General features: G+C 44.8%; 13 protein-coding genes and 30 non-coding genes across 74 annotated transcripts; 9 read left to right on the top strand and 34 right to left on the bottom strand.

Moving 5' to 3' along the window:
* The first annotated feature begins 9,505 nt into the window (after nt 1-9,505).
* Nucleotides 9,506-31,124, top strand: PCCB (propionyl-CoA carboxylase subunit beta). The gene is made up of 15 exons (XM_063166708.1): nt 9,506-9,664; nt 11,290-11,409; nt 13,653-13,721; nt 14,793-14,849; nt 16,801-16,914; nt 17,847-17,957; nt 18,264-18,372; nt 19,272-19,392; nt 23,448-23,529; nt 25,027-25,145; nt 26,417-26,529; nt 28,566-28,666; nt 29,809-29,907; nt 30,072-30,165; nt 30,853-31,124. Exons 1-15 carry the CDS (start codon nt 9,506-9,508, stop codon nt 30,972-30,974), a joined length of 1,590 nt encoding a protein of 529 aa, XP_063022778.1. The 3' UTR covers nt 30,975-31,124.
* A 2,343-nt stretch (nt 31,125-33,467) lies between these two features.
* Nucleotides 33,468-184,246, bottom strand: STAG1 (STAG1 cohesin complex component). Of its 3 annotated transcripts, XM_063166705.1 has the most exons (35): nt 181,974-183,376; nt 179,511-179,589; nt 145,890-146,024; nt 138,703-138,805; nt 129,520-129,684; nt 118,076-118,172; nt 95,441-95,517; nt 94,083-94,287; nt 91,329-91,480; nt 87,176-87,249; nt 81,592-81,715; nt 77,730-77,828; nt 73,055-73,134; nt 71,195-71,302; nt 68,844-68,958; nt 66,608-66,725; nt 65,401-65,504; nt 62,516-62,608; nt 62,302-62,391; nt 61,919-62,122; nt 60,632-60,702; nt 57,589-57,676; nt 56,209-56,289; nt 52,030-52,122; nt 49,297-49,471; nt 48,414-48,553; nt 47,847-47,948; nt 46,221-46,369; nt 45,102-45,230; nt 41,509-41,714; nt 39,160-39,331; nt 38,019-38,129; nt 37,130-37,244; nt 35,778-35,858; nt 33,468-35,694 (listed from the first exon to the last, which is right to left on the bottom strand). In XM_063166705.1, the coding sequence occupies exons 3-35, from the start codon at nt 145,916-145,918 to the stop codon at nt 35,671-35,673; spliced, it is 3,774 nt and encodes a 1,257-aa protein (XP_063022775.1). In that variant the 5' UTR covers nt 145,919-146,024; nt 179,511-179,589; nt 181,974-183,376; the 3' UTR covers nt 33,468-35,670. The 3 variants fall into 3 exon arrangements, with proteins under 3 accessions (XP_063022775.1, XP_063022776.1, XP_063022774.1); XM_063166706.1 differs by lacking the exons at nt 179,511-179,589; nt 181,974-183,376 and adding an exon at nt 184,229-184,246; XM_063166704.1 differs by lacking the exon at nt 181,974-183,376 and having other exon boundaries at nt 179,511-180,899.
* Nucleotides 184,247-184,965: 719 nt separating this feature from the next.
* Nucleotides 184,966-191,566, top strand: SLC35G2 (solute carrier family 35 member G2). Of its 2 annotated transcripts, none has more exons than XM_063166709.1 (3): nt 184,966-185,302; nt 189,072-189,145; nt 189,839-191,566. In XM_063166709.1, the coding sequence occupies exon 3, from the start codon at nt 189,861-189,863 to the stop codon at nt 191,088-191,090; it is 1,230 nt and encodes a 409-aa protein (XP_063022779.1). In that variant the 5' UTR covers nt 184,966-185,302; nt 189,072-189,145; nt 189,839-189,860; the 3' UTR covers nt 191,091-191,566. The 2 variants fall into 2 exon arrangements, with proteins under 2 accessions (XP_063022779.1, XP_063022780.1); XM_063166710.1 differs by having other exon boundaries at nt 184,966-185,277.
* A 583-nt stretch (nt 191,567-192,149) lies between these two features.
* On the bottom strand, nt 192,150-197,493 carry SCLY (selenocysteine lyase). 9 transcript variants are annotated; one of them, XM_063166717.1, is made up of 14 exons: nt 197,435-197,493; nt 196,753-196,855; nt 196,570-196,682; nt 196,381-196,481; nt 196,088-196,244; nt 195,675-195,802; nt 195,413-195,577; nt 195,011-195,117; nt 194,641-194,677; nt 194,221-194,304; nt 193,967-194,069; nt 193,714-193,789; nt 192,882-193,072; nt 192,260-192,397 (listed from the first exon to the last, which is right to left on the bottom strand). In XM_063166717.1, exons 2-13 carry the CDS (start codon nt 196,800-196,802, stop codon nt 192,913-192,915), a joined length of 1,281 nt encoding a protein of 426 aa, XP_063022787.1. In that variant the 5' UTR covers nt 196,803-196,855; nt 197,435-197,493; the 3' UTR covers nt 192,260-192,397; nt 192,882-192,912. The 9 variants fall into 9 exon arrangements, with proteins under 9 accessions (XP_063022781.1, XP_063022782.1, XP_063022784.1 ...); XM_063166711.1 differs by lacking the exon at nt 192,882-193,072 and having other exon boundaries at nt 192,150-192,397; XM_063166712.1 differs by lacking the exons at nt 192,882-193,072; nt 197,435-197,493 and adding an exon at nt 197,212-197,309 and having other exon boundaries at nt 192,150-192,397.
* A 50-nt stretch (nt 197,494-197,543) lies between these two features.
* On the top strand, nt 197,544-201,755 carry LOC134423597 (uncharacterized). The gene is made up of 2 exons (XM_063166721.1): nt 197,544-197,639; nt 198,256-201,755. Exon 2 carries the CDS (start codon nt 198,289-198,291, stop codon nt 199,135-199,137), a length of 849 nt encoding a protein of 282 aa, XP_063022791.1. The 5' UTR covers nt 197,544-197,639; nt 198,256-198,288; the 3' UTR covers nt 199,138-201,755.
* A 2,950-nt stretch (nt 201,756-204,705) lies between these two features.
* Nucleotides 204,706-207,766, top strand: AIRE (autoimmune regulator). Its single transcript, XM_063167414.1, is given in 12 exon segments — nt 204,706-204,846; nt 204,930-205,104; nt 205,206-205,370; nt 205,447-205,524; nt 205,628-205,741; nt 205,860-206,178; nt 206,181-206,214; nt 206,501-206,616; nt 206,686-206,895; nt 206,978-207,074; nt 207,319-207,387; nt 207,551-207,766. Coding segments are annotated over 12 exon segments (1,599 nt in total). The 3' UTR covers nt 207,632-207,766.
* A 399-nt stretch (nt 207,767-208,165) lies between these two features.
* LOC134423968 (5S ribosomal RNA) lies at nt 208,166-208,284 on the bottom strand. The gene has a single exon (XR_010029262.1). It is a non-coding gene; the product is annotated as a 5S ribosomal RNA (ribosomal RNA).
* A 250-nt stretch (nt 208,285-208,534) lies between these two features.
* LOC134423980 (5S ribosomal RNA) lies at nt 208,535-208,653 on the bottom strand. The gene has a single exon (XR_010029273.1). It is a non-coding gene; the product is annotated as a 5S ribosomal RNA (ribosomal RNA).
* Nucleotides 208,654-208,913: 260 nt separating this feature from the next.
* Nucleotides 208,914-209,032, bottom strand: LOC134423991 (5S ribosomal RNA). Its single transcript, XR_010029284.1, has one exon. It is a non-coding gene; the product is annotated as a 5S ribosomal RNA (ribosomal RNA).
* A 250-nt stretch (nt 209,033-209,282) lies between these two features.
* Nucleotides 209,283-209,401, bottom strand: LOC134424002 (5S ribosomal RNA). The gene has a single exon (XR_010029295.1). It is a non-coding gene; the product is annotated as a 5S ribosomal RNA (ribosomal RNA).
* Nucleotides 209,402-209,660: 259 nt separating this feature from the next.
* On the bottom strand, nt 209,661-209,779 carry LOC134424009 (5S ribosomal RNA). Its single transcript, XR_010029302.1, has one exon. It is a non-coding gene; the product is annotated as a 5S ribosomal RNA (ribosomal RNA).
* A 249-nt stretch (nt 209,780-210,028) lies between these two features.
* Nucleotides 210,029-210,147, bottom strand: LOC134423969 (5S ribosomal RNA). The gene has a single exon (XR_010029263.1). It is a non-coding gene; the product is annotated as a 5S ribosomal RNA (ribosomal RNA).
* Nucleotides 210,148-210,406: 259 nt separating this feature from the next.
* On the bottom strand, nt 210,407-210,525 carry LOC134423970 (5S ribosomal RNA). Its single transcript, XR_010029264.1, has one exon. It is a non-coding gene; the product is annotated as a 5S ribosomal RNA (ribosomal RNA).
* Nucleotides 210,526-210,785: 260 nt separating this feature from the next.
* On the bottom strand, nt 210,786-210,904 carry LOC134423996 (5S ribosomal RNA). The gene has a single exon (XR_010029289.1). It is a non-coding gene; the product is annotated as a 5S ribosomal RNA (ribosomal RNA).
* Nucleotides 210,905-211,163: 259 nt separating this feature from the next.
* On the bottom strand, nt 211,164-211,282 carry LOC134423971 (5S ribosomal RNA). The gene has a single exon (XR_010029265.1). It is a non-coding gene; the product is annotated as a 5S ribosomal RNA (ribosomal RNA).
* Nucleotides 211,283-211,531: 249 nt separating this feature from the next.
* Nucleotides 211,532-211,650, bottom strand: LOC134423972 (5S ribosomal RNA). The gene has a single exon (XR_010029266.1). It is a non-coding gene; the product is annotated as a 5S ribosomal RNA (ribosomal RNA).
* Nucleotides 211,651-211,909: 259 nt separating this feature from the next.
* LOC134423973 (5S ribosomal RNA) lies at nt 211,910-212,028 on the bottom strand. Its single transcript, XR_010029267.1, has one exon. It is a non-coding gene; the product is annotated as a 5S ribosomal RNA (ribosomal RNA).
* A 259-nt stretch (nt 212,029-212,287) lies between these two features.
* LOC134423975 (5S ribosomal RNA) lies at nt 212,288-212,406 on the bottom strand. Its single transcript, XR_010029268.1, has one exon. It is a non-coding gene; the product is annotated as a 5S ribosomal RNA (ribosomal RNA).
* Nucleotides 212,407-212,665: 259 nt separating this feature from the next.
* Nucleotides 212,666-212,784, bottom strand: LOC134423976 (5S ribosomal RNA). The gene has a single exon (XR_010029269.1). It is a non-coding gene; the product is annotated as a 5S ribosomal RNA (ribosomal RNA).
* A 259-nt stretch (nt 212,785-213,043) lies between these two features.
* LOC134423977 (5S ribosomal RNA) lies at nt 213,044-213,162 on the bottom strand. The gene has a single exon (XR_010029270.1). It is a non-coding gene; the product is annotated as a 5S ribosomal RNA (ribosomal RNA).
* Nucleotides 213,163-213,411: 249 nt separating this feature from the next.
* Nucleotides 213,412-213,530, bottom strand: LOC134423978 (5S ribosomal RNA). Its single transcript, XR_010029271.1, has one exon. It is a non-coding gene; the product is annotated as a 5S ribosomal RNA (ribosomal RNA).
* A 259-nt stretch (nt 213,531-213,789) lies between these two features.
* LOC134423979 (5S ribosomal RNA) lies at nt 213,790-213,908 on the bottom strand. Its single transcript, XR_010029272.1, has one exon. It is a non-coding gene; the product is annotated as a 5S ribosomal RNA (ribosomal RNA).
* A 260-nt stretch (nt 213,909-214,168) lies between these two features.
* On the bottom strand, nt 214,169-214,287 carry LOC134423981 (5S ribosomal RNA). The gene has a single exon (XR_010029274.1). It is a non-coding gene; the product is annotated as a 5S ribosomal RNA (ribosomal RNA).
* A 249-nt stretch (nt 214,288-214,536) lies between these two features.
* LOC134423982 (5S ribosomal RNA) lies at nt 214,537-214,655 on the bottom strand. The gene has a single exon (XR_010029275.1). It is a non-coding gene; the product is annotated as a 5S ribosomal RNA (ribosomal RNA).
* A 259-nt stretch (nt 214,656-214,914) lies between these two features.
* On the bottom strand, nt 214,915-215,033 carry LOC134423983 (5S ribosomal RNA). The gene has a single exon (XR_010029276.1). It is a non-coding gene; the product is annotated as a 5S ribosomal RNA (ribosomal RNA).
* Nucleotides 215,034-215,292: 259 nt separating this feature from the next.
* Nucleotides 215,293-215,411, bottom strand: LOC134423984 (5S ribosomal RNA). The gene has a single exon (XR_010029277.1). It is a non-coding gene; the product is annotated as a 5S ribosomal RNA (ribosomal RNA).
* A 259-nt stretch (nt 215,412-215,670) lies between these two features.
* LOC134423985 (5S ribosomal RNA) lies at nt 215,671-215,789 on the bottom strand. Its single transcript, XR_010029278.1, has one exon. It is a non-coding gene; the product is annotated as a 5S ribosomal RNA (ribosomal RNA).
* Nucleotides 215,790-216,049: 260 nt separating this feature from the next.
* On the bottom strand, nt 216,050-216,168 carry LOC134423986 (5S ribosomal RNA). The gene has a single exon (XR_010029279.1). It is a non-coding gene; the product is annotated as a 5S ribosomal RNA (ribosomal RNA).
* A 259-nt stretch (nt 216,169-216,427) lies between these two features.
* On the bottom strand, nt 216,428-216,546 carry LOC134423987 (5S ribosomal RNA). The gene has a single exon (XR_010029280.1). It is a non-coding gene; the product is annotated as a 5S ribosomal RNA (ribosomal RNA).
* A 259-nt stretch (nt 216,547-216,805) lies between these two features.
* LOC134423988 (5S ribosomal RNA) lies at nt 216,806-216,924 on the bottom strand. The gene has a single exon (XR_010029281.1). It is a non-coding gene; the product is annotated as a 5S ribosomal RNA (ribosomal RNA).
* Nucleotides 216,925-217,183: 259 nt separating this feature from the next.
* Nucleotides 217,184-217,302, bottom strand: LOC134423989 (5S ribosomal RNA). The gene has a single exon (XR_010029282.1). It is a non-coding gene; the product is annotated as a 5S ribosomal RNA (ribosomal RNA).
* Nucleotides 217,303-217,561: 259 nt separating this feature from the next.
* On the bottom strand, nt 217,562-217,680 carry LOC134423990 (5S ribosomal RNA). The gene has a single exon (XR_010029283.1). It is a non-coding gene; the product is annotated as a 5S ribosomal RNA (ribosomal RNA).
* Nucleotides 217,681-217,929: 249 nt separating this feature from the next.
* On the bottom strand, nt 217,930-218,048 carry LOC134423992 (5S ribosomal RNA). Its single transcript, XR_010029285.1, has one exon. It is a non-coding gene; the product is annotated as a 5S ribosomal RNA (ribosomal RNA).
* Nucleotides 218,049-218,307: 259 nt separating this feature from the next.
* Nucleotides 218,308-218,426, bottom strand: LOC134423993 (5S ribosomal RNA). Its single transcript, XR_010029286.1, has one exon. It is a non-coding gene; the product is annotated as a 5S ribosomal RNA (ribosomal RNA).
* Nucleotides 218,427-218,685: 259 nt separating this feature from the next.
* Nucleotides 218,686-218,804, bottom strand: LOC134423994 (5S ribosomal RNA). The gene has a single exon (XR_010029287.1). It is a non-coding gene; the product is annotated as a 5S ribosomal RNA (ribosomal RNA).
* Nucleotides 218,805-219,063: 259 nt separating this feature from the next.
* On the bottom strand, nt 219,064-219,182 carry LOC134423995 (5S ribosomal RNA). The gene has a single exon (XR_010029288.1). It is a non-coding gene; the product is annotated as a 5S ribosomal RNA (ribosomal RNA).
* Nucleotides 219,183-224,089: 4,907 nt separating this feature from the next.
* On the top strand, nt 224,090-240,527 carry EFHD1 (EF-hand domain family member D1). The gene is made up of 4 exons (XM_063166722.1): nt 224,090-224,400; nt 231,880-232,027; nt 237,749-237,883; nt 238,882-240,527. Exons 1-4 carry the CDS (start codon nt 224,105-224,107, stop codon nt 239,014-239,016), a joined length of 714 nt encoding a protein of 237 aa, XP_063022792.1. The 5' UTR covers nt 224,090-224,104; the 3' UTR covers nt 239,017-240,527.
* A 4,497-nt stretch (nt 240,528-245,024) lies between these two features.
* Nucleotides 245,025-320,469, top strand: GIGYF2 (GRB10 interacting GYF protein 2). 10 transcript variants are annotated; one of them, XM_063166725.1, is made up of 30 exons: nt 245,096-245,121; nt 245,991-246,017; nt 256,978-257,057; nt 259,648-259,777; nt 261,961-262,056; nt 266,945-267,053; nt 273,667-273,778; nt 274,331-274,371; nt 293,750-293,929; nt 298,654-298,871; nt 298,961-299,120; nt 299,198-299,398; nt 299,886-300,076; nt 300,772-300,931; nt 302,807-302,973; nt 303,341-303,429; nt 304,384-304,491; nt 305,041-305,138; nt 305,628-305,728; nt 306,513-306,674; nt 308,471-308,572; nt 311,305-311,463; nt 312,966-313,202; nt 313,789-313,911; nt 314,525-314,728; nt 314,851-315,056; nt 315,352-315,506; nt 315,964-316,133; nt 316,443-316,590; nt 318,700-320,469. In XM_063166725.1, exons 3-30 carry the CDS (start codon nt 257,017-257,019, stop codon nt 318,765-318,767), a joined length of 3,936 nt encoding a protein of 1,311 aa, XP_063022795.1. In that variant the 5' UTR covers nt 245,096-245,121; nt 245,991-246,017; nt 256,978-257,016; the 3' UTR covers nt 318,768-320,469. The 10 variants fall into 10 exon arrangements, with proteins under 10 accessions (XP_063022793.1, XP_063022796.1, XP_063022797.1 ...); XM_063166723.1 differs by lacking the exon at nt 245,991-246,017 and having other exon boundaries at nt 245,025-245,121; XM_063166726.1 differs by lacking the exon at nt 245,991-246,017 and having other exon boundaries at nt 245,025-245,121; nt 308,474-308,572.
* Nucleotides 279,995-288,125, bottom strand: KCNJ13 (potassium inwardly rectifying channel subfamily J member 13). The gene is made up of 3 exons (XM_063166734.1): nt 287,999-288,125; nt 281,421-281,901; nt 279,995-280,590 (listed from the first exon to the last, which is right to left on the bottom strand). The coding sequence occupies exons 2-3, from the start codon at nt 281,896-281,898 to the stop codon at nt 279,995-279,997; spliced, it is 1,074 nt and encodes a 357-aa protein (XP_063022804.1). The 5' UTR covers nt 281,899-281,901; nt 287,999-288,125.
* Nucleotides 320,470-320,596: 127 nt separating the features above from the next.
* Nucleotides 320,597-331,112, top strand: SNORC (secondary ossification center associated regulator of chondrocyte maturation). Of its 3 annotated transcripts, none has more exons than XM_063166736.1 (4): nt 320,597-320,629; nt 322,581-322,685; nt 330,114-330,299; nt 330,982-331,112. In XM_063166736.1, the coding sequence occupies exons 2-4, from the start codon at nt 322,592-322,594 to the stop codon at nt 331,089-331,091; spliced, it is 390 nt and encodes a 129-aa protein (XP_063022806.1). In that variant the 5' UTR covers nt 320,597-320,629; nt 322,581-322,591; the 3' UTR covers nt 331,092-331,112. The 3 variants fall into 3 exon arrangements, with proteins under 3 accessions (XP_063022806.1, XP_063022805.1, XP_063022807.1); XM_063166735.1 differs by having other exon boundaries at nt 320,606-322,064; nt 322,572-322,685; XM_063166737.1 differs by lacking the exon at nt 320,597-320,629 and having other exon boundaries at nt 322,087-322,685; nt 330,117-330,299.
* Nucleotides 331,113-331,557: 445 nt separating this feature from the next.
* NGEF (neuronal guanine nucleotide exchange factor) lies at nt 331,558-379,297 on the bottom strand. The gene is made up of 17 exons (XM_063166739.1): nt 379,009-379,297; nt 371,783-371,840; nt 368,586-368,963; nt 365,186-365,300; nt 355,473-355,658; nt 355,263-355,366; nt 350,433-350,707; nt 346,056-346,216; nt 345,763-345,915; nt 343,656-343,785; nt 342,848-342,922; nt 340,832-340,921; nt 339,068-339,231; nt 337,914-338,069; nt 335,352-335,431; nt 334,807-334,911; nt 331,558-334,185 (listed from the first exon to the last, which is right to left on the bottom strand). Exons 3-17 carry the CDS (start codon nt 368,857-368,859, stop codon nt 334,013-334,015), a joined length of 2,241 nt encoding a protein of 746 aa, XP_063022809.1. The 5' UTR covers nt 368,860-368,963; nt 371,783-371,840; nt 379,009-379,297; the 3' UTR covers nt 331,558-334,012.
* Nucleotides 354,927-392,495, top strand: NEU2 (neuraminidase 2). 10 transcript variants are annotated; one of them, XM_063166747.1, is made up of 6 exons: nt 354,927-354,991; nt 356,848-357,052; nt 360,363-360,466; nt 385,952-386,082; nt 389,460-389,664; nt 391,386-392,495. In XM_063166747.1, the coding sequence occupies exons 5-6, from the start codon at nt 389,464-389,466 to the stop codon at nt 392,322-392,324; spliced, it is 1,140 nt and encodes a 379-aa protein (XP_063022817.1). In that variant the 5' UTR covers nt 354,927-354,991; nt 356,848-357,052; nt 360,363-360,466; nt 385,952-386,082; nt 389,460-389,463; the 3' UTR covers nt 392,325-392,495. The 10 variants fall into 10 exon arrangements, with proteins under 10 accessions (XP_063022817.1, XP_063022810.1, XP_063022812.1 ...); XM_063166740.1 differs by having other exon boundaries at nt 385,952-386,044; XM_063166742.1 differs by lacking the exon at nt 354,927-354,991 and adding an exon at nt 355,588-355,633 and having other exon boundaries at nt 385,952-386,044.
* On the top strand, nt 389,555-446,443 carry INPP5D (inositol polyphosphate-5-phosphatase D). Its single transcript, XM_063166738.1, has 29 exons — nt 389,555-389,664; nt 396,638-396,869; nt 401,690-401,753; nt 420,771-420,921; nt 422,999-423,170; nt 423,590-423,730; nt 426,442-426,529; nt 427,240-427,320; nt 427,497-427,568; nt 427,840-427,963; nt 428,965-429,071; nt 429,589-429,691; nt 430,693-430,889; nt 431,618-431,735; nt 432,229-432,325; nt 433,384-433,522; nt 434,186-434,294; nt 434,450-434,538; nt 434,769-434,850; nt 436,011-436,100; nt 436,263-436,376; nt 437,505-437,587; nt 438,587-438,674; nt 439,310-439,459; nt 440,218-440,311; nt 440,545-440,652; nt 441,192-441,461; nt 443,433-444,003; nt 444,701-446,443. The coding sequence occupies exons 2-29, from the start codon at nt 396,736-396,738 to the stop codon at nt 444,701-444,703; spliced, it is 3,639 nt and encodes a 1,212-aa protein (XP_063022808.1). The 5' UTR covers nt 389,555-389,664; nt 396,638-396,735; the 3' UTR covers nt 444,704-446,443.
* Nucleotides 446,444-453,478: the final 7,035 nt, after the last annotated feature.

A 453,478-nucleotide genomic window follows, 5' to 3' on the forward strand; every position in this document is an offset into this window, starting at 1 on the left:
GCCTGTCAATAGCTCGGGCTCCCGGCTGACGCACCGGGCCCTCCGCCCGCACGGAGCGAGGCCGGGACCTGCGGGGCCTGGCAGCTCTGGGGAGAGGTGGCGCGGGAGCTGCGGAGAGCACAAACCCCTCAGGACATCGCCAGCCTCCCACACGCGGCTCTGTGGGCAGAAGTCAGTCACAAACGTTCCTGCTGGAGACCCCACGTATAGCACAGCAGTGGATACACAGGCTGAGGGCAGGTATGACCAAGATATAGGTACATAGATAGGCCGGACTTTTATGGAGGGAACTTGTTTTATTTTCGTGCGTAAACACCGAGGCCATTCCACAGACTTCCAGATCCTGCGTTGCTACACTGCCAGCACCATCGGGCAGCCCTCTCCCTCCTTCTGTGTTTGGTGTTTTGGGGAACTGCCTGACAGAGCTTCTCCTTTTTCCCACAGTGCCCTCTGTGTTCGCTTAGAGTTGCCCATGTGAAACTAATCAAGGAGTTCCACCTGTATCTTTTAGTTCCTTGTTCACTTCATGAATCCCCCCACTCTTTCCAGCCCAACACAAAATGAGTGTACACACAAAATAGGGGAATTTGGGTCTTGACTCCAAATACTCATTTAGCACTTGTGGTCCTCACCAAGCAGCTCATTCCCCACTTGGCACTGTTCCCACACGGCCCAGGTACAGCCTGTGTGGGTGCATCTCCATGTTACCACACAGACCTGCAATGCCCAGCAAACACTCAGTAGCCATCTCTGGACTGTAACTCCTTGCAGACAGTGAATCCCTAACCTGACTCCACTCCAAGGCACAGCATCTTCATTCTCACCCTCAGCCTGCTGTTACATTGCTTGTAAAATGCCCAATTCCCTCTTCAGATTACTGCCAGGAGCACCTTCAGCGCTGAACCAAGCCAACAGACTGAAATAACATCCAGAAAATTCCCACCATGTCCACATCCTCATACACATCCCTGAATCACATCCTCTGCCAAACTCTGAACACACTGTGTCCTGAGCACTCCTAATCCCTCCCAGCTCCCTCTCATGCTGCTCTGGCTCTTAGGCAAGGAACTTAACTTGCCACCCAACACCCAGAGTTTTACCAGTCTTGTCTAATTTCTGGGATACACTCCTTTGGGTATCATCCACAGCCTGGGATTCAGCAGTAGGGTTCCAACCTCAACATCCCCATCCACAGCATTAACCTGACTATTCTGTCTCTCACTGATGGAGCTGAATGAGTAGCTCTGGATTCCACCTAAGAACAATTGCAATCCTGGCAAGACAGAGAATATAAACTCTCTAGAACTACAAAGAATCACTACTCTTGAAAATTATGGTAATAATAGAATATGAAACTGCAAGAGTAGCAAAACTGACTAGGTCATACCTTTTAGACCAGAGGAAGGCCATAGTGCTTTTCTTTGCCCCATTATTGCTGGTTGATCTGCTGAATTTCACTTTTTTTCTATGCAGACCCTTGAGTTCATTTCTAACAGTGCAGCCCAAGCAGCAGATATATTTTTCCTGCCTCTGTTGGTCATTTGTTGCAGTCTGTCAGCATCACCATCCTGCAGCAGAGTCCTGCTGTCTCAGGAGGGTGGGTGGGGGCCTCAGCTGTTTGTGACCACTGTGGCAAGTGGGGTGGTGACAGTAACTGTGAGGGGCTGAGTGCCCCCCCAGCTCTGCAGCCTCCTGCCCCAGGGCTTGGCTCAGCCCTGATGTGCTGCACCTGTGTGACCCCATCAGGTGCTGAGAAACAGCCAGGTGGGGAAAAGTTCCTCTTGAGCCTTCTCTGCTGTGCCTTGGGAGCTCCTTTGAGGCCTGAGAGCTGCCCTTTTGCTGCTCCCTGACTCTGTGCCTGCCCTGCTGGCTGCCTGCTTTGCCCTTGGAGCTGCTCCTCAGGGGCTGGCCCTGCTCTGCTCTCCTCACCCAGGTACCATGGCACTCCTCCTTGTAGCTGCTCCCCCTGCCCTGCCTGCCTTGCTCTTACCTCCCTGGCTCCCCTTTCCCTGCCCTGGCCACCTTTGCTGCTCCAGCCTTGTGGGACCAGTCTCCCTCCCTGGCCACTGGTAGGTGCTTAACTTTGAGCAAGCACCGAAACTCTCAATAAACCATTGAGTAAATCTCCTTTCACTGGAAAACAAGGGTGGAATAGGAATGTTATTTCATTTTCCAGTTCCTATCAATGTTCTGTGTTTGGGAAAAATGAGACTTCTTGTTGAAATTAGGTTAGAATAGTGCCTATTAACTCTGCAGACACAGATACCTGTGTTAATGGCCCAGGTCCTTGGGTGATAGCTTTTGTTTCTTCCCTACTTGAACAGAATAAACATTTAGATGTCAGTGAGCAGTCCTTTGTAAATGCATAATAGAGAACATGAGGTGTTCAAGCAGCTCCCTGTGTTAAGTTCCTTCTGCTGTGGAAGTGGTGCATCCTAAAGTGTCTGATAACTGCAGCCCTACATCTTTAAGGGAAAGGTATCAACTGAGTAGGAAAAAAATACAGCCTCTGAAAAGGTGGATGTGAATAAAATGGTGGAGTTTGGTTGTAGTTTTGTCAGGGAGTTTGGTTTTTCCCTCAGCAGGCTGCCAATGGCAAGCTTGTTTCTAATTGCTCGCTTGTTTGACTTGGTGTAGGCTTCCTTCTGTGTCACTGCATTTGGAGCACCATGAGGAAAGGCAGGCTACGACCACAGGGATTGTAACAGTTCCACAACACAGTGTTTTCTGGCTGATGCTATTAATGAATTAACAGAACAAACAGGTAATCACAGTAACTGCAGAAGAAAGGAACATGAGGCATCCCCCCCACAGCCTCTAAGAGACACAGCCTGACTTTTGCCAGAAAGCAGTCAGAGGAGTTTGGGATGGCTGTCACAGCCCTGCAGAGCCTGTGGCCCTTTCTAAAGTGACCCCTGGCTACCTGCTCACCCCTGTTATTATCCCAACACAGCTGCAGAGACTGCTCCTGCAGTACAAGCTCCACCAATTCCCTTCTTTGTGCCTTTTTCATTTGCCTTGAATTTGTCTTATAGGATTGCCCTTTTAGTTTTGTAACTCCCAAATATTGCAGGGGGTGTCCAACCATGCCATGCCTTTGGAATCCTGGTAAAGCAGAGCATGCTGGTACTCCCAGTCCATTGGTTTTGCCTCCCTTTTATATTCATGAACAAACCATAGACTTCACCACTATAACAAATTTCTCCTCAGTGTTCAGAAGTATTCTTTTATGTTATTCCAGAGTGGCCACACTTTTCAGAAACATATTCCAGTTGCTTACTAATCTCTTACCAACATCCCTCTCTGAGAATTGCTGGTTTTGTTTTGAGAGGTTCACACCCACAACACCAGGGACCCCCTTTTTTATTGATTGTAGGAGTGGTTGCAATAGCCCTTTCATTCAAGTTCACCTCCACATATGATAAAGCCAATTCCTGCTTTTTTATTTGGGTCTGTTTTTTGCAAGCAGCTTTTTTTTTTTTTTTTTTTTTTTTTTTTTTTTTTTTTTTCCTTTGAGGAAATGAAACAAAACAAAAAAGGCATCTCCATTATCATTCTTGAGACCTGGAATAGTGCAGTACAATTTGTGTCCTTACTGGTAGGAGGAATTCCTTGTTCTAAGCCAGAACATTTCTTATCTGTTGTTGGACATTGGAATTTTCAATGTTGTACAGTTTTATAGCAGTGCTGTTAGACCCACCAGTTCTTTGTAACTGTGTGTGGGGTTTTGTTTGTTTGGTGTTCTTTGGTATTTTTAAACTATCTACTGCTTTCAGAAACACCCAGCAAATAATCAGGAATCTGTTTGTGGTTTGGATTCCCAAGGCCCTGAGAAGGAAAATTCCCCAACAATTTTAAGGTCCTTGGGATCTCAGTACAAACCCCACCCACCATGTCACTATTGTTAAGGGGGTTGCTTATTGTTCTCCACAAGCCAATCCCCCACAATTCATTTACTTCATTTGGGGCATATATTTGAAGGGAATTTTCATAGGATGAATTTGTAGGGCATCTCCTCCAGCAATTATTGTTTAGCACAGCTTTCTCTTTCAGTTCTCCCAGCCCTTCCCCAGTTTGAACCAGGCTTGTGGGTGTAGCTGCAATAGCTTTTCTCCAGCTGTGTGAGCATGTCTGGCCTAATAATTGTTCTATTTGAATCAGCATCAAGTATGTGCATTTTGCATATCATATTAGATCTTTGGTAATCAAATTCCTCCTCTTGTTATTAAATTGTATAAGCAGAAGTTTAAGAGATACATCTGTGCAACTTTGAAGTTCACAGAAGGTGAGCTCAAATCCCCTTTTCAGTTCTTTTTGCCTTATAGTTGTACTTACATGAACCATGTGAGTGAACTTTATATTGCAGCTAATGAAAAAAATCTGTTTAGCTTACCTCTCAAAAGTGTCACAACACACATTCCCAATATGGATGTCAGAAGCACACGAGGAGGGCATTGATAGAGCTCACAGCAGTCCACCTCCTCCCTGAAGCTGTTCATGTTTTTCTGATGTTGCTAAACAGAGAAATTAAAGTTCTTCTCTGGATACAGAGTTGTAAATCCAAAGGCAGCTATTGCTAGTTTAGGCTGGGGGTTCTTGTTGGTTTCCATGTGCCAGGAGGATCCTGTGCCCTCTGCCAGTCCAGTGCAGTGCCACTCTACTCGTGCTGTGGCTCTTACACCTGTTTGCCAGCTCTGCTTTGGGAGGGGCACGTGGGCAAGTTCTGCATTTGCATAAATTAATTGGCATAATTGAGCTGGCTGTTCACTTTTACTTCCAGGAGCACCGTGCTCTTCCCTGCTGCCCTCTGAGCTGTGAGGTTGGGAAGTGCTACAGAAACTCACCCAGGGAGCTCCTCTCTCAAAACCAAAACAAATCAAATTAGCTCAGTGGTTTGTTTTACTGTTATGACTTAAGCAGGGATATTCTGGCCCTTCTCTTTTGGGGCCTACCTGTAAGTGGGACAGAAGAGCTGCTGAAAACACTGGCTTTGCTTGTTTCCTTGACTGCCTTGTTCCCAATCCGGACAAATTAATGTTACTGTGACTTCCTAGAGGTGACTTCTTAGATCCACATGTCCTCTGTGCACCTCTTTTTTGAGTAGAGCATTTCTGGTGTCCTGTAGTGAGAAGTGTTGTGCCTGATGACAGAGAGATGCTTAATTCCTGTGGTGTATTTCCTTATTCTGAAGGTGTAAGACCACAACTACATCTTTCAATAGGTCCTTTGTAGTGACCCCCTGACACACACTTCATCTTCACTCTGAGGTGTTCTGACTTTTTGAGAAACCAGTACAGACTGATTATTTCACTGTATCAAACAAACAGTATGAAGTTCTCCTTTTAACAATGTGATACAAGTACTTGATAGTTGATTAAAATATGTAATTCATAGAATATCTTGCTGAGACAATCTCACATGGTACAGCATGTCTGATGTAATCACAACAGTCACTTCTGGCCTTAGTATCTATAAATCCAGTTTTGGAGATCTGCTCCTTTGCTGAGTGCCCAGCTCATCTCTGATGTGGGTTGTGAGTCTGCTCTAAACCTGTGCTTGCAGGAGTGCAGGAGTTTTGTCAGAACAGGACTCTCACTTTGGAACAGCCCAGAGCAAATGGAGATGATCTGGGATTAGCACTAAATAGTTGAGCTGATTCTGAGCCAAACTGCTAATGCAGAAATACTGGTTCAACTCTGCATGTGCTCCAGTTTAATTTGGGTTTAGGGATTATCCTCCCCTACATACAAGAATGTGCCTCTTACACACCTGAGTTACCCCTCTGATTTAAACACATCAGCTGACTTTGGCCTTGGCTGGTTCCCTACAGCAATACAAATTGATAATGGAAGTGGGTTTTATTCCCCCCTACTGTTTACCAAGACCAAGCACAAATTACTATTTGACTGAATATGGAAAATGTGAATATCAGGAGACTGTTTTCTCATGCTTTAAAGTCCTCTTGTAACTGGATTTGGCCTCAAAATACTTGCTTCTCTTTCACTGATTTTCATTGTGGGGACTTACTGAGAAACTGCCTGGAGAATTTTCAGTTTCTGATGCATCCTTGTGACAATCTCTAGCTTGACAATTCTAACAGTATTGAACTGTACAAATGACTGTCAGAACTAGTCTGGTATCCTGCTTCCAAAAGCAGGCAGTAACAAATATGTAGGGAACAGTAATAATACTGTAAGCATACAGTGATACTTTCCTAGCACACTCTTCCAGCAATTTGTGTCTTGGGGGCCTACAGAGAGATAGCAGCTCCTTTCATTTTGTATTCCTAGGTAGATTCCTTCTCCATTCGTGTGTCCAGGACCTTTTGACTCTTTGGCCACTATTGAAAATGGAGCTGATGTTTTTGCAGGGGTATTGTGAACTTGCTCCTTTTGTGATCAGACATGTATTCTTGGGGTTTGGTTTTCCCCAGTGCATCTTAACATCCACTTGATTTACATTTGTCTCTGATCTCTGTGAGGTAAATTCCTTTAATCTAATGACAACTTAGTTTCAAGAGCTCCTAATCAGGGACATTCTCAAAGGCCTCTGGAAATCTGAGTTTTTATATGAACAGGATCTCCATTTTATATGTTTGACTTCACTAAATAAAGCCACTAGATGTGCAGGCAGGAATCTCTATACAAAATCTCTGCCAACTGCTCCCCAGTATGTCCTGGTTATGTGTTTGCTAATACTGGGTTTTGTGGATTGGCTTGGTGGACTTTTTGGCATTTTGCTTCATAATTCATATTGGATTTACAGGTTTAAAGTTTTCTTAGGTCCCTTAGTGCCTGTCTTAAAAACGGACATTGCACTAGCCACCTGCCATAGGAGATTTTAGCAGTTTGGTCCTGAAGGATTTGTTCTAGAACTTAATCTTCTACTCTTTGGGGGTGAAACAGGACCTTCAGTGTACCCAGTAAACATTCAAGTAAAAACCCTGGAAAGACCCAGGCTTTTTAGCTCAGAAATCTTCTCAAGTTCCTTTGCACTGGATTCAGATAAAACAAACCAAAAATAATCATTATTATTTCTGTTGGATAGTCTGAACAATCTTTTTAATCTTGGCTTGTTTTACTGCCAGAATCTCTGGCGTGCTTCCTTCTTCTCAGGCATTTGAAAAAGAATTTACTAGTTTTCACACTTCCAGCAAGTTGCTCCTAAAAGGATTTTTTGCCTCTCCACCCTGTTTTTTAACATGTAACCTGCAATTCTTGACAATTCTGTCTTCCCTTGTGCTCTTCTATTGGGCAGAACTTCAACTACCCAAAGAATGCCTTTTTGCCTCTGCTGTCTCCCCTTGCCATGCCCTTGTCCTCCAGGATGGGGCCTTTTTGAAACCTTTGTTCCCAGAATGCAGATTCCCAACCTCTTTTGCATGTCACCCATGTTCTGAATAGTGGTTATTTTAATTTCTGAAGTTGCAGAGTTGCTCTTTTGAGTGTGTTTTTAATTAGGAGGCTATTGCAGGCAGCCTGAGTGATGCTGAACCCACCTGAGGGAGATAGTGGAGACTTTTGTTTCAAATATCTGTGGTCTGATTTCTGCCTGAGCTGTTTTCTGACCAGGAGAAACTTCCTGAGTGGGGAGGGTGCAGTGCCTGTTTGGCTGCTGTCAAGGAGCAGCTATCTCACAGATAGGTCAGGAATGCAGCTGGCATCCTGCCACTACTCTGGCTGGGGGCTGAAACAGCCTCCTGCTCAGCAGTGTGTGGGCTGAGCTGCTTGGTGCCTTTCTTGTCCTGATCCTCACTGCCAAGATCTCCCCAGGCCTTTGTGCCTGCAGGCAGGGCTCAAGGAGGGGGCTCCAGTAGTGGGGGTGTTTGAGCCAGTTTGACACATTCTGGGGAACCAGACAGGATGACCCAAGTGGGTGGAGAGAGCTGGCAGATGTTGCAGTGATGCCACCGTTATCTTTGAAAGGTCATGGAGATCAGGGGGATCCTGAGGGCTGGGGAAGCCTGGGGTTACTCCCATCTGCAAAAAGCCTGCGACTGTCAGGTGATCCCCTTCATTCTGGGCTGGGAGGAAAGCCATGGCACAAGTGTTCTTGGCTGCCTTTCGTGGTCACATGGAGAAGGTGATTGGGAATAGCCAGCATAGATTAACCAGGAATAAATCATGTCACCAACCCCAGTGCCTTCTGGTGACAAAGTGAGGTTCTGTGATGAGGGAAGAGCTGTGGATGTCAGGTGTCTGGCCCTGGGAGAGGTTTCTGACAGGATCTCTTGCTGTACAGCTGTGTCTAGGTTAGCACATCATGGTGAGCAGGGGCAGCATGATGGTAAGGGTGGAGCACTTGTCCCAGGAGGAGAGGCTGAGGAGCTGGGCTTTATCTTTGTTGGCCTGGAGTGGACACTGGGGACATCCCCAGCAGCTGCTTTCTGGTACAGGAGAGCCTGTGGCTGTCACCTCGCTGACTCCTTCTGGCTGAAGTGCACAGGCAGGGGACAAGAGACAGCTGTCCTAAACTGGAACAAGGCAGGTTGCTACTGAGTAGAGTGGACTGGGGGGAATCAGTTCCCTATGGAGCCAGTCAGGCACTGGAACTCAGACTGAGAAAGGTGTGCCAGCCTCTGTCCTTGCAGACTTTTAAGATCCAGCTGACAAAAAGGTATGAATTCAGTGCTGAGTCTGTTCTGAGTAGGACGCTGGACTGGAGCCTGAGAGCCCTTTCAAAATGAATTATCGTACAGCAGCTTGTACATGCTATGTAATCCAAGAATTTCCATTCTTGGAGATTCCCCAGACTTGTGGTATCTACAGGGCCACGCTCGTGCATTTCATGTGTGGTATGTGCACGCTGAGGCAATGCTCACCTCGCCCTACTTGGAACTGCCGGGGGCTTGTTGGTGGTCGGTGTCGGAGGTGGCCTACGGGGGTAACAAATGATCTGCTGCACAGATGGCTGCGCCTGCACACTGGAGAACTGCCTGGGAGGCGATGACATCAGATCTCTGGATTGCGGATACACTGCAGCTCGGGCACTCGCTGTGTGCGCTGCGTATTCCCCGCACATCCCGGCCCACTCCCTTCTTAAGGGGTCTCGATTCGCCTCATCCGTCCGAAAGCGTGCCGGGAAAAGAGCCCAGGGCCTCTTCATAGGAGGCGGCACGGAATCGGTGCCGGGGTGTCACAGGGACCGTTTTCCTAAGAAATACTTTCTGGCATTTGAAACAAAGAGAGGACAGCTAATCTTGCGAGCTGACACCCCTGCTTGCCTTCCCCGCTTCTGAAGCGCCACAAATCTCTCCGCCACGCAGGAAAGGGGGAAGAGCTGATGCATTTTCCCGCTGTCTCTGCGCACAGACAACAGCGCTGAACAATCTGGCGGCGGAGGGCTGGGCTCGTTCAGCGGCCTGCGCCGGGCCCGGTGCTGCAGCGGCCCTGCCCGGGCCTCCCGGAGCCGTGTGCCCGCACCGCCCCTGCCGTAGTTGGGACACCCGGGCGGCGGAGCGGGAGCGGGAGCGGGGCCGGGGCGGGCCGGGCGCGCACGCGCAGACATGGCGGCCGTGCGGGTGTTGCGGCGGGCGCTGCGCTTGTGCCGGGGCCGCGCCGCCTCAGGGGCCCGCCCGCCCCCCGTGCCCCAGCGCATCGAGGAGAAGCGCCGAGCCGCGCTGCTCGGCGGCGGCCAGGCCCGCATCGACGCCCAGCACAAGCGGGTGAGCCCAGCACAGGTGGCCGGAGGGGACAGAGCCCTGTCCCGCAGCCGCCGGGCGCACGCTGGCCGGGGAGGGCAGGCCGTGCACGGCGGGGCTCCGTTCCGCTCTGGGGACTCGCGGCTTCGCGTGGTACTGCAGACACCCCTTTGCGGGAAGGCTTCCTCAAGCAGCGCTTAAGACTGCATTGCCTGTTACTCTGGGTAGAAAAAAGAACAATTGCTTTACTAATTCCTTTACCTCGGAGTGGTTATTGGTTGGCTGCAATATGTATGAGAGATAGGGTAGACAGAAGTTGCAACTTCTGCCTGTCAATGGTAAGTCAGTTCTAGGTTGCTTAACACTTCTGAGCAACAGCTTCATCTTTACACCACTGTTGGAAATTTAATCTGATCTCTGAGCTGACAGCAAAGAGTTAGAAGAGTGGAAATAAAGCGGATGAAAAGACAGGTGTGAGGGATGACAACAGGTGGGTCTTTAGTCTCCTGCCTCTGTCGTTCAGAATGTGGGCAGTGCTGATGGGAATGACAGCAGAGGTTTCCTGTTTCTCTTTATCGCCTCTTGCTGGGAGATCTTTTCAGCGTGGTGCAAGGTGGTTTGTAGGCATCAAGGAGGTGGGAATGGCGATTCCCATGAAGGCTCCCTCAGCGATCACTCTGCCTGTCAGCAGTGTCCCTCTCCAGTAATACAACATGTGAAGAGAGTTCAGTCTTGCTGAGTTACATTGAAGACACTGACACACAAATATACAAGCACTTCTGCATGTCTAGGGCCTCAAGCAGCTTATGTTTTATATAAACTAATACTTTGGCTTTCCTGCATTTCCTGCTTTTCATGAGCTTTTTGGCCTGCTGGTCAGATGGTTTGTAAAAGCTGAGCTGTGTTACAGTGTCATGTTGATGCAGGGTCATGTCATCCCCTAAAGGAGACAACCCAGGTGCCCTGCCCTTTGCAGACAGATGGTGGCCATGGTTGGAAAGAACAGATTTGTTTGGTAGGTTAAGACATAAAGAATTTTGCAGTCATTTTTTACTACATAACAGTGAGCAAAGGACATGTATATCTGGTCAATTGATTCTGTTCTTGGCATTTCACCATTACTTTACTTTTGCCTGTAACAGTGTCCAGCTGGAAAAAAACCAGAAGGATTTTGTCAGGAGATCCCTGCAGGCTGTCACACTTCCTCTTCCCTCTTATTTACTGCAATCAAATAATATTTGAGCACAATGAATTGAACCCTGAGCTGTTGGGGAGGACTGGTCTAGCTGTGGAAGGGTTCCCTGGTTAAGAATAGAAAAAAGGTGTCAATAGCAGCATTTAAATGTATAGGCAAAAATAGCTGTGATGCATTTATATCCTGTTGAAAGTCTCTGAGATTGTTTCCTTTCTCCTGTGGTAGTGCTGCTCCAACAGTCAGCCTTCTTTTCAGAGTCTGGCTTGCATTGGGTTTGTTTTTGAGGAGGATAATCACTGCACAGGCTATTTGCAGCTTTGGGGGCCTGCTGTTGCTTAATGGACCCTGTGTAACAGATCAGGTGAGGTTTTGCCTGATGATACTGCATCTGCTGGGGGTCAGCAAACAGCCAGAATCACCTGGTGGCTGTTAATTGTTGCTTGCTGTGTTTCAGGGAAAGCTGACAGCAAGGGAACGAATTCTGCTGCTGTTGGACCCCGACAGTTTTGATGAATATGACATGTTTGTGGAACACAGATGTACTGACTTTGGGATGGACTCTAGCAAGAATAAGGTAGTTTTATTTCATAAAACTCTTGTTTCAGTGTCCTCTGCTGTGCAGCCAGCCCACTGGTTGAAAATGGGTTCTTCTGTTCACATATGATTTTTACTATTTGTTTTCTCTTTATGTATAATTTTGTTTTGTAAATTTGCTCTCATTACTCTTAGTTTCCATTGAATACCTTACAGAGTGTTCTGTTGTCTAAACTTGATACCTTTTTTATAAGGTCACTTGTTTGGTTCAAATACCTTCCTGGGAATTGTCTTAGATTTGCATTTTAAACAGTAGAGGAGGCTGCAGAGCTTTGTTGGTGCAATTTCATCAATCAGATCAGATTTGAGGGGAAAATCAAGGTAGATATTTCTGTTTCCCTACAGGTAGGATTAGAGTTCTTGGCTGAAACAACTCAGATCTATATTTATGCCTGCCAAACAATAGTCATAAAATCCTTGAGGTTTTACAATCTGATCTGAATGTTTGGGAGTCCCAGCATTTGTAGTGCTCTGTTAGCCATTTGCACCCTGCTTGCTGAGGCACTTTCTGGCTATGTGGCCATGTATCCTAAACCAGCATGGTACAGGGAGTCCCACACACACAGGGAAAATCTGTGCCCCTCAAAGTCTCTCATGATGTTGATGCCTGATAATGTTCTACCTGGGAAGAGTGTTCTGCTGTGCTCTGGTAGAAGGCACCAGTGAGCTGCTGGGGTGTCAGTGCCTGGTGCTGATGTGCCTGTTCACTGGGAATCTTCCTGCAGCCAAAGGCTGCTTGCTGTGGGTTGTTGGTGTAGGGTGAGGAGCTCTCTGTGTGTGCCCTGTGCTGCACACAGTAATTCCAACTTCTGTTTGTGCAGCTCTTAAACCACTTCCTTGGGTTTCAGTCCTTCAAGTTGTGGATGAGGGAGGGGACAGCAGTGTTGCAGCAGAGGTGCTGGGAGTGCCAAAGGTGAAGGATTTGTTTGTTGGGTCACACGGGAGGCTGATGACACTTGGTGCTGGGGAGGATGTTGTGTTAGACCTCCTCCCCTCTCAGGGGATAGCAGAGCAAACATCTTTTCTCCTCTGTTGTTTTCACTTTGTTCCCCAGCAAACTCAACTGCCAGAGCTGCCTCTCATTGAGTTACTCCATGCTGCATGTCACACTGTTGATAACAAATTGCTATTTCTGAAAATAGGAGGAGCAGCAGAGTCCTGAGTGTGACAAGAGGGTTAATTTTTTCCTTGTGCTTCAGAATTCACCCTTCAGTGAGCTGCAGATTGTGTTTACAGAGCACAGTTTCACAACAGATGACCTAACTGTGGCCACTGAGCTGGAATATTAGTTTAGCATTGAATTTCTCAGAGTCCCTGGAACTTTCTGAGGGTAGGGTAGGACTTGTGCTCACATCCAGGCTGCTTGTGGGCTGCTGGGGATTTTGGGAGTCACCTTCACGTGGCAGTGGCTGAAGTCCAGGTGTGTGCTGCTGTTCTGTGTGCCAGGGGCTGAGAGCAGTGCTGTGTGTGAGCCTGAGGAAAGGCACCAGGCAAGGGTGACCTTCCTGACAGCAGATCACTTGGGCATGAGTGCTCCTTAGAGTGTCCCTGCAGCACACACTTCCCTTTTTCCTTCCTTTTTTTTTTTTTTAATTTTAATACCAAACAACAAAAAGCACTTCAGTGCTTGAAATTCCCTTTTTTACTGACAAGCCAGCAAAGTTCCTTTCCTACTGTTGTCTTGAAAGACTTCTATATATTTTTTTATTAGAAAGATGAAGCACATTTTAAGACTCACAGGCTCCATTTCCTTAGCCAGTTCTTTCTTCCCTTATTTACAGTGTGAAAAATGGGACTGGTCAAGTTCAAGTATTTGAGGTGACTGTAATTATATTTTTGGATCTGTCCAGGATTGTTTTTCTTCCTGTATCAACACCTCAGAGGTTTGTGCAGTATATCCATTCTTTCAAAACCATCAGCTAGTCCTGATAAAAGGTACATCCTGTCCTGTCTCTGAGGGCATGATTTGTCTTAATTTCAGATATTCTAAATTTGAAGGGAACCTGCTAAGTTCCATGATCTTTAATACATAATGAAAATGTGATATTACCTCTAGTTTTCATTTTTACAGCTGGGGAAAATCTTTGTGGAGCTCCCACTGCAGACATGGAAGATGAGACCTCCCAGGAAATCAGTCTTTGCTTTGTCTTAGTAGGAGTTTGTGGAAGTTTTAGTAGACACCATTTGTTGCATTTTCAATGAATTTGTCTGTTTTTCATGCAGTACCCTGGTGACAGTGTGGTGACTGGCCGTGGAAGGATTAATGGCAGACTAGCTTATGTTTTCAGTCAGGTAAGGTTTTTCTTGTTGTTAAGTAGTGGGAACTTACTTCAAAGGACAAGTTTACAATAGTTCAGCATGGCCATGTGGCAATGTACCTGTGGGAGGAAGCAGGGCACCCTCAGACAAGAAGCAAAAAAGCTTGTGATAGCATATAAATAGATAAAATATACTTTTTATGTTAAAATATATTTTTTATATTAAAATAAAAGTACTTCAGAGGAAACATCTTAGGTAGAGACTTGTCTTGGTCACTCACTGTGAAAGGCTTTCTTTCAGATCATTAGTAAGTGCTGCTCTGTTCTGGGCCACAAAGTAGCCTTTGTTCCATTTGCTGTCATGGCCAAAGTGGCTGTAGCTGTGTTACCTTGGAGCAAGGCAGAGACTCTGCCTTTTTTGTCTTGGATGTGTGCTCCCTCCAAGGAGAGTCACTGGTACATGGGCCTGAACGTGTGGAGAGGAGCCAAACACAAACCTTCATTTTGGAACACAAGTAGGGGGCAGTTTTTGTATTAGTAGAATTTAAGAGTGCCCCTTCATGATACACCCCTCCCTTTTTATATTTAATGACCTTTTTTCCCTCCAAATGGAGCTGCCTCCTGAGATGCTGAACCTTTTTGGTTCAAATGTCAGTCATGGCCATGCTGTCTCTGTCCACACAGTTTTTGGGGCTTCTTTGGGAGTGAGACTTGGTGGAATGCAACAGAGAAACTCCCTGGGAGCTGCCTCTGGGCTCTGTTTCTGCCAGGAGGTGTCAATATCCTCTTTTTCTTCTGGATCAGTCCCAGGGCCTGTTAGAGATTTTTCTGCTTAGACATTTTGGCTGACACAGTCCCTACAGCACCCCTTGGACATAACTCATGGGTCTGGAATGGTCATGTGTGTGCAGGTTTGTATTTCCTCCTTGTGCAGGATGCTTGTATTGAGCTGGGATCATCTGCAGGCTGCACTGAGGGAGTCAGTTGTTTTGAAGCAGCATACCAAATATAGAGCACTGTAGGATTATGTTGTTTACTAGCAATAATTGACAGCATTTTACTGAAATTATTCTTTCCCTAATCTGAAAGTTTGCTTTATTTTCAGGATTTTACTGTATTTGGAGGCAGTTTGTCTGGAGCTCATGCCCAGAAGATCTGCAAGGTAATATGGCACAGAAAAAAACCAAAAAAAAATGTCAGCATTCTTTTTTCAGTCTGTTGTGATAATGACTTTGGAGAAAATGTTTGGTGACTGACTTTAGTGTGCTCTGACATGTGCCATGCCTGAGACTGGTGCCTCTGGAAACTTTCTGAGTGTGGGTGAGCTTTTCCAGGTAATGCACACTTTGTTACATTAAGTTATGTCTTCTACTCTACTGCAAAGGGTGAGAGACTTGCCAAGTACAAATATCAATTAACTACTCATTGTCCACTGGAGAAAAGAGGAATGAATTCAGAGAAACATTTTCCTCTAAACAGTGTGCTGTGAAAGTGTGTAATATTTAAAAAGAAAGCAAATGTAACAAGTAAACAGCCTGAAGATAATCAGTTTTACAACTCTGAGGTCACCTTGACCCTGAGAGTTTCTCTTATCAAACACTTGTGGCTATTTATTCCTGTTTGTCTGCTTGTCTTGTGAGAAGGGCAAGATTTTTGCTGTGGAAAGGCACAATGCCTTTTATGCTGTGGAAATAACTACTCTTTGCCATAGACTCCTCAGGAGTGTGTGGGTATAAAAGTAGAAAACTAGATAACAACTATTTGGTTTTACCTGGTCTTGATATTAGGAAGGACTTGAGTTACCCTTTCACACTGGAGCTTTGTGGTGTCCATACTGGGGAGGGATGGGATGGCACTGAAATGGTGGGATGGTTTCTGGTGGGTTTTCTTTGATCTCTTCTTTCTAAAGCAGCAGGGTCTGATCACAAAACTTGAAAAAATGTGGGGCCTTCCTGGTTGGTGCTGTTCTTGGTGAGCCCCAAAGCTGGAAGGCTCTAGGGGAATGAGTTGCTTTGGGGGTCAGTCTTTGTCAGTGCTTTAGGAAGAACTTGGAAGAGCCTTGGGAAAGAAAATCCATATCCAGGTCCCTGGAAAACAGCAGAACATGTCAGGGAATTCTAGGACTGCACAGAAATAGTTACCACCAGCTCCTGTTTGGGCTGGAGTTTTGGGTCTCCTGCCCACTGACTTGAGTGGCACCAAGTGTCAACACTTTCTGTGTTTCTAGGCAATATAAAATTCAAGGCTGATGCTACAAGCACTCTGAAAGATGGGACTGGATTTGTAAATCACTTAAGTTAAAGATTGTCTGAAATAATTTTATTACAATGATTGAAAGGACAGGGAAAAGCAACTTCAAAATTCAAAATGGGGACTAACTGATGTTTTACAAAAATTATTTAGGAGCTAAAGCAGATCTTGATGTTAAAACAGGTCTTAACATAATGTGCCAGTGCTGTAGTGTTATGAAAATGGCAGACATTTTACTGGAATTCAATAATCAGGAATATTTTGTGCAAGGAATGTAAGGAATTCAGTCCTCCTACTCAAGGCTCTGTTATAGTATTGTGTATGATCTTGAGGCAAGTAACCAAAATGATCAGAGCCCTAGAAAACAGGATGTGGGACTGAATTGATGGTGCTTAGCCTGGAAACATGAAGAGGAATATGAAGACTGAAGAGAGATTTGGGGTACTTGAATGTTCCCAAAAGTAAAGGCCAAGAATAGCTAATTGCTCTCCCTCACTGCTGTGTATCAAGACCAATGTAATGTTTAAATTTCTGGAGGAAAGATGTAATTTAGTCCTCCCAAAGAAGTTCTAAAAAGGGTAATCAAGCATTAGAATATACAGCTTAGAGAGATTCCACAGCCACCACTGCAACAAACTTTGAGGAGCAGATGAGACACAACTGAGGGGATGTTGAGGTGCAGTTGAGGCCCCTTATGAACAGGGGCAGCCCTCAGCTGCACAGCCCCTCTCCTGTGACCATGTCACTCACACTGCATTATCCAGTTCCAGTGCTGAGTGTGGAGATGCCCAGCTGGGGAGGCAGATATTCTTTGGGGTTCAGCTTAGCTGGGTCAGTACTGAGGAGTTTGTGTTCATCACTAGATCATGGATCAAGCTGCCATGGTTGGAGCCCCCGTGATTGGGCTGAATGACTCTGGAGGAGCCCGGATCCAGGAGGGAGTGGAGTCCTTGGCAGGCTATGCAGACATATTTTTGGTGAGTAGGCTGCTGCATGGCCAGGCTCTTTGGCATCCTCAAAGGTGGGCACAACATGCAAGTGGGTGTTTGTAAGTTGTTCTGTTACAGCCAAAGGATAAAAGGATAATAAGACTCAGACCTTGGTTCTTTTCTTAGCTTTGGGCAAATTACCCAAGGATCATGCTGAGCTCTGTAAAGCTCTGTGATCCAGTGTGTAGTGAGAATGGGGGTGTCCAGTGTTGATTGCTCTGCTGAAAGTTTTGTGTCCTAGACTTTTTCCCTAAGGTGCACTGCTGCTCATTTTTTCACAGAAATGACATTCTTTTATATGCTGCTGAAATACTTTTCATGAAGTTGCATGCACAGAACACTGTCCTTTCAGAAGAAAGCAGGTGGGATGTCAGGTCAGTCAGATGCTGCCAGGTTTTGGGGTACAGTCTGGGAGGAACAGTTACAGAAGTTGTTGTGACCCACTGCAGCACCAAGCAGTGTAGGTGGATTTTTGAACAACACACCGTCCATGCTGGATGGCAGCCATTCACCTTTGTGTAAAATTCAAGCCAGTGCAGAAACCTGATTTTAAAAAATCCCTCCCTCACCTGGTCAGTAAGCTTGCTTCTACCTCTGAGCACAGTACATACACATTCAAATATCAGGGACATCCACTCCTTCCCACTGCAGGCTCAGTGCAGGATTTTCCCTGGCAGCATCTGCTGAGGTGGCCCATGCTATCTCCTTTGCAGTCATTGCATGGCAAAGGGAATCAGCTGTATGGGAACAGAAATAAGAAACTTGTTTTGGTTCAATTTGCATCAAGAGATTCTCTCCAGATATTTGTCTGCCAGTAGATAAAACAGTCCTGTTTGTGATGGTGAATTCTTGCAGAATCTGGGCACAGATTTAAAGATACACTTTGGTAAAACCAGCTGGGTTTTTTTTCCCATTTTCAGAGAAATGTTTTGTGTTCTGGTGTCGTTCCCCAAATCTCCCTCATCATGGGTCCTTGTGCTGGTGGAGCCGTGTATTCTCCTGCCTTAACTGATTTCACATTCATGGTGAAGGTAAGGGTTTGTCCTGAGCTGCTGCTGGTGACATTGATCACACACTAAGTGACCATATGGGAATGGGTATTTTCCAATATGATCTCCTGCTTTGGATTTTTATTTTGCGTGAAAAGTTGAGAAAAACTTTCCCAGGTAACTTGTGGACAATTGCATTTTCAGTGGATTTTAAATGCAATGCAGCCTTTTAAAGAAATCTGTCCCTCTTCTTATTTTAAGGGAGGTCTCTAGAGGCTGTGGCTGTTCCTTGGGTGCTTTTGCAGCTTGGCACTGGCATTCACTGTTCCTGCTTTTCCCCTACCCCAGGACACATCCTACCTATTCATCACTGGGCCTGACGTGGTGAAGTCTGTCACCAATGAAGATGTCACCCAGGAGCAGCTTGGGGGTGCAAAGACACACACTGCAGTGTCTGGTGAGAGCTGGGGGCTTTACTGAACATGCTAATTGTGCTCAGAGTAAATGAGAGTAGTTGTGGCTAAACAGCCTGTGGGCCAATCCAGATGAGTCTAAGGGACAAAGCTCTGCCTAAGCACAGGGCCTGACTCTGCATCTGCTTTCCTGCAGCTCCTGTTTAGTAACACAACACAAAGAAGGGAGAATTCTGGGGTTTGGAAGAGAAAGTAGCAAACCCACAAAAGATGCCAGAAGTGGGAATACTGTCAGGGAGTAGGGCTTAGTGAAGTCAGCCTGGGGTGGGGATTTTTTTGTTTGTTGTCCAGACATTTGCATGGGTTGAAAGATTCTCAGCAGTCCCTTGTTTGCTCACTAATGTGATTGATTGAACTGCTTAACTACAAACCAAGTGGCAGTGTGAGCTGAAGCACTTCTTCCCTCTTTTCCCCTCTGTGAAAACGTCTGTGGGTCATGAATCTTCTCAAGACTCAAATGACTGTAGGTTCTCAAATTCTGTGTGAACTGAGCTGATGGTGAACCAAAACCACACACACAGATGCTGCCCAGATCCAGCCCTTTTATAAAAAGCCCTTGTAGTCCAACACTTGGGTGCAGCACAGTAACCCAATCAGAGTTCCAGAAGGCTGGAGTCCAGGTAGGGCTGTGCCAGCTGATAAACCACCTCACATTATTTGACATATGAGGTCAACAGTGCAGACCTGTTCTGGAGGAAGTTTGACACAGCACATGTTTTCTAGATATTTTTAGCTGGTCAGATTTGGTGGCTTAAGACTCCTGATTGTCAACAGCTCAAGTTTAAAGAGTCCTGCTGTTGCTTGTTTCTATCTTTATTGATATCTGTTTGGAAAGGAAGGCTTGCACAATGATTTCCATGCCTGCTGTGCTGTGTCTGTGCAGGAGTTGCACACAGAGCCTTTGAGAATGACATCGATGCTCTGCTGAACCTCCGGGAGTTCTTCAATTATTTACCCCTGAGCAACCGGGACCCGGCTCCAGTGTGCGAGTGCCATGATCCCAGGTAAGGGCAGCCTGGCTGAGCTCGGGGCTCTCTGGCCACTGCATTTCATGGCTTCTCTGCCTTATGGGCACAGAGATAGGGCTGTTCTGTGCCTGGGATCTTGGCAGATAATTCTGCATTCTCTGTGTGAATATGGGAAGTGTTCCAACATGCGTGTTCGCTGTTAGGTTTAATTCTGTTTTCTGAAAGGGCTGTTGTCCAGGCTGTGTGCAGAATGCTGGGAAAAGCAATCTCTGCTCAGGTGGGCTGCCCAGTCCCTTAGAACAAGCAAGAGAGGTAGGAAACAGCACAGTGAGTGGCAGTGGGGAGAACTTGCCCTGTTCTGTCAGCTGTGTCTGTTGGATGAGTTCTGCTCGTAAGGGTTAGAGGTGGGCAGGCAACAAGGAGGCAGAAAGCTTTGTGTGTTATGTACTTGTCTCAGGCTCGTTGTGGAGTTGGCAACATAATACAGGAAGAACTTGAGCCATTTCAAGAGGGGAAAAATGGCAACTGTCTGGACTTTTATCAGGGAATTTTTCCAGGAGCTGAGAGACAGCCAGAGAGACAGCACAGGACACTGAGCAGAGGGCCTTGCTAGGGCTGGAAGGCAGAGAATGTCAGTGGAGTAAAAGCATTTTGACCCAAGCTCCAGTTGCACTCGAAACTCAGCCTTTCCCTAGGGAACCCTCAAGAGGCTGTTGCATTCTCCTGCATGGGAGTGGTGCCTGAATTAGTTCCTTTCAGCTCCTCACATGTGTGTGATATGTCTTGTGGCTCTTCATGTGTGATGATTTTAATCTGTGAGTCTGAAGGTTATTTTCTCTTCATCCCTCATTGTGCTTTTCAGTGTCTGTGTAAGTTTGTTTGAGGAGGTGCTTTTGGATTGATTTTACAAATCACCGTGCTGGTCCCTGAGATACATTTCTCACTTTTTAAAAAAGAGATTTGCCATTTTCTTTTAGAGAATGGCCTGACAGGTCAATTAATTACTAATCCTAAATTTTGCTGAGGTAGGTGTTGATCTTTAGGAGCTCATTAAACTGTGCCAGTCTGGTTCTGTTCTGTTCTCAGCTGCTCTGGTTTGTTAGTGACAAAACCAAAGCAAATCTCTTGTATTTGAGTTGGGGGATTATCTTTGAGGTTATCATGGTCTTTATAAGCATTCAACAAGTTTTACTGGGATAATTGATATCTACAGACTTGATTTTGGTGTTTTAATTTCACTGTAGAAGCAACAGTCCATTTTTTAAATCAATGTACTTTATAACAGGCAGTTTATTTGTGAGAAGCAGTGAGGTTGTAGCTACTAAAGTATAAGAGATTTGTGTCCCTTAAGAAAAAAAGAACTGATCTTTTACAAGGCATGAGATATAATAAAAGCAATTTGTACTAAGAACTTCAGTTTAGTAGCCTTTATACATGTGAAGGCAAATATATTTGTTAAATTTATTTGGTTTTATAGCAACATTTCCAATAGCTCTCCCATTTATTGTTCTAATGCACAGATTGGTATTATTTCATCTGGACAAACTGACATCTTAATAGATTCCTTCTGCTTGGGATTGATGTGTTTGATCCTTACAGCTGCTCCAGTCCCAGTCTGTTCCTCTAGAGTAATTGCTTTCTTATTGCATTGTTTTCACCACACAAGAAATTGCCACAAATTAAATGTAACCTACTTGTGCTTTTATTGTGAAGTCCTGGGGCTGTTGAGGGTTGTTTGATTGGTTTGTTTTTCCCTCTATTCAGGTAAGTTGTTTTTGGTGTTGAAAAATGCCAGCCTTGGCTGCTGAAGCTTGTGTTGGTGAGTGTGTGTTGGCAGTGGCCTGGGTTCCAAGGGCTCACAAGCTTCTTGCAGTACCCAGCTGTCCCTGGTGAGATGTCCCCTGCCTTTGGGAGGTGTCTGATGCATTGCATTTGCTCCATGGCATGGTGGGATTTTACCTCTCTCTGTGTCTCTACAAACCTCTGGAGGAGGTTATTGCCAGCTGTTGGTAACCAAGAGCAGTTTGACTTGTGCACTGAATGAAACCCAGTGTCCATCTGGTGAGGGTGTCTCCAGCTGTCACAGGCTGTAACAATGAGCAGCAGTTCTGTCCCACCAAGTGGGAGCTGGGACAAACACCTCTGAAGCCCAGTGAGTGCAGCAGCAAGCTCCAGATGTCCTGTGTCTGTAGATATTTGAAGGAGCTTTTCAAACATGGTGTCCTGGATAATGTCTTTGTTTTGCTGATGAGTATTTTAATGCTGTTAAAATTTCCTTCAGCACTGTGAATTTATGGGAGCAATAATTTCATCTTTTCACTGCTATCCTTTGGGTACCACAGGTCACAGAGCTGTGTGGGACAGAGCTTGGAGCACATCTCTATCTACTTTACACTCAAGAAAGTTTAGAATTGTTTTTATCTTAGGGTTTAGTATGTTAAAACAAGTTTAACTTCTTCAGATTAAGGTTCCATTGTATCATTTTATGGAAGTGTTTGTGTGCAATATTTGTATTTGTATGGAAAAAGCACTTGAAGTGTTGCTGTCAGGTTTGTTCTATAAATGGCTGTGTCTCTTCCCTTCCCTGCAAGGGCTGTGCCTCCCTCATCCCATGTGTCTGAGGGAGCCCAGAGACAGCCATGGGGCTGCACTTTAAACTGTTGTCTGACTTTGTCAAACTGCACATCACTTTCTTCAGTTTTGAATTGTGTGGCTAGAGCCTTGTGTTGTCTTATTCAAAATGTACTAAACCATGGCATTGTTAAAATATTAATTCAGTAAGAACTCCCATAGAAACACCATTTGTTACAGAGATCACTATTTTTATGGAATAGCACAAATATTATACTCCCTGAAACCTTCTCAGTGGTGACTGATAAAAATTGACACCCTGCACTGAATCCTCAGACCCCGTGGGTGCCACTGCTGAGTGGATCCCTAATGAGGGTAATGTGATCAAAGCTGGGGAACTGATCCTGTCACTGCTGATGGGGTGGCAGGATCTGTGTTACAGGAAACCTCCACGTGGAAATGTGTCACTGTAAGTGGAGAAACAGGAGAGTCTTTAAACACAGCCTGTGAAGGGAAGACACAGGGTGGATATGTTTTCTCTGTATGATTTCTCTGCTTGTTTGGGGTGGGGAAATGAGCATGGAAAGGTTTCCTGCAGCTCAGTGTGTTCAGAGCTCCGGGTGTCAGCGTGGGCAGGCAGTGAGTGTGCGGTTCTGAGGTGCTGGGTGTGACAGGGAGCCTCAGGCTGCCCTGGGACAAGGGCTCTGCCTGGCAGCTGCAGGGACTGGGCTCTGCTGCTGCTGCCCCGTGTCCCCTGCAGCCCTGCAGCCTCTGGGCTGTGCCCCCAGGGTGCCTTGAGAGGCTGACCCGGAACAGAGGCTACACAGAGTTACAGGAATAAAGCAGGTATTTATTAAAAGGCCCTAAAAGGATACACCTTGGGCAGTACCAGAGCCCGACTGTGGCTCTGCCCAAGATGGACGACTGGTCACAAGTTTTCACACTTTTATACGTTTTGGTCCATTTGCATTTTGGGGTCAATTGTCCAATTACAGCTTCAGGTTATGAAGTTCCATCTCCTGGTTTGCTCTCCTCAATTTGCTGTTGTTTATACTTTGGGCCTGAGGCTGTAACATTTGTCCTTGGTTCTCAAGCTGGAGAGGGATTGTTTTGTCTAACTACCCTGTGAAGAGAATTACTAACACTTAACATGAAGTTCAGAGTCACACACTAAGACAGTAGAGAATCTGAAAAATATGGAAGCTAAAACTTAAGGCATCAGCCACACCCGTGTATCCCGTGAGCCGGCAGTGCCCCCTGCAGCCCGGCCGCCTCCCGGCCGTGTCCGCACAGCCCCGCCGGGCCGGGCTGCTCGGGGCTTCCTCAGCACAGCTGCCTCTGGAAGAGGGGTCTCCTTCAGCAGGAGGCTGCTCAGGCTGCCCGAGATTAACAGAACCGGTTCTTTTCTCCATCTCTGAGGAGGTTCTGAAGTTTCTGAGAGGTGGAAATGTTTACTTGAATTTTTGGTCTTGGTGTTCTTTTGGTCTTTAAATGTTGTTGCTCACACTTGCTCTCCACAGTGACCGTCCTGTTCCAGAGCTGGACACCATTGTCCCAAGTGAGTCAGCCAAAGCCTATGATATGCTGGATATCATACACTCCGTAAGTCTGACAGTGTTCACATTAAAGATGCATATATTAATTACATTCTGGGTGTAAATAATGCACAGAAACCAGGAGAATGGCACTGAAGATATAGATACTGTTACTTATTTATTTCAGTCTTCATGAGTGACTTTCTACCTGTGTAGTAGCTACCTGTGAATGGGCAACAAAAACTGCAGGGGAAAAAATATATTTTAACAGAATCCCAAGATTTGTTTTCAGGATACATCTTATGCTCTATATACAGATGCAGGGTGATGCAATTTAATTCTTTCTGGGGTCAGAACCCCCCTTGAGTTCTGTTGCTTGGCCCCTCCCTGAACCTTGGTGTTTCTGTCTTGGATTCTGGCACTTCTGTATAAAAGTAATAAAGTACCCAGGATGCAGAGATTTACCCTTCCCTGTTTATGCTAAGAGATAATGTACATATGCAGTACAAGAAAATACATGTCTATTTTTTTGAAATTACAAAGTTTGCAACTGGCTTGCATTTAGACTCATTTTAGTGGTGAAAGCAAGCTCAGGGTATTTTTAATCCCTGGATTCTTCCACTGTGATTTTCAGCACTGTGTGTAATGAAAGTTAAAAGGTGGCATGTAATAGAAATCATTAGGTGAATTAGGAGAAAACCCTCAAGCCCTCCCACAGATTTTGGGAAGTATTACAGAAAGAAATAACACCACTTTTATACTGCTTACATTTTTCACAACTTTTTAAACCTGAGGCTAATGAAATGACTGGCACACTGCAGTGTATTTGGGAACAGCTGCCAAAAACAGATGGAACTGGGGAATCCTGCTGGAAGCCCAGGCAGCCATGTGTAGGTGTCGCTACTGCTCCATGGATGTTTCTGATCTCCTGGACCGTGCTGAGTTCTGATCGTGCCTCGTGCACCAGGGCTGTCCCTGGCAGGGCACACACAGCTCCAGCCCGAGGGAAGTGCAGCCACAGGGGTGTGTGTGGCTCCAGGTGGATGCTGCCTGGGCACTGTGTTCCCTGCATTCCCTGGGGCACGGCCAGCACTGACCCTGGGGCAGCAGGGCTGCGCTGGCTGCTCCAGGAAAGGGCTCTGAGCTTGCCAAGTGAGCGAGATTACATCAAATGTGTCACCGGGAGCTTCTGGGCTCCAGGAAGTTACTGTTTCATCACTGGAAATCGCTCTGTAAGGCTGTTGCTAATTAAGAGGTGAGAAAGAAGTTCTTAACATGTGATTTGCATTTTGTTCTAAGCCAGGAAGAAAGGCTCCCTTCAGTCATAAAGGTGTTCCCTGATGGAACACTTAACTGACAGTTTTGGTAGTTTCTGTAGTTAATTCTTGCAGTGAAGGCTGCAAAGACTAAAAGGTTTCCCTCTCTCTCTTTCCTTCACAATTCTGCAAGTTCAGAACTCTTTTAAAAGTTGCAATACTAAGGTAGCTGAGTTTGTGTTTGCCTGTGTATTTATGCACCTCTGTTTGGCCTCATACTGCATACTCTGCCTGCCTCTCCCTTGCAGATTGTGGATGAGAGGGAATTCTTTGAGATCATGCCAAGCTATGCCAGGAACATCGTGGTTGGCTTTGCCAGGATGAACGGACGCACCGTTGGGATCGTGGGCAACCAGCCCAAAGTAGCCTCAGGTTAGAGCCCAGTGTGAGCTCTTACAGGGCCTTGCCTCTGTCTCTTTCCCTGCACACTGTATAAGGTCAGAGCTGTTGTGCTGTGTGCTCCTCCACTCATTCTGTGGTTTTCCACTGCTTGCTTTGTCTTGAACCTCACTGTAATACAGCTGTGAAATGAACTGCAAACCATTTCTTTAGTGGCTAACAAGGTGATCTTGCTCCCAGGTGATTAAATCAGTGCTGCATCCAGCCCAGGAGGAGCAGCAGCTGCACACAGGGTGGGGAGAAGAGCACCACTCATTTGGCAGCAGCCTGTAATTAACTGGGGTAACCATAGCATGGAAACCTCACACTTCCTTCCATGGCAGTAATAACCCTAAAACTCATCTGTAGGGTGAGGGGACTTTGCTATCTCACTGTAAGTGACCAGTGCAAAGCCTTCAGATGCACAAGTGTGGAGCTCTTTACCTCACATGGTTTGGATCTGAAGGTACCACGTGCAGCTCTAGCTAACATCACCCTTCATAACTGTCAGGGATTTTGCTTTCTCTCCTTACTCAGTAATTTCTGAAGTGACCTTCCCTAGTCAGAACATTGTGGTTTTCTCATTTTTTTAAATTCTTGTATCTATTTGTTCGGAAAAATCAGATGACCCAGTATGGTATTTCATTCATTTCATCTCTACAAGATATGAGCATCAAGAAACTAGACAGAAGGTTTTAAAATAAATTTAACCTTCATTTAGCATTTTAAACTTTAACAGCTCATTTTAACATTTCATATAGAGGCTTTGATACAAAATGTGTTTTGTTTTAATATAGTTGTAAATAATATAATTCTAAATGGCACTGAAACAGAAACACTTCACAGTGTGTCTACCAGAAATGCTGATTTTTCTCAAAAATTATTGGACTGTTTAATGTTTGTGGTTTTTTAATGGAGAACTCTGTTACCTTTCAGTACGACTGATCTGAAAAATACTAATGAAGAGAGAGTTACAGAAAAGTGTTTTAAATTACATGTATGATATTAAACTGTTATGTTTTGGGATAGAAAGTCTTTGCACACAGGATCAGAAAAATGAAATGAGCCTTTGAGTGTAGCTTGTTCTGTCATCTTAGTTCTAAACCAGGAAAGCTTCATGGCAGATTATCTCCACATTATCTACAGATGAGCTTTTCCTTTGTTTTAAGAAGACAGTACAGCTAAAATAGTGTGATTTTGAGTTACCTTGAATTACTGCAGATCCCTGGAGTGTCTAACCCCTTTTTCTGTGCTCTTAACCTCAGGGTGCTTAGACATAAACTCCTCTGTGAAAGGAGCCCGCTTTGTTCGGTTCTGTGATGCCTTCAACATCCCCCTGATCACGTTTGTGGATGTTCCTGGGTTTCTGCCAGGTATGCCTTACCCTTAGAGTTCATGTGGTGCATGGTGGTGTTGGTGCTAAAAATCCACGTTCAGAACTCGGAGAAGACTCTTGCTATGGTAGACTTAAACCAGGTTTTAAATTTCCACTTTTTGGGAGAGAAATTCTGTATTCTAACTACAGTAGTCATCACAAAGGACAGTGAAATGTGCAAGAAATTGCAGGAAAATGAAATAGTGCCTAAATAACCAGTGTGTCAGGAGTCACAAGGCTTTGCTGGAATTATCTAAGGAGAGAGACACATCACACAGCCAGGTAATACTGCAGTCTCCAGCAGCCTGCCAGACACACTGGGATGGCCAGTTTGCCAGGGCCAGGCTTAGGGACACCATGCACTGGAAACTCTGTCCTACTGCCAAAAGCTGTGACTGGGACCTGTGCAAGGGGAAAACCTGCATTCCCTGGAGATGCTGCCCTTGTTCTGAGTGGTGTGAGGTTACACTGATGGCTGTATTATACCAAGGTAAATGCTGAGCTGTGTTTTTAGGTGTTGTTTGCCCTCCACAGCTCTTGCTGGGCAGGGTGGCAGCAGCAGGCCCTGCACAGGCTGTGCTGGGCCAGGGGAGGCAGTCCAGTGGTGTCCCTGTTTGTGGGACAGGATGAGGGGAGAGTTCACTGCTGGCTCTGGGAAGGGAGCAGTGGCAGCTGGGGCCAGTTGAGGATGTTCCACCCACATCTGCTGCACCTGCTGCCCAGAGGGGCTATTACAGCCCTGTCACTCAGACCTAGGGCTCTGGGTAGACACAAAGGAGAAAATCCCAACCAAATAGTCTCAAGAGATAAAAACCACTAAAGTTTACTGGAAAACTATAGAAAATTAAGGAACATTAGCAAAACAGTAAATGCAGCATAAGATCACTTATCAAAACATAGACTTAGACCACTGAACATAAAAAACCTTTAAATCCATTCAATGTCACATTCTGTAAGAAGAGAGAAGAAGGAAGGGAGAAAACCAGAAAGACAGAAAAGATACAGAAAAATAGCTTCCAGCTTCTAGGTTCCAGTGATGTAAAACTCCAAGATAAAGGTAAAGGACAATGTGCTTGCCTCATGCTCAGGCTTCTTAAAGGCTCCTTGATGCTGCAAGACACTTCTCAGTGGAAAATGACTGTCTTTAGAGGTACATCAGTGAGGAGAGGGCTGTGATGGGCCTGCTTTCAGCACAGGCTCTCTGAGCAGGTAGTAGTAAAATGACCCATTACAAAACAGCTTGAGAGAGGACTATAAATGTTATACAATCAAATCTAATGTTAATACTGTTGTATAAACCATGGTTTACCTTGAGGCCTCTGCAGTTCTCAAAGGATCAGAATGTGACTATTCCACATTCCAGTTCCTGTTTTAACACAATGGAGTTGGCACATTTTAACCAGGAGTTCCTCTCCTTCCTCCCCAGTGTAGGCTCAGCCACCTCCCCTGGTATGGACCAGGCAGTGGCTTGGTGTAAGCAGACACTCCAGCAATCCAGATTTGAGCAGTTGCTCAGAATCCAAGAACTGTTTCCATATAGCTAATTCAAAGTAGTGACTGCCACTGCACAATAAATATTGATTGTTACTACACAATAAAATTTGGTTTGAAAGCAGATAAACGGAAGAAGAAAAAAAAACAAACCTGAAGAGATGAGACCTGAGGTTTGATTATGATCCAAAAACTGCTGTGTTTTAAGGAATTTGGCAAGATTAGCCCATTAGCATTAGAAATCTCAGATTAAATAACAGATTCTCTTTCCTCCTGCTGGTCACATCTGGAGTCTTGAAGATGCTCTAAATGTATTTTGTTCCTATGAAGGTCCCATCTAGCTGAGCTTTGCTTCTCTGACCTTCCATACAAACAGCTGCTGCTCTGATGGTTGAGTTGCTCAGTATTTTGCAGAGAACACTGCCTGGCATGATCTTCTCCAGGGTATTAACATGGCTGTGGTGGTGGTCAGGTTTGCTCCTGGTGATGGATGATGGGCTTGTGTGTATTCCCTGGAGTGAAGCAGTTCCCTGTCCTTTGCAGGCACGGCTCAGGAGTACGGGGGGATTATTCGTCATGGTGCCAAGCTGCTCTTTGCCTTTGCAGAGGCAACTGTGCCTAAGATCACTGTCATCACTAGAAAGGTAAGCTGGCAAATTCCATGGAGGTCTTCCAGAGTTCCTTTTGAACTAGTGGCAATTTTAGTTAAACCAAGCTTTGTCCGTCTGTCCCAGTGGTGCTTTCTATCATTGTCACATCTGTGTTTGTCCCATTTGGTAACACCTCCTTGTATAACATTATGAGAGGCCACTTCTATTCCCAGACCTTAGTTCCTTCCTTCCTCTTGTCTCTGTACCCATCTGGAACTCCCAATTTCTGGTTTCTGCTTTCTGTCTGGAATGCCTTCACTCAAGTAATTGTCCTGTGTTACCCAGCCTGTCTCACTAAGGACATGCCATCTGTTTGCAGCAATTCTGCTTTCTTGCCTCTTGAGCCTCCCTCTGCAAAGCCAGCACTGGCTGCATCTGTCTTCTGCTGTCTGCAGGTTGAACACTGGTGTGGCTTCTTTTCCTCCCCAGAATTCTGCTATGCTCTACCTCATCTTCCTTTCTCCATAAGGTACCTGACACCCTACTGCCATAAGCTCTGGGGCTGGCACCTTACAACCTCAGCCTTCTCCTTGCTGCTCTGCCCCTCTTGCTCGCTTTTCTGATACTCTCTTGGCTTGTCATGGCAAAAATCAAGAAGAAATTTCTGTTCTTTGCCTTCTCTGATTTTTCCAAGTATTTCCATGCAGTACTTGTCCATCCTGCAGCCCTGCTGCACTGTTCAGTACTGCCCTGACAGGGACTGCACTGCAGTTTGCTCTGCAGTCCTGCAGTATCTGTTCATCACTTCTGTCTGGAGCATTTCCAGTTCCAGAGTGGAGCACTGCAGAGCCTGAGTGCTGCATTCCCTGGCCAGGAAATTCCAGAAGCACACTGCCTGCTTGGTTTGTGTGCATGTGCAGGGTGCAGGTTGAGGCCTGCTGGGTACACACTGACCCCTTCCTGCCTGCCTTGCAGAATGGGCTTTGTCAGCAGCCCCCTTCCTTGCTCTTTTGGGGCTCTGGCTGAAGTGGTGTCTGTTCCTAGGAGATGGCTGCCACAAAGTGGAGATGCTCACGCTTTCCTTCAGAGAAAAGCCCCAGCTGCTTGTCTCTGGACTAGGAAAGGTTGCAGGAGCAATGCAGGCTGTTGCTGCTGCAGGGCCACTCCTGGAGTGGCTGCCCTGGTTTGTGTCACAGGCCTATGGAGGTGCCTACGACGTGATGAGCTCCAAGCACTTGCGAGGAGATGTGAACTACGCCTGGCCCACAGCTGAGGTGGCCGTGATGGGAGCCAAGGTGAGTCCAGGCCCTCCTCACTGGGGTGCAGCAGAGCCCTGCCAGCAGCACCAGAGCCCTGCCAGCAGCACCAGAGCCCTGCCAGCACCATGGCAGGGCAATGCTCCCTCACCTGGAGGGCACAGCCTGAGGAACTGTCACTGACTGAGCCCTTCTGTTCCTAGGGTGCTGTCCAGATCATCTTCAGAGGAAAGGAAGCAAATGCAGAGGAGGAGTACGTGGATAAGTTTGCAAACCCTTTCCCTGCTGCTGTAAGAGGTATGGTTGTCTCCCACACTGTGTTTCACTTGGTTTAGCATTGCATGGAGATAAAGTTGTGCTACTGAGTAAACCTTTTGCTAACAATTAAGTTATTTAGGTAAGGTAGTTGTGTCTGAGTTAGAAAGGTGATGCTTAACCACAACCTGTGCATGTGGACAACATCTGGACACAGGACACATCTTCAGCTGCAAAGAGCCTGGTAAAAAGTAGGGACTGCTCTGTGAAGTGCATTTTCAATGATGTCAATAGTAGAAGGTGTCTCAAAATTCAGCCTTTTCCTTTACAGCACAGGTGCTTTGACAATCTTTTATACTGCCCTCAATGCAAAGCAGTGGCCTGAAGAAAGATTAGGGCCAGTTATGTTCTCCAGAACTCTCAGTTCTCAAGTTTTTCCATTGCTTCTACTTCCAGTTTTGGAGCAGTAACTGTGCTCTAAAAGGCAAGTTATATTCAGAATTAAAAAATAGACTCAGGAATGTTTCCTTCTCAGTCTGTTTTAAATGTAGTTAATTTATAACTTGTGAACTTTTTTATTCCAGCTATTGTTTTGATTTTGCTTATGGGTTTTGATTAACTTATGGATTAGCCTAGGCACAGAAGGCTGGGAGGCAAACACTTCATGGTTGGAGGCAAACACTTCATGGTTGGTCAGGTTGAAGGTTTTTTTGTTTTCATCTTTTGCAGGGTTTGTTGATGACATCATCCAGCCTTCGACCACCCGCACTCGCATCTGCCATGACCTCGATGTCCTGGCCAGTAAATCCCAGTCCAGTCCTTGGAAGAAACATGCCAACATCCCACTGTGAGGGTGAGCAGGGGCTGCCCATGCTGGGAGACATTCTGAATATGAGTTCTGGTTAACTCTCTGGTTAATGGAGGGCTGCTTGGCAATAGAAATAGTTCTTTTAATTTTGATTTTTGCCAATAATCATCAATAAATCATAGCATATATTTAATCTGGGGGTCTGACCAGTTTGCCTCTCTAAACCCTTTCTTGGTGGTTAATACTCAACACACCCTGCCCTGCCTGCTGCAGGTGAGCTGTTACTAATTGCTCAAGGTCAAACATTCCTTGGCTCCCTCATTCTGTAGGCCCTGGAGGTGGCTCAGTCCTGCCTGAACCACCTCCCACCCCAAGGGAAGTTGGACCCCTGTGGAGTTCAAGGGTATTCCACTGCCACAGACTTTGGAGTTTGGCTCCACCACTGAGTGAGAGAGGAAAATCCTGAGCTTGGGTTCCAGGCCCTGCTGATCCCAGGCTCAGTTGTTCTGTTCCTCTGTTAGTCTGGCCTGTGGCAGCTTTTCCCTGCTGCCTGCAGAAGCTGGGTCTGAGCCCCAGGACAGAGGTGGGTGGCACAGGGGAGGCACAGCCAGTCCACTCTTAAGAAGAGCAGACAAAAAGGGCAGTTTTGGTGGGACATGCATACCCTCCCCCCTCAGCAGAGGCTGGAACAGAGACCTCCAGAGGCCCCTTCAGCCTCCTTTCTCTGGGATTATTTGCCAGCTTGGCCAGGAACCACTGCAGGAGCTGTTACTCTTTTCAGCTCTGGGCCTGTGCTCACCTGCTCAGTAGAAGCTGCAGCTTCCCTCCAGCCCCAGAACAGTGAGGAACAGCCACTGTCACATTCAGTGCTGCTGCTGTGGGCACCTGGCTGCCCCGAGTAACTGGCATTTGTTGTGTGACAGAGCCTCCCTACCTGCACTGCAGCTGCTGCTGCTCACACCCAGCACGAGCCTGAAGGAGCAGAGCTAGGACAGCCGTGGCCCAGGCAGCTTCTCTTCCCAGCAAGGTGCAGTGAGTAGAGCTGTGGAGCTTGAGCCTCTACCTGGGGGGGGAAAGCAACAGCTGAACATCATCTAAAAGCACAATATAAAAGGAGCAGTACAAGTAGGAGTTCCAGCTCCCCAGGTGTTTGGCTGCATGGGAGGGAGGCAGCACCTTCAGGCTGCAGACACACTGGCTGTCCTGTGTGGCTTCTGTATGAAAAGGCTCCTGGTGCTGTCCCAGGGAACAGAGCTGGCTGCAACAGGGGAAGGTAAACTCAGCTGTTACTGTGGGGGGTGTCATGGACATGGTGGGAGCTCCTAGTTAACTGTGAGAAAACTGTAAGGGTTTATAATGCCCAAGAAGATTTTCCAAAGGTAAAGCAGGTTTAGAGGCAGAAGCTGTGATAGGTGAAGGGATACATACACAGCTTCTTCAGCTTGCCCAGAGTCAGGAAACAATCCATGAGAAACAGAAACTCACTCGTCATAACGAGGAAAGTACAGCTTTGTTAGTTGTTTCCTAACCTCAGTATTGCTACAGACTCCAACCTCTTGCCAGCACAAGGATTGGGCTTTTAGATCCTCTCCATTTCCAAACAGGCAGTTGCTCTACCAGGACATGCTGGAAACAGGTTTGAAAGCTGCTTTGATGAGGCTTCTGAGAGTTTCCTTGAAGTCCAGTCACCTAAAAAAACAAGAGGTACAAAATAAAATCCCTTAAATAATGTGTAGCCCTTGAACTTAGCAGCAAGGCAAGTTAGTTACTTAATGTGTTCCTCAGTGCAGGAGTTGCCATAACTTACAAGCATTTGGAGACTGAGCTTTCAGACTCTTGTCTTGGGAGTAGTTGAGACTTTGAATCAGCCCTGTGCCTCAGCAGCTGCATCTTGTTCCTTTTCATGACTCCAGTGATTTGTCCTTAGGAAGTGGGCCAGGTGATTGATAAAGCAGTCAGTTTTCTTTAGCACTACAGAGATGAAATCTTTCATGGGTTGGACAAAAATAGCACCTTGCTCCCTGAGACATGGGAGTAACATGGACATTTTGTTTCAGGAATCTGTGAAACTCCATTTAGCCCAGCTGGTTGTTAGAACTTTGAAGCCTTTGCCATGGCAGTTTCTTCCTACAGACTCCAGGTCACTTCAGACATATAGGGCAGAAGAGAGAACTTCTTCTCAAACCTTGTGGCATTTCAAGAAATTGTAAGTTTTAGCAGTGCAGCTCTTGCATCTGGGGTGGTGCCTTCCCAGGTTTACAGCAATCCCACATTCACCACCCCTCTACCCCCCCAACCAAACCACATGATGGTGGAGGGGAGAAAGAAGCCCAGAGAGGGTTTCCATCACTCTGGAGGCTGAGAGGGTAAGGGAGTGGAGTACAGGTCTGGTTGTGAAGCCTGGACTACATGAAAGCTACCTGTCAGTTTTGCCTTTAATAACTCCTTGAATTCCTACTACTACATGGGATGACAAAATGTGATGGTCCAAACAAGCACTTAAAAAAAACTATAGTGAAGAGGGTGCTCATCATACTCATGATTTTGAATAGTTTATTAAATGAAAGGTGAAGCATCAGTTTTAAATTGTACAAAAGGAAAAAAAAACCTCATATTGTAAATGTACAATTTACAGAATTACTAGCAAAACCAATCAAGGAGACACTCATAATACAAAAACCTATTGACTGCAAACTGAACTGGAGACCCATTGCAGGTACCATGATAATAAATGTTTGTTATACAGTATTCTACAATGTTAAATTAGGAATCAGTTTTCCACACAGAGGACTGTGAAGCACAAGGTTTGTCTGAGACTCTGACTCAAACTGGGCAGCATCTGTTGTGCCACCATGCTCACAGAGTGACCCTGGGACAGGTCCTGCAGCCATTCCTGCCCCCAGGCCATGGGGGTGCACAGAGGGAGGTAACAGGGTTTATAAAGTTCCAGCTACTTCTTGGATTAATAGATCCCCAACCCACACTAAGGAATGGCTGAATTACCTGGTCAAACATTTTTGGCAACCGTGTCTGAGAACTGCACGTGTTGTGAGAGCCAAGCTCAGCTGGGTGAGGTGCTGGGCTGGGTCAATTTGGGCTCTTTCCCTGCCCATGCTGGGCACTGAGGGGTTGGGCTGGTGTCCAGAAAGCTTGAAACAGAAAAAGCTCCGTGATTATTCTGCAGTTGCTAAAACCAAAGCACCTCTGAAACTGCTGTGCTCCAAGTGGGTCAGTCTGCTTTGTATCCCAACTGCTACTGAGTGCAGAAAGATGAAGCTTTTGGGGCCAATTGTTGGAGATCTGGAGCTGTGGAGGGCCAGCACTGCTGGTGCCAGGCCAGGCTGGGTAAGGAGCAGCTACTACATCGAGTCATAAAATCGAAGCATAATGAAATTCCAAATTATTGAAGACATTGAAAAATATCTTAGTACAATGAATTAGCTGAGAATGTTTTGGGGTTTTTTTTGGAATTTTTTTTTGATGTTTTTAGCTTTTTTGAAAAATCATATTTTTTTCCAAAGAATTACTCTCAATATGCACAGTTAACACTGAAAATGTAGCTGTAGTCCATTGTAAGCTTAAGAACTTCACCATCTAAGCACAAATTTCTATGCAGCACATACAGTACTTCTAACTGGCAAAATTAATTTACAAAAATAGCGGAAAAGGGTATTTACGGCATGGAAAGTAGACTCTGTTTTATGGTACAGTTAAAATTACTTTTAGTATGCTAAAGTGATCCTTTCCCCCACCCTTGAACTAGTTTTTTTTTAATAGGAAAGTTGCTGTTTATGTACCTTGTGTTGGCAGGCTTGAAGTAGGTAGTAAAAACAGCAAAGTGATTACTTGAGAACCATTTGTGTGTTTTACTGAGAATACTTTATTTGCTGGTATAAGTTGCTAAAAATGCACAGAGCAAGTACCAATAGAAAATTTACTGGTTTTGTGTCCCCATGTGCTATATAAAATGAATGTTACACAGCATCTGTTGGAAAAGTGGCTTCATGGACATCTCTTACTTTATGTCCCATTATAAATAAAAATAAATCTTCTCAAGAGTATAAAATCTGGGTTTATCATATCAGAATCTGAAATTTTTTGGCAGAGATGCACGTCATTAGAATTCTAACCTCTTCTCTGAGAGTGTTCTTCTCCATGCCTATGAGAGGACATAAGCGTACCATAATGTTAATCAAATCCAGTGTGTTCCAAAACACTTTTCTGTAGCCAGAACGACCTGCTTACAGCAGCCTTGCTAGTCAGTGGCTGATAGGCATAGGTTTAATAAAAATGGCTAGCTTTGAAAACATAAAAAGGCAAATGTTAAAACCGTTTTAAATTGTACAGCAGAAAAATAAAGTTAAAAAAGTTCTGTTTTCACTCAATGTTGTTTTCAGAAAACATATGTAGAACAGTGTTTATTTTGACAGCTGTCTTAACAATTTAAAACTTCCTCCTCATCCAGAAAAAAAAATCCGTATTAGGACAGTCAAGAACAGGGATACAAATGATTTTTTAGGTCAGCCCTTCTGAGGTGACTGGATTGGCCAACATTCCCGTGTGTCAATAAGAAGCTCCTCTTCTCTCCGTCACTACACCAAGGGGTTGACCTCAATCATTTGGTTAAAAATCAAACCGTATCACATCAAAAATGTGGTTTTCATACAAGCTATCACAGTATATAGGCCTCTAGCTCTAAACAATAGAGTTCCAAGTTTGTAAAAGGTCTTCGCCAGACTTCAGAACATGGGCATGCCAAATCCCTGCAAAGGGGGAAAACACAGCGGTTACTGGGGCGGGACACTCAAAGCAGAGCTCAAAGCAAGCAGAAGGAACCAGCCCTTACTGAGTCGTCCTCGATGATCGCCGCCGAGTCGAAGAAGTCCGGCCGCAGCTCCGCGCGCTCGCGCCGGTTCCGCGACGGCGGCTGCAACACACGGGAGTTGGAACAGCACGGGACACACAGAGCCCTGCCTGCCACAGGGCCCTGTCCCTGCCCCACCTTCCCCTGTGCCACAAAACCTCTGGGGCAAACGCAGGACAGCACTCCCTCCACTCTTTGTTATTGAAAGAATGGTAAAAGCTGATGGACTCTAACTACGTGCTCACAGTTAAGGACTTGCCCAAGGTTCCTGCTGACTTAAGGATGTTTCTGTATTGGGACTCTAGGCCAGACTGCACAGAAACTCCCTCTTAACTCTTTATGCTTCAAGTTCATATTGAAACGAGCTCTGACATGGTCAAAAATGGATTAACCAACAGAAAGGGTACAGAAGATACTGAAATATTTCTGAGGCTTAAACCCTTTGTAGTGTCCTTCCCCACAAGCACAGGAGTAAGTGTGAGCCTCACTGGTTTCATCAACTCCTTCCTTGCCTGGGATGTTACTTGGTAATTAAATGAGTGCTGGCAATAACCTCACTATGCAGCAGCCTTTCCCAAGACACTGTAGCCCAGTCCTAATATAACCTAGGGCTTGTTGTTTAAATGTGAAAGGAGAAACAGCCAAAAAAATGGTGAAGTGTGTAAAGCAAACAGCTCCTTTATCCCATTTTGCAAGGGAGGAGTCATTTCCAGAGGGGAGGCCAGTTAAGGCTGTAAGTGCTACAAGGAACCTCTCCCAACAGTCAGCACAGAACTGGAAGGGACTGAGGCTGCCAATGATGATGGGACCTGTTTGGGAGCAATTCCTGTTTAAGGAGCTCCCATCCACACACCAGTGCCTGTGCTCCCTCTGGCTGTGACCTGAGACCTTGAGTAAGGATGCCCTGCCCAGCCCACCTCCTCAAAACCAAACTGACCAGGAAAGGGAAAGAGGGAGACCCATTGGCTGTGCCCATCTGACACATCATGGATGCAATAAAGAGCTTTGTCAGCACAGCCTGTAACTCATAACCTGATCCTTGTGGGCTGACAAGTCTGAGGTGTGTGATGCTGCTGCTGCCAGAAGCTGCCCAAGAACACAGTCTTGGGAAGAAGGAACATTAAGCAATGCTCCTTGGTGTGGCTCTGGAACAAACCCACTGGGCTCAAGCCTGCAGCTGGAGGCTCTGGGAAGTTCTCACATCATTACCATTCTAATGTTCAGACAACTGGAGGCCAGACTCAAAATTTTGGAAATTTTTGTTTACACTTCTAAAATTCCTTTTAAATTAGTTTTCCACTGTTTTAAACTTGCCATTGATAAGATTTACTGACCAGATCAATGACCATTGTGTCCTCGAATTCTTCATTCATGTCTTCTAGCTGGCCTCGTGAGGACATCATTACATCTTCAAAGATGGGCTCAGCGTCATCTTCCATTAGACCTCGTCTGATTAAAGAGAGAGTCAATCATTTCTGGGCTAAAATACTTCCTAGGCCTGATCTTTGTCATTAAAAAGAATGCTCAAGTCTATCATTTAATGCTGATGCTGAGGGTAAAGCCAACAGGCTCTTTGGAATACCAAACAGAGGAAAATCACACATGAACTCCCCTCCCCAAACCCTGGCCCAGGCTGAAGCAGCAAGTCCCACTGACAGCACTGTGAGCAGCAACTGCAGTTGTTACTGGGCAGTAACTGCTCTTGTGTTTGCCTGCCCTTTTACCAAGGAGGAGTGACACTGTTTGCCAGGGTCACTGGTAAAGCCCTGGGACCCCAGCAGTGCCTTCAAGCCCAGTTCCAAAGGCTGTAAGAATTCCAGTCCCCCTGCTAAAGGACTCGGTGGGATCAGCACAGAGCACGTGGTGCCCCAGTGTTCAGCCATGTGTGTTCCCTCCATTACTGCACAGGGGGACAACTTGGCAAAAAGGATGGAGAGCACAGCAACAGGAACTGGCTCATGGGCAGAGCTCCCAGGGAATTACACAGCACACAAACCATGGAACCCTCTGAGGAATGGGGAACTGCACCTTCACTGGGCCTGGTGTCTGGCCACAGTCAGAGAATGGCAGTGCTGGGCTGGATCCATCCCAGCACTGCAAACTGTCCCTCTGCTCTCCCACAAGGGTGAAATGGCACAGAAACCACTGGCAAGGAGCAGGAAAGGGAACATTTCACTGGAGTCCTGCACGTGGTGCTGAGAGCAGCAGCCTGTGAGCACTTACACTGCGTGCCTGACGCCACTTCTGCCTTTCATGTAGTTCATTCCTGTCCTGTCCTTTCGATTGAGATCCTCCAGCTTCTGCTGGCCCAGCCATGAGATCTGCATCTGGGGACTGACACACAGGGAGTAAGTTAGGACCCACAGCAGTAACAGTTCTGAGCTGCCTGTTCTGGGGCAGTTTCTGTCTCCAAGTTCTGTGTCCGGCCATGCTTCAGATTAGGATAATTAAATCCCATGCACCATTGTACACATCTTCTGGATTCCCTTCCACACTCTGTCTCCTCTCACTGTATGTGCACAAAAAAATCAATTAACTTGCAATAAAAGCAGGTATGGAAACACTGACATTGCTCGTCCATTAGGGGCAGGCACCTGGAGCAGGAGCACCTCCAAAGTTTCTTATTAAATAGTACTTTAGTGTGTCAGATGAGGCAAAATATGAGCAAGAATGGATCCAAATTAGTAAGTGACAAAAATATCACACAATGTGAAAAACAAATGGCTTTTACAACTTAAGGGCCAGTACCTCACCATGTATAAATACCTTCCAGGCTGCCCTGCTGATGCCACCAGCAGCCTGTGACCCACAGCCAGTCTGTGCTCACCTGCTGCATCCTGGCAGCACCTGCTGCCAACACCCACTGACAGAAAATAACCAGTGTTTTCCCTCTAAATGGAGGTGATAAAATGGGAGCAAAGGGACAAAAAGAATAGATAACTTAGGGCAATTACCTCAAATCAGGAATTACTAGCTCAGCAGCTGGAAATTTAGAAAATATTCTGGTGTCTGGAGAACCTTAACTCTGATATCAGGCAGGGGGAAAGAAAAGAGAGTATCTACAGGTCTTCCAAAGAAACAATTCCACCCAGCCTGGGACAGAAGCACTAGGCTGATTTGACCACAACTGTATGGCTATATGGAAGTTTTAACATAGGGAATTTCTACTATGATTCCATTACAACATATTTTTCTGAGACCTGAAGACAATCCAAGTATTGCTGAGTTGTGGCCAAGGCATTTCTAGGTGGCTTTGCAAATCAGCACTGTATCTCTGGAGCCACAGGCTGACAATATCCCTATAAACCACAAGCAATTCCTTTGCCTGCCTGACTGTACCTGATGCTGAAATTCCAAGACTTACTTGTGTAAAAAATCCTGTTCAGATCCCTGCTCCGACTCGTGCTCCTGGATCTGCTCTCCCATCTGTCTGGTGTTCTCTCTCAGGACAGTGGAGGTGAGCTGAGGTGTCTGCAGTGTCCCTGGAGTATGGATGTTCTCATTCCTGTTCAGCCAGGAGCCTTCCAGGCTCTCATCTAGAGAGAGAACACTGAAATCACTGCTCAGTTCTGACCACATGCAGGGCAGCATTCAAACAAGTGTGCACTGAGGGATCACCTGGATAAATGCTTGGAATTGTAAGTTTTTCAGTTCTAATTTTAGATTCTGTTCTTTTAAGTATTACTAGCCTCTATTCCCAGCAATAACAACAATTTAAAGGGAACAAACACAAACCCCATGGCAAACAAAGTCATACTGCAGCACGGCCTCAGCTGCTGGGTATCTTGGACATAAACAATCAAGGTAATTCCCAATTCCTGAGTTTACAATTGGAGATTGATAATCTCATGCACCTACAGCAACCAAGATACAGTTAAAAGCTAAGGCAAGGTGGAGCACAAACCCCAAATCTGGTCACTCCAGATCTTTAGGACGGTCAGAACCACTGGAGTGGAGCAGGGAGGTGACACTTAGCAATAAAAATGAGGTAAAGATGACTGATGGTCTAGCTGGGATCCTGTGCTTGTGTTGGGAAGGAAGCAAAGCAGAGAGGAGGGAAGAGGGAGGACTTGAGAATGGGTTAGAGCAGGAAGTGTGCAGCCAGAGAAACACAAAAAATTCAGTTGCTGGAGTGAAAGACAGGAGATGACAACACAGATGACAAGATCACAGATTTACTAACAGGAAATGCATGGTGAGAAAAGTAGATGGGGATCTCCATGGATCTGTTCACCCTTCCATTGCCTTTTACTACCCTTTAGGCATAAATGTCTAAAAAGCTGCCTATTTATTCTCAATTTTACATTTCAATCATTTTTATGTTAGGAATTTTTTTAAAAAATGTGTTGATTTTCTTAAGGCATTTTGAAGAAATGGCACAGAGCACATTTCCTCTCAGAAGCAACAGGGAATGTTCTCCAAGCCAGTCCATGCTGGATTTAGGTGAGAAAGGAACCTGAGGGGACTGGATATGGTTCTTTGATGCCACAGTAATTTCTGCAGTGATCTTTCTCCTGTTAGATCCTTTAGGGTGGAAATTAAAGAAAAAAAAAAAAAAAACAAAAACAAAAAACAAAAAAAAAAAAACCACAAACAAACAAAACCCAAACAAACAAAAGTTTCTCAAATGGAAAGTGTTGGAAATCAATTCTCTCTTCTACTGATCACTGAAAGAGGGTGACACAAAAAGAGTATGAGATAAGGAAAGCCCCAAAACTACATCTTAAGCCTGAGATTTGCCTTACTGAGAGACAAAGATGCTACTACACACCCCAGGGTAAAAAAATAAGATATTGGTAAAATACAGTAGAATAGAATGAAAATGGCAACAAGAGGAAAGAAGAAAACCTCAGTGGCTGAATTCTGTGAAAATCTTGGCATCCTGAAAGAAGGAAAACAGTGCCTGAAGAAAGGAGCCAGTATTTTATGTACCTACATTTGAGGCTGGCTGTGAGAAGGACCTGGTGCAGAGACTGCTCACCATGAGCTGCAGTAGAGAATGGACCTGGCTGTATGGGCAAACTTTTGAGGACTATTATGGGAAATTGCTGTATATTCAGGCTAATGGACACTACATTCCTACTGAGGGATTGCCATAGATACTGAACTTGGAAAAACCCTGAAATTTAAGATCCCACTCACATCTACTGTATAGTGGAACAGCAAATTAGCATTCACAAAAGTCCACACTACAGCACACAGATTGACCAGGAACAGATGCAGCCTTGTAAGAAATTTGCTATCACAGCCAGATTCCTGATGAACACATCTGAGGTCCCAGGAAGAGTAAATGCAGACAAGACTAGATTATCAGTACTATTTTAAACAAAAATGGTGTCCTTTTACTGTTCCCAATGGCCCTGCAACAACAGAGATGAGAATTTCTGCCTGGAATCTGTTCCAAATCCCTGAGAATTAACAACTCCCCAGAGGGAACCATAGGCAGAAATCCAGCGTTCCAGGAGTGAGAAAGAGCAGGTAACTCCACAGACACCAGCAGTAACAGCTTTTAACAGTTCTGATTGCCAGTTTTGGTCAAGACAAACAAGAGCAGGGAGCTGTGGTGGTATTTCTATTAAAGACACATGCAGCAGAACAGATGCCTTGGTTGTGCCACATCCAGAACGTATCACGTGTTTCTGCATGAACTGGTAGAGCCCCCTCTCCTGAGTGTCCAGCAGGCCAAAGCCCTGTGCCCTGTGCCCTCACAAACCTTCCACTCTCTTTTTGTGGAGAGGGGGTCGGCCCTTCTTGTTCCTCACGGAGGAGGCCTTGCTGCTGCTGCTGCCGCTGTTCACTGACATCCTGTCGTCCTCGCCGCCCGTCACCAGCGAGTTCCGGTACGAGATCAGCGGCAGCCACACGTCCTCTCTCCTCTCCATCATCTGCTCTGTCAGGAACTTCTCCAGGTAGGTGTGCCTGGAAAGGAAAGACAAGGGGTACAGAGTGCAGCAATCTCCCCATATCACCCGGATATGGCTGCTGTGTCAGCAGCCAGGCTGCATCAGAGCCGCTGCAAGGATGCAGGATGTCCCGTGGCATCCTGGAACAAGAGAAATGGGTTCATCAAATGCAGCCATTTATTTTTCCATAAGAAATTTGAACACCTGGTCCACTGCCATGAAAAGTCCAGTGCACACATGTTCACTGAAAGGAGGAACGAACAACACCCTCCTGGTATGGAGGACATAGAAACTGTTTTCTTTTTCCATTGATTATTTAATTATGGAATCAGATGTAATCTCTAAAATGAACATGCAAATCTATAAATGTGATTCTAATGAGTTTGGCTGCAGAGCCAAACATTCAGAGGTTTGGTAAGAGAACTCAGGTACTTCAGCATCACTTCCTGTACCCCTCAGTCACAATTTCCTTTAACACCACCTTGCCAGGTTGCCAGCAGTGGGAGTCAACTCCACACATTCCACATGGAAAGGCAGGATTTCCTCTGTAGCTCATGGCAGCTCAGAGTTGTTACACAGCCCAGCCCCAGAACAGGCCCAGGAGCCACATTGCTCATGGGAGGGTGACATCACATCAGTTTTTTGATTCAGTGAATGGCATAACTTTGTTCAAGAAACAGCAGGTTCCTGTCTACTCTTTTATTGAATATTGTCAATGCTTCCCCTTTCCTTTTCCATGTGTATATTAATTCCCAAACCTGGCAGCAATGGGAAAAATCTTAGTGTGTTCTCTATTTTATGGTACCCAACTGTGCCACTTGAGCTCTTCATGGCTTCAGAGAATCTACCTGCAGAAGAGTCTTGGAAAGGAAGAAGTTTTTCTGCCTCCAGCTTGTATTTATAGAACCAGATTGCAGATTTATGGCCAAATTGTGAAGGTGGAGAACGACACCACCTGGGAGCTCTTTACTGCCTGGATGCCAAACTTGAGACATCTGCTCAGCATTTGGGGGAGCTTCACACTGGCACTTCCTATCAACTCTGAGCTCAGTGGACCTCACCCACGTCGAGGCTCTGCTTCACCTGACACTCACCCAAAAGTCAGGGTTCCATCTAAGCCAACTGTGTCTATGAGAGAAATAAGTGGAAATAAGTGCCTCCAAGGATAATCTCCTCTATTCTGTCCTACATTAGTTCCTGAGGATTTCCCTGCCTGTATCTGCCTTAATGGGTTTGTAACAGAGTGTTAGTACAAATTCTTTTCCTCCAGCTGAATGAATCTGGCACCTTACATGAACAGTTTTATGTGAAATCCATAGATTTGAATAAATCCATAAATGGTTATCACCACTTCTGAAGGTTACTCATAAAATGATTAGCCAGATTAACAGGCTAGAAAAACTAAATTAAATCAATGTGGCTGCTTCATTCCCAAACTGGAAGCTTCTCCCTTTTCTAGCCCAGAGGAAAGAGCCAGCAGCCCAGCAGAAGGAAGCAGGAGCCCTGTGGAACAGCAGTGTGTGCTGGAGCCTGTCAGGAAGGGTGTCCTGGAGCAGTGCCCTGACACCTGCAGGCCCTCAGGTGGATCATTTGGGCGTTGAGGCAGGGAAGCCAAGCTGGAGAACCTGGGCAGGCAGGCAGCCACGTGTTCCTGAGACTGTGAGGGCTCCAGAGCACTTCTGGCTGCAGCCAAGAGTCCTCTGCTGAGTCTGGGGAGGGCCTCTGGGCCGGGAGGGAGGGAAGTGATGCTGAACATGAGACTTCTCCAGCAGATGGTGGTCATGGACCTTCCTGCACACAGGCAGCCCCTGTGGTGGGGGAGAGGTCCCTGTGGATTGGAGCTACAGAAAAGGGCAAATCCAGCATCCCCCTCCTGTCCTGTCAGTGGAGCACTCTGGGCAGGAGCGGAGCCACCTCCACAGAATCCTCACACGTCAGCAAATTGTGCTGACCCTTCTCATGGTCACCACAGCCTGTGGGGTCTGGGGCAGGGCTGAACTGATCCCAACACAGCAGGCTGACACAGATCAGGCCCTAAAGGACCTATTTATTTTCATGATCATCAGATTCAGCTGAGGTCAATAGCCCAGGTATAGATATTCCACCACAGCAATCCTTATACTCCTGCAGGAACAGCCACTGGTTGTGTTTGTGGGCAGGGGAACCTTTGAGAAAGAATTTAAATGGCAACATTGAAGGTGAAGGAACAGAATGTCCCAAAGAACTGAATTTCACTCAAAGGCTCAGGTTAACAGAAGCTGTCAGGGGCAGCATGATGTAACTTTAAATATCAGACACTGGAAACTTGTGGAAGGGCTGACCCTGCTGAAAGGCTAAACTTCACTAAATTCAACAGGAAACAGGCAGAGGCACTTGAACCACCATGTAGAGAACCTACAGCTCAGCTAAGAAGACAAGCCATAAAATCCTTTTATCCTTAAGTCCTGTCCTGAGGAAGAGGATAGAGGCTGACAAGATTCCAGGATGTAACAATGGAGAGCAGATGCACAAATGGAGTGCCAAGCCAGCCTAACTGGATCATCCCATTTCCTAGCTCCTTTAACTATTTGTCCTACAGTGTTCACTGACTTGAAATGATTGATACAATGAAATTATCGATACAATGAAAAAGTGAAATTGGTTCAAGTGTGTACACAAAAATTATACAAAGTTAACCAAGCTGCATTTCTTACTGCAAAGCTGTAATGTTCATAGTTGTTAACCCTAATAGAAAAGTCCTTTAAAAGAAATGTCTTCACAGAAAAACATCTGTCAAACCTTCACAGCAAGATCTGACAGAAAGAATCAGTTGAGGCCATTCCAGTTGATTTTGTGTTGACTAACATTCAGTGGGGTCACAGAACTGACTGGAAAGGCACCTATAACCATAAATCAGCAGATCTGGCAACTGCACTTCTAAACTGGTCACAAAGTTATTCAGTGAATTTAGGTCCACACTGAGCACATAGTGCTTGGCTGGTGTTTCACTGGAGTCCTCTTCCAATATATGAAAAGAAACAACAAATATAGGTTTACAATTTCTGTAAATGAAGACAGAAACATGTTTCTGCAGTGGTGACAACCTCTAAATTCCCTGCACTGCTGATGTGTAATTTCTTTTCTTCTAGCAAAAAAAAGGACTTTTTATTTTCAATATCCCATGAGAAATTTTAAATAACATTGTTTTGGGAGGTCTCAAGCTCACCTCATTAGCGAGTCTGATTTTTCTTTTCCTATTTAGTTTTATTACTTTAAAACACAAAAAGATGAGTAAGTATGTATGTGAAATGTCTCAGGGATTTTCAGTAGCCCCTGTTAGATTGTAGGGACCTCAAAGGAAAGAGTTGGAATCCACAGTGCAGGGATTAACAGAGGCCAGGGAAGAAAACAGAGCATTACTTACACGGTCTTTTTGTCCTGTCGCAGGAGTTTGGAAGAAAATTCACTGAGCACTTCCAGGAAAGCAAGGTTAGGAGGTGGATAGTCTTGTCCTTTCTGATTCTGGTATTTGAAGGCAAACTCTATGCCATCTCTACAGTACAGAAATATTAACATGTTCAGACATTTCCAACAAAAGTCCCCCAAAAAATCCCCAAACCCAAAAAAGCAGAAAAAGAAGCCCAACCCAACACAAACAAGTTGCCCTAAATCTGAGCTGAGTGATGAAACTGTTTGAATCCTCAGGTCCCATCACAAGGTAATTCCCCATTAGCAGCAAACAGCAGCTTTTGGACAAAGGGGAATGCAGAGTTCCCTGTGGATTTGTGAGACCCCCTCAGATAAGCACATGGCCAGTCCCTGTAAGAGGGAACTGGGCAGAGCAGGAGCTCCATGGAACGTGTCAGATCAAACAGGAGCCAACCCCTGCAGCCAGAGCAGAGAACTGAGTCCCCAGAGCAGGGACACACTTGGTTCTGCTCTGTCACCTGTGACTGAAGAGAGCACTGTCCCTTCCCTCACCCAGCAAGGCACAAGTGTCCCCTGACCCCTGCCTGGCTGAGGACAGTGCCTGGTGCGTCCTGACCGAGCCATGCTGATCTCGGTGTCAAGGACTGAGTCTCTGAGACACCAAACATTAGCATCTGAACTTTTTTATGGCATGGCAAAGTTACAATTTAAATTTAGCAGAACCTTTCCATGCTTTTCTATGCAGCAGTTGCATAAACATTTTCAGTCCACTTTAAAGGACTTCCTAAAGATTTTTAGAGTACCTTTACATAACAGCCCTTGGTTCCTCCAGAATCCACATTGGTGTGGAACAAAGAACCATACTCAGTTGTTACACACAACCCACCTGAGATAAACATAACCATGCCGATAAATTCCAATAAATAATTAGGTAGCAGCTAGTTTGTTTCCTTTCTACCTACATACATGTAGACCCCTCCAATTAAAGTAGAAAAAAATATAGAATTATTCCATATAATTGCCTGTTGAGATTATGTATCCTGAGAAAGGGAATGCTGAACAGGAGTTTTAATCTGAAGTAGTGTAAAAATCCAGTTTATTTACCACCACTCACTTGTGTAGTGTGGCCACAGCCTCTCTTGTCTTGATCTGATCCAAGCCAAAAGTGAGGGCAAACCGCCGGGCCAGCTCCTTAATGCCACTGACGTGGGCAGAGGTCCTGTCCAGGTTGGGACCTTGCTCCTGAACAAGCTCATTGAACAGCTGCAGAGAGAGTTCAGAGGTTGATATCTGTGAGCTGGGAAACACTTTTATTGAGAACGGCTTGGGTTCTAAACCTGCTCCATCTGAGAATGGCCTTTGTGATGACTGAGACACAATGGAGTCCCTGTCACCTGCCAGAATTTCTTCTGTCCCTCTGCTGTTTGCCAGCTGTCCCCATCTTGTACCTGTGTGGAGTTATTTTGGTGCAATTCTGCACCCACCCTCCCTGAATTCCATCTATCATTCTCCCAACTCATCAAGAAGCTCCTGCATTCTCGTGCTGTTCTCTTAGCACCCCCATCACCCATCAGACTGGTGGTGCTCTGAATTTGGGGATCCAAACTGCAGCTCCTCCACTGTAGCCTCAGTGCCTCTTTGCCCAGCTCTGCTGCCTCCAAGGCTCTCCCAGCACAGTACTGAAGTGCTTGATGCTTTTCCAGCCAGTTCTACCTCTCCTGGCACTGCCATTTACACCCCATCTCTCACTGGTTGCTGAGAGCATCCTGGCAGACAGTGTCAGTGAGGATATTAAATCAGGCTCCATTACAGCCACTGTTTCTCTCATCTCCACAAGCTCTGTTACCATGTAATTAATGACAGCAGCTTAATTGGACAGGATTCCTCCTTGACAAATCCACACTGGCTGCTACTTGTCACTGAGGCTCTTGCAAAGAGCTCCTCTCATTACATTTTTCATGGAATTTTGTCAGCCTGACTGATCTGTGGCAGCTGCTTCCTCCTCTCCAAGTCTTGCAGACATGGGCTGCTTTGACACTCTCTGACTCTTCTGGAAGTACATCTGTTTTTCTCAGGTTTGCACAGATCTCTCTCAGCTTCCAGATTGCTACAGCAAATCCCTTAGGAAGGGATTTGGGGAGGTCCAGCTCATTTGAAAGCATCTAATTAGCAGAAGTAATTTCTCTGTGCAATGGCTATAGCTGGTACTTCAAGGGCCTAAGTGGTATTTAGTGCACTTTGTGCTGTTGCTTGATAGATTTCATCACCAGGCAGTAATTTATGGGTGATGCAAAGAGAATTTTTCTGGGAAAAAACATGTCTAACAGTATTGGAAGACTTAATTAGCTCGAAATTTGAAAAATTCATCAGTATTTAGACAAAGTATAAGGAAGATGCATTACTTCAGCAAAGGTTAAGAAGAAAAAGCCATCCTAATTCTTCTTGTTGACTCAGGATCAATAAACAAATGCCATGAATCAGCTTGGACCAAACTGCCTCCAAGGCTCTTCTGTCCCTCCCTTCCATTTTTACCTGCCCAAGCCTTGCCAGTGTGGGCCTATGGAGACAGAGATTACTGAGACACAGGGGCAGTGACAGTCTGAACTGGGGAGCAGGAAAATGAAAGAATGTCCTAAGGAAATGCAGCATTTCTGCTTCCCTGTAAAGTGCATCAGAGGAAATCCTGGCCAGGGCTTTTTGCAGTGAGGCATTTCTAACAAAAAAAAATCAATGCTCTTACCTGTTGCAAACTGAGAATGAGTGTCTTTGCACACTGGATTTTATCTATTTGCCTGGTTTTGCTCAGGGTTTCCTTAATGATATCTCCGTAGTCATTGTAGTACTAAAAACAAATGTGAAAAAAAATCAAAAACTTTTAATCAAAATCTCTTATACAATTTCTTACAGTTTTCCCAAGGGAAAGATTACTTCTAATTCTTGATTTGAAAAGGCAGCAGTTGCTCAAATCCAGATTTTTTATGTGAGTGGGGGGCAACATTTCAGTATCAAAATTTAAACTGAACCCTGTGATAAGGTAGGGAACTTCTGTATTTATTTTCTTTTGTAACAAACATGTTGAAAACCCTACAAAAGAGCATTTCCTGCCCCAAACTAAGCACTTGATGAAGGTGACCCATGGCCGCCAATTCCAAGCAACAACACGACATTGATCCAACACCCCCTGAGGAAGCAGGTGTGAACAGACACCAGCACAGAGGTGTGTGCTCCTTGTACATTGGGGGGAAAGGAATTCACTACAGCCAAAAAGTGGAGTAAGGAACAGGACAGGAGGATGCAGGGCCTGTACCTTCATATAGTGTTTGAAGATATCTGCTGCTGCATGCATGTCCACAATGTCATAAATTATCAGCTTGCTAAAGGCAGCCAGAAGGTTTCTTCTCTTATGTAAAGCTTCTATTTTGTTGGCTTCATCTTCTTCATCTCCCTCTGAAAGCATCATCAGAATGTTTGTAAGTAACTGTTAAGTTCTAAAACAACATTATCAAAGGGGAGCTCTTAGAAAAAAATCAATTCTTGAACATGAAGAAAGAAGGGTTGTTGGAGAAGAAGCTAAAATGAAAGGTGGTAAGTCTTGAGTCCTGCCTTCTTGGAAACTTCCAGGGAAGTTCAGGAACATGACACACCACTGATCAAAGCTGCTCTCCATAATTCTCAAGAGACCCTGGATATAATCCACATGGAACTGAGTCATTTATTTCCCGAACCCTGTGAAAAGCCACAGTGAATGCTGAATGCTCTTGCTTAACTTCTCAAAAACAGAACCTTCACAGAGACTCCATTAACATGACTAAGCTATAAATATTTAACAAAAGAAAAATCAGAAGCACCAGTACTTCTGCATGCCTTGGATTTTCAGATGTGAAATCAATGCTCTGAACAACAGGAAGTAAAATCCAGTTGTAAGAAGCATTAACTCTGAATGGCAATGCCATAAATATTAAGTCCCTATGCAAGGCTTTACTCTGTGAATGAAAAATAAACTGCACAAATAAAATCTTCAATATAGCTATTATATAACAAAAGCATATTCCACAACTTATATAAGAAACTTCAGAGTAGTGACCTTCCAAAAAGTAGGAATACTTCTGAAAACATCTGAACAAACTGATCAGAAAATTCTATTTTCTCCTTTCTTCTGTGTCTGGTATGGAAAAAAAAGCTAAACATACCCATGCTTTGATTTTCATCATCTTGGTCAATAAACACATGATCCATGACAAAACTGAGAAGTTCTGACTGGAGGCCTGAGTCTGGATTGAACACCAAAGGCTGGAGCCCTTCTCGACCTCCCGTCATCAGCTGGTGACTAAAAATCATCAGGAGATCACAGAGCAGCATGAAAGCCTGCAAGGCACAAGAGAATGAATGCAGTGAAAAGTCAAGAAAGGAAAACAAAGTACCACTGATCTAATTTCCAGATACCCCCTGCTACTATTAAACAGCTTCTTAAACTGTTCTCAGGTGGAGCTGTTTATGTGCTGTGAGAGTATTCCATTATGGCTTCCTCTGCTCTGGAATGCTGTGCCCTTGGTTCCTAGGTCAGGAACTGTGGTTATTACCTTCTCCATGTCCCACATCACCCATATTAAACTTCCATTTCTTCTCTAGGAAAAGAACTCTAAATCTACCTCTGATCCAAGGCCTGCAGCAAAATTTGTAGTAAAGAGAGCATACCTCTTTTGAATAAACAGTCAAAAAAATCAAACAAGTAAAAACATGAACAACACTGAGGGAAAATTCCAGCTGAGTCACTGTCAGACCCCAAAAATACAGACAAACAGCCACAGCAAGGACATTTTTGCAGAATTTCATCAAAAGCTCTGGCAAAAAAAGAACCAAGTTTGTCTGCACAGCTTTCAAATCCAGACAAAAGCCAATCTGGGCAGAATTGTCCATGATTTATGCTCGTTACTATTATAGCCTGATTACCTGAGACAGGAAAGAAGGCAGCTGTCATTAACTTCCTTCCTTCCAAGGGCTCATTCCTGCATGGCAGCATGTTTTGCCCCCACATGGCTTCTGCTGGTGTCTCACAGCCAGCTGTCTGCATTTGATCACATTCAGCACATTTCTAAAGCCTTTTTATTCATAGCTTCTCTATTTTTAACCTCAGGTTCTGAAAACTTTAAAAATTTCCAAAATAAAATCTGAACTTCCTAGTAAATGCTGAACTTCCTAGTGGCTCCCTTATTTCTGGGAGTATGTTATAAAATCTGAATGAGCTACACTCAGGCAAGAACAGATGCACATCATTCTAAACTATGTTCTGTTGAGACCTTAGGAACAGATGTTGCTATTTGGGATTTTTCTCCCTTTTATCCAAAGGCTGTGATTCATTCCAGTGATGATCTCACCTGCTCTAAACTCCCCTGATACTCAACAGAACTGAAGCTCTTCCTAATGCAGACCTCTAAAAAAGAGCACATGAGTAATGCACTGCTGGTGCTGAGTTCTGTCCAATATAAAGGCAGCAGTGGGCTCAGTCACAGGATATTTATTTCCCTCAAACACTCATGGAAAAGTTGAAATGTTTCAGTCTTGTTTCTCTAAATACTTCATACAGTTTTCCTTCCTTTGATATGGACATCAACTTTGTCTGGAAAGAATATCTGGAGCAAAGATCAAGTATGGTAGGGAGACAATTTGCACATAATTCTCAAAAAAATCCAGTAAAACAAAAGCAGTAAGTAGCAGTCCTGCTACTCACAGAAACATACTTTTTAAGGAAGAAAACAAAAGCAAATCATAGAAGAGTCAGCTGGAATGGGTCCCTGGAGTCTCCAGCCACTCTGCCCAGGACACTCACTCTCTCTGGGCCTGCCTAGGCGTGGGTTTGTCTGGCTTGAAAACTTCCCCACAACTGGGAATTGCAAAGGAGCTTCTAAACAAAGTTTAAATTGTCAATGAAAAAACCACTGTGGCCACTGGCAGGAAGAGAACAAACCCATGTTAGTACACCTCAAGAAGAAACCCAAAGCAGGAATGCCAAGGAACATTTGCCATTTGCTGAGGCAGGAAGGATGGCAGGTCCAGCTCGAGCTGGAAGGTATTTGCATGCAGCTAGAAGATATTTTCACATTATACAATATTAATATAATATGCCAAGAGTAACTACTCTGAATATTAAAAAACAATTACTAAAGCAAAATCAGCTGGAAGCCAATGACACACAAGTCTTTTAGAACTACATAAGCTACTGACATCTCTGAGCATTTAATGTTTATAGTTAGCAATCTGAAGAACAGAGAGTAAATGCTAAGCAGAGCTATCTTTCAAAGAAATAAAAGTGTCTTTTGACAAGTATTATCTTTTAAATACCACAGGCCAAAAACCCCAGCCAGTTATCAGTTATACTCTGCAAAATCTGGGGAGGTCTGATAGAAATGCCATTTGTAGACAAATGTCATTGACATAAATCAGTGTGTATTCACATAACCTCAGCTAACAAACCAGCTACTGTGTCCTGCAGAGACAGATTTAATTATTTCAACAAACCCTTTGATTCAATGGGAAAAAACCCAAAAATATTCAGCCCATTTGAAGTCTCAGTCACCCTCCAGTAGTGCCTATTTCCTTTTAAATAGAAATGCCTACTGCCTTTTAATCCAGTGTCTGCAGAAAAAGTCTTTCATCTGAGGTGACTGAGTTGGATGCCTGAAGTCACGAGGGCTGGAAATGAGCCTGAGCATCCAGGTAATCCTTACTCACTGTTAATCAAAAGTTAATTTGTCATGAGCTGTGCTTTGGAAGTTCTGTTAATACAGCTGCTCTTCTGGGCTGCTTGTTCAAATTTATTTAGACAGGGGCACAGATTATTTTACTTTAAGTTTGATGTAGTGTTGTCTTGAGTTTTATTACAATTTAAGAATCACACTTTTCTAAGAGTCAGACATTACTTTTACCTGTTCTTTGACTGGAGTGTTGACATTTGACAGACACTGCTGGCAGACAGCCAGGAAGGATTTCACAGTTTTCCTCAATACCAACAAGTCCTCCTGGAGTAAAGATTAAAAAAGAAAGTATATAAAAATTAGTAAGAAGTTTCTTGAAGGAAGCAAAATAAAGAAATGGTGTTGATTTAATACATTCTACAAAAAGTTGTGAAACAAATAAGCTACTCAAAGAGAACTCACATGAAACAGTGCCTTGGTTTTACAGTGATGATGAACCAATCACCAAGAAGAAAACAAGAACCCCAAATGAAATGAAATGAGATGAATTCACAGCAGGATGGCTGGCCTCTGCTCTGCAGACCTTCCCCCAGGACAGCCCTCTCAAGAACAACCTGCAAGCAATGTGAAGAACCTACATAGTGCCCATGCAATGTTTTCCTTGCAGAAATGTTTTACTGATGCTGTTCAGCCCATGTGTCTCAGTTCTGGTTTTAGCTTTCCTTGTGCTTCCTGCCACGAGCTCTCGTTGTTCTGTGTTTACTGCAGAGCCTTTTTGTGGTCCATATGTTCTCCCTGTGCTGGTTCACAGCACAGCACAGGACTGCCAGTGTGCCCAAGCACCCAGAGTGTTCCCAAAGCACTGCATTTCTCATCACTTCCAATGGAGTGAGTGGGATTTGCTGATATGGACACTCAAGGTCTGTGCACTCCCTCACCTTCCTATTCCTGAGCAGTTTTTCTCTGATGATGCAGCCATGGTGCCACTGCATTACCATGGCATTACAGAATCTCTAAGACAGTTCTGCTCTATTCTAATCACAACTTGGATATAAACCTCCCATTTGGCAGCATTAAGATGCCTCTTTTTAAAAATTTTAAATTGTGTTTTGTTCACTAATTGATCTATATCATCCCCATTTTCAGGGCCTTCCCAGATGACTGATAAAAATGACCCTTTTATTGGGAGAGAACAGATCTCTGCCAGAATGCATCAGAAACTCTTCCATTGTGCAAGGATTGCTCACCTACATTTTTTCTTTAATATATGGATCTGTCTTGAGCTATTGAATATGAGTTACATTAAATCCAAACATGCACCTAAAATGCAATGTGATATTAATGTCTTAGAGACACTGGTGTTTCAATTGATTTTCTTCTCAGTCGAAAATGCAATCTCATCAACAAGAAATTGATGTGTTTCTTGCAATCTTAGCTGTTGGCCCTTCAGCCTTGTACCAACTGTGTTTTCTATCTCCCACTCCAAGATTCTACCCAGGACTGATGCCAGGCTTATCAGTTCACCTGTTACACAGTCACCTGATTTACCCCTTCAAGCACTGGGATTACAGTCACCTTCCTGCTTTCTACTTTCTATTGCAATTACCTTCCATTTAGATGTCCATGAATTCAACAGAGAAACTAAAACCCATGAAAAAACCTACATACAGGTTAAAAAGGGAATGAGTGTGTCTCCCATTTTTCTTTCTGTCAAAGTGACTAACAAGCAGGTACATGATATTTATTACCCTCTCTCTTGACAGCATAGCATGATAGAGATTCATATTGCAAAGTTATAGACAGCAGGAGAAAGCCCAGCTGAACAGTGCAATGGAGCCACCTGGAACTCTTCTGAGCTTGGAGAAATCCCCAGACTACTGAAGAGTGGGAATTTTTTTCAACAGAGAAAATGAGAAAAAAAAATAAAAATTAGATTTCCAAGTCTTTGAGCATTCTGGGGTGCACAGCCCAGGCTCTTGAGGTGTGAGTACCTGATCTGCCTTCAGCTGAAAAGCTGATATGAAACCATTTTATCATTCTGTTGGCTGTTAGGCAAAACCACGAGGTCACAACTCTGCAATTGAACTGCTCCATGGCAGGAACAAGAATGAGCTGTTGAGAGCAACGGCAGGAGTCTATGCCACCACCCAAACCCAAACCCAGGTGCTCAAAAGACTCATGTCTACAATTCTTTAGATACTTTCCAGCTTTATATTAAAGCTTGTTTTTTCCCTTGAAGTAATTTTAAAATTTTGGAAGCCATTTGAACATTAGACAAAAAATAACTTAATTGCAAAATGACTCTGTTCCCAGTGTATGCCTATGGTTGTCAAGTATGACTCCACCACAGAATCAATACAAGATACAAAAATTACCAAGCAATTCTGAACTGTAGCCAAAGAATTCACTTTGAAGGAAACCTTGCCAGAATTCCCCATCCCACCTGCAAACTCCCTGCAATGAAAGGTGCACCTGATGGATGCAAAGCACACATGAAACAAAAAATGTAAAACTTGCCAAGATACTTGTACTTGTTTCCATCTTTTATTCCTGTACTTACAACTCCAACACATTCCTATACTTCATCCTGTGCACTGACTGCCTAAATGGGACCTCACGAGGTGAAACAGAGCAGCTACTACTGCCAGCATGAGGTCACACAAATGACCCAGCTGGCAGCAGATGAACATTTCTTACAAATCAATCCCTGCATCTCTGATCTCTCAGCCTGACTGTTCAAGGGAAAGCTAAAAGATCATCTTTGGAACATGAGCCTGAGAACAAAAATTCATAAATCTATGGGATATAGAAAAACAAAGACTTAAGATCAGTTTTATGACATATTATAAATTCTCTTCTCTCCATTTTCATATTTTTTATCTTCCTTCCCCACTAATTCTCCTCCTAACTCTGTAACTGCCTCTCCCCTCCCTGTTCTCACCCCTCCTCTACAGGTCCAAGGACCTTTTCCTCCCCTGTCAGAGTTTACCTCATTTGTATCTAAATAGAAACCAAGCAATTGCTTCCAGCTGGTCTTTTGCTTTGTAACCTTCTGCTTTTGTCTCAAACCTGAAAGGCTTGTGAGTCCAAAAGCCTCTCTACTTCTGGCAGCTATATCCATTGGTCTACTAGAGAGGCTATACACCCCTCTCTGCCCTGAGATCATTCTAGAAACAGCAAAGTAGCCCTAGAAACCTGCATGGACTTACATATTAAACTGCTGTGCCAGAAATGTTGCTGTAAAAGTCTGAATGCTTCCAAAATACCCATGAAATAAATGTTTTTCATTCTGAGATGCTTCTGTTAATGCCTTTGCCTACCTAAACCATACAAGTTTAGGTAGACATAGATGCCCTTTAATGTCTACCAATTTCCAAGCCTAAATAATGACTTATAAACCAGCCATGGGCAAAATTATTTCCCAGTGGATGAAATGCCACATACAGTGCAGATCAGATCTATTTTCACAGTGAACTGGAAAGTTTGATAGCAAAGTGCTCTAAGCCACAGCAGGTCTGTGGTTGTCTCTTTGCCCTCAGCTGAGGCTGCTGCCACTCTGAAGAGCTGCAGGGCACTAATGCTGGAACTGAGCATGCACAAAACTCATTTTGTAGAGGCTGGAACCCCAAATAAGAAATTGCTAGGAGTTCTCTAAGTGACAGTAATTATGATTTTCATGGGGCAAAGCCAAATTGACTTCTATTTGGCATGGCCATTCTGGAGTGACCCTTTGGAGGTCTTGTAGCACTTCAATATAACATCTTTACCTTTTTGATGCTGATGGAGAAGTACAATTATTACTTCAGTTTTCATGTCATTTTAATTTGATGTATTACTTTTGAAAAAGCCCTGAAAAAACAGGATGCTGGCCTCTGACTGAGAAAAGAGCTAAGGAAAGGTCCTGGAAAAGTCACCTGTCACCTTGTCCTGACCATACTTTGTGTGCATTTGCTTTTTATTAGCAGTTGTTACTTCCTGTGCCCTGCCATTTTTATTGCAACATAAAGGCTGTAATTAGAGAGTAAGCAAAGTAACTTATCACATCAAGATTAAGCTATCTGTGGTCTACAGATCAACAGTATTGCTCACAACTGTTCATGTCAACGTTCCTTATCAGCCATGCAAACTGCAGTCCTCACAATAAAGTGTGTTAATTATCCTCTGCAATAAAAATATAATAATCAGCTGCTATAAAATCCTGATTAAAACTATTTACATTGCTTAGACATATGCATGATGTTAAATAGATCCTGAAACACGGAACAAATCTGAACAGCAACATTTTATAACATATGTTATAAATTACAACAAACGATGGCAAGAATGGAAGTTACAAAGAAATCAGGTGTAACACCTTTGTAGGTAAGTTGTGTCTGTCAGTAAAATCTGTTTGATCAAGTGGCCACTTACTTTGGAAGGGGAGCCCTCAGTGATTTTCACCAGCTGCCATAGAATAGAGTAATGGGAGCACTGCAGTGCCTGGACAACGATCTGTAACACAAGAACACACAGAATCTCAGCATGCTGCTAACAGCAGGCACAGCAGGAAGTGTATGGAAAAATCTATCAGGCATTTTGTGCTGAAAAGACAGGAGCAGCTCTTAGCACTTTTTATTTTCAAGGGTATCAAGTTTTCCCTTGGTTGGCTTGGTGCAGTAAGAAATCAGCCTACTAGAGGCAAAAAAATACTGTGTAAGTCTGGGAAACACCAGAAATCTGCACTGGGATACAGCAGGAGGTGATGTCACAGTGTACAGAAGTACAACCCAACACCTACATCTCTCAGATCAAAAGCATCTGTTGAAATATCTCCATACCTGGTTTCACTATTAAACAGCATTAAAAATCTGCTCCACTGGAAAATGAACATGTAGCCCAATTGCTAAAAAAAGGGAGAAAATACAACTTGTTCCATGGAGAAGACCAGGGTCATATAAAGCATCCATGATGTCTCCTGAACAGCTCAAATCCAGAGGAGGTGCTAAAACTGCCAAACTCCTCAGGGTGGCCTGCAGGAAGAAATGCTGAGCAGACCTCAGATTTCAGCACCTTTCCCTAAAATCTTATGGAGGCATTTGGAGAGCCACACACTGTCAGACCCAGAAACTGAGGATGGCTGGCAGCTGCAGAGACAGGTTTTATCTGCCAGCCCTGCCTCTCCAGTAGCACAACTCCAGCATAAAGCAGCAAGGGCAGAGAGAGGACTTTCACTCATTGTGTGGCAATGCCTCCTCTTAGGGTCCTTTCTACAAAATTCTTATTCAGAATTTCATGGGAATTTATTTTTTCTAAATGAAACTGAGCTAGAATTAACAACTGGCTTCTAACTGAAACAAAATAAAAACTTAAAATGTTTAAATGCTTAAGTAGGAATTCTGCAGTTTAAACAGGAGTCATGGGAGAATATGAGATGGCTCCTGTGCTCATCCATGACAAAAAAAACCTGAACTCTGAGGGAACAAAGTCCCAGATGTGTTCCCTAAAAGAACTCCACTAGGATGTTCTAATTTCCTGGTTTTCATAAACTTTCATCTTACCTTCCATGCACAATAATAATTTGTGATCATTCTAATTGCAGCCAAAGCTTACAATGTTGGGTTTCAGTGTAAACATCAGGATTGATGCACTGCTTTTCAGAGTCAGGAACACCAGCTATTCCCAACTTTCCAAATGAGAAAGGTGAGGGAAGAAGCTCAGAAATCATACATGGAACTTTTGAATTTCTGTACAAGCAGACTCCTTAGAACCTCAGACACCCCAGTGATGCAGTGCAGGTGCTGTTAAGGGTACCTGTTCTGGCATAGCTCCGTGTTCAATTCCAGTTCTCAGCAATCTGTAGCAGTTACTGAACAGATCCCATTTGGTCAGATCATGAGCACTGGAATGAGAGAAAATCAAGAGGGATTAATTGTGTTCCTCAGAACCCCCAGCCCAGAGAGCTTTGGTGGTTTCCACAGCTGACCAAGCAGCTGCACAGCACCTCACTCCACGCTAAAAGCACAAGTCAGGCTTTCTGATAATCCAGGAAAAATGTTTTACTACATGGGATTTTTTTAGGGAGCAGATAAACTCTCTCCATATCATACACCTATAAAGGCTACTTAAGCATAGCTGCTGCTTCTCTCTCTAAGTTATCGTTCCTCTTTTGGAAACATTGACAGAACTCCAGAAAACCCTTCCCTGGCATTGCAGTAGAAACTACAGCCAAGCTCTATCAATATCTACTGAATAAAAATGGCTTTAAGCAAAATAAAGTTGTATATTTTTCTACTGTCTTATTTGGAAAAAAATAAGACACATGACCACTAGATATAAATACCCTGAATATCTCAAGTGAGACCATATAACACATGGACATGAGATAGAGATGGTGGCAACATTTCAGTTGCACCAACCTGATTTCATCAGTGAGAGGAATAAAAATGAAATTAGGGACAAATACTCTGTAAGGCTGTAGCCTTACAGACCTCAACAGCTCATGAAATGGCTGGTTAATAGAGAAGTGAGAAATACAGCAGCAACTGAAAAACATCAGGTTGCCTGAAAGACAAAAATACTCTCTCGGCAAGTAAATTTACATTTAAAACATTTTTCTGCAGTGGAAATAAACTGAGATAATTTGAAACAGTTTGTAATATGTCAATAAAAAAGCAAGCCAGCTCAGAATACTCAGAACTTGCTGATTGAAGTGCTCACCTGGAAGGAGGGATACTGAGACTGAATTGGGAGTCTCAACTGGATGCAGCAGCCTCTTGCATCTGACTCATCCCAGCACCTGGATCACCCAGCCAAGCTCACTCCTCCCACCCCAGTGCCTGCCCTGGGTCAGACCATTAACTGCCTTGCTCAGCCAGAAGGAAAAACTCCCCAGGTCCAAAAGGGCCAGAGGCTGAACTCAGCACTGGCATTGCCCAGGTCCTTTTGGAGGCCCTGCCATGAAACACCTCCCATGCTGGAGCAAGCCAGCCCTGGAAAATGGCACTGGTAAGAGCTTCACAGAAAGCCATCAGAGTGCCCTGTGCACTCCAGGGCTGGGCCATTAAAGCCAAGGTGCACCTTAACTCCCAGTTCAAATCCACAAAGAGAAAACCAGGAACACTTAAAAAAATATTGGAACTAAAAATGTAAAAAGCGTAAAAAATATTTTGTGGACTTAGATTGCCTTTGAGGTACTAAAATAAAATGTTTCATGGATAAATTAGAGGCTGCCAGAGAGCTGCCTCTGACTGGAGATATTAAGCACAGAGATGCTGCTTCCATGAATCACAGGGTTGCCAGCAAGGCAGAGTGGTACTTCCTTAATTACAGCACTGTAATTAAAGCTGCAAAGTCTCCTTGGTGTGCAGAGGCAGATACCTGCACAGATTATCCTACAGAGAATATCAAAGGAAAAACTGTCTCATTCCTGGCTTTTCAGTTCAGAAATTCCCCATCAGGCACCAGCACAGGGGCCATGTCCTCCCAGCTGGGGACACTCAGCTCCCTGCCCTCTGCCTTACAGCTGAGCTCAGGAAGGGCTCTTCAGCCTCCAGAGCTGAAAAATTCTAACTATGTACAATTTACACACAGCCTTTCAATTGAAACTTTCTTAAAGCAGAGCCTCCACATTACAGTTAGGCATATTCTGGTACCTCTTTATCACTTTTGAGCTACTTAGCCATCAAAATCATAGTTAAAAAGGGATCTTGGACACCACACAGTTCTCCACAGAGGTTCAGGAAGAAAATTCACACAACACAGAATTTTCCCTTAGTTCCTTCCATGTCAGACTATTCATGGACTTCAGAAAACAAGTTCCAGTATTTCATCCAAGGTTTCTTTTAATTCTTATGGACAGCCCTGTCTGCTGGGGCACATTTCTGCCAGACAAGAGGCAGGTGAAGTAAAGGTACCAGTTTCATGGTGTTTCTCAAATGTGGCATAAAACAGCTTAGAAAAGTTTCTTTTCCAAGAAGTGACCTTTCCACCCACCAAACTGCTTCACTTCTTCAAGATGCACAAAGAGGGGGAAGCTGTACCTTGGGCTTTGAGCAGCTGTGCTACTGACACAGTCTAATTTCTCTAATAAGGCTTCATTTAGCATCACTCCCACACTGTGATAAAGAAGAAATGATTTGTGGCTCTCTGCCACCTGCACATGAAACTTTCTCTCATGCTGACAGGAGAAAGTGCTTTCTGCAGTTAGAGGGCAGATCAGGCCTTTGTGCTGTGCTCCAAAATTCACAGTTCCAGTGAAGTTCTCCAGGTTGCTCTGCACATGCTGAGGATGCCCATAGGTCTGAGAGCAGCAGGAACCTGAAAAGCTGATTTGTGCCTGGTGAGGGAGATTCTGTGCAATCCACAAAGGGAAATTTGGCCAACAATTCAACTGTAGGAAGAAAATGCATCTTCCAGGCTCTCACCATGAACTATTAATTATTATCTTTACTACTACTAATTAATTCCATAATTTTGAGGAGAAGTAGCTCAAAGGCATTGAGAAACAGCTTCCTGTAGGCTCCCTAAGCTGATGCCCAAAGCACAGTGTCCCTTGTGCTCTGAGTCTGTCCTGTGGGAGAGCAGGACCTGTAGTAATTTACTGATGGGTATAAGAACACTGGGAACAAGGGAGGAGGTGCCACTTGCAAATCCCATCTGCAAAGGTCATGGCACAAACTGAGCAAGGACCAGATCAACCCAAACACTTGCACTGACAAACTCCACCAGTCACTCTTCCATCTCCATTTCAGATTTCAGGCCATGTGTTTTCTCATTTCCCCACACCTGACACTGCTGATACTTGCTGAAAGGATAAAATTAACATCACAAATTTGTGAGGGAAGGCACCACCTACTTGTGAAAAGACGTCAACCTCTTCAGTGTGGAGAGCACATTGTATATGTCATCATCATCAGCTTCTTCTCCCTGCAAATGAAAGGCAATCCATGAGGAGAATCCAGCAATTCAGCCCAGTACATTACTGACAGGCAGGAGCAGCTTCTTAGGGGTTTACACTGATATCAAAACCACCTCCAAAATTTCCAGTGACTTTTATGTAGATTCCGTAATATTTAAGTAGCCACTGCATAGCACTAAAAAACAAGCAAGTTCATCTGACAATATTCAGCATTATCACTGTGGTAATATCCAAACCTGTACCCTTTAGCAATAGAAAACATTCCCAAGACCAAAATCTGAGTTCTATCTTATTTTATAAAAAGGACTGCACCACCAGCTTTAATCACTAGCTGATGAACATGCTACAGCACAATTTTAGAATTTTCTGTAAACTAAACAGCAAATTTCCTTGGTGAATCAAGTGAAAATAAGGTATTTCAGCCCTAATTTTTCCAGCAATTTTCTAAAATAAGAAACCCACTTGCAACCATTCTTCTCCATCTCACTTTGATAATTTCTTTTCCATCTAAAAGGCTAACAATTAAAATACCTTCCTGCCTTCAGATGCAATTGTCAATCAGTGTTTCTCTCATTATCAGCCCGGATAATTACTTAGGCACCAGTAGGCAATTTTTAAAATTTAAAATGTCTTTACAATGATGAAATAGACTCATTAAAATAAATTATTCAAACAAATATCACTTAAAAAAGAGTATCACAAAAGGCCATTAATTTTAAATCCTTGCTACTGCTGTTCTCATTCTTCCAGGTTTCCAACCTGTATCTTTTACTCTTTCCAGGGCTCTTTTAACATGCCATTATACACATTTTCTTAAATCCTCTCTTCTATTCAAACCATAATCCAATCTTGATTTTGCTGCCTACATATGCATCTGGGACTATGGGAATCACTAAAAACATTAATGTAAATGCAACTTCCTCTGTACTTTTCATCATTTTTCATCCATTCATCCACTTAATTCCTTATGTGGATTGTTTTAATACTCAACTGAATTTTCAGAAGCAGGATTGTCCCACAGTCTTGTTTTACATGACCAATGATTTGCAGGCTTAATGGCTACTGTAAGGGACTTTCCACAGGGAGAAGTGTCTCCAAATAATTATAAAATAGCTGGTGCTGCACTACATCTTCAGATGGATCATTTCAGGGCTTGCTAAGAATGTTTTTCTGTAGCCTATCCTACCATATTTTAGGCAGTTCAACAATTTTAAGAAAACAAACCTCCTGCAGTAGATCCTCGACAGAATGGTTGAATCGATCCACAAATTCATCAATAAGTTGGCTGTGGGCTATGTCAACTCTGTTCTGGATGGTGTATTCCTCACTGCAGAGGATGCTGTAGGTTTTGCTGCAGGCTTCCAAAACATCTGATTCCACATGCTTTTCCACAACAAACTTAATCTGCTTCAGTAAGGCATCCAGATGCTGCAGAGCAGAAAAGAACTTCAGCTCTCCCTCAATGGGACAATGACACTGAGCAAAGCCACTGCCAGAACACCCAGCCAAGGCTGCATTGCTCATGTGCCAAACAAAGGCACAGCACTGTGGGGCTGAACAGGGCTCACACCTGACAGCAGCCACACCTCCTGCCCAAGGCACAATACCTTTTCCATTCTGCCTGTGCTGTAGATTTCCAGGTCAAAGTACTGAGGGATTTGCAGGAGGTTTGCAACCTTCTCAGCATCAGCAGAATACTGGAACATCATGGCAACAAAAGAGACAACAGGGAAGTGAAAATAAACCCCTGCACTGTAGAATGAGAAAGTTTAAAGACAGCTGTAAATCCCAGTGAAAGATTTATTTTGTTGAAAACAGTACCTTTGATAGCAGCATGGGAAGTGCAATAATGAAATGTTCAGTCAATTTATTTCTGTCGTCTATCTGAGTTTTTCTTTCTTTTGCTGTCAAGACCTGGAAGTGATCAAACATAACTATAGTAAATACATTTTCTGCATATAGCATTCATTAACTTTTCTAAACCTTGTATTACAAGCAAAAACCCATGCAAGTGTATTTTTTAATAAATCAAATGAGGAGGGAATAAAAAAATCAAAACACATGTGGGTTGAAGAGTGATTAAAGAGTGTGTCCTAAGCAGCTGTGATTACAAAGGAAAATACTGTATCACCCAGTATGACACTGTTTCCACACATTAACATCTTTTTAGGATTGAAATTCAAATATAATCCCAGTCAGTGGAATTTTTGCTATTGCTTCCAACTGTACTGAACTCTGGCTTTCACACATTAAACCAAGCATTAATGTAAGACCTCAGGGCAAAGTGAAGTATAATTAAGAAAACCAAAACCAAACCACACTGTAACAATGATTTCCATTAGCAGATTCGTGGCCTCCTCTCTAAAAGGAATGGAATTCTCAGTGAGAACATGCATTAAAGTTCACAGCGAGGTACTGAAGAACTAATGCTGTCAGAACAAAACCCCCTTGAACAGAGAGACAATAACCAAACCAGCATGCTTTATCAAAGCCTAGATCTGGCTTCCTGGCTTAGGAAAGAAATGAATACTTTTGAGAACAAATAATGATAATAAAATACTGAAGTTAGCTAATGATTCAGATGTAGCCAATCAGCCAGACTGCACAGTAAGGGTTACAAGCTAAAGTCAGAGGAGAAACTACTTCATAAGAAGGTGAGTGCTTAATTAGAAATCTGCTCCCTTTCAACTCAGAGAAGTTGGTGGGATTGTGAGACAGGATGAATCTCCAGGGACAAGGCAGAGAACCCTGCAGTTACCATCCCACAACACATGGTCAAAGTGAAAAGAAGCAAAAGCTAAGTGTCACTTCAATATGGCTCTGCAAGGGAGGAGAAGCAGCTGGACACAAGGCATGTGCCTGGATGCCAGGCACTGTGCCAACAGGAACCCAAAACAGCCATGGAAGTGGGGGGAGAATGGATCAGTGACCAGGACAAGACACCACTTGCACAGTGCAAGGTGCAGAGATGGCTCCAGAGCAGCCTCAGGCCCTGCACACCCACCAGGGCAGCACCAGCCAAGCTCAGAGCAGTGCAAACCCAGGGCAGAATCCCAACCCTGACAGCCCAGAATGTTCTGGGGACCAAATATGGCTGTTCCCTGGCACTGGGAATTGATCTGTGTCCCCAGCATGACTTCCAGGCTCTTTTGATCATCCTTCAGAAGGTGGAATTTGTTTTACTGATCTGTTTTCTTTGGCTCCAAATACAGACATTGAAAACTTAAGACTAAGGAATTTGTTGAACTTCAGTGAATTGAGGTGTAGATCTCTTGAGAAAGAGAAAATACCTGGAAAGTTAATAATGACATTATTTAGTGCTCCAAACAGAAAATACCAACTTTTTTTTTTTTTTTTTTTTTTTTTTTTTTTTTTTTTAATTTAAAGGTCACTTTGTTCGAAAGGTTTGCAGCTTGAGACAAAACACTTGTGCTTACAATGCAGTTTTTGTAACAAAAGACATGCTTATGTAAATTTCAGTAAGTGCTGTCATGGATTCCCTCCTTAATCCTGAAATGTTTTAATAAATTAGGAATTCCTAAGAATGTGCTTTATAAATTAAAGTACATAAAGCCTGTTTAAACTGATGGCTTCTTGGAGCTTTTCCGGGGATGCTGTTTCTGGACATGAGACTAATCTGCTTTGGCACATTAAAAAATCAGAAGTAACTGTATTATTTTAGCAATAGAGAATGCCAAGACTCTCCAGATTTCATCTTTATTAAATCTGTGGCTTTAACAAACTAGTTATGATTATTTAGAATGGATGCTAAAAGAAGAACCATTTGTTCATGTGGGTTTATTCCACTTTTGCCTATCCTAAATAAGATGGGGACTACCAAAAATCAGGTGAATATGTTTAAAAAGCTGAGACTGCTTTAGAACATGGATGCTGTATTTATGGAAAATACAGCTGAAAGCCTGTTATTACCCTGACCCTGTGACTTAGAATGAAGTGTTTAAAACTGCATGTCCAGCCTTAGGAATGGCCTTCCACTGGTGCTCAAACAGTCCCCATAAAATAAGCTAAAGAGGCAATTTGTCCAAAATGTCAAGTTCTGAAATTTTTAGGGCACTCCATGGAAGAGGCCTAAGGGGACGGATGTCTAAAAGCACAGACACATTCAGAATGGTCCCAGTCCCACCCCTCCTGCTCAAAGCAGAGCCAGCCCAGGGGTCACACTAGGAGGATCAGGGCTTTGTCCAGTCAGATCTCAAAAACAACCAAGCACAGAAAGGGCACCAATTCCCAGTACCTGTTCCAGTGCTTAAAACCTTCATGATGAAGATCTTGTTGACTTTTCTGCAAATTTTATGTCCATATTAGCAGCACATTCATTTTTATGGAAGACAGTCAGAGGCAGCCTGCTCTGCTACTACACTTTCTACTCTTATCTAGGTTTAACATTAGGGGCTAATGATGTGGGTACATTACAAATATAAGGCAGAGATATGATAAAAAGAACATCCAAAAATATAACAAGAAAAGACTTTTATGCTGAAAATTTATATTGCTTAACTTGGCCATGCAACCCCCAAAATTAAAGAGAAAAAACAAACATGTCCAGAAACAGAATTTCTAACATTTTTCTTAGAAGTGTTCAGATGAAACAGCAAACACCAATTAAAAAACCCTACAGCAGGAGTGTCCAAAGTGGTGTCACAAATATCCTCCATGCTCTGGTGGCAGCAGGCAGCCCCACTCACCCTCTTGCCGGTGCCCCTGCCCACGGGGGGATGTGCCTCGGCAGCCTGTCGGATGGTGCACACCATCAGCTCGATCAGCGCGCTCTCCTGCCGGTCCGACATCGCTGCGGGGACAACAGGGACAGCAGGCATCACTGGGGGCAAGGCAGCACCAGGGGGACACTGTGGGACAGCAGGGCAGCACACAGCACCAGGGCAGCACACACACCACACACAAGGCACACTGGCACATTCACTGAGGCTCTCCTGCCGCCTCTTTGATTTGCCATTCATGACCTCGAAAAATGGACACGGTAGAAGTGAAAGCAGCCCAGAGAAATGTAGGCTGGAGAAAAGGATCAGTGAAGGGGAACATAAGGAAGATCTACAAAATAAGGGAGGGTCATAGAGGGGAAACAGTGACAGACAATTCACTGTCACTTCCTCATAAATTCTCTGCTCTCTGGCAAGTGCTTCTGCTCACATTTGGAGGCTCAAACCCCACTAGGCTAAGCAGAATCAATTTCCTAATGAAATTACCCTATAAATACCCCCACTGTAGCAGGTGCAAACCAACAGGCCAGCCTTTGAAGCATGGACATGATGAGCACACCTTGCCAGGAGCATTGATTTTTCAAACACCTAAGCTCTGTGAAGGCCCCTGAAGCAGGAGAATCCTGGGGAATTATAAAGGATCTTGAATGACACTCATTAGCCTTAGGACACTTTGCCCCCAAGTCTCCCTGGCTACTTTGTGCAGCCAGGTCTATTATCAGCAAAAGGAAATCTGAAACCAATGGTGAAATAATCCCCTTTGTTTTTTCTCTTGAGCATTCACATTACCTGGAAAAGTCCCATATTAACTAGCATCACCTGAAGTGCTTGTTCATTCAAAATTGTCTTAGCTATTTAATTCAATGAAATAGTTATTTAAACATTTAGACAAAATCAAGTTAAGACTTGAGTAAACTCCCTATAACATTAGGGAACCACAGTGCAGTACATTTGATTTAAAAAAAACCTCCAGAGAACAATAAAAAAGAAAAATAGAGTACAAATTGCTGCTTTTGAAGGAAAGTACATTAAAAATAGATTAACTCAAAATCTTCAAATATGCTTTCCAAACAAACCACAACATAAAAGATGTTTCACTATGGGTGGCAGAGGTATTTAAAGAATAATTAACAATACTGCACAACGTCAAGGAAGCAGAGGGTTAAGCCAATACCTTCTTCTCCTTGGACTGGCTCCTCCAAGAGCAATTCTGTCATACATTCCCAGTCTTTCAGCAGTTCTTGAGAGCTCTCCCACAAGCTGTCCACCAAATAGGCTGCATGTTCATGCAACTAGAAAATCCAAAGCAATCATCAGTACAGTTCTTGGTATTAAGCACCAGTTCTTCAACTTTCATAATCATGTGGCCACACAGAGTGTCCTGGGCACATATCTTATGTTAGTTGGAAAGAACATTCAGTTTGAAACTAATTCAGGAAGGTTTTCTCCCAAATGAATGACACCAGTGCAATGGGGTTATGCTTTAACAGAAACTAAATAAAACCAAACTGAGCTTCTTTTGCACAAAGCTGCTTGTTTGGGAAAAATCTCCCCCAGAGTTTTGACCCAGAAGCTGTAAACTTACCTTCTCTCACTTTCTCACTGCATTACAAAAAGGAGAGATGGTAAGGCATGAGAGTTGTAATGTACTTGTTTTGAACTAGCAATTGGTTTTCATCCTTCTATGTGCTCAAAAAAAGGGAGCAAAAAATCCTGGTGATTTCACAGGCTATAGATTTAACACTAACTTCAACTGCAAAAAAATGTTTTCATGTGAATTAACACAACTGTTGTAAAGTGAGAAAAATAACCCATAGGCTTCTGCTGTTTTCTAAACTTATCTTTAACTACTACCAACAAGTAACAAGCACAACACACAGCTTGTGCTTGCCAGGGACTGACTCCTTAGCTGGAAAACATCCCTGAGTGCAGAGAGGAGGTGTCAGTACATTCCTCTCCTCTGTTTCTGACAGCTTTAGGCAAAATGTCCCAGAGTTACTGCTGCTGGGCAAGGCTCACTCCCTTGAATGCACCCCAGGCTGCAGCTTTAACTCATCCCACCCACAGGCAAACTCCCAATTCTACAGCTCTTTACTAAAATTGGAGTCAGGATATTCTACTTTTCTACTTGGCTCCCAACAACTCTCTCAAAAGCAACAATAGCAAAAACTGGCCCTGAGAGAGAATTGACCCAGTAGGGAGCAGCATGGGAGGCACTTTGCTGATCTTGGCTTTGGGAGTGGAGCAGAGTCTCTTTTCTCCTCAGGACAGACAAGGTCAGTGCTCAGTAACTCAAATCACACTCACATCTAAGGGCTCCACACTGTAAAACACAATGAACTCTACAATCTAAGTTTTAAAGAAGCTGGAAGTAAAAATCCATTCAGGTGGCAGACAGAAGGACCACACAGGTAGTGACATTTCATTCAGAATAATTTCTAGGTTTATGAGGTGTTTCTAAAAAACAAGACATGTACCAAAATTTTCTCCTTCCTTCTCAGCAACTCTGAGTGTTTCTTTTCATTCTCTCAGTCAAGTCCCTTGTTCAAGGCTTCATAACAATTAAAATAACCAATTGTACTATCTTTACTTTTGCTTTTTACCCAAAATATACTACAGTCCCTTCTCTAGAGAGACATTTCTGTCATTCCTTTCTTTCAATCTGCTTATTTATCAAATCAAATCAATAATTTTGAACCTTTCCCCCTCTATCTTAAGAACATCCTGTACCTGACAGTACCTTCTGAAATTCTCCTCCCTCCACCACCACTCCCCATCTCTATTACTGTTACTACATGTACCACACAATTTCCCATAGATGCTGTCTCTATAAATCATGGGCACAACCCCACCCTGGGTGTGTTCACCAAACACTTCATCTATGCTTGTTTTCCTCATCCTCCAAAGGTTCCAAGATGCATCTTCATAAAGCGCTGGAAGACCTCATCTCATCTCACAGCTGACTCTGCTCTGAGCTAAGGACCCTCAGGTCCTTCCCACTGAGTTAATCTATGATTCTAAGCAGAATTGGAGATATTATACAATTTTTGTCCTGTCCTGATTCAAATTATTTTACTCCCCAAAGAATAACTCCAGAGGTATTCTCCTTGCATGGTTATGTAAGCAAAGAACCATTTCCATTTGTGTGCAGCAATGTACTCTGGCAGCCACCACAGCACCAGCAATGCAGTGTGAGTACAGTGGGGACATGCAGGAGTTAAACCATGAAGATCTTCAGATCAATTTCCTTAATGGAAAAAGAAATGGAGGGGCAGGGAAAAGGGCTTATGGTATTTCTGAAAATATAAAATAAAAGGGAAAAGAAAGACAATTTATTACTGTATGTTGATAAATCACTACTTAAGTTCCAGGTTTTTTAAACATTTAAAGGTTAAAAATGACTTTTTTACCTCACTTTCAAGAAAGAAAAGAACCAACATTCTAATAAGGTTTCCATTTGGGCTATTTCGCCCCCTCCTCTTTGCTAGAGCCTCTTCAGCTTGGGGATCATGTCTGCTGAACAGCCTGAAAATAAGAAGAAGGAGCTCATGGCTATCACAACAATTCTCATTTCTGCAAGAATATGATGAGCATTCATTCTTGATACAGTAAATTTGTTCATAAAACGCTGCAAGTATTTCAAGCTATTTCTTTCAATGGAAAGAGGCCACAACCTCTGCCTGTCTGAAGAGATGAATTTGTCTTCAGTCTTTAAGTTCACAATGCTAGAAGAATTTCACACAGGAAAAAGTTCTCCAAAACCTATTTACATTGAAGGTTTTGCACAGTTTCAAATATTTGTATCTCTTGTACAGTTTTGCATTTATAACTTATCCAGTCTCGCAGTGGAGGCAGCACCTACTGCACCAATGCACTGGGAGCTGGGGTTGTATCACTTTGGCTGGGACATGGGACAAACAAACCTGACATCCATCAAAGAGCCAACCTCAGGTACCAGGAGCAGCATCAAAGATAAAACCAGTTCCTACTCATTATTTTGGGTTTTACAGGTAAGTGAAACGCTCTGCAATGGGTTCCCTGATGCATGGCCCATCCCAAACTCCTCTCAATGACCAAATTTTCCAAGAGACCTCAGATGTGCCAGTATTACTGTTACAGCAATGACTGCTTTACTTTGAGAAGTTTGAAAGCTGCTCCTGGCTTTTACAGTGAAATCACAAAGCAGATTAACATGTGAAACACAAAATTCTGATTTCAGTGCTCTATTTCACTGGAGGGAAGAACAAGTTACACACAAATGTTGTATTTTAGTTAAAAACATTACCTCATCCCCCCTGCTTATCTTAACAGATAAGCAATGAGCACCTGTGCAGGTGCTGATACCTCACAACCTGCACCTCAGGGATGAGCCAGTGCTGCTGTATTTGGTGATCCTTTATATCCTCTGTACTATTTGCTTTCCTTGGCCAAGCACAGAGAGCATGGCTGATGATTATCACAGAGAAAGTGCTTGTGAAATGTATTAAATTAGGTGAGATAAATCACACCTCAAATGCCTGAAATAGATTCTAACTTATTTAACTGGAGATTTTCTTTACAGAAACCAAGACAAAATTAGTTAAGAATGGGACAATCTTGTCTCCATGTTGTTAGCCTTGAGGCACATTTGCAGAACACAGCTTAGTACCTTGTAAAAGAAGTCAAAATGAAGTTTTGTCTTTTTCCTAAGTACACTGTGGAGAAGGTATGTCCTTATTTACCTTGAAGCATTTTTCAAAAGTATTCTGTCACGTGATGATTAATAAAGGAATTTTAGTGTGTATTTTTAATGAGAACCAACCCTTTCCAGTGACTAGTACAATGTCTTGTTATTAATGAAAATCTGCACATATATTCCTTGAAACGGGTAGTGCTTGATCACAAAGCTGGAATTCCAAAAATCCACCAATGGAAGCTTACAGTTACAATGTAGAGCTGTAAATGCTTAATAAACCATAGAAAATTAGAGCATTGGCAAAGAAAAACAGGTGTCTTTGTGTATTTTTTCCTACCTGTATCTTGGCATGAAAAAATTAGATAACATGGGTTCTAATATAAATCCTCTATACATGTAATAAAAAACTCTGTCACAACCCATGAGAGGAAAAAAATCAAATTCCTGCTGAAAGATTTTTAACTGCAAACAATAAAAAGAAGAAGTTAACTCTTATGATGTGGCAATGCCCTGGTCACAGTTACAGAGGTGGTGTGTCACATCCATGGAAAAGCTGGGTCATTTCCTTTGGCATAGTGAGGACATGAAAGATGTAACCATAATGCAATATATTTTCAGGGGAAGACAGTGAGTTTAGAAACAAATTTTGTAGTTATTGCTACATAAAAACTTCTCAAGTTTACAACAGAGAAATAAACTGTCTTAAAACTTGCTAGAAATTATGACTGTTGACATATCAGGTAGATCACCCCAGACTACAAGCCCAATATATGTATCTTATCACACCAGGAATTCAGCAAGTGCTGCAGAACTTAAACCAACTTCAGAAGTTTGTGCAGCCTTTGTATATTTAACCCTCAAGGAGTTGGGAAATGTTATCTGAATTGCAGAGCAAGAAAAATGTACATTCAGTTTCTTCAAGTCCTCAGATCTTGTTTAAACAAGAGAATAAAGTCTCTGGTTTAAATGAAATACCCGATTTGCTAAATTGAGATATTTCACTCCATTGCTTCTTTGGTTTTTGATGTTATCTCTCTAGGAAGCATTCACAAACTTGGTCTTTTTCCAGAGTAACTGATGACTTACTTTTTGTGGAGGAACTCCCCAGCTGCTACTGCCACAGGCCGGTGTGCTGAGTACACCAGGTGATAAACATTCTCACAGTCTTCATTGGACAGAGCCTCCTCACTCCCACTGAAAGAGTCACAACAACACCTCAGCTACAGCAGAGGTTTCATCTCCATCCCCTCACCTCCCACAGCTCACTTGGGACAGCTACAAGGTTGGTTCACTTCCCACAAAATCCTACATGGTTCAACAGGGACTTCAAGGATCTTTGGTTCAACTTGAAAATACAGAGGTATTTAAAGGGTCTGTAAGACTGGAAGTTTCTCTGATTTCCTTCTCCCAGTTGTATCAATATAGAGAAAAAATAATATTATTAAAATATCAGCATGACTGCATACAAACCCACCCCTGCTCATTCCTCAGACCATCACACAAACTTCAATGCATATACTGCAAGATGCCAAACACTCATCAAACAGCATAAACCAAAAACCTGGAATCACAGAATCCTTTAGGTTGGGAAAGACCTCCATGCTCATTCAGTCCCACCATTAACCTGGGCCCTCTGGGTTCACCAATAATCCATGTTCCCACTTCTGAACATTTCCCTGGGCAGATTGTCCCAGAATGTTAGCAAAAATGGTATAAAAATACCAGCACTGTCACAATGAGAATGTTACCTCCATCCTTGTTTAGTTTGCATCCATTAGAACCATTTATGTATCAGGACTCTAAATCATTTGGCATCAGACTAGACATAATTTTAATTGGTCATTCTCCATCAGCATTGCTCCAGACACCTTTTTGGAGTTCCTACCTGCCAGAATATTGCCCTGTGCTTTTCAAGGTGACCCAGACTCTCCTCATGCTAAAGGCATTTAGCATTGCCTGTGCTTTCAATGGACAACCAAAGGCAACCAAAAAGAAAGCAGGAACAGACAAAAAAAAAAGTGCACTGGGTAATTTTTGACCTTAAAACTCATTGTGTTCACAAAAATTGCTAATAATGCAGGGAAGACATGTGCTCTACATGTCATTTCAGATCATATTTGTGATATTTACTTTAAAAATGTAACAGTAGATACAAGATTCCATTTCTTGCTAATATTACAAGGCTAATCTCTTTAAAGCAGAGTGACCCATAAATAAAAAGCTGAAGTCTAGACTTTACTAAGGAAAGGCTAGGGCAGTCTTTTGTCCAAATTCTGCATGTCCAAAAACATTCTTCAAAGTGGAGCCACTGGATATAAAATATAAAGCAAAAATTCTGTGTATCTGCTTGTAAACCAGATGTTCTTTAATACAGCTTTTAATAAATATATTATAAAAGCCTAGCAGTGCCCCTTACGAGGCTGCTGGGGACAGGCTGGTTCCACATCAGCATGTAGGAGGATGTCTGGGGTGGTCCTTACCTCAGGGGAGCCATTGCATCCCCACATGGAAAAGCCTGGAAAAAGGTGTCCTACCCTGTAACTCTTTCCAGCTGTGTCAGGAAATCAATCAACTCTCCCTACAGTGGATCTGTGTTACTGCTGGAGTTACTCTAGCAAGCATAACCCACAGCCACTCATTTTGGGAGGACAGTTGCTCTGCCCTTGGCAAAGGTAGAAATGCCCTTTGGCATTTTCCACACAATGGATGCATTAATGTGTGGATGCCTAAACATCCACACATTATTAAACTTTGCCTCCTATATTTCCATGAAATGAAATACCTAACTTTAGCTTCACGTCCATATCATATGTTCAGTTCACCTCCACACTAAGTGTAAAGTAGCACAGTCAGTTCAATACCCAGGGAAAGCACCCAAGCCACTGGAATGGCAGTGGTGCAGGGAACTCTGCAGGGCAGTGCAAGGGCTGGGGGGGCAGCACTCACTGCAGGATGAGCGTGACCAATCGAATGGCTTCCACAGCGACGTCGTACTCCTTGTCCAGCGTCATGGACACGATGCGGTCCTGCAAGGCAACTCCAGGTCAGTGACAGCACAAACACAGCAAGGCCAGCAGATGGTACAGAAAACCTGCTTCTGGGGAGAAAGATGTTTCAACTGCATGCTGACAGTGAGAGCCCCTCAATATTACCCAACTTTTTAATGTACCCCTTAGCTGTGTGTTATAACAGGAACAAGTGCTTCAGCAGTCCTTATCCTTGGTGTTTGCCAGAAAGGGAGGGAGGAGACTTGGGAGCTGCAGCACTGTTCTGGGTTGGATCAATTTAACAGGTCTTTCCTGCAAAGTCACATACTTGGGTTGGACAACAGCAGAAAAACTGCCCCACTTCATTCCCCTGCAACCAAATAATTTCAGAGGAAGGAATGCTGCATATACAGAAACACTGTGAAGAAAAATCACACCTGAATTCATGCATCTGCAGGTTGCCTGTAAAGTTGGGACCTTTTCCCTGTCTAAATCTCAAGGTTTTAAGCACAGCTCAAGAATTATACTACAGAGTTTCCCCAGGAAAGTGGGGAATTCCATGGTTTGATTTTGTGTTTTCCTATATTCCTTCTAGTGGAGACAAGCACATCCTGTCAAATCTAACGATTTTCTAACTTCTAAGGACCCTGCAGTTATGAGGAGTCTTTTAGGGGTTTCTCTCTCCTTAGGTTCAATTTGATTACTGGCAAAAATAGCTGTGATTGGTGTATGTTGTCCTTCCTATCTGGGGAGAATTTCCATCCAGCCATAAAAATGCAATATGTCTCAGTGCTCTTTGCTTGACTGAGCAAGTTACTGAAGAGAAATCAGGCCATCTGAAAACAAAACTTGATTTTGCTGGCTTAACCTGCTTCAGGAAGGAGTAGGTACTCCATGACATTTTGGGATATGAGAAAATAGAAATCAGGGACTGGAGAATAAACAAGGGAAGTGTATGGCAACAACAGTGAAAGCCACCAGATCAAAATAAAGGTTTTCACCTTTCTTCTCCACTATTCCATTTAAGGGCTGAAGGGGAACATCAAGAAACTGTTTAATTCAATACAGAAATTTCAGATCAGTACTTAAAAACGCATCATGGCTGTCTCAGTTGTTACTTCCTAACAAAACCAGGTCTGCAGAGACACTTCTTGTCACTGTGACTGAAGGGGCCTCTATCAATCACTATTAAGCTCCTGGAGAATTTGATACATTTCATGTAGATCTAAACAGTTTTAAAGACTGTGAGAAGTCCATGAAGAGTCCCAAAGAAACAACTTTCCACACAGGACACTCCGTTATGAACAAGAAAAAAAAAATTACTGTCAACTTTTCCTAAGTTCCTGGCCAAGGAACAGCAATCAGAGCACCATAAGAAAGAATAGCCATAGATCCTGATCTTAAATGTCTCACTAGAATTTCATATATTCTCTCAGAGTTTATCTTACACCCCAGGGAGGGAATCTACTCTCCTGTCCACAGAGCAGGAGGTACCCTATGAATCTGGAGTCCTTTGGGACTTTGAAACCAACCAATGCGAGAAGGTTTCCTTATCCTAAAAAACTGTTCTCTCAATTTTCCCCAAAAATATCAGGCTTAAAATAAACAGCAGGGATGTGTCATTTTCTGCCCTGGGGCCAGCACCTCAGTGTTGTGGCACCCACCAGCCAGGCCCCAAGAGCCTTCCCAGCAAGACCCACACCCCCAGTGCCTCTGAGGGTGTAACTTCAGTGGCTGGGGAAGTTCCAACCCCCAGTTGCTCAATCTGCCTTTACAGAGATTCCCTGTGCCATTGTACAGCAGCAGAACAGGGCACAGGCCTAGATTTTTAAGCTGAAATACTAATTCTGAATGTCTCTGAAGATCAGTTTTCCATTCTATATTTGGCTGTGAACAAGGCAGACTGAGGAGCCAATCTCTCTCTCCTTGTGCTCCCAGGCTGTGGAGACAGCACAGGGTGAGGGATGAGGGACTCTGGCACTGCCTGCAGGGGAGTTAATTCACAGCTTTTCCATATGGGGTCAGTTAAGGTCTGTGTCAGACAGGATTTCCTGATGGAAAACAGAAGTCTTCTCTTTGATGGACAAATTTTTGTTTTGATGGATGAAGCTTATTTTCCTGCATATCACCTACTCTTAAAAACACAAATGCTGGAAAGAACAGGCATTTTTCTTTGAAAAAGGGAAAGGATCACATCCTTGTCACAGCTCTCTGGAAGCAGGTGAAATATTAACAGCCCAGCACAAGGCACTCTGGATCAAATTAATTTATTCTTTTAACAGCTAGAAGACCTCTAGAGAGATTTCTCTCAGTTTGAATGGATTGAACTGAACACCAGCTGAACTGTGCAGGTCGATTAAATTCTGATGAAGAAATATAAATAAGCAGCCATGGAAGTGAAAATGGCAGTTAGGTCAATTATTTCTCAAAGAGGTGATGGTAGAGTTTGTGGTGGCAAGACATTTAGCTAATGTATCAGAGATTCAAAAAGCATTAATTTGGAACTTCGCTCCATCCTGGTGCCAAAGGCCACATCCCTGACAGCGCAGCTGTAAATCCAAGTGCAGGCATTTGGGCCATGCCAGCTTTTTGTTCTCTTGATGTGGCAGAAACTGAAAGTGATTAATCATTATGTTAAACAAATCTGTTCTCTAGGCTCACAGAGACTTTGAGCATCTTCTCCTCTGTTTTATTTCATAATGATAGAGATATCTGTAGTAAAATAAGCTTGTATGGGACAGAAGAAAGAAGAATTACTAACAAGGCTCCCTTCCCTTTGAACCTCTTAGACAGAAATGCAAATTCCCTGTACCATTCCAAGGCAAGCAGCAACGCAGTTTCCTTTAAGAGAATTGTCTGTGCTGTGAAAAGCAAGCTGTATTTAGAGGTTTCATGTCCCTGTAGTTTTCTGGAGTACATTACAGAGTAACTATTGCCCAAAGCGTCCCAAATTGTCCTGAAAGCTTTGCAGGTGCATGGGAGAGTTCAGCCTCAAAGCAGTCTTTTATTTTACAAATTATGGGAACCTGACAAAGAAGCATCCAGTACATTTTCTACTAAAGAGAAACAGATAAAAGGCCATGAGAGCTTTAGTGATCAATTTAAAAATAAATGGAATTACAGAAGCAGCAAATATAAACAAATCTAAATCTGCACAGACGGAACAGGAAAATCAGCAGAGTTAGAGGGTCCATTTTTCTGGTTGCCCTGTGAGGATAAAGCAAAGCAGACTTATGGAGGCATTAGAGAATAACTTTGAGGTCTGAATCTGTTTACCAGATTCTCTCCTATGAGAGGACATTTTGTCTTTACTGCAACAGTGCCAGAAACTGGCTTTATAAAATTAGAAGAATGCAGGTCCTTAGGTGGTCTCTTAAAATGATTGAGTTTTACCTCCTACTTTAGTCAACTATACTTAGTTCATTTATGGCCGACATTTATTTAATCTGCCCTTTAAGACTGTTATCTTAAAGAAGGATACTATTAATAAAGAGTCTGCTCTATTATATAATTATCATTTTGGAAAAAAGCCTTCCTTAATATCTAGGCTTATTGCAGGTTAAGCATCTTTTTCCTGCATCTCAAGTGAATGTGGAAAAAGGCTGATTATCATGTTTTTATAAACTGTTTTCATACAGGGAGAATCTACAGGGAGAAGTTTAAATCTTGTGCACAGTATTTATAAATATTTAAATCTCCACTTTTCTAAACAGAATTTTTTATCAGCATTATAATAATGATTTAAATTAAAATAAACCAGTCAGCTCTGATTCTTTTCTAAACAATTTTTTTTGTCAGCATTCTAATAAAGATTTAAATGAGATAAATGAGTTTTTCCTTGGGGGTAGCCTTTCCCACAGTAGTGTGTTCTGCAGAACACAAAAGCCACGGGGAGAGGGAGCAGATGACATGGTGGCAGTGCCTGAAGACTCTCCTCAGCAGGCAGCCAAACAAGAGCAGGGACAGGTTTCCACACCCATCTCTCCAGAAGTTCACTTGTACAATAAAGCAGTCAGACCACAAAGTGAATTAACAGCCACATTCTTATCCAGATATTACACAAAAAGTTTGTGCTAATAAAAACCCCATGAAATATCCCCCCAGCACTCCTCTCCTGAAGGGCCAATCTGGCTCAAGGGGTTTGGAAGCACAATGTGGACTCCTGTTCTGCAGCAAGGCCAGCTCACTGTGTAAAGGACTGTGATGCACATCCAAGTGACTCTCCCTCCAAACACAAGCACATATTGAGCTAAAAAAGCTGTGTAACAAACAATCATTCATTATAGGCTGCTACTTTCAGCTATATTTTAGATTGTGTTTGTATACATCCTTTAAAATCAATAAATCTAAAATTAAATAAGTACAGGCAGATTGAATAAGGACAATATATAAGCTATAAATAATACATACAGACAAATAATCATCCTGGTTAAGTCTGACAAATCTTCCAAGACAAACTCTGTGAGACGGGTTTGGCTTCATTTCAGCATTCAGTAACATGGTTTTAGTGGTGCAGTTACAAGCAGTGTCCCAAACTAATGAGTTTACTCTTAATAGACATGACTCAAAGACCACAACAGGATGATTACACTTTTACTTTCTGTCCTCCTTCCAAAAACTGTATTTCCTCTTACCTTGAATCTATTTGTGAACAGCTCCAGTTTGGGAAACAACTCTCTGTTGGTATACAGACTCTGAAGAGCTTTCAAACACTTCAACCTCACTTCACCTTGCTAAATAAAAAACACTGAGATTAGCTGTCAGAATACTTTAACCAAACGCACATGAATATTAAAAAACATAATACTGTAATTTGTTTAATGTACATTTAAAATGTTATGCAAATGACCAAAGCCAATTTGCAATTTAGCTGAAAACCAAAACCCAGATGCAGTCACCTACAATGTTGAATTTCTTCCTATTTGCATACAGAAAGAATTAATGTGCCATCACTTATATGTCTGTTAGTGCTTCCCTTTCAAGTGACTCCACAAAAAGATAAAGAATGCAGCAAGTAAATCCAAAATAAGGATGCAGGATTTCCAAGTGGTTGATGCAGGCAGTGTGGCTAGCAAAAATGTTATAAACACAAATCTACTCAAATATACTCTGTGGAGTTCACTGAAGTGTCAATTTACTTTTATAAAGTGGAGACACTACAGAGTGAAGGAGCAGCAATGTGCCACAGACCCTCAGCACACCACACACAAGATGGTTCTTCATAAGTGTGAGACTCATCCAGCTCACAGGAGCTTTGAACACCCCAAACACCTTCTAGCAAGGAACTAATTGGGTGGGAATGCTTGTTAGGTTGATTCTTAAGAAACTTATACCAGTGTAAAAGCTGCAAACAGGATGGACAGGAAGGCCAGCAAGAGACTTAGTAAACTAAGAGATGAACTTAACTAATTCATTCATTAATTAATTAGGAGGTCAAGCACAAGAGGAACATCTGTTTCAGAGGACCCTGGGTTCATCCTCTCCACAGAAACAGACAATAAGCAAAGTAAGAGGAATGCAAAGAAGGAAAAAGCATTTTCTTATGTGTTAGGAACTGGTTTTAAGAACCATAACTGTCCAGGTATCCAGAGACAATTATGGCTTCAAAACAGTTCCACACATCAATGAAGTATGAAAATTAAGATTGAACAGTCTAACTTAAAACTCTTACTTTCAAGAGAGCTTTTCATCCAATTATATCATAGTTTGTACACTTTTAATTTATGCTCCCAGATACACAGGAATAAAAAAGATGCTTAAAAGCAGAGAATGGCAAAACTTGAAAGCCACATTCAAATGAAAATCTATAAAAACCAAAAATCCCTACAGACATTTGTCTGAAATCTGAGAGACATGATAAACATACAAAATATAAGGATTTTCCAAGTTAGAGAATTAAACTTCTGTATTCTACCTCTGAAAGACTATGTTGGAGCTACTACAAAGAAGTGTAAGAACTGTTCTTCCCTGTGCTTTAATTCGTGTCTTCTGAAGTAGAATATGAAATTCCTCAGGAATCTCCTGCACTGTTGTCTCCTTTTTGCAGCAGCAAACTTCCAGAGAAGTTAATAATTTTGGGGTGACTGCTGTTCATGTGAAGTGGAAATAGCTTATGGCTATTGTCTCAGCCTTCATTTTTTAAATACCAATTATAGCAAAAACTTATCTCCTGATCAAAGCAAAGCAAAATCAAGAAACTCGGGTACCAGCTGGCAGTTTTGTCAGGCAGTGCCAATGAAAACCATGCTGTTAAGGGATCTTGTGCTTCTGAAAGCTTTGCATTTTCAGTTGGCTCTTACTCCATTTTTTTCCAATTTCTTCCTGTGGCACCTCCACCCTCCTTTCTGTGCCTCCCAAAATGTCTCTCTCCATTCCCTCCCTTTTCATTATTTGACACTTGCCCCAGACTCTTCCCCATTCTACCTACAGTCTGTCTCACTCTGCAGGTAACACATCCACAACACCAATAAAACCTCCTATCAGGTAGACTGGGACATTAAACACATCAGTGATTTAAAGACTTAGAACCCTAGGGCACTTCTGTGGCCTGGAACAAAATATCTTACAAAGCAGAGGAAGAGCAGTCTGATAGAATTCTGCTGTGCCTGGTCCAAATGGTCCAGTTTTTTATCCTAACACTGTAATTCAAAATTTCTCTGCTATGAAAGAACACACTGATTTTCAAAAAGCTGAGGTATAAATATGTGTTAAGGCTGCAGGCAGATGACTAGACCCTGGCCTGAGGTTAAACTAACAGAAGAGGGTGTGAGAAAATACTACACATGACATGAGAAATTGCTGGATGTGACAGATGAGAATGTGAGATTCCACAGATGGGTAAAGGGAGTGATGTGAGAAATGGATGGACTTCAAAGACACTAGGAGGGGGCTGAGAGCTGTGAAGTGCAGCCCCACTACATTCTGGAGGTGCTATTTGTGGAAATGTTCTACAAGGTTTAGAATATGCTCCCAAAAATCCACTGCAATTATTCAAGGAATAATTTATTTCAATTACAAGTCCTAGTAAAATAAAGCCCTCCACACACCTTAAATCCTGATCCTCCAGCCTGAGCTGACCTCCCCACTGGTTTGCTAACTTGAACAATGACATCTTCTCCTGGGGCATGGCAACTTGTGAGGCACAGCAATGTCACCAACAAGGGACACAGAGCAGCAGCTCTGTCCCTCCAGGCACTGCCATGGCTGTGTTTCCATGTCCAGCATTCACTGAGACACAGAGCAGTGGCCCTGGGGCAGACACTGGTCATGGCCATGGGAGCAGTAAGCAGGATCTTCCTCCTGACCAAGTTTTGCTCAACTATTGTAAAAGTCTGGGGAAAATTTGTAAAGGGAAAGTTTGAGAACAACAGGTTTGGAAAGAAATCCCATGTCTAGAGGATATCTTAACAAGTGAACTGCTCATCCCAATGAAGGCAAGATGCAGATTCCTGGCAGCTGTAGTTAAAAGAACCAGCAGCAGCAGCTGACTGCTATTGTTAGTGAAAGCCAACATCTGCATAACCCGCGCTGTTCAGAATTCAGCACAACAGTGACCAAGTCAGATCCTAAATATTAAGATGATGTTTGAAGTTATTGAGAAAAGTAGTATTTTTCAAGAATCAGCTGTTAACTATCAGTTATGCAAGTCATCCAAATGAACTTGCAGACTGACAATTTTTCCCAGCAGTGCTCCTAGAAAAGGAGAATAGTCTGAATCAGGATGCTGGAACTTCGTAAGCACTTCAACAGTACTCAAAGTCTCCTTTGTATTCCTTGGATAGTGACAGCAAGGGCATTTAGAGTAAAACAAGTGATTCCAGTGGTTTTGGTGGGAGTGGGAGCATAGCCAGTGCTGGTGTACAAATTCCCCCAGGCAGAAGTGCAAAGTCTTCTGTCAGCACCCAGAATGGGATCCTCTGGCTGCAGGAACTGGGTGGATACCATCAGTACTAGGAACTGTGCTGAGCCAGAAAAGCACCTCTTTTCCTTCCATCTGGTGTTTCAACAATTTTCTGAAGAAAAAGCTAAAGAGAACCTTGAAAAGATTCTTCAAGGAAGGGAAAGTGAACTGACAAGCATTCCATTCATTGTGGAACCAGTGGTGTCTATTGAGGACCCAGAGATCTCCTTTTTTCCTATAACCCTTGGGCAATGTAAATGGAAAACACATGGAAATCCCTTTTCCATTCTGCTTCACACACAGAGGCTCTCAGGGATGCTCTGAGGAGACTTCTCTTTCTCTTGTAATCAACAGAAAAGCCCCATGGAAGGATTTCTGTCAAGATACTTCATCAGAGACTGACCACATGAAAAGCACAAGAACCAAGCAGACTGGGAGTACTGCCTCCTAATTGAAACCAATACCTGGAAGTGACCTGGTTGAAAGATACCCGGTGAAGAAACAGAAAAATCTCTTTGTAAGCCAAGGATGCTGGGCAGCATGGCAGCAGCTGCCTCCAGTGCACTCTGCTGTGTGTGGGAATACACAATACTCACCCTGTCATGTAGTGTCCAGCCAACATATTTTAAATAACTATCATTCAGGAAGGCATCACTGTACATTTTCATCCAGACACCAATTTCTTCAATACAGACAGCTCTAATCTCAGCAATAGCATCACTAATACAGAAAAAGAAAAGAACAAGGATTAGCCAGATTACAGACAAATATCCTTCTCATTCCCATTGCCATAGCTATAATATTTGCTTTTACTGGTCATGAACCTCACTGTGTGGGGCCTGTCACTGTTCCTACTGCCATCTCACTGATTTTCTGTTCCTGTTCATCCTTGAACTCACTGATCTAACAATTTCAGTGTTTATATATGCTCCTACATTTCCTCTACATAAAGAAATTCTCACCCTAGTTTGCTTCTTAGTCTATTACTCCATCTTTAACTTCTCTCTTTTCAAAGAGAATTATGAACCCAAGCTACAAACCTCCTCTGTGCAATCATTTCTGAAACAGCATCACTGACACTTGCTTGCTGCCCTGTCTCCAGCTCAAGGTGCAGAGCCATTGCAAGGTGGGAGAAGCTATTGGGTTTAGCCAAAGGCACCTGCCAGAGGAGCTCAACAGAATTTGCTACACAAAGAGATCTCATTTCGTACCCCTACAACAATACCCATGAGAATTTTGCACTTCAGCATTGGTCTCTTCCCATTTTCTTGCTTTTATCCTACATTCTGACTGGCAAGTCATGGAAGAAGCAAAGACATATCTCAGGCAGACCTATCAGCTGCTTAGTGAGGAGGGGTGGCAGGAAAATGGAGAGGTCACCTAAGGAGACCAGGATGGAAGTGCTTTCCATCTGATTGGCACTTTCCTGCCTGCCTAACATGGAGCATGGCATCTTTACTAATAATGAAACAACGGGAAAAGGGATGGGGGCCATCTGTCCCTTCAGTAAATCCATCTCTGGGACATCTGTTACCATGAGAAATCACTTGTGCCACTCCAGCTGGCACTGCCTCACAGTTCCAAATTTCAGCTGTATACAAGAAGAACACAAAGAGTCACTGAACAGAAGAAGGGAATGTCTGGTGCTTTGCAAACACTGGAACTTGCTTCTAATTGAGACTCTTGTTTTGTATTTTTATGAAAAATAAATCTTCTTGGAAAAGTAATAAACATCAATTTAATTCTAAACCAGACTAACAGAGCCCCAAAATGAAATTTAATTTATGGGAAGGAAAGAAAAATTCCAAGCTTCAAGCAAGAGAATAACTGCAAAAACGAAAAAGTGTACTGTTCTGAAAGGAATCAATTTTACAAAATGTAAGTAAAATGCACTCACTCTTCTGGTCAAGACACTGCACAGGTTCATAGCCCTAACCCAGTGCAGCAAGCCCCTGGTGACTCCACACTAGAACTATGTACTGCCCTCCTGCAGGCTGCCCCAGCTGATCCAGTGCCTTTGTCCTGCCCCTGACTTTGCAGACCCTGAGCTGGACCCCTGGGTCCCACAGGGACCATGAACCAATCCCAGCATCACACATGGCCAGGGGGGCTTCTCCAGGCAGGTCTCAGTATTTGAATTCAACTTGTAGGGAGGAAACTCTACTGCTGCAACAGCAGGAAAGCATAAACAGCATGTAATGCATTTAATGCAATAACCTGGGGGGGACACTTGTGTGAATGCCCCAAACAACTGCCATTGTCTCTCTGCCCATGAGAAACATTAATTTTAACAGCTTCCCAACAGCATCAGGAAACCTGGTCTGTCCAACTTCCTGAAGCCTCTGTAACCTCAGAACCAAGGTAAGGAACAATCCACAATGGAGACAAGCTGCATTAGGAGCAGGGCAGGGCATCAGACAAGTTGTCCTAACCAGGGATTTCTCAAACAGGTTTAAGTAGTGTAAGGACCAATGTGCTAAATATCACACTCAAGGGTTAAAAACGGAATTCCTTACAGGAAAGGCAGTCATAATGAAGACAAGTTTTAGTTTAAACTATGACTGTAGTCACAGAAACACACATATATATGTGTCTGTGAGTGCTTAATTAGATTAGCAATTCTCTTCGATGATGTTACTAGCAAACTATTTTAAAAGCAAAGTATAGGTGGATGTATGCAAGACTTACAGAAAAACCTAAAAGACTAGTAAACATAAATAAGAAAACCAGAAAAATGGGGAGTCTGCAGCAACACCAAGTAGTGAGGAAAACATTCTTACTAGGGGATGACAGTCTGAGTACTCACATCCAAGTAAGTTATTTCACCACCTTATAAATTTACTAACTGTAAAGGGTTTTGGAAGAATTTAATGGCAATACCAAAAAGAACCTAAATGTCAACAACTATTTAATCATGCAGACAGACAGCCAAAAAGCAGGAAGAATCATGTTTTCTCTAAGAGTGCATTCAAGCTTCCCCAGGCAGACAGTGAAAAACTGCTTCTTCATTCAAAAGCCTTCTCAGGGATCCCTCAGCACTACAGACACTCACTCCAAGCTGCTAATTAAAACAAAAAAAAAGAAAGAAGAAAGCTATTCAACTTAATAGGAGATTTAATACAATAAGAATTTAACATCTCCAGTATAATTGAAATGAGGCAGAATCAAGGATGTGAGACCAGCAAACAGACTCCAGCTGCCAGAAGAGCAGGGGAACTTGTGAGACACCACTTCCCACTCCACATCACCTTCCAGGCAAGTATCACTGATCAGAATCACACCTGTGTTCCTGCAGGAATCATTAACACAGACTCCATGCCCATATAATGCTGTATCAAACACAATACAGCCAAAAAAATCTTTGAACCTTTGCTCTCAATGTGGTAATTGCTTATCATTAAACTATAATTCTTTTCTTCTAATTTTTATACAGTTAAATACATTTTAGCTTCTGGTCACTATGAATTGTTTAGCTTTTTGAAAATACCCATTATTTCTGGATGACACAAGAACATACAAATACTAATTATACCTGCACTGGAAGTGTTTTTGGAATAATGAATGCATTATTAATTATCATAATTATAAATTAGTGATGTAAGCTTGTATTACTTGCCAAATGCTTCTAGAAAGAAAGAGAATCTGGTCCAGTACAGAAATGAAAACTGATGTGGCATCTACAGATCTTACACATGAAATATATTTAACTCTCTTTTCAGCACAAAATGCAAAGAAAGGTCTACAAGGTGAAAATATTCACAGCCTAAGTTCCTACTCTGGGCAAAGAGATCCTCCATGATGCAGCTTCTGAAAGGATTTGACAAAAGGGGTTCAGGTAAGAAATTCTGCATTTCCTTTTGAAATTTTGGCTTGACAAGGCAGGCCCATAAACCTTAGGACAAACCACAGCAGTGTCAGGAAACAGATTTTACCAGTGCCACTCCAAGTGCCACTTCAGTGTGCCTTTCATGCCAAAGCACACACAATAATTGTGATTAACGCCAGCAGTATTCAGAACTTGAGCCACAGAGTCTCTGATGGGATATTTGGGAAATATCAGGTGTAGAGCAGTGTGCTCCTCAGGGTTGATGGAGTGGTTGTCAGCTTTGACCAAATCTGTTGTTCACACTACACCAGCATTATACCTAGAAAACTATTTAGCTATTTCTGCAAATCTTTTTTTGGTTTTTTTTTTTAATCTTGATGAGAGAAGTGAGGACTGAAATCTTCCAGTAAATTGGAAGTCAGTCTACAGAAAGAAGATGTAATCTCACTGCAACACTTGTCAGAAGACACATTCTGAATGAAACAGTTTTGGGAGTTTTGCTTAGGTCAAGGACTTGTTATTTAAGCTACAAAGGTCACTAAGCATGAATCACTGTGGCTGAGTCTGAATCATACTGAAGGATGCAACTTATTCTCTGGGAATAATTAAAATAACATTCTTTCAAAGTCATCACTTTCATGGTCTAAGGCCTGTAAAATCATGCGAAGTTTATAAATAATTTGAACTATTTGAGAGAAGGAAGGTTCGAGAAGTTAAGAAGTTATGAAAGCAGATAGTAGTTCACAATCCTTTACATTTTATCCCCCCGGGGCTTTGCTGTCTGTTAGCTGGGTTTCACACAGACCTTTTCCCCCTCTTTTTCTCACCCAGCTGTGAGTGCAGGAGTGTCACTCTGTGCCCTCTGTTGTGTATCATTACTCACAGTTTGGTGAATGTTGTAGGAGACTCTTTGGGGACTCCCAAAAGTTCAGGGACAGCTTGTGCTCACACAGGTGGCTCTGGGTGGGAACAGGTTCCTCTGACCCCTCTGAACAGTGGCACAAGTGGTGCCACCACCTGTCTGATTTCAGTCAATTCCCCACAGGTCTAACAGGGCCACCATGGGCACCTTTTTCCAGGGCATGGATGGAGTTTATTGATTTGGCCTCTCCTTTTTTACAGTAACATCAGCAAAATCAGGTCTTTACTAGTGGTGGCAGGAAGCACAAAAAGAAACTTTTTTACAAAAGGAGGATTTCAAAAGAAAAAGCAAAAGTACCACAATGCAGACCACCAAAAGGCTGAGTCTTTTTCCAGTCCCACACAAGAGCATGAACTACTGAGAGGATATTTTAAAGTAATGTTTTGTTTGATATAATACACTAAGTTCTGAAGGGATAAAAATGGAAACACTCTTAGAATTTAATTTCTTCAGCTGTTTTACTTATGCCATGAAAGCTGCTCTCCTTACAAAATGGTGTGAGTGCAACACTGATCTAGCACACTCAGGTACCTGCTGGCTCTGCATACCCATCCTCCTGCTGCCAAGCAGCTCAAGCCTTCCAGACCATAATCCATGAACTTTTCTTTTCTACCTTTTTCAGGTACTGAGGAGACACTCTCCAACCCCACTGTGCTGCTCACACTCGCACATTTGTCAGCACGAGCACCTTCCCAGTTTCCTGTGTGCTTTTCTCCAAATTACAATCATCCCTCTCTCCAACTGAACTATGGGTTACTCTTCACCTTCCAACCCTCTTCTCATACACCCTTTTATCCTGCCATTTTCCTAAAGGATTCCATAAATTATAAACTTTTAAAGCAGAACTGAAATGTGAAAAGTTAATTGCATAGTTTGGTACCTGGAATTTTATCTTTTGATTTCAGCAAGTCAATTAACATTTAAAGAGCTGGATGCACCAAGGTGATGCAGATGCTCTGAGACATCTTGTGACACACAACAACCCTAAATCTATTTTACAAGACTACTGTTCTCTGGTAAACCATATTCCAAATTTGCAGTTTACACCCAAGACATACAACAGGAAATGCAGGCTGGAGGACAACTGCTATCCTATGATACACAGTAATTATTTGATTATTTTTAAGATATGTCATTTTTGTGCTTCCAACATGGACAACTTTTCTTTTCAAAATGCAAAGATTCAAAGCCCATGTCTCCCACAACCCTTTAAAGCTGTCTACTGAATTAAAAGAAAGTTGTGTGGATGGCTGTACTGAGTAATTAATAGAGGTTACAATTTGCATATTCTTCCATAACTTCAAGTGTTTTGACAGTGATCCTGCAGCATCTAGAATATTACATCAGAGGAAAATTAACCCAGGAACTGCCCTTGACTTTCCTTATGACCACACTTTATTAGCAGAGCCTACTGGAACATGCATTTTCTTACCGGTATCTATGAACAAATATACCCTTAAAAATAGAGTTCATCATATTTTCGATTTCATCTTGGTTTTCTTGTAGCTGTGAAAAACAAAACACAAAATAAATAAAAGATCATTATTTATAATAATTTGGTATTCTACACTTCCCTACTGGGAAACCTTAAAAGACCATGGAAGAGCACTTGAGTAAATTCACCACTGCTTTTCCAGCACATGCCTATATTGTGGGCATATACATACAAATATTTACATTATATATATACAATATCTTAATGGAAGAAAATTAACATTCACTACAAACATCAATTTAGTCTCTCAAATTAGTTCTTTGAAGGGATCATAAACTTTTGCTACTGAAAATGAGACAAGTAGAGACAATGTGTGCAGTAATTTCAGCAGTGCTGTGTTCACAGGGAAACACAGAGCTGAATGAATGACAGCTGCAGAAACAAAGCTGGTTACAGATTACTTTTGAAAAAAATTAATGTTCTATTTAAGGAAAGGAGTAGAAGTCATTCTCAAACTTAAGTAAAAGACTGTCAGTTGCTTGAACTTCAGCACCCACACTAACTGGGTTTCAGAAGCAGGAAGATTTCCATGACCAGAGCACACCTGACATCCAGGCCTGAGCCTGCAAGAAACCAAACCCAATTCCAAATGAAAAGGTGCTATGAGTATGCTTTTATAAATAGGAGCATTTTCTTAAAAATCTTTTCACTTCCTGAGTAACACGAGCACGTTTTGCAAGTACTATGGGAAGCTTACCTTGTGTCAATTAATATGTTAACAAAACTTGGAATTAATTACAGTACTCTCATACTGTCAGATCTTGTACTAAACTAAGTATAACTTAATTACACCTAAAGGCAGCTTTGTTAATAAGATGACACCAATTTTATCCAATCAGTTTTTGGAGCAGCCATCATTCTTCCATCACGGTGTTCATTACAGTCCAAGGACAGCACCAAAATGTGGGAATGTAAATTTGTCCACACTCTCACAGTAGCAAAACCACAACAGAGCCTTGCTGGTGAAGGGCACATATGCATAAAATAATTAAGCCTGTATAATTGTGGATGTATATATTTAACAGATAAAAGGTTTCAAAGCCAGAGGCAAAATCAGCTGGTTTGACCTCCTGAATGGCATGAGCTCTGAAACACTTCCCCCTAAGGGCTTCTATTTTTCAGCCAAATATTTCCACTGCATCTTCCAGGTATGAGCTGAAGTAGCTTCAGAACTCAGGGAGTGAAGCTTCCCAGTTCACTGAAGTGTAAGGAGGTGCTGTCTCCATTTTGCATGTGGAGAAACCAAGGCATTGAGGGCTCTTGACTAAATTGTCAGAAAGATGCCAAAGAAACTAATTTTACAGTAAAAGGGATTATGTACCAAGGGAAGAGCTGGGTCCACACCAGCTCTGCAAACATGAACCAAGCATATTTAGACATGGCCTCTGGGAAAAGCACTATTTGCAGCATCAGCTCAACCCAAATTTGCACAGACTAAATGCTTGTTTGAGAATTCATAATCCAAAGGGGACTGTGAGTTCCTAATCACCCCTTAGCTGGGTGGTTCCAAAGGCTACAGGCAGGGAAATATCCACAGCAACATGGAGGTAGAGACAGCCTAGCACAGGCTGTGCAGTACAATGAGGATGGGAATGAACCAAGAAGCCTCAGGAGGCTTTCTGAAAAGCTACCAGAGCTCACAGAGAACTCAGGGAATGATTTCGTGGTATAAAACCATACCACAGAAGACAGGTAGGAGAGGATGGACTTTCTGAGCCATGAGAAAGTTGAGACTCTGAAAAAAGTGTCCCTTGACATCTCTGAGGGTGGAAAGTGAAGCAGCACGGTAGAAGCCTGAGCAGCACAAATGAAGGGACAGCACAGATGGCTTCCTCCCTCTTCTTCTGCACAGAATTTACAGTTCACTATAAACATGGTGAATTATCATCTGGTACAGGTATCCAGGTGCTGGGGCACAGCTGGTGTGGAAGCAGAATAGAGATTCAGTAGGTCCACGTGAGATTGCTTTTACCTCTGTGTAGTAACATTTAAAGGATATAATTCTCAAATGTACTTTAGATTCAGTAATGAATTTTATCTGAAACTCTAACTGCTGTCTATACTTTCAAGTTTTTTAAATCATGCACTTGAATCTGAGTGCTTAACTTCAAGTATCTTGAGGGAACATCTGTGTCTTGGGATTCCTGCTCTTACCAATGCAAAAATGATTTAACATTCCCCGTCTTAAACAGAGGTAAAAAATGAGGGAAACATTCTGTTGTTGACTCTGCAAGCAGGTGTGGAAGCTCAAAAAGACATGTATGACAAGCATAAAATTTAAATTACTACTGGCAGATATTAAAAAGACAACTTTCTCTGCTTTGTGGCATATTGCTACATAAATAATCCACTTGAGCTGAAAATCTCATTGATAAGACAGAGCTCCATGCATGATTCTCCCACCTGTAGATGATGGCCTGATATTGAAACACTTCAGGAAGTGCTCCCTCTCCTCTGCTTCAGATTAACTTGACACACTCAGTTGGTGAACTGTCGCTCTGTCAGCTCATGAGGACCAATACATGCATGGGTATGAGCTCAGGAGGGGTTGTTAGGATGGCACTTCATCAAAGAATCAACTGAGGAAGTGCCAGCACAGAATGCCACTGTCAAACAGAGTATTTAAACAGTGGGAATATACAGTATTACGTCAGGAATTCTTCCACAGAGCATTAAGCCATCTAATCCTAAAAGATCTCCTCTGCCCAGGTGCCCCTGGTGTGCTTAACCCCATGACATACTCGATCTGGCTGTTCCCAGGCAATGCTTTGCTCAGCTGTCATGAGCAGTGAGATGAGAGCCCCTGAACACACAGAGCCAAAGATAAGGACTAAGAAATGTTCCTTCTCCTGCCAAGGCTCCCCAGCCCTGTGCAGCCTGGGCATCCTTGCTACAGCTCCCCAGAGAGAGGATGTCCTGCAGCTCTGAAAGAGCAGCTGGGGGAACGGGCACAGAGGAGTTCCCAGCCACAGAGCCACCAGCCCAAGGTAATCAGTGCAATTAGTGCCTTTGTTCTCTGCAAATTCAAAGCAACAATCAACAAATGTGGAATAGAAACTCTGTTCCAGCTATTTTGCATTTCAAAATGCTTTAGACCTCACATGCAATTTAATATTTAATTTAAAATGTTTCTCTCACAGTTTAGGCAGGAGAGATTGTTCTTGCATTGTACTTTAATGCATGCTTTTCAAGAATTATGCAAACCAAATAAAGTTGTGCTAAAAGTCATAGGGGTAAAATAAAAATATGTAATTGTAATTATCCCCAGACAAAAACTACAAAGTCAAGCAATTCACATCAAAGTTATACCTAAAGGAATTCAAGGTGCACACAAGCAAAGTACTGAGACAGTCTTAATTGCCACGGAGTAAAACAGTGGTAGAGAAAATTCAAAACTAAAAATCATAAATTTATATCTAATACAAACTTTGATTTTCAATTTCTCTTATGAGTTTTACTTGGCATCTTTACACATTATGTTTGTTTGGATGTATGTGTATTAATTTTCTATTTATTTAAATTTAAGTACACCTCTAAAACTGAAGTTTCCTGTGATATAATACTTTATTGAGGAATGATTACAGCAACCTTCTAATGGTTTTTCTCACCTAATGCCAGGCTGGTACTTACTAAAGGCGACTTTAATGTCTCCCTAGCTCCTTCTCCCTGAGAACAGGTGCTATAGCCTCAACTCCACAGTGCTTCCTGAAAGCAGCTAAAAAAGAAGTAGCAATGAGACACTGTGGAATAACTGCAGTGATCAAGGGGAAAACTGGGAGGGAATGTGTGATCCTCTTGTCAGAATCTTTCTGCATCACCAGAACAGTGACTGCTTACAGTCTGAGTCTCTTCTTGCCTGGTCATTCATAGAAGCTGGAGAAGAGAATTCTCCTTTGCATGCAGAACAGCACCACAAACTCAACTGAAAGTGGCAGTACAGGATTTAAGTAGTCTGCTTGAGATCACACAAACACCACTGCAGAACTAAGCTCTTTCTCACTGTGGTACTCAAGTCACAAACCACCCTGGGCTTTCTGTTGGAGGGAATGCACATGAACCAGGAAAAAAAAAAAATTGTCTTTTCACTTGCCTCTTTTCTTTTCTGAAGCAGCAGCTCCAATCTTTCATTAGCTCTTTTGCCAATCATTTTGTTTCTCTCAGCTTCATACTGCCTCTGTGTATTGTCCTGATGAATGCTCAGGTTTAAGGCAACATTCACAAGAGCAGTCATAAGCTTCATAGCTGCAAAGGCACAAGACAGATTATGACTCTTTACCTGTAGTCAGAGCTCAGAAAATATTTCCTCAGCAGATCCATACTCACAGCAAAAAGCCTCTCAACCCTGGCCCAGTGCCTGGATAGGCACTTCCACCCAGGTGGAAGTGGTCCATGGTCAGAAAGCAGAGTCTGTGCCCCACACTCAGCTGCAGGCAGTGCTCCCTGCTGTCTGCTCCAGACAAACTCTGAGGGCACCAGGGAGCCAGCATGTGAGCCTGCAGCATCAGGGCACCATGAAGGCAGCTGCTGGGGAGTTACAGCCATTTCTGCACAGGAGAGGGCCAGCAGAGATGGCTCCATACTAAGGGTGACCTTAACCAATGGCTGCTGAGGTTGGCTCAGTTCACAAGGGACCACAGCACAGCTTCTCTGAATGCAGGTCTGACACTGCTTTAAAGTCAGCTGTACAGTCATATAAAAATGCAATTTTTATTTTCACATATGCTGGATATGATATTGTTCATGTCTGCTTTTCAGTACTAAAATTTCTTTTTACAAAAAAAAATTAATAAGGATCTTCCCCAAGTTCTGTGTGGTTACATAGTACAACACATTTTACAATGTTGAAAAAACAGCAAAATAATGCAACAAACTACCACATCCTCTCTGCATGCTCCTCTGAATATGCAGCATTGCTTCCAGGTAGAAAAGCAACCACACAAACGGAGGAGTGAGGCAACTTGTATTGATTTGCACTGCTACAGGTCAAAACTGGTAACCTACAGGTACTTCTTCCTACAGTGAATCATCTCTCATTCCAACTGACTAGCATAGAGGAAAACTGAAAACAAGGACCTACAAACACTCCTTCAAGAAGAAATGCCAGTCTACAAGTAGCTTTTCAAAAACTTTATCAAGACTGAGCTCCATGGCATCATGCTGACCTCTGTTCCTTGGGACTGCAACACAATTAAATGTTGAAAACAGCTTGAAGGAAATGTGTGGAATCAAAGCAAAGCCTCAAGCTGGTTACAACAAGCAAATAAATAAATAAATAAATGGCATGTACTGACTGGTAAATGCAGAGATTCTTGGCAGCTCCCATCTGTGATGCAATGTTAGATAAATGTGTCATTAATGCAAGAAGTGGCTGAAGTAACTGCAGTCAGTTGTGATGAACCTCAGCTTTAGCATCACCTTATTCTTGCAGCAAGCTTCTAGCTACAGAATCCATTCCAAACAGTGGAAACTTTATTCTACAGAGCACAGGTCTTGGGAAATAACTGTTCTAAGTGCTTCTGTTTCCTGTTTTTTAATCAAGCTCCTCATACCTTCCAAAAATCCACCCCATGCAGGAATGGACCAATCACTCCCAGGGACCAGAGTGCAAACCTCACTCCATAAACCCTTCCCTATGAACCAATCAACCTCAGCCTGAGGAAACAGCAAACCAAAACCACCCAGTACTGCAGACAGCATCAGATGGAAGGGAATAGTTTAAATAACACGCATGGATTTCCAGCAGGTTATCTAGGCTCAAACAGTGCTCACCTTGGAATACTGAATTTGAAGAGGAAACTCCAAACCTGGAAGCTTAAGCCTGCATAATTCACAGTTTTACCATCCCATTGCTAAGTGTGGTGAAGAACACAAGGGAATGTGTTTCCAAAGGAGTTCAGTCACTGTGAGTTGAAGGGTTTGGGTTTCAGTTTTAAGATCAAAATCGACTCAAATCTGGAGTTGTTTTTTCAATATCATTGGAAATCTGCCTCTTTCTTTGATTCATAATGAGAGATGACATTTTAAATAAATTCTGATTGTATTTGTTTAACACTGGGTATTGGTGCACTTGAAACTGAAAAAATGTCTATGAGGCTGATTGTGGAAAGACTAAATAGTAAAAAATACTGGCCATAGAAACATTCAGATTATGACAAATGTCTGCTGTAAGAGTTTCAAATATCTGGTATGATCTATGAAGCTTGCAATAAGATGGATTTCTTATCACCTGACATGACCAGCTGTAGACACCTACACCCAAGCCAGCCACTCCGGTAGTGCTTTGTAATTGAGAAAAATAGTTCCTTGTGGAGAGCAATTCATCCCTCTTAGAGGAGACATTTCATATAGGTGTGATGAAATACACAAGGAAAGCCCTTTTCTATGTAATGATACAGCCAGGGCTTTCCTTAGGTGAGGCAGCTGCACTGTAAGGTGGTGTGGCTGCAGGCAGAAGACAGGAAGCCCTACAACCATGGCCCAGTAATCCCAAACCTTATGCTTCTCCAGAGTTAAGGCACAGATTATCTTTTCTGGTGAATGGAAACTCTTTGATAATACAACTGTCCTGATACTTCTTTAGAATAAATTTATAGTCTAAAATATATAATTACTCCAACATTCTGTACAACAAATGAACAATTAATAACAAAATACAAGACATATGCATGCCTGATTGTCAGGATGACAGGAATCCTTACATGCCTCAGCACTTTCCAAATAAAAAAGGAATATTTTAAATATAGTTGTACCATATGTGGTACATGGATTCGATAAAGCCTCCCAGAGTTTTAACGCTGGCCAGGGCTCCAAATGCCAATGACTCCTGCAAGGGCAGCTCACTCACCAGCCAGCGTGCTGGTGTGCCGGAAGGCGCGGACCTGCGAGTCGGAGAGGCCGGTGAGCAGCGAGATCACCGTGTCCATCATGTACTCGTCGTAGATGATGCTGTACTGGCACTGCCGGATCAGCACCCCGATGAACTCGCAGAAGTTGGAGCGGAACTTCTTCCACTGAGGCCCGGGCATGGTCAGGGGATAATCGCCACTGTCCTGCAGAACAACAGAAGGAAAAGATCAAGCGTTAAAGGTGTCCCCGTTTAATTGATTTTAATGTTGGTGTACCCACTGTGGTCTGTGGTTCTAAAATAAACATCATCCTGTTCCTTCAAGCCAAGGGAAAATAACAAATAAAAACAACACATTATTCTTCAATAAACAGGGAGGCTTATTGGCATGAAACCACTTTTGCAAAGACACCATTGTAATTGTTTTCTACTTGCAGTATTGGCTCTGTATTGTCCAAAAGAAGTATCAAGACTCAATTCTCTTCCTTGTATCCTTGGTTAGGAAGTGGGAGAAAAGGATGAGGCAGGAATATTTCAAAGTACTTAGAGTCAAAACCTGAAAAAAGGCTTGTGTGATTGACCATTTGTGTCATTCTCCATCCACTTAAGGTTAATATTACGTGGATGCCTAACTTTCTGAATGACAGCCTTGGCATTTCATTTAGAACTGGTCAGAGGCACTGCTGTCCTACAGAAGTACCTGCTCCAGCTTTAGTTTTCCTCACTAAACAAAATGAATGCTCAGAATATTCAGTGCTTTATACGCCAAAAATCAAAGAAAACACAGTTCAAAAATCTCAAAGCTAAAAAGCATTCACCATTAGGAACACTTTTATTTTGACAGAAGATACCCAGTCTGAATTGTAATTTACTTATTTCAAACAAAATGCTCAGATCTTTTGAAAGAGTATTTCTTTCTGTATCGCTGTTCCAAAATGGTAATTTTCATGTCAAGTTTCTATTTTGTTTAAATTGCCATTTAAAATGCACAAAACATTAATTTGCACAGAGAAAACAGAGCAGAATGCTGTAATCCTGCCTCATGAATCTGAGGTGTCAGGAATCTGGAGCTACTTGTTGTAAGAGGCACTCCCAAGAGCTGAAGTTCAGCACCCAGAATGCCACCACCACTCTCAGTGGAATGAGGGTTCTCCAGTTCCTCTTCCTGCCTGCTCTGATGACCCTCTCTCTGCCCTGCTTCTCTGCATCCAACAGCTGAAGTTGCTGCTTTGCTTGTCAGCAAAAGTTTCCCACACTGAGACATTATTTATCCACTGGCCCACTGCATTTTTAATTTAAACCAGAAGTATATGGTAATATATTTCATAATACTTCAAACAACTATTTGTATACTCTACCTCATCAAATTCTTCTGTCATTTTCCTTATGATTTCTGCATTTTGCATGTTCCTGAACATTTCAATTCTTACCGTACCTGTAATGTAATGAAAGAACAAAAGAAATGAACACAACATGGTTTTGCTACATCAAAACATCAGTGTTTTCTGCTGCTAAACAAACAGCTCGGTGATACACATAAGAGTATGCAGAGTGCAACAATAACAGGAATGTTTTGAAAAAGGCTGTCTCTTGAAGAAGTAGGGAAAGAGGACTCATCTGTCCTGTAATGTGCTTCCAAATGAGGAATTAGTGTCATTTTCCACCCTTCCACTCTTTGCAGCCAAGCAGAAGTGGTAAAGCAGTGTTAACCATGGAGTACTAGTGTCATGTCTGCAGCTGCACAAGGTTTTCAATTTTGTCTGCAAAATCAAATGAGCACCATCTTTCATTTTCACAGCCACTCCTGGAGGTTCTGCACTTTCCATGCTGAGTCCCCTGGATGACAGATATCCATGTTCTCTATGCATCCACTGGGAGTTTTCACACTGCTCAGCCCAGGACCAGCAAGGTTTATTGCATGACTGAGGCATGCTTTCCACACCAAAGGCTCCAAAGAGCTCAGCCAAGACATGAGCCAGCTCAGCAGCAGAAGCAGTAACTGTATCGCTGTTATTCTTTAATGAAGATCTTCCACTCTTCCTTGTTACCTGAACACTGGAGTTGATAGGAATATTTTTTCATTGTAAATAAAACAAAGTTACCAAAATTCAAAATAGAACAACATGATAGCTATAAATGAAAATTCTTATGTCTCGATCAAAATTCAATCAGTGTACAGTATTCTGACATATTATTGCCTCCTCAACTAGACACCATCTAAATATCTAACCATACAATCCAGGGCAACATTAAGGTTTTTTTTGGTGCTGCTGCATGATCTTCTCTTCATCACTTCACTATCTTCATTTGTTAATGGAGGAAATTCAGAAAAATTAAGCAAACTGCAGAGCTACAAAATCCATCCCAACATCATTAACGCTGCAAAGAGCAAGTCTCTCAGGTTTTCAAAAAATTCAACTGGATTAATAAGCCACTGCATGGCTTCAAAAATTCAGACCATAATAGAAGCAACTTAACAGCTAACAGTATTAGTCACTCTACAAAGGAGAAATAAAGATAATTTAAACATGCCAAATATTATGCAAATGTTTTCATTCTGGTATTTTATTCCTTTAAAAAAGAGCATTGGAAATATATGCATTTCAAAATATACAAGCTCAGTTAGAGCACACCAAGTCTGTCTGTGTTAGTACGGGTACAGTTTTACACAGCAAATGAAATACTGATTTCTTGAATTGCCTTTGTTTCTTCCTGAAATAATATTTGTTATCTATTTCATACTGGGTAATACTGCCAACCTCAGTTCTGACAATGGCAATTTGAATTTGTGCATGGTAATTTCCATATCATTAACAAACAATTACTAATGCAATATATCAACATAAAACCAGGAACCCAAGAGAATACTACCATGTGACAGATGAAAATATTTTTTCTCAGCTTGAAAATCATCTGTACATGCAGATATATTTTAATCTTTCCCTCAATCCTAAAAGCTTTGTTTTGGCCAAATGAAGTAGTTTCCCAGTATGCCTCAGAGCAGTGAACAGGTACTATTGCAAAACCCCTCTGCTGCAGAAATGCTTCTTTCTCTCATGGCATGCTGGTATCTGCTGCTCTTCCCACTGGCAGCATACCCCTCAGTCAAAGAGGAACCTACTGACCTTTGCTATTTTACTGGTTTATAGCCCTGATCCTAACAATATTCTTATCTATTTATGGCTTCTAATAACCTGCCATAGCCTCAGTTTCTCTGCAGTCACAGCCAGGGTAGGCAAGAGCTCCAAGGGCTGCCAAGGGAGCATCAGCAAGCACCCAAGTGGAGAACAGCACTTACCCACTGTCCTGTCCCATTCTTTCCCCCACTTTTCAGGACCCATTTTACAGCAGTCATGGAAAGCACAAGGAGTGTTTCTGCTTGGCTGGCAGTAGGCAATGGCTCTGGTCTGACTTGTGCCTGATCCCATTTGTTTTTCTGGCAAACTCATTTAACACTGTAAGTATACTACGAAGGCTTTGCTCAGATTCCATGGTGACACCACAACATTTCAACATTGCAGTGGTCAACATTATTCAAACCCATAGTTTTTATGATTAGTGAAAAGCAAAATTTTCCCATTTTCAGGTGAATCCTTAATATGTAACAGATTGTCTGTAAAGTACAACTGAGGAGTGGCATGCATCCCAGAAATCTTTACCTTATTCAAATCGTTTCACATCCATTTCTAAGCTGAGTTTTACCTCTGCCATGAAGCTCTCACTCTGTATTTAGTGCAGAGAATTGAAATTGTGTTAATCCATTAAAAATTGAGAAGCCTGTTTCATTTCAGGACTAAGTTCTCAGTTAAAACCTATTCACATACATTGTGTTCTAAAAAGTCTTTTCACTGACATATAACTATATTTCCTTAATGACCAAAATCCAGTTTAACTTTCAGATAAAACAAGTATCAACATCATTTGTCAATAATCATCCAACATGGCCTTTAAGAGCAAAAACAAAAAACCCATAGAGAGCACAAAACTTAATTTCAATCAGAGAAGAGAAAGACTAAAGGGGCCTATACAAAACTGGATGAATACACCTTAAAAACCCTAAACTGTGTACAAAACCAGATATAATATTTCTGGGAGATATAACAAGTGGACTCAGTGGCTTGAAAACATGTATTTAGAGTGAGAAAAAAACCCCAGTTTTATTAGTAAGTCCTGTAAAAGCAAAGCAACAATAAAGATCTCCAAGAGCTTTACAGGATGCAAAAGCTCTTGAGTCTCAGCACCAATCAGCCTTCACTAGCAGGAGTTAAACAGGGTTACCCCTGGGATGTGGGTGATCCCATGACTGCCTTTCCTGCTGCTAACAGGAGGTCCTGGCACGGGCCACTGCTGGCAATCAGGGAACACCATCACACCAAGTGCCACACTCCAATGCCTCCTGCACGTGGCAGCTCTGGGATTTCTACAGGAAAAAGAAAAGTCAGATGAGAGAAACATCAGCTCTAGGAGCCCATTTATAGTCACTTACTCCTAAAATGTAAACTGCTGATGGTAATTAATTATACATTATGACACATACTGTCTATACTATATGGTCAGTTTTCATCATGAGGACCTTTATTCACCAAAGCTACACAGACAATTTCATTCCTTCTCCTTTAGATCACCTGCCCACACTGAGTAAGCTGCAAGAAAAGCAGTGGGAAAATTGCAGCTCAAGACTGATGTGAATGGATATTAAATAAGCCCACAATCTCCTGCCAAAGGAGGATTAATTGCAGTACCTTAAATTCATGGTAGCTGATTAGACTGATTTCTCAAACACATGAACTGTGTTTGAAAAAGGAGAAAGATTTATAGAAGCATTGAGAAGAAGACACAAGGAAATTTGCCCAGGAAAGTACATGAAAAACACAATGTGCTCTTTTGCATCAGCTCAAACTCAATAGTGGAGACCACAGCACCAGAACCTAATTGAAATTGCCAGGAGAGGGTAAGTTTAATAAAACATTTGTGAGGATGGATGGTGATTACAGAACTGCTGGATGGGCAGTATTTATCTCCCTTGATATCATTCAATGTGCAACTCCTATACCTTTTGTCCCACTTATAATTTAGATCATAAGAAATAATCCACTTCTATTATGTCCTTAAGTGCAGTTTTCAATCATCTGAGAAGTGGTACTGACAAATTCCCTGTGACAGATGATGAAGACTGAAGTCAAACCATCAGGAGCACACGATTTCTCAGCGCTCAGTCTGGGTCAGGGTACTCTGCTGTAGCACTTCCACTGACTATTTCCAGAAAAGAGCTGTCTAAATCTACCCAAAAACTACTCAGGCAAGTAGAAAAGTTCATTTTCTGTGGCTCACTCAGGATCACGTAAGAAGACTGAAGTAGCTCTTACCTCATTGGAATCAATAGACGTTAATCATTCATTTAAATAGAAGCAGTAGTGGAGCAGTTGAAACATATCCAAATAGATGCTGAGACTCCTAAATCCCACCAGGGCTCCTGACTTTCTATTGATTTCTGTCCCTAAAAACTGAAACTCTTTGCTAAGACCAGAGGTCAAGACTTGAGAAAGACATCAGTATAAATATTTGGTTGAATTTCCACACATGTAGGAATAGAAGATCCTTTCACTGATTTATTCCCCAATTCTTCCTGCTGCATGGACTCTACACTGCCCAACTTCTGCTGCCAGTGAAGCAATATTCAAAAGACAGAGGCTTCCTATAAGGCACACAGACAGTTCATCCTTAGAGCAGCTTTTACCAGTGAACTCTTACTGAATGAATCAGCAAGAATCCCAGTGGAAAAGTAAGTACAATTAAAACCTTATCAAACAGAGAATCACAGATAACTGTTAAAAAGAATTCTAATGGTTCACCGAAGTCTATCCTCCTACAGCAAACCCAAAATTATGTCTGAATGTATTCTGGGAACTCTCTTTGCAATGTGAAGACCTCATACACAGTACAGCCATGAAAACTGCTGAAGGGCTGAACTCAGCAGTGTCAGAGGGCTTTTCCAATCTAAACAATTCCATGAGTCTGTGCTTAAAACAATCAGTAATGTTAATACTGTCAATATCTATAGGGAGCATCATTAAAGGTTCTCAGTAAATGTGGGAGGATTCATCAATTGCTTTTTTACTAACATAGGGGTCACTGTAAAATACAGTGGAATTTAATATCAAATCCTTGCTATTTCTGATACTCAAATTCAATGACAATTGTTCCACTTTAAGTGCAATTCTGTATTGCACTTAGAAGTTCAAAGTTCTGAATGAGATTAACGAGTTGATAACTTTATATACATAACTAGCATTTAATATTATTTGAACTGCTAATATCTTTTAAAATCCAAAATGTTATTTGATCCAGAAGATAACAGTGATGGCACTTATTTCCTCATTACAAGTATGGGAAGAAATATATTGGAGATAATCAGAGATTTTTCCAAAGAAGAGAACAATGTATGCCACTGGCAATCCAGTCAGTGGATTCCATTTGCTGAAAAGAAAAATGTAGATATTCTTATAGTATAAAGAGATAGAAACTTCATCCCTACTTTAAAGAAAACAGATTCTATGAAATTCTGAAACTGCAATTGTGTGTGAGAATTTGTTACTTGCTTAAACTATGTTGAATGTCAAAAGAATAAAAAAGGGAAAAAATAAAGAATTCAGGAGTGATCCAAAGAACTACACACCATCAAATGTGACTGCTGTGTCAGACTGGGAGGTGTTGTACTACAGATCTGGTGTGTCTGTTCAAGGGTTGATGTTATTACTGTCAAGTAATGCTTCACAACTCCCCTGGAGCTCCATGAGGCATCAATAACCAGCAACAAGTCATACATTTATGTAATACAGACATTTTCAAAATCCTACAATGATCTCTCATTTTCTTAGAGGAGCTGATGTGCAATAATCATATGCAAGAAAAGTTTTCAGATTAAAACAGGAAAACAGACACAGCAAAAAAGGTCAGTTTTCAGAACAGAATGAACCTACCAACAGATCTTTCCATGAGAAGATGTTGATAAAATATGTTCCATGGCAGATATAAATGCTTTGAAAGAAAGGATAATAATGGAGCAGATAGTTTGCTGGTGACACAATTATTTAGAACAGCTAGACTGACAGCTGCCAGCCAACACTGCCAAAGGATATCATAGGCAGGACCTGGTAAAATGCTCTTCAACAAGAAAGCATGCTGAGTCCCCAGACTACTAGTAGAAAAAAAGTAGGCCTACATAATTTAGTGCATCAGAAACAGTACACTTCATGTGCTTAAGTTTTACAATTTTGATAGAGGAAACTCCCTTAAAGCTCTGGGTTTAAGGCTGATAAGGCTGGTTTGAAATGGCTCTATAGCATTTGCACTTGCCAAGTGTAAGCTGCTTTGCATCCTCACAGAGATGATTTACATGAAGCCACATAATTACTAACCAAAGACACCAAACTTGCAATCTAGTATTTTCACTGAATTATTTCAGTGAAATAAGAGAGATCTTTTCATGCTTCGATGACTGAAAGTAGCAATTCTCATACAGCACCAACCTCTTTGTAAGGTAACTTTGAGCAGCAGTCAGTGACATGAACATGAGTGAGGAGCTGAGGAGCCTTTGCTGCCCCAAAGGCAGCAGTTTGCTCCTGGCAATGTCTGACAGCTTTTGCTCTTGGAAGCCTCAGCTCTGCAGTGGCCCCACAGCCACATTCTGCCCTGCACTGCCCCAGGTGAGCCTGGCTGCACAAGGAGTCTGTGCCCACAGAGGACACCCACATTGAGGAGAGAGGTAAAAGCACACATCCAGGAAATGCTCTGCTGAAAGTTCCCACCTGTTCCCCCAGGGCTGGCTCCAAGGTTCATTTCTGTGAGCACTGCTCTCGCTGTGCTTCCTGCACACGTGCTCTAAGCAGATGTTTGTTAAGAACCTTCCTGGTGGATGTGATGAAACAAATTAACCTCGGGATTCCTGTACTCAGCAATCAGCACAGGGTGTTACGCAGAATGCAAGCACAAGTCAGCATCACACAGATCTCACATTTGGCAGTAGTTCAGAGTTTTCCTGAGCTCTAGAGTGTTAAGGCACACTGTGATTATTGGATTTAACAGCTGATAGTGGATCCATCATCTCTTAATTAATTTGTAATTTCCATCTCCACAAAACTCTGCATGAATGCAACCTGCAGTTTAGCCCCCCACTCCTTCAGAAGGTACCTCATTCTATTTCTAAAACTTCAGCTTGATCATTTTATTTGATAAACCAGGATCTTTTTGCAATGCATGAAAAAGTATTCTTCTATTTGCCATTTTTTTCCACGTTCTTTTGTTTTTCTTTCTAAATTTATATATCCTTTAGAAAGTGGGATAGTCATAATTACATTCAATGTTCAAAGTGCAGGTGCAATGTAAATTTGAGAGAGATTTTTTGTGTCTAATATATGTAGAAATAAACTTGCCTTTTATTTCTAATTCTTAACTTGGCCTCTCAGAGCTCTGCCAAGCACAGAGGTTGTATTTTCAGATTATTCCCAATGACAGCAGGCTCCAAGAGCAGAATGTGAGTAACTACAACTTATCAGTGCATGTGTGGAAGCAGCCTTTGGCTGCCTGCTGTCAGACGTGACTCAAATCCAGCAATATAAACACAGGTAGTGTGGAGGCTGAGCTCCAAGTTAAGTGTAAGATACAACAATGTAAATATTTGCAATAAGTCCATTCAGGTCTGTCTCCTCTTTCTGAGTGCCTTTATCACAGGCTGTTTTCACATCTGCTCTCCCCCGCCTCCCCTACTCTGTGAACAGGCCCCCACCAAAGGTTCCCTCTGAAATGAGGAGCCCAGTGTGAGCACAAGTTCTTCCCTCCTCACAGAGGAACCTGTGTGCACAAACACCTGATCTGACAGGGCAAAGACACTTCTCAGTGGGGCAGGACAAGAGCCTGAGAACCCAAACATGAGCACATTCCTGCTGTGTAAACATTTCTGTAGCTACCAATGGAGACAAAACAGTACTGCCATTGCTAACAACAGGCATCCTACCTGTGCCCTGTCCCTGGGACCCAGTCCTGGGCTCTTGGGGAGTTTTCCACTGGCCACAAGTACCTGCTGAGTGAGCTGAGGCTTGGCATCAGGTGTCTCTTGCTATAACACAAGCTCAGGTGTGAGATAATGTAATAACAATGGCCTTGAAAACATCCAATCTGTCTGATAAACTCATTTCAAGGGAGAGCAATTGATTTCTACCACTTCTGTACTTTCTACAATAAACCCCAGAGTAGTTTTTAAAAGACTGAGTACTTCTCAAAGGAAAAATAATGGATTTCTGTTCCACCATACTGGAATAGGCTTCATATACTATAGATTCTTTATTATGCCTTCTGCTGGATAGCTAAAAGGTTAATCACCAATTTGAAAAGCAGTAAGTATCTACTTACTATTTCAACACAGTATTATTTATCCCTGTTCTATTTCCTATGATTTTTACCAAATGCTGTCCACAGAAGTACAAAATCACAGCTTCTTACCTTCTTAGAAGTCTAGAATAGTAGAATAATTTCAGGTAGCAGGATTCCTGACTGTCACTAGTCCAAACCCTTCCCAAAGCAGAGATCCAGCAAGACCAGGTGAGTCTGTCAGTGAACCCACACTGGGTTCACCCAACAAAGGGAGCCCTTCTGCCTCTGGTGCCTGGCCAGCTCATGGCAGAAATGTTTTCCATTCTGTCAAATCAGAATTCCCCACATTTCAACTTGTGTCTGTTACTGTCACAAAACTGTGTGAAGAGTCTGCAGTCCCCTTTTCTCTAGTCCTTCAATAATTGAAAGAAGCAGCAAGATCCTCCTTCAGCCTTCTTAAAGCTGAGCAAGGCTGCTGCCCAGTTTCTCCTCCCCAGAAGGCCTCCTGGAAATCCAGGCTGACTCCCTTAACCACATCACACCTACCCACATTTCATGCTTCAAAGAACTTCAAGCTCGCTTTCACAGAAACTAAGGACATTTACTTCAGTGTCCACCCTTCCTTCTACTCTCCATGGATGTGCCTGTTCCATGTGCAGGTTCCCAGAGCTCAGGAGTAACCCACTCACAGGCTGTCAGCATTGCAACATGCCTTCACATGTTTTTGCTAAAAGGTATCTTCTTTATCAGAGAAACAAACCTCTTGTTACTCAGTGTCAACATCTCTCCGGCTCATAAAACAAAATGCCATAAAACATGGTACCTCCACTTCCCAGAAAGTCAGGAGGCAAAAGATGATCACAGGATTAGATAGCCATGGTCTATCCTCTTTCCCTCAGTCTTTCTGCTTTCCCTGATGGAGCTTTAATCCCTTCCTCAGCCATCTGTTACTTTTATTTCTACCTGTATTTCTCAGAAGTAGTAAAGTAGGGAAGATGAAAGACAAGTCCTAAAAAATACAGAAACAGAAGTAATTATCTAGAGATTTTGAAATTTTAAATTTTTTTCAATTGATGTGACAGGCTCTAGAGTCCACAAAACATGGTATCTAATAGGAAAACTAAGAGGGGGGGAAAAAAGAGAGAAACAAGAGGCCAGACCTTTTGTGCCAAACCTGGGAGTTGCCAAAGATCTGACAGAGCTCAGCAAGCCATATGAGTCCCTTCAGCTGCTGATGGACCATCACACTCTGCTCCTTGCTCAGCTGCCTCCTATCCCTTGAGAAAACTGCCCTTTCTTCATTTTCCTCAAGGAAGCTGTTGTTACTTGCATGAGAGCTTCCCACACACAGGTCTGAAGAAATACCCTCAGTTCAGAGTCTCTGCATTTTCCTGTAACTGTTTGCTGCTCCAGCACGTGGAAGGGAAGGACCAGGACTACAGGGGTGTCTGCATTTGGGATCTGTATAGTGCCAAACCTTATTAGCAATGGCACACCAAAGGGACTGCTGAGCTCCAGGTTTCCCAGGTGAAGAACTTTATCTGTCAATATGAGAAAAGCTGGTATCCTTCAAAGAGTGAGATTGGAGACACAGAAACATCAAGGAAACAACTTATATCTAAAACACTTAATTTCCCTCTTTAAGTGAAAGCCACCTTCTACCTACAACATTTCTATGCTTTTTTTTTGTTAACCTGAAAGAAGGAAATGAGACTTAGGTGCACTTGTGTCTGTAACTGTGCTGCCTAATTAATTGTAATATTTTTGTTTAACCAAACCTGACTGGTCATGGATACCCAGTCCCTCAATGAATTTTACAAAAGCAGGTATTGAATGGAAGCCAATGAGGTCATTGGGGAATAGTGTGAACCATGACCCCAATCTCTGTTAATCTCAGCCTCTCACTGAGCTGGAGACAGACAGGGACACACACAGGGAATGCTGCTGCTGCTTCTTCAAGAACAGCTTCACCTGCAGCACAACCACCTCCTGCCCAGCAGTGTGTGTCCCAAACTTCTCTGGAGTTACACAGCATGAAAAATTCCAAAATATTGTGTCTCACACAGCTCCATATATCCTGCACTTCATGAGCACATTCAGATGCTTTGTATAATTCAGGAAAGTTGAACACAGATACATTTGAAATCCCTCTTTATTACTTCTGCTTCTCATGAAATCACTTTAGAGTATATTAAAGACCAAAGCATTTACTGACAATGACATGTGAAAACACAATGAAAAATTAGCTGAGCTGGCACAAAGCAAAGCCTTTATCTTTCTCCTCATTTAAAAGTAGGCAAGATGAGAGAAATTCTCCTTTTTCACATAATTATTTCTTTCTGTTTTCTAGGACAACAACCCACTTCCTCTTAGCTGTTAGCCCATCCCAAAGTACCCTTTTACCTTCTGACTATCTGAACACATGTATAGAGCTTTTTTTCCTATAAGGAAACACAAAGAATTTGAGAAATCACATGCAAAAATTCCCTTATCTTTGTGCTTAGAAATTAAAAAGTGCTAAATTTCAGATGCTGTGTGTAACCTTGACTTAGTCTGTGTGTGTTTCAGCTTTGGTGAGTCACCAATCTCCCATGGCTGTCAGCTGTTGTGTGTGGCTTCATTAGCACAGACACCAGAACTGGGGAGGGAACAGGAGCTGTGGAGGTGACATTGTGATCTGGGGAGGGAACAGGAGCTGTGGAGGTGACATTGTGATCTGGGGAGGGAACAGGAGCTGTGGAGGTGACATTGTGATCTGGGGAGGGAACAGGAGCTGTGGAGGTGACATTGTGATCTGGGGAGGGAACAGGAGCTGTGGAGGTGACATTGTGATCTGGGGAGGGAACAGGAGCTGTGGAGGTGACATTGTGATCTGGGGAGGGAACAGGAGCTGTGGAGGTGACATTGTGATCTGGGGAGGGAACAGGAGCTGTGGAGGTGACATTGTTGTCCCTCTGAGTGTGCAGCTGTGCTGCAGCCAATGAATCCAGGAAGAAGTGTGGCAAAGGGGGGTTCTTACAAGAGGGTTGATAAGGATGCTGCAAATTGCTCTTGCTTTTATTCCTGAGGTTCTTGTAGGAGCCTGGACAATTTAAACTATCTCCAAGATGGTCCCTAAGTGCATATTCCCCATTTTCCAGGCATCCTCCCAGCAGCCTCATGGATGAAGGTACAAAAGAGCAGCACATAAACAATTGTATCTCCAGGTACTCTGAGTGTGGCATGGTCCTTTGGGTATGTAAAACCCTAAACATAAGAACAAAGGGCAAAGCAGGAAAAGACCCTTCCTTACCAGAGAACATAAGGAAGAGGGCCTAGGCTCCACTCCTGCTTTTTCCTTATTGGAAATATGTATCTATCAGAAAAAGTCAAGGACTTCAAGTTTCCATTCCATGAACTTCAAGAAGTCTGGATATGCTAAGCTTAGTCTTTAAGCAATTTGAGGAGGAGTAGGAAACCAGTGACAGCAATGGATTAAACATGTCCCATGTTATCTGAAAAACCTCTCCTCTAGGAGTGGCACAGATTTTTCTATCCACTGCCTCAAAAGCTTTTGATATCAATAACTCTGTTCCTAGATTGGCCGTTTCCAGAGCAGATACAGGATCTTTACTTAAAAGGGATTTACAAAGATAACCAGAAGAAACCCTGTTGATAAAATGCCCTTAAGGAAAACTTTAACTTTTAAATTTTTGATTGGAACTTGGCTACTATAGAAAAATAAGATGAAGCATCATATCAAAAGTGAAGTTAAAACAACACAATGAATAGTTGCTCAACATGTTTTGGCATGGGTAAGAGAATGAGAGAGCATATATTAGAGCCAAAATCCATAAAAGTCTGGATATGCTTCTAAAAATACAATGCAAGAGAGAACTGTCACCTCAGAATTGAGAGAAGATAAACTGCTGGAACACACAGATCACAGCAAGTGTTGACAGGACAAATATAAATGGGAATGTAGAAATAAGAGCAGAAAACTAGGAAAGTTCAACATACAATAACTTTCTCAACAGTCTGTGTCTAAGATTCACTAAGGAGTACATGAGAGCAGAATATAAAAAAGATTCACCTATATAAACTTATTAATACTAGAAACCCCAAACTTTGCATAAGTAATAAAGCAGCAGGCCCTGAAAAGAGTGCTGAAAGACAAATAGTAATAAATGGCAGATGAAATACAAGAGGGAATGAAGAGTCTGAGTATATTAATTAACATAAAGATAGTGGACTCAAGGGGGGAAATTAATCAAGTGCTGCTAAGGAAAAAGGAAAGAAGAAAAACACAGAGGAGCACTGCAAGTAAAGCATATTTAATCAGAAAAATGCCTTAAATTCTTAGTTATAACTCCTCTTCCATTGCTTTGGATCCTCTACCTTACACTTTAACAACCAGAAATAGCTGAAATGCTGTATTTCTTGCAAATTAAAAATGGCTGTGTAAACACACCTTGTAATTCCTGGTAGATACACAAACGTAAGACACAGAATAAAGGAGCCAGCTGACTCGCAGAAGGTTTGGGTTGAAGGGATCTTAAAGCTCATCTTGTCCCTAGTCCCTGCCATGGACAGGAACACCTTCCACCAGAGCAGGTTAACCAACCCTGTAACTACTCTGGTTGTGTCTTACAGCTTTGTGGAAAAAAATCTTTAAAGTGGGAAAATAGACAAATACAGCAAAAACCGAAATAAAGAAAATACAAAATATTGCTTTACAATATTTTTTAAAACAAAATATTTCAACAGAACCTTCATCAAGTGTTTTATCTTGTAAGGGGCATGTAATTTTTGCAGTATTTTGTAACAAAGAATATTTTTACCCCCACAGCTTTCAGCACTTCCAGCAAATTTTCCTTTTAGGACTTTTCAGTCTCCCTCTCCCCCACTGTAAGTTTAAGATGTCTGGAAGCCTTAGTATCTAGCTGCCTTCCTGTAACACACTCACATTTTTTAGTTTAACCAGAAGGCTGAGTTTACTATACAGTACCTGGTTTTTTGGGCATGATTACATTCTCATTCCTGTCAACACAGACTCTTAGCTATCAATTGCTTTCTGGTCCTTCCCCCATGAATTGTCCTTGAAGCTCACAACATAAACACCAAGGGGTGTTACACTGTGGATCACCTGCTTGATGAGAATATTCAAAAATGGAGTTAGATTGTAATTCTGGCCCTGTTCAGTGGTGTATTCTGGCTCCATCATTCTGCAGTAGGTTAAAGCACTGTGCTCATAGGGTGAAAGAAGAAAACTGCTATTTTAGCTCTTGAAGCAAAGCAAAACCACTGGGATGTATGCCTGCCTGCCCCTCTTTTCTCCTGCTTCCTAAGCTCCTCTGTGGACATGTGTCCTAAAAAGAACATATTCCTTTCCTGCAATTTTCAGAATCCCTAATTTCTTCCTTCCCCCATATACTTGGCTGCCTTTAAAGGCACAAGTTTACCTTTCCATCTTTCATTCCACAGTTACAGATGTTTCAGTTTCCTCTTCTCCTCCTTGCATTTTCCCTACAAATGAGACTTCATACACGTAATTAATTTTTATAGGTCTCTAGGGAGACCTTGTAGCACCTTCCAGTGCATAAAAGGGCTCTAAGAGAGCTGGAGAGGGACTTTGGACAAAAGCCTGGAGTGACAGGACAATGAGGGATGGCTTCCCACTGTCAGAGGGCAGGGTTTGATGGGATATTAGGAAGGAATTCCTCCCTGTGAGGGAGATGAGGCACTGGCATAGAGCAGCTGTGGCTGCTCCACCCCTGGAATTGCCCAAGTCCAGGCTGGATGGGGCTTGGAGCAACCTGGGATAGGAGAAAGTGTCCCTGCCCATGGTAGGGGGTGGAACAATAGGAGCTTTAAGGTCCCTTCTAACCCAAACCATTCTGGGATTCTGTGACATTTATATCTGGTTGCTGATATTACAGGTTCACAAGAGTAATAAAGAAATGCAGGGAGGACTGCCCACTTTCACAATCCCTGCCACCATAAACTGTTTGCATGAGATCGAAGTCTCCAACTCCCTAAGGGTTAAATGCACTTTTCATCACAGTGTGATGTCTCTCCCTGTTTCCACTCAGAAGGAACTGCAAGCTTTGCTCAGCACAGGCAGAAGAGAGCCCTTCCCAGGCTGAGGACTGCTCCCCTTCCCTAAAAACAGCCTGCTCTTCCCAAGGAAGTAGCCAGCTCTGAGCTCTATAAAGTGATTTTTACACACAGCACATAGTTGAAGAACAATCCTGCTGTTACAGGCTACCATGGAAACCAGAGGGGAAAAAAGGGCTGAATATTAAAATTTGAGAATGAGAATATCCATCACTGCTATTACACAAAATGGTTTGCAAATGCTTCTATTAATGGGTCTGGGCTGGAACCTTTCCTGTTTGTCACTTTTTCCTCTAAGTGCTACAAGTGGAGCTGAATAGAGGACAGAGAAAATATTCAAAAATCTTTACAGCTCAATTGTATTCACACACCACAAAAAGGAGGAAAAAAAGAAGTATCTGTTTGACAGAAGAGTAAGCAACTCCATACACAAACATCAACAATTAAACTCTAATCCATGGGTTTAGTTAGAAGGTGACAACAAATATACTAAAGAATGAAACATCAGAATAAGCTGTTGGTTTATTCTTATTAAAAATTCTTCCTATTTTTTGAGAATAAGCATATGACACCAGTAAGGCAAATTTCTGCATCTTTACATTAACAACAAACCTCCACTATTTGGTCCCAGCCCCACAAGTCTGCCATCTTCAGGGGAAAAAGGGGGGGGGAAAAGTGAAAAAGAGAAAAAATTACATTAATTAACAAATTTTGAGAACAAAGAGTAACTCAGCCTGGCTTTCTGCACCATTATCACTAAGATTAAATCCTTTCTAAATCAGATAAAAAATTTATGGCAGTTCAATCTCGTTCCTTTGTTTATCATTATCAGGACTTAAGATTCAATCTGGTATTGAAATACCCACAAGTGGTGCAGTGGTGGAATGTGAGCAGGACTGGATGTGCTTCAGAGTCCACTTCTTCCAATTTAGGATGTCTGTTCTTTGAAACCCAAGCTTTTTGGGTTTTTTTTTCCTTATATCCAGCTACTCCTGAATGCCTGCAGATTAACAGAATATTTGCTTTGGTCTAACCACTTTCTTTGTGCCAGAGAATATCACTTTTCCATTAGGATACAGAGTCTTTCTTATCATCCCCATCTTCTTCTCTTCAGAAATAATTACTGCAGTGTATCAGTCCCACACTTAATCAAATAAGTCTATGGCTTCATTAATGCAGAGAGAGAACTGTAATTACAGTGTTTGCTGAGAGAAATATCTTTCTTGCAATTTAATTCCTACCCTTGGTCCGAAAAAACTCTGACTAAATCTTCAGCAGAATTTGCATGTTTGGAAAGGCCAGAGACATGAGTACTTTCCCAATTTGTAATCCAGTCAGAAAGGATCTAAGATCCAGTTGTATTTGGTTGCTTTTTATAATTAGTTCTTGTCTTGTCAGGAAGCACCTGTCATCTACAGTAAATCCAGCAATGTATCTGACACACAGCTAGCAAACTCATACACTGACATAATTCGTTCACTACTCTGAGAATAATACTGCAAAAATAAATCAGACTAAGGCTTTTACTCCTCTGCTTAGTACAGAGGGTGTTCCTCCTGCAATAAATTTGTATAATACAGAAAAAAAAAACATAAATAAAAAGGAAATGACACAGATCTGGCTAGTAAGGCAGCAACTACCCAGAGTTATTAACACCAAGAGATATTTACTGCTCTTCTCTTGAAAAGCTGCAGCATTAAAAGCATGGCCTAACTGAGAGACTCCTCAAGTTTCACCTCTGTAGTCATGTGAGCAGCCCTATTTTCCAGATCAATATGGTTGTAATTAAATTAATATAGTGGAAAACAAGCAATAGTATTTGAACTCCTTGCATAATTTTTCTCCAATAAGCAGTGCCAAAAATAATTTTACAAGCTCTGAGTTTACTTAGTAGTGCACAGGGGCAGAACACAGACTTTGTTCCAAGCTTACAAGGAGTGCTTTCATTTTCAGCAGAGATTTGAACTTATTATACAGAACTAGCAATGCAGTATTCATTTCATAGCTAATTTGTCTTTCCTTACATTATAGATTCGCTCTAAAATATTCTAGTACCATGAGTTCTGTCAATTAATTCAATAAATTTATTTTAAAATATTTAAAATTTATATTGATTCATACCCATAGATTAGTTAATAGCTGATTTTAAGCCAGCTCCTTTTTGCGCTGCTGTTGTACATGCAATGTGAATAGTTTGATATATTCAGGTAGCAAATAATAAAGAAAAACATGTTTGGTTTAAATTGCTGTTGCTCCTGCTACCAATTCGTAGAGGGAAACCTTGGACTGCAGTCAGAACACAGCACAGCAGGTATTTCATTCAGATTTTCAAACAACAAACCAGTGTGCCCTTCCTTCATGTCTCCTGCACAAAAAGTAAACTTCTCTGGCTTTTTCCCACTTGTTTTTGAAAGTAGTGGGATACATCTTTTGGGAAAAAAATGCCATTAATTCGCAGGTGGCTATAAAATGTATTGCACTACTTCAACACTTTTTTTACACTTGCACATGTTTGTTTTTTTTTTATTTTTCAACCCTTCTCATCCCCAGAAGACAGGAACAAGCAGAGTTTAAAAAATTTAAAAAGAAATTACCATTACTTTCCTTATAGCTAAAGAATCTTTGAATAGCTAAAGAAGAAAAAGAAATAGTAAGGAAGTAAGTACATGAGATGACAAGTACAAATACATTCAGCAGCAAAGAAATAGTAAAAACCTTTTTGATTTAAAACTATACACACAACAAAACCAAAGCTTTAATTTCCAGAATGTCAACAGATATTAACTATTTGTACTTCTTCACAAAAAATTGATTTTGACACAACCATATTAATTGTCAAGTGTCTGATATGAAGTTTTTAACCCTACCTAGAGCCATTTAAAGAACTAATGAATCATTTAATGTATGCCTAGCAATCTGATTTACCTTCCACTCAAGCCACTTGCATCCTACTTTTAGTTTGAATTTTGTAAGCTTTCACTTCAAGATAAACACACTGTAAAAATTACCTCAAGGCTCAGAACCAAGAAGTACAAAGTTCAGCTCCTGTTTATCTACACCACACATGAAATTAAGATCAAGCCATTTCCACCCTAGAGTCTTATCTTCCCATTTTTAATGTGGTTAACAGCATGCTTTTAACTGCTTTATAGTTATTGGGGTACATTTATTTCTTTATACTATGCATACAAAATATTTTAGGAATTCTTGCCATTGCTATGACTTAAATCCTACACAAATAAGTAACAATTTTTCAAAATGTATATTAGTTCTTACTTTGTAACATTCTCCCCTATATTCACACACTGAAAGGGATTTCATTGAAGAAACTGTGAGAAAACAGACTTTATACACTTAATAAAAACACAAGCTCCAAAGCAATGAATTGCAGTATTTTCTAATTTGGTCACAATACAAAATATTTAAGATACCAATTTCTTAATAATAACTCAATGACTCAAGAGGTAAAGCTTTTTAGCACATGCCAAGGTCAGCCAGATTTCTCACTCTGGGCAGTTCCTTGCAAAAGGCCCATATGCAGGGAATTAGGATTTACCAAAGTCTTCTTTGTAGTCCATAACATCCACCTGTACAGAACAACTATTCCATCGATCACAAAACAAAACCATGGACAGCTCATTTTTTTGGACCATTTCTCTAATTACCATGTTAGATCCCCTTATTAAAATATTATTAATCAGAGTAAATAACACTATTTCCTGGCTAATTTGCTTCTGGAATTCTTTCAAACAGCAAAGTAAGCGCTTGCTTGTTCACTGCTTTTGCCAGACTATACAATGGCTACTCTATGCTGCTTTTTCCTGATTTTAGCCTTCAATTTCCTTTGACAAAGCAGAAATCTATTAGTTTGCCCTTAATTAAGCTCACAGAACATTAATAAAAACCAAAATGAGCAAGGTAACTCGGAACTCCTGCACTTAGTGGCAGGGTTTGTGCCATTCAATCAGAATTTGACAGAGGATCTAGAACAGGTGAGAAACAAGCAGGCACTCAAGGATGAAGCAGGAAGATAATGTGGAACCCCAAGTGTTTAATTCACAGGAAAAGTTGAACAAAGGAGTCTGGCTTTAAGTCCTGGGGAAAGAGTCAGACAGATCTCTGCTTACTCACAGCTGAGAAAAACCCAGCCTTAAGCAGCACCAGCAATCCAGGCCGACAGGTGACAGTTGGAGTATTTGCTCATCAATGACCACATCTGAAAACCTGCTTAAAAATGTACAGGTTTCTGGCTTACCCAGCATAAAACAGATGAGAGAAAAGGCTAATGATGGAGATGGATGAGATGGATGGGAGAGAAGGAATGGGAATAATTCCACTGTGCACTTGAAAGCAGTCAAGTAGTTTCCTCTTGAATTACGTGAGACCCTTTTCCCCTGCAAAAGAAAGCTTCTTTTCTCCCATGGACTCAGTGGCTGGTTTTCCTTCACAGCTCAAGAGGCTGTTTCAACCACTAATTGCTTCTGGTTAGGAAAAAAAATATTTATTCCACAAGCATGGCTCTCTGCCTTGAAAATGTGGAAAGGTCAGAGTGCTCGAGGAGCTTTCTGTTTGTTTTCTATCAATAACAGAAGGCACGAGCTGACAGCCATGCAGATACCCAAGTCAGCTCTAAATCCAGGGAGCTCCAGAAATGGAAACAGCCTGGTTGTCATAGCAGCAGAGCAGGATACCTGAGCTAATTACTCAGTCTGAGAGGCAGAGATAATTAGCCCTGATGCAGCATCACACTGACACAGTTATAATCCTTCTGGGACCTCTCGTACATATTGCTGATTAGACATTTCAGTTTGCTTGCAACCAGCTCACAGAGCTCAGCACTCAATGCTTTGCTTTATATAAACATTCAAAAGAAAAAGAGAAAAAAGGGGGAAACCAAAAATTTGTTCCTACAAAGAAAGCAATGGAAAAGAGCTCACAAAAATCCCCAGAAAACTCTGAACACTCAACTGTAACACTTCTGCAAGGGAGGAGGGTGCCTGAATCCACAATGCTGCACACCAAAGTATAACAATGGAGATGGAAATTTCAGTAGTGTGGATACACCTCCACCCCCAGTCCAGTGGCACTTAATTGAAAAAAGTGCTTTATCATTACAAGTTAATGTCATAAAGTTCCCTGTTACCTAATAATGAAAACTCTGAAATTTCACTCCTGCCTTAGAAATAAGTAAATACACCACCACCTGCTTTGCAGATTGTAAATCCCATGGAAAATAAACACCAACTACCAACAGACATACCTGTTTTATTTTCAAGGACTGCAAACAGCATTTTTGCTGTTTTTCCACAAAGAAGCAGTATTTTAACACTTACCTTTTCACCTTTCAAGGTAATATCTTATACAAGACCCTCCCTCTAGAAGAAGCAACACATTTTAAAAGGGTCAGAAACAAAAAGTGAATGAGTGAATGTATCAGTCGTTGTTAACGATTTTTCTTCAACAGAAATTTAACATAATATGATGGAAAAGACTACACAGATAAGCTGTGAAAGACAGGGACTCTTTTGTATTCTCAAAGGGAAAAAGCAAGCAAGATAAAGAAAAATTCTTTACATAATCATTTAACTTTTTTGTAATCAAAATTAGCAAAGGCAACATATGTACAGATTGAGCAGGCAAACGAGAGGAAGGATGACATGACAAGTGACCATGCAAATCTGCTTATTGAACTGAGATGTTTTGACAGTTCAATAGAAGAAACTTCTCATTTACACCAAATACCACTCTAAAAACACAAAGATTACTGGAGTCACACTAAAATCTAATCTCCTGCATTTTTAATGGACATACATTAAATAGACAATCAGAAGAGTTGACAAAGGACAGATATGCTTGAATATTTATTGAATGCATATTTATTGAATTTTAAATTGCACAGATCTTTTACATTCACCTGCAGAAGCCACTAATTTAACCATTGTTAGTACTAACAATTTACATAATACACCTGCTTCCTCATATTTACAAGAGATCACTTCTCACTTCAGCAACAGCTTCAAGCAAAGCTGGAAGACGCCAAAGGGTTCATTCAAGCATCTGTGCTGCCCAAGAGAATGGGACAAATACATAAAAATCAATGTTTCTCTAAATAGAGGGGTATTTTTTCAGGGTCAATGGTGTTGCTAAATGAAACAGTTCGGTGCTTCAATTTCTAATTAAAGCCAGTAAATGGACACACACACTTCCACCTGCTCAAAACTTCTGAAAGACACATCAAGCTAAATGTAATTTACATATATTTAGATATCAATTGATTCTAAGCACTATTGAATGGTAGATTTATAAACCCAGGATCACTATTTCCTGAGAAACTTCATCCCAAGTTAGCTGTCCTCCTCCCTTCAGTTAATGATCACAAATTTTGGTATATTATCAGTCTTCATTTAGATCCGACTTTGGGAAAGGAGGCTGGAGAATCCAAAACAATGTTAGTGGAGCAAACTGAAAAGAAGAAAATGAAGGAAGATAAAGCAATCATTGAGATTCACAAGGGGTGGTTATTTATGAGGAATAGAAATAAGGAAGAATGTCAACTAAGACTCTAAAGGGAAATAAGGATGTCATAACATATGATCATCCCATGAAAAAGAATCTTTGTCTCCCTCACAAAACACAGAACAACCCCCCTGTTTCTCATTTCCATTAAGGACAGCTTAGTATGCACTTTACCTTAAGTGGACTACCAATAAAATCCACTCTCTTCTGATAAGCTCTTATTTATTCTAGAAAACAAGTATATTACTGGAAACTGGAAAGAACTGCACTGTTTGCCAGGATATTAACCCCGTTCTACAGCTGTTACTGTAGCCACTGCAAAGATTCCAGCACAGAGATAAATCTCCCACACACACTATAGACTTAGGAGATAAAAAATTTTTGCTTCCTTCCTCCTACCATTGCTGTTTGGGAGCAGAAGGCACTGAAAGAAGCTCAGCAGAGATAGCCCTGGGATACAGAGCAGAGCAGTGAAAATGAAAAGTCACTATTGAAAGAAAAGCCAAGTAAGTCAATGACATCAGGCACTCGCAGTGCTGCTGCCTCCCAGCCAGTCACAGAGAGCTTTTCTGGGAAGCACTTGCTCCAGCAGCATATGGCTGACAGTGGGCATTCAGCCTGCATCACTCACCAACAAGGGCTTTAAAAAATAGGAGTCTGATCAGAGTGCTGCTTTCTCTAATGAGGAGCAAGAAAGGGAGAATAAATTAGAGAGCAGCAGAGGAATGAAGATATTTATGACATGCCTTTACCAAAAGCTTGCATCAACAATATAAACATATGGCCAAAGATGCCTTTGGTTTAATGCTGCCCAAATTCTTGTGGGGTTCCTTTTTTTTGTTTTTCTCATATATACACTTCAGGAGAGAGTTAAAAAAAAAAAAGGAAAAAGCACAGAGAATACTACTACTTTCACATAAGCTGCCAAACACAGCCGAAAAATATTTCATGGTCTCTGTCTGAACAGTGCAGACATTGACACTGGCTGGTAACCTAAGCTCTCACCTTCAGCCCTTTTAGAATGCTCCCAGAGCTTCAGTCTTTCCTGTCATCCACAAAACAACTTTATTTCCTTCAGCTTTGAAAAAGGGTTGCTGAAGCTGCTGATGGTTCCTATTTCTTTTCTCTGATGCTTTTAACTGCTCAAGACTTCACCTTATACCAAAGAAGGAAGAAAAAGGACTTCTATCCAGACTATTTGATGCTTAAAGGTGTGTTCCCACATCAGATACAAAAAGAAGAAAAATAATTTCTGAACTGTGGGTTATTTTCAACTCTATTCGAAGTAAATTCTAGGAAGCATCAGAAAACAGTAAATAATTTGGTTTTGGGCACTACAGAGGGACTAGAGCTCTCTCTTCAAGGCTGAGTTAACAGAAAAAAGGCAACACATGAAAAATTCATTATAAGGCACAGTGTGGCAACAGAATGCAGGAGTGGCTGACTGCTGCATGCCTGGTAATGGAGACTGCTTAAGTAGGGTATAAAAGGCAGGGCACTCGCTGCTGACGTGATAAAGGATCACAGAGGAACAAATAACACTGATGCTTCATCCACAGGAAATCTTTCTTGCTGTGAACTGAAGCCTGATTCCTTCCTCTTCAGTTAAAAAAAAAAAATCATTTTCCTAAAAAGAAAGGAAAAATATCAAAGTTAAGGTATAGCCACCTACTATTTTTTTCAATTTAAAAATTGGGAAGAAACAGAATGGGAAAATAAAGCTATGCCTACCTGGAGTACCAGATCTTTTGTCTCTTGCAGATGATGAGTAGAATGTCTCTGTGAGGATTTGTACACTTTAGCATCATGACAGCAAAGTGACAAAGAGAAAGGGCAGCCCTTGACAAACAAGCTTTAAATCAAGTAATTCTGGAATGCAGACAATATTTCTATACAAACCATGCACACAAGGAGCACCAATCCAAGAGTATTCCCCATCTTTAGAGCATTTGCATTAACACATGTTTGTAGGTCAGATTTATTCTATACAACTTGTTTCCCATGTTCTGTACCTCGACATCCTGAACACTGGATAAAGAAGTTGATTAAATCCAGAAGTGCTATGTCCCTGTCTTGTTTATATGATTCAATCCAGTCGTCCACCACAGACTGTCAAGAAAAAAAGAATACTTATCAGAGACTCTTAAAAAGTGTTTTATTAAAGGCAAATGACTTATTCTTTTCAGAATATAATTTTATAACTGAGCATTTATTTTGCATAATTATACATGGGTACAAATAGAAATATCTATGCACTTCCTCTCAAGGTAGAGACAGAACAAATATTGTTAGACAGCAGAATTATATGCATCATTTTCTGGTATTATATTGTATAAACACAAGTTGAAATTGAAATTACTGTAATTTCCCAAAACTACTTAGAGAATTTTTTCAGTGTTAAAATTGTGTTGAAAAAAAGCAAATATTGTTACTGCATTCCAAATGACCAACATATTCGCAGAAAACTGATGAATAGAAATCCTTTGGGATAAATACTGATTTTACATTGCATAGTGAATATCCCAGTCAGTCACTCAGGAACACTGTACATAGTTCAGGAAAACAAAATATTATGAGGAATACACAGTAAATAAAATAATACACAGAAGTTTGACTTAGGGTGTTTCTAAGCTACCTGGATCACAGGACAGGAAATTCAGTCAGTTCTCAACTGCCCTCAGAACTACAGTTAGCCAGGAGCAATTTTCATCATCTCTGATATTCCAAGCTCCTCAGCTACATCAACACTGTAGGTAAGGAATTGTGTATATGTAATGTAATCAAATATTATGCTTTACTTTTTTTATGAGGGAAAAGAAACTTTTCTGTTCCATACATGCAACAGCATTCATTAGGAAAAGCTTGATTATGTTTTCAGAGCACACCTTGCAAATAGATTAGTTTGTTCTGGACAGTTCAGGTATACAATGAATTTCTATAAAATTAAATTTAAAAAGCCACAGACACATACAAACACCCCACCATGCCCACACAACTGGCTTCTATCATGCTGGAAAGGTATCAATAGGAAAGACAAATTCCAAACAATTTGATCTCTTAGAAAAATCTGCCTTTTTCTTAATTAGCTGTAAGGAAGGATCTTGAAAAATCCCTCTGCAGTTTCCAGTTTATCCAAGTGCAAACTCCCCAGTCTACCCCTGGCAGGTGTGTGAGGAAAAGGATGCAGCAAAGCACCTGGGTATGTCCCAGAGACACAGGGAACTCTGAACTGAGCCAAAGCACTCCATGCTTAACACACATCACTGCACCCACCCTTGAGCCAGGAGCAGACCAGCAGTACTATCATGTTATCCAACAACCAGCATCAATTTCTAAACACCCAATTGGCCAGGAAACTCAGTTTTCACAGGTTTTGCCTCCCAAAACACACACACACACCCAGTAGGAGAAGCAATCTTAAAAAGGAGTCCATCTGCTACTTAGAAGAAATTAGAAAGCAAGTCTTGGCCTCTAATTAAGCTTCACACAAGTTGAGGAAGCAGCAGCACAAAACCAGTTATCTAGAATGTTATCTCACTGTTATCTCATCATGAATTCAGCCCTGTTCCTGGAAGTATCAATCATTTCAATCAATCAACAAAAATTCTCCAGGGCACAGAAACCAAATGTAGCCAAATGTAAAAAGTATTTACTACACCAAATATTGACAGAGCTTAATGACCAGGCTGTTGGTGTGCTACCAATTTACAAGATTTGTTTGAACAGCTCTATTACTGTAGATATCAGAACATGCAATTGCCAGAGCTACTTTTTACACTAAAGAAAATAGCAGCTGTGCAGGGCCAGGAAATAGCAGCTGTACAGGTTCACCTGCCCAACAGGGCTTACACATGCAGGGAAAAGCATAAGAAAAGGGCAAGAACACACTGATATTTCTGAGTTACTGTACCAGATCCTTAAGACCCCAGCAAATTTCTTCTCTCATGGATATATCTGTCTACACCAGCTTTATAGCTACATTATCTCACAGCAGTGTGTAAGGGCTAGTTATTCACTGCAAAATGAAAGAATAGTTGTGTTTTAAACTTGCCAATTGTTAGATCTATTTGATGTGACCCAATTCTTATGAAACAAGAAAAAACAAATTCCAGCCCCTTGTTTGCATTTTCCATGCTTCCATCTGGTCACCTCTTTCCAGGCAGAATAATCCTACCCTGAGCCATGTGGCTTGCCCAGAAATAATTCTGTATCTCTATTCTTGCCCACTCTTGTCACACATCTCCTGACAGTTTCTGAAGTCTACTATATTCTTCTTTGAGCCTGGGAAATCTCAGCTGTTTTCCCTGAGTGTTAATATCTATTTTCCCAGCATCTGTTCATTATCCACAGCTGAGTTTCACAGAAAACATTCCCTGTGGAAGTAAGGCTGGCCCAAGAAATTCCCTCCCACGTTCAGTCTTACTCCTATTTGTTGCTACAACACACTGCCCCTTCAGCCATGCCACTGCAGCTTCTCATGGGCTGTGCTATAAATACTGCCAATGAACCCATCTGGACTTAAAAAATGGGGAGCCAAGGAAAAAATGTGAAGGAATACCTTTAAATTTTGCTTCTGTTTCTTTTATAAAATTATTTAAATTATTTTTGCAGCACTGTCTCAAACTGCAGCATCAGTGCAGCTCCTCTCATTTCTATTTTTTATCTGTCATACAAAAAGAGTTGTGTAGGACATTGTGTCCTTGGGCACTGGGGGCCAACTCTGTCCTACCAGGGTGGCACTTGCACCTCAACCCAAAACCATCATGCAATTTACAGAGAAATAAAGACAAGTGGCTCATCTCCAGACCTGGGGACCTGACTTGAGGCAATGCAGTCTTCAGTGGCAGCAGTAGATAAGAAAAGCAGAAAATCAGAGCAAAGGTTCTCAGAGGGATAGCAGGCAGAGACTGTCCTGACCTCCCAGAGAAGTGAGAAAGCTGGGAGCAAAATCTGAATTTGTGGGTAGGGTTCCTTTGACCTAACTGGCATGCACAAGCTCTCAGTGCCTTGGCACTCCCCACTGTGTGTGACACACCCAGGCACAGTCAGTGTAACTCCCTGCTGTGAACAGGTACCTGTGGAGAGCTGGACAGGGTAATTGAGCTGTAAGTGTTGTGTTTACCCCAAGAGAGCCCCACTGACTGAGGGGCTGCAGGAAACAAGTCACACACAGGCACCTGACCTGCCAGCATCAGCACAGAACCACACAAACTGCATTCACTAAGCACTAAAAATCAGTGCCCCAGAGCCCCACACACTCAGCCCCTGTGCACACTTGGCATGCTGGCTGCCTCACTTTGTTCGAGATTACAGTTTAAGGCAACAGGAGATGATGAAGCCAGACTACATATGCTGCAACAGTTGGAACTTAATCAAACTGTTGACTTTTGATGTAACTGAAAAGAGCTATAAAAACTGAAAACACTAGATGAATAAATAAAAATGACACACATCACACCCAAAAGAGAGACCAAGTATCAACTGAACCAAGACAAAACAGCAGTAATGCAAATACCAGGAAAAAAGACTCAATACAAGCAAAAAAGGAATCAAACCACAGGCAGCAGTGTAGCAAATGGTGCAACATGCAAGCCTTGCCAGAAATGGAATTATTTTGCATAAATATGCATAGAGAGAAGGACTCCTATTAAAAACAAGAATTTCTAACCAACAGGCCCCAGGTAACAGCAAACCCTCTTTTTATGCATAATCCAAGAGCAAACTCAGGGAAATGGCCCACATTTGATCCCCTTGCTCAGAGACCTCCTTGCCCCTCCCTGTCACCTGTCCAAGCACAGACCATTAACACCTTGAAGGCACAAGAGGTGACAGGAGGGAAGGACCAGGTGGCCCTTTCAGAAAGGAGGCAGCTACAAGCAGGTTCCATCCTCCAGAACCCATCTCTACAAGTCTCCCTGCTTACTGCCACAAAACACCTAAGAAATAGGGCAGCAATAGATTGCATGAGCTGCTCCACTGGTACCCATCTGCTTCCAGATGTTTTTACCTACAGATGCAGTGGGGAGCATGGATTTACCATATGGAAATGGGCACTTACATGCTGTGCATGAAATACATGATAAATTCAGCACAGGACCTACAAGGACATGTGCTGCAGCCTGCCCAGGGGCAGCACATCCATGCTCTTGGGATTCACCAACTTCAAGGCACACACACAAGGAAAAGGCTCCCTTGGCAATGAGCTCAATTCCACAGACAAACCTCCAAATGACTCCAGTAACACCAACAGCCTTCCTCCACTCTCTGCTGTCAGGACACATCTGGACACATGCACACAGACACACACATGCACCACATCTCTGGGTCAGTCAACAAGTCCATACAGGTACATCACAAAAATAGCTCAACCATTTTTTTTAATTATGAAATTGCTTCTATTCTTATGAGAACTGAGTAAAAAATCAAGGTTTCCTGCAAATGGCAGATGATGTATGGTACAAATACAGAGTCTGTACAAAGATTTTCCAAAGCTTGCAGTGGTTTTCAAAAGAATCTCAGAGAAATGAACTCTTTGATGAGTCTGTTTTAAGAACTACCACAGAGCATAATTTGAAGAATATGCCAGGTAAGCAACTCCACAGAAATAAGAAGCCTAAATGAAGTCAAGCAAATAGCAGAATAAATGAGCCTGAGTAAATAATTTCAAGTCAATCAACCTGCAGAAATATTGACCTTCACATCTCAAAGTCTGCTAAAAGATAAACTAAAACATTTTATGGTACTGAGGAGGAACAGCAGCTTGGGGTCGCCAGTAAAAGCAAGTCAGAGGCAATGAATGAAATAATGAAGCTAGTGATCAAACTAGTGATCCTATTACCTCCTCTAGGCTCTGCAGCTATGAATCCATTTCATACTCCTCCTGTGTGAGAGAATTTAGGAGCATTAAGTGCTGGAGGAAGCAGAGGGACTGACTGCAGAGGACACCCTGCCAACTCATGTAAATTAGCACAGTCCCACTAAATATTAATGAAAGCTGATTTCAAAAAAAGCTATTTCACAATTTCAATTAAGTAACAATCTGGCAACAGTGCTACAAACAAAAGGGAAAACAAATGACACCATATTCAAAGTTCATGTTAAAATGGAAGACCTCAGTCGACTGTAAACCAAGGCAAATTGAGTATAAAGAACTTTAAATAATTTGCCATTGCATACAACTGATCATGGACATGCTTCATTTACAGTGAATATGAAAAAAAATTTACTCTAGAATGGGTGTGCAATGTGTTTACATCAAGGCAGGAAAAAATTCAAAAATCAAAGCTTACACTAAACTTCAGCAAAAAACCCAAAGTCACTCAAATGAAACTTTAAACTGATTAAAAAAGGAATGCACTGTGACATTAAATATTTCAATAACCTGTATAAAGAGCAACTCAAATAGAAAAGCAGAAAATACACTTTAACAGAGAGTGAGAAGAACTTAGTACACTAAAAATAAGGACCCAGGGGAAAAAAAAAAGCAAGTAGTGAGAGACTTAAAACACTCTGCATAAAAATTTTTAAGTGAATCTGTTCAGGTTGGGTTTTTTAAATAAAGAATGAAAGCATTTTAAGGATAAATTTTTGCAAATTGAAGAAATGACACAGATGGCTACTGGGGAGAAGGTAGTTCCTAATGCAGAAAGTACATGCAGTTTAGATTGGGCAGCACGCTCCAGGATGAGTGCCTGGCTGCATTCCAAACTGCAGGCACAAAGTCTAATATGCACCCGGTGAAAACCTAATCCAAGGATAATAAAAATGAACTGCAGCTTGAGGACATGCACTTTATTCTTTTTCTCTAAGGATCATAATTTTAAATTATGAAAGAGTTCATACTTTGCTAACAACTATCATGCACTTCCGGATAAGTCAAAATTATTTTCTTTTAAAAACCTCAAAATTTTACTTTAGATAAGAGTAAGCAAAGATGAGAATTTGTTTTCTGCAGTGTCTACCTATGTAACTTTTTAATTTCTGAACTACAGAGAGGAAAGGAATATACAGTCCTAGAAGTACTTCTTCCCAATAAAACTAAGGGATTTATATTCTCCATACAGGATTATCTGTTTGGCATTTTGTGTAAATACACATTTCTATGCAGTAAACTGGGCATTAAATATGATTACACAGGGAAATCAGTGTAACATGTTGCATTGAACCATTTGGGAGAAAAAACACTACCAAAAGAAAAGAAAACCTCACTATTCTCTTGGGAGAATCTTAGAATGATAAATGTTAACTGGCATTACACTGAGTACATAAAAGGTACTGGGAAAATTCTGCTTTCAAATGGACTAAAACCACAGAACTCCTGAGGCTGGGCACCCTTGCCCAGCACATCCACACTACTCAGAGCAGCAGCTCCTCACCTGAGGGCCCAGAAAAGGTGAGTGCACCTTACAAAGCTCCCACCAAGAAGATTTTCTAAGGTGGACAGAACTCTTGCAGGTGCTCATCACTCACAGTTGACATGTTACACATTTCCAAGGGGCTGTGTCTGTTTAGGCTGAGCCAATCATGGCCATGAATGATGCCACAAAGCATCAAAACTGCTCCTAAACATTGAGCACCAGAATGAAAATATACTTAGAGGAGTGCTAAAACAAAATGGTTTTATTCCAGCAAGAGCTCCATCAATTTATTAAAACACCTGATTCTCATTCCTTTGCTAGCATGGTTTGTAAAGGGCTCACAGATCACCCCAGACACATCAAAAAAACATCAACATTCTACAAAGCAAAAGAATTCTCTGCCTTCAAGTATAATGAGTACTTTCAGGTACAAATGCTTCCACACACTGCACTACTGGCACTTAACAGCAAAATCATCTCACATCTTATTAAACCACAAAGGAAAAGAAGCCTTGTGTGATGACTGCAGAAAATTTAATTTGGTATTAAGGGATACTCTTCTAATTAATTAATGCTTCATTTGGTGGCTAAATTGTTCCCAGTGTAACAACTATAAAAACATGTACCTAATTTTTATTTTTTTCTTTTAATTCAGTACCATACAATCAAAAGCACAGCAAGATTAAAAGCACAGCAAGAAAAAAAAAATCTATTGAGAAAAATGAAGATGCTAGTTTAAATGTTAATAACAGATGCAGTAATTTTGCCCAGTAAACTTTAGAGACTGCACACTCAAACTCCTAAGGAGTTTCTGAGACAATCTGGGCAAACCCTGAGCTATTATCCATCCTTCAGCTGGAGAATCCAGCAGTTAAAATACAATAAATTACAATTAAACTAGAACACGCATTTAACACAAAAAGCATGGGTAATATTTCATAGATGTTTGTATATTTTTAATCTTCAAAGACCTTCACTTTCAGAAATAGCTGAGGGAGACACAGAGATGTGATCTGGCAAAAATCACTTCTAGAGGGAGAAAAGAAACTCTGAGAAGGGAGAGCCATTGAGGCCACTGAGAACAGGCACCACAGTGGCCCTGAACTGCCACCAGTCAGAGGTAGGGAGAAAACCCAACATTTGTTTTTGCCACCTCATTCCCTTTCTTAGCTGCCACTGTCAGAGACAGGCTGTTGGATTTTTGGTGTAATCCAGCTACAGCTGCTCTGATGTTCTTAATCTCAAGGATCCATGTAAAAACACATGTAATTCCTCCTGCATAAGGTAAATATGGTTCTACAGTCACTCCAATCAGGAATAAATCTGTCCTACTGCCAGAGATGGACTTCTCAAGGCAGGGTAAGCAGTGCTACAAATCAGCTTTACTTGGGCAGCGAGGGAACCTCAAAGGACACAAATCCATGTGCCAAGATGTGCAGGTGAGAACAGTGAGGAACCCCGTGCATCCCTGATTTCTGGAATGACAAGGAAGAACTGGGGGCACCATGAAAAATTCCATTTCAACACACCAGATAATTGGATACTTTCCTTAAAATACTTGCTGGCATATAATGGAGCCATATTTATCCTGAACTATATCTAATCAACACCAAGATTACCTTTTATTACCTGAGCATAAGCAGAGGCAGCAATTTTTACAAGTTTTTTCCCCTCAAAATCAGCCTGTGCTCTGTAGTGAACTGCTAACAACAATAAAGGGTGACTGGTAATGCATGGAACATTGCAGAATCATCAAGGCACAGATCTGTTCATGTTGTGGTACTGAACTCTTCCTACAATTACTGATGATCCATTCTCTCAGATGTTTTAGGGGAACAGAAGTCCTTTGCAGATGAGAAAGCAGAACACTTCTATGCTTGGTTTGACCACCAGTAGTACAAACTTCATTACAGATATCTGCTCATACCTCATGAGAAATTGGCAGTCTGAGTCCTAAACAAATTCTGATCTCATGACAAGTTCTTTATTCCCCTGTCATCTTAACAGCAGGGTGAGAGATCAATGCAGAGATGTCTGAAGATTTTAGCTACCAGTCAGTCTCAGCCTGGGCAGCTCAGCTGGAAGAGCAGAGGCTCACCCAGGCCTTCATTCCCACCAGTGGGCAGCTGAGCACATGAGAAATGCTGATAGAGACCCTGCTGCCTATGGAAGTTCAGAGCAGGGAAATGTAGAGGATAGAGCTGTCACCATAAAATGGTAGAACTAAAAACTGAATCTATGGAAGAGATAAATGACAAAAAACAGAAGAGTATGTTTAACTGTGAAAACAAAAGCCACTATAGAAGTTCTATGAACAGTCCTAATGGAGTAACACTTGAAAGTGTACCTGCAGAAAGCATGAGCAGGTGGTCATGTCACACTTCATACACAGAGAGCTGCTGACAGAACAATTTCTGAAGCACTAACTGTACAAAAGGTTACAGAGCAAATGAAAACCACTGACAACTGTCTGATACCAACTTAATGTGGGCATCAAATAGATTTACAGAGTTCAAGCAAGACACAAGCTACACCCCATGACAGAGGCAAAGATTTTATGCAAAGAGCAATCCTGGAGTTATGTATACTTGAAATAGAAAAATTAAACTGATTTTATTTCCCTGGAAGGAGCAAGCAGCAATAAGCCTGAAGAGAAGTAATAAATGAATCCTGCTGTGAGAACCAAAATAGAGATGCTTAGAAGTGAAAATTGAATTCAGCAACAGACTTTTATGAATTGGCATCACAAAGCCAGAAAAATCTAACAACTAAAAAAAATTCTAAAAGCAAACAGCAGGAGCAGATAGATCAGAAACGAAAGCACAAGATTTCCATGCAATCTCAGGATATAATAATTAAATTTTCCTGGGTTTTCACTGCCGGAAGCAAACTTAGGAGCACAAAAAAAAAGTATGTTCATATTACAGGGAAAGAACTAAATATTGAGAAATCATATGTTTGGCCAAATACAAATATATGGCACTTGTTTGAAAACTATAATATTGACAAGATTGCTAAAATTGAACAAAAAAACCCGCATCAAAACTATGAAAAACAAAAATGCCAAGCATTCCTAATTGTTACATCAAAACCTCTAAGCTATTACAGAAAAATATAAGTATAAAGACACTTATAAGTTTGGTTTATAGAACCTTGGTTTCACGTGAGATGATTGTCCAGAAGTGCAAGTTAAAAAGTATTAAATCACATTTTAATTGCATTCTCTTTCCTACTATAGGGTTTCTTTAATTTTTAGTCTATTTTTACCAACAGTAAATTTTTCAAAAGTGCCCAAGCAATGCATTCTCCTGAAATTAGGGCTCAAGTAGTTTATGCCTGTTGGCACCCAAGGCCTTCAAACACTCTGGCCTATTCCTTTACTATTTGCATATAATCCCTCCCCTGCATGGATGGTGCTGTGTTCTTTCTCTCCTACCTGCAGGTTGGGCATGTGTGTGTCTATGCACATCCATATACAAATGCATGCACATGCAACACATGCAATATCCACATGCATATACAAATTCTCCACTTCCCAAGACAATTTCTTTGTATCTAAACTCCAAAGGTTTCTTAATACAAACATGCAACTTTTTTTTTTGCATTTAATCTGCAAGAGATTTGTGTCAGCATCTCTTTTGAAATAGATAACGTGTATCAAAGTCAATTCCACATACACACAGAGTCATCAAATATCAAAGCAATTGCTCATTCCTTTCTGTTTGGCTTCTGCAAATATCAATAACTCTAAGTCAACTATACTACATAAAGTATATTGTATGTTCTGTACCACAGTAAAACCAGAAAATAGACTCCAGATGTTTCCTCAATTCCTGCCAAAAACAAAATTTGACAAAGTGCTGAAAACCAAACAAAGTTGGAAGCTCTGTTGTAGGAAAAAAGACATAAGAAATCTATAGCTTTGTTACAAGTAAATTTGTTCTGTCTTCACCTACTAGATAAGAAGGGTCAATCCTGAATAAGTGTCAACACAGAAACTACTACAAAAAAAAAATTCCCATTTCCTTCCTGTGTATTACTTCTTTAAAACTAAACCTCATATTTTCCACAGGTTTGACACAGAAAATTTTCAACAACTTTCACTCATTTGCAATATTTGATTTCTGTGAGACTTAAAAGAGGCCTAGGTTTTAGCTACACTGAAAGTAATATTGAGAATGGGACTTAGGAGATAATTTTCCTAATTTGTACTTTTCTCTTGTTAGTCAGCATCAAAACAAACTAACTGATACTGCCTAAGTCCTGCGTTGTTGAAATGCAAAGTAAAGGAGGTTTGCTTAAATAATCCATCAGAGCAGGAGTGACTGCTGGCTTTGGACTGCATGGGCTGAAGAGTGTTTTGGGCCCATTGTTTCTCCTTTGCATTTCAAAACCAAGAGCTGCAGCACAGCAGCTTACAAAAACCACACAACACTCAAAACCAATCCTCTGTGCAAGGTCTTGAGGTGAAACTCACCCGGCCCCACACATCCTGTAAAGGCCTCTGAACCAATCAAAACATAAGAGGGTAAGAAACATTTCTAGAGATAACTAGGACAAGCTAATTTTACAAAATAAATAAAAATTTGCCTTCAGGATGTGTCAATGTTTTTCCTCAGACCCAGTGGAAGTCTAGGCAAATAGCTTATCCCTCACCTGCTGTCCTTTTGGGGACAGCAGGAATGCAAGTTCCAGGGCAAAGCACTCCAAACTGCTTATGTGAGCGGGTATTCTTGACAAAAAGAGTAAACAAAAAAACCCTGGATTTATCATTATTTTCATATACTTTTTGCCCATATAAAGCTTGCTACAGGCTATGCTTTGAGGAACTGCTTAATATCAACATATATTTTTAACTTAGGAGTAATGAACAAAATAATGGAGGATTTTAAACACATGATCCTGCCAGGTCTCTTGTTCTTCAGCAGGATACATGACAGCCCTAAATCAGAACCCACTCAGTCCTGTACTTTATCCTACACAGTCTGTTGGACCAATGCAGTCATGAGAAAATACTACTGTTCACAAAAGCATAGCTTGGACTGGACTCCAGTCAGGATACACTGAACTGTGAGGAGGAACACAAGAAGATATTTTACCTGCATAGCACTCTTCCCCAGCTTAACCACCTCGAACAAGGTGACAGGGTCCCCCTCTCCATTCTGCTGCGGGTGGCCGTTGGCTCTCCCACGACTCGCTCCCCGAGCTCCGGCGTCGGAACGCCCCTTGTCCGCCGGGGACTTGCGGGGCTTCTTCGTGGCAGACTGGGCAAAGAAAACCAGCAGAGGGAAAGTTCATTATAGCTACATCTGAAATCACCCTGGGTTTCTTTATACACCCAGCTTATCTTTATAATCCATAAATATTACATGGTTACACCCTCACACACATTGATACAAACAAAGATCACGGGATGAGCCAAGCTGGAAGGTATCTCCAGAGTGTCCAGCCTGACCTCCTGCTCAGAGCAGGGTCAGCTAGGATAATAAATCAGGACTTTATCCAGTCAGTACATATAATTTTATTTATCAGTAGTTATTGAGGGGCTATTTAACAGCCACTGCCATGCCAAGGTAAATAGTGGTCACTCCAAGACAGTGGTGAAGTCCCAATGCTGGAGTACCTGTTGATGGCAGCCCCTGTGTAAGTCTTACAGAGACATTGAGAACTAATGATCTTTCTAAGACAGTAAGTTATTAAAAATACATTTGCCACATTAACATTCATTTTCTGTATTTTCATTTTCATACAACTTTTATAAGAAACTGTGTACATAGTCAACTCCTCAACTCAAATCACCAAATTTGTACAGCCAGATTTAGTAGATCACCATAACAGCCTCTTGCTTCAAAATTTTATGAGTTAAAACATCTTCTCTTTGAGACTAAATTACTTAATGTAAATTTTCTCTCTGTTCTTCAAGGTTTGAATCAGATGGTATAGACACCACCTGTCAAGACTCACCTACTGAACAGTTTGCTCTGAATTTAAGTCACTTGTGAAACAGACAGGAAAAAAAAATTCTGGGGAAAATAACATCAGATTTCTTACTTCCATATTCTATTCTTTCTCCCTACTCTGAGGCAAACAAAAGCAAAATCTTCTGTTTTCCACAGAACAATGAAGCTATTGTGAGGAATTATGTTAAAGAAAACAACACACAAGCAACTCAAAGACTAAATTTTGGACAATATCCTCATGGCATTTACTGAAGTATATTGTCAGCTGAGTTTTTATTAATGTTTTTAGTAAAGAAGACAAAGTCAACATTTTCAGTTGCATATTACAGTGCAGACACGTTGAGAACTTTACTGCAGAGGAAAGAGATCTAATTTCTGGCAGAGCTGGTAGAAGAAGTTCTGCATGTCCAGTTTTCCCCATGCTTTAAAAGGGATCACTGCTTCAAAAGAGGTGGGGCCAGAGGGCTGAAGCAAAGGGCAAGGTAGAGTGCAACTGCCTCTTGCAAATATTCAATTAAGGACTTGCATAGAAGTACAAGCTGGAAAGCTTAAAATAATGGTACAATCTCTGTGAAGTTTTTTGGATAACATTTGCACTTAGGATCAAGAGTATCTCCCTCAATGAGTTTTTAAGTATGTGCAAAGCTGCTTGTAACACTAAGAATATTATCAACATAGGAAATGTATAAGTTCTACTGAGCTTGAAAGAGACATGTGATCACTACTTATTAAAATGGGAAAGAATTAGAAGTAAATTGACTCTTTTGAGAGATACAATTCATACACTTATTCCATCTGGGAGACAATAAACACTTCACCTAGCTACAAGGACTGCTAAATGAAAGCTTGAATGCAAACTGATGCCCTCCATAGAAACTAATGCAAGGCCCCCTCTAGACAGTTTTTCTCAACATGTAATTGAGAGAGAGGCATTAAATGCTGCAAAAATAAAGAGAAAAGAAGTAAGAGATGGATGTGAAATGCACACATTCAAAGCTACCTTGTTAATGAAAGCAATGAGAAAAGCCACCTGTTTGAGTACCTGAGCATGAGTACTACAGACACAGGCTCCAAATGTGTAATCCCTAGGCATGTAAATGGCCAGTTCAAATTCCCTTTGTCAGGTATCTTGGGAAAGGGGAGGTGCTTTGACCAGGGTTTCCAGTCTGAACTGGAAGGGTGAGATCACCACCAGCCCTCAGAAGAGGTACAGAAATTACTGACACATGTGCTTCTGACAAATTACTGGGTAAAGCCAGGTTCTTCAGACTGAGTAAATACCTCAATATCCTGGCCCTGAATTAGCACCAGATATATCACTGAGACTATTTGAAAAAAATTTCTCTCTGGTGTAGATTTTCTCCTGACAATGAGAACATCTCTCAGAGTGGAGAAAAATCTTGCATCTAACAAAAGCCATTGTGTATCCAAGCTGGGGTAGCAAAATTCAGATGCAGGATCTGTATTGAATCCTGTGTCTAAAGACAAAACAAGTAGACAGGATGCTCCACTCAAGACTGAAGAAAACCCAAAATGTGAACTTTGAGCTAGGCAAGGTTTAACATTATCTTCAGGTGGAAAGGCTTTAGTGAAAGGGCATTCACCCCACAGCATTTCCACACAGCAGGCGTCTGGCCCAAGTTCAATCTCACTCCAGAGTGTAAAGATAAAACAAAGTCATATATAGGTCCTCCAGCAACTGCCTTGTGCTCTGAAGTTTTGCAAGCACAAAGCACATGGCAGCCCCTTAGTCATTAACACACAATATTACAATGCAGCTGTCAAACATTATTTGCACATAATGTCTCTGAATTTACAGCAAGAAACTTTGCAGGCCATGTTGACAGGCTTGAGCTTCCTACAGGTTTCTGCCTCTGAGCACAAAGCTCAGTAGAAAATCCTACTTCAAAGAGACCAATCAGCCACTGGAATAATCTCCACAGGGAATTTGGGGGTTCCTCAACATTGGACACCTCAGATTCAGCTGGACAGCTGCTAGAGCATCTTTTCTAGATTGTGTTTTTGCCAGGCAAGGTTGTACCAAATGATCTGTGAGGTTCCTTTTAACCTGGTATTTCTATGATTGTATCCCAGGATGGAGACATCCCCCACCACCACCAGAGCAAGTGAAGGAAAAGGCAGGACTGGTACATCTGCAGAAACACAGAGAAGACTCAATCATGATACAGAGCATCTGTGGCATATCTCCAAAGGCAGGGTGCTCTTGGAAGTGGAGTTGCAAAAGCCACAAATCTAGAAATTATGTTTGGCTTTGAGGATGCCAGGCACAGGTAACTGTGCATCCCAGAAAAGAGACACATGCACTCACAGGAAAGGGTGATCCTTCTGCAAAAAACAAGGAAACCTTTTCTGCAATGCCATGAAGAGTTTCCACACAGAAACAGCCCTGCTCAAGAACGAGTGTAGCCCCAATAAACCCGTCAGACTATCACTGACAGCTGTAAAATGAGATGTTTCAGAAGATCAGACTGAATTTGCAGCAGGTCTGCTCCCATGGATCCAACAAATACTCATCAAGACACAGGAAAAACAGAACTGCTGAGTCCTAACAGGAGCAAAAACTGTGATTATTGCACACCATTTTACAGCTTTGAACCAGAAAGTTGCCCCCTGAAGTGGGTGAATTAGGACTGCCAAAGGGAGGGATAAAGCAGCATGACACAGTAAGAATGCTTGAGGCTTTTTAATCATACACCACAGCTGAGAGGCTGCAGTAGTTGCATTTGTGATTTCACTCCAAAACCCAGGACAGCTGGGCTGGTGTGCTGTCAAAATGGACTGAGGTGCCAAATGATAACAGAAATTACTGATGACTTCAAATTTGTGACAGCAAAAGTTAAGGGTTATATAAATGGCCATATTGACTGTCACATGCCTCACCTGTTGCTTTAAGGCTCAAATGAATGCAAACAGGAAACAAAATACTCACCTACTCACCTTGACTGCAATTAAACTACAATGCTGGCAGTTCAAGATTTTGTAACAAATTAGCTACACAATACTTTTCCTTTCATGTCTTTAAAATTACTGTGAAGAAAATAGTGACCTACATTTGTAAAATCAAGTAATACAGTGAAAATTGATTCACATGCTACAAAAAAAAAAAAAGTAAAAGTGGCTTGACATTTTCCATTAACTGTCCCCAAGCTGATGTGATGCACTTCATGAAGAAACAAAGGCAGTGGAAGTCCTAGAGTCAGTAACTCCTCCCAACACACCACCTGAAAACAATCACCTGTATGTGCATTCACACTGTGAGTCATTTAGAGGAATGGATACCCCACTTCCCTGGCAAGGTGGGAGAAAGTTTTTAACCCCCACTTGAGTAAGACTGAAGAACTTGTCTCTCCAAGGCACCAGCCCCTCAAGAAGCCCTGTGTTACAAGCTTGTGTTAAGTGGAAGAATGGTAATGCCTGAGGTCTTCATGAGTTAATCCGGATTAAAAAACCACTATGACACTTTTCATACCATCCTCATGGTAATCTAGGGAGAAGGTTCTTGGATTCCCACAGTCCTGTGGACTGTTTTGCTTGTAGAAACAAACAAGGTGCTCCCTGTGAAAAGTTTCATCCTACAAATAAAGACAGGTGCAGGTCCCCTAACACCCAGAGCTGCTTCAGCTGCAGCACTTGCAGTTTAGGACAAAAAAAGCTGAGGCAGTGTTGTCAGTGGTGGTGCAATTTTTCACCCTTATTTAAAAATCTATCAAGAGCTCTCAAAGTCATCTTAAAGAATCAAGAGAGTATGCTGTAAATGCGTGAATAATTTCAATTCTTCTAGCTGATGTATTTACTACCAAAAAAAAAGAGTATTTCCACAGAAAAATGAAGAATAGAATAGATTGCAAAAAATACAAGAACCATCCCATCAAAAGCTTAAAAGGAAAACATCTAATGCTACAGGTAACAGGATAGAAAAGTGTTCACAAAGATGCTATAGATGCATTGCATTTCTACTGAACTACAGACTCCCTTCAGTTGTAAGGGACAGACCTAAATCATCAGGCAGGCAAGCTGAAACAGGACACTGATGTAAATCACACCAACCACAAACCTCCACTGTATGAAAAGAAATTTTTCTAAGAGGATTCCTCCCTGTTATTAATCAGGACACGTATGACTTGGAACTAGAAGCAAAACTCAATCCCCTGCTGTATCTAACATCTATACTACAAGATTAAATAAGGCCAGGAATCTGCTGCAAAGTTAAAATTCCCCATGTAAATGCAAAGATAAGGCATTGTGGTCTGTCTCCTCCATACCAAAAACTACAAAAGGACCTGAAGGCAAAATTGTACAGGCTTTGCTTGCCACAAAAGCATCAGAAGTGCCTTGTTTCATCTTGCTTTAAGTGGAGAAAGATACACTGTGGCTCTGAGTATAGGATGAGAGAGAAACCAGCAGAGATTCCCAAATTGCCACCTCTGGAACAGACAAACTGATGTTTCTCCCTGTCCTCTGAATTAGAGATTAAATGTGTCTATTCCTACTTTGAATCTGTAACACAGCCAGGGATCTCTCTCACTGCCTCAACCTCCAGCAGCTGAGGTTTAAGCCAAGCTATTCTGAGCTCCTGGGAAGGTGAGGCCAGGTAGTTTAAAATAAAGCATGCCAACAATGCTGAACAGAATGTTGATCCAAAAGAGGAGACAAAAAAGGATGGATAAATAACTGATCTGAGCCTGAGCTCACTGATGTGAATGCTACACTGCATCATAAGCCCTTGGGCTTTCAAATCCCCTGTGCAGAACAGGAGAGCACATCCATACCCATGTATTTCAATGATGCAGCAGACAGAGAGGGCACTTTGGCCAATATCACCCAGAAACTTCAAGGAGGGGACTGTTAGAAGTCACTCCTTAAACAGAGTTTATTAAATTCTATTCCCTGAACTCATTAAATACATACCCAGACAGTACCCTCACATACAGCATCACAAACATGTGTACCACAATACCCCACTGGCTGGACAGGCTCAGCTCTAGGCAGGCACTCCATGGGCATCTCTATGAGACTCAGTGCTTAGAAGGGCACGTGGCCAAGAGGCAGCCCCAGGCACTGGAGCAGGACACGGTGCAGCCCCTGCAAAACTCACAGCAAGGGCCAGGGAGCCCAGGGCAGTCAGGCTAGTTTCTGAGAGCTATTCTGCAAGACCAATGCACTTCATCTATTTGCAATTGACTGTCTAGCCTACTCAGTCAAGTACTCATTAGAACAGTGCATAGAAGTGAGGGGGCCACTTGAAGTGCAGTGTTTTAGAATGGAATGACTTGGATTGAAAGGAAATCATAGGGATCAACTAGTTCCAGGTGGTTTAGAAAGTGAAGGTACCCCCAAAGCATTGCAGTTCTCAATGCACTGAAGAGGTATTTGCTACAAAAGGCAGTTTTTCAAATGAGCACCATCTTCTTACAAAGGTCTCAAATCTGCAGAGAATGTCTTTCTTTGGAAAACAATCTGGAAAGTCCCCTTGTAGTAGTGTATCTTTCTGATAAAAGGTCAAGTCCATTCTGTGACACTCAACAGAAACCTGTTTAAAATACATACATATATTTAATGGAATATATTCTATGCAGCTCTGTAATAGGATCATGCAGCCTCCCTTTCCAAGAGGTCAGCATGTTTATGGCACATGTGCCACTCTAGCTGTGATGGCCTAAGGACACCAGCAAATCAGCATTTACAGGAAGAGATTAGATCATAATATTTAAGTTAGAAAAAATCCCAGGCACAGAAATCAGAAGAGCCTTTGGGCTACCATTCTTCAGATCTAAAACAAATTAAAATCATCTAAGCTAAATCTAATCTAAGTTAAGAAAAACATTTCTGAACTTCACTAAACCTTTTAATCTGTTTCACATTTGACAGTACAGGTAGGTGGTACCTGTAAGGAAACAAAACCACGGTAGTGAAGAGTTATGGGGAAAATATCAGAGCTACACCATCTGTAGGAACCAGGCAATTCGTCTGAGGGAAGTGGCTGGGCTGGCAACATGGCTTGATAAAGCAATACAATTATCAAGTCCCTGGCTTTTAACATCAAATAATACTGTAAATTCAATTGCCTAGATTAGCCTTTCCAAGGTTTTTGCATCTATCTTCCAGTCATTATAGTGGCTTTTTGCTTTTGGGGCTTTTTTTAGAAGAACCAAGGGAGAAATTTATCATGAAGTAAAATGGAATAGGCACCTAAGAGAAGTTGTGCAGTCTCCAGCCTTGGTAGCTTTCAAAATCCAACTGCAAAGGCCATGAGCAATGTGGTCTGATCCCAAAGCTGACCCCACTCCAGGAGGCTGCAATGAGACCTGCTGAGGCCCATTCCATAAACGACCATATGGGTTTTCCTCTGAAACTCTCCCAGTCCTAATACACACTTTCCTGAGATTTTGGGGTGGAGGTCAAAAGGGAAAGTACAGCTGAGCAAATTCTTCCAAATTTTGACAAACTACAGTTTTATAAAGGCCACTGTATTTGTTTCATTCTCTATTTTCTTCCTCTGAGTTTTAAGACTGGATTTGGAGGTTTTTGACTCCTCTTAAGCATTAAGATAAAGCTTCCACAGAATTCCCCCTGACAAACCTGAGGTCTTGCTCCTTAGCAGCAGCAGTCAGCTCACAGCCCATCACTTTGTGACTGAAGCAATGGCTGCTGCCTCTGCATGTTCATCACTTGACAATCACACCTAATGAGCCTGGAGTTGTTCTAAGCAAAATGAGCAATTCCTCCCCTAGAAACCTGATAGCAGGACCAGCAGAGTGCTTCAGCAAATGTTCCCACAGGAGCTACTAATAAAGTCAAGCAGAGGAATGAGAAATGCTTTTTGTAACATTCACCTTTCCCTTCCAGTGAGTATGTGCTCTCCCTGGTGTTGCTATAACTTGAAATTGTATATTGTGACAACATTCTGGGTTAGCAATCAGGTTGCACCAGCCTGCTTTTTTATTAGAGTTACAAAACCCCATAGGTTTGCTAATTAAATATTCATAAGATAATTTTTCATTTTATCCTTTGCTTACAAGCTATGTAAACAGATAAGCTGTTCTCTTTAAGCAGTTCTTTAAGGCATGCTCTGAAGAAGCTTCATGCTCATGAGCAAATCCATTTGTCTGATGAAGAACACAGGAAAGTGTTTGAAAGCTCTCAAAAAGGAAGACAACATGCCCAGAAAAGACCAGGATTTAAAATGTTGGCACCTTGAGTAAAGCCAGAGACTGTGATGCAAATTGAAAACCAACATGAAAGAGGAATTTGCTCCAGCTTGGCCAGCATGCCTGAGAGTAACCCATGGATCTGTCCATTCTTACATTCTCACCAACCCCATGGTTTGAGATAAGCTTTAAGATCAAAGCCCTCAGGGTTAAAAAAAATATCACCCCCATCTACCAGTGCTATATAGATATATGGCACATTCATGCTGTGAGTTTATTCACAGAACAACCCTAAGAGGTGAATCAAGCTCATTAACAACAAACACACAAGTTCCCACCAAGTCTTACTCCACACTGGGTACTTCAAGTGATACAGCCAAGGGAACTACACTGATCATCTTCAAGAACCAAGATGAAGGAAAACATGACACACAGAACTTTCCCTTTATTTTCCAATGAATTGTCTATTTTAGAAAACAAACGAAAATAAAAGAGAAAGCCTCCCTAATACCCCAGGTAATAGAGAACTGTTTCTGTATGTTCCTGCTGACAGGCCAGCAGAGACAAAAACAACCATATCACCCCTGCACTATGCCAGGGGATGTGCTGAAGCTCCCAGTCTAGAAATAGGATGCAGTGTGTGTCAGTCACATGACATTTAAAGGTGTTAATAGATTTTCTCAGGAATCTAGGAAATATCAGACTGTAATTCTTCCACTCACATGAAGGGATTATCAGTAATAAATGGATGGCTCAAATGCCATTTGTCACTTAAAGTCCATCACAACTTTCAAGAAGACAGTGGTTGTACTTATTGAGCCTATTCTCATATCTGGAAGAACATTGTACTGACAATAATAACAAAACTGTATTGTTCATGAAAGCAGCTAGCAAAAGAAAAAATTAATAGTTATTATGACATCATTTTTATGTCCTTTTTTAAAGGCTTCAAACATTGTTTGCACATCAATTTGATAAATATTTCATACTACAAGTCTTCATGAAGTCTGACATAGGACTCATTAAAAGCCTATTTATGTGACCACAAGATGATCAGATGAAAAAGAGTCTGCAGTCAATTATAAATAGATGCATAACTAAACAACAATAAATTAAATAGATGCATAACAAAACCAAAATAAATTATACATACTGGAGGCCTGCCGGGACGGCCCCTTTTTCTTTTTCCTTTGACTTCTGCTTCTTCAAGCTCACTGCCAGCATCTGAATGTGCAGTAGTTTCATTTGTAGAATCCCTAGGGGGAAAAAAATTACATAAATTCAAATGATCTAAAATCAACTAGTAGTTTGTAACTGACCAATTAAATACTTAGTCCTGAGCCAGAAAACAAACAACAACAAAAGTCAGCATTAAAAGGCTTTCCCCATTTATTCTGCAAACCAAGGAAATGAGCATTGTTAGCCCTGGCAGAAGAACTTCCCTTTTCATCAGCTGCAATGTCATTTTATTGACTGGAATTCTTTAAATTAATTTTATTTGAAAACACGTTACACTTCAAAACTGGCAATATTAACCAGCACATGCTCAATTCATCAATCCCACAATGTATTCACTTCCTTTTACTCTTTGTAGCTGCTTCTGAGCTGTTCTCAAGGCCCCAAAAGCAATGTGGAGTCCAATCCAGCTGTGTCACCATCAGCACAGTTACACAAGGTCCCAACACAGCTCTCAGTGACACCCCAAGACAAGGGGCTTGGGCAGCTATTCATAAAGAGGATTCATTCTGCCCCAAACCCAAAAACTCCCTTTGATCTGAAGACATTGATAATTTTTGCAATTAGAAAAATATTTTCACTTGTATAATGGAAAAGCTTTGACATTGCTCAACTCCTGTTAGCTGAAAAGCTCAAACAACAATTTGTCATTCGTTGCCATTTCAGATTTAAGAGAATGATAAGAAAAAAATCTCCCCTAATTTTCACCACCCCTCCCAGAGGCAGAGCCAGAGGCACAGGTACCTCTGTGCCTTCTAAACTCAGATTGTAATTGATCTTTTGAGGCATCAGACCTTGCCCAAGAACAGCTCACATGCCAAACCACACCTGGGCTTTATTTTTACTGTGCAAGACCACCAGTGCACCAGATCTCTATAAATTTTCATTTGCAACTAAAAATGTCCTAGATTACTCAAGGATGGGTCAAGGGTAGTTATCATCATAGACTTCTTTAAATCCAAAATCATTTCCTTGAAGTGAAAGGAGTTCAGTTGCTGTGTTACTTGTGCAAAGGAAGGTGAAAACCAGACCTATTCCATATTTTACAGAGCCTCAAACATCAACAGCAGCATCAGTGATCTGCTCTGGAGAAACTGAGAAGCTCCAGCAAGCAAAGATCTACACAGATCTTCCACCTTGTTTGAGGGTTATTTTGTATTTTGCTTTATAGACCAGGAATACTTCACAAATTTGTTGTATCACCAAGAAAGCTATTTAATAATGCAGAAAGATATTATTGTATCAGAACTGGGAATGTTCTCATACTCCTCTTTATTGAAATTAATGTATTGTCTAGGTCTGCTCTCACTCAAATAATTCTGCAGAACTATGATGAGTTTCTAATATTAAGACATTGTTTTACATTAACCTTTTCCTATTTGCAAGCACAAAACCACCAAGGGGTCCACAGAATCTTTTACAAAAGCCAGAATGCAGAAGAACATCTATGACTCTCTTTTACTGAAATTAAGTTCAGTGGATTATCTCTAGATACTCTATACACCCCAGAAAATCAGGCACCCTAGATGAAAAACCACTATTCAAGTGCATTTGAGTTCACAAATTACACACTTGTAATGCAGTACCTCTACAAAATATTGAAAATGCAGCTTTGTCGTGATACAATTAAAAAGCAGCTTTTGCACTTCATAAAACATGAAACTTGAAAAACTTAGCATCAAGCTATGTATTTGGAAAACCACACAAAAATGTAAAAAGTCTAAAATCAAATAAAAGATACCCCAAAGAGAGTTCAAAATTGCTTGGTAGATTAGGGCCACAGCAGAGGAAAGCAATGCAGTGAATACAGCTGGAAACCTGCTTATATAGATGGATGTACCCAGCCTTTACTCAAATGCCTCATCACACTGCAAGTCACTGACAAAAATGCACACTGGCTCACAATGGCAATTTTAATAGATTCTGAATACAGATGTAAGGAACCCCATAAAAATATTTGCTCCCTTCTGTTTCTACAGAAATTAAAACCATTCTCTCCATTCTCTATTGCTCTCTCTTAAAAAAAAAAAAAAAAAACAAAACCACCACCCAAGGCTTTTCTCTCTGGTTTGCTCAGATCCTTACTGGAGAAGTTCCAGGCATGGTGTGTCTACCTAAACAATACCCCCACTCCTGGGGAAACACTGAGCTTTGCTAGCTTATAAACCTGCACCCCCAGGATCATCAGGATAAAGATTTCTCTCTATTAAAAACAGATTCAGCAATCCTCCTAGGCAAACACCTCAAATCTTTCCCTAGAAACACCAGAGCTATATAAATAAATGAAACTCTACTACCACTTCACATGCATCTACTCCACAGAGAATTCGAATTTCTGCGATTTACAGCCTCGGTCCAGCCTAGCAAAACCTCCAGATAAATCTGCCTATTTAGCTCTGGAAATTTGAAATCTTTCCTAACACTGCATATGGAAGGAACAGTTAAGTTATTAACCATCTTCTAATCTTTGCCTTAAATAGACTGTTGCCTTAAACCTGATTCTCTTAATATTCTTCTAGTAAAACTTCTCTGATTTGCTGGAAGCCTCTTTGGCCATTTCCCTTTTTGGGAAAAGCTCAGTAAATTAGTACTAAGGGTGAGATTCATCTAATCTAAATTAGAGACATATGCAATGCAAAATACCTTAATGTACAAGATACCCCACACTAAGATCAGTGTCCAAAACTGGTCAGACAGTTGAAGTCTTCTAAATTTTGCTTTCTCTCCATTGATGATAAAGTGATCAAGACAAGCAGCTTGAATATAAATGTTTCTAATTAAACAAAGTAACTCTCACCCTAACAACATGGGAGGAAGAAAGGAAACTTTTTTCCAGCAAGAATGTGTGTAAGGAGCAAGGGGAAACCATCAAAAACTAGGTTCCCTTCAATCCTCACATTATTTGGAGTAGGGAGACACGATCAAGGACAACCTCCAGTCTTCAGCTGGTTTCATATTAAAATAAACATCATTTCAAGCAGCAAGGAATTCTGTTTGAATCATCCAACTCCTGCACACAAAGGTCCTTCCAGGGTGGCTGGGAGCCCTTTCATTTTGGGAGGCAGTGCCTCTTGTCTCTGTCCCAGCCCTGCAGCTGCTCTGGGTACACACACGTGCCCCTTTCCCTCTTATTTCTGACTCAGAGCAGCAGTACAGCATCTCCCAACTGCCTGCAGTCCTGTCAGTTTGTAACACTCTGAGAGGAGCAGCTGGCCAGCATCCATCTCCCTCATTCCCTACACATGTCACAGAACTGCTAAGAAGTAATTTATCTGGTGGCAATTATCCACATCTTAATAGAGCAGAATTATCCTATCCCCATTCCATGTGTGTGTGGCACCTGAGGGGGAAACCTGGGCTTAGTCACAATTGATCCTTCCTGAAGCTGGTGTGAGGGAAGATAACCTGGGCCGAAGGAAAGCTGCCTCATCTAAGGAGAGGTGGGAGTGCCTACAGCAAAACCTTTCCTCTGCTAAGGCTGCTTTGAAATGACAGAGACCTGAGAGAATTTGACAGAGGGGGGGGGACCTACAAGAGCAGAGCAAAGGAGGCAAGTGACACCCCCTTTTCAGGGCTCAGGTATACTCTGCTGTGCTTTCTGGTTTCTCTGGGAACTAAAGCATCCTAGAAAAGTGGCAGCAACTCCAGAATCCCTTCTAAAAACTCCAGATATTATTCCAGAGTTATAATTACTAACCCTTGAAGCTATCCATGTTAATGAAGAATTACCAGATTACTGGACAGCCCTTTACCACATTCATGCTTCTGAGAAACATGTTTCCATTAACACAGTAAATTTCACATCTCTGTAACACAAACTAAAATGAATTTACCTTTCTTCTACTATTCCACAAAGTCCTAGCTATAGCATTTATATACCATGCCCCTTTAAAAGCATACCACAGCAAAAACCTGTGTTTATGTATCAGGTTTTGTAAAAAAAAGGAACCAAAACACTTCTATAAGCTTTTATAGCTGTTGCTGAGGGGCTCAACATTCTGGCAGAGATAAATCCAGTAATTGCTATCACCAGATTCAGCCTTGTGAAAAAAAGCATTCATGAAGAAAAGTGGCTAAATGCACAGGCTCATGAATCATGGATGAATCAGTTCTCATGGCTGATCTTCAAAAATCTAAGGAGCCAACATGAGTCATGCCATTGAGAGAAGATTCATACCTGTCCATCACACAGATAAATACACTAGGTGCTTTCTCCAAACATCTGAAACATCAATAAGTGAAATCCTTGTCTTCACTGCGTTCTAATGCTACTTCTATGAATCTAGAAAGGTTAAAGATTCTCCTTTTATATTCCCTCAACAAAGAAGAATTTGGGAGGGAATATATGATATGGTCCTAAGCAACGTATATTAACAGATCAAATTGGCTTTTGGATTGTTTGTTTAAAGAGAGTAGCCAAAAAGATTACAAAACATTACAAAAAAGAAGTAGAAAACAAGCACAGGAATGGGAGATAATAATAATCCTTCAAATAATTCATTTAAGAGCTAGAAAGGAAACCTTGATGTTCTGTGTGCAACTGGACTGTGTCTTCCCAAATCTGTAAATGTGAGAAGCTAATACCCCCTAGCCCAAAAATTGTTTCAGGCTTCCCCACCCTGAGACAGCACTCTTTCTGATGGAAGCCTGACTGAGACCTTCTGAATTAGAATTTATCACTTTATTTGATACTTCATCCATACTAGCCAATGTTCTGAGCCCTCAAGAGAGTCCCAAAACCTCTATATGCAAATCATGCTGAGTTCTTTGAAAATGAAAGATCTCCTCTTGCTCATAAGCAATTAAAACTACATATATTGTTGAGGATGACATTTCACCAACACTTCATAGAGTAGCATTAAATTATTCCCAACTTTACCAGAAAAAAACAACATTAATGTTTTCTTACGCTCTTTGATTTGCTTAAAATCAGTGGCTCTGACTAAAGAATATTTATAGAATATTTAACATCCCTCAGGTTTTTCAGCAGGTGTGTCAAGTTACCAAATCCATTAACATACACTTTTTAACCTTAAACTCTGTGATATTCCATTCACTTTTTAAGTCCACTTGGATTCTTTAAGTGGGAATGCAATTTCCACCACCACAGATTTTCCTAGTTTTTTGTTCCTGGAATATTTCACAAACCTTCCCTCACTTCTTGAATGTGGCAAATCCAGGAAATATGAATCAAGAAAATGTTCTTCCACTACTAATCCCTAAGCTAACAGGAACCCCCTCAGGCTGACACTCCCCCTCAGTGCTGCCCATCAAGGTCATCCCCAGCTTTAGCCTATACTCATCCACAACTAAATTGTTTTAAAGAGGTTCTAAAAATACAAGCAAAAACTGTAATGCAAAGCACACTATTACTAAGGTCAGACAAATTTCTTTTCAATTGTCCTGTTTCTTAATTAACAGGACTTGAAGTCTTAGCTTGGAATGCCACTCAACCCTGATAAACTAAAGTTCCTTCACACCCTGAGGTAAAAAAAAATTAGAAAGCATTTCAAGCAAAAAAAAACTAACATTAGATAGTTACCAAATGTACCTGGTGCAGGTGCTTGGCACTGGCAGCAGGGTGGTGACAGAGAGAGCTCTGTGAGGGGATGGCGGAGGGGCGGCAGCCCTGTGAGGGGATGGGACAGGGGACAGCAGCCCTGTGAGGGGATGGGACAGGGGGGACAGCTCTGTGAGGGGATGGGACGGGGGCAGCAGCCCTGTGAGGGGATGGGACAGGGGGGACAGCTCTGTGAGGGGATGGGACAGGGGGGACAGCTCTGTGAGGGGATGGGACGGGGGCAGCAGCCCTGTGAGGGGATGGCAGGGGGGGGCAGCAGCCCTGTGACGGGATGGGACAGGGGGGACAGCTCTGTGAGGGGATGGGACGGGGGCAGCAGCCCTGTGAGGGGATGGCGGGGGGGGGCAGCAGCCCTGTGACGGGATGGGACAGGGGGGACAGCTCTGTGAGGGGATGGGACGGGGGCAGCAGCCCTGTGAGGGGATGGCGGGGGGGGGCAGCAGCCCTGTGACGGGATGGGACAGGGGGGACAGCTCTGTGAGGGGATGGGACGGGGGCAGCAGCCCTGTGAGGGGATGGGACGGGGGCAGCAGCCCTGTGAGGGGATGGGACAGGGGGCAGCAGCCCTGTGAGGGGATGGGACAGGGGGCAGCAGCCCTGTGAGAGGATGGGACAGGGGGAAGAGGTCCCTTGAGGGGAACCCGTGCTGGAGTGCTGGAGTGGGCTGGGCATCCCCACCGGGGTACGAGGGGATGGGGTGGGATAAAAGATTGAAGGTGAGCTTGGGCAGGGGTTAAAGGAACACCTGGTAGGTTTTGCCTTTGTTTCTCATCATCATCCAAACTCTTTTTAATTAGCAATAAATTAATTTTCTCCAAGCCAAGCCCATTTGGTCTGTTTTGATTTCCCTGTCATTACCTCACCCCATGAGCTTGCTCACTTTGTGTGCTCTCCTGCCCCGTGAAGAGAGGAGCAAGTTCCAGTCTCTAAAATTCCTTCTTAACTCTATTGGATTTCCTCTTCAGCTCCTCCTATTATAGACTTTGCCCTCTGTTCTTCCAGTAGCTCACTTTATCCAAGCACAGCCATGTTCCCATGTGCATTAACCATTCTTATTTCCCAGCAGGACCAAAACATGTTCATGACACTCGCTATCTTCAACTGCAGCAGGCAAAGGCTTTTTGCACAATAAATTCAGCTCATTGTAAGAAAATACACAACTGGAATGTACAATATGGTGTGAGAAAGTACACAACTGGAATATACAACATGGACCATTATGACCAAAACCAATACATGCTGCTGAAAGCTCACAACATTCAGAAGCATAAAAGTAGCAAAGACCTTGTTTTGCTTTGCACAGCAAAGTTAAGTCTCCATACATAGAAAGAAATATTTTTTAGATTAAGTGTTTTGCAGTTTTTTACACAGTTTTTCAGCACATGAAAACACAGGAGGCCTGGAACAGTCACACTAACATGCACTTATTCCAAACTTGAGTTTTATCCTCACAATCACCTCTCTGTTTACTTCAACCTTTTTAAAAGCCAAGATTTCAAATGTAGAGAGAAGTGCATACTCACTGTAGTACTGGCAAATCTGAAGTAATCATTTTTGCAGCACTCTGGGAAGTAAGAGCTACATAGAACTTCTTCTTAAAGTAATTACAAGACAACTACTTGGAAACCTCTTTCATGAAAAGAATGTCAAAGTCCAGTCTGTAAGAGAGAGAAAAAAAATTTTAGATGTGACTCCAAAATAGTAATACATTGAATAAACATGCTGTCAACAAAAACGGTCAATTTTGAAGTAGCATCACTATTAAACCACAATAACTTTAAAATGGAAGATCCCAAAATAGCTTAATCATATTCTTGCATTCAGTTTTATATTTCTGTTTAGGTAACTAAAAATAAAATAAATAAAAATTAAATAAAAATTTTAAAATAAATGTTCTGCATTACCTTCTATACTTCTTTACCACATATGTGTGTTTAAATGGCACTACACATATTCAACCAGACTCTCCGGCTCACAGCTTTGTGTGACTGAATTTCACAAAATATTCAGAACCTGTGCAAGGGTCTAAGTGCAGCAGGAGGTATTTTAACTTGATGAAACTGAAGTTGTAAATTTAAATAATAAAGTAGACTGCATCTGTCGTGTCACTACACCCACTAGCAACATTTCTCTACCAAAAAGACTAACCAAGGAGTTGACTAATGGCAGCAGATGTGACTTTACCATTAAATAATGGCACAATGTGACAGATTCAATAATCCTCACTGCAATAAAACACAGAACTGCCATCCTAGTCCTCTAGAAAAAGCAAGTTCTGGAGAAACTAAGTAGATTTGTTTCAGTCTCCCCTTTTAGAGGTCCTGGGCTAATATGAAGAGCTGCGTGGAGCACTGCAGTTCAGCAATGGCAAGGAATACCAAGGACTCAACTGTGTGTTTTTAAAACACAGGATATGTTCAAACTCTTTTATTTAAATATTAATTTCCTCTCAATGGGCATTTTTCGCCTGTGCACTAGCAGCTTTGCACAAGGCAGGAGGAAAATCCAGCCAGGAAGAGGTAACATAAACTGCACCAAACAAAGCAGTACAGCATATAAAGTATAACTTCCATCCTACTACACACATCAGTGTTTATTTACCAACTGTACAGAATGAACAGGCTTTTTTGCCTCTTTATATTACAATTCAAATTAGACTCACAGTTGCATACAACTAGTTCCTCCAGTACTTACTAATTTGTGTTACCAACAGTTGTACTTACAGTGCCTTATCATGAAATTTACATTTTTTATACCATATCATTAGCAAGCCATGTTGTTGCAAAACACATGTTCACAAACAAAAAGTTGGTTTGGAGTGAAAACCACCACTCCAGCATTAATGGTTTAAAGGGGTCAATACACCAGGCTGGTGTAAAAGTTCTCCAGTTTCACTATGAGACAGAAGTTAATCTGAGTTCTCCTTAAACAAAAATGTCATATACGCTATTTGTGCTATTTCCATAAGCATTTCTTCATTAAAGACACTGCTCATTACTGTGTTTCAAAGGATGTGATTGCTCCTAACAGGGCAATGACATATCCAGTCCATAACATAAAGCAACCACTTCAGACACTGATCAGAATTTATCATAAAGAAACACAGCATTAGATCAGATTAAGTTCTGAGTTGACTTCCTATATGAAAAAATAAAGGCAATGTTCAGATCTCTGAAATGGAGAAGTTCACTACAACTGGAACAAGACTGAAGAAAAAAGTATTTTTTTTGTACTCACACAAGCAGTCTCACACACATACACACATGGTTATGCTAGCTGGATGTCAAAGGAAACCTATCCATCTTATACCTTCAGATTATCTAACTCTAGCAGGATTCATGCCAATCTTACTTTCCAGAAAAGCTTTCTAAAGAAGTTCAAGGAAATTTATGTGTGCTCCAGGTGAGAAGCAGACAGACATTTAAGGCATCCTGCACAACTACTGTGTGGGATTTCTTTTTAAAATTTTCCTTTTCAACCTAATCACCCTTCCCAACTGCTGGCTGTGCATGCTCAGATGTAATCAGCAGCATTCAGCATTCAGGGAAGTGCTCTCACACACAAGGAAAAGGATACTTGCTCAGAAACAGCTTATTTGAAAAGCAAAGTCCTGACTTAGAAGTGTGGAGTGAAGGGTGTAAAGAGCCAGAAGCAGAAGAGAGGACCAAGGCAGCTGGACTCACAGTGCTAGGGGCAGAAAACCTCAGAGCAGGGAACTGCAAGGGCCTGTGCTGCTTTCCCCTTGTCCTTATGCTAAAGAGGAAACTGCAAAACAGGGCTGGAAGAAGCCACCCCTCCATGGTAAAGTTCAGACTGGACCATCAGAAGACAACAAAGTTGTCCCTCTACACTCTTGGATTAATACAGCCACTGTGTAACAAAATACAAAAACTGATTGACAATTGTGGAAAATTCATTGATGCTTGTATGAACCTACACAAGTATGAACCCTTGTGTTTTTCTGGTTTTAATAAAAGAAATACCTGTCTCTGAAAGATGAAGTTCTCATAACCAGAAAAATCAAACTCTTCCTTCTTTCTCTCCTTCTACCTGAGAATAGAGTCATTGATAAAAAACATCCTGAAAGCTTGAGACACACCACTATTTTGTCACCTGTCCTAGAGAACAGAGCAGGAGGACGAATACTTCATATTTCAGCATTTGGAGTTATTTAAACTATAATGAACACAATATAGTCCTTTAACATGCAGTTAACAGCTTATTTTAGTGTAGAAAAAGAGTCTGATGTTTTCATTCAATCCCACTTATAATGACCTTTATGCCTTTGTAGCTTTTTAAACCTGCACCTCTATATTTTAAGATGACATAAATTTATGCTGGTCCAGTTAAAATTACCTATAGAGGAACACAAAGCAGGCAGTAGAAGACACCATTTCGTTCAAACATACAATGGGAAACAAGTAAATGTTTCCCTTTTTTACCTGTTTTCCAAGCGTGCACAATAATCAGGGCAGACATGACAACCATTATATAAAACTCCCTTTATAAAAAACCTATTTTCTAGTAGATTGTTTGGTTTATTGTAGTGTTTCTTCAATAACAATCTCATAATGAGCTCCATTTTAAAAAGACTCTTGGATTTTACAACAATGAATCCAATACATGCATTCCATCAATATTTCCTGTGGTTTTTACTAACACACAAAGCTACCCACACTTTTTGCAGTCCTTAGGTTGTTTGCCTCTCCACTGCTGAAGTAATCCACCCATTTTAGCCAAAAACCAAACAAATTAAAAAACTGACAACATCCTGACACAGTCCTTCCAAGCAACCCTCTGATAGCAACAACACCAAATCAAGTTAAATTAGCCCTATTGTAGACTAGGTACCCACATCTTATAAAGCTGAACCAAAACTTAAATAACAAAGAAAATCAACTATTTAATCTAGCAGTTATTACATTATTATTTCCACTGCCTAGAAGACACCCAAAACAAAAGATTGCAGGCATTATGCTGACTTCTAATACAAAATCCTTTCCATGTTGACCAAGTCACCTTATCCTTTCCAAGTGCAAAATACATTCAAACAACAGCTCACACAAATGAAGCAATGTCTTCTACAATTAACTGGTCGTGCCTTTACCCCCTTCCCTCATTTCCCATTTCCAATGACCCTGTTCTCTCCCTCTGTGCTCCCTGCTGGAGTACACGATGGTGTGTCATGCTCCTGCCCAGCACCAGAAAACAAGACATGGAAAACTCTAGCTTTTCCTGGTTTAGAGACAAGATTTGTCCCCTCAATATTCTTGCCCAAAGCCTGCATCTGACTGCAAGGAAAAGGCATTAGCATCAGCACAAACTACAATCCTGCACTCCACACTCAGGCAGAGCTTCCAGCAACCAGGTGAGAGAGAAGAAAGGATCAGATGCAGGCAGATCAATTCTAGCCTTCACTGCTTTATCCAACGTCTTGGGTACACCACAGAAACCCCTTTTGCTCAGCTACCCACCTGCAATGTGAAAATAGTATCTAGAAATTGGAAACACGAATTCTAAATCCTGCAGAAATAGAAAAATAATCATCAGGAATTAACCTTGTAACAAATTTACCAAATGTCATGATGTGTTCTGCATCACTCAAGAATTTTTGTTTGCTCTGGATTAAATATTCTATAAGCATAAGCTTTATTTCTGCTAAAGGTTTGGAACTTGAAACATATTAACTCATGTTGACCCTACAGCCACTTGATCTAGAGCCAAATTAGATCTCCACTCCCAGGTCTGATTCTGAAAGCACATAGCATCATTTAAGGCCAAACAAAGCATAATGCTCATTCAGCCCATCTTTAAAATAACTTCATTGAAGTTCTGTGCACAATATATATTGCACTCTATCACATTCTAATAAGTCCTTAAACCAATATTGAAAGCCCAAGTGATAGAAAAATTATCACTGAGCACTAGTGAGATCCTCACTACTTATGGTGCACAGCAAGCTCTCTATGTGGTCTGCAACATTCCTAATCCAGTCAAACCATGACAGAAGGAAGAAATATCAGCATCAACTAGGCTAGCACAGCATGGCCATGCTTCACTTCCTACACCCATCAAAATCATCCTGGATATATTGTTAGTAGTAACCCACATGGCTCTGCAGTGTGCCTCTGCTGTTCTGGTTAGCCATTCCAGTTCAACCTGCAGAGGCATGTCAGTGTCAACCCAAAACCCTGGGAGAGCTGCTGGACACACCAGATGCTTATGCTGCCATTCAGAGGGACCTGGGCAGTCGGGAGCACTGGACACACAGGGATCATGTGAAGTCCAATAAACTGTACAGCCAAGAACCACACAGAGAAGACCTGTCCACAAAAGTGGAGTATTTAGCAGATGCTCATTATCATTGACTTAATTTTCTTTTCTTCCATTCTTTACAGGTATTACCAGACATTTTACCAATACCTGTGGGATCGAAAACTACCTTGTGGCAACCATTAGCTGTCCATTTAAATTGCCTTCAATCGCAGTTGTCTCCTCAGTTGCACCAACTTGCAGAACTGACTACAGGCAAAACAGCTGTTGCTGCTTCCCCTCACCAAATGCTTTTAGCCTAGACAGGTCCTGCCCAGTCAGCCAGAAAAATCATCTGAAGTGTCACATCAGAGCACATGAAATTATTCTGTGCTGCTCGACATTCCAAATGCAAGACCTCACACTGAAAGGCTGCACAAATCCCTTCTTCCAGAGCTGGGAATAAAATCCTTACGTGACAAAAACATCCAAGCCATGCTACCACATTTCTATACTTAGTTCTCTGTCTCTAAAAATGCGTGAGCTGCCAAAACCAATCAGTTTTTCTGTATCTTCTGCTACCATTTCCAGAAGGTAGCAGCTAATTCCTGTACTGTGCAGGTCTGCGCTAAGGCACCCACACCAAGATCACACAGGACAGCTGATACAATCTTTTACCATGGCTACAGTAGCATAATTAATTTAAATGTCACACATCACTCAGACAATTGTTTGATCTCCAGTGTTTAGTCTGATGGCTTTTAAATATATTTTCATATACTGCTTTCTTCTAATGCCTAGGATGGCTGATACTAAAAATACTTATCAATGCTTCATGAAAACAATTGCTGTAGATCTGGCTTGCTCAAGAACAGAAATGTTATCATTTCAATTTTTAATTATAATTTTTTTAAATAAGCGTAAATTTGATAGACTAAGCATATGAAAACAAGCTTGCCTTCCCTTTGTTATTCTTACAGACTCTTCAGACATAACTGCTCCTTCTTCTGTGGACACACTGAGACACTTGACCTGATTTTCTGCAGCACTGAGCATTCAGAACTGAGATCACCGGGGGCTACGGACACTCCACCACTCATAGGGCAAATAATTATGAGCTGACTGCACAAGACTAAGAGTTAAGGCACTGACTTCTAATGTTTGTCCAATATCTGGATGATTAAGGCCTAAATTAACAACTTGCTCCTCCCCATCTGTCCATTAGGATAACATCAGACACCTACCAGCCTCATGCCTACTGAACACAAAACACACAGAACAAAAAGGGCTCTGCTAAGTTACTTCTACTGTCCTCAGGCTGTGAGAATGAATAGATAGACCCTGAAGCCTTCTGTTTCTCTGCACTTGTATTTCCAAAACTTAGGGGTCTTGAGAAGATAAATTCAATTGTCTTTTTAAGATGGCACAAGAAAATTGAGAATCATAAAAAAAGCCCATGGAACAAGTTTTAGTTGACAGAGATTTTTCTTACTGTAGAAACTGTAAAGTCATCCTCCAAACAAAAGCCTGAACAAATCAATAAAAACTTGCAAAAGACTGAATAATAAAAGGGACAGTATAAAGTATAAAGGGGCAGTATAAGTGAGAGAGATAAAGTTATCAAGGTAATTAGACTCTTCCTCCTAAAGGACCACCCTGATCAGCTGATGCTTACTCAGCTCACTAAAATGACCAAAAGCTTCTCAAGGTTTGGCCCAGCTGATTTTAGAGGGCCAAGTCAATGTTCCAGGAGGCTCTAACACAGGAAAAGCAACAGGAGGGTACAACTGGACACAGAGCAGACTGAAGAGGATGACTTCTTTTCCCATATGTAAAAACTGCTGCAAAGGCAATGGAGAGGGACAGTAAAGAGCATTTCTTAGTGGGAACACACAAGCAATGGGTGTGTGCTGCAGCAAGGACAACTCAGGTAAGACACAAACAAATCAGGCAGGAACCAGTGGAGCTCTCCAATACTGTGCTCAATCCAATGTGAATTACCCACCACTGCATATTTTTGCTTTTCCCAAGTAAATAGGTCAAGTTTGTCAGGTGCAACAGGCAAGGTCTGTAGTGAAAGCTTATTCTGAGGAGCTTGAAACAGCTGGGAAAAACCAGATATGGCTTTTGGGACACAGCCTGCTTTAGGTCTGAAGACATGGCACAACCAGACCTGTGCCTGCAGGAGGGAAAGGCTGGGGACTAGGCCAAATCTCCATACCCCTCCTTACTCCTGTGTCTTCCAATGTTTCTGGGACCTTCAATCAAACATCTGTGACAATAATTAAAACTAAATCCAGTGATTAAAATCACACTCCAGCATTGCAGTGAGTGCTCATTCCTAGAAAATAATCCATATTTAGAGGAAGGCAGGAATCCCTGGCAGAGTCAGACACGTAGAGGGCCACAGAGGCTGTAGATACTCGTCTCTGTGCAGCACAAAGCACAGCAGGCCAGGAGCTCACACTGTCTGCAGGCACACAAGAAGCACTGTTAATAGATTTTTATGCTACCTCAGAAAAGTGTTTACTCATCTGTAATTTCTCTCAGCAGTGGACATCTGGTGTTCTATTATTCATTGCATCTGGAAAATTGCCAACAATAAAACCAATTTTCACAAAAAGGAAGCAAAGCCTGACATGAAGAATGCTGGAATAAAGGAAAAAACTCAGAATGGTTCATGGTTTTGTTCCCTTTGTCTTTTATTTTCTCCTCATATGGGGGACTCTGAGTAGAAAAGCCAAAAGGAACTGCAGAACATTTTTCCCAGATTATAAAAGAAAACAAGCATTTTGAATTCACATATAAATTGAGAACTCTGGCAAATGACTGATTCTGGTACTCATTTGAACACATGGGGGAAGTGCACAAAGGCTAGATGAAACTAAGGTCAGTAAAATACTAACTTAGCTGTTAGAGAAAGGATATTGAATGGTTAATATAGAGACTTGTATATATCAAGTAGAAGAAAATGTAGGACCACTCTAACATGCAATAGTCCATCAATTTGCTGATAGGCACCTGTAATACTCTCCTCAAAAGAACACAAACACATAATGGCTCTTCAAAGGAAGGAGGTGGTGCTGAGGACTTTGTTAAAACATTCCCACCTCAAAACTGATCCCTCAGGAAGCCAACATCTCACACTCTAAGCTTTGGAGGAATGGCTCCACCAATTTCTTCATTGCCAGACTTGTCAAGATCCACAGTCTTGCAAAGATGGCCTATCCAAGATGCTCAAACAGCAAAGACTTCTGGGCATTATCTCAGAGTGACTGAGGCACTGACAGCCTCTCCTCAGTATCCACATCTACTCCAGAGACAAGCCTTACAAAGTTTTAGGCTAAGAGTTTTCCAATGCTATCAGTTCAGGAACTGGAAGACCCTGGTGCACCAGTTTTCCTGAGTCCAGGGAATTCAGCAATGCTCCAATGACAAAACCCCATGGATTCCTGCACTCCTGCCTAACAACAGGTTGGAGGCTCAGCTTAACCCTCAGCCTGATGCAGCTAATTGGTATCTGTTCCACTACAGCTCCTTATTCACTCAAAGATCATCTTTCTGTGAACATGACGGTGTGTGGATGTTTTAAAATTAAGTACTTCATGTTTCAATCTGCTCAGAAGTGATGTTGCATTTGAAGAAGGGATTAGTAAATATCCAATAAGCATTTTATAAGGAGCATAATGCTATCTCTCTGCAGTGAGGCAGTCCAAATACCCTTGCTTTTAGTAACCATTTTTGCTAGCATTAAGTGGACAGGGGTTCCACTGATGCTTTTCATTTAAGCAGGAATAAATTTACCAGGAAATATAAGAAATCTGTTTTTCTTCCATTGTTAATTACTTTTAGCCCAAGTAACTCTGTAAATGATTTTTTTTCAAAAATCCCATTTGCTTTAGCATAAAAGAGACTTCTCAGAAGAGGTCCTGGTAGCACAGATTTTTTGACACTTGATTCTTGACATTCTGTGGGACTATTGACAGAGTATATGGATGTACCACAAAGAGAGAGTAATTTCCATATCCACTAGTCAGAGAACCTAAATTATAAATACCTGAAAAGCTGCTCCTAAAAAAGAATTTACAAAAACTGAACAAGAGCCAAAAAAAAGGAGCAGAGGTAGACCATCATAAAAGATAAGGTTATCAAAAAAAGATCATTATATATATCAATAGAAAAGCTACAGAATCAACCTCTACTTCCCAACCCCAACAACTTCTTGACAAAATTCAACCCAATATCAAACCAGACACCCTCCACCTACATCTTGTACCAGAACAATCCCTCTTCTGAACCAATCCACAAACTGCAACCTTTCAGGAAAAAAAACACCCAAGAAAAAGCTGTGAGTAATCCCAAACCCTGTCAATAGCAAAACAAGCTGGCAACTCTAACTTGGTTCTTCTTCATTAAAATTTGCTTCAAGTTCTCCTCCCAGTAAATGAATCAACAGTATTCTCCTCTACCAGGAATTTTCTCATCTGTTCCCCAAGACCATGGGGCTGTGCAGGTTGTTAATCCAAGGAGAGCAGATGGGAAAAAACTCCATCAGAACACATTGGAGTATTCCCTTCACCACTCAGTGAGCTGGTTACAAGAGAAACTATACTGCATCTATAAACTACACAATTTAAATCATCCCTCCATCAAAGCTACCACAAACTCACTAAGGCAAATCATCAGCTTCCCATTGACCACATTTTGCCTTAAGAACTTAAAAGAACAATAACTCCAGAATCCACATGCTGCTAAATAGCCCAAATCTCTCCTAGCCTGACACTGCCCCAGTCTAAAGGCAGTGGATGAGACCCATGAACAAGCTGAAATCCTCATGGGTTTATTCTTCAACAAAGATTATAAAGGTACAAGCAAGCCTACTCTTCTGAAACACACAGGTGATGTATTTTTCCTCTGAAAACACACACTTTCAAAGCCATCCTGTGTGTGACACCAAGCACCTCTATCAGACCGTTCCCAAAGCCCACACTGAGACTGGTTTCCTGTCCACCAGGCCAACACCTCCTGTCACAAAGCCAACAGAGTGAAACTCAAACAAGCCATAAAGTGGAGGCAGTGCCCCAAGAGCCTGGGCGTGTGCTGGGAGCACTCAGCACTGCACTGAGCCAAGAGAACCTTCCCAAAGACTGCCTCACACAAACACCTACCATATCTGCTGAACAAACCTCACCAACACTCCATTAGCACACATGGCACAGCTTTTGACCTCTAGCAGCAGTACAGTCAAATCCTTCACTGCAAAAGCATACATTAAAAAATTTCTTCTCATCCATCTTAAAACAACCTGAGCACCACAACAAAGTTGTGAGGAAAAGCACATTTTTTCAATGGACACACACAACCATGCTGGAGATAGAAATAAAAAGCCTTGCAGGCATGTTGTTTCCCAGGTGAACTCATACTGCAACCAAAACTCAAATCTAAATCCTGAGGCTAACACAATTCCCCAAAGCCCAAAGGCTTCCCCAACACTACACAGGTGAGCAGCAAGAGGACAAGCAGCAAACAAGGAAATTATTTGCCAGAAGAACACTTCCCAGAACAAAACCATCCCACTCCTAAAGTTCTCAGTCTCAATCTGAAACACTCATGGAGGTGCACAGCTGGAAAATAAAGGTTCCCATTAATTTTAAATAATTGATTCAAAAGGGAAAGTGGCTTTATCCCACACTTAGTTTCCTCCACCCCTATAACACATCTCTCTGCCCCACAGGCCAAACCTCCCCACACCTGTACTGAGTTCAGGACTGGGGCTTTATTTTAGTCTAAAGCAGTGTGATCCAGGAGCTAGCCTACTTTTTCACAGCAATATCAATCGACCTAAAAATACATTACCTGTACCTACAAGCCTTTCTTGATTGAGACATGAGGGAAAGAAAAGATTTATTTTAGCTCAGTGAATAATCCTGAAAAAAAGTTTTTATCATTCAGAAATTAATTCTGGTTAGTCAAAAACCCTAGGAAGACTAGCTAGAGGGGGCAGAACTGCTTGCTCTTTGTTATTTAAAAATTGAGATGTAGAGCACAGGTGAGCTGTGCATTTACTGCAGTGCAGCATCACCAAAATGGGCTTTGCTAACTGCACTGACCACACAACAGCTGATTCCCCACCACCTTCCTCACTGTCCTTTGAGTGTTTTCCCTCCTGACTCAAATACTTTACTTTGAAGGCATGGTGACAACTCCAACTTCAAAGCTATCATTCATGTATTTGGATACTCTAAATTGCAAACACTGGTGATTTCTTTCATAACTGTATCTTGCATTGCTTACAGAAATACAGGAACACCTCTTTTTATTTCTGAAGAGTTATTTGACAAGCAGATGACAAAAACTGGAATTAGTGTGACAGTGTCTGAGCAAGCATCATTCATTTTTGTGCTCCCAACTTAAAAGCCTACCCAAAAATACTTTCTCCTGCTAACACTGACAGCAGTCCTTCCCCCTAGACAAGGAAGAATTTTTTCATCTGGGAAATATTTACTAAAACAATTCACTGGACTAATGCAGCAGTTTGCAGCCTAATGAAATAGCTTAGCTAAAGCTTAGCCAAAATGGACCACTTAAAAAGAGACACAAGAAAGATCTTGCCTCCCTTGGAAAGGCTGCCAGCAGATGAAGGCTGCTCCATGATGTTGGTAATGACATTATCCACAGCTCCAGTATGAACTGCCAGAGTGCTTGATTTTTCTAAAGATACCCAAACAGAGAGGAAACCCTGTGGTACTGGAAAATGGGAACATGGGCTCTGCCAGCAACCTAAACCAGTTACCTTCCTGTAGGAAACAATTAAGGTACCAAACCTCCTCCCCACCTGATCCCCAAAGATCAAGGTTCACAGCTAACCTTGACTGTGAATTGAGGAAAGAACCCAAGGCTTAATCACCAGAAGAAATGCAGAGTAGCTGCAGAGAGCCCCCTCACAGGTAGCAGGCTAACAGATGAAACCAACAGCCACAAATCAACATCTCTGAGGGACCCAAAAATGGCAAAAATGTGGGATCCTGAGGCCATCCTGATACAACCAAAACTTGTTTAGAAATGTGCAGGGGGCTTAGAGGCATCTGCCTGGTTTGTGTCTGTGCAAGGCCAAAGCTCCATTCAGGATGGAGTGGTGAAGGTCAGAGCTCAGAGCAGAGTCTTCAACATCTGGAATTCAAGAAGTGCTACTCACAGAACTCTCTGCTAAGCTACAGTGATGCTTTCCAACAGTACCAGCCTCCTGCTTACACACACACAGCCTTAAAAATCTCTTCCCTGGGAACAACAGACTAAGAAAAAAAGAAAAATTAACAGGTGAGAAAAGAGCCTCATGCCCAGACAAGATGAGAATCATCTTCTACCATCACATATAAGACATTGGAAATAGAAAAAGCACAATTCTCTCAGTACTGCTGGTAAGACTGAGTGAAACTTAACAGAAACTATGGAAAAGAGAAGCTGATGCTCCCTAGTGAGAAAGGAAACTCCAGCAGCTGATCCACACAAGAGGATATTTCCCCCTGTAAGACTCCTTGGCTTTTGTTTTTGCAGAGAAGAGAACAGACCACACAGCTTCAAATGCTGAAGAATTTGCAAATACTTTCTTATGTGCTTCAGAAAACAGGCAGAGGACTTTGAGTATCTTACACAGCTACATAAAATGAAAATACATCCAGTAACTGATATTTGAAATTGTCAGGCTGTAAGAGCAAGAGTGAGAATATTTTGAAGCATTTCCTTAAACAGATTCTCAATTCCCATGAGATTCTCAAGAGCAAATGCTAGCTAAAAATTGTAACCCCAGGAGTTATCTGAGGGAACATTTCCTCTAGGAACAATCCTTACAGAAAATACAAGGAAGACACAAGTTTTCATTTCTCTTGTACCTGGTCCTACCTCCATTTCCCTACAAATTATTCAAATAAATGTAAACATTAATCTATAAGCATTGCCTTCACCCTTGAGGCAAAGGTAAAGCAAGCTTTTCCAGAGCACACAGTATACACAAGTATATTTAACATAGCATTTAGCTATCATTTGAATACTTTAAAAGTATCAAGGAAGTTTTTCATCCAGGAGTTATACCAACACTTAGCACTCCCACAAATCAAAACACAGAAAACATGACTACATATCAAAGAATAATAATCGTAAAAAAACCCCAAGCCAACAGGGAACAGATATTTTCTTTTTCAACAGGACTTTGGGATGAGGTTTCATACAATGGTTGAACCAATCTGATTGGTTGCTGTTGTTTGAAATGCAGTCCCTGCTTTTTCCTCCTGCTCCAGATCACATTTTCCTACTCTCTTTTTTTTTTTTTTTCCAGCAGCTTGGATACTCCCAGTGAATGGAGACACAGGGGACACTGGAAAAGGAGAGAAGGGAGGAAGCAGATCCAGTCCTCCTGCCCTCCCTGCTCCCATCCAGGCAGCACAGCAACTCTACCATATTGATTCAATTGAAAATGCAGCACAGCTGCAGAACAAAGGAGGCAACGTATAACAAAGTCCACATAAAACACTCCACACTACATATAACCTGAGAGAAATCTATTAATTGCAGTATCATAGTACACTTCCTACATGTTACATTAATTTCATTTATTACCATCCAGAATGTGCTCCCATAAGTCATTATTTTTGTTATCTCAAGGCAGTGTTAATTCAAGATTCAAAATAATGGCCTAGGTATAGGCTGATATATGATATTCATATCTCTCTTTTCACTCTAAAAGAGATATATGAATGCTCTCTAACCAGAGCAGTAAAAATTAAAAAGTAAAGAAAAACCCAGGAGACACTATTAGAGAACTATTTCAGAGAGAAACACAAATGCAAAGAATTTAGGATAGAGTCTTTTGCACAGCACTTCTAGCTCAGTTTCAGAGCAAAACAAAAAGCAGAGTCAGTAGGAAGCAACATCTGAATGAATGTCTGGGAATGCCAGTCACTACTGCCCACTGCCCTGAACATCAGGCACTGGGGCTGCTCCCTCCCATGGCTGTACTGGCACTTGGCTTTCTGCCCATTTGCACAACCCAGGAAGTCATCTAGCAATTTTCAAAACTATTTTCCAGTTGTTTGTATTTGGATCAGCTCCCTGACCTTGCTCATCCCTTGTTTGCATGAGCACAGGACCAGGGCTAGGGAGGAGGCAGGAACAACCAGGAGAGAACAGGACCAGGGGATTTGCAGTGGCCTAAACTGCTACAGAAATGCAATGTACCTTGCTGAAAGATCTTAGAAAAAGAGGGAAAACCCCTCCAGTTTCTCAAAACTCCAGTGTATTCTACAAATGCACTTCAAAAATAGGTGCTAATGCTCAATAAATACAAAACACTGCTTTTGGATCAATGAGTATGGATTCCTTTCCTAACCAAACTCTAAAGATGTCAAAGAAAAAGCAGTGTCAGATTAAGGCCATTTGGAGGCTTTTTAATAATCTTTGCATAAATAGAAAGCATCTAATTATAGCAGATGATAGCCAGTGTCTTGCCAATCCGTGCGATATCCTAAGTAAGCGTTTTCTCCACAAAATTCTCTTACACTGTTTTGAGGGGAGAGGACAGGGAGGGGGGGAAGGGCTACCTTCTTTCTGACTCCCATTTCTCATTTTTCTACCAGTATTAGTCTGCATTAACAGCCAAATCATACACACACACTCACACAACACTGCCAGTGACCTACTAGAAAGTTGCTATAGCAACGACTGCTTTCAGAAATACACGTTGTGCATTTTAAGTGCCATCATAGTGTAACTCATCTGTCAATTAATAACCATGCCTCACAGGAACACACCACATACGCAAAAAAAAAATTAACAAATAAACACAGAGGCTTTATGTCCACAAAAGGAAGCACTGGGAAACCCCGTGTGGGCTTAGACTCACTACCAATGGAAAAAACCAAACAATGACACATATTTAGCAGATGTAACTCTCACATTCCTGTTTAAGTGCACTCAATTAATGAAGTATGAAAAAACTTCAATTCAGTCTTAAAAGGGGAAATCACTTGTAAACATTACATGTCTAGTTTAAGCAAGTCCAACTTAGTTGTAAAATCATCTATAGGAGCATACCGAAAACATCATTCAATTTAGGTTTCTGTTACATTTTGAGTGAAATCTCTAATAAGAAGCAATGGATTTGAAAACATATTGAGTAAACAAAAAACTGAGTATCTACTTTCAGCCTCAGTAGAGTTCATGAAATCCTGTGGCCAGGTTATTTCTAATTAGCCATCAGACTAAACCTGTGACACTGTTCCTTTCTCTAGATGCAGGTGTCCACCAGTTTTTGGTGATAAGTGTTAGATACAAAGCATAAACACAGAAAAGAACTGAACATCTAAAACATCAATTAGTTATTCACAGAGAGAAAACTTCAAGAAAATTCAACTAGCACAACTGGAAACTCAAGAATACTCCAGTACTCCCCACAGCAGCTCATTTCTTGTTTCCTCTCCCAGCCCTGCCTTACACCAGCAGGTGATTTTCAGTCAAGTGCATGTCCTAGGTTCCAGTTCTTCTCCTGTCTCAGCTGTGGCACATGTGCTGTCCATGGACTGTCACTGACCAGTGCAAGGTCAGTGCACTGCTAACTGCAGAATATTCTCTGTACAGAACACAAAGGCTGATGCCTGAGCTTTGCAGAGACCCTGGATCACCAAGGGCTGTCTGCATCAATGAAATGGTGAGAAAGCCTGCAGAGCTTCTGAGCTCCAACGTGACCTTGAAAAGTGTTTCAATTTCCTTTTTCACATCCTCTAAATCCAGCCCAAATCATTCTCTCACATGACAAAGATAAAAATCACTTTCCTGTAATGTTTCTTTGTTTGAGATGAACATCAAGCTCTCACAGCACCCAGCCTTTGACAATATACTGGTATTGATGCCAGCTGAAATCCTCCTGGGTGTCAGAAAGCAGAGTAAGAGGACATGCTGGTTTCAGCTGGAGCAGTTAATTTTCTTCCCAGGAGCTGCTATGGGGCTGTGCTGGGGTCTGTGCTGAACACAGGTTGATAATGGTGACACCTTTCTCTTCTTACTGAGCTCACATAGAGCCAGGGCCTTTCCTGCCCCTCCTACAGCAATGCCAGGGAAGGGCTGAGGGTGCCTGGGAGGGGACACAGGTGACCTAAACCAACCCAAGGGATATTCCAGACCTCATGAATAGTATATAAAGTGGAGGGAAGAGGGAGGAAGGGGAGACATTTGGAGTGATGGCATTTATCTTCCCAAGTCACTGTTACCTGTGTTGGGCCCTGCTCCCCTGGAGGTGTGGAACTCCTGCCTGCCTGTGGGAGAGCTGAATGAATTCCTTGGTTTAATTTGCTTGTATGTGCAGCTTTGCTTTCCCTGTTAAACTGGCCCTCTCTCAACCCATGAGCTGTCCAGCTTTTACCCTTCCATTCTCTCTCCAATCCTGCTGGGGGAACAAGTGAGTGACTGCAGGGGCCTGGTGGCTGGGAGGGACACAAATCCTGCCCAAAGCTCTGCATGAGCTCAGGGAGCTCCACCAAGAACCCTGGCCTGGTTATGTGTGTGCAGCAGCTCCTGTAGGGACTTTCCACTCACCCTGGACTTCACAGGGAGGATTTTCTAAAAACTGAATCACAACTAATCCTTTTAGCTTGGATAACAAAGACCACTTTTGAAAGTCTGATTCTTATACATACATGAAATACGCTGTAGGAGAGTTGTGAGATACACATCCCTCCAAGGCAGCAAGGCCCAGAGTCAGGGTACAGGGGCAATTCTATCTCCCTGCATCCCACTGACAGCTCACAGGAGCAAAGCAGGCAGAGGCACAACCAACCAGTATTTCAGTTCTAGTTATGGTTAATGTAACGCTCTGAAAAGTCTATGAACAGCAAAGAAACCCCTGCCTTAAAATCTCCTTTCTCACATCAAGCTGGAAGAACTTTTTTCCTCTTACCTGTGGACAGCTGGCAGCAGGCATGAGGCAGAGGGCTAGTTAAAAACTATTGTAAATACAGTAATACTCTTATCTTTCCAGTGAGATAGCAACAGACATAGCTCTCCAGATTTTATAACAGGAAATTTAAATTGTAATTACCTTTTTTCTAAGTCCAGAATTTGGCTGACACAGTTGCATAAATCACACCTTTAAATAATTTACAACAGCAAGATATCCTCATCTTCAAAATTATTAAAAAGTGGTGCCATTTTCTGGCTAATTTTTTTAAACATATGCACAATAATAAAAATACCACCTACAATAATAAAACACCACGTGGGGCAGCAGAAAGGCCTGTAAAGACCAGCACTTTTGCTGAGGCCCAAAGCCCAGTCAGAAGACAAATGCATGTGTGTAGCCATACTCTCCAGAACACTCCCAAAATCCATACCTTCCCAGCTGCTTGTATTTACACACATTAGATTCTGCATCAGTATTATCTTTTTAGGTGATACTTTTCATTCCCTAATATTATAAGTGAGTCCTTTCTTATTCAAAAATGTAATTATATCCCACCCTGGCAAACCCCTCTGACAAACAATGCAGGTCAGTTTTCACTACCACCTACATTCAGTACTACAGCTGCTCTCATGTCTTTCCAAATCCACCTCTCCCCTCTGGACCTTTCCCTTTATTCAGGACAAAATTCCTGCTTGTCCTGACATCCACCCTGGTGTCTGGGGGCACCAGGTGAAGTTCACAGAGCAGTGGCTCCTCAGCAGTCAGAATGCCACAGCCATCCCCACTTCTCCAGCCACACAGCCAGGCCATGCTGGAATCAGCCTTCCAGCTTCTCCTTTGCACTTTCAGGTGGTTGGTTCCTCCCACAGACCCAGAGTGAGAACCCTGATCATGCAGAGTGAGACTCCAGCAGTTTCCTCTCCTCCTCTTTCCATGACTGTGCCTCAGGGACTGCAGATTCACCAGAGCTGGGACACCTCTCTGTCAGGGACCACCATCCCTCTTTGCTTTTTTTCTTCCCTGACCCAAATGAAGGTTCCATCCTGTCCTGTCCCAACCCTCCCTTGCTCTTGAGTCTGTGCCCCCCTTTACATTCCTGTCAGCAAGGTCAGGTACGCCAGCAAACCCCTCTAAATAACTACTTCTCTAATGGGGGCTCAGGTACTCCAGATCTCTTCCTGGGCCTCCTCTTCTAAGAAACATTTCCAGTTGAAAAGTAAAACATTCACTCTTTCAGAATACAGTCCTCTGAAACATTAAGCACTGCACACTACACTGGCAAGAGCACAAAGTGTGACAAACAAGGGCAGAGGATGGAGGGAAGCTGGATGTGCCTTCAGCAGCAGCCTAAATGAGTTCTGAGCTCACTGTTTAACTCTATTCTTACCTACCTGCCAGAACACTCCCCACAAATAATGTGCTGACTACCAGACCTTTGGGTCCATCATTTCTGGGGTTCTTTTGATCCCAAAGATGAACCTTTAACATTTTATCCTGTACACTGCTGCTGTCTCACAGTTAAGAGGAGATACACCTTGGCCTTCACATAAACAAGATACTCTACAAAATCCCCCTCTCCCTTTCTGCATAATTTGCCATTGTAATTAAACACTGGAGCTCTGACACTTATAATTGAAAATTCATGTGGTCCTTAGGCTTCCACTTTTTCTTCAGGTGTAAGTCAAAAGGCCACATTAATGCCAGCTTTGCTATCAGGATCACAAGAACATAATTTCTTACTAAATTAATACATTAGCACTAACATGAAAAATTGATGGTTGAAGTGACTCCTACATGGCTTTTTTCCAATAATCTGTTCATCATTAAGATAATTCCCACATTTTAATTCTTGAAAGACACTTCTAATAAGGCTGTAGGACTCACCAGGCTTTCCTTTTATTTAAAGGTTGGGTCTCCTCTTTGGTTTTAAACTGTCAATGGTTATATTTATTAGCTAACTAGAAATAATTTCCCATTTGCCATCAGCACTGCATAAAACTCAGTTTGCACTGAAGAGTCAGATTTGAAGGCATCAAATTTAACCTGAAACCTCAAACAAGCTGATTTTTTCCAGTTAATGAATCATTACTCCCAACTAGCTGTCAAACTTCAAAAGTAATTAATACAAATAAACTGCTTCTTAAATTAGAAGTAAAATACTAATCCATAACAACTTATACAATATGCATCAAGTATAATAAAATCATATTTCTTCTTAGGATCAAGGTGCATTCCCATTCTGCTGCCCAAGGGGAAGAGGCTGAGTGCACCAAGGCCTCTGTCCTCACCCACCAGAGGAGCAAGGAGTGGAAAAGCAGCCCTGGAACATCCTCCTGAGCCAGGGAACAAAAACAGCCACTGGAGCACAGACTGCTCTCTGACAATGCACTAAATGGATTATGTGGCTTTGGAAGAGTCAGCCACAATCCCACTTGAAAAATAATGAATTTGCAAGAACACATCATAAGCCATCAAACGAGATCCGAAATGTGATCAGCTGCTTTGTGGGGATTTCTGAGAAGGTACAACACACATTTTTCTGTCCCTCCTGATGCCTTTCCTGGGAATGTAATTGCTCCAGTTTAAACTGTGATGAAGATTTTCTTCCAGAACCAGAACACGATTTCTGTTTTTAGGAACCACAGAACCAGAAGTCTTGCTGCCATGCTGATACACTGATAAAAGCTCTCTTTGTAGGTTTTGGCCAACTGAAACTGCTGCACACTTTCTGTTCCTTTCTGTTTGTCTTTTCCAGCAGTTCCACAAAGTGTGGAAACAATGAAGCTTGGTTCTCCACAGATTACTGTTCTGTAACTCTGTTTGGATTCTCTAACATCTAACAACAATTTAAATCCTGCTCTTGCTTTTATTTAGAAGAGTGTGTAGAAGAGGGGTGGGAAAGAGTTGTTAAGAAAGAAACTTTGGCCAGTTATCTACCTTCACCAAAACTGCAGGAATTTGTTATTTGAAGACCTCCCACCCCCTCCAAATTTCATTGAAATTAGTGGCTGTGCTCTGAAGAGACATGCAGCAACTCAATCCTTCTAATGCATTTAAATAATGTGTTATGTCAAACCACAAAAAATCTGAATCCTATTCAAAACACCAAAAATTAGCAATATTAAAGTACCCCAGCATCTTTCCCTTGTCCCCTCCTCTGTCCCACTGTCCTAGCAGTGACAGGAGTGACTCAAACACTTGCAAAGCCACACTGCCTTAGAGAACCAAACTGAAAACCACAAATCAGCACAAGGTGACATCAAACTGCCCATATAGATATAAATCAAAAGAACAAGAAAAGCCAAGACATTCTCCAGAAAACAGCTGTTAAAATTCTTGGATTTCTCTCCAAGTAGCTTGTATTTGCCAAGAATTTTTAAGCTTCTTTTCTACCTTAGAAGCATTTGGAATAAACACAATTAAATGTGTACTGCAGAACTGTTTTAAAGAATTGATTTCTCTGTTTACAAACTAATATGTGTTTAAAGGATTTTGTTCCAAAAATCTTCCAGAATTCAGCAGTTACACAACTCTTAATCCCAGAACTTTGGTAGCACAGGATGTAATGCTCAGCATTTGCCCTTCTGAGTTGCTGGCTTTTTTACTTGTTTATCTTTTAGTGGAGGAAAGAAAGGCTCAAGAATTAGGGAAAGGAGACAATACAAGACAAAAAAAAAAAAAAAAAAAAAAAAAATCAAACTTTAGACGATATGTGGCTTCTAAGAAACCATACCATAATCTCAGAGAGGAGGAAGCTGTTAATGATTGCTCTGATAATATGAAAAGCAGTTGTATGAACAGGCAACATCAATGAATGCAGAGGGTTTAGTGAATTATGATAAGGGCTCAGGATGAGAGGCAGCTTCCTGGTCCAGGGTCAAGTTGATTTTGTCTGCTGAATGAACTAACAGCATGATCACTGCCAGAGAATAATTTGAACACTTTAATCCTGACATCCTCTCTAAATCTGAGTTGAACCTGAGAAATTATGAAGTGCTGTATTGATCAGGGTCCTGCTAAGAGAAGAGCTGAAGAGCACATAATTGCAGTGCTCAAAAGGAGCCCTGCCACTATTTCATGGAGAATTCAGTCCAGTGGTCAAGGTAATATCCACCCACCTGAACAGCTAGGTGTAACAAGAACAAACACTTTCTGATTTGAGGAAAAGCCAACTAAATATTTTCCAGAAATAATTCTCAAGGAAAATGCAGTGAGTGTAAAAATTAGAGAAAAAGAGCAAATGAAAACATTTCCAAAATTATTTGTCCAGCAAACACACAAGGTCGTAATTCTATTTTGGGTTTCAAAAAGAGTGACTGGACATGCTCAAACTCCATTTAGGAAAGGCATAGAGCCTAGAACAGCAAGAATTCAACACAAATCCTCCTGTATTCCTAGAGAAAGGCAGTGATGTTCATCAGGAGTCAGTGATGCTGGGGCTAATCAAAGATTACTCATCAACAAACACAGGTATCAATGAACAAAGATTACTCATAATAAACATAGTTTAAAAGGGAGTTCTGCATGTCTCCCTGTCCCAAAGGATTTAGCCTGAACCTTCAAACCTGCCATGGTCCAAACCAAGAATGGCAAAACCATGTGCTAAAGAATCATCACCAAAATTTTAGCTGAAAGGGGCACATCTTGGTAATCCTGATTATCCCCGGGGAAAGCAGTTAAAAACAAGTTGGTGGCAAACTGAAAGGCTCCATTCTATTTACTTGATCTTACCCATTTTAACTGAGCAATGTACTGAGTCCAGCTCAGTGTCACTGATGTACCATTACCTGTCTGGAAGGAGAAGGTGGATGGCTCAAGAACACAGGTAATGTAAACCTCTTTTGGAAAAGTGCCATTCCAGGGGACAACTCAATATTCAGATAATCCTTTAAGCCTCTGAAGAACCTGGTGAGACTTTGTATCTTCTTGCCAAGTAGCTTTGTCCCATTTCCCAGAAACTTCTTGGCTACTGTTTGAGCTTATCCAAAGGCCTGCAGGTGGATTAGGAGTTTGCCTGGATTTTCTCTGACTGCTGCAGCACCAAAAGGGTCATCCAGAGCCAGCTGAAAGCAGAGATTTCCTTCTTTTCTTCAGGGAGCTGCTGCTCTCCCAGCAGTAGTAGCCCAGCAAGGTCAGATTGAGAAAAGGGTGCCAAAAACATTTCACCAGCTAAAAATGAGGAAGCTGCTTGATTAGGCATAAAAGTATAGCTTTGGTTTTAACCGTGATATCAGAAGCCCTAAAACAGAAAAATCCCAGAAAATACAAAGTAGACAAAAAATTCACAACTTAATCTCTAATCCCCTATCAACTGAAGTATAAAATTGGATAAACATGCAAAGGACTATGTTCTTCAATTCTAGCAAGGACACGGGAATATCTCAAATTATACCAGCTATGAGAATAGTCTATTTTCATGTTTCTTAGTCATTCAACTAAATCTAGTAAGAGACAATAAGAATTTAAAAGCAGATTTTTCTTTCTACACTTTTCCTTGTGAGCTGCATGAGGATTTTTCTTTGCTCAACTTAAATTTTATATATTAAAATAGCATCCTTAATTACTGCTTAGAGCTTATATGAACTTTCAATGTCCAAATTTTATTACAGTCATTTTAATACCCATAATTAGCTCGTTCAGGTTTTTAATGCTAAATACTATAAATTACTGAGTACTCTAACACTTCAGTTTTCTAGTACTAAGACAGATATTTAATATTAGAGATATGACAGCTTCTCCCATTTAAAGTGGCTGAGCTCACCTCCCTACTGCATTACACAGCTCATGTTCAATACACTCCAAATTGCCAGTGGCTCTTTTCATCATTAATTACATTTTTCAGGTCCAACACTAATCGATTTCCAGCCCATGACCAAGAGAAGAGAGCAATCCCACCTCTCATTCTTTACCTCAGCCTGGCCTGTTCTGCTGTGATTACCATGTTCTGCTGTCTCTGTCACACTCAGCTTTCTAAATAATGGGTTTCAAGCAGGATGTGCATTTGTAAAACCTGTAGCAAAACACATTCTCAGTCTGTCCCAGGCCCCCAGACACGTGGGAAGGAGCACATCCCTGCAGGATTGCTACCTGCCCTTCCCACATCTGGCTGGAAGAGGAAACACAAGAAGAATGAGGGCTCCAAAAGCCCTCCAACTCCAGTGTGATTCCCAGTACTGATTTTTACATTTCTTTATCAAAAATGCTCTGGTCTTAGTACTGACAAGGAGAAAAAAGGGAACTGACTACCTTTATAAACTAATGCTTATAGGTTTATTCCTCTTTTGCAGGAACATGGGGAATTACTTGTGCACTTGCTATGGAAAGCACCTGTCTTACCTGCAGGCTGAAACTTGGACTTCACTGTGCACTTACAGCACCCTGAAATATATCTGCTGAAAATCACACCTTCTTCCTAAGTACAGAAAGTCCTGAATATAGAACTCCCAGAGAATTCACAGGTAATTCCCAATCAGTACGTGGAGCAAAAACTCCACCCTTCAATGTGTTTGAGGTTTTCATGCCTGTGGGGTTTTTTTCTTATAGTCTTCAATGAAAAAAAAAAAAAAAGCAAAGCCAAATCCTGTCTACAAGTTGCTACTTCTGTAGGTACCATTCAAAACCAGAACTGTAAGATGGGACCTTGCAAACAGAGCCCCTTGAGCAGAGGTGAGATAACCCAGAGCCTGAACATCCCATCTAACAAAACCTGTGGGTACTGCACTCTTACAGAACTGCCTGTGTCAGTGCCAGCCCTCTGAACCTACAGCAGCAGAGAAATCCAGCCCTGAGCACTCCCAAACCTTCCTTTGCAGTCAGAACTCAGGCAACTCTTCAACACTTTCATGTTTTATTTGTTTTATATACTGTATATATGTTATAAAGAATATTATATAATATTGTATGTTGGATTCACATATTAACTGCAGGCAATACAGGCACCTTGCAGTTCCAGAGACACTGGGCATGCTAACAGAATGCAAAATAAGAGTTATTTGTTTCAGCAAAATTACCCACACTGAAGCTAAAAACATCTCTCCAGAATTCCTAGGGCAATGCTGAGAAAATTTTGTCTTTAAAGCCATAAAAAGTTTCATAAGCCCCTTACCAGTGGGCACAGAAGCCTCTTGCACAAGTTTTCAATTATTCCTCAGAGGAGGGAGCACTGATACATGAACACAGAGAGCAGAGATGGAACAGCTAATGTTTCTGTAACAGAAGTGTCTATGTGCTCTTTGCAGACACAAGATATTTCTCTGATACAAAAATGCAATTTGGCAGCCACATTTGAAAAAAAGTTGTCATTTAGAGTAGCTGCTGACCTTACTAAAACACCACAAGAATGATCTGTGAGAATGGGCTATGAGATTAATTGCCAAAGGAAGAAGAAAGAAAACATAGTGAGATTTCAGTTCACTAGAAAAAGGGTACCCAGAACACATTCAAAGTATCATTTTTAACAGGACAGGTTTTACAATCCTTATAATTATTTAAAAATTAACATTTAAAGGGGTATTTGTTATTGATTGTTCTCTACTGTACAATTTAATTTCTAATCTGCTTGCAAACTCCCAGACTGATGAAGACCTGGATAAAATTAAATCCCATTACAGGGAAATGGAAGAGGAAAGAATCAGCACAGTAGTTAAATACTGACTTGCAAACATAAGACATTTTCCTTAAGTCAACAACTGACATTACCAGAGCAAGGTAAGATTGAAATGAACCCCTGAAGTCTGTCACCTGTTTCTGAGCAGAATCCCCAAGTTACAGGAGAAAATGAATCTTATACATCTAAAAGTTCTTAAGCAAAGATGATTTTAGGGACAAACCACTGTCAGTAGCTGGTGAGATTCCTGCTCCTTACACCCAACCATGCAGTTCTTGGCTGTGAGAAGCAAGAAATTCTGCCTTCAGTTGTTATACCCCATATTTAGTTGTCTAGCTTCCCCCTCCCATGGCTGTTGTTTTTATCTGTTATAGTGGTTTTTTTTTAATTTCTTAATTTCAGATAAGAAAGAGTTACAAGGTAGTGATAAAACAGCACAAACTTTTTCTTGTTTTAACACCAACCTGTTGAGTCTGTTAACCAAGAACTTCAATACAGCCACTGTGAAGAGGAGGGGCAGGGAAACAGTTTTGGAGCTTGATCAAGGAAAGGATTCTTAAAAACATTGCAGTCTACAGAAAACAGAGCAAAGAGAAACTGGCAGAATTGTGCACTACACAGATGAAAGCAGTGAGAAAAAGTCCTAAGACTGAATGGATTTTGATTTAAACATTTAAAGCTCAAGCTCCTCATACACAGAGAGTGCCAAAGTTGATTTTTTTTCCCTTGGATTTTTGAGGCCTATTAGAAGGGAAAGTAAGAGATTGATGTCAAGGCTCTTCCTAGTCTATTAAAAGGGTGATATATTGGTAAGATAAGTGATGTAATCATGGAGATGAGCTTCCCTGGGAGGTACCCTGGAAGGATGAAGTGCTGATGGCCTGCATCCCAGCTGCAATGACAGGGAAGAAAGCCATATTCCCAAAGAACCAGCCAGGTTCTTGGGCACTCACTCATTTGCAGCTGCCCCACCCAGTAAAAGGCCCAACTACAGCACAAAGGCTGCTCCATCAGCCTGGGAGCAGATGGCACTGTCACTGCCGTGTGACACACAGGGCACCCCAGGTTTGTCCCAGACCTGCACGGGGCACTTGTCCCCTCCCCAGGGCATGGCCAGGAACAATCCCCAGCCAGGCACAGGACAGACAAACTGCCCCTGGAGGGAGCAGGGACAATGGGGAGGGGACGGAGGCTCATCAGTCAAATTGAGACACTTGGGGGTGACAGGAGGGCAGCAAAGGTGATAGCCTGTCACCTAAAAAAGAGCTGGGAAAGCACTAACTGAGGATAAAAAAAGCACTTTAAAAAAAAGATTAGGTACATTCATCAATATAAAGCTAAGTGAATAAAATTCAGTAAAGCCTAGAAAGTACAACCTAGTTCAATTTATTTACTTATAAATTCATCAATTTTGAATTTTCATCCCACCTCTACCAATATAGCCCTATGACAAATTAGCTTGTAGCAAAAGGCAATTTCAAAAAAAGCAAACAAGGAGTAAAATCCTGGTTCCAAATCTTAATGCACTTAAACCAGTAGAGCACCAAAGCAGATCTGTCTGAAACTATTCCCTGAAAATTATAAACTGGTAAGAAACAAATGCTGTGATATGAGGAATCCAGGATACAAACAGAAAATAAATAAATGTTGCTAATGATGTACTAACTAGAAGACTGGTTTCAAAGCTCAAAACATCTCTGCTTGGTACAAAAATGTACCTACAGTTTGGAAGAAACAAAAGCTGCAAATGCTGTCCATGCTGTAAGACGACTGTTTCCTGGGAAAATTTTAGGGCAAGTCTGTGAAACACACAGATTACATTCACATTAAATGTATCCCTTTTTAACTTTTTTAGCATATTTTAATTTTCTTTCCCAGATTTTCCTCTTACAGCTGCTATTATACTTTTACCACAAAAAAAAAAAAAAAAAAAAAAAAAAAAAAAAAAAAAAAAACAAGTCTTCCTTCTGTATTGTCAAAGTCATCATGAAGACTTGTACCATTTTATAATAACAAAAAAGCAGCATTTGAAATCAAAGGATGTGGAGAAACCAATGTTCCATGTATGCTTCCAGCAGCTTGATGCTGAACAAACAAGGCAGCCTCTTTCTTCAGAGCTCTTCATGAATATTGAAGGCTGCAGCTGATGGAATGACAGCACAGCCAGAGCCCCAGGCAGAGCTCCTCCCCAGGAGCAGGGACACAGCCTGGGCTCCTCTCTGCTGCCATCTCAGCCAGGGATTGATGCTGTGCTTGTGCTGCAGCCCCTGCCAACCACACAGGGGAGGCTGGCCCTGTCACAAGTCCATACCCATTTGTTTCACCAGTGACAAACCCTCCCCACGCAGGTGCCATCCCTCCCTTTGTGACAAGGGTGACCCTCGGTGACAGAAATCCAGAGTGACTCCAGACACCCAAGCACAGGCTGAGGCAGATTCTCAGCCCTTGGGATGGCCTGCAAAGCCCTCCCTATTTAATAACAAGCAAAAGGATGAGGGAAGAGCAAGGGACTCTTGTGATGAGCTCATCACAATATATAAAAAAAAAATAAATAATTAAATAAATAAATAACAATCCACCTTGCACCACTAGATCATCAGCATCAGAACAGAGTGCCCAGTTTGGAGGCCCAGACTTTGAGATATGAACTGACAGGAGAGACTCAACAAATCTGTAAGCTGGGTCAGAGGACTAGAAAACCAGAGGTAGAAGAAAACACTGAGAAACTCAAAGATACAAGTTGTGTTAGAGCTCAAGGAGAAAAAAAGTGACAGCTCATGGATATTGAGGTAGAGCAGAAATAGCTCACTATGATGAAATAAAACCTAAAAGTTAACTGCAAAATGTGTCACTTAAACACTGAAAACAAATCAGTCAGTAAGAATATACAGCACTGGAATAAGTTGCTTAGGAAATGCAGTGAAATTTCCAGCAACTAAGAGATTAGACAAGCAGCTCCCAAGAATACTGTAAATTGTTGAACCCCAAGACAGACAAAGGGATTAACTCAAGCTCTCTCTCCATTGTTTTTTTGTTGGGTTTGGTTTTTTTGTTCTGTGTTCTTTTGGGAACAAAGAAAGCCCAGGAAGATCCACAAAAGTAAAAGTAAATAAATAACCAATCTAGTACAAATCCATTGTTCCCGTAAAACACAAGACTGCACAGAGGTCTACAGCTTTAATATCCCTTAATGGCTGTAAAAGCAAGATGATTTTGGACTTAAGAGCTGTGACCCTAGAGACTCCAGCAAAGCACAAAACAAATCAGTGAAAAAATTTCAAATAAAAGAATTAGAGAAAAACACACTCCAATACCAGTTCTTTCATTAAATAAAACCACAACAGTAAAAGTCTTTCTAGCATCTATTGTCACAACACAGCACATTCCAGTCAGAGGATGGAGATGTGTAAGTGATGAATGCTTTGCAATTCTTCAAAAGTGATCTACTGTTCTTAAAGGAGAATAATCATAGAACTAAATAATAGAAAACTCCTGCTTGAAAGTCAGGGGTAGAGGACAGGAGAGCAGCAGGTATTTTAGGAAACCATTAACCACTACAACATTTTGGGTAGTGGTCTTCAAGAAATCATACTGCAAGGTTAAATCTCTGCTGGTAATACAGGAAAAGTTCTTATCAGCTGCAGAGTAAGGAAAAAATACTGCAAGGAAAAGAACATGATGGGGGCAGGGTGGTGTCAATTTTTCCCATCACATATGATTGGGGTAAAAAAAAATTTAAGGGGGTAAAATGGTATTAGAGCCACTGGTTCCAGTGGTGAGAGCATGGACATTCACATAACAAGTGACCAAGGACAGGAACCTTCCAGCTGGGATCGCAGCCAAACTGAGACACTGTTGTCACAGCCCACGTCACAGTTGAGATGGCCACAATTCAGAGTGTCACCCCACAATTTCAGAAAGCTTTAAGCACTCACCCAGACACAGTAACTCCACATGAGAAAGCTTCGGGCATCAGCCCATACATAGTAACATCCCATCACCTCAGAAGGCTGCAAGCACTGGCCCTCCTTGTTCTGTAGGCCAACCTTTTATCCCCTCCTGTTGATGCCCTGCCCCTGTGTGTCCCTCACTGCTCCCTTTGGTGGTTGGTCAGTGCCCCTGGGCACTCCATGGCTCGTTGCTGTCAGTGCTGCTCACCTGCTGCTCACAGCTGCAGCCTATGTGGGATGAGGTTTTGGCCAGCCCCATCCCAATCACCACAAACTGTGTGCCCACACTCTGTAGGTGCATCCTCAGAATGCAACAGCACCAGCAGCTCTGACCTCAACACCACCAGTCAGCTCCTGGCCAGCTTAAAAGCCCAAGACTTTGCTCCCTTATTTTGTATTCACTGTGACATCCTCAACTGGCCAAGCACACGATGTTGTTATATCCTGCTGGGTTTACTGATCTCCCCATCCGGTATCTGTTCAAGTTCCTCTGGAAGATTTCATCCAAAATAAATGTTCTCTCCTAAACAAAGGTAGGAAAAACATTTGTTCCTTATCTGAGCCCTCAGTGACTTGCCTGCTTTGGAGGAAACAGGGATACAGCACAAAAGACACCTGACTGACAAGTTCCACCTTTTGGCAACTTTATGGCAAGAGACCAAAAAAATCAAAGCCTGCTTTCCAAACCTGGGGATTTGTGCCTCACACAGTCTGGTGCTCAGGAATGGCTTCTGCTCACAAGCAGCAGACTGATGTCTGTCAAACTCCTGTCCTTCCCAGAGCTGGGAGGATGCAGTGAAGGTTACTCTCTGTGTGGCACACACAAAATGCTCCTATGCAAAACCTGCACAATTACAAAATCTGCAAGAAACAAATATCCCAGTCAAACCAAGCTGCCACTCACTGTTTTGCAGACAATTATAAAATGATCAAGCAATGTGGATTTTTTTTAACAACTGAGAAGCAAGGATCTCATTAAAGCCACTGACCTTTACCCTGAAGCATGAAAACTCAGCAGGAATTACCCACTGAAATCCTTAGAAGAAGATATATTTACCACACCTAAAAAACCAAACCAATCCAAACCAAAAAACCAACCAACCAACCAAAAAAACCCAAACAAACAAACAAACAAAAACCCAAAAAACAACCCACCAAAAAACAAAAACACAAAACCAAACAAAAACCAAAATAACACCCCACCTTGATCTCATATTCAAACCAAAAGAACACCCCACCTTAATCTCATATTCAAACATCAATCTGAGTAAATTTTGTTGGAACACCACAAAAACAACCAATCTGCAGCTAAAAACACAGGAATTTCCAGTCCAGACAGTTGATTTGTCAAAGGCACGTGTTATTTGAAATTAGATGGGAGTAACTGCCTAACAAAACCCATCTCAACCACAGGCGTGCTCATCTGAGCCATCTACAACAATGGAAAAACCAACATTCCCCTTGGGGATTAAAAAAAATCCCCAGCAACCAAGTCCCAAACTGCCTGAGCTTACAGTCAAGGAAAAATAATACAAATGAGGCTGCCCTGTGTATTAAATTTTTGTTCTTTGTTGGCCATTAATAGGCAAGTGTGGTGAATGTAAGATGATATTCAGATCATTTCTAGCCTTCTACCAGCACGTTCTTCCCTTCCTTCCCCACAGCTTTCTGTCTTCCCAGCCCAGGCCCCATTTCAGGGAGCTCTGGCTGCAGCATCAGAGGCAGGAGCCACAGGAAGGGCAGGACAGCTCCTACACTGCCTCAAGCCACTCCTGCTGCTCTTGGGTCTTCCTTCAAAGAGCCTGGCATGCCACCAACACCAGCAAGAGCTTGTCCAGAGATTAAAAAGGCACCTTTCTTATACAGATATATAAAACAAGCCACTTGAGGAGCTGCAGTTACTTTGCACAGCCCCACTTTCTGTACCAGCTGCCCCATCAGGTGCCAGGAACAGCCTGTTCCTCTCACCCCTGACACCTCACTTGGTGCAGAGAGCTCACCATGAATTTATTTCTCCTGAAAAGCTGGAAGTCACTGCTTTGGTACGCTCCCATGCTCTTTAATTATGTAATTGTTCCATGACAGCTCAGTTCCAGCAGCTCTTCCCTGTGTCAGGCTCACTTCTGCCAGCAGCAGTGAACCTGCACACAGGCTCAGGATTCCAGCAGCATAAATAACTGCAGTGGCACTCTGTGACACTCCACAGGCTGCTGCTGCTGCTTGTCATTGACCAAGCCTGTGGGTGAAGAGATCAGAACTGAGGAACTACAAATCAGAGCTGCCTGTCCCACATGCTGAATGCTTTTTGTGACCAGTGCCACACCAAGTCATTCTCTTTTGACATGGGCATGAATGCAAGCACAGTTACAAAGAGGAGCAACACGTGGCCTCCAGGACAGAGGCAGACACAATAGCCCAGCCCTGGCTGTGGGTGTTATCAAAGCATGGCTTCAGGTCAAGGAAGTTCTTTGAGGGACAGACAACAAAGGAGCTGACTGCCAAAAATTTATGGGTGAGGAAGATGTGAAAGGTTACTCTCAGCTGTGAATTTCACAATAAAACTGTGTCAGTGACATACCCTGCCAATAGCTTAGAATTTACTGCAGAAAATGCTGGTGGGCACCTCCTGCCATGGCACAGGGGCTCCAAGTCCTGCAATGAATGCAATGGAGGGTGCTGATGAATGGCACGCTCTTGCAAAAGGCCTGGCAATTCTCTATGGCAGAGATCACCCAGAAAATACTCTGAAAGCTTAGAAAAGGATACACATTTAAACCTTAGCAGTTTTGTAACAATACACTTGCTTTGGGGAAACAAAATGTCCAGGGAATAACGGCAGCTGCAGTGGCAACTCCTCCCTGCACCCCTCAGTGGGACACTTTGCTCGCCTTGATTCCTCTCCCTCAGCCTCATCTCTCAGCCCTTGCCTTTCCTTCTCAGCTTTCCACCAGGGCACCAACAACTCTGAAGCAACAACCAGCAATGAGAAATCAGAAAAGTGAGGCATACCAATAGGAAAGGCTCCTCCCAGCTCTAATGGCTCTGGCATTCACAAACATTTACCTCCAAGACAAGAAATTCATTACCTGGTCAGGCAATAGGATTTGCATAAGCCCCCACAGCAGTGCTTTCTGTCCTTGATGCTGGTGCTTTGTAGTTCCACCAACATGAACCTGAGTGTGTAAAAACTTTCCCTTGCAAAGTAAAATGAAGCAGCTTCTCTGGTTGCTTTTGGGAAAAAAATTAAGTGCAACAGCTCAATACCTAAACACACCTCTCCAGGTTCTGAGCATGTCCAGTATCTTGTACAACAGCACAATAATTAGTATTCAAAACTTCCCCAGATCATTTTGAAACAGGAATTAAATTTCAGTTTCATCTTACTGCTTTGTCAGAGAAAACTGTTGCAAATGGAGCTTACAGAAACAAAAGATATTAAAAAAAAGGAAAGAAAAAAAAAATCACTCCTCTGACTCGGGGAGCAAAACAGATGCACAAACCCACAGAAATTATGCCATGTCCTCTGATCAGCTGCACTGACCCCTCTCAGAGAGATGGGAAAGGACACATTATAGGTGAATTCTATTTGATTTATGTAAATACAAGCAGAACAATCAGCTAGTGCTAAAACAGAAAAAGCATCAAAGAGCTTAAGGAAAACACTGGGATGGAGGAACTGAAAGAAGACAAAGAATAAACAAGCCAGGATCTGAGACTCAAAGGGCAGAGTACCCAAAGCTGGAGCTCTCCTGCACTCTCACTGCCATTCCCAGGCACTCTGTGGAGCAGGGCACACAGGTTACAGATGGCTGAGCACAGTTTGGAGGCAGCCAAAGGCAGGCAGCCCCTCCAGTCTCAGCTCTGTGTGCAAGGATGATCTGTGCAGCGCTGAGTCGCACTCCTGTGCTACATTATTTGTTTTACAGTATCACTGCAACCATTTGTTTGGGTTTGTTTCAGCCCAGTAGCCAACAGGAACAGGCCCACAGGAGAGTACCCTGTGTATATTCCTTCTCTCTGTCCTTTTCTCCATCTCCACTATCAATAATTATCAGTGCATGGACCCATTTCCACTGAACTCAGGAAAACAGGGATCCCAAAATATGTAAGTACCTCTCTATTGTTAAAAATATTAATTTCTTAGAAGAGAGATGTTTAACTTCTCTCCCACAAGCAATGTCCTATTAAAGTAAGGATGTGGGGAAAACAAAACTATCAAGACACCAAAGAAGCCACATAAGTGAACCAGAAAAAAGCAGCCTTCAAAATAAAATTCTACTGCTTGAAGCAGTGCTTACTCTTGAACATAATTTATAGTTATGTTTACTCTCTCACCTAACACTCTGTTAGTCTAGTGAGCCTAATTTAGTAGAAACCATTCTAGAAAATAGACCTGCAGGCAACTAAATAAACTACAGCATTCAGACAGGAAAATCAACCTTCCTTTTGTATAAAAAAGTCAAGTTCCACAAATCTACAAGATTTCTCACAAGGCCTCCCTTACACCAGTGGACTGTACTTGACAAAGGCTGCTTTAATTTCCAAGAGACATTTAACAAGATTCTTCAGAAAAGGCCCTTAAAGAAATGAGGCTGCCATGGCAACAGGAGCCCTTGCAGGGACAGGTTACCTGGTGAGGAGACAGGAGACAAAGAGCAAACCAAGGGCTCATCTCTGACTCCACAGGAGGCCCAGGGGAGTCCCAGGAATGCAGGGCACCAGGAGTCCCCAAGGTGATCTGTGAGGTCCCTTCCAACCCAAACAAGCCCGTGACACCATGAGCGAGCTGGAGGCCGCGCTGGGCCCTTCCATGTGGAACAGAATGCCAGCAAGGTGCTGATGGCTCCAGGCTGCTCTGGCAGGGCAGGAGCAGCCCGAGGAAGGGAAGCACAAAGGCTGCAGAGAGCAGAGCTGGCAGGGGCACTCAGGGGGGTCAGAGTCACCCACAGAATCCCAGCTGGGCTCCAAGCTCAACACCCACAGCCAGCGCAGCTGGGCCAACCTGAACCTCTCAGCTGAAGGATTCCCATCTCCAGGACCATTTTTCCTCAGAAGTATTCCTGCCATTGACCTTGGATCAGCTCTATCACCTCTGACTCAGACAGCCTCACTGGGCAGAAACACCTCCCTACCAAGCAGAGCAGTTTGAATTCCAGGTGGGGAATTGAGCTCCAGGGAAGGTCAAGGCAGCAGCAGCACAAAGGGAAGGGAGAGCTGTACAGCTGTGGAGACACAGATTCCTCTCAGCTGAGGCTGCCTGGCAGAGCAGCTCAACCATCTTGAGCAATTCCACTGGCAGCAACAGCTCATGTGGTCTGAATGAACAGATCCAAAAATTAACAATGCAAAACTGGCACACTGAGCATGCACTTAAGGTGGAATTCATTACCCGTTGGCAAATGAAGCTTCATTTTCCACTTATAAACACAAACATGTTGGTATCTTCCAGGTCCTTGGGGATTCTAACCCTAAAAGGAGAGAGAGAAACCCTCATGTGGGGGAGAGCAAACAGATACTCAGCTTGTTATTGGATTTTGGTTTCAAAAAACACCTCCCCATGGCAGGCTGTAATACTTCAAAATGTATTCAAGATTAATTGGTTTGATTTTTATTATTTTATTGTAGAAAAATAGTTGACATTTAGAAACATTTCTGACACACAGGATAATCCCTAAGTAACTCTCCAAAGAAATACCTTTTTCCTATGAGCTGAACAATCTGTCAACACTGCTTTCATTCAGCTAATCTGCCAATATAATACAAGTCTGCTATTTGTAGACTTACAGAATATAAACTCACTAGATTTATTAATAGAATAAATAACATATCTGCTGCTGAAACCTTGCACAGCAAGGAACACAGTTGGCTGGATGTTCCCTCACGCTGCTTTCTAGTAAAACATTACTTTGGGAACCACCTGAAACAGCCTGCCCTCCAGCTGAAGGGGGACAGGCTTAAGAATTCCACCTTCTGCTCCTAATTGTGAAATAAATGATTAATAACTGTGTGACTGGAGCTCACAACACACTCCCACTCTCATGTCTGATAATGCTGACAACTGTGGCTGAGAGCCTGTCCCACCACACCATGTGCAGCCTTTTTGTGTCCTTTAAGACCCAAATTCCCTCTGGGCAGGATGAGCAGCAGCTCAGGGACCAGGTGCTGGTAGCTTTGGCCAGCCAGTGCTCTCAGCTCTGGGCACAGAGAGCAGCACCCACCAAAGTCAGGGGCCTGAAGGAATGAAAACCTTCTATCTCACCCCTTGTACTTCATATGGAATTACCTGCAGTTATAAATAGGCATTTACTCCACAGATATTCCAAAATTCAGGCAGAGTTACCAAATTTACCAAGTCCAGGCCACACCTACAGCTCAGAACAGGACACAGATGACACTTTGGGCCCTGACAGATCTTGTTGGAGGCATCCTGCTATCTCAAGCACACTGTTATTATTTAAAAGCATTTTCCAAACTAAAAATGCCTGCAGGGATGCAAATGAGGAAATGTGGCAAAGCCAGGAGCAGGGATCCTTCAAACCACAGGGAGAGCACCTGAGCTCCTGGGTGTTCCCTCAGTGACACAAAATACTGCAACCACTGCCCACAGTCAGACTTCCAACAGGACATCTCAGAAATTAAATTAGCACATTGCTACAAAATCACAACTAAGGACAACATTCCCTCTGCAGTTCCTTCCCTTAACCCTGAAGGTGAGGTCTGCCTTTAAAAAAAATCAGAGCGCACCTTCACAAAACAACACTTATTTTTGAAAGTGTTTTTCAGACTGAAAAGTTGCAAGAGGTCATAATAACACTCTCTAAACCACATATTTTCTAAGGGAACAAAGAAATAGGTTTCTGTGTTCTGATCACATATTGAACACCCAAACCAACAAAACTACATCACTATGGAAAAGCAAAATACTGCATATCCCTGGATGCCGTGGGCAGAAACAACAAAACAATTATCAGCTCATGAACTCAACACCTTGTAGGATTTCCCTGTTTTCTCCAAGAACAAAAACCAACTCTAGTCCTTTCTGTTTTTAGCCAAATGAGCACACACAGTGGCTTTGTAAGCCAGAGATGACAATCTGCAACTGGAGCTTCAGAGCTCCACTGGTAAATGAGAGTGACTACAAGTAAAGCCCCAAAACTTTAAGAAAGCAGGAAGTATCTTGCAGACATGGGCTGGCATTTTAAGTCCTGAAGTCAACAGAGCAGATTGAGATAAGGCATTTCCTTATCTTGGCACCAGATTCAGCATCACCTTCTGGGTCTGACTCCAAGCAGAAGCCAGAGCCTCATCCCTGAACTCCAAGGTGCAGCACAGGGAGATCCCAGAGAGGCCAATCACCCACTCAGCAGTGCTGCAGAGGAATTCTGGCTTTCACATCCCTGCACAACTTCAACAGAGTTTGCCTCTTTCAGTATGTCTTGTGGTAATTACAGATCTGGCACTCTGGAATTCTCAGCAGGGTGTGAGAGGCTTTTGTGCACATTACCAGCAAACAAACCACAATATTACCATAAAGGCATGTTCTCATCCCACTAAATGGACTCTTCTTAGAAAGTCATCACAATTCAGCATTTCTCTCACTGCATCCTTACACTTCTATGGGCTCACTTGCCCACTAAAATGTTATTTAAATTACCAGTATTTAGCCAACTTGTACCAGGACATGTCTTTACAACCAAGAGAAAGAAATGAGAGATTCCACAGTCACCAGCACAAACTTGAGGTACATTTTGTTCTTTCAAATGAAAAATATTCACTTGCTGAGTTTCTGACTACCCCAAGGAACAAACTTTGTCATTGCATCCAGGTATGAGCTATAACATTGTTCACAAACCTTCTCCACTCCCCAAAGTGCACTGCAGTAGCAGAAGAAGTCACGTCCAAGTCTGCACACCATGAAGGGCAGGCTGTGGACAGGGACAGGAGGTGACAAGCTCAGAGACCCCAGGCACAGGGCTCCAGGAGCAGGGTCCAGCTGCCCTCACAACTTCAGACCACAGCATCCTGGCTGGGACATTTGGCCAGAAATGCTGGCCCTCAGTGAACCAGTCACGTCCAGCACTTGGTGAAATGTTAGGAAGCACCAGAGGCTGTGGACTGCAGTCCCCTGGACACAGGGGATCTAGATGGATGAAGTGCTCTCAACCTCCAGAACTGGCATTAATTGTTCACCCAGCTTCATTCCCACTACCCACTCTCACTGATGTAAATCCATGCGTCCATCAGCAGCAGCAACACAGAATTCAACTGCACACTCTCTGTTGAGCAGCCAGTACCAGTTACATCCTCTCAGATTAATCACAACCCTGAAGTCAGCTCCTGCTCACAAGGAAATCCTGCTGCATCACGGGTTAGTGTGTCATTTCAAAACCCTCTGTACCCCTATGTGTATTTTCTCAGGCTTTCCAACAAAAAGTCATCACAGTTGAGTCAGAAAGAAAAAGAAATCATAAAGAAAGAACAAACTGGCTTCTAATTTTGTAACAGGAAGAACTTCTTCACATGGTCAGAACACCTTTTGACAGACAACCTGCACACTGCCTTGTGGCCCAGTGATTTCTTCAGGGGTGGATGGGTTACATGGTACAAACACTCATCAAATAACCTTGCTATAGCACTAGGCAAGACCAAACTGCTCTGGATCCAAAGAAATTGCATGGATCCTTCTCTCACACCTCTCCTTTTTCACTAGTGTAATAACATGGAAACGTTGCTGAACCCAAATATTAATGTCATCTATCCCACCAAACACAGGACACAGTTTAATAACAGTTGCATTGGTGGTGTGATCTGGAGAAGGTTTTTCATTCCTCAGCAACGTCAACAATGGAGGCTTTCACTAGACTAACTCTACACAGCTACAAAATTGTGTGAAATGCCACTGAAATAATCAATACTTACAAAGCAACTCAATTCAGTTTAATTAAACTCACAGTGTCTTCCCAGAAACTAAGTTTTTGACACTGGTATTGGCAGTCATGTCCCTTTAAGTTTCTCCATGGATACTACAACTATTTTCTTTCTCCCAAGTCACGCTTCCTCCCAGCCACTGCTCACACTCCCTGTTCCATCCCAGGAACACAGGGAAGCAGAGTGCAGCTGTCCACCACTAAACATGATGGGCCAAGTGACCAGCACCCAGCACCGAAGCCTTCCAGTGCTCCAAGCACAACCTTTGCTGTGTCTGAGCCCAACAGGGCAGGACCCCAGCCCGGTTTTGTGCCTCTCCCCCGCTCGCAGCCCCGGCCACAAGGCACTGCCTGCACTTGGCTGCTCCCGGAGCCGCGGATCGCCGGATCCCGGCTCCGCTCCCGCCATCCCCGGGGCTCGGCGCGCTGCTTTTCCCATTTGAAGCACGGGGCAGCCCCACGGCTGCGTGACACGGTTCTGTCCCCCGGGCCGGCCGAGGGGCGGCCGCTCGCCCCGGTGCCACCGCACTGGAAACTCGGGGATGATCAACAGGAGCGGCGGGCGGGGGTCCCCGGCCCCGGGGCTGCCCCCCGGCCTGGCCCCCCTGGATCCCGGCCAGGCGCTCGGGCGGCCCGGGCGCTCCCGTGGGCTGGGTCCCGGCGGCGGGCCGGGCCGGGCCAAAGGCGGGTCGGGCCGCCCACCGGCTCCCGGAACTTTCCCTCCTCCGCCGCCGCCCGGGGCCGGCCGGGGGCCGCCGCCACCGAGCCCCGCGCGGCGGAAGCGCCACCCCCGCTCCTCCCGAGCATCCCCCGTCGCCCCCACAGGCCCGCCGCGGCCGCCACCACCCGGAGCGGGGCGCAGGCCCGTCGGCGGGGGAGGCCGGCCCGGCTCGGCCCCGCGCCCCCGGCAAAGCCCCGGCGGGGACAATGAGATGGCGGCGAAGAGCGCCGCGCCCGGGGGACCCGTTGCTCCGGCAGGAGCCGCCCCGCCCCGCGCCGCCTCCTCTTCCCTCCCCTCCCCTTCTCCTCTCTCCTCGCACGGGCAGCGCCCGCTCCCGGCCCGGCCGCCGCGGAGACCGAGCGAGCGAGCGAGCGGCCCCGGCCCCGCTGCCCCCGCCCCTCGCGCCTCCATCTTGGATCGGCGCCTCCCGCGCGCTCCCTCCCCGCGCGCCGCGCTCACCTCGGGCCGCGCCGCGGCGGCGCCCCGGGAGCGCCCCGGGAGCGCTGCGGGAGCGGCGGCGGCGCGCGGGGTCCGGCGGGCGCGGGCCGGGGCCGGGGCGGCGGCGCTGGCGGGGCCCGCGCGGGGCTCAGCGGGGCCGCGATCCTAAACCGCCACCTGGCGGCATTTCCGACCCGCCACGGCGCAGCCGCCCCGCGCGCCGGGCGCGCAGCGCCCCCTGCCGCCCGCGCCGCCGCACCGCGCGCGCCCGGTTCCGCGCCGCCGCGCGACCGCGCCGCGCAGAGGAAGGGGCGGGAACGAGGGGAAGCGGCCCCGCCCCGGCGCGCGCGGCACGCGGGAAAACGTCTTTCGCGCGGAAACGGCCGCGCGTGCGCCGCGTGCCCGCAAACACCGCCCGGCGGGGGGCGACTGTCGCGACAGAGCCGGCGGGGACACGGGCACCGCGGCGGGGGTGTCTGTCACGACAGAGAGTGGGCAGGGCACAGACTCGGGCACAGTGAAGCGGCGGGGCCAGGGACACGGGTGGGGGAAGGAGGTCCTGACTGTCGCGACAGAACAGGGGCGAGGGCCCAGCCTGGCCGGAGCGCCTCCCCAGCCAGCGGCCGTGCCTCGGCGGGCGCGCCCCCGGCGCCGGGGCGGTGGCAGTGATGTGCCCGGCAGTGATGTGCCTGGGGCCCAGCGGGGCCCGCGCTCTCCGCCACGGCGGGGGCGGTCACGGAGGGCGCGGCACGGCGGGGACCGAGCCCGGGCAGCCGCCGCCCTCCGCCCGCTCCTGCCCGGAGGGGCTTCCTGCAGCCGCGCCGGGGTTCCCATGGAGACGCCCCGCGTCCTCTGACGAGTGCCTTCTTATCGGCGACAGTTGCCATCGCGATTGGTGCCGCCCTCCTCGCAGCGCTCCCGAGCTCGGTCGCTTTGCGGGCGACTGTCCCCTCCTGCACACCCCGCACGCACCGCTGGCTAACGGGGGGCGCAGATTGATGGGAGAGGATCCAAAGCAGTGAGTGAGGGATCTCTAATCTCGACCTGTCATCTGCTGCCATGGACCGAAGGTGCCGTCTCGTGCTTCACTCCATTGTAATGTACCTCTTAAAACCTTTCTTACATCTAACTGAGCTGTTTTCCTGTGCTGTATTTCAGTGTTAGTGAATTCTCTGTTCTTTCCCCTGTGCCTGGAATTGCTATCTGAAGGGGTTTGCTCAGATAAGGGTTTTTGGAATGGGAAGTTTGCAGTCAAAGTGGCTGTTCTCTCAAAATCACTTGGTACAAGTGTTCATGCTGCAGAGGTAGGAGCTGCAGCAGGCAACAGGCATGAATGGAGAAATTAGAAAATAGTACTTTTTCATGGAAATGGCTGCAGATGGAGCCCATATTCAGCAAGAGTATAGAGAAAGCAAGGAGGATTAAAGGTATATCCCATCAAATGAGGTTGCTTCAGTGAGCTAGCACAAATAGAGGTTGTTTTTTGGGTAGCAAAATATTATCAGAAATGTACTGACAACTCATGGGACTTCAGTGTAGGGTTTGTATTTGTATTCAGTGAAGGTTGTACTGGCTCTTCCTTCAGGCAGTGCTGCTGGATGTAACTCAATTAATTTGAACACACGGGATACTGGTTTGTTGGTTTGTGTATAATGCTTGCTCTTGTGCTTAAGTGCTGAAAACTCCTTTCATGTAATTGCTTCTTCATTTTCTTAAATACCTTTTGCTATTCATTAAATTTTAATAAAGACTTGAGTTTCTTGGAATGTATTTTTAATCAAATTGATTTATGTCAATCTGGCTAAAAAGATAAAGGTACTTGTACACCACCTGAGTGTAGATCCCTTGGCATGTGCAGTTGCCTGAAGTATGAAACACCTAAGATCTCCAGGTGGTTTAATAGTGCTGCAACATGACTTCAGGAGATTTTCCTGCACCTGATAAGGAATCAAAACAAAATCCCTTATGCTGGGAAGTCAGTGCACACATGTGCTTAGAGAAGGTGGCACAAGTTCAGTCAGTTCCGTGGGTTTCCAGGGGTGGCTGGGTGGGTCTTTCATTGTGTGATGTTCAGGGAGAATTGTCAGTCTGTAGTTATCCTGTAGAGACTGCTCACAGCCCTCTGGTAGTTTCAGCCTGATCTGGTCAGGATTGGGGAATTTTCCACAGAAGAGGCAAAGGAGCATTCCTATGGAGCCTGTCTTTCAGAAAGCAGGGGTAGCTGACTTATTCCCAACTCCATATCCCTGCCTGGAATTGCCACATATTTGAGTCTTCCATAATAACACTTCAGTAGCCTGACTGACTTTAACCAAATTGGCAGAAGATCAGAGAAATTTGTTTTGTGAGTTTATTCGAGATGGGTGGTTAGGATCACCAGACCTCAAAGCCCTCATTCCTTCAGGCACAGGAGGAGAGTTCAGGCTCCCACCCCCTGCAGTCAGGGGGCAGCTAATCACCCATTTGTACCTGGCTAACCAGCACTTGCAGTGGTTGAGGAAAGGAGGGAGGGGAGTATTCAGGATTTTTTCTTCTAAAAGAAATCATGGTTTGTATTCTATCAATGATCTGTGCCATTTATTTCATCTCCATTTGTTATTTGTTCCCCCAGGGAAAACAGGGTTCACACTTTGCAGTCAGTAATTTCAATGAGCTGGTAAATTAAATGAGTGTCCCAGGCAGAATTGGGAATGTTTGTTATGTAACTTGAGAATTTTTGCATAGGGCTTCATCTTCAGCCTTGTATTAAACTTGATTCGAAATCAACTTGTGTTTTTAATAGAAAATGCAAATAAGCCACATTAAGTTTCCAGATATGAAGGAAAAATAAAAAGTTCATGTCGTTTCCACAAAAGGCATGAGCAGAAAGAGAAGTAGCAAGTTGACTGTATAGGCTGTGCTGATTTCTGTCTATTTTAAATTTGTGTCAGGGACACACATAATCTGGGATATGGGATATGCCCTAAACTCAGTCTCCATAGAAAATCTCACTGGTTAAGAAGTGAGGTCACCAAAGACTACAAACAAATGTACTGTGGGAGGATTGGCATCACATCTGTCATACACTCAGTATTCAGTTGGGAAAATGAAAATTTGGGCTAAGCATTCCTGTTATTTATTTTTTTGTTCTTTATTACTTCCCATCTCCTGCCTTTCACACGTGTTTGCCCTTCCACTTTCCAGACTCCCAAGTGTTCTGGTTCCCAGCTGAGCAGCTCTGTGCAGAACAGCCATTTTGAGCTACAGGCTCACCATCTATTGTTTTCCTCCAGAGGGATCCCTGAATACATTGCACAGGTCCAGTGCCACATTCGAAACTGTTATGTTGAATTTGCAACTATTTGTTGAAAGAAAATGTAATCTAAAGCCAGGAACCAAGAAAGTTACTGTTGTATGCTCATAGTAACAAATGAGCTGTTTTGGTTTTGTTTTCAGGAACAGTTGCAGTATTTACTCAGCTGTTTCTTAAGGAAACTAATGAGTTTACCCAGTGGCCTGCTGTCAATCTAATAATAATTCCTGTTGTCCGCTTTTGTCTTCTTTTCCTCCCATTTATTTTATTCACGATCCAGTATGTTGTGCCTTAAAGCAAGAAAGTCTTCATTGTTTTAAGGCTGCAAGGCAAAACTGTGGATTGTAACACAATGAAATGCTAGGTAGGAAAAGCTGTGCAGGTGAGAATCACTGCCTTTCTGGGCTCACTCGGTGCGGTTTGCATTTGCATGTTAAAATTCGGAAATGAATGGTTTAACTGAAGGAAAAGTGAAGGTAGCAGGTGAGCCTGGGGCAGATTTCTGGCGGGTGTTGGTAGATGTTGGTGTGTTGTTTGAAGTGCCCGCTAGCACAGCTGGTACCCAGCTCTGTTTACTCTCGCTGGTTCATCTGCTCGTTCCCAGGTTCCGTGCCCAGCAAGCTGCCCATGGACACTCGGAATGCTCCTCACCGTGCTGGGGCGCTCTGGCCCCGGGGCTGCAGCACAAAAACGTGATCAGCAGGGCTGGGCAGGGCCTCCTGAGTGACGGGGGCACTCGAGAGGGTCCTCAGCCCTGGTACCTGTGCAGGTCCAAACTGGTGCTGCTGCAGGGCTGGGAGCGGTGCCTGCCCGTGTCCCCTCCGAGGAGAGCAGGAGTCGGCCGCAGCTCAGTTGGGTGTAGCAGGGGGTTAATGAACACTCAGCCTGTGAGGGAAAAGGCTGACTGTCCCATTCTCATGTAAATTAATTTGCCGGAGCCGCAGGCAGTGCTTGGCTGTCACAGATCACAAGCACAGAGAATGCCAAGGCTGAAGCTGGCCGCGGTATTTTCAGTGTTTCTGTGAGGAACTACTGCCCGCACTTTACCGCCGCCTTTAGCCCCGTGTTCTCCGTGCCAATCTGCTGTCCTGCCCTTCAGCCCAGTCCAGCAGCTGTGGTCTTGCAGCACAGGACCCCCAGGGACGCTGCTGTCCCCCCTGGGGACAAGGAGTGTCTGTCCCCATCCTGCGGGGCCAGCGCAGAGGCCAAGCTGCTGCTGCTGCTGCCGGGGCTCGGCTCCAGAGCGGGGAGCTCCGGGCAGGGAGGATGGGTCCCCCTGGGCTCCCTGTCCTCTGCAGCCCCTGGGGCAGCACAGCAGGCACGGGAGGCTGGATTGGTTTGTTGTCGAGCTGCAGGAGCCTTATGCTCACAAGCCACCACTTGTTCTTTGGATCAGCTCCCTCAGTAATTCCGGGAGATGGCTGAGGAGTGGTTTTGACAAGATGCCACTGATTGCTTTCTCCCCATCTAAAGTGGTTTGGGCTTTGAGCCTCCCTTGGGTTTTACTTTCTGTGCTGAGATGTTTGTAACCTTCCCTGCTGGAAGCTGAGAGCAAGTGTTGTTTCTGTCTAGATAGCCCATCGAAGATGTAGGTGATGAAGAGGTGCTTTCCCCCTCTGCCTTGGAATCGAACGTCTCTGTCACAGGTAAGGTCTGCACAGGTTTTATTTGCTGGGGTGAAGAGAATGCAGGGAAGGTTTCCTTGCTCCTGCTGCCTCTTGGAAGGCTCTGCACAGATGGTGTGAGAACAGTCATTTCAATGACGTACCCCTGCCTTTATTGAACAAGTGCCCCACCCCGCAGGAATCACAGGCACTGTTTGTGTAGTGGGAAATGGCCCTTCCCGAGGAGACAGAAGGCTTTAACACTGTCACGGTTGTGTTCAAAGACGTGTTGTTATCCAGATGCAAACTGCTGACTTGCCCGGGCGTGCTCCCGATTTCCCTGGGTTACTCTGTCATCTCCTCCAGCCAAATCTCTCCTGTAATCTCCTGTAACACTGGCAAGCCATTAACAATAATGCATAACCACAGGGTAAAAAGCTTACCAAGAGAACTTTCTTATTAGAATATACTAGAATTCATTATGTATATCATGCATGACAAAAAATGTTATTCTCAAAAATTAGTTGACTAAAGTGAAGTGCTGTGGTTGATGGCCCAGCCATCAAAGGTATTTAGCAGTAACTCAGTAAAAAATTAAAGCAAAACCAAGAATGGGCTGCTAGTACTTGGATTTGGTTGATAAAAATAGCTTGTAAACATTAGAAGTGTTTACATCCATAAATCTTTTACTATTCAGTAAACAAGAGTGTATCTCCATATTTTTTTTTTCTCAAGACCAGGGCATTTCTCTAAGGAAATGGATACGTCTTCCCAAAAATATCCAGTCAAAAAGCGAGTGAAAATTCATCCCAACACAGTAACAGTGAAATACACCTCTCATTATCCCCAGCCAGGAGAAGAGGCATGTGAGGATGTTAATGAAGATACTGGAGTATTTATGGAGGATAATCCTAAGAGAAGATTGCTGAGTGATGGGAAAAAGAGAGAAAACACTTTTTTTGGTACAATAGACACCAAGCCAGCACAACTGCCAAAACCTGATGAGGCTGGAGAATCCCAGCAGTTTCCTGAAGGAAATGTACTGCAGTCCAGGAAAACGTGGGCAGTCCTTTTCGGGTCTGCCGTGGCTCACGGCTGTGTGGCTCTGATCACAAGGTTAATTTCTGACCGTTCCAAAGTGCCATCTCTGGAGCTGATTTTCATCCGCTCAGTGCTGCAGGTGCTGTCCCTCATTGCTGTGTGCTACCACCACGAGCCTCCCTTCGGCCCCAAAGGCTACAGGCTCCGGCTCTTCCTCTATGGGGTCTGCAATGTCATCTCCATCACCTGTGCCTACACCTCCTTCTCCATAGTGCCCCCCAGCAATGGGACCATCATGTGGAGGGCCACCACCACGGTGTTCAGTGCCATTCTGGCTTTTCTACTCATAGATGAAGGAATGGCTTACATAGACGTGCTCACTGTCATGGGCAGTGTGTGCGGGGTGTGTCTGGTCATGATCCCCAACATTGTTAAGGAGGAAAACTCTTTGCTGAGCACCTGGAAAGAAGCTTTTGGCTATACCATGACTGTCATGGCTGGTCTGACCACTGCCCTCTCCATGATAATCTACAGGTCCATCAAAGACAACATCAGCATGTGGACAGCGCTGTTCACTTTCAGCTGGACGGGAACGGTGTGGGGAGTGTCCACCATGTTCCTGCTCCAGGAGCCAATCGTCCCACTGGATGGGGAAACCTGGAGCTATCTCCTTGCCATCTGCCTGTGCTCCACTGCAGCCTTCCTGGGGGTCTACCATGCCCTGGGCAAGTTCCACCCCGCTCTGGTGAGCACTGTGCAGCACCTGGAGATCGTCATTGCCATGGTCCTGCAGCTGCTCGTGCTGCACAGCTTCCCAGGCACTTGTGATCTAGTTGGGGCAATGCTTATTTTGGTGAGTGTTTTTTTCCTTGCGTGTTATAAGCTTTCCTGGAAGGAATTAAGAAGGCAAGATTATCAGGAGATTGTGGATTTGCCCAGTAAATGAATGTCTGTTTTCAATGTCTCATTCTGGCTGTGACCATGTGGAAGTGACTCCTTTCAATTCCTGTGTCCAAGCCTGGTGGCCAGGCCCTCTCTCTACCATTTCACTTCTCAGCTGATGTAGCAATGTTGGTATTTCCAGGCTCCTGTGCTAGGTGGATTTGTTCTGCTGCACACAACCATTCTGTCATACCCAGAAGAGTAGCACAGCCAGCACAGGCTGGCCCACTGAAATGTGGGCCAAGCTCTTCTTGACCTTCTTTGGATAAAGCAATACAGAGGGACTCAAAAGTGACTCTCATTCATGCGTGCTGTGGTAGCGGGAAGATGAGCAGCAAAACCATTAAAACAGTCAAACCAAATTGTCATTTCCTCTGTAATGCTTCTTAAGCTTTGGCTGTCATATTCTAAATGGAGCAATGCTGAATTTTTGTGGCTAAAACTTGCATTTCCTGTGTGTATAAAGAAGTCAGTAAAGCTTTTTGTGCTTTGTGGCTACATTTCTGGCTGAAACAATTCAGGAAGCCCTCATGTCCCGTGGGGGAAAGTGAGCCTCAAAAGCTGAATTTCCAGTTGTGTCACAGCTGTGACAGGTCCCCAGGAACTATAAGGTCCATGACAGATTAAAGATCTAGCCCTGAAGCAGACCAAAACCCCTTCTATGGAACCATATTTTCTAAAGGAGGTTTTGAGTATTATCCGAGGGAGTGTAAAAAATGGAGAAATAAAAGAATGCATTTGAGATGGAGGTGTGAGCAGCCATGGTAGTACTGACCAGCTTGGCAGCATCAGTGACTGTCAGGGTGCTTGGCTCCAAAAACTTCAGGAAGACATCAGATTCACCAAGAGCCCCAGGATTCTATGAGCCCCAATAGTATTCCTGGCCATTCTAATGTGTGGCTCTAAAGAGAAAGGCCAGCACCTGTGTCCATGGGCTCTGTGCCAACCAGGCACCTCCCACTCCAGCTCCTTATGCCTCTGTTCTGTCACATAAGCATTTTCTCAGGGAAAAGGCACCACTCAGGTGCCTCCAACCAGTCCAGCTTCCCCCATAGAAAATACATTTTACTTGTGAAAAGAAGCAGCAATTACTTTTATTCCTATGAATACTTAGGGAGATGAAGTTCCCTGACATCAGTCAGCCCAGATGGCAACACTCCTGATCCATGTGACACTTGTGTCCTCCAGTGCTGGTGATGCCAGAGACCCCCTGGGCCATGCAGGTGTCCCTCAGGTGCTGGCACAGTCACAGCTGCCCCAAGAACCGTTTCCTTGAGGAGCAGGTGGAGCTGGCGACAGGAGCTCTGCACCCTGTAGGAAGGACAGAAGAAAAGGGGAGCAGGTAAAACAAAGCAGTGCTGGGAAAGCTCTGCCCAGCCAGAAATCCCTTTGACAGCTTAGGGCAGAGCAGTTCCCAGCCCAGAATCCTGCTGTGCTTCTATCAACTCCTCATTTCACTCTGGGGCAGATGGTCTTTCTTCTTCTGGCTGCTCAGGCAGCAGGAAAGCTTCCTTTGTGGAAAGCAACCAGGTCATGAGGCTCCTCCTTCCATGGCTTCCACGCCTGTCCCTCTGCAGGGACTCGAGCTCTGAGGCTCAGCTTGCCAACACATACATGTGCAGGCACCCATCTGGCCTACCAGGGGTACTGGACAACAGGACTCGGCAAAAGTCTCCACTGTGCAGCAGGGCTGAGTCCTGGGCAAGCCCTGGAGCTGTCCCAGCCCCAAAGCAGCCAAGCCTCTTCCCTGCCACCCCTGAGCCCAGGCTGGCACCCAGGGGCCCACCCCAAGAACCTGAGTGGTGTCTGTGAAGCAATTCAGGGCTCTATGGGGCCTGGTCCCGCTCCAGCTGCTCCACAGCCTGCACGAGGTCCTGCACAGCCCTGTCCACGTCTGCCCGGGTGGTGCCGCGCCCCACGCTCAGCCGCAGCGCGTTCTGCGCCACCTCGGGGGGAACCCCGCAGCTCAGCAGCACTGGGGAGGGCCTGCAACACAGCCAGGGCCAGCAGGTTGGACTGGAGGGCTGAGGATGCCCCACACATCAGCAGGGAGCCTCACCGAGGCACAGAAGCAATCACATTTGCAGACACACTCCAGGTACCTGTCCCTGCACAGCCCCCTGTTTGCTTTCCAGGGGCACCCAATCCCACCAGGCTTGTTGCCCTAAGGGGGATCTGGCTCTTCTAAGAAGAGCCTGTTCCAGGTCCCTGTGGGTTGGCAGCTCTGCCACATCCAGAGGGCATTGCTCTAGACCAAAAGCACCCACAGTCCCCATATCCCCTAAAGGAGCCATGTAAACACCCAAGCAGGGCTGGAGCAGGTGAGCCAGGCACACAAAGACACAAGGCAGGCTCTCTTCTGGTAGTGCCAGGAGTTTAAAAGCTGGATAACCAAAGCTGGGAGGGACAAACTCCTTCCAAGCAGCAATCCAGCATTCCAGCTCTGTCTCCTGCAAAAATCCCCTTCACAGTCCTTCAGCTCCTCTGGAAGAAGAAGCTCTGTACCCTCTTTATTCCAGGTGATGCTGCCCAAGCCACCCACCGTCCCTTTCCCTGTCCTGTTTCCATCCCTCCCAAGTCCTGTCCTCTGGGAAGACACCCAGGAGCTGGAAAAGCCGGGTGCTCACCGATCCCCCTTGTCAGAGTGGCAGGCAGCCCCGACGCTGGCGAGGAGCACCTTGCAGTGAGCCAGCACCCTCCGTCCTGCAGCACAACACAAGCACAGCTCTCCCAGTGCCAAGGCTCCCTCCAGGGCTACTCCTGCCTCAGCTCCCTGCCTGGGCCATGCCAAGTGCCCCCCAGCCTCAGCCACAGGTGCTGTGAGGGGCAGGTGCTTGGCTCTGTGTAACAATCATGGGACAGCAGCAGGGTAAGAGCTACCTTGAAGGCCTGGGCCCAGGATGGAGAAATTACAGGTGTTGCAGAGTCGCTTGGAGCCCTTAAAGTGACTGTTGAAGCGAATCCTCTGCTTCCCAAAGGAGGCCTGGAGAAATCGGAGGGCTGTGAACCTCTCTGGGTTTCCAAGCAGCTCTGTCCTTATGAGGAGGTGGGCAGGGACAGAGGGACATATCCACCCTGCTCCAGGCCCCACAGCCTGCAGCCTGAGACTGTGGAGAGGGACCAGATGTGCTCACCTCCAGCGTGGCCTCCAGGTAATCCCGGACATCCCGCATATGAGCCTCATAGGCCTCCCAGTTCTTGTTCACCAACTCTGCAGCCTGAGAACACACAGACAGGCTCCACCAGTGACCCTTGGACACCTCCCACTGTGCATGGTCCCTGGGATGTGAGCCCAGCCTGGAACAGCCTCTGCAGTGCCAGGTCCCCTGTGTCCCCTCTCAGTGCCCTGTGTGCTTGGTGACTGTCAGGGCTGCAAACCCTCAGCAAGCGTGCCAAAGCCACCTCCTTCAACTGACACCAGAAAGCCCCACCACCTTTCCCAGCTCACCCTCCCTCCCACATATTCCCAGTTTGTCCCTTCTGATGACCAGGGAACACAAGTGGCTGTCTCTGTGCTGGCTCTGCACCACTCACCCTTGACCATCCCAACTGACCTGGCCAAGGCCGGCAATCATCGGGGTGTTCTCAGTGCTGGAAGGGAACAGAGACCAGTGAGTTATTTCTCCTGAACAGAAACTCAACCCTGAGACACAGACCCCCTCATGGGACCCCTCATTACTGGAAAGGGCTCCTGGGCACCTCTCTGAGGTGGTTCAGAAGGAGGCAGTTCCACCCTGGTACACCCTTGGCAAAGCCTGAGCTCCAGGGAGTTTCCATGCAAAGATCAGTTTCCCTGCTGTGCTTGGTTGCTCGCCTCAGGGCTGGCAGATGACACAGCTGCCAGCTCAGTTCAGACAAGGCAGCCCACGTGGCCTGGCCACCAGCCAGGGGCTCGGCTCTCCAGGTAACCACGTGGCCCCTTACCCTGGCCGGAAACTCCTCTCCTGTCCCCCTCCAAAGAGCATGGGGTGCAGCGGGGTGGCGGTGCCGGGGCTGCGGATGTACAGCGCTCCGATCCGTGGGCCATGGAACTGTGGGGACAGCCACGGTCACCCTGGGGACACTGACGGTGTCTGAGCACCCTCCAGTGCTGGCCCCTGCCCACTGCACAGGCACAAGGCATTACAGAGCTGCTCCCCATGCTCAGCCTCCTGCACCCCAGCCCAGACAGGTTCCACAGGAGTGAAGTCTGTCTGCAGAGCACCACCCAGCAGGAGAACTTTGGTGAGGTACCAAGCTGCGTGGGGCACCCAAAGTCCCCCTGGCAGCTCAGCAGAGATGTCACACAGGGTGATCAGCAGCTGGGCCACACCAGCAGGGCCACACCTTGTGTCCCACGATGGTCAGGTAGTCCACGCCCAGCTCCTGCACGTCCACGCGCCCCTTGCCAATCATCTGTGCTGCATCCGTGTGCACCAGGATCCGGGGCAGCCCCTGCGCCGCTCGGCGCCGGTTGAGGGCACAGACGCGCTGGCTCAGCTCTGCGACGGGCTGGTGGCAGGGATGAGGGGCTGCATCCCTTCTGCTCCCTCTGTCACCTCCTCTTTGTGAGGTATCTCTGCACCATCCCCTCTCTGCCCACACTCACCATGATCACCCCGGTCTCGTTATTGGCCAGCATGAGGGACACCAGGCAGGTGTTTGGTTGGATGGCAGCCAGGACGTCGTCCACCTCTGCCTGCCCGCTCCGTGGGGACACAGGCACAAAGGTGGCTTCTGCAGGCCAGGAGACAAGCCCTGAGGCTGGCTGGGTAGGCTGTGAGCGCTCAGGGCTGCATGTGCCCCACTGAGCAGGGCAGGAGTGTGTGGGCAGCATAGGCACAGAGCAGGGAGGTGACACATCCAGCCCGGGACAACATGAGCAACCACAGGGGGAAATGGTGCCCTTCTCCAGGGGGAGAAAGTGGAACATCACAGAGCATGCAGGATCTTGCCCTCCTCTGAGAACACCAGCAGAGACAAGTCCCCCGTCCAAACCTCATCTGTGCCAGTGCCACTTACCTGCCAGGCCCTCCTTCCCCAGCTGCTCCAGCGGCAGGCGGATGGAGTCGTGCTCCACGCTCGATGTCACAATGTGTGGTATGCCCTGGCTGTTCCCTGTCCCACGCTGGCTGTCATGGAAGTGCCTGCAGGCAGTGTGGATCACCATGTTGTTTGCCTGAAGGAGGGAAGGAGAGGGAAAACGGAAGCTCAGAAGGAGCACAGTACCCTTCATCCCTACTCTCCTCATCGCTGCTTGCTGGAGAGGAGGTGGTGGGCAGGCATTCCCAGGAAGGGAGTTCCCCTGCTCCCACCTCTGTGCCCCCTGAGGTGAAGATGATGTCCTCGGGGCGGCCTCCCAGCATGTTGGCCAGGCTCTGCCGTGCGCTGCCGATGAGCTCCTTGGCCTTGCTGCCTGCAGGACCAGATCTAGCAGCTCCCGTGGGCTCCTGTCACCACAGGGGCCAGCCCGAGGAGGGAACACGGCCCATCCTGGTCCCTACCTGCGGGGTGGGAGCTGCTGGGGTTGCCCCAGGCCTGGCACATGGCATCCCACACGGCCTGGGACACCTCGGGGGCCAGGGGGGTGGTGGCATTGTAGTCCAGGTAGATCCTCCTGTAGGGGCAGGGGCAGATTAGCGGTGCTGGGGGGCACAGGGGGAGCACGGGGCAGGGCAGGGCCTCACCCCTCCAATGAGTCACACTGCGCCTCCGCCGGCTCTGTCCCTGCGCCCATCACCGCTGTCACTGTGTCACTGTCAGTGTCACCGTCTGGCTGCCGTCACCAACCTGGCATCGGGGGTTACAGACATGGGGGACCAGGCACCTGCCCTGCCTGGGGCACCACAACCACCCATCATCCTCCCTCCCGCCTGCCCCATAGCCAAGGCACCACCAATCAGCTCCCTCCCGCCTGCCCCACAGCCAAGGCACCACCAATCAGCTCCCTCCTGCCTGCCCCACAGCCAAGGCACCACCAATCAGCTCCCTCCTGCCTGCCCCACAGCCCAGGCACCCACCAATCAGCTCCCTCCTGCCTGCCCCACAGCCCAGGCACCCACCAATCAGCTCCCTCCTGCCTGCCCCACAGCCCAGGCACCCACCAATCAGCTCCCTCCTGCCTGCCCCACAGCCCAGGCACCCACCAATCAGCTCACTGGCCGGGGCCCCCTCAGGGCACTGACCAATCAGTTGCCCCGCAGGAAGGGCTCCGTCACGGCGCTCCCCCGGCCGCGCCGCCCAATCCGCTGCCGCCCGCCCATTGGCGGGGCCCCGCGAGCGCACGCGGCTCCGGTTGCCCGCGGCGGGCGGTGCGCGAGCCCCCCGTCCCCCTTTCTACCCCCCCGCACCGCGGCGGGTGTCACTCACACGCTGCTCACGCGCGGCCCGAGACGGAATGGGCGTGGCCCGCGAGCAGCGCGCATCCGGAGAGCGGGGGTGGGCGGTACTTCCGGGACGGACGCAAGGCCGGGGAGCGGCGGCGTTTCCCCTCGTCAAGATGGCGGCGGCACCGTCGGTGCGGTTCCCGCGCCGCGCCCCGCGCAGGCTCCGCGCCGCGCTCCGCGCGATGCCGGTGAGTGCCGGGCGGGGGGCGCCGTGGCGAGAGGCGACGACCTGCGCGCGGGGCTGGGGCGGGCGGCGCCCGGGGCCCGCCGCGCCGTGACTCAGCGCCGCACGGCGGAGGCGGCCCCGCGTGCCGCGGCCGGTGCGGGGCCGAGCCGCGGGAGCTGCTCGGGGATGCGCCCGAGGCGGCCGTGCCTCGCGGCTGCGCGCCCCGGGGGGGTTGCGGCGGTGCGGGCCGCGCTCAGGGCCGGGGGGGGGGAGCGGGCGGTTCGGGCGCTGTGGCGGGGTCAGGCGGGCGGAGCCGGGGCAGGGCACGGCCGGGCTGGCGCTGCGGCCCCGGCCTGCCTGCCTCGCTGTAATTGCCAAGGCGAAGTGCAAAACTCAATTAAAGCCGAATTCCCGCACGCAGACGCGCCGTATTAGGCTCTGGGAGCCGCTCCGAGGAGCGATAGGCTCGCGGAACAGGGGCTGGGATGGGCCGGGCTAACGCAGCCATCCAACAGCGGCGGAGCGCCGCAAAGCCCCGCGTCCCATTGGCCTCAGCGCGGCTTACATCGGCTTGTTTCTGCTGCGTGGAAAAAACTGCCTCGTTTGACACATTCCTCTCTTTTCCTCCCGTCTTTCAGATTATGTCGTAACCACAGAACTACTGAGCAGTGATGGAATCACTGGACACCGAGGTGAGGGCACGGAAGACCCTGGGGACTGTAGAGTACGTGGAGTCGTCGGGCTTCGCGCAGGGGGTGCTGCCCACCAAGAAGGATGTGGTGCAGAACATGCTGTACCTGCTGCAGCCCAAGAGGGCCGGCCAGGCCCAGCGCTCCAAGGAGGATGCGGCCCAGCTGCTCGCAGAGCACCTGCAGGAGCACTGGCTGGTCTGCAACTTGCACACCATCGCCACGCAGAACATAAAGAAACTCATCCTCAAAATGTACGAGGAGTTCACCCGATTGTACCAGACCAGGAAGCAGAGACAGAACCAGGCTTTTTCCGAGCGAGCCGACAGATTCAACGAGAGTTCGGAGAAGCTCTTTGACGTGTTTTGTACAGACACACAGCTGAGGGATAAACTGGAGGAGTACAGTGGGATAAAAATGACCAGCATCGAGTGGAAGTTTCTGGAAGATCAGAGGAACGAGAGAAAAATGTACTACGAAGATTTCACAGAGAAGCAGGAGCTGAAGATGATGGAGAGAAGGCAGAAGATACAGTGTCTGGAGCACTTCAGGAAGCTCGCCAGGGAAGAGAAGGAGAGCAGCAAGGCAAAGGAGATGAAGTACAAGGGCGAGGAGCAGTCGGATGAGGGCACAAGCGTGGACGAGCTGTACCCGGTGGAGGAGGAGAACGGCGGCGCCCCGGCCTTCTCGCTGCGGGGCCGGCGGAAGCGCCGCTGCACCGCCACTGCCGCCGGCACTGACCTGCCCCTGGAGGGCGAGCACATACGGATGAGCATCCGCAGGGTCAGGCCTGGCTTCTACGAGACTGTGGAAAAGGTGAAAAACTGCTAGCGCCCGCCGCTGAGAGCGGGCAGAGCTGCTGGAGTACAAGGTGGCAATGCACACGTTAGGCAAGTTTGAAATCCCACCATTCATTGGAAGTGATTGTTGTAGATCCTCAAGCCAGAGCTCAGGAACATGCTGCCTCCAGGGAAGAGGGCTGGGATGGTGACAATGACAGCAAGGACTAAACCATATGGATTTGGAAGGATGAGCTGTCAGCAGCCAGCGATGCCAAGGCTCAGATGCAGAGGATGATCCAAGGTTACGTAGCACGTAAGCCTCTTCTTCCAAGGTCCTGTCTGCATCCGTGGGGTTTGGAAGTCTCTCAACATTTCTGAGCCAGCGGTGGCCTAACAGCGTGAATCAGGACACGGATTTACTGCAGGGTGGCAACTTGGACTTGTTGCTGACAGAAAATCCCTGTGCTGAAGAGCCCTGGCTGCAGTGGGGGTGAAAGATGCTTGGCCTCTTCCTGCGGGAGCTGGCGTTTCTGCCAGGAAGGAAGTGGGTTTGCAGCGTGTGTCACCAGCCCCGGAGAGGCATGCTGTGCTTTTGGAAAGGGACTGCTCTCCTGCTTGAGGAGCAGGCAGAGAGCAGAAGACAGTGGAGTGCTTTGGCTGTTAAAGCATTGGTGATTCTGAATGTTTTATTCTAGATTCTATTTTACCAACGTTTCCTTGATCAGGATAAACCTTCCCGTAACTGGATGAGTTTTATCATGAAGTCCCTAATCTAGGATCTGGGGTGTGAATCCTAAATGAAGTGGTAATGTTTTATCTTTGGGGGGAGGGGGTTAACATAGGAGAAAATGCAAATTGCATTATTTAGTTTTAAGATGAGAGTAATTTTATAAACTGTTATACTGCCTTTATAGGACATAGGGAAGAATAAGCCTTCCCAGGTGTAGCTGTGGTGTTCACAGCAGCAGGCACCGACATCTGGGCTTGCTCTTCCACCCCCGAGGTGGTGTCTGTAGACCAGCAGGGGGGGGATGGTAGTTTTCCACCCAGAGGTTGTTTGAACAACGCGTGACCCTCTTGCCCACATACATCCTGAGCAGTGACTATCTGTGACATTTTAGTTAAGAGTTGCTTTACTGGTTTTTAAAGGTGAGAGACTTGAACTTCCAGTGAAACCCAGTGCTGGAGATCTCTCTGGTGAGATGCCCAAACCTTGCCAGACCACACTGAAAATGGAAAACCCCCAAGTCTCTATTTGTCCACAAAAGATCTGTGGTAGAAAGAGCGCAAACTTGCCTGGTTTTAAAATTTACCTTCCAGTGTGAATGTTGGTTTCCCCACTCCAGTATCTCAGCTTTTCCCCGTTTCTCTCCTCTCCGTCCTGCACATCATTTACTGACGTTAACTCGTGCTCTTTCATTCTTTGGCTTTTGCTCCCTTTAACAATAAATGCATGTACGAATAATTTTGACAGTTCATTTACTTTTGATGAATCAGTCCTCGGACTGCTTTGAAGTCCTGTGCCAAAGGAGGAATGAAACACGGAGCAGCTGCTGGTCCCCTGGGACACGGCGGCCCGGCCGGGCTGCCCAGGCAGGCTCCAGCCTCGGCCACCTGGCACAGATCTCTCTGGCTGTGAGCTGTGTGTCCCTTCTCAGGGGCCGTGCTCCTTACAAGGATCCTTGCAAGGATCCTTGTGTCTCTGACAAGCTCTCCATGGTAAGTCGCTCCAAGTATTTAGTGCCCGCCGCGTGCTCTGCACCACTCGTAGTTTCACAGGTTTGGTAGCAGCACCCTTGAGCCTCCGCTGCCTGAGGCTTCGCAGCCTCCCTCCATCTCCTCTCTCTGACATGCTTCACTGACCTCCCCATGCAAATTATGTCACGTTTAAACTATTTGCCTTCCAGCCCAGAGGTGCTGGATTGAGCCTCTCACTGGGTCTCTACACCAGCAGCTCTGTTTCAGCAGGGAATATAGCCAAGCTCGGACCTCGCCAAAGTAGGAGTTTTTTAATAACTGCTGTAAGTCCCCTTTTTATTACAGATATAGCTGACAGTATAAATGCTTGTGTGTGAAGCAAATCCATTTGGGTTGGCTCGGATATGGAACACAGCTGTATAGTGCTTTATGGTTTTCAGGGATTCAGGGAAATTAAGGTTGTCAAATTTGACTTCCTGTCTACCACAGGGAATTACATTTCATTCAGAAGCCCCACACTCAGCCTGCTGGTCTCAGTTGAACTGACGTGTCTGACAGAAAGTCAAGCCGCAGGTGTCAGCATTCTGCTGTCTTCCTTGTTATCTATTTAGCGATTAATCACCTTCAGTGTTTCAAAATAAGACAAAAAAAATCTGACCAACTTCTAGGCTGTCATTCTTTTCACGACATCCTGTACAGGCTGAGCAGAGTTTATCACATTAAAATCATATTTGGGTTTTTTTTAAACTGGGTTTGACTGTGGATAGAGCCAAAGCCTGGCTCTGTTTCTGCTGCAACAGGGGGAAAATTTCTAAATCATGTATTCTGGTATTCTGATTACTCTTCTTTGGGACCATGGTGCCTTTTTAATCAGGACAGTAAATCTTGTCCCAGGATTCTGTACTTTTGTACGTTAACAGTTGTTGACTTTCCTTTTTGGTGTGTCCCAAATAAATTAATATAACAGAACTCTGGGCTTTTGTTTCTTCTTTCTGAAGGGGGAGGAAAGAGGAAACTGAAGCGGAAGTAAATCTTCTCTGCTTCAGCTCTGCTTCCCAGGCCCTTGCAGGAGCAGCTGGGATGCATGCAGGAGGAGCTGCTCCTGTGCAGACTGTGTGGGGCGGTGGTAGGGAAGCTGCAAGAAATGGGAATCTGGCACAGGGGCCCACTTGGAGCCCTTTTTTTCAAAGATGCTGGAATCTGGAGCATCTGAAGGTAAGGGGAGAGGAATAAAATGTCTGCACATGGTTGCAGTGTTTCATGAGGACTCTGTGTGCCTCAGGCGAGGTGGGATTGGAATCACAGACAAAGGTGGGGCCTCTCTGCCTTCCTGGTGTGATCCCATGCATGAGTGTTCCACTGCTGCCTGTTCTCTCCTGACTGTGGTTCAGGGATGTTGTTTGAGATGAGTGAGGGGCAGTTGTGTCTGAGAGACACACAGAGATGATTTGCACCACGGGACTTCAGCAAGGAAGGGAAATTGGAAAGGAGGAAGTGCTGGAAGGGGCATGTTTGCATCAATGGATTTTGCAGGAGGGAATTAAAGTGCATCCCAGGGGCTACAAATACTTGTGCTGGATGATGAGTCACTGATTTTACTGGGTATTTGGGGAGAAACATTGTAATCCTTCATCCCTTGAGTCCTTCTGGTTTCTACCAGGGCGAGCAACAGAAAGGAGGGGGCATCCTGAAAGCCCTGCACCCCAGCCTGGGGCCCTGACAGCCAGGCAGGGCACATGCCTGCTCCAGGCAAAAAATGCCTTTTTGCAGCCTTTACAAGTTCCTTAGAGCTGCCCAGGCCAGCCAGAGTGAGGTTATACAGAAACACCCTCCTGATTTCCCAGCATGGATGTGCCCCTCATGGCCACTGTTCTGCATCCCCTCCCTCTCGGAAAGGGGAAGGAACACAAAAAACACAACCCAAAATGCAAATCATGGCTCTACTGAGTGGGCTGGATGTGGAAAACAACGTCTGTGACTCAGCACAGAAAGAGTCACAAAGCTGGAATTTAAAACAAGTCCAAGCTGAACTCTGTGGGCATATGGCTCATGGAGTGTTGGGCAGTGCCTCCCCAGGAGGGAGCTGGGTGGGCAGGGGGACGTGCCAGACAGTTTAGCACAGGGTGACAGTGATAAATTGTGGCACTGCAGGTGGGGTACTGGGAAAAAGTGATCCTGGGAAGAATGGAGCAGACCTGTGAGGCTGTGTCACAACTGTGCTTGTGCTCAGTGCCAGTGGCCAGGCTTGGGCACAGCTCCAGGAGGGGAGATGAACCTCCTGAGCCACCTGACATCCAGGTTTGTTCCCCTGGGGTGATGCATGGCACACTGGTGGTGAAGCCATCCCCACTGTGGCAGAGCTGGGCACAGAAATCCTGGTGTGGGGCACAGGAACCCAGCATGACACCCACCCTACCCCCATCCTATGGCTCTCACTGGCTCCACAGGAAAAATCCCCCTGAATGCTGAAAGAATTCAGGGCGAGCCTTTCCAAGGGCAACCACATTAATTTATTAACCAGACACGTGCAAGGGTATTTCCTGCTCTCACCAAGGGTGTTGTCTTGTTATTCTTCCTGAGTTTCTTGACAGCAGATGCTTCCTCCTGGCACAGCTTTGGAGCCAGCAGATACTGCTCCATTCTTTTAAGACATAGCAATGAAAGTTCCTGAATCCCCTTGTGCTGCCAGCAGTGTCCCCTCTTGCGTGGTGCTCTGGTCCTGCTCAGGTCTGGGTTTGCTCCAGGGCCTGGGGACAGCTGTGCACAACCACAGCCCCCCTGGCACAGCCTGCTGGGCAGCCCACACACACCTCCAGAGGGAGGGACGCTAGAAATTGATCCTGGGGAAATCCAAACGTCTGGGAGTTGGGGTAGGAGCCGTTGAGCTTTCACTTTTCCAGCTACCTGGTACAGACCAGCCAGGCCCCCAGACTTTGCTATGCTAGATGCTTTCAAGGAGCCAGCTTCTCCCTGGCTCCAGGCTTTTTGCAGTTCCATATCCTCAGTTTTGGGAAGTGGGTATTGACAGAGCTGGGGGCTGCACCTGCCCAGGTATTCCCTGGGTGTACTCGTGGCACTGCCATGGCTCTGGCAAGATGTTTGCTTGTTCAGCATCCTCAGTTGTACCCCAACACACATTCTGTGGAGCTTGTGTGTCAGCACTTCCTGCTGCCCCACAGAAGCTGCTTGCAGGAGACCAGTTTGCTGAATTGGTCCAGTCTCCAGCAGCATTTTACAATTTTTTGCAGGCAAACATACCCCTCAATCACTCACATCTTTGCTCCTCTGTCTGTGGAATGCATTCATTATGTGAGCACCCAGGCAGTTCCTCCTGCAGTATTTCTATCTTGAGACATACCACATTGTCTATGAGAGATGCTGGGAAGGGAAGTGGGCAGTGTGGGGGCAGGACACACTCTAAGACACCCTGACTCTCTTCTTGCTGTCACACCCCCAGCTGCTGGGCTCTTACTTCCCACATGCTCCTGCAGCCGAGTTTCTGGATGAGAGAAGCAGCTACTGTGGAAAGTCCAGAAATTTTGGGAGACGCCTGGGTGACTGCAGATATGAGAGAGGTGGGGGTCCCTCACCAGGACCTCACTGACCCCTCTCCCTGCTCCCCCCGGGGCGTTCCCTGCGGGTTTGGGACCCCACGCCGGCTGCTGCCACCCGGAGCTGGGGAGATGCCGGACCTCGAGCCCGGGGCTGGGCCGTGGGGACAAGCTGAACCCTGTGTTTTCTTTTCATGTCCCCGGAGCTGGGGACAAGCCCAGCGCCGCCGCCCGCCGGAGGGACAGGCTCAGGTTACGGCCTCGTACAGAAATGAGTGGGGCCGCGGGACTCCGGCGAGGCGCCGGACCGGGGTGTATTAAAGGGGAGTGAGTGCACGGGCGGCTGAGGGCTCTGGCAGTCCCCGGCCATGGCGGGCCCGGGCAGCGACGGGGACCTGCGGCGCCTGCTGAAGCTGCACCGCACCGAGATCGCCATGGCAGTGGACGACGTCTTCCCACTGCTGCATGGCCTGGCTGACCACGATGTCGTCCCTGACCACATCTTCAAGGTGAGGCTGCGGGGCCGGCCGGGCCGGTCACGCTGTGGGGGCGGCAGGGCCGGAGGGCAGCCCTGGCCGTGCTGTGCCCGCAGGAGACGCTGAGCCGGGCGGAGCGGGAGGGCTCCCACCGCGCTTTCCACGCGCTGCTCACCTGGCTGCTGGGCCGCGACACCGCCGCCCTCCGGGACTTCTGGGCCGTCCTCTTCAAGGATTACAACCTGGAGCGCTACTCCCGGCTCCGGCCTCTCCGCGGCGCCTTCCCCAGAGGTAGTGGGGGTCAGCTGGGACGGGCACTCCCGGGGGCTGACAGCGGGCAGGGGTGACAGCCGGGGTGCTGGTGCCTCTCCCAGTCCCTGTTATTCTCGCAGAGGTGGAGCTGGGGCGGCAGCGCCGTGGAAGGCGTCTCTCCCCGAGCCCCACAGCACCGGCCCCACACAGACCCCAAGGCAAGAGGAAAGCCCCTGAGGAGCGGGACAAGGCCCGGGCGGCACAGTCCGCTCCACGGCACAGTGCCAGTCCTGGTATGGAGACCCAGAGCAGGATGGAGATGGGGCAGGGTGCTGCCCCCGAGGTATTGTGGTGTGCCCCCTGATGCCCATCCTCACAATGCTGCAGGGCCCCTGGTGAAGGCAAAGACTGTGAAGAAGCCGGAAGGCACAGATACGCCCCGCACCTCTCGTGCCAGTGGTGAGCGCCGAAAGCCCCAGGGCAGCTTCTGCCTGTGTGCCCTGTTTGCCCACAGCCCTGGGCAGGGGGCTACCCACCCCACTGAACCATCCCCTGCCCGCAGCTCTCCAGGCAGTGGCTGCCTCGGTGCAGAGAGCGGTGGCTGTGGCAGGTGGTGAGGTGCCCGTCAGCCGTGGGGCCATCGAGGGCATCCTCATTAAACACGTGCTGGACCCAAGTAAGTACAGCCCAGCCCAGCCACCTCCTGCCCAGTTTAGTCCCCAAATTCAGGAGCTACCCTCAGGCAGGACAAGGTGGGAAAGGGGAGCTGGAGCTGCCTCTGGCCTCTCTTGCAGACAGCTCCAAGATGGGCAGCAGAGCTGGTGACAAGCCATATACCCCAACCGCCTGCGAGGAGCCAGAAGCCAGGAGCAGAAGCCACAGCCTGAAGCCTCCTGCCCAGCCCAAGGCATGCCAAAGTGTACAGACACCCCCCTCATGTTTTCACCTCATCTTGTGCAGCTGCCAAGGCTGTGGCAGGGGGTTGTTCCTGCATGGCATCATAGCCATGGCCTGGGGGTGTCCCCCAGTGCAAGCAGTGCCTCTCAAAACCCCTTCTTGTCTCGCCAACAGAACAGGGAACCCCAATTGCACCCCCAGGGCCAGCTGCAAGCAGCCACTGTCTACAGCCAGGACCCTGCGCCCCACCAGGTGAGCCCTCAATGTGACACCTGGTGCAGCCCCAGGAGGAACTGTTGGGCTTCCCTGGCATGTTCATTTGCCTTGGCCGTGAAAAGAAAACACAGGGTTCAGCTCCTGGGGGTTCACATTACAACCCCCAAGAAACAGGCAATTTTACCACCCTGAAAGGATTGGTATGTTTGGTACAGGGTGGGTGATGCAGGGGGAGAGGGCAAGGGCGGTGAAATACCTGGCCACAGCCATGGCTTCAGCCCGTGAGGGTGGCAGTGACCCCTGCCCACTCCCCCGGGGACAGGAGAATGAGGATGAGTGTGCAGCATGCGGTGACGGTGGTGAGCTCATCTGCTGTGACGGCTGCCCCAGGGCCTTTCACCTTGCCTGCCTGGTGCCCCCGCTGCCCCACGTCCCCAGGTGAGTCCCAGGCACGCAGGGATGCCAGTGCCCCCTGCCGTCCCTCACTGCTCTGCTCGCACTGCGCAGCGGGACGTGGCGCTGCGGCTCCTGCGTGGAGAACGTGACTGAACCAGGCCAGCTGCTGGAGGCAGACCTGCCTGTGGAGAGACCCCCCGAGACCCTGGGGGAGGCGGCACGGGACACCCAGCAGGGTGGAGCGGAGGGGAGCGTCTGCAGCCGCTGCTGCACCCGGATCCCCACTCCTCACCACTGTCCTGCTCCCAGTGGGGACCCCAGGTAAATTCCTCATCATGCCCCACATGCCAGTTCCTCCCTGGAGGGTTCTGCTCTGACGGTCTGTGTCACCTCTGATGTCTAGGGGGCTACAGCTGTGCATGTCCTGCACGGGCACCCTGGACACAGGCGGTCTGGGCACCACTGCAGCAGCTGGAGACCAACTGCTTCCAGCAGCCAAGGTCAGCACCAGGAGCGGGGTGGGAGAGGAAAACTGGAGCTTAAAGGAAGAAGGAAGGTGGAGGTGGGTCAGGCAGGCTGAGGGACGGGCTGACACAACATGGAGACAATTTAGTGAAGCTGCACTGGGGGAGCAAGAGCTGGGCCCACACCAGCTGAGGGACTGAACATGGATAGCAACCCTCACCAAAAGGTGAACAGGCTGAGGGCAGCAAGGCAGCTGACAGGATATCTCTCCATGCACAGGCAGAGGACGGAGCCCTTGGCAGTGACCCTGTGCTGAGCCGGGAGGAGCTTGACGCGCTGCTAGGCGAGGTAAGACTGTGTGACACCAACAGGCAGATTCCATGCAAAGGGGACCATGTCTCTGGTGTTGCCCACAGGGGGACATGGGTGTACGGGTCAGGCAGCATGTGCCTGGACAGGGGAAAGGATGTGGGATGGAAAGAGAAAATGAACACCTGGGGCTATCCCACAGAGCACGTGGGATGGGATCTTGCAGTGGGCATTCCAGACCATGGCACGGCCGCTGGCAGAAACACAGGGGCTCCTTGCCTAGTGCACAGACCAAGCAGGAGAATCCACATGGCAAGCAATGAAAAGGCAACCTCGGAGACACACGTAAAACAAGATGAACGCAGGCACAATGACAGCACAAAAAAGTCACAGAATACAACACTGATCCTCAACAGGACAACCCACAATGGCACAAACAGAGCAAATGGCAGGCCACATACAGTGACACGCAGCAGAGAACAAGTGCACTGAAAAAATACAAAAACAACATGCCAGAAAAAATACAAATCAATGAATTAAAAAGAATATATTTACCATAAGGCTCAAAAAAACCTATTTCTTCTTAAAAAAAAAAAAGAAAAAACGATACAAAAACAAAACAAATACAAAAAAAAAGAGGTCGGGAGACAAATAAATGAAATCTTACCACAGATAAGCAAAAGACCGCAGGCCACCACTCGCCCCCAAGGCCACAGGCCGCACCCCAAAAGCACACCGGCCCCCTCCCTAAGGGCCCTGGCCCCGGCTGCCCCGGCAAAACGGGACACCGCCGGGCCACAAAAGGCACCAAAAGAGATGCCTACAGCACCCGGTATTCCCAGGCGGTCTCCCATCCAAGTACTAACCGGGCCCGACCCTGCTTAGCTTCCGAGATCAGACGAGATCGGGCGTTCTCAGGGTGGTATGGCCGTAGGCACCCACCAGGCCCCTCCGCAGCGCCCTCGAGCAGCCGGCACCGGCCTCCAGGCACCGCACCGGCCACCACCGCCACCTCACCGCCACACCAGGCCCACGCCGGCCCCTGGGGACCCAGCCCGGGCCACCACTCGCCCCCAAGGCCACAGGCCGCACCCCAAAAGCACACCGGCCCCCTCCCTAAGGGCCCTGGCCCCGGCTGCCCCGGCAAAACGGGACACCGCCGGGCCACAAAAGGCACCAAAAGAGATGCCTACAGCACCCGGTATTCCCAGGCGGTCTCCCATCCAAGTACTAACCGGGCCCGACCCTGCTTAGCTTCCGAGATCAGACGAGATCGGGCGTTCTCAGGGTGGTATGGCCGTAGGCACCCACCAGGCCCCTCCGCAGCGCCCTCGAGCAGCCGGCACCGGCCTCCCGGCACGCGCCGGCACCGCACCGGCCACCACCGCCACCTCACCGCCACACCAGGCCCACGCCGGCCCCTGGGGACCCAGCCCGGGCCACCACTCGCCCCCAAGGCCACAGGCCGCACCCCAAAAGCACACCGGCCCCCTCCCTAAGGGCCCTGGCCCCGGCTGCCCCGGCAAAACGGGACACCGCCGGGCCACAAAAGGCACCAAAAGAGATGCCTACAGCACCCGGTATTCCCAGGCGGTCTCCCATCCAAGTACTAACCGGGCCCGACCCTGCTTAGCTTCCGAGATCAGACGAGATCGGGCGTTCTCAGGGTGGTATGGCCGTAGGCACCCACCGGCCCCTCCGCAGCGCCCTCGAGCAGCCGGCACCGGCCTCCCGGCACGCGCCAGCACCGCACCGGCCACCACTGCCACCTCACCGCCACACCAGGCCCACGCCGGCCCCTGGGGACCCAGCCCGGGCCACCACTCGCCCCCAAGGCCACAGGCCGCACCCCAAAAGCACACCGGCCCCCTCCCTAAGGGCCCTGGCCCCGGCAAAACGGGACACCGCCGGGCCACAAAAGGCACCAAAAGAGATGCCTACAGCACCCGGTATTCCCAGGCGGTCTCCCATCCAAGTACTAACCGGGCCCGACCCTGCTTAGCTTCCGAGATCAGACGAGATCGGGCGTTCTCAGGGTGGTATGGCCGTAGGCACCCACCGGCCCCTCCGCAGCGCCCTCGAGCAGCCGGCACCGGCCTCCCGGCACGTGCCGGCACCGCACCGGCCACCACCGCCACCTCACCGCCACACCAGGCCCACGCCGGCCCCTGGGGACCCAGCCCGGGCCACCACTCGCCCCCAAGGCCACAGGCCGCACCCCAAAAGCACACCGGCCCCCTCCCTAAGGGCCCTGGCCCCGGCTGCCCCGGCAAAACGGGACACCGCCGGGCCACAAAAGGCACCAAAAGAGATGCCTACAGCACCCGGTATTCCCAGGCGGTCTCCCATCCAAGTACTAACCGGGCCCGACCCTGCTTAGCTTCCGAGATCAGACGAGATCGGGCGTTCTCAGGGTGGTATGGCCGTAGGCACCCACCGGCCCCTCCGCAGCGCCCTCGAGCAGCCGGCACCGGCCTCCCGGCACCGCACCGGCCACCACCGCCACCTCACCGCCACACCAGGCCCACGCCGGCCCCTGGGGACCCAGCCCGGGCCACCACTCGCCCCCAAGGCCACAGGCCGCACCCCAAAAGCACACCGGCCCCCTCCCTAAGGGCCCTGGCCCCGGCTGCCCCGGCAAAACGGGACACCGCCGGGCCACAAAAGGCACCAAAAGAGATGCCTACAGCACCCGGTATTCCCAGGCGGTCTCCCATCCAAGTACTAACCGGGCCCGACCCTGCTTAGCTTCCGAGATCAGACGAGATCGGGCGTTCTCAGGGTGGTATGGCCGTAGGCACCCACCAGCCCCTCCGCAGCGCCCTCGAGCAGCCGGCACCGGCCTCCCGGCACGTGCCGGCACCGCACCGGCCACCACCGCCACCTCACCGCCACACCAGGCCCACGCCGGCCCCTGGGGACCCAGCCCGGGCCACCACTCGCCCCCAAGGCCACAGGCCGCACCCCAAAAGCACTCCGGCCCCCTCCCTAAGGGCCCTGGCCCCGGCTGCCCCGGCAAAACGGGACACCGCCGGGCCACAAAAGGCACCAAAAGAGATGCCTACAGCACCCGGTATTCCCAGGCGGTCTCCCATCCAAGTACTAACCGGGCCCGACCCTGCTTAGCTTCCGAGATCAGACGAGATCGGGCGTTCTCAGGGTGGTATGGCCGTAGGCACCCACCAGGCCCCTCCGCAGCGCCCTCGAGCAGCCGGCACCGGCCTCCCGGCACGCGCCGGCACTGCACCGGCCACCACCGCCACCTCACCGCCACACCAGGCCCACGCCGGCCCCTGGGGACCCAGCCCGGGCCACCACTCGCCCCCAAGGCCACAGGCCGCACCCCAAAAGCACACCGGCCCCCTCCCTAAGGGCCCTGGCCCCGGCTGCCCCGGCAAAACGGGACACCGCCGGGCCACAAAAGGCACCAAAAGAGATGCCTACAGCACCCGGTATTCCCAGGCGGTCTCCCATCCAAGTACTAACCGGGCCCAAACCTGCTTAGCTTCCGAGATCAGACGAGATCGGGCGTTCTCAGGGTGGTATGGCCGTAGGCACCCACTGGCCCCTCCGCAGCGCCCTCGAGCAGCCGGCACCGGCCTCCCGGCACGCGCCGGCACCGCACCGGCCACCACCGCCACCTCACCGACACACCAGGCCCACGCCGGCCCCTGGGGACCCAGCCCGGGCCACCACTCGCCCCCAAGGCCACAGGCCGCACCCCAAAAGCACACCGGCCCCCTCCCTAAGGGCCCTGGCCCCGGCTGCCCCGGCAAAACGGGACACCGCCGGGCCACAAAAGGCACCAAAAGAGATGCCTACAGCACCCGGTATTCCCAGGCGGTCTCCCATCCAAGTACTAACCGGGCCCGACCCTGCTTAGCTTCCGAGATCAGACGAGATCGGGCGTTCTCAGGGTGGTATGGCCGTAGGCACCCACCGGCCCCTCCGCAGCGCCCTCGAGCAGCCGGCACCGGCCTCCCGGCACCGCACCGGCCACCACCGCCACCTCACCGCCACACCAGGCCCACGCCGGCCCCTGGGGACCCAGCCCGGGCCACCACTCGCCCCCAAGGCCACAGGCCGCACCCCAAAAGCACACCGGCCCCCTCCCTAAGGGCCCTGGCCCCGGCTGCCCCGGCAAAACGGGACACCGCCGGGCCACAAAAGGCACCAAAAGAGATGCCTACAGCACCCGGTATTCCCAGGCGGTCTCCCATCCAAGTACTAACCGGGCCCGACCCTGCTTAGCTTCCGAGATCAGACGAGATCGGGCGTTCTCAGGGTGGTATGGCCGTAGGCACCCACCAGCCCCTCCGCAGCGCCCTCGAGCAGCCGGCACCGGCCTCCCGGCACGTGCCGGCACCGCACCGGCCACCACCGCCACCTCACCGCCACACCAGGCCCACGCCGGCCCCTGGGGACCCAGCCCGGGCCACCACTCGCCCCCAAGGCCACAGGCCGCACCCCAAAAGCACTCCGGCCCCCTCCCTAAGGGCCCTGGCCCCGGCTGCCCCGGCAAAACGGGACACCGCCGGGCCACAAAAGGCACCAAAAGAGATGCCTACAGCACCCGGTATTCCCAGGCGGTCTCCCATCCAAGTACTAACCGGGCCCGACCCTGCTTAGCTTCCGAGATCAGACGAGATCGGGCGTTCTCAGGGTGGTATGGCCGTAGGCACCCACCGGCCCCTCCGCAGCGCCCTCGAGCAGCCGGCACCGGCCTCCCGGCACGCGCCGGCACCGCACCGGCCACCACCGCCACCTCACCGCCACACCAGGCCCACGCCGGCCCCTGGGGACCCAGCCCGGGCCACCACTCGCCCCCAAGGCCACAGGCCGCACCCCAAAAGCACACCGGCCCCCTCCCTAAGGGCCCTGGCCCCGGCTGCCCCGGCAAAACGGGACACCGCCGGGCCACAAAAGGCACCAAAAGAGATGCCTACAGCACCCGGTATTCCCAGGCGGTCTCCCATCCAAGTACTAACCGGGCCCGACCCTGCTTAGCTTCCGAGATCAGACGAGATCGGGCGTTCTCAGGGTGGTATGGCCGTAGGCACCCACTGGCCCCTCCGCAGCGCCCTCGAGCAGCCGGCACCGGCCTCCCGGCACGCGCCGGCACCGCACCGGCCACCACCGCCACCTCACCGACACACCAGGCCCACGCCGGCCCCTGGGGACCCAGCCCGGGCCACCACTCGCCCCCAAGGCCACAGGCCGCACCCCAAAAGCACACCGGCCCCCTCCCTAAGGGCCCTGGCCCCGGCTGCCCCGGCAAAACGGGACACCGCCGGGCCACAAAAGGCACCAAAAGAGATGCCTACAGCACCCGGTATTCCCAGGCGGTCTCCCATCCAAGTACTAACCGGGCCCGACCCTGCTTAGCTTCCGAGATCAGACGAGATCGGGCGTTCTCAGGGTGGTATGGCCGTAGGCACCCACCGGCCCCTCCGCAGCGCCCTCGAGCAGCCGGCACCGGCCTCCCGGCACGCGCCAGCACCGCACCGGCCACCACTGCCACCTCACCGCCACACCAGGCCCACGCCGGCCCCTGGGGACCCAGCCCGGGCCACCACTCGCCCCCAAGGCCACAGGCCGCACCCCAAAAGCACACCGGCCCCCTCCCTAAGGGCCCTGGCCCCGGCTGCCCCGGCAAAACGGGACACCGCCGGGCCACAAAAGGCACCAAAAGAGATGCCTACAGCACCCGGTATTCCCAGGCGGTCTCCCATCCAAGTACTAACCGGGCCCGACCCTGCTTAGCTTCCGAGATCAGACGAGATCGGGCGTTCTCAGGGTGGTATGGCCGTAGGCACCCACCGGCCCCTCCGCAGCGCCCTCGAGCAGCCGGCACCGGCCTCCTGGCACCGCACCGGCCACCACCGCCACCTCACCGCCACACCAGGCCCACGCCGGCCCCTGGGGACCCAGCCCGGGCCACCACTCGCCCCCAAGGCCACAGGCCGCACCCCAAAAGCACTCCGGCCCCCTCCCTAAGGGCCCTGGCCCCGGCTGCCCCGGCAAAACGGGACACCGCCGGGCCACAAAAGGCACCAAAAGAGATGCCTACAGCACCCGGTATTCCCAGGCGGTCTCCCATCCAAGTACTAACCGGGCCCGACCCTGCTTAGCTTCCGAGATCAGACGAGATCGGGCGTTCTCAGGGTGGTATGGCCGTAGGCACCCACCGGCCCCTCCGCAGCGCCCTCGAGCAGCCGGCACCGGCCTCCCGGCACGCGCCGGCACCGCACCGGCCACCACCGCCACCTCACCGCCACACCAGGCCCACGCCGGCCCCTGGGGACCCAGCCCGGGCCACCACTCGCCCCCAAGGCCACAGGCCGCACCCCAAAAGCACACCGGCCCCCTCCCTAAGGGCCCTGGCCCCGGCTGCCCCGGCAAAACGGGACACCGCCGGGCCACAAAAGGCACCAAAAGAGATGCCTACAGCACCCGGTATTCCCAGGCGGTCTCCCATCCAAGTACTAACCGGGCCCGACCCTGCTTAGCTTCCGAGATCAGACGAGATCGGGCGTTCTCAGGGTGGTATGGCCGTAGGCACCCACCAGGCCCCTCCGCAGCGCCCTCGAGCAGCCGGCACCGGCCTCCCGGCACGCGCCGGCACCGCACCGGCCACCACCGCCACCTCACCGCCACACCAGGCCCACGCCGGCCCCTGGGGACCCAGCCCGGGCCACCACTCGCCCCCAAGGCCACAGGCCGCACCCCAAAAGCACACCGGCCCCCTCCCTAAGGGCCCTGGCCCCGGCTGCCCCGGCAAAACGGGACACCGCCGGGCCACAAAAGGCACCAAAAGAGATGCCTACAGCACCCGGTATTCCCAGGCGGTCTCCCATCCAAGTACTAACCGGGCCCGACCCTGCTTAGCTTCCGAGATCAGACGAGATCGGGCGTTCTCAGGGTGGTATGGCCGTAGGCACCCACCGGCCCCTCCGCAGCGCCCTCGAGCAGCCGGCACCGGCCTCCCGGCACCGCACCGGCCACCACCGCCACCTCACCGCCACACCAGGCCCACGCCGGCCCCTGGGGACCCAGCCCGGGCCACCACTCGCCCCCAAGGCCACAGGCCGCACCCCAAAAGCACACCGGCCCCCTCCCTAAGGGCCCTGGCCCCGGCTGCCCCGGCAAAACGGGACACCGCCGGGCCACAAAAGGCACCAAAAGAGATGCCTACAGCACCCGGTATTCCCAGGCGGTCTCCCATCCAAGTACTAACCGGGCCCGACCCTGCTTAGCTTCCGAGATCAGACGAGATCGGGCGTTCTCAGGGTGGTATGGCCGTAGGCACCCACCAGCCCCTCCGCAGCGCCCTCGAGCAGCCGGCACCGGCCTCCCGGCACGCGCCGGCACCGCACCGGCCACCACCGCCACCTCACCGCCACACCAGGCCCACGCCGGCCCCTGGGGACCCAGCCCGGGCCACCACTCGCCCCCAAGGCCACAGGCCGCACCCCAAAAGCACACCGGCCCCCTCCCTAAGGGCCCTGGCCCCGGCTGCCCCGGCAAAACGGGACACCGCCGGGCCACAAAAGGCACCAAAAGAGATGCCTACAGCACCCGGTATTCCCAGGCGGTCTCCCATCCAAGTACTAACCGGGCCCGACCCTGCTTAGCTTCCGAGATCAGACGAGATCGGGCGTTCTCAGGGTGGTATGGCCGTAGGCACCCACCGGCCCCTCCGCAGCGCCCTCGAGCAGCCGGCACCGGCCTCCCGGCACGCGCCGGCACCGCACCGGCCACCACCGCCACCTCACCGACACACCAGGCCCACGCCGGCCCCTGGGGACCCAGCCCGGGCCACCACTCGCCCCCAAGGCCACAGGCCGCACCCCAAAAGCACACCGGCCCCCTCCCTAAGGGCCCTGGCCCCGGCTGCCCCGGCAAAACGGGACACCGCCGGGCCACAAAAGGCACCAAAAGAGATGCCTACAGCACCCGGTATTCCCAGGCGGTCTCCCATCCAAGTACTAACCGGGCCCGACCCTGCTTAGCTTCCGAGATCAGACGAGATCGGGCGTTCTCAGGGTGGTATGGCCGTAGGCACCCACCGGCCCCTCCGCAGCGCCCTCGAGCAGCCGGCACCGGCCTCCCGGCACGTGCCGGCACCGCACCGGCCACCACCGCCACCTCACCGCCACACCAGGCCCACGCCGGCCCCTGGGGACCCAGCCCGGGCCACCACTCGCCCCCAAGGCCACAGGCCGCACCCCAAAAGCACACCGGCCCCCTCCCTAAGGGCCCTGGCCCCGGCTGCCCCGGCAAAACGGGACACCGCCGGGCCACAAAAGGCACCAAAAGAGATGCCTACAGCACCCGGTATTCCCAGGCGGTCTCCCATCCAAGTACTAACCGGGCCCGACCCTGCTTAGCTTCCGAGATCAGACGAGATCGGGCGTTCTCAGGGTGGTATGGCCGTAGGCACCCACCAGGCCCCTCCGCAGCGCCCTCGAGCAGCCGGCACCGGCCTCCCGGCACGCGCCGGCACTGCACCGGCCACCACCGCCACCTCACCGCCACACCAGGCCCACGCCGGCCCCTGGGGACCCAGCCCGGGCCACCACTCGCCCCCAAGGCCACAGGCCGCACCCCAAAAGCACACCGGCCCCCTCCCTAAGGGCCCTGGCCCCGGCTGCCCCGGCAAAACGGGACACCGCCGGGCCACAAAAGGCACCAAAAGAGATGCCTACAGCACCCGGTATTCCCAGGCGGTCTCCCATCCAAGTACTAACCGGGCCCGACCCTGCTTAGCTTCCGAGATCAGACGAGATCGGGCGTTCTCAGGGTGGTATGGCCGTAGGCACCCACTGGCCCCTCCGCAGCGCCCTCGAGCAGCCGGCACCGGCCTCCCGGCACGCGCCGGCACCGCACCGGCCACCACCGCCACCTCACCGCCACACCAGGCCCACGCCGGCCCCTGGGGACCCAGCCCGGGCCACCACTCGCCCCCAAGGCCACAGGCCGCACCCCAAAAGCACTCCGGCCCCCTCCCTAAGGGCCCTGGCCCCGGCTGCCCCGGCAAAACGGGACACCGCCGGGCCACAAAAGGCACCAAAAGAGATGCCTACAGCACCCGGTATTCCCAGGCGGTCTCCCATCCAAGTACTAACCGGGCCCGACCCTGCTTAGCTTCCGAGATCAGACGAGATCGGGCGTTCTCAGGGTGGTATGGCCGTAGGCACCCACCGGCCCCTCCGCAGCGCCCTCGAGCAGCCGGCACCGGCCTCCCGGCACGCGCCGGCACCGCACCGGCCACCACCGCCACCTCACCGCCACACCAGGCCCACGCCGGCCCCTGGGGACCCAGCCCGGGCCACCACTCGCCCCCAAGGCCACAGGCCGCACCCCAAAAGCACACCGGCCCCCTCCCTAAGGGCCCTGGCCCCGGCTGCCCCGGCAAAACGGGACACCGCCGGGCCACAAAAGGCACCAAAAGAGATGCCTACAGCACCCGGTATTCCCAGGCGGTCTCCCATCCAAGTACTAACCGGGCCCGACCCTGCTTAGCTTCCGAGATCAGACGAGATCGGGCGTTCTCAGGGTGGTATGGCCGTAGGCACCCACCGGCCCCTCCGCAGCGCCCTCGAGCAGCCGGCACCGGCCTCCCGGCACGCGCCAGCACCGCACCGGCCACCACTGCCACCTCACCGCCACACCAGGCCCACGCCGGCCCCTGGGGACCCAGCCCGGGCCACCACTCGCCCCCAAGGCCACAGGCCGCACCCCAAAAGCACACCGGCCCCCTCCCTAAGGGCCCTGGCCCCGGCTGCCCCGGCAAAACGGGACACCGCCGGGCCACAAAAGGCACCAAAAGAGATGCCTACAGCACCCGGTATTCCCAGGCGGTCTCCCATCCAAGTACTAACCGGGCCCGACCCTGCTTAGCTTCCGAGATCAGACGAGATCGGGCGTTCTCAGGGTGGTATGGCCGTAGGCACCCACCGGCCCCTCCGCAGCGCCCTCGAGCAGCCGGCACCGGCCTCCCGGCACGTGCCGGCACCGCACCGGCCACCACCGCCACCTCACCGCCACACCAGGCCCACGCCGGCCCCTGGGGACCCAGCCCGGGCCACCACTCGCCCCCAAGGCCACAGGCCGCACCCCAAAAGCACACCGGCCCCCTCCCTAAGGGCCCTGGCCCCGGCTGCCCCGGCAAAACGGGACACCGCCGGGCCACAAAAGGCACCAAAAGAGATGCCTACAGCACCCGGTATTCCCAGGCGGTCTCCCATCCAAGTACTAACCGGGCCCGACCCTGCTTAGCTTCCGAGATCAGACGAGATCGGGCGTTCTCAGGGTGGTATGGCCGTAGGCACCCACCGGCCCCTCCGCAGCGCCCTCGAGCAGCCGGCACCGGCCTCCCGGCACCGCACCGGCCACCACCGCCACCTCACCGCCACACCAGGCCCACGCCGGCCCCTGGGGACCCAGCCCGGGCCACCACTCGCCCCCAAGGCCACAGGCCGCACCCCAAAAGCACACCGGCCCCCTCCCTAAGGGCCCTGGCCCCGGCTGCCCCGGCAAAACGGGACACCGCCGGGCCACAAAAGGCACCAAAAGGGATGCCTACAGCACCCGGTATTCCCAGGCGGTCTCCCATCCAAGTACTAACCGGGCCCGACCCTGCTTAGCTTCCGAGATCAGACGAGATCGGGCGTTCTCAGGGTGGTATGGCCGTAGGCACCCACCGGCCCCTCCGCAGCGCCCTCGAGCAGCCGGCACCGGCCTCCCGGCACGCGCCGGCACCGCACCGGCCACCACCGCCACCTCACCGCCACACCAGGCCCACGCCGGCCCCTGGGGACCCAGCCCGGGCCACCACTCGCCCCCAAGGCCACAGGCCGCACCCCAAAAGCACACCGGCCCCCTCCCTAAGGGCCCTGGCCCCGGCTGCCCCGGCAAAACGGGACACCGCCGGGCCACAAAAGGCACCAAAAGAGATGCCTACAGCACCCGGTATTCCCAGGCGGTCTCCCATCCAAGTACTAACCGGGCCCGACCCTGCTTAGCTTCCGAGATCAGACGAGATCGGGCGTTCTCAGGGTGGTATGGCCGTAGGCACCCACCGGCCCCTCCGCAGCGCCCTCGAGCAGCCGGCACCGGCCTCCCGGCACGCGCCGGCACCGCACCGGCCACCACCGCCACCTCACCGCCACACCAGGCCCACGCCGGCCCCTGGGGACCCAGCCCGGGCCACCACTCGCCCCCAAGGCCACAGGCCGCACCCCAAAAGCACTCCGGCCCCCTCCCTAAGGGCCCTGGCCCCGGCTGCCCCGGCAAAACGGGACACCGCCGGGCCACAAAAGGCACCAAAACAGATGCCTACAGCACCCGGTATTCCCAGGCGGTCTCCCATCCAAGTACTAACCGGGCCCGACCCTGCTTAGCTTCCGAGATCAGACGAGATCGGGCGTTCTCAGGGTGGTATGGCCGTAGGCACCCACCGGCCCCTCCGCAGCGCCCTCGAGCAGCCGGCACCGGCCTCCCGGCACGCGCCGGCACCGCACCGGCCACCACCGCCACCTCACCGCCACACCAGGCCCACGCCGGCCCCTGGGGACCCAGCCCGGGCCACCACTCGCCCCCAAGGCCACAGGCCGCACCCCAAAAGCACACCGGCCCCCTCCCTAAGGGCCCTGGCCCCGGCTGCCCCGGCAAAACGGGACACCGCCGGGCCACAAAAGGCACCAAAACAGATGCCTACAGCACCCGGTATTCCCAGGCGGTCTCCCATCCAAGTACTAACCGGGCCCGACCCTGCTTAGCTTCCGAGATCAGACGAGATCGGGCGTTCTCAGGGTGGTATGGCCGTAGGCACCCACCGGCCCCTCCGCAGCGCCCTCGAGCAGCCGGCACCGGCCTCCCGGCACGCGCCGGCACCGCACCGGCCACCACCGCTACACAGGCCCACGCCGGCCCCAGGAGATCGCAGCCCGGGCCACCAAAGGCACACGAGGCATAGACGTCATACAGGGCACACCTGTTTATGTCTCCTTCCACTCCGCTTCCGAAGGTACCTTGGCTCCTCCTCCAGGTTTTTGTTTCCGGAAAGTACATGCCGAGGTCGCGGCTGAGGGAAGCGTGGTCAGGGCCGGTCTGAGGCGCGAGCGGTCACGGTCTGGGTTTGGCGGGAACGAGGCCGTGTGGAAAGGGCGAGTGTTATTGGACAAGGCGGGGTCGGCGATTTCCCATTGGCAGATCCGTTGCCCTCCTCGTGTTGCGATTGGTGGCGCTTCAAGTCCCCAGCTGTGATCTCCCTCCCCTGCCCCAGAGTTCCTACCCCTGCAGTGCAGAATACCCCCTACATACAAGCCGTATCCCGCCCCCATAGCCCCTATGCCCGCCCTACAGACCCTACCCCGGCTCACGGTACCTACTCTACCGACCTTTCCCGGCCCACTGTCCCTACCTTGGCCGTATTCTGGGCTGCAATTCCTCTCCCAGCCCACAGACCGTACTCTGGCCCACAGTCCGTATTGTGGCCCCGCAGTCCCAACTCCAACCCTACAGTCACTAACCCAGCCCTACAGTTACTGTCCCAACCCTACAGTGATTTCAGCTGCAGTCCTGTTGTCACTATGCCAACGTCACAGTGATTTCGGTTCCAGTTCCACAGGGTTTATTTTACCAGCTCCATCTTTGCATGTTCCCACTGCTCCCAGGTGAAGCTTCTCCTTGTTGTGGAAGGATCTTTAGTTTCACTCCAGAACTGTGAAATTTCAACTTCAATTTTAGAATCCATATTCCAAACCCAGCCTGAAAAACGTTTTTTCCAGTTCTATCCCCAGCGTTTCTATCCCAGTCCTATAGTGATTTCAGATCCATCCCTGAAGTTGCATTCCAGCCCAACAATCCCTGTACCAGCCCTACAGTCCTTATCCCACCCTGCAGTCATTTTCTCTTTTTTTCTTCAGTTCTTCAGTTTTGCATCTTCCCACCTCTTCCAGGTGAAGCTGCTCCTGGGTCAGGCCTGGATCTTCTTTTCACATCCAGGTCTCTCTTGCTTCAGCTCCAGCTCTAGAATTTACATTCCAGCTCCAGCCTCTCATGGGTGGGAGTGGTAACTTCAGACAAAGTTAATTTAAGAAACCCTCCCATTGTGCCACAAGATGCAGAAAAGGATTCCCTTGCTTTTTAAACTCCTTCTCAGAGATAGGAGCCTGGGGCAGCTGGATTCAGTCCCAGCCCCAGACTTTGCCAACAACTTAAGTTTTACAGCTTCAACCCACAGGTTTTAATGACAGGAAATTAGATATATCTTGTAAGAATGAATTATTTCTTATGATAAATGCTTACACAAAAATAACTCAATAAGAATTATTTATAAAAGCTGAATGATATAATGTTGATTTCATTGATTGATATAATGTTATATTTCATTATATCAAAGCAATATTAAAGCTAGCAAAAAGATACCATTACTAGAGACTGATGTAACTCACCCATACCAACGACTGTGGACAAATCTCTTTCTTCTAACCTTTAGGACTACCCTTGGTGAGCATCTCTAAAACCCAATGCAAGAATCTGCACATACTCCAAGAGGAATATATTAGAACCTCCTATATGGAAAGTGGACTGGACTTTTATAGTGTGGAGGAGGTGACCACCAGTGATATGCCTACATGTCAGTTTAGCGGTTTATCTGCCAAATTTTTATCTTGTTATGAGCAGGTTGATTTGAGGCTGGTCTGCCAGACTGAGACATTGTGCCAGATTTTTAGCGTGATTCAACACCAAATACCAGCACATGATGCCCTTCTCAGCCCATCATCGGTAGCTTGCAGAACAGGGCATTGTTTGAGTTGTTTGACCACATTTCAGGGCTGAACATCCTGTTACACAGCCCCACAGTCCCTATCCCAGCCCCATAGTGATTCTACCCCCAGATGCATGGGATTTATCCAGCCCCAGAGTTTTCATTGCTCCACATCAGTTTAGGTCTGGATTCAGCCCCAGGGGCTTCAATATATCCTCTGGCCTCAGCCACAGCTCTATAATTTTTACTTTAAAAACATCATATATCTAGTAATAGAATTTTTAAAAATACAATAAAATAAAAACATTGCAATGCAACAGTATAAATAAATCTTAACACAACTAGGACAATGTAAAACTAAGAGAATAAATAATAAATAGAATCAGTAGAAAATGAACCTGGATCTAGACCCAAACTGATGTGGAGCAATGGAAATGGTGAGGGTGGAGGTGGATAAATCCCATGGGGAAGGGAATGGAGCTGGAGCTTGGGGGCTGCAGGAGCTGTCAGGGGAGTTCCAGCCCTCCCAGAAATGGTACCCACACAAGCTGGGAGTGGAGGTCTCAGGGCTGCTCCTGTGGCTTGGAGACAGCCCAAGGGCACCTTATGGGGTGCAGAACAAGGGACCAAACCACTGTTTCCAGCACCTAATGCTGGATGAGGGTCTTGTGGGCAGTGGGATGCAGGGCAAGGTGTGTGCTGCAGGCCAGGGCTCTTTTGCCCCCACAGTTGAGGCCCCATTGGGATGAGTCTGGCAGCTCCTAGAGATATTTAAGTGATGACAGTTACTGATTCATCACCTTGTCAACAGCACAGGAGCAAAGTGATAGCCAGGAGCAGCTTTTAGCCAGAGGCAGTGGAAAGCTGAGGAGCTGGAACTGAGGCAGTAGAGCTGGTGGTTACATAGAGAATGTGGGGCTTAGGGTGGAACCACTGTGGGGCTAGATAGGGGCTGTGGAGCCAGGATAGGCACTGTAGGGCTGGAGCTGGAATACGGGTTCTAGAACTGAAGCTGAAATTAAGATCCTGCCTTGATCCAGGAGCAGCTTCACATGGTAGTATCAGGAGGATGTAAAGCTGGAGCAGAAACATCAGAGCTGATGGAGCTTGTGGGGCTGGAACTGGAATCATTGTAGGGCTGAGACAGGACTGTGTGTCGCCGATAGGAATTATGGGGCCAGGATAACAACTGTAGGGATGGAGTTGGAATATGGGAAGAGAAGGCCATGCAAATCCCTGCCTTACCTTGCTTACTTTACCCCTTTCCTTGCCTCTCCTACCCCTCCCTCGCGACATTCTCCCACCCATAGCCGTAGCCTTGAGCTCTACTTCCACCAGATGGCAGCCTGGCTTTGCAATTGCTCATTTCACCCTCAGCTACTCTTTTCCCTGGACACCCTGCAGGCACAGAAGCGCCTTGTGTTGTTGGGCTCGTTGTTCTTCAGGGTGGCCAGTGACCCAGGCAGAGCTCCCCGCTCTCCTCCCCATTCCTCTCTGGGTGGAAGGTGCCACGTCTCTCCATCAGTGAGGGCAATGCGGTGTGGGCATAGCACATGCCACCCCTTCCACACAGCAGCCTACTTTCAGGCAGTCCTGGATATATAATAATATACATCCAGGTAATATACCTGCAGTGGCCTTCCTGTGTCACATGCTGTGGTGAACCTGCAGCCGTCCTGAGCCTCCCGACCCTCGCTGGGACAGCCTAGAGCTGCCAGGCAGTATGTACAGGCAGGGTGCCTGCAAAAGGCTTCATCAGTCATTTTCTGAGTAGGTTTGGTGGGAATGAGCTTATCCAAGAGGGTCAACTGCAGGTCACCACATCAGAGAACTGCTTCCTACCTGCCCGGAGGTGTCAAACAGCCACATAACAGACGCTGGGACCGGTTCCCCGTGACGCACAGGCTCGGGCACGCGGGAGCCATAAGCAGGCGGCGTGTCCGAGCCGGTTCTTTTCTCTCCCCCTCCTCCCCGGTGGGTAAATCCCATCAGCCGCCACCCTAAACCGCCCCACGCCAGCCCTAATACCATCTCGGGTACGCCATCAGGCTCACATCACCAGGCGAGGGACTGACAGTCCTGTGAGGGACACCCCTGCAAGGGCCGGGGGACAGCAGAGGTGGCTTTGGGCGCTGTCGTGGGAAGGGGGGCTGGGTGGCGGGAAGAGGCCGCCTGCTGCCCGCGTTCTCTGGGGAGGAGAGGGAATCCAGGCCTGAGCCGAGCTTTGTCCTGGGCTAATTTTAGACCAAGGAGGTAAGAGAGGGGAGGCGCATAGAAGGGCTTAAGGGGTCCCTCTGCCATGGTGCGGGGCAAGCCTGATCTCCATCGTCCCTGCAGCGCGTGGTGAGCCAAGGGGGTCCCGCTGCTCTCTCTCAGCGCGGGGGGCTCCCGGTCGGGTTCGGGGCACGTTTCGCCCCACGGAATGGAGCGGAGCAGGCAGCGCTGTGGGGTGTACGCGGTCTGTGCATCCCAGCGCCAGCGGAGCGTCCGGCTGTGGGGAGCAGGGGGGACCTGGGGAGAACCCTATCGGTTGTGATAGGGTCCTCCCCAGGACGAGGGATGCGTCGGAGAGTGATCATGAAGTGGGGAGTTCCTTGCATGAGAATGTGAGGAGACGGCCTGAGTGGGTCTTCTATATGGGGATAGCTACTGTATGAGAGAGTATCTATTTGGGGATAGCTACATGGGAGAGCATCCATATCAGAGATCAGCCTGGGGGATACTGGCACATCACATGCGCGGGTACCTCCGCATCCAGTGGCAACAACCCCCACGGCCCTCCTTCCTCCCTTCTTTCCCCCCATCTCGCCGCTCGCTCCTCCTTAAGTGCCCGCCCCGTCCCAGCCTCCCTCCGCCCCGTCCCGCCCCGCTCCCTCCAAGCGAGGGAATAAAGTTGCGCACCGGGGCGGGCGGTCCTGGCTGGAGCGGAGCGGGGCTCAGGCGGGCAGCAGAGCCGCTCGCCGGCGGGAGCGCCGGGCCATGGCCTCGCAGGAGCTGGCGCAGAAGCTGCAGCGGCGGCTGCAGCTGGAGGAGAGTGGGGCAGCGGCGGAGGGCGAGGTAGAGGCGGTCAAGGACGCGGCGGCGGCCGAGGAGGTGGAAGATCGGAGCTGCTTGACGGCCAGCGCGGGCGCAGAGCTGAGTGCTAAGCTGTGCCGGCGGCAGGACATAAACGAGGGCGCGGCGCAGCCCCGGCGGGCCGCCGTCTTCAACCCCTACACCGAGTTCAAGGAGTTCAGCCGCCGGCAGATCAAGGACATGGAGCGCATGTTCCGCCTGTGAGTGGGGCGGGAGCGGGGCGGGGGGCTCGCTGCCCGGCCCGTGGGCTCCGGGGCTGGGCTCTGCCTTCCCCCGCAGCCCCTCCCGGCGCCGGCCCCCGGGGGCACATCTGGAGAGGGGCTGCCCGCTCTCAGCGGCACGCTCGCATTTCTCCGCGGTTTTGCGGTCGGGCTGGAGGAAGCCGCGGCGCGCTCGCAGCGCCATCTGAGCCCCAGATTGTCCCTGTGCTTTGCCGGGGGGGGCTCGTAGAGTTTGTCTGGGGCTCAGCCCTGCGTTTAATTCGCGGTCTCTGTTCTGATTGGGATTGGGTCGGTGGCTGTTTCTGGTGAACTCCCAGGAGCGATGGCTTTGCGGGACGCTCTGGGGGGAAAGCGCAGGCAGTCTTCTGCCCCACACCCTGGGTACCAGCTGGGTCTGTGTGCCGGGACCCGGCAGAGGCGCTGGACGTGTGCCCGAAAGAGCTGCGACCCTGAGCACCCCTAAGCAGTCCTGCTGGCTCTGCCTGGCAGTGTCCGAGCTACACGCAGAGTCCTGTCTGCCGGGCTTGGTGCTCCCTCCCGTGCACCCAAGCAAAGGGTGAGCTTCCGCTTGCTATTCCTTTCGTGGGGGCTGGGATGGGATTCCCCTCCTAGCAGGAAGGTTTGTGTTAAAGTCAAGCTGCTGCTAGCCACAGGGAGAGCTGCTTCTGTTAGCAGAAAGGCTTGGCCCTCCCCGGGACCGTGATCCTGCCTTTTTCTCTCCTCCAGACTGTGTCCTGCTCCTGCAGTTAGGCTGTGTCTGTGTACCTTTGTCTGCACTCAGTTTTCCCTCCAGCACCACAGACCCGTGGGCTCCTGGGGACCAGTGTTCTTCCAGCCTCACAACCCGCTGCCAGACTGGGGGGGAGCTGCTGCCTGGCAGGAGATGGGAGGACAAAAGAGCAAGGTGTGAAGATGTACTTCACCTTATGGAGGTGACTGAAGTGAGATTTATGCCTTGTTAAATCATTGTTCTCCTAGCTGAAAGCTGCCTTGGGCACCTTGGATTGTTGTGAGACTATCAAGAGCTGGTTGAATGCTGTCAGCTCCCAGCACTGCGGGGTGTTGCCTGTCCCAGCCAGGCTGTTGCCACAGGAGACCAGGCGATGGGCTTTTGTGAGCTTACTGGAGTTGGGAGTTCTTTGTTGCACAGTCAGTGTTGTGTTGGCAGCTGGTGCAGAAAGCGAGGTGGTCCAGGCAGGACTGCTGCTCCACTCTCTGCTGTGTCCCTTTTCACTGTGCTTAAAGGGGATCCACTCTATGGAACGCTGAGACATGGTGCTGTGAGGGCTGGAGGACAAACAATGCAGGCAAGGCCTGAAAGCTCTGCGTGAGAGCCTGGACTGGCAGCGGCACTGCCTCAAGAGGGAAAAGGAAAGAAATGGCGGTGGTTTTGGGAAATTAAAAGTGGAAGAGCTGAATTGCAGCCTAATTTTTCAACAATGAGCTCATTAAACACTAGCCTTGTAAGCAGGAAAAGCTTGGCTTTGCAGTTGAATGCTAATCAGCTGGTCAATGTAGCTGGAAAGCATTGCATACCCTGTGAGAACTGCTGGTGCCAATGGGGGAGAAGGTGGGCTGCATGCTCCCCTCTGTGTTTCCTGGACAGGCAGCCAGGAAACTGTGTCCTGGTATTCACTGTTACAGGCACCTGAGGTTTGCAGTGGCAGAGGATCTCGTCTTTGCTCCATCTGCTGCCAGTGACCTGTCTCAACTATTGGCTGACATCACGTGCTCCATGAGGAGAGGAAATGGTCCCCTTAATTCCTGTCAGTCAGAGCTTGAGTTAATGTGATTAAGGCTTTAATTCTCTGTATGGCTTGTTGGCCCTGGCCACCACAACTCGGGGTCTTTCTTACATCCCCCTCTCAAAGGCTTATTTTTTTCCTTTAGTATCTTCTCATTGCCACAGGATGCCAGGTTTCCACTATGAAACTTCCCATCAAAAATAAATGTTTCTTATCAGTTTAGTGGGACTTTTAAATCTGTAGTTCAGACTAAATTTGAACCTGTAGTCCTGTGCATGATGTGGGCTGGGTCATGGTGCTCCAGCTAAAAAGATGTCCTGGTGATAGCAGCTGCCCTGAATGCCTGTCAGGGCATCCCATGGAATGGATGGTGGCTGTGACTGCCAGGGTGGAAGCAAAGAACTAATCTGAAAGTGAGACTTCTCAAAATATAGTGCTCCAGCCAGTGCTGTGTGCTGCTAGCTACACCAGGAGCATCCTTCCAGAGCAGAAGTAATGCTCTTTGCTCTGGCTGCCACAGCTGGGCTCACTTTTCCCCCTTCTCTTGTCCAAGCCTCCTCTTGTCAGCATCTCTTTTTTTTGGCCCCATTCCACTGGAGATGGGGTGCAGGTATCTGCTGGAGTGCTGGGGGCAGGCAGCTCTCAGGATGGGTATTTTTTTGGCAGAAACCAGGAAGTCTGCAGCTCAGGCTAATTATAATGTGACCTAATTAGCTGCCTATTCTGACAATATGTGAGGACCATGATAACCTCTCTTTCTTGAGTTGTCTAAGTGAACTCTCAGGGCCTCTGGAGTCTCACAGCTTCCCTTGGCGCCATCTTTGTCCAGGAAAATGGCAGAGGGGAGTGTGAAAGCCAGGCAGGGAGGCTCTGCCTGGCAGGAATGACCTTTATGAGAAATGTAGGGGGGAGGAAAACAGAGAGCAGCTTCATCTGTGGGGCATGAGGGAATGGAGAAATTCCAGTCTTGCTATTGCTTTTTATATCTAGGGAATTTCTTGTGTTGCCCACACATTGCATAAGTGCCTTGCATCTGGCTGGTAGGAGAGGCAGTGATGTCCCCTTGCCCTCCTGGAGCCACTTTGCCAGGTGCCCCAGCCTTGTCTGTCGTGCTGCAGCAGAGCTGCTCTCTCCAGAGCTGCTGTGAGCTGTATGTGACTGGCTGTCTGTGGACTTCCAGTGGGCAGGGAGGTTATTCTCATGGGCACTCAGCCTGGGCCTGCAGGTCTTGCCCAATGGCTTGGACAAGATCTTAGTGGAGGGAGAGTGTCATTTTGCCCTCATGTCCCTCCAAAAGCTGGAGATCCCCTTCTGCCTGGGCTGGGAGGATGAAGCTGCATGTGGCCAAGGAGCCTGCTCCTGTCCCCACCCTGGTATGGAGGAATTGTTTCCAAAGCTCTTGGCAATAGAATAGACTGTTCCATTTGGAATGGAGCATCAATGATCACATCTAGTTCGACTGCCTGATGGCTTCAGGGCTGACCAAAAGTTAAGCCCTGTTATTAAAGGCATTGTCTAAATGTCTCTTAGACACTGACAGACTTGGGGCACTGACCACCTTTCTAGGAAGCTGTTCCACGGTGTGACAACCCTCTCAGGCTGAAAGAAAGGTTTCCTCAGGTCCGGTCTCATCTCCTCTGAGGCAGTTTTGAACCATTCCCATTTATCCTATCACTGGATATCAGGGAGCAGAGATTAGCACCCCCTTCTCCATGTAAGGTGAAACAATGCTCAGAGGGAATAAAGTGCTTAGGATTTGAAATATTTAAGAGGAGATTATTACTTTAGCACCATTATTCCAACTGCTTTACTTCAAAGCCTCAATTAGGCCACTGCAGCATACAGGAACTGCAGATCAAAGTACAGGTGCCCATAGTATTGCGAAGCAAGGTAAGGTGCAGCAAGCATGTACAGGGAGGGCAGGTTCTCATTCCAGCTTTTCTCAAGACATGTGAATGTTTAGAAACTGCTCTTTGATCCTTCAGCATCTGTAATTTCTCATTCAGTTGTCCTTTTTTTGTTAAGTGGGGTTTTAGAGGCAGCTGGAAGGTGACTACGGAGTCACTACAAGTGATGCAGTCCTTGGCATTTCCTTTTTTCTCCCTTCCTGATCCCTCTTTCTTCTGTAATGTGAACCCCCAGCACCTGTGTAACCCCAGTGCAATATTTTCACTTGGGCAGTAATTGTGCCTAACAGACTTTGTGCTCTTAAGCAAGTGTGTTCAGCAAGTATTCCCCCCTTCCTCTGCTTTTGTGTCCTGCTTTCCTCTCCCAGTGTTTCAGCAGCCAGGCACGCTCTGCAGTCCGGGTGGAAGCGAGCCAGCACGAGAATCTGGGTGCATCCTTGTTGCAGCAGATTTTGGCAGCCACTGCTGTGTCTCATTGCTGCCAGGAACGCTCCTGTGGCAGCAGCATGGCAAAGTTTCATCGCAGCAGCCACGGTGCCCATACCTGCCTGCGGCATCCCAGCTGTTACAGGTGGGATCTGCTGTGACCACGGCACTGACCTGCAGCTGGAGTGACATGTGACATGAGGTGTCTGTGCCTGTGACACAATTCCCCTCTGTCTGTAATGCCTGTGCATCACTCGGGTGAGGCTTGGCTCATGCCCCGGGGAGCTTTGAGTGTGAAGGAAGCAAAGCACTGGTGTCAGAGCAGGACAGTGAGTGATGGCAGGGCTCACCTGAGTGCTGCGTGCTCTTGCCGTTCCACTCCTGGAGTTCAGATTGGGATGGCTCCCCTGGATGCTGGGCTGTGTTTAACTTGCCCTGGTGCCCTCTTCCAGCTCTGCCTGTGAAAGTAATGGCTGTCCATCACCAGCACGCAGGAGCTGTGTGTGAGAGGTGCCCAGGGCTGTCTGAGCCCAGGGCCCTGACAGGGGGCTCCCAAAAGGCAGACAGGGGAGTTTTTTGATCTCTCAAAAGGCAGACTGTGGGGTCTTTGGTAGGACTGAGGTGTGCTGGGAGCGTCAACTGGCCAGCAAGGTGCAGTCTGCATTGTGCCCCACAGTGCTGAATGCCTGTGGTCTGTTGGGGGTGGGCGGTGGGGAATGAATAGTGCTGTTTCTCGTGCCATGTAAATATGCCTCTCCCTAAATAGTCTGGCTGTGCAGCAGCTGGGTGGCTGTACCCAGGTCCTAAAATAGTTTGGCTGTTGTAGGAGGTGAGGGGGCAGGGAAGGAATGTGGCAGTTTGCAGGGTGCTGCCATTGTGTTTCAGTGCCCCTCTGTCTGGCTGTCCCTGAGTGCAGGGGACTGGTAACCTGATTTCTGGGTGCCTCTCAGCACCAGCTGTACTCATGCTCAACACCCATTGTGTGGCTGGTACAGAGTGCTGCTCAGCCAGGCCCGCTCTTGGCAAGACCCCATTTCTCACAATCCTGGCTTTGTCCTGCCTCTCTGCAGGGATGAGCCCTGAAGCTGTGCCCCATGCTTAACCCTTTCAGGGCAGCGTGCTGGCCCCTGGGCCAGCGTTTACCTACAGGTAGTGTCCATAACAGGAGGGTGAGATGACCACAGCAGGCATGGGCTGTGCTTGTGCTCTACTTCTGCCTTCATCTCTGTTACACAGAGCTTCTGTGTGGGGCTGGGCAGTGTCCCAACCCCAGGTGAACAGCCCTTGGAGGGGACCTTGGTATTACTTTATTTCTGCACCCAGCCAAAGGGCAGCATGAGCCTGCTAGGCCCCCCAAAAAACCTGCAACCCCAGGTGCCTCTCTGCCATTGCACATTTTGCTGCTGTGTCTAATCAAAGCACTGCATCTCCAACAGTGACAGCTCTGCACCCTTTCTCCCAAACTTGAAAGAAAAGCAAATTGACAATTAAATATTGCACTTGCTATGCTTCTGTGATGTCTTAGAAGTGCATCTCAGTGTTGGGTTGGGTAATGCTGTGACTGTGCTTTAATTAACTGACAGCTTCCTTGCTGTGAAGAACCTGCTGTACTTCTTCCCTGTGACATCCCAGGTCTGTGACCTGGTTTCTGCTCTGATGGAGGTTTCTTTCCTAGTTTTTCAGAAGGTGGTCCAGCCTGGAGGGCTCATGGGTTCGCTGAGTATAGAGAGTGCAGGCAGGGGTAGCAGGGGCTCTGTGCCAGCCTAGTCTGGCAGTTGTGTCCCTGTCATTGGGAGTCTCTAAGTCCTGGGACCCTTGGAAACTAAGAGCCACAAGGAGTATCAGAAGTATTTGTGGGGGTGGTGGGACTCTGGAAAGTCATGGAGGCCACCCTAGTTTGGGGAGAAAGCATGCTGTGCCTGCCTGTGCTCATGAAAGCAGGGGCAGAGATCTTGGCAGCAGCTCTGCCTTGTGCTGCCCTCGCCTGTATGCAGTTTGGGGCTGGTGGCTTTGTTCGTGCCTTCCTTTGCCACAGCTTCCTCTGTGGCTGTGAGGTTTTTCAGCTGGAAAGGGCTTTCTTCCAGGGTAACCACAACTGTGCAGATCTTTGTCTGGGATAGCTACAGCCCTCATTTCTTTGGAAGAGCGCTAACAGTCAATAAAAGATGATGGGTGGGGGGCTTTGGCTGGCTCCTGCCCAGTGAAAAGCTTCAGCACTGTGCCTAGGATTTCCTGCTAAATGGCTGAAAGGATTTAACTCTGTCAGGGTTGAGATGGTGGCAGGGGGGCAATGGCAGGCTGTATGCCAAGGCTGAGCCGAGCTCGGGAGACTCTGCCCTGTCCTCTCCTGTGAAGCCCTAGCTCTGTGCTGAACCTTGATGGCAAGACCAGGATGAAAGAGGGCTGTTGAGTGGCTGATAACAGAGCACCCATCCCTGCAGCTTTTGGACTTTGAGAGCCGGTGATAGCCCTGGTGGGTGTGAAGCGCTGGTTGCTGGATGGGCCGGATGCTTTACCCACACCCACAGCAGATGTTGGGAGGAGTTGGTGCACAGTCCCAGGCTGTGCACAGCAGATCACTTGCTGCCTCCCCATCCCTAAAGAACTCCTCCCCTTGCACGGGGGCTTTCCTCTGAAGAGTCCTTGCAGTTCTTTGTGCTCCATAGGGAGCATGGTCCCACTCTAGTCTTGCTTCTGGAGGTGGGCACTGGTTTCCTCTGCCAGCCTCACCCTGTGGTGCAGCCCTGGTACCCCAGCCCTGGCTAGAATTGCTGTGCTCCCCTGGAACTGTCTTTCTGCTCTGCCCGGGCTTACAGAATAAACAGCTGCCCTGAAGTGCAGCTGCTGTAGTGGTGCTTGTTGTAGTACAAAAGCATTTTGGAGAGAAAAGATCTTAACAGCTAGAGGGGGAGAGTTTTGCTTACAGAGAAAGATTGCTTTCTGCCAAGAGGTTCTGCTTGGTCTCTGCTCCCTGTTCCTCCTTGAAACTAGCAGGAAACCTGGCAGCAGCTGACTCTGCATGCCTTTGCCTCACCACATTGGTGCATGGTGTAAGCTGCGTGCAAGTTGCCTTCGTGCTGGACAGGCAAGTGAGTGAAATGGAAATCCCACTGAGATAAGCTGAGTTCCTCTGTGCTCCTTCTGTGTGGGTTGTTTGGTCTGAGCTCCCCTGAGCACTTCTCTCTTTGGTGAGACAGCTCTGAAAGCTGACAGCTACTTCTCTGTGCTTAATATATCTCAGCACTGGCCATGTCATGCAGCTTCTGCTCTCCCCTAAGCTTTGAACCTCACAGTGACTTTATCCATGTGCATGGTTCCTCTTCTGGGTGGATGAGTATGGGGATGGTGATGGTTAACCCTTTCCCCTTTGCACCCTGCAGGTATGACTCAGGACGGGATGGTTATATCGACCTGATGGAGCTGAAGCTCATGATGGAAAAGCTGGGAGCCCCTCAGACCCACCTGGGGCTGAAGAACATGATCAAGGAGGTGGATGAAGACTTTGATGGGAAGCTCAGCTTCCGTGAGGTGAGGGTGGCTGCAGTAACAGACAGGGCTGTGGGGTTGAAGGAAGAGGCAGCTGGGCCCCATATCTGTGGGCTGCAGGTAGCGCTGTCACCTCTGTGTTTTTCCAGTGCTGGGGTGCAGTGGAGAAGGCAGTGAGCTTCCCCATGTCAAGGGTGTGGAACACTGCTAACCTCCATCTCCATATGGCAGTCATGGTACCTGATGCCAAAGCTCTCCAACCTCCCTGCTTGCTTTGGAAGCACATTTGAGCCCTGTTGCAGCCGCTGGGAATGCTCACTGAGCTCCCTGTTGTAGCTGGAGGGAGTTATGTCCCTTGAGTTTCCAGGTCTCATTGCTTGGCTCCTGTGGTGCAGCAGCTGAGGCCTCATTTCAGGTGCAGTGCAGGAGCTCTGCTTGGAGCAGCTCAGATCATGGGGCACAAAAGGCTCTCTCTCCCAGCTGGTATTGGGACCCTCTCTGCATCATGCAGAGACCAGCCATAGCAAGCTTTATGAGGGGTGGTCACCTCCCTGCAGCAAGGAATAAATGTGTGGATGCAGCAGTTTGGCTCTGCATGCTGGCTCAGCAGGGTCACAGCTCAAACAGGTCTGTCTGTTACCACTCTATTGTGACAGCTGGGAGGACAGGCCAGGATCCTCTGCCAGGCAGAGGAAGAGAGGAAATTTGAGCAGTGACCTGCATGTACTATGGGGTACCCAAATCATCTCAGCAGGAATGAGGAACCCAGGTACCAAAAGCTCCTGTTGCATCAACTCATCCTCTCAGACTTTGGTAGCTGGCTCAGTCACAAGCAAATGTCACACTGTGGCTTTCTGAATTAACCCACAGCCTCTTAGGCAGCAAGAGGAGGGGCAGCACTGTGTATGTCCTGCACCAGTTTTGAGGGCTGTGCTGCTTCCTTCTGTCCTGTGGGATGCCTGCAGTGGGCCCCAGCAGCTGGGCTCCCTAGTTTCTGCAGGCATGATGATCTCACCATGCCTCTTCCAGGGTAGGGCTCAGAACATCAGGCTCTCCATTGTGGAAGTTTGAGAGCTTTGTCAGTGCTGGGAGGGAGGATGAGCAGCCAAGGCCTGTGATTGGCTGGGCTGGTTGGGGTATGGGGGGTGACTGTCACTCATAGAGCTGCTGCACCATCTCTGCACTGGCACATCACTCCATGTTCCTCTGCTTTTGTGCCCCAAACGCTTTGTTGGGTTTATTTCACTGTGAGAGGGCAGCACAAAAAGACAGAGGCCAAAGACTTGGGTTACGAGAGAGGAGAAAGGATATGCAAATCTGGGAACTGAGAGCCTGTCCCTGAGTTCCCTGCTGCCCGGTCAGAGGTGAACTGGAAGTAGCAAAGAATCCAGTGGAGCAGGAAGAGCACCATGCCCATGGCCCCAGGTGTTTGATTGCCAAATCCCTGTGTAGGCTCAGGAGCCCTCCGTGTGCATTCTGCGCCTCCCTTCATTGCAGTGAAGAGCTGGGGGCAGCCTCTGGGCTTGCTGCAGGAGCTCTCTCCCATGGAAGAGAAATGCCTTTATCCTCAAGGCCCTGAAATGATGTCCCAGCATCAGTGGCATGGCATGAGTAGCAGAGCAGCTCTTCTGCTGCCACCTGTTTGGAGCACAGCCTCCTGCAGGGGTGCCTGTGCTGCCAGCCCCTGGCATGTGGCACAGGCAGCTGGTGCTGTTCAAGTGTCTTGCCAGAAGGGAAAACAATGGTCATGCAACAAGCTTGAGAGGCCCATGGGTTGGAATGAGGGAGCATCACTGGCAGAGCTCTGGGGACAAATTACACAGCAGCTTTGGCAGACACACAAAGCTTCCTGTGGTAGAGAGGAGCAGGATGCTTCTTGCCGTGCTGCAGATGTGCCCTGTTCAGCTGCTGTGTTCAGGCAGAGGGCTGACAGGGAAGCAGGTTTCCTGGTGGGTCAGGAGACCTCAACCATAGGCCTGTCCCATTCTGCCTCTCATTGGTGGCAAGCAAGCATGTGGAGGGTGACTAAGCTGACTCAGGTTATTCAGCTTATCCCAGAAGAAGCCAGGTTTAAATGAGTATCTGAACTCAGTAGGGTGCATCTATAGCACTTGAGGGCTCCTGTCTGCCTATCCAGAGAATACCAAGTCCTGGCATACGTATATGAACATACTCTTCTTGTGGCCTGGCCACAGAATTGGTAGGGACCTCTTTCACTTGCAATAGATCACCTTTTTCTACTGCTTTGAGTAGTGTCCTCCCATCCCAGATAAGCTGTTCCCTGGCAAACAGGCTGCTGATGAACCACAGGCCCTGTTAGGAAAGCTGCCTTGTACCATTGACCTTTGAACGTCCACCAATACATTAACAATTAACTGTACAGGGCTCCTGCCATGACTCAAATAATGAAATTTAGGCTTAAAATGATAAGGTATAGTGGAGGGAAAAAATCCCCACGCCTCTGACTGTGTAGTTCCATCATTACCACAGGAAACTGGAGTTAATTGCTGTGATAGTAATGTGTAATTGGAACTGCTACTTAGAACACACAGAAATCCACCCACTGTCCTCTACACCCTCACCAGCTGAAATGTTGATTCACATGATGTGTTTGCTACCAGGGCTGGTGCAAACCACATCCTTACATAGTGCTGCTTTTCTGGCAAGCTGTTGTTGCAAGGCTACTGCTGTTGCCTGTCAGTCCCACCCCTTTCCTTGCATGATGCCCAGCCTGGCTCTTGGCATAGGTCTTGGGTCATGAAGGATGTGACAGCAGATACAATTTACCAGGTTAGTGGGTTGGAAAGTCTGGGTCGTGTTGTCCTCTTTGAGAGCAGAGCTTTGAAAGGTACCTACCTGCATTATTCACTTTTGCTTCTCTGTTGACATTTCCTTGAGACTTAACTGCACATGGTGTGTCCTGGGCCCAGCAAGGGTGTTACACAGGCTGGCAGTGGGAGCTGAATGCAGACTGCTGGAGTTCTCTAGTTAGTAAGAACCAATACCCCAAGGTAAGGTGGGCTGCAGGCTGTGTGCTGGAGCGATTGCTGCTGAGCTCCTGTGGGAAACCAGCATGATGTCCCCTAGTGCACCTTGCTGGATCCTTGGGACTGACATTGTGCTCTGTCCACCCTAAGCAGTGTTTTAGTCCCAAGTTTCCTTTAACTCAGCCTGCCCTTTGTGGCCACAGCAGCCTATATTCTAGAGACTGCTGTGCCATCCCTAAGTTGCAGGATGATTCATGCTCACTTGTACTCATGACCCAGTCCCTCCCCAGGTGACAGCTGTATCAGACCTCAGGATTGTGCTGTCTTCACTGCTCTTTTCCAATGCCAGGAAGTGGGACTTTCAGGGTGGAGCAGAAGGAAGCATGACTAATTCCAGCCTAGCTGCCAGCCCTCTGTGTCACAGTGCCTGGTGGGGGCAAAGGGGAACTAGCCCGAGCCCAGTGGATCTGAGCAGAGGGAGAGGACGTCTTGGGAAGGATTGGGTTTCTTTCCTAAAGAAGCCATTTATTTTTTACATGAAAACCAGTGAACCACATATTTAGTTTGTTTCTTATGTGTGTGTATTGGGTTTGCATAGCCAGGTTTTCATAGGGGGTCTACAAGGAGTAGCTTCTGTGAGAAGCTGTTAGAATGTTCCCCTGTGTCTGGTAAGCCAAAGCCAGCTGGCTCCAGGACAGACCTGCCACTGACTGAGGTGAGCCAATCAGGAATGATAGTAATGCTTCTGTGGTAACATACATAAGAAGGTTAAAAAGTTCTTGTGCAGAGGTAATTATGGCCAGAGAAGAGAGAAGTGAGAATATGTGAGAGGAACAGCTTTGCAGACACCTGGGTCAGTGGAGAGGGAGGGACAGGAGGTGATCCAGGTGCTGGAGCTGAGGTTCCCTTGCAGCCTGTGGTGCAGAGCATGGTGAAACAGGCTGCAGCCTGTAGAGGTCCATGGGGATGCAGAAATCCACCTGCAGCCCATGGAGGATACCCATGCCGGAGCAGGTGGTTGCCTGAAAGGAAGATGTGAACCCATGGGAAGCCCATGCTGGAGCAGGGGAAGGACTCTTCTCCCTGCACAGTGGCAGGAACAACCTGTGAAGAACTGACCATAATCCCCATTCCCTATCTCCCTGTGCTGCTGGAGGCAGGAGGTAGAGCTGGCAAGGAGGCAGGGGTGAGGGGAAGGTGTCTTTAAGATTTACTTTTCTTCTCATCATCCTGCTCCAATTTTGGTAGTAATAAATTCAATTAATATCCCCAAGTTGAGCCTTTTTTGCCTATGACAGTATTTTGGTGAATAATCTCTCCAGGGCCTTAGAACTCATGAACTTTTGTTACATTTTCTCTCCCCTATCCAGATGAGAAGGGGAGTGATAAAGTGGCTTTGGTAGCCTGGCATCCAGCCAGGGTCAACCAACTACAAAGTGTTTGGAGAAGGAATATTCCCTTGCCAAAGCCAGCCTGCTTTGTGCTTGCCCTGTGCTGAGCGCTCACAGGTTAAGGGGCTGTTGCATGGAGCAGTGCCTGGTGAGCTGCCTGTGCGAGAGGGCGGCCAGCGCTGCTGTCATCCCCACACCCTTCCTCATGGGAGGCCTACCCAAACTCTTGCATTCCCACCAGCTCCTGCGAGCAGCTTGAAGCAGGGCTGTGTCAGTGTGAATGCTGGGACTCTGCTGCCCTCCTCTGGGACAGCTCGGGCTCTCAATAGGAAACGTCAGACTCCCCAGCCTGGCAGTCTGAGGAGCGCAGCATTAGAGATATTTGATGTTCCTGTGCAAAGTGATTTCAGGGCAAGCCTACCTGGTGTCTGCAGTCCTCTGGCCTGGCCTGAAGTGCTGCATTGGTACAGCTTTGTTGCTTTGTGCTCCTTTTGTACCTGAGTGGCTTGTCCTTGTGTCTGTTCTCTCTGCACTGTTCCAAGCACTGAGACACCTCCTGGGGTCGCCAAGAATAGCAGGGACTTACAGGACCTCTGCAAGTACACCTAGAGCTTCCACATCTTAACCTGGAGTTTGGTTGGCAGGTGGATGGTGGTGCAGATGTCTTTATTTTTAAGCAGGCAGGTTTTGTTCCTTCTGTTAAAACAAAAAGAAAAGGTATGTTTTTGTGGAATGAGACATAACTCTTGTTTTCATTTCCCTTTGCAATTCACTTCCCAATACACACTCTGTTGTAGTGACTCTGGATTTTTTAAATGGACATGGTCCAGTATAGGACAGAAGTTTCTCACCACCTTGCTCTGTGGACACTTGTTCAAGCCACTGTGTCACAAGAGCATGTACCTGGGCTGCTGTTCTCTCTAAAAGGACTGCACTAATGCCTTGGTTCAGAGAGGCATTCAGCCTGAGGTGAACTAGAGCTAAGTTTGCCCTGCTTTCAGTGTCATGGGATGTGACCTGAGTCCCTAGAACACTGGGGAATCTGGTGGAGGGCTTGTGAGGGCTTATGGGAACATCAAGAGCTATATCTGAATGTGCCCAGTGGTTGTACTGGGCAGGTGCAGAGGTGGTCTCCTTCCTCTGGCCATTACCAGGGCTCTGATTCCTGGGAAACCTTCTTTTCCTCTGAGATTCCTACTGCTTTTAGTCTGTAACAGAACTGTGTACTGGAGCACAAGCTCCTTGCTGCCACTTGGTTTATATAGACCTGGTTTCCTTTGCTCTGAAATGTGAATTCCATCCCCCTCCAGGTGATTGTGCTGTTTGTATTTTAAGTTGTTTGAGCCTCAGTGAAAAACCTGAATGTTTCCTCTCTGTCTTGCTAGTTCCTGCTGATTTTCCATAAAGCTGCAGCTGGGGAACTCGAGGAGGACAGCGGCCTGTTGACTCTGGCGAAGCTCTCGGAGATAGATGTGTCCATTGAGGGAGTCAAAGGAGCCAAGAACTTCTTTGAAGCTAAGGTATGATGTGGCACAGAGGCATATGAAAAAACTCAGCTGTAGCTGAAGCTCAGCTACTCAGCTGTAGCTGAGTTTCCTTCCAAATTTTGCTGGACTCTAGCTAGGGTCTTTCTGTGGCTCAGTCAACACACCAGAGCAATGTCTGGCTGCACCCCACCAGCAATGACTGGCTGACCTGTGTCCCCATGGCTGGAACTAGGTGGCTGACCTCTTTTAAAGACAAAGCTGTCCTGAAAAACTAATGCAATAGGGACAGAGTTTTCCCATTTTGCAAAACCTCCCTCAACCAGAACACTCTGAGTTCAGTTGTGAACGGAGTGTTTTGGAGTGTAGGATTTCAGATATCTCTTTCTCTGTAACCTTTGGAATCAAAATAATTCTGCAGGGTCCTGGGGTTGGCAGAAAGAGCTGTACACCATCCGAAGCTGACAAAGCACCCTTTCTGAAAGCTCTCTTGGAGAGAAAATAATCCTGCTTGTTTATATAAGAAGTTTTTTCCCAAGAGCCTAACACAGCTATTGCACAGCAGATGTACTGAGATGAAAGCTGGAAAAATAGCCAGCAAGTAAACAATGTCTCTTTGATCTGCAGATTATCCATGGTGTAGTATGATGTTCTCAGATTTGGCTGTGATTCAGAGTGTTTTCTGCAGTAGTTTCTCCCACTGCATACTCACAATCTATGCCCTCCTGCCTGGTAATAGAAATAATGTATGTGACCCAGTACTGATGGCCTTGTTTTGGTCACTTGTTAGTGACTTATTAGTAAGTAGCCTTTCTTTTGTTGATGTTAAAGTAAAGGAAAGTAACAGGTATGGTGTGTAAATACCCAAGCATTGCAGTGTAATTAATACTTGAGCTGTCCTGGAAGAGGATCCCAGCAAGCACTGGGAGGTGCAGCAAGCAGTTCTGTGTTACTCATCTGGGAGTAGCTCAGGCTTTGGCTCTCCCTCTGATGCAAGGCTTGACACTTGTTTATTTTCTCTCTGTCTCATGAAGGCTCAAGCCCTCTCCTCAGCCAGTAAGTTTGAAGCAGAGATAAAAGCTGAGCAGGATGAGCGAAAGCGGGAAGAGGAGGAAAGGAAGCACCGCCGAGCAGCTTTCAGGGAGTTAAAGTCTGCATTCACCCAGTAACCAACCAGCCAATATGCACTCTGAAATTGCACACCACTTGGTACGTTTCCCAGATCAGGGCTCTGCCTGGACAGAACTGCTCGGATCCTGCCTAAAACTCATCACAGCTTTGCTAGCCTTCCTTTCTGGAAGATCCTCCTGAGCTCCTAAGGGCACAACTCTCGCAGTTACTATGCATTTATACTGATGTGGATAGTGGGGGCTGTGTCCGGGCTGCTTGCTCTGAACTGTTAGGAGCACGTGACCCTAAAGCAGAAACAGCAGGTAGCAAATCCTGGGTGAGCACTGACAAGCGTCATGTTTGCCTACTTCATTCTTTCCTATAGATCCTTTTTCTCTTAATGCTGTATTAATTCATTCCTTGCTTACAGGCAAGTAGTAAGGTCTTGTGTAAATCAGGGTGTACAAAGTACAGTTTGACTTCTGTATGTTTGTACTGCTGTTGGGTGTTGTCACCCTTTTCTTATTCCTCAAAGCCCCGTGCCACAGGCACCATGAAAACACTGTGAAGAGAGAAAGATAATTACTAGGGACATGGATCAAATTCATTATCATTTCCTGTAGTATTTTCTGCCACCCAGCATGTTGAAGAGTCTTCCAGTTTCTCTTCTCTGAAGTGCCATAGTAACAAACCCTTCAATCAGAGGTGAGATTCCCCAAGACTTCAAAGGGAAGAAGCTGGCTCTCTTAAACGAGGAATAGAAAGCTGAGTTGCCTGACCATTTATCTTCTTTCACATTCCATCACATTTAGTGTACTGTACAGCTTCACTGTTACTTTCCAGGCTTAGGCAGCTGTATCTGTTTTTAGGGGGTATTGTCAGCTGGACAGTGCAATTGGATGGCACACTGGGCTTTTCTATTTTGGAATTTGCTCATAGCCTGAATCATGAAGCTGACATTGTTTGATGTTATTAGAGGCACAACAGAGGACGCCAGCACACCATACTGAGCACTCCCTGCTCAGAGAGCAGGAAGGTGAGCACATTTAGCTGAACTGAATTTGAGGGCTTGCATTATACTATTGGCCATTTCTTCTTGGAAACATGGGGAACTTGCCCACAAATGTTGAGATGCCCATTGCTTGTCTGGATATAAACACTGTTGGTCATGGCAGGGGAACTTCCCTCAGAGACCTCTTCCAAGACATGGATTTGCTGAAATTCTCCCTCTGATCTTGCCCAAATTCATGGCAAAATGTTAATTTTTTTTTCCCAGAACAAAACTCACCAGTCATCTTTTCACTTGTCTATTTTGCTTCTTAAACTGTGAGCACTAAACTGTGAGCATGGAATAATAAATAGAAAAACCTCTACTCTTTAATGTCAGGTGAAAGAATTGCTAAACGATTAAACTGTGTATATATCTTCACAGATTATATTTTATAAATCACGCTTTTGTAGCTAAATATTTATAATTAAATGTTTTTATACTTTACAACAAAGCAGATAATTTCATCTTCAATTATTTCTCCTGTTGCTGAAATGTAAAAATAAAGCATTGTTATCTCCAGTCTTGTCTGTGGCTTATTTCAGGTCTTTGAATGTAGCATTTTTCATAAATTATAATAGTAATCCCCAAAGCCCGGCATCCTGACTTGGATGAGTGGGGGAAGTGTTCAACCCCTTCTTGAGAACACTTCCTGTTCTGCACAGCAGTTCTGGTGTAAAAAGCCCTAATGTTTGCATTCCCTCAGAAAGGGACATGGCTGTGTAAATACTTGAAATACTGCCTGCTGCTAAATGTTGACATCTGAAGGTTGTCAGCCTTTCCTTATCTTAAAATAGCCTCAGTCTCAGCCCCCATAGTGCCCCAGCTGGGAGCTGGGCAGGTTGCTTCAGCTGGAATTCCTTTTGCATTTCCTGCTTCTGCCTTTATTAAGGGAGAAAAAAGAAAAATACATGGCTATGTGAAAATATGTCTCCAAGAATTTTGTTTCTACTATTGCTGATCTGCTAAGCTTTGCTGCAGGGCACACTGAGGAGGGGGTTCAGGAAGAGGTTTAACCATGCCTTGTTTCAGGTCCAGTGATGAAATAGAAACCATAAATATTTCATTCCATGCAGCTCTGCTCTGAGCCAATACATTCACTGTGTCTCTGATCTCAGAGGCCAGGTAAAATCAGGGTGAAGGTTCCTTACTCTCCATTTCCCCAGGAAAATTGTGACACTGCAGCTCTTGATTTTTTCTTTGTTTGTTGTTGGTTTGTGTTGTTGTTTTTTTTTTTTTTTTTTACAGCACAGTAAGCACTGCTGAGTTCTGCTGCTTTGCACATGCAGCTGGGTAAGGAGCCCAGGACTGCAGGAGAAGATGGTGGAAAAAGGCTTTCCAGTGGTTTTATTTTAATAGAATTGAGTCAACTCCAGCTGACAAGTTTCAGTAAGGAAATGAACATTGTCTATGGTTTTGCTCAGTTCAAATGGGTGCTGTTAGCTGGGACCTGCATTCAGTGCAGTGAACAGTAAGTGTTTTTGGATGTGCATTTATTTAGAAGTTGCAGCAATGTGTGTGTTGAAATTAGCTTTGCAAAAATGGACATTGGGAAATTAATTGCTTTCTAAATTGTTCTGTTTTACTGGCAGTTATTGGATTAGATAACTGTCATTAAGTTATGCAGAAGTACTAAAGAGAAGTTGTCTAACTGTATCTCCCACCTAAAACCATGTGAAAACACTTAGTAATATTTACCTGTAATTTATCTATTACAATCCTTGATGCTCTGTCCTTCTATGCCTGATGTCACCTGAGGTGGCTCTCAAATGTCCTGGCAATCCCAACTCTCTTTAGTGGTGCTTGCTGGTACATTATTGCCTCTCTGGTATTTCTGACATGCCACAAGTGACTCTTAAGTCGGTGATGGCAAGTAGAGGAGCTTGATGAAAAACCTGTTGTGCTTAGTGGTCTTTCTCAAAAGGGACAATCACTTGCCTCAAGTATTTAATGTGTTTCATTCATCTAGAATGGAAACTTCAGGTAGTCCTTGATCCCTGAAGGGATTTTGTTTAACAAAAATGTTACTTTCCCCAGAGTAGGCAAAGTACAATAGAGGAGTCACTAGCACTTCAGCCACCACCAAGGGTGGGTTCAGCCTGTCTGGATGCTCAGATTGCAGTAGATTTCTCAAGGATGCTCCTGTCACAGTCATTGCTGTTGGCTGCAGGGGACAGCCTATGGCAGCAGGAAGTCTCACCTAAAGAGCTCAGTGTGGTCACAGCAGAGAGAAAGAGAAATGGTGTGATCAAGCTCTTCCTGGCTCAGGGTTCGGGGTTTATCTGTGAGGATTAAGGAGACAAAATAACATTTTAACCTTGTGGGAGTGTCCAAATAAACCCAAGACATCTTAAAGTAATTGAGTGCTGCAGAAGTAGCAGCTTGATTGTGGTATTTATTGTATCTTTCAGCACAAGCCACCTGAGGTGACAGATGCATTGAAGTGACTGACTTTAAAAACTGCAGTTGGATGTTTGCCTGCTTTGCTGCTGTTTTCATTATTTTTAGGGATGTGACAAATGAGGGCATGGAAAACAGGCTGCTGAGAACATATTGATTCTTCCCAGACAAAATCCCTGGTTATTTCAACAAACAGGGGAATCACTTTTCCAAGTAACAAAAATGCAGGAGTGGCAAGGGGAAACATGACTGTGACACATCCTTCTGGGCTGCTTTGTGATCATTATTTCTCATTTCAAAGCTGTGCTCTGTGTTCATAGCCTTGCCAGTGTACTGAGGGAGGCGGGCTCCTGCCTCCAAGCCAGAATGGGTGAAAACAAGGGGTTAGTAAGGAAAGTTTATAGTATGTTGGGAATGCTGCTTCCCTGCACTTGGGTTTTTACTAGTGTGAATGAATTGGCACAGTAATCCAGGGCTCTGAAGTACATCATGCCCTTGGTACCCAGACTGGCTGCTGGGGTGATTTCACACCTACACAATATCAGCTGACATTCTGTCATTGAGCCATGCAGGAATTTTACCGCACGGGTACAGTCTTGAATTTTCATGAGATTCTCTCTGTTCTGCTTGAATGAATTGTGGAAGATTTAAGATGCATCTGCTATTACCAAAAGATTGTCATCTGAGTTTCCTTGAGGTATTTCACAGAAATGCCAAGTTCTGCAGATGAGGAATGTTTCAGATGCTTCTTGAATTTGAAATTGGGTTTTCTTTTTTTTTGGTCTCAGTAATATAATGTTTGTGCTAACTGGGATAAAAAAATTTCCACAAGTGCTAAACATCTTCCATCTCAGATAAAGGTTGTCTTAGAGCATGTGAAAATATTTTTGAGTGCTCAAACTCACATTTGATAAGTAGAATAACAAGGCACAGCTGCTTCTGCAATTAAATTGGAAGTTCTCACTGACAGTTTGAAATGCAGCACGGTCTCCCTCCCTCCCTCTCTTTATCATTATTAGTATTGGCTCAAGCTGTGTGACAACAACCAGGGGGATTGAATGCAGCTTATCAGAGGCCAGCCCTTTTCTAGGGAGCTTTGCTTTTCCATACCAGCCTCCTAATGGAGAAATTCCATTCTAGGTTTTTTGGGTGAGGTAGTCCTATGTTGCTCTCAGCTAAAAATAAGCCCCAAGAATTACACGCTTTCAACCCATTAGCTCACAAGAATCACTAGTATTCACTGTTGCATCATTTTTGGCTGTCATTCAGTACACAATGACAAGTATTTATTCACCTAGAAGAGGATGTAGAAAGCTGCATGGGTTGTGGCTGACATCATGATTAGAGTGAAACTGTTTCAGCTGAAAACGGTTATACCTTCAGCAATGCGTAACAGCCAAGAATAGTTTTTTACGCTGAAGGAACCACATGGGGCTATTCTGCCTCATGTACTAATATGGGTTTAGGGACTAAAAATAAACTGATATTTTTAGCTGAAGAAAGTTTGCCTTGAGCTCCTGATTTTTCCATCAGAAGAGTCAAAATATGTATCATCTAATGCCCTTTTTCTGTCAGCAGCAACAGCAGCTGCCGCTGCCTCCCAGGGTGACTCCCAAGGCAAAGCGGCCTCAGGGCTCCTCCAGTGCCCGGGCGAGAGCGGGTCCAGTGCCTGGGCACTGAGAGTGCTCACACACGGTGGCTTCTCACAGAGATTCTCGTGGCCACCGATAAAGCTGAATTGCCTCATGGAACCACAGAAACAGATAAGGCTGGGAGCCACACTGCGCTGCTGAGGCCGCCTGTGTGTGTGCGTGAGATAGTGGCGGGAGGGTGGCAGAATCACGGAATCATTCTGGTTGGAAAAGACCTCTGAGATCATCGAGTCCAACCTGTGACTGATCCCCACTTGTCAACCGGACCAGGCCACCGAGTGCCACATTCAGGTATTCCTTGAACACCTCCTGAAACAGTGACTCCACAACCTCCCTTGACAGCCCCTTCCAATGCCTAATCACCCCTCCTGTGAAGAATTTCTACCTAGTGTCCAACCTAAACTCACCTGGCTGCAGCTAAAGGCCATGTTTTCCCGTCCTGTCCCCTGTTCGCTGGGAGCAGAGGCCATCCCCCGGCTGCACCCTCCTGTCACAGGGAGTTGTGGAGAGCAGGAAGGGCCCCCTGAGCCTCAGGCTGAGCCCCTCCCCAGCTCCTTCAGCTGCTCCTCGTCAGACTGGTGACCCTTCCCCAGCTCCGTTCCCTTCTCTGGACATGCTCCAGCCCCTTAACATCCTTCCGGCATTGAGAGGCCCAAAACTGGACACAGGACTAAAGGTGTGGCCTTATCAGTGCCGAGCGCAAGGGGAACTGAGGCAGTGATTTGATTACCGGGGGTTCGGGCAGGGCGGGAGGCGCGGGTACCCCCGGCCCTGCCAGGTCCCTCCATCCCCATCTCCCCTCAGGACTGCGAGGGCAGGGGCGGGGGTGGCGCTGCGGCGCCCTCGCGTGTCCGGCAGGGGGCGCTGGAGGCCCGCCCCGCTCCGGGATGACGTCACACGAGGGGGTGGGCGGGAAGAGCCGCTGCTTCATCCGGGTCTCGCGGCGGGGCCTGGGGGCGTGGCCTCGCCCTCACGTGACGCTGCGTGGCGGCGCACCCGCCATCTTGTGTTGTTGGGTTGAGGAGCCGCCGCGGCTGTGAGGGACTCTCCGCTCGGGAGCGCAGGTAACGCCGTCCCGCCGCCGCCCGGCCCCGCCGCTGCCCCGGCCGTCCCTACCACGCCCCCGCCGCCGCGCGCCCCGCCCGACTACCGGTCCTGCCGGCGGCTCCCGTCCGCCTCGGCTGCCGCAGCAGCGAGGCGCCCCGCGGCCTAACCGGGAGGCGAGGCCGCCCAGGGGGGTGGGGGGGTGCGCCTGGAGGGCCCCCCTGCGCTCCCCATGGGCCTCTGCAGGGGTCGTTGGAGCTGGGGCGAGCGGGCCTTGAGCTCTCCATGCGGGTCCTTGGTACTTGTCAGGCGGCGGCGGGGCGCCCGCCGCTCCTCAGCGCCCTCCGGGGCCGTCTCCCCTCGCACTGACCCTTGTGAACTCGCTCGTCCCCTCCCAGCCCAGCGGCAGCGCCGCGGTGAGCCCCGCTTCGAGCACGGCCGGCCCTGTCGGGTTACACTGGCCGAGGAAGGAGGGAGCTCCGAGCCTTCCCCCGCGCAGGCAGCAGGGTGCCTGGAGCAGCGGTGACCGGCAGTGTTTGACTGGAGGAGCCTTGGCAGGCTGAAGAAAGCATCGATCACAATTGTGTACGTTTGGTATTGATCCAAGACGAGTAGTTTCAGTGTCAACAGAGTACTTACGGCTTTTTCAGTTCTCTCTGATTGCGCTTTGAATTGGGACAAGGTGTAGGCCAAAAGGAGGTATTGCCAAGTAGTGCTCCTGGAATAAAAATCCACGTTTCCCCCAGTAACATTCAGTTCAACGTTCGTGGTGTGCTGCTTTTACTGTCATTCTTGAATATCTGTTTGCTTGGGTGGATGGGAAAAGGACTTTTGAATTCTGATTATATTCCTCTAACTTCTTGCTGCACATTTTATTTTCTTGCTTCAGGAGCTGACTTGGGCAAGTTCCTGGAAAGTACGTGTGAATTTTTTTCGTATGATTCTGCTGGTTGCTTTTGTTCTTAAGAAACTCTTTAATAAACAAAAGTTAATTTGCTGTAATGTGAATGGAGCATTTGGTTGATACACAGTGTGATAATTGGAAACCTTTGTAAACAAAATTAGTTGCAGTTGTCACCAACAAAAGCTTTGTTTCGCTATTTTTAAGTTTTGTCCTTGGGTGGTGACTGCAGTGGATAATAAGAATATTATTGCTATGAGGTGTTGGTTTTCTTGCCATGCATTTGAATAGGTATCCTTTGAGCAGTTAGTTGTAAAAATGTGTGACCTAATTAATCCTGGGGGTGCCCCCAGAAGCGTTGAGTATCCATGGCCCCATCTGCCCCTGCTTTGCTCCCCAGGTTCATGTAGTTGTACCAGTCAGTTGATATCAGTGCTTGTGTGCCTGGTGTTAATTCCTGTATGAATGTGTGATTAAAAAAAAAAATAAAGTTTCTGTCTAATAGTTTGCTGGATTAAAGAGAAGGCAGAATTTTAGCCCTGGAAGTTGGATGTCACCTCCTATTTTGAGACTTTGATAAAGTGCTCCAGTATCTGGCAATGCTGTGTGTAAATTCTGGGGTTGAATGGTTTTGGGAGCTTCTCAGGCTCTCCCAGCCCCTGGGTGCAATAGTGTGCCTGGGGACACCTGCTCACTGTATTTCTTTTGGGCCTTTTTCTGAATGCTTTCTTGAGCCTGTGTTTTAAAGCAGGAGCACAGAATTAAAATCTAATGTGGTTTTGGAGCAGCAATGATTTGTTTCACAGGGTGCTTAAAAAAATTGATAACACAGTGAAAACTTGGACTCTTACTTTTGTTACAGGTGTTGACCTTGAGGATTGTAAAATATCCTCAGGTGCTCCTGTTTGCATTTCTGCTTGTGTTTCTAAAACATATAGTAAACTAAAACTATGGTCCCTGTGATTATGTAAGTGAAAAAAAATGCTTGTAAATAGACAGCTGAGGGCTTTGTAATTAATTTTTTCCTTCAAGTTTTACTCCTCAGTTGAGGAAAAAAAATAAAAAGGGAGTGCAAAGTAGGTTTTGGGTTTTATTAAGGAACTGTGACTAAGCACCAATGTATCTCTCATGTCTGAATGAAGTTCTGTCACTGGAGTTCCTCATACCTGAATGTAAGAAAAAATCAGTAGTTTTTTAAGATCTAGAGATTCTTCGTTAAAATAAAAGCAGCCCTAGATGTCAGAGTCCCATGGAACAAATTGTTGGGACAGCTGAGTGGCTGAAGGCTTTGCTGGTGCATCTCTGTGCTGAAAGGTTTCTATTTAAACCTGGAAGGGAAAACATGGTTCAGAGCTGGGCACTATGATTTGTGCTTTCCCCTTTGGCCTCTCTGCTCATTTATTTATTTTAATTACTAAGAATGTGAAATCTCATTTTGCCTGCTTTTGTCTGGTCTTGCAAGTTCAGGTAACTGTCATATATATATTTCTTATTCTTTCATTGAGGTCTTTAAAATTCTTCCCTAGGACTCTTCAAAGTATGGTATAAAATTCTCTCATAGTCTGATTTAGGAAAAAAAAAAGCAGCTTGTTCTTAATTTTTCTTTTTTCCTTAATTATTCCCCCCTTCAGTGCTGCTGCTCAAAGATTAGTGGAGATAAACTATTTATAATTCATGATTATAGATAGAGCCATGGGGCAGAGCAAGGGAGCCTTCTCCCTACAGAGCTTCCTAGAGAGCCATTGGATGCTTTGGTGAGCAGAAACCTTTTTCTTTGTTTACTGAGGAAGCATTTGCCTTGAAAGGGACTCTTGCTTTGTGTGGTTTTCTCATCAATTTATTTTAATTAATAGAGTGACATTTGAAAGGCAAGGTGTGTGAAATGCTGCAGGGGGATGGGGTTTGCTCTTTTGGGAACAAAGTCAGTTTCCTGCCCAGCTCAGCCTCTCCTTGTATCTCTTGCTCTCAACTCCAGAATGTTTTTTTTGTTTGCATAAAGGATCTGGCTTGAAAATCACCAGAAGTGAGAAAATGTAGCAAGTTTGCTCAAGGTGTGCCCAAGTTATGGATGGAACTAAGAATTAAGTGCTTTAAGTGACAAGGTCTGTACAGTATTGGCCCTCTTGTGGTTGGTGGCAATATGTGTGTGGATATATATAACCAGTTCACCATGGGCATGTTTAATACCATTATTTTTTTATGTTTAGCTCAGATGGCAGCTGGAGATTGTAGCAGGCTGAGGTCTTTGCATTGCTTTGTTAGGAGCTGAGATTGTTCTGTGTGTTGGTTACAAAACGTGTCCACTTCTCCACTTCTCTTTTTTTGCAGAGGGAGGGCTTTCATTCCATTTCCTCTAAAGGTGATTAAGCATTCCTTCAATTTAGACACTGTAGAGATGGCTTGATGCCTGCATGGGAAACTAGGCTGCCATTGAAATCATTCTTTGCCTCTCTTCTTTTTTAAATGGGAAGGATGCATAGAATTGTTTTGATGCATCTGAGCTTTTTCCCAAGCATGAAATCAAAGTGTGTTTTTCCAGGAGTGAGCCTCTCCTGTAATCCTTAAAGCTTGTAATGTATAGAAGCTGGATATGGAGACCTCAGGATTATGAGAAAAGCAGAAGGAATCCCATGAGCTGTGTAGAGGTTGTAGAGTGTGTAGGTCAGTGAAAGTTTTTGATGGATATTTAGAGAATTGTTTTAAATTACTGTGTTATTGACTGCTTTCTGGATCACTATTTTTTGATCATCTCAGTTATTAAAACAGTGCATTATCATAATGCTCTCTTTGGCCATATGTTTAAAAATTTTAGGGAAATAAAGAGCAATAACTTGATGGCTTTAGTAGGTCTGCTTGTATATGTAGTTTGTCATTATAAACAGATAAACAAGCTGACATATACAGTTACAAAAACTGTTTAGAAAGATATTTTTGTACTGTTAAATAGTTACTATTCCAGTGAAAGTAAGCATGATGCACTGCAGTTTGTGTTTTGTTACTTGAAATTTTGTCCTTTTTATTCAGTAGAGAAATACCTGTTTCAGGTTCTGGTTACAATGAAACAGTTTCTTTTGTGTTCCTTCTCTTCCTGACAATACACGTACATTGCATTCTGTTAGGAGTATTTTATGTAAAGATACTGGTTTGTGTGACTGGGACACTCAGAGGCTCTGGATGTCTATGGTTGATCAGTTTGGGTGAAAGCAGATGGGATCCATGTGTGGTGGTGTGTCTGTTCAGACTGGAAGAAACAAGGAGATGCACTCTGGACACTGCAGAGATGACTTTGGGTGAAGTTTGTGATGATAGATAGCTGAATAGCAGAATTTATGTGCATTCAGCCTTAGAGTCAGAATGCCATGTGGAAGGAGTTGGTTTGGCTGGCAAGTCATGGATTTATAAAGTGATTTTTTGGGCCATGTGTGTTAGAATCTGAGGATGATTTAGTTGGAAGAGCCTTTGGTGGTTGTGTGCTCCAGCCTCCTGCACAAAGCAGGGCTGACGTCAGTGTTAGACTGTGTGACAGAAAGTGAGTGAGGCTGATCATGGAATAGCATATGGCAAGGTTTTTATGTAAAAACATTTCATAACTTGACTTAATAAATCAGATGCCCCATTCAACCACCATTAAAAGCAGTGGAAGCTTTCATGGTAGGCTTAGTTAATGCTGAATCATCTGCATATGTGATTTTCTCTGTAACACGTAAGTTTTAAGAGTCCTAAGGCCAGGATCAGGTTAATATCACAAGTCAATTTATAAATATATAATTCTTGGATCAAAAGAAGTGAATTCTTTGGGCAAATTTTGCAAAAATGGATATGCTATTAAAAAGTATTGTAGTTCATACGTAGTGTGCAGTCTGATAGACATGCTGATTCTCTCTGTTAGAATATTTTATTAAACACTCACTGTTGGATGTTTGTTTCCTGAAGTTTAGGATGTCTCAGAACTGCATGAGCAGGTAACCTTAAGGAACAGGGTTGGAGGGGAGGGAGAGAATATCCAAAGCCCAAAGCAGCTGGTTATTGAAAGGATGTGTTAAAAATGAATCCCTGAACCTGTCAGCAACCCAGATCTGTTAATTCAGTGGTTGATGTCAGTGAATTTCTTCCACTTTGAAAGTATGTATGGGCTATATAATGTGTGTGGTGAGTGGGACAGAGGTGGGGCAGTGGGGTTTTGGTTGCATTCACAGTCTGGCTTCTGGCTGGGGAGCAGCTGGATACACTTGGCATCTTGATCTGTCATGCCTTGTGGAAGGGCACAGGTGAAATAGTTATCTGCCAGCAAGTTTTCCATGTACAAGGTAGGCAGATGTGAAAGTGATTTTTATTTTTTTTTAAGCTGGGAAGTGAGCTCTGGCAGTATTTTGGGCTAGGATTTGGAATGAGAAGCATTTGTGTTCCAGCCAGTGGCACGGCCAAGGGTGTGGTTCCCTGGCTGTGCTTGGAGTTTAATCACTGGTGTCTGCCTTTGGCCCGAGTCTGGTAATAAAATAAAGGTGGAGGTCACGCTGTGTTCTGGGGGGGGGAGCTGGGAAAAGTGTTCACCTTTGGCTGTGTGCAGGTGAAGCAAGAAGTGGGAACTCTCCAGTCTCCATCTAACCACCAAGTTCACAATAGTAGGTAGGAAAGGAGGAGAACATCTTGAGTTGTGTCACTTCATGTTCTCAATTGTTTTTTGATTTGGTTATGAGGAGTGTAGGTCTTGTCAGTCTCTTGTGTCAGTTCTGTCCTTGAAGGGCTACTTGTATTTGTCCTGCTTGACTGAGGTGCAACATGTTGCAAGCTGAGGTGCTCCATAAGGCTTTAGGTGCCCCTGTGCAGTGAGCAGGGCAGTGCCAATATGAAAGTGCTGTTTGAGGTGGTCATGGACAATTTCTGATCAGAAATTGCCAGGAGATTGAAATACTTTGGCAAGGGTTTGAGACAGGGAGGTTAAAAGACTTTAAGAGATCCAGAAATGTAAGTGTAATAATAGAGGCAGTTTCTGGAGAAGTGGAGGGTTTGGACATTGCTCCCTTAGGAAAAACTTTATGGTGTGTGGGTAGATAGGCCTTGGAAAATTTTCTTTATCAGGAATCAAGTTTGGTAAGCCAGAAGAGACTCCTGTGACTTGGCTGGCATCTTGTATTATGTGACTAATAGGTTTTTTTTCCTCTGAATAATTTTCTGTTTACACTAGAACTTACTTATTAGAAAATATTTTCACATTGATCTAAAACCAGGTAACTTTGTTGATTATCTCCAGATATCTTGCTTCAGTCCCTTCACTGAATAAACTTGGGTCTTCTGATGTTTTTATCTGAGTGATCATTTACAGACTAAGATACTTAATTTTTTCTCAAAGCTTAATAAATAGAGCTTTAGTATGTTGTTGGTATTTTTTCTTCTCACTGTAGGGCATGTCTGTCAGATTCTATCAATTTTTGAACACCTGATTTACAGCTCTTTTGCCTCTTAAAACAGAAAGGACACAGTATCACTTCAGTGGTAAAGTCTAGTGTATATTTACTCTGCATTTTTGTTTTCCTGGGTTAAATGGTTTTTGTTAGCTCTTCTGGTCAATCTTGTATCATATATTCCTTTTAAATTGATTAATGTAATGCATCTCAGCATGGTTGCAGGACTGTGTTTTTCCAGAATAGTTTTACATTTCTTATATATTGCCTGTGTTTTCTGCTTGTGAGTCTCTTGACTTTGCCTTATTCAGTGCAAGCTGCTGTACTGGACTGAGTCCTTGAATAATTCATGGTGGTACAATTGATGATGTGTCATTTCCATTATTTACCATATCCGTGTTTGTCATCCTTAGGTTTTAGAAGTTTTGTGGCCAATGTTACAGACTCTATAGAAGATAGCTTCTTACCTCTTAGTTGGTTTTGAGAATTTTGTTCTGAGATGGGTTGTTGTAGATTCTTTAGAAGAGAAGAAAACTTAGGTTGTGATGATTTGAGACTTTTTGTGTGGTTCTGAATGATTTTGTCCTTTTTAATATTCTCCTGAACTGAAATGTTCTGCAGAAGTTAAAATTTATCTACTTGCTCAAGCAATGACTTTTCTGTTCTTCCAAAAGTATATTTTGATTGCATGTCTTCCATAAATCTGTGTTGCCTGGCCTTAATTATGTCAGTGTCCTTTAATCAGTGTTGTCTGCTTTAGCCAGTGATTAATATCAAACAGGTTGTGGAGCCACCTGAGTCATCCTGTTTACCATTGCACTTCAAAGGTGGCTTGCATGCAGTTGTGGATCATCCTTAATATTTCAAAAATTAGAGAAAATCAGCATTAATTTTTCAGTGAACCTGTTAATTTTTTTAAAACCCAGTTACTGGCACTGCCATTAGCTAGCTCTGGTAGCTGCCTGTGGAGTTTTCTTGCTTGTGGAAGGTGAAGTTTTCTCATCTTGATGTAATGTTGCTGTTGAATGGTGGAGCACTGCTGTTAAATTCCTCCTCCACATTTACTTAAGGACAGCCCATTTCCTTGCACTTAAGGCTGCTCATGTTGGATTTCTGTTGTGGTCTTTGGTTCTCACATTTTCATCCAGTTTCTGGGTTTAAAAGACTTTTTCAGACCTTCAGTAGCAACAGAACTATCTTGAAAGGAAAGGATACTTTTCTTCTTAAACATCTCTGATCAAAGAGTAGATAATTTAAAAATAAAATAGCTGTGTATAGAAAGGATCAGTGGTATATATATTTTTCAAGGCTTAGGTTTCCAAAGTTAATTAAAAACCTAAGCATGCAGTGGCCCCAAAGCTATAAATTGCAATGACAGTCCAAATCTTTAATATTTTTTTGTCTGCAGAAAAGATTAGATGGTCAGACCTGAATGCAGCCATTGCCTAGGCTTAACTTAGAATGCCAAGAACCTCTCTTGGTAGTCTCTGCCCAGAACATCTTGGTGAGACAGATAGTCATGTGCCACTAGCTGAGGGAATTCTGTAATGGAAATGTAGGAATTCAGCATTGCCTGAAAGTCTTAATGCAGGTGCCCATCAGTAACACATGAACCTTAATTTTATTATGTGAGCTTGAGCAAAGTCTGGAAAATGGGGTAGTTTTGGTATTTCAGATCTCTGAAAACAGCTTTTTGGCTAGATATTTATATTTATTTATATATTTAGCTAGCTGTATGTTTTAAATAAGATACCAGAGCTTGTGGGCAAAACGTGCCACAGTAATTGTATGCCTTCAACTGAAACATCTTACATATTTTAACACATAAATCTAGCTAGTAGAATCAAGTTCTGGCTTGTGTCTGTAGCAGATATTTGAGAGCTTTAATACATTTGTAAGGTACTAAATGGTGAGCTTGAAAAATAATTTAAGAAACTGTAAGCTTGGTAGAATAACCATTGTTCCTAAAGTAAGCCAGTGAAATGAGTGTTGCTGATGGCAGCTTCTGCATGTATGATATTACCTGTTAATTGGGAGTGAAAGCCACTTAAAGGCTTCATGTTATTAGATTACAATTTGTGTCTGTTCACAGGGTGGACTTCTGATTTTTAAAGTACTAAACAGCTGACAAAATAGGGTTTTTTCCCCTTGCCAGCCTGCAGGTTGTTGGTGGGGTTGATGTGATTTCTTCTCTTTTTACTCCTGCATGCTGAAGGCAGGTCAGTGGCTGTTGTGGCTGTCACCTCAGGAAAATAGGGTCCCAATTCCATTTTCCCCTAAAGACATGCAGGAAAACCCCAACTGTTTGTAGGGTTGCACTGGCACCCTGATCAAGCATTGACCTTATTTGAAGAAAACTTTGGAAAAACATTCCAGTTTGGAGGAGCGGTGGGCAGCACCAGGTAGCTGCCTTGGCCTTTGGTAGTGGTGTTAACTTGCCACTATCAGAATATTGCCTCAGTTTCTTGCTTCAGCCTGGGGCTGCCCATGTGCTCTCTGCCCATGTAAAATCTGTACTTTGGAGATTTTTTGATGAATAACCTTTGATTTGTAGAAAACCTCAACTCACAAAACTAGCTGTTCAGAAAGGGGCTTTTCCCTCATCAAACTATATCAAGGAGGAAATATTGGGTATATGTTATTTTTGTAATTTGCCATCCTTGATTAATAAGTAAGCAGCATTTTAATAAATACCAAAATCAACATTTCTGTTATTAATAGTGAATTTTAAGACCCAGAAAAATTATCTAGGTAATAAAGATGTGATAAGTTTACCATTTTGGCTAAGCAAAAGGTGTGAAGTTTGTGACCTGATCCTTCATTCCTGTCTCTGAATTCCTCATCCTTTTTCTTGCTCCACCCTGACTTTCTCCTCCTGTGATGCGAGTGCTGCCTTGTCCACTCCAACTTGCCTTTCCAGTTGGTGCAGCTGCTCCTGCACAGGAGCCAGGTGTGGTGTGCAGTCGCTGTCAGAGGCTCCTCTCAGGTTGCTCTTGGTGCTCTCCCCTTTGGCTGCCGCTTTGAGGGCCAGCAGAAGCAGCACAGGCTTTCCACTCCCTTTGTTTCATCTGCTCTCATGTGGCTTTAGTGTTTTCCTGTGGTGCACTTGCTGTCTTAGCTTTCCTGAGCCTTTTCCCTGTTCTTTGCCCTCCCCCTCCCAAATCATTGCCCATTTTCTGGGTGTCTCTTGTCCAATATTTTTCTCCCAAACTTGCCTGTAATTTCTTTTTAATGTGTGTTTTATTTGTGGGTAATGTTGACTATTCATTTCACCTGTCACATCTGTTCAGATCACATGCATGTCTGTTTTATTCTGTTTCAGAGGGGACGTGTTCAGTACAATTTCATTCACTTACAGTTGTTTTGTTTGCAGTTCAAAATTTATACAGTCAGAACTTTTAGGGATGGAGTAACTTACCTGAGTGCAATAGATAAGAGGAAGTTCACAAAACAAAATGTGGTGGCCAAAACGAGGGCTAGGGGAAGCCATTCAGCAGCTCACTGGGATGAGACTAGTGTAGGTACTAAACTGCTTAGAAGTCTAGTAGAGAAACATGACACAGCATCCTCAGTTTTTTGGGAAGATAACACAGAGGCTGAAGAGTGGGGCCAGGTGGGTCCAGAACCAGTGAACAGTTTGATTCTAGCTGGGTTTTAGTGCTTTGTCCTTGTATCTGATGTTGTTTAACCCTGAGTGGCAGCCTTTTTGGTGTTACTGATACTGGACTAGCTGTGATGTTTGGAGTTAGAGATCCCAGGTTCCCTGGTGATGCACATGGATTGATCTGACAACTCTCCACCCCACACCAGCCCCAGCAGAAGGATTACAGGCATTGCAGGAGGTGGAGGGACAGCCATCCAATTAAGGGTGCTAGGAATTGTGTTAGAGGCTTCTTTCTGCCCAGTGTGCATGATGGTTTACTTGAATTGCCCCACCATATTTTCTCTTGTGGCTGCTGCATGCTGTCTTTGGGTACCTCACCTTACATTTTGATATGCTGGATGGTGAATGGATATGGCTTGAATGTTCTCATGAGCTGTAAACTGCTTCCAAAAGGCAACTTAAATCAGACCAAAATAATCTCAGACTAGGCCTGGGAGAATATCTGGGTATTTTTGTATTAGCTTTTGGTACAGCTAGTAGGGATAATTCTATTTAATTATCTAAAATTATTGTGAAAATAAAACCATTAAGATTTGTATATAAATTACTTTGTGTATGGGATAAAGAAGATACAGCATGTTGTTAAAATACACAAGCCAAATGTTAGTTGGTGGGTTTAGACTGCAGGGAGTTTATAAGCATTTGTAATCTTATGCCCAGAGTATTTGGGTAAAATCTGCTCAAGCAATTTTAGCATATTTCATTTTAGCATGTTTTGTCATTTTCTTGCTTTGAGAATCTTGATTTATTTTCTTTAATATTATTACTTATGTGGAATAAATAGAAGGAAAAAAAGCTTCCTTTGTTTAGTTTTGTCTTGCTTTTTTTCAGTAACGCCCTTTCCACCTCTATCTCCCTGGATTTTGTTTTTCTTTTTCATCACCTTTTCATGCAAAGTATAGACAAACTCATGAAGTTCCTTATTTAGTCCCTGGATTTGCTAAGGGGTGTGATTCTGATACAGCAGAGTTCCCTCCCTGACATTATGGGTTCTTGAAGTCTAATCAACCAGTGTCTGAAGATGATGCTTCAAATTCTTCTTTTTCTTGGGCTTTACCTACAGTGTGTTGGTTTTTAAAAAACCAAACTATCTTGCTCTGAAGATTTGGATTTGGCAGCTGCTGGAATGAAGGAGGAGCTGTCTTTATTGCATGAAAGGGCACTTCTCCAGAACTGCCTGGGCTGGACTTGGTTCTCTTAGGGAAAAGTTACCTCAGTCTTGTTCTTTCCCTCCTGTGTGGCTTCATCTGCTCTTGTCCATACACTCTGGATATGTAGGAACTTGACTTGAGCCTTCCTGGTGTCTGCAGGAGTTACCTTGGCTGATAGCAATGAAATCAGCTAAAGTCTGAAGTTATGCATTTCTTCTGCTTAATAAAACCAAGAATGAAAGAAATGCTGCCATTTGCCTGCAGAATTTTGGAGTATTTGGTAGCATTGGATGTACTCAATCTTTAGAAGGCTTATTTTTCAAGAATGAGCAGTGGAAAATTCTTGAATACTCTGCCACTCAGCTGGCAAATCTGTCTTGCTGTAATTCTAGGGGGGTTTTTATCCTCTTGTAATTGTCAGGAAGCAGCAATTCTGTTAATTAAGCATTACTGTTCTTGGAGAAGAGGATTATGCATCAAGTTCTCTGTGTTTGTACAAATTGTTTCCTCAGACACCCTAATCCAGTGTCCTGTTTGAGCTGTTAAAAGAGGGATTTAGGGAAGAAATCTTGATGCAGTTGCTCCTATATTACTAAATCAATCTGTGTTGGAAAGCTGAAATGGATTCCTTAAAAAAAATCAGTGTAGTCAGTTTTTTCACTTATTTGCATGACCAGGTGTGCTTTTGTATTTTGAATTAATCTGTGAAGCACTGTATCAATCCAGCTGTTTTCATAATAAATATCTTTATTTTTCAGGTTCACACTTTTTAAAAAAGAGGAATAGAACAGGAAAAAATGGCAGCAGAAACTCAGACACTTAACTTTGGGCCTGAATGGTAAGTTTTGTCTATTTTGTCAGACTCCAGAACTTGTTTAAAAGGACTTTTTTTTTCCTTTGGAGCAGAATTGATTATGGGACTAAATGGGATACAGTATCTTTGTTTTGTCCTGTTTCCCCTCAGCCCCTGGCCTGTGATCTAAAGCAATATTATAAAATCAGTCTTTATTTTGTGAATTGGCTTTGTGTAGGAATTGAGTTGGGTTTTTTGTTATGTTAATGCATAATATTTACCTTGCTGCCAAGCATTTGAAGGAGGAATAATGTTTATGATCTCAGAGGTATGCACAGAATAATTAAAGATGTGCTTGTTCAGTCTTTCTGTGTGATGAATGTTAATAAGGAAGTTCTTAAACTCTCCTCACTTGACTTAAATCTATAGCTAAGCAAGCTTTTTCTTTTCCCAGTTTTAAAGAACCTAATCCCTGTATGGAATATGGAAAAAAATGAGAGTTTTGTGTCAGTGTCCTGCACACTGTATTGGAAAGTGTCAGGAAAAGAGAGCTGTTGTGTTCAAGGGAATCCATGCTGTCACATAATTTTGTCAGCTGTTAGTTTTACAGCTTGTCTGACCTGCATTGTCCTGCCTTTTGTGCAAGAGCAATTGCACAGGTGTGGTTATTCAGCATTTGTTCCAGTTTCTTGTAAAGTATTGGTGAGTTCAGTTACAAACAGGAATTGTGAGTGGTGTGGTTTCTGCAGAGTGTTTGGTGTCCAAGTGTGTGAATGGGAATGCAGGGTGGTTATAGGAAATACAGTTGGGCAGAGCATGTGACAGAACTGTTCCTTGAATACATTCACTTTTGCTGACACATTTCTATACACAATATACAAAAATTGGAGAGAATTCAGTGAAGAAGCAAGACATGATTTGCAGCTTGTGAAACAATGAGAGCTCAGTCTATTTTGTTAGAATGAAAGAAGGTTAAAGAATGAATTTATCAATATCTATAAATATACCACCAGGCAGATATCTTGTGCTGGAGTGCTCTTCAGTGTAAGACAGACATGATTACATTCTTGATGGATGGAAGCCAAAGTTATATTAAAAAGAGAAGGGGGAAGACAATGCTAAAAAAAGCAAATATTTCAACAGCAACTTAATGAACTGTGTCACAGTGAGGGGACTGTCGTATTGAGTCTCCAGTTACTTTAAAAACCAGATTAGATTATGTATGGAAACGTATATTAGACTTCAGTGAATTTTAGTGTATTTTTACAGGAAAAACGAAACAGAAGATTTATAAATTTTCTTTTGGGTTGTGGTATAGTCATGACTGTCACATAAGCTGCTGTATCACTTAACAGTGAGACTCTGGGTCGCATTTGATCTGATGGATGTTGAACGTTTCACTGAGCCATCAAATCCTTTAAATAATTCTTCTGCAGGCACAGTTTGGAAGTGGTTATGTAGAGGAACTGCCACGGGGTGGCACCAAACTAAAGAAATAAAATCAGCTTTTGACTTGCAAATGGTTTTTTTCTTTTCTGTTTAAAGGACAGTAAAACAAATCGAAGCATGTTTCAATAATTAGGTGAAAGGTAGTCTCTGAATCACTGTTTTAATTTAGAGCTACTTCCCTGCCAAGGATTTTTTGATTGCTGAGAAGAGCTTTTACTGTTCTACTTGTCTAAGTTACTCATCAGACAGAATGTAAGAAAGTCAGCAGGGTTTTGTTTCTTTACACACATAACCTTTTGTAAAACATTCCTCAAACTTGAAAATACCAAGGATTTGGGTAGCTGAGGAAGTGACTGTGTAGAATGAGACGAATTCACCTGCAGAATGGGCATCATGTACAACAGTAAGGTGCTACCTGCAAGAAGTCAAGTAACTTACCTGTGTGGGATTAGAACAAATGTATTAGCATATTTATCTGATACCATAAATCAGATTTATTAGATTGCTGCTTCAAATGTCTCTGAAGTAGAGTGTCATTGTATTTTGTACATATCTTTTTTTTAAATTTTATTTTTTCTTTTATTGATTTAACCCTAAGTTAGATGTTATGTGCACTCTCAAAAAATAAAAGCCATTAATTTTAATTTGTGTAAAAGGGATTTATGGCAAGGAAGGATTCCAGAGACACAAGAAGAAACTTCGTATAAAATTTACTGTGCTGTTCTGTTAAACTTGATGAAACATCTGAATAAACCCTTTCCTTAGCTTAATATTTGCTGCACTCTCTAGCGTGGTAAGAATTTTTCTTGGCAAAAGGAATCTGTTGTCATTAAGTTGTCCCACTGATTTGTGTGCAGCCTGTGTGAATAGCTTAGGCAAGGCTTTAGGGGGGGTATAGCTGGCTTGCTGTATAGTCAGCACAAGAGTTTTCCTGGGGCAAGTTGAATTCCTTGATGTGCTCATGGCAATTCTTTTATTTCTTGCTCTCCTGGCTGTGGGTGAAACAAGGGAAGTTCTTCCACTCTTCCTATTGAAGCACTGAGAGTTTTGAAGTTAAACTGTTAATGTCTTTACTTTCAGTATTGTATTTATTTTGTTTGTGTCAAATCTGTAAATGTGCAGAGGGATGGTAGCATAGGTTTAGATATTCTCAGTTCATTTTTATTGCTTTTGTGCTTCCTTTCAGGCTGCGAGCTTTGTCTAGTGGCGGGAGCGTGACATCCCCTCCTCTGTCTCCGGCCTTGCCCAAGTACAAACTTGCAGACTATCGCTATGGGAGAGAAGAAATGTTGGCACTTTTTCTAAAGGATAATAAGGTGAGCAGGAAGAGGAAGGTGCCCTTGTGTGTGTGTTCCTAATGATAGCCTTGTGATTAGGAATAATTTGTATTTTGTGGTTATGGACAGAGAAATCATATATTTCTTGCAATCCCAGACTGAAGAGGGCTGATTGTGGGGGTTTTCATGTGTGCCCTTGTTTGATTGCACTTTTACCAGATTCCATGTGTTTTTGGGGGTTTTGTTTGTTTGTATTTTTTGTGTGTGTGTGGGTTTTTTTGTTTTTTTTTTTTTTTTGGTTTTTCTTCCACTTTAGGGGTAACTTCCTGTACCCCAGAGAACAAAAGGACCTGATTGCCATATTCAGTCTCACTGCCACAGATGACTGAGGGTTAAAGTCGCCTTGCAGCTGTGCAGATTTGCTTGCCTCAGTAGGATTTTATTTAATGTAGTGCATGATAGTTATTTGATTCAGCTACAAAGTCAGGCAATAAATGATATGAGCAGATCATCTGAAAAAAGCAAGAGGTCTCTATCCCATCTTAAGTCAGTTCAATTTAGCAGGTGACTGGCCCAATGAGAGCAGTCCTCAGGTAGCTCCCTTCTCTGGGAATCAGGACACACAAACAATGACATGTAATGCATAAGGGCAGTGTAGAAAATCAGGAACTTCCTTCTGGTTTCACTTTGAACAAGGGTTCTCAGTGATGTAGAAGATGATACAAAATTTCAGAGCTCTTTCAGGCAAATGATTGGTACATTTTGTAGTTGTAAACATTGGGTTTTTCTTTAGCTGGTGGCAGTGGTTGGTTTATTGTTACAGTAGACCTGGAGGTCTGAATGCCCCTGAGAGCTTACCCTTGGGGAAGGGAGGGACTGCAAGAAATTATGTCAGGATAATGCTTTGAGCTTGGAATGGAGATGTGCACACACAGCTTCAGGTTCCTATCCTGTCTTGGCTGTGCTGACATTCTTGTACAATACTGGGAGCCCTGCATTGCTTAAATAATGGATTTAAGGGCATTGAATGTCAAAGATTTTTCTAAGTCTGTTAAGTGTGGTATAGCTTAAAGCCATGCTTTAACATGCAGAATTGTCCTGTTCTGCTTCAGGAAACTGTGATTTAGATCTTGATGTTATGCTTGAATAGGTCAGCCAGTCAGAAGTTGCTGTTTTTTGCAGTTTGTGTTTGTAATGTCAGATGATGCTGAGATCTCTGCTCTTGGGGCTGATTCAGAACAACCCTCAAATATCCTGTGTTACAGGAAGTTCTCTGATTGTTATGAATGGTCCAAATAATATTTTCTTCCTATGTGTTTGCCAGAAGGGCATTATGATTAGAGTATGTCTTTCTTTTGCTATCCACATGTTTCCAGGGTGTTGAGTGATGCTGGTTATGAAGACTGAAAGGATTCTTGACAGAGGTTCAGGTCAGCTAGTGGATGTCAGGAATGTTTTTAAGCTGTTGAGTCTAATCAAAAGAGAGACTGACTGAAAACAGGAAGACTTCTGCTAGCATATATCTAAAAGAAAAAAACCTCTTTAATGTTATGAACTAAATATTTTTGAGGCAGTTGTCCATTGGCATAATTGGAACTCACTTGCTGTATGTAATTGGTGGTTTTTGTCCACATCCTCAAGATTGCAGCTATTGATGGAGCTTCTGATTCAAAATTAATGTTAACATTTATTTTGATTGAAGTCATAAGTGTTCTCTAGTTAATCTGTACATATAGTTTCATTGTACTTGGCTTTTTTGTGTGGTTTTTGGTTGGTTTGGGTTTGGTCTTGGGTTTTGTTTTTTTTTTTTTTTACTCTCCTGGTTGGTTATAAATTGGAGCTGCTTATTTCAAATACAGCCTCTGTGCTGTAGGTGGCAGTTTGTTAATTAAAAATCTGGCTGTAAAAATGTGTTGCAGTTAAAAGCAATAGATGAAATGTCACTTGATTCAGATTTCAGCTGCAGTGGTGTGTAAGTTTGAGTTCTGATGTCAGTGGCCTTGTTGGTGAGTGATGCTTTGGATGCCTTGCTTGTAAGAACTTTTTTTCTGAGGGTTGTAAATTTGCAGCAGAGTTATACTCACCCCCAGTAAGAGTTACTGGAAGTACTGGGTAGATGGAGACAGAGTTGGAAGAATAAAAATTTTGAATCAGTGTGTGTGACATCATCCCTGAAGTAGAAATACTTGCATGGAGTAGAATGCTCTTTTTCTTTTATACAGATACCTTCAGACCTTCTGGATAAGGAATTTTTGCCTATTTTACAAGAGGAGCCCCTGCCACCACTGGCACTTGTACCTTTTACAGAAGAAGAACAGGTGTGTATTTTTTTTTTTTTTTAATCTTAAGATTGTTATTAGAGCAAAGACATAATAAAGAGTGTGCTTCCATTAAGAAAAACAATGAAATTTGAAATTAGGACATCTCAGTGTACTAGTTTGAAGGCAAACCAGCAGGAGATTCCAAGTCAGAACTACAGTTTAATAGGAAAATTAAAGGTAATAGTACAGAAACTCTGACTTAAAGTGACAGAGTCAGGATATGACCTGACACCCTGCTGGGCAGGGTGGTGGTAGCAGCCTGATTAAATGGTGGCTGCAGTCCTGTTGGAGTGGTGGATGTGGTTTTGGCAGAGCAGTGATGCTGTGGAAAGATCTGGAGGTCCAGTGGTGGTTACTGAGCTCTTGTCCTCTGGGAATGCAGTGGTAGTGCTCTGCTGGTGTTCCAAGCCTCAGATTATATAAAGGTGGGAATGTTTGGTTCCTCCCCTGGGTGGGGCATCTCACAGTGGGGTGGTGTAATTCTGTGAGTCATGGGGTTATGGGAGACCTTGATGGCCCTTTAGTGGAGGTTGTTACCAGGGATGAGTCACAGAGGAGTTAAAGAACACTCCCTCACCTATTTTAACAGCTTATGGAGATGCTAATAGAATACATACCTTTGGTTGCACCTTTTCATTTTAACCTAGGACACACAGAAAGATATTATGAAAGCATACTGTGTCAGCATAAAGTTTAAATTCTATCCATGCTCAATTATTGTCTTAAATTGGAAAAAATAGTTTTTATCCAATGTTCTGTTGAAGGAAGACAGGTTGTTAAATCCAGGGTCACCATCTGGGAAGTGTTACCTATTTTTTAAGTATGCATCATTTTCAGATCAGTGACATTTTTCTACATTTTTTACCACCTTCTCTTTGGTAACCAGAGAATCACAAAAGTGGCTAGGTTCTGTAGCCCCTGTTTTGTGTTCTTTAGAGAAATGCTGAAGTTTTTTGACTGTTAACATTTATTAAGATGCAGTACTGTTAACTGCTCTGTATATAAACAGTTTCTTTTCATCTCCTCCTTTGATATATCTATAGGTATATAACCACAGAGAGATGGATCAGAGTGAGAACAGGTCCATAAGGATTCCATTTCAGGGATGACTGATCTGGGTAGTTTGAAATCTCTTGCTTTAAATTTGATTCCTAGTGGAGAAAACCACCCATTTTCTCTGGATAAGTGCCTCTGACTTTTGACTCTGAACTGGTTTCCTCTTGCTGGTTCTCAGAACTTTTGATTTTGCAGTTTCTCTCTGATTTGTCATGTTTCTTATCACTTTTCTTACTTCATAATACTGTGGTTTGGATTTTTGTTTCTTTTGTAATAGGAAGCTGAGTGTTTTTACTGGCTTGAGTGATTTGATTTTTGCAGGGGTGGTAGTGTTACTATTAGCTTCTTAAGATATCAGAGCATCCTTCTTCCTTTGCCCGCCCCAGGCTGTTGTGTTCTTGAATTTTTCATTTCATTTTGTGCCTGGGTATTTTGGCATATCCTCTTCATCTCTTCCAGACTTCCTTCCTCTTCAGAGCTGGTCCATATTTCTTGTGTGTCTGTGGGATGCTGTCGTTTCACACCAGATACTGATGGTTTAGGTTTTAATCAGCAGTTGGATTTGAGTTCATGTGGATACACTGTAAGCACTTCATGTCATAGTCTTCAAAGGCACCTGAGATTGAGACTGTGCTTTTGTGGGAAGGCTTAGCATAGCTCCTGTTCTTGAGCAGGGAGAGAAGGGGTTCAGGAGCAAGCCCCAGAAATGGTCAGCCAGACACACAGTAGCACCCCTAAATGTTGAACCTTTGTGTAAATGTCTTTGGGTTTATTCTTTTGCTGATGCATGGTGGAGTCCTTCAGGCTTCTTACAAGGGGATGCTGACTGCTGGTGTTTGTCAGGATGCTCTCTGCAAGGAATAACACCAGTTCAAGGCTATGGGATGGAAAGTGTGCAGAGTACAGATGAGATGGGAAGTGCTGCTGAGCTTCAGGGATAGATCCTCTGCTGCAGTGCCCAGTGTTTCAGCAGTCTTGTAAACTCCTGAGGAGTTGGTGTATCCTGTGCCACTGCTTTTCCCTTCTCCTCTTCACCTATGATCATACAGGAGCCTTTAAGCAGTGTAACAGTTCTCTAAAATCTCCACAGAAATGATAATCTAGAAGAAGAGGTCCATATTCCCTTTCTAAGAAAGCTTTTTCTTTAATGCTTTCTGGGGACCCAGAGGATGTCAGCAGTCTGGTTTTTCATGCCTTTTTTCCTGCCTTCATGATTGATTCAAAGTAGCAAGGGAATGGCATTTTTTAAGTTAGAAATTCTGGTGTTTATTCCCCATGACATAGCATTGTTTATCATTAAGAATCATCTTCAGAAGTGATTTTGAGGTGAATATTAATGGATTTGCTGCTAGTGGTGATGCAGGAAAGTTCTTACAATTAAGATTGACAGAAGGGAGTTTAAAAGACCTTTTTACTCCCTCTAGAAATACTTAGGATAGAATTGTTGTCTCAGAGTAGGAGAGGCAGGGCTGTGGGAGTCCTTAGAGGAGAGGCTGATCACAGCACTGGTACTTTGATGCAGTGTTCAGTTGCAGCTGAGCCTGTCAGGATTACTTTGGCCTTAGATTCAGAACAATTCCTGCTGTGTTGTGCACCTGATGGCACTGCAGTTTCATGTTTACCATGGGAAGAACTTGTCTCAAACTGAATTACAGGTGTATTATCTAGGGATGGTGACAGATCATGTCAGCTATATTGATTTGAACTTAAATGTGTTTAGTTTTGTAGTATTTAATTGGATACTTAAGGCTACAGTGTTCCCTGTAATAGGACATGGACATGCTTTGGATGGAATTGCTGTTTCTCTTTATGTAAAATGTTACTTTTCTGAAGATAAAGTTGTTGAGCTAACCTAGAGTTCAACTGATTGACTTACTGTAATGAAATACAATATATTTACAATCAGAGATTTGTGTAAGATGTGTTTCCAAGGAAGTGTCTGTTGAAGCAGAGGAGGTTTCTGCAGATGGCTTTAACAGAGCTTCCCACCAAGGACACTGGCAATGTGCAGCAAATGTTTCTTTGGCTTTCCCACTGCTCCTGTTTTTCCCATTTGCATTAGGGGAGAATTTGGTTGTCTTAATCTTACCTGCTTGCATAGTAAGGGAGGCTCAAACTCTTGCTGAATATAATGGAGATCCTTTTGTGTCCTCCCTGGTTATTTTCCTGACATCTGTTTCCTAAGAAATCTTCATTTGCTACTAAAGCTGTTTTGCGGCAGCTTTGTTCTTCAGTCTGCATTGTCAGCATTGGTCATTGAAGGAATACCCTGATCAATAGTAGGGCCGTTTTTGCTTTTTTGACTTTGCTTTTTTACTTCTTACTGTGATCTTATCATGTGGGTTGCTACCACTATGCCTTCAAGGGTCTTCAGAGGGGAGGGAGAAGTTGCTCAGGGTTCAGGCAGACAAGTCAATTTAAAAATGAGATCATTATTTTGTTCTTACAGGAAGGACAAGGCATAAAAAAAAAAGGAGTCTCCTATGCAAGACAATGATTCTGATAACCGAATATGTTTTTTTAGTGAAAGGTTTCAGTGCTTCTGAAAACAAAAAAGCAGAAGTGTCAGCACCCAGAAAGGTGGTGGTTTGCTCAGAGGCAGATGGAGGTGGCTCCTGTTCACTTGCAGTTGAAGTGGTTGCTTTAAACTTTAAGAGCTAGCTCAGAAAACAGATTTGCTGGAGGCTGACCTTGCTTTTTTGCCATGCATGACTGCATTTTTTCTTTCCCCTCAAGTCTAATTAGTTACCAGCTCTTTCTTGAAGATATACTTTTGTAGGGAGCACATATCAAGCAGTTTTTGAAATGTTTCTGTAATGTATTAAATCTCCTGTTGGCTTTGATGTTAGTGATTTAGATTTTAAATAGTATATAATCACTTGTCTCATTGTTCTCTGAAGACCTTCAAAGTCATAGTAATTCAGATGAGTTGATGTAAGCACCTTGCTGACTCTAAGTTCCTTTCAAGAAGCCTGATACAACAACTGTTTGGAGTCCTTTGCATTCTAATTCTTCAAAACTTGCATTCAGAAAGTGTGTGTCAGTTCAGGTTTACTTGTTAATGTTTCTGTACATGCTTCTGAATTCTTTGGCCCAGTTTTCCAAGTGTTTGTGCTCAGAGAATAGGGTCAGAGTTGGTTATATTTATCCATTCTTTATTGAAATAGCTTTTTCTTTTAGCAGTTGTTTCATATTAAGCTAAAGTTGAATTTTACTGGTGTTTATTTTCTTATGAAAATGAGTGAGTATCACTTAAGTTTCAGAAGCCCTAAGTAGAATTAGTTTTTCCTAAAATATGTTACTCTTGTGATATTTAGAGAATAAAAAGGCTTATTTCTGCAAAGGACATTGGTAAATATAATTCTATTCAAGTTTTCTTGGTCTTTACATGTTCCTGCTTTGCTTAAGTAATTTTAGAATTGGTATTAATTATTGGTGTCAGGTATAGGCAGATGCCAGTCTCTTTTTGCAGCAGAATGTGTGTTTAACACTGCTGATGTTCTAATGGCCTCTGGTGTCACATGAGAAAGGAGTAGCTGTTCAAATGCTTACTTCAGAGCATAGAAATCTCAGCTAAGTAACTTGGTAATGATAATATTGACCAAGATCCTTTTATAGACTACTTCAGCTGCTCATGTGGGCATGGAATCCTTTTCCTTTCCAGTATTAATTGTAGAGAATTTGTAATAAAAACAAAGCCTAATTTCAGATAATGGCAAATGCTTGTTGTTTCTTTTTGTTTGGTTTGGTTTTTATTGTTTGTGTATTTGTGGTTTCTTTGTGAAGGTTTTTCCAGTCAAATCTGACTGTGCCTCTTTGTTTTTGGCAGAGAAATTTCTCGATGTCTGTAAACAGTGCTGCTGTGCTGCGGTTGACGGGGCGCGGAGGAGGAACGGTGGTGGGGGCTCCTCGAGGTCGAAGTTCCTCTAGAGGTCGAGGTGAGCTGCCTGTGGGATGTGCTGCAGTGGATCCAGGGCATCCAGGCCAAAGCTGCTCAGAGATACTAACTGGAGCTTGGCTAGAGCCATGGGTTCTTTTTGCTTCAAGCTTTGAAACCTTTCCAACAAGGTGGTGCTGGAGAATGAATATTGGGTTTAGTGATGATTCTGCACGTATTAGCACACAACTGGTATCTCTGTTTATATGCCTTTGCCAGATTGATGGGTGGGAATCCAAAAGGGAAAGGTAGTTTTGGGTGGAATATGAAATTCTTTGCTTCAGAATTGTTATAAATTGGTTTTATGCTTTTAATAAAGTTATTTCTAACAAGAGGGTAGGAAAATATATGACTGTACATAGAACATGGTTGTAGTAGGTTGGGTTCAGTATTCTGAAAAGCCATCTTGATTTGTTAACATCCTGAGTGTAAACAGTTAATGGGAAGTTGTAATTGAATTTGGGAGACATTTGAGTCGTTCTAGTTCTGGTGCATCACTGTAGCTGTCTCATCCAGGATCACCTGAAACATTTGCAAATGAATGGAGAAAATGTCCTGAGGCCATATTGCTAAAGTCAAACCAAATAGTTAAACCCAGAATTTATCTTAGCAATTCCATTTCAATGTGTGCACTTCTGTGAACTCTTCTTGGGGGGCTTCATATATAAATAGGATGGGCTGCATTTAGAATACTAGGAAGCTAGTAACTTGGAAATACTGAGTAAATAATCTTGTAACCTCTGTCTTTGCAGGTGCTTAGGTGAGATTTCTCTTAGAGCCCTTTTTAATTTAATTTTACATGCCCTTAACGGGTGGTATTTTCAATAAGAACTTCAGGAAGTACTTCATATATAATTAGATGCTTGAGAGAGTTTTGCTTTGACTTAATGCCTTCTCTCATTTCTGTTCTCATTCCTTAATCCTGCTTTCTTTTTAGTTTACATCTCTCAGATATTTGTAAATGGTTTTCTGTCTTCTTGTGGTTGCTTCCCAGCTAAGATATGAATTTAAAGCTTTATGTGACCATCACTTAGATTTTCCTGTTGCTTCCCCTTCATTTACCATTGTAGTTACACAAATGCTCAGGGTTTCATTTAAAAAAAAGTGTGCATATATATAGATGTGTGTACTAATTTGGGAGTTGTTGCTTTTCTGTTTTATTTTAATGTGTGTGTTTCTATCACCTATGTTTCACTTTTGCTAGGAATACATATTGGCTAGTTTTTTTTAGATGCATCAAGACATAGTTCTGCAAATTAAATTATTGCTGCTTAAAATTTGATGATTTGAGATCATACATCCACTAGTGTGCTCTCTAGTTTCAATATCAAGATGCTTTCACCATTTGTAATTTGGCAAGCCCTTTATTTTGCTTTCTTTTGTCAAATTTCCCTGTTTTCTTGCTGCACTATTAACAATGTCATCCTTATGCAATGAGCAGTGATTGTTTTTTAATTGCCCCCACTAGTTGCAATGAGATTGTAAGGCTAAATGTGGCAGAATATGGCTTCTAATCCAATAATTCTATTAATGATTCTGCTCATATGCATGACTGCTTTGTTTGGCAGTAAAGTTTATTTCCTTACATTTTAGTGAACAGAACTTAAAATGTATGCAGTATTAAGACTTTGAAAGCTGTTTGGAAGCTGCTGCATGTATTCCTGGTTTCCCATAGTTCATTTTTAAGATTTGTTAAGAAATACTAGCCAGAATTTTGTTGGAAAATTAATAATTTTCACTTTCTTTTTTGTTTATCCTAGTTTGATCTTTTAAGGTGTTGGAATTATTATATGGTGTGCTTGTGAGGCTTCTCTGTTTAAACTGTAGAGGACGTGCTTCTGCAGTAAATTTCTTCAGCTTTCTGAGCTTTCCTTCTTTCATTGATCCTGGTTGCTGCTTGTTTCTTCCACTCTTCCCCTCTTCTTCCCATGAGCAATTGCTGTTGCATTCTAGGCATGATGAGTTTTCCCAAAGTTTTATATTGCAGCAAAGAAATTAAGGCTTCTGCCAGGAGAAAATGGTACCATTTTCATAATTATACAGATGATGCTCTTGTAGGCAAGGACTTAAAGTTATTTACGAAAGTTCAATAGAGGACTGTTGACGTTTACAAAAATGTTGCTTGCAAGTAGCAGGGTTTAAATGCAATTTTGTTTTTTCAGGTTACAGTGAAAAGGACTTGAAATTTCTTGGGAGTTTTTTCACTAAATGAGCTGCCTCACTTAACAGTTGGAAAACATTCTTATTGCACTGCAAAATTGCCTGGGTTCAAAAGTTTTTCTGGTGTTTTCCATGAACTTTACACAGCTGTATGCAGCAAAGCTGCTGCCGAGTCAGTGTGGGCTTCAGCTTTACCAAAATGAGATTTCTTTCTTGAAGGGACTTGCACCCCAGCAGCTTTATAGAGGAATTTGCATGCGTGATTAGATTTGTTAATGAAGTTCCCTGACTGAGGCACAAGACACAGAATTGTGTTCCAGCATTTGAGAGCACGAGAAGCAATCTGTGCAGGGTTGGCAAGGGAAGGAAATGCTGGTAAAGGAGTGTTATGGGTAAAACTCTAAATGGGATTCACTTACCAATATTTAAAACTGCAGGGTAACACTCAGTAAATATTCTCTGGGTGGTCACTCCAACTTTTACTGAAAATCCTTATGTTGTGATTATGAGAATGTGGTTACTATGTAGAAATTGCTTTGATTTTTGGTTTGTTGGTTTATTTTTTTGTAAATGAAGCTGTGGTCTCTGAAGAAACCAAATCCTTGCACGTGACTCTTCTAATTGACTTGTTTTCCTGGTAGCTCCCTGTGGTGTGCAGTTAAGCCCTGTGCTTTGTGCTGGCAGGACTGGAATGTCAACATTCATGAATAAGAGCCTTGGATGAGGAGAGATTTAAATAGTCCCTGGAATGGGCTGTAACCTTACAGACACTTTGTTTTGTAGCTGTTCTCCCTTCTGGTTAAGGCTGTTATGAAGGGTCCTTTGCTTCCTGTTAGAGCTCTTTCCCCACCCACCCTCTGTGCCCTTTGTAATCTGTTTTTGCTGCTGTTGGAAAGTGTGTCAATGGTGTGAAAGTGTAATGTTTGCATATCTAAACAGCAGCAGTTGAGCTACAGTTACTCTGTTTTTTCCAAACAGTATTATGACTGTGACTGTTGATCCTAAACTCCAGTTATGCTGTAATTTCAAGAATTTGCTTCTTGTGTTCCATAAGGCTTTAGGTTTTTCTGTAATGAGAATTATAATGACAGTTTGTGCTCATGTCTTATATTTTTACTTAAATTCAAACTTATCTATTTTTCAGGTTAGAGACTTAGCTGTTATGATTGCAATGCCCAGTGGATTGGTGTCCTCATCCTGAGGTTTTTGGGAAATTACTGAAATACGTATGATACATTTGCTCCACTCTATTATTAAATGGAAGGGTTTATTGACATTTATTGACTTTGCATTCAGTACTTTGTGCAACATATGCACTTAATCTGCTGCTTGTGTGCCAGGTATTTTTTCAGAAGTGGCATTCTGTTTAAGATAAGCAAAGGAGTGCAGAAGCAGAAGGTCAGGTGGTGTGCTTACATGGGCAGTTTTATCCTCTCTGCAGGCATTTCTCATGCATTCTGTAACCAGCATTAGCTGTGCCCTCGTGTGCACTTTCAGGTCAGACTCACCCACATGATACTTGCTGAATGACTGACTTTGCACACCACAGTTTCCCTTGACTGGCTGCTTGTCTTCTGTAGCTTGGTAGGATGTGTTTGATGCTTCCCACACTGTGCTCTGCTTGCTGGCTGCTGGGGCTGCCCATGTGCTTCTGCTTGCCACTGTTGGATGGGCCCATGTTCTTTCCACTCATGGATGGGGTGGCAGCACAGCCAGGGCAGATGTGCTTCAGTAGCCCTGTCCAGTGTTATGTGGTGTCACTGCAGCTGGCAGCTGAGTGCTGGGACCCCACAGGCAGCCTTAACCTGAATGTCTAAGATCAATAGTTTGGACATATTGCAAGGTCTGAATTATCTTTTAATTCAGACCATTTTGGTGGCTGAGCACAACTGAAATACTGATGGACCACCATACAGGGGTGGTGAGTGGGGGGAGGTTTCTCAGGCTGTGATTTCCCATACTTTTAAAGGGCCATCAGCCATGCTGCTGGGAAAACAGCTGATCCTTGCTCTTGTACAGGACACTTGCTTTATTTGCTGGTGAAACGTCCTGTATCAGCCAGGCTCTGGTGGTGTGTGGCTGCTCCCAGTGTGCAGCATTGCACTCACCCTTGCCAGAGCAGCCCTGCAGTGCTCACTGCACAAGTCTGCTTTGTTTTTGTTGGGAAAGTGTAACTTCCCACCTCTGCTACCTCAGAGACAGGAGATGAGTCAGTGCCTTTGTTCTGTTTTGACTCTATGAGCTGCTTTTGCTTTATTATCTCTTGTGAGAGGAAGGAAGACAGCTTTCCTGTAGTGAGGAAATTAGGCACAGATTGCTATTGGATGAGCTGCTGGAACTTTCCTGGCTTTTACTTGTGAAGAATAAAAACTTTTCTGGGATTTTTGGGGACCCATGATGCTTTAACTGGATAAATATCATGCTATTTTTGATGTTGTATCACCTCTTCCTGTTTCTTGCCTTTGCGACTTGTTTTACTGTAGTCAACCTTGTATCAGACTTGCCCTAGTGAAAGTGTTTCTAATAACTCTCTTAGGTCTGATGCTGATTTTTCCTCTCTTACCTTGAGTGCTCAGTCTGCCTCTCCCTGAGTTTGTGTAAAAACAGCCATGCTGGATATGGTATGGGCTTGCTCAGCTCCAAGGTGACCATAGTCTAGCAGCAGCTAAAAGAAGGCATCTTGGCAAGAGAATGAGGACTGAGAAAAACATGAAGATTAAGAGGCTCAGCTGCCAGATGTTTACAGCTCAGCATATTTCCTGAACCAGATGTGGCCTCTGTTAATGAATTTTGTTTATCTTTTTTGAGTTTGTCCAGTCTTCATCTGAACTTAGGCACCCTCAAAACTATGTGGGAAGGAAGGCTGCATCTCTGTGATTCTGGGAGATCTGTCACTAATAAACTTTGCTGGTGATAGAACAGGATAGTTTGTCTGAAGGGAATGTTAAAATTGTTCCTTATGCGCCCTGCAATCTGTTCTGCTTCATACAAAAGCAGTTTTGTATTTAAAGACCTCAACTAGATTATCCATGGATCACTTATTTTTCCTTCACCTGAACAGCAACTTTCTGCCCTTTTCACCTCCCACCCCTTCTAAGAGATTTGGCGTAGAATAGTACAGAAACTGTTGCAACTGTCTTGATTATTTTAAATTTCTGTGGTCATAAGATACTGAAACATGGTATGATTCCTTGATATATCTAGATGTCTTTAGATTTTAAATGTAGAGGCTTTAAATTACTTTCTTCAGAAGGCTGCAAGAACTGCAGTCCATTCTGAAGGCGTTTGTTTCCTGCTTCATTTGGGCATTCTGTCTTACTTCTGCGGATCCCTGGCCAGGTTTGCACCTCATACTTTGAGATGTTTTTTTCCTTGAAGCCAGGAAGAGAGAAATATGAAAAGATAGATGTTTGAGGTACTTACCCAGCCAAGAATTCCTGTTACCAGGTGCTTTTTAGGTTTTAAACTTGACTGTAGAGTCTACATGTGTATGTAGGCAAGGCATTATCCTGACAGCGAGCTGAGAGGTGTTCCACTTGTTCGTCTTCTTTCCCTGAGATCTTGAAATGGTAAATTAGTTGGTTAGAAACCTGTCATTTCTTCTGCTGGAGCACTGTGTGAAGCTGTGTTTGTCTTTTGTAGATCTGGAAACTTCACCCTATCTGTTAATCTAAGCAGTGCTGGAAGTTATTTTGACGAGCTGGGGCTGTATGTGGGTGTTGTTTTCCTGTTGTGTAGGGCTTGTTTTCTTTTACCCAAACACCCCATGCCTTTTCAAGCCCTCAGGATGTGCTTTGAGATGCTTTGCTTGAGGATGTGTCTGTAACTTTTTGGCTTGAGGCTTGGTACTTGGTAACTGCCTGTAGAGAACCATTTACTGAGAAGGTCAGTAGGATAATTTCAAAGCTATAGCTAATGTCCTCCTTCATTCTCACCTGCCTGTAACCAACCATCCTGTGATCCTTCTTTTCTTCCCACTGATCCTGGGGGAGATTTTTGCTGGCAGTCACTAGAATTTAATAGCTTCCTTCTCCTTTATGACCCTTGACAGCAATAATTAGGAGTACATCCACAGTGCAGTGCCATTATACCGGAGTTTGCTTTTAAAAGAAATCTGATTTTTATGTGTGAAGCACACGTGTGCAATGTGGATGTTGTGTGAACAATGCATACTTACTTGGTAATTTCTCTTAGGTAAGTATTTGTGTTTTTCTGCATCATATTTATTTCAGAATTGTTTGCCTGTTCTGTCTGGTCTTGCACTTCTTGATAAGAATTTTTGGATAAGACTCTTTCTTCAATCATTGTTCCTTTTTCCTTTTGTCCCAGATAATTTCACTGGGGCTTAAGGCTGCAAGATTGGTTCTCAGAGGCACCAGGAAAGGGAAACCTACCTGATTCTTTCAACTTCTATTATTATTTATTACAAACACTTGTGTTTTTTGTCTTTTCAGGCAGAGGCCGAGGAGAAAGCGGTTTCTACCAAAGAAGTTTTGATGAAGTGGAGGGTGGATTTGGGCGAGGAGGGGGCAGGGAAATGCACAGATCACAGAGTTGGGAGGAAAGGTAACAGAACTCTAGCACTTTAAGTTTTTTACACACATCTGTTCAGCTTCCATTTGTGCCTTTTGACTTCATAAGAACACTTTAGGAAAGGTAATTAGTTATATCTGTGAGTGAAGTGTCTGAATTTCTAAGATGGAGTCAAACACAATAATGTTTCTTGAGGCTCTGGAGAAAGTAAAAGAACATTTCTTGCCAAGATTTTTTTCTGCTGAGTTCCTGGGAAGAAGGAGCTAAATACTTTGAGAGAACATAAATTACAGCAGCAGTTGCAATTGAAGTGCTGGTGCTAAGGGTTTGCTTCAGTTTTAGTCTGGACATTGTTCACAGTACTTAGGGGCACATTTGAAAACATACCCAGTTCCCAAGGGCCGTGTGTGTATTGGTGTTCCTGAAAATTTCAGTTGTCACTTGGACCTCTAAAGGTAATGTCCATCAAGCTCTGATTTAAAAAAAGTTCCCACCAAGTAAAGAAAACCAGCAAAACCTATACCTAAAATGAGTTTTTGGAGTAGTTCCAAAACCTTATTTGAAACTTCTATTCTGCCTTTCTAGGGGAGACAGACGCTTTGAAAAACCAGGGCGAAAAGATCCAGGTATGGTTTTGTTACTGTGTGGGCAGAAAATGGGAGGGAGGAGCAGGGTGTGTTTGGGGGAAGGGATTTGTATCAGCCTTTCTTACTGCTCCAAGTACATTGTTGATGCAAGATTCATGATACTGTGCCAGGTTGCTACGTGTGTTCTCAAAGTGTTGTTTCTCTTATTTGTGTTGTTCTCACTATTGGACATTTAAGTGTGGTAGATAAGAAGCATGTGGAGTAAGTAGGTTGTGTTTATTTAATTAAGTTGTGATGTTTACAACTGGAACTAAGTTCCTGTACCTCTGTGAAAGAAGCCTTTGCTGATGAGCAGGCGTGCTGTGGTAACACGCCTTTTTTCAGTGCAGCTTTAAACATTCCTGGTGTGGACTGGTTTGGTACCCAGGATTTCTTGACCATTTGACCTTTAATTTTTTTTGAATGCTTGATAGTGTGAGAGATCCCAGCAGTGTCCTGAGGTTCCCATGCTGATGGATTTTCTGTTGATCAATTTAGTTAAGTCATCATCTGAACCTCCTGTTCAGTCTGGTTATCTACTCTTCTGTCTCTTGTTCCTCCCCTATTCTGTTTCTGAAATGCTTCACACTGGCTATTCACATTCTGGCAGAATGCTGGATCCTTAATTGTGGCCCAGTACTTCTGAACATCCAGCTGAACTTGATTTGGAGTGGGTTTGTCATCTTGGAGATGAAACCTAGACATTCTAAGGGTGATGGGAACATCAGGGCAGCTTTGGCTACCTGATAACTGCAGTGACTTTTGCTGTGCAGGCTCGTGTGCTGCTTGTTCTCTGTTGTTCCTGTTCTCTTATTCCTATGCCTGTGTCTTCTCTATTTAGGACCCAAGTAATCTTTGGCTTTGCTAAATGAGTCTTGGCTACATACCCTCCTTGGTAATATGCTGAGAAAGCATAAATTAGAACAGAATTGCAGGTTGCATTTAAAGACAAACCCAAAGAGATCCAATTGTAATTAGAAGTTGACAGGAATGCATTTTAATCTCTGTGTAGCTGTTGGCATTTTTGTAGTGAGAGTAGCATAAATTGCCATATTTATAATTTTCTGGATTACCATGGTGACACATACCATGGGAGTTTGCTTTCAAAGCCCTTCCAGTCCTCCCTCCATCTAGGAAAGAGTGCTTTTATTTTTCTGCTTGTTAAGTTGAATGTCAACATAAAATTAAGATGCCTATGTTTTCCTCATTGTCTCCTTTAAAAAGAGGATACTTGTAGAAAATAATTTGATATTGGTCAGAGATTGACCAGTTTTAAATGTCAGCAGTGAAACTCAGGACTTTCCATGTATCTATATATTCACAAATTTTTTAGGAGAAAATGAAAGTGGGGGAAAGTAAGTACTTCTGAGATTTCAGGGCTGCATTTTTACAAAAAAAAAAAAAAAAGGATGTCGAAGTAGTATCTACCACAGTTGATTTAGTTTTATTTATTTAGCTGCTTCTTGTTGTTGTGATTAGAAATATAGCAATTCTAGTTCCAGCATATAGAATGTACCATGTTTCTGATAAAGAAGGATGAAAGTATTGCATATTAGTGTAGGATCAGATTTCAGTATTTCTCAGTTGAAATTGAGGAGAATTTACACTGTGCAAAATGTCCTTAGAGAAGTTGATGTCTGCCAAAGGTTAATCTGCAGCTAGTGTAGTGCATTTTGTGTTTGTAGCAGCTGCTAGTGATGAGGGCTCTGTTGAATGTGTCCTCCAAGAACTGTTCCCTGGGGAAGATGGTGTCCCTGGTGCAATTTGTTGGAAGCTCATTGTGAGTGATGATGTGCTTATTCTCAAATTATGAAACTTTTTGAGTACCTAATTGCTCTTCTTTAGTTTCTTGTATTTCTCTGCAAGTCAGTATGAGAGGCAAAAGACCTTCAATCTTTCTGAAGTTTTATTATAAAAATATTGTTTTTAAAACAGCATTGCTATGTTAGAGGTTAATGTTGCGGTAAGTGAGAAGACCATTTCTCTCCCCTTCACTTCCAAAGAGACATAAGGTGGAGAGCACAGAAATATTGACAGGAAGTGTTGGTCTGTTCTGACTCAAGCCTTGGTTAATTATAAGTAGTTATTGTTATGTAATGGCTTTCCAATGACAAAATATTTTGAGTATGAGATAGGGTACAGATGTGCCAAAAGAAGTCCCACGTTAATAGCAAGCACGAATATCCACACAAAGCTGTGGAAGCAGAAAGGAAAGGAGTTGACATACAGGTTATAATTCAGGCTCACATGCTTTAGCAGATGCCTGTACTGGTTTCTGATTCCTTGGTTAAACTCCTTAGTTGAGATTTTATTCTGTGATTTTACCATGTTTCAGTTTTTCCTTGCTGTTTCATAGAGCCTTGGATTCAGATTACATCATTTACTGAGTTGCCAACTTTTTCATGTTCTTTATTCTGGAAGATCCCATTAGAGAATTATTAAGAAATCAAATATTTAATCACTTCTGGGTATTTGTAATGGAGGATAATGCAAGATCCCTCAATAAAAAATTGAGATTAAAAAAGTAATAGAAATTTAACAAATACTTATTTCTCAAATATGATCAGTATGCTGTTCTTAAAAATTAATGGTTACTTTTTCAGTGCTCACAGTTTGTGAGGTCACATTTGACTGATTCTCAATATAAACTGTATCTGTTCCTGGTTTCAGCGTGCAGATTGAAGATGCCCAAAGTATTTCTAAGTTTGTTGCAGATTGTCACAGTCTGACAGACTTCACTTAGAACCCAGATTGTAATTGGAAGACTGAGGCCATTAGCAAAGAAAATGAGCAAGTTGCTTTCTTCAGCATGTCTGTCTCTTCACAAAAGCTGCTTAATTTTCTGTGCAGCCTCCTGACTAATACCAGCTTAGTAGCTGAAGGGATTTGATTAGTTATCAGCAGTTAGAAACTTGTAGTGAGTAAATGTTATGTAGTTTAAACAAATCTGAGAAGTCATTTGTGGAACCTGGTGAGTTCTGCTTTATGTGTGGATTTTGGTTAGGTTCAGAAGACTTGCATATAAAAGGTGTGTTCAAGTGGCTATAAAAAGAACGCTGAATTTCTTTGAATCATACTTTCCCTCTCTCTGCCTGGCTTGTTCTGCTGCCATGTCTTGCTGGCAGGAGTTGCGTTCACAGAAGGTTCATCACTGGCTTGCTCTTGCTGTACTGAAGCATGGAGTGCTGTGTTGGTGCATCAGAGCCCATCAGCAATTTTCCTAGGTTTCTACTCCAATTTGGGCCATGGCATATTTCCAACACTTTCAGACATCCATGATTCACCAGTTCTCTGGAACTGTAAAAGCAATATTAATGTATTTTCTGCCCTTGTTCTGAAGTAACTACACAGTTCTTTGTCTAATTTGCTTGTGCAGTATAATTCAGTTTTGCATTCCAAAATGTAGTATTTGGAGATTACATTTAGCATATACTAATAACATGTGTTTTCTTTATACTTGCTGTTGTACTCCCTTTTAAACCAAATCTGTAAAAAGAAAATTATTTTAAAACCAGGACAACTTCAAAGTATTGAGTCATATAGAAATAAAAAAAACGAGCCCACCTTTGATTAGATGGGAATTGAAATTAGAAATAGCTTTGTATACCTCTGGCTCTAAATCATGAGATTACAGTCCCATGTGACATATGAGAGAAACCATGCCTCACCCAGAATGCTGTCAAACAATACTCAATACTTCACACAGAATGCTGCCCTATGTCAGCCTCTACACAGGAGTCTGTTTTACTGCTCTTGCACTGGTTTTTAATTTGTAGGCCTCTTATCAATGTCTTACATTGATAGAGAATGTGGAAAAAATGCAAGAAATAATTAAAAAATATTGGTGTTGACACAAGGGGGAAAAGGGTTCTTTAAGTTGTGTATGAGTCAATAACCAAAAAGCAGGGATGAAGAGGGATGAAGGCAGTGTAACTTGATAGTGTGCTGCTCACCAGGCTCCACAATAATCACTAATGCTTGTCCATAGAGTGAAGTTTAGAAAAGATTTTGGGAGTGTTTGTGGTAAATCTAATCTCTCCAAAGATCTGCAATGGGGGAATGCAGCACTTGAATTATTTTGGAATGAGAGCTCAGTTGGAACAAAAATGTGGCCCTTCTGCCTCATTCCCTAACTGTGTGTGTAATACTTCTGTGGGGTGACTCCCCAGACCCTAAAAATGAAAGTAGTTTTTTGCTGACCCCGTTTGGGTTATGAGCACACTTCAGTCAACAGTTTTGTGACTTGAGAAGAATTCAGTTTAAGCTATCTGGTCAGATAGTTTGAGGCCATTTTTCCTGCTGCTGACCACTTGGATGACATTAAGAGGAAGTATATTTGGTAATGTCTTATGCTGTTGTCAATGAAAGTTGCTATTTATGCCATCTGGGTTTGTGGGAAAAGTCTTTTACCTTTGAGAGGTAACTTTAATTCTACTTGAGTGTTCAGGTATGAGCACCTAATAGGCACTGATTTTGTTGAGAGCTTGGAAATAGTTATCCATCATTGTGTTTTTCCTTTAGCATCTTAAATTATTTAGGAGCTTCAGAGTGGTGTCTTAATTGCAGTAGGTTTATGAAGCACTTAAATACAGAAGTCTAATGTATAGTTTGTTTTAATTTTTTATTTCAAAATTGATTCAAGTGTCTCTAAATATTTTTTGTGCTGTGTGTACAGGCAAAGATTGATGTTAGAAAGCATAAAATATCAATGGATGCAGTTCTACTTCTCATATATATATTGCATCTTTCTGGGTCTGATATACTTGAGACAAGCAACGCAGAGGTGAAAACATGTTGAATGTATGGGCCTTTAAAAAAAAACCCCTACATTCATTCATTAGAAATAGTCTTTTTTTTTTCCACTGCTAAGTAATTTATTCAGTGTTTTCAATTAAGAAAAAATTTCCATTGCAGTATTTGTCATGTACACCTAGATTTTTTGATAGTGTCTTCATAGACCGGTCTGAGAGTGAGATGCTCTCTTATTTGGCAGAATGAAGAACTGCACTTAGGATATATAATTCTGCTTAATAAGCACAGCTGGAGTGCTGTTCACTGCCATGAGAGATTGGCAGGACTTTCAGCCATCTGAAAATGATGTAAGTCTGTATTCCCAAAGAGATAGGAGAGAGACTAGCAAAGCTAGGCTTTTGGATGAACAGAGTTACTTATACCAGAACTCATGTATTCACAGAATGACCCCATGTTGTTTTCTGCTTTTGTTTTGTTGTCCATTTTGTCACAAGCTGGTTAATTATGACTTTGGTCAGCTTTAGGAGTTTTGAAGATCTCTCCTTTTGGGGTCAGTGTGGCTTTAATCATAGTCTGGTGAATTCAGGAGATAGCTCTTCTAATTTCCCAAGAATTAGTACTGTGATTCAGTGGTGACTTCATGCTGGGTGGTTAATGCAGCCTCTCATCGGTGGGCACACACATTCTCTTCACTCTGTATTTCACGTTGTAATCAGAAGGATGGGACTACAAGAGAGATCACTAGAAGATGGCAGGGCAGGCAGGGAAGTAAGTTTTTAAACTGAACCCCACAAGTTTAATATAATAATAATTAAAAAAGCACAAAGTTCAAGGTTTGCTCTCTCTACTTTGTGAGGCCAGTCTGAGAGTGTTAGAAGCTGTCCATAGGCTGTCCATTGATGCGGATCTCCTTGTCAGTCCTTTTTGGACTCTTTGAGTCAGGTGCCGCTGGGTGCTCAGGAATAGTCTTGTCAAAATTCTCCATCCTGGTCTGGTATTCGCCTTTGGCATTGCGGGCTAGCAGGGAGGCGAAGCGGTGGTACACCAGGATCTCTGACGGGAGGTAGGATGTTCTCTTCTGGCACGGTTCTCCTGTTCCCTCCTGCACAGCTGACAGGAAAACAACCAGCTCAAAGTGGGGAGGAACTTCTCTCCAAAGGAGAGCAGCCAGTGGGCTGGATGCAGTGATGGTGTGATAGTAGGTCAGAGGGAAAGTGAAAAATGGACACTCCTGTGTAGTGATGCTGTCCAGGTGAAAGTCAATGCTAGTTTGGTGCAGCTGGCCACTCTCTTGTTCTTGGTAAAGTATAGCAGAGATCTGGACGTTGATCAGGGGCCTGGAGCGAATGTTGGCCACCTGGAACATGAGCTGAGGCTTCCCCTCGTTGTATGTGACCACGGCAGAGCGAGAGAAGCGGATGGAGAGTGCCCGGTTCTTTGGGCGGGCAATCTTGGCCACGAAAGCACCTGGGGCATGGGAAAGAGCAAACTCAGCGTGAGCACAGGGCCTGGGCTGGCTCCCTGCAGGTTCCAAGGGAGCAGAAACAGACTGAGGCTGGAAAGACCATGTTTGGAAACTGTTAGGTTGGCATCATATTAACCTGCTTTTGTTCAAAAAAGTATAGCTGTCCTAAAATACTTATTTTTCTAAGTTATGTTCACTTGTTAATATTTGGAAGTCAACTGTAGCTGTAAAGAGGCTATTAGCTTGCCCCAACTTGTTGTAATTGGAACTGATCTTGATATGTTATACTGTAGAAGCTCTTTCTAATACACAGTAAACTAGCCTGTGTATTTTCAAAGTATTTTGAGTTCCTTTAAACATGAAGAATATTTTAAATAACTTAAAATCCCTCAAAGTAACTGTGACATTGTAAAAACTTAGTTACTGAGGAATACATAAACACTGAGTTAAAGATCAATGAAGATAGCTCAGCTAGATGAAAGTACACCTTAAAAATCAAAACAAATTGACTTTAAATATTGTAATTATATGGCAATAGCTGAGAGATAGAATGGTATAAGAAATAAATGATTGAGAGCAATATGTTGTGATCTACCACAAGTGTTTTTCAATTAATACTGAAGTTCTCAAGTCCAGATATTGATAACACCTCATTTGTCTTTTGTTGATTAAAGTTAAGTTCTAGTACTACATAGCTGAAATCTTGTCATCCTTGTAGTGGCTACCTTAATTATTCTTTCATATATCAAAATGAATAGTATTTTTTTCTAGCTCTATTCTTAAATCCAATTGTTACACCTATTGTGTGTAAAGATGCAGTAGGAAGGATTACCTGTGAGGAGGGCTTCTAGCATGAGCCCCAGGACCATCTGGAATGCCAGCAGTGCAACGGCACTGGGACAGTCCCCACTTGGGAACATGGTGCCGTAGCCAATGGTGAGTTGTGTCTCCAGCGAGAAGGAGAAGGCAGCTGTAAAACTGGTGACGTGCTTGACACATATAGTGTGGTTGGCAGGTGGAGCATTGTGGTCCAGCTCCAGGTCCCCATTCATCTCAGCCAGCAGATACCAGAGCACTGCAAAGAGCAGCCAGTGAAGGACAAAGGAAGCGGAGAAGACGAGCACCATCCATCTCCAGCGCATGTCCATGAGTATCCCCCACACGTCTCGGAGGTACGACACACCTCTGCCTTTGGTCCCGGCCATGTGGAACGTGCTGTGCCCATCCTTGGTCACCAGCCTCAGGTGCCTCTGAGTCAGGAGGGGAGTGCTGGACCTGGTGTTATTGCTCTCTGGCGTGTCTGTCGTCATCTTCTAGAAAGGAGAAGAAAGGAAAAAAAAGTGATACAATGCCACATATTTGTATTTTGCCTAATGGTCACAGCTTCTGACACATCAGCAGGGGTAGAAATACTGCAGCCAACAAAGGAGGGCTTATACATTGCAATCCAGAGAAGATTAAGTCAGGAGCCTGGAGAGGAATTTACCACTGTTTGTGGTAATACTTTGCTAGAAAAGATTAGGTTTAAAAATCTGACTACTTCTCAAATTCTCCCTGCTTAGCTGTTTAAATAAAAATTTCATACTTTACCTTCCTAAATTTACATAGGAGTCACATGCTTTAATGCTCTAGGGGTGAGTGGGATGGGATTAGGCATACTGTGTGTGAAAAGAAACTGAATTTAGCTGATTATATCAGATTTTGTAACTTGTTTTGAGCAGAGTATAATAATTTACCAGTACTATTAGGAATACTATTAACAGTAGTATAGTGCTACAGAAAGAATGTTTGTTATATTATCTCTGTAACATATTTATGCATTTTAGGGCAATGTTGTACTATAGCTACTAGCCCTTTCTGATTCTTCTAGCTCAAGAATTGTCTCCTGTCTGCACCCACTATGTCCAGTTAAACAGAATTAGAGTATTCAGGGCAGAGCTACTTCTGGGAGTCTGAGGCTGTTTATGTAAGGATCAGGTAAAAAGAGGGCAGGAGAGCAATTCAGAAAATACACTGTGACATATTTTCCAGTCTAGTCTGCCTGAGCAGTTCAATTTTTACTAGTGACCAAGTAAAATAGGACAGCAAGCATATGGGAATTAAGGTAGAATTGCAGATATGGGAAGCAAAATGGATATCTGTAGATATTTGGTATATTAGGCTCCTTTGTTTGCTTTTAAACCTCAGAGCTTGTGGAATTTGCTGGAGCTGGTGAATGTCTTTTGAAAAGACAGTGGTCACTCAAATCCATACATTTTATATGTGTATGTTTAAAGTTCACCTGGGGCAGATTAAAATTAAGTACGGGTTTGTGTAAAATAGAGACTTCATGTACAACCTGTTTAAAGAAGGTTGTGAGGAAGCTTGCTAGAACAACAGAGAACTTAGAAATACCTGTAAATTCTGCAAATGATTATTATATATGGTGTATTTAGTCAGTTTTGGTTTTCTATTGATTTTGACTTCTCTTTGAAGGATGGCTGCTTCAGTCTATTACATTTTTTCATAGAGGAATTGGATTTTTCCCTTCCAACAGAACCAGCTTAATTTTCTCTTGAAATGCATTAGAAGTAAGGATCCTGAAATTCAGAATGAGTTTATGGTAGGTGAAAATTTGTCTTGTGATCTTTGATCCCATTAACCAGCAGTTTGCCTGTTTGCTTAACCTTCAACCAAATTTTTGTAACTACAGGAGATTCTCTCTTGCTTTTACTTGTGTTTAATGCCTACTGAGGTACGAGGATTGATATCACAGTGACTATTTAGCTATTTTTTTTTCTTTTCTCAAAACCATACAGCTATTACTTCTATCCATGCTGTAGTCAGAGGGAGATAAAGTAGATGATGGCCTGAGTGGAATTTGCTGGTTTTTCCCTTATTTTAATTTTCCAATTCACATCTCCCAGGTGGAATATTTTGAAATCATTCCCTCTGTCAGAGACTGCAGTGGACTTAGCGAGGTTCTCCTGGCATATGGTACCAGGCTACCTTTCTTGGGGGATTTTGGTTGTAGTCCATCCACCTTCACTGAGTTGACTCTTCAATCTGCTGCATGGCTCCCTGAATGGCAGTTCTCACTCTTGCTGTACAGTAACCTGAATGTAATTATATGTATTTCAGTCATCCAATGATTAGTGACTTGTCTGTAGAGCACAGTTCTTGTGCCAATATCTAGATGAGCCCTTGTGGAGGCCTTGAAGGCACTGGAAAATGAGCATTTCTGGATGGAAATGATTATGAGGACCATGCTCGAAATGAGCTCTGAACAGTGCCTTGGTTTTATCAGAGTAAGCCATACTCACAAGAAACATTCCCTTGTTTGAAGAAAGAACACTTACAGAACAAAATGCCTCTGAGTGAATCATGCATTCAAAATAAACCAGCAAACCAACAAAAAACCCAAAACAACAAAACACAACCAAAAGCCAAAACTTCTGGTTTTGTGTAAATTCTTTTGGTACTTTGAGGGCAGGATCTGCTTTGTAGACTCTAAGCAATATGGGTTTACAGAACAAATAGGTAATGTGGAAGTGATTCTGATACTGACTGATGGGTGACAGAAGCCTTTCTGTGGTGTTATGTACATTAAGAAAAAAGGGAAAACTTTCTTAACATGGTACATTATTTTTGGCTGTGCTTCAGATCTTCTCATGAGTGTTTGAACACTACAGACTTAGAGCAAATGCTGCCAGCATTGTAGGATCTCAGATTTGTTGATTAAGGAGCTTCTTAGGGTGGTGATTAATCACTTAATGTTGTCTTAAACTCTGAAAAAAGTCAGGTTCTTTGGGATTTATTCAATGGAGGAGGGCTGATTCCTGACAGATTTTGAAGAAACTTGAGAAAGAGAACCTACATTAGCCCCCAACAGCACATTTCAGAACAGTCCTGTGACTCTGCTCCTTGAGACTCCCAAGCAGGTGAATTTGCCTTCTGAGTTTAACCAGGTTGTGCACTGGTACAGTGATTTCTAGTCTAGGACTGTTAAAAATGTTAGTTTTCTATTTCAGTGGCAGGGATAGCTTTGGAAATGTGCGAGTTCCAAAACCCCTTTTTTCAAGCGCTGTTGATGGGTTAAGAGCCAGAAATCTTGGAGTGAGAAAAGCAGATAAGAAACTGCAAATGGACACTGAGAGCAGTGCAGTTGGGAGTGAGTATGAGGCAAAAGAGTAACTGCCCTCTGGCAAATACCCATGTTGGAGGATCAGTCCTCTCTATTCTCAAAAGCAGGGGCAGCTTAAGAGCAGATGTGATTTTGAATTTAAAAAGTGTTAATGTCTTCTGTCTACTCCTTTCCTTGCCCATAGTAAAAAAATACAAATACCTTCTTTCCTTGTTAGTGATAAATTAATGAAGTTACAAAGTACAATTTGGAGCACCTGATTGAATTCCCTGCCTGGCACGGTCCTTGATTGACCCCATATTAATCCCCATTTCAGTGTATATTTTAGGAAAGACATTCAGATCTTCAACTTGAGAAGAAAAATTCAGTGTTTGTTGGAGAATGCTTGTCTCTTGCAATATTTCTTTTCCAGGTTTGTCCAGTGGTCTCTCTCAACACCCTTTATGTTATGTTACTTGGTGGGTTTTGCTTTTTCTGGTTCCTGACATATGCAACTGTTGATGAAGCTTTTGTGTTTATTGTACCTCCATTTCTCAGCTGATAGCCCCTGACTAGAAAGACAGGAACTGTCAGAAATCACTTTTCTAAACCTCTTTTGGCATGGTGACCAGTCCTTTACCACACATTTGCTGTGTGTAATCCTTCCTGTTTACCTTCCCTTGAAAGCTAAATTATCACCAACACCACTGTGTCAGTTTGTTCTCAGCTTTTTTTGGTTTTCAGTCTTTTTATCATCTTGTCCCTCATCCTGGCTTCTTTCTTTTAAACACTTCTCTAAGACAAATCAAGGTAGGGTGAGTACTAATTTTTAAAAAAATCAGATTCCTTCTAGCAGTGGGACAGGTTCTAAACTGACCTGGCTGGCTAATGATTTATGTTTGATAAAACCTTGCATTACAGCTTTGGGATGTTGCTTGCATTTCTGAAATTCATGATCCAGCATGTGGCTCTCCCATGCTTTCCTTTTTAGATTGAGCTCTTCTTCCTTGTGTTGTAACAGCCTTTACTGCATTCTGTTGACTTTCTGTTCCATGCCACCATGGAGCAGAAGGTCAACAGAATGCAATAGAGGATTGCACCATTTGACTTTCTGTTCCATGCCACCACGTTGATTTCCTCTCCTTTCCTCTTGCTTAGCTTTTTCTTAGGACTTTGGTAGGGTTGCAGGGAAACTTATTGGCAGCACTATCTTCATTTCCATTTGCCTTCTCAGTTGAAGGCATTCAAAGTGACACTTCCAGCCTATTCTCACTTGGTATACAAATACATTTGCAACCTTTTGAGGAGCCTGAGTGAGGAGTTGTGTTCAGAGGAGGCTTCTGCAGTGTTGCCCTACTTGCCCAGCTTCTAGTCTTAACAAAGTCTGTTCTAATTGACCATGGAAGGGATTTGAAACAGTTTATGCTGTTCTGCTTCATTCTGACAGGAAAGTGGTCTTGAGGACTTGCTATTTTCTGGGAGTGACTGCAAAAACTGCTTTTTGTAACTGCAGCATCATTTCAAGATTTACTAGAATCTCTGTGATGGCATGCCCCTGTGGGGATGTGTACATTCCTTCTTTACTTGGCCTGGCTTTGCATGATCATGTACAAGCTTCAGATTTAAACCTTGTCTGCTCTGAGCTGGGATTGTGCAGGTCTGTTGCTGCCTCTGCACTTTGCAACAAGAACAAATTAAGATTATGATTTGTAAAGGCATTTTTCATGCTATTAAAATTGCTGTTCTGTGTGGTTTTGTTTTTAGATTGTTGTGTAATTTTTTTAGACTGAATGGCCATCCTTGGAGATGCTCTGGCATTGTTATTAGGAAATGAAGGTTTTTTCAGTATGGATGAAATTACTGGGTCATATAACTTACATTAGGGGACAGCCTTAGAAATGTAGTAGGTAATTCAGCTTGAGAAGCTGCATTGGTTGAAAGCTCATGCTTCTGTTGTGAGTAGAACAGTTAACATTTCAAACATATTTGTCCTTTTGGTTTTGTAGCTAATGCCTCATTGAGATGAATGGAAGTAGTTTGTGACAAAACTGTTACTTCTGAGCAGTGTGCAGAATTAAGATAAGCTTTCAGGACTTGTTACATTTATAAGTAGGTCTTGTTAAAATGGAAACTTGAATTTGTTGACCCCAAAAAAAAGTTTCTTTTTTCAAAGCGAGTGCCATAAAGGATAGGATGTGAGAGCTCATACTTCTGACTTTCTGCGACAGTTTATTACTCAATGCACTTTAAAGAAAGAGGTGATAAAATAGGAGACTATGTCTCCTTTTATATGCAGGAAAAAAACTCATATACTTGATTTCTGGGAAGCTAAATAGTGCTCCATTTTATATATAATGTATTTTCACATAAGTACTCTGAAGATCCATATGAACGCTAATTCTTGATTTTGAAATAGCACCTGAGTGGACCAACTAGCCTGGCCACTTTTGGCTAAGCAGAAAAGCAACATTTAAGCAAAGTCTTAGTAAAGGCTGTAAAATATTCCTGTATATATTAAATTTTTATAAAGAAACTTAAATGCAGAATTAAATGTTGGTAACAGGAGTAATTTGATAGTTGCCAGGGAGGGTTATATTTGATGTAAGGCTGCCGAAGTTTGCTGCCACCCTTTTTTTGTGGAACTTGCTGTTTTTGAAGAGCAGTCCTGCCCTGTGAGATGCAGGCTTTCCCATGGCTTGCCTGGAATGGCTGAGTTGTGCAGGACAGAGGAGTTCACTCCATGTCCCTGTGGAACCCTGGGCAGCGGTGCCAGCTCGCTCTGTGTCCATAAGCACAGGGATGAATGCATTGATGGAAAGATTGAAAACTGTTGATATCTGAGATATAATTGGAGATGGTAAAAGCAAATTTGAAGATGTGAAGCTTGTCTCTTTTAATTTGTGATGGAACTGAGTGCTGAGTTATGAGTGCAGCAAGGTGAGGATGTCTTTTTCATAATTCTTGGCCAATTTCATGACACCCACCTGCTGTAGCTGGAGCTTGCAAATGCTCCATGTCTGCAGAGCCTTTCCAGCACTTATCTCAAAAACTTTCTGAAAAAATGCAGCTTAAAGACTTTGGATTTGCTCTGTGTGCTCTTAGGGCTCTGGTCACCCGAGACAGCATTTTCTTTTTGAGGGGGAAGAATCAGTAACCATTTTGTTTAAGGTGACACTTAGTTTAGCAAGTTTTAGAAATAAAACTCTCTGCTCTCAAAAGAACTTGGATTTTTTTGATTAAACAATTGAAATTATACAGTAAGAAAAAAAAAAAAAAAAAGAAAAAACAGGATGGTTTTGTGTACTTACCAGTCTTTAGAAGGTCTTTGTGCAGGAGGAGGGGATAACCTGGGCTCCAGGAGAGGGACTGCTCTGGTCTGGTGTACTGGTCCCAGCACTAGTAAGAAACTTCCCACAAGGGGTTGGTAAAGATTAAAAAAAAACACCAAAACCTTTAAAAATGGGTTTGTATGTCTCATTCCTGTGTTTATATGCTGGGGGGATTGGTTTCCATCTGAAGCTGATTTGATTGGTCATTTTGCCTGCAGGGGGGCTGGTTGGCTCTGATCATGTGGAAAAGAATTCTGGTTTGTTAGGAGCATTTCTTTACCCAACACAAACTCTTAGCAGCCAAGGAGAAATCCTCAAGCACTTACTTGGAGAAGGGGTGCCTTCTTCCTCACCTCCTTAATCAAGATAATTTTTTAGGTTTGTATAACCTAAAGTTTTGCATGAAAGTTGAAAAGGCCAAAATTCCCTTGGAGTAGCTGAGTGGAAAAGTTCCATATTGCTGCTGAAAACCCACACTGTTCGCTGATATATTTTCTCTAACCAGTGTGAACTACTGTTCATTTGAGTGAAGAGGGACACTCTTGGGTCCCCCTGCTGCTCCACTTGTTCCTTTCCTGTTAGCTCCCAAGCTCTGGAATGTGAATGCAAAGGTGGATGCAGCTCCTGGTGCAGCCTGTGCTCTCAGGAGGCTGTTGCTGACTTGCAGCCTAATGCTGCTCAGAAGATGTAGACCTGGCCATTTCCACCTCCCCATTGCTCCTTTGTGAAAACATGGAATTAATCACAGGATTTTGCTAAAGCCTAGGAATGAAACAAGGCAGATTAGGTGGCTTGCTGATTCCATGAGGCAGATGAAACCACTTTTGCTTAAGCTGTTTGCTCTTCCACTCATGAAATGAGAGGAGCTGCTGAGGGTATGTCTGAGTGGGCAGCTGTGCAGAGTGGTCAGTGTGCTTCCCTGCTGGACCAGCTCTGAGGACAGCTCTGGAACACAGTACTGGTTCACTTTTTTTTTTTTTTTTTTTATCCCTTGGTGAGCTGCTGATGTGAGGGCTTTGACTGAACGTCAGATGTAAGAGGATCTGAGAAACAAAGGCTGTGGTTGTTTGCAGTAAAACTACTGAAGGCCTGCTGGGAAAATCATTAATGTAGACTTTCCTGCTTAGGAAACAAAATCCTCCCTATTTTCCCTTCTTTAACCTTCCCCCAACCCTAAATTGCAAAACATTAATTTTTTGCTTCATTAGAATGGAACGTTTTAATGCATGTTCAGGCACAGCACTGAAAGTTGATAGGCATGGTGTGACTTTGAAAACCAGGGCAAATAATGTAGTGCCAGGGGACTCCCACCAGTGTGACAAGGCTGTAGGATGGTGTGACTCCCTCTTCACCCTTCCCTCCACTGCAGACAGCCTCACTTAGTCACAAGTAGGATGTTGGTTTCAAACAGTATTTTCTTAGAAGCCATCTTCTGAACTGTAGAAAGCATTTGCTGAGTGGTCACTGGTGTGGTTTTCTAATCTAATTCAACTGAATGAGATGGAAATTATTATACAGTTGTATAGCAGGTGAAATTAGGTGCAGTGTGTGTTTCACGTGTGTTATGGAATTGAACTCTTGTTAATTCCTTTGAATCTATTGGCTCACTCACACTGGTGACAGTAGATAATGGACAATTTAGTGAAAAAAATAGGGGATTATATTTGATAGTATGTTTTTGAGACCTGCTGTTGAGATTGAGATTTTATGCAGAGAGATTGAAAATTTGAAGCTAGAAATGGGATTCAGAACTTCTGATCTGTCACTGGGAGTCACTTGATGGTATTTGTATTCCTGTGGTGTTTCTAGCATGTCCTGTAGTGTTCCAGTAAGAAGGTAGTCTTTCTCTAGAAGCATCATCTTAAGGACATTTGTTTTATTCTTCTGTAAAATGAATGAAGCAATTACACATTTAGGCAAAGTTACTTCATTTTCTTTAAAAACATTGCAAAGGTTTTTATTTTTATCTTCCTTTTGAGGAATTACATAGCAGGCAGCAGAGAGAAGAGAGCATGTCCAAGTACTTAATAGACTCTCCTGATTCTTGCCCCTGTGTAGAGGAGACAGCAGTGCTGTCAGTCATTGCTTTGCTGTTTATTCTCTGCAGACAGTGAGGATGGTGTAGGAAACATGGGCTGCCAGCCTGGAGAACATTTGCCATTCTGTTAGTAAGTGCTCTCCATAACCACGTTGCCATGGGGCCACATCCCCAAATCCAGTCTTGTTCTGCACAGTCAGTATCCCTTCAAATCAGTGTTGCACAGCTGTAGGCTTTTCTGGCTGGATACCACTCAGCTCTGTCTGAAGTTTTCTGTAAACACCATTGCTGGCTTTGTGACAGGCCTGAACAGAGGTGCCCTTTTACTGCTCCTTCTCTTCAGGAAGTCCAGTCAATTAGTCCAAGGCAAAACCATAGATTGCATTTTAGTTTCTTTCATCCTTAAAACATTGCCAAGTCCTGACTCTGTGATCTAAGTCATTTCAGCTGAAATGATTGTTCTCAAATCTACAAACGGTTTGCATAGAATATGCTGGCACTTTATAAGTTATGAATTTAGATGTAATCTGTAGGAATATTCCTGTATTCAGTTTGTCAGAGTCTTTCTGTCACTTGGGTAGCTTGATTTTTCTGGTCCTTAACCTGTGACTGGTTTGTGTTTGTAAAGAACCAGTTTCTTGGCTGGTCTGTCTAATCTTCAGGATCATCTCATGCCAGACCTGTTTGGACACATACCTTGTTCTTTGATGCTTGCTGTGATGTTCTAGAAAACTGGAGTAAACCAGAAAACTGAAGTATGTCATGAGACACTGCATTTTTTCTCTGAATTCCACTGAATGTGGCATCAGAACAGGCTTTGATGTGACACTGGATTGCTGCTGTCTTTGGGAAGGTTTTGGAACCACAGGTGATCCCATGCTCAGATAAATACAATGCTGACCCCTTATATTTGATTTTTTTTTTTTTATTTCTACATTTGTAATGCCACAGAATTTAAAATCAGAAGAGGGGCAGGATGCCAGCTGAATCTGATCTTGGCAAACATTTGATATTTTGTAACCTCTACAGAGATAGAGATGTGTTTCAAACCCCATTTTCTGCAAGTTCAACATACAAAACCTGACTTTGATAGTTCTGTTCTTGGGAACAAAATCTGCTGTCCTAAGGACTAACAGAACCTGAGTTGCCTTGATTTGCTTATAGTATGAGGAGATGTGCAATGGGGCTAAAACCTGGATATTCAGTGGCAAAGCAGACTGCACAATATTCTTTAAGTGACCTAAATGTTTTTGGAAGAGTGGAACAGGACCTGTGAGCTGAGAGCGTGTCTGTGTTAAAGAGAAGTCTCCAGAATCAACTGAACTTAACAATGCTAGGGAAGAGCATACTTTTTTTCCTTAATGGGTAAAGTCTAAAATCTCTCAAATTAATGTTACTGAATAAGTGTCAAGTAAGAGCTGTGAGTTTTGATGAAAATAATAGATAAATCTGTAAAAATATTACTTCTCATGTCCCAAAATAGTGATTCAAATAACTTTTTTCTTTTGGTAACTGTTTTAGTAAGAAAAAAACTAATGTGCTGCAAAATGAAAAAAAAATTGGATCGGTCTTCCTCTTTGTAGCATTTTAAAAATAAATTGAGGAAGAATGAGGCACTTTCCTTGTTGTCAGGGACTTAGGCTCCCCATGTCTGTTGGGTTGCAGCTCTCTCCTGTGCACCTCTCTCTGTTTTACTTCCAGCTTTGCCTTTGCTTTTCTACTATGGGAAGCCCATCCAAGGAGCAATGGTGAGAGGCTTCCCTGCACTTTTTCTTACTGTAGTCTGCATGATATTTTTGAGATACCAAAAATTAAAAAAAAAAAAAAAATTCCCAGACTTAGATTTTTCTGCCTGGCTTGTTCCTTTCCTTTCTTTTCCATGATGCACGAGAATTCAGAATGTGGCTGACCTTCATCTGCAAAGATTTATCCACTCCAGATAAAAAGTTGCCAGCATCACAAGTACCACATTAAGGGAGTTGAGTGCCTCCAGCAATTTTGTTTCATTTGGAGTATTACCAGAGACTCCCCAAAATGCAGTCTGCAGGTTGTGTTGTTTCTCAAAGCCCAGCAAATACAGAAGTGATCTTCAGCCAGATGTCCCCTTCAGTGAAGTAAAGGTGTAACTGGGTCATACTTGGCTTCACAGCTGACATTGCCTGTTGGTACTGGTGCTGGACTTGAAATTAGTCAATGTGTTTTAGCTCTTCATGTAGGAACAACATAAGGGGAAGATATTCCAGAAAAATTAGAGCTGGAGAGAGAGGTTTTTTTCCCTCCAATGTTTTGAGCTGGTGGAGAAGGGATGTCAGTTTTTCTCCAAGGTGCGTGCAAAGTAGAGAGCCAGTGTGTGCTCCCTGCCTGCAGAGTGCACTATCTCTAGCAGGAAGAATTTTCCTGTTCTAAACAGAGATCTGGTATGCCACAAAATTTCAGATCTTCATTGTTTCCTCATCTTTTTCATTGACTGAAAAAATTGCCTGATGCTAAGAAAGCATTCTTTCATGCTTCCTAAACAAAACACTTAAAAGTGTCTCTTTCCACCCCTGGAGTCTGTGCATGATCATACTTTCTTGTGCTTTTCCTGTCTAAGAAAGCAGGCATACCAAACAGACTTCACCAAATATCATCTTACATTTTTGGGTTTTAGGACTCTTAAGAAGGAAGATTCAGTATACTTTTCTCTATTACTTGAAAAACTTAGTTTTATAGATAACACCACAGTTTCAGGTTAAAACTGGGTAGTAGTACCAGTGAAGAAATGACATCACTCTGGTTCCTGTGACAATTCTGGTGCTACACAGCTGAAGAAACTTATTTCAATGATGGGCTGCCTTGTCAGGGCAAGTCAGCAGTGAAAGCAGCATCTGTGTTAAACCGTGGCATACTGATGTATGACTTGGACATCTTGGTGTATAATGTGGAGTCTTTTCATAAAAATATTTATATAATTCTTTTCTGACATGATTGCTGTTCATAAGTACCTGAGGATTTAGTTGTGTTTTAAATACAACATAATGTACATTGGGAACTAAAAAAATACCTGTCTCTTAAACTTCTGGTAGACTTATCCTTCAGCTCAGGCATAACTGCTACTAGCCCTTCATGCACTGACCTTGGCTCTCCAGAAGATGGATTCACAGCGTAATGTTAACATTGCTAGGTTTTTTCCAGTTTATTCCTCAATACTACTTTAAATTTTCAGTGTTTCCTAATAGTTAGACTGCTGTATGTTGGATTAAATAAATAGATCTCACCTTCTTTTTATTACAGAAGTACGAAATGTGTTTGGTTTATATAATACTTACACTGTGCTCCCATTTAGCTTGAGACACCTCATGATAAAGCAGTTTATTCTTTTTCTCTGCGCACTTTTGCCTTCTTTCTCTTACATTTCCTTACATCTCTTAAACTGCCTTTTCCTCCTTTGCCTTTCCTATCCATATTCTAGTTACTTACGTGCTTTCCTTCCTTCTGGATTTTTTTTGTGTCTTTCCATTCCCAAGGTACATAGGCACCTGGATTTCTTAAATCTCTGTCATGTTTCCTTCTTGAATTTCTGTTCCTCTCCTAGGTTCCTATAACCACTTCTGGTGCATTTTTTACCTCCAAGAGAGCAAGATTTCAACCCTTTTGTATTTGTGTTTCTAAAGACAGGACACATGTTCACTGGCCTTGTGTTTTCTTTGCAGTGAGACCAAACTTTGAGGAAGGTGGGACAGTGACCGCAGGGAGGAAACACGAATTTATCCGCTCTGAGAGCGAGAACTGGCGCATCTTCAGGGAGGAGCAGAATGGGGAAGATGAGGATGGAGGCTGGCGACTGGCTGGGTCACGGAGGGATGGGGAGAGGTGGCGTCCTCACAGTCCAGGTGAGAGCAGAGCTGGCCAAACATGCAGCTGTGTTTGCTGAGAGAGGGCAAAGGCCATGAGGAGAGGGAGGTGCCACGTTCAGGAAAAATAGGTTCATGTAGTCTTGGTCATTGAATACTGTTCTGGCATGTGTGAGGCTCTTGGTCACGAAATGTTTAGCATAAAATTGTGTGCCTGTTGTTTTCCTTTTAGCCTCTTCAGTATCCTTACATACTTAAGAGAACATTACTTCCCAGGTGTGCACTTGTCTGTATTGTGCTCCAGGTGTGTATGTACCTGGTAAAATAAGGGGTTTTAATAGTACTATTTCTTTGTGGCTGTGACAATAAGGGGATAGAAATCACCCACATCAGACAACATATCTAATGCTGCAGAGTGACACTGACACTAAACCACTCTGGTCATTGACCACTTTCTAGTTTTCCAGATGTGTTTGCAGTGCCAAGAAGCATCCTTGGAAAATCTCAAAATATGTTGCTCTACACATTTTGTAGTTAGTTACAGGATATCTTGTCTCAATAAATTTCAGGTACGTTTTTGGTTTCACTATACCCTTCCCAGGCCTGACAGGGCAAGTCTGTTCACTTGCTTTCCAGCGTTGTATTGCTGGAATTGCAGGAGAAATAAAAAGCAGAGCTTGGTGTTCCAGTAGTAGGACTGAAACATATTACAGATTTTTTCCCCTTCTCTTTGGAAAAGATTCAGTCGTACCTGGTGTGGGATCCTGGGTTTGGCTATCTTTTGGCTGCAGAAGGCTTCTGGAGTACCAGGAGAGGATTAGGCTTTTCTACTGTTACATCTTCATAGAACAGTAAAATTGTTAAGTTTGGAAAGGACCTTAAAGCTGTTTGAGCCCAACCATTGACCTAGCACTGCCAAGGCCACCACTAAACCATGTCCTTAAGTGCCACATCCACATGGCTTTTAAATCCCTCCAAGGATAGGGCCTCCACCACTTCCCTGGGCATCTGTGCTGATGCTTGACAACCCTTCCAGTGAAGAAATTGCTTCTAATGCCCAACCTAAACCTTCTTTCTGGTAGTTCTAGGGGATGATAAGTTCCCCCTGCTTGAGCATCCTTTGCTCCATGCTAAACTTGATAGGCAAGCAAAGAAAGCACAGGACACTTTTGGAGCTGAGGTGGACAATTTCTTCTGTTCAATAAAAAAAGTCCCATTTGGTCTTGCAGTGGCTGTGTTGCCCTTTTCAACTTCCCAGACTTTCAGTACAGTTATTGTTGGGAGCAACCATCACCTCTGTTCTGAGCCTTCTTCATAGCTGTATATAATTCTGCTCTCAAACAGCTGCTCTCTTGTGCTAAAATTTAGCAATGAGCCCAAGGCTTGATTTATCATCAGATGTTTGCTATTTAGAGGCAAATTTTGAAGAATATAATTTTCTTTTCCCCAGTGTTTGGTCATAGTTGTTGATCAGACACTGCTGCCTTGTTATCTAGTTGAGGCAACACCAGGCCAGCTACCTCATGATGTAGCATGATACTCAGGAGTGGAGTGTTCTGCAAGTACCAGCCTGCATGCTTTAGCTACAAAGGAAGCATAGACCTCAAAGTTCACAAGTTCATTCAGATCTTGAACTTTTTTGGTTGTTCTGAGGAAAGTTTTGAAAATTTCAATTCTGTCATGTAAATTTTGCTTATTTGAATTTTCAGTGTAGTAGAAACTAACTGAACTTCCTTTACCAGGTTAGTTTTAGCAGCTATCATTGAAAGCCTGTTTGAAGGCTTATGTGAATCTGCAGAAAAGTTGCCAGTTTTGAGGTAGCCTGAGTTGACAGCTGTATTGCCCTAGTTCTGGCTTTCATCAGAGCTGGATTTGATTTCTCCTATTAGTAGTAGCCACAGAACTATCAAAATGGTTTAAATCACATTTTTGCTTTTAAAATGAGCTTAAATCAAATTGGCATGGTTTAAACTACTTCTTTATACTATTCTGGTGTTGCTAAAAAAAGAGAAATGTCTTCAGAGGACTGTTTTCGTTTGTTTAGTTGGTCCTTCCTGTAGCTTGACTCTTTGTACTCCCTGCTAGGATCTTTACACTGGCTTTAGTAACTGCTAGAAGAGTGTGATCACAGATTTAGATTCACTGGCTGCTTTGAAGTTCTTTTTTTTCCTTTAAATTTTTAACCATGTTTTAAAATTATAAATGTCTAAAAGCCCCCTCTCTGTTGTTACAATTCTTGCATTCACACAATGATTGCCTTTTAAATTTACAAGGCCAAGTCTGTTTTGTCAGAAACAAATACAAACCTGTTGTGGTCTCAAAACTAGTGGCTGATCTATAGATGTTTATGGTTTTGGTTACCAAATCAGCCTTAAGGAATAGGAATAAGTTTTTCTTAACAAGAATTTCTGATACGATTTTGTGTCTTTGTGTAAATAGCTCTTCAAATTGGCCTTTTTCCTGAGAAGCATTTGACAGAGGCCTTAGGCTGTACTTTCATATAAAGATTTTTTAGTTGCTGCTTTGTTTGAAAGGCTTTTCAAATTCATCTTGATTCACTCCACTTTCAGAATCAGGTGCTGTAATTCAACTAGAATAGAATTTTTTTTGTGTTGTTCCTTGCATTTCTTAAATATCATGAAGCAACTAAAGTACATTAGAGAATCTTGCTCCAAAACTGAGCTAAGAACTAGGTCTATATATAATATATACTCACAAAGGTGTGCTATTCTTTTAAGTGCTCTGTTTAGCATTTAGTATTCTTTAGTATATATTGAAAATTTCACTGAGTTAGAGAATATAGCTTTGAAGAGAGAAATTGCTATTAATAAAGCTAATGTGTTCTTGGATTTCCTGAAGCAGCCAGTAGTCCTATCTAGACTTTACCTACAATGTCACCATAAGTTGCAAGGGATAAATTAAGCTTGAAATCGTCTCTTCACTTTAAATACTGAGCATGTAACTATTGCCTCGTGATAGTATGGGGCTGAACTTAAAGCTGTGTTTGTGTCCTAACTGCTGGCTAAAAAACTTCAGGTAAGAATTCAGGTTTATCTCTCCTCTTGGCTTGTTTTAAAAGATTGGCAGCCTGATATTTCAGACCTGAATTATGACCTATATTCTAACTGGGCTTTTACAAACATATTTGGTTACTAAGAAACAAGGGCATGAGTCTGCTACACCAATGTCTTTTTGACTCTCCACATAGCTCTGAAAATCTGGGGGCTGTTAAAGGTGGTGTAACTAAATCTCTGCAAGCAGACTAAATGGTTCTTCATTTTAACTTTGAAGATAGTTGGGCTTTAACAAAGTGCTTAGAATTTACCTTCAAAAAACACATTTCTAGGTGTCACTATGAAGAGCTGCACTCCTGGTATTGGCATGTGAACTGTGGGCAAATAGAGGCTCCTCTCCCCTGCTGGGAGCCCTGACATGGACATGGCTGCTTGTAATGAGGAGCTGTCTGTCCAGGGACTCCATCAGAAATGCTGTCTGGTTGTCAACAACCTCTTACACTTCAGTCTCTTTCCTTAATAACATTAAAAACATTGCCTCAGAACATTGATTTGATGGTTTAATACTACTTGCTGTGTGAGGCATAACTAGAAGCATAGGTTAAGTTATCTGGTGGAATTATTTGCAAATAAGCACATAGGGAATAGTGAAGGCCTTGTTAAAGGATAACATTTGTGTTTCCTTGGTAAAATTTAAGATGAAAGTTCAGAATTTTTCTGGAAAGAGTTTGATTTATATTTCCTGTATTTTTGAGACAAAGGTGGATTTTTGCATGGCTAATATTAATAGTTAAGGTATTAAGGTCAGTGTGGAAACATTGATCAGTCATGAAACAGGACCACGTTTCTTCCCTTTACTGTGGTTTGGGTTTTTTTGGTAGACAGTTGATACTGTGAGGCTGCACTGATTCTGGTGCACAGATTGTTGGAGCAAAAAAGAAGAATTTACTTCTTTTTTTATCCAGTTGAGAACAGCCACCATGAAAAGCTCTAAGGTGCCTTCGTTTTTCTTTGCACCTTTGTGATAGAGATGGCTTGTATTTCATGGAATGCTGTGTACAGTCCTTTCACCCCCAATTTGTTTTCCTTAGCAGCCAGCTCTTTACAGCTTAAATAACATTATTGCACTCAGGGGATTTGAAGCTTGGCTGAATGATGGTGTCTTCTGAATATGAAGTTTATATATGAATTGGGAATGTTCTCCCATTTCTTATGTTCCCAAGTTTTGCTATTCCATGGTTAAAAAGACTATTCAAGAAACTGACCAGTCCTTTCAAAGGTATTTGAACACTTATCACTCAATTTTTCATGTATATGTACAAAAGCATATCTGAAGGCAAGAGGCAAAAACATGGGTGTTTTGTTCAGGATGTGACTTCTGCAGAGCCCCTGAAGGAAAACATGAAATCTTACACAAGTAAAGGTGCCACAAAGACTTAAATCAATGATGGCTGGTAAATTCAGTTGGCAACTAATGTTGCTTGTCTTATTTTCGTGCTTGTTCTAAATTTTGTAGCCAAGCTTTTTTAGCCTTTCGTGGTTTTTAATGCTCATTCCACAGTTTATTATGTGAGGATATACAGCAGACAATATTTGAAAGTGTTCTGCTTATTTGCCTTGCCCTTGAAGTTGCCTGTTCATAGCTGGGCTGTACCGTGTAGCAGCTTTCTGAATTGCTGTCAGTGTCCTTTCCCCACTGTGTGAGCACTGCCCCAGGCCTGTGTGGTAAAGCTCCTTTCCCTGCCTTAGACGGCCCTCATTCCGCAGGCTGGCGGGAGCACATGGAGCGACGGCGGAGGTTCGAGTTTGATTTCCGGGACCGAGACGACGAGCGGGGCTATCGCCGCGTGCGCTGCGGCAGCGGCAGCATGGACGACGACAGGGACAGTCTCCCTGAGTGGTGCTTGGAGGATGCAGAGGAGGAGATGGGCACCTTTGACTCCTCTGGAGCGTTTCTCTCTTTAAAGGTGAAAAGCTGCTTTGGGCCCCTTGGGTCGCTCGGTGCAAATGTCCTGTGATGTCAGGTGGGTTATGGATGATTGCGTTGACTTTGCAGAAAGTGCAGAAGGAGCCAATACCAGAGGAACAGGAGATGGACTTCAGGCCTGTGGAGGAAGGGGAGGAAAGGTCTGATTCTGAAGGGAGCCACAATGAAGAAGCCAAAGATCATGAAAAGACCAAGAAGGAGGGGGAGAAAACAGAAAGAATAGTGGCAGGTAGGGAGGACTTCTCCTGCAACTGTCAGTGTAGAATTTCTGTTAACTCAGTTACTTAGACCTGTGCCTTGTTGCAGAAGCAGTGGAAGAAGCAGCTCAGGCATCATCTCCAGCTGCCAGGTCAGACACCCCACCGAAATCCCAGCCTCCAGACCCGCTGCAGGCAAATCTTTTTGAAAGGAAGGAAGAGTCTGTGCCAGAAAGAACAGAAAAAACAGAAGATAAAGAGAATCGAGTGGAGAATACACTGTCAGCCAAAATGTCCAACAGAGGGGAAGGTAATAAACCTGACAGATAAATTTAGTAAGTTTCCATTACTCACTGTGAATAATCCTGGCCCCTAAAAAGAGGCAAGTGCTGGTGATGGAAAGCCAGATTCACCAACTGGTCTATAAATACAGGATTTGTTGGATATGCCATCTCAGATGCATGCAGTGCACTGGTACTTCACACTGAAATGCAGTCCAGAGAAACATCAGCCTGTTGTGGATGTGCCTCACTGTGGTGCAGCAGAGTAGTCTGGATAAATGCGTGTGGCCAGGAAATGGGACATGCTCAAATGTGCTGAGTTCTGCACTGATAGAACTAAACTGTTCCTTGAAGTGAGGCTGGGTACCTGTGTTCTAAGCAGTACGTTCAGGAAAATCTGAAAATCTTTTGCTTTGGTGCTAAATTTGGGCTGTTGAATATTCTCTGCATTAAGTTCTTAAAAGTAATTGTCGTTTATGTTAAAGATAATGGACTAACTTAAACATTTTTCTTTAGATTTGGCTTCTCTTGCTCAACCTTTGCCACAGATTTCTGCAGACACAGCTGCTTCTGCTCATCTTTCTCCTCCTGTTTCCAATTCAAATCCTGCTCTGCGGCCAGTTCAAACACCTGTCACAGCTGCTCCAGGCATGGGCAACATTCCCACTGATCCAGATGATGAAGAGGGCCTCAAACACCTAGAGCAGGTAAAATTTCTCTAATTCCTTTGTTGTTGACAGTCTTGAGACTGGAGGAATGTGGAATGCAGCAAATATTTGAAGCCCATAAAATCAGAAATGCAGCTAAAACTTTACACTCCCCAATGTATACTGAAAGCTGCTTCTCTCTGGTTTTTTTTTTTGCAAATAATTCACGCTGTTATATTTTTCTATGCTATACCCAGTTTAAAGAGCTAGAGACCATAGTGCTTATGACCACTGTTAAGTAGCATTTTGATTTGTATGAGAAATTATGTATGTCTGTTAAAATCCCCAGACAAACAAACCATCAAACAAAAAGCCAACCAAAATTCTGTAAGTGAATCACAACAGTGTGTTGATGGAACTGTAATGACTGCTGAGATGTAGAACCTTCTTTGTGCTCATGCTCTCATGCCTGTTTTTTTTTTCTGTGGTACTGCATGGGACCTCCTTGGCAAGTTGCTCTAAAGCTTTTTGTAAGCAGGTGAATTGTGCTTGCTCAGGATTCTGCCTGACAAGTGTGGCAGACAGAGCTCCAGGTTTGTGTAGCGGTCACTCCTGTCCTGGGGCTGTCTGTCATTCCTAGTACACTCTGGAGCACTGGGTAGCACAAGGTTGGTTGTGTTTGGTACACTCATTTCCAAATCTCTAAGCCCTCATCTAACTCTTGTATTTCTTGCTGGTTTTGATGTCTCTTGCAGCAAGCAGAAAAAATGGTGGCATATCTGCAGGACAGTGCCCTTGATGATGAAAGACTAGCAGCAAAAATCCAAGAGCACAGAGCAAAGGGTTCCTCTATGCCCCTGTTTCACGAAGCCATGCAGAAGTGGTACTACAAAGATCCACAAGGAGAAATTCAGGGTAGGTCTGTGCCATTTACACTTCCTCTTTTGTTTCACAGAATTGTTAGAGTTCTTCACAGAATTACCACCAACAGATGCTGAAGCTTCTTTTTACAAAAGCAGCACAGGGAATTTACCATTCTAGAGATAGGTTTTGAAAATATGTTCGACCCATCACTGCCCCCATGAGCTCAGCAGGCTGAACGTCCAGAACTGTGTGTTATCAGGGCTGAGGTTTGCCATCACTGCATGTTCCTGTAAATTAGGTTAGACTAAAACCTGTTTCACGTACCATTAGTTACTCAGATGTCCAGATAACAGTGGAAACAAACAAGGAATGTGACCAGTCAAGTAGTTGTAAAGAATCCACAAGAAGCCTTGAAATCAGCCTGAAGACCTGGAATAGTCAGGGAGGGTGATTTGTTTAGAATCGAGGGCAAAGAGGAGTCAGGTTTCCAGCAGCCAGTGCAGAATCTCAGTTTAAATTGCACTTGCAGCCACTGCTTTGTTAGTTCATCTAATAGATAGGAACCGCTCCCTGCTTTCAGTTTTTGCTTAAGAATTTTTTTTGTAAATAAGATTTGAAGCAGGCCTTTCATATTTCTTAACTTTCATAACTTGCACCTTTGCTTTCAGAAGGTACATTTCTTTTGGAGGTCCTAGGGCTCGGTTTAGCAGCTGCTTATCTGCTTCCCAAAAGTGCAGTTAAACAGTGAATTCCTTCCTTGCTGGACTTCACACTGTGTAGTGGGAATGACTTCTCAGCTGTGAGCACCAGATAGGATTGGTGGGGATGTTGTTTGTGGGTTCTGTGTCAATCTCTTGTCTGCAGGTATTGCATGTCTTTAGGGTTTTTTTCATCTCTTTTAAGTTTAAAGAATGTTAACCATCAAGTGCTTTTATTTGCTCAGTGTATGTCAGTCACTGCTCAGTGTTTATTGGTGGGTGGCAATCTAAATATTTTTATTGTAGGATTAAGTACTTCAATGTGACATCAAGAAGCCAACACTTCCAAATAATTTTTCTTTTCTTGGGATAACCTCTTGTGATTTCATATTGTCTAGGAGGAATTGCCTTCTAGAAAAGCTCCTTACAGAGAAGGCAATGGTTACTGAATGTTTCTACTTTTCAGAAGATGTCTTGCAGAACTTATTTATGTGGTTCTTACTTGGTTAAATAATATTTTTATACTCGTTTTCTATGTATTTGAATATGTAAAATTAATATAGGAATGCTCCTTTGAAAGGCATGACTGAAATCTTTCTTAGAAAAAAGAGAAGGAAAAATGTAGATTTTTACAAAGGAAAGAAACTTGATCCTCATTATCTTAAAAAATGTACTTGTTCACTTGAGGTGAATCTGTTTAGCTGCTAAGTTCCAGAAGCAAAACTTGTGTACAACATGAGGATTCCTCTGGTTTGAAGGCAGGAGTTGAAGCAGGCTAAGATTGTTTAATTATCTGTGCAGTGCAGTGGGGAAGGCAGCACTTGTGGTTTGAGCAGTGTCAGGCAGCAGGTACTGCTGAGCTCAGGGGTGGAAGCTGTGAGCCTGAAGCAGTAAGTGCTGCTGGAGGACAGCAGGGGGATTAACTGCACCAAGCCCCACACCCTGGTGGCTGCTTGGCTTTCACCCCAGAGCTGGCATGGCTCCCTCCAAGGCAAGGTGAAAGCCATCATGCACTTCTCCTGAGGCTGTGGGGCAGTGCTGTAGCCCCTGTGCAGGTGTGCATGGACACTCCAGCCTTGGATGAGCAGTGTCCCCACAAGTGGGTGAGGCAGACAGCAATGCCTGGTGCTGGGCACTGTGTGACCATAGCCAGCTCCTTGTTTCCAACGTCCTGAACCTGGCCTTGCTTCCCTTTCCCCACAACGTGTGTTGGTTGATGTCATTTCAGGTCCATTCAGTAATCAGGAGATGGCAGAGTGGTTCCAGGCTGGATACTTCACAATGTCACTGTTGGTGAAGAGAGCCTGTGATGAGACCTTCCAGCCGCTTGGAGACATCATGAAAATGTGGGGCAGGGTTCCCTTCACTCCAGGCCCAGCACCACTTCCACATCTGGTAATTATGTGACAGTTACAGTATTGAAATACTCCTCTAACAAGTGGGAATTGAATTTAGGTGCCATCTACTCTGTCTTGGAATTGCAGGTGTTCCAAGCACCAAAGCTGAACTTGGTGTTAGATTACTTTTGCAAGAGTAGAACAGACATGTAATTTAAAAATGCTTGGTGTAGCTGGCAGACTGGGTACTGTGATATATAAAGGTGCTGTGCATTTCACAGGCTTTGTAAATCTTGATGTCTAGGTATTTTTCTATTTTCGTTTTTTTTTCTGGTAAAAATACAACTTCTACATTGCTTGCATTTGCAATCTACTACTCTTTGTATATATGTTATTGAAAAAGAATGTTTGGTCTCTGAACACAGGGCGAGCTGGACCAAGAGCGACTGACTAGACAACAAGAGTTGGCTCTAATCCAAATGCAACACCTGCAGTATCAGCATCTTCTAATACAGTAAGAGTTCTTGTCCCAGAGATCTTCCAGTGGCTGTGTTCTGTTCTGTGTTTTTAGTCATCTGGAGAGTCAGTGGGGCTGGGACTGCTTCACCTCCAACAGCAATAGCTGCTTCCACAAACACTGGAGATGTTTCTAGTGCACAGGATTAGGGCAGTGTATCTGCCTCAGGCACTTTTCAGAATCCTTTCCAGTGTCACACATAGATTTTGGTGAGACTTGCTTTATAGGTAGCTGTTAGGGTCAGCCTGAATCCCAGGTGTCCTAGTAATGACATTTAGATGTTTTGATGTCAGGAGAAGGCTACACATCTTTGGATCTGGAGATGGAGAAGGTGGAACTTACCTTTGGTCTGCTTGCTTAGCTCTTTGAAGATCAGTGAAAGGTCCTGCTGGGCAAAGCAGTTTGAAATCCATTTTGCCAAAGCTGTCAGTTGTTCGGTTATGGCCAGCTCCTGAAAGCTTGAAGGAAAGAAAGCAGTCAAACTGCTTTTTCAGGGGATCCTGAAAGCATGTGTCGTGACTATAGTTTTTCAATACTGATGGTCAGCTCATGATTGAATGAGGCAAGAGCCTGCTCCTGTGTTAGGCAATGCCTTGACATACTGGGGAAGAGACTGATTGCAGGTGGGCAGTGATCGAGCCGGACTAATTTGAGCTAAAATTATGGAATTTAGACAAAAAAGGAAGTAGTGTTGCACAACTTATAAGAAAAACATGAGGCAGTAATAGCCAGGTGACATAGCTGAGGGTGAAGAGAAGTCTGGTTCTGCTTATGTGAGCCAACTGGCTATATTCTTGTATTTTGATTCTTGCCAAGCTCCTGTTCTGTGGTTTCCTTTAGTATTTAGTATGTACATTATATATGTCAGTGGGCATTAGTCCTTAGAGCATAAATCTGCCTGCAGCTTGGGCATAAGTGAACAAATACTATTTATCTGCTTCTCTTTTGAAGACAACAGTATGCACAGATGCTGGCTCAGCAGCAGAAGGCAGCCCTCTCATCCCAGCAGCAGCAGCAGCTCGCTATTCTCCTTCAACAGTTCCAGGCCCTGAAGATGAGGTGAGCTAGCCCAGACTTGAGCTGAATTCTGTTCTTCCTGTGCTCTAATTTGTGTATAACAATAATTACATTGTGTCAGCTGTTTGTCCTAGTTAAGTTTTCTCATATTTTAGGATTATGTGTGTTAAAGATAGTAATGAATATAAGTATGTTTCAGAATAATAGGAAACAGATTCAGAATATGGAGTACTTCATTATATATGTAATCTTTGCCTCAGAGTGATTATGGAAATGAGGAGATGAATTGTACCTGTCTGACAGTTACGTTGTGCTGGTCACCGAGGAGCTTTTCCAGTTCTGCAGTACTGGATGCTTGTTCCTCAAACTGGCCTCTAAGCAACAAATGCAAAACTGTAGCTTAGCCCTTAACTTAGCAGGGGTGAGATCAGCAAGAACTCTGCAAGCAACTACTGTTGTCCACATCATATTTTTGTTTTGAATAGAGGTGTGGAAGGAAAGCAGTGTGTTACAAGTTACTCAATCTCATACGTGTTGAGAGCACTCCTCTCCCTGGAAGTGGCGTGTTGACTCTTCCTGTTGGTATTACAGAATATCTGAACAGAACATGATGCCACCTGTCACAAGGTCTGTGTCAGTGCCGGACACTGGCTCAATATGGGAACTTCAGTCAGCTTCACAGCCTACAGGTAAGGTGCTTAGCCTGGGTCAGGTCTCTTGGGAAAAGTCCACATGTTAAGAATCAGCATCTTTGAGATGATCCCTCACTTTTTGACACAAAGGGAAATTATTTCTGCATCATGATGTTTAACTGGATTAGCCTACTTTGCCTGGCAGTAGAAGTTCCATTTGAAAGCGGTGAAGAATATGGTAATTTTTCCAGTGGTTATGGAAGTCTGGATGTGAAGGGATCTTTAAGGATGTTCTGCTCTGGTGGGAGGAGCTGGAATAGCTGTTTTTTCTGTGGAATTTCAGGGGAATCCCAGCCTTCCTTCAGTCACAGACTGGCCTTGTTATCCAGGAGGATAAGGTTGCCCTCTACTGATTAAAGCAAAAGTGTTAACATGATTTTAGTTCCTAAAATGTAGTAACAGCATACACAAGATTCTCCCCTTTCAGTTATGTGTTGTTCATGTGCTTATTTTTGCTTGTCAATGTTTGTTTTCTTCACGCTCTAGTCTGGGAAGGAAGCAGTGTCTGGGATCTGCCCATTGATACTGCAGCTCAGGGACCAGCTCTAGAACAACTACAGCAGCTCGAGAAGGCCAAGGCTGCAAAGGTCAGAAATTGTTTTGTACTGTAAGAAGTTGGAATTGCTCTTCTGCAATGTAATTGTGATTCTTGAGCCAATGGAAGACTGAGCTCTTCAATGGTTGATTTTGACTAGATTTTCATGGAAAACACCCTAAAGAGAATAGGGGTTATAAAAACAAGTTATGAAATCCTTGTGGACAGCTGTTTGGAAACCATTGCTGTGGAGGTACTACTGACCCCTGAAATAGTGTTTGTGTTCTACATTTGTGATTAAAACCTCTTCACTAGCCACCTGTTTTAAAATGCGATCATCGGGAGCTGTCAGGCCAAACCCTGAGTTGAGACCAAGTAGTTGTGCTCCTCATCCTCGTGATTTTCACCCAGACTGGTTTGGGGAATCATGAGTCCGATTTTCTATGGTTATTCTACATATACTGTAGTACTAAATTTTTTGTGAGTTTGAACCTTTATCATTCTGTACATTTCCTGAAAATTACTGTTTTATGATAACTGCGAAGCAACTCAATACTCACTTCTAAAGTCAGAGGGTATTTTGAGGAGCTGATGTAGAAAGACTGACTGGAAAACTGGTGTTTGTTACAAACAGAAATTGTCCAAAAGTGTTCTGGACTATTTCAGGAATCTGACCTCAGTAGGCAGCCAGCTGATAGGTAAAATTGCAATTAAGGGAGAACATCTGCTAGAGGCTTCATCTGTTAAGCTGTTCCTATATTGTCAGCACAGTTGCCCTAAGAAATGGTGTAGGAATACGTTACCTGCATCTGAGTATAGTTTTATGTGAATTGTAGCTAGAGCAAGAGAGGAGAGAAGTGGAAATGAGGGCCAAACGAGAGGAAGAGGAGAGGAAAAGGCAGGAGGAGCTTCGGAGGCAACAAGAAGAGCTACTTAGGAGGCAGCAGGAAGATGAGAGGAAACGACGGGAAGAAGAAGAACTGGCCCGCAGGAAGCAAGTGAGTTTCCCCAATGTAGTTAATCTCTAATTAATTATAATAATTTATAAAACTCACTTTAAGAATCCTGTGGGGTCTAAGTAATCTTTGGTAGGTGTGTATGAAGACAGTTTTAATATTTTTCATGTGAGTATATTATGATTCTTCCATTATTGATATTTTTAAGAGCCCAACCTTCAATCTGAGAAATGGGCTTGATGGTTCACTTTAAGATAGGTTTCTGTTGGTGAGAACAGGGCCTTTATTCCATGTGGAATATTCCCTCTCAACTTCTTAATGTCAATGTTAGGCTTTAGTTAGTTACCCAGTTACTGCATGTTTTCCTCTTTATGTCCCATTTATGCAGTCAAGTGTTTTAGGAAGATAAGTTCTGGAATAGATAGAGCTTGAGCAACTGTTTCACATGAATAAGAGGTAGAGGGCTATAGTGGACAGAAAGTGATTTGACATTCAGCTTATTTTTCCCCTGTTCTTTTTCTTAACCTAGTAAAATTTTTTTTAATAAATTAATATCTGGGTAATAGAGTCTGTCAGCTTTTTTACTTGAGTTGATACTTGGGAAAGGAAGGGATGCAGTTTGATCAAGTATATTAAAAAGAGTTATGTGATCAGTGTTGCAGTAGGGGAATGAATGTAGGAATTGTACATTCTTAATCATCCAGGAATACACAACTGAGACATTACTAGTTTGGCTAGCATTTCTAGCATTTACTTCTGAATTCTGTATGGAAGAAAATGTAGCTATTCCTTAAGTGTTGCGGGAGGGAAAGACAGTAAAAGTTGAAGTTTTCACTTTGCATGTGAAGGATAAGGGCAAGCACAAGGCTGAGCTTATTCACTAGGGAGTTAGTAAATATCCTGAAAAGTACCACATGAATTATAGGCAAAAAAACTAAATAATTCTGTCCTTTATAATATTTCTTACAAGCTTAGGTAGGCAGCTGTAAAGCATTTTCCTGCTTTAAGGATCAGACACTTCTGAGGAAGCCTCTAGAATCTCTAGATTTGTTTGGAAGATCATTGTAGATCTCTCTTCACTCAGGGTTTGGGTTTTGTCGCAGAAGGTATATTTTAATTGGTACAGTATAATACATAGATAATTTCATGATATCTTTTGGAATCAAGTCTGCAAATAAATGGCTCCTTGCTTTAGTGTATATGTTTTGTATGCAGGAAGTCATTATGCTGTACAGAAAAGCATCCTCCACTTGAGGTCAAACTAACACTGAAGCAAGAATATACTCAAAAGTTTAACTTTTGAGATTCATTGCTTTAGATCTGGTTCAATAACAAGAACACATTTTTCAGCTGATAACTCAATTTGTGTCATTTGTGCTGGCTTCAAGTAGACTTGGGTTGTTTCTTTTCACTAACAGTTTTGCCTCTGTGTATAACAATGTCTGATAAATTCCAAAGCTTTGTTGTCCACTTTGGATTTGTACAGTAAACAGTCTGACTCTCCTGTTCTGAGATGCCATGGGAAATAACTATTTACACGAAGGAAGCAGAACGGGGTTGAAAGCAGTAACAGCAAGTATCTTAGTTCATTACCAATGCAATAATTGCCACAATGCTTAATTCTGAGCAGTAATGTCTTGAAAAGGTAACAAAGAGTTTAAGCACTTCTCTGGAAAGAGAAAATAACATTGTATTCTGTATTAAAAAAGGAAACTGGTCATTATTTGAATCTGACTTCTGTACTAAAAGGCATTATAGAATCAGGGATGAACTGATTTATTAGCATGGATTTATGCAGAGGAGATGATGCTTAACAAATTTGATTAACTTCTTTTGAGGAGATGACAGTGAGAGCTGAGAGGGGTGAAGCAGTAGACTTAATCTGCCTGGACTTCAGGAAGGCTTTTGATGTAATACTGCATAAAAGACTAGTATATAAGGTTAGTAAATATGCTGTTGATGGTGAATTCTAAATAAAAAAAAAAACCTAATAGAAGTTCAATTCTGTAGGTTGAAATGTCATACCAAATGTTGAATTCAGTCTGTTCACAGTTTTCATCAATTACTTTGCACTGTAGAATTGAAAACAGTAATGCCCAGCTTGTGTAGCTCCTGTATTTTGTTTTTGTCTCTGGTCTGGTATCTTCTATTTTGTAATAATTGATTGCTTTCAGGAACAAAATTTGAGGTTTAATAACCAGTTAATAATTGTTTTCTCTGAATTATTTTTTTAGTTCTCCCTTTAAAATACCTGTTTCAAAGAGGAGAACAAAAAGATTTGTGAGCCTTAGTAACACAGACAAGCAGAATTGCAGTTGTCACCGACTGCAAAAAATTCTCTATTTTATTTAAAAATCCAGAGTCTATTGAACTGGGGATTGCTGCATAAGGATTTTTTTGTAATATGACAGATATTTTAAAAGATGTGAAATAGGCTGTCTATACAGCAAGATGTGTGAAAACAATTACTAAGAAAGATGCTAAAGAACATTGGGAATGTCTGGGAGCAGATATCTGCAAACATGGGAACACTAAGAAACAAAGGACTGTTTCCCATACCAGTCAGTGGCAGAAAGCTGGAGAGCTTTGAATGGTTTCGGTCACATGCTCAAACAAAAACATCAAATAATGAGATACAGAAATAAATATTAAGACAACATCTTTATAGCTGTGAAGAGCCAGAAAAAAGGCTGTGTTTCCCAGCTTTTCATCTCTTACAGGGTGTTTTGTGTCAGTAAAACACTGTTCATCTTTAGTTCTGTAGGGGAGAGAAGTCTTTTACTCATGTCATTCAACAGTGTCTCTCCTTGCCTGAGCAAGGAGATCTGTACAGCTTTTTTAATGGCAATTCTAGCCTTGTTTCCCAAGGGGGGAGGAGGGCAGAGATGTCATGAAGGGTTGTCCCACAGGAGGACTCGGTGACTTTGCTCATCTCTCCCAGGTACTGTGTGCTGTGCCAGTGAGAGCCCCCAGAGTGGCTGGCACTGAGCACTCCTGAGCTCAGATCCTGCTCTGTGGTCTCCAGGCAAACAAAAAACACTGACACCTTCAGCCTACTCAGCACCCTTTTCAATAAAAGCTGAAATTTTCCAGCACTTGTGTTGGGGACACTTGATTATTGTGACTTGACTGCATGTGTCCAGTTAATACAGTTTTCAAAATACAAATTACAAAAATGGTTCAGGTGGTATGTGTTGCATTGAAACTGATTTGATTAATGAGAAAATGAATCACAGGCTATTGTTCTATGTCCAGCTAGTGGAAAAACCCACTCACTGTACTTATATCTAGCACCAAACCACTTATATGACATTCAGGAATATGAATGAATTCTTGGCTTGCAGCCAGCACCTGTTCAATGCCATGGGATTACTTACAAAAGATCTTCTGTCTACTGACAGTTTTGTTGTAGGCATCTGAAATTCATTGTCAGAGAAAAACCCAGGGCAGTTGTTCAGGGAGCTGTAGTGAGTTTATCTGTACTGTCTGTACATGAAGCTTTGGTGTCAGATTAGATAAAAGGGTCTTAATTTTCACAATTGACTTCCTTGATTTACCAGAATTTACATCTGTGCTGCACATTTAATCCCCACTCATCCTATGAATAATGTATTGCTTATTAAAAACTTGCAGGAGTGTGATTGTGGTAGTGGCCATTTTAAAAGGGAAATACAAAATTCAAAAAGCTTAAAAAGGTTCTGGTCCAAAAATTAAGATCTTCAGGTTGAGCTGGTAGGGTAAGTCAGACAACAGGAGGGGTGAAAAGGAGGGTGGCCTTAACTCAGTTGCTGAACATCACAGGTCAGAAAAGGCTGAAAAAACTACAGCTTTTGGGAAAGTCAGAACTGGTGGAAGAGGTCCCCAGGTGTGATCCCATTTAACAATATACAGGAAGCTGCTTGTCTCCTACCTATTCCTCAAAAAAACCCAACTAGCAGAATGGAAAAATGTTTATGCTGATAGGAAAGGGTGCTAATATTTAATTTTTAAGTTAAGTAAACAATTTTAGTACTTGGAAAACAGAATATATAAGTTATTGGAAGTTATTTAAATAATTTAGGGATAATCCAAAGTCAAAGTCCCTAAGAGACCTCTTGTTACCCATAATATTTAAATAGTATAGGGATAGCCCTGTCAAAGCCCTTGAGACTTAAAAAGTAACTGTCCTTAAGTGCACTGGGCTGCATCAGCTCCTTTCTGGTATGTGGAGATGTGTTTGAGTTTTGTAGTGCTCTTGAACAGTTACTATTCAGAAACTCCTGTAAGTAGGAGAAGCTTCCAACTTACAGCTGACAGCCCCCCCCAGAAGGAATTAAATGATATCCACACTTTGAAATATTTATAGATCTAATGTTCAACTGTTAGTGCTACATAGTGAAAAGAGGAGTCTCACCTTTTGTTATCATTCTCAATGCCATTATTTTAAAAACCAAAGATGGGCAATTAATGTCTTCTGGTTTTCATTAAAATAATTTATGTAGGAGATGCACATTGCATCAGAACTACATGTGGGGTTGTTGTGCTTAATGCACCGTTCTGGTAGAGCTTAGTTTGGAGCTAGGGAGCTTTTCTTGAGGCTACTTATTTGGCCAGACAATGCTGTGATGTGTGTTCTGATGTTGTTTGTTGATAAAATGGCATTTATAGACTGACATTTTGTTCCCAACTCCAGGAGGAGGCCCTCAGGCGACAACGGGAGCAGGAAATTGCACTAAGGCGGCAGCGGGAGGAAGAGGAGAGGCAACAACAGGAGGAAGCACTTAGGAGATTGGAGGAGAGAAGAAGAGAGGAGGAGGAAAGGCGTCAGCGAGAGGAGTTAATCCGTAAACAGGTGAAAAATGACAAAAGGAGCCTCTTCTGTTTAATTATGGAGGCTGCAACAACAAACAGGCTTTGAAATTTGCAGCAGTGCTTGAGAGGTCAAAACAATTTTTGTCAAAGAAAGCAGAGCTTGCACAGAGTATCAAATTGAGTAAAAAAAGCTTGTTTACCTTTATCCTGACTTCAGACAAAACAATCAGAATCTAATACACCCTTAGTAAAGAGATTTGGTTGGGAGGAGTGTGTTTTCTCCCTTCAAATTTAGCCTTAAGAATGGCTTTGCAGCACAGTGTTTATACTCCTTTCTGAGGCAGAGTACAGTATCAGAATAACAGTTTGTTTTGAATTAGCTCTCTCTGGCCTTTACTTTATCTTCAGTGTCATCTGAATTGGTCAGTTTTGGCAGTTTTTCTGTGCAATGTCAAATCTATATACACTACCAGTGTTTCAACTTTTTTTTCTTTCCTTTTTGTTCTTATTAACAGGATTTTTTTCTCCTTGGGGTCAGTATTAGAAGTCCCTATTGGGGAACTTAAGCTTTCAGTCCCCTAATTGATACTCTCTCAGTCCCTTGGTCAAACTAATTGGCTTCACATTAACTTCCAAATCCATTTCAGAATTCACAGTTAGTATTTAAAAATGCCTTTTCAGGGTCTTCCTTTGTAAGATGTCCATGACCATTTCTGTAATTTGTTAGCAGAAGTGTCTTCTCTGGAACTGTGCTGTTGAGTAACAACAGTAAATATCTCCGTCTTTGTCACCTGTCTCTTCTTTCCTGTTACTTCTGCCAAGTTTTATTCCACTGAAAGTGTGGTGGTACTGTAAGTACTATAAGCAGGCAGAAGCTCAGACTGAAAGGTGTGTAACTACTAGAAGGAAAGTAATAAGAAATGAGCTGGTGTGAATTAGGGAGATGCCATTCTCTTCCAAGTTCTTTGGTGGAGCAACGGGAAACATTTATTTTTAGGAAATATATATTTCTGAGAAATATAAAGGTAAATGAACAACACAGACAGCACAGATTACAAATCCCAGAATCACAAGGTTGGAACAGACTTTCAAGATCGAGTCCAGCCCATTCCATGACACCTCAGCTCTCTGGCTCTGCTTAAACACGAAGGCAGGGTGCTGGAAACAGGCACAGACTCACAGATCTGCAATAGCCCCAGGGAAAGCTCCCCTTCTCGTAAGTGTGTCCCTAAAAGCTACTCAAGAAAACTCAGACACTTGTACCACCACTGCACAGTCTCCAGATCAAAGCACTACAACTGCTGCTACCCAAGAGTGAGGTTACTTAGACAAAGCACCTTCCACACTGTTGCCTGGTGTGTTTTGAGTGAGCTCAGGATGGGTAGGAGCACACAACAACTACAAGGACTTCCTCTAACCTTGTATTGCCTTCAGAATAACATGGTCCCTCTCTGTTCTGTCAGAATATCAGTGCCACAGAGTTGAGTATTTTAAATTGTGTGAAGTCTCCTCAGACCTTGTTCCTTTCTGTGTCCTGGGAAGGAAGAGGAGGCCGCCAAGTGGGCGCGTGAGGAGGAGGAGGCTCAGCGGCGGCTGGAGGAGAGCCGGCTGCGCATGGAGGAGGAGGCGGCGCGGCAGCGGCTGGAGGAGGAGGAGCGGAAGCGCAAGGAGCTGGAACTCCAGCGCCAGAAGGAGATCATGAGGCAGAGGCAGCAGCAGCAGGAGGCTTTACGGCGGCTGCAGCAGCAGCAGCAACAGCAGCAACTTGCACAAATGAAGGTAACCTGGTCCTGCAGCTTTACTGCCTTTCAGCATGGGAAGTAAAGGCACAGCTGCGTTCAGGGTCGTTTGTGGTAGCTCAGGCAGAGCAGGGGGATGGATGAGCTGTCTGGAGAGGGAAGAGAGTAAAAAGTTGATGAGAGAAGGAAGAGGAAAAGAAGTTACAAATTAAAAACTGAAAATGTTCTGTCAGTGGAAGCACACTGGGAAGACATCACACATGGGCACAGATGGGTTTTTTGCCACATGGTTTTTGAGTGAGAGCCAGTGCAAAGTTTCTAAAGCTTGGAATTCCTTCAGTGTTTGAAATCTAAATAGATTGCTCTTTTTCAGGTAATGATGTGTTACATTATTCTTGATACTGTGTCAAAGACTGATACATCAGAGGGCAATTCAAAGAATGTATAATCTATATTTTCTACTTTTTCATACTTTATTATTATACCATTTTGTACTTTCTAGGTTTTTGTTAAACTTTAAAGGTGGCCTTCCTTTTCCCCTGGGTTTATACAGTTTCTTTCCTGATTATACTCTAGCAGTGTTCTCAAATATTTTGCAATTCCTGATGATCTCTCTTTTGGCCCAGCTCCCTTCATCTTCGACATGGGGTCAGCAATCAAATTCAGGAGCTTGTCAATCCCAGACCACACTGTCATTGGCTGAAATCCAAAAGTTAGAAGAAGAACGAGAACGGCAGCTCCGAGAAGAGGTAAACACTGACAGCAGCGGAGTGCAACTTGTTAGAGGGGACTCAGCTGTGGGACTGCTTAGCTGTCACTTCAGTTATTAGAAGGAATGGTGAGGATGAGGAATGTTTTTTTGAAATAGCATTACTCAAAATCCTGTCCTTCAGGCATAGGTTCAGGAAGCACTTGTGTGAAAGTTTTTATCACTTGTTAGTACAAGAATCTGAAAGAAGGGAAAACAGCACCCTTTTAACCCTGGGAGTGTAATACATTCACAAAACAGTTTACAGTTATTTCACATCTATATTCTAACATGTTTGAAGTTATTCACAAGACCAGGGCAGTTAAAGGGAGGGAGCACTTGATGGTAGGAGAGAAGGTCATCTTCCAAGAAGCTGACTGCAGGAATGATTTGATAAATTTAGTCTGTCCAAGGGTAATAAACAATTTTTATTTACTGGTTACCTAATGGTCTCCCTTTTTGGGAGGAACAGTAATGGCTCAGAACAATAACAGGTCAGCCAGGCTTCTCCAGAAGAAAGTGAATGCTGTTTAAAACCAGTTTCCAAGCTAGGCTTTTGAATAGGAATGATGATATGAAAGTATTTACAAGCACTTTTGTCTTGCGTGCAACAGCAAAGGCGTCAGCAGCGTGAACTAATGAAGGCCCTCCAGCAACAGCAGCAGCAACAGCAGCAAAAACTGTCAGGCTGGGGTAATGTCACCAAACCAACAGGCACCACCAAGTCCCTGCTGGAGATACAGCAGGAAGAGGCAAGGCAGATGCAGAAACAGCAACAACAGCAGCACCAGCAGCCGAACAGAGTCAGAAATACCACAGTACGTTTATTTATCTAATCACTACATGGAGGAGAGCAGCTGGGCCAGTTCCCTCTGTCTGTTCATGCCTTTTCTGCTGGGTCTGTGCTAATAATCAGCATCTCTTTGTTATGTCTCAACAGCACTCTAACCTGCACACCAGCATTGGGAATTCAGTGTGGGGCTCTCTAAACACAAATCCCAGCAACCAGTGGGCATCTGACCTAGTCAGTAGCATCTGGAGCAATGCTGATACCAAAAACTCAAACATGGGTTTCTGGGATGATGCAGTGAAGGAAGTGGGACCTCGTAACTCAACCAATAAAAACAAAAGCAATGCCAGCCTCAGGTAGGAACTGGAGAAGGAGCTTTTGCAGAGAAATACTGCTACTCCTGGCATGATCGGTTCCCAGTTGGAACATCATGTGTTTTCCTTTTTTTTCTCTGTGTCATTCAGGATCTGTTTTGGAAACAAAAATAGCTAATAGGTGACCATTCAGAGCTCATTTTGTCACCTGCTTAGAAAATTGTTCTTAAAAAGTGTTTGCATCTTGTAAAATAGTCTTACAGCACTGTACTCTATATGGTACTGTGGGTAAGCCTGGTAACTGATAATCTGATTATATGCATTTTCTTTACTTCAGTAAATCTGTAGGTATTACAAGTAGACAAAACAAGAAGGTAGAAGAAGAAGAGAAGCTGTTGAAATTGTTCCAGGGGGTTAATAAAGCCCAGGATGGATTCACTCAGTGGTGTGAACAGATGCTTCATGCACTCAACACAGCCAACAACTTAGATGGTAAGAGATGGAAAGAAATGAGGGGAGCACTATCTGTTCTGTTTCCTGATAGAGTAGTTCTGAGGGACTGTAATGATATTAAACCAATGCTTCCAATGCACTCAGCAAAAGGACATCATTAAACAGTGGCTAGAAGAACTGGCTGCATCCTCTTTTAGGTTTTCATTGTCCTAACTGTAGCAAATCAGTGGGATTTGAAAAAGTTCTGAAGTCTGTCAGCCAGAGCCCTCCTGGGGATTTCTGGTGGTCATGGAAGCATTATCTGGCAGATAGATGAGAATCCAGTTCCATCCTGCATTGCATGATAGGGCTTTATTGTGGGAAACTGGGAAGGGCAAGCTCCTAGACCAGCAAATATTTGACTCAGAAATTGACACTTCGAAATTGAAAAGTGTTTATTGCATTTGTGTGTTTGCTATCAACATGCACTCACTCGCGGTCTGCCTTCCTCTTGCAGTTCCCACGTTTGTATCTTTCCTGAAGGAAGTGGAGTCTCCCTATGAGGTCCATGACTACATCCGAGCCTACCTTGGAGATACTCCTGAGGCCAAGGAGTTTGCCAAGCAGTTCCTCGAGCGCCGTGCCAAACAGAAAGCCAGTCAGCAGAGGCAACAGCAGCAACAGCAGGTACAGGAGCCTCTGCTCTCCCTGGGGCTGTGTCAGGCTGCAGGCAGCACCTGGGTTCATCAGTGTCCTGGCAAGTGCAGGCAATAAAGCAGCTTTCCAGTTTTTACCACCTAACAGTTGAGGCCAGCTGTAGATCAGAGTGTTTTTGCATGGCGATCTGGGAAATGCTGTGGGAAGATGAGATGGATACATCAGTAGCTAGTGTTGCCACGTGGATATAGGAAGTGCTTTGGGCTCTCTGAATATTTTCTGTATAAATAAACCAGACTTCACTATGCTCTGTAATCTTGTCCCTAATTTGTTCTCTAGGATTCAGTGTGGGGGATGAACCACAGTTCGCTACATTCAGTCTTTCAGACCAATCAGAGCAACAACCAGCAGTCCAACTTTGAGGCTGTGCAGAGTGGGAAGAAAAAGAAGAAACAGAAAATGGTTCGAGCAGATCCCAGCTTGTTAGGTCTGTTTCAATTTTTAAAAATTAATGTTTAATTTGGTAGTGGTGGTTTGCTTTGGGGAATGTAGAAGATTCTTACTGACCTTAAATACTGAATTTGAGTAGAAAAGTTGGAATGTCTTTAGAATCTTTTCAATACTATTATTTATTTAATGATTTGAAAAATTCCGTATCAGTCTCATGGAAGATTTTTGTTGAACTTTCCCTTGTGTAATGGCCTCTTTGATACTCTTTGGGTTATTACCTGGAAACCTCTTAAGTAGTTCAGGCATTTCAGTTAAATTCCCTTTTCTCCATTGAGTTGACCTATGGCTATTTTATTGCTTTAATGCTGATTTGTTCTTTGAAGAAAAGCATGTTTTCCTTCCTTTATGAGGCACAGCTTTCTGAGGCTGCCTTTGCCTTGCCACCTTTTTCCAGAAGATAACCTCTACCCTAGTCAGAAGAGACAGCAAAGGTTGAAGTGGTCACAGATTTTCAGCTGGAGACCATGGAGATGATGACCTCATTAGCAGTCCTTTATTTATTTATTATGTTCTGTATCTTAATTTTTATGTGAGGCTAGTTTTAACCAGCCCCTGTAGCACTTGATGGAAAAGTTTCTTTGAAGCAGTTTTTAAGGTACAAGGCCCTTGTGTGAGTGCATGGACACTGTGGGGTGACAGTTGTTGTGCTCATGTGGAATAAATGTCTGGGTTTGTGCCCTGTGTGACAGAGGAGAAACCAGGGCACTGCACTGGGCCAGGCTTTGTTGTGCTGCTTCTGCTGAGCCCAATTGCTGTAGAGCAGATGGGTATTGTCCACCTGAAGTCACTGCTTTTTTAAGGCTCTAGCAGAGCCCTGCCTTTGGTTTTTGTCTTTCTTTTATTTTTGGTCTCACCAAAGTCAGTACTTCAGCTAAATCAGTGATTTCTGCACTGGTGTGTATGGAACTTCTCAGTGGAATCCTGACTTATGCCACCTCAAGGTGCCCATCCACTGACTCTGATCTGGGTACTCAGTTGAATATATTAAAAAAACAACTCGTGTAATGTGAAGAAGAAATCATTAAATACAATTTAGAAGTTCCATCTGGAAGGGAAGTAGCCTGTGCAGCTTTTTAAAAACACACACACTCACTCTTTTACAAAATAATTTTAGATGCTTTTAGGCCACACTGCCACGTGAGGGAGCCAGAACAATTTTCCTAAACCTCCTGAACAGAGCATTTCTTGCCTCTCAAAGTGGAAGGCAGTTGGTTGTCTAGCACAGAGCAAACCAGGGTAACACTCTCAAACACTGAAGTTCAACTTTGTGTTTAGTAGCCTTACACAAGGGAACTTTCCCTGTTCTCAACTCCAGATGGGGCTTGTACACCCTTAAAAGGGGGATTTCAGTAGGAAAGCTGTATTTGATTTATTGGATTTGTTTCCTTGCTGAAAGTGTTTTCACTCTTCCTCACACTTTTCTCATGTGCATCATGTCCTCAGTGTGTATGGCTAAAGGGTTGGGTAGAAGTTGGGGTGCATCTTGAGCCACCTGCATGGCCCTGGATAACTTTGTACATTTTCACTTTGTACTCCTGAGATGGAAGTTTATAAAAAAGCATGGAAATAGATGTAATTGCTTCCAGATGTCATAGGTACATGCATTGAGACTTTAAAGGGTGAAAATGCTCACAACTCCTGAAGTGTGGGAGCATAATTCCATGTGTGATTCCAAGTTCTCAGAATGCCCATTTCTTCCTCTCAGACCATGTAAGTATGGTGTTGACAGCCACTTCAAGAGCCAGTTGATTTAAACACATTCCCTTTTGAGATGTTGCAGAGCCATGTTGCCACCATGTGTAGATGTGCCTTCTACTAGCTCTTCAGGTGACATCTTTTAAATGGAACTTGAAAAGTCTTCTGGTCTGGTTTTAAAGACCAAGTGATGCTTGTCTAAATATACAGTTGATTATCTTTAGTTTATTAAGGAAAAAATTGGTCATTTTGGGTGACTGCATCTGTAGCCTTACTGAATTACCCCTACATTCACTTTCTCTTACACATGGGACTGCATTCAACAGCTGTTTTGTATCAAGTACACTATGCCACAGCCAGATTTATAACACCAGTTCTTCTTGCTTCACAGGGTTTTCAGTGAATGCTTCATCAGAGCGGCTCAATATGGGAGAAATAGAGACTTTGGAAGACTACTGAGCATGTGCAAATCAACTGGCTTTTCCTGCATCTGTTAACCATGGATTCTCCGTTTGGACACCATACTCTCCACCTTGTGTTGTTCTTTGCCTCGCAGTGAATCACAGGATCAATCATCTCAGGCTGCTTCCTCTGGCCCCAGCAAACCCTTTCTGCCCAGGACTGCACAGGCGTTGTTCTACTGTCAGCCCACTCGAGTGGACTTTGCTCAGAGTCCCGGGAGGGTGGGAGTCAGGCTTTGTTCACAACAAGGCTGAATTGGGCAGCAAGCTTTCACTGTGCTGTGATTCATTCTGCTGACATACCTGGAAAAAAAAAATCAATTGGGATTCTGCAAAGCATTGCTTCCTTCTCCTGGTTACTCTTACCACATCCAACACGTGCAGTCATATGGAGAGAGAGAGAGAGAGAGATTGAGAGAGAGTTTGTGGTTAACAGATGTTGGTCAAAACCAAAATGCCACACAGATACTGACTTGGCTGCTCCATCAGGGCAAGAGGTGCTCTCCTGGCCAGGAGTTGCATTCATAAGCTACCCTTAGAAACTGGCAACAGGAGAGGGGCGGTAGTGGGCACAGTTTAGCTTGGGTTGGTTTGAAGTTGCACACCCCCTGCCAGCCCTTCTCAGCACATAATTTTTGGAGGGAAAGCTCGAGTCTGTCTTCATTAGGTGGTGATGCTGAAGCTGGTGGAGTTCCCGTCGGCATTCTCCAGCCTTCCTGGACAAGTGGGGACTTCTGCTCTGGAAAAAGGGGGGTGGCATCTCTTCTTTCAGGCTGAATTTACCCCATAAGTGCTACCTTCAGAGGGTTAGGACCAGTTTATTTTGAGCTCTTTTCCTGCAAATTTGTCTCGTTTAAGAGACAGTGGGATCTTTACAGTGTGGATCTGTAGTCTCTGGAGAGGGTGGACCCTGGCTTTCAGAGACGTGCCAGCAGCCTCAGCTGGCTGTCACTTGAAGCAGTGCTTAGGTATCGAGCAGAGATGCCCTTTCGTCACGGAGAGAGACACTGGAGGACGAAGCTTTGTGCAATGATGGCCCTGCTTATCTTCTACACCTTAAAAGTACTTCATGCACCTTCACTGGGATCCATAACCTCTAAGTGTTTATGGAGTCATAACCTTCCTCTCTCACTGAAAGATTAACACCACCTTCCCTGCTCCACGAACCCACCCACCCACCCCACACACACCACAAAGGACAGAGAAGGAGAACTGCCAAATGCACTTAGTTTGACCCCCTGGTCCCATCTCCCGTCCCCAGAGGGGTGTAACCTGCGAAGGGAGATATGCTGCAGTTTTGGTGGAGTTGTATAAAGGTGTCTGTTATTCTGTCATCACTGCCTAAAGAAAACAGTTTGAGTTGCTCAAGAGCAGTTTGGCTTTGGATTTTATTTTGTTTGGTTTATTCATTTTTTGGGGTCACCTTCCCCTCCTCCTCCTCTCTCTTCCCCCGTCCCCAAACATGTACAGTAACTATACAGAGACTGCTGCAGACTTGTATATAGTTTTTGGATCTGATAGCATGGAGAGACTTGGAACTGTTGCAAATCTGGTCTCCCTGTCTCCTTTGCTTTGTAAATTCATAAAAGGGGGAAGAGGGGTAGTTAAAATGTTTACAAAACTTTAAACTCCCTCTGAACTTTTGCCAGTGTGGGGGGGAAAAAAAAGAGAGAACTTAAATAAAACCTGGTTGTATTATATCTGAGAGAAAACTTTCTGCTTGCTTTTGTCAAAGCTGAGTATTGAGATAATTCCTGGTGCTAAAACCCACCCAAACTCGACTTGCATCAGTTTTCATCAAGAAACAACAAGCAAATACACAGGATGTGGAACAACAGCTGCTGCTTTATTTCTTCCCTGGTGAGGAATACTGGTTGGTTTTTCTACTTGATAATTTTAGAGTTCAAATAAACACCAGTAAGTTGATATTGGAAATTTCTAACAAGAAAGCTTTGATTTTCCTGCGCTGTCTGTAGAGAAACGTGTGCATTCATGCTGGTGCTGTTTATGCAGAGGAGATCAAGCCATGGCTGGTTTGCTCTTAACACAAACACTTGGCCACGGAGCCTCCTTTGCCAGTCGGTGCCCACCCCGTGCACTCCAGTGCACTGCCCTAAATAAGGTGTTTTATTTCTCCCCTCAGCCTAAAGTCCACATGGAAACCATGGAAGTTTCTCTTTTTAGACTGTTTCCTTTTTTGATACTTGTTTTTGTGTGGAAAATCCCAGTAAAGGTAATGCTAAATGTCCTGCCATTCACCTGACTGTGGAAAACAAGTATGCTGAGGCCTAACTTACACAGTAGGCTTGCATGATGTTCAGCTGATATCTGAGACAACAGCTGATGCTTAGGCTGATAACCTGACTTTGTTTTAATATCTTCTCTTTTTAGCATATAAGGTGTGTGGTTCATAATTGCTTTCTGGTTTTTTAGTGGTGTGATCTAATTTCTGCAAGCTAATTTTGGACTGCTCTACACCCTGTTACAAGTACACTAAAGTGTGTTAGCTTTGAGCTCGGCAGGAAAGGAACAGCTTCTCGATTACTAAATGAAAATGCAGAAATGCAAGCAGGGAAAATGTGCAATAATTTGTCAAACTTTGAGGACCTCACTTGGCTCCTGGGAGTTTGTAGATAATGGACCAGTGAGGAAGATAACACTGTTCATAATACTGAAATACTCTGGTTTCTGTGTTTCTATGAAGGTAAGGTGGTGGCATGTGCAGATTGTGCTCTCAGGTGACTGCATTGCCACCTTCTGTGACAAACAGGGCCCTTTTCTGTAGCAAGAGTCATTTGGATCAGTAGGGATGGGGAAAACAGGGGCTCCAAAAAGCAAAGCAATTGCTGCAAAAAAACCTGAATCTGAAATTTAAGACTTAAATACTTGTGTCATATTTTCAGAGCATAAAGAACTGACATTGGAGGTGTTTATGTATTCATTACATGATGGGAAACCATGAAGTATTCATCATCATATCAGCTCCAAAATACTAATGAAACTACTTCTGTGACAATCAGCTGGAGTGTTCCCCTTTTTATACACCTCATCCATTCGCCATTCTTTGTTGCTGCAAATGTGATTTGAAGCAAACCTGGGTTTTCTGTGCTGTGAACTGTCCTGAGCCCCTGAGGCAGGCAGGGACAGGGTGGCAGAGGCTGGCAGGAGGAGGTGGTGCCTGAGGAGCTGGGATCTGAGGAGGATGCTGGCATTGCCTGCCAAAGGCGACTCTCCTGGAACGCTTGGAGCCTTTCACAGCAGTTCTGAGACCACCCATGGCTCCCAGGCCAGCTCTGTAAGTATTCCACCCAGGAACAAGGATGCCATGGAGCTGCTCTGGCTCTGTGTCAGAGCATTTTAGCCTTAGAAGATTGAGGCCCTTGTTGTTTGCTCTCCCCACCCTGCAATGCCCTGCCACCCTGCACAGTGAGGGAGCCCCAATGGCTCCTGTGTTATTTCCTGTGCCTTGGGATGGCCAACCCCAGGGAAGGCATTCCAGGAGCATCCTCGTGGCCTCTGGGAAGGGCTCAGCAACAACTGCTTGTGTGTGCACCGACCTGGCAGGGTCCTGATGGCTCTGCTTGGCTGCCTATGGGGTTTTAGGCACAAGTTTGGGAGGGTGGAGCAGCCTTTGGGAGGAGGTGTGCCCCTGGAGCCAGAGAGAGAGAGGCTCTGCTGGGCTTTGCACTCTCTCTGCACAGCTGGTCTTGTGAAGGACTTTTTTTCTTTTTTTGTTTTTTTACCTGACTGAACAGAATTTTTATTATACCAGTGAAATTTCTGAGTTGTTTGTGCTTTGAAGAGTTCTAAGGATTCCTGCTGATGTTTTTCCTGAGGGAAGCCATGCCCTACCACAGAGTCCTTCGCCTGGTCCTGCTAACACTGTGCAGCATCCCGGTCCCTGCTGTGCTGGCAGGTAAGGAACTTCGTTTGCATTTAAAACCCAAAAGTTTGGGAGATCCTTTCCTACACTGCCCTCTCTCTTCTCCCTTCTCTGAAAACATCCCTAAATATGTGTTGAATTATAAATGATTAAGGGAAACTAGCTTTGGTGGCTGCTGGTGAGCAAGAATATATTTTCAGTGGAGAAAATCCTTTAACTTTACCTAAGCAGAATGGCAGTAGCACCTATTGTGAGCATTGGTGGGACAGGCTGTCCCTCAGCTTTTAATAGCACGAAGAAGTTACAGGTATGGAAAGAAACATTTTTCTTTGGCTAAAGCCTGTGTGCCAATTCCTGGTTCCTTCTGTGTTCTCTACTGCAGCAGAGCACAGCAGCTGCTTTAGGCAGAACCAGGGAAGTGTCCATGAAAACCCCAGTCCAAAGCCAAGGTGTGCATCCTTATGGACTTGCTTGCAGTGAGGTGATGGGAAGAAGAATGGGAGAGATGCCTGTTCTGTAAGGCACTGTTTCTCTGGGGATTGTTATTAATTTCAGCTTTACCTGCTCCTGCCTTCAGCAGAGCTGTGTTGGCTGCAGGGAGCTGGGGGCACAGCTTCAAAGGCTGCAGGTCTGAGGTGGGTTTTACAGCTGGGAAAAAATTGACTTCCAAACCCCCTGCACTGATGGGCTCTGAGTGTACAGGTGGAAACTCTTATGGGGAATTGCTTCCCCCAAAGCCTTTCCCTCAAAGCAGTGGAGGCAAGGCTGAAGAGATGGCTGGGGCCAAGATAACAGGCACAGCATTTGTTTTCCTGGATTTCTGTCCTGCCTTCCAAGACCTGGAGCAATGTTGTTTTGCAGTTCTCTCTCAGTTTCTTCTGAGCATCTTGCCTCACAGGGAGATCTGGCCAGCTGTCTAGCAGATCAAATTATGGAATTCTTTTTAAAGGAGCTTTCATATGGGTAGGGAAATTCACCACTGTGCTTGGCTGGAACATCTGTGGGTGGAGGAGCACAATTAGTGCAGCTGGTATCTTCTCCTTCTAGGACACCTTCTTTGAAGGGAAACCTTCAAAGTAACCAAGAAATGAGCACTAAAAAGTGGATACTTTCCTTCTCAAACCATGAACTTTTTTTTGTGCAGTGGAACATTAATCCTTTTAGCACAGTTTCAGTTTGTGCCTTGCTGTTGCTCTCAGAAGCACTGACCATGCTCTTCCCCCATACCAGGTAAGATTTTTTTCTTAATCATTAGCAGTATTTCACTCTGCAGGAAGTGATTGATTTCCAGTGAGAATTCAATCTGCTTCCTCTCCAAGCTAGAATCTCTTCTATGCTGTTTTAAATTTTCAATATTTGGTCCCTTTGCTCTGGCCCCTCTCCTTGCCAGCTTTTCCATGTGCTTGCTCTGGCATTGTGGTTTGTGCCTGGTGCTGCCTCCCTGTGTCCCTTTGTTCCTGTGATGCACTCCCAAGTTTTACTTGATCCTTATCCTGGGTGAGTTGTGCTCATGCAATGAGGTTTGAAGGGCTTTGTACTGGGGAGTGCAACATTCAGATCTTAGGGTGTAGGAGAGATTCTGTGCTTTCTCTGCAATGCTTCAGAGATGTAAGGCCTCTAACAGGTTGTTCCCTGCCCCCTCAGAGAGGACAGGAGGAAGCCACCCCAGGAGCAGAATGATTCTCCACTGCATGGAGAGTTCCTGCCCCCAGTACAGGTGCTTTGAGGAGCAGTGGAACTTTTTCTGCCTTTACTCCATTAGAAAAGGAAATTCCCAGCCTGGTGCAGACAAAGAGGGGAAGGGCACACAGACAGCCCTCTGGCCTCAGCACCTACACACACACTGCCTTTCTGTAAACAAGTTTGCTCAGTATCCATCAGAACCACAGCTCTGCCTTGCTGCACACAGGAGCTCCTGGCCTTGCCCTCCACAGGCTGCCCTTTGTGCTGCTGCTGAAGGGCTCCTTTCAGCCCAGCCCTGGCCCTGTGCCTGCCGTGGCCACCTGGGGCTGGACAGCCCCTTGCTGGCCTCAGGGTGCACCAGCCCCTGCCCTTTCATCTCAGCACTCTGAGTGTCCCCAGCAGAGCCCTGCAGAGTGAGCAGGAGCAGCTCTGCCTTGGAGAGGGCTGACCATGGGTCATGCAGCCCCCAGGCCCAGGATGAGTCTCCTCTCCCTGTTGGCTGCTTCTCACTGGTCTGATTTCCTGGACAGCATGGTCAGGGCTCTGCAACTGGTGAAAGTGTGAACTTCTCCAAGTTACTGAGCTCTTTCCAATATAACATTTTGTCAAAGATGGGGAGGCAACCAAGCACATCTTTAACTCCCTTACACATCATCTGAGTGCAACAGGAAACAGCCAGCTCAAGGAGGTCTGAGAAACCTCAGCCTTCTCCACTTCCTCTTTTTCAAACACAAGTGGCAGGTAGGCCTAGAGCACAGGAAGAACTGATTGTTTATTTCCTATCAGCAAACACAGTTTCAATTCCTGTAATGGATTCAGAGCCCCAAATGAGCTGCAAGTTAGTGCAAAGCCTTTGCAAGGCATTGGCTCCTGAACCATGTGTATATTTGATATTTAAACTCACATGTGGGCTCCTCAGCTTGTTTTGAGCTAATGTGGAAATATGTTTGACTGCAGAAGCACATCAGAATGAGTCTGGGGGGAAAAAAGCAACAGAGCACACACTAAAGGAAAAGACACAGGAAAACACCTTGACCAAGAACATCTTTCTGTAGCAGCTTGTGTGTCTTTTTTTTTCAACTACAGGAGAAACAAAAATTAGGAAACTTTTTAAAGCTTAAGTTCTAGAACATGGATAGCAGTAAATAGGTTTTGTTTGGCAGATTTCAGGAAAAGATGTAGTTGTTCCAACAGATCTGTCCACACTTGAACCAGGACTTGAGCCATTACTCAACCTTGCTTTGCTCCAACACTCCTTACAGATTTCTGATGCTGGTATTGGCTCCTGAATAAGGAGCTGGTTGGAGGTGGACAGTGAGGATGATGAAGTGCTGAAGTCAGCTTGTGTGAAGAAGACTATTGGCCAGTGGCAAGTAACCTGCAGGGACAATGATGTGATCTGGCCACGTCTGTCTGCCTTAAAGTCTCACAGCTGGCCTTTGGGGAGGGTCTGGTTCCTTCAGATTTGGTTGGCATCCCCTGGGGCTGTCACTTACAGACACTTCCAGTCTTACCTTTCAGTCACTGAGTACCTGGGGCACTGGCCACCACATCACTGTGCTGGCAGCTCACCCCACCTTCTTTCTAAGCATGGAAATAGCACTTTTGTCAAGCTGCATTTGCCATCATCCCCTCTGGATCTCTCTATGGCCCATGTGTCTGGAGTTCCACTGGCCCCTGCCATCACTTGGAAAACTCATCATGTATTTCTTCATGGTAACTGATCTTTTCTTCCCATTTCCTCACCTCAGTTATAACTTACCTGTGCTGGAGAGAGGAAGAAGACAGTGCAGTAGAGAGATTTCCCTAAAATAAGACCATCTGTAGTATTAACATGTGGGAAGGAAGAGCTGCCATCATCCACCTGGCCTTCTACAAAACGCTCTAATAATTTTAGTCCATTTTGTCCAGTTCCATCTCCAGTAAAATGCCAATAAGATTATTGCATGTTGTTCTTCTAAGTGTTCTCCAACTTTATTTCTCATGACAAGGCTTTTACTGTTAGTCTGAAAGCAGCAGTTGCCCTCAGCTTGTGTTTCAGTGCTGAGACAGAGCTAATGCAGGGGAAGAGCTCGTTTGTGCCAGGGCCTGGAGGCTTTCCTCCCTCTGGGGCAGCTGGCACTGAGGCCCAGAGCCTGGCAGTGGTGGGTGACTCGTGTGCCTCAGCAGCCTGGCAGCCCCTCCATGTGCCCCTGGCTGCCCCTGCAGGGCAAGTAAACCATGTGAGTGTGCCACAGGAGTGTTCTAGAGGTAGGACTGGTCCTGAACTGATGGCAGCACAGCTAATGCTTTCTCCCAGATATTAAACATCTGGTCTTGTGATGGATGATGTATTTTCAGTGTGTTTTCTTGCTTCTTTATTTCTCCAAAGTTCTTGGGTGAACAGGAGTACAAGCCATGCAGTACTTTACTGTGGTATTTAGTTTCCAGCTCTTGGTTGCACTCCCTCCCTGGAGATGGCAGCGTGTTTAGGTGTTTTTACATGCTAAGTTAAGATTGCTGTTTCTTGCCCCATGGCCATGGAGCTTCCCTTCAACCTGCCCTTTCCTTGGGAAGGGCTGCTGCCAGCTCCAGAGCTGTCCCTGAGGCATTTGTTGAGGTTCACAGGCCACGTCCCCCTCATCACAGTCAGAGTGAGAGTGACAGTGTGGGCAGGAAGGCCTGGCCATGCTGGTGCTGCTTTCTCTGCAGGTCATGTTTAGATCCTGGTGTCCTGCTCATGCACAGAATAACTGAGCCTGGGAAGAGCAGGACTTGTGGTGGTCACCCAAAACATCAGGTACAGAGCAGAGAACTGAACTTCCTGAGCTGGGTCCCCTGCCTGTAGATAGAATCTCTCCAGATTCTATCCAACAGAAGACTGGAAAACGTCCTTGTGTCTCACTTGGAGACATAAGGCCTTACTAATAGTGTGCATGTGTTGGGGTTTGGTACCTGACACAAACTCTCCTTCCCGTCACTTTTCCTGCTTTTACCAGGGGACTGAAACGGGATTGTGGCATTTGATGTTGGTCCATTAGAGATCTGCCACTCCCAGCCACCAGCTGTGTGGGTGACACTCACTGGGACTGTCAGGGAAGCAGGTGTGAAACCTCTGCTTGTTAAAGGAACCTGCTGCATGCATGGGGATAGTTGGATGGGTGCTTGGGCTTCTCAGCCGGAGGAGTGGAGGCACGTGAAGACACGAGCCTTTAGGTTAGGAGGGAAAATCCAAGGAGAGACGTGGGGAGAACAGTGCTGGTTATGAGCAGATGTTCTCCCAGGCTGCAGCAATGGGTTCTGGAGGAACCTGCCTCTTGCTTTGTGTTCCCCCTCTGTGTGCCCACAGCAGGGCCCTTGGCACCTGCTCCAGCAGCACTGAGGGGCAGGAGCTGAGAAGGGGACCAGCAGTGAGCCCTGGCTCCTGGGGAGGCTCAGCTGCAGGTATTTCACTCAGTGTGTGTGCAGGAATCTGCTGCTGCCTCTGAGCTCACAACTGCTCCCGAGGCAGCAGACCTGACTGAAAGGGGTTGTGTTTCCCTGGGCTGAAGTGCCAGTAGGGTAAAACCACAAGAACTTGGGACAGCAAATGCATGTTAAGCACATTCTGCCTTTTCTGTGTGGGCAAACTGAAAAGTGTGTGTCAGTTGGATGGGGGGAATTAACAAAATACATATCCAGCAGCCATCCAAGTTTTTATAAATCACAGCGATCATAAATGAATTAGACTGTTTCCTCTGTATTTGGCTATCAAAAATGAGCTCTGTGCCCTGAAAAATTTCTGGCAGCTCTCTTTAAGCAGGAGTTAGATGCATGGAGAACAGGAGAGACTATCTGGCACCTCTGGGTCTGGTGGCACCCGTGGGACCTTTGCACTATGGCTAGAAGAGATAGTGCTCCCTCCTCTTCCCTCTGAGAGCAGGGATGGGGAAGACCCAACCCAGGTCATACAGTCTCCCTGGATAGTGCCTGCATCTGTTACAGATCATCTGAGATAACACCAGTCCCTGGTCACACACAAGGCATACGTGCAGCTCTGGGGAAAAAAAAACGTTCTTGGGAAAGGAGGCAACACTGTCCTCCAGCTTTGTGTTCCTCTGCCAGGTGGGGACAGTGGCAGTGTTGGTTCTGGTCTGGGGGGCATTGACAGAGTCAGAAAGGTCATGGCTGGAGTGTGGCTCTTCTGTGTGGAGGGAGTTTCTCCCTTACATATGAGTTTTCAGCTCTGCTGGCTGGTTTTGCAGCACAGGTTGGGAAGGGCCCTGCAAAGGCTTGGGTGTTTGTGGGGAGCTCTTGTGGAACACAAACCTGTGTGCATGTACAGGGGGGCAGAGATGCCACCTCTGGTGCAGAGCCCAAGTGTGTGGGGGCACGGTGTTCTCTCTACACCCAGCTTTGCCTGGGTTCCTGCCTGGGTCTCGCTGGCACAGGCTGCACACTGGAACTTGTCTCTGCTGATGCTCATTAGGCCAGGGTTAAACCTGGCAATTGTCTTGCTAGATACCCTGTAGCTTTTCTGCCTGTAGAAAGAGCTTTCAAAACTTTCTAGAACTGTGTTCCCAAGATTGTGGAATAGCTCTGGTGATGGTGGGAGCTACTCTGATGCAAACCCTGCAGTAAGTTCTCAGTGGGTTTGTACCCTCAGGAAAGGTGAGTGTTTTGGCCCTCCCTGTTCCAGGGAGGGATCTTAAGGGAGAACAAAGTGTGGTGCAGCCCATTAATGAGGATTTTTTGCTCCCCCCCCACAGCACCTTCTGTCCACAGGAGGCAAGGAGGGCTTCAGGCACTTAAAGCTGGGGCTGGTAGTGCCAAGATGTGCTGCTGCCATCTCTCTCCACAGAGAACCTGGGACAAGTCTTCAAGTGCCCCTGGTACACCAAGGTTCATATGCCAGGGTTGGGGTGCCCTGGGATACCTCAGTGCCTTGCCCCAGGGAGCCTGGGCTGTTTGCTCCAGCTCTTGACTCCCTGTTCCCCAGTCCTGATAACCATTGTGTCAGTTCAGGAGGGCCCTGGCAGTGAATGTTGTTCGTTTTTCTCCCCCCTGCTTTTTTCCCCATCCCCGTGCAACATTCCCAGTGGTTTCTGCAGGGAGCTGTGGAATGTCTCCTGCTCCTGCCAGAGCCCACCTGAACAAGGCTGGGCATTGACAGGGAGTGCTTGCTGAGCCACACACAGGGAGGGCTCTCTGGCTTGGTCTCTGACCCACGGCAGGAAGGAATAACAGGAGACGAGTGGTAACATTAAACAGAAGCCAGCCTGCCTTTCATCTCCCCGGTGTGGCGGGGGTGCAGCAGGGGGAAGTCGAGGCTCTGGGGTCCTGTCTGGGGGAGCCATGTCCTGTGCTGTGCCAGCACCTCCAGCATCCTGCACTGCATGGGCTGGTGGTGCAGGACAAAAGGGCCCTGAGATGCTGTGAATTTGGCCAGCACAGGTGGCCCGGTGGCCTCTGCCTGTTGGCAGGGTGACAGCCCTTCCCAGCCCAGTCCCAAGGGCATCCATGAGTAAAGCAGCTGTGGATGTTCATGTGGGGCCTGTTTGTGCACGAGCAGAGGTTGCAGGGTGTCAGGGCACTCTGTGTTGTCCCGTGTGTGCTGTGAGCACGCTAGGTTGCCACAGCAGCACATTGCCTTTGCCTGCTCTGGGTATGGCTGTTCAGCAGAGGTGGTGTGCCCTCGGAGGAGGGCTCTGCCGTACCGGGTTTCTCAGCCCTCAGGGCACCTGGCAGGCAGCTGAAGCCCAGGGACCCGCAGAGCTGTGGCTGTCACAAGTAGCCTGACCGTGGGTGCTTGTTTTCCAGCAGAGTACCCGCAGGACGCGGTCCCCACCCTCTGGAACGAGCCGCCCGAGCTGCCCTCTGGAGCCGGTCCCTTCGACGCTGCCACTGCCACCGCCCGGCTGTCGGATGGCACTGCCTTCCCCCCGTACACCTCCGAGCTGGAGCCCGAGGACACCACCCACCTGCACCGGCTGGACACCGGGGACGGTGAGTGACTGCCACAGGCACCGCCCGCGGCTCACTCCCGCAGCAGCCTGGGATGTCCTCACGGATTTGCTCCCTGTGGGACTGTCACCTCCCGGGAGGGGTTAAAGCCACACTGCTGGGGAGGGGGAAGGTTGCCCTTATTGCCTGCTCATGGAAACTTCCCTGCTGAAAAACTTTTGCTGTGGAGCTCTTGCCAGCTCCAAGATGGCTTCTTCCTGCCCCATGACCTGTCATGGCAGGCACCTGCCCTGAAAAGAAAACTGCCCTGAGTGTAGGTAGGGCTGTTCAGGACAGAGTGTGCCGGGAGCTCCCTGGACAGGGAGCACGAGTGCCTTTCCTGGCTTGTGGCTCCTGACTGACAGCAAGCACCAGCTGAGATCTGGTCCTGCTGCAAGCGAAGCAACTCTCCCAGTGTGTGAGCAGGAAAGCTGGGCACCACTGACCCACTTTGTGGCAACTGTCCTTGTCACTGGGAGCTGGCTGAGGTGGTGGTGGCTGGCTACAGCCCCCTGCCCAAAGGTGCACAGGATGACACCTGGGACATGGCCAGTGCAGGGAGCTCTGGGACAGGAGTGTGGCCTGATGCCTGGGGACATGCTGGGTGTGGAGTGATCCTTGCAGTCCTTCCCATCTGGGCCCCACTGTCTCTGCTGACCTCGTGCCCTTTCCTCTCTTCCTGCAGGCTCACTGGGACCTGGGGCTATTGGTGCCATTGTCATCGCCTCCCTCCTGGGTACGTCTGTGCTTGTGGCCTTGGTCGTCATCACACTGAGAAAGTTCTCGGCCTCCTGAACTCAATAAAACATTTTTCTGTTACACAACCAGCCTGTCTGCAGCCCTTGGCTGCTCCTGAACTGTCTGCCTGGGGCCCTGGGAGAAATGGTGCCAAGGATAAAGCACTGCAGGCCCTGTGCTGGGCAGCCATGCATTGAGTGCTCATTGCCCTTGGCGTGTGTGTTATCTCCTGGGTGGCACGGATCTGGCAGGGCCTGTCAACCCCACTCAGGAGGAACCTGTGGCAGAGTGTGGCTTTGAGCAGGGAGCTCAAAAGAATCTTTCTGGGTCTAGTCTGGGTGATGGTAACAGTGTTGGGCATCACCCTGCACAGCTTTCCTAGGAAAGGGCTGTTCATGGGTGTAAGCCACCCCAAGTTCATGTGCAACCCCATTCTGACCCACTGCATTTGGGCCAGTTGCACCAGAGGGGACAGGGGAGGAGACCAGTGATGAGCCTGGGGGAGGAAGGACACACACAAGTGTTTTGGCACTGGCTTGCTCAGCTACATTTTATCACACGGAAAAACCAGACAACAAGAAGTTCCCCTCAGTTCACTGAGGCAGCCTGGCAAGGGCTGGGGGGCTCCAGCCTGTGCTTGTGGGCCCCAGGCCTGGCCTGTACAACACTGGAGATCACTGAGATGGAGGCGTGCAGGGCTGGGTCTGAGGAAATAACACTGGATGCCATTCAGTGGAAATGGCACAGCCTGTGCCTGGGGTCCGGAGTCCTGTGGAATCGCAGCAGAGCAGGAGGGGCTGGAGCAATCCCAGGGCTTGGTGGTGAGGGATGGATGGCACAGCAGCACTGAGCCCCTCTCCCTGGAGCAGTGCAGTGAGGAGCTGGAATCCTGGCTATAGCCAGCTGGTGAAACATCCAATGGGCAAGGGAGCATTTCTGTGCTGTGAGTAACATGCCAGGTAGGCACGTGGGGCTGCAGGCCTGGGGCTGGGCTGCCTGGGCCACAAAGCTGGATGCTGTGGGATGTGGTGATTTCTTAGGTAATTTTAAGGAATTCCTAGAGCTGGAGCTCCTCTGGGGTTTGCACTAGTGAATTTGTGGCTGTTGCAAGGCTTGAATCCTGAGCTGGAGGTTTGGTTGACTCAGAAAGATGACTGTGGGGTGCTGCTGGAGGGACCTGGCTTGGGGTGTCCCCATTAAATCGGCTCAATGCAGCAGACTGGAGGCTGCAAGTCTTCCTGGCCCAGCCTGAGGCTGGGCAGTGACTGGGAACCACGGGCTGGTATGAACTTCCCACAGGTGGCCAAGGCAGCACAGCCCTGCTGGCTGTTGGCACATGCTAATGTGGTGCCACTGATCTAGGCCTGAGTGAAGAATGCCTTCTTTCCCCTTCGCTGCTGTGGCTTCCACCACTTTGGTCCTGGGTGCTGGCTCTGGGCTGGCTGGCCCAAGGCTGTGGTGTCAGCAGGGACAGCCCTGGAATCCATCTCAGCTGTGTTCAGCCTCCAACTGCACACACCATGTTGTCCAAAGAGCAGTTCTGTAGCCTCCCTTCACAGCTTCCAAGCATCCTGCTTTCTCCCCATGTTCCTGCTGGCCTGGCTGTGCTCCTCCTGTCCATGCCCGTGGCCCCTGTGTGGCTCTGTTGGCAGCTGCTCTCCGTCCCCTCTCTAAGCACAACCGTGGCACAGCCAAAGCATCAATCAGCACAGGCTACAATGCCTGGAAGACAATCCTTTGTCATGTTACAGAAAGGTGCCAAATAATTCATTCCCTAATGGATGCTGGCCACAACTTGGGCCCAGCTTGTGGCTGAGAGGCTCTCAGCCACATGTGCAACTGTTGAACAAGGGGTGGCTGCTGTGGGTCTGTCCCCCACGCTGCTCTCAGTGCTGTGCCCAGGGCTTCATGTGTTGCTCAGTGCCACAGCTGGAAGGAGTGATGAGCTGGCTCTGCTGGCCACAAGACTTGCATATATACATGGAGGTGAGCCTGTACAGGGAGGCTGTGGGGGTGGGTTACAAGCATGCAGGCAGCAGTTGCTGGGCCTCCCAGAGCATGTAGGACAGCAGCTCCCAGCTAAGGTCACCTGCTGTGGGGCTGCTGGTGTTTGTGTGGTGGGCGAGCTGCTGCTGGCACAGCCACCCCTGCTGTGGCCTCAGCAGCAGAGCGTAGCAAAGACCACAAGTGCACGATCAGCCAGGAAAGGACATGATGCTGGGGTTCTGCAGTGGCCCTGCAGAAGGAGGGAGGCTGTGGTAGAGGGGGCTGAGCCACGGGACAGTGTCCAGATGTGCTTTGAGGTTGTCAGGCAGGCAAAGACGTGGGTTAGGGCTTGCAAGGCTGGGCTGCTGCTGGAGAAGAGCTGAGTGTGGAGCACTGCAGAGCATTTGACTGGAAGCAGATTGAAGGTCTGCCTGTGGGAATGAGCCCAGCAGCTTCACAGCAGGACTAGGGCAGTGGAGTTCCTGAGGCTCATCCCAGCCAGTTGTCAGTGAGCTCTGAGATAGCTGAGACTGCTGCTTGACCGCAGTTCTGCCCCCTGTGAAATGCTGGGTTCAGAGCGCTCCAGACTTAGAAGGTAGCAATGAGCTGTTAATGCTTAAACCGGGTGATATCAATTGCTCGTGTTTGTGGCCACTGCCCCTCCCAAGCAGCCTGAGCCAGCCCAAGCCAGCACATGTGGCTCACTTGGCCAGCACCTGGTGGCCTTCGGGCAGTGTCCGCTGAGCTCATGCTCTTTGGGGCTTTACAGAACACTTGGAAAAGGGTTATTTACAGTTTAAAGCGCTGATCTCCAGGAAAGGACCAGTGCTTCCAGAGGGCCTAGGAATGACAGTCTGTTTGTTCATGGGTCTGTGTGCCTCGTCCTGTGCACCAGGTCCCCCACAATGTCCCACAGCTGCCACCTCCTCCCAGCTGGCAGCCTCTGTCTTCTGTCTCTCTGAGGCACTCCAGATGCTTGGGGATGCCGGTGGTCACTGGCGGTTTCTGCTGCCCAGTTTTCTTCTCTGACTGTCATCTGACTTGTGCACCCGGAAACATTCCTTCAGGTTCTGGGCTCGGATTTTGGGGTTCAGGATCTCCTCCCCCATAGAACTGGGGAACCAGCCCCTCTCCTGGTCATGAAGACGTTCCCCAAATATCCAGCCTGAGTATAGACAGACACAGGTGTAAGTGAGGAAGGACTGGGCCTTGCTCCTGCACTGGGACAGCTGTGCTGGAAAGAGCCATTGGAGCTGGCAGAGCTTTCTACTCAAAACCTGTGCTGGAGCACACCCAGGTTGTCCATCCTGCAAGGAGGCCATCTCACCTGAGCAGCATCATGTGAGGACAACTGGCTCAAAGGATGCCAGCAGAAAGCAGGAACTGCTGCCACCAAGTGCCCTCAGCTGTCCCTGGAGCCACAGGAGTGGTCCCCAGCAGACATCCAATGTGACTGAGACCACCAGCTACAAGAGTACCCAAGAGAGCAGGACCATGTGGCTGTGAAGCATCATGAAGGTAAGAATAGCACTGGCTTCTATCTGAAGTGGCTGTGCTAGTTCTACCATGGCCCATAGCTGGTGCTGGGAGGCTGTGCCAGTGTTGTCACAACTTAGGCAACCTGGATTGGCTATTAGGAGAAGGCAGTAACTTCCTTCTCTGCTGTGATGCTGATGCCAGAGCCTCTCCCTGCCTGGAGGGAGAAACTCACAACTACCTGCCTGCAGCAAAGCCCATCCTCCCACAGTGACTCCCAGCCCATCCCCATCCCATCCCGTCCCCATACCATCATCTGTCTTGTCCAGGATGTTGAGAACATCAGCCAGTTCTAAGGAGAGCTCATCAGGCTGCTGGGCCACGTACGGGTGGACACACTGGATCTGTGGGCAGTCTGCCAAGAGACAGGGCAAGAGTGAGGGATGGACTGGGATGGAGCCCCTTGAAGAACAGCACAGATTGGGTGGCTGTAGCCCCATGAGCTCTGCACATGGTGCCTCTGATCTTGTAAGGGCCTCTGGGGAAGCCAGGGAGTGCCCCAGCCAAAAGTAGCGGGGAAGCAACTCTTGGGAAGGGACCGGGTTCATGTCACCACCACCATGCTAGCCATGGGCAGCCTGGAAGGGAGGAAAGTGCTGGTGTAGCCCAGCCCAGGTTGGAGGGGTTGAGGTCAGGGCCAGGCCCAGGACAAGCCAGAGACAAAAGGAGGGGAGCTCAGGGAGAGGGTTCAGCTTTGGCATAGGTCCCAGGTATGTGGCTGCACTGAGATCAGGCAGAATGAGGTGTCCTGGGGTAGGGGTGAAGAGCTCCCAGCTCCCATGCTGTGTCTCTTACCAACAAGTCTGGATGTAAATGAAACAAATTTGGTTCTCCGATTTGGGGCTAGTGAAATCATCCAGCGCTTCATTTCACTCCTGGATAGGGGAGACAAACCAAAGCTGTGAACATGCAAGAGTTGTAAGGGCCCTAGTTCTCCTGCCCAGCCAGTTCTGGACTTCATGTTCCTCCTCCCAGCCTTTTCCTGCCTGCCCCTCCAGGGTCCTGGGTGCAGTGGTGATGCTGAGCCCCACTGCTGCACACCCTGGTTGGGATGTCACACGTGACACACTGCTCTGGGCCCTGCTGCACAGCCCTGGCTGTCCCCCACAGGCAGCACGGTCCCTCTCTGGGGAGGGTCCCTCTGCTGGCATTGCTGTCAAGAGCCAGCAGCCAGGTGGGGGCCTGGCACTCTCTGAGAAACAGCAAGCAAAGGCGGCTCCTGGCTGGACTGCTCAACAGGAGCAGTTTTTCTGGGAGATAAGCAGTTACAGGAACCATTTATTCCCGCAACTGCTGTGTAGGAACATTTAAAGGGCAGAGCTGATTAATTCCCTTGCAGAAGAGCACTGCAGCACACCAAAGGTACCACTTGCTTGGCAACAAGACCTTGTTGGAGCCTGAAGTGAACAGCATGCTGCAAAATCTGGACCTGCAGTTGGGAGGGTGAAGATCTCACAAATGCTGGAGAAGACCCAGGCTTGGCTCCCCTCAGGCTTCCCTCAGCCTCATGAGGAAATGGGGCAGTTCACCTTCACAGGCTCCAGCTCCTGCCTGGAGGACCAGCTGGGCTTCCATCTGAGAGTTTTCTACCTTCTCAGGTGGTTTTAAAGCCTGAGCTTGACACACATGAAAAGCCATGGGAGTGCCTTCAGGAAGGAGAGGGGCCTAAAAGGGGGATGTAAAGGAAAAGTGCTGGCAGGTTGATCTGTAGGGTTGGGAATACTTTATACTTCAGGTATGAAGAACAATGCCAAGGACCAGTGGAAGCACCTGCAGGTCACATCACATGAAGATGTGGGACAAGGGCCTTGGTCCCAGAGGAGCTATAACATGTAGAGGTCAAACCCAGAGTCCTGCCATGCTTGTGGCCCTGTCTGCATGCTGGGCCTGCACACAGATCCTTACAGGGCTCCATGGATCTGCCCACAGTGCCCAGCTCCTCTCAGCCTGCAAGGAGCCCACCCACACTGCAGTTCTATCGGTGCAACTGGTTGTGTCCAAATAAAGTGTCAGCTCCTGGCAGAGCCCACCCAGGGCATGAGCTGCAAGTTGCTACTGAGCAGCATTGTTGCAAGAGCTGCAAGAGCTGTAGAAGAGATGCAGAAGTCTCTGTTTGGCTCCCACTTATCTCTTCTAACTTTTAGTTTTCCAGTCTGTGCCCAGTACTACCTCCATCATTCCTGCATCTCTGAAACAGCAGCCTTCAGCAGTTGGTATGTCACATTTCAGTGCTCAAGACCTGTTGGCAAGCCATGTTCTGGATCACATACCTGCTGTGGCCACCTAGAAGATGGGACAGGATGCAGAGCATGGACCTGAGACTGCCTCCCCCGAGCTGAGCAAATGCTGGCCTGGTTTATCATTTGCTGCACAGCCAAGCCTCACAGACGTCACACGTGCGCTTGCCCTGCATAGTGTGAGTGACATCTCTATTTTCAGTGCAGCAGAGCTGCAGCCATATGTCTGGGGAGAAGGTGCAACTGCTCACTGTGCTGGGGGCTCGTTATCCTGGTGCTGATGCTGTGGTGGTGGTGAGGGGCAGTCAGGGTGCAACCCTGGTGTTCATTTAGGAATATGGATGATGAACAGCAGCCTGCTGACAGCAGACAACATCAACCTGGGGATGTGCATTGTCTCTAGGAGCTGTTTAGCTGGTGGCTAGAAAATGTGGGCCTGGTAAAGCTTGGGTCAGTGAGTAAGCCATGCCCTGTGCTCCAAAACAACTGGGTCAGTGCTAGTACAGCTGAATCATTTGCCCAGCCTGAGCTTGTTGGAGCCTGAAGTGAAAAATCAGTGAGCCAGAAAATCTGTATCCCGGGAGACCAGGAGGCCCTGAGCTGCAGAAGGGCTGCACAAGACTGGCACTGGCTGTGGAGACACAGAGGAAGTAGCCTTTTCTCCCACCTTCACCCACTAACAGGAGACACTTTACTCCACAGGGCGGGTCAGGCATGGCCATGATTCTTGTGAGTCAGTGGAGCCTCTGGAGTGTGTGAGTGTATATCCTGCTTGGTTTTACTTTCTGAACATGCTGCAGTCTATAAATCAGCTGGGGCCTGGTGCCTGGGCTGATTTCTGATCTCTCTGTCCCAGAACAGGGACTGCCTGTCTGTCCACCGCCCCAGAGGCCTCAAATACACGGTACAGGAGAGAAACCTGCCTAGGTGACCAGTAGCCTTGGGGCTTTCAGTAGCCTCAGGGGAGTTATGCTGGGCAGAGAGGTTGGTAGGGCCAGCTCAGCTGCAGCAGTGGGATCCCCCCCTGCCCATCCCTGGAAAGCCTGGACATCTGGTCCCCATGAAGGCAGGATGTAGGGAGAGAGCACTGCTGAGTGATAGCAGGGTGACTGGTACTCACTGGGATGATGCCTTCAGCATGTAGCTGGCCTCCCGGTCATCTGCGTTCTCTAGCAGCCTCAAGATGAAGACATTGGCCAAACTCTGCCCCTGATCTTCTAACTCCTCCACCCGAAGAAGCCCTCGGGGAGCAGAGTCAAACACTTGGTACTTGTCCCTGGGAGAGGTAAGAGAGATTAGGAAAAACTGTGGTTATTGCAGGAGACTTTTAGTTCAGCCACCCAGAATTGTACTGTGGACACAGACCAGAAATTGCTGCATGGAGGAGAAAAGGTGTCCTGCTGTGGGATGGGATGAGCGTGTGGCTATAAAAACCCACTGCAAAGCAAGGAACCCTCTCTGTACTCTGCCCTGGGCAGCCCTCATGGCCTGGAACAAGTTGCTTGCTCTGTCTGAGCTCCCCACGTCCAAAACACAGATGGCGCTCCCTCAAAGGGGATTGTGAGGCTTAATTCATTCCTATTTATGAAGTGCCTCTGTGTTTTCTGGATACAAGTTGCCACAGAAGCAAAACATTTCCCAGCGTACAGACACCGCGGCGACACGTTCATTAGGAACAGTGGAGGGGCAAGATGCTCCCTACCAGTGGGTCTAATCATGCCACAAAGGGCGTGCTGTTCTCTGCTGCTGTGTTTCACCAGTGTCTGCTTGCACAAGACACAGTCCTCAGCACAACAACATCCTCCTCAGGCAGGTTACACCATGTCAAATAGAAGCACTGGCCTCGGGTCAAAATTTATACCCCTCCCTGCTACTCTGACTTTCTAGTCGGCTTTTTTAGAGTTGTAACTGACTAAATCTGAGCTGTTCTTCAGGAAGCGATGAGTCAAAAATCACTTCTTGACAGTGTAACTCACCAGCCAATGTAACTCAGTTCCACCCTGCAGAAACTGCTGGATGCATAGTCACCCTGCTGCCCTGGGATCTGTTTAACTCCTGTTGGCCATGAATTTTCAGCTGGAGAGAGCTGTGCCACCCATGAAGAGTCAGCTGTGCTCAAAGGTATGGTGACTACTGGAGGGAGGTGTACATGTCAGGCCAAGGGATGTGCCTGTGCCTGAGGGACAGGATGGGGTCACAGCATGACAGGTTGGATAAAACTGGGGCAATAGAACTAATGAAGTATCCTGTGTACCACCTGAATTTTGCACTCACCCTGGAATTTGCCGGCAAATCACCAGCAGATCGTTGAAAAGGAACAGATAGATTTCTCTGAAGAGTTTCTTGGTGCGAAGAGTTCGTGACGTCTTTGGACCATTCATTTGCTGCAGTTCCCCCTGCTTCAGCAGCCAGCGGGAGTGAGAGATGATGGGTACAGACTAGAAGGGAGGAAAAGATGGCAAAGTTTAGGAAAGCAGCCAAACCCCATGGATTCAAGTAGTTATGATGCTGAAAGCACCAAGAGATGCAAAAGGAAGGGTGGTGAACTCCCATCACCACAACTTGCACTGCAGAGGCTGGAGCAGAGCTGCAAGGAGAGGGCAGTGTGCTCTGCCATCCACACAGCCCAGCACAGTGTGACAGAGGTTGGATAGGGGTACAGCAGGAGCCCAGGGATGGACAGATATTTAAGGATGGCAATGCTAGAGTGCCAAGTACTGGAATGAAACAGCAGCCTATGCCCTGATCTCTCTCTGAGAGATCCTGTCACGTGGGCTGAACTTTCCTCAACAGTAAGACTGACTTTTAAAACCACAGATTTGGCCTTTTGGCTACAAAAAACCAAGGTTGAACAGGTTTCCTCTGGTTGGGTCTGTCCCTGTCAGGTGGAGATACCATTCTTGCACCTATCACAGCATTTCTGCTGGAGTTTCAACACATATTGTGCTAAAACCAAGAAGCCCAGAACAAAGCACATCTTGCACTAGAAGAATACCACACTTCCAAATGACTGAAATATTGAAAAATACCTGTATAACTGTCACTCTTTCTACCTTCACTCCCAGTGCTCATCACATGCATGGTGGTACATTCTATCTTTTCAACCCCTTGCACTCTTCTTCCCAGAAGAGCCCTACCCATGCCAGGTCCCAAGGCAGATCTGCTCCAGAGATGAACCAGCTCCTGCCTGTCATTACAGCCTCAGCTCTACAACAGGTGAAGACAACTGTGTAGCCTCCCTCATCCACTACTGTCCTGTGGACTGTGGTCTAGCCCTGACACACTGGTAAAGTGCTCTATAAAAACCAATTTTTTTCGTTTTCGTTGTTCACGTACATAAAAAGATTGCTTGGAAGCTGAATATGATCCTTACAGTTTGTGGAGCAGACAGACCTGAGAAGCTTCTCTATAGCATTTAAGAAAAGAACTGACAACTTTATACTCAGCCCTGGAATTGAATGGTATATATCTGAGATATATATATATTATTGTGTTTATATGTATATAAAACTATGTAGTTAGATATACCACCTGGTATATATAACAGAGATCTGATCAGATACCCCTAAATATTGATGTAGTAATTCCCTCAGTGGAGCTGAAACAGATCAGCAGCAGGTATTTAGAGACTGTACACAATGCATAAATACAGAAATTAATCAAAATGGTGGGGCAGTCTTTGTCTGGGTATTTTTCAGTTTTAAAGTGTTTTGCTTTGTAGCTTTCATCGACCTTTAACATATTTTGTATGTAAAATAACAGCCGAAAGCTGACCTGCATTTTGAAGGGAGGTAAGAGGGAAGAGCCAGACCTGAGTGCTGGAGCAGGAGCACAGTGCACAGGAGAGGTGATGCCAACGTGTCCCACCTGTGTACGTGCACATCACACCGGCCTTGTTGCTGCCCCAGCCTCTGCAGCAGGTGTGCACTGAGCACACACAGAGGTGCTGTGCCTGCAGCAGCCCCTTTGGACAGGACCCTTTGGAGGCTGTCTGCAAAGTGCAGACAGTGAACAAAAGTGTCCAGCCTGTGCTTATACCTTGATCTTGAATTCTAGTTTCTTCTGGATGCTGATCATCTGCTCTGTTCGGCTCATCTTCCGGACACCTTCATTACATGCTTTCACCACCTGGGAAGAGAGAGGACAAGGTTTGTCTCTGTTGGCCTTAAGCAGGTAAGTGATGATGGACAGCATGAAAAGGCTTGACCACAATCAGGTAAGTGCCCTGCTGTAACAGGAATTGACAAAGCCAAGTTCTTTTATCAGCACTGTGGGTGCATGTAAAAGAGAAGGGGGAAAAAACCCCCAAAATCTGAGCAACCAAAAAGCTCCCAAACATCCAGAAGGTGTTACAGGTGGAAACTGACTGTCAGAGGACATATTAGGTGGCTACATTCAGTTACTGAACCAGACAGTACAAAACAGTGCTTCTGGTTGCACAGCGAAATGAACAGCTTGTTTTCCAGAATCTGACACATCATATATCTCATCTTCCCTGTTCCCAACACTTGGAATGAGGTACATTTGCAGTATCATCTTCAAGAAGAGAATGAAGCCAAACATCCTTTTTTCAAGAATGCAGATGCTGTAGTTCTGCCAAGCAGCACTAGATGCCAGGGCTATGAAATGTCCTAGGGAAAGAGACATTCATCATACAGAGCCCAGCTGTGTTCTGAGTACAAACTTTTAACTGAAAAACCACAACCAACGTGCAAGCACTATGCTGTTACAGGGACCTTAACCTAGATGCCATTGCCTGTTTCATAAGGAGCAACTCTCTTGAGAACTGGCTAGGTAGAAAAATTACATTGGAGAACAAGCTCCACTTTGTGCTCTGTTTCTGCTACTTAAAATCTAACAGAATATCAGTAACTGAAACTGTGATCATCTCTTGCCTCTCAAATAGAAAGAGAGAAAACAAACATACAGAAAAAGTAAGCATGAGATGGTCTCTGTTGTGTGCCTGTACCTAGCTGGATATTAGGTATCAGCTTAAACACTTACAGATAAGTGTTTAACTGTGCAAAAGAATTAGTAAACTGATCATGTGAGTCACTGATGACTGAATACAAACCCAGCATTTTTCCATCAGCGGCTATAGTCATCTGCATGCTACAGGAACAGTCTTCCTCAGGCTGCTGACTAATGGAAAAATAATTGGCTACCAGATGTGTCAAGAGGGATTCTGCAAATACTAACTCAATGCAGAACATCCTTAATTTATAAAATCCCTGTCTTTATCCCTAGTGATCTCCAAGCATACAGTTCCTATACTGGTTCAGGGCAAATCCAAGAGCCTGTTCTGTTCTAGTGCTTCAGTCAGAGACTGCAGGCCCATCCTAAGGCTGATGTTCTAGCACAGTTTTCAACTTCAAATACTTGTGTTGAACTGCAAGACTCAGGAGATGTTCCAAGCTTCTGATGGTGAAGGGTTCAAACACTGTCCCAGCCCATGTAGCTGCCAGCTATGTCTAGACCATTCAGAAATGGAATTATCCTGTCAAACCATATCAGGAACATCCCAGATGGGAAACATCCTACTGCCTTCATGGGGTTTTGTACCTATCAGTAACTAGCACAACTGAACACCACACCTACCTACCAGCTTCAGGGAAGAGGGCTAAAAGCTGGCTTGTGTACTTCATTAGGAAGCTGTTATTATTCTAGGTCAGAAGAAAAAGTGTGCTGTGTCGGAGGAGCCTGACACAGTTGTACTGTGCACACACTTCTCAGTCAGATCCATCACCTTCAGGTGTCTGAAAACCCTTTTGTGTTCTTGGAGACATAAAGGAAAACATTCTCTGCCCTTTCCTATGGCAGAAACAGACATCTATTGTTAGCAAGGGATTCGCTGTCACTGACATCTCTGTGCAAGTAGACTAGTCCATCCTTCAGACTTTAGGAAAAAACCTCTTGAAACACAGTGACAGAATTCAAAGAAACTGCTCCCAGACAGAACGTAGTCTGCAGGTGATTTTTACAGGGGGATGTGTGTGTGTGAAATGAGCATGGTGATTAATCTTAATGGCCCTCCATTAACTAATTCAAACTTACTGTTTCCAGTTCTTTATGTGCATCCAGGGCAGTGGATTCCCTGTCAGATTTCTCCTCCACTTTCTTCAAAATATTCTGCAGGGGAGAAAAGGCTGTGTGAATGCTGATCCCAGTGTGAGAGCACAGAAAGGTAAAGTTTGCTAGCCTACAAATTACTTCTGGCCATCAGCCTAATTACAGCAAAGGTGACACAGTACAATGACTCTCACCTCTTAGTTCCCCTTTCTCATTAAAACCTCTTCCCATCTGACCTTATATCTAAGAGAAATAAAACAGGTAGGTTCTTATTTTATAAAAATAAATTAATAAATAAGTAGACCTAGCACTAATAGACAGTGTTATTGGTAATCCCAGTGGGTTAAGACCATTTGGGACTGAGCTGTTTCCTCATCCCTAGAAGCATATTCTCCAGCAGTGTTTAGATAAGGTGGCAAAGCCCTGGCTGACTGGTCCAAGCCATCGTGGTGTAGCATCCCTGTGTCATCCTGCATGTGTGTGTCACCATCCTAACCATCAGGCAGCTGGATTAATGGACTGCTGCTACCCCTTCTGGCAGCTTGACAAAGCTCCTCCTCAACTCTCACCCAGTAAAAGCTATCTGGCAAATTCAACACTAATTCAGGGATGGACTCTGAGGGACTGAAATCCTTTTCCCATAGTTGTGGTGAATGTCTGACTCTGTGGAAAGGCTTCAGCCAGTTCTAGGGTCACTGTGGCTGTATCTAAGCCCCATTCACAGCTGCTGGAAAGGAAAATTCCAGGAGTGATGCAGAAGTCCTTTGTGAGAGAGAGAAGAGCAAAACTCTACCTGCACCAGCAGCTTGAGTCGAGTGATTCTTTGAAATGGCAGAATCAGGAAGGAAGAAAAGGACAAGCCTTTGCACTTGGGATCCAGCTCCAGCTGTGAGATCACTTCCCGAAAGGCTGGTTTGTCCTGGCTGAGAGGAGAGATAAAAAAGCTGAGAACTTTGAGAGCTACCCTGCCTGGGACTCTGGCATATGGCTGGTGACCCAAAAGCAGCTTGGTCCCAGAGACAGCATCTGCCTGGTCTCTCCCAACAGGAGAGAAGAGGGAAGGAGGGGACTGAATGCCTTTGGGTGTATTTTAGTTTAAATCTAAAACTATAAATAGTGTTGGGGGAGGGAAAAAATAGACTTCTAATGTACAAGCCACAGCAGTGCTCACATGTGTTCATATCTAGCTCAGCAGCATACACTGCGTGTGTAGGTGTATGTGAATGGGGTATGTGTCCAAGTAAATGAGTCAGAGGCATAATTATATATTTTTACACAGTTGGAACTCTGTGATAAGGTGAAATTCACACAGTCATAAGAACAAGACAAGCCACAAAGTAGCTCAAGCTTGAATATTCCTTGCTGCTTAGCTAGAGGATGGAAATCATAATCTGGCCTGAGAAGGGCAGAGGCCATGGCTGGGCCTTCCCTGATGATGTTTGCAGGACATGAGGGCAGAGCTGGGCCACAGACACAGCTGTGCAGAGCAGAGTGGTCCCAGCTGCCACAGGCAGACAAAGCTTCCTGGCAGCCATGGACTGAGTGAACCTGAGCAAGGCTTGTGCTGCTGGAGTCGTGGCTAGTTTTGGAAACAGCATGGATGCAAAGAGGTTGGTAACTGTGCAAAACCTGTCTGTACTGGGTGTTCCTCACAACATGTGAAAGAAGCCATTGGCTGAGTTCCTCCTTGCTGCAGCAGGTACCTGTCTGGCAGGGTGACTCACGGCAGAATGGAACTGCATGTGCCTGAGGAACAGTGAAATGGGGGAAACTGTGACACACCTCAGGCTTTGAGTTCAGCCAAGTGTTGCAAAATTCCTGTGCTAGCTGGGAGCCTGGGGAAGGGAGTCAGTTCTTTTCAACATGCTTTATGTATTCCTGCAGACAAAAATGCTGCCCTCTGAATTCACATTTAGGAATATCTCATCTCCAACAGGTCCCTTTCAAGCTCAAGCAACCCAGCCTATTGCTGCTTTGCTTCTAAGTGTTTAGATAATGACTGTAGGCAAATTCTTTCTGCAGCTGTATTGCTCACCTCTGACTGAAGGAAACCCTGTGGTACCCTCTTTTTGGAGAGAACAGCAGGCCAAGCTCAATAAAGGCCCCTTAAAATATTTTCCCCTCAAAAGTTAGAGAGCAGAGAAATGAAAGGACTAAACATTGTTACTCTTGCCTGAACCAGCAGATGCTATAGAAGAAAATACACTGCAGCATGTGCAATGGGCTGTCCTGAAAGAATCCAGGACATTGTAACTAGAGAAAAATTGATTCTTCTCCTCTCAAAGACAAGCTTGTAGGGCATTCGTTGTTTTGAGCTTGTATCAGAGAATTCCTACTGGACCAAAAGACTGGCTACACTTGAAAAATACTACAAAAATATGTTGGATTATACCCTCAGGCCTAGATCTGTGTATAACAGTAGAATGTGAAGAAAATAGCTTTTTAAATTTTTTCTTCTTTTAAGAAAATCCTGTTGTTCTGAAAAAGAATAGTTATGAAATTGGGAAAAATCTAATGCCTTGCTGAGAAGGTTGGGAAAAGCAGTGGCTGTTGTTCTCATCAGAGATCTGTATTCTTGGCCTTCCATCTCTTGCCTCTACTTGCAGGTTAAAAATACGTGCATTACACAAGCATGTACATGGCCCTGCACGCACCATAAATATTTCCTGCAGTTGAGAAATGCTGGCTTTGAGTTTACTTGCCATGTTACCTGCATCAACTAATCCTTACTATAAAGCCTTTAATTGTGTTTTCTTTTTACAGAATGCAGTGAGAAATCATGAAGAGGGAAACCCCATTTCTGTGCTATCTAGCCCTTTCTCATAAATACCAAAATTACAGCTAAATCTGTAGCTTGTGCAATTTTACAAAATAGTGCAGCAACAAGCGCTAGAACTCACAGGAGCTGCTTGTAGGTTCTCTCCTGGTAGGTCTGGTTGGAGACATAGGTGATGTACACAGAGAAGTGATTAACTGTGTGCTGGTAGACAATATCACACACGTCCGAGATCACAATGTTCTCCTCCACTCGCTGCTCAAGGTCCAACAGGAAGCTAAATGAGAAAGTCAGCACCCATATTAATTGTGACCTATCTGTCCCAGGCAATTCCCAGGAGAAGTCAGCTCCTCCATCCCTCTCCAACTGCAGTTACCTAAAGCTGCTGCTTTCAGTGCCACTCAGCAGCCAACTTACCGCTCGCTGACAGCCATGACATCCAGCACGTTGGAGAACAGGATGTGTGCCTCAGACTGGTGTAAGATCTTTTTCAGACGCTCATTCTCCATGAAGTGAGACACCAGCAGATTCAGACTCTTGTAATATGATGCTTCTGAAGTAACCAACTCAAACATGGCCTGGGGGAGAATCCCAAAGAAGAAAGTCAGCAGGTACCTTCTACTTCTACAGAGCATTTCACTGGGCATTAATGAGGACATCTGTGCTGCACAGCCACGGACCTTGCACCCACCCTGCAGGCCCAGGCTGCAGGGAGAGGTCAGCCCACAATCCATTTGCCACATGTTTTGTGAGGAGACAGTGAGTTAGTTTAGGAAGTCTTCCTCCCACAACCATCAGCCCTGACCTAGAGGAAACACAGCTGTTACTGTCCAAGTGAGACCCCCTGGTCAGCCCTGGCCATACACTTTTCTGCCCCAATTCACAACAGAACAGGACAAGATACAGTAGTGCCTAACTACTATCAGAAATCATAAATAATCTCCAAATTTCAGCCTTTGCTTATCCTGTTAGAAGAGAAAACCCTGGAGCAAAGCCTGGTTTCCTCAGGCCAAGGATGTGGTCTGTGGAAGCAGAATGGCAAATTGATGGTTTCGTTCAGAGATAAAAATCAGTTTAATGAGATGCAGATATAAAGTCTTCTACCTACTGCAAGTGCTGCAGGGACATTCCATGATTACCACTCAGAGATCCCTTACTCTCTGGGGGAGTGTATGTTGTCTCTGTTCAGAGATAGATACAAAAGGTGTTTATTTACACAACTACTGTATCCATTAGTTGAAGTAAGATTAACTGAAGACTTTCACAGAGGTTCAACACAATGCTGTTAAATCCTTCAGGCATCTCTTGATGAAGGGGTGCCTTGGGTTCCTTGTCCTGGGGCCCATGGCCCACACTGCCATTACTAAGAGAGGCAGTTGGTGGTTCAGTGAAAGTTTTGCTCCCTTGAATCTAAAGCTGCTTCAATGCTCTCCTTGTTCCCACAGCTCCCCTGTTGCACCCTGCTGAGGGTGGAGCTGGCCAGGCAGAGCGGGTGTCAGAGCTCAGGGACTGGTTCTCAGTGGCTGCTGGGGCACAGCTAAAGTTGAGGAGGTCATATGGAGCCACAGGTACATGCAGTGGTTTTTGTGATGTGTACATAGAGAAATATGCTCTAAATTAGCTGGGGGTCTGTCTTGTGGCTTGCTTGTTGTCTGTTTTTTCTCTTTAAAGAAATTATTTGGATTTTTTCACTGATCAGGTTTTGGCCTTTTCCTGGAAATATCACTGTGCATCACATAAGAACTCGAGGTAGAGACCTGGGTTGTGTCCCTGACACTGTGCTGCACTCCAAGATCTGGGTGAATGGGTTCAGAAGGAGAGACTGTTACTCAACCCAGAGCTGCTAAAACAGCAGTTAGTCGAAGTGACATTTCAGCCCTTTGCAGGGATGGCAGCCTAGGAAATGTTGCCAGTGGGCACCTAAGTCCAACAAGTGGTTTCCTGCACTAGAGGAGGAGATTGTGCCTGCACAGCCCCCAGAAGGGAGACAGAGCAAAGGGTGTCTATAAAGATGAACTTAGTGACCATGGAACAGACAGTGTTTAAGAAATAAGAGAACACTGGATTTTTTCAAGGCCAGATTCCTAATGAGAAAAGTGCAGGACTATCTGCTCATCTTTTCCCAGAAGCTTTACCCAGGCACTGGGTGAACCGGTGAGAGAACCTCTCTCTTTCTGCATGACCGGCTTAGCCCTAAATGTAACTTTTACAGGTTTACCTGTATCTTTTTATTGATAAATGAGAGAGGTGGAAATAGGCAAAGATGTACAGGATGTGTTAGGATAGCCTATCCCTTCCAGGTGTCCTGGAGATTGACACCTCCAATCATTTTGCACTGCAGCTTTCCAGAGACTCCAAGTCAGGATTTTTTTCTGCCAAGTCTGACTGCAGAATCTGTGTTTGCTGTTTGCTGTAGTGGAGGGTGCCACACCTGCAAGGGCAGGTCCAGAATGCAGGCTATGCTAAAGAAATAATGAAATCCATAGAGATAATATCTGTCCTGTTTGTTCCAATGGGGACAATAAAAAAAATCACTTTCCATGATACTTTTCAAGCATCCACTGCTCTTCCACTCAACTTTCTTGTTTTGATGCTTGAAAACAATTTTTTTTAAAAAATCTTGCATTGATAAGCTGCTCAGTAATTTCCATCATTGCCACTAATGAACACCAGATTTCTCTTCCTGTTGTAGTCTCTTTCACTTTGAAGATTATTTCAGATAACCAACTTTTTCTCTGACTGTTTAAGCCCTGCTCTGTCACAGCTCTGGTGGTGTTCCCTTCCTCAGCTCTGATGCAGGGTGTTCAACTTTCTTTCCATTTGTGTACCAGTATTTCTCCCTGTGATCAAAATAATGCTTTTGCTCCACCTTTCCCAGCTGAAGACATCCAAGCTTTTCTAGTCCCTGTGTTTACTACAGCTTTGAAGATAAAATGGGTCAGAAAATACAGTTTTGTCCTTAAGATATTTACTCCAGAATTTCTGCTGTCCTGTACTTCAGGAAAATTTCTCCAATTCTCCTTTATGAAGCTGAACATTTTACATTTACTAAATTAAGCCCTCATGTACAGTTCACTCTCACAGTTCACAGCCAACATGAATAGAGTTCCAGAACTGCAGGAGCAAGTAGTGCTTGCTTACAGCAAGGCTGAATTCAACATAATCTCTTCAATACCTTCAGTGATTTCTCTAGCCCTCCTTGTTTTCTGACCTTGATCCTCCTCACAAAGCAACTTCTCCACTCTATCTGTTCAATGTTCAGCCAATTTCACAGCTTTCTGGCTTGGAGCAATTTTATAATCTCTTAGTGTGCTAATCCCAGGACAAGCAGGAAGAAAATTTCAGGTCTGATAAACTAACAAGGCGCAGCACTTCTTTATGACAGCACTGTCCCATTCTCCAACTGCTTTATTTCTCTGGTTATTTTAACAGAAAGAAGAAAATTGAGCACACTTAATATGGAGGTTTAGCAGCACCAAGATTTTTTTCCCCAAAACCACATACAGGTAACAAATGTAACTTAACAGAAAGGACAAGTTTTGAAATCTATAGTGCATGCTTTTAAGCAAAATATTTCTCCATAAAAATTCTTCATTTTGAAGCAAAAATAAAAATAAAAGCCTGTAATTTTTCAGATGCCAGATTGTGTTTGTCATGCTGGCACTTGGAAGTACCGTGTTTTGCCAGGTAAACAGAGCAAATCCAAATAACCAGTGCAGAAGAAGAACATGGAGAAAAAACAAATTATTTCATTCACCTTCAGCCCTAACCCTGATACACTAACAGCCTGTGCTTGCTACCCCAAACTACTGTATATAAACACCAGTCTGCTCCACTAAGGGTGTGAATAACACAGCCCTTGGCGTGCACAAGATGAACTTTCCAGCATGACAGTCAAGTTCCAGCCCTAGCCAGGACTGTCACTGTGTGCACAAGGTGCTCCTCAGCGTGGATTATGGAAGTCTAACTGAACTCAGGAGGGACTGCTTACACCCCGAGATGTTCTTCAGCACTTTGGGTACAGTCCCATGAGCCAGGGCTAAGCAGATTCACTGCTACACCCATCCCACCATCTCATCAGAGGCAATCCTGGTGCAGGAGTACAGCTGGACTTGTGGGATAGAGCCTTGTACCACAACGCAAACCACACATTAACAGGGTTTGCCCTCTCCACTGCTGCCTATAAATGCAGTGCTATGCAGTGACAAAGGACACTCACACTCCCCATGACACCCAAAATAGCAACCAGTTGTAAATTGTGGCACAACTGATGTTGTCATCACTTGTGACAGCTACCCCCACCTACTCCTTTCAGTCCAGTAAGTCACAGCGCATGGCTCTAAAATAGTGATGTCACTGCACTGCATAGTTAAATGCAAATATACCTGTCATTATTTTTTACTGTTTGCAATAGACTCCAAGTAGCAACAATTAAATATAAGGATGTTTATCAATCTTTATCTCTTCTATTTCTACTACAGAAACATATTCAAAACCTTACAGTTAATGGTTGAATTCTTCTAAGAATTCTGGTGGAAAGGTATGGGTCCTGATAGTTAATTTGGAAAAGGATTAATGTGCACTGGAACTGATGGCTCTTTTGTAAAAACCTCCTAATATCTCTCTTCTTTTGTAAGTTGCTCCTAACACCGAATCAGAAAAGGGAAAAGAAGTTCCTTTTGCTACAGAAACATCCAGCAGCAGTAGCATACAGAAAAATGTCTGCAGTTTCACAATAAACAATGAGTGGTTAAACAACACGATTAAGAAATATTCTTAATATTCCTTCATTACCTCCTGCAGTTTGATCTCATCTGGTTGGAGGATGCTGAGGACACCACTGTTCTGGACCTCAGGAAGATCCTGCCATAAGTTGAACCTGGAGTTGGAATTTCTCAGCAAATTGATTTGTGGTGGAGCTTTGTTTTCAGCTGTACTTGTGGACTCTGCTTCAGATGGAGTTTCCTCACTGGGTGAAGTCTCCTCAGGGTCTGTCTGTGAATCTTGCAATCGCCTGGTTTCAATCTCCTCGCGCGTAGATTTATCTCGGTATTCCTGGTACAAGAGCCCTAGGAGGGAACACAGCAGGTCTGAGAGGCTGCAACTGAACGAGACTGTGGGAAAGGACAGTTGCTTTGCTTTAGTTCACCTCAGCAGAGGTGAGAGATGTGCCTTCCATGCAGAGTGAAAAGCCTGTTATGGTATTCCTACTTCAGCCAGAAGTGGAAGCTATAAATGGAAGGGCATTTCTAAATCTAAAATGTAAAAAATCTGCTCTCACAAAACATTTAGTAACACAGGCAGATGAATCCATCATCACTCAAAAGACATAAAAGAACCAACTTGTCAGGCTTTTAAATGTCTTTTAAACCTTGATTTTCTCTGTTATATTACTATGTTACAAGTTATATAGGTTGATGTCTATGTTTAAGTGTGTGTCTGGAAAAGTCATACTGCACACATTGAAATGACTTTAAAAGGAGCAATTTAATGGCCAAAAAATCCTCAATGAGGAAACACTGAGCTGCTGTTACTGGCATTGGACAGGTGAAGCTTTGGGACAACTAGCTACAGTTACTACAACTAGCTACAGGTTTGTTTTGGTATGGACTTCATGGTTAGCCTTGGACATGTTGCTTAATATCCTGCTGTTTTCCTTCTTAGTTTTTATGATGCTTGAAGATGCAAAATTAATATCTAAAAGGTACCTATTTGCTACAGGACTAAGGAACAGGCTCTGAGTTCACACTATGGGGCAGCACATCAATGACACCAGATGTCTTCCAAGTTTCAATTACTAACTTTGGGAGAAGATGAAATTGCACCGGATTTGCCTCCACTCTGGTATCAACTGACAGCACAGAAAAGGTAGGAATCCTGAAGTTCAATCTTTAGAACATCCTTTGTCTCTCTGAGGGCTTTCAAACTGTCCCATTTTTCTTTCTGAACCATCTGTAGGACCCAGAATTTTAATTGCTTGAATATAAAATGTAATTTAGAAGACATGTAAAGGCAGGAGAGCATGAGCACATTGAGTCACTTTCCTCCCTTAATGAAATTGAAGAAGCACAATTTATTTTATCTCCCTTGGTTTATACTTGAATAGCAGTGTAACATGAATGAATAAAGAGAAAAGCCTTTGATGTTATAAAAACCATGCTAAATAATTAATTTTGTCTGAACCATTAGGGGTTAAAATTTATCTGGTCACATGTATTCATGATATTTGATCTGACATTCTGTGTGCAATAAGGTGAGAGACAATGGGATTAAAAGTTTCTCTAAGGTGGGCAGAAATGGAGATGTTGCCACCTATATAATCTCTGGACCAGTTTCAATGAGGCTCTGTACCAGTCAGTGCTAAAACTATACAGGAAATATGCTGGGGAAAGGTCCAGGAATAAGCACAGGATTACTGCAGTCTGCGAGTGTGTCCTGCTATCTGTTCTTCCTGGAAAGATGTTCAACACCAGATTAAAATAGCAGTAAGGGTAGCTGTGCCTAGGAAACCATAGAGTCTTCTGTTAGCTTCCTACACAGTGCTGAGCAGAGGAGACTTCCCCTGAAGTTTTGCATGCTGCTGCCACTTATGTAATTTCTCTCTGCGTCAACTAGGTTTATCTGGCTTTCCTAAGCATTTCAGGCTGTTTTTCACCATCAGGGAGGGTGCTGAGGCTGTAGCAGGGTGGAAGTGCTCCTTCAGTACGTAGCAGAGAGACTGCTAAATGGGAGCTGCTTTTGGTGGCACTGATCCACATGGCCAGCCTGTGCTCGAGGGCTCTGGGTTCTTTTTGCCCCATAGAGAGCGGGACAAGCTGGGAAGCAACATCCTGCAGCAGCGTGGGCAGTGCTTGACTCAAGGGAAAACACGCTGGGAAACTGAAGCATAATCTATTTTACTCAAATTGGAGATAATTATACTGGCAGTGTTTGACTGCAGGTATACAGCCATGCTGTGCTGCTGGCTCTGCCTTGCAAGTCAGAGGATGCTTTGTGTAAGGGGGATTTAGGGTCCCTCATGCAAATCTGAAGAGCAGCCCTTTTTAAAAGATCTTCAAGACTATTTGTCTCTTGCCTTTAAGGAAATAAGACCCAGATAATGAAAGTTGGTTTTGTTTCCAGGTTCTCTGACTGACCAGGTAAGAGCTATGGAGCTGTCAGTGGCAGGCAAAGCAAATACAGGCATGGAAAGATCTCACTGATGGAAAGCATCCACCATCAGAATTCAATTGGAAATGACAGCAAGAGAGACGGGTTGAAGCTCTACCAACTCTAAGAGAGCAATATGAGGAGAAAGCAGAAATGTGGTACAGAGGAAAGATAAAAGAAAGATGTGTAGGCAGAAGGGTAGGAAGAAATAAGGAGGGTGTGCTAGCAAGGATAAAAGATATCCCTGTTGTTTTGGTCCTAAGGGTCTACTCATATGTTTGCAAAGAGGTTACAATGGGTAGAAAAATTACGTAGATAAGAGGGAGAGAATCTGTGCCAAGGCCTTGTCCAGATGGAACAAGAAATGATCACAGCACAGGAGGGGTAACAGAATGCAAGGTCAAGGTACAAGGTTTTGACATGTTGAAAGGAGACAATACATGTAGGAACTTACAGAATGTGTATTAAAAAAGCTGAGATCAATAGCTGAATGTGACTCATGATATAATTATTTAGTAAATGTTTACATTCAGTAAGGGAGCAAGTACAAAATGTCAGAGACCTGCATAAGCTCCCTCCATTACTTAATGTCCCAGCTGTCCCTACTGTGACCTGGCTAACAGTTAACCCTGTGGTCAGAGCATGAGTTTGGTGTTATCTGTTGGCTTAAGTGTTTAAGACTGATCTTCATAAGGCGTGTTTACATAATTTTTATAGTGCGTAACAGACATTTCCTTTTTTGTTTATTCCATTTAATTTTGCTGTCACAGTCTCCCTTCCCAGCTCTCTTAAAAGCTGGGAAGGGAATTGAAAAACTAGTTACTAATTGTGGAAATCCTTGCCTTAGAGAGTTAGCAGCGCTCTTAAAGTAAACGTTATTGCATTGAAAGCTATGTAAAATCCCAGGAGGCCCAGAGAGGTTTTCTCTGAAATTCTCTGCTCCAGTTTCAGGCAAAGAGTCCACTAATGTCTCAGGAGGGAGGGAAGGAATGAGTGAGCTCCAGTCATTTGATGCTACATCTCTGGTGGGGTAAAGATAACACCTTAGATTGTCAAAACCCAGTCTCCTCCATAAAGGTGCAACACACTTGCAGTTACACTGATGTGTGCAGAGTTTTGCACAGCTTCCCTCTGATACACAGCACATAAAAATATATATGAAAATAGCAACTGGGTTGCTCTGAACTCCTGCTGGTTTTAGTATTTTTATCTCACCTCTGAGGTGCACAGTCCCAGTAAACTGACAGTGTTTTGACACAGCTCCCTTGGTAGGTTAGTGTCTACACAGCCAAAACCAGGTAACAGATCTGGCAACACTCACACAAATTGTTCACCACTTTCCTCCAGGAGGCCCCAAACTCAGCTGGTTTGTCTGACAGATGCTGGCAGGCTGCTGGTTTCACACCAGCCTCCTTCTCCAGCATTGTGCCAGAGGCATCAGGTGTACCAAGAATCAGCCCTGCATGCCACAGCCTGACACCAAACAGCAGAGACAGCCTAAGAAGCCTTCTCATTTCTGCCAGGGAGGCTTGCCATGCTGCTTGTGAGTTATATGTTCCATTTTCCCATGCTAAGTGCTGCATTCCTGCTCTCTAGATTCAAGTATGTTGATTCTATTTCCTGAAACTGAGCAGGAGTGTTTAAAAACAAAGCTTCTATATTCCCACCATAAAACCTGCCTCAGGATGGGATTTGGCTTTGCTGTTGATGAAATTCCTCTGAGGAACGTCACAATTCTGATGTGGGAAAGCAAGAAACAAGCTGTGGAGGTTCTCTCCCCATCCCACAAAAGATAAAGATAAAAAAGAAAAGAAAATACCATAAGAGCAAATGCTTAACAGTCCTCTCCTCCATAGTCACCCAGATAATCTCAACTTTGCCTTTTTAGAGACCACAAAGGGCAAAATAACTTATTCTTGTGTTCAAAGTGCTATGCCAGTGGCTGTTACACTGAATAGATGCAGAACCTGGTGCATGCAATTAATGTCCAACGGGATGGGTGAAAAAAATACTTTAGTCTTATGCCTTCTGGAGTGCAAAATCTTATTTTAGTAGAAAGCTTGGGGTAGCCTTAATGATTAATTGTTTCGTAATGACAAGAATAATCATTATTTATGAACAAGGTTAGGCTGTTCTGCGATAGCATTAATCCACTGCCGGGCAACGTGCAAACCTGATGCCCCCAGAGACCTCAAAAAGCCACGGTAAGGACGGTGAGAGGGCTCCCAGCAAGGACAGGGAGTTGGGGACCTGCAGCACAAGCCCTTACCCCGCCCTTAACTTCCCCCATCTGTGCACCGCTTGTCTTTAGCTTTGGGTTTGGGGGTTCGGGGGGCCGGCAGGTGCAGCCCGGCCGGGCTGAGGGCACCTCTAGGGGCTGCTGTGCCGCCGTCGGTGCGGGGAGCGGGAGAAGCGGCGAAGTTGTGTGAGGCCGCAGCGGCGGCCGGACATCCCGCGGGGGGCACGGCTCCTTACCGATGTGCTCGATGAGGTTCCTCCAGGAGTCGGCTGTCATGGGGTGTGCGGGCGGTGCCGCACCCGTGCCGGCGGCAGGGGTCTCCTCAGCGGCGGGGGGGGGCCTGCGAAGAGGCAGAGGCGGAGGCGCCCTCAGAACAGTGGCGGGACAGCGGCGGGACAGCGGCCCCTACGCGCGCCCGCGCCCCCCGCCCTCAGCAGCCCCCTCACCTGGTGAGCTGTCCCGGCGAGCCGTCCTGGTCGAAGGCGCAGGCGGCGCTGAGGGCCGCGGCCAGTAGCTCCATGGCCGGTGGCGGCAGGCGGCTGCCCAGCAGCTCCGGCGGCAGCGGCGGCGGCGGTGCGGGGCTGGGGGAGCCCGGGCGGTTGCCACGGTAACGGGGGTAGGAAGGCAGCAGCCTGCACGGGAGGGAGAGGGGACTTGCAGCCGCCCCCGGGGCGCCCCCGCAGCCCGGCCCCCCTGTGAGCCCCCAAGCCTCCTCAGAGCCTCTCTGGTCTCCTCAGAGTCTCTCCTCAGACACCCACTTCTCCCAAAGCGTCCCCATGGCTCTCCCCTAAAATCTCTAGACAGCCTCCTCAAATCCCCTCAGAGCCTCCCCTCAGACCTTCCGTCAGGCATCCCCACGGGCTCTCCATCAAAATCCTCTCAGAGCCTCCCCTCAGATTCTCCTCAAAGCTTCTCCACATTTTCCCCACAGAGACCCCCTCAAAATCCCCTCAGATCTTCCCGCGGTCTTCCACCAGCCCCTCAGAGCTCCCCTAGCTCCTTGCAGCCTCTCTCCTCGTTCCCAGATTTCCTCCGAGGCTCCACGGAGTTCTGCCAAATGCCGGCGGATCTCCCTCAGCCTTCCCCAAATCCCTCCCGAAACCCCTCAAAGCCCGGCAGTTCTCAGCCCCTGTTCCTCGGAGATCTCAGAGCTCCCTCCTGACCCCTGAGTTCCCCCAGAGCTTCTCAGAGCCCCCTCTGCAGACCCTTTTAACGCCACCAAAATATTTTCCGAGCCCCCGCAGACCCCTCAGGTGTCGTGTCCTTCCCCTCCTCCCCAAGCTGCCCTCTCAGAGCCCCCACCCCGGTCCCGGTACTCCTGCCCGCAGAGACCTCCTGAGCCCGGGTTCCCCTCCAGCGCAGGTCCCTCCTCCGCCGGGAGGCTGGCTCCCTCCTCCCCAAGGGCCCCGCCAAAAGGCAGCAATTCCTGCCCCAGAGGGCCCCCACCTTCACAGGCTCCCCTACCTCCATCCCCCCTCAGCTCCTGCAGAGGGGCTTCTTCCCTCGATGTAGGGAAGCCCTTTCCTCCGGTCGCTCCCTCCCTCCCCAGCAAGGCACCCTCCCCCAGCGAGCACCCACACACCCCGTCCCACTTCATGCCATAGCCCCTCTCCTCCATGCACGGCCACCCCACACCGGGAGGGAGTCCTGCCCCGGCACACTCCCGTCCCTCAGCCCCGGGGCGCAGCGCTGCCCCCCATCCCCTGCACCTCTCTGCTTATGTGTGGATGGCGCCGGCTTTGAGGGAGGAAAGGGGGTGGCAGAGGGGGGTTCTCCTGAACTGCTTCCAGATCTGGTGCATATGGTGCATTTCTTCTCCAGGAGTGAAACCCTGAGATGGAGGAATGTAACTGGGAAACACAGCCTAATCCCTCCTGCCGGGAAGCGCACTCTTGATTACCCCACAGGATTGGCTGCTATTCGCCTCTCCTTCTCCGGCAGGGCTTCGCACCCGCTCGGTCATTTCCCTCATCTCCCATTCCTTAGCGTCGCTACTTCCATAAGGATATATTTCCTCGTTTAGGAAGTAAGTATCTCAGTACTCAAGTAATCTATATCTGTCTTCGTTCAGGTAATTGTTTTTCTGCCTCAGGGATAAAATCTCTTGAGCTCCAGAGTATGGTTACATCAGTCCAAGTGGTTGTGGACAGGCTGGGTGCAGCTCTTCACCACATGTTAGTAACCCTCAGCAAAAAAAAGTCATCTGCACCACGTTGCAACTGAGGAGTTAAAGAGGAAAAATGCTCTGCTATTCCTCGTGCTTGCTCTCTCCCTGTTGCGTAAATTACCATGATTTTTTTCTGTATGTGATAAAGTAATTTATGCAACAACATAGAATCCTTGTGTTAGTCTGTATGTGTAAAATGGCTTCCTTTTTATCATTTTTATATTGGTTTTGCTAAATGATATATCAGTATAGCTTTTAATCAGCACGTGACAATACGTCCAGAGAAACTCCTTCAGCTTATGTGAACTAGATCTAGATCTGGCACACAGGAGAGCTCAGTTGTTAAGTCATTAAGAAACAGAACGGGAAAGGAAAACAGCTGGAAATGTCATTGAGGGCTCAGAGAGGGCTGCAAGTGTGGTCTTTGTGCAGTCCCTGACCAGGAGGTCAGAAGGAAAGGAACTGAAAGGAAATACCAGGGTGAGGGTGAGAGCTGGAGCCTGTGCTGTACTTACAGAGGAGGATGACAGCCTGAGAGCTGTGGCTGACATTGTCACTGGATAGATGGTCAGTATGCATTATCAGCCATTAAACACTGGGCATTACAGGGTTGGGGCAGCCAGGTGAGTGTGGGGGAGGCCAAAACCTTGTGGAAGGGATAAAGCAGCAGCAACTATCTGAAGCTCATTTTTTGGTGGCTTGCTGCCAGGGCAAGAATATTGTCAAGGGTTTTAGAGAGTGGGTAGGCTTTAAAAAAACTTATTTCTTAGAAAAAGGGAGTCTCTTCATTACCCTGAAATCTGGAAAATCAGATATGGTGTTTACTGTTTTCTCAAGGGAAGGACAAGAGCAGTGAGGAATGCAAAGTGAAATCAGTGTATAAGCTCTTAGCTGATACTACTAGAATGAACATATATCTAAATATAACTTTTGGATGTATTAACTAAAAAAAAATACAAATCTTTTAGAAGTGTGATTTAAGAGTTTAACAGATTCCTAACCCCTCACATTTCTTCTTTCAAGGGTTAAATCTGTTTGAAATTGAAATTTCTTCATAGAAAAATGTCTGGGTCATGCTATGAAAAATATTCAGAAATAGAAAGCATCTTCTTTTGATCCCATAACTAGTAATTTGATCCTGCCTGTCTTCCCTTTTCTTTCACTTTTTCCAGAGCTTTTTACTTTTGGTCTGACATGAAAACTTGAAAATATCACAGAAAGCAATAATGATAATAAACGCAGTGGAAGCTTTGAAGAGGTGAAACACCAGCTAGAAGTGAAATATCCCCTGTAGCCATGGCAGGCCCAGCTTGTGTTTCTGTGTCTCAGAGAGCTGTTACACTGCATTGCAATGACCAGTGAACTCTACTTTTCCTTCCTTTAGGACTGTTTCTTTTCTAATTGTAATTTGATCTTTCAAATATGCTGTTCTTCCTTCCCTCCCAGTTTTATTCTTGTAACAGAGAATATCCATAAACAAAACAAGAAATACTGAGAAATACTTTTTCTCCCAACTGAGGTGACAGAGTGTTCCCAGTACTCATGGGACTGGAACAAAAAAATTATATTTAGCAAGAAGGAGATATTTCTGTCCTACAAAATTTGCTGGGATTTTCTAAGTCTTGCTTTTCTGTTTGGGGACAAAACAGAAAGCTTTTAAAGTTTGACACAAAAACTAAAGTCAGACAAACAAGTGATTCTGTCAGAGTGGTCTGGTGACTGGGATTTTCACGCTGGGAGTGGGGGATCCAGGTCAGAGTCAGAGATGTATTATTCCCTGGCATCCCACATGTTACTGCCTGTTCCAGGGCAGATCAGTGTCTTCTGGAGCTGCTCTGCTTTCTCTGGTCACTCAGAAAGGTTCTTGAACATGCTAAATGCCCTATTCACCAGATACTACTTTAAGTCAGTCAATACTGAACTATTTCTGTGAAGTAGAATAGCTATAAGATACTCCCTATTTCCACAATTGTTAGGATTTTGTATGTAATTTAAGCTGATATAGCTGCTCAATTCTACTTGTTTTTTTTTTTTTTCACTCAACTCCCTGAGGCAAATATCTACCTCTGCTTTTATGCCTGCACTCACTCAAGCTTATCCCATTCACAGTTAGCAAGTCTGGGCAGCTAAACTCTTGGAAAATGATTCTCTTTTTCTGGTGGAACTAGATCTATGTGTGCATTGTCTCACTACAGAGTGAGCTGTAAGTGAGTGCCAACAGAGCAGAAGTGGCAGACGTGCAGATAGATGTCAAGACCGTGGCAGTGCCACCTTGGATAATTTTTCACTGCTGTGAAATGGCAGGCTCAGGCCTGGAGAGGTTTCTACTCCACCTGATCTTAAACATGAGGTAGGAGTTTAGAGGAAGTGTACTTTTTTCTCTCTCTGTAACAACAAGCAATTTGATCCAGAGCCTAAAGAGTTTTTCCCCAGTTACCAAAATCAGCACGAACTCATGATGACAAACCAGTTTTCTCACTACAATCCCTTTAATTAATCCTAGAATTCCTGGTCTAGTTGTAGGAGGAAAGAAAGAATCTGACCACTAGAACAATATACCTTAAAGCCCCATAATAATTCTCCTGCAGCACTATGTGGTGCCCTGTTGGTGACAGAAGTCATGCAATGCCCCAACAGACCCAATCCCAGTTTTTTCTCCAGAACTCTTAGGGTCTGTAAGCATAAAGGCACTGGAGAGGATCCTTGGTGGCCATGCTCTATTGACATGGGGCATGACCATGGTTCAGCTCCCTGTGGACAAAGGGAAGGGGTTTGAGCTGGCATGTATTCTGCAAAGAAGGGTTTCTGTTGCTGCAGACTGTCTCCAGCTTCGCTGTACTGCTGCTAGAAAAGATTTGAAATACTGGCTGACCTGGTCCACGTTGTGTTAAAAATGTGATGATTGATGAGAGTTTATAATTAGTTTATTGCAATTATCTCATTTAAGTTACGCTTCAGGGATGAATTCCCAATCTTGGTTTGTATTTTCAGGCACTAGTAATTTTGAAAAATGAGTAATCATTTGAATTAAGATTTATTATGTGTATTTCAAATCAAAAGCGATCCTCAGAATAAAGCTGTGCAAAGAGCTTGTTTTCAAATGAAATTTAAATGCATTTTCTAAATGTTGTCTTATAGCAATTTTTAGAAATTATATCTCCTCTTCTAGAAACTAAAAACAGAAGAGGCAGCCCAGCAGATCTTATTCATGAAAAATCCCCCAAACTCTTCTAGTCAGTGGGAGTTTCACACCACGAAAGGCCACAAGATGAGGTAAGAAGCACTTTTAAAATCTGAGCTAACCAAATTATTGAGAAGTGTGAAGTTACTAATAGATTTGAATGTTATACCTAGTCAAGGACTTCTTCATACCTCAGTTTCATTCAGCTTCCCTCTGTTCATGTGTATATTTTAACAGTGATTTTGGTAATCAGTATATCTTGGCACTTTCTGTTCCTGATTTTTGACTTTTTAATGGTAGACAGGCAGAAATTCTCATCCCTAGTATTTTTAGATCCTAAAGCCTAGGAACATATCTGCTCTTCTGAGGCTCCTTAATCTTTCATCAAAACACCTTAGTTATATCTGTTGGCAGCCTTACCAATAACTAAAAATGTTCAGAAATTCCGTTTGTGAGATCTTTATGTGCTTCTAACATTTAGATGCTCATAATCATCAGGGTTATCTTTTTACTTACTGACCATCTGTCAGAGACAAGGGGTTTTTTTATATATTAAAAAAATTAACTATTTATTAGACTTAGGAAAATATTATTGGATCCCTGTTGTTCTCTCCTTCAAGAAACTTTGCTTTCTGTTGATATGCAAAATTGACATTTTGGGGTTGCAAGGGTTTTATCTTCTCCACACTCATGAAAATCCATAGAATTATAGGCTCTTTTCCACTGCCACAATGCACACAAATTTTAGACTTAGATTTTAGCACCTAAAATTCCTGAGCTCCTGCCCATGGAGAGAATGTGTGTTGTGCTGAGGGCTGAGAGAATTTCCAATATTGTAGCTTATTGAGAAGTGTAAAAGCTGCCTGGTCCAGATCTAGGCACTGTGAATAAAGGCCATGTCTGTGATCAGCATGATGAGAAATCCACTTGACTGAAAAACAGAAGGAGCAAGACTCAAGCATGGCGAGGAAGAGGTCTGCTTCTGGACCAGGGGATTGCTATGAAGAAAGGAACTCACCCACAGCTGGATGCTTCAGGAAGTGGTGAATAGGAAGAGACTAAAATTTGGCACTGGAGCTAGGAGGAGGGATGGATTACTAAGATTGTATAAGGAGCCAAATGGTGAAGAGCCTGTGGACCAAAAGAACACTGAGATATGAGCTACAGGTGGGAAAGTGAGAAGAATGTGTCTGGTAAGTAGTAGGCTGAGGAAATTGTCTGGGGAATTACAAGTTGAAGCTGATAGAAAAGGAGTGAAACAAAGAGACTGATGGAGAACTTGGGGGTCAGGGCATGTCCAGATGAAGCAGATCAGATTGGGAGACCTGGAGGGCAAAGCAGAGACCTTGCACAGTAATGAAAATATGAGTGGGCTGAAAAGCCTGGCAAGCAGAGAATGGGTGGAATAGGTGGGCAGGCTGGGATTGGGATCTGCATTGGCTGTATGCTGGAAGGATGCTTTATTAGAATTGTGTATGTTATTGCTTGCTATTTTGTGTGATCCTGTAAAATATGAGATTTTCACAGTAATGACATTTTAATACCTACAGTGGCTATTTTTACTGAAAATGTATTGGTTTTTAAAATACTTCTCCCTGCAAATAGACTTAGACTTTTCAGGATGCAGATTGCACAAAAAGAGGGATAGGAAAAAAATCTATTTATCTCCGAAAGAACAAAAATTTGTTGTAGAGTAACAAAATTTAAAGATTTGGTCAACAGGTGTTTGCACCAGCTATTCATGACTTCACCACTTGCAAGTTGAAGCACCATTGGCAGCATAATGAGGAGGTAACTTAAGGAAATGTATTTCATAAATAGAAGGAAACTTGCTCAAGTATGGTATGAGTCCTTTTGCAATCCAGGTCCTGGACTCTCCAGAGGCTTTTCCTGCCCTTCTGGTTAAATCAGGCTATAAGAGCAGTGCCCTCTGCTGCCCAGGACCGAGAGTGCTGGGCTAAGGGATGCTGACCTACACACTCTCATGAGCACCCTTCAGAGTGCTGTGCTATTTCACGTGTGCTCTGCTTCTCTCTAATACACGTATTTGCAGGAATTCAAACAAGCTAGATTCCCTCTTGCTGCCGGAGGTGACTATTTGTATTCATTGTTGTAGCACTTCCATTCTTTGACCTCAGATCAAATGTGACTAAAGGGTTTTTAGATGGTCCTTGTTTATTTGAATTGGAGGTTTCATAAGCAGCGTAAAGAAATAGGTTGCTCTGCACTGGTAGACCAATGGCCTCCATGAGCTTTGAAAAGTGAAATTTCACACTGACTTTCTCTTCCAATGTATCTTCTGTGGCAGCTTTCTATGATCTCTGCACAGCTGCTGCCACACTGGAGCTGGAAGGACTGATCCCAGTGAAAAAACAGTTTTTTATGAGTGCAGCTCCTCCCAGGGCTTTGGCTCTGGTTATTCTGCGAAGCAGAATTTGTGCTAGAAGCTCAGCACTGATATGGTCAGGGCAAGTCAGCTGAGTTGTTGGGAAGTGGCTGTCATTGTAGGGGTTTGGGCCTTTGTACAATGGGCAAGACTGAGAGGAAGCCATGTAATGTTGTGGAGAGCTCTAAAGTGCTTAGGGGGAGCTGGAGATCATGTAAGAGAAAGGTCATGGGGAAAAAAGATCATTTGAGCATAGCTAGGCATAAAAACTCTCTTAGGAAGTATCTTATGGATGGCCCGTGGCCATCCAGAGTTTGGAGCACCAGCAATAATGTTTGAGGACATCTTGTGTTCAGACATCAATGTTGTGAGATCAGTGAATTACTCTACTATTCTCAGGGCTTTGAAAGACATGTAGATTCAAACCAAAATCCCATCTGAGTACAATGCAGATGACAATTCCTTTTCCTGAGCTCTTCACTATGTTCCCCAGCTGTGTTTACTTCCTACCCCGAGTTATGTAGCGTGGCTATATGTGAAATGACATCCTTGCCTGTGAAGAATCCATTTGTGTCAGACCTGCTGGTTATCTTCATGCAAGGAGAAGGGATTGTGACTGCCCAGCCCTAGAATTTATATGGCTGCTGTAGCATGCTTGTGAATGTGAAGAGATGCAGCACTGTGGGCCCACTTGCCCTCAGGACTGTGGTGATCCACTCCTGAGAATGTCATGGATCTTCCCAGTCCTGGTTTGTCTCTTCTGCAGAACTGCTAGCTTCTGCTTTCAGCAGAATGGTCAGCTGGCAGGCACCAGATTTATTCTTTTGGGGAGAAATTAAATGTATTTCTTGAGACCAGCAGTAATATTTTAAATGTATTATCTGCACAATGGCCATTTTTTCCAAATACAAGTGAGATACTATTGATTACTACAAATAATGGCATTTTTTAAGGCTCTTGCATGCTTTCCCATTGCAGATTTCTAGTGATTCTCCTATAAATTACAACTGATCTTTTGGAGAAGGAAGGAGAACATGGGTTGAATTTGAGCTGGAACTTGGGTCTCATTCTCTGTTAAATCTCTGTGCTCAATTTCAAGAGATGCCATTCAGCAGGACTGCCTGCTTATAGCAGACATGACTTAGAACCTGTACTGACCTGACAGGTTCTGTGCACAGCAGCATCTTTGATACAACTGACTCCTAGCACAGGCTCATTGTTTCCAGCTCCAGGGAGAATCAGAAATTGCACATTTCAGAGCTGCCTAAGTGCCAGTGTCAGGATGTCAGACTGACAGTGATGATTATGCTCCAAGGAAAGGATGACAGATAGGTTTGACATTGCAGCAGACTGTGGCTGTCTCATTTCATATGCTCAGTTTACAGCCAAGGGGCAATCAATTTTAGCCAAGGCAATTAATTTATTTAAATCCAACTTGACATTTGGCTAAAATGGTTGTGTTGGAGTCCTCTCCACAGGGAAAGGAGCCTGGGAAAGCACTCTGTACTACCCCAACACAGCTGGTCTCAGTAATTAGGACCAGACAGTGCAGCAGGATGCATGCACCCTTAGAGGACAAGTGCTTACTCCTTCCAGCGTGTTCTACAATAGAAGGAGGGACTATCTCACAGTTGTACACACAGGAGGTGAGTAGCTGGAGAATAAGTTTGGGAGAAAACCTCACTTATATTTGAAAATGTAGGGATAGGTAGCTGCTCCTTTCTCTGCCTAGCTACAGTGGCAAGAGAGCAGGATTGAGGGCAGATTTATGGGAAGTATGTAAATTTCTGAGTTATGGGACCAGGGTCTCTGCTGGACCTTTGTTGTTGAGGGATTTAAGCCAAAAAGGACTACCTCATTGAAAGCCTCTGTTGCTTATCAGTTCTTTAAAGCAAAAAGCAAACAAAAAGTCTGGATGTTTTAGAAAAAAAATTTTTGTAGCTACTTCTTCAGCTATAAAATCCTGTTTTCCATGCAGGATTGTGTAACAGGCTTCAGAATAGCTCTCTATGAAGGCCGAGAAAGGGATTACCCTGATGCTAGGGTGTTCCATAACAAAATGCTCACAGGTTCTCCTTATGCTCAAGAAACTGCTTAAGGCAGTCTGCCCAGTTTGCTAACACTGCTGGGTGATCCTGCATCACATTCCCCTTTTTTCCATCTTCCCCACTGTCTTCTTGTTCCTCCTCTTTCCTTCACTGTCTTCCCCAAATGCACATTGATAAGACCCTTTTACCACCATGCTAATACTCTGCTGTAGAAATCATTAAGGCTGAAAGCAGCACCACAAGTCAAGGTGAGAAGGCATGGATCAGAGCTACAGCTTAGTCCAGCTGTCCTTCCCAAAAGAAGCATTCTCACTCTGACACCACTGAGTAGTTTTCAGGGAAGGCATGGGGAATACCCTGCATGGGAATCTCCTTACCTTTGAATCAATAATTCATCGAACGCTGTTGGATCAGAGTTTGCTGGAGATGGTGATCCCTTATGTGGTAAAACATTCAGAGGCTCTTTGATGGGCTCATAGTTTTTGAGTGAACCTGTGATATAAGAGAAAGCCAAGAGGGTGTTAAAACAGTAATTTTCCTAATTTACCTTTACTGTATGTAGTGGTTTGCTGACACCAAAGGCAACAGGAAAACCACAAGACACAAAGGTGGTTACATTTTATCTTTGATTTTCAAACAAGATCAGAGTGTCATCCGCTTGTAAAATGCAAATGCTGAGAAAAGGTGGAGTTGAATTTGGGGTACCAGTTCTTATGTATGGGAGTAGCACTCTCACACTGCAGGCTGGGTCCCAACATGAGTGATTTTCAGTGCAGTTATTTCGGCAGAAAATGTTCAGCTGTGTGTGCCTGGGCATGCCAATATTGGGTTTGCCAAATCAAGGCTTCATTACTGCTCTGCTTTACTGCATTTTCATTCTGAAGATGTTCAGTTTACTAGATAAATCAAGGTTAGATTTGGTGAGAGAGGAGCTTTACTTCTAATTACGTCTCCAATTTCCCTCAGATGAACCACTGCTCCTTTCACAGGGAGTCAAAGTTGCATTAAGTCCAAGGCTTACTACTGCAATAGTTGGCAGGAGAGGATGCATCTCACTTTTCAAATGAAATCTCCCATTGTTTGAGGCTTGTTGATACATGGCCTTGCTGTTTTTTATTAGAAACATCTTGGTCTAAGTCATAAATCTGTTTATCTTTCACACTGGTGACAGGACAGTCAGGTCAGTGCTCTGACTGAAGCAGGGTTCTGATGCACCTTTTAAATAAATTTTCAGAGGGAAGGGATGACATCCAGAGTTTGAAGACTTCCTAAAATAGAGCCAAGGCCTTATGAAATAGTAGTTTGCGTTATTCACTTTGAATAGTTTAAACACTTTATCGTTCTGTCAAAGATTGCTTAAAAAAACCAAAACAACCCAACAATTCTTTTTCCAGTTAAAGAAAAGCATCTATTATGTTTTACAGCTCCTAGGCTATAAGCCAAAGCTGGACTGGTGCAAAGGGTGCCTATATGGAAGCCTTCCCTGAGTTGGATTTAGATAATTTTAAATGGCTTTTTGGTGATCTCATTTCTTGAGTCCTTATTTTTCTCATTTTGTATCCTACTCTGTCTTTTCTGTCTCTTCCTGTCTTCTTGCCTTCCCCTCCCCTCCAGTTGTTCCCTAAGCAAAATGAGAACAGGTTAACATTTGAGCTTGAGTCACATTCTTGGACAGCTGCTGTTCAAATGGATTGGAAGGCAATATAAAATAGCTCACCCATCCCTTGCTTCCATGCATGTCAGCAAATGCTGTCAGAAGTTCAAGTGGGGCAGCTTTAGAAGCACTCACTGTCCAGTTTTGGGAGAAGGAATGGATTCAAGGAAGTAAAGAGAGAGAGCAGAAATGCTGCTCACACAATCCTAGCTGAATTTAAAGGCTGTAGCTCTTGGGAGGACTTGCTACAGTTGCCTCAGAGAAAGAACTATTGCTCCTAGCCCAGGTGTTGCTGTACAGACTGGAGAAGAGACACGTTCCCCAGTGTGCTTGCTGAACAATTGCAGGCATGGAAGGAAAAGCCCTGTTTGGAACCAGTCCTGTTTCAGTAGTGGTAATACAGGGAGGGGAGTGGCACAGAAGCACAGGTCAGCATTGTGGATGCTCTAATGAGCTGCTAAGAGAAGCCCGTCTCTTAGCTTGTCCTTCCTCAATGACATAGGCCAAGACACAAGGGATGTCCTCCTCTGCCAACATCCTGACGCCATGATGCTGCAGGTCTATGAAGAAGGTGAGTCCTTCAGTGCTGGTGCTGCTGCACTGCCAGCTGCAGATCACAGGGGTGAGCACCTCCTCGGCAGCTGAGGGGACACTGTGACAGCCAGGAACGGGAGAGAGGGCGTGTCTGTGCTGTGCTAGCTCTGCCCTGGGAGGTGGCGAGAGGTGGCTCTGCTCTGGTCCAGTCTGCACCCCCAGGGTGGAGAGCAGCTCTGCTCTGGCACAGGCAACACTCACTTTGTCCACAAACTTCCTTGCAACAGTAGCAGAATATTAAACAAGAGCTCTTTGCTGCTGTCTGCTTGGAAACTTGGAGAAAGGAGGGAATTTTCCTTCTGTCTGTGCCACAGGGTTGAATGGACTTTTATACTGAAATTGCATGGCTGCCTTGGTGAGACAGGACACACCTATTTTCTTGGGGACATTTCCCACACCCCTTTTATTTGGGGGGTGGAGGATGTCTGTTCTTTTTTTTTCTTAAGGAACTTGATCTACTTTCAGGAGCTGAAGAGGTGGCTTTACTGCTACAAAACAAAGCAATAGCTTTCAGTGGTTTGCACAACAGTGGAACATAAGCAGTGGTGTATCATCTTGATTGTATATCACCAGCTATCCAAAGTTCATAGTCCAGAGCATTGATTCTGTTAGATTATAACCTGAAAATAGGATAAGGTCACTTTGCTGTGAAGGAGTTTTAAAATTCAGTTTCTTGAAGCATCTGGGAGATGGAAGTGAAGGGCATTTTTTATGTTCCCAGTTCCAGGTCTCTGTTGTTTTGGACTTAGATTAGAACCACCTCAATTTCCTTCATGCAGCCCTGTTTCCAATGCTTCTCAGTGTGTTGCAGTAGCTCATCTCCTGGCACTCTCTTCATTTCTCCTATCTTTCCCTTGCTTCTTTCACAGACAGCTGCTCAGACAAGGTTCCAGCTCTGGCACCTGAAAGATGCCTGGTTCCAGCCTGGCCTTGCAGTAATGCTCTGTACTATTCATAGTCAGGGAGAGCCAATGCATTCCTTTTTTACTGAAGCCATGGCTGAATGCATCTATGTTCTGGATAGTGCTCCTGTTGTTTCAACCTCCTTGTTAAAAGGGAGCCTAGGTGTTTCTTACAGCTCTCTTCAGTGCAAAGTAGCAGTAACTGCACTTTCACAGAACTCTTGTTCGTCCCTCAGAAGGAACTATTGCAATTTCCTCTGTTTTGCTGACTGTTTTCTTTACTTTTGAACATTTATTTCTGTATGCTAAAGTCCCTGCTTCATTGACAGCTTCATGTCTTTCTCTAAGTTATTTTTCTCCTACAGAGCAGAGGGGTGCAGTGCAGAGTCCCACATATGTTTAGATTCTCTGTCATGAAATGTCTTTAAACATCCAACCATTTTATATTTCCAAGCTGAAAAAAGAAGGATGGCACTCCTCTGCCCACTGTGCTGTAGGGCAGGGGTGTTCTGTTATGTGCTGACAGCTGAGCTGCTTTCTATCTTCCTGTCCTTCTGTTCTATTGACTCCTCTAGTTCCTAATCTCACTGGAAAAAGAAGCATAATGCTGTTTGGGTCAGTACTCACCTGTAGCATGCTGCATGTGCATTGCCTCTCTCGAAGTCTTTCTTTTCCCTCTGTTTGGCAGCCTCATGGATCGGTAGTACCTGGAATTTCTTTGGATAGCAATGTACTGTGTGTGCAAGTCCCCCTCGTGCGTCACTGGGTTAGGGCCTGCTGACTCTTCCTCACCCTCAGAGACCGAACCTGACTCTCTCAGTCCGTGCTGAGAACGGCCCTGCCAGAGCCCGCCAGTGCCAGTGGAGAGCCTGTGGGTGGCTTCTCTCCCATGCTCCTCCATGGCTTCCAGAGCTGGTCTCTATAGCAACTGAGACGGTGGATCAGCAGCAGGGCAGCAGAAGACAGGTAGCCTCCACAACTCCATCAGCTTTATCTGAATTACAGCTGGACACAGATAAAACAGAACGTAACAGGAGAAGAGAGGACAAAGTTCTGGTTAGTTCAGAGGCCATAGTCCATCATCTGATTAGGATAACAGGGACTATACAGGACTTTTTATCTGAGATCATTCTGACATCATCACCTTACAAGGCTTATTCTCATGATCTGGACATTGCTTTGATATGTTTCATGGTTGTCATTCCATGACATTTGACAGATGTTACTGGAAGAATGTTGTATTTTGGTTTGGTATTACTGGTTGATTTAGAGTGTATAACAGATAGTGCCCATGACCTTTTTTATGAGGGTGAAAATGTTACGGAATAGAAGGTTAAAGCTGAAGAGAAAGCTCAGTAAATCTGTCTATTATCTGTATACTCCTCCATGTAATAGAAGAATTAATGCCTTTTACAGGGCTGGGTGCCTTCTAATACTTATCAACAGCACTCATGCCTGCTGTGCAGGTAAGTGAAGAAAAATCCATAACTGTAGGGCATAAAGGTAGAAGAGACAAGATTATATAGTGCAGAGGTTTGATTTGCTTTCCCAAAGTTCCCCTCAAGTGCCAGTGTACCTCCTTATTGACACAATGACTTCAGCACAAAATTTCTCTGCTCTTTGTGTCAGTACATGGACTATGCCTGGACTCCCAAGAATTTTTAGGAGGCACATCACAACAGCAAAACATCAGTTGATCTTTCAGCCTTTGTAGGACTGGGTAAAATATGAACAGATTACTTAAGCATTCTCTGGTCCTTTGCTAAATTCTTTCAGCTGTCAAAGTCTTCCTGAATATGTAATATGATTTTGTGACTGATGGGGCTGTCATGAGTAATAGAAAGAGATGCCGTATAGAAAATGTGAATATAAAATTGACAGCAAGCTGAGAGAAGGGCATAAAACTGTGCTGTGGATTAGTTAGATGCTGTTTTAAGAAGTCACATGTATCATTGGTTTGTTATGTTACAGTATATCCAAGGCACAAGATATCTTAGAAAGTAGGTGCTTCAATTTTTTATGCATCTTCTGCAATCTCTGTGAACTCATGTGTTCCACAAACATTTCTCATGCTTGTCCCTGGGGTCACTCTAGCAGACCCTGGGACACCAGGGACAATTGGGCCATCATCTGTGAATCCTCTGCTTTCCAATATTTTTTGAAGGCACTATGATTTATCCTTATAAAGAGAAGGTCACTCCCTGAAATCATGCACTGGGCATGAGCTTCTTGGCTCTAGAGAGGAGAAAGTCTGCTTTCTTCTTTCATTACCTAACCACAGCATGCAGCTCTAAATTTGGATCCTGACTTCAGCTCTGCCTTTTGGGCTGTTTGGAGCTATGGTGGTTGCTCTGGGACTGTTTCCAGAGTTAATGGAAGTGTATGAAGGACATATTTGTCAGTGGTGGTGTTAAGTTTGGTTTGTAAACTACTCTGAGGTACAGAGATTCACTAAGCCTGTTTCTTTTTCTGTGGGTGTGTGGAACAACGGAATAAAAGGAATAAAAGCAGCTGCTGTTGGAGATAGTTTGAAAAGAGAGAAGAGGCTACTTCTTCTCTGCCTTTTTTTTGTCCCAAGACTAGAGCCCCAGGGACTTGATCCTTGCAACTGTGATGGAAGTGTATCTTCTAAGTGGACTACAATTAATATTACAGCAGTAATCCTACTTAACCCCAAACTCTAACAATTGTTACATTTTTATTTATTTCTCTTCTGTAGATTATTTTATGCCTTGGCACTCAAGGAGATGAACCTATGACAATCTCCTCTACATCAAAGTTCCTCTGTGCTTCAAGAGGCCACCCCTTGTCCATGTGACTCATACTGGGGCCTGTGTCTGTCATGACCTTTGCCAAGCTGACGAATCTTGCAATCCTTTGCAAATTGCTGCTAGTATTTTATTGAAAAAGTGGATAAAGTTTTCAGTGGAACTGCTCACCAGTCAGGAGTAGTTTCAAAACCATTAAATGTCCAAAGGGACCATTAGGCAAAGAGATGAACATGTGTGTATGGAGAAGACTTTTTTCCCCTTTCGCCTACCTGGTGAATATAAGAGAGTACATGGATGTCAATGCTGAGCTTTTACAAAGATCCTTGGCAGAGAAGGAGCCCCCTGCATGGCCAGGTGATACTCAGCTGGGTTACCCAAAGACTTATCTATGTGTTCAGTTCCCCTGGCAAAACTGTGTGCTTCTCTTTGCCAGATACTCCTTTTGTTCATAAGAGGAGTGAAGGTGCCTGTCTGAAAAATTAAGTTGTTTCCAGGTTATCAAACCATCCCTAACAAACAAGATTCTTGACCAGAAGTGAAGATAGCAATGGATGAGAGAGAGACTTTCATGTTTTCTAGGAGAGGCAGAAGGGGCAGTCATTTAATGTGGTGGTTATAAACAATATACGCTGGTTTTTACTTTCTTCAATGAAGAATTCAAGAACAGAATGCATTTCTGAAGTCATACATCTGATTGCAAAATTGATACTCTTAGAAAGTACTGAGAAACCATTTACTGATATGTCAATCAAATAGTTCTGACTTTTCCAGTAATTTAGGTATATTAAAAAAACTAGGGATATGTTTGAATGATGCATTCAAATTTAGTATTACTTTTTCTCTTGTAGCAGTCAAACTATTCTGTGACAGAGAATAGCTCAAGCATGTGTGGACCTTAACTACCCCTGTCTGAGTGTTTGTAGAGATTTTTTGAAGAAGGTATTCATCTCTGATGGTCAGAGGTAGATGAGTGCCAGGTCTTTTGTCAGGAGTACCCCCTCCCAAGTATATCACATGCCACCTTGAAGTCACATGGCTTGAGTCACCACTCACCTGAATGTGCTTCGCAGGCAAACACTTCCCTGGAGCTCATGGAGACCAAAGTAGCAGTCTGTAGGGAAAAGAGAAAGATGGCAACAGTGAAGCCAGAAAGTGATGCACATACAGCAACACTAGAAATATGCATTTTGACTCACACATAATCCAGCCTCCAGGAATTTGACTGTATATAAATTTTACTTGCTTATGTAAAAAACTGGCATTTACCAGCAAATGCCATGAATTTTTACAAGAACAGCTGAACTCAGGGATGTTGGGTAAGATGCTAATACAAGCTGTAAAAGGGACTGAGGTTCCTGGAACAGTGTGGACCTGGACACATGGATGTGTGTAGGAAACAGGGAGTACTGCTACCTCTGGGAGGGTGGGACTGGAGGTGTTTTCAAGGCATGGGCTGGCTGTGGGCAGGACTACTGTATAAAGAGAGTGGACTTAGAGGGATATGAAGAGTATCAGATGTATCAAAGCTGTTTTAGGTGTAACTTCTGTTAACCAGTTACGGCTAATCAAAGATAAGGATGCTTTTAGTAGCAGAGCTGCAGACTGAAAGCTGAGATTGCAGCTGTGTAGACCTGCAGGTATTTCAAGTGGGTTTAATATGGACAGTTTGATGTGGGAGTCTGGAGCAGGAGGAACATTCTGGCACCAGTTGAGCATCTCTCCCTCATCCCACGATGTGCCAGGCAGGCACAGCTAAACGAGTCATGGTAGAGGCAGACTGTGTGGTCTGTCACTGGTGGCAGCCCCGGTGGGCACTGGTAGCAGAGGGAGCTGCTGGGGGCTGGCAGCCCTGGAAAGCCACCTGCCTGCCTCAGCTGTTGCTGAGACAGGAGGGGTGCAAGTGGTGTCTGAGCTGCTGGAAAGAGCCACCTCCTTCCCTGCCAAACCCGCTGCTCCACACACCCTGGCCCCTCTCTCAGTGGCAGTTTTCCAGAGCTCCAGCACAGCAGAGCAGGCAGCTGGATCATGGATTCTTTGCCTCCCTAGTACTTTGCTGTCCTGGATAATGGGCTATTTTGGTGTGCCTGGTGCTGGCCCTGATCTGACAGCCTGTGTCTCTGGGAGGGTTTTTTCTGCACCCTCTCTTCCACTGCCACAAGGCAATCATTTGTGTGGGACTTATTTGGTTCAGTGTTGTCAGCCTTCCCTGTGATAGAAGGAGTGCAGCAGGACAAGACTGGTGGCTCTCCTTGCTGGTGAATCCAGTCCTTCAGTAAATTCCTAATTCCTCTTTAAAGTGCGAAGGTGTATTGGCTGACTGAAAAGTGTTAAGTACTGTAATAAGGGAGTAAACACAAGGATTTTGAAATTAAAACTGCTCAGTTTGCTGATACTTAACAACACTGTTGCCCAGCCTGGAAGAGTAATGAAGATTGCTTAATGAATACCAGAAGACAGACAGAAATCTCCAGCTGTGTAACTCAGGGATGTTTCAAACCAGAAAATAACAGGTATGACTACAACTTGACTGAATGCTTTGCCTATATAGGGACATGCAGTCACAGAAGAATTCCCTTTGTCTGACTGTGTCCCTACCACCACCAGGAATGAAGACAACAGTATTGATGTGTCTGAGTGTCCACTAAAAATATGCAGGTGGGTGCTTTCATCACACAGGGCAGTGAACGCCTACTCTGAGTAACCTAACGCTGTTTTAGTTTTGCCATCAGCTCAAATCCATCCATGGCTGGATGCCCCTGTAAATGATGTCTAGTTCCACATCATTTTGTTTTGGGGCTCAATGCAGAAATTGCTGTCTAGGCTGTAGTGTGTTTGTGCTGTAGAAAGGCAGAAAATCTTGTAATATTTTCTTCCTTTTTATATGTTGAAGTCATCTCAAGTGTAAAAGCCCTATTAATGACTCATCTGGAAGGTTTTATGTGTTGAATATAGGGATGCACCTTTCATCCAGATGAACCAGATAGAGCTCTTTTAGGACAAAATTTTGACTTCAAGCTCTTACAAATAACATGACTCCTTTAATATTTCTTCTTTAAATAGTGTCTGAATGTACATACAAATGCTAATTTAGCTGCGCCTTAATGGTTTCATTTTCAAATGTTTTTCTTAAAGTCTTGTGCAAACCAAAACCAAACCTCTGCCTCCCACCAGCATCAGTCCCCTATTTCATCCCTGCTCGTGTGTTAGGCAGTGACTTTTTTCCATCTTACATGGTTTTAATTCAAGTGGAATGTCATCTCTATAAACTCTTTCACTGTGCATGATAATGAGGCAAACCCAGCTCTGCTGAAATGCATCACAGTCCAAAATCCAGCAGCAGCTCTTACTCACCGACAGCCACTCTTGCTCATGCGGGTGCCAAACCCTCAAGGAGTGCCACATGCGAGAGGACCCTGGCAGAGGCTCTGGGGCTGTGCCCAAGCTCAGGCCTGCATTTGCACTGGGAGATATTTCTGTCTGAGTCAGGGGAATAGTAACACCCACAGACTCAGCCCTAGGCTCTGGCAGATTTAGATCTCAGCAGATGCAGCTATGAATTCATTTAGCCTCATCGGTGGTTGAGGTGAAGACTTGGAGTCAGTGTCAGTGTGCTGCTCTCACTTGTCCTGCTGAGCCACCCCTGCTCCAGGGGGACTGACTTTCAGCAGAAGGATGTACGGGCGTGGTAACACCTTACCCTAAAGCTCTCATAGCCCTCAGCTGCCTGACTACACAAATATTTATATTTTCATTGTTCCTGGTTGGGATTGCCATCCTTGGAAATGTTTACGATCCTGACACTTCCTATTAAATGGTGGCAAAAGACAGTTAAGTGCATGTCCCTGTCCAGAGCAATGTACATGACAAAGGAATTTCAACTATTTAGGTGCAAGGCCAAGGTATTATTTGATTAAGGCACAGAGGTGGAGACAAACAGGTGGAGCATGAGAACAGACTGACCAGAGAGTAACACATGGACCAATGAGGTTCGCAGCAGAAGCCAGAGAAAATAAGTTTGAGAATGCTGGCTGAAAGAATATCAAATAGTTTTGACAAATAGAATATCAAATAAATTAAATATTTTGTGCTCATTTTGTAAATAAGATTGAATTCTATAAACAGCCTTAACAGAATCAAAATACAACCAGCCCAATTGTGAGATAGTCTTTCAGCTGAGGAAGCTAACATAACGGTTCTATTGCCATGATTCAGTGTTGGTACCTTATTTATAGCAAGCAAAACCAAGACAGAATTATATAGTTCATTACACTTTTGTGACAAGAAAACCCTTTTTGTCTTGCACATGTTACAGAGAACCTGTTTTAGATACACTTCAGAGACTAAAAATAAATACATTGGACCCATATAATAAATCCTCCAAACCATGTGCTTTTGAAACCCTAAGACCAAGTGAATGAGGATAGAGAGAGAAACCAGTACATTTAAAGTGGCTAAAAATTACTCAGATGTTCTTGCTAGCTCTAAAAATATTTCTGGAATGAAGTCTGGCATTGTGGGTAGCTCTATGCATAAAGGTAAGCCACATGTCCATAGGACCACCAAATAAGTGTGTTCTACAAATGTTATGACACATGACAGAAGAGGATATGTGCCTTCATACAATTCCCTCTGCATGAAACATGAACTATTTCACTACCTCATGCAAATTAACCCATTATATATATATATATATATATATATATATTTGCTTTTTATTATAAAACTAATATACCAAAAATATGACCTTATTTCTATTCCTTTCCTTAAATTATTAGACATGCAATGGTGAAAATGCACTTTTGCTTGAAGATTTTGAGAGAGTCCTGAGAAGTGAAATGTATAAACCTCATGCTTGTTCATCTGACATCATTGATATCTCTCTACTAACAAGAACTCCTGCCTCTAGAGGAAGCCCCCTTTCCTTCTTCCTGCTGTTTATGAAATGTTCTTGCCATTGATGCCATCCCATTCCTTATTTCTGCTGAGAAGATACTAGTGAAATAGTTGCTAAGTAGCTGTGACTGAAAACTCATGAGGTTTTCCAGGCTTATCTCAGGAAGGTAAGTGAATAATTAAAAACCAAATCCCTGTACCTCCTAGGCTGGGGGGAGTACACAATTATCAGCTCAGGGCTTAGGGGCAAATTGCAGGATGTAGCCTCAAAGCAGGAGATACCCATGTACTCTGCAAGTACGTGCACAGGAAGGCTCTCAGCAGTCTGCCTGATGATCTCTTCTGTTTTGCAGGACTGCATGTAGGAGTTGTGAGTCCTTGTTCCTTTTTGTTTGTTCTGTTTGGGCTGTGGGAAGCCTTCTAGCCATGGAATGTGTATACAATGTAGAGCTTACTTAAAAAACTTAAAGGACTAAGGTATGGAAGCTTTAGTCTCTGATGAAATGATTTAGTCAAAAACATAGTATGAGAAATAATATGCAGGGCATAATGCCTTGCTGAAAGCAGAGAGGTTTAGTAATGCTAGGACAATTGTAAAAGGAGGATTAATAGATGTCTTGATTGAAGCTTTTCAAGACAGACTCATTAGTAAGCAGACAGGCCAAGTGTCCCTTGGGCAGACAAGACCTATGCTGCTCTTGGGGAAAAATATAATGATGCCCACTTCTATTTCTAGATTTGCTGGTTGTGTATTAGACACTTGTTATGGAAGAAATGAGCATGGGTGGTTGTTTGAACTGCAGAAAGGTAAGAATTCACAGGGTTTTTCATTTGAAAGCTTCCATACAGAATCAGGGAAAGAGAAGGCTAATTTTGTTGATCAAGAAATAGAGTTCTCACTTTTTCCTCCCTTGGTGTTTATTGGGTGGAGGGTCCAAGGTTTGCCTGTTTGGTGAATCTGCTTGCAAACGTGTAGCTACAAGAGAGCCAGAAGTCACTAAGACATCAGTATCTTGTTAGGCTGGTTTCTGCCAGTTTGAAAAACCAGGCAGGTTTGGAGTGCTGCTACACCATACTCTCCTTGTCAACTGCATCAAGCTAATTTCAGCTAATTTCAAATGTGACATGAGCTGATTCTATTCTTACAGCCTGTTACTCTGACTGCAGGGGTCTTTAGTAACTCAGGAAAAGCACTTGATACACAACTCTGGAAGCTCATCAGCAAACAGCATTGACTGATGCAAACTTCCCTTCAGCACGGCTGTTTCTGGACCCTGGTGGGAAGAGAAGCTTGCTGGGCTGCAGCTCCCAACACAGAGCAGCCTCTTCTCTCCCAGTACTGGGGGCTAGCCCAGTGCTTATGCCATCAACCCCAAGCCTTCCCCACTTGCCTCTAATTTGCCAGCTGCAGCACTAGCCAGCATGGCACTGTAGAAAATGAGGGACACATGCAGTGCTCTGGATGCATGTACATGCACAGGGAGTCTCCATCTTGTCACATTAGTGCCATTCCACTTTACCTAAGTGCTGGGAAAGGTTGGCAAAACTTTCCCTTCTGGAACTTTTCCTTCTAACAGCAGGTTTTACCCTCCTCTCCATTCCCAGCTTTTAAGCACAGAAAGAGGAAGGCTGGGATGAGGGTAGTTAATCTCATGGCTGCGGCACAGGATCGGGTTCTGGGAGAGTAGATGTAATTTCTTAGCTCTACTGTAGTTTCCTGGGCAGTCTTGAGCATGTCAGTTCCCCATCTCTGGACTGGGAGCAGTACATTACAGTTTGTGAATACTCCTGCATTTTTCTGCAGTCTTTTTTCTTCTGAGTTACTTAAGCAGGAACTCAATGTAAGTGCAAGAGCATGACATGAGATAACCTGATGTGCTCAAAAGAACTCTGAAACATAATGTAATTAAAGGAAAAAATGAACTCGTTTGAAAATTCTCTTGGTTTTGGTTATTTTTCATTTCATGTTTTCTACATTTCAGTCCCCAAGTGAAAAGCAAGCATCTTGTCTAGATTTCTAGTTCCTCCCCCTGCTGTTCTTTTAAGTTTTATTTGAGCTGACTGCAACTGCTCCTAAAAAAGGCTCTTGTTTTAGGAATTGCTCCCTTTTGGAACAGCAAAGTCCAAATTTTGCAGATTGAGCAACCTGCTTGACCTGTTTTATCATGGACATCTGTTTCCAAGATGATTTCACATAGGAAAGAGAAGGCAAGAGGTAGATGAGACTTCCAGATTGTTCCAGGCTGTTACTGAGTCTTGTCAATTTTCCTTATTTTAGATATGATGGAGCAGTTTCCATGGGGTGCTGCTTGGAAACATGTATTATTTCCTCCAGTAACTATTGGGGAAAAATTATAATTGCCTATAGAAATCACAAAACAAGCTACTTTCAAAAGGAAAAGCTGAGTGAAATCCCCAGGCACTGGCCACATATTCAGGGACAGATGAGGGTAATTATATTGTTAAAGCATTTTATATTGTCTTGCAAATGTCCTGGGCAAAATATAGCAGTGTGGGACAATGGGTTCTTTGGGTTCTTCTTGTCTGGCAGTATGGTGTTTCATACATACTCCTGTATTTAGAGTTTTTCTTAAAGTAGTTTCAAGTTAACAGTCCCAATTTGTAAGTGTAGAAAATCAGCCCTGAATAAAATACCTGTCTGTCTCATAAAATGGATGCCAGCCAATTAGTACTTCTTGCAGGTTCAGCAAAATATTCTAAATAGCTTTCATTATTTTAGTGCAATTTCCTACTTCCAACTAGGTCTGGAAGTGACAGCTCCACTATAACGGTCAAATCTGTTGATAGTTTAAGATCAGAAGAGCTAGCTTGTTCTTATAAAATTTGAGTCCTTGTTTACTTTTGTGCATTTAAAAATACACATAATTGCTGGGAGAGAGTTCACAGCTACACTGGATTCACAGCAATTGGCCTCCTGAGAGTGAAAGGAAAAATTGGCTCAGGGGAAGGATCAGCCTGGAGGTAAGAGGAAAACAGGCTGTTTTTCATATTTCCTGTCTTTATATATATCTTTTAAAGCAAGATCACACATAAACCATTTGACAGGAAAAATCACAACTTGTGCTGCCCCTGGAAAAAGACACACAGCTTGGTTTGGTTTGGGAATGTTTGCTGTTCAGGTGGTCACATTAATGCCATTTTGTACAGTCTGGGTCTCCCCTCTGACTAGGCTTCCTCCCTGTGGGTGGTGGATTTTATGCCTACCAGGTTGTGCCAGTGGTGCCTCTCCTCTCTGTCAGCCAGTATTTCAACAGTGTCATAACTGTGCTCTCTCTGGCTTGCACAGGACTCCTTCAGTTCTTTCTTTGGTTTCTTCCTCAGGCAGTTCCTCTTCCAGCATCCCCCCAGAACAGGATTTTACTCACCTGACATTCAGGGGCTGAGCCGGTCTCTCATTTGCCATCGGGATGAGGTATTCCAAAAAGTCTGAGTTAAACTCCCCCAGATTGTTAGGGATTTGCAATTCAGTTGTGGATCCAGAGGCAGGTATGTCCTACACAAGTTCGGTGTCCTTCAGTCCTTGTACCTTCATGTCAGTTCTGCTTGAGAGTAAAGTGTGCCTCAGATTTTGTTTGCTCAGTTTCCAGAGTCACAGCAAACACAGTGTAAAGGAACAGCTTTCTCTTTACCCAGATAAGTTAGTACAAATATGCCCTGAACGTCCTTTGCACTGCTTGTGCCAAGGCTTAATGACAGGGGATTGTTAAACCTCCCGTATAAATCTTTAACAACTGGGCGAAACTTCGGTCCAAATCTGCAAACTCACGTGGAAACAGTAAATAGTATTTGCTTCCATTTTTCAGGCCCACTGGATGAGAAACTGCTCTTGCTTTACATTATTTACAGCCATTTGAGATGAAAAGACCTACATGTTTATGACTATTTTTAGATTGCCATTTTTTAATTTCATGTGTATTCACATACCTGGGCACTGGGGTGGATACAGCAGAGCCAGCCTGGTTTTATTTTAAGGCCTTTTGGATCAATCCAAATGCTTGTGATAATTTTCCCTCTTGAAATAATTTCTTATTACCAGGCTACTTGCTTGCTGTGATTTGAATGTCCCTCTTCTGGGGGCAACTTAGGCCTGGTGCTTCAAAGGATGACAAATATTAGTGATTGCTTAGATCAGTGCTATTCCTAGGAGAGATTTTTCCCCTCATCCTTGGATAATTCACTCTGTATTTTTAAGACTTCATTTGGATTGACACTTAGAAAAAGCATCACATAGCCTGCTGAATTTGATGCTAATCTTTCCCTTGGTTTTTATTTTCATTTTGAAGTTCACTGACCTTGCCAAGTGTCTTGTTTGTTTGCAAATATTTTAATCGGTCACAACATTACTCTTTTTAAAATGCAGCTGTATGCCCAGCCTACTCCATGGAAGATTTCACTGAGTTAAACTTGGGTTAATCTGAGCTCAGACATCATAGATTCATGGTCACCAGTGTCAATGTCCCTTTATACCAGCTGAAGGTTTGGCCTGGCATAGAGGGCTGCCAGCAATTACTCCTGTAATGATTAATCAAGGTTACCATCAGACCTGTGCACTCCTGGTCTGAGAGCTGGCAGGACTCAGGAATGAAGGATGCAGTGGAATTTGGGCTCCTCTCTGTTTCAAGAGTTGCCTAGGGTGAATCTAGCTAGACTTGTGCTTCAGACTTGCTTATCTGGGTGTCCAGGCACTGCAGAGTACACGAAGCAAGGAACTACAGTTTTATTGCATTTTCCAGTCATTAAATTCCTGCAGTGACTCCTCCTCAGTGTTTTTTGGAAAGCTAAATAAATCCTGCTTCTACAATCCTCTTTTTGTATTCAAACTTCACCACCGCCTCTCTTCCTTTGCTTCTCATAGATCATGCCATTCATTTTGTTAACGAAAATAAAGTGTATTTTCTTTTTTCTTCCAAATGGGCAAAGTAAATGGAGAAATGGTGTAATGTGTATAATAGGCAGGCTGTTTTTTGGGTGTTGTCTCACACAGGGTGAGGAAGCTTCCCTGTGACAAGCCTGTGACTCACCATGGAGTGCCAGAAGGCTTACAGGTCTGCTATGGAGTAATGCCCTTTGAGTTAAGGGAATATTTTTTTTATTTTGTCCTTTTTTTTTTTTTTCACAGGGTGAGGAAATAACTTGTATTTACTGTGAGAGAGGCATCAGCAGCAGGATTCTGTGCTTGGAAAATTCTGTGCTGTTGGAAATCAAAAGTAATATAAGTGGAGTCAGTGGAGTGTGAAGCAGTACAAACCCAAAAAGTACCAGCTCCTCATGCCTGTTGTACCTACAGTTGATAAGGATAGTGAGGTGCTCGTCTCAAATGTGCTCAGAGGCTCTTTTCCCTAGCTAGAACTGGCATTAAAGAAAACAGTGGATGTTTTCTCATCCAAGGGACCATATTTCCCAAAGAGCTCTGCCTTAGCATTTCCTTCTTACATTCATAATTATTATTACTTTGGCTTTTTCTTGTCTTTTTTTTTTTTCCTTCCTGGACAGAACAGACTTAGTCAAAGCCCAGGTCTGTAGGATTTATCTTCCCAGGTCTGTAGGATTTATCTTCTGCACCAAGGATACCATGTTACCCAATGCCTGGAAGACAGCACATAATGTTTTAACTTAAAATTTGCAGTACTGTGTAATTGCTGCTTCACATGATCTGACCCCACAGACCTCTTGACTTGAACTACAGCTGCCTGACAACAGCAGCTACACTGTACAGCACAGCAAAGCCACTGAATTACCTGAGCCAGCCTTGCCTTTCTAATGATGTTGGGAATCAATGGAATCAGGTTTGAGCATTTTGCAAGGGAAATATACATTGGCAATTTTTAATGGACTGCATGTCACTCACTAGATGTACCATTTCTTGTTTTCCTGGTAATTTCTTTTCACATATGCTCATGAGCATTAGCTTCTGAATTCTTTTCCTCAGCCTCCATTTGCAGCTATTGCCATATCTTTCCTAAGAGGTGACACCCAAAACTGAACACGGTCCTCCGAATTCAAATGCTCCATTGTTCAGGATTCTGTCATTATATTATCTTCTGCATTATTTTTATATCCTCTTATTAATGCACCCACACACCCCATTTGCATTTTTTAACCTTTTTAAAAACGTTTTCATTACAACAATCAGATATAAGGGCAATGAAGTAAGCATGGAACAATAGAAGTGAAGATTTTGATCTTCCTCAGACCTAAACCTGTTTTAAACTTCAGTGGTGACACTGATTTTGATTTACACTGAAAGGAAAGAGAAAGGATCAGGCTGTGCATGTCAACAGTGGGACATCCATTTTTGATAGTTACTAAGGAGCAGTTTTGTAAAATAGTTTCAGAACAACATGTTGTTTGGGAAAAGCACTTTTTCTTTTATCAGAAGGCTGGGGTTTTGCAAATAGAGGTTTGTGCTGTGGGCTGGAGGCTGAAGAGCAGTGCTGGAGCCTGGATGCTGGCAGTGGTGTTGGTGGCTGCAGGGAAGCAGTGTGGGGTGCCCGCTTGTTGATTGTGAGACTGTCCTGCACAGGCACTGAGATTGCCTAATTTTAACCTCATAGCAGGACTAAGCAGCACATCATTCATTTTAGGTGTAGATTTAGCCTTCCTAAGCTGTTAGGTTCTTCACAGCCATGTCTGATACTGACTAGTCCTGGGGAGTGGGCCAAAGGCAGGGAACCCCAGCTGACTGCAGGGGAATGTGTGGAATCTTACTTAGAGAGGATGAGCTGATAAGGGGAGGTGGGAGGTGGCCAGAGGCAGAGCTACTCTGCCATATGCATGCTGCCACCATTGCCACCACACCAAGCCACACTTGGGACTGCCACTCAGAAGAGATGGACAACCAGTTTTAAGCTGCAGCTGGGAAAGGTGATTTCTGTTTAACAAATGAGTATTTATGAGTTGTCTGGCTGCAGAAGCCAAGTGTGTGACTCAGAAAATCACCTGAATAACACTGTTGCTAGCCAGGGAGAAGAAAAAAGGGGAAGAAATCCATAAAGCAATCATTCATGTCTTGCTTTCAGGCAGACTGCACCTTAGCAGTCTCTTCAATGTCTTTTGTCCTCCATTAATTGCTGCCACTTTATTGACTCTGGATTTTCTCCAGGAGTCACTGTTAAAAGTTAGTATCTGGTGGATGTCAATGATATCTCTGGAGGGACTTTTCCTCACACTATTGTTTGATTCCAGGTAATGCAGTGAGACACAAATGCCTTCAGTCTTCTCTTTTGTGCCCCAATTAAGGCCGTGCTTTACCTGCCCAGTTAGGCAAGGTTCGTAAACACGGGGTGTGGTTTCACCATGCAGCTAATTAGATCCAATGACTAAGTGCTAGTCTGGGTCGTGTGTTTGCTCCTCCTGTCAGCAGCTTCATGCTCCTGCTCCAACTGCAGATTCTGCTGCTTGATGGACTCTTGCTGATGCAATCCAGGACAATGACCCAGCAGAAACAGTTCACTTTTTTTTTTCCCTGTGGATTAATTTTCTGCCAGTCTCATATCCTCTGATGGCTTGCCAAGGTAAGATGAGGATTCTTGCTGGCACAGGAAAGGATACAGGGTTGCTCAAGAGAAACAGAGTAATATAGAAGCATTACCTTAATTTGGTTGCTCAGCTGATTGGTTGCAAATCCACACCTTTGCATCTTCCTATTTGGCTTGCCCAGATCAACCACAACTGCCATGAAATGAGGAGACTTTTTGCATGACTAGCAAGATCTCTTCACAGGATTGTTATTCTCATTCTTTCAGATCACTTCAAAGACAAGAAGTGTTAATGGCAGCAATGGAAGCTCAATAGAGAATAGAGGAAAGCAAGGGATGCAGCAAGAAAAGGGATAGGAAATGGGATTACTGCTGTCATTTTTGACAGCAGTAGCACAATGTAGTTATGAAATTATTTGCTTGGGTGCTTGAAGCATCTGCAGGTGCTGCCTCTCAGCCAGCCAGGGCACAGCTGGGAGAAGGGATACTTGCATCTCTTTCTTCCTCAGGTGTGACATTAGGCTTGTACTCTTCTCCCTGTGCTTGGTTCCCCCCAGTAGCTCCTTGACTGCAGGAGCTGGGGTAGTTTGGCCTTGAAACACTTCCACAGAGGCTCTGGGAGCTGCCCCTGAATGCATCAGCATGAATGTATCATTCCTGCATTCCTGCCTGGCCACTCCTATTGTTAACCCATTTCTTATCCAGAAAGAACATGTTGATGGATTGGCGTGTGGAGACAGAATGTTAGATTATCACAGCACCATCACCTGTTGGTTATAACAATTTAATGGGTTCTTTAGGCAAACTTTCCCAGAGCTCAGTACTCTGAGGGAAAGCACTGGGAGTCCACATGCTGCAACCAGAGGAATTTTGCCTTCCTCAGCACCAGGGGAGTAGAGGACCAAGAAATAAGACAGCATGCTGAACTGTATAGAACCAACAGCTGTGCCACAGTGCAGCAACCCATGCAGGTAGAAACATGCTGCTTAATTACTATGGTAATGTAGAAGTCTTTCCCTATTGTTTGTCTGGCTCCCATGGAACCACCCCTTATATGCAAAACAGGTTTGCTATTTAAATGTAAGCTTGTGTTTATATGCCAGCTGATAGCTTTTTCTGGGGATCCAAGACAGCTGACATTGCTGCCAACATAAATAATTTTGCAGGTTGGAGATTGCTTGGTAAGAGTGTGGTGAGCCTCCCTTTTGTCTAATCCAATACGAGTGGTTTTTGGTTCTGTTGTTTTTTGCCTTTTGACCTGACTTCCAGAAGACACAGAGTAAAAAGGTATTTTTGCTTTTCCTTTTCGTTTTTAAATTTTCATAACTGTGGACATTGATAGGAACTAAAAAGGTTTTGTAGATTCAACTAGGAATGCAGTTTGTGTATTCCTCCACCAAATATATTTTAAGAAAAGTACTGCTGCTCCATGTAATTCCTCTCTCCTGCTAAGAAAACCTCCACTTTAAGGTGCAGGAGCTACTGCCAAGCTGAGCCACAACAGTTTGAAAGCAGACCCTGATTGATTGTTTAGGAAAGCATGTACTGGGGTGAAGGAAAATCCCCTTGTAAATGTGGTATGACATTTTTACCACAAGAGAAACTTTCTGTTTCTAGTGTGGTTAAAAAGTTTAGTTCAATTAGCTGCTGGATTAAAGTAATTCCAGTTTTGTGTCTTTTTCAGTTTTGAATTCTGAATGTTAAGGTTTGTTTTAAGGTTTATTATTTGATGGTTTTTACTGATAACATCTTTCTGACTTTGCATTGAGGGTAATTTAGTAGACTAAATAAATGTGTGTTGCTTGGCTTGTTAAGAAATTCCATAGCCTAGATTTACTGTAGGGTCTGGTCTAAGGGCATAAGCCGGCTGGAGATGGAGTGCTCTGATGCTGGGCTTTGGCAGAAACAGGCACAGCTGTGCTGCTTAGGAGGGAGGAAAGCTTCCACACAGGAGTGTGCTGTGCAGCAATTATTCTAGAAACAACTGGGGCTTCTATTTCTTAACCCTATACAACTGGATTTGGAATGTGACTACTTCTGGGACCCCTCTCTGTAATATCCCAAGGGAAATGTCTGATTTCTCTTCAAATGAGACAAGGAGTGTGTTTTGGCATAATGCTTCATTGACTTTATATATTTGGAAGGCACTGGCCAGGTCTGATGCTGAGTAGAAAATGAGCAGTCCTGGGTTCTTGTGCTTGCCTTGAAAAGCAGAATTTTAGTTGAGTTTTGTATTCAACTCTGTCTGGGTTTTTTGATTATATTTTTTCCCCAGAATCTCCCTTAATGAGTTGGATAATTCTTTTGGGACCTATCTGAAATCATTCAAGAGCAAGCTACCTGCTCCACAGAGTGTAGAGCTCTCTGACAGGGACCAAGGGACCGAGTTAAGCATTTTACCTTATTTTTTGTTGGTTTGTTTTAAAGACATGATGTCATTTCAGCTTGATTCTGATCATGTTTAGAACAGGTTTTTACAGAAGCTGAGGCCAGTGGAAATGTTATGCTTTTTACTCACTTTTCTTGGAGAGGATTAAAGCAAATAAACATGCAATGGCTCATCCTGCTCCAAGTCTGTGTGAGCTGCCTTGAAGGACAAAAGTGGAAGGATCAAGTACCCTCTCCTGGTGTCTACCAGCACCTCTCCTTTCTGCCACTTGGACTCTTTCCAGGGACTTAATCCATCATAGATTCACTTGTTGACAACTGTTATTTCTTTTGACTCTTCTGGAAACAGTCTTTGCTTTGGAAATCATTACAGCTCTGTAACTTGCAAATGATGAGTAATGGCTTCCTCCAGTTTAACTCCCTCTCCTCTTACTGTTTGCAGTGGGCTCATCTTTCCCTGTCTGCCCAGTCCTGCCCAGAGGTGAAGTATGGGATCTCAGTGCAGCTTCACTCATGCCTTGGAAAGGAATTGCAGGTAAACATCAGCCTCCTTGAACACGACACTTTGCAAGGGTAAGTGTGGAAAATAAATTAAAGACCCCAATAAAAACCAGAATGCAGTAGGGGATATTGGCTTAATGGGTACATGATAAATTTCCCTTTTCCTCACTAGCATCTCTGTCATCCAGAAAGAAGTGACCAGATATGTTATTTTCTCTTAAGAAAAAAAATTACTACATCCAGTTCCCCTTTCTTATTCCCATAGTTCAGGAAAGTACAGCTAACTCTGTCTCCAAGGTTGTTGAGTTGAAACTGGTCTGAGCAATTTTTGTGTTCATGTGTACAGCTCTCCAGTCTCCTGCTTCTGTTTCAGGCCTTTGTATTCTAGTTTAGCTCTTAGTATTTTAAGATACTGCTGTGATATTTGTCTTGCCCATGTCCTTGGGGTGTGCTTGTTGCAACACTGTTTTCTTCCTTGCTGGCCAGCCAGTGCTATTTCAGTGAGGTTTAGGAACCAAGTAGCATCATGGACACACACACATGCCCTGGAAATGTAGCTTTGGAAGGACTAGCATGTGTGATTTGAATTCCAGCAGTCCTGGAATATGAGCACTGGAACACTGTTTGTATGGCTGTCCAGTCAATGATTTGCCAATTTTGCTTCTTTTATAGTCAGAAGGATCTAGTTGGTGGGCATGCCTTTGGATACAGGTTGGGGTCAAAAGAAAAATCGATTCCTTTCAGTTGGCTGGACAAGTAACTAAAGCAGCACTATTTTACTTTCTTTTAATATATATATTATGAATTTAAAACTTATTTAAAGATGCTTCATTTTTGATTCTGTGTGAAACTCACACTGTTATGACTCAATCTCTGCATGAGAATCCGCAAGGGAGAACATAGAAAAAGCTGAATACTGACTTTGTGTGTTTAAAAAAGGATAGAAAAGTTTCTCTGCAGATGGATGCATAGCCTGTATATATATGCATACTGCCATAATACCCACACTGTGTGTAGGGAGTGTATGTACAAGTGTATATACACACACACTCACACGTATCTCTATTTAGTCTCTGGATAGATGGAAATGTCACTTGATTCCAGTATTTTCCTTGATTATAGTTGCTGTGTCCAGGAACCTCAGGCTTGTTTCTATGGCAGCTATTCCCAGTTCAGCTATTTCCTCAATCCCCATTTGGCAGTAAGTGGAAGATGTTGTGACACTCACAGTGAGCATGTCACAGGGGGGCTGAGAGTGTGGGCAGAGCTGTGTGCAGGTGACAGGCTCAGACAGGAGGGACTCATGTGCAGCAGGCTGCAGCATGGCCTCCCGTGGCAGCAGTCTCTTGGCTTTCCATCAAGGGATTCACAGACCAGCCCAGATCTCTCTGTCTCTCTCTCTTTTTCTTCTTCTTATTTTTTTTTCCCTTTCTTTTCCTTCCCTGTTGCCCTGCTCTGAAGCAGGACTGCAAGATCAGGTTGGCATTATGAGCAGGAACACTAGGGAACCTGTGCTGCACTAGACAGGCTGACTAATCTCCCTTTAAATAATCTCCCTTTAAATAGTCTGGAAGCACACTGGTGAGTTTCTCTTTCAGGAGCCATAAATAGCCAGATCCATGCTGGTAAGTAGCAAACAACACAGTTATTTGTTCTAGGAAGGTCTTCCTATTTCCTTCATGTTATTGCATGGATAGCTGTGATCCAGTTCTGGTAACAGTCTGTATGGTAGCAGTGCTGCTGCCTTTCCTCACGCTGCTTTATCTTCTGTGACAGTGAGGAGGGAGCAGCTGCTCCTGGGAGATTGACTTCCCTTTCCAGTGCCTTTGGATCAGAATGGCAGTGGTGCTGGGGCTTGCTGTTGACTGTACAGCTGGTTTAGCTGGAGCAGTGCAGTTCAGACCCTTCTGAGAAGTCCTGTGAGTTCAAAAATCTGACTGATATTTTAGCACCTGGAAGGTGGAAGGAAGGAATATTTGAAAACTCGCTGCGTAGCTATGGATCTGGATAGAGTGGAATATATGGTCCTGTGAGGTAGCTCATCTTGTGCTTCAGACTTGTCTGGAGGATAAACTCAGTTTATTTGTTTTCCTAACTCATAAATAAACACTGAAAAAAAAAAAGTCCAAGTCTATGTTAGTTAGACTGCCTAATATAATCTTCTAAAAGATGGAAGAGTGTAAACTATTCCTCAGGTAGGTACAAGCACTCTGAAGCTGCCTCCATATCTGGTCCTGAATTATCAAGGCAGCCTTCAAGAACATCAGGAGCTCATCGATGTCCAGTAGTTGTTACAGCACTTTCCAAGATTTAGGTAAATAGGAGAATCCTCCACGAAAAGGGCAGCAAGTCTTGCCTCAGTGAGGTAGGAGGCATTTGAATTTCTTACTCATAGTGTATTGTCATCTTCCTGCCATCCTACCCACTCAATGCGTCAGAGATCTAAGGCTTGATTTTTTAATATTTATTTTTCTTTTTTTTCTTCTCCACCTTCTCTGCTGAGCAGGGAATATCCAAGCCTTCAGTTTCTGGTACATCATGTGAGAATTTTTTTTTCCTTTCATGTTTTTCTCTTTCTTTCTTTCTTATTTTTTCTCCATTTGCTAAGACACAATTCCCTTAATCTACTGGCTTTTGTACTGGGGTGAGTTGGCTCACTGGCGCAAGAGGACAGAGGGCCAAGTAGGTCTGAGGAGAGGAAGAGAGGATATGTGGGGGCATAGCACAGACCAGTTACACAGAGGCAGCTTCCTTAAATTGTCCCTCATGCTTGGTTTCCTTCATAACATTGCTATTAAATCATTGTAAAGAGGACAAGGTTTCTGCCTGGTCACATCCCAAGTGATGTGACACCATTCAGACTGCTTTTTGATCTTATGGAAGGAGGGGTGTTCTTTTCCTTTCCTTATTCATGCTCAGTGCTTGCCATCCTCAAAATGGGACATACCTGGGGCCAGGGATTGCCTCAGTGTGTAATTTATATGGGATTTTAAGCTCATATTGGACAAAGCAGAAGTTCTGTGCCAAGTTTTGGATACATCCTCAACAGAGAAATTAATGGTCTTCTGAGGGTAACTACTACAATGTCTTATTATCAACAGTCTACTGAATTAGAGTAAACAAAACAAACAAACAAAAAAATCCCAGCTTGTGCATTTAATTAAAAAGACAAAACAAAGCACAGCTTTTTAATTAAGTGTATTTGGTGTACTTACCTTGCGACACTCCAGTCAGACCAACCAGGCTGTTCCCAGGGTAAGTTTGGCCTGAGTTCCAGCTACTGTGCTATGCACAGGTTCTCTTTGGAAAAGCAGAAGGAAAATACAAAGCTGAAACTATGCTTCAATGCCTGACAGGTCCCACTGAGCAGAGAGAGCAAGAAGCAGTGGAATCTGCCCCATGACACTTTGCTGAATCAAAATGCAGTGTGCTTTGTCTCTTCCCCCTAGCACGATGGCTGCGTTCCCTGTCCTGCAGCAAGAAGCGTTATTCCGGAACGGTACCTGGAGCTATCGAATTCCAGCCCTGCTCTACCTGCCACGCTTCAGCATCATCCTGGCCTTTGCTGAGGAGCGAGAGGACCTGGTGGATGAACATGCCAAGCTGATAGTCATGCGCAGGGGCGTGTACGACCCAGCCACGCAGCACGTTCAGGTACCAGTGCAGGGAGAAGCGGGGGACACTGCCCCCTGCTCTGCCCACCTGCTCCCACTGAGTGGAATGTAGGGACAGGGCAGCTTCTCCTCCCCAGGTACAGGAGACAAATCTGCCTATAAATAATGCATGTCTGGTTATCACTGCTGGGATTCAACCCTGTGGGCAGCTGTTGGGGGGACTAAAATGGAGTAGATATTCTAGGGGTGGCTTTAACCCGTCATTGCACAGCTGGGGATGCAGATACAGAGATGGGACAAAAGTTCTGTTGTAGCAGGAAAAATGCGGTGGAGAGGCAGAAATGCCTCAGGGAAGAGGAAGAAATGCCACAACGATGGGGAGGAGTAAATTAGCAATCAGTGACTATTCTTTTTTTTAAATTTTTTTTTTAATTCATCATTTTAGGACTGATTTCTGGTTTAAAAAACAATTGAGACTAGTTAGTCTCTCCATGCAAAAAAAGTGTCTGGTTTGCTGGTGCCAGTGAATTAGCTACCTTATTAACCTACCAGTTATTATTAACAGTTATGCTGCCGGCTGGCTGGGGGTGGTGGAAACTCTATTTATAATAATTTTTTTGCATATGCAAAGGCATGAATTTCTTGGGGGAAAAAAAAGTAATTATATTTTTTTATTCCAAACCTTCGTTGGTTGTCTTAGATTATAGGCTCTTAAGAGCTGGAGTCTGCCTAGCAGAAGCAGCCTCTGAGCCCACCTGCAGTGTCATACCATTCAGGTAACATCTTGTGTAAGTCCCTGTAATTCAGTTAGTGGGGTTCAGTTGGTCATAAACTTAGTAATTTGTGTTCACATGAATTTTTTAAAATGGAAGTACTAAGTTTTCAATAAAAGTTAATATTAGTTGGATAGAAACAGATAAGATATGAACAAAAAGGCTAATCAGCAAATCAGGGCAGAAAAGTTAATTAATAGAATCTTACTGAAAACTATTGCTTTGCTTACCAAGCCAATAACATGATGTAGCCATAGTTTTCTAATTGCAATGCTAGTGTTAGAAACATGATTGCGTTATGTGCTATTCATTTGAAGAAAACAGGGCTTGCTGGGTAGTTATACCAGCTCTATGACCTATTTTCTGAGTCAGACAGCTCAGGGTCCAAATCTCCACAACAGAGTCATGTAATCAGCCCTTGCAAGGTGCTTCAGTGTAGGCTGGGTTGCCCATTCACATACATTCACATCAAAGTGGAGGAACAGGAGCCTGAATGAGAAGGGATTTGTCATCATCCAGGATGCTTAAAAAGGGCTTGGGTTTCTCTGTGACTTCCTAAAAACCATGGACACAGCACAGTGTCTGTACTAGCTCACTTTGACCACTGGGCATGTCTGTGTACCATATATATATATATATATATTTGTGAGGATTTCTGAAAATTCAGCCACTGTAGCTTTTTAAAGGATGTCATCAGCCACCAGCCGCATTGAGATATGGAACTATCAGTTCCTCAGGGAGTAGTAATTGAAAAGGACATAACCCACATGCTTGGTGAAGTGTACATGCTTTGTGTCATCACAATAATTTTCACTTTCCTTTGGTGATGCCAGATTATCGTTTTCCCATTTCTTGCTCTATCCATTATCCTGCTTCTGTTCTTCCCATACTCTTCTGTAGCTTTTATCCAGACATCCTTGCACTATAATGTGGGTCTCTTTGTAACAGTGTGTTCCATTCTTGTCTCCCTTCACACGGACTGTGGCAGTGGAAAAGGATGGAGACCCTTGTCAGTGCAAAGCTTGAAGGCCACCGATCTATGAACCCCTGCCCGGTATATGATGAAGTCTCGGGAAAACTCATCTTGTTCTTCATAGCTGTCCCAGGAAAGATCTCTGAGCAGCATCAGCTGAGGACAAAGATCAATCTGGTACGTCTCTGCTATGTCACTAGCATGGACCAAGGGCGCACCTGGAGCGCTGCCCAGGATGTCACCGACAGGACCATTAGGAATGAGTACAAGAACTGGGCCACCTTTGCGGTGGGGCCAGGTCATGGATTGCAGTTGCTCGATGAGGCCCGGAGCCTTGTGATTCCTGCCTATGCCTATCGTATCTTGGACCCCAAGCAACACCCCACCCCTCATGCCTTCTGCTTCATCAGCTCTGACCATGGGGCAACATGGCAGAAGGGGAACTTTGTGGGGGAGGAGAGCGCAGTGGAGTGCCAGGTAGCAGAGGTGCATACCTGTGGCAGAAAGGTCCTTTACTGCAATGCAAGGAGCAACAGGGGAGCCAGGATCCAGGCTGTCAGCTACAACCACGGGCTGGACTTTGAGGGAGGCCAGCGGGTTGAAATGCTACTAGAACCTCCCTCAGGATGCCATGGGAGTGTTACTGCCTTTCCACCTCCCCCAGATGCCAGATGTCAAGATAGTTGGTTACTCTATGCTCATCCTACAGACCCAAGGGGTCGAAAAGATTTAGGAATTTACCTCAACAAAAGCCCTTTAAATCCAGCACACTGGACAAAACCCAGCATACTCTTCAAGGGCCTGTGTGCTTATTCAGATCTGCAGTACATGGGAGTTGGGCCTGATGGCTCACCTTTGTTCTCCTGCCTCTTTGAATATGGGACCCACAGACAATGTGAAGAGATGATTTTTGTCATGTTCACTCTGAAGCAAGCCTTTCCCTCAGAACACTGAGTCTCAAGCCTTTCCATCAGCATCCCTCTGAAAACCATCTTTGCTGATGCTTTTTACTGTCATTTGTCATCCCTCAGCAAAAGGGTTTTTTTACTCCTGCTGCACACATAGTTTGGTGTTGGCTTGTTCTGTCTGTGGATTGTGAAGTCCATTAAACATACCACAACTTAAGACATTTGGTTTTGTTTTTTGTTGCCTGTTCTCCCTTTTTGCCTTTCTCTTTGGCTGCTTTTTTAGGCATCACATGCCCAAAACAAGTGTGACCTTTGTATAGGGCTTCTCACCTTGAGGTCTCTGATAGACTTCATCAGGGACACGTGTGCTGACAGTGCAGGGACTGCAAGGGAACAAATGGCAGCCGGGTTGTGCTGAGTGGTATTTAGTAAGTTGTGGAGAAACTTCTAGAGAGGGCACTAGGCTTACTACCCTATATCTGCTGTCTTCTTCTTCAGGAAGCTGCTTTGGCTCTGGTAAGGAGCACTGTTTCTTGCAGCCAGTGTAGGAATGCAAGCACCTGTAATTTCCAGGGTTTTCTGTCTCCTTATTTCAGCAAGGCCATGTGATGCCTTGCTCTTGGGATATTCCATGCCAACTTCTTCAGTGTTTTTGGGGCTGCCTTGTTGAGTTCCCAGGCACCCCAGAGGCTTCTGCCTAACTTAACCTTCTCCTTACTTCCCATGCTGTGTTTTCTTGCTTACTCTCCCTTTTGCTTACACTGCATTGAGAAGGTGCAGTTTCCCATGTGTAAGAAAACCACAGCCTTGTGTGCTATGGCTGCTCCCTGTCCCTGAGCAGTCTTACTAGGAGTCAATGAGGACACCAGGACCCTTCTACGCTGGGGGACAGAGCAAGTGGCAAAAATGGCATTTTGCCTACATGGAAACTGCAGGATCAGGACAGGTCTGCAGAGGGAGCTCCCAATTTAGAGTCAGGAGGGGAAGTGTTTGCTGGTCTATCTAACACAACTGCCAAGCTATGATCCACATAGCAACTACTCTTATTGTTGACAACACCATGTCTTGTTATTACAGAGTATTATTGGCCTATGAGGCACTATGTCAAACAAATAACATTGCCCCACTTTCAGCAAAAAAGCACCAGTGCCAGAGGAAGGAGAACTGACCAAGGCCAGAGTAACATAAAACACTCCAGCTGGAAGGCTTTCCAATGTAGACAGATTTTCAACAGATTCCTGAATGAAACAGCTCTAGTTTTTGTGAGAGAGACACTATTCTACTACTGTACAGTGTGTTTTGAAAAGAGGCATTATACAATGACTAGACAAGAGACTGACCAGAAACAAATGGCTACCACGTGAGACACATCAGAGCAGATGGAGCTAGGAAAGTGTTGCCCATGCCTCTGGACAAAATTCTGCATATGAACCAGTCTGTGCTTGTTTCCTGTGTGTTGTATCCTGCATATGTGCACACGTTCAGTGACTGCAAGGAAAATATGTTTGTTCACCCTCTTGGTGAAGAAAACTTTCAGAGATCTCTCAGAACACATCCCCTTTGGTGAACACTACCAAGTCCCATAGGATCCTTTGCAGTGTCACTGCTCAGGTCTGTGAGTCTCTGCTTGCACAGTGCTCCTACCCTTGCCTTTTACTACTGACAGCTTTCATGGGTGTTGGGAAAAAAGGCCCTGACTTTCCTCACTATGGAGATTTGTTTCAGGGCACCTGGATGCTGCAGACCAAGGGAGTGAAGGGATCTCATGACCTTCACAGATACACTGGTAACTTGTCAAGCTTTTCCCAAGCAGCAGGTCAGTAACATGCTGGGCTGGAGTAGCAGAGTGGCTCGGTAGTCAGTACTTTTTGGGTATTACTCCTAATGATCTTTAGATGTAGGCCAGAATCTAAATAACCTTTGTGGCCAACATCCTATCACTGATGCCTAGTTAGGGAATGGTATATTTAGATTTCTGCAAAGCTCACTGCTGCCCTATAGACTTAACCTCCTCATCAGGTACTATGGAATACTTTAGTTTTGTGACATGGAAATGCATACTTAAGTTTCTACCTGGCCAAGCCTGGCAGTTCCCATGCTGATGCAGTGCACAGGCTGAATATAAGTGGGGAGGAGGGGTTGGGTGACCACTGTACATCTTGAATGATGCCACAGACTATTTATTTACTGGTTCTGGAGAGGCTGGTACAGTACTACCTGGACATCTATAGAAAAACCAGTTCAGATAAAGTGTCTATTATAGTGTCTTGGAGATAAGATGATATTCCAAGCTAACAAGCCATTAGGGATCACAGAGCTGTTTATATTAGGGGATTGGGATTTACCTTTTGAGCTGCTGAAGCTGTGCTGTGCTTTCTTTTAGGACCAAGAGATACTCACAGAAACCAGCCTGCACATTCAATTGTCACAGTCATCCTCTGTACTTGGATCCCTTCCCCTTGTTTTTGTCTCCAAGTCAAGGACTAGTGTGTGCCTGGACACAGGATTTGAAGGAAGTAGCAGCAGATTGCTAAAAATTTATGTTGGTGGTGGGGTGGATAGGCGCTAAGGATGCAGTTGATTAGTCTCAGATGTCTAACGAGGGCTTGTATTTGTTACCTGGTGTTAGTTTGCAGAAGATCAGGAGAAGCTCTCCAAACAGTTTCATTTTATCAAAATCAATGCTGTGAGCAGCTCTGTCCACTCTGCATCCAGATACATGTCTGTTGCATGGAGAGCACTGTGAGGTCAAGCAGTGGTTGACATTCAGAGCTGTTCTGCTTCCTGTTGCAGCTGTGCTCCAGAGAAGCTTCTGGAGGTACCAGAAATCCCAAGGATTTGGTGCAGCTGAGGTTAGCAGTGCACTGTGGCCAGGCAGGGCTGTCAGAGCAGCTGCATGGTGCCTTTGCCATATGCAGACTCTCATTTTGGTTGGGAGAATAGAGTTTGTAACCACTCTGTAGCTTACAGCTAGTGGCAGAGCCACTTCGTGGCATTCTGTGTCTGACTCCATTCAGGCCCTCGAATCCATAGGAGTTTGCCTGCTAAGGGCCTGTGTGGATGGTGGTGGAGCTGAAGGCCCGGTTCCGCTGAGCTAATTTTCATGTGCAGACAGTACTTGCTCAGCATGGACAGGAAGCCCTGCACGGTGCAGTTCTGCTCATCTAGCAGGGCCCTGCTCTGGCCACACAGCTTTGGGCTGCTGCTGCCCACAGTTTCATCTTACTGCAGAGGTTTAGCTGGACACTGCAGACCAAGCCTCTACACAGCTGAAAACAACAAGAAGGCTGCTGGGTTATGCTGGTTCGCTGTCCTTTCACACACCCACACATTTGCACTGACAGTCTGTTCTCTCCTGCCTTGCTGTCCATGCAGTGTACAGCACTTCATGCATGGCCCAGGTACTGTGGTTCCAGCACTTCTCCTGGGTCTTGGAACCAACGGTTGCATAGGGCTAGCAGGGTTTTCACCTTTCCTCTGCCCCTGGACTTCGATTCCCAGCTCAGCTGCTGCTTTCAGGTATAGCTCAAACGTGGATGTGCAGAGAGCAGAGTGGTTGGAGGTACAGGATAGACAACCAAAATTGTCATGCAGGCAGTGCCCCTGTAGGAATGTTCTGGCATTGCTGCAAATACGTCTTGGAGATGCAGCACTAAGCATGCCACACAGCATAGCTGAGGGACAGATGTACATACAAAGAAAAGGGAAGTGAAAGCTCCAGTTCTCCCCTCTCTGACGCAGGTTGCAGACACAGCTTTGCTCTATCCCACCTTTGGGGATTTAGAGTAGGAAAGATCTTTGAATCCATCTCACAGTAGCTGACAGGGAGCTTTGGTCAAAAATCCCTAGCACAAATCAGTCTTTCCGTCTGCTTCTATGCATGGAGACATGCAGTAGCTATTTTATTTTTTCAATTCTTTGAAGTTCCCTCCTCACACCTAGTTAGATAGGACTAGTCAAGGCAGGAATGGGGCAGTCAGTGCTATGTATCCTAATGCACAGTGTGTTTCTGATCAGAGATTTATTTATTCCCCATGGAGACCTGTAGTGGGTAGGACAGAGAGACAGGAAAAAGATGAAAACTCAAAGGATCTGGCAGGAGATCGTAAATTGGACGGCAGGCCACCAAAGCCTGGGGGACTGAATCTGTGAGGGAGCAGAAGAGATCACCAGCTGGGAATTTTGGACACAAAGCAGGAGGGAAAGGCAGGGAACGTGGGCTTGCTAGTCACTTCAGCAGCAGCATGAAGAGGGAGAGTGGGGGCTGCAGGGATATGTCACACTCACTCTCTGAGCTGTTTGAGTTGAGGAAGTTGTCCGTGGCTGAGTTTCCTTTCCCTCTCTGTGCTATTGAAACAGGAAGCTGGTGCGCCGAAGCTGGCTGATCGTTACACACAGACACACAGGCAGCTCTGGCAGCTCCTGTGCTGGCATTCAGGTTTCCTCCAGCTCCAGCAATGGATCAGTGCTGGTACCACGGCAACATCACTCGCTCCAGAGCTGAAGACCTGCTCTCCAAAGTAGGCAAGGACGGCAGCTTCCTTGTGCGGGCCAGTGAGTCAATTGCTTCAGCATATGCACTCTGCGTGCTGTAAGTACAGCGTTCACCGCGCCCTCGCCCACACTGCTATCCCTGCTGGGCAGGGGTCACTCCTGCCTCCTCCCCTGCACACAGGCAAACAGGTGCTCTACTCACTGGGAACGTGCAGCTTTCCTCAGAGCACCGCTGGTTTCACCAGACTGGGCCATGGGGTGGGGAAGGGTTAGGAGCCAGGCTGAATAAACCCATGGTTTATGTACTTCTGTACTGCTCACGCTGCTCTTGCCCCTGATTCAAAAGGAGAGAATGGTCAAAGGCACTGCTGCTGTGCTTTGAGAGAAAATAACCTCTTGAAATTCTGGAGTGTCTTAACAACTTGGGTCAAATATTTATCTTTAGTGACCCCAGTCCGGAGCTTGGGACCTCCCAGGCACTTTTCTTGCTCTGGTTCAGTGTATGTTTGAGCTCCCTGCTTGTACTGTGTTGCATTCAGCAAAAGGCTTGAAATAGTTCCTGGAGCTGTGCATAGTACACCTGGCAGAGCAGTGATTCCACCTGCATCATTAATGTGGCTCATGGGGTAAATGTTTCATGTGGGGAATAGGGAGAGAAGTGCTGGCAGCCCTAATCCCCTCATTCTGGGTTAGGTCAGGAACCAGAGAGCAAGGCCTCCTGCCCTGGGTTTGTGAGAGGCAGTTTTTTTTTCCTGGAGGCAGGAGAGAAGGAGTGAGAGGAGACTGAAGTCAATAGGTAAAATCTGAGACATTTAACTTTGTCTTACAGAGAGATCAGACAGTTGCTCCTTGCTTAGGAGAGATCAGGAGAGCCCTAGTGGGACCCTATCAGATCCTCTTTGCTGCCATTTTGCAGCCGATTGATGAAACTAATTTAATCTTTACCCCACATTACATTACAAAGATTGCAAGCAGGTTTCTCATTTTCTGTCTGAAAGTACATTTCTTGTAGTGATGAAGGTGGTGCTGCTGTTTATAACTCTGAGCTAACTGCTTGTCTCTGAGGTCAGATTCTGCTGACAGCACTGTCGGCTGCTGAGTGCCATGGGGCTGGGTAACTGCCCCGTGGGTGTAGGTGTTGGACTGCCAGGGAGTGGTGGCTGGGGAGTGGGTGTCTTCACAAGGCACAGAGAGCCTCATTGCCTGCCTGATAAGGTGCTTGAAACAACACAGCAAAGAGTTTTGTCTTTCTGGAGGGAGCAGAGAAAGAGGGGCAGCTGCAGATGAACAGCCAGTACTAGCAGGAAGGAGGAGAGAAAATCCTGTAACAGGAGCTGAGGGCCTAAGTGGTCAGTCAGGGAACAATTTACTAGAACAGACTGTTGCTTCATGGAGTGATTTTAGTGTTACCCCATTGATTTGACTTGTAACCAGTATGTACACAAAATATTTTCACCAAGGGATGGTGGGGATTATAGAAAGGGAAGGTGCTGCAGAAAGGCCTACTAACATGCATTTGCATAAGTTTTTCCATTGTAAATGTTTATGCAGGCAGCTTTGAAAGCCTTTTGTGACTTGAGAGACATGGGATCAGGAAACAGAAACAATATAATGACCATGATTTTCTGTACTGGGAGCCAAAGGTTGCATTCTTAAATCCATTCTGAGGTAGCTAATATGAATGGCTTGATTAAAGAATTGGGGAGCACCCAGCCTTGCCAGCCAAGAGCGGCTGGATCAGAGGTGCAAAGGGCTGGCATTAATTACAGCTTGGGAAACATCACACAGACTGCTGTCAAACGATCTGACATAAGCTTTCAGCTTATGCTGGCTTGCAGTTAGTTTGTGGAGAGGTGGTGAATAAATCTTTCCCTCTGAATGTCATCTCCGCAAAATGGGCACCTTTGCTGAAGCTGAAAACTTCCTCAGAGATGTATCAGTTTCAGCTGTGCTATTGGGAGGTGTTTGAAGTTTGAGCTCTTCAGTTGCTTCGTTTAAAAAATAGAGAGGCTGGAGACGAAGAATGGGAGAGTGGGGAATTGAAAGGCTGACTGTAAATTGTTTCCACAAAAGAGAATTATGTTGCAAAGGAGCAGGTGTCAACTCTGTATACATAAGGAAAATGAAAAACATGAAATTTGCTCTGAAAAAGAAATGTCATATTCTACATAGCTCTAATATTTACTGGGCAGATCAATCAAAATCCAGCAAAAGCATTTATTATTATAATATTTTTGATTTCATTGAAGAACTGCTTTAGAAAAACAGGGTTTCTATAAATATAGACAAGTAGAGGAGGTGTATTTGGAGAGCCTTTTAAGAGTGCCTTGCCTCCCTTTCTGAAACTTTGAACAGCAGCATTTAGAGAGTGAAAGGCTGGGGAGTGCTCCTCCCCCTGTACAGCTGTCCCCTGTTCTGGTCACACTGCCCCATAAAAGGCAAGAAACAAAGCCCTTTTCCTCCTCCTTTCTCTGTGCCTAAATAATTTGATCTGTCAGTCTATTGACAAGAAATGGGGTCTTTTACTCACCTGGAGGGGAATGCCTGAATCCTGGAATCCAAAAGAGCCTGCTTAGTGTTCCCTGCACCTAAACTGGTATCATTCCTCCAGGAGGTCTTCTGTTGGCAGTTCCTCCATGAATGGCTGCAGGACTAACAACACTTCTAGAGGTGAAACTCAAGGACCAGCTGCAGCTTTGGGACCCCTCTAAGAGGACCCTGCCTGCGAGATGTCCTTTCCAATGCCATGCCTCTCTCACGGTGCACTTGGCACATGGCATCAGGCCTAGCACAGCAGCCCTGTTCAGTGCTCCAGAAACTCCCAATATGCACATTATCACCTGTGCATAAAAACATACAGTAAGAGAGGAGTGAGAAAATGTCTGCCTTGTCACACTGTTACCTCCTCTGGTTGGTTGAGAGGACAGGGAGATAAGTACTTGGAGGCTGATGTTTTATTTACCGTCCACATGGACAGCCTGAACAATGGCTGAACAATTCTGAACTCAACCCAGTTTTAGGGTGGACTAAAAATGTGGTGGCAACTGGGACCACATAACTTGACAGTCAGGATGCCAAGGACAGGAAGCCTAAGGGTAAAAATGGAGTAAGAATCCTGGTCTTCTCCATCCACATGCACTAAATTAGGGGACTGGCAAGGAGGATTCCTCCTTTGATCCTAGGAGTGTTTCTCCCTTCTCCTGTCTCACCCAACTGCCCTTCTTTCATTGTTCTTATGCTGATCTTATTGGTCCTGAGCCTAAACCTTTTTACAAGCATTATGAGAGCAACCTTGAACTCTGTGTGATGGGCCACTTTCTGTGAGGGCCACATGAGAGTCCTCTTGTTGAGCAGAAGCCATTGGGCTCCTTCATTTATCAGTTTCATAATCTCCACACACATAAATTGTCTCTGCTGCATGAATAATTCTGCTTAGCTCTATTTGAATATCAGCAGGAGTAAATGGTGTAAGAGAGCTGTATTGACACATAAAAACAAACCCCACGCCCTTCCTTGGCTCATATCTTCACCTGGCACTGATTGCCCTGCATTGGTGGAATTAGCAGTGCTGTAGCTGTCCTACAGCAGAGGATCATGTCTGTGACTTCCAGCTCTGTACCAGATGTATGAATAAATAGTTGCCTGTGAAATGAGCTCTAAAAACAGCTTGAATTCTTCTGTGTCCTTTGCATTAATGCTATCAAAAGACACATGTTCATGTGGATACATGTCCTCCAGACATCCTAGAAAAACTCAGCTATGATCTAGGAGGAATTTATTTTCATTTCCAACGTGTCTTTGTGACTCCTTGTATAAGGCTGCCTGAAATCCTGGCAATCTCCTCTCTCCTGCGTGGAATGATTCTGAAAGGCGTATGATGAATAGATTCACATCACAACTCTAAGAGAAATTAGGATGTTTATTGATTTGCCTCATCTCCCCAGCTGGGGGGATGACCTCAGTCCACATTTTGTGACAACCAAGGAAGATCTGAGTGTGGATTCTGTTCTTTCTTTTGAGAAGGAAGGGGTTGAATCTGCACCTTTTGGTCGCTCAAAGCGATATTGTATCTTTTAAGTTCTTTGCAGATAACTTAAAAGATTTGATCAATCTTTTGTTGTGAGAAAGGTAAAAATATATTGTCTAGTCAATACTTCTTGGGTGAACCACACAAAGCTCAGCAGCTGCTGAGGGAGGTTAAGCTTACAGTGCTGTTCAGGCTTCCCTTGGGCTCCTATGCATTGATGTGACCCTCCACTGAACACAAGACTCCTTCATCCCCCCTTAAATAAGAATCTAATTGAATTTAACTGGGACAAAGTATTTGTTGTGGGTGCCCTACAGATGCACATGTACAGTGTGCATCCACACCAGGATGGTGAGATGGGTTTTCATTTAAACTGTTTAGGATTTGTGGATAGAAATGTGCCTGGCAATCAGATGTTGTACTGTGATTTAGCTGAAATACATTATTTGCCTTTTCCAATACAAGTCAATGCTCTAGCCCTTCAGTTTACTCATTTATTGCTGGTTTTGGCCCTTTGTTTTTCGAATTCCTGCTTTTTCATTTCTTCCTGAGACGCCTGCTCTATTGACAGCTAGAGCCACTTGGTGTTTTCCCTCTTTCCGGCCAGAAGAAGAGTGGAAAGACACCCTCTGAGCTAATGCTGATATCACTTTCTGCAGTGACATCTGCAAGCAGATGTTCCTGTTTCAGTGACCAGGAACACCTCAGGTTTGTGTTAGTCCGCAGGCTCCAGGAAAAGAAACTAAGAAAGAGAAATGGTTTTAAACCCTTGTGCATGAAGCAATCTATGTGTTTCAGGAATTTCCAATGTCTTTTCTCACAGGGAGGGATGCCATAGTGAGATTCCCTTCTGGACATGGTCTAACCATATCACCTGTGGTCTGTTCCAGGTACCGGAATTGTGTTTATACATACCGAATTCTGCCCGACAAAGAAAATAAACTAATTGTCCAGGTAAGCCATCTCTGTACTATTTGGTCTCACAAAAATGTATTTGAGAACTGCTGGTTTTCAAAGTAATTCCAACACCAAGAGAGAAAAAAAGATGTAAGCAATTAAACTAATGTCAGGCCAGCACAATGTTGGTCTCTACTGCTGTGGAGATTTTGGTCTTCAGTCTGGTCCATAGTTGTGGCCATCGAAACTCTTGGACGCACATGCCTTCAATTCAGTGGCACAGCCGTGTTTTATGTAACTGAGAAGCTCAGCACGTGGAATAACTTCTCCTCTGAAGCCAACTTCTTATCAATACATCATGAATCTTTTCAATCCAAAACTGCAGCACAGTTGCCTACACCCAGAGAATGTAAATAGAGTTCTGGTCTCAGGATCCAGAAAGTACCAAGACTGAGGGCAGGAATTTCCGATGTTCTGTTTATTCCTATTTTGATTTAGGAGCCTAAATGAGCCACTTCCCCTTCCGGTGCCACTTCCCCTTCCGGTGCCACCTCTCAGCCTCTTTTTTGTTTTAATATAAATAATGAAATTTGGGGTGGGGAGTGAGGCATGGTCTCGTACAGCCCCAAGAATTGGGCATGGGTTTACTGGGCAACAGTGGGGGCTGCAGCTAACTCATGCTCTTGGCACAGTCAGTGCTGCATGGGCATTCCCTGCTGTATGGAATGGAAATTCCTAGGCTACTCAGTCTGCCTTGCTATTCAGAGTGGTTCTGCAATAAATCCTTCCCATTTCAGTTGACAACTAGCTTCCCATACTATAAATCAGATTTCTACCAACTTCATGAGCAGCTTATATGTCGCTCATGCACCATGTTGGTTGTGTATTTCCTCACCTACTTTGGGGTTATCAGTGTTTCTTTGAGATCTCCACTAAGAGGCAGCATATCTGAAACCAGAGTAATGAGTTAGTGAGAACAGCTGCGTGCTGGCAGCTTGCTTTCAGCTGTGGGCTTTTGGTAAGAATGGTGGATTGTGTGTCCTGGGTGCACACATCCGGCTTGGCTCTTTCAAGACCTACTTTTGTGTATCTTGGGCTGTTCTCAGGAGCCCCACTCAGATGCAGCTCTGCACAGACACAGCTGTATTACCTCCAAGGCTAACTCCAGGCTCTTGGTGCTGTGCTCCAGAGGACTGTGTGCCCAGGGCCAGCCACTATGGCCCTGTTGGCCTTGACAGCTGGATTCCCCAGAGCCATTGAGATTCCTCTGCCTCGCTTGCCCTTCTGTTTCTGAGGAGGAACTGGCAGCAGGAGTCTATGCTGGACATGACCTGGGTCTGTAGTGTTACTATGGCATGTCACCAGAGTTCATCCCTCTTCATGGAGCACTGGGTGACACTGTGCAAAGGAACTTGTGCAGACTCAGCTGGCTGCTAGCCTGGGACCAGCACCCAGCTGGAACCAGTGTCTTGTCATTCCTACCTGGCTCCACATACTGTGCTGTAGGCTCTTTGTAGTGATACTTGATATTCCCCCATCTTCTGATATATCCCAGCCATTCTGTCCTAAAGAGTGTGTTTTGGTGCATTGTGCTGATGTGATATGGTGGTGGTAAGAGCCCAGAAGGTGATATGGTGTTCATCTTTGACAGTACCCTGAGAGCTGCAGAGATCAGGGTCTCTCTGTGCCAGAGTTCACAGATGGAGCCCCACAGGCAGGGGGAGTGTTGGGGGACATCTGAGGCCCAGGCAATGGGCACAACTATCTATGTCCCACACCAGCTCTGTGGCATGGCTGGCACGGGACCCTGGCACTGCTAATGGTGTCCTTGCTCTTTGCACTGGCAGCAGTAAGATGAAGGGAACTTGTGGAACCCTAATTCTGAATAACTTTGTGGTATGAGATTGGCAGCTGTTTTGTCTTTTGGAAAACAAGCACAGAAATGATCCTATGTTGGGTTTTGCCCTGTGGGAGAGGAAGAAAGGCAGGCCAGAAGGTATCTGCAAAGGCAGCCACACAGCCCCACACTTTGTCCCTCTGTGCCCTGGGCAAGCCGTGTCCCCTCCTTGTCCCTCAGCTGCCCTGCTGGCAGATCCTGTGAGAAATGCTGGACGTGCAGCTTGGCCTGGAGCCTGTTCTAGCAGGATACAGATGCCATGAGTGACAGGAGAGTTTGAAACCTGAGCAGAGAGCAATGTACCTGTGTGCAGCTACTCTCTGGAGAGCGCCAGGGCACAGGCTGCTCACAGCACCTGCCAGTGAAGGTCTGTGCCAAGAGTTCTGTGCATTACAACCCAGGAAGGTGTGAGTTGTGCTTCCCAGTTTGTACTGGATCCATGATTGTTTCTGCAGTGACAAAGGGCCTGTTTTCATGTACAATTCTTGTCTGCAGAGTTGTACATGTACAGTGCTCAAAACACTGTAGCAATAAGAAATCTTTTTTTCTCTGTGCTGTAGCAATGGGCAGCTCTCCTGCTGGATCAAGGTTTATGAACAAGAAATTGTGAGATTCTCTTGGGTCCCATGTTGTGGTTGCAAGGGATTTCTCTTGTTCCTGTATCACGGAATGCAGAGTGACTGTGGTGTACCTTTGTAAGCTGGGTTGCCAGGAGCTGTAGGTTGAATACCAGGGATAGGCTAAATAGAGTGTGTTGTTAACTCATGTCTTGAAGACATGACACCTCCTGCTTTGTGCTGCCTTATTCCGGTTCTGAGGTAGAGGCAAATGAAAGGGGCTGGCTTCTTCCAGTGAGAGAAAGATGCAGTGAGAGTTATAATTAAAGCTCAGAGGAAAAACAGTCCTGTGTTCTTGGCTGCTGTTCTTGGTACAGTGTTCCAGCTGGGCCAGGCTTTTTGTTGGTCGCTCATCTATTGATTTTTGGATAAAACAAAAACTTCTTCATGTGTCTTAAAAGATCAGATTTTTGAAAATATTACTTCTTTGCAAAGATGTAAAAGCTGTTGACTAGGATGGAATGTGGACATTTTAAAAAATCCCATTAATAAAGGGAAGGGTCTACTAATCCTGTGGAACTAGATCAGATGTTAATTCAACAATCAGTAGATGCTTCTCATTTCTCGGTTTATAAAAATTATATAGGAAAGATTCAATACTCAATCTTGAGAAAGGCCTGTATTGATTACAAATATGAGCCCTGATTATCAATGTGACTTTTTTTTTCAACCTGCACAGTGCTTCTTCCTAAAAAAAGGGCTGTCTTCCTGCCCAGATCTGGACTTTTGTGTGTCAGGAATTTTTCTTGATGACAGCAGGTTTAGAAGATCTGTCATATCACAGCTACATACACAGCTCATGTGATATGACAGCTCTCCCTCTGCCACTCTGTGGAGTTTTTTCACCCTTAAAGCTGCAAGTTGCATAACTTTTTTTGTTAAGTCTTGGAGAGTACATTTCATTTTTTCTGAAGCCTGATCCCACCCTTATGAAATGATAGTGTAATTTTTTTTTTTTGCATGGTTAAATTAACTATTAAAGGAGAGGTGGAAGAAAGAGAAGTACACATTTTTGCATGCAAAGCTGCACTTTTGCATTCAGGCTAAAGAAAAAAATATTGACATATGTCCTTCCAGCATTTTATGGCATGGATTGTGATCTGCCATTAGGATTCTACATCTGCAACAGTTAGCATGGTAAGGAATTTCTCTTGCCTGCCATATCATGATCATGGTTGCCAGGATGTTGAAGAAAAGTGTTGTTTCAGATGGAAAAATTGGATCACCCTTTTGAAAAAGTCCAGATAAGCAATTTTGAACATGACACCTGCCTTCATTTGAAAGCAATGAACTGAAGTGTAGCACTAAGCCCCAAGTGGTGGCAGAAGGAGTGGGGGGTCCCAGTGGGTGCTGGGTTTTGGGCTAAAATGTAACAAAAACCCCAAAGGTCCCAGTCCCATGGCCACTCTGACGAGCAGAGGCTCACCCACAGCAAGGAGAGCCAGTGAAGGACAGAACTCTGTGGTGGCAGTGAATTCTCCCTGCAGCAGCAGCAGCATCTCCCCTCCAATCTCAACAGCGAGCGAGATGCTGAGATCAGCCCCTCATCCCCCAGCCAAAATCTGGTGGCATTTCTGCGCTTCCAAAGAGAAAGCCCCTGAGCTGACATACTGCAGCAAACTGCACCCTTCCCCTTCCTCCATGGTTACGTCTTTGTCTCTCTTAAGTATCATCTTTATTATCTCTTAGGCAACAAATGGGAGAAAATTCCATGAAAGAGGGAAAAAAGGAAAAATCCTAACCTGATGCATCATCTTTTTTTACATTAATAGGAGGAAAGGGTGTTGAACAAAGACTATGCCTTGCATAGCACATGCTCCAAGGCCCTTCATTTTTTAATACCTTTTCATTGCTTTAATATTTTTAAAGTTACAGCCTGTTTTTCTTTCCTCTTCCTCTCTCTGGGCTGTCCTAACTGCCCAGCTCTTTGACAGAAGGCAGCAGTGTGTATGCATCTTCCTGCTTCATGGGGAAACATGGGAAATATTCATTTTGCAGTCATAGCACCAGATCATCATTCCTGTGTGCATGAGTGCTTCTTGCATTTGTGCTGAAATTCATTATTTAAAAAGATTACTTATACTTGTTACCTGTTGTAATGGGAGAGCCTTACCCTTTTTACTTGTGGTTTCCTAACTTCAGTGAAAATTACAGATACCCTGGCAGCACTGTTTTACAGTGAGTGATCATATGGCTATTTTTTTTTTCTTTTTCTGGTAATTTTCTTCTAGTCTGACACGGGGCTTTGTGTAACAGGAAACAAATAGTGCTATGTGAGCAGTTAGAAAGCAGGCCAGCAGCTGTGACTCATGGTGCCAAGTGACACTAAGAGCAGATCGCCAGTGTTCTCTGCGACTCCCAGGTGCTTGGGGAAGCCCTAAACACTGTATAGGGCTTTCTGCTGAGACCCTCCCTCCCCAGTGCACTTCTAGAAACACATATTTTGGGAATTATCTTGATTTGTACACTGTAAATGGGTTGACTAAATATGGCAGAACAAATGAGATTCTCCCTCTTGGCATGGGCAAGAAGCAGGACGAGTGGGGTGCCTGTCCCATCACTGTCAGCAGGGCTGTGCCTGCTCCTGAGCAGGATCAGTTCTGCCTCTGTTTGTGAGTCCTGCAGGGTGGGGCTGGGGCAGAGGCCCCATCCGGTGTGCAAACCCGCTCTGGAGCTGGCTGCTGTCCTGCTAGCAGCATCTGATAAGAGCTGTGAGTTTAGTTCAGTTCTTGCATTCCTGGTGTCACTGCTGCTGTCACCAACGTCAGAGACACTGTCTGCCTGTGCCATGTGCAGTACCAAGTTCATTGTCTGCCCTTTGCACAGAGATGCAAAGTTTTTGTTGTTCTCTTTGTTGCTGCACTGTAATCTCAGTGAGCTGTGCTGCTCCGGCTCATGTGGCCACCAAAAGATTTTCTGTAACAGGATTTTGTGATTTGGTCTGGACTTTGATAATCTATCTGTATCTGATCAAAACCTTTCTAGTGGGAAATTGCTCTGGAGATGGGTGATAAAGCAAAGTAAAATGCTTCAGGTGAGGCTCAGCCATCCACCACTTACAGCGTCTGTCACAATTCTGGGACGTGTTTGTACCTGTGCAACCTCATGGGCTGCAGTGAAGACAGGGCAGGCACAGCTCTGCCTAAAATGCCACTTGCAGATTGCACAGAGGCTGTCTTAAGAAAAGATAATGAGAATGGAACAGAATTCACCTGAGTTATCTTTTACCTTGGAAAACTCACTGTGCTCTTGGGACTGTTGGAACTGCAGGTCTGAGAGATTAATCAGAGCGATCACTTTTCTTGGATAGAAAGAAGGGACAAGTGAACAACCAGACAATACTCATAAGCAATGTACTGAAGCATGGTTAGGGCAGCACATTTCTAGTATGTCCAAAACCATAATTTAATTATACTAAGTTTCATTTTGTTGCAAAAAAAGGTAGATGTTAAAATTTGAATAATTTTCAGCATAATCTAATGTTGATTTTAATCAGTTTGCAAAACACTTTACATGTAGGACTGAAAATATTTTACAATCAGGGCTTAGCAAAATCCATGTATTTCATGTTTCTGCAAACTATCTAAATCTATTCATACAAGGAAAATGTTTTTTCTATTCTTGCATCTGAGGTAGAAATGAACGTAATGCACTACAGAGGTTTTGGAAAGCTGAAAGAAGCAGCATTTAATAAGAGAGCTAGGTATTTCCTGAAACATGCACATTCCTGCTACTGAATCTCTCAGTATACAGAATTCTTCATACAAACAAACCATATCCAGCTTTTGTCTAGCTTGAACCCTTCCAGAATGTTTCCAGTTTCCTGAAATATTAAAAAAAAAATCAGAGAATATGGTTTAAATCAAAACTTAAACTTAAAGTGATATTATTTTGTTTTTCAACATTCTGAAAATGTAACCAAGTATTTGGAAGCTAATGCATACCATGAAGTAAAATCCCTTTTCCTTTTATCTGGATGTGCTGTCAGACAAAAATCTCCCTCTTATGAGTGAAATGCAAATGAATGTCATCGATTTCTTTTGCTGTTTGCCCTCTAATAATTGTGTTACGTTGTAAAGCCTTCATCACATTTAAACATGAAAATTGCAAATAGTCAATCCTTGCTGAAGGTACAAAGCAGCTTCCAGGAGCTGCAAAATCTTTCCAGGCTCAGGAGATTAGGGCGGCTATACAGTAAGCAGTTTAACAATTACTGTTTTAGAAGAGTAATTGTTTCACCTGTTATCCTTTGAAAAGTGTTTGACCACCCAAAATCACACACCCAGCAGCTCTTTCCTACCTGCTAAATCTTCCCCCCAGTCTGTTGCAAGAGCTTGGGTGTGCAAATGATCGAGTTATAAACATGTATAACCCTGAGATGAGCCCTTGGGATACACCCACCTCACTGTCTCCCAGACTAGCAAAAGGAAAATTTTCCTGAAATTTTGGAACTCTTATGGCAGATGAGAAAAAACAACTGAAAACTTATGCAACCAACATTATGAACAAGAAAATACACTCATTTTGCAGTAATTTGATTGATATTAGCTTTAATGTTGTCACATATCACAGTCACATATTGTTTAATCCATTTGATTGTCTAATCCTTTATAAATTTGGTTTTTGACACTGGCCAAATGCCAGGCACCCACGAAAGGTGTTCACTCACCCTCTCCTGCTATAGTTGGGCAGAGTAGAGGGAAAAAAAAATTAACAAAGGGCCCATGAGTTGAGATAAAGACTGGGAGAAAACACTCTAAAGGCAAAACAGGTTCAAATTTAAAGGTGCAAGATAAATTTATTATTAACAGAGTCAGAGGAGGATAATGAGAAGTAAAATAAGCCTTTTATTAGTGTTAAAAGTGTTAAAAACCCACTTTTTTCTCCCCCTCAGCCCCTCCCTTTTCCCACCAACAGCACACGGAGACAGGGCGTGGGGGTTTTGGTCAGTTTGTCACCCAAGAACTTTTTCTGTTTGCTCAGGGAGAGGAGTTTTTTCTCTGTTATGCCCTTGGGTCCCTCCCACGGGAGACAATTCTCCATGAACTTCTCCAGCGTGGCTCCAATCTCACGAGCAGTAGTCCTGCCAAAACTGTTGCAATGTGAGTCCCTCCCACGGACAAACATTCTTTCCTAAACTCTTCTGGTGTGGGTCACTTGTCCATGAGGTGCAGTCCTCAAAGGACAGGCTGCTCTAGTTGGGAAGCATCTAGAAATATTTTATATTTCCAGCGACTTCAGATGAAGCTTCATAACTCAATTTCAGGTATTCAGGAAGACAACAGATTATTTCCCTCTCAGCTGTGTGGTAATGAAGTGGTGTGTTCTATTGCTTCTGTGCTTTGAGGGATGATGAGCCACAGAGGAAAGTAATCATTTACAGGCAGGTCTTGAGTTTTTTTTCTCAAAGAAAATGTTGGTGCTGTATGAGGCGTTTTGTCCTGATCATTTAAAATAGGAATGAGTCTTGGAAAACACTGATATTAGATTTGTTTACAATGATTTTTATTACAAGTATCGCTGTCACTAAAGAATTGTTTCCACACTCCCTACTGACAAGGAGATGCCCTTTCTTCTTTAGAGATCTACCTTGATTTGCTGATGGGATGGATCATTGCAGGCTGCATCCCTCTCCATGCAGACATGGAACTCATCCAGCACATCACAAGGGTCACACAGGCTCCAGTTAGATCTCATCCAGTCAGTCTGCACTGCACCCGTGGGGAATGGGAGCAGTACAACCTACACGGTCTGCAGCATACTGCTGGCATAAATGTCAAATATAAAGATACAATCACCTTTGAATATCAGCTGAAAGTATTGTCCTGGTTGCACTTGTTTTAGGTAAACAGGGTCTGATTCACCAATACTCTTCAAATTTACCTTTTGGTGATTGAAGTTGTTACAGCTTTTAAATTAAATTTAGCATCCTTGAGTTTTCAGATTGCTGCATAAATACATGCAAGACTTGATTTCAAATGACAAAATAGTTTAGGGAAATGAAACAGACTTTAGCAAAGATAGCTCAGACTCAGTTGTTTCAGTCCCTCTGAAAGAATGAAGTCACAATGCAGCTTTTGGTTGTTCCCAGACCTTTGCCCAGCTGTCTGACTTCTTATATCTTCAGTTTGTACTTCTGTCAGAATTTTCAGTCTTGGTTCTCCTCTGCAAGTCTAAACTGGTTGAGGTCTGTTCCATCCCAGGGTTCTGAAGTTGTCCCTCTGCAGTATTTTAAAAGCCAACATAGAGCACAGCTGGGTTTAGCAAACCCCATGGACAAAGGATGGTGAAGCTCCCTGCGGGCTGGGGTTGCTCTCTGTTAGCAGACTGATAAGTCTGAGTTAAAATTTCCAAGCAACTCTGCATGAAGCCTTTTTCTCCAAAACTTGATGGGGCTGTAGTGACCTGTGCTGTTTAACAGCTTTAGTACCAAGTGTTCCTCATGATCAGACACAGCAGGAGCCACAGGCAGGCACTGGTTGCTCACAGAGGCCCTGGGTAGCCTTGTCATTTTATATGTGCCTGCAAACCCAGAAATCCTGAGTCCAATTTCAGGGGCCAAAGTGTAACAGAAAATGTGCAACATCCACTGTTTTTATTCCAGAAGTGCAATTTAGGGGAGAACATAAAAGGAAAGGGTTTGAAGGGTGTTTTCTTTCTGGTTCTAGTTTTGTGGTTAGCTTTGCTAAATAATGGTGCTCCTTCAGGCTGGGTTCTGTATCTGTTCAGTCAGCAGCTGTGGCTCAAGGCTTTTAATTGATTAAGAGTTTGCAGTAACTGAATGAAATAAGGGACAGCCCCTTGAAAGAAAGGACAAGTGGTCATCCTTAGTGTCTCAAACATGGTAATCAGTTGCTGTAGCTAAAGCCTGAGAAATTCTGCAGGCTAAAGACAGGAAATTGTAACTAAGGCTTCTACCCTTACTGTGCATTGCTTAGGGGTTTGCATTACGCAACCCCATAAAATTATGCAGTACAATGTGGTGCATGCAGCTGCTTCCCATGTACCGTCTGCCTGCATTGCTTCGCTTCAGCAGTTTATCTTCAAAAAGTATTACCTTTTTAATCTTACATTTTTCCTTTCCCACTGGATAGTTTATGTAATGTATGCATATTTAGTGCTTGGTGGCACTTGAAACTGGGATTCATTCAGCCAAGAGGACAACAGGGAGCTGATTATGGATCCTCCACTGTCTGCTGCACAGGTTGGAGAAGATTCCCAGGAGCTCAGTATAAGACTGCTGTGGGCTGAGGCTTCCTGCTCAGCTGTGCATACACAGCCATTGTGAGCACGTCTTCACCTGTTTCAGGGAAAAGTCCTTTCTCCTAGGACTCTGAACACCACACACAGTTGCCTGGGTACACATTTATTGCCTTCTACAAAGGGAAAAGCTGAAGGGAGCTTGGGAACTTCCACGAGAAACAAGTAACCTGCAATAGTTCTCCAGTCCAGGTAATGTCAGCTGAGAGCACTGACAGAATCACAACGATGACCTCCACTAAGTGCCTTCGGAAACAATGACTGTGCTACATTTGTTGCCTTGGGTGCCTTGATAGCTCTTGGGAACCCAAGTTTTCAAGCTTATCTTGGTAAGCACTAAAGCTAGATACTTTTTGAAGAAATTAAAATGGAAATTTTCATTTGACTTCAAGTGTTGAAGCTCTTTGGTGGAAAACCAGAAAGCACAAGGCTTGTGATAAAATCACAAAAGTTCTTAGAAGTAGCATACTCCAAAACTTTTACTTAAATTCCACCTACACACTACAGAAGTGCTAAAAAAAATGTATCAGATCCTCATGGATCTGCAGTCCTTGCTCATTCATCATCAACTCATCTGACTTGCACCCTGTAGCTAATTTTAATACCAGTCCTTCAAGTTCCATCATGGAACTGCACTGTTGTTTGCTTTTTGTTGATGTAAATCTTATTTATTATAACACAGAGAAATGCTGAAAGGGTTGTTTGCTCAGCAGGGTTCTCTTGGTGCTACAAGCTGAATCATTGCATGCTGTATTGGCAAAATCTTTTTGAAGACCAGAGTTTGAATGGTTTATTTAGTGCGAAGAATGTGAAGAACTATCTCAAGTACATGGTCTTGGTGCTTTCTAGAATTGTTTGGGGTTCTTCCTGGCTTCTATCTAACTATATTCGTTGGCTATTTGGCAATTAGCTTATTTTTATATGAACAATGGAGTGGTGGAGCAGAGTGGAAGGGGGTCTTTAAGTAGGATCTGAGTACATTGGTTTTATGATTTATGTCTTTATCATGTGTGGAGAATTCCAGTTCAAAAGACTTCCAGAAATCTTTACCTTCCAGATTCTAAACCTCTAATATGTTTTTCTTTAGGATGTAGAATTTTAGCAAGGAACTTGAGATAAAAATCTGGCAGCCAATTATACTCTACTGAGAACTCCTTTCAATATTCCTTTCCTCCATCAGACTCTCCTAATTTACAAATGTCCCAATTTTGCCATGGGAGCTCTGCCTACCTGTGAACATGACTAGTCTTCAGGCTGCCAGAACGAAGCCTGGATGGGATCACAGAGAGGAGAACTCTTGCACAGCCAGAAGAGATCAACAGTGGCAGATATGAGAGTCGGGATCTTTTTTAGGATTAACTGCAACTGGGCTCACATTCCACACACACAGAGCATGTTAAGCATTTGAAACAAAGAATGCATTGTGCTTCTCAAGTCCTTTCCATGACACTGCACATAGGAAAAAAGTGAGATGGCATTTCCCAAAATTGGAAACCTTCAACATTCCCATTTTTTTCTAATTTTTTATAAGAATGGAATTGTGATGCAGTGTGAGTAATTAATACATAGAGTATTTTAAGTCAGTATCATGCTTAAAGAAATGGAGCTTGTGGCAGTATGTACTGGCATCTTTCAGTTGCACTGGAGGAACAGAGAATTTTGTATAGGATTTTTATTAATTTTATAGGATGGAAAATACAGTGATTTTTTTTTTCCTTTTTTAACTCAGATTTTTTTTTATGTCTGATTTTCAGCCAGGATCACAAACTAGAAATAATATATACTTAGTTGTTGTTAAATTGTAATTCCTTGTTTCCTTCCATGAATTATCTCTTTCAGAAATTCTGAATCCCTCTTTCCCAGAACTCTATGAATTCCATTTCACCCAAAGTCTTAAAAGGTCACTGTGGCAGAAGTGACATGTATTAACTTGAATATCAGGATTAAACCAAATGTGGAATGAGACAAAAAGCCTCCATCGTCTCTCACCTTGGAGGAGACAACAACTGTTTGCCTTCCATTCCCTCCAACCTTATTCAAGGTGTATGACTTATAGCTGCACTTACACTGTGCTATTCTCCACAAAATTTGTATGATCTTTTTCCAAGGGTGGAAGTGCTGCTCTGGCCACCCACCAGCATCCTCTGCCCATGTTCCCTAGATTCCTCTGCTTACCTCTTCTCTCATGCTTGGTTCCCTGGCAGAGGCCCTCTTGCTGAGCTTTATCCAGCACCAGAACTCCCTTGCCAACCCACAAGTTTTCACCTCTTATAGAAGTTCATTTCATTATCGACCCTCCAGGTCACAGGAGCCCTCTTTTCCTCAGGCACACACTTGCTTCTCTCCCTCTGTGCTCCTAGGTAGCTCCATTTCTTCCAAGCCCCAGGTGTTGCATTTAAATTAGAGTATATTTCTGGGTGGCTTATATTTTGGAAAGTAGCTGTTTCTCCCAGCTGTGATTCCTGTCTACAATCCCATTTTTGTGAAACGCTCCTGAATCTTCTTAGCACAAGATTTGATTTAAAAATAAGGCTGGTTTGCTAACAAAATGAAAGTGAAACACCGCCCAACTTGCTAAAAAACACTTTAAAAACAATTTACCATGAATTCCTTAGCTCTTAGGTTCACTTCTTTAGTGAAATGCAAAAGGATTGTCTACATGAGAGCCAAATATCAACTTAAAAATGCCACCCAGACTTCCTAGCTAACAGACAGTTTTGAAGACATTTTTCCAAACCTCAAAACATAATATTTTTTTTCATATCTAAAAGAAGAGAAGAGTTCCTGCCAGCCTTTCTTACCACAGTAGAATTGACCTGATTTACTGCTTCCATTTAAGCTGGTGGGTATTTGCAAGAATTTTGTAACTTTGAAAAATTATTGTCTGTTACTGAAATGCCAATATATGTGTTTTAAATACCTGATTTAAGGTACTCTAGTTAGAAAAATTTGGCCTCAAGCAATATAACCAGATGATCAGTTTCCTAGTTCCTCCTTGTGCCTTGGTGCAGGAAAGGAAAACACTTCCTCTTCCTTCTGAGGGCCCCAGACTTCCTGTGCCATCTATTTATACAATTGTTGTAATGAACCCCAAGTTAACCAGTTCCTCTCCTAGTTTAGCATAGGCTTTACATCTTTTTACTTCATGTATTTATAATCCACTTGCAGCTTCTCGTCAAGTCATGTTCACAGCTGCTCTTCACTTAACCTGTGTTTGGAGTGTCTTTGGCAAGGAGTTCTCCTGGCCAGATGGCATTATTTGAATACACCAGCTACAAAGGAATACCAGATTATCTGGTCAACAGCCATACAAAAACCTTTTGAAAAGTTCAGATGGTTGAATTTGGAAAGGGGGTCACAAGATTTAACCAAAGGCTAGTGATTAAAGGCATTAGTTGTACCTGTCCTTATGAAATGAACAGCCTAGAAGCCAGTTCAGCATGAAAACAAGAGCAAATTGTAGCTAGTTGTGCTCAGCCATTGTACTGTGAGCATACAGAGGACTGAAGGAAATTGAAAAGTGCAAAGACATGCAGAATCAGGGACGGGTTCTGGGGAACAGGAGACACCAAGACATCCCATGGGAAAGAAGGTTCACAGCTGAAAGGGCTGGAGTCAGAAGTGGAAGGTCTGAAAGTTGTGGTTTGGGATGCAGGGGAAATGGCAGGGATGGTGGTGAAAAGCATGGTCATGTTCAGCCTTACCCATGCTCTTCAAGGGTTCTGGATCTGGATAAAGGAAGCTGGGAGATTTGTAGAGGGCTTCCTCTAGTCACAGAGTTTGGAGAGGCAGGAGGCCTTGCAGGTGTCTGAGCCCAGTGTTGCCCTGGTTTTGGGCTGAGGCAGGATCAGACACTTGCTAGCTGGCTGTGAGGAGTGCCTGGGTGCATGGCACTTCTGTCCCTTGGGGCCTTGCAGCACCTCTGGTTGCCATCTTCTTTAGAAAAGAACTTAAGACTGCTGTAAGACTGCTGCTGTGACATCTCTAGGCTGTCCCTTTGCCAGGCCATACAAGTCCCTCTCTTCTGAGCTTTCTGTGTGAAACCCATTTTCCAACTCTTCAGTCTTTCTTGCAAATTTTCCTTGGAACTTTCTATGGTACTTATAAGTTCCATATGAATTGGTGCCCCAAGCTGGCCACAGCAATCCAGCTAAAGCTTTACGGTACTAAGTACAGCAGAAGAATTTCTTCTTGCATGTTGTACGACACTCTCATTCTGCTTTGGATGTAGCTTCCCACTATAAAATTGCTGCTCAGTCTCTGATTCACTGTTTTCCAGATTCCTGTGTACAGCTCTGCTGTTTTGTGGGCTGTTCCCTAAATTGCATACATTCACTAGGTGTTTTCTTTCCATATGTTGTGGCTGCCATCAGCACAAAGCTGAGGTATCAGCGGGGATGATGGAAGAATCCCCACGGAAGGAGAGCCTGCCTTCCACACCTCTCTGGTGTCCCATGAGCCCTGTGAGCATGTTTCTGGGGATGTGGTGTGTTGCCATGGAGATGACACTTGCCATCTCCGTTTATAATGACTTGAAACAATTCACTGTGCAATTAAAACAAGATCTATCCTGTGATAACCCTGAGGAAACAGTTACTTAATAAATGCAGGCAGGGGGGCGGGAAGTGGATTTCATTGTTGGCTCTGCTGGGGTGGCTCCGGCTTGCTCTGTGCTGCCCCATCCTGCTTTGGTTTGTTCACAGTGCCCTGTTCTGCCTCTGCTTCCTGTCTCAAAATCCAGAACAAGCTTGTGTAAAGTTTAGGCTGCATTTTGCCTCGCTCCTGTCATCCAGTGCAGTTGTTTGGAGGATGTTTATTAATAGTTTACCATCAATCCAGTTTTTGGTAATGTGCTCCACAACCATCTACAATCTGATTTAATACCTGTTCTTCATTATCCACCACCACTTTTTCTTCCCCACCTATAAACCTTTGCCACAAGTTCAAGTGGGAAGAAAGCAGATGTCCTAGCAGATGTCCCAGATTTGGGCTGCTTTCCTCGCTTGCTGGCAGAGACGAACCCTCAGGAGGGTCATCCAGCAACCTGTGCACTCACAGCAACATTACTGAGCCAGACTTTCAACTGGTTCAACTGATGCTGCTCAGGCATCATCCCTGCAGTCCCAGGCAGCACTGGCTGGAGTTACACCACAGCCTCAGTCATGGTCCTCTTGCTCTGTGACTGGGAGCAAAATAATGGGCTGTTGGATTTGGAGGGGCTCAGGCAAGCACAGGCAGTGTCTGAGTACCTTGCACTTGTGTGCCAAACAACATCAGAGCCAACTGTTGTTTGTCATATAGGCTTTGTTCTCATCCCCTCCCCAAGGGAGAAGCCAATGCAGCAAAATCTTGCTTTTACTGTTTTCTGTCCCATTTCAAACAATGTACAGTGTTTGCTGTGCCTCTGTGCAGAGGGAGGCAGCACAAAGCAGGGTGCCCTGCTCTCTTGTGGGGAGTGGGGATGTTTGGGGGGCGTTTGAACTGGGAGGAGCTTGTTTCATAGTGCAGGCAAAAGGCAGAAAGGGCGGCTGGGCACAGCTGTGTGTTGAAGGGGTGCAGCCCTTCCCGTACACTTCCTCTGTTGATGTCCTTGCAAATAATAAGAATTATAATACAAAAGCAAATGAATGAGAAAAATCAAATTATTTTCCTTTCAGACTTTCATGATAGCTGAGCTGATGTGTAGCAAGGTGGTGCCACTGCCTTTTGTGGTGTGGGGAAGGACCCTCAAGCACCCCCACCATGAATGTGTGCTGAGCAGGTTTGAGGCTGCCCATCCTTCCCTCTGTGCTGGGCCATGGCTGGTTGGAGCTCCTGACCCTGCCGGTTCCCCATTTTCATATTTCAACTTTCACCTATCTCTGTGCAGCTGCTCGGGCCACATGTTCAGTTCTTTGCTGAATTCTGTCTTAAAATATGAAATGCTGTCCTTTATTTTACTGTGTGCCATGGGGAGTTGGTCCTTTTCCTCCTGACTGGATTTGGAGAAGGTGAGTTGTCAGAGGAGCTGGCACTGCTGGAATGGAGGCTGCTTCTCTCTGGGAATGAGCATCTGGATTCAGATGCATGCAAAGCCCTGCTTCTTGACATTGCCACAAATTCCACTTACCCTTGAGGGTGGGGAAGGGGGGCTTCATCAAGAAAGGTGGCTGGGTGCAGTGGGCCAAGTTACCAGAGTAGAAGGGGTGTGTGACAGCAGGGCCTCTCTGCTCATGTGTTCATCCAGCCAGGCTGCATGAGAGCTAGGGCTGACCATGCTGGGGAATTTGAGCTGGAACACGGGCTTTGGGCTGTGCGGTGAGTTAGAGGAAGGAGGCCTGTTGCAAAATGCTCCTTCTGCTTACTACAGAGACCAGGACGGTTTTAGAGACTGAACTATCCTTGGCAGCAAAAAGTGCTAATTCAGCCTTTTCTACCACTTCTATCAAGACTCTGTTAGGCCTTAAAAGCGCTGTTCATGGCTGTCTGTCTTCCTGCGGGCACCCTGGGAGAGCAGGAGCCTGAGGGGCAGAACAAGGCTGAGAAGACACTGTTTGGACACTGAGGGTGGCAGGGATGCTGTGCAGTAACAGGACATGGGCCTTCAGGCACAGCCAGGGGAGATCAGGGGAAGCAGGAAGGTGGGGAAGTAGCAAAGGAAAGTGAAGGAGGCGTTTGGAAGGAGGAGGAGTGGAGTAGGCTGCAGTGATTCCAGAGATGAGAGAGCACTGACAGCAAAGCTTTTCTCCTACATGGATGCTCATGGCAAACCCTGACTGTTTTCCCTTGTTGTGTTTTAAGGTCTCTGTGTGTGCTCTGATGGGGCTGATGCCTTTTCCCAGGTGCCCTTTGGAGTAGCTTAGGGCAAAGCAAGCCACCCCAAGCCTTGTTCCTCATGAGCTCTAGCCCATCTGTGGGGGCTGCAGGTGGGCAGAAGGCAGCCCAGGCAGGGTAATCCAGAGGGTGAAGTGTGGGTAACACTGCCATGGGCTGGTCATCAGCTGCCAGTGGCTGAGTGTGGCAGCACATGCCACCCTGCCACCAGAGCTGCTAACAGTGCCCTCTGGGCTGCTGGGGGATGCTGGACAATGAATAGTCACAAAAATGAGGATTTCAGAGAAGAAGGTACTGCTTGGAAGATGAACAGAGAAGCGTGGAAGTCTGATTGAACTATTCCAGGTCAGTTCCAGTGCAGTACTGTGACTTCAGGATCCTTTCATACAACAGATTAGAGCTGTTTTTTCTTGATGGTTTTCCCTGATTCCCAACCTTCACACTTGGCACCAAGAAGCAGAAGAGTCTGGGAGGACCAGACACTATTTGCATTAATTGGTTATTAATTAAATGAGAAATCTTTCTGAATGTGCAGAGTCTGTGCTGCTCTAGAAGAGCAAGATTTGGCCTATACTGGGTAGGATCATGAGACGTTTTAACCAATGATTTGTTTCAACATCTCTGGCCTCACAAAAATATAATCCAGTGTTTGCCCAAGCATTGCCTTCATGCTGAACATGATATTTTCCAGTGTATAAGAATAATAAATCTTGTTAAATGCAGAAGCAGTTATGTGAAAGACAGAAAAGGAGGTTTACAGGCAGAGCTCTCAAAAACATCACCCATGTCTGTTGTGAAAATGTGCCTTGCTGAGCCTCTAAAGACATTCAGGTGTAGCTAAAAATGAAAGGTATTTTTAATGGCGGGCCTGAGGGCAGGGATGCCTTCAAATGCAGTTCACTATTGAAAGCACTGTCCCAATTTCTGGCCTGAGATTTTATTCTTTAGGAAAAGTTAAAAAAAATCTTGTTGGTGCTAGAACTCACTGAAGACATTTTCCTGTGTTCTGCTGTGGTTTTTGCTCACATCTTGCCTGTTTAATTTCTTGGATTTTCTACATATGCCTTTCAAACAAAAAAGTTCACAGAGAATAAGAAACTGAGCAAAGACAAATGGCGAGTAAATAAGCTTGTTCAAACATGTATTGAAACTTTGTATGTGTTGCTTTTTACCAGCAATCATTGCAATCCCAAAATAAATTTGAGTACCCTGCCTGTTAATCAGAGGCAGAATGTCTGTGTAACATGTTATGTCAAATTGGAGTCACAGTTTTAATTCCTTACTAATTAACCATGTTTCCTATGCAAAATCTAGTTTTATGCATGCAAAACAGTGCCAGCCAAGCCTGCCATTGGGGTGATCAGGTCTTCCTTCAGATTGCCCAGTTGTGAGCAGTTCCCAGTGTTGATCTTTAAAGTCAAGAACACCCCTGTGGGGATGGAAAAAAACTGCTCTCTACCATTCTACCCCCACTTCTTGATCTTTTATGGCAGATTTAGACAGGGTTTGGTTTCTGTGGGAAAACCTTTTGTACAGAAGGAGCACCCTGCCAGGATGAGGGTGCCCCAAGGAGAGGGATCAGAGCTCTGGCTGTGTGTTGCTGTAGCCTTGGGATTAGATGGCACTTCAGGGCAGTTTGGAAGGTGATGCAGGGTCCTTTCCCTTGGTCAGAAGGTCTGTACCGAGCCATGAGAGACTGTGTCTGTCTTTGGTAGGGTCTGGGAAGAAGGGGGCAGAGCTGCAGGGATAGCAGCTGTTCCTGCTGGCAGAGTCACTATGCCAGTGTGGATATAATTATGCTGAAGCTTTGGCTCTGAACACCTCTAAAACCTCATTCCTCTGTCTGGCCTCCGTGGATAACCATTTGCTGAGATTAATGGCCAGGGTGTGCTTGAGACAGGTTTGGTCACATTCAGCTGGCACACACAGTGTCATGCCATGTGTGTTTGCAGTCCTTGCCACTCTCTAAAGCTCCATCCCAGCATTTCTGTGTGGGTGGCACCTTGTTTCATTTGAACCCAGTTCTGAGCCTTTGAATCCTGGAAGGGATTCTAATGTCTGGATTTAGCCATGTTTACCTTGCAATTTCACAGAAAAATCTTCCTGGATACCAGAAAATATAACACAGTCTAGGGGCTTTGAGCTCAGTAAAGGAGAGAATACAAAGATTAATCCAGGAGAATTATTTGGTTTTAAAATCTTCCTTTGCTGTGGACCCAATCACCCTGAACCCAGTGAGAGAGCTCTTCTATTTGGCTTCAGTGAGTCTTTGAGGTTGGTGTCTGTGCTGACTCTGGCTGGAATGTGTTATGTGTTTGTTCTGCATAGAGCCTGTGGTCAGATGGGCAGCAAGACCAGGGCAAGTTCTCTTCTGGGCAGCAGCAGTGGCATTCTCCTCTCTCTATGGCTTTGTTTTTCTTTCTGCAAGGGGCAGTGTTTGTGTGGTAGGAAATCCCATGCCATGACTGCCTCTGTGTTTTGTTTCAGGCATCAGAAGGTGTTCCTGTGAAGTATTTTCAGAACCTGGAGGAACTGATAGATTATTACAAGAAGGAGAACATGGGCCTGGTATGGCACCTCAAATATCCAGTGCCACGGGAAGAGGAGGAGGCTGCTGATGAACTGGAGGAGGACACTGGTAAGAAACCCATGATGTGACTTGGTGATGCAGACCCTTGACTCATACCTCTTGACTGGAGATAAGCAGTGCAGGCAGGAGATCAGAACATGTTGTGCCATAAAATAGTGCAGAGCATAGAGAGGCCTGAGCTGGCAAGGCCCTGTGGCAGTGAACCCTCATGTCTCCTGTGGTGCAGCACTTGGAGCATCAGTTTAGCTCACCTGAGGGAATACACTGAGACCCTCTGTGGAAGTCTACTGCATCTGGTGGGGGGGTGGTTAATCTGATGTCCTTATCTGGACTCCAACTGTTTATGTCCAGCCATCTCCCAAACCTCTGTACCCTCTCCTTGTCCTGCATCTTTAGGGCCTCTCACAAAACAGAGATGCTCCCCTGGGGATTGAAGCACATTTCTCTGCTGTTCCATGCTCCTGCAGCTGCTGAGGGGGTATCTGAAACCACTCAGCTGCTCTGCTCTAGGGGACATTTTCAACAATCCAAAGCAGAAGGCAGGGCTCTGGCAGTGGCAGACAGTCTAACTCCATGTACAGAGGTAGGTGTATGATGAAGAGGTGTGATTGGCATCATCCCAACTATTTTATATCAAATACCACTGTGTGTTTCTGACACTCACTGGTTGCAGATAATTCCTTGGATTTTTCCTGGATCACCCCTTGGATATGTCATAGTTCTCCTACAGGAAGGTCATGTCCACAGAGCCATCCTTCCTGTCCTGTGTGATGTCTGTCTGGAAATGATAAGCACTGCAATCAAACTTGTCTGAAGGACACAATCCCTGGGACAGGCAGACAGGCCCTGTGAACTAGGGCAGACTGATGTGCCTGTGCAACCCAGAGTCTGTGTAACCCTTTGATGGAATCCACTGTATATCTAACAGGAGCTGGAAGATTTTGGTTTGGCAATTTTCTGGAAAAAATAGAACAAAATTTTGCAAAGCTGCTCAGGAAAGATATTCCTGGCTTTTGGCCAGTTGTACTGAGTCTCCAGCTCCCAGGGCTGGGGAGGAAACTACAGCAAAAATAATACAGAGAGAGGCAAGCAGCAGGGAATGAAGTTCTATCCAAGACTAAGAGCCTTCAGATGAAAAGAGATTAGCACTGGGTCTGGGCTGCTCATGTACAGAATTTAGTTTTGTGAAGGCACTTTGTGCCATTATGGTAGAGTCATGTCAGGCCTACAGATGTCTGATCATCTTATATGTGAAACTGCAGAAGTAGAAGATGAGCACCCAGGAGATTAACCACCCATGGCTCAGTGCTGTGGTGGCTCTGAATCACAGCAGCAGCCCAGAAGCAGTGGGTCAGTCCTGGGGGTCTTTTTGTAATGCAAATTCCACCATTAGGAAATAACAAACAAAACCTCACAACTCAACCAGCTACAGTACAACATGTGTAACAAACTGTTGGAGCAATTGGTATGGAAAGAAAGGTAACCATGGTTGGGATCAGTGGAGATGAACCTACTCTTCTCCCAGGAGAGGGAGATATAATGAGCGGCAGGAAAATCCTTTTTCCTTCCAACTCAATGTCCACAAGACAAGGCAGGATATTCAGCCCCTATGCACTGGGTCATGGGATCTATTTCCTCCATCTCTGCTTACTTTTGCCATTAACTTCTTTCCATTAGCAGTACTACTTCCATCATGTCCCTCCATCCATTCTGCCTCAATAGCAGATCCCCATGATAATGGGAGTGACATGGGTTAGCCATGTTCTCTAAGCATTATATTCAACTTAACAAATTAACCTTCACAGCTGCTGTGCAGATGGGAGAGTCAGAACTGGCTGGGGTTCACTGCAGGCAAGGACAGAGACAGAGGCATGTGCTGTCTGCACTGAGGTTCAAGCCTGACACTTCATCCCACTGCTCTCACACCCCTGCCATCCCTGGAAACACAGCTGGGCCAGTGCTGAGCCCTGAGCTTCCCAGCTCTGACATCCCTCCACAGACCTGTCAGAAGAGATGGCTTCTGCAAAGACTGCCCCTGCAGGGTGGGCTCAGCTCTGCCCTGCCTGGGGTGAGGGACAAGAGGTCCAATTTAGAATGACTGTGCCTTTCCTTTCCTTCTTGCCAGACCTGGTACCCACACCTCCTGTCCTGCCCCCACGCAACATCCTCATGGCACCGCCGAGCAGTGAGACAAAGGAGGCCTCTTCTCTCCCCGAAAACCCACGGGTGGCAGACGTGAATAAACTGTCCCTTTCTGAGACACTACTCCAGCGACTGCAGTACCAGGACACAAGCAGGTAAGGAAGGGCATGTGACAGGGCAGCTGAACCAGCCTTCAGCCCAGGTCTGTGCTTGCTGGGCCTCTGTCTTTGGAACAGCTGAGGATCAGTTTGATTCAACAAAATTACTCCTCATTTATACTATAATAAAGATAGTATATCAAATAAAGAACTGAATCAGATCAACAGTGCATTGACTGCTGTCAATGCAGTCCAGCTGTTGTTTAGAAAAAATACATTTCTGAATTATTAAAATCACACATACGCCTTCTCCACCGAGGTATAGTTTTCTAATATAAAGGATGAGTAACATCTGAGAGAAATTGATTTATTAGCCATGTGGCTAAACAGTGGGAATTTGAGAAAAATAAGAAAGCTGTTTGATATTTGGAAGTAGAGAGAAGAGCTGGCTTTTGACCTGTCTGTTTACTTCACAGTGTCTCTGATGAGCATCTGAAACTCATCCAGGATTACCTGCGAGTTCACATCATCAGTGACTTTGAGATGGTGCAGACTGGCTCAAGCAATCTTCCTCAACTGAAGAAATTACTTACAGCTCTTTGCAAAGGACTCTTCAGGTAACTAGAAGCTGGTTTTCAGAGTGTAATGCAATAACACTGTAGTCTAACAAAGGCTCCACATGCAAGCATTCAGAACCCTCATTTCTGGCATAGGAAATTGCCTTGCCCTCAAAACCAGTATATTTAGATGTTGTGACCTGTGATTCTGGTCCAAAGATATGAAATCTACATAGAAGAGACAGCTCTGACAATCAAGTTTTCTTCTAGGTGGTTTCAGACAGCAGAATATTGTATTTTATGCCTTGTTTAGAAAGAAACGAAACAAAAAATGCACTAACCAATTAACTGCATAATTTGGTAATGCATAAATGACACCCACAGGATTGTCAAGCACAAGCCATTTATGGAAACAAGCACAAATTAGTGTATAACTAGATTTTAAACACTGATTTTCCTTCCCACTAATGCACTGTGAACTTGGAGTGATTGCACTGATGTTGGTGAAGGCCAACTGAAATGAAAAAATGAAAAAGCCTAGACTCTTGACTCTACAAATTTTACTTTTCCTGTTTTTAGACCTTCCATGTCACAAATAGAAAAACTCTGACAGGGTGCTAGAACATTGCAGACCTCCTTCCTTCTCTGGTGGAAGGATGTTATTTCCCCCTTGCTGATTGTAAGCAAAGACACCAGCCCAAACTTGTGCAGAGCTTTTGGAGCACTCAGTAGCAGAGGGTTCTTATCTCCACACTTCTCTGCCTGGCTTGCCATACCCTTCTCTCTGGTGTATGCAGAGGTGAGGCTGGTTGTGCTGCTGGCCTGATCCTGTTCTCCTAGAAGCCAGCTGCCCACCGACAAGCCCCTGTGAGGACTGAGGACAGATTGTTCCAAGAGCTGCCCTTCTGCACCCTGCCTGAGCGTTTTGCTTCTCTACACGCAAGGGAGGGGAGACCCAGGTGGCCAGATAAGAATAAACCTGAACAGTGGAAGTTCAAATCAAATGAAATCACAAGTGAGAGTCTTGTGTTACTAAAATACCTCTGGTGCTGCTGTTGTAATCATGTTTGGTTTCTCCCATTTCCAACTTCTTATTCTACTTAAGTTTATCTGGGTTTCACAACCCTATTCCTCCTAAATGCATGTGGGGAAATGAAAGAAAGGAGATGCAGTAAGGCTATAATTCCCTCAACTGCCAGGACATCTTTAACATGTCCAGATTTTCTGTAGTATTTCTGGTGACTTTCCATTGCATGTGGACACACAGGCTTCTGACACTTCAATGAAGATCACTAAAGGTATTTATACTGTCAAGAGAAGAAAACTAAAGAAGTTACAGATGTAATTATAACCACCCTGTGGTTTTAGTGGGCTTGAACGCCCACAGGAGCTGTTCCTTCTCCTCCTCACACAGAGCCTACATGTTGCACTGTGAAGAGAGGGCAGTTTTGCAATGGGAAATCACTCCTGAGTTTCTTCAAACAGGTGCTGCTGTGTTTTCAAGAGATGGTCTGCACATCACAGTAAATATCCTTTCATTCTTCTTTGTCCCAGTGTTCCTGCAACTGCTTGCAGCCTCCTGGGGTCTGACTCCATGGCTGCAGAAATCAATGGGACTCTTGGGTTTGGGGCCAGAACTGTTTGCAGTGACACTGGCCCCACGTGATCCAGAGCTGAATAGTGGCATTGGAGGACTAAAATTAGCAGAACCAGATTCCTCCATGTGCCTTGTACTCCTGTGTGTCCCACAGCAAGTCTTTTAGACTGAAATGTCAAACATGAATGTTTAATTTAGGCAATTAGTCATCCTTGGTTCAGCATCTAGAGAAATATCTTCAGGCAGGCATGCTTTTGCTTTGGAGCACTTTCCCTAACAAAGATGTAATAAGATCCAGTCCATTCAGACTTAGGAAAGTGAGGGAAATCATTAATATCCACAGTTGACTAGACGCAGTGTAAGCATCCTAGTGCTGCTCATCACCATCACCTTTCTTTTGACCTGTGCTCCCTGGCTGCTCTTGCTGGAGTAAGTCTTGTCATTATCAGCATGCAGTTTCTGTGCCAAATTCACACAAGCAGAGTTTCAACAAATGAGCATCCTGTGGAATCTCATTGGGAAGCACTGCAGGAATGTCATTGTTACCTGTAAATGATTCTGCTCAGGAGATCAAGCACCTCTTCCACCCCCTTGCTGGGCCTGGCCTCTCTTTGTCATGTGAGATGAAATCTGTGAATTAGTTTCCTCTTCATATGGAGTCCCCAGCACTGTCCTCAGCAGCTGCACAGGCCCTGTAAGAACTGAGCTGCTCCCACAGTTGCAGCATTCAGAGGCACCAGACTGTGCTGGGCTCTGAGGCATTTGAGTGCACTTGGATCTATGAGCTGGCATTGTTGGGTTGATGCTGCTTGTACACCAGATCTTCAGGTTTTGCCCAGACTGGGATACCCTTCTGGGGAGATTTAGGAAGTTAGAACCTCCAAAGCAAAACCCAAGGAGCAGCCAGAAGGCCAGAATGGCCATGTTCCAGCTTTGCAAGGCAAAATCAGCTGTGTGGCTCACACTGCCCTCTTGACCATGTCACCAAGCACTGGGATTTGCTCCTGTCACACATCCCACAGCTCAGGGGGCACATAGCGAGGGCAGGCCCAGTGTGGGCATGTGCCCAGTGTGAATGTGTGCCTGTCATCTTGTCTGTGTGGCATTGTCTGAGTATGAACAGAGCCAGGGAGCCAGCCACAGCCTCAGGCCTGTGCTGTGTCTGTGTTCCCAGTGAGGCCTCGAGGACTCTCCCATCTCTGGAGTCCATCCAGAAGGTGTTTGAGCAGCAGCTGCATCCTGGTGCCCACCAGCGCTCCCAGGTAAGGGGGCTGGGAGGTGGGAAGAGCAGGACAGGTGTGTGGGTGGCTGTCACGGGGGCAGGATGGCTCTGGTGTGCAGCCATGGCCAGTGGGGTACAGCTGGGCACAAGCCACTTCTGTTCTCTTTAGCCTCATTCTGCTGCAGTGCAGAGGGCACACAGTGAGTTCTGTCTCACAGTGACACTTATCCCATAGCCCTCTCCACCTGCTCCCCCTTCCTGTCCTCGAGGAAAGTGCCACCAACTGCCTGAGGACTCCCACCTCCCCATCCTCCCTCAGAATGTGGGCTGGCACTGCACACTTCTTTTTCCATAAAGCTCACTCCAGGATGTTTCACTGCCACATCCTTCCTTTTCCCAAGCCCACGTAAGTCCCCATGAGTTTCCTCTCCCAGACAGAAACCCAAAAGTCCAGGACTTCTGTAAGCTGAGCCCCAGGCCTGGTGATGTGAGCTTGCCCCCAGCAGCAAGCTGACTCCCATGCATGGCCAGCTGCCTTGACCCTATGGAACAGGTTTGCAGATTTGTCCTTCCAGCCTCCCACACTTCTGCAAGTTCCATGTTTTGTGATGCCTGCTGTAGATCAGAGTGGCAAAGGTACAAGTGCTGCTCCTTGGTCTGTGTGAGGTGTTCCTGGGCTCTGCACTCCAGGCTGTGCTCTGGTAATCACCCATCTCCCTCTCTCTTTTTGTTCCTGTGCTGCGGTTTCAGATGCTTGGTGAAGCAAGTCCAGTCAATATTGTATTGAAACTCAACCAGCTGATTTCTTTGCTGTCATCTATTGAAGAAAAGGTAGAGTTTTCAAGCTATTTTATATCATCTTCTTGTCCTTCTTTGCCTCTAGTTTGTTTCTTGTTCATCATCAGTGCAGTGGTCTGCCACAGTAAGATTTCTTTGTTCTGATTTTATTACTCTCAGTGTAGTGCAGAATCACCAAATGCAATAAATTACACATAATTATTTTACAGGTGAAAACACTGTTGATTGAAGGTCCTGATTCAACACACCGGCGCTCCCTTATCCCCCCTGTCACTTTTGAGGTAAATTTACTCCTTTAACAATGCTGATCATAAGGTGGAAGGACAGTAATGCAGATTTATGTCAGTATCTCAGCTCCTGGGAAGTTTGCTGTGCTGCCACAGAGATAACAGCTATTCCTGGGTGCTGTTTGGCACCATGAAAATGCCTGAGATGTCTGGTGAGACTGGCATAATGATATGTGTCCAGGAATGGAGGGAAGAGCTACATTTGTAATACATGTGACTGAAGTGTAGAAGGTCCCTCATGGAAAACCTCTCTGTATTCCACTAGGTGAAAACTGACTCCCTAGGAATTTTCTCAAAAATGCAACTCAAAGTGGATGTGGAAATGGGAAAACTGATTATCAAGAGATCTAAGGATGGTCCAGAAGACAAATTTTATACCCACAAGAAAAGTAAGATGTCAGCTTAATGTCACAAATTCTGAGCTAGGCTCGGGGAATTCTGCTAGGTCCTGGGTGATGCATGAGCACCAGTCAGCAAGACACAGGTATCTCTGTACTGGGATAACCAGCTTTCACAGATTTTTTAGACTCAATCTCCAGGTCTAAATGAAGACACTGGAATCAGCACTGCAAGGGAGCAGGTTTTGGTAGAAGATTCCCCATAGAGCTGGTTGCAATAGAACCATTTTTGTTCTGAAAAACAATGCCACTTGACAAAAACAACCCAGCATTCTGCAGGAACATGCTGACTTCTGTGATGATTTTTTGATGGTAAAAAGCCAGACATTCAGTTTCAGTAACATTTTTCCCTTGATTTTTTTGTACATAGATTGGTATCTCTCATCACGAGCAACACCAGTTTGGTCTGTGATTGCCTGATTCAAACAACTTCCTTTTTTTCTGTTTTCTTTCTGAACAGGCAGTTCACTGAAGTTGAGACAGAGAGATTTGTGAGAGAGTAGATTATACCCTTGGGCTCTTTCCTGCTAGAAAATCAACCTGTTGCTGGCAGTAATTGAAACAATGAGCTTTCATGCATGGCTTTCTCCACCTGGTGTTCATAATAATTAGCTGCTATTTTAGATGGGAGGAATCACCTTTACCACCAAATGAAGTTTTACATCCTCTTTCACAGATGGGGAAGGAACACATGTAGGCTGGCTCAGGATACAGGGGGATTGCCTGCACAAAGTTAAGGCTTTATTTCACACTGCCAGGCTTGGGATGGAAAAGAGCTCCGAGCAGAAGAGTTTTGAGGGTACTCTTCACTTGGAGTTCAGACCTGTTTCAACTGAGAACAGGGTTAAGCAACTTTAAAATGCAGGTCTGCAAGGCAAACTGCACAGACAGAAAAGACCATGGAAATCCCAATCCTTTGAGCAGAGTTCTGTTCATTTTAGTGGGACCTTTATTTCAGTGACTGCAGCTCGTGACACTCAACCTGTGTTCAGTCTTGCAGCTCATCAAGTCCCAGAAGGTTCCAAACAAGCTGGTTATTGTTCTGGAAACAGAAAAAGAAAAAACACAGCGGAAGGAATATATTTTTTCTGATTCCAAGGTATGTACATGGTGTTTCTTTCCTGCCAGTCTGGAGCAGGTAGCTGGGTGGGAATGGAACATGGAGCATTCCTTGGTAGAAAGTGGAACTGTTGAAGGACAGTAGTTGCCTTTGTAAAAAAGAAATTTCTTCTTTGTTCTGGAAACATCCAGAAAATGAGCAAGTATACTGTCTTATAAAGGGTCTCAGACACCTAAGTGCTGTGACTGAGGCAGAAGGACAGAGCAAGCAATGAGGAGAAGCAAGAAGTCAAGATGGTCACTGTGAAAATGTTCTTATAGACAAAGAGGGAGGAAAAATTTTTTTCTGACCAGTTCAGCATTTGTTATAGCAGTGCTCAAGCTAAATGCCTAAAAAAGCCCCACAGGAAAGGCAGTCTCTTGGAAGGTTTCAGGATAGTGCAGAGCTCATCTGCCCTTCAAGTGTGCTGGGAATTTCCTGGTTCAGCAGGTTTTTCAAGAGGTCATGTCAGAGGAGTTAAGTATCTCATTAATTTTCTCTGCTCTTCCCTGTCTAGAAGAGAGAAGGGTTCTGCCAGCTTTTGCAGCAGATGAAGAATAAGCATTCGGAACAACCAGAGCCTGATATGATCACCATCTTCATTGGCACCTGGAATATGGGTATGGGCTCCCTTCTGCCATGGGCACTCCTTCAGACACTGCCTAAAGGTGTGCTCAGCTGGGCACTCTGAGCTCCAGACTCTCTGTTTTGGGTTCTGAAGGATTGCTCCAGTGACAGGGAATTGTGGCTGGCACAAAGCTGGTGCAGAAGTGCACAGCATTGCCCACCTTGCAGAAAGGACAGGAGCAGTCGGGAGTGGGGCTGAGCCTCATCCCCAGTGGGCACAGCTGTGAGCAGCAGGTGAGCAGCACTGACAGCAATGAGCCATGGAGTGCCCAGGGGCACTGACCAACCACCAAAGGGAACAGAGGGCACACAGGGGCAGTGCATCAACAGGAGGGGAGAAAAGGTGGGGCTAAAGAGCAAGGAGGGCAGATACTTGCAGCCTTCTGAAGTAATGTGGTGTTAGTCTGTAAGGGTCGAAGATTTCTGAAATTGTATGGTGATACTCTGTGTAACATGGCTGTCTCAACTGCCACATATGCTGTGACCTATGCTGTGACAAAGCTGCACATCAGCTGCTGTCATTTGACAAGGCACAGTTCATGTCCAGCGTGGGAAGACAGCTGAGTGTCTGTGGTACAGAGAAGGGGACAAGGTGTGGTTGAGGACAGTGGAATATAGGGGTTTTTTTTCTCCCTTTTGGGACAGAAGCCTGGTTCAGCTGCTGTGAGCTGAGCTGTCTGTGTTTGAGCATCCTTAAGGAATAAGGTCAAGGCAGTGGTAGGCCAGGAGGAGTATAGCTCCCTGCCTTTACTCCTGGCTAGCCTAGGCCTTGGAAAACTGATCAACAAGAGGAAGGTGGTGAAAGCAGAATTATTTCTTTCTCAGTGCCTCAGGTGGGGGTAACATCATTGTCATCTTAGAATAGGGTTCCCTGGCTGATACAAAAGTGATATGAGATGTGAAGCCTGTAATTTATGTCCCTGTGTGTTATCTTCATCCTGGTTTTGACAGGACGTGCTCTGACTTCCTTTGGTGTTTAATGTTTTAATAAAAGGTGCAGCCCCAGCCCCAAAGAAGATCACCTCTTGGTTCCTCTCCAAGGGGCAGGGGAGGACCCGTGATGACACTGCTGACTACATCCCTCATGACATCTATGTGATTGGCACCCAGGAGGATCCCCAGGGGGAGAAGGAATGGCTGGAGACCCTAAGGCAATCTCTGCAGGAAATCACCAGTATCAGCTTCAAAGTGGTGAGTGGTTATTCCAGCTATTGCATGGAACTCAGGAGGTGAGAGTGTACATGTTGTACAAATAAAAGAGATGGGAATAAGTGGGATTTTGCCTGTACTTCCTCCCTAGTTCTCCCTTTATTTTCATTGCATTGGGTGAAGGAGAATGCACTGAATATGTCTGTGGGCTCCACAAGATGCCCCCCTAGATGGACCTGTTGCTATGGACAGTGACCTCCCCAAGGCCAAAACAGGGACCCTGCCAGCCTATGAGCAAGGGGAGATTGTTGAGCACTCAGGTCAAAAAGCAGGAGATTGTTAAACTTTCTGAGCCAATTGTAGCCTAGATCTCATCCTAGACTATTGAACTTTCAAAGTAGGATGTATCAGTACACAGGCAGAGAAGAAAAACTTTTTCATAAAAGAAACTTGAACCTTAATAAGACCAGCTTTGGACATTCCTGGGTTTCAGTGATGTCAAGAAACAAATCTAAGCATATCTGGAAAGCTAACTCTCACTGTGATTGGGAAACTATTTTGTGCAAGTAAGATAATCCAAAGATTAACTAGAAAAAAGGACGAGAAAATGGCAAGGTTTCAGCATTGATTAAAATGACTGAAAACATATCCTGAGCACAGGAAGAAAAATTCTGTAGAAGTGCAATCAAAGGAGTCAGGAAGGCTGCAGCCACAGTGCAGCTTGGCAAGTATTTGCAGAAATATAACCTCTACCCTTCCCATTCATGCAGATAGCCATCCATACCCTCTGGAACATCAGGATCGTTGTCCTGGCCAAGCCAGAGCACGAGAACCGCATCAGCCACATCTGCACAGCCAACGTGAAGACGGGCATCGCAAACACGCTGGGTGAGGCACGGGCAGGGGACAGCTCAGCCCCCAGGGAACAGCTCTTCTGCTACAACACTCCTGGGACAACATTTATGTGACACTCCTAAAGTTACATCCCACTAGCACTGGTTATATTTCACCCTGTAAGAGAGGAAATCTATTTGTGTGTATACTTAGCACACACACACACACACACACACACATCACACACACACACACACACACATATATATATTTATATTCCCAGCAAACACTTTTGACTGGCTATTGGATTGCTCTTTCCTGGGTTTCACAAGGAAGTTGCACTTCTCTCCCTTCAACTAATTTTTTAGCACCCATAAAAATTTGCTCCCACAATCTGTGCTGTATGCACTAATTTTTTCTGTGTTAAGTGAATTTCTCTTCTCCATCCTCCACTTTACTTCACATGTGCTAGGTGCTTTATTATCTTTGCTAGACTCAGCCTGGAGGTGGATTAATTTTTTGTCATTTTTGGCTTCCCTTTTGCCAGGTAATAAAGGAGCAGTGGGAGTGTCATTCATGTTTAATGGAACCTCCTTTGGGTTTGTTAACAGCCATTTGACTTCAGGAAGTGAAAAGAAACACAGGTAAGATACATCCTCCCCTCTCAAAAATTTCACCCTGAGCCAGGGTGAAGTTCTCTGGGCCATGTTTGGAAGGAGGGCTCACCAGACAGGCACAAACATGTTTTCTTGACCATAAAAAATTGTTCAATGTCCCTTGGGAGGGCATTTAAACAAGGGACTTCTGCTATGTGACCATAGCACATGGGTGCAGGAGAAATGGATGGCCAAATTATTTCAGAGCCATCAAGGGTAAAAGCCTTACACAACACTTGCATGACCTGTCATAAAAACCCACTGCCTGAGGAAAACACTTCCATGATCTACAGTGTTTTGGAGAAATGTGGGAAGGCTTTTCCCATCCCAAAATAACGTGCTGAAGGGGACTGTCTTCCTTCTCACTGTAGGCAGTGCTGTGAGCCCTGGGACACAGCTGAGAAAGATCCCTCAGGATACCAGGAGGGAGATGTAGAACAGGAATATCCCCATGGTGACTAATTCTCTATACCCACCTGTGAAATAAGGGTTTGTGGATTAGGCAGGTTCTGGTCAGCACAGGACTGGAAGGCAAAGATCCTGACACCACTGGGAAATCAATGTCCACACTGGGAGGAGCTGGAGCAGTTGGAAGGAGTGGTTTAGAAAGTGAAGAGGACTTGAAATGAAGAGTTTGGCCTTGTCATCCTTTCCCGGTCCAGGAAACAGATGGTGTGGGATTTCTGCACAGGGTCTTTCCTACTGATGAAGTTAACTTCTATTGAAGGGTTCCTCAGGGCCTGGAAGAGCTGCCAAAATCTAGTTATGTGTTTGCTGCTGAAATCTGAAGGAAACAGTCTAATGCTGGGCTTCTAGGACATGTAGCTCAGAAAAGCACAGCCCCAGAAGGCAGCAGAAGTGGCTTCAGGAGCACATTCTCTGGGCCTGTCTGCTGGGGTGGCAAGTTCTCAGCTTCTGATCTGCTCCTCTGTAGCTCTGAGTAGGAGCAGCTCCCTCCTGGTAAAGCTGCAGCCTCTGCCATCCCAGGCATTTGGAAATTACACGGCAGTTTAGGATGTCAGGCAGATGTTTTCTTGTCTTGACAGACGCAACCAGAACTACACGAACATCCTGCGCTTCCTGACCCTGGGAGATAAGAAACTGAGTCCATTTAACATCACTCATCGCTTTACTCACCTTTTCTGGCTGGGAGACCTGAACTACCGTGTGGAACAGCCCCCGACGGTGCGGGACGCTGCAGGAAGGCCTGCAGGGACAGCACGCTCTGTTGCTATAGGAGTGCTCTTCTTCCAATCTAGGGCAACATGACAAAAAGAGGGGAGTCAGAAGGGATCCCCAGGGTGTGAGTGTGGCCCCAGTTGAAGGAGAGTAAGGAAATCCCCTTTGCCCTCTCTAAGGTGTAATGGACCCAGGAATGGCATCTGGCACAATTTGCTGCTTCAGGCAGCCTTGGTTCCCCAAACCTCCTGACTTTCATTCCCACTGTGAAATGCATCTGTCCCTGAATGGCTCAATCCAGAGATTGCCTTTCTGCTCTGGTTGGTGAGCTTGGAATAGCTGAAAGAGGCCTTCAGGCAATCCCTCATAAATACTGGATAGGTTTCAGTATGTGGGAAAAAACACCAAGCTCGGTGTCGATGTGCATGTGGTTGTGAGTGTGTGTGTTCTTGTGTAGGGGATGTGTGGGCATTTCAATATCTGTTTTGATAGACAAATGTTCAGCCACACAAAAAAGGCTGGGGCTTTTCAGTGACGGGAAGGACAGGGAAGTGGCAGGGGCTTACAGCTCTGTGAAACAGTTCAGGAGCACTCACCAGTTAACGTGTGAAGGGAGTATTTATAAGAGATTTTGCATCATCTGCAGCTCTGCTGTTTCCCTGTTGGCAGGAAGCAGAGAATATTATCCAGAAGATCAGGCAGCAGCAGTATCCGGAGCTGCTGGCTTTCGACCAGCTTCTCCTCGAGAGAAGAGACCAAAAGGTGTTCCTGCAGTTCGGTGAGATCCTCTACTGGCTGGCAGGTTCCTCTGCTACATCCAGCAGCTTTCTCTGCCAGCCTCAGCATGGGGCAGGGTGTATAGGGCAGTGGCTCTCTTGCCCAGGTGGGAGTTCCCAATGGCCAAGCTGTAACCAAGTTCTTTCCCTGTTTTAGAGGAAGAGGAGATTACTTTTGCTCCAACCTACCGCTTTGAGAGAGGCACCCGGGAGAAGTATGTTTACACCAAGCAAAAAGCTACAGGGGTAGGTTAAAACTGATTTCCCTTTAGAGGTATGTGGCACAGCTGTGACAGCAACTCCTGCAGAAGAAAGGGACCTAAACTAATCTCTGTGTTTTCTGCCCTTGTGTTTTGAAAGGAGTCAATATAAACAGACTTGACACAAATATATGGTGCTGGGTGAATCAATTTCCTGTTCTTTTGTAAACTGGCCCTTTCCATTCTTCTTGACATTACTTCTCCTTTGGTTTGCAGATGAAGTACAACTTGCCATCCTGGTGTGATCGAGTGCTCTGGAAATCCTACCCCATGGTGCACGTTGTGTGTCAGTCCTATGGTGGGTGGAGAACAGATTGTGGATAGCAAGGCAACCAGTCTGAAACGGAAATGATTCAGAACAGAGTCTGTAGGATCTCCCTGCACTGCCAGGCACTCAGCAAAAAGGGACCTGATGTTAAACGAGGCAGAGGGGAGCCAAAATCTCTCTGCCTGTAACCTTACAAGCTGGGAGTTCATTCTGTTATTCTTTTACATGCAGAACACCACCTGGACAGTTGCAGCTGTCCAACTTTAGACCATGCTGCAGGATTATTTTACATCAGTAATTTCTTGGCAGCAACCACCACATTTCCTGTGCAGTCACTACCAGGAACTCCTGACAGTGAGTGCCAGCAGGACAGACCCCGTGTGCACAGTCCAGTCTGCAGAGACTGGAGCTGCAAACACATCTCTTGTATCAAATCATATTCCAGAAGAACTGTGTGGTACCAAGAGCCTGTTCCCTTTCCTGCTGAGAAGCATCACTGAAGTGCAGTTCAGGGAAGAGAAAAAGCCCACAAAACCTGTTTAAGAAAAGACTCAAATACCAGTTCCTGAAATGTCATCAACTATACATAGGACTGCACAGCTGAATATGCTGTTCATGGTTTCCTATGCGTAGATTAGGAGCAGGGCTGTGAAAGTGTCTCAGGGCTGAAGCAGGCTGATCTGATCACAAAGCCCATGATGCTGAGGTGTGGGGTGGAATTGGCCTCTCTGGAATGACTGGGTTTGCTGGAACTCTGTGTGTGTTTAAATCCAATCAGGCCTTGGTCACCCACTGTTACCTTTGGGCCAGGAGTTGCTTTGTAACACTGAAGCAGGACCAGTGTATTCTTGTGTGATTTCCTGCCATGTTAGAGCTATACTTAGCAGGGCATGTTGCAGAGGTAACCAGGAAGCCTGTAAGGGCTTTTTGTACTGGGGGAATCTAACACTGACAGTCATCTACAAAACAGTACAGTAAAATGGTGTCCCTTAACCAAACCAAATCTTTCTGTATCCTGGCAGAAGAGTTACATTCATGTGTACTGACAGGAGTTAATGTAGAGAAACACTTTTGACTAGAGACAGTTACCAGAGAGACTGTTATATTTTCTGGAAAATTACTGAATAATACTTCTTTGGCAGTGATCTCCCTGGAGCAGGGCAGTAACTGTCTTCCCTTTCTCCTGGCAGGCTGCACCACTGACATCATGACAAGTGACCACAGTCCTGTGTTTGCCACCTTTGAAGTGGGAGTCACCTCACAGTTTGTTTCCAAGAACGGTCAGTCAGGTTGAGTGCATGAGTGCCATCTTCACTTTGGATACAGAATGCATTGCTTTGTATATGCTGAGAGAAAAAGCTGACTCTCCAAGAGGCCATTCAAAAATGCCCTCTCTTTATCTCCTACTGAAAGTGACATTATTTTCCCTTCCTCTTTCCTAGACTCCAAATACACAGATTCCCAAGGGGAGATAGAGTTCCTGCACTGCTATGCTACTCTGAAGACCAAGTCCCAGACCAAGTTCTACATTGAGTTTCATTCTAGCTGCTTAGAAAGTATGGGTTTGCCCATCTTTATTGTTTCTATCAAAGTTTTCTGCATGTTTGGATTAGTTCTCCTTCTTCTTGCTTTGATCTGAAAAAAATAGCTATGTGGATCATTCGTTACAATGCATAAAAAGGGGTCTCCTAAAGATTTGCTGTAGTTTGCAAGACATTCCATCCTATCAGCAATGCAGTCCAAACCCCATAGCCAAGGTAGCTGTAATCTATGCTTAGACATGTAGCTTTCCAACAGTTTTTCCACCTTGTTTGTCAGTCTGATAATTCCTTTCTTGATGGGAAACATATATATCTTGCTTATCACACAGAAAATGCTTACATAGTAAAGACAGGATTGATTAAATTTCTAATTGTGCCTGCTACAAATGATCAGGTAATTTCAAAATGAAGCATCTGCATTATCCTAGCAAAAATAATTTTAAATAATTGAATTAACCTGGTTTAACAAAAAATAAGTCAGAGGATCAGCTGAAAGGGAAATGAATGCTAGTGATGTGACTTTGTAAGTGGGACTGTGTACCCTGCAGCACCACAGATTTCACTGCCTATGCCCATGCTGTGGGGCTGAGTCTCAGCTGTTTATGTAACACAAGCCTACGTGGCCTTGCTGTGGGTTTTTTAAAGCAATCTCCCATCACAGAACTGCTCTTGTAAGTGGGACAGCAAGCCTTTGGTGGATGCTTCATCACATTATCGCATGTCAGAGCGCTGTGTCAAAGACAGTTCCATAAAAGATTATTTTTTGGCTGTATCAAAATTTGCATAAATTTCTATGGAAACAGTGTATTACAAATCTTAAATTAGAATTTCAAAAGTATGCTATCTTGAGTGGCGTAGGAAGAGCTGTCATGTTCTTACCCTCCGGTCCATGTATGCACTGATCTCCTCAGTGCCAAGTTTAACTGCAAAATGAAACCATTTAACAATGCTCTAGCAAAACCATTTGCAAATTTACTGTGTAAAAATTCATCCAAAGCTCAGACTTTAAGCTTCTTAATACTTTTAAAATTTGCGTCCAAGTAGGAAAATACTTGTAGGCTTTTTGGAGACATAGTGAAGAGGATTTGTAGCCCAGTTCTTGCTGTCTCTCTCCTGGTAAACTCTTTTTTTGTCCCTTTGCAGGCTTTGTAAAGAGCCAGGAAGGAGAAAATGAGGATGGAAATGAAGGGGAGCTTGTGGTAAAGTTCGTCGAGGCACTTCCAAAGGTAAACTAGGACAATACCTCCATATTTGTATGGAAGAGAAGCTTCCACCTTCATCCCATAAGCAATCTGAGGTCTTTTACTTTCATAAATACTACCTTCAGGAACATTGTTGTGGTCTTGTTTACACTTAAAGGGACTGTAAGAATGCAGGATGGGCTTAGGATAAACAGAGAATGTTGTAAGCAGGAAAGGACTTTCATGTCAGTGTACTTACATGTCTATGAAGAATTTTGCTGATGTGATTATTCCATTCAGGACCATGACTTTTTTCTCATCCTTTTAGAGAACATTTTGCCGGTTTGAGCAGAACCATTTTTTTAGTTTTAAATGGAAAATAAAGCATCTTAAAGAGTAACTCTGCCCTGGAGTTTGTTTGCCTGGTCGGCTAAAACTTGGTGTATTTTAGAAAAGTTGATTTCATATTTTTTTTACCTGTGTTAAAAATAACATCAGTGTCCAGAAGTTGTATTCTGAGTGTCAGTGTCAGACACAAGTCCTGTCCTTGAGATCAGAGCTGTTCTTCATTTCTTGGCATGGTAGGAGTTGAAAGAACTACAGGAGCTCCTGGATTTGGAGCAAATGTGCATGTCAATACCCTTCTAAATAGCCCAGAAGTGCTGACTTGGAAAGAGTGCCTTACACTGAGAAACTGGGGAAAGGCTCTACAATAATACAGCCAGGCAGATTTTTGGGAACAGACTGTAATCACACTCCAGATGCCTTCCTCCTCAGGCAGTTTTCAGTCCTGGACTACAGGAGAAAACTGCAGCTCATCCCATGAGTGTCAGATTTGCAGCATTCAATTTACTGTGCTGGGACTCAAAGAGTGCAGCCTTCAACCACAGATATCCAGATATTATCAGAGGCTGATCCTGGAGGTGACATGATACCCTCATGGGTTTATCCAGCAGGGTTTTCCTCATTTGGGACTGAGTCCCAGGGAGAAGTGTGGTCCTGTCAACCATGTGTTGTATTGACCACCTTAATTTGTCTTTGCAGCTGACCCCAATTATTTCAGACCCAGAATACCTACTGGATCAACATATCCTGATCAGCATTAAGTCGTCAGATAGTGATGAATCTTATGGTAAGTGTTAGCTCTAAAGTTCTGGATGAGTCAAAAGGTACTTAGATTCTTCCAACTACTGAAAGAGTGGGAGAGACCAGAAGTAACTTCTATAGACTCAACATCTATGATTTAGAACTCAACTCAACAGAAATATACATTCACTGTGGGCAATATTTTGTGAAGTAATTGTGATTAAAGTAATATGATCTCAAAGCAACAACGTGTGTGAGCTTTACCAGCTCTGAAAGAACAGTGGTTTAAAAAGAAATTCCTTTACAGGAACTAAATCAGGACTCAGCATGTTTAAATGCATTTAATCAGAACATAGAAATCCTGTTTCACTTGCACTTACTTGAGGCATTTCTCCTGGCTACAGAAAAGTATTTAGCTGTGCTTGTGGCTCCCAGGTTGTCACCAGCCAGGAGTGGAAGCTCAGAACCCTGAGGTTACCCACAAGTAACTTCAGTGCCCAAATCATTCACACACACATGAAGTGAAATAAATGCCCCTAATTTCTCAGAAGATATTCTGCTCCTTACTGTGCTCCAAAGCAGTAATTACATACCTGTCAGTGCATTGGTAGTAGATGACACTAAACATTTCAGTGCTTCCTTTCTCAGTCCCAGCCTCATTGTCTCCCTGTTGTCTTTTAGGGGAAGGCTGCATTGCCTTGCGAATAGAAGCAACAGAATCCTTAGCTCCTATCCATACTGTGCTCACACACCATGGAGAGAAAACGGGGATCTTCCAAGGTGAAATCAAGTTACAAACGTCACAAGGAAAACAGAGAGAGAAACTGTATGGTAAGGAACATCTTATCTCTGCAATGCTCACCTCAAAAGATTTCTGATAACTGTCAAGGAATTGAAAATTATCTCTGCAGTGCCTGTAGTCACAGAGAATGCTTTTGATGCTGAGTGCAAGGAGGTGTGAGTATGGTTAGGTCTCAGGAGCATACCTATACTCTTTCAGGAAGACAGAGCAGTTGGATTCCATGGGGTTTTTCATCATTCAAGTAAATTCAGCAGACTGAGAGAGCCCCCTGTCTGTCACCTGCACTGGTTTTATTGAATGGGGATCCCTTACTTCCACTTGTGACATGGCACACTCCATGCCAAGCTCTCCTTGCTCCAGTCATCCTGGGGAACAAAGAGTATGTCAGGCTCTCAATGAGCAGTTTCTTAGCTAGAAGATCACAAACTTTGCTTTTTTCCCCTTACTTCTATACTCATTCAGAGTACAGAAGCAGCCATTTACAATTATTCATGATATTTACAATTATCCTCCATAGTAAAATGACTGTATGTGGCTGTTTGGTGGGTCATGGCCTTTGTATTTCAAGATACATTTCTTCCTCTGTCAACAAGACATGGCATGTATTAGTGAGTAGTTGAAGACATAACAGCAACAGCAGCTTAAAACTGTCCATCACTCTGATGGACAGTTTTAAACTAGACAAAAAGAGATGCGTTAATGGACAAAAAGAGATGCCTTAATGAACACAGGAACACAGAAAACTTGAGCAGACTCTGGAGATATGTGTGCCCCTTCCTTCCTTCAGATTTTGTCAAGATTGAACGTGATGAAATCACTGGTCAGAAACCAAAGAACATCAGCAATTTAGAGCCTAACAAAGACTGGGATCCAGCTAACAGGTAAAGGGCAAGTGGGTAAGTGAGTTCCAGGAAAATGGTTGGCACCATATATGCAAAGTTGGGCTTGCTGTGGGAGCAGCATCGACAGGTGTGCTGAGCACTGGGAAGCTGCTTTGTGGCTCTCTGGTCAGGACTGGTCAATGCTCCTGTGCCCAAAGCTTCAAAAGCTGAGAATGCATTAGCCAGAGTGGGTCCCTGAACCCTCTTAAAAAAGGCCCTTCTATTTCCAACAGAAAGTCAAAATCTACTCATCTGATGGCCAGAGAGGCAGCAGCCATCGCTCGCTACTGGGGGAGTGGAGTCACTTCTCCAGACAGCCTGGGAAAGGAGGATATTTTACGGTAACCTTGCCACCTTACCTCTGACAGCTTGGGGTGGGGAGCTATGCTCAAACTGCCTGGCTTTTCCTTTCCAAGAGTCATAGCATGAGTCTGAGTAAGGCTGTCCTTTCACCTTTTTTCACTGGGGCTTTTCCTTGCAGGCAGCTGCTGGCTGGGCCCAGAAACCAATGACAGCCCCTATATGTGGCTGCAGAAGCTGAGTGCTCTCTGCAGCCTGGAAAGGGAAGCAGCTGCTACAGCGACAGGAACTATTTTGGGGGTGGGGGAGGTTGTCTTGACCCAGCAGCTTCCTCTCCAGTGACCAAAGGGAGTGAGGCACTAACAGGAGTCCCACTTTTTCCCTGATTCTGAAGCAACAGTGACCCCAAAAAAAAAACCAAAAAAACAAAAAAAAACAAAAACAAAAAAAAAAAAAAACCAGATAGTATTGAATCTAAGCAGTCAGTGGGTACTAACTCCTTTGTAGCTGGCAGGGAGACAAAAAACTCCAAACATATTTGTGCATGTGCCTCCTTAACAATATTTCTTCTCTTGAGCAGGTCCACCCCCACTGACATCAGCAACCCCAACTACCTGGGCATGGCTGCCTTCTCTCAGCAGCCCTCTGCAACCTGCCAGCTTAAGCAGACATCTTCATCAGAGCAGGCACCTTCCCTCTGGAACTATGAGCAGCAGTCCAAAGAGAACACCTCCCTAATGGGGCAGAGTCACTCATCCTCCACATCACCCTCCTTGTCACCGCTATCTCCAAAACCATCCCTCCAGCCCACAGCAAGCAGAAGCATTTCTAATTGGAGTCAAGAGTACCAGTGAGTGTTTGAGTTTTGCACTGAGACTGGGCTCCTCTCTCCTGTCATTCTACACAGTCACTGTTTCATTATCTGTTTAGAGAGTTCAAGGTGCAGCATATTCTTTACATATTTTATCTCTAGAATGAGAAAGATAAGTGAAGGTCACAAGTACAGACATCGCATACTCAAAGAAAACTAGTGTAGCAGTTCCTCAGACTTTTGTGAAAGGAAAGCCAAAGATAATGAGTTAAACTTACAATTAAATAATGGAATCTTAGAATCATAGAATGGTTTAGATTGGAATGGACCTTAACGCTTATCTCATTCCACCCCCTGTCACAGGTAGGGACACCTTCCACTATCCCAGGGTGCTTCAAGCCCCATGCAACCTGTCTTGGATGCTTCCAGGGATGGGGCAGCCACAGTTTCCCTATGCCAGGGCCTCAGCACCCTTCTTTCTAACATCTAACATAAATCTCTCCTCTTCTATTTTAAAAATACCCCCTTGTCCTGTCACTATCTGCACTCACCCTCCTTTGTGTAAGTCCCCTTTAGGCACTGGAAGGCTGCAGTGAAGACTCCTTGGAGTCTTCTGCAAGACTCCTGAACAACCTGTTGTCTCAACCTGATATATACGTTTAATTCTCTACCAAAAGAAGGAAGGAGAAGTTTACAAAGTTGACTGTAATAACAAAGAAGAAAAGTGGGGAGTGTGGCAAAGATCCTTCCCCTGAATAGGAAGGGGAGGTCCTTCATGAGTTATATGTGAAATAACTTTCACTGAATTTCTACTGGCATGATACAAGTGTCCAGCTGCTGCAGAAGCTAGACTCCATGTACTGCCCCTATCCTTGATGCAGAATTTCCGTCTGGAAACTGAAAATATCCCATCCCTTCCCAGCTTAGTGAGGTGGCAAGGCTACTTCACCCTAGTGCATGTGTGCAATCTGTGTCCTTGTTACAGACCTCTTCACAGCCAAGAGACAGCTGCTCTCTGAGCTGGGGTGGAGCTCCCCTGGTAAATGGGACTTCCAGGGTGTGGCACTCTGGAAGTCCAAATTCACAGTAGTCAGAGCTGCCAGCGCTGCTGGGGTCTGTTCTGTACCCAGCAGTGCTCCATCATGGCTGAGCTCTCTGCTCCAGCATGCGCTGACTGCCAGAGATGAGCTTGAGACACGGAACACAACTCATTTGAAGACACCCAAAGAACATGTGCCACTCACCTCCATTCCACTCTGCTCAGTGATATTGTGGCTGATTTTTTAAGTACTTTGCAGGTGAAAGCCTGGCCAAATCAGGTCGAGTAACCCAAACCCATAGGACTTGCTGTGTCCCATTGTACGGTTGTGCAGTCATTCCAGGCTGAGCTGCAGCTCAAAGGGCTCTGCTGGGAATGCACATGGATTGTCTCACCCTACAGAGCTATTACTCTTACACTGTGCATTTGGGTGCATTAAGGAAATTTATCCCTTCCTTAGGAATACCATGCTGCATTGGTAGCAAGAGGAGATTGACCTAGTTGTAAAATGCCACAGTATGATGCGAGCTCTTATTTTAAGCCTCTAGACTACCATTTCCATCCTCTCTGAGAGATCTGAAGATTAATATTCAAATTCAAATTTGTTTGTGTCGCAGAGTCATCAAAGGACCTGGCACAGTTTGGCACGGTAGTTTATCCGAGTTTAAAAAGAAGCCAAATGTCACTTTGACAGGACTGCAACCTAGCAGGGAGTTTACACAATGCTATGCATATCTGCGCTCTGCTATCATGTTACTAATGATTAAACAAAGAAAAACTCACTTCTGTTCTCCCTGTTAAACACAGTTTTGTTCTCTCTCCCTGAGATTAATTGTTTTCCTGTTGCCCCTTCAGGCAGTCAGTTTAATTTGCTCATACTCATTTACTATTCATGTCCTCTCTAAGTCAGTCAGTGATTCGCTTGCCTGCTCTTCACAAGTCTCCTTTTCACCCTCTTTCCACGACTGTAGGCCGCCTGACGTGGGGAAATCCACACCAGAACCTGTGCTGCAGGAGGAGGGGCAGCAAAGGCCAGAGATGTTTGAGAACCCCCTGTATGGCTCCATGGGCTCCAAGGGCAAGGTGATCCCCAAGAAAGAGCAGGAATATCCCAAGGCCTTGCGGAAAGAGCAGCCGCCACTGCCTGAGCAGATCTGTCATCTCACAAAGCCACAGGAGCCTGAGTGCAGCAAGACCTCTGGCAAACAGCCATCCCCACCTTTCCTGGTGCCCACACAGCGATTCCGGTCCTACACTTCATCCTGCCAGTTGGAAGAAAAGAATATGGGGGAAAAGAGTCAAGGCAAACCAAAGATGACGACACCATTGGAAAACTCGGCACCGCTCAAAAAACTCGTGAAGCCATCAAGGCCTGAAGTCAGCATCCAGGGACAGCAGAACAAGCCACCCCTTCCCTCCAAGAGCCGGGCAGTGCTGGACATGCAGAACTCCAAGGGCCGCGATTACCGGGACAGTTCAGAGCTGCCGCACTCCGGGAAGCACCGGCTGGAGGAGGGCCCGGTCAGCAGGACAACGACACCGGTGCGTTACTGGGGGCATGAGTGGGGTGGGAGATGGCACTGCCACTGGAGTGCTATTGGCTCAGTCACTAACTCCTCACTCCATGGTTCCTATCCAAGCTCAGTGCTGTCCCACAAACCTACAGGGCTTGCAGAGCAAGGGGTGCCAGGGAATATCCTTTAGCAGTATTGCTGCAGAGGATGGCATGTTGTGAAACTATGGCCTTGGACTGTTTAAGCCTGGTGGTCCACAAGAGGAATGCAAAAAGTCAGTATGTTGCTATGTCTTGTTTTGGGCATACTGTGCTGTTCCTGAAAGTGGTTGATCCTGGCCAGACAGCACAAATCTGTAGTATTGGGCAATGGGCTTTGTGAAAGTAATAAACAGATGATTAAAAGTAGTTAGTAGTTAGTGGTAAACACTTAGCAACTTAGAACAGTGTGTCCAAAACCAATACTGAACCCTGTACAGAAATAATCAGACATATACTTTCCTGGGCTGGTGGGTTTATTTGTTGTGGTTTGGTTTAGTTTTGTGTTGTTTTTTGGGTTTTTTTCAACAGAACACAAGAGCTGTATGAGGAGTAGGGGAGGCCTTAGCAAGTGCATTTGGGAGAAAAAGCCCACTTGAGCAGGCTGTAGGGTTTTTTCTTTTCCATCTGCATCAAAACTTGTAAGATTGACAATATACAAGCTGATGTCTTTTCTTGTCTCTACAGTGAACATGACACAGCAGCTGGTGGTACTCTAGGAGGAATTCTGATGGGAAGAACAATGGAGTCTACTGCTTTGTTCACACTGATGTCCTCTAGTCTGGTTCTAAAAAAGACTGAGGAATTTTATTTTTGAGGGTGCAGCCCTCCCTGTGATTATGAAAATGTTCTAGCTGAGAAGCTTATCCTATGTTGCTCAGACCAAGAGGGGCCGGGACCACAATACCAAATGCAAGTTATTCTTTTGAGTGTCACTTTGGTACTTCCATGTAAAGGTGGGTGGCCAAGTTCATGCATTAGTAAATGTTTTGGAAAAGAGGACAGTACGGTACAAGGACTAGGAGATGGAAAGGGTGCATTGAAAAAAATACCCTTCCCACAAAAGCAAGGTTTCTATTTTGTGTTACAGGATTCCTATTAAAGAGTGATATGTAAAAGAAAGCATCTTAAAAGCGGTACAGCTCCAAAAGCACGTCCTATCCATGCAGCAAGGAGGTCAGGAAGGGTGGGGAAAGAGTCTGAATAGCAGATACTGGTGCAGGTCACACACCCTCAGTGGAGCCAGCCTTGCCTGGAGCTCAGGGCTGCATCCCTGCACCACCCAGGGGACACAGCAAGTGAGGGCCAGCCCATGGCACTGCAGCTCCTTTTCCTTCAAGCAGGCCCTGCTTTGATAGCCCAACAAACAGAGGGAAACACCAGAACCACAGGCAGAAACAGGGGAAGGAGAAGGGCCCATGGGAGCCCAGGAGTAAAACTGCCTGCAGGGGCAGATAGCAGCACCCCAGCCTGCCTGGCAGCAAGCACTCTGCTTTGGAGGACTCTGGCCAGCTGGTTTTGGAGCATTCTTAATAGACTAATGCTGACCTTACTGTACACTTTTGTTCACTGAGAATGAATAATGTTAACATACTTTTAATTTCTGTTATATTCGTGTTAAGTATTAATGCTATGGTTACTATTAGACTAAGCCTATTGTGACTTAATCACTGTTATTGTTTCCATGTTGATTACCTTAAAAATAATAAAATAGTCACCTTTCTGGTCATTCTTTATTGAAAATTCAGAACTACCTGTCACAAGATTCAGCTTTAGGTGGGTGTTACACCAGCTTGCTCAGTGAGAGTAGTCCCTGCCCAGAGAAAACACCAAAGGCACCAAGGAGAGCAGGGAAGGCACGACACGGACTGAGAATGCATCCATCTGTCTGCACAGACCTTCTGTGGATATAGCTGCTTTGAAAACTACAGGACCTGTGAGCAGGTACAGTTACTAATGGTGTGAGTGTAGACAAGGTGCAGTAATTTTACTGGAGGAGAAGGGGCCAAGCACAGGCTTGTGAGAATGGGTGGAAAAGGACAACCTGCAGGTAGAAACCTTTCAAGAAGAGATGATTTTTTGCTCTGCAGGTTGGAGTTTCAAGGCATCAATACTGAAGCACCTGGCTCTACAACCTACAAATCAGCAAGAGAGACCATGAGCTTACACTCCTCTTGCTTTATTCAGCAGAATTCTCTCTTGTATCTGAATTATGTAATCACCATAATTCAGTAGCTGTGTATTTTGCTGGCCCTGAGGAGCATTTCACTTTTCCAGGTTGCAGAAGAACTTCTGTGGCCACCTGGAGCAGGTGAGCTTTCTGTCCAATACAGAGAGTTAGATCAGCTCTCAGTAATTCTGGGCTGTGTTCTTCTATGTGTGGAGATGGAAATGGGATCAGCTTTCTATTAAAAAAAAAATCTTCTCTACAATGAGACAAGCTCAGATTTTTTTGTTTTATCCCTAACTCCCTAAACTACAAAAAATAAAATCCCCGAAGTCTAGAAACTAAAAGCTGGATATAATACAAATATAGCTTCTTGTGTAAACATTCTCCTGATTGAGAATGCTGCTTAAATTGTGCACAGATTTGCAGATGAACAGATTTTGAGAACACTGGACTTGCTAAGGCATAAAAATCTATCCAGGTACTTAATTTGGTCTGTCCTTTAGAAAGGCATGTTGCTGGGGAAGAAAAGCAGCTCTCTTCCAAGTTTCCAGCAGAAAAAAAATACATTCCTATTCCTATGCTAAAAATGGGTTGTCTACCCACTTGGGGTTCCAAAGACAGTCTGATGGAATGGTGGCAAATACCATCAGACTTTGTGCAAGTGGACAGTGTTCAAAAGAAGGCTCTGTAAAGAGCTTTCTGAAGCCTCTCTGGATGAGAGTCTTCTCAGGTGAGCAGCTTAGACACGGAGTGGAGAAGTGGAATAATTGGTGAGACACTACACAGTATTTGTCTGTGTGCCCAGACTGGCTGTGCCTTGGGATGGTAGAAGTGATAACCACAGCTGTGGGAGCTTGGCAGATGTTAATATCATAAAATTGAATTGAACAAATAAGTCTGGTGCTTCTGTTTGTTATATTTAATTTTTAATTTCTGTCACAAAGCCTCTAAGATGACATCTATTGGTTTTACTGCCCATGTCTTGAACCACATGAAAGCAGAACTGAACACAAGCTGCTACTTTTTCTGATGTCCCTGAGCCTGACTCCCTCTTGCCCAACTAGGCACATTTCTCTAACCTCTCTGCTGTTGTCCATTTGAGTTGGTACAGGCAGTATGAGCAAAAGACATAAACTGAAGGATATGAATTGTCCAAAAATGTACTGATTTCCCCTAGATGTATTATCTATCCATAACCTTCCGGCATCCTTTATTTTAAGTTCTTAAAATAGCTGGAGTCTTTTTGTACTTATTTCCATGGAGACCCAGCTGTCAAAAATGCTTGGAAGTTCCCAGCTACAGGATATTATGTTGCAGAACACAGTAAGTTTTAAACCCCCCATTTCCTGCCTGCACCTGTTGCACCTAACACCAGTTTCCTTGTCCTCTCAGTGCACAACCACCACAGGGCACCTTTAAGCCTTTTCCTGAGATGTTGTGGGCGACACATTTTCTTCCTGATAAAGGTATGGTCTCAGAGAAAATGGCTCAAGGAAGAGGAAAAACAGAAGGAAAACCAAATTAAGGTGAGTTACTCACTCCAAAATAGCAAGGGGATAATTTTAATGTTAGAAATTATGTTGCTTAAGCCTGTAATCTACTGGGACCAAGCAGCCTTTTTCTGTACAGCTTAAGACAAACCATTTAGTCAGTATCCTCCTATTTGTTTTTAAAATGAAAGCTTTGCTAAAATTTTACTGTTTTTCTGTTGTCCTTGTGATAATACAATAATAGTCCATGTGATTGAAGGGATGCATTGTTCAGAAATTTATTGATTCACCCCCAGACCAAGCTCCTTATTTTTATAACATTGTGGAGGCTCAGATGTTTATGTGTTAATGAACTGTGGGTGTCAGGACTAACTGACCAAGGTGACGCAGGACAGTTCCCAGAGACCTCCTCACCAGTATCAGCAGATGGATTGGAAATAGACAATAGCCAGATATTTCGCTTTTATTTCTGTAATCTCTTCCAGAGAGAAATTGACACTTTCCTCTGTGGGACATCTTCCAACAAGGCTCTGTCCCTGCTGTCATTTGTGATGTTTCTTGCTGATGATACAGATCAAAGGTGCAGCCAGTGGGCTGGGCTTGGGGAAGTGACGGGTGCTGCAAAGCCTCTCCATCATCAGCTACATCCACTTCATCGATGTGGTGCTCATGTGGTTGAGGCTGAAGTAATTAAGGACAGGGTCAATGGCTTTGCCTCTCTGTGCCCAGCAGGCACTGTCTCACATGCTGGTCACACCTGCCACCAAAAGGCTGCTGCAGTCCCCAGTGCATTCCTGCAAGGCCCAGGGAAGGATTCATTATGCAAGTGCTACAGAATAAGCCAAATACTCCTTTCAATGTGCAGGAAAGGTGTTAGCTGCAGAGGTACGAGATGTTCTTTCTAAATATATATGTAAGCAAACATCAAGTTATTACTCACATGAATATGAAAAAGATCCTCCTAACTCTACAGTGTGTGCATGGTGTTGTTTCAAATGAGGATTCTAATAAGAAGTATTTTAAGATTGCATTTGTGTTAAACTACTGAATTTTCTCAGAAATTCTTTCACAGTTGAATCCCTGGTTGACAGAAGAGTGAGATTTCTTTTTGCCTACTGTAATTTGCTATATTTTTTCTGCATTATCTTATTATGCATCATCACAAAGCATTATCTCATTATGCATCACCAAATTTCCCTGAACTTCTGTTCTCAGTTCATTACCATTATTCAGTTTCATTAATTTTATTTGCAGATAATCTTTGTTCTAGCTCCCAAGTCAGCTAAACTAAACGATACTTCAGTGTACCCTTTTAGCCTTTTAGATAAAAACTAACTGACATTCTTCTGTAGCTCTCAGAAAACTGTGATCAGAACTGTTTTACAACCCCAGTATTGCATCACAAAAACCACACAACAGGGTCTGCTGAATGTGATGCTTGGACTGGAGAATTTCCAGAGGCCCATCCAGACTCAGCTATTCCTTTCTTGTGTGGTTCTCTTTAACTGAGACTATTCTGTGCCAGGGATGGTAATCTGCTACACATTACAGTTATTATTAACACTTTACTGCATTTTTTCCCAAGGTCTGGTCTAGATTACATAGAAAACAAATTAGTCTCTCTTATCATGAAGTATTAGATTATATCATAACTAATAAAGATGGCACAGAACAGGAGAGTAAATGTTGGGCTGGAGAGAGAATGCATGGATGGAAAGGGATGAAGGTGTCCAGCAACATGCAGAAAGGTTACAGAAAAGCAACAAAGACCTTGTGGAAGGAGAGGGAACCCAGCAGAAGGGATGTAAAAGCTCTCTCTCAAAGAAATAGGTCAGACAAGGGAAGAAAGTAAAGGTAGCAAAGAGACTGGAAAATAAAAAGACACCTTTGCAACAGAAAGGATGAGGAGTTAGCACAGAATTTAGGTCTACTTCACAGTAATTTGCATCTTGACATTATGACTTGAAATACAAAGAAAATGACCAGGTGTGGGACATGTTCCCCCTTTTCAAAGGTAAACTGAAGATCCAAAACAAAGCTGAATTTGAAAATTGAGCCTCACTTTGGGAAGAACACTATCCAGTATCTTCCTGGAAAATTAGCATTTCTGGTTCCCAGTCAGGAAGCAGAAAAGGATGTAGGTTAATCTGAGCACCAAGTTTCAGGGAAACATCCCATCAGAACCTGCTCCGCTCACCTCAGAGCAGAGATCTGTTCCGTCACCTGAGTGTCATTTACAACACAGCCAGCTCAGAATCAGAACTGGGCAGGAGGGGGCTCTGATGGGACGCTGCAGTCCATTCATCACACCATCAAAGAGTAAAATACAGAGATCAGACTCACTACAAAACCCTTCACCATCTTTTCAAGTGGCCTTATAATCCTCCAGCAACAGAGATTCTCATCTGCCTCAAGGAACCTGTTTCGAGCTTTACTAGCTTTTACCAGCCCTTCCTCATCTCTAGTGGCCATTTTTTGGGTTAACTTTAGGCCCTTTCAATGTAATCCTGTCCTATATGAACAAGCAGATCAGGGCATTGTCTTAATCTTCTGACATGCATATTTACATAGTACTGTCATGTTTCCCATATGTCTTATCCTTGTTAGGGTAAACAATTCCAACTGTCCAAGTCTTTCTTCTGGATCAAATCTCCTATATACATTTGTCATTCCTGCTGGGCTACTTTGATATTCTCAGTTCTTCCTGAAATGTGCTGGCTAAAGCTGGACACGTCTCCACCAGAAGTCCTGCTTTTCCCTCTATGGATGTGGAGTGCCAAATTCCTTGGAGGCACAGTTTTTGTTTCTTCACCGCAGAAGGAGCTTTCTGACAAGCAGGCTAATTTGGTCGTCTAAAATTTTTACTTTTGAATTAAAGTGTTGAACAAATTGCCAGATTTGGATGCTGCTGGTGGCAGAAAGGTGCTTCAAGTGAAAAAGCCACTTTCAGCCAGAACAAGCTGTTTTGTCACACATTCTTACAGTTCTTGGGGATATAAGAGGAGAGCAGGATGACAGATGATAACATGGAGCAGGGATGTGCTATTGGAATGACTTCAAGAAACCTCAGATATATTTAAGAATATTGTATTGGAGTGGGAAAAGCATTGTTAGCAGGTACTGTAAAGAAAATCAGAATGTCCTGCCCACTACAGAAATCACAGATTACAGAAAGGTAGACATCTGTAATGTAGTGTGATTTTTATAAATTCAAACATATACAGATGACAATTTAAGTCCTTCCCTTGGAACATTCTAGCTGCTGCTGTAAACAGTAAAACGTGTAATGTTTGATATAATTCATTTATCCAGTGCTTGAGGACACACTTTTTTCCCCCCATGTCTTTTCTACTCACACTGATTATTTTTCCTGCCCTGCTGAAAGAAATAGAGGACAATTATTTTCCCTCCCAGTCTTAGTGAGAAAAGCCTGCTCTCAATAATGAGCTGAAGGATTTTTTTTCTGGAGGGGCTAAAAAAAAAGCAGAGGGTTGGCAGTTCAAACTCAGTGAGGAACTTTGGGGCTGATTATATATTAAAGCCAAGGTAGAAGCCTCAGGAGAGTAGTTATTCAGTCTGACCCTTGTATTTCTGTATCTTTGACTTTCCCTTTTCCTCATGCTTTGGTTGCTTTCCTCTTTCCCTGCAAAGGATAAAGACACAGAGAAGAAGATTTGGCAGGATGAATTGCTCTCAGCATGCCCTTCATGAGTTCAGTAATATAGCTGTAGAATTAGGACTTAATCTTACGGTTATTATAAACGATCCAGACCCTGAGTGGCAAAGAGTTACAAAAGTTTTGTTGAGAACAATAAAAAAATTCACAAAACAAAAGGGACAGCGCTGGGAGTGTGGACCAAATGCCAGAGGCTCGTGCACAAAATGGCAGCTCCGCCTTTTATACCCCAGTGTTGTATCAGCTTTATGCATATTTATTTTTATTTTACACTGTCCCACCCCATGGCACTCTTTTTGGCACTGACGGAGCTTTGTCACTGTGGTCATCAAGGTTATCATTGGATGGAGTTCTACTCCTTTTAAGGACGTGTCTCAAAGGTTTGGCTAGCAACAGTCTGTCCAATGTGAACTCATAAATCCACATTAAAACATACAAAACCATCCTCACAACTAGGCCATTGTGACAACATCAACCACTTTATATCATTAATATTAAACATAATATTTAATATCAATTCATATAATACCCTGTGAAAGCCAATTCCCATTAACTTGTTTCTCACATAGGTACAGGTAATTTTAAGTTTAAACAACTAATTTGATTTTATGATGTATCAGTAGAATGAAATAGGCTATGTGATTACACTTTGCCAAATCAACTTTACAGAGAATGCACACAACCTCGTGCATTGTGTACTTTGTAAGACAGAGCACGAACTATTATTAACTCAACCAGCAGCACACTCTCCTCCTGTCTAATAATGTAGTGAATCATCTATTTCACGCTGTTACAATTTCATAATTGCATCTTCATTTACTTACTCAAAAGAAAAACAAAGCAATTTAGGCAGTCCAAGACAAAAAGCATTATGAGTTCTGCCCGCTTCTAATTAGATTACAATAATATGGTTACCTAACACATTACTTAGGAAGTTAATGTCAGGAAAATCCACAAACACCAGAGGCTTATGTCTAAAAGGAGGCAAAGGAGTCCTTCAACTTTATTCAAATAAAGGGAGAGAGTCCACCGGGCCACACACCTGCACAGGCTTTTCTCTCTCAAGGCTTCAGAGGCGCAGCCTTCCTTTTATCCTGAACCCCCAGTGTGTGTTCCTCTTCCCTTCCCCATTGGCTGAGCTGCTAGGGAGGTTCAGCCTTACCAAACCGCTTACCCCATGTTCCCCCCTTGAACCTGGCCATTTTACCCCAAAGTCCAGCCTTGTGCAGACTGGAGCCCGAACTGTCTGGGCCTGGTAAAGAACCTGCTCCCCGAAGTCAGTAGAGACATCATCAGCCATTCCAAAGATGTTAATACCCGTTTCTTCAGCCATCAGATTGTGAAGACATAAGCACACATCTTTCCGCTCATTAAGCAGCTGAAAGCAGAGCAGTGGAGTGAGTTGTTATGGATTTTTACATTTGCCAGAGAACATGTGGCTTTTTCACGAGGCTGGCCGGAAGGTGGGACTGCAGGGAGGGTTGCATAGTAGCTTCTACTGTGTTCCAAATTAGGTTTTTTTTCCTAGAAAGCCTCATGCTCCATTTCATTTCACCACCCTCCTCCTTGAAGGCTGAGCTGGGGCTGTTCAGCCTCGAGAGGGGCCCTCATCCCTGTCTGCCCCTGCCAACAGGGAGAGCTCCAAGCAGAGCCCAGGCTCTGCCGTGGGGGCTCAGCAATGGCATCACAGAAACGGGCAGGGACTGATCCCAACAAATTCCCCCTACACAGAACTTCCCAGGGCAGTGCCCCAGCCCTGAACAGAGCGCCCAGAAAGGATCTGGACTGTCCTTACAGGGGATAATACAGAATCCCCTGGATACAATCCAAGGCCCTGTGTTCTCGGACGGCCCTGCTGGAGCAGGGAGGTGGGACCAGATGAGCCACTGTGGGCCCGCCCAGCCTGACCCCATCCCGTTATTCTGTGATTCCCCCGGCAGGCGGTGAGCGTGGTGTCTCTAAAGGGGGAAAAGAGCACAAAGACACTCGACAAATGGCACTGCAGGTGTGATATTTGCATAGTGTAGTACAGCATTCTCTCTGCTCTCTTGCTCTCCCTTAATAAATGTCTAATGTTCGCTCACAGTAACACCCGTGCTTTAACAGTGGCAGGCAGAGGCGTGGCGGCC

This window comes from Melospiza melodia, chromosome 12 (assembly GCF_035770615.1).
Source record: "Melospiza melodia melodia isolate bMelMel2 chromosome 12, bMelMel2.pri, whole genome shotgun sequence".
Classification (NCBI taxonomy): Eukaryota; Metazoa; Chordata; class Aves; order Passeriformes; family Passerellidae; genus Melospiza; species Melospiza melodia.

Excerpts from the sequence above, each read along its gene's own strand:
- INPP5D (XM_063166738.1), top strand. The coding sequence starts at position 396,736 with ATGGATCAGTGCTGGTACCACGGCAACATCACTCGCTCCAGAGCTGAA. Across the intron at positions 430,890-431,617 it reads CCAGTATCAGCTTCAAAGTG|ATAGCCATCCATACCCTCTG; the intron begins GTGAGTGGTTAT and ends CCATTCATGCAG. Across the intron at positions 440,653-441,191 it reads GGAAAGGAGGATATTTTACG|GTCCACCCCCACTGACATCA; the intron begins GTAACCTTGCCA and ends TCTCTTGAGCAG.
- KCNJ13 (XM_063166734.1), bottom strand. The coding sequence starts at position 281,898 with ATGACGACAGACACGCCAGAGAGCAATAACACCAGGTCCAGCACTCCC. Across the intron at positions 280,591-281,420 it reads GCTAGAAGCCCTCCTCACAG|GTGCTTTCGTGGCCAAGATT; the intron begins GTAATCCTTCCT and ends CCCATGCCCCAG.
- SCLY (XM_063166711.1), bottom strand. The coding sequence starts at position 196,802 with ATGGGCGCAGGGACAGAGCCGGCGGAGGCGCAGTGTGACTCATTGGAG. Across the intron at positions 195,803-196,087 it reads GGGGAAGGAGGGCCTGGCAG|AAGCCACCTTTGTGCCTGTG; the intron begins GTAAGTGGCACT and ends CCTGGCCTGCAG. Across the intron at positions 195,578-195,674 it reads ACGAGACCGGGGTGATCATG|CCCGTCGCAGAGCTGAGCCA; the intron begins GTGAGTGTGGGC and ends CCCTGCCACCAG.
- STAG1 (XM_063166706.1), bottom strand. The coding sequence starts at position 145,918 with ATGATTACTTCAGATTTGCCAGTACTACA. Across the intron at positions 66,726-68,843 it reads TTTTCTTTCTTGAAAGTGAG|TTGCATGAACATGCAGCCTA; the intron begins GTAAAAAAGTCA and ends TGGATTTTCTAG. Across the intron at positions 46,370-47,846 it reads TCATTCTCAGTTTGCAACAG|CTGTTCAATGAGCTTGTTCA; the intron begins GTAAGAGCATTG and ends CTCTCTCTGCAG.
- SLC35G2 (XM_063166709.1), top strand. The coding sequence starts at position 189,861 with ATGGATACGTCTTCCCAAAAATATCCAGTCAAAAAGCGAGTGAAAATT.
- PCCB (XM_063166708.1), top strand. The coding sequence starts at position 9,506 with ATGGCGGCCGTGCGGGTGTTGCGGCGGGCGCTGCGCTTGTGCCGGGGC. Across the intron at positions 14,850-16,800 it reads ATGCCCAGAAGATCTGCAAG|ATCATGGATCAAGCTGCCAT; the intron begins GTAATATGGCAC and ends GTTCATCACTAG. Across the intron at positions 25,146-26,416 it reads GGCAACCAGCCCAAAGTAGC|CTCAGGGTGCTTAGACATAA; the intron begins CTCAGGTTAGAG and ends TGTGCTCTTAAC.
- SNORC (XM_063166736.1), top strand. The coding sequence starts at position 322,592 with ATGTTTTTCCTGAGGGAAGCCATGCCCTACCACAGAGTCCTTCGCCTG. Across the intron at positions 322,686-330,113 it reads GGTCCCTGCTGTGCTGGCAG|CAGAGTACCCGCAGGACGCG; the intron begins GTAAGGAACTTC and ends CTTGTTTTCCAG. Across the intron at positions 330,300-330,981 it reads CCGGCTGGACACCGGGGACG|GCTCACTGGGACCTGGGGCT; the intron begins GTGAGTGACTGC and ends CTCTTCCTGCAG.
- GIGYF2 (XM_063166723.1), top strand. The coding sequence starts at position 257,017 with ATGGCAGCAGAAACTCAGACACTTAACTTTGGGCCTGAATG. Across the intron at positions 262,057-266,944 it reads CTTTTACAGAAGAAGAACAG|AGAAATTTCTCGATGTCTGT; the intron begins GTGTGTATTTTT and ends TGTTTTTGGCAG. Across the intron at positions 315,057-315,351 it reads AAAAGCAATGCCAGCCTCAG|TAAATCTGTAGGTATTACAA; the intron begins GTAGGAACTGGA and ends TCTTTACTTCAG.
- NGEF (XM_063166739.1), bottom strand. The coding sequence starts at position 368,859 with ATGGAGGAGCATGGGAGAGAAGCCACCCACAGGCTCTCCACTGGCACT. Across the intron at positions 340,922-342,847 it reads CACATAAAGAACTGGAAACA|GTGGTGAAAGCATGTAATGA; the intron begins GTAAGTTTGAAT and ends CTCTCTTCCCAG. Across the intron at positions 338,070-339,067 it reads ATTTGCCGGCAAATTCCAGG|GGACAAGTACCAAGTGTTTG; the intron begins GTGAGTGCAAAA and ends TACCTCTCCCAG.
- LOC134423597 (XM_063166721.1), top strand. The coding sequence starts at position 198,289 with ATGGAATCACTGGACACCGAGGTGAGGGCACGGAAGACCCTGGGGACT.
- NEU2 (XM_063166740.1), top strand. The coding sequence starts at position 385,998 with ATGGGATCTCAGTGCAGCTTCACTCATGCCTTGGAAAGGAATTGCAG. Across the intron at positions 386,045-389,459 it reads GCCTTGGAAAGGAATTGCAG|CACGATGGCTGCGTTCCCTG; the intron begins GTAAACATCAGC and ends TCTTCCCCCTAG. Across the intron at positions 389,665-391,385 it reads CAGCCACGCAGCACGTTCAG|TGGAAAAGGATGGAGACCCT; the intron begins GTACCAGTGCAG and ends GGACTGTGGCAG.
- EFHD1 (XM_063166722.1), top strand. The coding sequence starts at position 224,105 with ATGGCCTCGCAGGAGCTGGCGCAGAAGCTGCAGCGGCGGCTGCAGCTG. Across the intron at positions 232,028-237,748 it reads GGAAGCTCAGCTTCCGTGAG|TTCCTGCTGATTTTCCATAA; the intron begins GTGAGGGTGGCT and ends CTGTCTTGCTAG. Across the intron at positions 237,884-238,881 it reads AGAACTTCTTTGAAGCTAAG|GCTCAAGCCCTCTCCTCAGC; the intron begins GTATGATGTGGC and ends TGTCTCATGAAG.